The sequence below is a fragment of the Leopardus geoffroyi genome, chromosome A2 (genome assembly GCF_018350155.1).
Source record: "Leopardus geoffroyi isolate Oge1 chromosome A2, O.geoffroyi_Oge1_pat1.0, whole genome shotgun sequence".
Lineage (NCBI taxonomy): Eukaryota > Metazoa > Chordata > Mammalia > Carnivora > Felidae > Leopardus > Leopardus geoffroyi.
In genome coordinates this window covers 155,878,305-156,312,299 of record NC_059331.1, presented here as the reverse complement: position 1 = coordinate 156,312,299, position 433,995 = coordinate 155,878,305, and the positions used below count along the sequence as shown (strand labels likewise).

The 433,995-nt window shown below is 46.0% G+C and overlaps 1 protein-coding gene, 4 long non-coding RNA genes and 1 other non-coding gene across 7 annotated transcripts; 5 read left to right on the top strand and 1 right to left on the bottom strand.

Moving 5' to 3' along the window:
* Nucleotides 1-39,248: 39,248 nt before the first annotated feature.
* Nucleotides 39,249-399,301, bottom strand: TMEM178B (transmembrane protein 178B). Of its 2 annotated transcripts, none has more exons than XM_045495901.1 (4): nucleotides 397,223-399,301; nucleotides 280,551-280,664; nucleotides 76,169-76,306; nucleotides 39,249-44,341 (listed from the first exon to the last, which is right to left on the bottom strand). In XM_045495901.1, the coding sequence occupies exons 1-4, from the start codon at nucleotides 397,602-397,604 to the stop codon at nucleotides 44,091-44,093; spliced, it is 885 nt and encodes a 294-aa protein (XP_045351857.1). In that variant the 5' UTR covers nucleotides 397,605-399,301; the 3' UTR covers nucleotides 39,249-44,090. The 2 variants fall into 2 exon arrangements, with proteins under 2 accessions (XP_045351857.1, XP_045351858.1); XM_045495902.1 differs by lacking the exon at nucleotides 39,249-44,341 and adding an exon at nucleotides 66,956-67,921.
* On the top strand, nucleotides 77,570-80,898 carry LOC123606971. Its single transcript, XR_006716589.1, has 3 exons — nucleotides 77,570-78,445; nucleotides 78,544-78,721; nucleotides 79,912-80,898. It is a non-coding gene; the product is annotated as an uncharacterized LOC123606971 (long non-coding RNA).
* Nucleotides 163,389-163,473, top strand: TRNAR-UCG. The gene has a single exon. It is a non-coding gene; the product is annotated as a tRNA-Arg (tRNA).
* LOC123606972 lies at nucleotides 249,888-255,021 on the top strand. The gene is made up of 3 exons (XR_006716590.1): nucleotides 249,888-250,751; nucleotides 251,125-251,278; nucleotides 252,695-255,021. It is a non-coding gene; the product is annotated as an uncharacterized LOC123606972 (long non-coding RNA).
* Nucleotides 324,256-335,525, top strand: LOC123606973. Its single transcript, XR_006716591.1, has 3 exons — nucleotides 324,256-326,285; nucleotides 334,180-334,322; nucleotides 335,466-335,525. It is a non-coding gene; the product is annotated as an uncharacterized LOC123606973 (long non-coding RNA).
* An 11,255-nt stretch (nucleotides 399,302-410,556) lies between the features above and the next one.
* On the top strand, nucleotides 410,557-411,753 carry LOC123606970. The gene is made up of 2 exons (XR_006716588.1): nucleotides 410,557-410,820; nucleotides 411,616-411,753. It is a non-coding gene; the product is annotated as an uncharacterized LOC123606970 (long non-coding RNA).
* Nucleotides 411,754-433,995: the final 22,242 nt, after the last annotated feature.

Genomic DNA, 433,995 nt, shown 5'->3' with positions numbered 1-433,995 from the left:
CATGCACACATCAGGGTCCTGTCCCTAAGAAGGGGTGGCAAGAACCTATATGACCTCAGGTCCTAGCTCAATCTCTTCTGGCCCTCCATACCCTCCTTTTAAGCATCCACTGGATAGGTCTTCTCTCTGATATGGACCTTCCTTTTCTAAAACCTACCCATCTACCAACTAGGCATGGCTCTCCATATATCAGAGGAGGAGTTTGAGAATTTAGAAATCCCTATTGTCTTTCTGCAGTGCTAGCTTCCAAGTCCAAGCTCTTGATTAAGAGAGATTTAATGCCCAAAGGTATCAGTTGCCCCTTATTTCTTCCCACCTTCTCCCTCCCCAGGGCAGTAAACACTTTCAGACTTGGGGTTGGAAATAAATCTGAAAGTAATAAGGTTTAAAGGAGAAACAAAAATAAGTCATTTTTAATATTTTCAAAATATGATTCCAGTCTCAACTCAACCATCTACCACTCAGACACGATTTTTAAACATGTTTAACGTGCAAGTTCCCCACCTCACCCCCGCTTGAACTTGGAGTCACGTGCAGAGAGAGGCACAGAATGTTTAGCTGTATGGGCAGCAGAGGAAAGCACAGGGGGAGTTGCTACTGAGCCCAGTGAAGATTTAGCACATTGATTTTCCCCCCTTTATTTTCTCCCGGCACTGTGGTTTGTGATTGAGTGGGGAGGTTGGGGAGGACAGCCAAAGCTTTTAAAGGTGCCAATACTTTAGCAAGAAATAAGGAATAGTGGCTGTTAAAAGAGCCTAGATTCTCCACTCTACCCTCCCGTGCCTCATTTTTCTTTTCCTCTTTCTACTTTCTTAGATGACCCTGCCTGTCAGGGAGGTGACTAACAGCTTTGGTGAAAGGAGAGGAGAGGGAGGGTTTGGGGGAGGGCTCAGAGCGGGAGTTGGGAGTCGTGGGTCCTGCATTCCACCGGTTCTCCCACCTTGAGCAGGTCACTGCCCAGCTCCTCGGTTCCGGTCTTCCTTCCTCCACGTGCTCTTTCATTGCTGCCTCCATGGAATCTTTCAGGAGGGTCTACTGTGTGCCAGGCACTCTGCGTGCAGCTGGGACAAAGCGGACGTGGGCCCTGCCCTCAGAGAGCTTACACTCGAGGAAGGCAGCAACCAAGAGAATGGCAAGAAATAAATATGATGTGACAACAGGTAATGAAAAGTGCCACAAAGGAAAATAACACCATGCCATGAAAGAGAATCACCGGGCGGGGGCTTCCGACTTTAGACGGGAGTCAGGGACAGATTCTCTGAGAGGCGACGCTTAAATGGGGGCCGGAGGATGGCGTGAAATGGAGGCGAGACCCAGATCACCCCCACAGGAACAGGGCGCCAAGGAAAGCAAGAGATCATGACGAAAAGAGCTCAGGTGGACTCCTCAAACCCGACAGAACAGGTTGGGGAGCGACTTGTACATTTTCTGTCATGCTTATTCATTAGCGTCAATCTGTTCAAGTCTGCTATTTTTTGGGGAAAAAAATTGAACTTTCTAAATTAAAAAAAATCGTGAACGATGCTATAATTAGGATCTAAAGTACTTCTTAAAACAAAAGTCAGAAAGCACAGATACTTGTGAAAGTAACTCTCTTCCTCGTTTTCAGGGAAAAGAACAGAACAAAACAGACTAAGTCCCTCTTCTCATGAAGACTATCTGTGGCCTGAGTGAGACAGTCAATGAACACATCAATAGGCAATGGGTCTGTTTGCCTTCGGTGATGAAGAAATAAAGAAGAGAAATAAGGCAGAGAGAGGGGACAGAGACCGACTCATGGGGGTCAGCGTTCCTACATTATAAACAGATGAAGATTATATTTGAACAGAGACCTGAAGGACAGAAGAGGAAGAGTATTTCAGGCAGAGGGAATGGAAGATATTAAGGCTCTGAGGTGGTGGGGTGTTTGCTGTGTTGTAGAAACAGGAAGCTGGCATGCCCGGAATAGACTGAGAGGTGCCTTAGTCTGCAAACTCCCTGAGACAAAAATATGGGTCAAGCGGTTTATTCTGGAGGTGATCTGATGAAGCACTAAGAGAGAATGGGGAAGTGAATGAGGGAAGAAAGGAAAGCCAATAAACAGGACAGGAAGGAGTGGGTTACCACTGTGGGCTACTGAGATTCACCCCTGCTAGGGACCTCTGGGACTGTAAGGAATATGCTTCAGAACTACCCCAGTGAGCAGTCAGCAAGCTGGGTATGTATCCAATTCCTGTCTCACTGACGAAGATGGCTTCTGGAACCTGCTCCTGAGGCCATACAGTACCTCCAGGCAGATGTAAGAAGGCCACTGGAGCACAAGACGGTGTCTGCAGTAACCTCTGGGCCACCCTGGGGATGTGGGCAGGGCACTGGCAGTATCTGCTAGAGGGAACGGCATGATGAGATCAGAGAGGAGGTGGGGGCCCAGATCGCATAGGCCTGGTAGACCACGATAAGAACTTTAAATTTTATTTTCATCAAGATGGCAAGCATTTGGAGAGTTCAAGCAACATTATCTGCTTTCCTTTCCATTTTTAAAGAAAAACCTGACGAATGTAGGAAAAACAAACATGAGGGGAGCAAGGATGGATGCAAGGAGACGAGTTAGAAGGCCTTTGCAATAATGTAGGCAAGATGTGGTGACAGTTGGACACAGGGTGGTAACAGCCTGATGGTAAGAGGTCGCTGATCTCTCCGTGGATGTCGAAGGTGAAGCACACAGAATCTGCTAACGGATTAATAGTGGAGCATGAGAGAAAGAGGACAGTTAAGACTATGGCTTCTGGCCTGAGAAATGGGGAAAAGAGAACAGACGCTGATAGAGATGGGGTGGGCTTGGGGAAGAACTTTGGTCCTGCTATGTTTGGAATGCCTCCAAGTGGAAGATACCCGAGCGAAGATGTGGATTAGGCAAGATGTGCCTTGGAACTTAACTCATGCCTACCTGGCCCACAGCGTGGGCCAATTAATTCCCTCCTGGCCAGCCCAGAGTCTTCTCATTCTTGGCATGAAACTGCATGAAGGGGGCTCAGTTGGTTAAGTGTCCAACTCTTGATTTTGGCTCAGGTCATGGCCCCAGGGTCATATGATTGAGCCCCACATTGGGCTCCATGGTAGGCATGGAACCTGCCTGGGATTCTTTCTCCCTTAGCCCCTCCCCACCCCCCACCCCCAGTTTTTTTTATCTGGGCCCTTCCATCCTCACCCTACACTTCTGAATTGGTACCATTATTTTTTCTCCGTTCTCATACTCCTTTCTCTACCCCTAAACAAAAGATGAACAGGTGACTAGGAAGTAAGTAGCCTATGCTTGGAGAATGACCATTTTAATGCCTCCCTCCCCCTTACTTACATTAGTTCCTTTCCAGTATCTCCTAAGCTACAGCAGAAATGCTAGCCTAAGATGTACCACAGCTTAAATAAATACCTCTCATGGCTTTGGTCCACTTCCAGCTAACCCAACAAGTCTCTGAGGACAAGGTTTCTCACGTACAAGTACCTGTACGAGCATCTTCGTATGGGAAGAGAGCGTTCGGAACAGTGGAAACAAGTTATTTTTCCCTGGAAAGATACACTCATGCTACCTTAGGAAATAAACAATCTTTAAAGCTCAATGTTTTAACATAATACAAGTTTACTTCTGGCCCACATCACAGTCCATTGTTGGTCAGGCATCTCTCCTGGTGGTGACTCAAAGATCCAGGATCCTTCATTGTATGTCTCCTGTGGCAGAGTCCTTCACTTCCAGCACTTGGGACATTTTACGGCCAGGTCTGGAAGTGGCATATGTCACTTCTGCTGACATTCTGTTAGCTAGCATTAAATCACATGGTTCCATCTATGGGCAGGTGAGGCTGAGTCATACAGTCTCCCTACGTGTCCACGGAGAAGTTGCAGGATTGGCGAGCATCTAGCCCATCCCTGACACAAAAGGCTTATCCCTTCCAGTAAATTAACACATTGCCACTCTGGTTTTGTCCGTATTCTCTTGCCACTGGTATGGGGGAATCTACTTTGCAATGAGTGATAGCTCCCAGTGAACCAAAAAGATCAAGTTTCTGAATCTGCAAAGTTGAGGACCAAACCATGCTGACCCCAAAGTGCAGTCAACCCACGAAGTTCCTCCAACCACATCTCATCTGGAACACTGCCTACCGGAGTCATCAGGGAAGGACCAAGTACATTACCTGTGCTCTGTTTAATATGCCAAAGAAGTGTGTCCTAAATTTCCTTATTTCTAGCATCTCGTCCTAATTCCCCAGTTGAGCTAGGTTTCACTGCTGTCACGTGCTACCCATGGCTAGGGAGGTAGCAGAGGGGGTGATTCAAGAAAGAACAAAGAAAAGAAAGAGAGGGGAAGGCTATGCAGAGAAGATAAATGACAGAAAAGAAGAGGCGCCAAAGGTGAAAGTCACACAGGAGAGAAAGGGGTGGGAGAGAAAAACAGCCAAAGGGCGAGAGCTTGGGAGAGGTGAAACTAAGGTGAGGGGGCGTGGGGGGGGGGTGGGATGGGGAGGAGAGCTGGCTGCGTAGAAAGGTGCCAAGGTGCCAGCGTGCTTTTAGGAGACCCGGGGCGCAGCCTGGGAAAGGCGCGGAGCTGTTACTACTCAGGCGCGTGCAGCTCATTGGGCGCCCTGGCGCCCGAGCGCCCCCCACTGGGGGAGCTGAACGGCCTGGTCCACCAGCCGGGGAGCGGGCAGAGCACGGGTGGGGAGGCTAGACAGGCTGGGAAGGAGGGGGAGCAGAGAGACTCCTGCGAGGGCCGGGCAAACTGCCCGTGTGCCCGTGCAGCCCGTGTGCTGGGCACGTGAGGTTTTTAGCCCCTGAAAACACCCTAAGCTCCCACTTTTCAGTCTCGGTTGGGAATAAATACACTGGCCCACCAAGAGAGGACGGGAGCGAGGCTGGTGTGCCTCGTTCCCATGAGAGCTGCTCCCACGCCCCGCAGGCAGCGACTGGACCTACCTGGGCACACCTGGCCGCACCTGCCGCTCTTCTCCCGCAGCGCTGGCTGCCTCCTGGACTTTGTCCTGGATTTTGTTCCTCGGCGCTGGAGAATCCCGGTCTGGGAACAGGAGGCCAAGAAGTGCGAGGTGGGGTGGAGCTGGCGGGGGTGGAGGCAGTCATTTGGGTGCTCGGGAGAGCGCTCCCAAGGAGCAGCGATGGCCAAGGAATCGGCCACAAAGGATCAAACCCTCTTTCTGGCTTTCTGCTCTGAACGTTAGCCCCCGTCGTGTGCTTGGCAGCATTTTTCAGATCGCTGGCTGTTAGCAGACGGCGCATGTGCAGAAGAGGTAGAGCCGCTTAGGGGAAGCGCTCGAGGGTTGAGGAATCCAGTCCAGACGCAGGTGGGGCGCCACCGGTACTGAAGGTCACTCCCTTCGGGGCGGCTTCCCACAGCGGGGCATCCTAAAGGCCTCCAACCTCCGGCGACCTTTCACTCTTCCACTCCATCAGGTCTGCCTCGATTTTACTTTGTCTTTCTTTTGTTGGATCTTCTGTGTGTCTTCTCCCTTGTTTTTTCCATCAGCCTGGGCCACACCTGAAACTTCTGGAAGTTCCTAAGTCTACGGGGCATTTAGTAATAGGATATCCCCAAGGCCATCCCAGATGAAGGCTCTTTCCTCCAGGCACCTTGGGGAACTTTCTTCTCTTACCATCAAGCCTCCTCGCCGCCAAACTCCACCCAAGCCAGTCAGTTAAAATGCTTAATTTACTTTACAGCTGTTTAAAGTAATGGAAAGGAACAGCTGATGTTCATAGTGCAGTTTTAAAGTAATACGTTTGGCACTAGGAGCCACATAGGGAAACCACATTATCGCTTCAGTTACATCTGAACCGTGGTATGTTCCTTTCACTCAACTATCTCCTTGGGGGTTGAATGCCCTTTCCAGGCACCCCCAGTTATCGTTCCGTCTTTGGTCCCTTTAGCCAGGTTCCCAGGAGCTGGGGGAAGACCAGGTGTGATTGCTATCTCCCGGCTTGCACGCCTGCTTGCCTGCCTCTCCAAGGCTTCCAACCCAAGGCTCTGAAGTCCTCTGAACTCTCCAGGTCTGCCAAGCACCTTCTGGGCTCCGTTCTTACAGATCTGTTCTTCCTTTTAGTTCTCGCGATGCTTCTTCCTGTCCTTGCTCCCAGGGTTTCCTGGCCCTCCCTTCACTGGGATTCAGTTTGTTTTAGTGGCTCTCTAGCTTTCTGAAATAACTTACACTAGAAAGTTCCCTTAGCTTGCCACAGCTCCAGCGCCTGGCCTTGGCAATACTGGTCTACCCGGGATGCCCATGTTACCTTGACCAATATGGCTCAGCAGGCTCCAGATGATGGCCAGTCCCAGCTGGGTTCTGCCTTACAAATAAACATTCATAAGAACATAAGAAATTAAAGGCTTTTTGCTTTTCAGGGGACACTGCTTCATTTCCAAGTGCAATCTCAGATTCTACTCAGGATACAGCCATTGTGAGAGAAGATTGTGGAGCTAGGGTCCATAACTGGGATGTCTTTGAATCATAAAGCGGCTTCTGGACTCTCAGAGCTGTATCGGGCCTTTGAGATCACCTAGTCCAGTGGTTTCCAGCAGAGACGGGGAAGACTGACAGAGATGGATCATACCAGTGATAAGAGACATTGTGCCCGAGCATCTGTAATGTACTGGGCAGGTCATCTGGAGAATGGCTCCAAGCCAGGCTGATCACCAGGATCACAGAGGAGCCGGACCACAGAGGCTGCCGCGGGGTGCAAGCTTCCCTTCTCTACTGGCTTTCTCCAAAGTGCTCATTTAATTTGTTGAAATTCTTTGTCCGCTTGTTTTTGTGAAATTCTCTATCCCCTCTACCACTCCCTCAGCGGTTTTCTCCTGTTTGCATTCTCTATTTTCAAAGATTCTCTGCTTTTCCACCCACCGATTTGAGTCCCACACAAATGCCAGAAAATAGCATGGACATTTTCATCCCTTTATATTTGCCACATGCCTTCATTCCATTCTCATTCATGCTGTCTCCTCAAGAAAACATCTTGATCAGTTTCCCTTCTATCCTGTGCCCACTTGGCACACACAGACACGTCTATACTTATACACACATAACAGAATGTTTAATCCTGTCTTCCCTGAGGTCTACTTGTTTGCACTGAATCCCCAAAGGTAGAGAGCAATATAATAGATGTCACATCCCACAAGTCCTAGTGGGTGTTAGTTCACATGTAGGACACCTTACGAGATTAAGAAAACGAGTGTTTCCAGAGTTAGTCCATCCTACGAAAGAGAAGGCCTTGGAGAACCAAGGAGGAGCCCATTCCTTTGGAGAGAATGTTGATGCTTTGTCCTCCTCTCAAGTCAGCAGGGGTTGCTAGGGACTGCCCAGGCAGCCTGGCATGTTTCTGGGGCTAGTATATTGGGAACTAGTATATAATACATGGCTGAAGAATGTAAAAGCAAAAGGCTTGAGATGGCAGAAGAGGGGAAGCGGAGAGGAGGAGGGGGAGGGGGAAGGGGAGAGGAGGAGGGGGAGGAGCAGGGGGGAGGAGGGGGAGAGAGGGAGAGGGAGAGAAGAAAAGAAGACAGGGAGAGGGGAGAGGGAGACAAAGAGAGGGGAGAGGGTGAGAGAGAACTACCCCGGAAGCAATGTGCACTTGCACGAATAACTATAGGGCACTGATGGTTTCCTGGTGGAAGAAGTGTGTGACATGCTAGAAGGAGATGGCCTGGAGCCATCTTCAAAGGGACCTGGCCCAGGAGCACTGCCTGGGAGGATAGGCTGACCGAGCAGAAGGGTGGGCTCCTGAAGATGAGAGCCCGAGTGTTGGAGGCTTCAATGGCTTTTGGGAGGAGCCATCGCCTGGCTCATTGGAAGGGCACTGGGAGGTTCTGTTGGGGAATCTCAAGAGAAACCGCAGTAGAAAGCCTGGAGTGAGGTAATCAGCTTTGAAATTCTACCAAGGCCAGAGACTCCACCTTTTCCCTAATCGCTTTCCCCACCCTCACACCAGGGCCAGAAACAGCAGCTGGCTAATGGGGCAGAGAGAGTGGAGAAAAGAGAGCAGCAGCCTTCCGCCATCCTGCCCCGGTCCTGTACTGCAGGCAGGAGAGCTGGAGGAGGAACCGAGCTCAAGGTGGAGTGCCTTATTCTATGGACTGGACATATTGACTATGAAAAGAAATCAGTTCTTGTGATTGCAAGGACCGGGAAAATCTTAAGACCGGCCCACAACTTCCCCCAAGGCAAAAACTAGGCCACAGAGCAAAGGGGCACACGAGGAAGGAGTCCCTCTCGTTCAATATAATGAGCACACATATTCGTGCACACAGGTGATGGCAGCTGAGCAGGTAAGTATATAGCAAGACATTAATTGACCCGTAGTAAAAGCGATGGGGAGGAATGTGGACTCTGTATTTTGACTTGGTCATTCCCACTGCGGTGTGTCTTAGGACTAGAGGGTGGGCTCGCACACCCAGCAGCCGTTGTGGAATCCTTGTTTCCTCCCAAGTAAATTTTCTGTTAGGCACTCCGCCATCCAGTGAAGCAGGGTGGTGGGAAGGTGACTTGGCCATGTGTTCATAATCCAAACCACGAGGCTTTCTATAGAGTATTGAACAACACGCTTTTTTCTGCTCAGTTATACTTTTTGTATAAAAAATAGAAAACTTTAATAAAACCAGATCGGCATGGGGCGCCCGGGGGGCTCGGTCGGCTGAGTGTGACTTTAGCTCAGGTCATGATCTTGCGGCTGGTGAGTGTGAGCCCCACATCGGGCTAACTGCTGTCAGCCTGTCAGTGCAGAGCCCGCTTTGGATCCTCTGTCCCCCTCCTCCCACCCCTGCCCCGCTTACGCTCTTTCTCTCAAAAAATAAAAACATTTTTTTAAAAAAAACCCAGATCAGTGTGTTAGCAGAACATAAGTTATTGCTTCAAATGGTGAATTTTCTTTAAAAAAATTTTTTTAATGTTTATTTTATTTTTGAGAGAGAGAGAGAGAGAGAGACAGAACATGAGCAGGGGAGGGGCAGAGAGAGAGGGAGACACAGAATCTGAAGCAGGCTCCAGGCTCCGAGCCGGACGCTGGGCTCAACTTCACAAATCATGAGATCATGACCTGAGCCAAAGTCAGAAGCCTAGTCGACTGAGCCACCCAGGTGCCCCTAAATGGTGAATTTTCTTTAGGGGTATTTTCTTTCTAAGCCAGAGGCTCACAGGTGCATAAGAACTATCTTAGGACCTTGCTAAGCATGTTCCCAGGCTGCGTCCTCAGAGACCGCAGTTTAGGAGGCCTGGGGCAACACCAGAGGAAGCATTCCTAGGGGCTCTGATCCCTATCTCAGTTGAAGAGAGATTGTATCAGGGCACCTGGTTGGCACAGTCAGTTAAGCCTCAGACTCAGTCTCATCATGGTCATCATGATCTCATGGTTTGTGAGTTCGAGCCCTGCATCGGGCCAGCTTGGATTCTGTCTCTCCTCTCTGCTCCTCCCAGACTTGTGCTCACTCTCTCTCAAAATAAAGAAATAAACGTACAGAAAACAAATTTTTTAAACGAAAGATTGTCTTAATTAGTAGTGATCACAGGGCGACTCACTCAGTCTCCCCCTTTGCTTTCGCCTGGACGGGATGGAAATAGTTTACTCCGAGTCTTTTAAAGCTTGAACGTTTCGGACGGCCTGAGGTTTTAGCAACATTGCCAGGTATCCAACCCGCTAACATTCCTCTCGTGGAAAACTAGTAAATTGGTCCTAACTACCTGCCTTCTATTTGACTAGAAGAATACGTACTTGCCCCTTGAGTGAGCCTGTTTCTTCAGGCGACCGAATGAACGGAATGGCCAGCTCACCTGTGGGCTCACAGTGGTAACCCCGTTCAGAACGACTGTTCTGATCAATACCGAACAGCGCTGACGTTTACTCACGAAACGCTTTCCCGAACAAAGATCACACGCTTGGGATTACATACCAGTCTGCTTCGGAGACATTTGCTTTCAAAGCTTGGGGTTTAAAAAAATCTAAGCCTGCCCTGTCCACCTAATTGGAATTTAACAAGATTTTAAAACAGATACAGTAATTTCTTCACACGCCTGGAGATAATCAGATAGAAACAGGTGTGACTAGAATAGCAAAAATCGGGAGGGAGGGAATCCATCTAGTCAAGGATTTAATCAGAAGCTCCAGTCAATGACCTTTCGGGTCCTTTTCCTCTAGAATCTGCCCTTTGTTTTTCTCTATTAAATTTCTTCCTGGCTTTGGCCCATCATTCCAGCCTGTCGGCTTTGTCTTCTATCATATTAGCTATTCCTCCCCGCCCCCCTCCCCACCGCCCAACCTTTATTTAGTGTCACTGTGCTAGCCCTGTGCGTGCATGATCTCATTTAATTCCCATAACACGTTATAGGAAAGAACCGGTAGCTGCCAGCATGGGCTCTGGGGTGAACGGCTTGGGTTTGAATCCTGACACTGGCACTTACTAGTTGTGGCCTCGGGAGCGTTTTCTGCTGGAAGATTCTCATTTGCAAGTGATGAGAGTAATAGCCCCACTCATGGGCTTGTGGCATTTTGTAGGGGACTCCACTGCTAAAACAGATAAGCCCTCAAATCTGAATGGCTTAACATAATGAAGGTTTACTTCACACATGTAATGGTCAATGTGGGGATCAATGGGCAGCCTTCCACGTGGACATTTAAGGGTCCGTGTCCCCTCTACTTTATGATTCTGCCAGTGGCTAGGTGGAGAGATAGGATTAGGGGAATGGGCCGAATGGGAGACGCGAGACTTATGGACCAGACCCAGAAGTGAGGCACATTCCACGGTACCCAGACCTAATCACGCGGCTACTCCGACTGCAAGGCAGGCTGGGAAATGGCGTCCGTGTGTCCAGGAGGAAACAGAATGAATTTGGTGTCTTCCATGGTTGTGATGATTAAATTTAAATCCCTTGGATCGGTACCAGTCACGTAGTAAGTGCTCAATAAATGATGGGTGATCATTACCACTTCTGTCGCCCTAGCTCTGGCTGTTTTCCTCACGTTGTCTTTCCAGAATGCCTGTGTCCCGATATCTTAACCTTTCACTCCAGAGCTTCCCCAGGTTTAGCCTGACCTTTGTGATGCTTGGGGGTTCTCCCTGAAAATCTTGGCAACCTTTGGGCATTAGGGCTGCTGTTTTGTGGACAACAAACCCAGCATTTTCTCTGAACCCAAAGGTCTCTGCAACCCCAGGGGGATGTGAGGGAGAGGTCAGCTGGGTCCGGACTGCCTCGTGCAGGCCTGCATGGCCGACCTGCTCCTGCATTGCTGTATGCTATTCTTGAGGGCTAAGGAGGCCGCTGCAGAAACCTTTGCATGAAAGCCTGTGATTCAGAGTTTGTCCCTGTGCCATATCTAATCATTAATTGAGCAAGCAACTTGATCTCTCCACCTGCTACCCTCAAAACACCCATAAACATAGTCTGGGGGGGGGCGGATGGAGTACAGAGTTTTTGAATATAGAAGTGTAGAGCTTCAAGGTGGCTTAGTTGGTTAAGTGTCTGACTCTCGATTTCGGTTCAGGTCATGATCTCCCAGTTTCATGAGTTCAAGCCCCATGTTGGGCTCTGTGCAGACAGCGAAGAGCTTGCTTGGGATTCTCCCTCTCTCTGCCCCTCCCCTGCTTGCACTCTTCTGTTTCTCAAAAAATAAATAAATAAATAATCAGAAGTAAAACACTTAAAAAAGAACACAAAAAGAAGTGTAGAGTTTTATTTTCTAGCTTGATGAGATATTTGGAATTTTCATACCACAGCACAAGGTGAACTGCGACGTTTGTTTTACGGTTTACGTAGCAGATATAAGAAACTTTGAAAAATCAGCCGTGCTCTTGTGAGCATAACAGCATGGTCAGGGCCAAACAGATCTGTATTTGAATTCTAGCCCTGCCTCTTTCCTGCCTTTCGACTGTGGATAAGATACTTAATTACTCAAGCCTCAGCGTCTTCATCTGGTAAAGGACAACACTAGTACTTACGTCATAGAGGGGCTTTGCACAGCACTTGGCAACAGTGAACTCAGTAAATGGCAGTTATTTTTGTTATAATAATGATCTCCAGAACTTCCCATAATTCCTCCTCTGTACCATTGAGGGAGAGGCACATGTGTTCCTCCCCCTCCCCCACCAAAGCCACAAGTACCCTACCTACCTGGAGTTTTGAAGAATATTACTTGCAAGTTGTCTCTGGCATCCTAGTTCTGCATTTTTCCTTTATGGAGGCATCTATCTATCCACGTGATCTTCTTTGCACATTTAAGGTGGAGGTACCCCAAACAGCTAATGTTTATTATCTAAACAGTTTGGTAGAAGCTGAGGGCTTCAGAAGATAAGCGTTTGTGGGGTAAGGGGTACTGATGGTGGGAAGGTTCCCAGGGAAAGACTGGTTGAAGCTGGAGGAGAGAATCTTTTTTTAAAATGTTTTTAAATTTACTTCTGAGAGAGAGAGAGAGAGAGAGAGAGAGAGAGAAAGAGAGAGAGAGAGGGAGAATGACCAGGGGATGGGCAGAAAGAGAGAGACAGACAGACAGAATCCCAAGCAGGCTCCACACTGTCAGCAGAGACACTAATGCGGGGCTTGAACTCACTAGCCACAAGATTATAACCTAAGCTTAAACCAAGGCCAGACACTTAACTGACTGAGCCACCCAGGTGCCCCTGGAGGAGACACTCTTCAATGCCATCCAGTCTCACTCCATCTACTTGTTAATCCTCATGATGGTTCAATTTGGCAAGAAGAGGTTCTCCTCTTAGTCTTAAAGACCCCTCTGAGGAGCTGATGATGTCATGGGCTCCTAGAAAAGTGCATTTATAGCCATATGCACAAAGGTTTGCAATCAATTTCAGTGGGCTCAAGATATCCCTATGACCCATTTGTGGACCTCAGCTTAAGACATAGCCCTCATATGGCCTATTTGTTTCCTTATGTGGCTGAAAACAGCAACCTGAGGCTCGGGACGAGAATGGTACCATCAGATCCAAGGCCTCGTGGCACTGCCCAAGATGGGCATGACATTGGAGGCAGGGAGGCCAATTAGACCCTTCCAAAAGATGATGAATCTGATTTCAGGCAGAGAGGAGGGAAAGGAGGGAGCCCACTCAGGGTGAATAATAAAAAAAGATTCCATCACTCACCCCAGTGGCTGAGCAGTGATGAGGGAGAAGGAGGGTCGAAGGATGACTCCCAGTTTTCCAGCTTAGATAACAAACTGGTGCCATTCTTTGGGGGTAGTAAATATGGGAAGGAAAGGATGATGATGGCTTGTATAGTTTAGAAAATGATGAATCTAGCAGGGCTGTGAGCTATCTAGTGAGGATATCCCATAGATGGTTAAATCTGCATTAACAGCTCAGGAGACAGCTACAGACAGAGATAATGGAGTCAACATTATATCCAATCTATGTGACTAGATGAGAAATCACAAAAGAGGAGATGAGAGCCTACGTCAGAGTCCTGAGAAACACCGGCATGGAAAGCAACGTTTCCCAGACCCCAGGCATTTGTATATCCTAGTCCTTTCTCACCTAGACTATTGGTTTTCTCAGGCTTTTTCTCAATTCACCTCAACTTTGATTAATTTTTTATGAGATTATTTGAAAGAAAATGCATAATATAATATTATAAATGATATATATATATCATTTATATAATAAATGATAAAGTAATATCCCTTGCCACCAAAAGATAGTACTCCTTTTTTTTTTAAGTTAGTACTCCTAAAAATAACTACAAAAGGAAATCAAGAAAACCCTATTTCTACATTCTAGTTGGTGACTGTTGGCCAGAGAAGGCTCCAGGTCTGAGACTGCTCTTTTTTAATTTTAGAAGAGGAAAATGAGCAAGCCTTAGAAAAGTGTTAAAGACACACTAATTCCGAACAGAGACCTTTTCTTTGCTTCAATCAGAAGAAATGAAAGAGGATTAAGACAGAATTTATTTTCTCACTATGCAACTCACATTTTATTTTGTGCTGAGGCAGGGCTGAAATCCAGAGGGAAAGATTTTACACAGTGTCCCCAGCCCTGGTTGTGGTCTTACAGCATCTAAAATTACCCCTTCTGCCACCAGTGGTTTGACTCCTTCACTTTGGGAATGAAGTCATGGGATATGGGGGTGGGGAGGCCCAGGAAGGGGCGTGGTCAGTGTCAGCAGCTTCAGAGAGGCCCAAATCAGGACAGAAAGGCTCCCTGAACTTGGCAGCCAGGGGCCACCATGTCTTTAGTGGAGTGGATTTCATGGCACAGTGGGAGGCGGGGGTCAGAATACAGCAGCTAGAGAGTGAGGGGGAGGAATCACTTGGCTGTGAAGGGAAGGAAAGAGATAAGGTGCCACTTGGGGTTCAAGGAGATGTTGTTTTGCTTCCTTTCGTAAAATATGGGAAATAATCTGAACCCACTTTTAGGTCCTTGGGAAGGCGATGGATGCAAGTCTGTGGGTGCTGGAGAGAGGTGGTGATAGATGGAGCTAGGTTCTGGTTTGGGGGAAGAAGAGAAGGGTTCATTCAGATCAAGAGCACAGGGGGAGGGACTAACCCACAATAGGAGAAGGGTCATCTTTTCTTAGTTTGAGGGTAAGAGGTAAGGGCACGTGCAAGCCCAGGTAATTGCTTGCATGTTGTAAGAGTGGAAAGTGAGGAAGTTCATGTCTGGAACATGATTTTCCTGTCAAGCAGGGGCTGAGATTATTTCTGGGGGCTAAGGAAAAACTGAGTGCAGGCTTGAACTACTCATCCTCCAGTTTAAAGAGTGTATGAGGGTTCTATAGAGAACCAGAACCAATAAGGTGTATCTCTATTCTTCTGAGAGAGAAAGAGAGAGCTAGTGAGAGCGGGAGAGATTGTAAGGAATTCACTTACAAGTTTGTGGAGGCTGGCAAGTCCAAAATCTGCAGGATAGACCTGCAGGCTGGAGACCCACGGAAATGTTAACCTTGCAGCTCAATTCCAAGGCAGTCTAAGGCAGAATTCCATCTTCCTTCTGGGGACCTCACTCTGCTTTCTATTTAGGTCTTTAACTGATTGGATGAGGCTCACCCATGATGGAGGATAATCTGCTTTACTCAGGAGAAAAAATACCTTCACAACAATCTCCAGACTGGATGTTTGACCAAATATCTGGGTGGCCAAATCACGCTGATGCATAAAATTAACCATGGTAAAGAGTATTAATGACCTGGTTTATATCAATAGCAAAACAAGACATGATGTAGATAAAGAGAAGACTATAGAATGTGGAAAGAATCATCCGGATTCTAGGAAATTCCAAGTGGAATTAGGAGTTCTTTGGACCACAGGGATTCTAATGAAGCCAGAGCAAATGAAGACAAAAGGAAAGAGCTGTGGGGGACGATCCACTATGGAGAGTTATCATCTCAGCATAGAAAGATAGATCCAATGAAAAAGAAGCTTCTAGATGCAAATTTTGATTCTGAAGCCCCAGTCAATAACTTCTGGGGACCCTCCCACCATGCAAACAGCAGGGCACAGGTATTTTCAAGATAACACACTATAGAAGCTATCTTTTCTCCTCTCCTCTCCTCTCCTCTCCTCTCCTCTCCTCTCCTCTCCTCTCCTCTTCCCTCCCCTCCCCTCCCCTCCCCTCCCCTCCCCTCCCCTCCTCTCCTTTGTTAGAAACACAGAGAGAGAGAGAGGGAGTGGGGGAGGGTCAGAGAGAGGGAGAGAGGGAATCCCAAACAGGCTTCATGCTGGGGCGGGGGGTGGGGGGGGGAAGAGGGGGAGGCTGACACACAGGGCTGGATCCCACAACCATGAGATCATGACCTGACCCAAAATCAAGAGTCAGACATTCAACAACTGAGCCACCCAGGTGTCCTTCCTTCCTCTATTTTTAACAGGGTCAAAGCCATATACACTTACCTCACTGAGATCAGTATGATTATTTATTTTCAAGGCCACCTTTTCTCAGTGTCATAGAATTTCCGGCCCAGCCTATTTTTCCTTCACTCACAAGCCTGAGGTCTTTTCACATCCATCATGTCCTTGGCAAGATTCCTTGGAGAGTGGCCTGGGACATACCTAGTGGTAAAGCCACCTGCTCTGGGTTGAGGGTGGATCTATTCTGGTCATAGGCTTTGTGATCTGGACAAAGGAATTGAGTGTGTGCCTGTCGAATTGTAAGGCAATACTAAATTTGGCAGGCCAGCTGAATTCTACCAGAAAATCATGCAAAATAAGGTTTAGCAATTAGGAAAAAATTGGCCCACAGGAAAAGACAATTGGATAAAATTCAGCAGGACTTCATGGCCATAGAATTCTAACTCTAAGACTGCAGCTAGCTATGTGGGCCTTGTAGCACAGGGCCCAATCCTCAGATCTAAGAGGGAGCTGTGTCACATCAAAGAGTCTTGGAGCCAAAGTGACCCTTGAGGAGAAGCCATCTCCTTGCTTTATAAGCATTAGAAACAACAAAACAACAACAACACAGGTTTTTTCCAGCTTCAAAAAGTTATGGTTCTCAAAGTTCACTTCCTCTGAGCTTTCGTGATCCTGTTCCTGATCCTTCTAACCAGAATTACTCACATCCGCCCCTCCGATGCTCACCACTCTGTAGTGTTTTCCTTCATATGCCTTTGATTCTCTTCGAGAATCAAATAAATAAATAAATAAAACATTTTTTTTCATGCGTTATGGTTATTCTCATCCAAGACACTCTCGTCTATGTACAGACTAATTCAGTGTCTCTCTTAAAACTGCAAAGGTCAAATATTTAACATGGTTCACCAGATCTTTGACCAACATAAAATGTAGGGTGAAAAAATCCTTCGTGCCTGGACATTTTACTTCTGGTAAAAGAATCTGAAAACTGCATTGGCTTAGTTTTAACCCTACATCACATTAAGCTTGTGGCCAACTGAAATACTAAGATGTTTTCATGTGGATATCTGCCAAGCCTCATCGCCTCCATTCTGCGTGTGTGCAACTGATCTTGAACCCAAAATGTAGGACTTTGTATTTTTCATTTCAGCTCAAGGTTAAATCCTATCAAAATCACTTTGAATTTGATGCTGTCAATGACTACATTAGCAATCCTTCCTGGCTTCAGGTCACTGGCAAATTTGACACGCATATCTTTTTTGTTCTTCCCAACAATGATGTTAGAAGAATTGAGACTAAGAAGCTCCAGTAGTAACTACCCACCACTCCATGTCGACCCAGAGCCATTCATAAAACTTATGGGTAATCAGGGGCACCTGAGTGGCTCAGTTGGTTAAGCGTTTGACTCTTGGTTTCGGCTCTGGTCATGATCTCACAGTTTCATGATTTTGAGCCCCACATCGGGCTCTGTGTTGGCAGCTCGGAACCTGCTTGGGATTCTCTCTCTCTCTCTCTCTCTCTCACTCTCTCCCTCTCTCTCTTCCCCTCCCCTGCTTGCATGGTCTCTATCCCTATCTCTCTAAAAATATATTAAAAAAAAAAACTTACGGGTAACCAACCACAAACTGAAAATACACTGGAAAATTCTGCATCCCTTATTTCTCCATCTTACCCACAAAGCTCTTATGGATGACGTTTCAAAAAGATTTTTTGAAGTACACACACACTTCGTCTACAATAGCCCCTGAAATTTGCCAGCCAAGCTACCCGTTAAAGAAACACACACACACACACACACACACACACAGCTTGTATGGTACAACTTCTCAGCATGCGGATGCTAGACCTGATGCCCCTGGCACTCTTCTAAACTTCACAGGCTTCTCCCCCTTTAAATAAATCTAACTTACTGATTATAGCCTGGCATTGACATCAAGCTGATTTTCCATGGTTGGGATCCCATATGATGGTTTATCCAATCTTATTTATCTCTTTCATGATTCCTCAAAAATTACCCACTGTGACTGTCAGATCATAGTACAACTTCTTGACACATCCCAAGACAAAGTTGTTTGAACTTTAAACAAGATTTGTGGAGAGTGGTCTTCATAAGCACAAGGAAGCTATTCTTGACTCTTAAGTGGCAAGGGTCTGCACTCACATCAATTATTGTTTCTTCTGATTTTTACCAAATTCTGCAGGATGAGGCAATGGAATAGGCCTTTGTGACCCTGAACATCTACCACTATTAAACACAGCCACCTGCTGAGAATCTTCATCCCAGGGTGTTTTAAATCTTCTCCCTTGTGGATATGAAAAATCTACACATGTTAGTATTCTTCTGATCTTTTGATGCTGAACGTATGAAGGGCCTGAATGATACCTGTAGTACCAAGAGGCCAAGCTGATTGTCAAAAGATGCCAAGAACTGAGAAGAAGACCGTCCAGTCAGCTATGTTAGAATTTGAGATGAAAGCCACAGGGCAGGCTCACTTTTCCCTAATAATACCTCTGGTTGCTCTCATGAGTAGAAAGTGCCAGAACTGAGAGATAACTAAAATGTCCTGATGGGAGAAGCTTTCCTCTCACTCCTTTTTTTTTTTTTTTTCTTTTTTTCTTTCAGAATGTAAGCTTTGGAAGTAGGTGGGATACACCCATGCTTTTGTTTCCATAATGTGTCAGACATAATGAGATCAACAAAATATCCTAAGATTTAGAGCATGAAGCCAGGCTTTGTCTTTTCCACCTGACTCTTGAACTCCAAAAAGCCTTATATGTTCAAAAAGGGTCCCAGTAACAAGCTTATTTTACGGGAGAGTATTGAAGTCTGAGTCTTTAAAAGGTAGCTTAGAGATGAAGGAGTCAAAGTGCATCCTTTTATAGGAAGGGAAACTGAAGTTCAAAGGGGTTCAATGGCTTGTCCAAGGTCATGCGGTTATTGAAAAATGGAGCCGGCCCCTGATCCCAGGGCTTTGTAGTGTGGGCCCCTTCACCGTAACAGGTGCTGCCCCTTTTGTACATGGTGGTAGTTTCTCCACCACCCTTTATTTACTTCTACTCTTTCCAACTTGAAGATGTTTCTTTCTTCCTAGACAATAGTGAAAGAGAACATAGTTTGAAGAGTTCTGGCTTCTGCTAATCTCATGTTGTATTGTCTATGAGCGGGAATATGGAAGGTGGTAAATTTAGAGACAGAGAAGCCAGTAATGGAAAAACAGGGCTGGGGGATGGGGGGGACAGATTAGGCACAGGTGCAACACAAAGAGACGACAGAGGTCATGGCTGACCACAGCGGGAGGGGTGCAGCAAGGGAGTGCCATTGCTGAAAAGCCAAAATGATACCAGGCTGTATTTATAGAAGGATGGCATGCAAAGTCCAGGAAGCAATCATTAGGCTACGATCTACATTAGTCAGCTCTCTATCGAAAATGATGCCCAGTTTGCCACACTTTGAAACGCAAGAGCCCGGAGCGGGGAACAAAGTGACAGGAAATCATTACTTAGAGTAAAATTAAAGAATCTGGATTGCTGAAGGGAATCTTTTCACTGATTCCACCCATTGTCTGATTGCTTGAGCAGCCAGGAAGAACGATGGGGGGTGGGGGACACAGAGGAGGAATTCCAGCTGGAAATTTCCCTTCACCCTGCTGTCCTCTCAGCACAGAATTTTCGATATCACGTCTCTCTCCTCTCTTCCCAGTCAAGGTTAAGATCCCCTGCCTGAGGTCTCTTTCTGCAAAGACTTGAAAGCCCTGCATAATCAATTCTTATCAATTAAGGATGGCTTCTCTACCTGTGCAGGGCTCTTACTAAGTTACCACCTGCACATGCTGGTTACAGGGGCTTCAAGAGCAAAGCAGCTGGGCAGACTCGGGCTCATGGCTGGACCCCCACACTGACCACAGCAGCACTGGTTCTCCACACGATGTCTGAACTTGTTGTCCGCCTGTACGTGAAAGATTTTCTCATTCCGTCTTTAGTAGATCCCCGTAGGAGTCCACAACACTACCACCTTGCCTCCATTCTTGAATGGCTCTTGAATGGCTTACATAATTGTACGTTGAGTCTGATGGTAGAGACAGATCAACCTCAGAGACTCAAGGCTGACTTCCAGAAGGTAAAAACTGAGGATCCTTCTGATTTTAGACAAATCGGACGCAGTAATTCCATATTTTGAAGAAAGGCAGTAATGACTTTAAAACAGTTCTTCTCTGTCATGTCTTCTTTGACCTTCTTCTACGGAGGTTTTAAGCTTCATTTAATCTCTCCTGAAAAAAAGAAAGACGGAAAAGAAAAAAGACACCAAAGCAGAAAGAGCCTTGTAGGGGTCATGCACAGGTTCTTGCAGACCAAAGACTGTAAGTGGACAAGTCCTAGGGCAGGCTTTTCCTATCTTGCCTCCAAAGAAATCCCTGGGGTGGGGGTGGGGGGGGAACAGTAAGAGGACACTGCATCCCTCCTGCCGAGTGAGAATTCAGGAAGCCAAGTCCCTAGTGGCTGGCAGTAGCCAGATGGTCCTCATTTCTCCGGAGGAGCATGAACTCTGCTTGCTCTGTCTGCTCCCAGAACTTAGGGACTCCTTTAGCGAGAGCTCTGGGGCACAAGGGGCCGACAAAGTGGGGAGTGTAGCAGAAGAGTGGCTGAATCTTCAAGCATCTGCCACCAGAATTTCAGAAGACCAACTGTGTCGACATGAAGAGGCCATTAAAATTTGGAGGCACAAGCTTTGCAATGAGGCAGACCTGGGATGGAACGTCATCTCTGTCAGCTCCCCTCCCTCAGCCCAGGGTGAGCCTCAACTGCATCCAAAGATAATCCTACACACCTTCCAGAAACAGCTGGTCTCCTACAGGACCAAAGCACATGTCTAGTGTTTTTACTCAGTGCATTATCTTGCACATGTCTCTGTAGCAGCACTCAGATTGACCTTGGTGGTTTTAATGACTGCATGGAACACCATGCATGAATATGGCCATATTCACTCTTGCCATTACCCAAGAAAGAATGTGAACTTGTTTACAGTTTTTGCTGTAGCGAACAATGTTGCAGTGGATGTCCTCATGTAAATATCTGTACATGAATGCAGCTGCAGGAAAATTACAAGAAACAGAATTGCTGTGTCTCCAAAATTTTGACACTGTTAAATTGGTCTCTAAAGAGCCTCCACTGATTTACCCACCCACTAATGGTGCCCAAGAACGCTTCTTTCTGAGAAGGCTCTGTGAAGGAGGGTCCGACCGGCATGTGGAGGAAGGAGCTAAAAACGTCTTTTGTTATTCTTTGGCTCTCCAACAGAGCATTGTTGGTGCTATTTTGGGGGGTCCTTGGTGCTGACTCCACAGACAAGGAGAGCACAGTTGTGCTTTTCTCAAAGGGGACATCTGTCAGAAGCTGGGCTTATTTTTGGCAACTCAGTGACATGCTCCCTGCCTTTCCAGGGGATTCTTGGCTTCCCTCACCAATGACCCATTTGTGGCTGAATATTTAGCGGCTCTCTCAATCCTGATGTCTGTCCTGCAAATTATTTTGAGATTTGATGGGCTGGTTCCCAGCAGACACTGGATGCAAACCCCGAAGTCAGGATCTTCCGCTCTGTTATTTGTCTGGGAAGGTAGTACCTGGTTTAAACATGTTTTCAATTTTTATTATTTACTTAAAATTTTTTATTATGGGAAATGGCAGACATATATAAAAATAGAAAAAAATAGTGTGAGGAATCCCTATATACCCAGAACCTAGCTTCAATGATCCACTCATGATCTATCTTGTTTATCTGCACCCCTGCTAATTCCTCACCTCCTGTATTGTTTTAAAGCAGATTCCAGACATCTTGTCATTTCAGCCATAACCGTTTCAAGGTCTGCCTACAAATTTCAGGTCTTTTTAGAAAGACACAGTCACGTTACCATGAACACACCTAAGATAGTTCACAGTGATTTTTGAACATACACAAATAATCCGGCCAGTGTTCAAATTTGTTCCAATTGTCTCCTAAAATGATTTAAACATGATTTTTTTTAATGCTAGAAAAGCAATGTTCAGGGCCAGGAGAACTGAGTTTGAGTCCCAGGTTTGCCCCTCTCTCTTTGAGGGACTCTCGTTAATTCCCGAGTCCCCTTTGCCTCATTTTTTTTTTTTTTTTTTTTAGAATATGGGCATTGGAAAAGACCCATGAATCTAAACACTCTCAGATGATGCTAATGAAGAAAGGAAAAGAGCAGGAAAAAACCCACTGTACTAGCTGAAAGTAGAGTGAAGTTCTAACTTCTATATAATGGTGACCAGATCAATAAACGTCTCCGAAAGTCAATACAAGTTACAAAATCTGTCTACCCTTCTCCCTGTGAAAGAGAGACGTTAGGGTCAAGGGATCCTTGTCTTCTTCTCTTGGCAGATAAGTGCTTTTCAAAACGAAGTAGATACACTTTGTAGTAGATATACTATGAGCTGCTTTCATTTTAAAACACATCGTCTTAATATAGTATTTGTTTAAAACCCACAGATACTCTGTTAGCATATCCTCATGTGAGGAGACTGGAAAGAGGGCTGGGGGAAAGGAAGAAAGAAGAAAGACTTGTCAATGATTCTGGAAGTCAGGCAATGCCATTGGTGGCTCCGTTGTCACATGAGATAATGTATGCATGCATAAATTATAAAGTGCCATAAAATTGTTATTAGACAAATGAGGATCTCCAGATGATCCTAAATCATGCCTACTGTTTTCCCCATTGAATTTCTATTAGCAGCAGATTTCTCTTCTAAAGAAAAAAAAAAACACGTATTCCCTAGAAAATCTAGAAGACAAGGAGAAGAAAGCGGAAATAGCCAAATAAAGACATATTGGCAGGAGATTGAAAATACTGCCAAAAACTCTTGAAAGACTTTTTTAAAAAAAGACCATTGCAAATACCTTTTCCTTGTTCTGTGTGTAGGTGGGAGCATGGGAGGCGGTGAGCTAGGAGTGTAAAGGGAGGGAGGGGAAAATGAACAAAAGAAGAATCTTCGTTTCTCGTGGTGGTTGGCGAAGACAGAATGGAGAACACCTTCCCGGGAGAGGTGGGTTACAGCTGCCAGAAGAGGCGTGCGTCTCTATCTTCTCAACGAATGGGATCCTTTAGCAGAAAAACAGCTAGGAAACCATGAGGGGTAGGCACCTTCACTCTCTCTCTCTCTCTTTAAAATGTTTATTTATTTTTGAGAGAGAATGTGAGCAGGGGAGAGGCAGACACACACACACACACACACACACACACACACAGAATCGGAAGCAGGCTGCAGGCTCTGAGATGTCAGCACAGAGCTCGATGTGGGGCTCGAACCCACAAACTGCAAGATCATAACCTGAGCCGAAGTCAGATGCTTAACTGACTGAGTCACCCAGGCGCCCCACTTTTTCTTTTTTTTGAAGACAAGAGTGCTCGGGGTTTGAAGAGACTGATTTTTGTTAAGTTTATTTATTTTGAGAGAGAGAGAGAGAGAGAGAGAGAGAGAGAGAGAGAGAAGGCGGGGGAGCGCACAAGCAGGGGAGGGGCAAAGAGAGAGGGAGAGAGAGAGTCCCAAGCAGGCTGTCAGTGCAGAACCCGACAGGGGGCTCGAACCCACGAACCACGAGATCATGACTGAGCCACCCAGGCGCCCCTGAACAGACTGGATTTCTGCTGTTTGAACATCTGCAGGGCACAATCCCTGACCTTTATCTGAACGCAAGTGCTCACACATGCAGGTGTGATACTTTCTCCCCCCAAATATACAGAAGACTCTAACAAGCCGCCCCTCTGTTCAAAGAGCAACGGTGACAGTCAGCTGCTTCCTGACATGTCAGGGGACGGGAGAGAGAGAGAGAGAGAGGGAGCAGGGGTGGGGGTCTTCACGGGTACGACCCTGAGAACTCAGCCAGATGCTGTGGGTGGGCGCAGAACCCCTGTCCTCACTGGCCATGACTGGTCAGAGCAGCAAAGATGAAGATTCACAATTACCTTGGCAACCAGATAGCAGGCAAAACTGTCACTTGGCAATTTCCATAGACTCCCTGTCCCTTCCCCCCACACCCATCGTCTCCCACGGCAGCGCATACAACACTTTCCCCCTTGAACGCGTCTCTAAGATCACAAGACTGTGTGTGAGGACGCGAAGGGGGAAGGGGAAGACAGATCCGAGACAGACGTGGGGAAAGAGAGACCATTTTCTAAGCCCAGGTGGGAGGTCCTGGTTTGAATGACCTCCTCCCACTGGTGACAGGACACAGACGAATGGGGGACAGAGGGAAAAGGAAGAGGGGGTGGTTAGCAGAAAAGCTGGAATAACAGGCGGTCCGTTTGTTCATTGTTTCCAGAAATCACGAAAATGGAGCAAAGGCAGGGGGGGAAGCAGAATGCATTTGCTCCCCTGTTCGATCCCCTCCGTCCCTCCCTTCTTTCTGGAAGTCCTATTATGGAAACCCGCCTTCAGCGGTCTGTGCCCACCTGGGTCCTGCCCGGTGGCTGCTGGCTTTGGACTCACGGGCCTGCCGCGTGCAGTTCAGACAGACCAGTCTCTGCTCCCTTGGAGCCTGCAGTGGGGATGCCAAAGTCCAAGTGGGCAGACAAACAAAATCACTGGAAATTAGAACAACAGTGGTGCCAACCCAACAAGGACTGGGCACAGAGCAAGGGCTTGAGTGCAAAACTAACAGGAAAGGGCTTACTTTTGGTTTCCTTGGGTTTTTTTTAAGTTTATTTATTTATTTTGAGAGAGAGAGAGAGAGGAAGCTTGTGAAAGTGGGGGAGGGACAGAGAGAGAGGGATAGAGGGAGAGAGGGAGAGAGAAAGAGAGAGAGAGAGAGAGAGAGAGAGAGAGAGAGAGAATCCCAAGCAGGCTCCAGGCTCTCAGCACAGAGCCCGATGCGGGGCTCGAACTCACCAACTGTGACATGGTGACCTGAGCCAAAACCAAGAGTCAGATGCTTAACTGACTGAGGCACCCAGGCACCCCTGTTTGTATATTTAGTCTCTTAATTCATTCATCATTGCTTTTATTACTTGCTTTGATTCTTTAAACTTTCCATTCTGGAATATTCTTAGGCAGAAGAGTTGAGTTCTTATCCACACCTCCCCAAGCTTCCTGTAACGTTCTTAACAATTTTATTGAACTATAACTGATGGAGAATGGCACACATTTAACTCACGATTTCATGGGTTCGGACACAGGCAAACTCCCCGTCATACCTTTACCACAACAAAGGGAGCGGGCACATCAGTACCTCCCAGAATTTCCTTGTGTCTTTCGTGTGTGTGTGTGTGTGTGTGTGTGTGTGTGTGTGTAAGAACACTTAACGTGAGATCTACTCTCTTAACAAATGGGTTTTGGAGTGTACAATTTCACACTGTTAACTACAGGCACTTTATGGTACAACAGGTTTTGCCAACTTACTCATCTTGTAGGACTGCAACTTTGTAGCCATTGGAGAGCAACTTCCCGTTTCCTCCACCCTCCAGCCCCTGCAGCCACCCCCGTCTTCTCTGCTTCTAGGGGTCTGATCCTTCAGAAACATCACAAGAGTGGAATCATGCAGTGATGGTCCAGTACAGCATCATGTCCTTCAGGTTCATCCCTGTGATTGCAAATGGCAGGATTTCCTTCTTTATAAGACAGAATAATATTCCTTCGTATTTTTTCATCCACTCATCCATCTTTGGACACTTGGGTTGTTTCTGTGTCTTGGCTACCGCGAACGGTGCTGCAATGAGCATGGGGGCGCAGATGCTACAACTTAGCAGATGTGGCAGAAGCAAGACTAAGAAGAAAGGACTCTTTTGATTAGGAGCCAAGGGAAGAAGGCCTTTCTGTCATTTAGGCCAAGATCTGAAGCCTTGGTATTGTACCACACACAGGGCCACTGTAAATGTTGTCCAGGTTGTACACTGCACAAATCTAGAGGGTGCTATTTGCGTTATGGTCTATTTTGTACAAAAATATGCAGAAACCCTGAATCCACATTCAACCTCCTACACCCTAGTTGTTCTTCTCAGCTGCTTTTTCCCATCTCCTAGCTATGTATTCTACTTCTGGTCTACTGGTAGGGCTCAGTGGTGTGTGTGTGTGGAGAGAGCAAGAAGGAAGGGGAGGGAGGGAGGGAGGGAGGGAGAGAGAGAGAGAGAGAGAGAGAGAGAGGTATTGGAGGGAAGAAGGGAGGAGAAATGAGGGACATAACAGGGCAAGATAGAATATTCTGTATATAATCCTTCAAAAGGCTAACAAAGGGCAAAGCAACATTTTAAGTTCTGATAGTTCTAGTAAGAAAATCCGTTAAATTATGGAGAAGAAGAACCAGCAGCCTAGCGATTGGCAGAACATCTGTGCTGATTATTAGGGGATAAAAGGAGGCAAAATTTAAAGCGAAGCTTCACTGTCATGCACTTGAAGGCAAATATGAAGGACTGAAAACTGAGGTCGACTTCCAGATCGAGTCTGGCGCGGGTGCTTGGAGTCTGGCCTCACTTCAAGCCAAAGCATTGTGATGTTGCAGGAGGAAGTTGATACGATGAAGGACTGAAGGTCAGAGCTTTAGTGCAAGGAAGAGCATGCCTCCGATTTTTATAAGCTGGAATATCATTTGTGCTGCATAACCAGCATATTTACTGTGATTTTTAAAAATAACAGCTAGAAAGAAAGTATGTCAATATGTTACTGGTGATTATCTTCTTTGGGTTGTGAAACTCAGCAGATCCCCTCCTGCTTCTTGTCTCCTCCTCCTCCTCCTCCTCCTTCCTCCCCCTTCCCTCCTCTCCTCCCATTCCTTTGTGTGTGTGTGTGTGTGTGTGTGTGTGTGTGCATTTTCCTTATTTTCCCCAATGAAACTATTTTTTTAAGGTAAGAATCATTTGGTTCTTTTAATTAAAGTTTTAGTGTGGCTAAGATGGCATATCACATTTTTTCCTCTAAGATGGCAAAAAGCCATTGTGTATTTTAGTTTCAGAATATCCTTCAGTATCAGAGGAACTGCGTTATTCTAGAAGAAAATGCAGATGCCAGGATATGCAATATTCAACAAGATGAATCCACACTTGGCCTTCAAACTAGCTAAGGATAGATTTTATTTTTGCTTAGTCCTATATGAAGCTCATTCCTTCAACATTTAAAAGTTATATTAAAAGGCAGACCTCTAGGGGCTAGAAACCAAATTCTTAAGCTTGGATAACTAGAGTACTTTCTGAAGGCCATTTTGTTTTTATGACCATTTGGTGCAGAATTAATGAGAACTACTTTGCATAGACATCATTTATATTCTAAAGCAATACCTTTTGGGGATTCTTCCACTAACCTTGTAGATATAGATGATCAAAGCTGGGTTTTTTGTTGTTTTTTGTTGTTGTTGTTGTTCCCAACACATTCCTGTTCTAGTCTATGAACCTCAGAGATAATTATCTTTTCAGGCCTACAATTTTAGAACACTTATCAGGTTATTAAAACCACCAATTATCATGGTAAATACCCAAGGAATTTGGAGACTGTTGGAAAGATTAAGAAAACCAACTGCAGTGATTCCTTTGGAGGGAAGGGGTACACAGAACAGAGAGAGCTCTGTGTCCTCATTGAACCCTTATATTTTTATGTCTTTTGAAATGTTTCTTGTTTCGTCTCAAATAGAGAGGACCCTCCTTGTGAACGAGATGCTGAGAAGGCGACTGATGACTATGTATAAAATTTTAGACAGGTCTTGATGTCCCCATGTGGTTTTAAGCCACGAAAATGATTTGTGATCTCCGAGGACACAATACTGGAATTGGAATCACACTGTCTTCGGCGGAGGGCCGGGTGGTCTGGGATGGATAGTGAAGACCTTTGTTGGCCTGGGATCCTCAGTGTCAGGTGTGCTGACTCCATTTAAAAATACTTTTGAACGCCCATCTCAGTGGTCTATTCTCAGTAGAGTGTGGGTAGGAGGAGACGGATGAAGAACTAATTTTCCCCGGGCCTCTGATCTATAGGAATAAACGAAAACAAGCAAAAACAGAGCCAAAGGTAGGTCCAGCTCCTAAGAGGTTGAGCTTCCGGGGAGATGAAGCATGAACAGTGAGTCGTCAATATCACAGCGGGCGGGGGGCACCTGGGTGGCGCAGTCGGTTAAGCGTCCGACTTCAGCCAGGTCACGATCTCGCGGTCCGTGAGTTCGAGCCCCGCGTCAGGCTCTGGGCTGATGGCTCAGAGCCTGGAGCCTGTTTCCGATTCTGTGTCTCCCTCTCTCTCTGCCCCTCCCCCGTTCATGCTCTGTCTCTCTCTGTCCCAAAAAAATAAATAAACGTTGAAAAAAAAAATATCACAGCGGGCGGAAGGTCTTATTTGGGTCCCACGGTTGTGGGAATGGTCACAGCGTGATGGAATAAAGCCGCGTGGATTCAACTTGGCACAGATTCTGTTGCCCCACCGCCCCCCACCCCCACATCGTTCCTCCTTCTACTGTATGTTTCTGAAATCTGACCCAAGGACAACGGTGCACGTATGTCCCTGCAAGGCAGGTGGCTTCATTAAAGGCACACCCCCATCACCTCCATCCCCCTTCCCTGATTTTTCCCCAAAGAACTTACCATATTGACGTTTACCTAGTTTATCATCTATATCACTATATTTACTATATCATACTATCTGTCTCCCCCCTGCCCACGCTATACCATGAGTGGGCTCCGTGAGGGCAACCCTTTCCGCCTGTTTCATTCACTGCTCAATCATCGTGACCCAGGACAGTGCCTGACATGAAATTTGCACTTGAAAAACAGTCCACGGCTCCCCAGTGATCCTGACGCACTTTCGAATTTGAGGACAATGGTTACCGCCTCTTTCAGAACTGATCTGCTGTGCTTCTGAAGTGATTTTTCATTTTTATTTACCGTATTTATGAATTGCTTTACCTTATAAGTAGCAGTATTTTTGTTTGTTTTTGCTTGTGGTTTTTGTTTCGCTTTGTTTCTTGCTTGTTTTTGTTTTTCCCGTAGATCAGAGGCCCGGGGGAAATTAGTTCTTCTGTCTTATATGGCACATTGCCAAAATTTAAGGAATAGTGTAGGGAAATAAGGGAGGAGAAGCTAAGGAGAACCACCCCTTCCCTGCCAAGGTAAAACCCCTCGTTTGAGGTAGAATCAGAGAACACAGATAAGACTGGTGTCAAGATGCAGGAGGCTGAGCCCAGCTCTGTCCCCAACTGTAGCTTATCCTTCAACCCTTCTGCACCCGTCCCTGCCCAGGGAGAAGCTGAGGGCCAGGATGGGCATTATCATTCGGGTTCCTCACACCCCACAGGTGGGGCCCCTGGACCCCGGGAAGGACAGTTGCTGTCTTTGCTCCACACGGAACACCAGGGGAGTGGGATCTCAGGGCTCAACCAGGCATAGACAGGCCACTCCGGTCAGCTGTGGAGTGGGGGAAATTGTACCAATCTAATAGAATTAAAGATTAAATGAGAGAACACAAGAAAGTGTACGGCAGAAAGTAAATTCTTCCCTCTCCCCCCCCCCCGCCCCCGTTTATTTTGAGAAAGAGAAACCAGGGGAGGGGCAGAAAGAAAGGGGAGAACCTTAAGCGGGCTCCAAGGTCAGCCCAGAGCCCAATGCAGGGCTCGATCACATGACCATGAGATCATGACCTGAACAGAAATCAAGAGTCAAACATTGAACCAACTGACCCACCCAGGTGCCCCAAAAGTAAATTCTTAACGAGTGGAGCATATGAGGGGACGCCTGGGTGGCTCCTTCAATTAAGCGTCCGACTTCAGCTCAGGTCATGATCTCACGGTTCACAGGTTCAAGTCCCGTGTCAGGCTCTGTGCCGATGGCTCAGAGCCTAGAGCCTGCTTCAGATTCTGTGTCTCCTTCTCTCTCTGTCCCTCTCCTGCTTGCGCGGTCTCTCTCTCCAAAAAAAAACCCAAAAACCAAACAACAAAACATCAGACGAGTGGAGCATATGACCATTGGCTGGTTCCAAGAGAGGCACATACATTACACGGTCTCTTCCTTCCATGCCTTACAAATGGGTCTCACAGGCCTGGAGCGGCAAACTTGGTTGGTAGTCAGAAGAACATGTATTTGTTTAGCGAAAAGGAACAATTAAAAAAAGAAAAAAATAACACCCTTGTTCCAAACCTCCATGATAAGAAGGGCTCTGAAGACATACACCGAAAAGTCACCTTGAGGGGAGGGGTTCCTGAGGCAGGGCACAGAGAAAACCGAGAGGGGTCACTGCAGTCCTAGCCACTGGCCAGGAGGTAGAACTGGGGATCCCACGGCTCCAGGGGCTGCAGCCTGGCACGGGAAGGGTCAGGCCCCAGCCAGTGACGCCAACGGCTGCTCGTGGAGATGGGCCTCCCTACCTCCTCCACACAACAGGAGGCCCCATCAGCTTCACAGCGACGTTCTGCAGAAAACTCTCCATTACCCTCTTCCCCACGGCTCTGTCCTCACGTGTAGCTCCACAGTCCCACCTTCTGCTCAGGTCTCATTAGCCAGGGCGACTTCGCCAGGCTACTTAAAATTTGAACTGTTTAGTAATAAGTACATACACAGTACCTACTGTGTGTCAAGCTCCGTTTTAAGCACATGGCAAGTATTAACCCATTTTACCCTCACACAAAAAGGTACAAGGTAGGTATTGGTACCACCCTCATCTGTTGAGGGAGAAACTGATGCTAAATATCCTGCCTGAGGCTATATCACTGGCAGGTGCTACCAAAGTTGAAGGCAGGGAGGACTTTGTGCATCTAGTTCACAAAGAGCACGAAAGAAGGGACATCAGGGCAATGGGCTTCTAATCCCCGTTCTTCAGATCTATTTGGTCTCACAGCCCGGGCTTTCTTAGGATGAGGCAAGGGCACACAAACGCCTCCCCTTCGGGCCACCCCAAGCCTGCCCTCCATGGTGGCCGAAAACCACGCAGTGTGATGCACACCTGCTCGGACACAGCTGCTATGGTGTCGGGGTAGCCCGACACCTGCTCATGGGGACACACAAAACCTAATTACTTGGCCCCGTTCCCCCAGTGCTTACCCCCCAAGGCAGGGTGAAGCCCAGAAGGAAGGATCTTTCTTGGGATGTAGGTTAAAATACATAATACCTGTTCCGATGTGGCTTGAAACCTCACCCTGGGACTAATTTTTTTTTTTCGTTGTCCTTTGAAATCCTCCTGTGATCTCTATCCTAGATAAAAGATATTAACAGAAATGTTGAAAACAACTTTCCCATCACGTAGCGAGGTTCGCTGAATGCTCCAGACCAGTGTGTCCGAATCACCTGGAGGTCATGTTAAACTGCAGATTCTGATTCCGCGGATGTGGGGTTAGACTGAAGATTCGGCATGTCTAGCAAGATCTCAGGCGATGCCGGTAGAGTGACAAGGTTGTAGAGCGTTTCCGTTGGTCCTAGAAAAGGAAGAGGCCTCCGCAAAGGAAAAGAGCCTTTCCAATACCAGATTTTCCTCCTCCCCTGAGATAAAATATTTCAAAGGATGATTTTATTGCACTAGCCGTGTGCCTACGTAGGAGTTGTATGGACTAAACAGTGGTTGAATTCGGTAAGTGTGAGTTTGCACCTAAAGGATCAATGTTCGCCCTCTGTGGGATTGTGGGGTGGTGACTCCTGTGGGACTCTCACATCGCACAAATCTCCGTTTACAAAGCCTTCCTAGAAAGGGAAGATGTGGGGCCTGCTTAAGAATGAGAGGGCAAAGTGCAGGCATACTGGGTGACCGACAGGCACTGAGTGACCGTCTGGGCCAGGCATCTCCTATGGGTCCCTCACTTTGTGGAGTGGTATGGGAGGTAGGTGTTGGAGGACTCAGTTACGTACCTACGGGGACACAGGCTGAGGGGGGCAATGACACAACTTGTATGTAGAAGGACTTGAATTCAGATCGGCTCAAAGACTTGAGCTCCTGTGTTAACCTCCCCTGCCCCTCACCCCAGCCCCTTGTGAAGGGTGCATAGAGCTGTCTGCAGAGGCTGGATGGGAAGGGGACCAAGGCCAAAGAGCTTCAGTAAGTGACCCGCCAAGGGCAGGACCGGGCTTGTCTATAGATGGTCAAGGGGCAAGGGAAGGGATCTAGAAGACGTGGAGAGGAGCTGTGTTCACATGGAGAGGAACCGTGTTCTGCTCGATGGAACGTATCCCACAGCTTAGCGTACGATAAAGGGCTGACACAGCAGGTCTGGGTTGCCCAAACCCCGCGCTTTCCAAAGAAGGAATATCCAGCTTGATGACCGTGTCTTGCCTTACCTGGTTTACCTTGGGCCGTGCTGGGAAGTCTACGCTACCATTGTGATTTACGGCGGAGGCTTTGTCCGTGGGGTGTCAGTTTGACTTCAGGAGGGGTTGGAAGCTGCTCACATGAGGCCAGCTGTATGAATGCTTGAGCCTACATGGCCGACCTCCCCCAGCTCCCTGAACACGAAGGCTTGGGTGAGCTCCCTGGTTGGCAATTCTTCTGTCACACAGCATTGCTGGGGGAATTAAGTGCCATCTGTATAAACCCCCTGGGAGAGGACAACTGGAGCTTGTGTCCACTCTCTCCTGAACTCTGCCCCATGTACCTTTTCCCTTTTTGTTTCCTTTCAGCGCTATAGACAATAAGCCTGAGTGTAGCAGCTTTTCTGAGAGCCCATCTAGCGAATCATTGAATCTGAGGGTGGACGTGGGGACCCCCAAGAACACTTACTTACAGAAGAATTGGACACCAGTATTGAGGGCCAACTTGAGTGAGCGGATGGGGAAGACTTTAGTGTGGTTCAGGTCAGTCAGTATTTACTGAGCATTTACCTCACACGAGGCACTACTAGTCACCGGGATACGAAGGCGAGTTAAGTCAGGATCCCTGCTCTTCAAGACAACCCAGTTCCTGAGGAGATTGGAGAAAACACCAATTCCATACGGAAGTGCTAGGTGCCATGAGAGAGACACAGCATGGTGCCGTGGGGGTTCGGGGGAGGGCACTAGGCGAGCTGGACATTCGGGAAAGGAAGGCTTCCTGGAGGACGGTGTCCCTCCGTGGACCACCCTGGATATTTGGCGGACTTGGTCACAGTTCCCGGAGCTGCCTTTCTCCAATTACGTAACAGCTCTCCCTGTGGGGGCCTGTGTGCCCGGAGGCACAGGTGCTGGGGCGAGAGGGAGTAGGTGTGCTTCTCACACACCCAGGGGACTGCATAATTCATCAGACACAGAAATCAAAGTTGTGCTTCATTGGAAAAAGGAGAGCCAGGCTGTTTATCTCTTCGTGGCCTACCCCAGGCTGTCGGCGGGGCATCCAGGCATCACGCCTGAGAGCTGCTGGTGCCCTCACCCAGCCCTCAGGTCAGATCACTGCAACACACATCCGCAGACCCTGGAGGCAGCGTCATCCTCCCCAACTCCACTCCATCTTGGGTATGGCAGAAGCTCCTTAAGTCCACCTGCTTTCCCTTGAAGGCACAAGGACTGAAAGGCTTTCCTCACTTCTTAACCCCAGTGGGGTTTCCATTCTCTCTCTCCCAAGGGACATGACTACCAAGGAGGGGAGGGGCCCCTTGGGATTCTAGTCTCCCATTTCTTCCGAGTTTTTCTCTACTTAGAGCCCTTCCCCCACCCATTCTGCAAGGCACTTACCTTTGACCTCTACCTACTCTTGAAACGTTTTACTGCTTAGTTCCATTACCTCCAAGACGATGGTGGTGATTCTTGGTCTTTTTCTCCTTTTAAAATTCCACTGCCTTAAAATTAGTGTTCTTTTTCTCAGATCCAATCTATGCAGGTCTTCTGTACGACGGCCAGCATCGTGCCCCTCTTTCTACAGAGCTGTCAGCCGTGCTGCTAATCGCTATCGTGAAGATTATACACATACGCCCTTGGCCACTGCTCAGATGCACCACAACGATGGAGCATTATGCCTCTCATTCAGGGAGCCTTCCTCTAGTGGGCATTTCCCCCTTTTTGTCTTCCCAGCGTTCTATGCCTCCTCGTATGTTTGGGGAATTGTCGGATCTCGGTGGGAGGCAGAGCTCGCCACCAGAGAGAGAAATAAGAGGCTCTAGCTTGTTTTCCTGACCCCTCGGATGGTGTACTCGCCTGGGATTGGACTCTGGGGCTACCGCCTGAAAGGAGGAGAGACCTGGGAATTCACCCTGGTGAAGGTGGTGGTAAAGGCGGCACCGTCCGGTCTCCAGAGTCAAACAGCAGCATGGGCGAGGGTCCGGATTCTGGCTATCTCGCGGCTTCCTCCTGCCTGTGCCATGGGCTTCCAGCAACCCAAGCTTCTCAGGAAATTCCTTTTCCACTTGCACCAGATGGGGCCAGTTTCCTTTGCTTAACACTGGCGATGTTGACGGACACGTAATGCCCTTTAACAAACACGTGCCTCCCACCGTCTTTCTTTCTTAGCTGTCCTATCCGGGCTGTCCCATCTGAGCCAGAAACTTTTAAAAGGTATGGGTGGCTGGCAACTGTGATTCTATGGGAGGGACAGAGATAATAGAGACTGAATGAGAAATTTCTCTCCTCACTGAGAGCCGGGAAGTAGGCTTAGGGGTTAGAATGTAACCACTAATTGCAGCATCTCATAAAGCTTTTTTTTTTTTTTTTTTTTTTTTTTCCCAAAAAGTTACTCAATGCTAGTGATAGGGAAAAAAGAACCATTGATTCCTTCTTGTTCTCTTCTGAGTTGCTCTCCATTGCCCCGCTGTCACCCAACTGTAAAAGCAGGGACCTTTGGCTTGCACATGCTTGAAATGTTTATTATCTATTTCCTCCAGGATTAGTCTTCTGTTATCTATAGAAGAGTTGTCCTATTTTTTTTTTTTTCTATACGAAACCTGAGGGATGAAACATGGCTCTCCACCAAATACTGTGACGTCTTCCTCCCCTCCCCCAGCAGACACAATTACTTAAAACACACAACATGATCTTCTTTATTTAATTGTTTAATCAGTTTACATTCCACAACTGACAGGTTATTTATTTTTATTTTTTTTCCATGAACAAGTCATTTAATTAATTACCAGACACTTTTTTTTTTCTTCAATCGATGGAAATACGAGATTTCTGCCAATTTGAAAAAGAAAATTGCAAGATGCAGTCAGTGTCCGCGAGGTCCCCAAATGCTCTCTGCTTCCTCGGTCCTTGCAAAGTCACAGGAACCTGGCAATTTCCCTTTTCATCCCCCCCCCTCCCGCTTCCCTGTTAAATTCACCTCTCCGGAGAGCACAATGGTTTCAAGATCTGGTTTGGATCACCTTTCCTGTAATTAATTAGTTAATTATGAGAAGGAACGGACAGTACAATAGATCTGATAAGATGTCGCATTCTTGTTAAGATTAAACAACACAGTTATTCACATCGTATCAGAACAAATTAACATAATATTTATTCTTATTTTAGCACCAATAACCGCAGGAATGGCTACCTCCGAGGGCAGAGGCGGTGTTGGAATCCTGCAGTACATACTGCTCCTTGTCTAACCAATCAGAAAGCACTATGCAAATGAAAGGTAAATTTATGTAAATTTATATTGACCAAGCAATAATCTGGGACCATAAACCCTCCAAGATTCGTTTGAGAGTTTTGTCGGCTATGGTCCCCGTCTAATGACCATATATAAAACATACTCACCGAATCAGCTCATTTTCTTTCACTTGGTAACAAAGGGCTCAGAATGTTATATTTTAAATGAGTTAAATCGTGTCATACTGGCTCTTTGAAATGCTTTGAGAATGCCCAGGGGTTGCTGGCGTGCATTTGATTCTGTTCTCTGTGCTGAGATCTGGCAACTTGTCTTCCTCCCCAACCACCTTCACCCCGAACAAAAGAGGTTTCTTCACCTCTAAGGAAGGTCTCTAGTCAGGAAGGACAGGGAGGCGATGGTGGACTGAGTCCCAGGGCAAAGGACAGAACCTGTCGCCTCCTAGAAAAGCTGGTCTTGCCTCTCTATGGTCACTGCTCTAACACATCCCCTTTTAGCGTCTGACTTTAAGATACAAATGTAAAGAAATGAAGGGATTGGGGGAAAAAAACAAAACAAAACAAAACACAGCGCCAGATATTAGTGAGATGTTATGAGCAGGTGACTGGACTCGATGACAAAATGGTGTGGAGACCATTATTCTTGACCGAGACAGGGAGGCCTGTCTGGCCCCCTCTCCTCTGTAAGATAAAGGGCCTGTGGATGAGGGATAAGTGGATGGTCCTATAGCTGAAGAAAGTGACCTGCTCTGGCAGGAGAACGTTGACGGGTCACCGGCACCGTGTCCAGGGGCAGCACTGACACCCTGTGGAGACGTGACATGTATTTGACAGGCAATAGTCCTCTCCTCCGAGTAAGCAGGTGAAGTAGAATTTCAGGGGCCAGGAGGGCAGCTTGGCCATCACTGCCGTGCTCTCTACTCGGGGCCAATGCCAACTTCTGGCTTCCGTCCGCCGGGAGACCTGAGTGACTCGTGGGGGAGGGGGTCCTATTCGGTCTCTTAACAAAGAGTCTAAATCTTTGCTGTCCTATACAGTAGCCATTTGCCACACGTGGCTGTCGAGCACTGGACATGTGGCTGGTCCAAACTGAGACGTGTTCTAAGAATAAAATTCACATTGGATTTCAAAGACTTCATTAAAAAACAAAGGTGGCAAAGTAGTTCAGTAACTTTTTGATATTGATTCCACGTTAAAATAATATTTTTGATATGTTGGGTTGAAATGTGTTAAAATTAACTTCACCTGTTTGTTTGGACTTTTAAGAAGGGGGCGGCTAGTAGGATATTTAAAATTGCATACGTGGCTTACACTGGTTGGACAGCACTGGTCTAAATGGCCTTCCTGAAGCCGGTGCCAGAGTGATGACCACTATGGACGGTCAGAAAGGAGGAGGGTTTAGATAGAAGGCGCCATGGATGGAGGGTTAGGGTAAGCGTGGTGGAACCCCCTCCCCCCAGGGCACCTCATCTTCTCAGTCTTAGGGGAGGCAGTCCCTTGTGCTATAGTATCACCCACTCCCGCCCTTCTTTCCTACTTCCCCTTACTTCAGGGTGCCCTGCCTTTGGGGGATCCTTCTCCGCTGCCATGCTGAGGATGCTCTGGTGATTCTGCCGTTTTCCCTTCCAAAGTTTTATCTTCCCTGCACGGCCAACTCCCATCTGCCACCCACTGCCCTTACCCCACCCCCCACCCGTGCTTTCTTCATGGTGGCGGCATCCCATAGACAGCCTCTCCACTTCTGACATCACAAGCCATGATTGTATAGTGAGTCAGAGATTGCAAAGCCATTTCAGACACCATCTCCTCTGATGTCCTTCTCCCACCAAAACTCTGTCAGTAAGGACAGTCAAATGAGATAGGCAAAGTGGGGTGGGAAAAGGCATCTGAGAACAAAAAGGTAGATCAAAGGCTTTGGACTGGAGCACACACTGGCTGTTAGCTTGAGGTCACTTTTGGAGGAGTGAGGGGGGCGAGAGCAGGGGGGAGGAAAACTCTCCAAATGTGCCTTCTCACAGGAAGCAGACACCCACGCGGGCTCGAAGCCTCTGAGAATAGCGGCGGCATGGCCAAGGAGACCCGGTGCCCCAGGAGCCTCTGCTCCTGGTTTGCTTGAGAGGACACAGAGACAGTGAGGTAACGAGACTCGCCCGAGGCCCCAGGTGAGCCAGTGACAAAGCTATGAAGGCAAACCCAGGATCAGGTCTTTGTGTTGACCTTCACGATGACCTTCACCCTTCAGACTTTGATAACTTGCTTTCTACTTTCTGGAAAACAGATTTTACTTTAAAGGCAAAAAATTTTAGAACAGAGGGTCCCAAGCAGACACTAGTGACTGTCAGAGAAACAACCAGAAAACGAAACAAAACAAAACAAAACCTTCTGTGCCAACGGCTTTCCTCCCTTCAAATCCCACCCAGAGTCAGGATTTTGGGGCGGTCTCTACATAAAGTCCTCCAAAAACTGAGGGCTACATCAACGCATTTGTTTCATCTCAATTCCCTCCCCCTTATTTTCAGTTTCCACTTTTATTTGTACATTTTTACAGAAAGTCTTGGATCTAAAACAGTCACAACCATGGACGGAAGTGGGAAAGGAATCTGAGAATGAGTGAGTGAAAAGCATCATTACATCCACAACAACACAGGCACACCGATACATTCAGGCTCGAAAGGGTCTCCAGGTAACCAGGGAAAGAAGGGAAAGGCTTGGCCGGAGGGAGTAATGGGAGACAGGAGAGAGGGACACAGAGTTCCAACACCCAGTCCTTGGAAATGAAAGGCAGGGCTGTCATTGCTGAAGCTGGCATCCGTCAAAGTGAGGCCAGCCCCCATGCTTATGGTTTTCTGCCTCTCAATAGTGAACAAACACCCCCTATGGTTGGGTAGTTCCCCCATTTCTGGTTGGGCTCTACCCCTATAGTGAGCAAGGTTGTGGACTTCCCTTAGAGGAGGCTTTCCTACAGCACCGAAGCCAGTTCCCCTGCAAAGCAGAAAGCGTGCAAACCCTTTTGGAAGTGCAGTCTTGTTTAGAATCTAGGATTCAGTCCTTCCCAAACAGGATCGCACCCAGAACATCTCCCAGTGAATGCGCCATCCATTCTCAATCCCATGAGAACCCATATGCTTTTCATGAACCCATCTGCTTCACCAACTGACAAGAGAAAGAAGATTCCAGTTCTCTGAAACTTGTTCCCATCTTAAACGACCATTAAAACATTTCAGAACCTGATCTGCTCCCACCACCAGTGCATGCACAGCTACAAATGATGTTTGCAGGAAAGAAAAAAAAGAAAGAAAGAAAAGCATTGACCCTGTGCCTTGGTTAATGGTTATATGCTCTTTGCTCCACATGGTTTGCTCATTCCATCACCTCTGGGAATAATCGAGAGGGATTAAGAGTGCCTTTTGCAAAACTGGCTTTGGACAAAAGGAAGGAAGCCTGAGAATGGGTAAGTTAAGGAGCCAACCTCCGTGAGGGACCCGAATGATAGAAGAGGAGAATCCCACGTGCTGAAGCTGGATAGGGACGGTCCTGTTTGGTGGCCAAGATGACCTCCCACTTGCGATTGTCCTTTCAGCAACAAGGCCCAGGCGCCACATACGTGGAAGAACTCCATGTAGTCAGGGTTCTGCTGCTCCAGGATCATTTGAACAGCACATAACTTATATGATACATCATGTCTGCAAATCACTTGGCAATTTGTTTGCCACCCTTAATATACCATGAGGTAAAGTGTTATCACTATCCTCATTTTGTGGATGAGGAAGTTCAAGTATGGAGAAGACACAGTGCCCAGAGTCACAAATCATTGGAGGGCAGAGCTGAAAGAAACTTTACAGTAACTGTGTTAGAGAAGTGTAGCTTAATTAGTGAGTTACTCTGGCTTCCGTGCTCTTACACCTACAATTAGATTGAGATAGCACTTTAAAAAAAAGAAGAAGAAGAAAAGAAAAAAAAAGGAAAGAACGTAGGAATCTTTTCCCTCTGTTCCACCCGTCCCTAAGCTCCGGCACTGACCTTTTACGAAAGTCCCTTTGCCATCTTTAGGGGCTCAGAGCCCTGCTCTTCTCCTGCTATGAACACCGGGTTAACTCCATGCAGACCAGTGTGGTTCTGTGGCCTTAGACTACACTCCTAGCCCCAAGTGCCAACCCAAGACAACCACTCACTGCGTAGGTACTGGGGTCATCATGATGCCTCTGAGTGATGAAATTATAAACAATCCTTTCGTCTTTTTGGTACTTTATTTTTCTAATTCTCTACAATTTTCTATTATTCAGAAAAAATAATCCAATAGCCAATAATAATGTAGTCTGAGAACAATAATGTTTAAGAAACATTTTGCACCATGGAAGCATCAACGGAAAGAGTCCAAACGCAGCCCGCCAAGTTGACTGCTTTGAGACACCAGAATCTTTTATGTCCATCAGCTCAAGGGGACTTGTTTAAAAACCTGCCCCCTTACTCTGCTGGATACCAGCTAGAAGATAGCACAGAAGCCAACCTGGCTGGTATGCACCAATGACTTCTAAATATGGTGAAATCACCTCTATGATTCATCACATTGCCCTGGAAAGGGCTGGATTTGTCCACTGGGATGGTTGGCCCCTGGGGGAGGAGGAACACTTTCAGAAAAGCAGCTTCCCTTTAGTTGCAAGAATCAACCAAATAACCCACACAAACCACACCAAAGATGACCGGAGTGTATTTTCTTCTCGCTCCTTCCCCCCAGATACTTAAAAAACAGTTAATTAACACTCTCAGAATAAGCCAGGGGAAGACAGAGTCCATGCCTCTGGGTGATGGGCTTGATTTCATTACTTTGAGTCTGACTCAGGTAGGCAGCTTTAGGGACCTAAGCAGCACATCCCCCGTTGAATCAGAACAACCACACGTGGTTCATTTCACACCTCTTATCATGACTGTGAAGGACTGTTAAGAGGTAGGGCCTATACTCAAGAATTTCAGGATATCGCCTTCCCTGATCAAAGGAAAGGCAAGCACTGTTAGGTGGAACCACACACCCCAACAAGAGAATATGCCAGAATGGGCTCCGAGGGTGGCATATGGACATGTGAACAAGGAAGGCTTTGTCTTGGCTGGGTGATGCTGAGTCTTCTTGACTTTGTGATCCCTGAAGCTGAAAGGATGTAAATTGTTGAAAGGCAGAGGGTTTCAGGAGGATTGAAGCTGGAATAGGCACATTTAAAAATGTTTTATATTTCAATGCCGGGAAGCCACGGACCTCCTTCTGAAGCCCACAGCCACAACAAATGAGGAAGGGGTTTGCTTGGAGAGTATGAGCCTCTCCAGAGACAAATTCCTTAACTATTTTAATTGATTGACTATTTTAAGTTGATGCAGAAGGAAAGAGGAAGGGAGCAAAGAGGAAAATGAAACATAAAGAAACCAAAGCTCCCAAAATGGGGAGAGAAAGAAATAGGACCTCTTTCCAGGCAGACACCTCACTTGTCTGAATCCCCAATCTCATAGGGTAAGGAAGGAAATGAAAGCTGAAAGCCCCATGCTTAAGGCTAATTCACATGGAGCTCAAAACACATACATGGTCATAGACCTTGCATGCACACTGGTAAGGAATCTGAACTTCACCTGGGGTCGGGGCTGGGACTTTTATGAAGCTGCCGACCCTAAATCCCATCAGTAGGTTGGGTTCTACTTTGATTTGGAGTTAGCAGAGGCTCTCTTTTCCTTCCCCCACCCCCCTTCCCTTCTTCTTCAGCCACACCAGAGCCTCACTAATAGCGTGGGGACGGCGGGTCTTAACTTGGATCCCTACACTGGAGGGATTGAGCCCCTCCCCGGCCTCCGCCTCCCCGGTCCCCCACACCGGGGCAAGGATTTGCCATCTGTATGGGGCTTTATTGGCCCCAAGCAGGATCAGACCTCAGAGTGTATCTGCTCCTATCTGGCCCCGCTACCAAAGAAGTAGCTCAAAGCTTCTGTTCTACTGATGGCAAGTTAAGCCCAGGTGGTTTACTTCTTTCTTAGGAGTCTCTTAACATTTCAGGAAGGCTTCAAAGGGACACAATAAGCTGTATTAAGGGTCGATCACAAAGATTAGTAGCTGGAAAGAGTGGATGATCCATTTATGGCAAGCATGGAATAAAAAAAAAAAGAAGGTATAAATAGTCACAGGTCAGTGAGGCAGTGTCCTCAAACACAGTTACTCAAGAAAGGTTTAAATGACTGATAGCAAGTGGCCCCTTGTAGAATTTCTTTCTCCATTTTCCTGCACCTGGGAAACAGCTGGTCACAGACAGGCCCTCTGCTCCAAACAGACGCTCGTGGACACCTGTCTCTCCCTGCTCAGCAGAGCCCACTCAAGATGCTTGGAAGGAAGACACAAAGCCTCTCAATCTGGGATGCTTCTCACTTTTCCCTCAAGCCCTAGCATGCCTTTCCTTTAAGGGGGAAATCTAGCTTTCCAAGAAAAAGAAATTTTTAATTCTGTATACAATAGAAAAGTTAGGGTTTCCCAAAAATGATTTCTCTTCTCATAGAATTAATCCTTTATTTAAAAAAAAAAATCCTTTGAAGCCCAACTGGAAGAGAATAGCGTTTCCTGCTCCACACCTTACCCCTCATCTCTCAGCACACCCATACAAGGGGCACGCGCACACGAGACCTTTTGCAGAAGCTGACCAGTGTCGCTGGGAAGGAAGCCTTGAGTAGCACACCCACAACCGTGTCCAGGTACATACTGACAAAAACACACAGAAAATGCACCAGGGAGCTACACGTATACAGAGACCCACATTCAGGCCCATTCATGCACATGGGATGTCTTAACTGGATGTGAATCACACACACACAGTCAAAAAGAGCAGATGAGGGGACAGGCAGGACTCGTAGCCTGGCGGATGGAAGAGGGAGAGGTGGTTAGTAGATGAGAAGTGGGGACTGGTAGGAAGACAGATCAGGAGACAGGTCGATGAAACAGGTACATGGGTGGGAAAGAAGGCTGTTGAGCTGTTGGCAAAGCGCCCAAAGCATATCTATTTATGAAGCAACTGAATTCTCAGCTACATGGTTGACCCATGGCTGTACAGCTCGGGGATTCACTCCTTGCCTCCCTGGGGCAGCTCAGCCCCAGCAGGGTCACTGAGGTGACTGTCAGCTGCTCCTGCCCCCTCTTCCCGGCAGACTCTTGTCCCTACAGCTTCCACGACTCTGGCTGACATGGTAGTTCGCCGACACCTGCAGGGCCAGTGTGCTCGAACGAGCCTGAGACATCGGGCTGGATTTATGCCACCTCTGTTTGGGGGCTAGCCACTAAGATGGCTGTTTGGGGATGCATGGCCTTGAATACCGAGAGGGAAAGGAAGAAGATGGAAAGAGTCCGGAGTTCGCCATTAATTTACACAATATCATACAAACTTGAGCCCACGGAGCATGGAGATGCTCTCTCTGCACGTGACCCATTTTCTTTCATCTGTACAGAGGTCGCCCCCAGGAGAGGGGTGGATGTCCAGTGACAAAGGACAGCTTCCATGATGGGGAGTGAAGATCTGGTTTGGTACGTACTTGTACAACAGCAACAGAGGCAATGTTCCTTCTCCCTCCTGAACCATGTTCCCCCTCTTCTCTCACGGCTTTGTGCCCAGCTTTGTCTTGAACTTCCAGATTTAGAGGACTAAATCCCGTGGCATCCCAGAACTGTGATGTGAAGGACCACCGGGCCCTCTGCCCAGTGATTTTGTTCTCAGTTCTGCCCTCTGGGAATTTCGGCTGCACTACAAATAATAGAAAAATGCAACACAAACAATAAAACCCCACACTCAGAAAACACCCACCACACGTACACACTCCAGGGATCTGAAACTACAGAATGGGCACCCACACTGGCCTGCCCCTCATTATTCCTCCTAGGTCTCGGGACTCCGCCCTGGCCCATGAAACCACCACAAACGATAGAGACAACAGTCATAATGAAGTCTTTCCATTTTAAAAGGTGAAAAGGAAAAAAGGAAACCACCAAAAGTAGTCACACACACACACACACACACACACACACACACACACACACACACACCACAGCATTACTCCAAGGCTCCAATCTGCCCAGGGAGTGCAGGTGGGGTCGGGGGTAGGGCGGCCTCTTGTTTAACTGGATGTAAGGCAGCTGGAAGGTGAGACTGGGTTTTCTGAGCATCCACTGAAGTGTCCTTTTATTGACGTGGATCTTGCCCTCAGCACGTTGTTCTCTCCCCCTTCCCACCTCTGTAACTTTGTCCAAAAGTTTGGCAACAAAGAGAAAACTTCCTTCTCAGTCTGTTTTCTCTTCCACTTCTTGTGTGTTGCTGGTGGGCCAGGAAGGGAATCAGAACAGGAAGATCAGGAGAAGTGATCTGCAAATGACGTCAAAGATGTGGTTACATTCTATGAACTAAGGGCTTTGTTTCTCTGCAACACGATCGGCGTTGGGGTGGTGTCCTCACGGCTGGCCCAATGGATGGTACCTCCTTCTCTACATCCGTGCCGCTTCAGACCACTGGCACTGTCCCTTCCCAGCCCACCACCCCATCCTCGTGAGTGATGGGATCAGGACGCTATCACAAGTGGTGATGTTCGCTCTGTCTTCAAAAAACCGTGGAGCCAAAAGTTAAGAAATGATGGAAGAGCCACGTGACGGGGATGCTTTCCCCATCTCGGTGATGAGGCAACACAAAGTCCGACGAGATGCGGGTGCCTGAGCCAACTCAACTCTACCTTGGCACTGGCATCATCTTGAGTTAGTTTTGTTTTATATATGTATATTATATATATATTTATATATATATATATATGTATGGGTTTGTTTTTTTAGCACACTGTCCCATTCTCGGGTCTGGATTTAGGGCAGTTGGTCCTCGGGACAGGTTGGACAGAAGGGGCCAAGGTACAGAAGAATCCCGAGATTAGTGTGAGGCCCAGGCCCCCCCATGCACAGAACATGGACCATCCGTATCCATGGCTGATGTCATCAGGGAGTCCATACAGGTAGCGTGGGTAGCGTGACAGCTCAAAGTTGATTCCAGCCACACAGGTGCACAGTGATATGATGCAGAAAGTTCCTGGAGGGCAAGGCAAGGAACATGGGATGGGGTGGGGTGAGGGAGAGGGAAAGGGAAGAGGGAAAGGGGAGAGAGAGGGAGAGAGAAAGAGAGAAGTGAGGTTGACAGCATTTTTCAATTTTCTTGAGTAGGCAAGGTGAAAAGACGCAGATATAAGCCACCAAGATCCGTAGCTGGAAATATTCACGGAGAGGAGAAAAGTGTCAAGAGATCATGGCTCCTCACTCTGCAATAATTGCCCGGTCTTGGAACAACTTGGGAAGTCTTGCCTGTGGGAAAATACTAAATAAGCTTCGCAGTAGAGTCTCATGTGGGGTATGGTGAGACAAAAGAGTATTCAACTCATTTTTCTAAAGCATTGAAAATTCACCGTCTTTCTTGGGAGACACAGAAAACACACCCCACCCTCCCACCTGCTACTTATTTACAGAGAAAAACAACGTCTATTCTTTCCTATGTAAAACATTCCTATACGACATTGGGTTTTCCTTTAACCCATTCACCAACAAGTCACCCCAATCCTGGGAGCCCTTTTCCTTTTCCTGTAAGACAGCATCTCCCAAAGTTGGAACACCGACCCTCTGAGATATTCCTTTACAAAGGGGCAGCAGAGTCAAAACCTCTCGGAAACTCTGTACGTGACTTCTCACCACGAAGATGTATAACCCACGGTAGCATAAGCTCATGCATCTAACCTAGTCTTATGAGTATTTGACAGACTTAATGATGGGAACTCCTCTTTTTAAAAAATTACTCCTGGGGCGCCTGGGTGGCTCGGTCAGTTAAGCGGCTGACTTTAGCTCAGGTCATGATCTCACGGTCCATGAGTTCGAGCCCCGCGTCGGGCTCTGTGCTTACAGCTCAGAGCCTGGAGCCTGTTTCAGATTCTGTGCCTCCCTCTCTCTGACCCTCCCCCGTTCATGCTCTGTCTCTCTCGGTCTCAAAAGTAAATAAATGTTAAAAAAATTTTTAAAATAAAAAATTACTCCTACTAACCTTCAATGAGAAGGCTGCTATAAGAGAGAAAATGTTATAAAAATGTTATAAAAATTAAAAAATTTTTAACCATTGGAGATATGTGGCAAACCCAAAATGAGTTCAAGAGCTTTTTTTGGAGCACCTGGGGGGCTTGGGTGGTTAAATGCTTAAGCGTCTGACTCTTGGTTTCGGCTCAGGTCATGGTTTGTGAGTTCAATCCCTGCGTCAGGCTCTGCGCTGCCAGTGCAGAGCCTGCTTGGGATTCTCTCCCCCGGGCCCTCCCCCATTCTCTCTCTTTCTCACTCTCAAAATAAATAAACTTAAAAAAAAAAAAAGGTTTTCTCGATATTGGCTGCGTCTCACGTTTCTTCTGTCAGCAACTGATATGACGGCAATGACCTGTGAAGTTTGAGAAGGCTGGGTTGGGTCAGTAGAAGAAAGAAAAGGGAGAAGCATATTTTTTAGGGGGCGGGGACAAGAGGAGGGGCATTATATTTATATTTATTATGAGACCTCTTGCTTCCTGATGGCCAAGTTTCCTTAAGATCCAACCTTTTTTCCTCCAGGCCTCAGGCCCATGAGCTTGTGATAATTTCAGCGGTCATGGTGACAGTCGCTGTACCTAACATTTATTAAGTGTGTGTGCTAGGAACTGTGTTGAGTGCTTAAACATGTATGGAAACTTTAATTCTCTAAATAAATCTATGCAGGTCACATCGTTATCCCTATTTTGTCTCTGTCCCTATTTGATGGAAGAAATCGAGGCTCAGAGAGGTTAAACCATCTGTCTAAAATCACACAGCTAGTAACTGGTGGAGCTGGGCTATAAGTTCAGGCAGGCTAGTTCCTGAGTCTGTGGTCTTATCCTTCATGCTTAGATGGGTGCCGTACAAGGTGGGTCCCTCCTGTTGTGCACGTGGGTTCAAGATGAATTCTCTATCACTCAGTCTGGGATAGGGCAGTCTGGAGTCTTGGGTGGCTTATTAAAGCAGACTGCTGGGCCCTACCCCAGAGTTTCTGGTGAGTAGGTCTGGGTAGCACCTGAGAATTTAGACTTTTAACAAGCTCTTGGGTGATGCTGATGCTGCCGGTCCAGTGACTACACTTTGGGACCACTGAGTTAGAAAAAGGTTTTAGTAGAGAAAGATAAAACTTAATAGTCCAACATTCAGAGAACAGAGAAAAAAAGACAAACGGGCAATAAATGTGAAAAATGCCCAATTGTGCCAATAATCAGAGACTTGGAAAATAAAGACATAGTAAGAGAAGATAATCGAATCGGTGGCATTTGGGTTTTCGTCTTGTTTTTTAATGATTATTTCCAAACCTAGTGAGGAAGCAGCAAAATGGACCATCCCATAGACTCTGGGGGAGATGTAAGCTGGTGTTTCCTTACAGGAAAGTGATCCTCAAAATATTCATACATTTGACCTAGTGACTTCCTTCTAGATTAAGAAAGGAATCCCACCTGGGAACAAAGATTTAAATACAAAGATGTGCACGTGGCGAAGGGTGGCGCTGAGACGTGGTAGTTGGAGGGGCCAAAGTGAGTCTCAGATCCGCGGTGAACACTGCTTTTTGGGCTGAGAGGTCTGAACATTAGGCTGAGTGAAAGAAGGTGTTGAGGCACTTTGGTGGCTCTGATCTGCATTCCCAAAGACTGCGAAGGAGCCTGCTACAAGGACCTGGAAGAAGGGAGATTGGGGCTGGTGTGGAGGGAGGAGGGCGCAGTGAATACCTGTTCAGTGAACACTCCTTCTAGAGGCCACGTAAAGTGATGTGTCAGGGGGGACCTGGGCTCAGGAGCCCCAGAAATAAAATGCGTGCATATGTGTGCCTGTGCAGTGTTTCTGTGTATGTATATGTGCATGCACGTGCATGCATTTGTGCACAGTGTATGGGATTGTGCACACGTGTGCATGTGTAGTGACAGCCACTATGTACATACACGTGTGGCAGCATCATTACCTGGTAGAGCAGGGGTCCCAAACTTCAGGGAGTTGACAAAGCAACCCAGTCTCTCCTGCTGTGCACTGGGGCTCAGATGGAATTCTATGATAATATCTACACGGACTAGGTCTCACCTCGGTCCTGCTGAGTCGGCATGTCTTGGGGAAGAGGATGGGAAACTTTTGGTTCGTCAGGTGACTTCCGTTGACCAGGCTGGTGGGACCCTTGGGTTAGGGCAGAGGGCCTTTGTGTAACCTTGAGACAGAGCCAGGTGAGGGGAAGAGGAAAGGTGGTCCAGAAGGAAGGGGGCAGCCTGTGGGGCAGGGCCAATGAGAGGGTGACAACCTGGAAATGCAAGAACTAAAGAAAAGCTGCATGTGACACCAGTTTCAAATAATCCAAATGCCAACAAACCAGAGCTGGCCTTCTGTGCCTCAAGAAGGCTTCTTTTACTGCCTGGCTTGCGAACCTGAGTGTGCACGGATACAATTTGCTAAAACTTAGATTAAGGACAGGAAAAGTGTGTGTGTGTGTGTGTGTGTGTGTGTGTGTGTGTGTGTGTGTGCATGCATGTGCGCTCAGTTCAAATCTGAGCTGCCGTTGAGATGGCGAGGCACTTGGAACCATGGATCTGGAGCCTGATAGAAAGTTCTGAGCTAGAGATGTGGATTGAATCATCATCTTGTAAACTGAAGCTCTGTGTGTGAGGAGGTCACCCACTGATTTTATATAAATCTACAAGATGCTGTAAAAAAAAATGGAGACACTCCTTATCATCAAAAGGTACACTATCCTCCCGATTAAATCCAGTGATTTGTTCTGGGGGAGAAGGTTGACCTCGAGTAGTTTTGATCTTCCTGAGTTGCCAGTAGCTGAAAAATGTTGATACACGCTGTTTTAATGGTGTATTCTGCAAGTACAGTGGACAGGACACAAAGGATGCGGTTGATACGTTGAGAGTAAAGAGCTTAGGTCTGTGTGGAGCTAATTACCAATTGGAAATGGCCCAGCCTGTGGATAGCATACATCTTGTTGGGTTACATTAATGGAGTTAATAGGGGATCTTCTAGCCTTAACTTCCTATCCGCTCTTCTGTGACTTTGGAACCTTTTGAAATTTCTGTTAGTGCTTGTCCATATTGCCCTTGACGGGAGAAAACTTCTAGGGGTCTCACGAAAGAGGGCCCTTTGAGCCAACCATCTAAGCGACTTGTTAGGAAACTGTGTGTGAAAAAGAGAGAAGACTGGAAACAGGTTCTGTTTCCACATAAGGCTACTGTTTTCTGTTACAATCAAGAACTTAATCGTTTTTACATATCTCTGGACTTGTAAATTCAAATTTGAAAATGCGCATTAGTAATTACAAATGGATATTCACATGTATATGGCAGGTCCTCCATCAATGGACTGAATGAATGATGTGCTGCCCTTGTTCCTCAGCCTAACAACAGACTTTGACAAACACCCACTGAGTCCCTTGAGTCCCAGAGAGTAGAGGAGATGGGGACAAAGGTGGCCGAGCTCCCTAACTGTCCCAGTTTTCTCAGATGATGAACTAAACTCTCAGACCTGTAAACTGGCGACTAACTGGTGAGTGTAGGGTGCAGACCCCACCCCACCCCTGCCATCCCCACAGCTCTCTGGGGTTCTCTGCAGAGTGAAGACAGATTCTGAAGGCTCCTGCTGGAAACCATGGATGGCAGTGGATAGGAAGGTCTCCCCTCATTTACCCAAAGTACAGTGTGAGGTCCTCCCACCCCCCCCAGCAGTAGACTGGAGCCTCTGGGGCTAGGTCTCTTGAACGTGTCATTTTGTTCCTCATGAGCACTTATTGAGAGATAGGCGAGGATCCAAGAAATAACGCAGCGTCACATCTTCTTAGTAATCCCCCCCGCCCATGGTTTGGGGTTTGGGCCTAATTCCAATCAGATTCCTAGACTACTGCAGTCAGAACGGAGCAGTTAAATGAAAAGAACTTTGCCCCAAGCTCTTCCCTCTGGAGCCAGGCTCTGCTGTGTACTCCAGACCTGGCTGTAAGAAACATCAGGTGGAAAGCAGGCCAGGGAGGCAGGGACAGTGCCCATATGATTGTCACGTCTCGGTGACGGCAGGCCTGGTGTGGGAGCGGGAGGGGGACATCCCTGTGGCTGTGGGCTCTGTGACGCAACACAGCTCATCAGCAAGTATTTGTTGAACTGTGTTTATGCTAGATGATAAAAAGGAGAATAAGATATGATCCCTGTTCTTAAGAATCTTTAAATCTAAACTAAAAGAGATTTTTTTAAACAAGCTTCTCATCTAGTCGGCGATAGAATTGAGGATGCTGTGACCACAGAACCAGACCCAGAGGCTGCAGTTTAGAGCCAGCTCTGGGCCTCTATCTGCCCCCACTTCCAGCAGGAAGATGGGGAGCGGAGCAGATGACTGTGAGCCCCCACCCCGCTACATCCAGCCGTCTTTAGGAAGAGGAGGAATACCCAGTCGTGGGTGGTTAGGGTCAATCTCGGACAGAGACAATCAAGCTGGGCCAGGGAAGGTTTCCCAGGCAAAGAACAGAATTCCCACAGGCAGTACACAGAAGTGGGGGGCCTCACCTGGTCTGGAGAGTGTCCCTCCTTTGCCCTCAGTGCCCTCCTTGCCCCGGGTCTCTATGCAGAGATGACAAGGCAGGCCCGTGTGCCCCTGTCACAGAGCTTCTCACTTCCCAAATGCTCACTGCTCTAGCCTTGTCCAGCCTCCATCATTTCTCACGTGAGCGGCCGTAACAAGTCACTGCTATCTTGCCTTCTGTTCTTGCCCCCATAGAGCAGCCAGTGATATTTTTAAAATGTAATCAAATCATAATTCTCTCCCCTGCTTAAAACCCTCCAATAGCTTCCTATCACACTCAGAATACAAACCCAACTCCTTACCCTGACCATAGAATCTTATCTCAGTAGACCCTGCCTCCCCATCTGGCCTCATTTCTCACCTTGACCCCCACACTCTAGCCACAGAAAAGAGCATTCCGTGTCTCAAACTAGCTAACCGTCTACCCACCCCAGGGACTTTGCACTTGCTGTTCTCTCATCTGGGACGCCCTTTTTCTAGCTCTTCTCAGATCTCAAATGTCACCCCCTCAGAGAGATCCTCCCTGGCCTCCTTCTAAAATTGTGCCTCCCCAGTGGTTTTCCAGCTGTGCCCCACGGAGGTCCTCGGGAGAGGGAGAGGGAGTCTCTCTCCTCTCTTTGGCCAGAATAGCCCTGCTTTGATGTGAGTCCATGTGAAATTTCATCTGAAGAAAGGAGTCCAGTGATTTCAGCATTTCTGAAAAGCACTGGGCTTATCCATTCACAAGGGGGCCTCAAGGTATGTCATTACAGGGACTAAGCTTTGGACAGCAAAGTCCGATGGCTGCCCCCGTAGTTGCAAGTCTATGCCTTTGGCGGCAGAAGCTAATAGGTCTCCGCTCTCATAGCTGCTGGCCCTGGAAGGGGCCTCCAACTCCTACTCAGCCCTGCCCTCCAGGCAGCCAGGCCCGACTCGCCAGCTGGTTGGAAGAGAAACGAACTCTAATTACCCCTCTCTGTGCCAGGACCCTCATTCGCAAGGACCCGGAGTTCAGGAAGTCCAGCTACAAGAGAAGCCACCACCCCTGGAACCCTGAGAGCCCGCGCTTGAAGACCCCCTGGCGTGGAGGGAACACTCTCCAGTCCCCTCTCGTGTCCCTATTTGCAAACCCCACCTGGAAAGGACGGCCAACAGGTGGGAGGAACTACGTAAACATCATGTTCCTTCTGATTGTACAAACACACCACCTGTTTCTCTTACTGACCGTTCCCACCCGAAGCCCCTTCAGGACTCACGACCACCTTGTAACCCCCGGCCCCGCCCTGGTCGCACCTGCCTGTGTCCTGTCAGCCCCCGGCAGGCCGAGGACAGGGCCTGCTGCCCACCCCGTCCCCCGTCCCCTTGGCTCCAGGCGCAGCTGAGACTCGAGTGGGGGCGAGGGTGGAGACGGCTTCCGCCTGGCCTGCCAACACCAAACACAGCTTCCCCATCCACCTCCTCCACATGGCTGCCATCTCTAATTAGCACTCCCTGCATTGCCAGATATTAGATTCCAGTCTCCCTGCACCCCGCCCCCCAACCCTGAGCTTCAGTTTCTCTGTTGGACAACTTCCCCTTGCTTGACATCTCTTCCCTGGGTCTCCGAGCTGCCTCTTGATCCCAGCTCCATGCCACCTGTCTGTCCCTCAGAGGGACTTCTCCTCCTCTAGTCTTTGTACACTCAAGGTTCCCAGCTCCCTTCTTCTGCCAAGTCCCTCCTTCTGGCAACTTCACCCTCGTCTCCAACTTCAGCTACCACCAAGACACGACCGATTCATAGGATTATGTGATATTATGTGACACCCTGTACTATGTCATTATGTGTCCCCAACCCCAGGGACACAGTATGGATGGTCAAGGTATTGCCTGGCTACAGGTTTCCAGCCCAAGTTCCCGTAAGCTCCTGACTTCTTTATTCTTTGGAAGCCTTACTTCCCTAGTAGGATGACCACCCATGCTAGTTTGCCTGGCAGTCGGCGGGGACAGGGGTGGGTCCCTGGAACGTGGGATTTTTATCCTCAAACCAGAAAGTCCTGGGCTCAGTGGGACACATCAGTCACCCTTCCTACAGGCTCCCTCACAGTCCTCCCCACTCGGTGCCAATCAGTGATACTGCAGCAATGACACAAAGTAATCCTTGCTTGTCAATTCAATTAGACATAATGCCTTCACCCAGCGCAAGGACGGAGACTCCGATGCCTGGAATGTGTTGCTAATGTTAAGAAAACACCATGCTGGGATTGCATTGTTTGGGGTTGGGGGCTGGCAGCTAAGTCTGCCACCCTGAAATGTTGCCCAGGAGCACTTAATCAGCAGCCCAATAATGGTCCCATCCCAGCACCACCTTAAAGTTCAATTATTTTTAAGCGGTTCTTCAGAGTTCTGGTGGAAGCTTCCTGCTCAGCGCACCCTGGAGCATGGATTGCAGGTGTGTAGGGTGTGACCTGGGCCTCCCTATGTGGCGGCTGCTGTGTTAGCATACCCGGGCAGGGAGGGGAGGACGTGTGTCTCTGCCTCCCTGTAGGGACCGTCAGAGATGTCACGGTAGTAATGCCACAGCAATGGACCTGTGTAGAAATAGCATCAAAACTGAGGCCTCAGATTAGGCAGCAGCAAAGCTCTTATTAATTCAAGAGGCCACGCGCCAGGAAACTGAGGGCCTCGAGAAGGTTCTCCCAGGAATCCAGGGCAGTTACATATTCGGTGCACAGGCACCTTCCTAAATGTCTATTCCTTATGGGGCCAAGCGGTACCCAAAACTTCACTGGACATAATTTCTGCAGCTTTCTGGGGCAGGAGATCCATCTGCATGACATTTTCTGCTCCTGGGAATGAGGAATGACGTCTGTGTATCCCGGCCCTCCCACGTTCCCGTGTGGCTTCGTGGCCAAAGAGCCCCTGGTCTGACCCGAGCCCACTAGCTTGCTGCAAAGTGGTGACTGCAGAGGTGCCCTCGTGGGCGTGCAGGTCAGGGACATCTGGGGAGCAGCCCAAGTCCTCCCTCAGACACTCCCCCGTGAGCTCCTCTCTGATCTTTAAAACCATAAAGAAGCAAATCAGCAAACAGAAAAAGGATCCCTCCTCCTCCAGCAGCAGCGAATGCACCCTAGGAAGCTGGTGTCCACTAAACCCTTCCTTGGCGGAGATTAAATGCCTCGGCAGCATTGAGCTCTCAAGAGCTCTTTATAGCTTTGCTCAGACCTGCACGGAATATAAATTACGGTTGAATTATACACCATCGCATCAGCAGCAGCCAACAGGCAGGTCACGTGGGGTTTTCCATCCAGGGTGCCTTAGGGGTTCGTTGGGATGAGGCATGGAGTGGTGACAGGCCCCCGAGAACACACTGTGAGGCATGGCGCCCTGAGTTCGGACACAACCATCCATCATTCTGGAAGCTCTGCAAACGCTCCAGGCAGAGACACTGCAGGCGTGCCGCCACACCCCCACCCTCCCGGGCAAGCAGCGTGTGTGTTCCCGGGGTCGTGCCGACGCGCTACAAGGCTGTTCTCTGGGCATAATCATGCCATGGTAATGCAACATCCCCAGCTCAAGCACTGAAAGGGACTGGCCCGTGCATACAGGTTGGCATCGGTTCTAAAGACAATGCTTCCAGATTCCTAACATAGAACCTGGAGTCTTATGCTTTGGTTTTTGCATATCCACAGGGTGGCCTCCAAATCTGGAAGCGCTGGTGTCACGGACCGAATTGTGTCCTTGCAAACTTTGTACATTAAAGACCTGACCCCTGTGCCTCAGGATGTGACTATATCTGAGACAGGGCTGTTAAAGAGCTAATAAAGGTAAAATGAGGCTGTTAGGGTGGCCCCTAATGCCAACCGACTAGTGTCCTTACAAGAAAAGATTAGGACATAAAAAGAGACACCAGCCAGCTGTGTGCACAGAGGGAAGGCCACGTGAAGGGGCAAGCAAGAGGGTGGCTGTGTGTGAGAAAGAAGCCTCAGAGGAGACAACGCCACTGATGCCCTGATCTTGGACTTTCAGCCTCCAGGACTGTGGGAAGATAAATTTCTCTTGTTTAAGCCCCCCAGTCTGTGGAATTTTATCTTGGCGGCCCTAGCAATCTAATGCAACAGGTGAATACATAATAAGTGGCTTATTACCATATCATTACAATCCGCAATAAAATAAGATCATCTACGTTTCCAGACTTTATAGCCACCCTGTAGCGAAAACAGGCATCTCAACATAGCCCTATAAAACAACAGGTGCTGGGCATCTTCTGGTTTTTTGCCCCCACCTCATCTTCCTCACCTATGTTATCTGTGCTTACTCTCACTCAATACCCACCAATCCATTTATTCTTTTGGGTGTAGATTTAGATTTGATCTTAAGAGCCGTGGCTCTTGCAGCCTCTACGCCAAGGACGGAGCCTTTGCAAACTTGGGCAAATATCTAAAGGGCTGAACAAATGGAAGAGGCCGTTGGTGGATGTCCACATGCTTTTTGTGGTGGGAATTTACTGAGATCAAAGAACCTCTGTCCATTGACCTTGACTGGAGACACAGACATTTCCACTGTCCTCCCGGTCTACCCAGAGTCCACATAGCCACCCCTGATGGTCCAAGCCAAGTCCCGCCTCCCAAGAAGCCTTCCCTGAACATGCCTAGCATTAAGATTATTCGCATTTTTTCTGGTCTGGAACAGGCAACCTGACAATTATAGGGTCCCCCCCTTGTTCTCCCTTCTAGTTTGTGTTCAGCTAGACTGTCATTTTCTCCAGAAGTTGTGGGTAGTGATGTCTCTTGCATTACACATAGCACCAAGCATGAAACTCCATGTCACTGGGAGAAATGGACTTCCAGGCTATAGGGCCTTCCAGTGAAAATATGGGCTTTGAAACCTAGAGGGGAAGGAAGGCGACACCATGCCCGGTCCTCCCACCCTTCATCCTCCCATACCGTTCTGCGATGGCTGAGGGGTTTGCGCACCCACGCATGTGATCACCTACCCCTGTTTCAGTGGGCACCTTGGGTTTCAGGAAGCGTTTTTGTATTCACAGAAATTCAGCATTGGAATAATACACTCTCTGCAGGATTATTTTGAAAAGCGATAATAATAAATGTGAAAAGGCTTACAGAAGTTAAAATTGCTTTCTATATGTAAGGTATAATATTAGAAATGGAAGGCTTTAAGTGAGGGTGAAGAAAAATCGTCCTGGAGGACGAGAAAAAAAAAAATGTGACTGCTGTTTCAATCTCCATCACCCACTCCATTTCCCCCCAGCCCTGCTCCAGGGTAAATACTACACCAGGAAAAAACGGCCCTTGACAGAAACCAGAAGAAGAGCTCACTCAGGACTCTTCATTCTATGGACTTGATTAAACCAGAACCATGGCATTTGGAAGATCTCAGAATACATTTCTGAGAAGGACCATCCTCAGAGGGGGCTCAGAGAGGTTACGGCAGCCAGCAGAGGTCACGTGACAACCTTGGTGGGTTTGCAAAGCAGCTTGTAAGCCTGTGGCTCAACCAGGATGGGTAAAAGGGAGCAACCCTGATAGCAGTGTTGGGATCACTATTTAACAGGAGTTGGGGACCTTTTACAGGTGCCACAAAGCTTCTGATCTGGTTCCTCTGGAACACAGAGGTGGCATCTGCAGTTATCCCACACTTATTCATTAAACATCTACTACATAGTGGACTGTGAGAGCTATATTTTTATTATTTTTAGTCTGCATGACAATTTCCTTTCTTCCTTCTGTTAAAATCCACCACCATTTGTTCTCATGGGAAAGCCATGATTCATTCAGACATAAGCACCTGATATAAGCCAAATCTTGGGTGTTGTATCTTCTACTCCTCTTGAGGTTGTGATTACAGACATGCGCATATAGATGTGAATTATACATCTATCTATATTTTGCCCACCTGCCCTTGGATATTTCATGCTTCATGGAGCAAAAAGTTGGGAAGATCTGAGGTGGGTGGTCTGTGGAGAGCTATGAGCTTTCTATATGGCAGGCACATATCTACGTGTGAGAAAAGTCCTAGGAAGACAATGAATCAAGAGTACAACATCACATCTTTCTCAATGTGAATCTTTGGAGCTTCCTATCCATCTGGGTCTTGGTTCAGAGCTGAGAGTTGGTGGGATCCAACTGGCTTCCTGACTAAACTGAGAGTGGCATCTACAGCTGTGCAGAAAGGAACATTCTCAAGCTGTGAACAGTGAGCTTCCAAGAGTAAAGCCACTTAGCGCATGCCATCTTCCTGCCACTGCTTCTCTTTTCTTTCCTTCTCTTTCTAGGCCAACTCTTTCTGGTGGATGACAATGGTCCACAGAGCAAACTTGGAGAACCTCTAGGATGGAGGGCGATCTTGTCCTGAGTTTCTTGCTCGGGACAATGCTTGAAGGAATTCAAAACCTCCTGAAGACCATCTCTGATTCCTGGTTGCTCTACTCATTGGTCTTCCAAAGTAGTACACGAGGCATTTGCAGAAAAAGCCACATCACCCCCCAGGGCCAGCATGAAGCCGGCACAAGTAGATGTATCATTACCTACGAACTCCTGTCTTGGTGGTCTAAGGCTCTCCTGGCCCGGAGGTCCACCAAGGCAGCCTGCACCAGCTTCCCAGTAGGAGAACTGCAGCCCACAGGGGGTTATGCATGGTGGAAAGAGAACTCCACCAAGAATCAGAACATCTGAGTTCTGGTCTCCTCTCTGCCCACGAAGTGGGCAAATCACTTCACCTCTCTGGGCCATGATCCCTCAACCACACAATACAGAGGATGGAACCAGATCTCTACAGTCCTTCCAGTTAAGCGATTCCCTGACTCTTGGTATTGGGGTAAGAAGGTGCCCTTCTCTCTGAACTGCTCTAGGACCGGTTACCGGTTATTTTGTCACATGTGAGCCACTTGGAGAGAAGTTACTGCTTCTCACCTCCTGACATGCACAGAAGGGCTGGTGGATGAGACCATTAGATGCCATTACTCGACATCGATGTGCATATGAGGCTCTGCTCTAAATTGCCATGATTGTAAACGTGGAAGGATTGGGACCCAGCTGTTTAAGTGCCTGGAAGAATTACTGGCTCCTGAAAGAAATCTCTCAGGCTTCTGCCCTATCTGATCCAAGCCAATGCCATGTTAATTAGGAGAGGAAGAGGCTTAGGGTGGGAGTCAGAAGATCAGGCGAGCCTGCCACATGGTGTGGTTTATGTTTCCATATGCCTGGCACATTTGTCAGCTGGCCCCGGCCTTTCTTTGAGATGATGTCACCTCATCGCTGGGTCACTGAACACATATATAGTTTCACATGGATCAAACACTGATATGTAATATTTATAATGTGGCAGGCATTGTTTCAAATGCTTTTAAAGTTAGCTCTTTTAATCCTCAACGCAACTTTATGAGGTTTGGATAAGGGAAGTGAGGCATAGAGAGGTTAAGTAGATTGTGTAAGGTCACACAGCAAGGACGGGAGCCAGTACTTTCAAATCCATGCTTCTGACGCTTGTTATGTTGTCTCTCATTTCTCGTGCATGTGGATTGTCTCTGGAGCTGGACTGTAAGCACAGAAGCTTCTTCCCCAGTAGGGCTCTCTACTCGGTGGTGATTCATTCAATCAGACTTATTGACTAGATGATGAGATTGCGAGAGGAGCCCCGGTCATGACTAAGTGCAGCCCCAAGGAGGTTCTGGGTACCACACAGACTCACGGCTCAGGCAATGAACTCTTGTTGCTGAATTATTCAGAGAACTTGGAAAACCTATCATAACCTGTCATAACATGGCTTTGCTCCTTATCTGGGCCACTTAGAGGGGTGAGCTTCTGTGGAGGAACAGAGGTTTTCTATGAGGTGTAGGGTGGGCAGCTCAAGAAAGGCAACGAATCAAGATCACAGCATTAACTTTCTTTCAGTAAGACTCTTTGTAACTTCCCAGTTGGCCAGAAACTAAACCCAGTGGACAGAGGAAGCTGGTGGCCAGAACAGGACCCGCAGGAGCTCAGTGTGGATCCCAGCCCGTCAAAGGAGCCTTCCCTCCCACCAGCATCTCCTGGCTCATGAACGGGTCTCAGCCTGGGCACCTCTTTTTCCTCTTTTCTCTTGGAGATTTGGAGAGTGATAATTACTCATCTTTGCTTGATGAATCCATACTCTAGTGAGGAAAGAGTCACAGGAAGGAGATTGACAGGGCAAAAACATGTCGGCTTTATAAGGCTAGCATGGCAACCGTGGCCACATTCAAGTGCACCTGTACCTTCCCTCAGGCTGACATTTTAGGATGATTTTCCTAGAGGAACATGGAGGTTTACAAAGCAGATACATTCACCTAGAAGTGTTGACTCACACTGGTGAGCCTCCTGATGCCAGCCTGGGCCTGGGGCCTCAACCCAGGAATTCTGCCCATATGGAGGAGCAAGCAGGGGCAGAGGACCCAGGTGGTGCTAAGGTCCCACAGGCTTGGCCTCTTGACCCAACCACACCAGAGAAGTCAGTCCCCTCTTCTCTTGGGACTTGAAGAGAGCCTTGAAAGGTAGCTTGTCCTCCTGAAGAGAGAAGCTTCCTACTTTATGGACCCTGATGGGAATGCTGAGATCAAAGGAAAGAACACTGTCCAGCCTCCCCTTGGCCATACTAACTTAGGGACCAGAAGCAGCTGTGACCCAGAGGCTTCTGGGAAACGTGACTGCAATGGAACTTGTCTGAAAACGTTAAGAGCTGAGCCCGAAGGGGTAGTTTCATTAAATGAAGTGTAGCCTGGAAAAGTGGCCGAATCTTTAAGAAGCTCCTAGGTTTTGTTAGGGGGGGAAGTGGGAAGGACACAGCTATTGGCATTCCTCTCTAGCCACGGCCAAAATTAGGGGATCAAATATCATACTAGACTTATATTTTACCTTCACATAAAACAGCTTAAGCATTTTTAGATAAAGGGATTTTTTTCTTTTTGCTTCATTCACGACTGAGTTTAGTTACACAGAGATATATAAAAAACGGAAATGTATTAATGACATGTGAAATCCTAAACGAGAAGGGATAAAAACTTGGCATACTGCTTCTGGAAAGTGGCCAACTCTTAGTCTCTGTGCAGGCTCAGGTGATCGATGGCATGAAAGCCCTTTGAGGACAACAGTAAGGGCAAGTTGACTTGATTCTTCCTTCGGCCTCAATCACTACCTCCCCTTGAGGCTGCTCCTGAGTGTTCAGCACAGAAAAATCCTCTTTCTCTGTGCACCCACCGGCCCTCTGCTATGGCACTGGTCATCTGCCTCCACTACGGACTGGGTGGCCATTAAGGACAGGAGCCATCCATGTTTTTGTATGTATGTCCTGGGTGCTACCACATGACTAGCATTCAGTAGGCACTCAATTAATGTTTAGTGAGTTGAATTTAGTTTGTAAAGCAAATAATTAAGAAGTGCAATAGAGCTGTCTTCAGATATTTGAAGGACCTTTGGAGGAAGATGGTCCTGACTTTAACTTACGTTACTTTAGCAGAAAGGACCCAAGTCCAAAAAGTCAAAGTTTGGAGAAAACATATTAAGGTGTTTTTGTTTTGTTTTGTTTTGTTTTACTTTAGAGAGAGAGACCGCATAAACAGGGAATAGGGACAGAGGGAGAGACAGAATCTTAAGCAGACTCCATGCTCAGTGTGAAGCCTGATGTGGGACTCGATCCCATGACCCTGGGATCATGACATGAACTGAAATCAAGAGTTGGATGTTCAAAGGACTGAACCAGCCAAGTGCCCCTAAGGTTTAAAATAAGGAAGAGCTGGGGTATCTGGGTGGCTCTGTTGGCTGAACATCTGACTCTCGATTTTGACTCAGGTCATGATCTCAAGGTCATGAGATTGGGCTAAACTTGCTAAAGATTCTCTCTCTGCCCCACCCCCACTTGCACGCATGCTCTCTTTTAAATGAAATAAGAGCAAAATGACAACAGGAGGAGCCAATAAGGAAGCGGCCCCCTGCTACCATGGAGACTTTGACCCAGAGGGGAGACAGGAAATTATCTAGATTTCTGCTCCCAGGATACTCATAATGAGGCGAGTGCCATCAAAATGGTACAAAGTGACCTCTGAATTCAGAGGTAGAGTCTGGTTTTAGTGAAGCTGATTCAGAAAGTTTTACCCTATGACCCAGCAATAGCACTGCTAGGAATTTACCCAAGGGATACAGGAGTGCTGATGCATAGGGGCACTTGTACCCCAATGTTTATAGCAGCACTTTCAACAATAGCCAAATTATGGAAAGAGCCTAAGTGTCCATCAACTGATGAATGGATAAAGAAATTGTGGTTTATATACACAATGGAATACTACATGACAATGAGAAAGAATGAAATGTGGCCTTTTGTAGCAACGTAGATGGAACTGGAGAGTGTTATGCTTAGTGAAATAAGTCATACAGAGAAAGACAGATTCCATATGTTTTCATTCCTATGTGGATCCTGAGAAGCTTAACAGAAGACCGTGGGGGAGGGGAAGGAAAAAAAAAAAAAGGTTAGAGAGGGGGGGAGCCAAAACATAGGAGACTCTTAAAAACTGAGAACTGAGGGTTGATGGGAGGTGGGAGGGAGGGAAGGGTGGGTGAGGGGTACTGAGGAGGGCACCTGTTGGGATGAGCACTGGGTGTTGTATGGAAACCAATGTGACAATAAATTTCATATTAAAAAAAAAGTTTCTAGAAGATGCTGAGTGCACACTGAGCCTCGAGGAAGTGGAGGCCATCGGCAGGCCTAGCAAGGTGGCTTGGAGGTGGGCAACGGCAAATGGTCTAGAGGAAGCCCAGGATATGTGGCTGAAATGGAGTCTGAGGCAAGACTGTGGTCAACGTTCAACTCCCGGCTGGTGCCGCCGACAGACATGGAGCCACAGAATGTTTTCACCAGAGCAGTGACGTAGCAGGAGGCATGTTTTTATTTTATTTATGTTTTTAAATGTTTATTTTTGAGAAAGCACGAGTGGGGGAGGGGCAAAGAGAGAGGGGGACAGAGGATCTGAAGCGGGCTCTATGCTGATAGCACAGAGCCCAATGTGGGGCTTGAGCTCACCTGAGTCCCAAACCGGACACTCAACCAACTGAGCCACCCGGATGCCCCACAAGGTGTATTTTTAGAAAGGCAGAGTGGTGTAAAAGTTGAATTAAGTGGCAAGTAGAAGAGATAAACATCTATGCGATACTTTTCCTCTGCTAGGTTGCTTTTCCTGTATACTATTTCATTTCATCCACACAAAACCACAGAGGGTAGGCAGCTCTGTTTCAGTTTTACAGATGAGAAAATGGAGACTGGGAGTTTGGTGACTCAGTGGTGGGTCAGAGGTGTCCACCAAGGGCTGAGTGACCACCAAACACTGCCTTAGTAAGAAGGGCCCCGGTGGCATTCGGGGAATGGATATGGATGAAAAAGCCACACAGAATACGGCGCAGGAAATATTGGCAGATGTTGACAATTGCTGCTAAGGTACGGGTGACACTGCAAAAGTGAACAATGACTCAGAAGTGACTGGGAGACTCCCCGTGCTGAGGAAGGCAAGAAAAGCAGCTCATTTCATTAGGGGAAAGGAAAGGACAGAAGCTGATACTTGTCAGGCACCTGCAGCAAGCCGGGCACTTAACACATAGGACATAAACATAAAGCACATTCATACCATACACAGAGAAAGCGCAAGTCTAGTCCTAGGCATGTTTGAGTTTCCAGAAGGGTGGAGATGTCCAGTGAACAGTTAGGAACACGAGGCTGGAGCTCAGGACAGGCCATTCCATACCATTTCCAGGCTCGTCTGTGCAGAGATCGTTACCACTGTGTGAGGAGATACTGGTGCCAAGGAGGCATGTGTGTAGGGAAAAAGAAAAGAACACCGAAGGTCAGATTTACAGGTGAAGCAAAGAGCAAAGGAAGCAGAAAAGGCCCAGGAAAAAGGAAAAGTCATGAGTGTGCTGTCATGTAAGACAAGAGATGAGAGTCTGAAAACCAGAGACAGGTAAATCCACAGGAGCTCAGCAAGAGGAGGTTCAGGGATAGGTGACGGGCAGAAGAGCCAGGAGGAAGCAGGTCTCCAAGAAAGCAGCTTCTGTGACATGGTGGGAACAGAAACCAGACTTCAAGAGATGAGGGAGGTTGGTGCAGAGCTATAGAAGTGATAAGATTATTCTTTTTGCTACATGAGCCCCAAGCTTTGTCTTTGGTCTCAGAGCATATGAAAAGGTAAGGCCCTCAGCCAAAGAGACTCATTTTCCTATTCCTCTAGGAAACATCCCTTGAACAGAATCAGGCTCATCTTTTCTGCCCCCCACCCCCACCCCCACCCCCGCCAAGAACAGTAGTCTTCATCTACCATGACAAGAGGTCTGTACGGAGTCAGCTCTTACCCTATCAGGTGATGAGCTGCTGGAGGCTCATAAATGCGTCAACAACTTAATTTTGATTTGAGAGAGAGCACTGCATGATAAGTACAAACCCAGGCTTCAGAGTGGAATAGATCTGAGGTGGAATCCTTGGTCTGGGAACTATGTGACTTCGGGCAAGGTACTTAAACTCTCTAAGCAAGCACTAGCAACTCCAAAGAAGGTAGAGCCGGTGATAAACTGAGCACACATGAGTAAAAACGTAGGCAGTGCTATTATTACAGGCCGACCATGTTCATGTGTTCCACTCCTTAGTTACTTCTCAGCACAATCCTAGAAGGCAGGTACTATTTTGCAGATGGTGAAATTGAGGCTAACCTTCATCGCATCTGGACCTGATGCTATTGGTAACACTTTGGTAGTAGAAGTGACTCCCTTCATGGCTTCTCTACCCCTCTCTTCCTGTCTTGCCCCCCAACAAACACCTGCCTGCCACTGGTGGGGGGCAAAGGGGAGCCCTCCACCTTGCTGGTGGGGGCAAGGAGGACCCCTGTGCCTCGGGTATAAACGAAGGCTTGCCAGGAAGCCTGCATCTGCCTTGCTGGTTAATTCCTCAGGCTGCTGTTTTGTCCCAGGTGGGCTCACCAAGTATCCTTCTCTTTAATTCCACGCATCCCAGAAACAGAGAAAAAAGAGCGGGGATTAGTCTGAAGACCTTAGTTTAAGGTTCTACCATTTACTTAATCGCCTGACCCTGTGCTTGTTTTGTGGTTCTCCAGGCCCAGTTCTACAAAATTAGGGCCGATGGGAAGATGCAAAGAAATAACGTTGAAACAAGATCTACCGAGGATATGGCAGAGATGCTCTGAAATGTGAGCTCTTCCCTTCCCCGGTCTGCCTCTTCCACCTGCCTCTGAAGGTGGTTTGAAGGTCCACTGAGACCATCCCCTCCCTTTGGGGCTCCGTGAACTGCAAGTGTCACCCAACTCATAAGTGACCCCCTTTCTGCCCTTTTCTGTGTGGCCAGCACCTCTTCCCTAAGAAGCTGGATGGATAGATTGGAGTCTCCTTGTCTTCTTCGCTGCCGAAAATCCAGACACAGAATTCTTTTGTTTTTAACATTTTTCAATTTAAAGGTGTCTGTCATTAAAAGGAAAACAGCTCTATTATTACACTAATTGGCCTAGGTGTCTGATTCTTCTCGAAGGTTGTGAGCAACCCCAAGACACTGAGTTTTGTTTTATCATCCACAGTGCCTAGAACCCTAGTACTTAGCGGGTACTTAACAACTGGTTGTTTATTTAATGAATAATTCACACTGAACGGGTTCTAATGGTTCATTAATGTGGCAATGGGCTCCCCTCTTTCACAGCCACATCTTGGACACCCTTGATCCTCTGATGGCTTCTATAGATAGGGAGAGGGTATTTTTCAAAGCCCAAGTCAAGACATGTGGTATGGGACAGGATCTGATAACAGGAAAGTGTATTTGAAATCAGGAGACTTCCAGAATGTCTGGGAGGTAGCACAGCTTCACACAGGCCCTCATTCTCCAATTATTTTATACTTGGGAATAAAATGCACATCATTACCCACCTGTCCCCCCCCAAAGCCCAAGTTCTGTTAGGATGGAAAGGATTCCTTTACCCTCTCTGGGGCCATCTTCATAAACCCTTTCCAGAGTAATGCTTTAGGGCCTTTCTGGAATCACTTTCCCATTGGTACGCCCTAGGCCATCGCCAGCCCCCGCTAAGGTGCAGAGAGCTGAACAGTCCAGGCTTGTCAAGCCCCTCCCCATCCCATCCACAAGGGGCACGCTGCCCTGGGTTCACAGGTGTGCCTGCCCGCCCTGCCCCCCAGCTCACTGATCCAGGCCAGGTCAAGTCAGCTTTTGGGTACCCAGAGAGCATGGGGACCCTAACTCCTGTGTTCACACAGTGCATTTCAGCCATCCAAGTAGTGGGGGTGACAAGATACCTGGCGGGGGACAGAGCTCCCCTCCTCCCTTTCTTGGGTCTGGCTATTTCTGCTGCAGCTTCTCACCTGTCCTTAACCCCCCAGGGCAGGAGAGAGGAAATTCCTCATTTATATCTGCTCCTCCCTTTTGTTTCCCCAGGAGCAGCTTTTATGCCCACTAGGAGGGGTCTCTCCGTTTATTTCAGGAACCAGCATTTTTCTTTGATTTATGATTCATTTCAAGAGCCAGAGGCTTGCCTGACAAGTTCCCTTTCTCTGAAGCTTGCATACCTCTGTAAGAACATCCTAGAAGAGCCATAGGGATGGCAGCTTTTGAAGCTGCTTTAGAAATTACCTAAGTTTCCATGGCAATCAAGCACTGTGAAGTCACCACCACATTCTGGGTCTTTCTGTTTCCACTGAAAAGGCTGTTGGAGAAATCTGTTCTTTCTCAACAACCCTCCCCCCACCCCACCCCCATGCCACCTCAGTAATAGAGATGGTCTTCCAGCGACCCTGCCCTCTCTCTCTTCTCCCGCCTGCCCTTCCCCCATCCCATTCTGGTAACAGTCCATTGTCTGCAAGCAAAGACCCCCAATTCAGGGCAGCAATGTGATTATTTCTACCCCAGGAAAAACAGGGTCTTCTTACCATGATAGGAGAAGACCTTAGGACATCAGTCTCCTTACCTGACTCTGGACTATACCCATTGGATAACTCAGACATGTCTGAGCATGTCTGTGTCAGCAGAGGCAGGCCAGTCAGGAAGGCACCAGGCTGAAGAGAAATCACTCATTCTGAGTGAGACCCCCAATCGCCCACCCCATACTCAGCCTAGACACTGAACCAAAACCATGCCTTACTGTCTAGAGTAACCCAACTTTGCTATATTCCCTTGTGTCCTTTACACTTCTGGGTCTGTCCTGCCCGCATAGGATTAAAAAAAAAATTTTTTTTTAATGTCTTATTTATTTTTCAGAGACAGAGAGAGAGAGAGGAAGAGCAAGTGAGCAAGCACGTAAGGGGCGGAGAGAGAGGGAGACACAAGCAGGCTCCAGGCTCTGAGCTGTCAGCACAGAGCCCGATGCGGGGCTCGAACTCACGGACCGCGAGATCATGACCTGAGCTGAAGTCGGACACTTAACTGGCTGAGCCACCCAGATGCCCTTTTACATTTTTAAAAAAATGTTTACTTTTGAGAGAGCGAGCAAGCACGAGCAGGGGAGGGGCAGAGAGGGGGACAGAGGATCTGAAGCAGGCTCTGTCCTGATAGCAGTGAACCCGACACGGGGCTGGAACTCATGAACTGCAAGATCGACCTGAGCCGAAGTTGGAAGCTCAACCGACTGAGTCACCCAGGCACCCCCGTAACTGACTGGTTTTGATTATTCATTACAGGAACTTCACAAAAGATCCATCAACTTCCACTAAACATTGACAGTGTGGGCTCTTAAGGTTTTTTCAACCCTGCTGTTTCCATCAATTCTAGACATCATCAGTGTTTTCAACCAATCTCAATCAAACACCTGCACTGAAATAATGGCCTTCAAGCAAACTTCTAATTCTCAATAAATTCTGACCTTACCTTCCCGCTCTGAGACCCTCCCAGTTTTGCAAGGTGCCGTTGTCCCCTACTGCAGTAAGCAACAAACTCAGCTTAGTCTTACCAGCGGCAATGCTAGTTGTGTGGGCAATGCTTGGGGAGCCAGCTTTTGATTAAGGAAAGGGGAGTACATGTTTATGTGATTATTTGGTCATCAAAGAACAGGGGTGATTTTAAGCAAAGCAGAATTGGCCTGAGTTAGGGAAAACAAGGTACTGTAAGCAGAAGAGAGGAAAGACCTGACTTCTCAAGACCTTCTGGAGCCCCTGAAGCAAAGGGTTGCCATGCCCGGGTCTCAGGGAGGGTGAGTGTGGGACAGTGATGGAGGCAGAGCTGGCTTCCTGGGCATGCAGCCCACATAGTTATGTGCTTGTTTTAATGCTCTGCTGTCACCATCTTGAAATTTGTAATGCTTAAATAAGGAGTCCACGTTTTCATTTTGCATCAGGCCCCACAAATTATACAGCTGGTCCTGGTTGCGGGAGTGGGGGGAAGGGGATGCTTCCAGATGTGTGACAATGCAACATTTTCAGGGGCATGTGACAGTCCCCCTACTTTACCTGGCCACCCTGGGGCACAGACATCATGCCCCGCTCACAGGAACTGCCACGGGAAGTTGAAGAAGCTCTAGCTATCAGCACCCCAGAAGGAAGCCACCTCACTGATAAAAGCCACGTAGTATCAAGTGATCGCCTAGGGGAGAACCCCCAGGGCAATCTGTGAAATAGAAGGAAGGCCAGAATGAGGGATGATGCCCCCTCGATCTTCAAACCCATTAGCATTGCCTCCAAGGCCCTACATCTGCTCTGTTTGAGGGAATACCTCCATCTCACTCGGTTCCTGTTACAACTGTCCTCTTGCTTAACTTCCTTGGACCCACCAGGCTCATTTCCATATCCCAAGTCCCTTGCATCTTCTGTGCTGTTTGCAAGGACTGATCCACCAAGTCTTTCCAGGAAGACTTCCATTCAATGGAAGAGGAAGACTTCCAGTGAAGGCTTGAGAGGCCTTCTGCCTACCCACTGCCCCTTCGTCTACAGCAATGCCCCATCACTCCCTTCCTCCCTCCCAGCTTTCTTTTTCTCTACAGAAATGTCCCGTCGTCTGGCAACATATTATATACTTACAGTACTTGCTTATCTGTCGCTCCAACAAGAATGTAAACTCCATGAGGACTTTGCCTTATTCCCCACTCTAGTCCAAGTCCATAAACAGTGTCTGTCACAAAGGCAATCAAAATTTATTGACTGAGTAAGTAAGGTGGTCATTAACCAGAGAGGCATGATCTGTTCAAGCAATTTCATCTTTATCATCCCATGGAACGTGTCTCTGCATGGCGTTGGCAGTGATGGGATAAGACTGTTCAGAGCAGTGTGTCATTGAAGGTGGCTGTTTAAAAAAAAAGTAGCTAAAACAATAATATCTCAAAATTTTTTTGAGAACAGCACTAGGAATTGTCCTAGGCCCTTCACGTGAGTGAACTCTAGAATTCTCACAACTGCTATGCTTCTGGTAGGTACCATCATTAGTCCTCTTTACAGATGAGAAAGTTGAAGCAATACATGAAAGGTGGTTAAGTAACTTTCGTAAGTCACAAGGCCAGTCCAAGGCTCCGTTAGTCCTGGACTAGTTTTTCATGACAAAACTATAATTTTCCCTTTTAGTTGCATGATTCTACTTCCTGAACAAAGAAAACTTTAGTTAGGTGGCGGGGAATGGAAGGAAGGTAGCTCACGGTCACGTGTGCACAGGGACATCCAAGAGACGAAGGTTGGTTCCTCGCATGAGATCTCATAGATACCTTCACCGTCCACCCTACTTTCCACCTCCTTCTAGGGTCTGCTTTCTGTCTTAGCATTCCCTTCTGGGAATTTAATGACAAAGCTTCCCCCGGTTCTGGAGACTATGTAGCACCGTGGCTTTGCTGAGTGTTTGGTGGGCAGGTTGTAGGCATCCTGGTACGGCCTTTACTGACCAGACTTGGGTTTACAGGACCAAGGCTGCTTACTAGTCTCCTCTGAAGTGCAAATCTATAATGGAGGCAGGTCCCCTTGGGTGGCAAGGACAGAACTCCTTCAGATTTTTTTCCAGCTGGAACTCCTTCAGATCTGTTCCAGTTCTTCAGGTGAAAGTGAAGCCCTTCTGTTGCCTGGGTTGCTGGAATGATTGATCCTGGCCACTCGTTCTACATTAGGTAAATGTGTAGGTTATTTCTTAATCCCCCTGGCAATGTGTCTCCTCCCTCAAATGTCTTTGTTGTGAATGTAATTATCAAATGCTAATAAATATTCATATATGCACCTTCCAAAAGGCAAGATTTATTCCAGGGTTGAAGTAGTTTGTGAATCTCTGCTCAGGATTTTATAGGAAATGTTGTAAGACAAAAAGCCAAGAAGAAAGTTGTGATGATCTAGTGAAATCTCACATGAACCTATAAAAGCAGTTTCACAGGGTAAGTAGATGGGTTTTATGCCCTTGTTTGGTCACAGTAGATTATAGATACTTCTCTGCCTATTAGAATGGACTTCACTTAGGGCATACATATAACAGTAACAGCTACCGTTTACTGAGGGTTTTATAAGCTTTGCAGCATGGTAAGTCATTGAGTTATTGAATTTACTCTCTCCTCCAACTCAGAATATCTAATTTATATGGTCTCCCTCTTCTTACCCATGAGTCATGAAGTAATAACCCACGGTCATGAAGTTGGAGGCACGGTGCCTCTGGGACTTATAGAGATGCAGTCCTAGCCACGTTTCTAAGTAGTGCTGGAACTAGGAGTGACAGTGGGGAGAGGCTGATGGGAGCCCTGGATGCTGTTGTACCTTGTGGGCATTTCCCAAATCACGTCATCACCTAATGGTCATAGTCCCCCAGAAAAAACACCTATTGCCTCAGACTTTCCATTTTAGGCTTGTCAGTTCTCAGAATTGCTGGGCCTTTATCAAGGTTTTTGTCTATCAGAAGAGGAGTATCTGGGGGTTAACTGTACAGCTGAACCACTTTCCGGTGAGCCTAGTGGAAGGGGTGACATCTGGCCTCGTTGGTGTGCGAACCACTGCAATCACTCAAACTTGATAGCTTGAGCTCCTTCAGGGCATTTTCTTCGCTCCCCTTGACTGACTGGGAAGGTAGAAAAGGCCACACTGGTCACAGGTGGTAGGGAAAGGACCTTTAATGATTTCCTTTTCCCATTACCACCTGTGCCCTCCATTCTGGCCATGATCTCCTCCAGATGCCCCTTTGTGCTTTGAGAAAAGAAGAAAAGAAAGGGAATGGAGTGAGATTCTGGGACTGGAACCTGTGTAGAAGCACAGCCTGGAGCCGTGCCAGGGTGGGAAGATGGGTGTGGGGCCTGGGGTCATGTGGACCTTCAACACAGAGCCGAAAGCCCACGTAGCAGGATGAACTTCTGTCACAGGCCAGCTCTGGCTCCAGTGCTGCAGTTCGCTAGCTGGGGGGCCTGGGACAAATGACACAACTACTCTGATCTAGAGACACAGATGGTGGATCACAGTGGATGGTCTCTAAAGTTCCGTCCATTCTTGGCACTCTTGAGCCCCCATTAAAGACAAAGCGCTTCATGAATTCATGTACAATTCATATCCTACTTCCAAAGGGAATTTAAGACATTTTATAACAGAAGTATAGAGACCTTGGGACTGTTCAAATAAAGAGAGAAAGAGGATAAGGAATCCCACAGAGGGGGAGCAGATTAGACCAGGAACAGAAAATAAGGCAGCGTACTTTTTCAAGGATAGCTGTTCCACTGAGACAAAATACTTTCTCTCTGTTACACACAATTCATTTTTGCAATGCATGCATTCAAAAGATATTTGAGAGTGCAGACACTGTTCTCAACTTGGGGGATACCTTAGAGAACAAGGTGGACAAGGTTCTGGAGCTTACATGTTAAGTGGGGGAGAGAGGCAATGAACAAACACACTGCAGACACCTAGGGCCCAGATCTTGGTGTCTAACACCATTGTCCAATAAAAGGAACCAGGGCTCCTTGGAGAAATGGCTCATCCTAGGTCAGGAAACATACATGAGCCTGGAGTACCTTGTGGTATGCCAAAAAGTAACAGGGGCTCGAAAACCCCCTCAAAACAAAACAATAACCAAAACCCACATCGATGTCAAAGAGGCACAGGGCCACCTGAAAGAGTTCCCAATGGCCAAAGCTGAAGCTGGGGCACGAAAACAAATCTAGAATTGGATTATAAACCAAAGTAAAAAATTAATATCCACAAGTCCACACTGATATAAACAAATGACTGAATCAATTTATAAATGGAAAAGAGAGGGACGCTTGGGTGGCTCAGTCAGTTAAGCGTCCGACTTCGGCTCAGGTCATGATCTCACAGTGTGTGGGTTCAAGCCCTGCATCGGGCTCTGTGCTGACATCTTGGAGCCTGGAGCCTGCTTCGGATTCTGTGTCTCCCTCTTTCTCTGCCCCTCCCCCACTCACTCTCTGTCTCTTTCTCAAAAACAAACAAATATTTAAAAAATTTTTTTAAATTAAAAAAATTTTCAAGTGGGGAAGAGAGGCAAATCTCCCTTATAGGAGAATTCCAAATAACTTAAGTAGATACTCCGCCCTAAAGGTGAGGGAGTCGAACTCCCCAGTCCTCAGGGATGGGCTGTGCCTGGTGACGTCCTTCCAAAGAGAAGAGTATGGACAGAGGGAAAAGAGAGTAACTCTGCAGTAGAGAAACCCACACACACGACTTCAACCGGGTGATCAGAGGCAGTGTCATGAATCACGTGGGCAGGTTGTACTTGTAACACGATGTGATGGAATGACACTTGACCTCTGCCCTTTTTCCTCCCTAATCACACACAAAAATCAGGCAAGTTCCAGCAGAGGAGCCAGACTGCTCTATGGATGGGCAGCGCTCTGCGGAATTGCTGAGGTCATTAAAACAAGGACAGTCTGAGAAATAACTCCAGCCCCAGGGAGCCTAAGGAGATGTGACAACTAGACGGATAGATATCAGGTAAAAACATAGAGAGTCTGAATAAACTGTGGACATCCGTTAATAATAATTTATCAATATTTATTAATTATAACAGACTATGCTAATGCAAGATGTTAATAGTAATGGAAACCATGCGCAGGGGCAGAGGGTAATATGGGAGCTCTCTTTACTGTCTGCTCCATTTTTCTGTAAATCTAAAATTATAAATCTAAAACATGGATCTATTAAAACAAAAAAGGGGATCTGAAGGTCTGAGAGGGAGGAAGTCCGGGCCTCTCTCCTGCTGGCCCCGAATATGCGAGCTTCCTAGAATTCTGTAGCTGCAGGGAAATGAATCCCGCCCACAACACTGTGAACCCTGGAAGAGGACCCTGGGCTCAGAGGAGACCAGAGCCCCTGCTACAGACACCTTGACTGCCATTTTGTGAGTCCCAGAGCCGAGAGCCCAATTAAACTGTGCTTGAAATTCTGATCTGTAAAACCTGTGAGACAATACATGTTTGCTTTAAGCTGCTAAAAAACAAACAAAAAAACTGAAACCACGACACAACAACAAACATTTCAGAAAGCCCTGAGTGTGCCGTAGAAAGATGAATTAATGAAAATGTAGAGAGTGACTAAGGTGGTGCCATGAATTTGGGCGGTCAAGGAAGCCCCTTCTTGGGGTGACTTTTAAGCTGGAGTCTGAGTCCGAGGAAGGAGCCAGCCAGGAGGCCCGTGCAGGGGGGACGCCGTGAGCAAAGGCGGCAGCCAGCCCAGGGCCTTGCAGCGAAGCCCTGTGTGCTCCAGGAAAGGCAGCCGGGCGGCTGGACTGACCTGAAAGCAGGCAAGGGAGGGCTGGGGGGATAGTATGAGCCAGATGACATGGGACTTCCATTAAGGACAGAATGTCTGGTTGCCCCTAGGATTCATATGTGGAGATATTACCCCTGAGGTGATAGAATTAGGAGGCGGCGATTTGGGGACATGATTAGGTCACAAGGGTGGTGTCCTCAGGACTGGGATCAGCAGTCTCATGCAAGAGGCCCCACGGAGCCCCCCGGCTCCTTCCACCACCTGAGGACACAGCAGGCAGGCGCCAGCCTGTGAACCAGAAAGTGCTTCTCACCAGATGCAGAATGTGCCAGCACATTGATCGTGGACTTCCCAGCCTCCAGAACAGGAAGAAATAAATTTCTGTTGTTTGTAAGCCATCCAATCTCTGGTATTTTGTTACAGCAGCCCAAGCTGGCCAAGACTGCTTTTGAAAAAGGGTAAAGATTTTGGATTTTATTTTCACTTTGACTAGAAGAAGCCTTTGGAGCACTGGTGGCAGATAAGTGACATACCTGACTCACAGTTTTAAAAGCATTATGTTAACTCTGTGAAGGACTGATTGTTGGGTGCCAGGGTGGCATCACGGCATCTAGATAGGAGGCTCCAGGATTAGCAAAAAGCTCACAGAGGCTTGGACCTGAGTGGCGGTGGAGAGGGCGGATGTCCCGCAGGAGTGTGTGAGAGGGCGTGTGGCGGGGGTGGGGTGTGGGCTGGAAGTTCACACTCGTCTTGTGGATGTGGGCCCTGCGGTGGCTCTGAGGGTGCCCAGTGGGTGAATTACAAGGAACCGTAGCCGCCCCAGGCTCCCCCACCGCGCTGTCTTTTCCCCGTGTCATCTTGTTCCTGTGATTCTGAATACCACTGATGACTCATCAAGACACGCGGCTCTGGCAGTTTCTTGCACCCAGTTGGTGCCGTGCCATGCCGGGCCAGATTCTCTCCCGGAGGCTCTGGCAAAGGGGATACTGGATCCCACCCACTGCCCCCAGCCCCCGGCCCGACTAATTCGCCCTACTTAATTAATTGCCTCCTCTGCGCTGAGTGTTAATTAAACAATTTGTTGCTAGTTGTTTCCCAAGGTGCGGGGTACCCTCTGTTTAACCAGGAACTAGTTAAATCTGGAAGAGAGTCGGGCCCAGGATGGACCATCCTCCTTCGCGTTGGAACAGAGAAGAGGTTAATGGAATTCTGCTTTTTTTTTTTTTTTTTTTTTTTTTTGGCCCTGGTAGTTTCAACTAATATCAGGTAAAATTCCATCTTGGACTCTTGACTCCAAATTTACCTTTTTCATTCTTGCTGACCCTTCTTCTTCCACCTGTTCACCACGCCCTTGCCTGGCCAGCACCAGCCCAAATGCTGCCGTTAGTCCCCACCAGCTGTTGTTGTCACTCAATCTAATCCTTGGGGCACCAGCCCGTGCTCAGTACAGATGCCTGGAATGCCAATCTGGGGGAAAGCTAGGGCTGTGAGACCTTTTTGCCACAAATACCCGGAGTCCGAGTGACTGATTGTTTTGCCATATCCATGACGTGGCTGTCACTGTAGTGGACTCTCCAAGCACCTCAACAGCCTAATCCTAGAAGGTTGATTCCCAGGGGCCAGGGACGGGTCAGGTGCTGGGAGGGTTTGGTGCTGAAAGGGCTCTTTGACACACGGGGTTCTATAGGCCAAAGCATCTTTCGGGGTTGACACCCGGGCCTCTCTAGTAGATCTCTCTGCTGAGCAGGGATCAGGGAAGGACCGCGTCTGTTCCTCAGTCGGCTCCCTCTCCAGCTCCTAACCGAGCCAAATTCACGGGGTCAGGAGATGGCAGCTGCTCTGGGCATCTGGCCCCCCACGGCTGTGTCTGGCCTAGTTGGAAAGGACGCTAGCTTGAGGCAGAAGAGAGTGTTCTCCCACCCTTGGGAGCTTCAGCTTCCCCAAAAGCTCACTGTTCAAGGGATCAGCTCTTCGTGGCTTTGTCCTTGTTCTCCTCCATGGGAGCCTGGCCCGATGGTGCCCACGACGTGTGTGGACACCACTTCTCTCCCTAGCCTCTTGTGGGAGGGCACAGCCCTACTTATGGACCCAGCGAACGAAGCTCCAGGCTGGAGGGAACGGGTTAACTCCAGCCAGGGCGGTGTCCCAGTCGGCAAGAAACAGCTCTTAGAACAGCAACTTCCCCGAAGCTCTTCTTGATGCTAACATTTTATCATGAACTATGATTTTGCCGTAATAAAAAAATATAGCGCGTGTCCTAGAAGGCACATTTCGCTGAGCCCCTCAGTAACCAGGGCTCGGCTAGGTCTCCACAGGAATAACTGAAGCCCTGTCGTGGCACCTGCCCATCTCTTGCCGCCTAAGGCTTTGAGAAACAGTCACAGAGGTGCGGGAGTGGAGGGAAGAAAGAAAACAAATCGTGAGAGGTCTTGGCCAATTGGCTCATCCCTAGAAGCATAACATTTTACAAGCGGAGAGAGCTTGAAAGTTCAGCTATTCCTCAGGCTCTCGCCCTGCTTGCACATGAGGATCACCCCCAGAAGTCCTGCTTGGACTGCTCTGCGGTGAGGGCCCAGCATCAGTGTTTTTAAGGGCTTTTCAGGCGATTGGAATGTGCAGTGACTGAGAACACAAGGTGAGCACTGCGCTCACTCATCCACTCTGAGGGATTCCTCTGATTCCTCATCATTCCAAGCTTTCAGACTGTCTTCTCCAGAGCCCCGGGCTTGCTAGTTGTGGGCAGGGTTCCAGGCACCCCTCCTTCTGCCCTTACACCTTCTCCTGGGAGAGTTCTCACCTATGTCTCAGGGGAGCAGGAAGTGCCCCTGACCCCACCCTGGTCACAGCTGTTGGCCCAGCCATGGTCACTCAGTTCTGGCCCGTTTACTGCCTGACCAATGGTGTGTGACCTGGCCAGAGAGGATAAACGGGCTAATCACATTACCTCTCTCTCTCTCTGTCTCTGTCTCTGTGTCTAGAAGCTGACTTGAGCCGCAGGGAAGGAGGTCACCAGAGTCCTGGAGGCGCGGCACAGTCACACAGGACGTGGGCTGTGCGCCTGGCCTGGAGAGCAGGCAGTGCGTGCAGAAGGGGCTGGGAACAACTCAGAAGGGTGGGGATGAAACAGTGTCAGCGCCTAGAGCTCCAGGATTCCTGCCCTGCCTGCGGCCTGTTTGCTCAGCTCTTCTCCGATTCCTAGGAGACCTTTCTAGAGCCTTAGAAAAGCCCTGTTTTACTGGAGCCTATCTCTGTATAACCAAAAGCGTCTTAGAGAGAACACTCACTACAAACAGGGCCACTCTGCTTTTATCTTTTTACATTTCAGGGTCCGTGGGAGATTTTGACTGGAAGGTGGACACAAAAAGGTCTCCGCTGTGGCGAAAAAGGAGTGCGGAGGCCAGGGGCTGAGCCCGACCCCTGCTTCAACTGAGGACATGAGGCACGGAAAAAGGACCGGCAGGTCTTGCGGGCCTGTCTCCATGGGAGACCAGAAGAAGGGGTGTAGGGACTGCTAGGGATCCCCCTCCCTCCCTCCCTCATGACTGCAAGCACGGGACATCGGACTCTGGGGGCAGAGGGTTCCGTCAGCCTGGGGCACCCTGGAAAGCCCTGTCTTGTCTTTGGCTCAGAATGGCTGTGCTTCAGTGGTAAAAGGGCAAACTGTCAGGCCCCAAGACGAACCCTGCAATTCTCCCCCTCTCCCAACCGATAGCTCACCAGCCCCAGACATCTCTCCGTGCACCCAGAGGGACGGCCATTACCCTTCCCCAGGCTGACCCCGTCCTTCACCTGCCATCTCTGCTCAGAAACCCGGAGTCAGGCCCTTCACAAAGGGAACTTGAGCTGGTCATAAGCATGGGGTGCCTAAAGTCTAGCTGACATCGTTTCCATCTGTAGGACTCACTTTCCTTTCTTCCCATAAATGTGTCTAATTCCGGCTATTCAAGCTCAGCTCCCCCTCCACCTAGCTCCACACGGCGCATCAATCCGCTTCTTGCGGAGTAGACCGTGAGGAATGTATCCGACGGTTAACCTCAGGTCTGGACTGAGACGTCAGGGAAGACAGGCGCATGCAGAGCATGGACTGACTTTGCTTTCCATGGACTGGAACCTACTCCTGCATAGCCATACAGTTCTCTGGATCTATAATCCTTTATAAGGACACTGGATCAGTTCAATGGCCATGACACTAGCAGAGAGTAAGGGAGACAGATATGACAAAGGTCTAGCCTGGTCCCACAACCCTTAGAGTGCCTTATCTGGAAATGGTAGCAGAATTTAGGACTCGTAAATCAAAGGTGAGGATGGGCTTTTCAACAGGAACTACCCAAATAGCACCTGCTTCCCATCCCAAAGTCCAATATCTGCATAAAAGGCCTGAGCATTTTCTGAGTTCACGCCCACCCCCAGTCTGATACCTCTCTTTCAGGGCCATAACCTCACAGTCTCCCACACCAGGCGGTCAGCCCCTCGAGAGCTGAGGACCAGATCTTATCAGCGTTTGCATCCCCAGAAGCTGGCACAGCGACGGATGGCTAAAAGGAGCTCAAAACATGTCTGATGAATGAATGAATGCGTGTCCCCTAGCCATTCTCCCAGAATCCCAGGAGCCAGGACCTTGGCTCCCCAGCAGCTCCCCAAGCCTGAGGCCTTACCTCCCATGAGGAAGAGAAGCCCTGCTACATACTGCATAAGGCCCCGGTCCCAGCAGCAGCCCAGCACGCCGATGATCCAGCCGAAGAGGATGATGGCCACCGCCATGCCCATGAAGCCGGCGGTCATCCTGCGCAGGTCTGTGGGGAAGCAAGTGGGCAACAGTTAGCATCGGAACCTAGAACTCGCAGTCAAGGTGCATCCCGGCCCCGGGTAAAAAGGCAGAGGGTGGCACACTGCAGGGGCGGGAAGGCAACATACCCTTTTCAGACAAGTTTGCACAACTGAGCTTCTTTTGTACAGGAGAGAGGGCCCCTGGCGGTAACTCTCCTCAGGTGCGAAAAGCATGCCAGGACAGTTTGGCTGGCAGGCACAAGGAGAGACTGCCGTCCCAATCGGCGTCATTTCTTATGCACCTTTGTGCCAGGTGCAGCGCTGTCGTTCCCAAGCATCGGGCCCAACGGCCTGCAACAGGAGCTGCCTTTATCCTTATTTGAAAAACGGAGTCAACTGCTGAAAGCCTTACGGCTACTGAGTACCAGAACAAGGCATCAAACCCAGATCCGGATGGCTCCTAGGTGCTAACCACAGCATCATTCACCTCTCAGGAAGAAACGGGCCTTTAGTGGAGGGCGGGGGCTCGGCAGATGGGCTGAGTGCTCCCTCTCTTCCCTCCAGGGCTGACGGGGCTCTCCAGGAGGTCCAGTGCGAGGAGGAAGCTGCTGGCGGTGTCCTGTTCCTTCCCTCTAAGCCAGCTGGCAGGGGCTCAGCTTTCCCCGCACGTGGGGCTGCAGGGCGGAGAGCCAAACTTGCTGCTCCCAGACCGAGCCCCTGAGCAGGCCTCTTCAGCTCCTGTGGACCCCAGGTCAGCCCAGCTTTCTAGGTCCGGCCTTTCCCCGTTCCACGCCTCGCTGACCCCACCGCCCAAAGCCGATGCGGGTACAGCGAGGAGGGCCGTCTGGAAAGGCGGTGTTGGTAGTGGAAGGGAGAGGGCAGAGATACTGTCACATGTCAGCCTCTTGCTAGGTGCGGCTTCCTCCTGGCTCTCTCCACTGCCCTCCAGGGCATCCCCACCAGCCTCATGCTCCCTCCCTGGCGTCCAGCCTTCTTACCTCCCTCCTCCTCCTTACCTCCTCGCTGCTAGTCCTTGACTCCCTCCACCCTGCCCCAGCCTTGCCAGCCTGCCGCTCCCTGCCTACCTCTGCAGTTTGTGCAAAGCCCATCTGCCAGCCCCAGCCCCAGCCCCAGCCCCAGCCCCAGCCCCAGCCCCAGCCCCAGCAATGGGGCTCCAAACAGGAGCAAGCCATCTGCCCAGCCTCTGCCCCGGGGCTTGCCAGGACAGCCTGGAGGGCCCCATGGGCACTCCTCCCTCTCAGGGAGGGGAGACTGGGAGTGGAAGTGAGGGCACCTGACAGCTAACCTCATCCGCACCCGTGGAAGCACAGGGTGATCTCGCCTCATGCCTACAAATGCCTGGCAGGTCTCCATGCACCGCGAGGGCGCCCTGCCCGCTCTGTTCCTCTGTGACTCCAGTCACCCCCATTGGGAGCTACGGCAGATCCTGGCACAGTCAGGCTAGAGAAACCCTGGCCTTCTCCCCTCGGAAGAGGGATTTGGTCCATGCTCCCTGACCTGACACGGAGGATGAGACCCTGGCAGCACCCCCAGGAGGCTGGCTGGAGGCGGGAGGGAGGGGCAAAGGAAAGCAGCTCTCACAAGGGGCAGGACAGGACCCTGTTGCAGAGGCAGAAATCCACCCACGGAGCACGTTCCTGCTCTACCCGTCCCCCTCTGTCCTCCCCTGCCCCGACCCGGAATGCCTGCCGCACCGGGTAGAAGTAATGCCCGTTCCTGTCACGTATGTGAACTGCCAGCAATGCCTCATCATCATGCCACACTACAGATGGCTCCGATCACCACGGTGTCCGAGGAAGCTGCACGGAGGGCATCACTCGATCGCGACACTCAGACGTGCACCCCGCTTCCCGAGCCGGCTCCCCGCTTGGTGCGCGGGCACCCATAGCCAGCTTGAGGTGAGGAGGGAGGCACAGTCTTGCCAGCTGCACAGGCACCACCTCGTACCCCGTGATCTAACTGCCCTGGTCGTCCTGCCACCTGTCTCAGCCCTTCTTCCTCAGGCGCCACCCCAGACCCTCGCGTGAGCCAGGCCAGAGCTGCCTCCTAGGTGGAGAAGAGCATCCCTTGATGTGTGAGTCCACTTGGACGGACTCCCAGAAGTGCTGCATCCACTCTCCACTGTGGTCAAGGGCAAGGAGGTGGTGAGAGCGGCAGAGGAGAGCTCGGGGTATTTTTGGATTAAAGTAGGCTTACACCCCCTTAAACAGATCAGGAAATTTCACTCTATGCCCCTTTTCAGTGCATGAAGGGCTTCTAAGATCTTGGTTCCTTTGGCAACATCAGAGATGGACAGCACTGCTGAAACCACCTGGCCCCTCCCACTGCACTTGGCCTTGCTCATGGAGAAGCCTTACTGAGCCTCAGCCCCTGCAGATCCACGGGAGATTGCCTGGAGGATTAAGTGGACGATGTGTCCGGTAAGGTGTCCCCCCCCCCGCCCCCCCCCCCCCCCCCCCCCCCCCCCCCCCCCCCCCGGGCCAGAGACAGAAAACTGGTCTGGGCAGGAAAAGGAAATGCGAATCAGAGAAATAGGGAAGGCCATCATGGTTGGTGGAGGAAAGCAAAGTGTTTAACTTACAGGAAAAGGCACAACGGCAGGGACACAGGAAAATCATTTCTCTTGTAAAAGTCCAGAGACAGGTAACAGTCATCTGTGTCCCAGGCCCAGGAGGGGCCGTGGCCCTCTAGCACGGATTAGGTGCACTCTGTCAGCCAAAGCCGAGGGCCCGTGCTAAGCTGCTGATCTGGAAAAGCAGGATGAAGACCAGAGGTCGGGCCTGAGTATTTTCACCGACCAGGAGGATTTTTACCGTCACCCCGTGAGTCTGATTTTGCCAGAGCCGTGCACGTGTGTTTGGTTATTTCGTTCTCAGACCCACGTGGTAATTCAGGGCAGCTGCATCAACAACTTGCAAACACAGGACAAGAAATAGTCCTATTTTACAGACAAGGAAAGCAAAATCCAAAGTTTGTTTATTTATTTTGAGAGAGTGAGCAGGGGAGGGAAGGTAGGAGGGAGAGAGAGAGAGAGAGAGAGAGTGAGAGAGGGGGAGAGAGAGGGAGAGAGAGGGAGAGAGAGGGAGAGAGAGGGAGAGAGAGGGAGAGAGAGGGAGAGAGAGGGAGAGAGGGGGAGAAGGAGAGGGAGAGGGAGAGGGAGAGGGAGAGGGAGAGGGAGGGAGGGAGAGGGAGAGGGAGGGAGGGAGAGGGAGAGGGAGGGAGGGAGAGAGGGAGAGAGAGGGAGAGAGAGAGGGAGAGGGAGAGGGAGGGGGAGGGGGGAGAGAGAGAGAGAGAGAGAGAGAGAGAGGGAGAGAGAGAGAGAATCCCAAGCAGGCTCCAAGCTGTCAGCACAGAGACCCATGTGGGGCTCGATGCCAGGAACCTGAGATGGTGACCTGAGCCAAAATCACAAGTCAGATGCTCAACCTATTGAGCCACCCAGGTGCTCCTAAAGAAGTTAAAGAATTCATTGACAAACCAGTGAAATAAAGGAAGAGTGAGCTGTGTGGGAAAAGAAAATTAATAATGCAGTTAAAGAACATACTGAGCATTTCTTCCTCCCAAATAAAGGGAGAACTATAGGTCTGGGATTTTTTTTTTTTTTTCAAAGATGGGAATCCACATGGATGGGAAAAGAGGAGAAATGACAACACACAGGACTGGAAGCAGCAAAGCTGGCGGATGGTGCACTTTCCTGGAGCCAAACTGGAGGCAGTAGCGTTGAAGCAGAAAACCAACCTCGGAGTTCCCCAAAGTCTCGTGAACTGACACCCACAGGTTCCTTTGGATCAGTTAGTTACCCACAGGGGAGGAACATAAATAAAAGCAGGATTTGGTGGAAGTTGTCTGAGATGGAACTAGATCCCTCGATCCCTCATCCACTCTGCGACACTAGGGGACCCCCCTCCCCTTCTCTTTCCCTGGAGTGGGGGTGCTTAGCACTGGCGGTTGACAGGCTCGGTGAGGGCCATTCCACATAGGTGATGAAGTGACCATTCACATACAGAATGTTGTATCCTTGCCCTTGGGACCCTAGCCCCCTTCTCCTCAGCTCCCGGAAGCTGACTGCCTGGCCTCTGCCGTCCAGCCTGGGGGCTGGGAGAGGTCTCTCCAGGGATGACCAGCCCAAAAGGAAAGACCTAGATAGACACTCAGCACTGGAGGAGCCCGACAGGAAGCCCCTCTGACCACTGTGCAAGGGAGCGTCCCACGGACAAGCCCGCCACCCACTCGGTGCTTCCAGACAGCTTTGGCAGGGTCACCTGCCGACCCAGCACCAACCACGTACGTATAACCTGGGAGCAAAGGAACTTTAGGAAACGAGCTGCACAGAGAAGAGGCAATAACTCAAAATTATTATTAATATTCCCAGAGAGGCAAGACATGAAACGTATTTGGCCTCCATGAAATAAGAACAGGAAGGAGTCCATCGAAAAGAACTATCTGGAGAATACAGCACCTTAAAATAACAGAATCAAAGTCACTGAAATTTTTATTATAAAATCAATTCCAACTTATGTATTACCAATCCTATCATGTTCCTAAGAAAAAGACTCGAGGAGGCTTTTAACACACGCACAGTGTAACCAGGATAAAAATAATTAATGAGAGGGGGCGCCTGGGTGGCGCAGTCGGTTAAGCGTCCGACTTCAGCCAGGTCACGATCTCGCGGTCTGTGAGTTCGAGCCCCGCGTCGGGCTCTGGGCTGATGGCTCAGAGCCTGGAGCCTGTTTCCGATTCTGTGTCTCCCTCTCTCTCTGCCCCTCCCCCGTTCATGCTCTGTCTCTCTCTGTCCCAAAAATAAATAAACATTGAAAAAAAAAAAATAATTAATGAGAAAATGAAGGAACCAGAAAATAAAGAAAAGGAAGATGAAGTCGGTCATCACATTCATATGCAAAATTCGGTCCATGAGGTCCTTAGGAAGGGAATTAAGCTTACAGTACCTCAACTTAAAGGCAACACTCATGACTTCCACTGTCTTTACCTTGGTTGCTTTCTGTTTGCGCTTGAGTAAATCCCGAGGACCACTCTGCCTGTGGAACGACCCACGTGCAGAAGACGGCCCCCTTCCTGCCCATCTGCACTACCCTATGTGCCAATTTTATCTCCTGGGGAGGAAGAAACTGTCTTTTTTATTCTCCGTGACTGCTCACTGTCCCAAAGCAGTACCCTGCACCCAGGTACTTACGTAGCTTGTATTTCGTTCCCCATTTCTTCCTGCCTTCTTAGAAAAGAAAGAAAAGGGGACACACCTCACTCGGGTATCTGAAGCCTCGTTAAAATATTATGCGAAGCTGGTCTAAGAATAAATCCCCTTAAAGAACCCGGGATGATGAGTTGGACTCTGCCAGCCAAAGCGGAGACAAAAGAAAAATCATCTCACGAATCCTTTTGGGTTTGAGCCCATCATCTGTATTCAGTGACCCTAATGTTTCGCGTTCTAAGTTTTGAAATGAGAAAGGTGCATTCTAAACTTTTTAGAGAAGGAATTTAGTTCTGTGCAGTGCAAAGGCTGGGCAGAAGGGGGTAGATAATGAGGGAGGGTGGAGGACGAAAGGCCAGGAGAACCATTAAACAGAACCAGAAAAAGCAGTTCTCCCTCACAGAAAAATTTTGATTTTGAAGTTTTACACCCCTATTAACATTTAAATTGAAAGGTATTGCTCGCAACTCTACACGGGAAACCAGGATATCTGCATTTAAATAAATACCACTTAGAGAAGGAAAATATATATGGGCTCTGCATCTCTTTCTATTTGCTCTTTAAAGACAGAAAAACGATGATGATTGTAATTTTTTTCCTCATTAAAAAAAAAAAGAAATGGTGAGGGTAAGTATGCGTCTGACCCTCAGGGATGGTAGAGTGGAGGGGGGGGGGGAGGGCGGGGACACTCTATTAATGGCTCCAGGGACCATGGTGTGGAGTGAGCAGCAAGGCCACGGTCCTCTGCGGGCCACATGGGTTTGTTTAGCCTTCTTTGCTGGAAGCTCTGCCTTCTGCATGATAGGATATGAGCACATCGCCCTGGCTGCAAGGGTGGAAGAGGGTGGGTGGCTAGTCATCCATTTACGAATTCATCAGTCCCTTGGGGTTTAAGGTCACAGGAACTGGAAGGTAGAGCAAGATGGTGAGGCCAAAACTCAAGTGTTTTTGCCCCAAGGGATCAGTCTGGGAAGAGAGAGAGGTAGGGGGGGCAAGAAAGAGAGGGAGGGAGGGGGTGGAGGGAGAGAGAGAGACAGAGACAGAGATAGAGACTTGGCAATGAACATGCCAGCCGTGGGATTAACTCAGGACAAATGGATTCAAATGAGAAGGAATATTCCAGGAACCAATTACGGCACAGCAACCATCTCTGAAGTGGGGGTCTGGCTCTGCGTAGCCACACAGAGATGTGACAGCTGGGGAGGGAAGCACGGATTCTGGGAACCAGGCTGCCTGGTTCCAAATACTATCCTGCCACATTCTGGCCGTGCGAGCTTGAGCAGTTAGCCTCTGTCTCTGGATCGCGGTCTCCACATTTGTGAGTGGAGGTTAGGACAGAACTTGCTTTAAAGGGTTTTTAAGAGGATTAAATCAGCTAATATGTGTCAACTGCTTAGAATAGTACCTGGCACAATGCTAGAGCTACACAGGTGTGAATGGAGACGGACGTCACTGAGAGTGGCTCCCACTTTTCATGCTCCCGGTCTCTTGCATTTGTGGTATGGAAGCATAAAATGGGCCGAGTAACAAGTTGGGGTTAGCCCCTAGTTAAACACTGGGTACCCAGAGGGAACAGCCTCCTGTAATCTGTTCTTATGCCTCTAAGGTACCTAGAAAAGCTGAGGGGAAGGCTTTCATTTTCTTTTCTGTTTTCTTCATTAAAAGAAAATAAAAAAACAAATAAAAGATTTTTTTCAATGTTTGTTTATTTTTGAGAGAGAGTGAGACAGTGAGCAGGGGAGGGGCAGAGCACGAGAGGGAGACACAGAATTGGAAGCAGGCTCCAGGTTCTGAGCTGTCAGTGCAGAGCCTGATTCGGGGCTCAAACCCACGAGCCGTGAGATCATGACCTGAGCCGAGGTTGGAGGCTTAACGGGCTGAGCCGACCAGGAGCCCCTATTTTTCTTTTTTATTAATACTGATAGGCATCCACCCCAGAGCATGGACCAAATAGCGGGAGGGCTGCGGCAGCTCACAGCGGGGTGCTGCTGGCCCTGGAGGGTGTTTGAACCCGGGGCTGTCCCAGTGAGCACTTGGCTGACTGGAAGGGACAGACACAGGCTAGACCACAACTCTGCTGTAGAGGTAATGAAAATCAAAACAGAAGTGGCTAATGGGGGACTTTGCCTACAGTTTTCTCTTAGAGTATAAGTTGACTCGGCATAATGTTGTTATATTTAAAGAATACTTTGGGGGGAGGTGCGCCTGGCTGGCTCAGTTGGTTACACTTCCGTCCAACTCTTGATTTCGGCTCATGTCGTGATCTCATGGTTTGTGGGTTGGAACCCCACGTCGGGCTCTGTACTGCTGGTGCGGAGCCTGCCTGGGATTCCCTCTCTCTTCCTCTCTCTCTGCCCCTCCCCTGCTCACCCTCTCTCTCTCTCTCAAAGCCACACTTAAAAAACAAATAATAAAAAGTAATTTTTACGTGAAAACAAAATAGCTCTCAGGTTTGACTTGCTCCGATCCCTGAAAGGCCCTTCAGAACTGCCCTCTGTCTGTCCCTGCATCTCTGTCTTTCTCCAAGGCCCCCTGGGCTCGAAACCCAGCGGTCTGAGTGCCAGAGAAGCCTGGTGCTTTCCCCCCTTTCCCTGAGGGCACAGCACTCTCTGCCAGTGTGGCTGCTGCCCCCACACTCCGCCTGGCAAGCTCCTCCTCATCCCCAAAGGTGTCGCCAACAAGCAAACGCATGGGACACTTCAGCAAACGCTGGTGTTCGGTGCCTGGGCTCTTCCCACATGCCTTATTGTAATCCTTCCAGTAAATGCAAGCTTGTTCAGGGCTGTGCTCATGTCTGGGTTTTATCGTTTTTGCTTTTTGTCCTTCCCATCCCCGGCACATTGCCTGACATAAACAGGTGCTCAATAAATGTTGGCTAAATGAGATCACCATCCCACCCTGCAATGGTTACTAAAACTGAGAGCACCACAGAATAAAGCAGGGAGAGGAGGATGTACCTGCCCAATTCAACGCGCTTTGGTGACTCATATGTCACCGGGATTTGCAGCCAATTTCTCTCTCCTCCAATCTTATTTTTAAACGCCAAAAGTAACTATCACTTAACAATCCAATATAGTTGTTTATTGCATACAAACAAAACATCAGTGTACATCCAGGTTCCAGATCACAGAGAGCCGTGCAGCATGGGGGGCTCCTTACCACAAAGTTAATGACACATAATACCCCACAGGTTAGAACCCCATAGACCTTTCCACACCGACCCCCAAGTCAGGAAGAGATCGTGGGGGGGAAAGGTAGTTGCTGTAGAACCAAGAGGTGGTTTCTGGGTCAGAAGACAGGCCTGAAGCTTCCTCCTCCTCACCCCTACCTCCGGATCAGAGAGCTGCCATAAATAGGGATATTATGTGATGATGCCATATACAAATCATATCCATCGTCAAAACAATGGGAGGCAAATTGCAAAATGTGTACTCGCCTGATGAGAGCTGGGTCAGCAGCTAAACCAAGTGTCTGGATGAGAAGGCTGAAGGGGAAGAAAGCCCAGAAGTGAGAAGCAGAGTCCCACACCAAAAAAAAAAAAAAAAAAAAAAAAAAAAAATCACAAGACTCCCTTCTCCCTGTAGTCCCACGGCTACATCAACAGCAGAAACCACAGAAGGGAATGACAAAAAGGGAATTCAACTTAGCCAAGCAAACACACCTGGGGAGACCAGCTCAGCACCTGGACCTCTGTCCCCAGGGTCTTCCTACTGTGAGTGATGAGCTAGACCAGTACAATCCGCCATTCCATCTTGAGAAGCTCCCACGTCTCTTCCTCTCTATATCACGTGTCACCGACAGTTCCTCTGAGGGCACGGGACAGAAATCAGGGTGGCTTGGCAAGCATGTGTCCCCAGAGAGTCCCCACAAAGCAGTCAGAAGATACAAGCTTTAAAGCACACAGGTAGCTTACAGGGTACTATCTCTCAGAGAAACGCTGCAGGTGCCGGAGAATGGGCTAATGACAAAGAACATGAATAGCCTGGGGACGATAAATGGGCATGAACGTTCATTGTGCATTTACTATGTGCCTGCAGCGGGTTGTGTAATTTACATAGGACACGTCCATTAAGCCTCTGAATGGCTCTGGAAGGTAGATGCTATTTTTCTCATTTCGTAGACTTAGAACTCAAGACAAGGGAATTTCAACCAGTGACACAAAGACCAAGGTCACCAGCTAGGAAGAGGCAGGTCTGGGAAAGGTCCCCAGTCTGCCTGTGCCCTTTCCACCTCTCAGACCTTTTCAGATTCGGTGCCACTTCAGACCCCAGAAGAGAATTTAACATTCAATAAGAATGCAATGGAATATGATTTGGCTATTACAAATTATTCTTTTGAAGAATGTCAATGACGAGGGCAAGTTCATAATAGACCATTAGATGAAAAATAACACACAGATCCACTTATTCCATATGACCCCTACGGTGCAGGTGTGTGCCCATGTGCATTGAGCAGGCACACCTACATGGGAAGTGCAAGGAAGTACACGAGATGTCAACAGGGAGAATTTCTGTAGGCCTGCAACTTCTGCGGGAGCTTCCTGGGTGAAATCTGAGACCTGCCCCCATGTGCAGAGGGTGGGGAGAGACTGAAGAGAAAGGCAGGCCCCTCCGTGTTGGTAGGTGACAAGTTTCATAAGCAAAGGAACTTACTGACGAGGCTTGTCTTGGCCGCACAAGATGAGCCGACCTCCACACTTGCCCGTCAAATCTTACAAGTTCATGTAGAGGCTTTAACTGGGTTCAGTCACATCTACCATCCAGATGGTCTCAACACCACATCACCGACTATCTTCAGGCTGTGTCCTTACAGCAGCCTCTGGGAGCAGGAAAGGCAATTAGAACCCACTGTCCCAAGGACAGAGGACAGATCAGAAGCCTCTGAGGGCCAGGGTCCAGCTCATGGGTCAACCAGTGGTCACGTCCTCTAGGTGACCTCCTCAACACTTTCTGGCTTGTGATCTTTTAGATTTTGTTTCTTTTCTGCAATGGGAAGGTGTACTTTAACTATCAGATGTTGATTCTTTGGAAGATTTGAACTTCACCGTTTTTAAAGTTCTAGGTCCAAATAACGAGGCCACCTGCCCCAATCCAAACTATCACAAAAGATAGTGCTATCTGGCCTGGCCACAGATGCCTTCTGATGAGTCCCGCCTTTTCAAAGACAGACTACCATGAAATAGTTTCTGGTTTCTTTTTATTTTTTAATTGTTACTTATTTATTTTTTTTAAGTAGGCTCCATGCCCAGTGCGGAGCCCAATGTGGGGCTTGAACTCAATGACCCTGAGATCAAGACCTGAGCTGAGATCAAGAGTCACACACTTAACCGACGGAGCCACCCAGGCACCCCTCTTGTTTCTCTTTTCATGGTGAAATTTAAAGACCTGCTATGCTCCTCTCTGGCTAACGGCGTGGACTGCGGAAACATCTGCCACCGGAGGACAGAGCTTCCCTCACTCGGCAGCCTCAGCACAGGCCAGCGGGAGCCGATTGTCAGGAATGGGCTCTACGATGTCATTGCCCACGCCGGAGTTACCCCAGAACCACTAAAGACTCACACAAATGTCTACAGCCATCTCCTTACCCCAAAATGTCCCTCCAACCCCTGAGATCCCCAGGAACAAAGCACAGCAGTACCTGAACAGCACGATGGCAGAACAAAATTAACAAATGAACAAAAACACCGAACGTTATGTTAGAAGACCTGCATTTGAGACCTGGTTCTCCACGTATAGGCTGGGTGCACCGGACGGGTCGCAACTTAACTCTTAGTTCTGAGGCGTCACGGTTGAGAACAACAGGTGACCAGCCCCCTCCCTCCATCTTCTAAAGCTGGCTTGTCCAGCACGGTAGCCACCAGTCGCACGAATACCTGAAGCTGCTACTGAGTCCTTGCACTGAGGCATGTGCACGTGGAAAACACACACCAGCTGCCAAAGGCTCAGTATGAGTTTCCACCAAATATTGCAGGGACAGTGTTTTTTATTGATTACATGGTGATAAATGGATTAGATAAAATGTTACTGAGATTAATTTTACCTGCTTCTTTTGACTCGCTTAACATGGCTAAAAGAAAATTTAAGATCAGAGGTGTGGTTGGCGGTATATTTCTATGGGACAGCGCTGTTCTAAGAGGTGGAAGACCTGTGCTAAACGTGCCGCCAGGGGCCCCAGGCTATTCTGCAACCCGTGGAGAGCTCAGCACCTTCTGTCTGCATATAACAGGAGGACCCGCCCTTCCCCCATGTCTCTGACAACACCACTTGAGGCTGAGGAAAGGGCGCGGAGAACACCACTCGGAGAGCTGCCCACAGGGACCCAAGACTTTGGAGGGCACGGGATGGTACCTACATGTAGCCTGAAAAAATGAGGCAGGAAGTTGGTAAGAGCCACCTGTGGCCACAGAGTGGTGACAAAGCCACGCATCCAGAGTTTGGCTAGGGAAGGACCCGGTGCTTTCTACCTGGGCCACGTGAAGGCCAATGAAGAGTAAGGTTTCCTTAAAAGGCTCCATTTAAGATTTTGCCCCTAGGGGTGTGATGACTACAACAGAAAGAGTCTCCATGGGGGAGGGGGTGGCCTAGGGGCTAAGGAGGAAGTGCAACTGGGTCAGCTGGAAGGCACATGCCTGTATCGGGAGGCAACAGTACAACAGTGCATGTCTGTCCTGTCCCTGTGAAGCTTCCCCAAAGGAATCACAAAAGTGCCCTCCAGAAGACAGAGCCGCCACCAGAGCCCTGCCATGTGCAAGGCATCAACTCAGAGAGCAATCGCACCCGGGACCAGACCCCAGGCGCCGTTCACCCTCCTCCCTTCTCCTCCCCCAACCCCGGGGGAGCCAGAACTAGCAGGGCTCAAGGGAAGCAAGGGGGGACAATGAGACTACAAGGCTGAACGCACCTTTCCTCCCACTGTGGGTTTCCAAGAGCGGGGCAAACCCAAGCTAGGAAAGGGAGAAGACTGAAACCAGGCACAAGGTTGAAAATCTGCTGTCAGGTCTGACTCACATTTTAATTTCTGCAAAGGAAAGTTTACTCATACCTGAACGTTACCCCCAAAAATCTGTGCGCTCTCCCACAGATGTCATCTCGCAATGGGGATGGGAGATCAGACAGAATGACCTTAAGAGGCTACAGTGAGAAAAAGATAAATTTGTAGACGGCAGCCTTTTCTTTAAATTGGTTATAGGTAATCTTCTACAAGTCATATCTTCCCCACGAACGATGATGATAAAACGAGCATTTTTTCTACGCCAGGTATGTCCTAAGCACTTCCTACACACGACCGCATTTAATCTTTCCAGCACACTGATGAGTTTATCATTCCTCTTTTACTGAGGCGATAATAAGTAACTTGCCCAACCCAAGTCAGGCAGCTTACAAGTGGGAGATTCCAAAACCCAGGCTTTGAATCACTGTGCCCTACCGCATCCTATGAGATCCGTGACAGCACTTTGTAAACTCTGAAGCGCTACCACAAATGCCAGTGATGGCTTATGTTCATTGCCAGGCCACAAGGCTGAGGAACAGATACAACGGACCTAGTGGACATTGTTGGTATCATCTAATGTGTTTTTACCAGGCTCAGGGCACAGCAGTCATTGCAAACAACATGGGAAACACAAGACCGATAACTTTTTCCCCCTTAAAAATCTTTAAACTTGCAATGCAGGGAAAGTTCGTTTTCTAATCTGTAAGTATGATAACGAAGGGGTCTGAGGAATGTGAGCTCACCTCTGTCCACATACAAGCAAAGATGTTTCCCAAAGCCCACGTGCACAGGACGGCAGGAGCAGAAAGTGGGGCTGAAAAAAGGGTGCTTGGAAGTAGCAAAAACCATGGAATAGTGGTGAGCACTGCCCTGGGAACAGAGCTGGCCTCTGGGCCTGTCCAGTAGTTCATTACTTCAGGGAGTCATGTAATTTCTCTGTTTATCCATCTACTTTCTGAAATGGGGACGGTAATATCTTTCCTGCCTGGAGCCCCGAGGGAAGGATGATTCTGCTCCAGCAGGTGTGATTCTCAGCCCCATTTCTGCAATATGTCAGCCTGTCCTTATCTCGAGAGAGAGAGAGAGAGCACAGCTCAAAAATAAAGAGTAAGTTATTAAAACAATAATACATGTTTGGGTGCCTGGGTGGCTCAGTTGGTTAAGCGTCTGACTTTGGTTCAGGTCACGATCTCACGGTTTGTGAGTTTGAGCCCCGCGTTGGGCTCTGTGCTGACAGCTCAAAGCCTGGAGCCTGCTTTGGATTCTGTGTCTCCCTCTTTCTCTGCCCCTTTCCCACTCATGCTCTATCTCTGTCTTTGTCTCTCAAAAATGAATAAATGTCAAAACAATTTTTTAAAACAATAATACATATAGAATACATACCTAATATCATGAAGTCATTTTTGAGGAGTGCTGAATAATCTTAAATCAATGATACCTGCCACAGGCTGGGAGTCACCGGGCATGAGACCCCAGAGCCTCTACCAGCTCCCCCCCACCCCCCGCCCCAGGGTCCTCTCCTGTTAAGCAGATGCTTGATGGTGGTCAGTAATGAGTAAATGAACTTGGCTGACCTTTCCTTTTCCCTTCCTCTGTGGCTCGCCTGACTTGTTTTTGGAAGCTGTGACCCAGGCTTCTTCGGCAGATGGTTAAAGCTCATGCAAATAAATATCTTGTCAAGAAATGGAATTCTGCAGAAAAAAAACCTTAATGTTCTATCTTACCCTCCACTTGAAAACAATTCTATCAACAGAAATTCTCTCTTTGGGGTCATCCCCTATGCATTTATTTATTCATTCAATGCATTAAAAAATTTTTTTTAATGTTTATTTATTTTTCAGAGAGAAAGAGAGAACGAGCATGAGCAGGGGAGGGGCAGAGTGAGAGAGACACAGAATTGGAAGCAGACTCCAGGTTCTGAGCTGTCAGCACAAAGCCCAACACGGGGCTCAAACTCACAAACCATGAGATCATGGCCTGAGCTGAAGTCAGACGCTTAACTGACTGAGCCACCCAGGTGCCCCTCATTCAATGCATTTTTATCAAGCAGCTGCTATGTGCCACAACCAAACTGAATTCAGAGAGCAAAACTAACTCCCCAGCTTACTGAAATGTACTTTCCAGGGAGAAAGACAAACTTTGCATATAGACACAAGTGTGTGTGTGTGTGTGTGTGTGTGTGTGTGTGTGTGTGTGTGTACTAAAACAATAATACGTGTTTGGGCGCCTGATATATATGTATGTAACCATGTATATACAGGTCATATATATATATATATATATATATATATATATATATATAAGGTCATAAAACAAACTACATACCTATACACAAACATTCACGTCTATGTGACATAGATCAATGCTATGAAGGAAAATAAAGTAGGTAAGGGGACAAGATGCAGTGGGGTGGAGATTGCTGTTTAACACACAGAGATTAGGGAAGCTCTTTTAATTAGGTGATATTTAAGCAGACATCTGAGGAAGTGAGGAAATGGACAGGTGGATATCTGGGGGAAAAGCATTCCAGGAAGAGGGAACAACAAGAGCAAAATCACCGAGGCAGGAATCTGTTTACCATATTTGAGGAACAATAAGAAAACTGCACAGTCTATATAATCCTGTATCATAGTTTTCTTTTCACAGTTATAACAACATGCTGACTTAGAACCACCGTGATAAATCTTAGTGATCATGTGGGAACAAAGAAGTACTTTCTATAACCAGCTAAGTTCTCTTAGAATTTGGGGGGGGGGGTGGGGAAGCAGCAGAATTGACAGAAATTGGTGATGGAGTGTGAGAGGCATGGAGAGGGGTAAGTTGCTGGCAACTCCCAGGCTTCTGACTTGGATGATGGGAAATGGTGAGGTCATTGACCAAAAAACAGAATAAAAGAAAAGGCATAGAGTGTTGCTTCTCTGCTTGGATTTACTTCTTCTTTACTTTTTGGAGGGGAAAATGGGAGGAAGGATGGGAAGAAAAGAAGGTCTTAGAAAAGAAGGTCTTAGAAAAGAAGGAAGTGAAGTTCAATCTGTTACATGCCTAACAGAGATGTGATTGGAAATGTCCATCATGGCACCGGATATATGGGTCTCGTGCCTGGGAAAGAAACTACTATTTGAGATAGTGATATGAGAACCATGTAAAGCTGTAGGATTGAATGCCTGCTCTCCCAAGATAGGTGTATAAAAGTGAGAAGAAGGCTAAGGATAGAATTTGAAGACCAATATTTAAGAGATGAGAAGAGGGAGAGAAGAATGAGAATGGATGGCCCAATAGGATCAGGCAAAATCCAGCACAAGGGACATCACGGAAGTGAAGGGAAGAAAGAGTTTCAATGATGGCTCATGTTGTTGAGATCAGATAAGACATAATGCCATAAAACAAAGATTCAGCAAAGATTTTCTGAGCACCCACTCTGTGCCAGGCATTGTGCTAGCAACAGGGAACACAGTGGTTCATAAAATCGGAACGGTCTGTTCTACATGGAGCTTACTGGATTTATAACTAGGTCCCTCCCGATCTTGGCAAAAGCTCTTTAATGGAAGTCAGTCTCATTGAGTTACTAGAAATGAATGGGAGGCAAGGAATAAAAGTCACTTAGATGCTGTGCTTTCAAGTAGGCTCACCGTCGAAAAGAGGAGGGAGACCGAGTGACAGGGTAGAACACAGAGTGAGGACTTTTCTTTCATTGAAAAATGCAAGACTGAGTATGTTTCTATGTAGAGGAGGAAGAATTAGCAGAGGGAATCAACTTGAAGATACCTGAGACAACACCCTTTCACATGCTCTGCATTTTATCCAAACCCAAAGGTCAGACGCTCACACACTCAGGGAAGTCACTGATCCCACTTGACAAACGTGGACAGCAGAGCCTGGTGGTGAAAAGCACTGAATATGGGGCGTCAGACTACCTGGGCTTGAACTCTAGAGCTACTACTTACTAGCTGTGTGACCTTACCATCTCTGTGCCTCAGTTTCCTCTTCTGTGGGCAGGGATAAGAATAGTACCTACCTCAAAGACTGTTGTGAGGATTGTATTTGTATATTACTTAGAGGAGAGCACCAAGTAAGTGCTGGAAACAGACAATATACACTCACAGCCACACATGTACATGCGATAGAAGGCACTGAGAAACACGATGAAATTTGGTAGCTGGGAGGAGGGTTAGAAAGAGGGTGAGTATCAGTAAAAACACCTTCCCTTTCCAAAGTCACTCAGGGCTCAGCTCAGACCCCATCCCCTTAAGTACTTCTGCCCAGAATCGCCCATTCTGTAGGAAGAGCCCATCATATAGCATACTTGTGGGCTGGACCTCACACTTACTGGACATTCATTCATTCATGGACTCATTCATTTGGTCATCCTTTGTGGAGCTCCATCTCTTACCGAGGTATTACTTTGCAAATACGGGTAAGACACAAGCTTTCCTTCGAGAAGGCTGCTGGTCCATAAAGCCTTGGATTTTCTCTCCTGTCTGCAGTGCCTTGTAGAGTCATTCAACCACTTGGAAAAACGAGACAGCATTACTTCTTCTTTTTGTCTCTCACAACATCTAATACATACGAGGAGTTCTAAAGCTCCACAGAGTGAAGGAATGAGTCTATTCCCTTCAGTAGATACACAAATGAGTTGGAACCCACAGTGTCTCTCCCGGAAGATGAGCTAGCAAGAGAGAAAGGAACTGATATTTATTCATCACTTATTACATGCCAGGCACTGTTGACAGCTCACTTAGAGCCAGTCAATGAGAAAGCCTTTTCTATTGGTTTTGTTGAAAAGTGATGCCTAATGGCTTCACTTTTATGTTTTCAAATGTTTTCCATTTTGTGTGGTTTGCTTTCTAAGCCTGAAGTGTCTCACGTGACTGGAAACATTTTTCATGCTTCATGTGCAGTCAGTCACTTTTGAATTTTGCCAGTGTTTGGCTGGTGGGCCTTTTGTTAAGTAAATGCTTGTTATGTACTTTGTGTCTGGTTCTACAAGAGACAAGCATGCCCACCCCTTTGGCCCCATGTGTGCCTTTCTCTCCCTCCGCCCTCAACATTGCCTTTGTTCTGGGACAGGCTATCGAAGCCTGTTCCAGCAAGGTGCTCACTAATGAGGCCAGGGTCATCGGCAGGTATGTGAGCACTCAGAACGAGATGGGAAACATCAGGTAGAAACTTTGTTTGGTTCTCCTGGAGGAATTGGTATGTTTGATTTACTTCCGAGTTAGAAAAAAACAAATGGACCATGGATGTTTTTTAAAGCATGATGGATAAAATATTTAAGGCAAGATGTTTATCTTCTGACACCTAGCCTTTCCTACTCTCAAATGATTGCTATAGGAAAAGTAGCCAAGTTGTTTATCTGCTGCTAGCTCATCAGGTCTGTGGACTCTCTGTGTCCTCATACCCAACAGCAGAACAAATCTTAAGTTACAGATCCATTTCTGCCTTCTGGGAATACTGTCCTTGTCACTGGAAAGGGGAAAAGAGTCAGGGTCTTCTGTGCTTGTAGGATTTAGATGCAGGGTTTGGGGGGACCCTCCTGGACCCTGGGCTGGACCTTGCTGGTCTGAGTAGAAGGGATTCTCCTGGCAGAACCATCTAGATGTTCTTGAGCAGGTTAGAAACAAGGTACTCATTGATCTTCCTGCTCACAAGAATCTGAGAGCACAGGACAAGAAGACTCAATATTTTGGAAATGGAAGGAAGCTGAAGTCTGGCTCCTTCTGGCTCTGGACCTTATGAATCGCCCAAGAATTTAAAGTATTCTTTTTATTGAACGATGAGACTTTAGATTTATCTGAATTTATAATATTAAATTTTACTTTGGTGGCATTCAAATATATTTGTAACCTGCCCAAATTAGAGCTAAATCTCTACTAATCTGATTTCTATTAACTGCAGATCAGCAGCACAGACCTTTCTCCTGGGCTCCATATGCCTCACAACTTTCTGGACATGTTGACAAGGGTGGTCTGCTTATGTGTCTAATTCAGAACCCATAAAACCCAACTCCTCATCTTCACTCTCAAAGCGCTCCTCTACTGGCGCCAATGGCACCGTCATCCTCAGGACCCAAAGCTCAGCGCCATTTTGAATCCTCCTCCTTCTTTGCCCTCTTCACTTTGACCAGTTGCTAAGTGCACCAGACTTTGCCTCCATGATAATTCACGCCTGCATCCCATCCCTTCTATCCCCACTGCCTTGTCCTGGCCCTGGCCCTCCTTACCTCACCACTGGTGTAGTCAAATGAGCCTGAACTTCAGCATTCAGGTTGACATCTGGCTCCAATAACTTTCTGCCCACATGACCTTTGGCAAGCCTTGATTCCCCCTAAGTATAGGTGAAAAGATGAGAGGATGGACACAAAATCCCACGCACAGTGCCTCTGGCCCCTCATGGGACCCCAATCAGCATCAGCACTCTTTCTCCTTGCTGAAACATCCCCCGAGAAGCCCAAGTCCTTCCTTCCAGGGTTTCTCTTCTCCAATCTGGGTCCTGCACCACTGCCAGGTTAATTCTTCTAAAGCAAAACTCTCTCACCCCTGTGCTCAAAGCTGTGAATGCCTCCCACGGACTGAGTAAAGGCCACATGTAAGGCCGAGCTTCAGGCTCTTCAGATCTGACCCTCATTGCTGGCACAATCTCTTTCCTGGCTTCCCTCTTTTGTGCGCTCTGTGCCGTGGCCACGGGAGGGGCTCACCCTTTCTGGAGGATGCTCTCTGCTCTCCTGGTCTCTGCTCACCCCACCGAGAGGGCGCCTGCCCCACCTCTGTGTCCAGATGCCCACCTGCAGCTCTGCTGTCAAACCTTCAGGAAGTTCTGCCAATCCTCAGCCGAAAGATATGCCGCTCTCCTTTTTACAACACGTAAATGATCAATTTACCTTGATTTGTGGCAAAACCCAAAATAAATAATAACACATACATATAATTCACCCAACTTTTAGCACTCGTCAGGGATCATCTGTCATGCTGAAAAACATGTATGTTAAACAGATGTCATGAGTAAGTATACACATATAAATTTACAGTAGCTTAGGGTATTTGTGGGCATGTGGAGACAGACAAAGCCAGGCACTAGCTTCCTTTATTGAAGCCTCCCTATTTCTATAGAGTAAATTAATTTGAGGAATAAAAGCCATGCGCGAGTATTCCCTAGTGAAGTATTAATTTCCAAATGTTATAAGCTGACCAAACAGATCCTTCTATGTAAGAAGTGCACTGCAGACATTCAAAACCCCTCTGTGAAAACTGCCAAAAACTTAAACCATCCCAATAATTGGCAAATAGTTAAATAAACTGTTGCATACTCACATTATGGGCTACTATGGAGCCATAAAAATGATGTTGCAAAAAGCAAGATATGAAACTGTACATTCTGTCTGCTCCCAGCTATGGAATAATGATTATGAACACTAATGATAAGAATAAGGAAAAAAAAGACCTAAAGAAAAGATACCTTCGAACAAGACATATTCTCCTGTGGGGATCAGAGAGCACCCCATTGCTGGTTCCCATAAAGCCTGCCTCCCACAGCCCCCGTGGGCTCCCTCCGCTCCCAAGTACAACTGGCATGTGGCCTGCATTGTTCTCCTCCCCTGGACTGTGAAGTGTGTGTATATGTGTGATGAATAAACTGCTGCCAGTCAAGGAAGGAAGAGAGAAAGGAAGAAATATCTATATATACACACATACACCGAAAGGTTAATGGGGGAAGAGGATTTTGGGTAATTTTTATCTTCTTTATCCATTTCTGGGGTTTCCAAATTCTCACAATAAGCATGCGTGGCTTTTATAATCAAAGAGGAACATATTCAAAACCTGGTTTAAAAACAAACACTGCCAAAAAGCCATTGTCCTTGAGCTTGGATGAGGCATGCAGGGATAAAGGAAGTTCAAACAGCTTGAGCATTCTCTAGGTGCTCAAAGGTTGTCCGTTCGTCGTGGAGGCATCTGGTTGCCACAGCCCGATCACAAAAAGGAGGTTTCCTCCTCATCAGCCAATACTGTGAGCAGCTGCATGCTAACTACCCTCAGGGGCTTTACTTTCAGGCAAGATGACCCGGAATGCCAGGGGAAAGGAACCAAAGTCTGGCAGAAGAGCCGAGTATTTTTTTTTCCCTGTAACATCTCTGTCCGTGACTGCCAATGCATACTGAGAGACGTCTTAATTTTATTTATTTAGTTTTTCAAATTCTTAAGACTGTTATGCCATCTCAGCATCTGGCAATCTTTCCGTAGGTCTCTTTCGAGAATCAGAACAGGGGCACCTGGGTGGCTCAGTCGGTTAAGCATCCGACTTCGGCTCAGGTCATGATCTTGCAGTTCGTGAGTTCAAGCCCCGTGCTGGGCTCTGTGCTGACAGCTCAGAGCCTGGAGCCTGTTTCAGATTCTGTCTCCCTCTCTCTCTGCCCCTCCCCCACTCATACTCTCTCCCTCACTCCCTCTCTCTTTCTCAAAAACAAAGATTAAAAAAAAATTTTTTTTAAAAAGAATCAGAACATACACAGCAACCTCTGAAAGCTCCAGGGTGACTAAAACAACGACAAATTTATGGACACACGTCGTGATGGTGGCACATGCTGTGACATGAAGCCAGTCTTCTGTAGACCAGAAGAAATAAGCAATGCACACATATCCTGAAGAGTGTACCCGCTCAACATCCTGAGTGTCAGACACAGGATGGGGGGCAGCAGAAAATGGCTTTGAATCTGACACCACGCTTGGCACGTAGAACGTGCTCAAGAAATATCCTTGGTTGACTGACAGTTTTCGTAACGCGGAAGATCGTAATGACGTGGTGGTGGAGGCTATCGTCGGTGCTCCTTTGTGATGTTACAAAGCTGATCATTCTTCCAGAGAGCTAAAGAGCAAGGGTTCCGAAGTTACAGAAGTGCTTTTCAATTGAAACTAAAAGTTTTGCCTTGTGAGAACCAGCAGGGTCTGGAGTGACACCGCCCAGGCCTGAGCAGTGGCTGTTGTCGGCCGTGTGACTTCAGTCAGCGCCAGAGCTCAGCCTCCCCAACTGTAAAACGGAGTCAGTGATAGGGTCGCCTTCAGAAGGTAAGGTTAGAGAGGGCCATGAGTGACGCGCATCAGGTTCCCCAAAGTGGGGAGGTATTTGGGGAACTGGGCGCTGGAAGGGCTTGACTCTGGGTCCCACCGGGTTCCACATGGCTGGCAGGATGGTTTCTTTCCATTGGCTCCCCTCGATCTGTCCAAATCCTCATTAGCGAATGGCTTAGACAAAATAAAACCCCCCAAATTTCCAGAATATAAATGCATAAGTTAAGTGAGAGGCGTTTTTTGGTCAACAAACAGCATGAATTTTGTTGTCAACTAACTCCTGCTGGGTGCAAATCACTTAGGCCCGTGATTCCAAAGCAGACACATAAGAGATGATCCAGCCGCTTCTGCCCTCGCCTGGATTCAAGCCCCGGGCACATTCAGGGCAGGTTATTGGACGATGTATATTGAACGAGGCTGATACGGAGCATCCAAACCTTGGTCAGATGTTACACCCTGTCCCCGCCCTCCCCCACCCGTCTCCTTAGGGTCTAACAGGGCACCTTCCTTCATAATAATGACAGCATTTATTTGGCCCTCAGCGTGTACTGAACGAAGCACTGTTCTAAGGACCTTGCATCTATTAACTTATTTAATTGCCATGACAACATTAAGCTTCAGAGGTGACTCAGAGGGACACTGGGCCCCACGGGGTCCCTTCTTACTGAAAATGACAGGCTGACTAAACCAGACCCTTTTGGGGGATTCAGGAAGGGGAGGCACAGATAGAAAGAACAGGTCACTCAAACTCAGCTTGAAATCCAAGTAATGCTGAGCTCCTTCTTCCATAGCCTTCAGCCTCGTAAGCTCTGGGCCCTGGGAAGCTGTGGCGGAAAAACACGGCTCCCCTCCATACTTTGTTCCTCGCGTATGTCATTCCCTTGCATCTTTGGAGCAAAGACAGTCACCAAAGACAATCTGGGCCTGCCTCCCCCTGGCAACCCGAAAGAGACTCACCAGTAAAACCCACAAGAGCCAAGAGATGCTAGATTCCTTAAGTTCAGCAGCTTCGTCGAGCTATTTGTAAGAAGAATGTCAACCATTTAAAATTAAATTCAATTAGTGAGTCTGCATGGATTGTTTTCTTCAACGCTGAGCACTGTGCCTCCCACACCAGCTCCATAAACGCACTGAATGAATGGGTGAGCTGCCTGAGTTATACTTTTAAACTGAATACACCAAACATGATAATTTTGTGAACAACTCAAGTTATACACAATGCATTTTTATATTCCAAAGCTAAGAGAATGACTTTGAATCAATAAATGGGGCTTTCAAAAAAGTTATTTTTGTATTTTTGTTTCCCCCTAAATTTTCTTTTTTGCTTTAAAAATCTCATGGTGTCCCCCCCTTTTAAAATTGTGTTTTTATGGGGGAGGGGGACTGGGTGGCTTAGTTGGTTAAGCATCCAACTCTTTTTTTGTTTGTTTTTGTTTTTTTTTTAATTTTTTTAAATTTTTTTTTTTTGACGTTTATTTATTCTTGAGACAGAGAGAGACAGAGCATGAACGGGGGAGGGGCAGAGAGAGAGGGAGACACAGAATCGGAAACAGGCTCCAGGCTCTGAGCCATCAGCCCAGAGCCTGACGCGGGGCTCGAACTCATGGACTGCGAGATCGTGACCTGAGCTGAAGTCGGACGCTCAACCGACTGAGCCACCCAGGTGCCCCAAGCATCCAACTCTTGATCTCGACTCAGGTTGTGATCTCACAGTTTGTGAGATGGAGCCCCACGTCAAGCTCCGAGCTGACAATGCAGGGCCTGCTTGGGATTCTATCTCTCCCCTTCTTTCTCTGACCCTCCCCTGCTTCTGCCTCTCTCTCAAAATAAATAACTAAACATTAAAAAAAATTAATAAATAAAACTGTGTTTATACAATTTACCCTACTAGCCGTTTTTAAGTATAAAGTCCAATGGTACTCAGCACAAACACATTCACATTGTCCTACAAGCATCACCACCATCTCTAGAACATTTGCATCTTCCCCAGCTCAAACTCTGCGCCCATTAAACACTAACTCCCCATTCTCCCCTCCCTCCAGGCCCTGGCAACCACTTTCTACTTTCTGCCACGGTGAATTTGCTTACCTAGATATGTCAAGTGCCATCACGCAATATCTGTCCTTTTGTGTCTGGCTTATTTTACCTAGCATAACATTTTCAAGATTCATCTATGTTGGAGCGTGCATCAGGATTCCATGCCTTTTTTAAAAAAATGGGAAAATACTTACAACATAAACTTTACCATCTTAACCACTTTTTTTTTAAGTTTTTATTTATTTTGGGTGACCGTATATGTGCAACAATCAGGGGAGGGGCACAGAGAGAGAATCCCAAGCAGGATCTGCACAGTCAATGCGGAGCCTGACGTGGGGCCCGAACCCACGAACCAAGAGATCATGACCCGAGGCGAAACCAAGAGTCGGATGCTTGACAGACTGAGCCACCCAGGTGCCCCATGTCAACCATTTTTAAGGATACAGTTCCATGGCCATGGTGGCTCACTCTGAAACATTTTTTTTTAATGTTTATTATTTTTGAGAGAGAGGGAGAGAGAGACAGAGTGCGAGCAGGAAGGGGCAGAGAGAGAGAGGAGACACAGAATCGGAAGCAGGCTCCAGGCTCCGAGCTGTCAGCACAGAGCCCGATGTGAGGCTCAAACCCATGAGCCGTGAGATCATGACGTGAGCCGAAGTCGGACGCCCAACCGACTGAGCCACCCAGGTGCCCCGGCTCACTTTTAATATGATAGTTGTAGCAACACCCACAGTGGATTACAAGGTGCAGACCTAACTCTGCCAAGTTCCTTCAGAGCTAGCATCTAAACAGAGGTCAGGAGTCTGGATTGGGACCTGGCCCTGCGGAGGACTATTCAAGTCACCTCACCTCCTGAGCTATTTCTACGTCTCTGATGACGGGTCCCAGGCCCTAGTATGTAGTGGATTATTACATCCCACTCTCACTCCTGGCTTTTTTTTTTTTTTTTTTTTTTTTTAAGAAAATGCCCAAGGACACAGTCTCAAGGGAAGCAGTGAGGATGATAAAAAGACAGAGCTGGAGACCTGGCTCGTGAACGCATCTGTTTAGGGGCTTTGGCTGCATCTACATCAGCAGAGCAGCGCTATTTCTGGGCCGTCGGCCGCGGTGCGGAGAGGCGCGCGGCATAGACCCAGGCGCAGGGCTGAAGACCACGGAGGCCCGCCAAAGCAAAGGGCTTGGAACTGAAACGAAATGTATGTCCATTTGTGCCCTGGGGAGAAATGAGGAGGTTTTTCAGAAAGGAGACGATGAGGATGTCCAGCCAAGAAGGAAGCAGTGGAACAAGGTGCACACAGACAGGTGAGCGTGGAGGAGGGGCGTGGGCTGCTGGGCCCAGGACAGGAGCAAGGACAAAGGGGGTTCCAAGGCACAGGAGTCCCCAGGGCTCAGAAGAGGCAAGAGGCCACAACTCAAACCCCAAGTGAGAACGGATGAATCTGAAAGGACTCAAGCGCTCAGATCCCACATTGTGTTAATTAACAGAACAGTGATTTGCCAATGAACGCCCAGCAGGGGCGATCATCTGCCTGATAGAGAGGCCCTGCTTTCCTGATGGAATCTCAAGTGCATGAGCCATGAAATTACTTCTAAAGAAAAAAAAGAAAAAGACGGAGACAGCCAAAGAGGACAAGCACTTCCGTTTGTGTACTAGAGACTTGTTCTCTTTCTTGAAGGAAACGGGCTAGTCATAGAGACCAGAGGTGAAACGGTAATATCCAACCTTATCCTCTCTCCTAGGAGCGCAGAAAATGCTGGCTAAAGTAAATTAATACAAATACCAAACCTGTTAGGACCCTTCCAGTGTGCCCAGATGTATTTAGCCCACACTATCCCATATAATCCTTACAAAAACCGGCTCTCACCCTCATTTCCCAGAAGAGGAAACAGCAACACAGGTGAAAGTAACTTGCCCGAGGTCACACAGCGAAACAAGATCACAACAAACATTCCGTCTTCCTGAGACACTCAAAAACTGTCTTCCAATGTTAAAATGTGGCCTAAAACGGGGGAGCGAGGGTCCCACATAAAATGGAGCTCAGAAAAGTTTGTCTCCCCTTCCTCTTGCCAGATGCCTGCAGTAGTTTGGGTCCACGTCCCTCACAGGTTCTGTCACTGCTTGTGGCAGTGCTACGTGGTGGCCAGATTCCAATCTGAGAGTCTCTGCATCTTTTTCCAACACACGCTTGATCTTGCCATGGCTCAGCATAAAATTCTTCGGTGGCTCCCGGTTGCCCTCGGAATGAAATCCCAGAGTTTCCGTGTGCCATGCTTGGCCTTCTGTGAGCTGGCTCCTGGGAGACTCTCCAGCCTGGCTCTATTTCCCTCAGCCCACTCTATCTCCTGCCTGGGAATCCGTCTCTCAGGCCCACCACACGCATCAGTGGGGAATCCCTCACCTTGTCCTGGACTCTCTCCCCGCTCCTGCTCTCCTACCCCTGGACCTTTTCACCTGCTGCCTCTTGGGCATAGAATTGCATCCCCCTTCTGCCTGGATATCACCAATAGAGCCCACCCATGGCCACCTCCTCTGCAAAGCCTCCTGTGCCCAGCCACACTGAGTGGGCTTCTTTTCTTTGCTTCCTGCGCCTCCCATACTTACCTTGGCTATAGCCCTTCCCAAGCTGCACTGCAATGGTCCCTTTCCTCCCGGTCTCTTCTCCCCTCCCTGATAAGACTCATTCATCTACCTACTCACTCCGCAAGCTCCATCCAGGGCAGGAACCACAACCAGCTCTGGTTTAATCACTGTGTCTCCTGCCTCGCATCCTGTGGCTCTCTAAGTGTGGTCCCTGACAGCAGCCAGAACAAGCCAAGAACTTGATAAAAATGCAAATTCTTGGGCCCCGCCCCAGGCCTCCTGGATGGAGCTCAGCAGTCTCTTTTATAACAAGCCATCCAGTTCGAGAACCACTGCTCTGATTCGATGCTTGGCACAGTGTATTCTATAAACGTGGAATGAATGAATACACAGCTATCACTAGAAACCAGCTACCCCTCAGTCTCTGGAGACCTCGTATTTGCTCATCCTCCCTTAGGGAGGTGATCAGACATTCTTTCTCAGCTTCTCGGTCTTGCCCAGACATTCTGGCCTCACCGTATTTCCACCCTGCTCTAGCCCTGGTGGCTTCGGCTAGCTAGGTGACTGTGAAACAAAACAAATCAATAGGCTTGGGGCATGTGGCCTTTTGGAAACATAAGGACCCTCAGAGTCAGAAAATGCAAGACGAGGCCCAGGTGGCTCTTCCTAGTAATACACATGCCCCCCCTGGTCCTCCAATCCTCTTCTGAAAAGGTAGCCTCCTAATCACAGGGCTGCAGGAACACCAAATAAGAAAATCTACATGAAATGTGCATCCTCAGCTTCAAAGTATCCTATGAATATTCATTCCTACTGACAAAATGAGATCTGCTGGGCTATGCGAATACCAGCATTTTTTTGTCCTAACGTTCCATGATTCTGCGAAATCTAGCCAAACTATTTCAACAAACACTTGAAAAAAAAAAAAAAAAAAAAAAAGATGTCTCCTCAGAGACAGTGGTGAGCCATGATGCAGCTTGGGGCACTGGATTGGGTTCTAACCAGCTCTGATGCTTCTGGTCACGTGACACGGAAAATTTACTCTCCTTCCCAGTTTCCTCTTCTGTGAAGTGGATCCGTACTACCACTCACTTCCCAAGGTCGTTTAAAGGTATGTGAGATATTCTAAGTGTATCGCAAGCATTCAATAAATGTTGAGGACCCCTGCTACTAATGCCTGCCTGCTGCTGTTAATGGTGTTATTTTCATTCCTCAGGGGAATACACAACATGAGAGAAGACCTGGTAGTAAATACTCTACAAAGAATAATTTTGGTGGGGCGCCTGGGTGGCTCAGTCAGTTAAGTGTCTGACTCTTGATTTCGGCTCAGGTTGTGATCTCACAGTTCCTAAGATCGGGCCCTGTGTCGGGCTCTGTGCTGACAGCACAAAGCCTGTTTGGGATTCTTTCTCTCCCTCTCTCTCTGCCCCACGCCCCTGCGCTCGTGCTCGTGCACTCTCTCTCTCTCAAAATAAATAGCCATGTTAAAGAAAAGAATCATCTTAGTTAACGTAATTATGTGACACTGGACTGTATATTTTGCTGTGTTCCAGACTGTGAGTACCGTTTCTTTGGTTTTTGTTTGTTTTGGTCTTATTTGGTGGGTTCAAACATCAAGCAAGGCAGCCTTTCCAATCCTCTCAAGTTAAGCATTTCAGGGATCCTCGTGACAAAGAAGTTCACCCATCGGTGCTGAACGGCACAGAAGTACCCAACAAATTAGACCAGAGGCGGGCAAACTTCTTCTTCAAAGGGCCAGACAGTATATATTTTAAGCTTTGCAGGCCATAGTTTTTGTTTCTACTGTCACTCAACTCTGCCATTGTAGCTCGAAGGCACACTAGACAAGGCGTAAACCAATAGGTGTGCCTGGGTCTGGCCCACAGGCCAGAGTTTGCAACTTCTGGCTGGGAGAACCAAGGAACAGGAGGTGACAGAATCATGGTCCCTCCTTTTCCCTGCCTCATTCAACACACTTCGTTTTCTTTCTTAATTCATTATAGAGAAACTGGCTATCAACTCTATTGGTTCGTACAGCCCAAGGGTGTGAATTCTAGAAATGTATAAATGGTAGCAAAATCCCACTTTAACTTCAGAATTCAAGTCATGTGGCGTTCACTGTAAGATTTTAATCTTCACAAATGACATTCGAAGGAAGGTCCAGCATTATAAAACCCAACAATTTTCACATCCGCCCTCACAAACTGCTCCTCTCTTGTTCTCACTAGAAAACGATGCATTTTGTTAAGTGAAAATTTCGAGCATACTACTATGTACACTTCAACTAATCTGTTTTTCCAGGAGTTACTCAATGTTATGGAAATATGGAAACACAGTCCTTTTGACTCAGTATACTTGTAAGGTAATTACGTAAGAATATCAGTGCAATCATCAATAATCTTAGTAGGCTTAGACATAGATCTCTAAGTGGTGGGGGATGAATTAGTGTTTGTTTAATTCTGTTACAAGTCCTTAGGATTCATGAGTGGGATATGTTTCCATTTTTACATCCAACTCTGATGCAATCTAGGACAGAGGATCAGGGGCTTGGTCAAGTACAAGATCAAGATAGAAGGCAGGGAATAGGGTAATGGATGGAGAGAGGCAGGAACCTCCTGACAGCTTAGGGCAGAAGCGTCACAGGGCACAAGATGGAGAAGAGGTCAGAAAGCAGAAAGATGGAAACCAGAGCCAGGGACCTTGCTGAGAAAGGACAGAGCAGAAATAACCCTTACAAATTGCCAGGGAGCTAGACAAATCAGATTTCAGAGGGTACCACTCAGGGCTTCTGACACTCTGGTAACGTAACATTTAACATACAATGTGCAGGGAACAGATGTGAGCTGGAAAATGACAGGGTGGAGAGAGGTGGGTGGCAATTTTATCTGCCATTTGAACCCAAACAGCCCAGTTTTAGGAAAACAGATAAAAAACAATAAATAATGCAGCACACCTCCTCTGTTCCCCGGTGGCAATGGGCTTCCATTTTAATGAGGACTGAATGCAACATAGACATTTGACGTCCTGACACATCCATTAAAATGGAAATCTATCTGTACAGCCTGTCACAGCTGCTTCATGACACCAGGAAGCCCAATCCCCTCTCCAAAGAGACCCAGGGGTATCCATGCAGTGACAGAAGGAGCCCTTAGGTGAGTGGCTCCTCCTTTAGGCTAGACCCCAGGCCCGAGGAGGGTAGAGCCTGAAAGGTCTCCAGTGGTTGCCCTTGCCTCTGGGCAGGGGGAGGAACCACTCCTGGTGAAGGAGTCTGGTTTCTACAGAGTCTGAGTTTTAATGTGTGGGTCGGGGGGAATGGGGGGATGAGAATATAATTAACCTTCACACTTGCATTAAAGAACCTTTACAGAATTGAGTTCATTTGATTCTCAGCCTGCAAGATAGACAGGGAGTGTGTTTTTCTCATTCTATGTTTGGGGAAATGGGTTCCACGGTCAAGGTCAGGTACGGTCAAGGTACGGTATATAGACTGATCATGACCTTGTCTCTGGACTTGGGGCAGGGCCTTCAGAGTGGTGAGGTTCCTCCTCTGAACCAGGAACGTGTGGTCCGTGGAACTGCCCTGGCGTGGCCTAGCCTGGACACAGGTGTCTGGCTGCCCGTGGGGATGAAGCAAGCCGCCCAAAGTCCCAGTTGCTCTAATGGGACCGGTTAGAGGAGCTGCAATTCCCATGTCCAAATTCCCACCACAGGGTTAGGATCTGAGGTCTCCAGATACGACTGTCCACAAGTGTCCCGGTGGGACCAGGGAGTGTCACGGAAACAAGTTTATTTCCATTACAAGGAATTACCAGGAGGCAGCTGTCTGGGCAGGACACACAGTCTGTGCTGCCCAGGGAGGCAGGGTTGGAAAGCCCGAAGCAGAAGCACCATGCTCCCCTATGCTGCAGGGGAGGCCACAGAGGGGAACTTTGCTCCTAGGCCTTGCCCTAGGGGTTCCGGGTGCTGACCAGAGGGGTGGTTCAGAGTACTGGACACAGCATTGGACCAGGCACAGGAGACCTGGGTTCTAGACCCAGCTGTGTTGCTAAGCTGCCATGTGACCTGGGAAAAGACAGGCACCCCAACTTCCTTATATGTAAAATGGGTGTAGTAGGTTCAACTGTGTCCAAGCTCCAACCCGTGGTACCTGGGAATCTGAACTTATTCTGAAATAGGGTCTTTGCAGATGCAATTAAGGATCTCAAGAGATCATCCTGGATTTACAGTTGGCCCTAAGTCCATTGACCGGTGTCTTTAGAAGACAAAGGACAGGAAGATGGACATACAGAGCCAGAGGAAAGGTCATGTGCAGAGACAGGCAGAGACCTGAGTAATGCAGCCCTCACCCAAGGACTGCCCAAAGCCACCAGAAGCTGCTAGAGGCAAGGAAGGAGCCTCCCCTGGAGCCTTGTAAGGGAGCAAGCACGGCCTTGCCAACAACTTGATTTTGGACTTCTGGCCTCCAGAAGTACGAGACAATAAATCCCTGTGGTTTTAAGTCCCCCAGTCTGCGGTAGATTGTTACAACAGCTTTGAGAAACCAGTGCAGTGAACAGAACACCTTCTTATCTCCTAGGGTGGCCACAAGCTCCAATGACATACCGCAGCTAGAAAGGACGAACTAGGGGAGGGGCTGCATTTTCTAGGGAGAATTTTTGGTCCTCCTTCTGGAGAAACTCATGACCTCCTCTTCCTCAAGGATTAGGGGACTGGGCTGTCAGGGCGGAGGACGTCCTACGGAAGGCTGTCTCTGCTCTAGGCATGGAACAAGGTCTCAGGTGTAGATGTTCTCACTCAGGCTTTCACGACTCCGTGAGACAGGTCCCATGATCATTCCCATTTCACAAAGGAGAAAACAGACACAGAGAATGAGCAGCTGGCCCAAGATCACAGTCAGCAAGTGACCGAGGCAGGATTCCAATGACAACAACATGGGCTCTTTCCTATCACAGGAGGGTGAATAATAACCAGGCCCCTCTCTGTAGGGCTGTGCCCCTCCCAATGGGTGGATGGAAGCTCTGACATCTTTCTCAATTCTGCTATGAGCACCTACACTGTGCCCAGCACTGGAAAAGGCCCTTGACACGTTAATGGACTAAATCACAAAAAAGCTCTGTCGTGCCCATCTGCAGGCAAGAACATTGAGGTTCAGGGAAGGCAAAGTCAATTTCCAGGATCACACAGCATGGAAGTCCAGCCAGGTCCCTAGGACAGCAAACTCCTGCTATTTCTGCCCTAACCCACAGCCGGCCCTGCCAGAGTCACTGTTCCACGGGCCGCTCTGGGGAGCCCAAGGAAGGCCAGGAATGGAGCACCTTTCTCACTGCCTCTTGCTTTGGCCTTGAACGCTCACACAGGTTTGTCTCCATGAACAGCCAGGAAGGCATAAAACAGCAAGTGTGTAGTGAATCCCTAGCGAGCTCCCGCTCCTGGCTCGCTTTGCGTGAATGTTCTCTGTTCACAAAGGGCAGGAGAGGCCCAAGAGACCTCAGCTCTGAGAAAGGATTCCTTTGCGGCCTGTCCCCAATGGCCGGGGTGTGGCCATGTCCATGGATGTCTTCTCCCCCTCATCGCTGTTTCCCCAGACCATTATCTAAGTTTGAGGCCAGCCATGCTTTTCATTCATCAGGCAACAAACGTGCAGTGAGAGCATGTTTTGTCCTACGCCCAGGGAGAGACCCTGTGGAGGTGCACAGGGAATGAGGGGCTGCTGCTGACTCCAAGGTGCCCCCGCGTGCAAGGTGGCACACACACGTCCTCATCCACACGTACAGTCAACTGTGTCAGCAGCCGTGCTTGAGTGTCAGGGGAGGTAATGATCTGGGGAAGACTGACAGGGGCTTCTGGAGGAAGGAAAATGCAGGTGTTTGGGGGAAAGAACATGGTTCCCCTCAGCAGAAGGCAAGAATGTGTGAGGGCTGGAGGGAGGAGACCCGATGATCTTGCAGCAGAAACATGATCGAGGTTCCACGGTGAGTCCACCGCCAGTTGGAAGGGTTTGCGCATGTGTTCCTTTCCTGGCTCTCTCCTTTCCTTACCCCAGCTAAGACCCCTCACCGCCTTTCCCCAGCACCGCACACACCAGCAGTGAACGTGCCATCGGTGGACCTGGGTTCAGGTTTGGACTTTACCCTGATTGGCTTCCTCGCCGTGTGACCTTGTGCAATCCTCCCTTTGGGCCTGCCCCCTCATCTGCAGAGGGGGTGAGGACTGGGTTGGGGTCCCTCTAGTTCTAAGCTCTGTAATTAGCATCTGAGTGTGTTCAGAGGTGGGGGAGGGGTATGACACAGACCCAAGTGTGGTCACCCTCACTTACCCTAATGCTCCTAATGGAGGCAAGCCCTGTCCCCAAGAAGGGGCCAGTGTTCCCTCACCCTGCAGGAACCAGGCCAACCACTGTCTCCTCCCACATCACAGTCACCTCCCAAACCACTGGCTTGGCTCCAGGAGCACACAGATGCGAAGGATGCAGGCAGAGGGATTCTTGGAACAGCAAAGAAGCAGTGCTTATATAACACCACATATTTCAGACTATCAAACATGCAGACTTTTGAAGCATTCACACTTTCCTTTAAAGAAAGAAAGAAAGAAAGAAAGAAAGAAGAAAGAAAGAAAGAAAGAAAGAAAGAAAGGGAAAGAAGGAAGGAGGAAAGGAAGGAAAGAAAGAAGGAAGGAAAGGAAGGGAGAAAGAAAAAAAAAGAAAGAAAGAAAGAAAGAAAGAAAGAAAGAAAGAAAGAGGGAAAGAAGGAAGGAAGGAGGGAAAGAAAGAAGGAAGGAAAGGGAGAAAGAAAGAAAGAAAGAAAGAAAGAAAGAAAGAAAGAGGAAAGAAAGGAAAGAAAGAAGGAAGGAAAGGAAGGAAAGGAAGGGAGAAAAAGAAAGAAAGAGAAAGAAAGAAAGGGAAAGAAGGAAGGAGGAAAGGAAGGAAAGAAACAAGGAAGGAAAGGAAGGAAAGGAAGGGAGAGAAAGAAAGAAAGAAAGAAAGAAAAGAAAGAAAGAAAGAAGAAAGAGAAAGGGAAAGAAGGAAGGAGGAAAGGAAGGAAAGAAAGAAGGAAGGAAAGGAAGGGAGAGAAAGAAAGAAAGAAAGGGAAAGAAGGAAGGAGGAAAGGAAGGAAGGAAAGAAGGAAGGAAAGGAAGGGAGAGAAAGAAAGAAAGAAAGAAAGAAAGAAAGAAAGAAAGAAAGAAAGAAAGAAAGAAAGAAAGAAAGAAAGAAAGAAAGAGGGAGAGAGGAGAGAGAGTTATTGGCTGGGTGCCAACTCTAATCTGGGCTGAGCTCAGCCAGGCGGCTCTGCCATTCTCATCCATGTGGGCAAAGCTAACTGGGTCAAGGCTCTGCTCCACGTGTCTCTCCTCCTCTCCTGGGACCAGAAGGCCAGCCCTGACACGTCCCCTCCCAATTTGCTTTTGGTGTAACATAGACACAAAGCTTACTATCTCAATCATTTTTAAGTGTGCAGATCTGTGGCAAGTATAACCACATTTTTGGGCAATCATCACCACCACCCATTTCTAGAACTCTTTTATCTTCCCAAACACACACTCCATCCCCATTAAGCTCTAACTCCCCATTTGCCCTTCCTGTGTCCCTGACAACCACTGTTCTACTTCCTGTCTCCTTGAAGTGAGTACTCTAGATATCTCACCTAAGTGGGATCATGCAATATCTGTTCTTTTGTGTCTGGCTCATTCACTTAGCATAAGGTTTTCAAGGTTCATTCCTGTTGTAGCAGGTGTCAGAATTTTACTTATACACACTTAAAAGTCGTTTTAAAGCTGACTATAAGGGCGCCTGGGTGGCTCAGTAGGTTAAGCGTCCGACTTTGGCTCAGGTCATGATCTCGCAGTTCATGAGTTCGAGCCCCGTGTCGGGCTCTGTGCTGACAGCTCAGAGCCTGGAGCCTGCTTCAGATTCTGTGTCTCCCTCTCTCTCTGCCCCTCCCCTGCTCATGCTCTGTCTCTCTCTCTGTCTCAAAAATAAATACAAACATTAAAAAAAAAAAGTTGACTATAAAGCCTGGCTGAACCATGGCTCTGATGTTACAGGCTACAAGCCCATGGGCTGTACTGCCGAGGTTTCTGCTGCCCAATACACCTGCCACGAGCTGCATGGGGCCCCTGAGCCCTTGAACGTGACTAATCCAAATGGAGATATGCTGTAAAGCATGAAGAAGAGTGTGAGCTATCTCACCAATATCTCTTATTGTTTTATTTTTATTTTTCTCTAATATTTAATTTTGAGAGACAAAGCACGAGTGAGGGAGGGGCAGAGAGAGAGAGAGAGACACAGAATCCAAAGCAGACTCTAGGCTCTGAGCTGTCAGCACAAAGCCCACCATGGGGCTCGAACCCACAGACTGCGAGATCATGACTTGAGCTGAAGTCAGACGCTCAACCAACTGAGCCACCCAGGCACCCCCCAATACCTCTTATTCTGATTACACACTGAATAGATTTTAGATATGTTAAGTAAAATATATTAAAACTCATTTCACCCATTTGCTTTCAGACCTTGTCACGTGGCAACTAGAAATCATGAAAAGTTGCATATGTGCCTCATATTGTATTTCTACTGGACAATGCCGGCTGAGACAGTGTCCTACGAAGCACACACGTGTGAGAAGCTTTCCAATAGGCACAAGCCTAGGGCAAATGCAATTTCTACCGGCCACATGGAGAACGCTCCCCGCTGGAGACTGCCTCCACAGGATTACATAAAACAACACTGACAGAGTTCTGCCTAAGGTAGTAAGTTCTTCTTTATAGGGGTTAAATAAAAAACAAAAGAAACTAAGGATTCCTGCTTCTCATTCTACTCCTCTTTTGCCTATAACCCAGAACCCTCTCCAGATCTGCAGTGGCTGTCAACACGCAGGCCTTTCAGAACTTGGGCTGCCTCAGGCCTCCCCTTGTCACTGCTAAGTGCCTATAATAACAGGTTGGTTGGAACTCGGATAATTACGGGCCCAAACTAGCTAAGGTTGTGACACTTGTCTCGAGTCTGTCCGTCCTGCTCACTTCACATCTGTCTCCCTGTCTCCAGGCAACTGCTCATAAATTCCCTTTCCTCCTTTTTTTTTTTTTTTTTCACCTGTCTTGTCCTCCCCTTGCTGGGTTTGCCTGTACACGGGAGCACTCACACGCTTGATCCCAGGCCGCCGGCGGCATGGGCCTGCAGTCACAGAGCACAGCATTGATCTCCGGCGTGATGCAGCGCCCAACATGACAGGTGAATTGTGAGCGGTAATGACAGGCATGGGGAGGGAGGAGAAGATGAATCGCCGAAAAGCCCAACTCCCAGCTCCACAGAACAAGCAAAGAAGGGAACCCACACCCACACGTGCAGACAGGCAGACACCCACGTGCCAGACAAGGGGAAAACCAGGTTAGCTAAACACACACGCATTACGAACCTCCTAGAGAAGCCTCCGTGCCCCTCCAGGCCAGAACGGATTCTTCTCGCTCTAGAACTTTAATAATACCTATTGTCTGTGCCACTATTCTTTTCAGCCCTTCCTTGTAGAGCCTGTTAATGTGCTGAGGTCCTGAAGGGCAGAAGCTAAGCCTCGTGTTCGCGCCTCCTAGACTGCCCTGGCATGGGATACCTTGCAGGTTGGATACGCTCCATGTGTGTTTATCAATGAAGAAAAAACAGGGCAAAACTGGGGATATTCCTAAGGCCACCTTTCCTGGTATGAGGAAAAAAACTGTTCAAGGTTTGGAAACCGAACAAACGTGGGTCCTTCAACTGGAGTGCTGAAAGGCAGGTGTCTAGCTGCCTGGGGTTGTTGGGATTCTTTAGGGGTGTGCACCTACTGGTTTCGACTTGCTATTGATTAGCAAGGTAGGGCGGATGTTAACGTTTAGAAAACCAATGGCAAAGCAAATGATTCTATCCAATAGTAACGCAAGTGAGTATCGTCCTATAGATGCAAATACTTTCTGGCCTAGAGAAAAGATAAGCCCAGTGTGTACTATTTATTGCCCTGCGGTCCGTGCACCAACTCCGTATCTTACCTGGCAACCTTATATCTTATTCTAGTATATTTTAAATACCTTTCCCCATGGAGTATATAAACTGTTCTTTAATTGTCTTTGAACCAGTTTGCTATAATACTGGTTCCCTCATTAATAGATGGATAAGTTGTTGAAACATGTTCATTTGACTTTGTAAGAGAGTCATTTAACGTTTTGGAAATGATTCTTTGGCATCAGCTAGAATTGGGAGGGGTGGGCTCCCAGTCTATAGCTACCCTAAGTGATCAATGAGCCATTTGAAATTTGGATTGTTAATGGTAACTGGCTTCCTCTCTTGTTTTCCCTAATAGTACACGCGGGAGGTCTTTCAGGAGGAAGAGGTCCTTAGACCTTTGGAGAAGGTTTTAGAGAGTACAAGAAAAAGAGGACATCAGGACAACTGGTCACCATCAAAGCTGCGGCAGAGAGGACAAACCAGAGGCAATGACGTGCCACACCACGTCCTCACGCTCTGTGCTTCTGGGCTGTCCTACCAGTGATTCGAATACCTTCCTCACTTTATTACTCACACCTCAAGGCCCAGGTCAAGGACTCCTTTCTCCCGAAGCCTCCTTGATCATCCCCTTCCAATCCCAAGGAAGAGATGCTGTGGCTTTCTTTGTGAGAGTGTTCTGCAGGCCCTCACTTTACAAGAGAACTTCAACGTCTCAGAATTGCATGAAAGACCATGTCCGATGTAGAGCTGCCAGCTGCCTTATTCTGGGCATGGGTGGGTGTATTCCCAGCTTGGAACGAAGAGGAGAAAGGAGGTTCTAGGAAAATGAAACAGTCTTGGAAAAGGAAGGGCATAACTGATCCAAGCTAAGGCAACATGTGCATCCCAGGGCTCTAGCTGAAGCAGTGGGGTAAGGCAGGAACATGCAGATTTGTTTGAAAGAACAAGCCAGAGGCAAGGGCTTCTGAGACTCATCCCTGTACTTCTGAAATTGTCTTTTTTAAAAATATTTTTATTAAAATTTTTAAAAATGTTTATTTTTGAGAGAGAGAGCCAGAGCATGAGCAGAAGGGCAGAGAAAGAGGGAGACACAGAATCTGAAGCAGGCTCCAGGTTCCAAGCTGACAGCACAGAGCCCGATGCGGGGCTCAATCTCAGGAGCCACGAGATCATGACCTGAGCCGAAGTCGGATGCTCATCCGACTGAGCCACACAGGCACCCCTGAAATTCAGTCTTAATTTGGACATATATTTGTTCTTGTCAACTGGTGAATAGATGGAAGTCAAAAAAAAAAAAACAAAAAAAAAGAGGCAGTGAACTCTACCAAGCTTGGTCCAAAACTTTAGAACTCTGTCCATATCAGAGTGGCCAGTGAGCAGGAGAATCCCTACCAGTGAGTCAATGACAGCCTATGGCACTTACAATGTCATGTTACAGCTATCTGTGTTCACGCCTGTAGCTTTGACTTGACCACAGACTTCTTGGGAACAAACACCAGCTTCTAATTATCTCTCTGTTCCCAGAAGCCAACACAGAGTTTAACATAGAGGAGACTGTTTTTAAAATTCCTGCAAATGCACTTTGTTGCCCACTAAGTTTTCCTTTCCAACAGAGAATACCTGCACATTTATTTTCAAATACAGCACAGTAATGAAAATCCCAAGACCCAAAGTAATACGTAACTTTAAAAAGAAAAGTAAAACAGAGCTCTGGGGCAAGAAGGAAGAAAAAGATTCATAGTGGTGTAGATATGCCCTTGATTATCAGCAGGACAGAAGTTATCAAAGGAACTTAACAGAATGACATCTATAAACCATCTTCCAAGAAATGGCAAAGACACATACACAGAAAACAGGTGTGAAACTAATCTCACAGGCCGAGGCCCAGAGGTGTCTAACAAACCCAGTGAAGACAAATTACCTTCCTAGGACATTTGTGGTTATAAGGAAAAGTTCATTACCATAAACTGGAAAGAGGAGCCAGAAGGCTTGGGTTCCTGCCGTGATGCTGTCCTGACCATGTATCAGATCGTATATTAAAATGTGACTCCACCACCTACCATATTTCCTACTACCTCCCCAAATGCTTATTCTAGCAAGTGAATGAACTGTTGTTGTCCACGTCAGGGGCAGACTCAAGGGACCCAGTGAGGCAGCTGCAGCCCAAATCCAGAAGTCATTAGAAAAACAAACTGGGGGCTCCTGGGTGGCTCAGTCAGCTAAGCATCCAACTTTGATTTCGGCTCAGGTCATGATCTCAAAGTTTGCGTGATCGAGCCCTGTGTCAGGCTCTGCACTTACAGCTCAGAGCCTGCTTGGGATTCTCTCTCTCCCTCTCTCTCTGCCCCTCCCCTGCTTGCTGCTCTCTCTCAAAATAAATAAATCTGAAAGAAAGAAAGAAAGAAAGAAAGAAAGAAAGAAAGAAAGACACTTAAATTGGCTAGTTCCTACTTAAAGATGAAGGCAAGGCCTGAGTGGGGATGCACGCCATCCATCTGAAGATAAGAAACAAGAAAATCACAGGGAAGTCAGGACAGGGAGATAAATCTGGTTGGAATCTACACTGAAATGAAAACTTTCCAAAACTAAAAAAGAAAAACAAAGAAAGCAAACAGGTGCTGAATCTCTGCTGGCCACATATCCAAAGAATACTGACTATAGTTTATTTTTTTAATTTCATTTTTTTAGTAGTCTCATTTTTTTAGACCCAATGCGGGGCTCAAACTCACGACGCCGACATCAAGAGTCACACGTTCTTCCAACTGAGCCAGCCAGGCGCCTCCAGCTTGATGTTTCTAATGTGGGATCACTGGGGAGATGGTGTGCTTTCCTATCGATGAAAATAAAATGCCTTTTTGAGGCTCTCTGTTCAATGCCCCTTCTCCAGAAGTGTAGGAGGAGCTTCAACAATGACAAGTAGTAGAGTCAAGGTCCTGCCTCTGTCACCACCCGGCCCTGTAATCTCCGAGAAGTCAGTTCACCTTTCTGGGTCTCAGATTCCTCATCTGTACACTGAGAGGGCTGGACAAGAGCCACCAGCCTCACGAGCCAGCTCCGGGAGCTCACACCAGACGCCATTAGAACACAGCTCGCTGAAGCCTCTGCATACCTCCTGCAGCTTGCGGAGAGCACGGGATTCTCCATCAAACCATTCTAGCAGATCATATATTCTGCTCCCTGCCTAACAGTCTAATTTGCCTCCCATGTGCTCTTGCAGATGGCCCGGCAAAAAGACCACACTGGTGTCTGAGGCTCCAAGTCTTGGGGACAGAAGAAACCCCACTGCGGTGGGCAAGAGCAGGGAGAGTGGAGACGGAGATGGGAGGGAGGCCACAGGGAGGATGGAATGGCTGTTCAGCACATCTTCCACGTACTAGCACCCGCACCTCCTAGCGTGTTGCCCCGCTCCAGGGCATAGGGACTGGGTCACAGCTGCTTCCCGAGCAGGGCAGTTAAACCAGGGTCCCTTTATCTTCAACCTATCTAGATGGCAAAGATTTTTCAGAAGCAACAGTCATGAAGAGGACCCCCCCTTTGCAAAACGGGGATCCAGAACTTAAATCCACCCCTCTGGTTAGATTCCAAGAGTTGCTACAAAGTTCTAGGTTGTAAAAGTCAAGCAAAGATCTCAAATACCCTGAATTTTGTCCCTGATACCTCCCTTAGCCCCGGTCAAAGGCTCCTCCCTGAGTCCCCAATGTGTTAGAAAGCCCACCTGTGTACGCCGTGGCACCCCCCCCCCCCATCCTTCCCTAGTGACCTCTCACCCACCCATTCTCCTTCCCCTGCACCATCTCCTGACCCTGCAGATGACCTGACTCAGCCTCTGGTAGAGCCAGAACTGGGCACCCTCCCATTTCTCCTGCTGCCCTGAGGCCAAAATAATGGTTCCAGCTCTACTCTGAGTCCCCACTCACCTGAAAGTTGGTGGACAGCACGGTGGGCGGGACATGCCCACTTCTGCCCCTGATTGGGCAGATGCATTCTAAGGCTGCAAATTACAAACTGGAATATAACTTCTCACGGAAGGATTTGCAATGGTGACAAAATTCTCCATTATTCAATATAGCGGGGTCATCAGTTTTCCAGTGAAAAAAATCAGGCGGGGGTACTAAATAGCTTGCCTATAGTCACATAGGCAGCTAGTGACAGAGCTGAAACTAGATGCAGGGCTCCTAACTCCCAGCTCAGTTACACAGGGCTAACTGGACATTTACTCACTGGCTTGGAAACCTGCGTACTGTTTTCTCGCATGTATCTATCAGAAATTGTGTTCTGAGATCCAAATCACCCTATTACAGGGAAAATTTGGAACATGGCTCATTCTCTGTTGGAGACCCCCAGCTCTGTATAAGGTCTCTCTGCTTGCTCAAGGCCCTCAAGGCCCTCAAGGCCAAGGGTTGGACTCAAGGAAGGGGTGTTACTCCAGGACTGATCGGCCCCACATAAGAACCTTCATGATGCAGGGCCCTCAGAACCCTGTAGGGAAAGTAATCCAAAAATTATTGGGGTAAGAAACCTTTTCTAATCTCCCAAGACCATGCTTCATTTTATTTTTCTCACTGTGCTACTTCTAAAGGAAAGAAACTGAATGAAATGGTTAATCACTGTGACTTGAGAAAAAATGCCATGATCTCATTCATTACTTCAAGCACCAACTGAAGTTCCTCTTTAGTGCAACCCACAAGCTCCCATAAAGGTAGCTGACGTGTGGTTTTCTTGGGCTGACGGCAACCGTAATGGTGGCACTATTCCCACTTCTCTTTTACTCTACTCAGGTTCATGGGACAAAAAAGTAAGTTCATTCTGGATGACAATTTGTCCTCTTGGCTCTTTCTCCCGAGTGACAGCAAGTACAGATGTCATAGAGTGTTACTGTCTGTCCCCGGACAGGAATCGATGGAGGGATTCAACACCACCTAACTGCAGAGACTACTGGAGTGTTTCCAGGCCCCACACCACTGCATCTCTCGTCTTCACTCTGCAAGCCACCTTCCTCATGAGCTCTGTCTTCATGCCATGTGGACTTCCAGGGGACTGCTAACTGGTCACTATGCCAACCACCAGTGTTACAAAAAAAAAAAAAATCTTCTGTACCCTGAGCCTTGTGCCCTCTTGTCTTCTTTGAGACCACATCTGGAGCGGCCCCTAAACAGATGTGGGTACAATGAAGAGAAGAGGAAGGCAATGATCAGCCCGAGTGGAGGTCAAACCTTTAATGGCCCCAGTTCCATCCCTTCATTTTTCTGAGGCTCTGTTTTCTTCTCTGTCACATGACAGGCCTGGAGCAGGTGAGCCCCAAGGTTGTTCTGGCTCTCAAGACCTTTAATCTCCAAAGGTAGCAGGATCAGGCATTTCCACATCAAGAAAACAGCTGAATAAGCAGCGGATACCTCTGGGAAATCAGCTAGAGGGTGGTCAGAGGGGTCAGTGAGGCTGGAAGGGCGTTTGCCGCTTTTGACTTTTTGAAACAAATTCTCTCTCCTCTTCCTTGAGGATTTGGGCAGCAACACACGCAAGAAGACCAGGGACAGTTTGGGATGACAAGCAGGTGAGGGGTGCCGGCAACGTGGCTCCCTCCCTGGTGTGATGATGCACCCGCTACCCCCTCCCCACCGCCCTGCTCCTCATGTGCCTGGGGTAGGGTAGGCGTGGGGGTGGGAGAGGGCATCGGGACTTGAAACAGGCCCCCAAACTTCACTTCATCCTACTTCACAGGGGATGGCCAGACGCACAGCTGGGAGGAACTCTGCATCTCCATTATGATTAGGAGGGTGAAGATAATTCTATTACCAGTAATAGTATGTTGTAAACATTCTGTCCCCCCTGGTTAATTAGCACCAACCCCCCTCTTCCTCCCAAATATGAAGCAACGCTGTATAATCATGGCATTTTGCGGATGATACTGTTTATTACATGTGGTATTTCAGTGGGTTGTGTGGGAGAAAGAATTAATTATAGCTCTCTGGTTCCAACCCGTTCTCAACCCCACCCCCGTCCTTTTCTCCCATTCCTCCAATATAGAAAACCATATATGTATAAATGAGCAGAGTAAATATGGAGTGCTCGTTCCCCAGTTACTGAGGAGGGGGCGAGCAGAGCCCTGTGGACCAAGCACTCAAGTGGAAGTCAGGGCTGTACCTCCGGTACCAACACAAACCCACAGGAGGCTCCGGGCCTCGGCCTCCTCATCCTCAAACAGGAATAACAAACGAGCCCTGCTCATACTCTGAGCTTGTTAGGAGAATCAAAACAGTGAAACTCTGGTAGCCGTGTAGTGCTGTCTATATGTGCAGTTAAATTCTTAATAACTCTTCCAGGCATCTGCAGAATTCCTTCTGTAGATTCTTCTGAGGTATCTGCAGCCAGGTTTCTTAGGAAACTTAACTTGGCTAAGGAACTAGAATCAGAATTACTGGAAATAAACAATAAGCCTGTGGTGGGGGCTACTTGGGCAAAAGGAAGCGGGAGGGAGGGGGATCCTTTGGGTTCACATAAGCAACAGGGGATTGTGGGTAGACAAAAAGGAGGTTCAAAAAATGGAAGGTCAAAGGTATCATGCATGGGTACAGAATGTGTAGGGAGTCCATATTTAAAATACGGAGCAAGAGCTTAAAAATGGGCCAGCATAATGGAGGAAATTGAGAGTAGAAAGGCAAAGGAGAATTGGGGTGATATGTGACTAAGGAGAAAAAATATATATATATATTACATAAGATATATTAAAAATATATGTCTAAAAGAACTATTTATGTAATTTGCTTCATCTGTATCTTAGAATCTGAAAATATGTAAACGAACCAGGCATAGATGAAAAATGGAAAATGACAGAATTTGCTCAAAATACCAGAGGTCTACATTAACACTGGTGTTGGTGGAAAAGAGCCGCCGTATCCTTGGGACAGAGGTGCCAGAGACATTATTATTCTATACAGGGGCCACGACTTGGCTTTTGTTATCAGACATTGTAGAGGGTGAGGCATTTTATCATTTATAATCCTCTAAACAACTCTTGCAGTTAGATAGTGTTACTGATCAGGAAGCGGAAGCTAGAAAAACATGGATATCTTGCCCAAGGCCACGCGGCCAGAAAGTGGTAGAGTCGGGATTCAGCGCATACCCAACGCCTGAGTCACTACATCGGGCTGCCTCTCGTGGCAGACTGAAGGGTCCCTACTTTACATTAGGTTCAGATAGTTAGGATGTGGGGGGCCAGGCCTGAATCAAACTCTCTTGGGCCCAAAGCCTAAGTTCTTGCCATCACCTGACACTTCCCTATAGAAAACCCCAGCCCACGTTCATCCTGGAAGTTTGGAAGAAAAGTACCAAGACCAGCAACAGTTGGGCTATAGACCAACCACCATGGAGCGGCTGCTGCTTCCTTCCCAGTCTTTCCAGGGTCTTCTGGAAGGTGCAGAGGATGCTCTATGGTTGTGAGTGGGAAAACCCTTGACTACATGGTGCAGAATCAATCTGCAAATAAAACCCCCAGAAATGCAGTCGCAAGTCGAGGAGAGGTCAAGTAACAGTGTTTGCTGATGACGTATTGAGACAAAAAAAGGAGTTTCCTTCAGTGGGTACTTCAGGAGGTAAGAGAACATAAATTAAAGCAATAGAGGATAAACTCCAAAAAAGGAAGCCGTCCCTTTGTCTAAGGAAGAAAAGGAAAATTCCAGGCTAATAAATTCTTCCTAAATTAAGGTGAAAAACTTGGCCTTTGTACTAATTCTGCCAAATGGAGTGTGGCACACCTGAAAGGCACGTGTCTAGTGAGCCTTCTCCAACCCAAACACGGCTCCCAGAAGAGAAAAATGTGTGTGTGGCCTGTGATGACTGCATGCACAAAAACCAGTAGGAAGAAAATGAAGGTCTTCTGGAGAGCATGAGCGCATCTTTGCAGGAGATTTCTGACCTTACTTCTTGCAGTCACCAGCTTCTGGTAAGCCCATCAAGCCATGAGGCAGGGTTAGAACTAAGCTCTGACCCCATCATGCTGAGAGGATGAATTCTTTCCCTTCTCCCAACCCCTTAACCACACCCTACAAATCCTTCAAGATGCTTCAACTTCCCTCTTTTTTCTGGAAGTCCTCTGGCTCCTTTGTTCCTCCTGGATCTGAACATCAATTACACATTGCACTCTGGGTTGAAAGCATTGATTCTAGAATTCTTATGCTTCTATTAGTTCCCTGTCCCCCGGTTTCAGGCACTTTATATTTTCTTTGACTCCCCCTTAGTACTGAATAAAGAGTTGTCACTCAATAAATAACCTACAGATTCAGTAAAAGACTAAGGATTTAGGAATTCTGAGTTTCAACGGTTACCTAAAGACAGGGAGAAGGAAAAGAAAAAGAAGATGGAGACTCCCTGGGGGAGACAAGCCCTGTGAAGCACCCTAGAGGGTATCCTTCCCCAGTAACAAGCTCTCTTTACCCAGGAGAAGAGGAAAAGCCTTGCAGGAGAAAAGGTGTTATTATATGCATTGTGAATTCCCAGCATCAAAACGAACCACAAATGCACAGGCTCCAATTGCTGAGGCTGGTGAGTTATTTACCTTAAATAACAGGAGCTGGAGATAGTACATATACAACTTCTGGTAGCTTGGGAATGACTCACTGGAAGTCTTTTTTTTCAGACATGTCGAACATTTGGCAAGAGCACATGCCAGATGCAAGCCCCATTAGAACTTGTATCTGGTTTGCTTCGGAGCAGGGAATTCACTCCTTACTCTCTTTCTTAAATCTACTCCCAAGAGTTAGGTTATGGCCCTGAGGAGTCCAGAAAAATGCCCCTGTCCACAACACCAGATTTCAGTGTCCCACTCAAAACCCCCCAGTGTCTCCTTCTCAACTGCTGCATAGAGTCAAAAGCCTGCCACATATGATCCCTGGTTACTCAATTCCGGTTCGGAAAAAGAAATCCAGCCACAAACGAGATTAGGGGACAACCGTGGACACCAGAATATGAACTAGGCATAGGTGATGTCAAGAAATTATTGTCCACTTGGTTGGATGTGATAATGGCAACGTGGATCTGGAGGTACACTGATATATTTAGGGTCACGAAGTCTGCAATTTACATTGAAGCGGTTCACTAAAAATCAAAACATTTTTGATAGGTAGACAGTGAAGAAGAAAGATGAAATACTGCAAATATTAGCATTTATTAGATCTGTATTGTGAATCTAGGTATGGCCCCAGCTGCCCTCACATACAGCAGTGGAAATGTTCTTGCAAGTTAATACATATCAGAAGTTTGCATGTCATAGGAGACTGAGAGCCCAAGGCCAGAGCTAGGAAATTACAATCGTTGCCTCTCAATCCCAACCTGTATGTAACATCTCAAATCACATGGCATTCAGGTGAGTATGTGACTATTCATTCCCTTCTTCTTTTTTTTTTTTTTAACTTAAGAGCATGTTTAAAATTTTTCATAATAAAAACTGTATGACAGTTCCTCAAAAAATTAAATAGAACTACCCTATGGTCCAGCAATCTCACTTCTGTCTACACTCCAGAAAGAGGTGAAAGCAGAAAGCCGAACAGGTATTTGTACACCCACGTTCATAGCAGCGTTGTTGACCATAGCCAAAAGGTGGGAGTAACCCAGTGTTCCCCGACAGATGAATGGATAAACAAATGTGGTCTGTCCACACAATGGAACATCATTCAGCCTTAAAAAAAAAAAAAGGAAGGAGATTCTGACACATGCTCCAATATGGATGAACCTTGAGAACATTCTGCTAAGTGAAATAAGCCAGCCACAAGACAACAAACACCATATGATTCCACTTATATGGGGTATCTACACTAACCAATTCAGAGCGAGAGCAGAACGGAGGTTACCAACCCCTAGCAGAGGAGGAGATGGGGGGTTAGTGCTCAATGGATACAGAATTTCAGTTGGGGAAGATGAAAAAGTTCTGGGGATGGATGGTGGTGATGGTTGCACTTAATGTTAACTTGTTGAATGCTACACACAAAAAAATGTACATTGAAAATGATTAAATTTCATGGTATGCATGTGTTTTACCACAATGACAAGGTTTCACAATACAGAGTCGAGAGAAAGAAACCGGTTCACTAACAGTAAGCTTCCTCAGCCTGATGTTCAAGGCCATTGGCTCTGCTGAGTGTCCCCACCCAGCCTAGGCCCTGCACATGCCCCCCTACTGCCAGCCTCCCTGTGCCCTTCCTCCTGCTTGTCCTGCTATCTGAACTCTCTCTCCCTTGTCCACTTGGCAAATCCCAGCCTTCAGAGAGTCAAGTTCAGATGCCATCGCCTGGGTGGCTCAGTCACTCAAGTGTCTGACTCTAGATCTCAGCTCAGGTCATGATCTTGCAGTTCGTGGGATTGAGCCCAAGGTCGGGCTCTGTGCTGACAATGCGGAGCCTGCTTGGGATTCTCTCTCTGCCCCTCTCCCATGTGCATGCATGCTCTCTCAAAATAAACAAATTTTTAAAAGAAAGGGGGAGGGGAGGGGGAGGGAGAAAACCCCTTCACAACTCTCCTGACCAGAGGGATCCTTTCCTTCTCTGATTCCTGCTGCAAACTGTATTCTCCACAAATTCTTGTTTGCTCTTAAAAACAAAATCAATGCTGGGGCACCTGGGTGACTCAGTCAGTTTAGCAGCCAACTCTTGATTTCAGTTCAGGTCATGCTCTCACAGTTTGTGAGTTCAAGCCCCACATCAGGTTCTGCTCTGACAGTGTGGAACCTGCTTGGATTCACTCTCCCTCTTTCTCTGCCCCTTCCTGCCTCTCTCTCTCTCTCCCTCCCTCTCAAAATAAATAAAGTTAAAAATAAAATAAAACAAAACAACAAAATCAATGCTTAGATACGGGCCAAGGCTGAGCACACCGCATCTATAGTTCATTTGAATCCCTGCAGATGTGCAGGAGCATAAATTTTTCTGCAAGGAAATACGCACATTACAAAGGTTATGGGTAGCATGGGAATGAAAGCTAAAGGTCATAGCTGGGAAATTATGATCCCTACCTCAATCCCAAGCTATGCCTAACATTTCTAACCAAATGTCATCTCGGGGCGGACCAGGCAGTCTCAGAATTCCTGGCTTTGAAAACCCAAAGACAAGGTAAGTCAGAGCGTAGAAGGTAACGAGTGTCCTTAAAACCCTGCCAGCCCCTGTCAGAGCAGGCGATGAGGCTGGTCCCTCTGGAGCTAGAGAGAAGCAGGCACAGAGTTCTGGTTTCCCTAACAAGGAAAGATCAGTTGATTCTGAGTGGGAGCTGATCCCTCCAAACCCACAGTCAAGTATTCTTGTGAATGGTATACAGTACGTGAAGGCACAGACCAGCAAAAACTTGTCACTAAGCAAAAAGCCACCAAAGCTTGTTCACAGCATCAAAGTGTGCCCTAGGCTTGGAGCCCACAGTGCACACAGTAAGAGTAACATGTAACCACTTCCTGACTCAAAAGGAGTGTTGCCCCCAAAACACAGGAAAGACGAGAGGAGAGCTGCAGAGAGAAGTGAGAAATTACCCTTTAACTTCAATCTTGGCTTGTCCTGCTCTCATTCTCTCCTTGAAGCCTAAATTATTTTCTCTTCTTTTCTTGAAGGGAATTCTAACTTGAAAGGAAATGGATTTTACTGCTTGAAGTATTTCTAGGTGAGAAGCTAAAATGTCCCTTAGTAGTAATTGCTTGAGCCTAGAACAAGATGTTTTCCAGCCATGCGCTTGGTCCCTGAAGGCTACCTTCCATCAGATACTGTCTCGTTCCCAAAGCAGCTGTATTTGTTTTTTCAAGGAAAAAGAGAATCTCTCATTATTTTCCAGAGATGCCAGGAAGATCAGATCCCATCCCTGCTAGAAGACAGGTCTCTGGAAACATCCTTTCTTCCCGAAGGTTTTAAATGACCCCCCTTGTTCAGACCCAAAGGTTTCTTATAAAGCTGTAGACTCCGCACAAATTTCTCTATTTGGATTCACTTAGACATTTCTCAACAATTAACAGTGTCATTGACACTGTCCAAACAAAGTTTTGAAAATAAAGGAGACTGTCACTCTGTTGATGACTTTGGTAGCATAATGTTGCCTAGTGACAGCCGGTGTAAGTGGTGTATTAATGTGTCACTACTCGTTAATCAGAGGTCTTAAGAATCTAGAACATCACGGACTCCCACGTGCACCAACCACCCAAGCTCCAAGTGATAAAGACGTACGAGCTTTCACTACTTTTCTTTTACTATATTAATTTGTGTACAGATTCACCCTCTTTTTTCCATTAGGCTGTATAAATGGAAGTCCAGGCCAGAATATGACCCAGTTTCAAAATCAATTTACTAGAGAGACCACTCTATGGGTCCAGAAGGGGCTATTAGGAGAGCGATATGACTTGCTCTTTATGGCAAGCTGGTAATAGAGAAATAGATACATTTTCCCTTTTACATTATATGTTACCTGTGTAATTGACAGAAGAGAGCCCAGAAGACCTACATATTTTTTTTACTATGAATTCTCTATTTATACCTCCTGGACCTAATAAGAATAGTGGTATCAGGAAAGAGTGATAACCTTACCAGTGTGTTTCTATTGACTGGAGTTCAGAGTTAGGATTTTGTTTCTGCCAACGTAAAGAAACCCAGGAAGACCCAATTCCTAGACTCAGTTGATCAAGGTGTGGTGACATCACACCAGACTTAGCTGGGCTTTGGAACCTGGGAAGATCTGCTGAATCTTTACTGCTCCAAGGGGCAAGGGTACCACAACTCAGCTTTGGGACCACTGCAGGACACTAATGTGGGTGAATTTACAGAAATAGTGTTTTTAAAACTTCTGCCAATCTGGGGGTCCTTTAGGGGAAGAGAGAAATGATTTAATGTCTATAAAATATTCAATAATTAGCATACAAACTGGTATTGGTAAATACATTGGCTACTATTCTATTTACCATCTGAAAATTTTTTTCAACTTTATTGACTTATAGTTGGCAAATTAAAATTGTATGTTTACGGGTGCCTGGGTGGCTCAGTTGGTTAAACGTCTGACCTTGGCTCAGATCATGATCTCGCAGTCTATGAGTTCGAGCTCTGTGTTGGCAGTTCAGAGCCTGGATCCTGCTTAAGATTCTGTGTCTCCCTCTCTCTCTGTTCCTCCCAACTTGTGTTCTCTCTCTCTCTCAAAAATAATAAATAAATAAACAATTAAAAAACTGTATGTTTAACATGTGTGAGCCGATAGACTTCTACATTGTGAAATACTTACCGCAAACTAACACATCCATCACCTCATATAATTACTCTTTATTTGCTTATTTGTGGTGAGAACAGTTAAGATCTAGCCTTTTAGCAAATTTCAAGTATACAATACAATATTGTTAACCACAGTCACATCGTTGTACTTAGGTCTCCAGAACTTATCTTACATAACTGAAAATTTGTATCACTTGACTAATCATTTTCCCACAGCCCCTGCCTCCCACCATCCCTGGTAACCACCTTTCTACTCTCTGTTTGTAGCAGTTTGACATTTTCAGATTCCACATATCAGTTAGGTCATGCAGTATTTGTCTTTCTGCCTCTGGCTTATTTCACTTAGCATAATGTCCCTGGGTTCATCCACGTTGCCACAAATGGCAGGATTTTGTTTTATATACGCACGCGTGTGCGCGCGCACATACATACACATACACACACACACACACACGACTATCATTCAGACTTAAAAAAGAAGGAAATATATCTATTTAATACATATATACACACACATTTCCTTTATCCATTCATCTTTTAATGGACATTTGGGTTGTTTCCATGTCTTGGCTATTGTGAATAATACTGAAATGAACAGGGGAGTTGCAGACCTCTCTTTGAAATACTGATTTCATTTCCTTTAGGTATTAACCCAGAAGTAGGATTACTGGATCAAACAGTAGTCCTGTCTTTAACTGTCTAAGGAAACTCCATATTGCTTTCTACAGAGGCTGCACCAATGAAAACATCTGCAATTCATACAGAACTTCCAGGAAGCAGAGATATTTGATTTTACCCATACTCTGTTTGTGTAGATCTTTGGAAATGAGTGAGAGTTTTGCTGACTCCTACCTAAATCAGCCCCACGCTGTATAAGATTTCCAGCATCTTGTAAAATTTTGGAACTGCAACAGAGCCAGGGTGTGTGCAAACAGTGAAGACCATTCACCAGGCTGCCTCGGCTGGTGAGAAAGGTTCATGCCGACTTGGAGTAGCTGGTACCCTAGTCCTTTAAACTAACTCCTCAACCTCTTCAAGGATTAGGTCTTTGGGCATCACAGTAGGGTCTTTCTGATTGGCAGGAAGAGGCTTAGGCAGGGAGCCTGAGAGCCTCAGGAGAAAGAAATGATAAATCTTCTTCCTTGTTGCTCAGAAGAATTCAGCATGAATCCATTAAAGTGACAAGAATATTTCTCACCTAGAGAAAGCCAGCTCCATCGGTAGTGAGTTCAGGTATATTCACAGCAGACTAGGCAGTCATACTTATGACATGCTTTTTAAAGCAGAAAGGCAGGGGCGCCTGGGTGGCTCAGTCGGTTGAGCGTCCGACTACAACTCAGGTCACGATCTCACGGTTCGTGAGTTCGAGCCCCGCGTCAGGCTCTGGGCTGACGGCTCAGAGCCTGGAGCCTGCTTCCGATTTTGTGTCTCCCTCTCTCTCTGCCCCTCCCCCATTCATGCTCTGTCTCTCTCTGTCTCAAAAATAAATAAACATTAAAAAAAAAAAAAGCAGAAAGGCATGCTTACTGTGTACACGAGACACGCATCTCCAGTCGAAGCCTGACTGTTTGGGTGACATGATGGAGGCAACTCAAGGTCCGTGCCGAGCACCTACTATGAGCCTGGAGTTGTACCCGGTCTGGAGGAACCAAAGGCACACCTGAGCTGCTTCCTGCTGCTCTCTGGGAACTCTTATGTCACCCGATAGACATGCAAGCTGGAATAATAACATCCGAGTAAGGAACGCTGCCTCACTGGCAGAAAGATCATATGTACACTTGTCATCTCTATGTACTCAAATGCTACAATGGACACAACCTCACAATCATGAAGGTCCACACCCAGAGAGTCAACTGCTGAAAAGCTAGAAGAACTTTGCTAAGTCCAGCAAGTAGTTACGGGAAGTGGAAGGGGATTTAAACCGCAGGTGGGCAGGGGGGTTCCTGTAGAAAGGAGTGGCCTGCAGGATGACCTTGGGGGGAGGGGAGGGAGCGGCCTGAGTTTCAGGTTGTGTGACAGAAGAACAGAGCAAGAGTGGGTGGACGAGAGGCCCAGAAATGGAACAGTTGTGGGTGAGCCATGTGGTGATAGGACACAAGTGTCAGGCCACAGGGAACTGCAGCAGGAGGTAGTGGGTGGGCAGAGGGAGTCCGTGCCACCAGGTGACAGGAATGGGAGAATGCAGGAAGGCTTCATACTTTCCCTTTATTGCAAAGGGGTCTGCTAAATAGAGCTTCTCCTCCTGAAAACTTCTTCCAGGTCCCGGTCAACAAAGATGGCCACGAGGAGGGATTCATCTGTCCCCAACTCCATTTTATCTTGGAAAAAATGTCATTCCACAATTTACTTCTGACCTATTTAGATTCACTAGAAAGAAAATTTGCAGCCCTAGGAACTCGAGAGGCAGGAGTCGAATTTCTTCCCCTGACTGGCAAGGTAGGAGGACCAGATATGAGCAGCTTTGCGGATTCCACACTAGCTTTTTCTAAGTGTTTCGGTTTCCTCATCTGTAAAGTACATGATATGTACGTGAAATATGGAGCTAATGGAAAAATAAAAGATGGTACATGTAAGGTGTTCAGCCTAATGTCTGACACACCGCAATAAAACAATAAATATTATCTAAGGGCCCTAGCATTCTAATATTCTGAGGCTCTATGAAATTCTGTCAAAACTAGTTTTATCTTCCTCCAAAGTAGGTGGGCTGTGAATGCACCGAAATTGCACGCAAACCTGAGATTATGGGAGATGTGCTGGCCCAGCTCACGATGTTTTCCTGTTTCTGGGAAAATGGCCTCATGCTACACAAAATGGATCTTAAGGAGCATCAGGCCCTTCTGGTAGAGCTGACTGGCCTGATTCAAGCTAGGACCATTCATTTCTTTTTCTTGTAGATTTTTGAAGTTTGGGGCAGATGTGGTGGGCACTGGGGGTTACTGGAGCTAAGTCAGACAGAAGATGCCCCTAAACTCCAGCTGCTGACCCCCTGGGACTGGCCTGGTTCCTGCCTCACTCTTATCTACATTACTTATCTCTTACTCTATTCCACGGGCCAGCCCAGCATCTTTCTTTCTTGTTCACATTGGCTGGAATTGATTTCCCTTGCTTACAAAGCAGTGATGCACACAGGTATGTGCATAATCACATTACTTAGAAAGAAGATCCATACTTTCGATAATAGTCTCATGGTATTCTTGACTTCACCCTAGAATGACTAAAACCCACGATATAAGACTTTAATGTAATAAGGTAATAGCTCAACAGAGAGCAAAAGTAGCATGTTATCTGATTCAGTGGAAAATAAAGTTCCTGAGAGTGGATTTTAATGCTTTTGACTTCTCCCATGTTCCAGAGTCCAGGGAATGGTGTTTGAAATATGGAGGTTAGGGATTTCTGCAAAATCCCCAAACAGCCCTTTGTACTAGAATGCCACCAATAAGTAGATATAATTTTTAAGTCACAAGTCTTCCCAGGAGAAGAAAGAGCTGAAGGAGGAAACAGAAAAGACTAATTATATCCGTAACAAGTCAAAGCCTAGGAGATGGGAGCAAAATTTCAAAACCCCTAAATCTTTTAAAGGCTCACTGCCCGGGGACCCAAGGTTTCCGGGTCCTTGGGACTGTGATGGCTGGATGCTGAAAGCTAGAGGAATGTTGTGGAAAGCCCAGGGACCCAAGGAAAATCTTGTCATCGTTGTGTTAGGAGTTCAGGAAGAAGCTCCAGATGGTGAAGAATCTGACAATCTCTTTGTAATACAACAAAGCCTAGATAAGGCCTAATTATGTATATAGAGCTCAAGAAATCTGGTTCAACTTTAAGGGCTGGCCTTGCAACATGTTATTCTATTTCAGTAATGGACACATAGCATGTGCTGAAGATGTAGCATAATTAAGAACCCTGCAAAGGCAGGTACAGAACCATAAGACCTATATGGAAAATAGGAAAAGAAGGGAAAAGGTTCTCTTTTTGGTGGGAAAAAAAAAAAAAATCGAAGGACATTTTTGAAAATTCATATAAATTTCATTTAGGATAGTCACTTGTAGTAAAGAATGCTTGGGTTTTATTTTGAATTCAGGGATTCCTAACAAACTCAGAAAGATGATTTATCTGGGAACAAAGCAATGTGGAAAGGGTGACATAAGAGTACCAGTGTGCCCTGCAAAGGTAAGCAGACTAATTATGCACAATGGCTTTCCACACTAGAGAGATTATCAAAATACCAGATGATCAGTGAGATCTTGAGTACAACTTGACCTCCAGAAAGTGGTGAGAACAGATTTCAAAACGGTTAAATACACAACAGAAAAAAAAAAAAAAAAACTAACCCTATTAAAAATGGGCAGAGGGCCTAGACATATTTCAAGGATGACATACAAATGGCCAAGAGGTACATGAAAATGTGCTTGGCGTCACTAATCACCAGGGAAATGCAAATCAAAACCACAAGGAGCTATCATCTCATATATGTTAAGATAGCTATTATCAAAAAGACAAGAGATAAACGCTGGTGAGAACGTGGAGAAAAGGGAACCTCTGTGCACTGTTGGCTGGAATGCAAACTGGTACAGCTCCTACGGAAGGCAGTATGGAGGTTCCTCAAGAAATTAAAAACAGAACGGCCATATGATTGATCAGTTCCACTTCTGGGTATACATTCAAAAGAAATGAAATCAGGATCTCGAAGAGATACTTGCACTCCCATGTTCACTGTAACACTATTCATAACAACCAAGGTATGGAAGCAACCTAAGCGTCCATCAATGGATAAAATGTGATGCGTATATACAATGGAACATCATTCAGCTTTAAAGAAGGACATCCCGTCCTGTCCGACAACATGGATAAAACTGGCGGAGGTTATGCTAAGTGAAATAAGCCAGACAGAGAAAGACAAATATTGTATGGAATCTAAATTAAAAAGTAAACTTAAAGTCATAGAGACAGGGAATAGAAAAGTAGTTGCCAAGGGCCGGGGGTTGGGGAAACAGAGAGAGATTGGTAAAAGAGTACAAACTTTCAGTTATAGGATGAAGAAAGTCTGAGGATCGATTTAACGTAACATGGTGACTATAGTTAATAATACTATGCTGTATAACTGAAATTTACTAAGAGACTAGAATTTAAATGTTCTCTCACACACACAAAGGTAAATATGTGAGGTGATGGATGTGTTAATTAGTTCAGTAGGGGCCATCCTGTCACAATGTATATCAAAGTATCAGGTTGTATACTTTAAACATCTTACAATTTTATTAGTCAATTATATCTCAATAAAGTTGGGGGAATTACACAAAACATAGGAAGATGAACAACTCTGCAAGTGAACAGTCTCTTCCACATGTTAAAAATTAAAGCAATTATAAGAACAATGGTTCAATGCCAGTGTGACCTCAAACCAAGTGAAGACATCAGTGGCAGTCAAAGGATCAAGGTTGGACTACAGCCTACCACTTTGGCCCTGCATTGGTATGCCTGGGGCAGAAAGATGGGCTTGTTTTCCAAGTTCCCAAAGGGAGACAGGAGGGGGGACATGGCAGGGAAAGGTCCCAGAAGGGAGGTAAGGGAGGCTCCATGCATTCACATTGGCAGGAGTTACTGTGGTTTCTGCATTTCTCAAGAGACTCTAGAAACAGAAATATTCACTACTTTGCTGACGTACAACTTTGAACTGGGCGTGTCTCCTCATTTGTTTGTGGGACTGAATCATTTAGCTAGTGAGAAAAGCTACTCTACTACCTGGCATACCCAACTCAATGTATTAGTGTTGTTTTCTCTGTTGCTACACATGCATTAATACCCATAAAGTGATTATTCTTTTAAATTGCCTTTCTTGTGAAAAATATAGGCCATTAAAGGAAGCCAACTGCTAGTGCTGATAATAGATAAGAAGAGGTCTTAGAAAGCTGTATTTTGTCTATAATAAAAAGTGGAACATTGAATTTGGCAGATCAGGCATGTAAAACAAACAAGTCCGCTTACAAGGACTAGGGAAATTAGAAAATATGTGATTGTTGCGGCCAGGGCAAATGGAGGAATTTTTAATGATGTACTGATATTCACAAATGGGCAGATTCTCAAAGATCTTGGGACCTATCCCTTAAGAAAATCACTAAGGGCGTCTGGGTGGCTCACTTGGTTGGTTGAGCATGACTCATGATTTTGGCTCAGGTCACGATCTCACAGCTCCTGAAATTGAGCCCCGTGTTGGGCTCCAAGCTGAGCATGGAGTCTGCTTGGAATTCTCTCTCTCTCCTCCCCCTCCCCATCCTCGTCCTCCTCCTCTGCCCCTCTCCCCTACTCATGCTCTCTCTCTGTCTCTCTAAAATAAAAAAAAATTTTTTTTTACATTTATTTATTTTTGAGAGACAGAGTGAGACAAAGTGAGAGCGGGGGAGGGGCAGAGAGAGAGGGAGACACAGGATCGGAAGCAGGCTCCAGGCTCTGAGCTGTCAGCACAGAGCCCGACGCAGGGCTCGAACCCACAGACCGTGAGATCATGACCTGAGCCGAAGTCGGACGCTCAACCGACTGAGCCACCCAGGCACCCCTAAAAAATTTTTTTAATTAAAAAAAATCTCACAAGATTGTTGGCTCTAGGAGGCAGACTTTTGTACGTCACAGAATGCTGATGCTTAAAGGTGTGCCTGGCACACAAGAGGTTGAGAGACAAGCAGCAGTCAAGGAATATAGTGCCTAGTGGTTCAGAATAAGGCATCTGGATATTGGTCTAAGTGCAATAAGAAGACTTGAGACATTTTTTACACAGGGGGGTGATATGATATGATTGGTTTTAAACAGTCACTCTGGCTGCTACATAGAGAACACATATAGGATAGGAAGAGCATTGGTAGAAGAAGGTAGACCAGGTGTCCCCATTGAGAAGTCTACTAGAATAGACCAAGTGAGAGACCTAGATTTGGATGTTGTCCATTGGTTCAAGATAAATTGGAGACTAGGGCCAATAGATGTACTGATGGACTGGGTGTAGGAGTGAGGAAAGAGAAATCAAGCATAATTTGAGCAACAGATTGCCATTTACAGAGATAGGCAAGACAGAGGAAGGAACTAATTTGGGGCACTCAAAGTATGAGATAAATACTAGACATTGTGGGTAGATATCAATTAGACATCCATTGGATAGCAGGAGGTGTCTGATCCTGGAGCTCTGAGAGGTAAATAGGGTTGGAGATTTAAATATAGGATGAATAAATGAATGCCCTAGGCCTACTCTCTGACTTAAAAATGGAGAATGTTCTAGCCACAACAGAAGAGCATAAACACATTCAGCTCCCCTCAACTACCAAAGAAAACTTATTATTATCTTCCTAGGCAAAAAGGAACATCTGAACTGACATTGTCCTGAGACAGAAAAGTCCCTCTCCTACTTGTCAAACTATCCTAATAACCCAAAACTTCAAGAAGTGGTTAGGATTTTTTTTTAATGTAGGGAATGTTGGCTACTGAGGCCTTCATTTTCTTGATTCATTTAAATATACTTGAGACTCATTATGTAGCCAATAAGGCAAGATTGGGGGATATCTGGAAAGAAGGAAAATAGAAAGAGACTTTTTAAATAATAACTTAGAGACAGAAGTATTTGATGCCCTAGCAAGTAAAGGAAGCAATATGAAAAAATGAAAGTTGCTTCTGCTAAGGAAGGAAAAATTCCCACACAACACTTAGCTCTCTGACAAACCAAGTGTGGCACAGGAAAATTAAATGGAAATTACTTCCACTACTACTACTTACTACTACTACTAGACAATAAGTCTACATATACACTCAGAATGGGAGGCTGAAATCGTTCAGCATCTGGCTTAAGGATGTAAAAGAAAATTTAAGAGCGAGGCCGTAAAGGAAAACTCAGGAGAGACCACTGCTAAATTAACCACAAGACTCAGACTGGGTGGGTGAGGGGAACATCACTGAATTACATATGACAATCACAGTCACGGTGATGCTACGCTTGCCCCCAACTTCCACTCACCTTACCTCACTCAACGTAACATCGGTGGATAGAGAAGTAAACGTACAAAAGAAAACATGCTGGGTGTGCATGTAAGGTGAATTGCGCTAGATGCGGGTGGGACGACAGTGACGGGTCCATCATTCAGGACTCTGCAGCTACATATTGGCCTCCCTAATACCCAGTTATAGGTCTGCTTGCTTCTAGATATATATTGGAGTCTGACATTTCCTGAAAGAGAGATAGAAGTTGCTTTTCAGAGATGATACCCTATCTCTAAAATGCAATGACATTAATATGCTGAGTCAGCTTCACTTACAACGTAATGATCAGATGAAAAGCTCTAATATAGCTGAGGAGGACTGCAACTTATGTGAATAATTACCTTAATGATCAGGGTGATAGGCTTTCAATTAATATTTGTTTGTGGAAAGGCATCAGATCCTTCCCACCAAAACAGATATATATATAGACAATAATAGTCAGATTTTCACTGTCAGCAGGGAAAAGAACATACAATTCTTTTCTTTTTTTAAGTTTAATCAAAATACTGGGACTCTACATAGCCCAAAATTATCTTCGTAGTACATAACATTCTATTTCAGTGAGACATTTGGTAAAATGTGTATTCCAGTCAGAAAGGCAAAAATACTAATAACCTGAAAAAATTTATACAAAACCCACCAAGTTTAGATACTACAAAGAAGTCGATGGGGGATATCATTTTCTAAAGGGGGAGAAAGTTTCCTATAATTGAATATCATCAATAAGATGGTGTCTCCTGCTCAATTACCTTAGAAAGGTCTACACACACACACACACACACACACACACACACACACACACACACGAATATGACTGAAAGATTCAGTTATTTCAAGTGTTCTTCTATCAATCTAAAACATTCAGATATTTCCTACGTTCAGATTTTTGTGCATAGCCAACAAATAGTGACATAAATGACATTTTGCTGCCCCTCCACCATTAAACACTGTAGAACTACAATCTGTTCTAGGTTATTGATGTCATTAGCACAAATGCATTAAGGCTTTAAATAAGTAGCCCCCCAAATATACATCTAGGCCTGAAAATTTTGTCACCGAAACATGCATTTTTAATATTTGACTGGACTTGCTTTCAAATTTGTATTTATGGGTAGGGACAGAGTGCTCAATAATGCCTTAGTCTACCTCTAGAGCAGTAAGAATAGATGGGTAGGAAAAGATATCCAATGCGATGTTCCGTAAATTTACATTCATTTCCAAATTCTCCAATTGGAAAAGAACTTTCTGGTAGAATCATACCACATCTGAACAATATCCCAATTTGATAAAAATCTCTCAAGAACATTCTCAGTATTAGCCTAAATCAGAAACTTTCCTTTCTCACGTAATGATATCCATGATCAGGAATGTGAGTCTCACTTTGAAAGTGGCAGTCACATGAGTGGGAGAGGCTCTTACACTGGATGTGTGGGGTTGTTCCCACTCTGCACCCCCAAGGGAAGGGATGTCCACCAGGGAGGAGAGCTTGGCTGGCACCTTTCCATCATTTTTGGTATCACCCCTTCCATTCTTCTGTCACCCATTCTCCAAGAGCAATGAAAGACTCATGGAAATCAAAAGTCCTTCTATACAGGAAGACTACTTCTCTAATAAAACAGAACCCAGAATTGTTGTAAGTTAAGCATGGGAAAGAGGACATCCAGGTTGGTCAAAGCACAATGTGGAGGAGCAGCGGCCCACCAAGGGCTCTGGGCTCAGTGACCTTGAGTGTTAGCTTTCCTTTAGGGTCCTCTCTCACTTCATAACCAGCTCCACCAAAGCCACGGCCCTTCCATGTGTTAGTACCTGACAATGCTCTTTCAAAGGTGGAAAAAATAAGGTTCCCTTAGCCTAGCTAAAAGTAACTAGTGCTCTGGGTATTTTGGGGTGGGGGCAGTACAGAGCAGCATTTTGCAAAAATTAAAAACCATATGGGCTGGACTCAATGACTCACTCCAGAGAATATAGTATAGAAAGGGAAAAATAGTAACCTTAAAAAATAGTAACTGGAAAAATAGTAGAGAGACCTTTCAGATACTACCTTAAGCACATGACCAAAGTTAACTTCACCAGTGATAAGCCATGTTGACAACATGCACCCCATCATACAATGCATCAGGATGGGCACCTCACCTCTGTGGAATTCTTCCCTAAGAAGCCCACAGCCCCAGTCTAGCTATGAGAAACACAGCAGACAAATCCAGAGTGAGGGACAGTCTGCAAAATACCTGAGCAATATTTTTCGAAACTGTCAAGGTCATGAAAACAAGGAAAGACTGAGAATCTGGCTCAGACTTGAGACACTGAACAGATCTGATGATTAAATGCAAGGTGGCATCCTGGAACAGGAAAGGGACATTGGTGGGAGAAGTGGTAAAAATTTGAGTAAAGTCTGGAGCTTAGTTAATAGTAACACCCCAACGTTAATATCTTAGTTGAGACAAATGAATGATGGTAATGGAAGATGTTAACGTTAGAGGAAATGAGTGAAGGATATACAGGAACTGTGTGTACTATCTTCGCAGCTTTTCTCTAGATCTAAAACTGCTCTAAAAGAAAAGCGCTACTTAAAAAATATTTGAGTTCCAAAAGAATCAACAGATCTTAATACAAAATGAAATCCTAATTCCTTGTTGATATGTTTTCTTTACGGTGGTTTCCTAAAATAACAGAAATAGCTTCCATGCATTACAGAAAATTATAAAGTACACACAAGTAAGAACTGAAAACCAAAGCATCACATTTCTACCAACTAGAAATTAACCATTACTACCTTAGCACATAGTCTCTTTGTGGCTCTTCCAAGCATATATATACATGTATATTTACCAATATGAGATATTACAGTGCATCTTATCCTGCAACTTTTTTAGGCAATGATTTCTTCATATCTATTTCAGTTAATTTCATATCATCTAATACTTTCACCATATTCAAGTCTCCCCCCACCAAATGTCCTTATAGCTTCTTTGTTCAAATCAGGCCAGGATGATGGCATCTGACTATTGTTGTCCTTTAAATATTTTTAAATCTAGCAATTTTCCCTTTTGACCCTGATTTGTAAAGACCCTGGGCCAGTGGTCCTGCAGAATGTCTTAACCCCTAGATTTGTATAATTGTTTCTTCTGGTGATTCTGAACTTGTTCTTCTATCCTTTATGTTTCCTAGAAACTGAAATAGCTATCTAAAGTCTCAATGGATTAATGTTAAATATTTTTTTTCTATAAAGCATTAGAAGTCAAGTTGTAGAGTTGTGCTCAATTACATCCAAAGACATATAACATCAGGTTGTTACCATTAGTGATGTTAAGATTGCATATCGGATTAGGGTGAGGTTAATCTTTTTCCTATATCGTACAATTATGCCTTCCTCTTGAGACCAGAAAGTAATCTGGCAGTCAGTGTGATTCTGGCAATATAGCAAATATCCATTTCCTTAATAGCTACATATCCAGTGATTTTCATTCCAATTAGTGATACTTGCCTGAATCAATACATTCATTGGGACTCTTGAAATTATTTTAAAAATTATTTCTATAATTATTAGTTGGCTTTCTTCTGTAAAGTAGAACATTCAGTATCATTCAGGTCTATACAGTTATCCTTAAATACAGTTCCTGCAGAAAAGACAGGAGAAATGCTGGCTGAAGCATTTAAAACATTTTACTAAGCACTAAGGAAGAACAAAAGATAAATGCAGAGAGTATTACAAATATAAAAGAGAAATTTGCATTGGATTACAAAGGTTAAGATACACACCCAAAGGACTGGCAAAACTTCAGGGTCCCCAAGTGGCTGGTCCCATCTGAATACCTCCACACTGATGGCCTAGAGAGATGTCCCTTTCTGTTGCTCACCAAGGCTTGCTGTATTTCTATTGTATGTCAAAGAGTCTGGTCTCTTCCCCAAGGATGACCTCTAAATGAGACCCCCCCCAACACCTCCTAATTAATATGGTGGCATATTAAATTCTCATAGACCTATCAACATGGTCATTTCCAAATATACTATGATAACCATGGCCTATTCACTGCAAGAACCATAACCTCCAATGCACTAAGAATTATACAGAGTAATGGGGTGGGGAGGGGTTTATTTCTTTGTGGCTTCCATAACAGAAAATGGTGGAAGAACTCCTGGAGTCGAATGATTTCCCCTGGAACGTAACTATTACCTACTGTAATAAGAAAAAGGATGTAATACAGTTTGCTTCCAACACAGACGTTAGTCCTGTCTGCTAAAATCAGCATCATAAAAGGTTTCTACTGTATTTTTAACTCCGTGTCTTTTTCATTTAAAAATAACGCTCTCACTTTGACAACCTCTATGCAGGTGCAATCAAGATGGATGAAATGGAAGGGTTTACTTTTTGCAATTCACATGGCACATCACAATGACCCTGAAATGACGGGGCCAGTACTTTCAAGTGACAAGCAGTTTCAAATATGGGCCACATTAAAACCTTTCCATTGTGTCAGAACCTATCAAGGTTATAGAATCATAGGCATAATTTACTCATGTTAATTATTAAAGGCACAGGGAGATGGACCAACGCTTAAATGGTACAAAGGAGCAAATGAAAGCAAACAGTAATACTCATCATCCAATATATAAAGCGAGGTGGTGATCTGTCTATCAAATATGCAAAATCTGGAAGAGAAAGCATCTGCCAGTATCCAAGGATACGTTAAATTATGAAAAAGAAACATATGGAAATAGGGAGACAAACTCAAATCCCAGACATGGGAGGTGGGGATGTATATCTTTAGACAAGAACAAAATGAATATTGAGTAGGATGCACAGGTGTTATGGACTCGGGGATTTGGTAAATGCAGCTGGTACCCTGCTCCATTACATTCGGCGCACATGAAACCTTAGGAGCACAAGGTCTCTAAGTAATGATCTGGTCTATCAGATTACATATTCACAAATTCTGTTTAAATGCCAGAGACGAATATAGAGCCATACAGAGAAAATGGCCCGCAAAAGTAAACACCAGAGTAAAATCAAGTGACAAGATGCCAGTTTGGGAAAGGAAGTCCCCATGAATACTTAAGTAAACATCACGTGAGGGGACACATGGGAACTCTTTGAAGGTGGCCACGACACAAGCAGGAGAGACGTTCCCACCAGGTGTGTGTGAGGGATTGAGTCGCTCCAGTGGAGCCAAGCTCAGCCTGCACCCCCTCAGCCCACCCCCTCCCTGGAATGATCACTTTTCCTCACCCACCTCCATGCTGCGATGGGTGGGTGCAAAGAATGGGTGCGAAAAGATTTCATGCACAAGGGAGTTTGCCTACACCGCATATCTGTATCTGTGAGCCTATGAGATGATCATTTTAAAGAGTAGTTAGCCAAATAAGGTGTCTGGAGCACTGGAGCACCAGGGGAGACCTTAAGAGGCACCACAGGCTCTCTCTTTACAGCCCCAGAGGCCAGCTGGCGGAGTCCTGTTTAAATGCTGATCTCCAGTCAAGAAGAATGGACTACACACCAGGAGGCTATGAAGACGGGACAGCTCCTGGGTGTTCACAGTCCCGGGTTTCCCACTATAAACTCCGCAAGGGGATAAAGCACACTTTGGTGATGAGCTCGGGGCCTCCCACCCCCTCAGCTACAGGGCAGACCCTGGCATTCTCCTTGTTGCCCGTTCATAAGGAATAAAACAGGAGGAGGGGAGGGTCCTTTCAACATCACAGCCATTTTCCTCCTTGTCTGAAAGTCCACCCCACAAAGATGGATTTGATGCATAACTCAACGTTCGCCCATGTGAGGAACTCGGTGGCACAGTTGGAGCACCCTTGTCACAAATTTCAGGTTCACGTTCTGGCTGCTGAACAGAGGTTTCGACACTTTCAACCGCCACCTCTGGACTCAGGTGGAGAGCTGGCAAGCGGCCCTGTGGGGGATCGTGTGATGTGCTGCCCAACTCCCCTTCCAGACCCCATCTCCGCGGCTGTCGGGAGTGTTGGCTGCTGAAGGCTCACAGCTGAGCCCTCTGCTGGAGCTGCCCTCGTCCCAGGTTACGCCCCTTCCCTGGGTGCAGCGTGCATGCAAGGACTGGTCAACGGAGGGGGAAAGGCCCCATCTGCTTCTCTCGAGTGAGACTTCTCTCAAGGGCCACCCAAGCTCTAGAGCACTTCACTGCTAGTGGTAGCCAGATCGGAATGTGACGGAGAGACAGGAAAGGAGAGAAATTGGATGACCCTTCTGGAAGCTCTGCTGCAAAAAGGAGAAAAGATGTGGATGACCAGCTGGCAGGAAAAAATGGGTTCAAGAGGAGACTTTTTTTAAGATTGCCAAAGCAGCAGGTATTTGTATGTTCCTAAGACCAGTCCAATGGAAAGAAGGAAAAAAGGAGATGAGAGATTAGTGGGGAACTGGTAGAGCAGTGTTGTGAGTCGTCAAGAGGGGAGGGGGTCTAACGGGGCAGGGGCCTGGCTTTCGGCGGGAGGAGGTGGGGAGCAGTTGTGCACATGGGCAGATGGGCTTCAGTGGCCTTAGCCAGGGCACAGTGGGTATTCTGCCCTAGAGGCAAGTGTACCTCTCATGCGGAGATGTATGTGGGGGCTGCAGCCTTCGGACCTGAAATATTCTGGTCTTGTGTATCCTGGTCTCATGGAAGACAGATGGAGATGCCTAGTTTGTTGTAGCCTGATACTATTATACCCTGTGCCATCTAGCCCTACTTATTCCATGTTCACCTGGCAACTTCTTTGGTTATACTTCTGCCTTGCTCGTAGACCTGCCTACATGGGAGAAAACAAGACCTGGTCATAAACCACTGGGTATTCCTACCCATGTAACCATTCGTCTGTCCGTGTGAGTGCACGGTCCAGCTTTCGAGGTATCTACAGAAGTCCTCTGAGCTTGGTCATTGTGCATCCTGTCGGAGAAGAAGGATCCGCTCTCAAAATGCCGACGCCACCATGCTTTTGAGTCATATGACTGAGGGCAGCGTCTAGTGACAAAGTAACAGATGCCCCAGACTAACTGCAGACAGATGTGCATGTTTTCTACATACGCCATGTACAAAGAAGAAGGCTCCTCTTTTCTAATACTTGGGGGCAGTTAAGCAACCTCTATGGGGTTGGCCTAGCAAAAACAACTCCTATTAAATATTAGCAAATGTCGCAGAGCCAGAGTCTAAAATGTCTTGCCCTTCCTGTCCAAAGCTCACTCACTCTCTAAGACCCAGCATACATTGTCTTCCTCTCCAACAAATCATCCTCAACTATTTCAGGCTAAACTAGTTTCTCCTTCTGCTGAGCACAAATGCAATCCCTTGCCTATTACCTGCTCTGGAACACCTTATCACGTGTTGCTTTATACAACCCCCTGTTGCCGTATTCATCTCCTTAACTGGATTCGAAGCTCCTTGAGGGCAGAAGTCACATGCTACACATTTTGCTCACATTTCCCAAAGCTCAGCAATGTTCCAGGGCTGGTCATTGGGAGCATGAGCACAGTTCAGTCAAGTGCCACTTACCAGGGCCTCCCCCAGCTGCCAACATGGTGTGCCACATATATACCCCTCACTCCCTGGCATCACTTTCTTTTTTTATGAATATAATTTCTTGTCCAATTGGCTTACATACAACACCCAGTGCTCATCCCAACAAGTGCCCTCCTTAATGCCCATAACCCATTTCCCCCTCTCCCTCACCCTCCTGTCCACCCTCCGCTTGTTCTCTGTATTTAAGAGTCTCCTGCAGTTTGCCTCCCTCCCTCTCTGTAACTATTTTTCCCCTTCCCTTTCCCCACGGACTTCTGTGAAATTTCTCAAGATCCACATATGAGTGAAAACATACGATTTCTGCTCTCTGACTTATTTCACTCAGCAGAATACCTTCCAGTTCCATCCACGTTACTGCATACGGCACTGGCATCACTTTCTTAGCTCCTGGCCAGTTGAAAACCTGGATGCTCACTCCCTTCCCTTGGCTCCCTTGGCCACCACTCTTGATATCCTAAGATTTGGTACCTTCCCTTTAGGTGAATCTCTCTGCAGGTTTCCTCTTCTTTCTGCTGTCACTGCTACCACACTTCCTCCCTCTCTGCAGTTCAGGGGGACGCTTGGGGATTCCTCTCACAGCCCCATCTGGCCCCAAGATGCTCCTTCCGGGGACAGACCCTCTTGCCCATACCCCGGGCCTGAATGTACAAACCCTTACAGAATCCGCTGTTATTTGGGACGACTGAGGTCTGGGTCTACATGGGACTGGGAGAAAGAGGGATAAAATAAGCAGAGGCTTATCCCTTGCTTTTGCTTTCATGTTGTTTTGTTTTTCTCCAAGCTGCAGGACTCTGCGAGCCTCTTCAACCAGTAGACAATTTCTCCACTTGCCAGGCATATTTCCATTTTATGGTTTATTTAAAAGTCATGTTGAAAAAGCCGTTGTGGATAAGAGGGAGGAAGTAATCCTGGCTCCAGGGGACAGATGGGATGACCCACTGGGATTCTGCCATGTCTGTTCCCAAGAGAGAAAGTGGCAGAACGTATTTGTCTGAAGTGAATTTCTGTAAACCTGGGCTCACCGCCAGTCTGCAGAGAGCAAGCTCCATTAGTAACACGGGTGGAAGTACTTCCCTGCTCAGCATTCTCGCTCGGGGAGAAAGCAAAACACCTACCTTTGAATTTTCCATTTTGCTCAGACATACAAACGAGGAAGTAAACAGGAGGTCAGCCATTTTAAACAGCTGGAGAAGCCCAGAAACCCTGCAAGGAGCCACTGCTTTGAGAGAAAGTCAGTACCAGAGGAGTGAGCGAATGGCACCTTCCCTCTGATATTTATTCTCCTTTAGGCACACACACAGGCCAAAAAAAGAAATAAAAGAAAATGAAAATTTAAAAGGGAGATGATTACCAGACGGCGTCCCGTTAAGAAATGACATCTTTCTTCATTAAGTCAACAAACAAGTCCTGAATACCTCCACCTTGTGGGGAAAGAGGAAGGCCACCGGGGAAGAATAGAGGAGAGGAACCACAACTGAGAAGCCAAGCTGAGGCTGGAGAGAGGTTTCTACAGCCTGAGAACCTCGTAGAGAGACACGGTAGGTGCACAGAGCAGCCAGGAGGGTCCCACGGCCTCACAGCTTCGTTTTCCCACCACCCACCACGAAGGAAATGGGGTCTTTCCTGTCATGTCAAACATCCACTGAAGATCCCCTAACCTGACGGTTTTTCTTTGTCCGGACAGAGCTGCAGGGGAAATAAGGCAAGAACAGCAGAGTCCTCTCAGGAGAGAGCCAGGTAGAGGAGATAGCAATGCAGAGGAGGGGAACGTTTTCCACCCTGTTGGAAATCCTGGAGTAAAAACTAATCTCTCTGCAATCTGGCAACATGTCTCGAGAGCCTCACCGATGTTCGCACCCATTTTGCCTCTAGGACCGCTATGGAGATAACCAGATATGCGCCAACAGTTATACGCAATAATGTTCAGTGCACAGCACAAGAAGGGAAAACCAAAGCAAGACAAATGGACACACTGAAGAAGGGATAAATCAGGATGTACAGTGTCAGAATGGAATTCAGTCCTTATCATATTCTCCATGTACTTTCAACAGAGTAAACTTTTGTGATATCAAGTTACATTAAAAAGCAGAATCACAGGGGTGCCAGGGTGGCACTCACCTCAGTGAGTTAAGCATCTGACTCTTGATCTCAGCTCAGGTCTTGATCTCAGGGCTGTGAGTTCAAGCCCCGCACACACACACACACACAAAATACATACATACATATATATATATATATATATATATATATATATATATATATATACATATACATATACATATATATATGTGTGTGTGTGTGTGTGTGTGTGTATATATATATAAACATCGTCTATTCAAGTAAAAATTCAACTGAGACATACACGTGAGTATATACTTTATACACTTTATGTATGTTCTATCTCAAAGAAGTTTAAAATGTGTGTAGAAAGTATGATGCAAACTTAGAAGAGTGGCTAGTAGTATTTCAAATCATTCCTCTTTCTTGTATTTTTCAACATTGCCCTGCCTTTCCAGAGTGAACACAGCTTCTGCCTCCCTCTCTCACCTGGTCTTGGGCCATTCATGCCATCCTGCTCCTCCGTACTGCTGGTCTTCAGATCTGCAGAGGGTCCAAGGTCTACCTGCCCTAAGGACCTTTGCATTAATTGGGTCCTCTGCCTGGAACGCCACCCCATCCTCTCTGCCCCCTACTCTCTGTCTTATCTCCACCCCTTCCCTTGGTTAACCCCTGTCCATCTTTCAGGCCTTAGCTCAAGGTCATAGCCTCGCAAGAAAGCCTTCCCTCCTTTCCATCCACCTCCCGCCAGATGGGGTCAGGATAGACTCCAGGTTAGTGCTCACACAACCCTAATCACATACTGTTTCTATGATTCTCTGTGCATTAACCAGTATGATCTTCTGGCTTTAAGAGAATTTTACCCAACATGATGCCTGGTCCCTAATAAGAGCTCAAAAAGTATTTGCTGGATGAACGAATAAAGAACCTTCCATCCTCTTGTAACTGGCTCGAAGAGAACTTCAAGCCTTCAGTACAGGACAGAGTGTCCCCTCTCTCGCGGTCCACAGGACTAGTGTTGGGGGTGGTGCTATCTCAACAGGGCTGGAAGCCTTTGCTCTGTCCTCTGCCATCATGTGAGCCCCTCCTGAAAGAATCACAGCAGCACAAACCAACGAACAAAGCAAAAAGGGACATAAATAAGCAGCTGTCCGTGAAGGAGAAGCCCCACCTGCAAAACCCTTTTGATTCAATTCAGCATCAACCACCCCCTTTGAAGAGCAAGGAGACTGAATAGTTTTAAGGTCCATAAAACAGATTATAAACTGTCACAGGAGAGTGGCAGAGGATATTATGGGTTGGACAGTCTAAGAGGTCTCAAGAATGAAAATACAGCAGAGGTTAGCCAAGGATCTGACCAATCTGAGAAAGAAAGGAAAGTGAGCAGGAGAAGAGGAAAACTATGTTCTGGAAGGAGAGCAGAAGCAAAGTAGGAAAAAGGAAGAAAGGAAGGTAAAATTAGAGAAATGGCAGAGAAAACACGGAGAGGGAAGACACTTAAGGAAAAAGTAGTGAAAAACCAAGCAAAATGGTGGCATAAAGCAAATAAATGGAAATACAAGGTAGGGGGTTGGGGGGAAGTGATGATAATGCAGCCCAAAGACTGGAGGGGTCGAAATGGTTAGAAATCTGTGCCCTCTTCGCTTCTTCAAAACAAGTGAACTCTGGGTTCATATGGATGTGTACTTTGTTAAATCCTCAAAAACAAATAGTTCTTAAACCAAGGAAATCTATCCCTCTGGGTAACAGGCAATCAAGTCAGAGAGTCAGCACAGATTTGAAAAGCAAAATACCTTAAGACAATTTGTCATGATTCTCAAGTGGAGTTTATTTTGGAGTGTGGTGGGGGGTGGGGTGGGAAACAATACAATCATTTCCCTCTGTGAGGCCAGAACTCACAGGCATGCTTTCACTATGCGCAGGAAGGAGAGGGAGTGGCCAGGAGAAGAACACGGTTGTCAAAGGATTCCATCAGCGGGCTCCTTGGCCTCCAGGGATCCAGCAAGGAGGTTATTAATAATAAATATTACCAGCTTTTATGTTTATGATAGCTCCAGAGGAATGCACACGCCCGACAATCATCATCTCTGACCTTATCTCATCCCTTGCAGGGTGGTAACAAAATACTAAGCAGTTATAAGGTGCTCTGTGCTTTACAGAAAGGTTTCCTCCGACATTATTGCATTTGGTCTTCCCAACAGCTCTGGGAGGTAGGTGAGTGAGGCAGCATCTCTATTTGACAAAATAAGGATGTGACATTCAGCGGGTAAAATGATTTGCCCAAGGTCACTGCTATGGGCTGAACTGTTTTCCAAAAAGATCATGTTGAAGCTCTAATCCCTGTTACCTGAGAATGTGACTTTATTTGGATATTGGAAACAGGGTCTTTGCAAACATAAGTGTACATTAAAATGACGCTACACTGGAGTAGGGTGGGCCCTTAACCCAACATGCCTGGTGTCTTTATAGAAAGAGAAGATACACAGAGACACACATGCTCAGGGAGGAACGTGCCATGTGAACACACAGGCATACAAAGAGAAGACAACCACGTGATGACAGAAGCAGAAGTCACAGTGACACAGTTACAAGCCCAGGAACACCAAGGTTACCAGCACCACCAGAAGCCAGGCAAGAGCATGGCCGTGCCAACACCTTGACTTAGGACTTTTAGCCTCCAGAAGTATGAGAGAATCAACCTGTTGTTTGAGGCACCGGTCTGGGAGCTTCTTCTGGCTGGCTAGGAAACCATCGCAGTCACTGGGGCATAGCTGGGGGTGTGGCTGCCCTTCCGGTCCCCAGGACTTCCCGCCCGAGATTCTCTAACGCTCTGCTAGTGACACTCCTCAAACCTCTACCCGGCCACCCCAGCTCAGCCACTCTTGCGTTGTCTGGTCTCCCAGGCCACCTGCCACTTCCCAAGACTCACAGAGGCCCCATCGCTCAGCACTAGCATCTCCCCAGCACCAAAAATTCTCCCTGAACTTCTTGATTCTTTTCAACAAATTCCATTTCTGCAGGCAGTGATCTCAGTTGTTAGTGAAGAAAAAAATCTGACATTATGTCAGTAAAACTTCAGGGTAAAATAGAAACATAATGATGGCATTTATTTAGCACCTGGTGACCAGAAATGCATATATGTTTCCTCTAATTCTAGAACATCCTTCCAAGTCCAGAGATCGTCATTATCTCCATTTTATAGACAGGGCAGCTGAGGCTCTGAGAGTGTAAGAAAATGTGCCCGATTCATACAACTGCTTGGGAGCCCTACAACCCGGACTACCCTTACAGCAGGCGGGAGTTCTAATGGAAGCCTTCAGGTGTGGCTGCCTCATTTTACAGACAAGAAACTGTCCTTGGCCTGTGCCAAGTTCACACCCCAACTTGATCTTTAACTCACATCATGAGACCCAATTTGAACCCAGAATGTCTCTAGGAGGGATTTGAAAACAGCAATCTGGTTGGAAAGAAGGATTCTCAAAGCTGCACTTATCCAGGGTTTTACAGAAGATGGAGAACAAACCAAGGGTCCATATTAAAGTGATGACTGACATCCAACTCTTGGTTTTGGTTCAGGTCATGATCTTGCGGTTCGTGAGTTCAAGCTCCACGTCAGGCTCTGCACTGACAGTGTGGAGCCTGCTTGGAATTCATTCTCTCTCTCTCTCTCTCTCTAAACAAATAAATAAACTTAAAAAAATTAAAGGAAGAGAAGCTACCATCTCCCCAAGTCATTTTGTGGCACTATCACTGGGACACAGAGATCTTTCGTTTAGTCCACAAAGTGTTTAAGTATTTTTTAATGAGTTCCAACATCGAAAAGTCAGGAGACATTACCTTTGATCTTGATTTCTAGCTTTTAGTGAAACAACAACAACAAATAAACCCACCCCAGGAGATTTGGCAACATTAGCCCATATCCTAATGTTAAGCCCATGGCATAATTGCGCAGAAGCTGAGAGGTGGCAGTCTGTCATCCTCAGTCCTCACTACGCCCTATCCCCCACACGGGGCCTGAGCGGCTGTCTCCTGTCTCATCCTCCAGCAGTGCCACTTCCCTTTGCTCTTCTGGATCACCTGCCTGGCTCACAGAGTAGAGGTTTCAGGCTGTGATCCCCACCCCAACTTTCTAACGTGTTCCTACCCGGAAGAGGTACTTGCTTCTCAAGGGGGGTACAGCCCAGAAGTCCAGCACAAATGAATGACTTTCTAACTGTATGAGACAGTCGCCTCTGGAAAATTATTTTAGGGCAGGAAAGGGGGATTTCTCTCTTGGGAAGGAAGATTTGAAGGAATTATCTCCAGGATAAATGAAAGGTAGTCATATTTGTCACTGTAGGCAGAAAAGTATAGAAATCCATTTCTTCCAGAAAATATAAAGCTTTAACCAGATCCAAAAATAATTTAGATGAATTCATGGATGATAAAGACATAAACAGACATCAAGAGGGAATTGAGGCAGTTGGTGGAGCCTTATTACCCTTTGACTAGCCTCAGGGAGGTTGGCTACCTCTGATCTCCTCCGGGCCCCGAGCTGAGCTTTCTTCGGGACAGTATTTTATCTCAAATGAGCAGCTAAGAGAGATCTCACTTCTGCAGACTGCTTCCCACCCCTGCACACAAAGTGGGGAAAACAGCCTGTAGAGAGGAAGCAGAGAACCTGGCGCAAGGCCTGGTTCCCCCCCTTATTGGCCCGACCTTGGCCAATCTCTTCCCCAGTCTTCAGTGTCCCTCTCCTGAAAATTCAAACATGCCTGCTAATTCCAAGGGATTACTTAGAGAGGCCGCTGAGGCCACCCATGGAAACATTTGATGGACTAAGTTACGATTCCTTGGATAAGTGACCAGCCAAAAGATACATGAATGAGACCCAAGGAGAACAGTGATATAGAATGCATTTTGCTCCAAGTAATGACTCTTGACATCAACGTCCTAAAGAAATTCCTAGCTGTTTACTGGCCCTGCAAATGCAAATCCCAAGGGTGTCATGCCAGCCCCATTCATGGGTCACAATATTCCGCTTCATATTAAGGTTCGTTCACTCTTTTTTCCAAGCATTAAGGAGCTACCCTCTCTTAGGCCCTGGAGATCTTTGCAATGATTTGTCTCCTCTAAATTTTTTGCCCTGTCAGTTCTCCAGACCCACTGGGCCTAGGAACCCTTGGTCTGCCCTGTCCCTGGAGGACAGACTCACTTTTGCCTTCTTGGCCCCTGCACTGTGTGCTCAAGAAACTTCCTGTTGTGCCTACAAAGCTGACCTCACCAGGGTTTCTCCAGATGGCTGGGAAGATCACAGCCTGGTCTTGAAGGCAAGGGCTACCCCCTGAGAATTTGTCGGTGGCTCTCGGAGGGAAGGCTCCAGCATGGGTGATTTCTTTCCCCATTCTGTAAATTTCAAACTGCTCGTTGCATTACTGCCCGGTGGAGATGGGCAACCCAGAAACCAGGCCCATGCCCAGTCTTTCAGCCTGAACGTCAGTGAGGCTATGATGCTGCCTGGAAGCACCAAATTCCCACCCAAATTCCTACCCGAATGCTCCCTGACCGCGAGAGTCAACAGCCCGCATCCATGAGTCCTGACGTAGTCTTACATTCGACACTTTGATCATAAAACTATTTAGGCCTTGCTGTTCCACAGAACTCTTCTCTTTTAGTGGACAAATAAATAGTCTGGCTAATTAATGGATCTTTATAAAAACTGTAAACGTGTTAGGCTTTCACACTTGCGAGAGAATTGAAGAGGAAGCCAGTTTTATAGATGCCGTGGGGACAGCATTTTACTCCGAAGCAGGAGAGACGATCAGGCTGCAGGCAACTTGCCTGTCCATTTCAAAGCCAAAAACGGTCCACTTTGGCATGACTACTGTGTCCTAGGTTTATTACCTTGCACCAGAATTGTGATTTTTGTCCCAGCAAACGGCCCTGGCGGGAATGCCCCCTGCTACTGGACAGTAAAGGTCCTACCCCACACACTCAGAAATTCCTCAGCGCCAGGCCAAGATTGCACATCGTGTCTTAATTGGTGGGGTCTATTGAAAAGCACTAATTGTGATCGCCAGATAATGGGTTCCCTCCCTCGACTCGGCACACTAATTAGCAACGATGTTTGTCAGACTAGCTGTCGTGTGGCAAAGGGGTCTGGAAAACGGAATTAATTTAGCCATTGCCATGCATTAAAGATACTTTGCCTTGTAAGAACAATCAACCCCCTCACCTCCCCTCCTCCAGGAAGGATGAGTTTGAAAGTGGCACAAAGACAAATTTCCATTTGCAGTCTACACTGCAGTTATGGTCAGGTTTGCAAATTCTGAGACCTACAGGCACTGAGAAGCAGCTAATTTTAATGATGAAGTGGGCCGGGTATAAGAAACATACAGCCTACTCTATCTATTCTTTTGTTTTCCCACTCTTGAGAGCGACAGTCTCTATTATGGGGGACAAAAAGCATTGTGAGAGTGATGATAAATTAGTACTCAGCCTCAGTGTCATGGAAACAACAGGGGGATGGTGACTGGTGAGCCAGAAAACATGACCCGGGACAAGGGTTACTCTGCTTGAACCAGGGTGCCATCTCAGAAATGCAGAGCAAATGTGGCCACCATGTCTGGTTTTCTGAGGCCAAAGACGTGGATTTGTGTATAAAAGCTCCTGCTTTTTAAATGTTGGCAACCAATTCTTTTGAGCATGTAAAGTGTAGAGGTCAAGCAGTATGCGTCATACCAGGGCGGGACAGGGCCCCTAGGACAGTCTCGCAAGCTCAGCTCAAGCTGTTTGTGCTTGTTCTATTCTCCCCTCGAAGTGTGCCACAGACACAGAGAAACAGAGGATGTTTCTGTTTCTAAAGTGAAACTGGTCTGGGAGAATGTACTGGAAGTTCAGTACATTCTCTTAGTTACTTAAACAGTCCACTTGAGTCATTCATCTATGCCCTGCTCCCTTACCCTAAAACTTCAAGGGATGGCAGAGATAAATGACCCCCACGGTACCACATTCCACCACATCCTAGATTATTGGAGGTGAGGAGCAGAGAGGCCACTGTGTCACATGACACATGACTTGTCAGGGGGGTGCCCTGGATCCATGTCTGTGTTCAAGATACCCACACCATACCGCCTCCTTGAAAGAGCTTCCTAGGGAATGTATGTAGCAAGCATCACACCCTTCCTGATTTAATGCCTTAACTTTTTCCTATCTCTGCCCAGAAAACCTCTATTCATTCACTGTTTCCCTTCTTTGAGGCTTTTTGACCAATCTGCCCATAGTAATTAATGTTTTCCTAGCTAACAGCCTGTAGAGCACCAAAGCATCACCAAATCGTCCTTTCTTTCTCTTTCTTTTCCTTCTTTCTTTCCTTCTTTCCTTCTTTCTCCCTTTCTTTCTTTCTTTCTTTCTTTCTTTCTTTCTTTCTTTCTTTCTTTCTTTCTTTCTTTCTTTCTTTCACCAAGGAGGATTACATGCTCTCAAAACGTCCTCTAAAACGTTTGATTCTTACTTAAAACTACATCGAAAAAGCAGAACCTAATCTAAATCCCAGACAGGAAAAGTGGTTAAAATCGTGTTTCTTATGCCCAAATCAGTTAAAAGCGTGACTGGCCGCAAGCAAGAGAAAATGTGAGTTATGAGATATTCAAGTTGTTTAATTATCCTACACAACAGTAAGGCTGGAAATGGGTTATTAGAATTAGTGTAGGGGCTCAAAAACATTAGGATGCTGGGTCAGCATTTTGCGTTCCCTCTTGAACATTCCATCAGGCTGGCTGGACAGCTACAGGAACTGCAGACATCACATGCGTGCTCCAGAATGCCAAGCAGAAAAAAGGGGCAGAAGGAGAAAGTTTCTCTTTAAAAAATAAATAAATAAAAATATATTTTTTTTAATGTCTATTTTTAAAAGAGAGAGAGAGAGTGTGTGAGCAGGGGCAGGGGAGGGGCAGAGAGAGAGGGAAGACACAGAACTCGAAGTGGGCTCCAGACTCCACGCTGTCAGCACAGAGCCCGACGTGGGGCTCGAACTCACAAACTGTGAGATCATAACCTGAGCCGACATCAAGAGCCAAACGCTTAACCGACTGAGCCACCAGGTACCCTGAAAGATCCTCTTCTCCTCAGATCTAGCCTTTTATTTGGAATCAAAATCCTTTCCATCAGTTTCCAGAAGACTCAGCCTTTCCTCTTATTATTAGCTGTAACAGATCCACAGGCAGCCTTAGATGCAAGGGAAGCTGGGAAAAGGAGTATCTGTTGGGGTGGAATGGGATTACCCTGACTGGCTCATATCTGTCATGATTCATCCTCCAATGCTGTCAGAGGAACTTTATCCTATGTGAACAGAATCTGGGATCGATTAGCAGGGAAGAACGATCATATGGCGATTATATAGGCAAGCATGCCACAAAACTCAATTTACAAAATAAATATCAGTTAATGGTTGGCATGAAATGGCATGTACTCAAGAGTTATGAAGGAACTCAAGAATGAAATTGGCCAAAATACATAACCTACACATATAAATGGCTGCCTGTTCTACCGACTGGTTTGCTGAAAATCCACCCCCCCCCCATTCATAAAAAGAACTCCATCTGGAGAAATGGCCAGTAGAGCCTAAAACAAGAGGACCTCAGACACTGAGAACCAAATTGCGTCAGAAACCCTTGAAAGAAGAGGTTACCATCACAATTGTTTACAGTCATTATGGTTAGAGTAAGTTAGCAATTGAGTTAATGATAAGGGTCACTTAGGAGTCACTGGAGGGCAGTTTGGGACAGGATGAGTAAGAGAGGTGAGAGCACGGCAGTTGCTATAAGAAAATGGTAAAGAGAAAATCAATACAGAACTTCGACAATACCATCAAGTGTGTTCATTATGCGAGACGCAAGTGCAAGGAGAGCATGGAGTTGGTGGGCTCCACCCTAGGGCAGAACTGATAAGTACATTTCCCTTAGACTAGATATACTCTGGAGAGCAGGAAGAAAACAGATCATCAATAAAACACCGAGGGATCATGCCTTTTTTTTTTTTTTTTTTTTTAAAGATACGAGCACAAGATTCTTGGATCTTGTATGAAAGAGTATCCCAAAGAGAATTTCATGGAGACATTCCAAGGAGCCAAATATAGCTACTATTTTATGAAAGACAGTCGGTCATTCTGAACTGGTAACTATGGTTACTATGAGCTGTTACGATAATCATGGTACCTACGGTAATAGGTTATGGTAATTCTGAACTGTCTATGCAGCAAGACATATAGAGAGGAGTGTGTGTATGTGCAAAAGATTGAATCCACCTGGGAATGACTTTTAGTATCTAACAAAGCTCTTAAAATCACAATTCTACATCTGGGACACCTGGGCTGCCCAGTTAGTTGATTGTCTGACTCCTGATTTCGGCTTAGGATATGATACCAGGGTCGTGGGAACTAGCCCCGTGTTGGGCTCCACTCTCAGCTTGGATTGTCTCTCTTCCTCTGCCCCTCCCCTATTCATGCCTCTCTCCCTCCCTCCCTCTCTCTCTCTCTCTCTCATAAAATTTAAAAAATCACAATTCCACATCCATTGATGATCTGTCTAAACTCTTCATCTCCTATTCATTTTTCGTAGACAGGTTTAAACCTAAATGTTCCCTATTCATGGGAAAACAACATGATTCAAACAAGAGAAAACTCCTATCTGCCTACTTATTAGACAAAAAGAAGTGGGAATTTAAATAAAGAGGAACAGAATTTCTTAGTCATTAATATCATTTTCCCCCACTTGGTGCTTTTTTAATTTATTGAATGTGCTGTGATGGAATTGAGGAGATAGGGTAAGGTTGGGGGTTCATACATAAAGAGGTATTTAGGGAGCAAAGAGTATTTTTAAAGTGTCTCTGAGTAGAGAAGCATAATATGAAGAGCCTGGTTTCTCAAAGATAAGCACCAAACCAGTGCTGTTTGGCATCTTTAAAAATGATGTTGAGGAAAAAGGACATATGGGTGTCTCACAGATAACACCAAAGAGGTGTGGAGGGAGGAAAGTCAAACTGTTGAAAAAAGATACCAGGCGTTAAGAGGAAGATACAGGAAAATCTTACAAGCCTGTGCAATCTGGAAAAAAAATGAAAAATGAATCTTAATGAAGGGAACAAGGTAACATATTACAACATAAATAATCCAAACTTTCCCTATAGAATGATATCCATTAAGAAAGGATGGTTTCCTAAGGATACCTGGCCAGTGTTCTGCTAAGAACCAAGGTCAATAAAATGTTGATCATCAAAATATAAAATTGAAATGGGGCACCAAGGTTTACTTTTCCTTTGTATAAACCATAACACTTCATTTCTTAAATGCTATGTTCAATTTTGTCCTTAAGAAGTATTTAATAGAAACGGAGTTCCAGATAAGAGCAGTTAAATGGTTTCCGGGGTGTAGGAGCCAATGTATGAAGACAGAATTCCAAAAAGCTTGAAAACTTTTCATCTGTAAAACTGGGATTCTTCATTTTTGTGCCATGGACACCTTCCACAGTCTAGTGAGCCTGTGAATGTCTTCCTGGGATAATCCTTTTAGACATATAAAATAGAATACACCATGTTACTTCAGAAACGAATGATGATACTATCTAGCTTTCAAAATATTTTTAAAAACAAATTGGTGATAAAGTAATATAGTAGCATCTTTATCAGCACAGTAAGTAACTAGGTCTGATAGTTGTAATGATTACCATAATTTCCAAGCAGCGATGAACATAAATGATCGTCTCATACCTACAACAATTATATGGTATGAAAATGCCTGTAGTGTCTATTGGTAGGATTTGTAATGGAAGAAAATACTAAATTTCAAGTAGATGCTTGTGAGAATAAAAGTGTGATTTTTCCCATCCAAGTTCATGAATACGCTGGATTTCTTCCTCAGGTCCCTTAGGGGTTTGGGAACCCAAAACTAAGTAACCTTGCCATGACAGCAAGGGCTGAGAAAGAATGTGGCCAATGCTGATCATGTCATGAATGATGTAGATGAAGCAAACTTTGTTTCACAGGGCCCCAAACACGAAGATAGGTGGCCAGGAAAGAATAAGAAACATGAGTGAATTCAGGACCCAAAAAAGGCAATTTTAGCAACAAGCCTAAGACACTGGGTGTTGTATGGAAGTAATGAACCACTAAATTCTACTCCTGAAACTAATATTACACTGTAACGTTAAACTAACTGGAGTTTGAATAAAAACTGGAAATAAACAAAAGACGAACAATAAGCCTTAGAAAGATATGAACCTCATTATTTTGGTAGATTGTAATGACTGGAAATACAGAAAGATTCAAAAAGAGTTTGGACATCATATGTTTTCACTCATGTGTGGAACTTGAGAAACTTAACAGAAGACCATGGGGGAGGGGAGGAGGAAAAAATAGTTACAGAGAAGGACAGAGGCAAACCAAAAGAGACTCTTAAATACACAGAACAGACTGAGAGTCGATGGGAGGGGAGAGGGGGAGAGGGAAAAATGGGTGATGGGCATTGAGGAGGGCACTTGCTGGGATGAGCGATGTTGTTGTTGTATGTAAGCAATGTTGTATGTAAGCGATGGGTGTTGTATGTAAGCGATGAATCACGGGAATCTACCCCCAAAACCAAGAGCACATTTTGCACACTGTATGTTAGCCAATTTGACAATAAATTATATTAAAAAGAAAAAGAGTTTAGACAAAGTTGTCCATTTTAGCCATAAAAAAACTCAAAGAGGAGAAGACTGAAGGCACTTAACCTTCAAGATTTATATTAGGAAAGATGATGAGAGAGGCACCTGGGTGGCTCAGTAGGTTAAGCATCCGACTTCAGCTCAGGTCATGATCTCATGGTTCGTGGGTTCAAGCCCCATGTCAGGATCTGTGCTGACAGCTCGAAGCCTGGAGCCTGCTTCGGATTCTGTCTCCCTCGCTCTCTGCCCCTCCCCCATTCGTGTTCTGTCTCCTCTGTCTCTCAAAAAAATGAATAAACATTAACAAAAAAATTTAACAAAAAAGGAAAGATGAGAAGAACCTTCAAAGACATCATTTGTAGTACAAGATAAAGTTGGGGGTCGGTGGGTCTGAATCAGTATCACTCACAGTACTTCTCACCTTCTTTAGGAATCCACTCTTGTTCTGATTCAATTTTTTTCTCTGCTCACAATGAAAACAAACTGCAACATAATCCCCAGTAACTGTGTATGTGTATTTCACCACAGACCCTAGCTTCAGGTAGGTACTAAGGTACCGAAGCTTCAGGTACTAAGCACTAAAATCTTGTGCTCCAGCTGTTGACTTAAGGCGTATTTTATAAGCCACAAAATATCATATTTGCAATGAATTGGACAGAGACTGAAGGCAACCTGGACTCAGAGGCAGGGTCCTCCCGACAGCCTTTGTTCTAATAGAAACTTAAACCTGTATGGAATGCCTATCCAGGCTTACCTGGTTCTATCTTGCCCTTTCCACCCAGCACATACCCATCCTACCCCACTCAGGAATTAAAAGGTCCTGAAATTGTTATTATATTTCCTCTCCCTCTTTAATAGAGAACCAACGATCTTCATCTGTTCTGCATCTCTCGCAATTCGTGTCAGATGCAAAACTGACAATGAAATTGGCAGAGGTCCTTGGGGCTCCAGGGCCTCTCTGAGACTCATGGCAGGAGAAAAGCGTTGTCTGGTCATGGCTGTTTTTATCCTCAGATTTTCCACCCTCTGACTCCCTTTATTTCCTGAGTTAGTCACCAAGTCTGAACAGCAGCCAAAGCCCTGACAATATTAGCAAGAACATTTGATTCCTTCAATAAAACTGGAGATGGCCCTGAAAAATGATCAGTATTCACCTGGCTCTCCCTCTGCCTTCCCTAGGGGACAGTCCTTCATCCCTTGTACCCTTTTCATCATGGCAACAAGAGAGTCTGCCAGAAGGCAGTGGTTTACCCAGGCTGCCTTTCGCGAATATTTTTCATTAACACAAACAACTTTGTTTCTTCTAAGCAAAACAACAACAAAAAAAATTAAAAATCAAAGGGTAAAAAGATTAATCTTAAATGGACAGCAGCTAGAATCTCTTAAGCCTGTAAGGATATTCCAGATCAGTTCACATAAAGGGTTGAGAAGAAAGAACACCGGGAGCCCCGCAAAGATGACAGACAAGGGAGAAGCTCAGAGAAATGCCTCAGAAGGAGATGGTACAAAGGGCACTGGCTCAGGAATAAGTAAAGGACGGAAACAGATAAGTAATTTACTAATAAATAAAGGAGAGAGCAGGGCAGAAAGATGGGTTGCCACGGTCAGTCTCTCAAGGCTTAAAAGGATTTGCTTTGGGAGGTTAATAATAGAAGGGAGCGGGTGCATAGGGAGGAAGGAGCCACCAAAGAATGCAAGGAGCCTCCACCAAATGAAAACTTCTCTCCTGAGCAGGTGTGCACGTACCTACGCGTGTGCTCGTGCGCACTGTCACACACATACGCTCTAACTCCTAAACTTCCCATTTTCCCGACTAAACTGGGACTAGTAGGCTGCTTCATTATTTTGTCAGAACTGTGGTCAGACCAACAGTGAGGTTCAAGGGTTGTGGCAGGAGGCGGAAGAGGTCTTCCTGCGTATGACAATCACCACAGCACCAAGAACCTTCCCAACGAATGCAGCATGTTCCCCTGAGGTCATACGTTCCTTAATGTTCTGTGAGGATAGCTTATTCTACAACTAAACAAAAAATGACGGAACCTGGAAGGCTATATAGTAAGCTCAAAGTAGAATGTATACTAATACCCAAAGCATGTATGTTGCTACTGCCTACTGGAGTCTTTATAAGTCACAGACCCCACACTGTGGAGCAAGGCAGTGGCGGGGACGAAGACCATTCCTTGAAGCCTACCAGAAAGATGAGTGTTAGTTTTCTGTTTTGCTTTGTGAATAATTAGATGCCCACATTTCACTTTCTTTTGATCCTCCCGGCCCTATGAGCTAGAGAGGGTAGGTTCATTCCTCTTTAGCTAATAAGGAAACCAAGACTTCAAGGAAGGAATGAGATTTCCTCAAGGTCAACTGGCTATTAAGTGGCAAAGCAACATCTGGCATCAAGTCTAATGATGAATACATGATACTCTGCTGCCTGTCCATCAGTATAATTAAAATATACTTAATGTTTTCCGCTTCTTTCCGGTTTGATTTCGTTCATTCCATTAATATTTAGTAAGTGCTACTTTCTGGACAAAGTTGAAAAGAAACTGTCTTACAAGAGGTCTCAGAAAATAAACACAACAATAATGAGACTATAATGATGCGGTGGGATTGGAACAGGAGAGGAGCGACAGGGCTCACACGTGAAGTAGAAATAAAAGTCTGAAGTCATTATAAATGGCAGCAATGGCGTGTGTTTGGAGTTTCATACACAACTTCTAAATAATGTAGGTGTCTGCTTGAGAATAACCTGCCCTCAAAGAAAGCTCAGAACTTTAGACAGACCAATGGCAGAGGGGTGGTTCTTGTCAAAGGGAACAGTGTGTGTAAGGGAAAAGATTTGAGAAAGACTGGTATATTCAAGGAACTATCAGTGTATTCAAGAACTATCAGTGGAGGCCAATTTTGTTCAAGAAAAAAAATGTGAGGATGAGCCTGGAGAGACGGTAGGTGATGGGAAGCCTACTCAAGAAGGGTCTTGCATGGTGCAGAAAGATGTTTAGCTGTGAGCCTTTAGGCTGAGGGGATCCATGGAGGCATCTTCACAGGGCAGTGACGTGACCAAATGTGCTTGTTGGAGAACATCCTGGCAGCAGTATGGACTTAACCAACAGCCTGGCAGAGAAGGAGGAATTGAGGCAGGTGGACCAGCAAGAAGACTGTGCTGTAGTCATGGCAACAGATGAAGGGGACTCAACCGAGGTAGTAGGGATGCCTCCAGGAAGCATTTAAAAGTGAAATCTAGGGGTGCCTGGGTGGCTCAGTCGGTTGAGTGTCCCACTCTTGATTTTGGTTCAGGTCATGATCTCACGAGTCATGAGACTGAGCCCCATATCCGGGTCTGCGCTAACAGTGTGGAACCTGCTTGGAATTCTCTCTTCCTTTGTCCCTCCCCCACTCCCATACACACTTTCTAAATAAATAAATATTTTTTAAAATCTTTAAAAAATAAATAAAAGTAAAATGCACAGAGCTTTGTGTTTGAACGTAGGAATGAAAGAGAGCAAGCCACCCGAAACAATGCTAAATACTTTGAAAATAACCTTGAATGCCTGAAAACAGAGACTGTGTCCCATTCATCTTTGGCTGTCTCCTTTCTCATATTGACCTGGGCACATTTGGGGTGCTCAACAAACTTCTGTGAAATGGCGGTGTTCTCTAATCGTTATATGCCTCTGCAGAGGCACTTTGAAGGTGGGAACCATCAGCTGTATCTTTGTTTCCTATCTCTGAGGACACCTGCCTCAGAGATCTGAAGTCAAGAGGTGTTTAGAAAGGTCATAAAATTAGGAAAATTCTCCAGATTAAAAAACAACAACAACAAAACAAAACGACATGAGACGTAAAAGCAAAGCAGACTTCTAGACTGAAGTGAAAGAGTGAAATAATGCTGGACTCTGGGAAAATTTTTTGCAAAAATGGCCACACTCATTCTATTTTCCTCCCTGAATCCACATTCATTTAAAATGTGATTTTGTGCATGATATAATATCAACGTACAGAAATCGTTGCATTTCTATACACGAATAATGAAGTAAAAGAAAGAGAAATCAAGAAATTGACCCCATTCACAACTGCACAAGAACCATAAAATATCTAGGAATAAGCCTAACCAAAGAGGTAAAAGATCTGTGTACTGCAAACTACAGAGCACTCATGAAAGAAATTGAAGAAGTCATAAAGAAATGGAAAAACATCCCATGCCCATGGATTGGAAGAACAAATATTGTTAAAATGTCCATACTACCCAAGTCAATTTACAAATTCAATGTAGTCCCAATCAAAATTTCACTGGCATTCTTCTCAGAGCTAGAACAAACAATTCTAAAATTTGTATGGAACCACAAAAGAACCCGAATGGCCAAAATAATGTTGAAAAAGAAAACCAAAGCAGGAGGCATCACAATCCCAGACTTTAGCCTCTACTACAAAACTGTAATCATCAAGACAGCATGATATTGGCACAGAAACAGACACATAGACCAATGGAATAGAATAGAGAACCCAGAATTGGACCCACAAATGTATGGCCAACTAATCTTTGACAAAGCAGGAAAGAGTATCCATTGGAAAAAAGACAGTCTCTTTAACAAATGGTGCTGGGAGAAGTGGACAGCAACATGCAGAAGAATGAATGGACCACTTTCTTACACCGTACACAAAAATAAACTCAAAATGGATGAAAGACCTAAATGTGAGACAGGAAACCATCAAAATCCTAGAGGAGAAAGCAGGCAAAAATCTCTTTGACCTCGGCCGCAGCAACTTCTTACTCATTATGTCTCCGAAGGCAAGGGAAGCAAAAGCAAAAATGAACTATGGGGACCTCATCAAGATAAAAAGCTTCTGCACAGCAAAGGAAACAATCAGCAAAACTAAAAGGCAACTGATGGAATGGGAGAAGATACTTGCAAATGACATATAGGATAAAGGGTTAGTATCCAAAATCTATAAAGAACTTACCAAACTCAACACCTAAAAACCAAATAGTCCAGTGAAGAAATGAATAAGACATGAATAGCCACTTCTCCAAAGACATCCAGATGGCCAACAGACACATGAAAAGATGCTCAACATCACTCATCATCAGGGAAATACAAATCAAAACCACATTGAGATACCACCTCACACTGTGGGTCAGAGTGGATAAAATTAACAACTCAGGAAACAACATATGTTGGCGAGGATGTGGGGAAATGGGAACCCTCTTGCACTGTTAGTGTGAATGCAAACTGGTGCAGACGCTCTGGAAAACAGTGTGGAGGTTCCCAAGAAATTAAAAATAGAATTACCCTACGACCCAGCAATAGCACTACTAGGAATTTATCCAAAGGATACAGGAGTGCTGATTCATAGGGGCACATGTACTCCAATATTTATAGCAGCGCTATCAACAATAGCCAAATTATGGAAAAAGCCCAAGTGTCCATCAACTGATGAATGGATAAAGAAGATGTGGTTTATATATACAATGGAATACTACTTGGCGATGAAAAAGAATGAAATCTGGCCATTTGCAACAACGTGGATGGAACTGGAGGGTATTATGCTGAGTGAAATAAGTCAGTCAGAGAAAGACAGATACCATGTTTTCACCCATATGTGGAATTTGAGAAACTTAATAGAAGACCATGGGGGAAGTGATGGGGGAAAAATAGTTTCAAACAGAGAGGGAGGCGAACCATAAGAGACTCTTAAATACAAAGAACAAACTGAAGGTTGATGGGGGGTAGGGAAAAATGAGAGATGGGCACTGAGGAGGGCACTTGTTAGGATTAGCCCTGGGTGTTGTATGTAAGCAATGAATGATGGCAACCTACTCCCAAAGCCAAGAGCATACTGTTTACACTCTATGTTAGCTAACTCGACAATAAATTATATTTAAAAATTAATTGATTGATTGATTGATTGATTGATTAAATTAAATGTGACTTGGAAAACCTTCCTATCAAGGGGTGGAATTTGTTTCCCCACCCCTGCAATCTAGGCTGAGCTCATGGATTACTCTGAGCAACAGAATGCAGCCAAAGTGACCTTGTACTTGCACATGGGTGCCTTGAACACTGCTGCTCTCTCAGGACCCTGCCAAGCTGCCATGTGAACAAGCCTGTGGGAGAATAAGAAACCCCACAGAACAGAGACCAGCTATTCCAGTGGAGGCCATGTGGGATTAGTCAGCCCTCAGCCAACCTCAGCTGACAGCAGATGCCAGGAGTGAGCTCCTGAAGATGAGAAGAAACTGACCAGCTGAGCCCAGCCCACACTGCCAACCCAGAAAGTCGCGAGTTAAATAATTTTTGTTTTAAGCCACTAGGGTTTTGCTACATTTACAAAAGCTATGGCTAGACTCATCTTTGTTTTTTATTTATTTATTTTGAGAGAGAAAGAGAGTGCTAGCAGAGGGAAGGGGCAGAGAGGGGGAGATAGAGAGAATCCCAAGCAGGCTCTGAATTGTCGGTATGGAGCCCTGCACAGGGTTTGAACTCACGAACCTTGAGATCATGACCTGGGCAGAAGTCAAGAGTTGGACACTTAACCGACTGAGCCACCCAGGCACCCCTAGGCTAATCTTTGTAAAAGCAATATGGAAGACACTCTTCCTTGGCTTTCAGCTTTGAAGGAAACTGGTGCTCCAACCACTCTGGAGACCAGTTCCAGAGATACAGAACTTTGGTCACTGCACTGCTAACACCACTCCATCTATGACCCACATGGCGATAAGATTTGCTCAAAATGACATCAGTGTGTACTCGGATCGCATGTTGCAGGACTTCCCAGGAATGGTCTCATACCTGGAAGTAGAGGAAATTCTTTGAGGGATGGGCAAGTCCTTCAGGGAAGTATGTATTTATGGGTGTATCAGAAAAATAAAACCCCTGTAAAAAGTATGTATGGATATTTTACGTACTCCTTGTCTGAAATATTTCATAATTTAAAATAACAATTTTTAACCAGGTAAAAATATATTACATTTTCTTACTTTAATAACCCTTTTATTCTCTCCTTTATATTGTTTCCAGGGATCCTATATTAATATTGCTTGTGTAATTACTGGTTGTGTGTAATTGTTGTGTAATTACTGGTTTCCCTATGTCTTTTTTTTTTTTTTTAACTGTGGTATGTTAAAGGTGAGGACTATGTCTTATTCATCTCTGTATCTTCAAGCCCAATACAGTGCCAGGTACACATTATGGGTGGGTATATAGATCGACGGGTAGGTAGCTGGGTAGATGGGTGGGTAAGTGGAGGGATGGGTCAAATGGATGGATGGATAGATGGATGGCTGGGTGGATGGGCAGATGGGTGGGTAAATGGATGGGTGGGTGGGTGGACGGGTGGAGAAGTAGGTGGCTGGGTAGAATAATTCTTCCTCAAGGATCTGGGAATACTGGGAACTCAATACATGCTGACTGGGCCACCAACAAGGCTTCCTACCACATTCTTCCCCACCACCAACACTCCCATACTCTTAGCCTGCTATGTTTTCCTTTCTTCCAAAGCAATGTACACTTTTGGACATATCAGATAAGTCACCTCCCTGTTTTGTTTACTGCCTATCTGCCATCACCAGAATGTAAATTCCATGAGGCAGAATCTTTGTCTGCTTTGCTCACTGTCATAACCCAAGTACCACAGACAGTGCCTGGAACACAGCAAGAGCTCAAAACGTACATATTGAATGTCTGAATGTGACCTTGTCCATCTCAATTTTTTTGGAGCCTGACCAACGTGTGTCTGTATCCCTTTCCTGTTTGTCTAGCTTCTCCTGTGAAGTATCTGCTTTTAAGATGATCCACCAGTTACTTGTTCTACTCGCAGATATAGGTTGACCAAAAAGAAATTGAAACAGTCCCCTTGAGTAATATACATTTAAAAATATGCAATGTTTTGGGGTGCCTGGGTGGCTCAGTCGGTTGAGCAGCCGACTTCAGCTCAGGTCACAATCTCGCGGTCCGTGAGTTCCAGCCCCGTGTCGGGCTCTGGGCTGATGGCTCAGAGCCTGGAGCCTGCTTCCGATTCTATGTCTCCCTCTCTCTCTGCCCCTCCCCCGTTCATGCTCTGTCTCTCCCTGTCTCAAAAATAAATAAATGTTAAAAAAAAATTTAAAAATATGCAATGTTTTGAGGTGCTTGGGTGGCTCAGTCAGTTAAATGTCTGACTCTTGATCTCCATTGAGGTCATGACCTCATGGTTTGTGGGACTGAGCCCCACATCAGGCTCTGCATTGGCAGCACATAGCCTGCTTCAGATTCTCTCTCTCTTTCTCTCTTTGCCCTTCCCCCCCCCCCAATAAATAAACTTTAAAAAACTTTAAAAATATGTGATGTTTTTTGGCAATCTAAAAATCTGAGCAAGGTGGATCCAGAGAAAGTATACATCAGAAATAGAATACTTAAGGGCGCCTGGGTGTCTCAGTCATTAAGCATCTGACTTCAGCTCAGATCATGATCTCATGATTTGTGACTATGAGTCCCACTTGATGTGAGCTCAAGTCCCACGTCGGGTAAAACATGAACCCAGCTTCTCTCTCTCTCTTTCCCCTCTCTCTCTCTCCCTCTGCCCCTCCTGAAATTCATGCTCTCTTTCTGTCCCTTGTTTACTTGTACCCTCTCTGTCTCTCAAAGAAAGAAAGAAAGAAAGAAAGAAAGAAAGAAAGAAAGAAAGAAAGAAAGAAAAGAAAAGAGAAAAGAAAAGAAAAGAAAAGAAAAGAAAAGAAAAGAAAAGAAAAGAAAAGAAAAGAAATAGAATACTTAAAAATATAGAACATTTCTGGGGCGCCTGGGTGGCTCAGTTGGTTGAGCGTCTGACTTCGGCTCAGGTCATGATCTCACAGTTCGTGGGTTCGAGCCCCACTTTGGGCTCTGTGCTGACACCTTGCTAGGAGCCTGGAGCCTGCTTCGGATTCTGTGTCTCCTTCTCTCTCTGCCCCTCCCCGGCTCATGCTTTGTCTCACTCTGTTTCTCAAAAATAAATAAATGTAAAAAAAAAAAAAAGTTTAAAAAAATATAGAACATTTCTGGTTTATAAATAAACGCTACATTATTATCTATGAATCAATAACAACATCAATTAAGTATGAAATAAAGTGAAGAAGAGTCTGATGGAAAAACTACAAAATGTTTTCAAACTACAGTAAAACCTTGGTTTGCGAGTATAATTCATTCCAGAAACATGCTTGTAATCCAAAACACTTGTATATCAAAGCAAAGATCCCCGTAAGAAATAATGGAAACTCAGATGATTTGTTCTACAACCCAACAATATTCATATAAAAAGGATTACAACACTGTAATTTAATACAAAATAATAAAGAAAATACAAAGTATAAAGAAAAATAAATTAACCTGCACTTACCTTTGAAAACGTTCGTGGCTGGGGTGAGAGAGACAAGAGAGAGGAGGGTTATTATGTAGGATGACTTTCACTATCACTAACGGATGTTGACTACACTACATATTAATAGACTCTTGTCACAGACTGTATTTAAAGAACTGGCAATAAGGCGGCAGAGGAAAGGGTCTATATCTGCAGGCAGCCTGACCTAGAATGAAGCAAAGCGTTCCTAAGCTCACTCTTGCATGGAAAAGCAAAGAACTATCCATAGGTGCTTTGAAGTGACAAAAAATACACCAGTGCCAGTTGTGGGTACCTTCCAACATTCCGAAAAATCACCGATTTCTGCCAAACACCATGGCCTGAGACCAAGCATCTGAGCATGGGAGACGATCACCCACAATCCCACAGTGAGAGAGAGAGAGAGAGAGAGAGAGAGAAGAACCATTGGCTCAGTTGTGGTCATGTGACATTCAGCGTCACGTACTACTTGTATTGCAAGACATCGCTCGTTTATCAAGTTAAAACGAAACGTTGGCTCGTCTTGTGGAACACTCGCAAAACAAGCTACTCTCAATCCAAGGTTTTGCTATATTATTTGTGGGCCTGTTTCCTTTACCTGAGTGTCAATCATGTGGGAATGCACCACGGTTCGTCAGTCAACGCTACATGCCCCTGGTACCTTGTCAGGAACTCTACCTGTCACTCTCTTAATGGGATTCTGATAGGTTCTTTGGTGTCAATTCTGCTGACTCATGCCCTGATGGCTTTGTAACCTAGTTAAGGGTTCATTAGCTTAACTAGGCTAAAGCTATTCTCTTTCAGAGAAAATCAGCCTCCCGCCCAGGGTAAGACACATTATCTGAAATTGTTCCTTTTCTTCACAGATCCATTTCAAACTCTCCTATTCTGATTTCTTTGTAACCTAGTTAAGGTTTCATTAGCTTAACTAGGCTGAAGATATTCTTGTCAGTTAAAATTTGCTTTCAGCCTGAAATTATCCACACTCTTTCTGGAATGGCTGCATTTTTCCCACAGTCTAAATTAGATTAATTTCAGGCTTCTCCCTCTCTAAATTACAATTTGCCAAGATGGCCCAGAGATGGTCTCTCTCTTCCAGAAACCTGTCTTTCTTCTAATACTTGACTCCCCCAGTCAGCATGGCATTCCCTTCACAGCCTCCTCACTGCCCTGCCTGCCCGCGGAAAAGCCCAGCACTCCAGAGAACCACGCGCACACGCCTCCATGATGGACATGTGAAATGCAATATACAGAACATGACCTAACTTCTTCAGATGTGATTTTAGAACACCTTCACACAATCTCGGCTTTATTGCAGAAGAAGCTTTGATTCGCTGATTTGGTGACCTTATTTTTATAGTAAAACAACTGTAAAATTTGGAAACGAAAAAATAAAACAACCCACTATAGCAGAAAGCAGAACTTTAGCTAGGACAAAAATAAAATGCAATTAAAACAAAACAAAACAAAAAGACCCGGCTAATAAAAGAAAAAAAAAAAAAAAAAAAAAAAACCTCAGGAGGAAGCAAAAGAATATGGAGTTCGTTGCTAAATGTGGCTAGATCTGTTTAAATCTTTTTCGCCTCCAAGCCTCCAACTAATATGAATACTGTTTTTAAAAGTTCTGTGTGTGGTAATTAGATGCAGCCCTTTGGAAATTAAATTTCAAAAGGTTTTATGACCGAGGCTGTTTGTGAAATCATCTTTCCTATGTAACTACTGCGACAAAGCAAAATTGTCAGGCTAGTCTGTCTTGGGTTGCATTCATTATCACACATTCTGCTGCTAGCAGGGGTGATGGAGTAGGAGGAGGGCAGTCGGGAAGGGGGTGAGGAGAGGAGAGAGAGAGAAGGGGAGACCCTGGCACCAAGACTCCATGCAGACAGCGCTGGGGTGGCGGGTGGTGAGCCAGCCGGGAGCCATGAACCCGCTGCTCCCAGAAGCACCTTGTTACCATGGCTCTCAGACAGGAGCCTCCTGCTGCATGGGGCACGATGCTGGGCCTTACTGGTAAGTACTTTAGCATGCTGTGGCTCCTCAACGCAAACCAACCGTGTCATCTGATACGCAGCTAACCAACAGTGGTCTCTTCCTTCGATGAGGGGACACCAGGCCTGTGGGGTATCCTAAGAGATTGCCTGCTACTCTCCAACAGAGCACAGCCCAAAGGGATTTCCGAGGGAAGAGATGTCATCTTGAACTCTACTTTCAGAATGTACACACAGTATAGGATTCTCCCCCATACTGTATGTTTCACAAGAAACATACATAGGACCCAGTCTAGAAGATTCCTTATGGGGCAGGAGACACCTCTTTTTTTTATTTTTTTTTAACGTTTATTTATTTTTGAGACAGAGAGAGACAGAGCATGAACGGGGGAGGGTCAGAGAGAGAGGGAGACACAGAATCCGAAACAGGCTCCAGGCTCTGAGCAGTCAGCACAGAGCCCAATGCAGGGCTCGAACTCAAGGACCGCGAGATCGTGACCTGAGCTGAAGTCGGCCGCTTAACTGACTGAGCCACCCAAGCGCCCCAACACCTCTCTTTTCTGAGCAATTTACTTTGTAATAGAAATGCACCTCCTAATAGAAAAAAAAAAAGTTAATTCCGTGTGTGTGTGTGTGTGTGTGTGTGTGTGTGTGTGTGTGTGTCTACACATGCATACACAGAGAAACCCAAAGTCTCTGTTTGGTCTGGCTGGAGTGAGGACAGGAAAGAAATACAGATAACGACACATTTTTCCTCCTCATAAGGTGCTAAAAAACCAGTACCTGTACACAAAACTGTCCATGAGTCAAGCCCTGGAGGTGGCTAAAATACTGTCCTAAAAGGGATCGATCTTTCAGATGACATTTTAGATACAGCTTACATATCTAAAATGAAGATTTGCGATATAATTTATATATCTAAAATAAAGAAAGAAGACAGTATGCGATATTACCAGGGGTTGATACACCTCTTCCAAGAACTGCTGAAAAGGACAGCAAATTGTACCTAGGTCTTTATTTTTTTGTACGTCTCTGTTTGATTTTCTACAGCATCATTTACTGTTTTCCCTATCATCGATTTTCGCCAAAAACTACTTTCAACTAAAATAAAAGAATAAAAAGTTCGGAGGTAAGATCTGGACCACAGGCCAGAAAACAAAGGCGATTTCTTACAGGCTACCAAATTGGAGGTCTCTTCTGTAAAGCTTAAAAATTCCCACCTAATGTTAAAGTGGTGCTGGATACAAAATGATCAGCAAGGATATTTTGAGTAATCATTTATAATTTGATTTAGTAATTATTTAAACCAATCTGTTCTATGTGGTTTTTGGGGGGGTTTTTTGTTTGTTTGTTGCTAAAATAAATACTAATTCCCTGGCCACATCAGACCTCCTTTTGCCTTTTCTATGAAACACTAAATGTTTATACCAAACCATCACCTCATGAGAATACTGACAAAATCACCTAATAATTGAATATAAAAAGGATAACACGACCCTACTGCACATCCCACAGTTTATTCTGAGAAAACTCCATCACATGCCGTAATAGTGTCACCTTCACTGAAGCTTGGCCAGAAAAGAGACCAAACCCTAAATTAACGAAGACAGAAAAGAAAACAAAATTAAGGTAGAGGGGATATCCTGTTTCTCCAGAATCTCTCCAGAAAACCTTTACTACCAATCCCAAGCCACTGACATTTGGGTTTAAAGATTTTATCACACGATTATCAACTCCCTCTCTAAATGTATTTGTAAACATGGGGTATTTTGATAAGTAACTGGTTATTAATTCGGGTACCATTAGTAATAAATTTGTGCCACTTTGCCCAGAGTTACCTTGAAATGTAGCTACCTTCCACCTATAAATAGGAAAAGGGTGGGGAGTAAGGGTCCTAAGCAAAGTGCGAATATAAGTGAAAGTGTATTTGGGGGCGCCTGGGTGCCTCAGTGGTTAAGCATCTGACTTCGGCTTAGGTCAAGATCTTGCGGTTCGTGAGTTTGAGCCCGTTTCGGGCTCTGGGCTGACAGCTCAGAGCCTGAAGCCCACTTCGGATTCAATGTCTCCCTCTCTGTTCCTCCCCCGCTTGCACTCTGCACTCTGTCCCTCTCTCTCTCTCTCTCAAAAATAAATAAACATTTAAAAAATTTAAAAAAATAAATGAAAGTGCATTTGTAACCTTTACTTTAGGACCGAATTCCTTTCCAAGCTCTTCTTCCATAACACATTTGTATGCAATGTGCTAATTATGGCTAGCTTTAATCTCTTCATAAAAGTAGGAGCCTATTTTGTTACTACATTTTGTCAGCCATTAGTTCGAGCTCATTAATCAACCAATGGGTCGTAGACAGAGATGTGGTAGGGCCCTTGTCCATCTCTGTGGCTTTACAACCAAGGCCACGGAGTCTCAGAGTTTGCTGGCTTGCTCCACGCCTCACGGCCAGTTAGCAGCAGTTATGGCTGAAAGCCCGTCTTCTGACTCACAAAGTTCTGAAATCTTTACTCTCTTTGGTGGTTTTCAAACTGATCTGTGGATCTCCAGGGCTCCAAGAGAGTGGGGCACTGGCCCTTTTAGGTCCATTTTTGCTGGTTTTATACTTTGGCCTCCTTACTATTATTCGACTTAAAAATCCATGGCTCAGAGTGCCTGTGTGGCCCAGCGGGTTCAGCGTCCGACTCTTGAGTTTGGCTCAGGCCATGATGTCACAGTTTGTGAGTTCGAGCCCCGAGTCAGGCTCTATGCTGACAACATGGGAGCCTGCTTGGGATTCTGTCTCTCTTGCTCTCACTCTCTGCCCCTCCCCACTCACACATACATATGCAAGTTTGCTCTCTCTCTAATAAGCCATGGGCTTAAAGAAGTTTTAAAATCACATTAAAAAAAATTTCAAAGTAAAAATATTTCCAAAATATGTTGGAAACCTATTATAACTTTCCATTCAATAGAAGTTGGATCTGGAGTTGAGGGGGTGAATGACCACAGGACCAGGGGTTCAGAGCTCCAAGTGTAAAAGGCAGAGACACCAGAGGCCAGTGCCTCCAACTCTGTGACCAAAGATAAGCTCCTGAGCCCCACTACACCTCTCGGTGTCCTGGCCTGTGGAACAGAACTTCTAAAACTTTAAAGCACTGAAGTCTGAATGAAAAACTCTGTGTTCACAGCCGCTGCTGTCAATATGGTCGTTGTTAGGCAATGTCAGTTATATATTAACACGAGAGAACAAACTTTTAGATCAGCATATGGCGAGGGGCTGATATACTCTGTATTTTCTGGATTTCCAAACCTAACAATTCAAACTGTCTTGTCCTCTGTGGTATGCATTAGCAGTCACTTTGCTCCCAAAGGAGGTTGGGAATCACAGGCCAAGATCATTGACACTCTGGGAGTGTGACGGGGGTCCAGGGGCATGGGCAGGCAGTCCCTCAGTTGTCTCTAAAGAATGAGCTGGAGTAGAGGCTTCAGGAAGTTTCCCATCACAGCTGTGGCATATAGCAAGCCTGATTCTGAGCTGGGCAGCTGCAGGAAGGTCATGGCCTGGGCACCAATCTGCCTTTAGAGTCCGTGGCCACAGAGGAGTCTAACAATAGGCCAGTGCCAGATTCAGGGAGTGCCAACCAGACCCCTGTAAGGGGCCATCTGGCTTTGGAAATGCACAGTCAGAATCCAAAGACTTGTCTAAGGTCACAGGGGTGTCTGCTTTTATGTCCAATTCAACATACCACATTATTTCTTAACCGTGGCCTTGTGAAATGTGGTGTGAGGTGTTAGTGGGACAGGGATGAACCAGACTCCTTAAGGGGCCTACCTGGTCCAACCATGTGGTTGAAGTGTAGGGCAGCGAGTCTCAACGTGTGGTCCCAGCATCACCTGGGAACCTGCTGGAGATGCACGTCCTCAGGCCTCATCAAGACCCAACCAAAACAGAAACCCTGGGATCGGGCCCAACGATCCCTGTTTTAACGAGCCTTCCAGGTGACTCTCAAGCAGCTAACACTTGCGAACCAGCGGCACAGGATGTGTTTGAAGAGGAGCAGCCAGACGTGAGCAGTGACAAGCCAGACGATGACAGGAAGTGGGCACAGCATCAGGATACGATGGTGTGGATAACAAAAGCCCACGGCGTGGAGAGCCTGCCATGGTGGGCAGAAGAGTCAGTCAAGCTGAGAGAAGCTGGAGCCCAACACAACACGAGATAGGTCAGAGTTTCACACCTTACTGACTTCAGAAACTCACATGGAAAAACCAGGAACGACTGAGTGGTCCATATGTGAGAAGAGCCTTGTTGAGAGTGGACACCAAGCTTGCTCTTCTCTCCGTCCAGAAGAAAAGTGTCATCAACTTACTCACAAGAGCTGTCTTCTCAAGACAGGGGCTAACTTACGAGCTGACTGAGCACCATCCTGGACTCGTGGCCTCCCTGGAGGTCGTCCGGGCTGAAAAGTGGAGCTTTATCTTAAGGATAAAATGAGCATTTGTAAAATGGGCAGATTTCTTAGGCCTACCCCAAGAGATTCTCACTCTGAAGGTCTGAGAAGGGGCTCCATGCAGATGAATTCTTCTGAATGTGCATTTTTAACAAAGGATTCTACCAGTCAGACCTTAGGTGGACCTCAGATGACAGTCTGACAAACACTGGCTAAATGATCCACTCATCCAACAGCAGCAAGGTTGGGAACAATGAACAAAAAGATCGATCGTTCCTCTTTTATTTGTCACTTGTTTGTTTTTAGGTTGTATTTTTGATGTAATTCATAGATTTTTACCAGAAGACATTGGAGAAGCTAAGACTGGTTTCTGAAGTGGCAGAAAGTCCCTGAAATCCCAAAATGTAGGAAACTTCTAGACCAAGGGCAAATGGGGCTGGCAGAAAGGCAGGGGAAGATTTCTGGGACTTCTCAGGACAGGAGCCTTGGAATCATACATATTTTCTCGGTTAAAAAAAAAGGAAAGCAAGTGATGCATTTGAAACCCAGTCCTCTTTCCCCTATGTCGAGTAACTGAGATGATTAATCACCGAATCGCTACACCTGAGAGCTGGCGAGGACCTTGGTGGCCACCCTGCCCACCTCAGCCCTGGCGTGAAGTCACTCCTTGACCTCTAGAGATGAAAACACCCCAATCAGAAGGCCGTCAGTCCACTGGTTAGAAAGGTCTCCCCCCACAATGAGCTGAAATAGTCATATTTCCTTCCTTAAAGAGAAATGAGAGCTTTGCATGCTACCTTCAGACATATGGGTCGATCCTTTCTCTTTGCAGGAAAGGAAAAGTGAGGCGCAATTACCCGGAGAAACCTTAATTGGATTGTGCAGTTCAAGTGACAAGACAGAAGGAAAATCTGGCCCTTTTTCCTTCTTCCTACTTCCCTTCCCACACCGCTGGCTTCTTTAACCACAGCATTTAATAAGTTATTGTAGCAAAATGGGGAGAGAAAAAAAGAAAGCAAACCCCATTCTGTTTTGTTTTTTAATCCTTACATGTCATCTTATTCCTTCATTTTTGTGGCCTTTTGTCTCTGCTGGTTTCCATGGCAACAACAACCAGCAAGCAGTTCGCATCCCTCTCTCTAGCTTGCTCACAGAGAACTCCAAACAGGGTCAAAACCAGCTCTGGGTTGAGGAAGAAAGTAGACGATTCCCTTCCTTCTCACTGATGTTGATGTGTGCGTTTTTGAAGGTGTCTGTACGTTTCTGTGCATTGATCTCGGTAGTTTTGGCTGCAAGTGATTTTTTTTTTTTTTTTTTAGACCATGTCTTTGTTCCAGATTTGGGGGAAGGGAGCAGTGACTTTCACATACAGTCACATTTTTGAGAACATACAGATACATGATTCGTACAACATGGGAAAATAAGGAGAATCCAATCATCTTGCAGGAAAAAAATAGCAAATGGTTTTCCACACACACCTAGGAAGGAAACTATTCTCTGCAAATGCACCATGTTTATACAATATTTATAAAATCCATCAATGACCCACCAGGTTCATACAATATTTATAAAATCCATCAATGACCCACCAATCTATTAGACACAATTTCCATCAAGTGATGATATTTGATTTTACTTTGTAACTTGAGTGTTTTTCTGTTGCAATGCTCCCTGAGTATTTTGTGTTTTCCTTAGATATTTTTCTGAAGTGGACACCGTGGGGCCAACAGGAGGTGGTATGGCCACAGTTCGGGTCCTGTGAGAAACACACATCATCTTCTGATGAGTTTTAACTGAGACTGAAATAAGCATGATTTTACTCCTCTCAAAAACATAAATCGTTGGGGCGCCTAGGTGGCGCAGTCGGTTAAGCGTCCGACTTCAGCCAGGTCACGATCTCACGGTCCATGAGTTCGAGCCCCGCGTCAGGCTCTGGGCTGATGGCTCGGAGCCTGGAACCTGTTTCCGATTCTGCGTCTCCCTCTCTCTCTCTGCCCTTCCCCCGTTCATGCTCTGTCTCTCTCTGTCCCCAAAATAAATAAACGTTGAAAAAACAAATTAAAAAAAAAAAAAAAAACTAAATCGTTACTTAAGTTTTACCAATACAGCCATACGTACCCAATTATGCTAAAGAGGAATTGTAGAGGAAATTTGTAGTGCAAGCTTTTAAAAGAAGTATCTCAGAAGAGGGGCGCCTGGGTGGCTCAGTTGGTTAAGCATCCAACTTCGGCTCAGGTCATGATCTCACAGTCTCTGAGTTCAAGCCCCGCATCAGGCTCTGTGCTGACAGCTCAGAGCCTGGAGCCTGCTTCAGACTCTGTGTCTCCTTCTCTCTCTGCCCCTCCCCTGCTTGTACTCTGTCTCTGCCTCTCAAAAATAAATAAACATTGAAAAAAAATTTTTTTAAGTATCTCAGAAGAAATTGGTACCCACACCAGTTTCCTATCACTGCTGTCACAAATTACTGCAAATTTAGTGGATTAAAACCACACAAATTCATCATCTTATAGTTGTATAGGTCAGAAGTCCAAAATGGGTCCCACAGGGCTGAAATCAAAGTATCAGCAGAGCTGTGCTCCTTCTGGAGGCTCTAGCAGAAAATGTGCCTCCTGGCCTTTCCCAGGCCCTAAAAGCAGCTTGCATTCCTTGGTGCATGGCCTCCTCCTGTAGCTTCAAACCAACAGGACAGCATCTTCAAATCTCCCTCTGATTCTAAAGCTCCTGCCTCCCTTTTAGGAGGACTCTTGTATTTGTAACAAGCCCACTCAGATAATCCAAATTAACCTCCTAACTCAAGATCCTTAACTTACTCATGTCTGCAAGGTCACGTTTACCATGGAAGGGAACTTATGAGTTCTAGACGTGACGATGTGGACATCTTGGGAGCTATTATTCTGTCCACCATGGGCACTGCTTTCATCAAATCATGCCTGCCCACCCTCACGTGTTAATTCGATCCTGGTCTTATTCCAAGACTCGGACAAAAAGCCCGTCTCCAGCTTGCCCTAAATCCTATCACGCGGTCGAATGCCCAGCTCTTGGACCGCAAGCCAGGTTGACAGCAAATGTTTTATGGTTTCTACGCCTGAGGCCACCCACTCAGGATGGTCTGGCTGTACCAGGTTCTGCCTGCTCCTGTCTTTCTGCCTCCTCACCCCATTCAGACAGTGCTGTCCATTGCCTGCCCCCACACTTAGAGCATCGAGGACTAGTTCGTGCCCCACAGGGTGAGATGTGGGGAGACAGGAAGAGAATTTGCCTTAATGTTCAAATTTTCTTTCATCAAGGACATGAATGCCCTTGCCTTTCTATGTGATTTTATATTTGCCCTTCAACTTACTTACTTAGTTTTCAAATCTCATCTGCTAATTTTAACCCTTTTGCTAGACCTCTTGTTGAAGTCTAGCCTCGGTTTCCAACCTCCCACTTAGAGCCTGACTTCTGAAACCCGTACTTCCTCCAGCAGCTGGTTTCCTCAGACATTACTAGGTGCACCCCTCCCTGCTGCATGGCTCTGGACGCCCCACCACTGCCTCGCTGCACCCTGGCCACGGCAGCACATTGTCTATTTCCCAGTCCAGCTACCGAGCTCAACTAGATGCTGCGCCAGGCTGCCCACCGCTGAAAGGGTCCCTCCCAGTCTCCTCCACTCCCCAGTGGGAAGAGAACCAAAGAAAGGGAAGGAGGCCCCAAGCGGGTTGTCATAGCTCACTCTGATGTGGGTATGGAAACGCTTGTCCACTAGGGGATTAACGATGCAGCTCTACATATTAAGGCCACAATCCCGCCACCACATACACGCACATACACGTCCATCTTCTCTCCCTGACACCGGCCGTGGAAGCCCCTATGTTTTTCTGAAATAACTACTTACATTCTCAAAGACAGCTCCAACTTCCTACAGTTGAGAGAACCCCCCACTGCACAATTATTTGTGATGGATAAGGAGCCCACCCAAGGCAAACACGCTCCCAAGGACCTGTTTTCGAAAATACAAAATCCAAGGGCCCGTCTCTAAAACGTAATGTGACTTTTTATGCAGAGGTGTCGCCACGAGCCAGCCAGGATTGGGTCTGGCAGCTGTGAGAGGTGGAATGCACGCAGTCGGTCACCACCACCCTCCGCACACACCGTGTACCACGGCCACGGGGCCAGGGGCCACAGAGAGTTTGCTCACTGCTCTTCTGCAACGCCACACCGTAGCAAACATCCCAAACTCACTCGCAAAGCTAAGCAGCCCAGACCTCACAGGCGATGTGATGCTGGTACCTGGAGTGACTGAAAAAGGAGTTTTCCTTTTCTTTTGCTTTAAACAACATAAGAAAATAGACATTACCCCTGCCTTCTTTCAGTGGCCATCCAATGTCAAATAGAGGGCAGGCGTTCTAGGGTTCCAGTTGTTCTCATTAGTAACCGTCTTAATGAGATGTTTCTGGCCACAACGGGAGTGCCCTCCAACTTGAACACCCCAAATTACTTTTATATGCTTCTTTGATTTCCAGGGAAGAAAACAGAGTAGGAGTGAGTAAAAGGAAACGTTGAGAAACAGCTCAATTATATAACTGACTAATTTACAGCATTTCTCCACTGATTGTAATCACCTCTAACCAAATAAGGTCATTAAGTGAAGGTTTTCACTGCATCGTGACCAAAACTCGACTTCCCTTTGCCTTTATTACCCTAATTCATTTCCATCACAGAATCTCAAAAATAACCTTGGTTTTAAAAAGACCAAGCCATCTTGCGGTATCTGCTAGATGTCTCTGGAGTACATTCTACCTCTGTTGTTTGCAACAGACCTCAAGTCTTTAATAAGGCCAACATGGCCTCCTCCTTGTCGAAATGACAAAAAAATACACTGACCTATATAGAAACATATCCACAGACACACAGACAGATACAAACACAGACAGCACACGCATAAAGAATCTGAAAGATGTAGCCAAAATATAGACAGAACAGAGGCTCCGTCGTTACTCATTAACTCTATGACCTTGAGCAAATTACAGAATATCCCCGAGACTTGGGTCATCTATCATGAAGGTAATAATATTGAAAATGAGGCTAACGATATTTGAATACATCATGGGGTTTTTATGAGAATGAAGTGAGTAGACACATACAAAGCCCTTACAACAACAGTCCCTGGCACATAAGTCCTAAGAGTTTGTTGCTGATTTTAGTGGTGGTGGAGACAGTGGGGCAGGAGCAATGGTGCTGAGAGTTTTAGAACACGAGGTTCAGTGAACTAGAGAATATGAGCAGAAAAACCATACATCTATACAACCTACATTACTTTTAAATACAGTGTCCCATGGATATCACCTTCATAATAAAACTGAGATTAACTGAGCCAATTCTTATGTTAGGAACTTCACGACGTTGGCTCTGAAACTCAAAACAGCCCAAACAGGTAGGTAGCACTAGCCTCGTTATGGGAAGAAAACAGAGACCCACAACCATTAAGTAAAGTGCCCAAGGCCACACAGAGGACAGAGGTGAACGCCGGCTTCTGTCATTCAATAAACATTCTCCTCCTGGCCAGTCTCTCCCCAAAGCTAGCACTTCCCACCGCCTGGTCCCTCCAGCAAAGCCAGCAGGCCAGGATTCAGATTCCCGGTTTTGAAGAGATGAGGAAAAGGAGGCAGACAGCCAGGAGGTAGAGATTTAGGAATAGAGCACAGGGTGTTGCGTGGGCGGGAGTGGGTGCAGGTGATGGCGACAGCGGGGATGACGGCACTGAAGGTGGTAAATGGGGCCTGGAGGCGAAGAGCAGCCGAGGAGGTTGGAAAGACCACGAGGATGGGGTAGCAGAGAAAATGGCACAGTGCAGACCCCACCGAGAACTAGATTCTTCCAGCGGCTCTCCAGGCCTGCCTGTGGCAAGTGATGATTACTCTTTTTCAGTTGAAAAGACCGTCAAACATTTTAAATTACAATTGTCAGTAGTGAGATGGTGTTTCATCATGTGAAATGATCTAAAGCTGCAGAGCATAAAGCCTTCTTTAAACAGCAAAGTAATGGCTCCCTGTAGAGAACTAAACTTCCAGCGCAGAGCGGCTCGCTCTTCCCAGAGACACTGGGAGGAAAATGAGCAAGTGTCCCCTGACCGGAGAAGAAAGCACGTGCCGCAGAACCACCAGGATACACAGGTGCACGTGCACTGTCTTTCCGGCCCCTGAAATGCAGCCGGCTTGGCTGAGCCGCCCTGGGTGCCGACTCCAGACACGCCTTTATGCAGACAAGCTCCCGTGGTGGTGTGCTAATGGGGGAGAGACAAGGCAGCGAGAAGTTTAAAGGGGAAAAAAGTAGCAATCCCAAGCTGCACACCGTATGATGGCGGTGTTCATGGCCTCCTCTCCCCCGACAGAAGTTACTAAAGAGCAGCAAAATGGTCTATTTATGGGTTCCTCTCTCCTGTTCTTCCAGAACCCTCGAAGGTGCAAACGAGCCACAGATCTGCAAGATGCCAGGCAACAAGAAGAGAGTTAAGGGAACCCTATTCTGCCTCAGACCATGCCAAGCCCCCACGGACAGGCCAAGCCACTGGGGAGGGAAGAGGGGAGAGTGAAGCAGGAGACCAGGAGCTCCAGGCACAGAGGGCAGGGGCAGGGGTGAGAGGAGCAGGCAGGTGCAGGCATCAGAGACGTTACGTGCGGACCTGCCTCCAACTTCTCATCTTTGACCACCTGTCCCCTCATTTCAGTTGCTTCTGTTGCCCTAAAGCCAAGCTGCCAGGAGTCTGCACACAATGGGAGGCGCTCAGACTCCAGATCCCGGAGCAGTCTGGGTCACGTTCCTCAACGTATGGGGTCAATAGGATTCTCGGACAGCTCCGAGCCTGAAACTGGCCTTTCCCTACCCTTCGCTCTGTTCAGCCCTGGGAACCTTCTCAGAAGTCGATCAGGACAGAGACAGAAGGCATCATTCAGTCACTCAACGAATATTTATTGAGCCCCTACCATGTGCCAGAAAGCGTTCTAAGGACTGAGAAATAAGGCAGTGAAGAAGACGGAGGGGAAGAGAGAGACCATAAACAGGAAACCTCAGCTGGCAGGGTTTCTAGGAGTGTGGGACATTTGGGCAGCCCTCTCAGCTGTCACCCTCAGCTCCTCCACGTTGGGGGCAGGGGGGCGGGCTGTCCACTTGTACAGAACCAACACCATGAGCAAAGGCACCCTGATCACGCCGGCCCGCACCTCCCACATCCCAAGACCCAGCACCATTTCTAGCATCCTCTGAGCCAGGTGCTGAGACAGAAGAGAAGATAAAGAGCGGATACAGCCCTTGGCAGGTGGTGGTTACTGGAGGTGAGGACCCCATGCCTTCTCAGGAGACCTGGGAGGACAAGGCTGAGCTGAGCATCCAGGTGGCACTGCCCCCTCCACCCACCTCCCAACAGCACCACATGTCCCCTGTGGCTGGATCAGACTCTCGGGCTCCTGACGTCAATTTCCCCTCCCTTATCCAGGCCGCCCCTCCAGAGCAGCCGTGCTGATATGGTTGGTATCCGAATCACTGAGGCTGTGCTAACCAAGCAGTTCATGTCATTGTCTGCTATTGATGCAGCAGCCCTGGGAGGAATCGCAGGCTCCTCACGGGAGGTAAAAGATAAAGGTGAAACAAAAGAGCCTCCAGACTGTTTGTATTCCCACCCCTCCCAGGACCTGCCCTGGATTAAGAATAATTTTCCAAATCTTTACCAGCTGCCTGGCAGCTTGCCACAGATCAATAAGTCTTCTGCAGAGTTCCAACTTGCAAAAATATTTACTGTACATAATTTAATAGAACCCTCTCCTGGATAAGGAGCTGACACTTTTAATTACCTGGAACAAGTACTCTCCGTCTATAGGACACCACATACACGTGGCGCGGAATGCCAATTAAATGCATCTCCCGGGGTTTTTCACAACCGATTCATAAAGAAGAGGGTCCGTACGATGGTGACCTCCATGGGGGGAAGGGTAGCCACAGATGCAACCAGTGATTTTTTTCCCAGAAGAAATTTCAAAATGCTACTCCCTCTCTTCTATTGCTTTTGTCTCTACTCCCTTCAACAGACATTCGCCTACTCAAATACAGAGACAAATCTTTCCCCGTTTCCTGGAAATTAGCTTCTGTGTCTTCTTCAGGGCTCTGCCAGGGGCGGCTGGCTCTCAGGCGCTCATCTTCTTCAGGTCCTGGGAAACACATGGCTGAAAATGTACAATCTGGAACTGACCCGGCAACAACCACATCGATGGCAGTAACACAGAAAACACCTTCCATGGGTCAAAAACACGGTGCCAGCCTTTTAATATACTTCATTTCCAAGCTGCATAACAATAGGCATGTGTGGAGGCATCATTATGCCCACTTTTCAGGTGAGAAAACAGAGGCTCAGAGATGTTCTGTAACTTATCCAAGGTTACCAACCACTAAGCTGCTGAGCAGGACTCAAACATACATCAGTCTGACTACAATCCCGCATTGTATGTCAAGCCCGTTTTGAGGAAGCACCACACGTTCCCAGAAAAGCTCCAGAAATCTGGACTAGTTTATGTCCTGGGGCTGTCTGGAGCTAAGGCGAACAAATCTGGACAGATTTGGAGACTGGCTTCCCTACTCTTGTGGCCTCTTCCCCCTGGGCTTGAGTCCTCCTCTAGCCCTCCTCTTTCTAAGACCCTGGGAGAATGTCCACCCTCCACCCAGCACAGTGGATGAAGCCTGGGCCCAGTATCTATCTGGCTCTGGCCCAACGTGGTCAGGAGCCCCATCTGTAATGTGGGCATTTCTCTCAAATGCTAATTAACTTCCTTTGGCATCTTCGACAAAAGCAATCCCCTGGCAATCATATTCTGCATAAGCACCTAAAAATTTGTGGGCGTACAATAAATATTCAGTTCCTAACAACAATTCCCACACTTGCTAATGATTGTGTGGGTACATTTGGTTTCATCAGCTAAGCCCTGCCAAATAATATGCGATTGAGCCATAAGAAAGTTCATGTCCAACGAGGTTTTCAACACCACAGAATTTTAAAAGTATTTAACTGAGATGCCACTGAGACCTAGGAAAAGTATATTAACTCTGGGCCACCCTTGGAAGGGCTAACCTTCTAGGAGCAGTAGAGGGGCAGGGTAGAGAGAATATGATGGTAAAGAAACTTGGAGGTTTCATTAAAATGATGGATTTGAAAAGGATGGAACAATTCTTCAGCCAAGTGCTCCTTGGTGCTCATCAAGGAGAGCCTTGCAACCATATCTACTGAAACCCTATCACGTTCAGCTCAAATTAGAAGGCTAAGGGGGGTTCCTACTATGCCAGCAAAGAGGGAAGTGAACAGCAAAGCACGAGAATAGATCAGGTCTCAAAATAATGAATGAAGCATGGGTTGTTAGCATAGACTTTAATTTGAAACACTCACTACAGGTGAGGAAGCACTAAAGAAACCAGATACATTTTGCGTATCCCAGGTGAGATGGACACTAGACATGTTTCTGTGGGGGAAGGACAGAGTTGCAGGCAGGAAACAAATGGACAGGCATTTCATGCCTCTCTTTCTCTGGGCAAACTCACCTATCACCCCCCTCCCCCACAGGCACAGGCTGTTTCCTATGATTTGAAAGGAACGTCTACCATGAATAGACACTTCTCCAAAGAAGACATCCAGGTGGCCAACCGACACATGAAAAAGTGCTCAACATCACTTATCGTCAGGGAGATACAAATCAAAACCACAATGAGATACCACCTCACACATGTCAGAATGGCTAACATTAACAACTCAGGCAACAACAGTTGTTGGCGAGGATGTGGAGAAGGAGGATCTCTTTTGCATTGTTGGTGTGAATGCAAGCTGGTGCAGCCACTCTGGAAAACAGTATGGAGGTTCCTCAAAAAGTAAAAATAGAACTACCCTACGACCCAGCAATTGCACTACTAGGCATTTATCCACGGGATACAGGTGTGCTGTTTCGAAGGGACACGTGCACCCCCGTGTTTATAGCAACACTATCAACAATAGCCAAAGTATGGAAAGAGCCCAAATGTCCATTGATGGATGAATGGATAAAGATGTGGTGTATATATATGTATATATATACATACACACAATGGAGTATTACTCAGCAATCAAAAAGAATGAAATCTTGCCATTTGCAACTACATGGATGGAACTGGAGGGTATTGTGCTAAGTGAAATTAGTCAAAGACAAAAAACATATGACTTCTCTCATATGAGGACTTTAAGAGACAAAACAGATGAGCATAAGGGAAGGGAAACAAAAATAATATAAAAACAGGGAGGGGGACAAAACAGAAGAGACTCATAAATATGGAGAACTGAGGGTTACGGGAGGGGTGGTGGGAGAGGGGATGGGCTAAATGGCTGAGGGGCACTAAGGAATCTACTCCTGAAATCATTGTTGCACTATATGCTAACTAACTTGGATGTAAATTTAAAAAAATAAAAAATAAAATTTAAAAAAATGAAAGGAACGTCTAGAAGAGATGCTTGAAAACCTTCATGGACATTCATGTGCATCCCTTAATGGATGAAATGTCCATAAGAGGAGTTGGAGGAGCTTTATAAAGGGGAAGAGAACTTGTGCACAGAGGAGGAGGAGAATAAGAGCACAGGGAAGGAAGGGGTAACATTCCCACAGGTCATGTGGTCCACATGATTGTTGGTCTGAAGGATCAGAACATATCAACAGAATTGTGTGTGTGTGTGTATCCATATACATGTAGACCATATGACAGTCACAGCTGCTAAGTGAGGGTGGTGGGCCTACAGGGGATTTTCTTTATTTTTTCATGGTATTTTCTAATTTTTTGACATGTAATATAGTATTTGGGCACTTAAAAGAATGGGAGTTTTAAAATGTTTGGAATGTGAACATGGATAATGGGCTCCTGGATTCTGTATTTGTGAACGAAAATGTGCACAAAGGTTTGGGAGAGACTCTTGGATCTCAGGCAGCAACCCAAGATTAATCAGAACTGCGAGTCTGGTCTGATTTGGAATGACAGATGTGAAGATTGGAGCTATGCTGATGTAGACTCACAGCCAGGAGGTCATCCCCTTGCTGGAGGTGGGCAGGTGTGTATCCTGAGAACATGGGGAGAAGCCCATTCAGAAGACACAACCTCATGGGGAATGCTCCGAAGAAAGCAATAGGAGGTTCCAAATAAGACAGCAAATGGGTTAGATCAGTCAAGTGGCGACAGGCACACAGAGAAGGGCAAACGAGGAGACCACCAAGAAAATCACAAGGTCTGCCACTGGCTGGTGAGGCCATGCACCAAATGACCCAAAGCACTCACCCTCCTTTAAAGGTGAGCAAAGAGTCACTCAACACCTTCTTTCCTCATAGCATCGCCCCCTGAAACTGTTTTCATCAAAGTCACCAGTGACTTCCTTGACCTTCCATGTCCAGCTCACCCTCTCCATTTCTCTCTCTCCCCCTACCCCATTCTATAGTAAAAACTCTTCAAGAGAGATCTGTATTCACCACATCTAATTTCTCACCTCCTATTCTCTCTTGAAACCAGTCCAAACAGATTTTTGTTCCCTCCAAAATTGTTCTCTCCAAAATTGTTCTTATCAAGCTCACTATTACACTCCATGCTGCTAAATCCACTGCAAACACACCAGTCCTCTTTCTACCTGACCCATCAACTTGAATAATTCATATGGCCTCCAAGCACCACACTGTCAGGTTCCAGCAAAGTCACTGGATCCAGCTTGTCCCTCATCAACTTGACCTCTTAACATGAGAGTGCTCCAGGAGTCAATCCCAACTCCTCTTTCCTACTTACATTTACTCCCTTGGTGACATCATCTAGTCTATGGCTTTAAACACCATCTATATGCCAGGGACTTCCAAATTTATGTCTCCAGTCCCTACTTCACACTGAACTCAAGACTTGTAATCCACTTGCCTACTTATTATTTCCACTTGGATATATGAACACATTCAACACTTCCACCATAAATCTCACTCCTTCTGGCTGCTCCATTTCAGCTGATGGAGCATCTCAGCTCAACCTTTCAGTTGCTCAGGCCAAAAAGTCTTGGAGCCATCCCTGACTTTTCTTTCTCATACCTTACATCTAGTCTCTCAGGAATCCTGTTGGCTCAACCTTCAATATCAGGACAGAATTTGACTACTTCTCACAACTTCCACTGCTACCTCCTTGGTCAAAGCCTCCCAGCTCTTGCCTAGATCAGTGCAATAGCTGGCCCCTCTGCTACTGTCTTCTTCCCATCTCCAGGATATATTCAACCCAGGAGCCAGTGTGATCTTGGTAAAACAGAAGTCAGGTCATATCATTCTTCTTAAAACTCTCCAACAGCTTTCCATTGGAGTGTTTCTCTCTGATTCATCGGTTTCTTTTTATCTACACTTCACATCTATCTTTACTTTCTTTTCTGTTAATACCACCCACCCACCCCCATATTATTCTCCACTCAGCAGCCATGATCTTTCTAAATGAGAAATCCAATCGTAGTACTCTCCAATTAAAAGCCCTTCAACGGGGTTCTGTTGACCCCAGAAGGAATAACATGTGCTAGTGTGTATTATGCTAAGCAAAGTACGTCAGAAAAAGACAAATATCATATGATTTCACTTTTATGTGGAATTTAAGAAAAACAACAGATGAACCTAGGAGAAGGGGAGGAAAAATAAGTTTAAAAAGAGATGGAAACAAACCATGAGAGACTCTGAACTCTAGAGAACAAACATGGTTGCTGGAGGGGATGGGGGGGGGGGATGGACTAAAAATGGGTGATGAGCATTAAGGAGGGCACTTGTTGGGATGAGCACTGGGTGTTGTATGTAAGTGATGAATCACTGGGTTCTATTCTTGAAACCAATACTACACTGTATATTAACTAACTTGAATTGAAATAAATTAAGAAAAAAAATAACATGTAAATTCTTCAGGCTTACTATGGCCTTCTTCATGCACTCAATCTATCTCCCCTCTTTGCTGGGCTGTAGCGTCCCAGTGTATCTCCTGGCCGTGGGTCTTGGTGAGCATGTTCAGCAATCAATGGCTCAGCAACCATTGATTCTGTGGACCCTACATCAGTAACCTGTCATTAGAATATCGCCTAAAGAATTACCCTCCTTATGTGAGTGTAGTCTCCCTAACCAGACTGTTTTTAGTTCCTTGTGAGCTGGTATTGCATCTCCTATCTTATTTTCTGCTCCTTTATCAGCTCCCTGATAATAGCAGGTGGACTTGACACTTGCTTAATTAACGGGGAAAGACAGACAGTAGGACTTGGGTAAAGGGACACTAGGCAAGTATTTCCAGACCATGGGTTGATTTCCTTCCCTTAACGCATCTTCAGTGACTATTATAAAACAGTCTGTAGAATGGTCGATGTGCTAGCAGTTCGGTACAACTCGTTTTTCAATTCCTTTGAGCAGAAACACCGAGAACAAATGACTTTACCTGAATATGTTGCGATGACAGAAAAGCTTTTCCCCTGGGACAAGAATAAAAGGCAGCTCTGCTGACCTGATAAGTGTCAGGACAAAAGGATGATGATTTGATACAATGGCTCAACAGGCTGTACGTCGGCTCGCAGAATCCACTACCCAGTCACAGGAGGGAACCGGCAATGAGGACAGCTTTGGTGACTACGCTAGCCAGCGCCCCGGCTTTCCTCCCCTTGCTTTACATGGGTAGGTGCCCAAGACTCTACCCACATGGTCACAGATCTGAACCCCCAGTGGGGGAGTGAGGCAATAGTCTGAGGGTGCCGTCACTTCCGTCATTTTTCCATACCATGTTGTAACAAAACTCCATGCACTCTTTTGTTAGAGATCTCAGGTTGGACTGGTTGGAGAACAGTAACAGATGCTACACCCCTCTCAGGACATTTTGAAATATCCAGTGTCGATGTCGCAAGCGTCTACCCTTCCTGTTCCAAGATACAGGTGTTAACTCTAATGGCATAAAGGTGATAAACCTAAACACATCATAGACTGGGGAGGGGCATATTAATATATAAAGAGTGCCAATCAGGGAGGAAATACGGCATATCAAAATGATCTGAGAATCATGAGATGTGAATCTAACCACTAATTGCCTAGGTCACCTTGGAATGGGTACAGAAACTGTCCAGGCTCTGAAGACCTCTGCAGGTCAATGAGCCTCGTGTTTGCTATTAGGCCTGGAAAACTTAACCCATGGGTGGCATATGACAACAGCCAGTCCCCTTAGCCCACGTCAAAGATTGACACCAATAGCTTCAACGTCTTCTCCAGAGCAGAATAAAAAGTTCACAAGAGGTGATGCAGCAGGAGATGGCAAAAGATGAAAACAGAGCAGTTTATAGGCCAGGATGCGAGGACTCACAGGATACAGGAACACCTCTCCTTTCATTCCTGGTTTAGACCCAGAGACTCTGGGGGCTGGTCATGCATTTGGTGGCCTGGTTGTATCATCTGCTAGGCTGCAGTGGGTCCCACCATGTCATGGTGGCTTTTATAGGCTTGGCACTCCCTCCCCCTCAGCCCCTGGCCTCCCCTGGGAGAAAGGGAAGAATCCCGTATGTCTCTCTTCCTGTCAGCAGAGGCTGGGTCTCACGTTCCCTTCTGGGACTACTCCCATCAAAAAAAGGTATTAGATAGAAGACACCACCTGTGTGAAGTTTGGATAGACTCCCAAGCTGGCATTTCCTCCAACACTACAGGAACAGTGCCTAGGCCTCCAAAAGAAAAGAAACGACCAGCAAGGAATATGTATACATTCTTCCTCAGGAACTAACCTCATTCCTTCCTTCTTCACAGGTGGAGAAGAAAAGAGTGAGCAACTGAAAGTCTTGTGACACACTTACACGTGATACGAGGTCCTAAGTCATCCTAGGCTTCCACCTGCCAAGCTGGCTGAACACTCCAGGTCTGCAGCCCAAGAGGCATGAGGTCACCAGACAGAGATGGTTTGATTCAGTCTCTTTCTAAAAGCGTTAACACGCACTCAGCGGGGTGCCTGGGGGGCTCAGTCGGTTAAGCGACCGACTTTGGCTCAGGTCATGATCTCGCGGTTTTTGAGTTCGAGCCCCGCGTCGGACTCTGGGCTGACAGCTCAGAGCCTGGAGCCTGCTTTGGCTTCTGTGTCTCCCTTTCTCTCTGCCCCTCCCCTGCTTATGCTCTGTCTCTCTCTGTCTCAAAAATAAATAAAACATTAAAAAAATTTTTTAAAAAAACATGCACTTAGCGATCGTGCTGAATTACATGCACCCTACTTTATTAGGCTGCAATGACTTGTCTAGAAATTATTTTCAACAAGAACTTTAATGGAAGATACCCCTAAAAATACAACTTTACTTTTTTAATGGGCTACCAGCATTTTGCCTCAATTATGTCCATAATTTAAGATATATAAGCCTCATAAAACTCCACGGTGTATACTACAGGTGAACTTATCCCAATTTTACAGACCATGTCTTATATATCCTATGCCAGGCTCATTTTCTCTAGTACTCATTTCAGTTGCAAATGCATTGAAGATACCAAGTAATAAACCCCCCGATCTCTCATTTAGATTTAGTTGATAAAATATAATTTCAGATCATTCCCCTGAAAGACACTAAGATTCTTAAAATGCCCTTCTACTATGCTGCATTACTAATTAGAGATCAGGACAGGAGGAGTAGTTGGACGTACAGGGTAATGGATCATCACCAAAATCAGAGACTTAGAATAAAATAAGCATGGCTTTCTTTAGAAGACCAAAATATTCAAGTGGATTGCTTACAATGGTGAATTCACCCTGAAGCCACATTATGTATGTCATGGTAAACATCAAATTCTAACTCAAGCTTGGGCTATACACACACAGACTAACTGGAAGAGGCTAAGCTCAAAAAAACGAAGTTCAGAGACCTCATGGCCCCACAGAACCTGCAATCGGTTTGGAAACGGGGGCTCCACGAGCTGCGGCTGGAACAGTGAACTTCCCTGGGAACGTGCATCTTCTGTGGACAACCAGGCTGGCTGTTGGCATTGACAACACAGTTACCGGCTCCAGCTGTTTCTGGGAATCATCTGAAATAAGCAGGAAACTGGGATCCCACCTTTGTGATCGTGGGTGCACATGATGGAGAGAGGATGCCTGAAGGGCCCCGTGCAGCACATCCACCTGCCCACCTCCAGCTTCTGGCAGGGGAGGGGAAAGGGTCAGAATCATAAAGCAAGTGAAGGTGTCCTCTCTTCTCCTTCTCTTTTCCTTCAGCACCTTCTCCATCGTCCTCAACCCACCTCCCCTGCTCCACCCCCCCAAATGGTGCCTTCACTTAGGATCTTGCAACTCACCATGAGCTTTATCTAGAAACCAAAGGTTAGTGGTTAGGTCACACACCTTGTCCTTCTCTACTGCCCCTCCCCTGCCCACAGGACCTGAACACATACATTGTACACTTGTCAAAACCCAGAGAATGTACAACAGCAGAGTGAACGTTCCTGTGAACTACGGACTCTGGGTGATGACAACGTGTCAATACAGGGCCAACGTACCACTCTGGTGCAGAATGTCAACAGTCGGGGGTGTGGGATGCATGTGAAAACTCTGTACTTTCCACTCAATTTTGCTATGTACCTAAAACTGCCCTTAAAGCAGTTAGAAAATGGGCTGGGGGTGGATATGAGCTTTTTCCTCATCTTTGCTCAACACTTTCCACTGGCAAATCTGTCTTTCCTATGATGGGATATTTCTGAGTGGAAAACTTCATGAACTCTATGCCTCATAAAAAGAGGCCACCTCCTACCCAATGTAGGAATAGTTAGAACATTTAAAAAAAAAAAAAAGTGTTTCAGTCAAGAGAGTCTGGAGAGGACTCAGCAAACAACAGCACAGAAAATAGGACCCAGAAGGATAAAGAATCTCACCGTTTGGTCTAGAGTTGCATTGTTCAATTCAGTAGTCACTAAGCATATGTGCCTATTTAAATTCAAATGTAAATTAAACTAAAATGTCAATTCCTCAGTCATATCAGCCACATTTCAAGGGCTCAGTAGATACACGTGACTAGTGGTTATGATACTGGATAGCACAGATATAGAACATTTCAGTGACTGCAGAAAGTGTTATCAGACAACACTAGTCTAGAGTAGGGATCTACCAACAGCTACAGAGTAACTGTTTCAGGCCTTGTGGACCAAATGGTCTCTGTCACAACTACTCAACACTGCCTTCGTAGTGAGAAACCAGCCCTAGGCAACATGCAATGAACAGGTACGGCTCTGTTTCAACAAAGCTTCGTTTACAAAAATGGGATTTGGTCTGCGGGCCAATTTTGCCAAGTCCTGATGTAGAGGACCATTCCTGGGGACCTCTGATTCCCCAGGTCCTAAAATACTGCAAGACATCTATTCATACACATCACAGGCAATAGCTGTAGACAGACTAACTTATATGTTTGGCGTAACTGGACCTTTAATTATCAGGATACCTCTACATAATCATGACAGATAAAATACAAATCCATTTAAACTCATTACTGCTTTCAGAGAGCATTTGTTACCCCATAACATTCTCAAGAAATGAACCATGAATTTTATCTCTTTTCTTGGGTTTCTCTGATACAAGTAGTGCATGTTTAGTTTGGAAAAACAAGAGAGCAAAATTAAAAAAAAAAAAAAGATAAGGAAGAAAAAGAGAATGCTGAGTTTCCACTCAGGAGATTTTTAACCATCATTAACATATAAATACAAATACGTGATTCCTGCGTTCACAACTACCTTTCTTATACCTAGAACAGTGCGGTATATGCAAGAAGTGTTGCATAAATATTTGTCAAATGGAAAAAAAATGACTATTACAAGATAGGAAGGTTGGCAGATGGACTTCAGGACTTCTATAAACCTTACCACATGAGTAATGCTGGGTGTAAGTGACAGTTTCTGGAGGGATCTATAGTTTTCCTTGACTTGTCAACTTATCTGTGACCTTACAAGGAGGAGAAGCCTTTGGTCATCCTCAGGACTGAACCAACAGGCCTTCATATTTCTGTCCATCAAGAACTGCACCCCCTAGAGAAGCAGACTTTTCCCAGGGCAGTCTTCTGTAACTAACCAAAGTCATCTATCTGAATCTAAGCCATCCCAGGTGGAAAAGTGTCTTGTTTTAGACATAATACGCTCAAGAGAAATGGGGGAGGGGGGTTCCGGTGTCTTTTTCTAAATCTGAGGACAGAGATCCAGCATACAGAAAAAGATTCCTAATGAGCTCAGGCTTCTTTCGCCTTTGAGCCCTGCAAAGTCAGGTCTGGGATTTGGTCTGCAGGCTTGAGCATGACCCTGAACCAGGTGAGACCATAAGCCCACTGCCTAGAAGGACTGGCTAAGATTGAGGTGCCCCCTTCAGCATGTGGACAGAGGCACGGCATGGTGTTAGCTACTGTCAACAATGAAGAGTTAGCTCAGAAACACAGGGGCGGTTTTCTTCCTCAAGATGCTTTTATAATCTGGGGGAAGACGACTTGAGATTTAGACACCCATTTAGAGTTCTCTCAGGCATTTTACCTGCACCTGCTCCACAGAAAAAGCAAATTCAGGTTTCTTTTCTCAATCTTCATAATATGGCACAGTCAAATCAGGGCCATTAATTGCTAAGAGTAAAGGGCTTTCTGATGCCTAATGAAACCTTTAGGAAAGCAGGTTCCTTAGAAGCAGTTCTATTTATAAACCATGCCTTTTGCTGGCCTTCCTCTCTTAGCACTGAGAGCATGGGTAGGAGGCAGGAATTTTTTGCTTCTGAGAAAATGGTCATCTACCCCTCCCGCTTACTCCCCACCTAGAGTCCTAAACCAATTATGACATCGTAATCATTTCCAAGAGCAACCACTATGCTGTCACAAAGAGAGGATTACGACTTTAAGCCAAGATACAGCTAAGAGCTAATCATGATTCAGAAACAGAAGACCATTTGTTTTTATGCAAATGGACATAGTTATAAAGAGTCTGCAGAGATAATGACCAAAAATGTCATCTATGATAAACAGATTTATGGCTAAACCAACATGTGTGCTTCCAAATTCAATAGACACACCAAAGTGGCAAATGGTTCTTTAAAGGGATGTTATACCCTGATTCAAAGCTATGAGAAAGTCCCCTCAAGTCTAACAGTTGGCATTTCTCAAAATCGGGGGGCAGCCTGTGCCTCAAAATGACACCCAACTACAGAAAGAACCTGTTCAAGGGTGCACTGCCTCTCACATGGCACGAAGCGTGACTCTCAGCTCCCCACCCCTCCCCACCCAATGCCCACACAGAGCATTTGTCCCCACCACCCTCAGTTAATGGCGACCCCATTCTTCAGTTGCTCTGGCAAACCCTAAATCATTCCTTCACTCCTCTCTTGCTCTCACACTCCACATCCGATCCAGCAGCAATCTGGTGGGGTCAGAGTACATCCGAACTCCCAGCACCTTCCACCATCTCCCCTGCCACCACCCTAATCCAAGCCACCACCATCTGTAACCTGAAAGAGGCTGCCTCTGATTTTTCCCTGCCTTCAGGCTCCATCCTATTAAAATACAACTCATATCAGGGGCGCCTCACTGGCTCAGTCGGTAGAGCATGCAACTCTTAATCTTGGGGTTGTAATTTCAAGCCCCATGTTGGGTGTAGAGGTTACAAAAAATAAAATCTCTCAAAACATTTAAAAATTAAAAAAGTATACAGCTCATATCATACCACCCCTCTGGGTAAAAACTCTCCAGGAGCTTCCCTCCAGGATCCAAGAGCCCCAAATGATCTGCTTCCTCCCTACCTCTCTTAGGTCATCTCCCACTAAGCCCTCTCTCTCACTCACTCTATTCCAAGAAGTTCATGACTTCCAGGGAGTTTCTTGAATGTGCAGGCACCTCAATGCCTCAGGGCTTTTGCACTTGCTGGAATGCTCTTCCCCTGATGACCTCATGACTGCCTCTCTCATGCGTCTGTTTCAAGACCCCTCTCCAAGAAGCCTTTCCTGACAACTCTTCTCAAAATATCACCTTCCATTCCCATCCCAATAATCCATACTCCTTCCCACACTTGTTTTTCTACTTAGCATACTCATCACTACCCAACACATTTTATCTTTTACTCATCTTATTCTTCATCTATGTCACACAATACAAGTTCCATAAGAGGGAGGATTTTATCTCTTGTTCATGAATGAATCACTGCTAGAGTGCCTCACAGTGAATGGTACTCAATGAGTACCTGTTGACTACACGAACATCAAAAATATAAATTGGCATTTCAACTGTTAGTTAAAATTTAAAAACAAAAAGGAACTAGAATAAATTATAAATGGCCTAAATGCCTATGACCACGAATTTGGTTAAAAGATATAGCCACACAGGCACCTGGGTAGCCTACTCCGTTAAGCGTCCAACTCTTGATTTCAGCTCAAGTCATGATCTCGTGGTTCATGAGATTGAGCCCCACATTGGGCTCTGCGCTGACAGCACAGAGCCTGCTTGGGATCCTCTCTCTCTCTCTCTCTCTCTCTCTCTCTCTCTCTCTCTCTCTCTCTCCCCCCTCCCCTCCCAAAAAATAAACTTTAAACGTTAAAAAAACACAAGATATAGCCATGAAAAGATACACTAGGCAACTCTTAAACATAACAATATAGAATTTACTAATATGGAAGGAGCAGTGCAACTGTACTAAGTCTAATAAGAAAGTTGCATAACAGGAGGTATAATATCACAGCCTAAGATACTATATGTATATTATATGTGCAAGTATCACATATATTATAAAATGCCACTGGTGTGTACATGTGTTTGTGCGGATAGATCGATGGTGGAGACAAAGAGAAAAGGAGAGAGGGGCAAATCAATCAATCTTTGTAGAAGAATTTAAGGAGATTTCTCTTTCTTTACTCTTTCTGCATTGGATTGTCTACAAGGAATAGCCTTTACACAGCATTTTTTAAGAGAGTTTTCTCTTTTAACATTTACTTGGGGTTTGCTGCCTGCGGAGAGCCTGACTAGACCAAACATCCCATAAAAAGCAGTGTTTCAAGCATTTCAGCTCAACCCTCCAGAAACTATTTGACAGCTAGTTCTGCAGAATTTCTGAAGAAGATTTATCCCCTTCCCTTATGACCAAAGCACCTACCAGGAAATGATAAAATATAAATAAGTCTAGCTCACTAATTAATATTTTGTGAGCCCAAATCTCAAAGTACAACGAGGCAAGGTAGAGGAATGAGGGTCCTCTCAACACAAGATTTTCCTCTCCCAGTCACAAGACCGCCTCCACCCTCTGTCCCTATTACCTGGCCACCCAGCCTCAACTGCAGCCCTTGTTCTGGGCAGACTGGGGTGGCTGAATTTGCCACCCACCCCAGGCACATCCCCAGCCCCAGGCCTCTACTCTCTTCAGGGCCATGCCTTGAATGATCCTGTCCTTCTAGGCTTGCTAGAACCCCCTTCCCTCCAAGAAGCTTTCTGACCCCAGACTCCCTCAAATGTACTCTTAGGGCATTTCTCCTTGACATTGAGGATATCACCCCTACCACTGTTGTTTGTCCCTGTTGTTATGAATAACAAGATGAAGAATAATGGACTATGTGTTTTGTGCTCCTGTGACCAGGCAGGGAGTGAGGATACAGAAGATGAATGAGATCTTGAACCTCGGATCATTTCAGATTCCCATCCAGTCTGTAAATTCCTAATTTGGTTTTGACCTCCTTGTTTCCCAGCACAAAGCAGAGAGCATTTTGTACAAATTAGCAACTCCAACCAATGGATGCTGGCAATAATCATGATGAGCCCACGCTGTCTCTGGCCAGTGGCAAATGGCTTCCACATCTGCTTAAACCCTTGCATCCTGGAGTGAAGGCTGAGCCCGTGCCCAGAGCTTCTCCATTACCAGCTGCACATGAAATGCACCTGGGGAGCATTTTTTTTTTTGAAAATGCTGATAACTAGGACCCAGACAAGTAAATCAGCAACCCCAGTACAGGGCCTGGGAATCGGTACTTCTTAAAAGCCCTTCAGGTGATTCCAGTGGCAGCCAGGGCTGAGAGCCACAGCTCTGGGCTGAAGGCCACTTTGCCACCAAACGAGCATGAGAGCTTCCTTCCTCCTCTGGCGCTCTCTTCAGGCCTGGTGCTATCGGCAGAACAAAATCACGTCTGTGGAGATTCCACAACTGTAGAATTGTGGAGGGAAAAAAACGAGCATGGGGCTGGAGACCATGAATAGCGACCACTGTGTCCTAAGCTCTCCTCCCTTCCTCAAGGCTTCCTTGAAAAGTCTAGCCTTAGTCCCCTGGGCCTCAGTGGCCAGTACAGAGTGGGCATGCCTGACACCCAAATGTCACCTTCCACAGGGGTCAGTGAGGCTTCACTGCTCACACAGGTGGCATCTTCAACACTTGAGGGCAGAGATGTCCAAGCCTAAGAGGGTAAGCTGCTTTGAGACAGGCTCCTGGCATCATAGTGTCTGACTTATTTTATAGGATGGTAAGCCACTAAGGAATGGCAGGCAGCATACTGATGGCCAGTTGAGCTTCCTTGGTGGCCTGGAGATACTCAGAGCTGTGGCATTTGGTCTTGGCTGCCCCTAGATGGTGAGCCTCGTACTGCCAACAGCACAGGCTTGCAATGTGCTCTTAATGGCCAGAAGTTCTTGTCTCTACGGAGAAGTCATTCACCAAAGGACTTCATTATCTCAAGAAGCATGTGCATGGGACAAGATTCTACCAATGACCATGATGAGGCTTATCCTCATCCATGGGCTTTCAGGCAATCCAGGTGAGCTTGGGTGGGAAACGAATTGGAAAAGCATCTCGATCTTTGGATACCTTGCCCCACAGAAAAAAGCCAGTCCTGCAGCTGACTCACAGGCTAGGTGCTACAGCTTAGAGATGAAGAGCACAACTTGACTCACCTCTCAGGTCTGAATCCCCTGCTTCCTACTAGCTGTGTGAACCTGAACAAGTTACTTAACCTCCCTAGTCTCCAATTCCCTTTTCTGTAAAATGGGGATAATGGAAATGTTTCTATAACAGAATTATTTGGGGATTAAATACAGGGTCATAGTCAAAATATTTGACAACTGTTATGGCAGCAGTGTGAATGGATACATAATGGGTTGCAGGATTGGCTCAGAGTCAAGAATGGCCAGAGGCTCCAGGTGTGTGGGCAGCAGGAGCCAGAAGTCAGAGGAACCAGAGTGGGGTCAGCCGGCTCCTGAGGAAGACAGAAACACACAGCCCTGTGAACTCTTGTGATGTGCCAAGCTTCTGAGTCCTGTGTCCCCTCTCCCAGAACCTACTCCACTCACAGGTATCATGTGAACTTTTTCAGCTCCAATACAGGCGTGCCTGATAGAGATCCTTCACTCAACGTGGTAGCCAACACGGGTAGGGTACATACTACATGCTGAGTCCACAAATATGTTTAGTCTTCAAACCAACCTTGTAAGATGCCCACTGTACAGATGAAAAGAAACTGAGGCACCAGAACGCTGAGCAACTTGCCTAAGTGGAAAGGTAGAGATCCTAACCCGAGTGGTCTTACTCTAAAGCCCATTGTTTTTAACCTTTACAGTAAGAAGACAAACACATGAACACAACCAGAAAGACCTCCCATTCTTCAGAAATCAGCCTCTGTAGTACATCTTTTCACCATCAAAAAAAATGCCTAGTTCCCCCCTTTTCTGGACATAGGTACTAAGTAAGTACATTCAAACTAATTTAGGTACCCATACTCTAATCAAATGGCAAATGGCACAAATATTGCATTTGTCAAGCCCATAAACCTTTTGGGGGCTAGAAAGAGCATATGTTGGCCCCAGCTCGGTGCTCCAAATGGCCAGAAACTTAGAGGCAAGGCTGTCAGTCTGTCCATGCAATTCTGTCTTCCTTAAGAAAACCTAATGTGAATCACTGTTCTTGGGGACAGCTGCTCAAAAGCCAATTTATTTCTAGAGTGACTCTTCTAGGCTCTTGTTTTAAATACAATGGTCCGCTAGGATCACCAAATCTCTTCATTTTATGCTATTTCTAAGGCTTTCGCTTTGCACTCTACTTTTCTGGAAATCGGTAAGAATCACATTTTGCAGTATTTGACAATTCTCTCTCCAACCATCACAGTCACTTTTTTTTCAATTGCTTAAAACTTGGTAAAAATTGTTCATTTCTTTTTGGCAGAAGTAACTCATATTCAAGCTTGGATCCAAGGTAAGCATTTCTGGCACATATGGTTAAAAAAAGATCTCTTTAAACTGAATTAAGACAGCATGGAAAATACACATTCATTTAGCCCACTTCCAAAAGTTGATTTCTAGCAGTTTAACAATATTTGACAGTATTATTCTTAGCACATGTGGTGGAACCGTTGTGTTGCTCTCTATAAGGTAACAGTGTAAGATCAAGATGAGCTGTGAATCAGACAGACTTAAAATAAAGTAGTAAGTTCCAGATGTCTCATGTAGGCTTCTGAAGGGTGGGCCCAGGTTTAGTTGTAAAACAACCGGGCAGCATGAAACAGGTTTCAAGAGAGGAGACATGTTTTAGTTCCACAATAGATTTCTCTTTGCCATTGAGCGACAAGAGATGTTTGCCTCCCCTGAGTGAAAATGTTAAAAATAAGGCAAAGCTTTTATTCAGAGAGATGAGAGCTGAAGAAAAAACTTGGATGGTTTTCAGAATCCACACACTTGATGGGGCACCTTGATGGCTCAGTTGGTTGTGTCCAACTTTGGCTCAGGTCATGATCTCACGGTTCACGAGTTCGAGCCCCGCATCAGGCTCACTGTGGTCAAGCCTGTTGGCCCAGAGCCCACTTTGGATTCTCCATCCCCCTCTTTCTTCCCCTCCCTTGCTTGCTCTCTCCCCAAAATTAATACATATATTTTTGTAAATAAAAATAAATGGGGGGCGCCTGGGTGGCTCAGTCGGTTAAGCGTCCGACTCTGGCTCAGGTCATGATCTCACAGTTCGTGGGTTTGAGCCCCGTGTCGGGCTGTGTGCTGACAGCTCGGAGCCTGGAGCCTGCTTCGGATGCTGTGTCTCCCTCTCTCTCTGCCCCCCGCCCCATGCTCTGTCTCTCTCTCTCTCAAAAATAAATAAACATTAAAAAAAATTTGTAATAGAAAAAATGAATCCACACACTTGGTTTGCCCTTTCTACCTCACTAAATTAACTCAAGCCAACTTCGGTATATGGATACCCAAGCTTTGTGTTGAAACACCCAATTACTATTTTTTCAGCCTCATTCCCACCCTCAAAATGGGCTGTAAGAAAGAATGGCCAGCCATCACCACATTTTATGTTTATAGACTCAACTCTCAATCTGTTAGTGTGTCACTGCATAGGGAATGCCGTATCACAGGCTCCATGACGGGCAGACGGACAGACGGATGGACATCCCATCCCTCTCCAGGTTGCAATTACACTACAGTCACCACCACAAGGCCTGCAAAGAAAGCTCATTCAATAAAAAGATGTTTTAACTAAATTTAAAAAAAATCTAGACTTTCCTTCCGAATATCTGTCTTCTTTTTTTAAAAGCCAAAATCTAATTAAATAACTAAAAATAAACACTGGGCAGTTGATGAATGCTTCTGGCATTTTGCACTTGTGGACGTCAGCAAGAGCCACATGCCGCAGCTTTTGACAACGGTATTCAACCATCACAGGTACTGGCTTTTCAGTTGCTCAATAGAGAGCAAGTGAAATGTAGTACTATATCACCAATCCTTAACTGCTGGCAGACACAGGTGAACTTTAGTCTTCTCCCTAGACTCTGGTAAAATGCGCTTTTCTAACTCACTCGGAATCATATCTTGGAAGAAAATAACTCCCGGGACTGGGCTTATGGCTCTGGAGTTTCCAATCCGTTTCGTGCCAAAAGCCTGATTAGAACACATCTTCTTAAATCACACCGAGACTCTTTATCTTGGCATCCGATTGTTCCTGGGCAGATATCCCGGGAGTTTCGGCTCCAGGACTAAAGGTCATCTTGGCATTAAAAATCATCCCTGGGTCTCATAAGGTAGGAGCAGTTTTTCTCCAGTTGCACGGCTCTAGCTACCTGCTTTAGTTGCTCACACTAATTAAAGACACAGCCTCAGTCTGCCCTTCTTGCCTCTTCATCAGCTGGAAAAGGTCTGTCATTCTCACCGACACACTGGCAGCCAAGAGGGCAAAGCAGAAAAAGTACGATTATATCCACGCAGGGCTTTTTCTGCTCCAGCATGAAATCCTGTCATCTCTTTTCTCCCCACTTAGAAGAAGGCAACCTCCCACTCTCCTCCTCAAGAGGAAAGAAAAACTCTCCTCCCTATAGGCATCTCCAGTAATGGCTACTCCACTAGACGCCGCTTTTAAATACAACGGCATTTCCCAAAGCTGCCAGGGAGCAACCGAAACTTCTACCACCTGCCTTGGCCACCAACTGCTTCAACAAGAGCTCCTTTGAACCAATTTCCACAACAACTTTTCAGATGCACCTGAGATGAGCAAGAATATCTAGCACTGAAGGCAGAACTGAGGACCAGTGGTAAATGCTTAACCAACGCTTTCTGTTCTCGTTCCTGGGGTTCTCATACATGTGTGGGTCCACCCATCCTGGGAAGACGGTCCTCCAGAACGGGAGGCAGAGTTAGAGACTGTCACTTCCACAAAATGCCATGGATGTGATACTATCAGCCAGTTTTATAAACACACCAACTTCAGAAATGAGTTTTAAAACACTAGGGAAATGGTCATCTGCAGACAGTTAGAAATGAAGAGTTGATGAATAGGAGTTTTTTTTACTATTTACTCAATACTGTCTGAAGGACAAATACCTACCTATGAACTCAAGAGGAGGAATAGCACCTGTCTTCAGATGGCATTGAGCACTTCATAGATGCTCAACAAATACTTGAAAAGGGTAGAAGTGAATACACAGGCATATATGGGTATGTAACTATAGACACACACACACACACACACACACACACCCCAAAGTTCAGAGGCAATGCCCCAGGCCATCCTGGGGTTTGTGACTCCCAAAAAACCACTTAGGATTTTCTCTTATTCTCCCATGATCATCAATCATTCTCTGAGGTTGCCCTGATGCCTTTATACCTTCCAAGTATCCCCCTTGAAGGTAGATGTAAATACATCAATCCCTAAAATTTTTAAGCTAATCATACATGTATATGTGGAGATGCTGATTTTACAACCAGTATATTTTTAGGTCTAGTTAGTATCTATTTTTCCCCTAAGAAAATGTGGTGAGCCATTAAATTGAGTTTCTGGACTTGCTAAGCGGAAACCAGACCCAGCCTCGCCAGCCAGCCAACATCCTCTTTCTTTAATATCCTTTTAATGCAAAAGCCATCAGACAGAGTTGGTTGTGCCTGAACTAGGTTTCAGCAGTGGCTCCATATACCACTGCCGTTTCCTTCCCTCTTTGGAGTTCAAACATGTCACCACGAGCAAGAGCCCTCCCTGAACATCACTCCCTTATTGGGGAAGATGGGCAGACAACATGTCTTTAAAAACAAGGATCGTACTGATATGTCTCAGCTGTCAATCATACATCATCAAGCTCACAAACAACAAACAAAACACTTCTTTGATGAGTGAAATCTTATTTTTACATATTGATGGAAAGACGGAGGGATGGACAGGTTAATAAATGAATTTGTAGAGGACAAAAATAGATTTCCTTGATTAAAACAAAGTAACAATCCCAGGTAACCTTAAGTCACGTTTTTGCTCTCCAGAACCAACTAACTGCTGCTTGCGGAGCTCTGTAACGAGGTGACTGAAGACAAAGATAAACAGCTCATGCCTTCAAGAGGCTGACGATTGTGTGAGGACAATAAAATACGCAGACAAAAAAAAAACATTTTTAACCTAAAAATAAATTTTCACCATCAATAAAAGAACACAAAAACACCAGAAAGCTGGGTGTGATTAAATGTAAGATAAGTGGCGAATATCAGGGTTCAGGTGTTGAGGATGGGGGTCTTTGAGGCTCAATACTTACGGGAAGTTTCACGAGAAAATCTACGTCATAATCTAGACCTTAAGGGGTAAGGTTTGCAAATGGCAGGAGGACAGTGAGGAAGCATTCCAGATGAGGAGGTTGTCCCAGGTACGTGTGTGGGCAGGCATGTCCTTGGCACGTTGTGGGCACACTGCTGACCGGAGGTATCCCTTCGTATTGGCCAGAATTGGAGTTCCATAATAAAAGCCTAAAAATTATATAGACTTTAGGCTCTTTATAATGGTGAGGTGGAGGCACAGAAGATGTCGTGGAGGGAAGCGGTGTTTTCAGAAGATGAACGTGGCAAAGGTGTCCAGAACCAACAGAGTGGGGTAGAGGCCAGTGGCAAGATCAGTCCACAGGAAACAGTGCAGCTTTGGGCAGAACTGGGCTGGACTCTGGTGACGAGGAATATGGAAGGCACAGATTTGAAGGACATTCAGGAAAAAAAAAAATGCCAGGCTTTGGCACCTGATTGGATACACACCCCCAAACAGAACCAAGTGTCAGGAATGAGCCTTGGCGTTCACAGTTGAAGGACATCAGGAAGAAGACTCAAGTGTGGGTGGAGAATAGTTTCAGATAACAGTGTGATGCTCTGGTATAAATGGCCAGGAAGCATCTGGTCCACAATGAGACTAGGCGATAGACTGCAAATATGTGAACAGAACAGACAACTTGGCCATGAGGGTGACTGCGATCTCAGGGCAAGAATGGGAAGCATAGAAGAACAGAGTAAGCATGTGGGAAAAGCAGAGAGGTCTGAGAGCCACTGACGGAGACGGAGAAGGAGCAGGCAGAGAGGTAGAAGGGAAAGCAGGATCACAGAGTGACATGGTGGCCAAAGGCACAGCATCAAGCACTGATGAGCAAGAATGATAAATGAGGATGCCCGAGAAAAGGACACAGGACCTGAGCCACTGGTCTCGAGGAGAATATCACATCAATAGGCTGATGAGAACAGGCATTAGATCATAAGGGGCCATGGAAAGATGGGAAGTGGCCATGAGTATGTGGTAGGAGGAGGTGACTAGTAGGAGGGGTCACGTAACCACGTGGTTGCTCATAGGACCACTAACACAGCAGTGAATGCAAGACACGGGCACAGCCATCCAAGGCCCCCATCCCTGCCCTTTCAGGAGGAACACCTTCCTTCTTCCTGAGAGCACAGACATGCAGAGAACAAAGAGCATGCCCCCTCCTTCTTTCTCTCCTGAGCCAGCCCAGGAACCTCCAGGAGAAAACCATCCCACGGTAGCAAGGATGTGCAAGAACAACTGAAACCTGCCATCCCAGGAGCTGAAGCCATATGGCTGCTTTTTCTTCCCTGCAATGCTCATTGCAGCTGGCAGGGGTTAAACGTTTCCAAGAAGGGACCAGGGACGGAATCTCCTGGGCTTCCAGGCCGAGAAGCTATGGCTGTTGCCACTAAACGAAAGAAACGTCAGGTGGTGGTGATGCTCGATCGAGACGGAGCAGCAGCGGCTGCACCACAGGCAGCCAAAAGTTTGTGCTCTGTTTGTTTTCACCTCGTTGCTCTCAGATCTCACTGGCATCGTTTCGTGGAAGCTCTGGCTGGTTCCTGTCTGCTCCCTATCAGGAACTGGATTTAAATCAGTGGTTTGTGCACTTAGTGATTTCCTGGTCTCCTCAGGGGGCGCCTAAGCAAAGCTGTGCCTCTGCGTCCTTCCAAAGACGACCCTCCCTCTAAGGACACACGTCAATAGTGCAGAAAGTGCAAACGCAGGCTTTCAAAACCCAAGCGTGAAGATATATCCAGAATGTCCATATTTATCCACTGAAAGCCACAGTTACATTCTGCCTTCAGACTGTCAACGTGCAGAGCGAACTTGGTAGCAACAACATCTTTTACTATGGATGACAGCTGACACACAAAGAAAGAAGGCATTTCAGCAAAGGTCATATGGGATTTGGAGCCCAAACCTCCTTTCCGGCACAGAGCTTTCTTTACTACATAAAGTCGTACATAAATTAGTGCACGAGTTCTACTAAAGACCCATCAGATTCCCTTGAAAGATGACGTCTGCAGTTCGTTTCCACAAATTAGCAGGAGGCGTGGGGGGTATTCTTCAGGAAAGCTGATAATGAAGCTGTGAGCAACAGTATCCTAAACAGGATTCAATTCTACCAAGTTAAGGGAAGGGCAGGAGACATATGGGCAAGAAAGAGCCCAACTTCCAGGCTGAACCCTGGGGCACGAGTAACAACAACACCCAACAGCCGGGAGATCCGGGAAAAGGGAATTTCTCTTTTGTGTGACCTTAGTGCTTGCCAGGAAGGGCATAATGAGGACAAGGAAAGAAGAAATCACGGCAAAATCTTCTCTTATACCCCTTAGTCAAGTTCTAGAGTGGGATGCGATGCTCCTTCACTTCTGACTTTTTAAAAATGATTCCTCTACTTCCAAATGGATAAAAAGGCGTGGCCTTATGTTGTCTTCTCCCTCAAAGATTTAGCCCAAATTTGATACCTATCACTTCAAGCTTTAAAATGCTCAGCCCTTTCCATGCCTGAGTGGCTCAGGTGGTTGAGCGCCTGACTCTTGATCTCGGCTCAGGTCATGATCTTGTGGTTTGTGGGTTCGAGCCCCACATCAGGCTCCGCGCTGAGGGCGCAGAGTCTGCTTGGGATTCTGTCTCTCCCTCTCTCTCTCTCTGTCCCTCCCCCGCTCGTGCACACTCTCTGAAAATAAACTTTAAAAAAAATAAATAAAACGCTTGGCCCTTTTCTGACCAATCTGTTGTATCTTTTATTAATTAAAAATATAAGGAGCCAATTCTGTTCCATTGAGATGTCTGAGAAGTTTCTCTTTAAAGGGCTCCCACCTGCTTTGAAACTGTCATTTGCCACCCAATGGACCACCAGTCGAGGATTTAAATTCTACTGCTTGGTTGTTGCCCTACATGATCTGCAGGTGCATCTTCTTATGGATGCAAATCAGAGAAGCAAATTTAGAAACGGTTTTGGAATACGTGACCTTTGGAGATTGAATTTTCAAGCTGAAGACTGGGAAGGTTATTTATAAAATCCTTATAACTGGAGGAAGGCTTACTAACTCTACTCTCCCAAATGACCTCTTGGGACCTTTCAAATATCCAGCGGTTAGGGCTTCATTTCCCAAATCAAAGAGCAGAATGTTGTCTCTCATACTTTAGCTTTCCCTGGGTAACTACTCTAGTAGTTACTTATTACTTAGTCATTCTCAGCCACAGGAACATCCCCATGTTCACTCAAGTTTCTCACAGAGATGGGCATTTTTCCTAACCCTATCCTTTCTGCAAACAGAGTTCCTAAGCACCTTGTTAAGAAACCCACTCACTAAGATAGGGAATCCTGGAAGAATAAGTTGGGTTTTCACAGGGGAGAAGGGCAGATGGTATGTTCAGTTTGGACCATGCTGAATTTGAGACAAGACATCCAATCATCAGGGAAACATAGTCACCCGGATTTGGAAGAGAGGCCCAGGGTGGAGATACAAGTTGAGGAGAGGGGTCATGAGCATACGGATGGTAATTCAAGGTGTGGGGATGAATAAGATAACCTGGGGGGAGTTTACAGGGTAGAGGAAGTAGAGGGTGCAGGGCTCGGCCTGGAGGCAGAGACAGAAGAGCAGAGAAGCTCACAGCTCAGAGAGAGAAGAAAAAAAAGCAGGAGAGGTTGGTGTCCCGGGACCTGAGGGGATCCGGTGCTTCCAGGAAAAAGAAATTCAGACAATGTCAAAAGCTACAGAAAAGGTAAACAAGAAATGAGATTTGACAACTGGGGAGCCCTTGGTGACCTTGGGTAGACAGCAATGATCATTTTTTAGCCCACTCATCCTAATCAAAGCCATGCCAACCCCACCATCAAGCCCAAGTGTGTCCTCTGTTTGTGAGTATGTCTCTCTCTACCTCAGTCTCCCATTGTACTTCGACTGTGTGGATCCACACGTCCTGTGGGGACTCACCACTTGACCCTGAACATGCAGTTGTCACAGCCTCTCTTCTCCCCCGGCACCTCCAACTCCACGTGCTCCTTCTCCCCTGCTCCCCGGGCTCAGGTCCCCACCTGTTCTGCCATTCCCCCATGACTGCTCACCCCAGCCGTCACGCTCCCTTACCATCTTTTCAGACATATCCCAAGCGACACGTGACGATACACTACCAATGGATGGTAAGGCTAAATGAACAGAAACAAACCAGAAAAATAATGTAAAAACAAATACCTTTCGAAGCATGAAGCAAGGTGCAAAAAGCACAAAGAAAAGTGACTGACCATATAATCTAAAAGAGCAAATAAAACCCAATCAGTTAAACAATAAAAACTCACGGGACGAGGTGAGAAATTTATAGCAGAAAGTATAATGCTAATATCCTGAATTTATGTTTTTAAAATGCCAACAAATCAATCAGAAACACCAATAACAATTGGGCAACTGGGCAAGGAACAACAGGTAATACACAAAGCATTCTGACACAAATAGATGATAAAATATGAAAAAAAAACTTTCTAACAATCAAATAATTTAAACCTAAAAGCCCACTTTTTCCTTATTGAATTGGACTGCTCTTCAGGATGATACTCAGTTATGCTAAGAGTTTAGAGAAATAGATACTTACATATACTCCTGGTGGGGAGGAACCCACTAATCCCATTTCTCTGAGCCAATCCCAAAGAAATTATGCTGATAGGGGCACCTGAGTGGCTCAGTCGGTTGAGAGCCTGTTGGTTTCGGTTCAGGTCATGATCTCATGGTCTTTGGGTTCGAGCCCCACCACCTCGGGCTCTGCACTGACAGTGCAGAGCCTATTTGGGATTCTCTCTCTCCCTCCCTCTCTCTACCCCTCCCGTGCTTGTGCTCTGTGTTCCTGGAATTGCTTCCAAGATACACAGAATAAGTGCGTATAAAATTATGGAACCACGGTAGGGTTAGGTCAGCACTGGGCATTGCCACCTCCCCGACTAGAGAGCTCTGGTCCTAGGACGTGGAGCACTGATCCAGTTTATAATAGCTCATAAAATGTGTTGGAGAGCTGCCTTTTTCTATTCTCTAGAATATTTTGTATACAATTGAAATTATCAATTACTTGACCCTTTGGTAAAATTTAACTGTAAAAGTATCCATGACTGGCATTTGGGAGGTGGGTAGACATCAGCTTTTGATCTGATTACATTAATATTTCATATACTTTTGGGGCTCCTGGGTGGCTCAATTGGTTGAGTGTCTGACTCTTGGTTTCAACTCAGGTCATGATCTCATGGTTCGTGGGATCGAGCCCTACATCGGGCTCTGTACTGACAGTGGGGAGTCTGTTTGGAATGCTCTCTCTCCCTATCTCTCTGCTCCTACCCCACTTGCACTCTCTCTCTCCCGAAATAAATAAACTTTAAAAAATTTTTTTAAAGAAATTATGCAGATAAGATCTATGTGCAAACATATGAAGTATAGCATTATTTATAGCAGTGCAAACTTGTAGCTAACTTAATATACTATAGAGAACTATTAAAATAAATTCTCGACTTTTTAATTATATACTCAATATTTTCACACAGATGCAAAAGGGGAAAAGATAAATATCTTTAATCTGTAATGGACATTTATAAATCAACAATAAATCTATAAAAAGTGACCAAACACGGACAGGCAATTCACATGAAAATAATCAGTCAACTTTTTTTTTTAAGTTTATCATAAAGTAATGAGAAAAGAGAAGATGAATATCCCTAATTCATCACATTAGAAAATATTTAAGTATATGTAACAGAACCATGAGTGTATTAAGAATGTCTAAAATGAGTAAATGTAATAACGAGACAAGAACATTCACCAAAATGCTAACAATAGCCATTTCTGGGCACTGAAGTTATCAGCAATTTTTATTTTCTTCATCATGCTTATGCAGATTTTCCTAATTTATACAATGAATATATACATTACCTTTGTAACGAAGGAGCTGTCTGGAATTACGTTTTCAACAATATATTGGTGAGAATGGAAAATGCACATGCTACAGCACTCAAGAGCAAAAGAAGAGAGACAATATATAAACAAGTTGATTCACTTAGGTACATATGCACTATGCACAGGGAAAGTAAAAAAAGGGACACACCGTGCAAGCTTTGAGTAAACATGGTGGTGGGAATATGGCTGATCTTTCACTGAATTTTTTCTGTACTTTCCAAGTTCTTTTATCATGAAAATTATTGTTACAATCATAAGTAATAAAATGTGTGAACTGAAGTGCTTCACTCTTCCTTTCGGCAAAATAAGACCTCTCTTATTTCAAACTGAAGCTCTGGGCACCTCTCCTCTAGAAAATTACCTGGACCCATTTTCTCCGTCCTCCCCCCAGAGCACTTAATAATCAGGATGTCTTTACGCCATGTTTGTTTCACTTTCAACCTTCTGGAGTTTGGTCTGTCATGTTACCTGGTGGGACAGTTACATGCCAGAGGTGGCCAATTACAATGCAGGCTGCACATTCAGAAGATGGGGTCCTCACCCACCCCTGCCCCTGGCTCATCACCCAGCCTTGGGCGAGTAACACAATCTCTTTGGGACTCAGTTTTGGTTTCTTTAAAATCATGAGGCTGAGCTGGATGTATGGTTTTCACAGAACCACTGCAGGGTGATGGGGAGACTCGGTGGGCAGGGTTTGAGGCCCTGAGCCCCACTGGCACTAGATCAGCTCCACATGTATCTGCTTTTTATCTTGGGGTTCCACATAAAAGCGTGTTGAAGCAAAGGGCTCTGCTTGTTGAAAAAACACATTTTTAACTTTCTCCCTGCCTCTCCCAGACTCACCTGCTACAAACGCGATTTGTTTCATCTGATAGACTGGACTGCACGTCTGAGAAGTCAGAAACTCTCTTTGGCTGGAGTTCTACTTTTTAACAGGCAGAGAGAAAGAGTGTGGGTTCAGACTCAGAGAGTCTGAGTCTGAGTCTTGGTTCTGACTTGATATTATTTGATGTGTGGTTTGGGGCAAGTTTTAACCCTTCTACCTTCCCCCACGCCATTTCTTCATCTCCAGATGAGAATACAAATGGGGTCTCTATCACAGAATGTTAGAAGTACTCAATAAGATAGCATAAATGAAACGTGCTTTATATAAAACACCTGCACTACAAGTTAAGTTATTCACAGTAAAGGTAATCACAACTTCCACACTTATATTCATCCGTTCAACAAATACTCACTGGTCATCCACTATATGCAGGTCTCATGTTCTCATCAACATGCCGAAACGTCAAGACCCTGCGAGGCTTACATCCAACAGGCGGACTAAACAAGTAATACACATAAAGCCCTTAGCCCAGTGCCTGGAATATAGGAAGTTAGCTTCTCCACCAATAACATGTACTGAAAATGGGGTGGCCTCCTGGATAGTGAAGTTTGATAATTAAGAAAGGCATACCCATATTGTATATCATATTGGGGCACCTTTTCTAGGTACAGAATGTCCCTCCTGCTATGCATAGCAGGAACCTGTACCTCCAGGTCCCATATACATTAACACTGCCACAAAGATACGCCCATCCTCTCTTTCCACTACGCAAAGGGCATCCCACCATGAAAGCTCCTCCCTCTCACTTTTATTTTTTTGTAAGTCTATTTATTTATTTTGAGAGCAAAAGAGGCAGCGGGGAGGCGGGGAGAGAGAATCCCAAGCAGGCTCCGCACCATCAGCCTAGAGCCCACCGTGGGGGTCGAACTCACAGAACCGTGAGACCATGACCTAAGCCAAAACCAAGAGTCAGACACTTAACTGACGGAGCCACCCAGGCGCCCCCACCACTCACTTCCTTTAAAGAGCACAGATAGGGGCGCCTGGGTGGCTCTGTCGGTTAAGCGTCCGACTTCCGCTCAGGTCATGATCTCGCGGTCTGTGGGTTCGAGCCCCGCGTCGGGCTCTGTGCTGACAGCTCGGAGCCTGGAGCCTGCTTTGGATTCTGTGTCTCCCTCTCTCTGACCCTCCCCCGTTCATGCTCTGTCTCTGTCTCAAAAATAAATACAGGTTAAAAGAAAAATTTTTTTAATAAAAAATAAAAAAAATAAAGAGCACAGATAACTACTAAATATTGATGAGCAAGCAAAAGAGAACTTTGCCTCTGGCTCACACTTGGCATCTTCATTTTTCTTGATTTGCTGGAGCTTATCTGGCCTTTTAGCTCGAAGGGACGAGGCTGCGTGAATGGCGTGAGTGGCTGAATGTGAGTGCAGTTCAAGAGCTCACGTATATCCAACACTGCCATGTCTAGCACCTGTGGAATGCCACAGAAGTCACAGATCTGGAGGAAACAGTCCAGGTCCACAAGATTCTTCCAAGAAACCAAAGAGGATAAACCAAGTATATACATGTCTACACCACCACACGGAAAACGAGTGTGGTAAGAAGGAAACAAACATAAAGAGAACATCTCATAGGTGCACACACTATGAGGTGCATCTCATAGTGCATAGGTTCACTTCCTCTTCTTTCTCAAGGGGACAGGGAACCTGTAATAACCTCAAGAAATTGTAGGACTTAGACCTGGAGAGGTACTAAGGGAGAAGAGTCTTGCCCGGCATCACGGTAGGAGAGAGGTTACCTCTTGGGACAGTTACATGCCAGATGTGGCCAATTACAATGCAGGCTATACATTCAGAAGATGGGGTGCTCACCCACCCCTGCCCCTGGCTCATCGCCTGGACTTGGGAGGGTAATACAGTCTCTTTGGGACTCAGTGCTGGCTTCTTTAAAATCATGAAGTTGGGCTGGACGTACGGTTTACACAGAGCTGCTGCAGGGTGATGGGGAAACTCGGTGGGTGGAGTTTGAGAAAAAAAAAACAAAAACCACAATCCGAAAGAGCAAGGGGAGCATGCTCTAGAATAAGAGTATCCACTCACTGGGTGGTTAGGAGAACACAAGGAATTAATATGTATCAAGCACTTAGGACAGGGCTGAGCACCCAAAAAGTGATCTTTGACCATGAGCTGCTACCTTTGTTGCTCTTGCTTTCCTACTACTGTTATTACTGCTATGGCCTCTGCTGTTCCTTCTAATTTAGGTGCCAAGACGTGACAGCACAGCACGAGACTGGAAAAGCGATTCAGGATCACAGTCTGGAAAGCCCAACATGCCAGGAGCCACAAGCTATTTCTGACAGAGTTCATGGGACCACAGCTTTACTTTGGGAACATTTTGGCAATAGTACAGGTCGGGGTGAAGCAGAAAGAAACAGAAGGTAGGAATCCCGGATAAGAAGTCATTCCCTTCACCTGTTGAAAAAGCTCAAGAGAATCAGGAGCAGGGTGGAACATGCGGTGTGGACAGTGCTCGGCCCTCAGAAGGTGCAGGCTGTGGGCAGCAGGTCTGAAGATCAGAAGAGGGGACGGAACGGTCCAGACAGGCTGAGAACCAGTCAGACGGCGGCCGTGGTGGCAGAAGCCAAGTAACACAGGAGAGCCCTGGAGAAGACTGTGCAAGAGAAGACCAGTCTGAACATAACTTTGCTTTGGGAATGTACACATGGGGTGGATAAAAGGTGAGCGCAGGGATCAGGGGAAGTGTGCAGGGCACAGTCCCAGTGGAGCAAATTCACTGCCATTTTCTCCAAAGAACACTGAACTGGTTCCGAAGAAGGGAGGCTTCCAGCCTGTGGCAACTCTGCCCACCCACTCCCCATCACCCACTCTTTCTTTCCCGTCTCCTCTACCTGATTCTTCAATCACCCATATACAGAGTGTGTAAGACCCAGAGACATGGGTAGATAAAGAGCAGGAATATGTGGCACTTCCTTAAAAACCGGAATCAATGAGTAGCCACTGGTATTCTGAACTAACGGCGGTTTCCTTAAGCCCTAGACATGCAGCGCTTGCCGTCAATACCAGTTCCCAGGCGGTGCAGAACTGCCAAAAGACCATGAAAAATTGATCCCAAAAACCTGATTGGAATGTAGTTTCCGCTACTTACTGGCTGTGTGATTTCAGACAAAGCACCAAACCTCTCTGAGCCTCTCGTTTCTATCATCTATAAAAAGGAGACCCTAACACCCAGATTTCTTAAGAGTTATTGCAAGGATTGAGTGGAATAATACATTCAGGGTGCTTAGCATAGTGCCTGGTGCATAACAAATAACAGCTCTTATCTCTTATTTATATTAAAAGCGATCTGATGAATAAATAGTCTTTGTTCCTCTCCTTCTGTCTTGGGAAGAAGAGCACATTTTCTCACCCCCTAGACTTTTGGTGTCTTTGTCCCGTCGGGTGATGGAGACTGGTAGAGGCAGAAAGGAAGAACCGCTGATCCAAAGGCTCTCTCTCCACCAAAGAGTTGTTGCACATCTTGAGTACCGGGGAAAATATCAGCAAGGGCAGCCTGGACTCACTATGAATCACCCCTTCAGGGCTGAGGGTGATGCTACGGCAGGTGCAGACCCACAGCTTATTGGTACGGGGAGGCCATTTGTGGAGGGCACAGGTGGGTGCAGGCTGCCTGGGCAGCACTGCACTGGCTGTTTGTGTAGACAGGCTCCCCCACCAGCAGGCATCTCACAAGGATGGGACCTGCACAGGTTCTGAATCTCCCTGTAATTGAGGGTCAATTGTCACATGCCCACCCATCACAGCTATTTGTGGAAGGCGCTGCAAACGTGGTATTCGGCCTTGTACCTTCTGGAGGCTACAAGAATCCTGCTAACACAGGCGATAATTCCAGCTAGACACATTTCCAATCCCACAGAAGAGCTACAAGGTCACATGATTGAAGAGGAGGGCGGGGAGCGATCGGCAAAGACGGAGCTAACATCCCCACAATGCTGCACACGTCGTGGGAAGAGCAGCCTGGCTCCTGGTGGGAGGGAACGGCACTGAATAAAGATGCAATACCTTGAGGAAGAAGCTAGTTGCAAATTGGTTAGCCATTTAAATGGCCAAATTACCCAAGACATAATTAGGGCACCATTTTTCCCCCTGGAACTCCTATATGTGAATTAATGGACCCTTCTTAGTAAGCCAAACTAGCACTAATAGCATTTTCTTTCCCTCAGACCGTTTAAATCATTAATCCCTTTTCCAAGCTGGCATTTGTGTCCGCGTCTTCTGTGCCCAGAGGTCAAGTCTCTATCAGGCTGCCTTTTGCACTCCAGCATGCAGTAATGGTGGGCATCTGTCAGGACGGAGAAAATCTCTTCTGGTTCTTATGTACATGGTGCTCCCAGAGAGATAGTTAGCACTAATCGAAGGAGCACAGGGCTGGGACAGTAGGCAAGCTTCATGGGTGCCTTGCAACCTGCCAGGACTTTGGGGTAGGGGTAAAATACACACAAAAGTTATCATTTTAATCATGTTTAAGTGTACAGTCTATTGGCATTAATTGCATTCACATTGTTGGGCAGCCATCACTACTATTTCTAGGACTTTTTGCACCTCTCCCGTTTATACTCCACACCCATTAAGCACTAACCCTCCTCCCCACCAGCCCCTGGCAACTGCCACGGTACCTTCTGTCCCTAGGAGCGTGACTACTCTAGAAATTGATGTAAGTAGAATCATGCAGTATTTGTCCTGTGACTGGCTTGTTTCACTTAACACAAGGTCCTCAAGTTTCATCCATGTGGCATAATTTCCTTCCTTTTTAAGGCTGAATATTCCGTTGTATGTATATACCACATTTTAACAAATCTATCTGAATTGTATTTTTAATTTTTTTTTGAGAGAGAGCGAGCGAGCAAGGGAGGGGGCAGACGGTGGCGGGGGGGAGAGACAGAAAAAGAGAGAGAGAGAGAAAGTGAGAGAGTGAGAGTGAGAGAGAGAGAGAGAGTGAGAGGATCCCAAGCAGGCTCCACACTCAGCACAGAGCCCAATGCAGGACTCATACCCTTGACCCTGGGATCATGACCACAGCTGAAATCAAAAGTCAGACAGTCAATTGACTGAGCCATCCAGGTGCCCCTGGAGTGTGTTTTTAAATCATTGACTAGCCACTGTAAAACTCTGTTTCCACTTGTGGTAAAAATATACATGACATTTAGCCATTTTTAAATGTACAGCTCAGTGGGATTAAGTACATTTACAGTGTCACGCAACCATCCCCACCATCCATCTCCAGAGCTTTTTATCTCTCCCAACCGAAAAACTCTGTGCCCATTCACCAACCCCCATTCTCCTCTCCTCTCAGCCTCTGGCAACTACGCCTGCTAAGACATTTAATTGTGCCCCGCCTCAGCCTCTTCGTCTGAAAAATGGACACTGTAATCATAGCCTTGGGCCCAGGAGTCCATGCCGTGCCAGGAAGGTCATTTCCACTTCGCTCAGGCCCCTCTGGCGCCCCCTGGAATCTTTCTAGGCTGGTGCTTACAGCCAACTTGGGGGCAGCTGGATGTGGAGGGCATCTGGGAACGCACACAGGTCCCACACACCGCGGGAAGACGGGCCAAAGACATCCCGCATGGCAAGGAACGAAGTTGTTCCTAACCTTTACACACACCTACCAAACACTGCTCTCGGTAGAATTCAACACGCTCAACTGGAGGTTGGAAAATCAGGCACAATAGGGACAGTCTAAATATAAATCCCCATCTGCTTTTTATTTTCATTGCAACCTTTCTGGACCTGAACAAAAGAGAAAGTGTTGCTGGTTTCGATTGCTCGTGGCTACCTCCTGTAAAAGAAAAAAAATTACAAATATCACCTGCCCATTCGGGTAACATACATCTGCAAAACCACCCTCTCTGTAATAAGACAAAGAAGCCCCTATTCAAACTAAGGAGCTCACTTTCGGCAGCAGAGTCATTTTCAACTTTACATATTGTGTGTGTTTATTAGAGTTTAACAAAGAGGAGAATCTTCGTGTAATTAGTCACTGGAGGGTACCCACACAACCCCATAAATGTAGCAGAGGCATATTGACAGTGGCATAAAAGGAAACACTAATTAAATCCCAATTTCCTCCAAATACTGCCAGATCTTGCAGGTATAAACTCACTTCCTGGGCCGTTGAGCATTTACTCAGAAGCGCCCAGATCTCAGAGTTGGTGCTGCAGAACGCTGAAGAATCTGGAACAAAGCGTGCCTCGAGTAGTGAAGCACTCCTCTGCGGTCGGGATGTGCCTGGCATAGCTTAGGGAGGTCGGATGGAGCTAAAGAGAGGTGGGGAAGGGGGCTTGGCCGGGAAACGTCACGGGACAGCTGAGGAATTTTCTGGAAAGAGAAACAGAAGAACTGTGGGTTTGGGGGGAAAAAGGAAATTCAAGAGATGGGTCAACAGAACTGGGCAGGAGAGTAGAAAATAAGAAGGATGGCAGTGGGGTCTGGTGAGGGAAACCAGTGGTGAGGCCTGGGACGATCAGAAGGGCCAGGGCACTGAGCTCCATGCTCTGCTGTGCAGGTTAACAACCCTCGTACGTGTCAGGGATAAAACTCCCCCCCCCCCCACCTTCAGGCTGTCACTTAACAGCCAACCTCAAAATGAGCCCAAAATGGCGAGGGATCCCAGGAACGAAGAGATGGAAGGAGCAGCAGAAGAAGGTGTCCAAGACCCCGGAGAGGAACGGCTCCAAGAGGAATTATGGTCTGCAACTTTCACGTGAACACGGATTTTGAAAACAACGGAAAGCACTGTGTGAACCACACAGAACGGTCACGAGAATTCCAGATTTCCAAGTGTACGGTGGGCTCTTCCAATCCTGCTGAGAGCAGGAGGTTAGGAACCACTGAGGAGGAAAAAAGGAAACCAGGAAGGAAGGGCCCAGGCCCAGCCAGAGGAGCCCCAGGGAAGGGGAACCGAAGACCTGCCTTGGGTGCAAACAGCAGCACTCTGGGAACCTGTCGGTGGAACAGGCAACGTAAGAGACCCAGTTGTCATCACGGATGTGAAGAATCTGACTTGCCCTGCAAGAACCAGGAGGCCACCAATAGGCCACCTGTCTTTGAAACACCATCTGGCCCCTCCTCCCCCGCCACCAGGCAGCTCCCCCTTTCCCAAAAATAGGGCTTTCCCAGCGATACCTCTCTCACCCAGCCCTCTCAGAAACAGCCTCCCACTCTCCTCTCCTGCAGACAAAAGGCCACACACTCCTACTAAGCTCAGAGACGCTCACAAGCGAGGTGGGCAGGGCAGAGGCCTGGAGCAGGGGCCACTGTCGTGGCCTGTACGACCAGCCCTCTCAACCGTGCTCTTGCCCCTGAGCCAATCAGCCACTACAACTGACCTTCTTTAAAGGGGAAAAAAGATTCTTAAACACGGTACATCTTGTGCAGATGCAGGTGGTTGCTGCTGAGTGCTTGTAAGGACTTGCTTCTTTTCCTGCCCTATCCCCTTATTTACAAAGCCTTTCCCTCCAGTGGGTACTAGAAAAGCTTATTTCGGGGCGCCTGGGTGGCGCAGTCGGTTAAGCGTCCGACTTCAGCCAGGTCACGATCTCGCGGTCCGGGAGTTCGAGCCCCGCGTCGGGCTCTGGGCTGATGGCTCAGAGCCTGGAGCCTGTTTCCGATTCTGTGTCTCCCTCTCTCTCTGCCCCTCCCCCGTTCATGCTCTGTCTCTCTCTGTCCCAAAAATAAATAAACGTTGAAAAAAAAAAAAATTAAAAAAAAGAAAAGCTTATTTCATCCCAATCCTATTCTGAGGACTATAAATCCCAAATTAGTGAGATAAGACCACTGGGGACTCATTGATATTAATTCAAGAAGCTTAAAAATAAATGCCTGGAAAGTTCTAGCCAATTTTAGCTGGCACATGTTACGGCCCTAGGTCTCCCCTTACTGCTTTGCTGTTCTTTTGAGTTCTTACTAACATCAAGTCTCATCAAGGTAGCGAGGCCCAGCCTGGGGCCGAAAAGAAGGGGAGGGCGAGGTGCCATGTGCTCTGAGGGGCATCGGGGACTCCCTGTCCCGCTGAGGTTCCTCCAGAGACACTGCCTGGGCTCCTGAAAGTGCACTGGTCTCAGTTCATCCCGTTGTTCAGTGGAGAGCAGGAACGGAGGCTCCAGACATAGGCCATCACGGACATCTGCTTAGCAGTGTATCGCTTAAGCTCTCAACCTCTGTTAGGAAGGGTCACAGGGCACACGACACAACCTTGTTCTAAGGACAAGTTACAGCAATACATGTGAAGCCCACGGCACAGGCCGTTAGAGCAACACTGGTTACTGTCACTCCGTTAACCCCAGCGTCCCCCCACTCCATGAGGCGCTGAGACGTGCAGGCATACGGTAAGGGGCTTCCTCTCTTCAGAACAACGTGCTCAGCATGCAAGTCACCAGCTAATTCGGTGACTAAATGACCTTGCTTCATGACTGGAGAGACCCTAGAGAGGATGGGGATGAAGTAAGGAAGGTCCACTTAAAAGACGAAAGGGCCAGGGCAGGGCAGAGAGAACACACTTAGAAGTCTGCCAGATGGGGGCTCCTGGGTGGTTCCGTCGGTTAAGGGTCCGACTTCGGCTCAGGTCATGATCTCAAGGTTGGTGAGTTCGAGCCCCGCGCTGGGCTCTGGGCTGATAGCTCAGAGCCTGGAGCCTGTTTCAGATTCTGTGTCTCCCTCTCTCTCTGTCCCTCCCCCACTCATGCTCTCTCTCTCTCAAAAATAAACATTAAAAAAATTAAAAAAAAAAAAAAAAAGAAGAAGAAGAAGAAGAAGTCTGCCAGATTGGGGTGCCTGGGTGGCTCAGTCAGTTAAGAGCCTGACTCTTGGTTTTGGCTTAGGGCATGATCTTGAGGTTCATGGGGTTGAGCCCCATGTTGCGGGGTTCAGGAGCCTATTGGGGATTCTGTCTCTCTCCCTCTCTCTGCCCTTCCCCCCTGCTCATGCTACCTCTCTCTCACTGTCTCACTCTCTCACTCATTCTCTCTCTCAAAATAAATAAATAAACTAAAAACAATAAGTCTTCCGGATTATACTATAGTGACACAAGACATTATCCACAGGGGAAACTGAGTGAAGGGCATACAGATTGTCTTCCCGTGAATCTGAAATTATCTCAGGGGCACCTGGTTAAGTCGGTTAAGCCTCTGACTTCAGCTCAGGTCACGATCTCTTGGTTCCCAAGCTCAAGCCCCATGTTGGACTCTGTGCCGACAGCTCAGGGCCTGGAGCCTGCTTCAGATTCTGTGTCTCCTCTCTCTCTCTGCCCCTCCCCCGCTCACGCTCTCTCTCAAAAATAAAAATAAACACTTAAAAAATAAATAAATAAATAAAATTATCTCAAAATAAAAAGCTTAAAAAAAGAAACCTGCCAGAAGTCCAGGCCCCTAAGATTCCATTAAAACAAATCTGGGCACTGGCAGCAAGCTGGCTCTTGGACCGGCCCCCCTCGGGCCAGGCTTCCTGAGAGGAGAAACGATTTCTTTTCATCTCTGCATCGCCACCGTAGCGCAGTGCCTGGCACGCCGCAGACTCAGTAAATGTTCCATCTCTGCATAAAAGGATTAATTCTCCTTCCCAAGCCCCTCGCCCCCGAAGACTAGCTGAGAGCACTCCTACCCGCTTTGGCTCCCGTGCAAACATTTAGGGTTTTGCAACACTTTTTTTTCCCCCCGTGTCTTTGGAAACCTCCGTGAGAACAGACAATGTGCACACGGCTTGTCACTTTCAGATGCCCAGCCGGGAAAGGTTACCGGGAATGCAAACCAGCCACCGTTAGCATCAGGAAGTTAATGGTAACGGGGCCACAGCTGGACCATCTTCAGATTTCTGGAAATGTGGGACAAAGGTTAGCCGCTCTTTTGAGCTGGTGATTCCCTCTCTGCTCTCCCGCCTGCCTCCAGCTTGGCAGCCAAAATACGCACTCTAATTTCATTCCCTGCTCTTGGCCGTGTGCTTTGTGAATTGCCTCTCTTGACACAAGATAAAGCGAAAGAGCAGAGGAATTGGCCCCCTGCAGAAACCAGAGGCAAGGCCAAGTCTGTTTGCTAAGAAAACACTCCCTGCTCACCGAGCACAGCTCGACAGGTACCTTCTTCTTTTGCCTCTTCTTAGTGCCTCATAATAATCCTTGAGCATCTGGGACCTGCCAGATTCTGAGCTAAATGTACTCACAGAAAAGGAGACCAGACATCCTCTTGGGGGGCATCATAGCAGGCCAAGCAATAGTTACCGCTCAGACAAGCCAAGAGAAATGAAATAACGGACGGCACGTGCTGCATCAGAGGCTCCAAGCTGCACGCGCCCCGTTCTCACAGTCCTGTTCTAGCAGTCCTCTTTCCTCCCCTCTCTGCACCTTCCCAAGCTGAACCCCTAACTGTAATTCCCCTAACCGCGCTGGCGGGTTGCCCGAGATTCGTTCCACGAAGGCCCAAGATCTCCTACAGCCCCCATTCTCCCTCGTGCCCTGTGATAAGATTTCTGGATCGTGGATGCTTTCTTAATCCACACCCCTGGCTAAGCAAGTGCACAGATGTCAACACCCATCACATCCACACATCCACGGTGGGCTCCCGGTGGGGAGCAGCGGGGTGGGGGTCGGGGCAGGGGTTGGTAGCTGCTTCAGGTCCCGGGACTCCACTAAAATGAAAGGTGCCTCTCACCAGATCATCCAGCCCCACTGTCAAGGACAGCGGGCCCCAAACCATCCCTCTACCTAGTGGTTATTAAGACTACAAAAGTCCATGTGCAAGCTGAGGGCCAACAAATCGCATTAGACTGAAAAGACCATGTTTGATTGATGTCTGTTCATAGGTGGCTGTTCCACAGCCTGGCAGAAGCACATTCATCAGGATCCAGAACAACTGAAAAGTGGACAAGGCAGGGGTTTCTACAAGGGATTCTTTATAATTCTCAATAGGAGAGAAATGAGGGCAACATGAATAAAGTCCAAGATTTATCTTCTCCCATTCTCTTCTCTGTAAAAGCCTCTGCCCCACCCCACCCCCCCCCCCCCCACCAGCCAAGAAACCAAGCTGGTCTCTGCTGGGTCAGGCCACGAGTGGAGAAGACTGGGTGTGTAGAGAAAGCTCGACTCAGTTTGTTATCCCCACTTACAAGGTATTTTATTGGGGGAGTCTTTTCAGTAAACATTTTTTGAAATCTGTAACAGAAGAGAAGGGGACGCTCAGTCTGAGGCTGAGTTGGTCTCTTTCAATGGCCTCTTGTTTCTGCTGAACATCTTTCACACCAGAGGCCACAGTCACGTGCCAGCCAGACCTTTGAGCACGAGACTGTCAGAGAGATAGTCTCCTGCTGCGTCTTGCTTTGGGTCTGAGATCCCGAGCCTCAAAATGAAAGTCTTGACTCTCCTCAGAAGGACATATTCCCATTTCTGGGTTCATGTAACTGAGATCAGTAGGGGTGGGAGGGCGACTAAAGGAACCCCAAAACTATACCTTAATGATTGGTAATAGTTACAATTCATACTTATAAACCACTTTTAAAGTTTCCTGATTGTTCTTGTCTACAGCATTTTCTTTCATCTTTACAGTGCCCTCGGAAGGGGGCAAGAATCATTACCCACAGTTAACATTGCCCAATGGGTCTCACCACCAAGTGGCTCCTGTATCTGTGACGGGAAAAAAATGAGATACAATCTATTATTGCAGATTCATAAAGACTTTCTATTTGCTCTCTGCAGGCCAGGCACAGGGCGTGGTGCTAGACAAAGGTATTTAACCTTGACAAGCATTCCGCTTACAACCTTTCTGCTGTTAATCCATAAAACTCCCTCCTTGGTTCTCTCAACAGCAAATTAGACACAAGTGTGTCTACTATGGAAAACAACATGCCCAGCTGTTGGGGAACATTCAGCTGGCGACTGAATCTGGAAAATCTGCCATTCACCTCCGCTCACGATCTCCCCTTCGTTTCTCCCTTTCCGTTCCCAGCGCCTGCACCCCTCTGCCACCATCCCACTTCACCCTCATAACCATGGGACCGTAGACACAGTTGTGCCCCAGCTCCTTAGTACTTCTCTCGCCAAAGGCATTTTTTTGCCCAGAAAAACAAATAAAAATCCTCAAGGCAGACAGGGGTCGTAACAGCAAAGGTGATTGTTCTAAATGGAAGGGTTGACAAAGATTTTAACTCCCGGCGGGAGCAAAAGACAAAGGAAGGAGGTAAACACCTTGAAGGTGCCCACATCCAGCCATACCCGGGAAAAGCCGAGGAGCCTCAGCTCGGTCCTCGTTTCCCAGTCCCCAACTCAATAGACCAAAGCCTGCTCTGTTGAGGTCACTGACTTCAGTTTAAGGTCTCTGAGGCCATTCCAAGTTTGATTCACCCCTGTTCTCTCATAGGAGTCCTTCCTCTCCAGACAAGAGTAGTTTGGGCTCTCCCCAGTCTTGCCTCCAAAAATAGAACACTCTCCGGGACTGCAGTGGCCCTACAGGTCTCTATTATGTTTTTATTTCACAGGGCCCTTTTCCATGACCCTGGCAATCTCAATATTGCAGGCTCAACTCTTCCCCAGAGTAGTGGCCAAAGAGCTCAATGACAAGAAGATCTGAAAGCAAACTTGAGAGAGATGGGGGCTACTTAGAGGTAAAATATGAGGAAGAAGCCAGGGAAGATATTGGTGCATTTGTAATGCGGGAACAGGGGCGTTCAGTGATTTTCAGGGCGTGTGCGGGCTGCCCACTTGTTTTCCTGCCCGAGGTTATGAGCTTGCGAGGGCGAGCTCATTCCTCTGCTCCCAAAGATGAAAGGCGCTTGAGGAATGATTCTTTACAGTCTGGTTTATTAGACAAGATAAAGGGCTCCCAGACAAGATAGCAGGACGCCAGTGAAAAGATAGTTCTGAGGAATTAGAAGAAAACCCAAGATAAGAGGGGGTAACGTGAAAGAAGAGGACACGGTAGGTCAAGAGGAGGAGGAAAAATCCAACTTTGCAGCTATTGTCCACATGCATGAGCATTGTGACTCTTCTCAATAAGAACAGTGTTCTGCGCTCCACAGAACATTTAGGTAAATCCTTGCATGGGTGGAAGGAAATTCATGAGAGCCTCAGGGGGCAGGTGCAGCATGGCATATGGAGGTTCCCTACTGAGAGGCTCAGGGTGGCTGTTTGTAACATAACAAGCAGACAAGAGTCTTTCTGGAACGCATATCCAAGAGGAAGCGACAAAGAACCAATCGTGGAAAGAACACAAGCAGGCAGGACGTGGATACTGGGAAAAAATTCTGAGACACACAAACTGGAGTGTAGAACTCCGGTGGGCAGGACATTTAGATGGAGGCCAAAGAAGATAAGTAAGTGATGAGTTTAGTTGTCAAAATCGCGGCTGCCCCACCATGGGTGGGACAAGACTGATTTTTTTTTCATTCCAATCAGATGGAAATGTCAACACCCCAAAAGAGGAAGCTTAACCAGAAGAGTCCTACTATCCCTAAATGTCCTACTAATTAAAGGTGAGATTGTTCAGTGATCTCCACAGTTGGCATGTAGGGCTCTTGCTGCTATGTGGTGAGTGGAGAATGGTGGACAAAAACGGTAAGGTGCTCTCACCTCCTTTATCACCTCCCATTGAGGCAGGAATCATGAGCCCTTGATACGTCACTTTCTGGACACTAGTACAATTCTCTGTGTGTTTTCTAGTAGAAACAACGAAAGGAAGCTGGCATGATTACTCTACACAGAGTTTTAAAAGGAACCTTGAAGCTATTATAGATTTTCATTCTTCATGGCACCACCCAGTTTTTCTTCCAGTAAAGGGGGCAAGCGTTTTGGTTTAACCTACTTAGGAATGACAGACAATAGGCACCGTCTGTTAATTCCAGCTGCTTCTCATAAGAAAGGAAAACCTGTCACATGGTGATGTCAGAAGGCCTCAGGATCATAAAAATATTTCCCAGAGGGTCTCCTAAAATAGGAGAAACGACCAGAAGTCATTTTGGTTGAGGTAATTGAGTACAGAATACTCCTCCAGCTGCAGAGATAAATAACGCTTTCCCAATATAGATGACAAACCTTTCTCAGAATCCAGCCACAGCAGCGGTATGAAGAATCCTGATATCTCCTGAAAGCTCAACTCTATTACATGCAGAACATCAAATAGATTCCTGCCTTGTCCTGCTGACAGTTTTATCTCTCAAAAGGTAGAGAAAGCAATTAGGGAAGCCGCTGTTCTTGACATAATTCTGACCATCAAGAAAGAGCCAGCTGGCAATGTGTAAGTGGCAGGGATCTCCCAAGTGACCGCCTCATCCCGGGATTTGTAATAGCTTGGGAAGGGGACACTGCACATGGGCGGACGTGGTTATCTCTCACGGCCAGAATCCACAAAGAGAAAGCAGGTATGGCTCCTGCCTTCCAAAAGTTTCTATTTACATGAAAGATAAATAAAATTCAAGGGCATTTTATCAGGGACAAAAAGAGGCAAAAGGGCCAGTGTTGCAGAAGTTTGAGGAGGAAGGTCTCATGGCGTTGGACAAGGTGAGCAGAAAAGGTCTGCTATAGAAATCTGACTTAAACTCACTTATGGAAGGTGATGGATCAGATAAGGAGTGTCAGAGACTGAGTGTGTGTGTGTGAGAGAGAGAGAGAGAAAGGAGGAGGAGGAGGAGGAGGAGAAGGTGGAGGAGGAGAAGGTAGAGGAGGAAGAGGAGGAGAAGGAGGAGGGGGAGGAGGGGGAGGAGGGGAAGGAGGAGGAGGGGAAGGAGGAGGAGGGGAAGGAGGAGGAGGGGGAGGGAGGGGGAGGAGGGGGAGAGGGAGGGGGAAGGGGAGGAAGAGAAGGAGGAGGAGGAGGAGGAGGAAGGGAGGAGGAGAAGGAGGAGAAGGTGGAGGAGGAAGAGAAGGAGGAGGAGGAGGTGGAGGTGGAGGAGGGGGAGGAGGGGGAGGAGAGGGAGGGGGAAGGGGAGACGGGGGAGGTGGAGGAGGTGGAAGAGAAGGAGGAGGAGGAGAAGGAGGAGAAGGAGGAGGAGGAGGAGGAGGAGGAGGAGGGGGAGGAGGAGGAGGGGGAGGAGGAGGAGGGGGAGGAGGGGAGGAAGGGAGGAGGAGAGGGGGAGGGGGAGGAGGAGGGGGGAGGGGGAGGAAGAGGGGGAGGAGAAGAAGGAGGAGGAGAAGGGGGAGAAGGAAGAGAAGGGGGAGAAGGGGGAGAAGGGGGAGAAGGGGGAGGAGGAGGAGGAGAAGGAATGTGCACTGGCCAACCGGGTTCCCCAGCCCATGCGACCTTCCTCATTCCTTGCCTTGGTCCTGCTTCACCCCTTTTTCTGACCTGGCTACTCATCTAGCTGTTCTTCAACTTTCCACCTTCCCGTCCCCTCCTCCAGCCCCACGACTGACAGGTTCTTGTCCCTCTGGGCTAACACCCCTGATACCTTCCAGTTCTGTTTTCACCTCTTTCCCAGTTAGGCTCAGTGCATCTACAACCCTGGAGAACCCATCTCCTGACTGGACCCGACCCCCAGCCTGCAGTGGCTGGAGAATGAGACTGGGACTGTAACACACTTGGCATGGAGTCTGGCCCAGCGGAACGTTCCTCTAAGGACAAAGTAAGCAAGGAGACTGAAGAGAGAAGACAGTACATGTCTTCTAGGCATTCCATAAGCCACAGCTGTCTTCCCAGAGAACTGCCAATGCCCTCAGGGCAGGCTCCTGCCACCATGTTTGTTCTAAGTGCCGTTCACCCTCCATCACACCACAGATGTTTGGGCTGAGGTGAACCTGTGACAGAAGCTGGACCAACCATATGCTTCCTCCCTGAAAGTTAAAACTTGGTTCTCTGTTGGTTTCCTGCTCTATGGGTACAGAAACTTCGGAGCTATGGGGAGACCATCGGCTCCTGACAGGGGCCAGGGGGAGGCACGATGGCAGTCTGCAGAAGGAGATCGAAGCAGACAAACAGAAAGGTGAGATGAGCCCTCTGCCTTGCTCAGCCTCGGCCCCGATCTCTTCTGAGGCAGGCTGCTCTCTCCTTGTGTCGGGGTCCCTCGGAAGCCCTGCGTCCCGATGCACATCCTTACAACTCAAACCAGGCCGCCTCAGTCCTGGGACGGCACCTCGAGGCCCTGAGGTAGTGATGGCTGACACTCTCTTATGTGCCGGGCACTGGGCTGACCGCTTCTCCACAGTCATCTCAAACCTGCGTAAGACCACCGGGCTTCTAGGAGCGCACGGTAGGGCCAGGACTGGCATGTAGACACTGTGGCCGGGGCTTGTGCCCTCATCCCGTAGCTCCCCTCCCCCGTGCCTTGGAAAACGGATGTGAGCTGTAACCAGAGCTTAAGACTGAAGACCTTGGACTTAGTCCTTTATATAATAGAAGCAGTTGAAGATTTTTGAGCAAGGGAATGGTGTGCACAAGAAGGGGACAGTACACAGGAAGGCAGATCCTGGGGGTCAGGTCCAGTCAGGAGATGGGTTCTCCAGGGTTGTAGATGCACTGAGCTCAACTGGGAAAGAGGTGAAAACAGAACTGGAAGGTATCAGGGGTGTTAGCCCGGAGGGACAAGTACCTGTCAGTCGTGGGGTGAGAGGAAGGGGAAGGGAGGGCGGAAAAGTTGAAGAACAGCGAGATGAGTAACCAGGTCAGAAAAAGGGGTGAAGGGGTGAAGGCAAGGAATGAAGGAAGGTGGAATGGGCTGCGGAACCCAGTTGGCCAGCACATGACGAGGGACGGCCCTTTAACGTTGTGCCCGATGCCACTGCCTGCGTGGAGGCAACTCTTTAGAAGAACCACACAGGAGTTCATAGCTTCAAAGGCGCCGGGAGGCCAGGAAGCAGTCTGCAAAGGTCTAAGGAAAGATGGGAAGCCACTGGTGGAGAGGCAGGACCGTCAAGGAGGGTCTGTGCAAACTTGAAAGGAGGAAGTAAGACGGTCATTGGAGGGGATAGGAAATCAAAGAGGGTTTCTTTCTTATCTTTTTCTCTTCTTTCATTTTAAATCTTTCTTTCTGGACAAGGAAGTTCTGCATATCTTTGCGGGCAGAAGAGAAGGAGCTGGTGAGCAAAACGAAAGCCCTAGCAGACCAGGAATAAAGGGTGGTGCACAGTCTGGTCCTGGGTAGCCAGCTGGATTTTAGAAGGAAGGAGTGGATGACGTTAATGGCGAGAAAGACGGGTGGGATTCCACGGCAAAAGAGTTCAACAGAGCCAACCCTTCGAGCGGGCAAGATTATGAAAGGTGAAATTTCAGTTGCACCACCACGAAAGATCCCCAAGAAGAAAACAAGAGGGAGGCATCTGAGGAAGGCCACACGGGCACCAGGTGGCCACCTACCAGAGCCTGGACACTGCGCAGACAGGTACAGACGTGGGGGTGGGGGGTCTCCTACCTGTGGGGTGCACGTGCTCCACAGCAGGGCCCGGGCCTCAAAACGTGCCAATTAGTTAAAGGGTTTTTGAGTTACATTTGGGGGTAAAACAACCCGGACACAGTGAATCTGCTGCTCGCAAACATAACTTAGTGCCCACAGATGGCAAAAAGGAACATTCTGTTTGCCTTTCCTTAGGATAATGATCTTGGGAGTGAGGAAGGTAACGTAAACATCATAAAGAAGTAAGTGCAGGGCAAGTGGTGGAAAGATAATATGGAAACAATTGGGTTCCTTAAATGAGTTCAACTGTTCAGGCCCAGAACTGAAGGTGTGGCTCAGGGGTCTGTGTCTGGGGAAGTTTTCAAGATGCCAGTTAAGGAGAGAAGCAAATGTGGTCCAGATCTGGTGGGAGGAGGAAGCACTCCCTTAAAAGCCCCCACCCTGACCCCCAAATGGAATTAGTTATTATACTGGTAACTTGTGAATACTTGGGAGAATAAATAGTGAAAGCCACCAGGTTCAGAGATCGGGCTAGATTAAAATCATCCCCATATTTTGAGAGAAAGAGGTGACTGGCCTGCTATTTATCTGCTCACACCCAGTCTCATTCCAGGAAGCACTGAGGGTTGATAATAGGGACGCCAAAAATCTACTGAGACACCACCAGTTACAAATACGTGACAAAGAAACAGGAGAAACAGTGGATAGGAGAGGCATAAAAACGGAGCCACAAATAAGACTGATATTAAAATGTGCAGAACAGAGTCCTACCCACTTGTTAAATTCTATTCACCGGCTCCAGACAGACACTAAGTTGGCCCTAAGTGTTCTAGCAGGCAACAACGAAGGGGGACCCTGAGATGGTTCCATTTCCTCGATGGTGTGAAGTGAAGTAGCAGGAAGAAAACAGGGGGGAAAGAAGAGACGGGTGGGGAAGGAAGAAAGCAATCCAAAGAAGCACAATAAATACGATTTTAGCATTGACTTGCACTCCTGGAGAGGGACAGTAGGAGACTGTACAGGGGATAAAAAAGACACCAGGGGCGTCTGGGTGGCTCAGTCAGTTAAGCATACGACTCTTGATATCGGCTCAGGTCATGATTTCCCCCGGTGGTCAGATGGAGCCCCCGAGTTGAGCTCTGCACTGACAATGCAGAGCTTGCTTGGGATTCTCTCTCCCTCTCTCTCTACCTCTCCTCCACTTGCTCGCTCTCAAAATAAATTTTAAAAAAACATTAAAACAAAAAAAGATACTTTCATAGCTCAGACCAGGACAATGAGGCTGAGTGTCAGAGAAGCGGTAAGAGTTCAGTTATTTGAGGCAATGAAGCCACGCCTCCCCACAGGCTTCCGTGCCTGCATTAAAGACCTAAGAGCTTCCAGTCAGGAACTCCAAGGAGAATTCTGGAATTTGACAGACTTTGCTTAAATTCCACTTGCTTCCTTAACAGCAGTTTGCTTGGCCAAATCTATTCAACAATTTTGAGTTTTTGTTTGTTCTGCTATAAAACTAGAATAATTTTACCTACCTCAAAGAATTATTGTGAAAATTAAGTGAAAAAAAATGGGAAAGAAAAGAACCATGATTATCCCAAGACTAGACCCACACCACAAGTAACTTCTCCCGAGAGTCCTCATAAAGGAGACAGCGTGTAATTGAAATAAGCAAAGACTTCAAGGACTTTCTTGCAGTTAAATGTAATATATTACCTCCAAGAATCCCTCTAACTCTATGTTCTATGATTATTTGTAATTCAAATTAGAGTAAATTTTGTTAAAACAAAGTCCCAACGCTGTAAAGGTATTCTCAGCCTTAAATGTCGGCCTGATTATTTTAAGCAACATTCAATACAGATTATTTCTAGGACAAGCTGAATACTAACACAATAAACTCTGGAGAACTTTCCATTCTCCTCCTGAATGGCAACTCAGGGTCACACATCCTCTATGCCGGTCTGCCCAGGCCTCTGCCTTGGGAAGACTCATTCTGCTCGTTCATGGGGACCAATGACAAGCACGATGCTCCCTGAGGTTGGGCAGGCCCATGCAGACAACCAATGCCCCTAAATAGGAAGGGGCTTGGTAAGCCTGTGGCCCTACCTTCAGACAATATTTTATGAAGGCCACCCATCCACATCAGTGACTACCTTCCGATGGCTCCTCTAAGTTCTTATACCAACTCTAAAAACAGAGGTTTCCCATGTACTTGACCAGTCTGGTAGAATTGATCTTTTATCTCTCAGCCAGTGCCCCAAAACTCTGAGCCCCATAATCCTTACCTCTGTTGTGATCCATTCTTTTGCTTGATCTTAGACCCTACTCTCTGAACTATTCCTAACCTGCTTGGCTCCCAACTGAATCCCCACATATACTCATGTAGCCCCTTTAATTACATGGTTTCCAGTCACCTTGGACACATCCTTGAGTTAATACGAACCAGTCCAGGCCCTCATGGCCAATGTTCCATCTGATTCATCCTTCTTACTGCATTTGAGCGGAGTGATATTTGGTGGTCACTGCTTTGTCTAACATACCTCACTGACCCTACATTATGCCTTATGTTATTCCATTCTAAAGTATTATGGAATAAGGCCATGGCATTCTATGATAATTACCACTTTCACCTCCGATTTTTGGCTGAGACATAATATATTCAGAAAAGGTTCAGAGAAGGGCAGCTGAAGTCATTAAAAGAAAAGTCTCCTTCATAAGGATGAATTAAAGAAATAAGGAGTTCTGCAAAACAAATATAAAAATGTTAGGAGGAGACAATGTCCAAGTTTTCAAAAAGTCGTGGAGAAGATAACAATGTACTTATAAACCAAATTCCAGAATGCCAGACTGAGGCACCATCCCTCGATTCTTAAGGCAGACAAATTCGGAGCAGTTAGAAAGAAAGTACCAGTAACGACAAAGAAATGGGCGATGTCAAGAGGCAGTGAGGACTAAAAATGCACATTTAAGAAGAGTTCAAATAAAGTCATGGGAAAATCTACCAAAGAGCATGATGAGGAAACTGAACATCTCGAACTTCTGGAGATAAGCTCAATCCCCAAAGCACACGCCAGCAACTGGTGAACTTGACGAGCCGTAGGACCTTAAGCCTGTGCGTTTTTATGGGCAGCGAGGATTAAACGAGACCCGTGGTATAAAAGCACTTCACACGGTGCTTGGCACACAGAGCCTCAGTAAACCGCAGCCCCAGCTATGCTGCAGTTGTCTTATATAACTCAGCCGAAGGCAGTCGGATCCGGCCCCACAGAACAGCTCCTTTGCTGAGTCATTATTCTGTCTTCAACAGATCAACAACCGCCATCTGTCCATAATCATATCCTGTTGTCAGGTCTCCCTTAGCTAAACGCTTGGGTTCGTTCTGGGGCATTCCAGATAAGCCCTTCCACAGTTAGAAGGAGGATCTAGCACTAGAAATTTTCCAATGCCAAGATCATTTTGGTCTCAGAAAGAAATCTTTTTGTAAAAAAATATGCATTAACAAGAGCCATGGAGACCTTCGCCCCACTGACATTTGGTAAAAGAAAACTTGTGTGCTGAGAAATGCAATGTCATAGGGGCGCCTGGGTGGTTCAGTCCATTGAGCGTCTGACTCTTGACTTCAGCTCAGGTCATGGTCTCACAGTTCGTGGGTTCAAGCCCCACGTGAGCCTGTGCTGTCAGCGCAGAGCCTCTCTCTCTGCCCCTCCCCCATGTTTGCCCTCCCTCTCTCTCTCTCTCTCTCTCTCAAAATAAATAAACTTTTAAAAAAAAGAAAGAAATGGAAGGGCAGAATATGTAAGCTGTAGCTACCTCAGGAAAGACATGGGAGATTCCAGACTTTTGTCTTTGCAGGAAGACATACAAACGTGAAAGATGGAAAACTGAAAGGTGAATGGTAAGAAAAAGATTTCTAGCCAGATGCACTATTAATAGCAGCTCAGAGTCCATCCAGGGGAAATGGTACCCCTGGCAGGAGACAGTAGGAAATCTTGGAGAGAGAGACCCAGGGCCCGGTCTCCCACGAGGACTCCCATCTCCCTCTGGTGCGGCGCATACGGCCAGGCCAGCATCTCCCTAAAAGCACCCACTTCTGCTCTGAAATTCACCTTCAGCTTCCCCAATTGGTAAAGCTGGTACGATGATCTCCATTCCCATTGGTCACACGCACCTTGGGCTACAGCACATTAACTGGATTCCCGGGGTCAGGGGCAAAAGCAACCACAGATGGCATTAGCCGGTTGGACCGTATAGCCCAAGAGCATTTTAGGGGTATTTTGCACCAACCTCCGCCTTTTGCTGATAAAGAAGCTGAGGCCCCGTGCATTAGGCAAAGAGCCAAATCTAAGCCTGGCTCTTCTCACATGGTTGGTTCTGCCTGCACCCAGGGGATTGTGACATCCACTCAGCCAGCTGGGTGACCACTCGGCCTCCATGTCGCTCAATACCAACATGGGGGTTGGAAGAGTCCCCTCCCTTCCCCAATTGTAGGAAGCATGAAACAAGATGGTTTAAACGAGACAGCTCGTGAACTAGACTTCGCACAGCGTTTGGCACATCTAAGCATTCAGTAAATTATACCGATTACTCCGAGCTCTTCATTGTTACCCGTTCTTTTTCCTCCCCATACAGTTGGGGAGGAAGAGCAAACAATGAGAACATTTTGAGATTATCTGCCATGGCTGCATTTTCAAGTGTTCATTTATTTAATAGGCCGTGTGCCTTGATTACAGTCCTATATGGGTCTGAATTTACATTCACAAGTATGTTTGAATTTCGCTAACATCCCTCTCCAGGGAGTCATGCTACGTCAATACCTCTTACCCGATAAGGCTTCAATTGGTGTCGTAAACTACCATTTGGACTCTGTAACAGAATTGTAAATAGAGTGATAATTAACGGATCTCCCAATGATTCTCCTCCATCCCCGATTCATCAGGCACCGCGTCTTCAGAGTTGTCCTTCACCCTCAGGAATATGATAAGAAAAATGAACAAAAGGGATGAGAAAAGAAAGCACCACCAATTGTAAGCAGTTGACTTAATCTCGGATTTATTCTTCACAGCCGGATTCCATCTTTGCTTCTGTCCTCCTGCCTTGACCCGCTGCCACCTCTTTCTCTCCCTCCATCCCTCCCCTCTCCCCCAACTGAGGCTTTACAACTGTTCTTCCAAAGCCAGGGTTGCAAAGGCCTCATAGTTGTCAAGCCTGGGGCACCTGGATGGCTCAGTCTGTTAAGCATCTGACTCTTGATTTTGGCTCAAGTCATGATCTCACAGTTCGTGAGCTCAAGCCCCGAGTCAGGATTCTCTATTTGGGATTCTCTCTCTTCCTCTCTCTCTCTCTCTCTCTCTGCTCCTCCCCTGCTCGCTTGCTCTCTCTCTCTCTCTCTCTCTCAAAATAAATAAATAGACTTAAAAAAATAAATAATTGCCAAATCCAAGGGCACTTCAAGCCTCGTGACCATTTCCATCTTTTATTTTCTGAGTGTCACTGACATGCAACGTGACATCAGTTTCAGCTGTACGGTGCAGCAATTCTCCAAGTCTACACATCAGGCTGTGCTCACAAGCGCAGCCACCCTGTCCGCCTTCAGACTCCCTCCTCCCTTGGCTCCTGGTTTCCTCCTGGTCCCCTGGCCACTGCGTCCAAGTCTAGAGTGCCTCTTGCTCTGTTGTACCTTCTAAACAGCTCTTATTTCTGTCAGTTCTTCATCCCCGGTGCCCTGACCTAGTTCGACAAGCCTCTGTCTCTGCTTGCCTGACTGTTGCCATAGCTCCCCAAAAGGTCCCCTGGTCTCCAGGGTCAACCCCACACACCCTCCAACACAATGTCTACCTCACTAGCAAAGTGGTCAAAGAGGCACACGCTAGCACGTGCCCCTCCAAATTTAATGGATGTTGGCTTGGGTTTGGTTTTTGCCAACCTACAGAATTGTATCCGGGCACCTCCATATAGCACACAAGGCTCCTCTTGCTTTGGCCCTGCCAGCCCTCCCTGCCACATCTCCTACAGGCCTCCACGCATGCCCCTTGCCTCTCCACCATGCCATGCCCTTCCCTTTGCACACATGCTGTTCCCTCTGCCAGAAATGTCCTCCTCCACCACTCCCACCTCCCACCCTGGGCAAACTCCACCTCCTTGTGGAAGACGCAGTTCCAGGATGGCTCCCCGGGGCAGAGGGTCTGTCCTCCTCCCCCCCCCCCCCCCCGCCCCCGGACGGACGTACAACCCACGGGAGACCCCACGTCAGACAGAAAAGCTCCTTGAGGGCAGTGACCACGCCCTACTGGATTTGGAGCCCTGATCAGTGCATGTCAGCCCTGGATGCTCGGCCTGATAAAGGACTACAGAAGATAGATAAGCATTCCTTCAAAATGATATTTTTAAACCCCAAAGAAGAAAAGATGACAAAATCCGTGTGTCTGCTCCTAGGAGTGGCGTTCAGGGAAGCTTTGAAGAAGAAGAAGAAAAAAAACAACTTGTGGGTCTAAGCTATGGCACCAGAAGAAAAAGCCTATCCCTGAGGCGCTATTTAAATTCCACACAGTGATTTTCTTTTTAATTCATTTTTATTCCAGGTGCAGCCCTGCAGCTATTTTAAAACTGAGACTTAAAATAAAGTAATACTAATAGCTGGAGTTATCACAGGCTCCTGCACTAACAGGGTGCCTTGAATCAAAAAAAAAAAAAAAAAAAAAAGCCCTTCACGGAGTCTTGGCAAACCACAACATCCCTTCCCCAGGAGAGAGCGGAGAGGGAACAGAACAGGGCTCCATCATCAAAGGATTGTGCTTCACTGTGCAAAAGCATTTATTCCTAGATTCCCTGAAATAGTTCCCTTTGTACCTTTAACCACTGGTTTTCGAAATATTAACAGTCGGAAGGGAAGACTAAGATGTGAGGCCGGGAACCAGAAAGGTGCCGAGTGACAAACGCTTCCTACAAAGTGTGGTCGGCCAACCTGTCCACACCAGCCACCAGAGACCCTGGGTTCTGAGCACAAATGCTCACCCCAGGGCCCAGCCCAGACTGTGGAATCGGAACGGCTGCTAGGAGGAAAAAAAAAAAAAAAAAAAAGGATAATTTAAATGCCCGTTTTCTGAAAAGCAGCTTCCCGCTCAGGACAGCTACCCCAGGAAATGGAGTTTTTGTGAGTGGTGCCCAGAGACACAGCCCTGCCTCTGACCTGCTTGTGTCAGCAAAAGCCAGAGTTGTTTCTCTCAACTTGTTAATGGCAAAAAAAAAAAAAAAAAAAAAAAAAAAAAAAAAAAAATCCTGCTTTAATTACTGGCCCCACCAGGAGGGAGTCCACTGTATTAATGCCTCCCAGGCAGGGAACTTCCCCGAGCGTGTTATCACGGACTTTCAATGTCTGATCAGCCCACCCCCCTTCCCCAGTTTGGGTAAGAGCACCACCCCTCCAATCTGGGGGATGTCCTATCTCCTCATCTCCCACCCAGATGTACAGCACAAATCTGAAAGGACAGCCAATATCACCTCCTCCATCAGAATTACAGTCAGGGTCACAGGTGGACAGATGGCCACCCGACCCAAGCAGTCCTCCATGAGGTCGACCCAGCATGACCTGAGAGCAAAGTTCCCGTTCCTCCTGTGCCATGGGCAACCACCCTTGTGACGAAGTTCGCCCACGGTGGATTTCTGTCGCTCTTCTGGACAGCTAGAAGAGCCCTGTGTATCACAGGTTGTCAAAGTTTAAGTGGAGTCAGTCTGAAGGTTTCAGCAGCCAGGATCCCCAGGGCGCATCTGATGAGAACCTGCAAATCCACCGAGGTTTGTGATGGGAGGCCTCCGATGCCTACAGAGAGGGCATCTATGAAGTGTCCGTGCTATGCGCTCACAGCCGGCTTCCCCAGCGGCACCCCAGATAGTTCAGTAAGCTGGGTCACTGCAGTGGGACTCGGGATTCACGGGAGGCCTGTCCTGGAGGCATACGTGCTCCTCTGCAGCCAGGCCACGGGCCTCGGAGCCCCCAGAGTGCCCACCCACCCCCTCCCCTGGCCAGGAACGCACACCCCTCCGGGCCCAGCTCCTGAGTCAGCGATTGCCTTTTCAAGACAACATCCCTGCTGCCTGGGAAGAAGGTGGCCATCTCTCCCTTCTGAGTTTCCACAGCATTTGCCATGCCTACCACTGATTTCCACTTATTTACAATTCGGGACATCAATGACAGCCTTCGAGTCAGAAAGAGAATTGGACAATGTTTCCCCGGTTTTAAAATTTCAGACTCACACAAGTCTTCCCATAAAGAGTGCCAACTTATTATTTTGCCAAGTAACAACATTTTGAAAACACAGTACAGTCTCTTAATGCCATCCTAAGAGAAAAAGCATTCTCATAGCAAAGAAAAACGCAAACCACCTCAAAGACAATCTCAGAATTCATGAAAAGTTTACTACGTGGCTGTGGCCGTCCTTCTCCCCCGACTCCCCCTCCACCTCTCACTTTGCTGTTGTTTTGTTTTGTTTCATTTCGCCTTGGACCAAGGGAAATTGCCTCACAGACCAGCTGGCACCTGTAGAAAAGGGTTTCTGAGTCGCTCACCTTGGCGCATTCACCCCAACGCGAGGGCCTTCTGCAAGGAACACCAACCTCACGACGTGAGCAAGAGAATCTCACTTCAAAAGGATGTTTTCCGGTTACAAAATGCTCCCACGTGTGCTACTCATTTAATTTCAACTTAAATCTCACCACAAGGCTGCTGTATAGATGGGAAGGCTAAAGCACTCATCTGCTCTATTTGTTATCAAGATGTTCTTTTATTTGGGGCTCCTTTCTACCTCCCATCCACCCTGTGGGCTTTATTTTACCCTTGAGAACTTTCCTTCCACCTCATGGGTTTTATTTTTTTACTTTTTTTATTACTTTTTTAATGGTTATTTATTTTTGAGAGAGAGACAGACAGACAGAGGTGAGCAGGGGAGGAGCCAAGAGAGGGAGACACGGAATCCAAAGCAGGCTCCAGGCTCTGAGTTGCCCACACAGAGCCCAACACGGGGCTCAAACTAATAAATCCCGAGATCATGACCTGAGCCAAGGTCTGATGCTTAACCAGCTGAGCCACCCAGCTGCCCCCCACTTCATGGGTTTTAAATTTCACTCTTTTGTCCCTTCCTACCTAAACTTCGTCTTCAAGGATGGCAAGCTTCAACCTGAACCCCTAACACATCCAACGGTGCCAGTAGACCCCCAATCCATGTTTGTTGAAGGTCGAAAGGATTCTCATTCAACATGATATCCAGACTCTTCCAGACCCTTCACTTTCCTGGCCAAATCCCTCAACAGGGACTGCCATCTTTTAACGTGCCTCCTAAAATGTCATGCCCGGAACTGTGTGCCATGCACCAGATGGCCTGAGCTGTGCGGAGGGCCAAGGTCCCTTGGCCCTCCTGCACTGGGCACAAAGCCTTTATTCATGAAGCTTGAGACTGTGTTTGCTTTCTGGCAACCATTTCGTACTGCTGACTCCTCTGAGATCAGAATCAACTAAAATTCTTAGATATCGCCAATTCTGATTTTCTTAGTTGGTCATTTTAACCCGGGAACAAAAAACCAGGTCCTTGACATTTAACCTATTGAATTCATTTTTGTTAGTCAGGGTCCTCTGTTCTTAGCTGACCTGTCAGATCTCACCTCTCCAACCAGATGTTAAGGTTCTTGAGATGGTATCTTAGATACTTCTTTATAAGGAGTAAGCGTAAACGTCCGGGATGGTGATGCTCAGCAGATACTCAATAAATGTGTGTTGGTTCATCAAGCTCCGCTTTTACCATAATATGCCCCCAGGACTCTCAACTTCTGATGAATCACACTTCAGTGCCAAGGACTAGCACCAAAGACTTCTTCCAGTTGCCCCCACTTCTTACACTTCCAGCTCTGACTATTGCTGGCCCCCATACCCACTGCATGAACCCAAAGCAGCCTGCTTGCTCCCAGACGTGCTCTGGTGTCTACAAATGACCACCTCCGCCAGTCCCTCCCATGGCCTTCTCAAAACTCACTGCTTCCGTGAGCCCTGACCTGCTGCACTTCCCCCATGTGCCCTTAGCATTTCTAGCACAGTCCATCGTGCAGAAAAAATACCTCGAGTAAAGCTGTGAATGCTCGTATGAACCAAAACAGAGAACACATCGTCATGTACTGTGAAGTAGAATTCTCTCTACAAAGGAGTTTGTCATAGAATTTGCTGTTCTAAAAGACCCCTTTAGTGTATTTTAAAGGACTTGATGTGGCCATGTGGTTAACATGCAGCTTTCCATGAACACATCTGTCGTACAGGGAGATGCCTTGGGATCTTCACAGAGAATTGTTCTCTGCAGCAATGCTGTTCCAGATGTACCAGCCAAAGGCCTGGAGACACGTTCTGTCGTTGACTGCGTGCTAATGAGTTCTGTCCAACAAATACATACGTATATAACAAGTGCTTTCTCTGTGTTTTCTATATACTGCAGTTTTTCCAGGAGCCTTATAATGAAATGAAAGAAATCAGAGTCTTATATCCAGAAGGGAATCTTGTTTGAGTGACTCACGTTATGACCAAGGAAAATAAAGCCAACAACGGAGGTTTACAACTTCTTTATCCCACTTTCAAGTACGAACAATTCTTCAGTGAAACCCACCGTGAACACCTCCTCTCGAAGCCAAAGACGACGCTCCCATCCAGCCCTTCTGGGATTTAATGGATTATCTCCAACTATTTTATGGGAGACACCGGACCTCAGGGTCCTTCCATCTGAAGCTCCTAAAGATTTGAGCCACATCTGTCTCTACTTACTCCGATATTGTTTTGAATTCGTCTTCTCTTGGAAGACACATTACACTTGCACAGGGACATCTGGGGACTCATCACAATCCCTGGGACAGTCCTGGGCACAGGGGAGCTCTGGCAGCCCTTCTTGTCTGCTTGTAACTGGAGCAAGGGAGGAAATGAAAATAAATGCACGGTCTCCCTCTGGTTGTAATTATTAATGGTCAATTTGCCAAAATGGTATCTGTTTAGATGACTAATAATCACGGCTCTATTATTTGTAGAATGCTGTGTTTTGTTTTGTTTTTAATTATGTCTTAGGTGAGTCTCTCATTTGTGTTTTAACTCTATAAAAATGCCTCAATTTCTCACTCACTCATTCTATCCCAGGCACAATGAAGGTTTGAAAAAGGTTGCTCCTATACTTTTTTTTTTTTTAATACAAGCTGCTGTTATCATGTCCATGAGTCATGTCCTGCAGAGGAAGTATGTGTGCCACTCAGGGCAAGATATGAAAGGGAGCCCACTAGCAGGGGGGCAACCCCTAATTTGGGGGGCATAAAAGAGTTTGTGCCTAGTGGCATAACCCCCAGCATGGGGAGCCCTTGGGAGACCTGGTTTTGGAATAACCCAAAATTGGGTTTCAAAGTGGAAATTCTGTTTTTTCCAGTCAGACAACATAGTTGATACTGAATGTTATTTATAGGTTTGACTTGAGCTGGTTTAAACCATTTTTCTTGTTTCCAATAAATCATTTCATGGAAATGGCTAGATATTATTCCTTCTTTGTTTTAGAGCTAAATTACCTATTAAATAAGGGGTAAGAAGTGAATTATGTTAGTAAAAGGCTCAGATGGCTTTGCACAACATCAATTCAGCAAAATGCATTCCTGCCTTCATAGGTAATGGCCCAAGTTAAAGTAATACCATCAACAGGCAGGATTTGTTGAACACGTACTATATGGGAATGTATGCTAATCACTGCATGGGAAGTCAAGTGCACTAAGAACCGTCTTCTGAAAATGTGCCGCCCAACTGGGAAACGGAGACATGAAAATGAACCATAATACAAAGTGGTGAATGGTAAGGACTTTGAGCTACATAGGAGTCCACGGAAGAACTCACTTCTGTCTGGAGTGTCCACAGAGGGGCGAGTTGTTGAGCTGGGCACTGAAGCATGGAGGGAAGGAGGCTTGAACAAGGGGACAGTGTGTACAAGGACATGAAGGTGAGGCAGAATAAGGCAGTCCTGCATAGTGGGAAAGCAAAGTTAAATCCTGGCACTTATGAGCTGTGTGACCTTCAGCAAGTTGCTTGATCTCTCTGAGCCTATATTTTCTCTCCGTAAAAGGAGGACACTAGAGGAACCTCGTTCGTAGGATTGTTGTAAAGAGCAGAGAAAAAATGGGAGTGAAGCACTGAGCAGAACCGTACTTCAGAACAGAAGGTAAACCCTCAGTACAGGTTAACTATTATTATAATTTCAAGGTTACAAAAGAACACAGGCAACCCTTGGGTTGAGCTCTATCCTGGGGCCACGATCAGTGATGGAGAGGCCTTGTTCTGCAACAACCACTTACAGCAGGACAGAGGGAATGGGTCGTGGCGCACCATGGTGCCAATCATGAAAATGAATTTGAGGGAATGACACAGAAAAAAGCAGGCACGGTCAACACTGTCAGACTCTTCCCAGGCTCTGGGGCCCACCTCGTGGTTACTGCTATAAATGGAGTAACTCACCCCTGCCAACTCCTAAACCATTTACACTCTTAAAAAAAAAAAAAAACAAAAAAAAAACAAAAAAATAAAACAACAAAACAAAACAAAAACCTCGTAAAAGGAATATCAGAAGGAAACCAATCCAGGAAAATAGTTGAGGATGCTGCCTTATTATTGCCCCCGTCAGGAAACCACGGGAAAGGAGAGTTCCTAAGGGCAGAGTCAGCCAAGAGTAATTGCTAGAAGGCTGGGGAGCATAGAGAGACACTGAAACGTACCTCTTCCCCCACCCCGGCTTCTCAGAAGACCCAGCAATGCAGGGACAATACTTCCTGGGACCAGATACAGCAGTCTACAGAGGGGGTGGGGCACCATTGCAGGGGTGGGAATTCCTCTGTTACTGGGCAACAGGCAAAATGAGGGCAGAGTCCACTGTCCCTTCAAAGTCCCCGGGGAGACTAAAGAGCCCGTGTCAGATGTAACTGGCTAAGAGCACTTGGGAAAAGCAAGCTTCCAAAATAGTTGTCTATGAGCTGGTGCTGACACCCACGAGGATCACGGTCTGGCAGAAACATACAGAAATACAACCAGGGAGTTCAAGATGCATGGGAGGCATTAACGAGGCTGGCTATGGAAGAATTCTTCGGCATCTGGGCTGAGCTGGCTAGCTGAGTGACCCAAGTGTGGTGGCGGCATTTTCTCCTCCGATACTTGAGACAGAACGATGTGGTACCAAGGACATGATAACACTTAGCAGCAAAAGCCAGCAAGAGCTATGACTTTGGTTTTTAGAAGACTTGTAGAGAGAATTCACCTTTCTTGGCATAATTCTGATTGAGCTTCAACTGGAATCTCAGATAGGGTTTTTTGGAAAAAGCCGGATTTTAATAGAAATGATGCTTTCGGGAAGAATGGCAAAAACGAACAAACAAAAGCATTTCAAGTGGGTAATGACTTTCAGTCAACATATCTGACAAACAGGAATGAGGTTAAAAGGTGATTGACTGTATCTGCTGCTGAACCACATGAAATTTTAGGCTCCAAAGAGAATGTACTCAAAGAAAATGCCTGAATGTCAGTTTCTTAGCGTCCTGGGGTCTCCTCTTCCCAGAACTAGAGACAGCCCACCTGAGCACCTGAGCTTCATTCAACCAGGTGTCCCCTGGGCTGTAGAGCACCTACCTGAGGGTCTGGGCTGAGCCAGGTGTGACAGAGAAGCTACTAGGTGTTACCAGATTCTAAAGCCACACAACTCTTGTACTGCTTCAGGCACCACAGCTCCCTAATCAAAAGACATAAATACATCCCATCTGGGGAAATCCATCCCATCATGAATGTCTAGACAGTCACTCTATTTCTTACTGTTGACCAGTGAGAAATAACGGACCTCAATGTAATTCTATAGCTTTACATAGACAGGGTGTCTACATAGGGCACAGCACCACAGGTTGGGCGAACTTGTGCTCCCTCATCAGCTCCAACGTTGACCTTCAGAGTGAACTTCGACAACATTTACTGAGTATCTGGTAAGGTCAGGCACCAAGCAAGATTCTGGGGGTAAAAGGTTATCAGTTCAGCCTGGCTCCTCCTTCACACCCCAGTTACAAGATGAGGAGTAGAGAATCAGGCTACTAATGCCCTTACCAGAATGAACTATAAGGTATCCCAAACGCTGGAGCGAGAAAGCTGGCAAAGCCCACGCCGTGAAGCCCAAAAGGCCCGCTTCTGGGCTCTTCAACCACTCCAGAGTCCCTGCAGACACAACTTGATGCTTGATGTCAGTACATTAACCAGAGATGCCCACATCAGTGCCCATCTCCTGGAAACCAAGGTCAGCACAGCATGGAGAAACAGGGGGCCCCAGGTAGGTGACAATGAGGGAAATCCTCAAATGTCTCCATCTCGGAGGTCTCAAAACCCACCACCGGGTCATCTTTGTTTTGAGTTATGTCAGATCCTTTCTTTTCAATTAAAAAGCAAAAACTGTAACTAAGGTAGGAATAACTCACCAAGCCCCTACCACTTTAGTGTGAAGAAATTGAACAAATTATTTAACTCCTCATTAGGAGAGACAAAAAAGAGGGGGGGGGGGGGACCTGGGTAGCTCGGTCAGTTAAGCATCCGACTTCAGCTCAGGTCATGATCTCACAGCTCATGGGTTTGAGCCCTGTGTCGAGCTCTGTGCTGACAGCTCAGAGCTTGGAGCCTGCTTCCGATTCTGTGTCTCTCTTTCTGCCCCTCCCCCACTCACGTTTTCTCTCTCTCTCTCTCTCTCTCTCAAAAAGAAACATTAAAAATTTTTTTTAACATTAAACATGTTTAAAAACTAAGCACTAAAAAAATATTTTTTTAAAGGAGAGACAAAAAAAAAAAAAAAAAAAAAAAAAACCTTTAAGCGTAGAATTCTGAGGTAAGTACAGGGTCCAGAAATCCAGGGAAAAGGCCAAGAAAGGTTAAGAGTTTCGCTTCTTGGCTACCATGATCCAAGTGGCCCACGAGTTTAGCTATAGATCAGCGCTCATGGGAGGAGTCTTTCTACTGTCACATTCCTGCCCCCTCTCTACTCACCTCCTCAGGCAGCAGGAAAAGCCAGGTGATACACCTGGGGTCTTCCTGTTACCCGGTGAAAGCCAAAGCCTGTGGGAGCACCACCTGATATGGCTGAAATGAGAGGTGGTCCCCACAGGCTGGTGGACAGTTTTAGGGAAAGAGAAGAGTCCATTCTAGCCACACCTTCAGAAAATTCCAAGTGCAACAAGAACATCGAGATGACCCATAACCTGGGTCCGAGTCTCTTCTCCCATCTTAGTTTATAGACAAGTGTTCCCAAGGAACTAACAACTTCTTGATGATTGATCAAAACACAGTATTTCTGAAAAATGTCCTGTTAATAATAACCACCCTTTAATGTCTTAACACTATACAATTCACCCTGGGTCCCTGAGACTCAAGGGGGCAATGACCTGTGCAGAAGCATGACAAAAGGCAGCAAATTTCCTCAGTCTCCAGAGGCAGCCCCCCTGGTCCAGTAGGAGATTGACATGGCCTCCCTCCAGCCAAAAGCCAGCAGGAATCTCCACTTGGTTACTCCTCCTGGGATAGGGAGGAGGGAGAGCTGGATCCACCAGGAACATTCTATTGACACAGGGTTTTCAAGAACTAATAGCCCCAGGATGTGTGGTATTTAAGGAGAAAGTAGTTGCATCTAGCACCCGGAGTTATTAACAGAGAATGGACAAACACCAACAACTCAGCTTATCTCTACTCAGCAGCCCAGGGACATTAGGGGGAGGTGTCCACTCTCAGCCATGCCTTCTGCCAGTGAGGACAGCAGTTCCTGACCATGGCTCTAGGCAGTCTCAGAAGGACACTGGGAAGGTGAATGAAATGTCCTCCTCCATTGGGTCTGACTCCCGAACAAGTCTTACCAGAAGAGGGGCTGCTCAAGGCTGTAGCACCACGTGGGGGGATTCTAAGTTTCAACATCTGTAAGAAACTTAAGAGAGTCTTTTAAGAGACATTATCTCACTTAGTTCCCAAACAGCCTCTTTGGTTAAGGTTTCTGCCGTTGGAAGCCCTGATTATGCTCCAAAATGGGCTGGATCATGGAACAGGAGGAATTCAAGGAGGGGGGACCACAGGCTCCCCAGGACAAGCTCACGGGAGACCCCAACCCCCCAGACAGGCCCCAGTCAGGGCCAGCCCAAGGAGGTGAACTTTCATCCAAGTAGCAAAGAATCTTTAGCTGGGGAAACCGAGACCTATTGTCACAACAATGCACCTCCAAGTCAATTAAACTCGACCGTCAAGAGAGCCGTTAGCCACCGTGACCGTATTTAAAAGTTGGGGAGCTGGAAGAATGCCATTACTACCTGCACCCACCACCATCTCTGGGGTGCTAGAAAGAACACGGATGTGGGGTCACAAGATCTTGGTCCTTTACGAGTTATCTGGCCTTCAACAAGTCACATAACCTCTGTGCACCTCCAGTCCCCCATCCATTAATAGGAAGTTAACACAATAAAACTTAAACTCCCAAGCGTGTTGTGAAGATCAAGTGAAATAATGTACATGAAAGTGTCTTAAAACTAGAAAGGGCCACAACCATGTCAAGTATTACTTTGAAAGTATTTGGGAGACTTTGGACAACACATAAAGTGGAAAAGCTGATCCTGCTTCTTCATTCTTCATCCAACCCAATCCTAGAAGAGATGTGCCCCATCTAGCTGCCTCAAAGATCTCCCTGTTCATTTATTCTGTGGTCATTAAATTTCCCCCAGGTACCATGCATTGGACTACACGCTGGAGAGACAGCCTTCCTGTCCTCATGGAGCATGAATCCAGATAGTTCCAACACTATCTGTTCCCACCTCCATTTTATGTTCTCAGTCTTTGTAAATCCTATCCTAGAAAGATCCCTTCTCCCAGGAGCAAACATAAACTGTCTCCTTCCCAGTCTAGATGAGCAGGTCTGAACATGGAACCCCACCCTGTGAGCTAATGAGTCACCTGTAACCAAGTCTACACCACTGTCCTGAGGCATGAAATTCAGCTGTCTCCCCATCCCATCATCTTGGCCCTTCGGAAACCTTTAATGTAGAAACTTGAGTCTCCTGGGAGACCAAACCTCAGTCTCAGCAGACACACAGTCTTCCGAAGCCACTTTTGAAATAAATACACTAAATACCAAACCAATAAAGCAGAAGTTTATCTCCACCCCACAGGATGTGTTAGCCATGTCCATTATGGGGACTTGTAGCAGGTTAAATAGACACTCAAGTTGCAAAGACCTGGGTTTGAATCCTCACTTTGTCACCTGTGGGCCTTGAAGCTAATTATTTAGCTTAGTACCCCTTGAAGGTTCAATTTTTCACATTTATAAAGCTCAGATAACAATCCCTACCCCATAGTGATATACAAATAATTAAATGTGATAATGTTGGTAAAGAATTTAATAGTGCTTGGCACTTAGAAGTACTCTATAAATGGTAGCCATTGTTATTTACAATTATAATAGTCATTACTATTGACATGCTCACAAAACAGCCCATTTCATTCTATGTGCCGTGATATCTCTACTGCTCTACGGGCAAACAGAGAAAGCAATGCTTCCACTGACTCCAGAGCAAATTATTTCCAACCGTGGACCCCCACTCATCCTGCCTTTTTGGAAACACTAGCTCTCAACCCTGAGGTTAAGATATACTTATCCCTGGCTCAATAACCATGTGACCTGGTTGACGGACAAAATGAAAGAATAAATCAAAACCTAAAATATTTCATTGGCCCACTGGGCTCCATGTCTATTCATACAAAATATTGCGTACACTTCCTCCCAGCAGCCCCTCTTCCTTTCCAGCTACAGTTTTTCCTCATCCTACTCCCCTGTCTGTGGTGTTTACACCTCCCTCTTCATGATGGCCAACTGCACTGTACGATTCCAGAACACCCAGCCTGACTGAACAGATTCCTGCAGCTGGCTCAGCAAGTAAAGTAAAGTAAAGTAAAGTAAAGTAAAGTAAAGTAAAGAATGAACCTTGCCCAAAAAGAGGTCTGGCCTTTGCCCTGGGCTTCTGGGAGGAAATTCTCTAAGACCTTGGAATGTAAGGCCCGATAGGAGTGGATGTCTTTGTTTGCCTGTGGCCTTTGATCATGCAGGATAGTATAATAATGTGATTTGGAGTTGTGGCTTTGGGTCATGGGGTATCAGCTCAACCTCAGGAGGAGCCGGATAGTGAGATTGATCACACGCTCAGGCAACCACGCCTATGTGATGGAGCCTGAATAAGAACTCTGAACACGAAGGCTCAGTGGACTTCCCTGGTTGACGGTACTCCTTGCATACTGTTGTACCCTTATGCCAAGAAAGTTACACTGCCCACGATTGCACAGAGACAGGAAGACTGGAAGCACCACGTTTGGAATTTTCCTGAACTCGGCCTTCTGTGCTTCTTCCCTTGGCTGGTTTTGATTTGTATACTTTCACAATAGTAAACCATAACAATGAACATAACAGCTTTCAGAACATTCCGAGTCTTTCTAGTGAGTTGATCAAAGCCAAGAGTGATCTTGGGGGCCCCCCAAACTTGCAGTTGGGGTCAGAAGTGAGAACAGTTGTGTGAGCTGTTCTTCTAACACTGCAGAGGCCATCGGGAGAATCCCTAAAGATGGGCAGTCAGGTCCCCATGTGCACAGTGGTCTCTAGAAAACTGAACAACCACATCCTTGGATCATTCTTCGTCATCAGAAGATGAACTTGAAAGCCTAAAATTGTTAACTCTGCATTCATTCACAAGTCCTTGTTGGATCTCGACCCACACTCTGAGTTAATGAACATAGACGGACCTCTCAGCCTTCCCCGGTCCTCTGATGTCCATTAACAACATGGATGAGGTCCTGCCTCTGAAGCATTGGGGATTTCTAAGTCTGGCATCGGCAGTTAAGGTACGTGGCAGACTGGAGGGGGTGTCCATCTGAAAGACCACATTTGGGAAACTGCCACCTGTGTTCATGTGCCTCATCTGCCTGGAAAATGTCACAGCCACTCTTCCACTGAGCCTGGTCCTCAACTCAAGGGAGGAAATTGGACAGAGGAAAGGAAAAAAAGAAGCCAGAGGAATGCTCAGGCAAGCCAGCGGCCAGTAAGCGTACCAGCCGTGGCAAGCTCTGAATCCTCAGGAAACACGCCCTTGTGAGGATGTCTTCCCCAGGCTTGCTGGGCATCCCCCTGCTGAGAAACAAAGCTCCTTTTCAAGCCGGTGCTGCTATCTGCAGTGGTTCAGTGTCCAGATAACCAGGGAGCAAGGAGATACATTGTCATGTCAAGGCTCACAGGGGAAATACAAGAAGAAGAAATGTCAGCATCTGGATACCGACGGACATGGAAAACCTCAAAAAACTCAAGAGAGAAAGAAAATGTATTTTGGCGATAATGGGACTAGAGTGGGATGCGGCTGGCTGAATGCTATATTGGATCTCTACTAGCCACGGGATCCTTCTTTGTTAACCCTGAAGCCCAGCCACCTGCCCCACGAACAGGGAGCAGAAAGAAGGGAACAAACTGGACCCCACATCTTTCAAATGAAGAGGTCTCAGGGCTGTATCAGTCACTTAAGCCTAATATTTGGATTTCCTTTAAATTGTATTGTCGTCAACGGCTGTTCAGGCTGAGTTGCTTAGACAGTAAATTCTGGTTCTAGCTGCCATTTCGCATTATGCTAATGTATGTGAGAAGCTGCCTCCCTGGATACCGTAGCAAATTGCCAGCTGAATCATAGAAATGCTGTCAACTTTTTTTTTTTTTTTGCAAGTTTTCCATTTTTGCTTTGCTACTGTGTAGCCAGGAGAAACTGGGAGGTGAGCGGGAAATATATATATATATATATATATATATATATATGTATATATATATATATATATATATATATATGCATGCATTATATATATGTGTGTGTATATATATATAAAAATATGCATTTTATATATATATATATATATATATATATATATATATATATATATATGTATATATGCATCAAGCTTCCCCTGGATTGGTTTTGCCTCTTTGAGAAAGAGCTGTAGTTTTCTCCCTTGTTTCTAAAGCGGCCCACAGACATGCCTCCATTTTATTTGAAGTCATTTCATTGCCCAAATATCTGTGTCAGTTTCAGGGAATCAGCCTTGAGAGCCAGCAGAGGGAGAAAGAGAGCACCAAACCGGATTTTCTACAGATTCCACTCAAAATCAAAGCCCAAACAAGTGGGAATTTGCTGAGCCCAAACAAACAAACAAGCAAAAGGCAAAGCAAATGGATTCGGCAGAGGAGGCCACTTTTTAAAAGATGGTGAGGGTTCCAGGGTGGTGCAAACAGCTTTGGCTCACAAACGGGTTCCAGTTTGGGCACTGCCAGCTGTTCTCCCCGGGTGACCCTCTTCTCCCCCCTTCCCCCCACCCCAACCCAATCCTGCTCCAAACAGTTCCTTTGAGAAGAGGGAACTGGTGGCCAGGATGATCCCTTCAGCCTTAACATTCTAAGTCTGTATGGCTCTTTTCTGGTCTTAGCTACCTTCTAGACTATGGTTAACAACACCTTATTTTCTTGGACTCGGGTGCTGGACCTAATTGCCCAGCAAGATTGTTCCAGGTCCAAGAGCTAAGATTCTAAGACACCTGTGGCACAAAATAGTAATTTCTCCTATTGTCGGATGGTGGGAGAGACGGGTATGTGCAAGGGCGCGAGACGGCCGCAGTAGAGAGTAGCAGGCTGGCACCCCCACGCTGGGGGCGGAGAAACAGAGGTATTCGTGAGTGCAAATTTTCAGTTCTAGGAGTTAGTCCTAGAGACCTGCCGTACCACTGAGATCCCGCAGTTCACAATATTGTATTGGAAAACTTACTGAGCGAATAGGTCACAAAATAACAACAAGAAGGCACGAGAACACTGTAGGAGGTGATGGAGAGGTTTATGGCATAGATGGTGGTGGTAGTTTCACGGGTGTATACTTATCTCCAAACCCATCAAGCTGTATACACGTAATACATACAGGCTTTTGCATGTCAATCATAACTCACAGTGGTTTAAAAAAAAGAAAAAGGCAAAGGAAAAATACAATTAAAAAAAGAGATAGCTGCAATAGACCTAGGACATGCTCCCCATGTCCCCAACCCTTTTGCTTTTGGAACCCCAGCACTGAACTCCACTTTCGTACTGCCTGTCCTGGGTCAGACCCCTGGAACAGCAGCGAGCACTTGTTTGGTATAGACTGCCTGTCCTATGGCTTTGTCCGCTGTGGAACCACAACCCATTAACAATTCCGGCACTTGGGACCCTCCTCCCCAGCCCCACGTTTTTATCTCACCTGTCCCGTTTCTAACCACCTAAAAGTTCTACCCCTGCCCACTTTTCCTGCAGACAAAGATTCCTCTACCCCTGCTTGACCTCAGCCCTCACCTAGAATTTGACCAATTCAAGGGTACACACTCAAATGCCTTTGGGAGCCAATCAAGACTCCTGAAGGAGTGAGGTTGCCCAATGTAAGGAATAAGGAGAAGTAGGACCCTAGCGGCAAAGAATTGAGCGCATCTACCTCCCTCCCCTCATAAACAAGACATTCACGTGGAAATTTTTACAATTTTATGTGCCCCAAACAAAACAATTATGCAGAAATTAGGCTCCACACTACCAGTTGTTTTTTTTTTTTTTCTTTTTACTGCAAGCTCTCTGTTCATTGAATTCAGGTTTCTTTTTAAGTAAGGAATATACTTGCATGGAGAATTCACAATTCTTTCCAATGACTAAGACTGGATTGAATTACCATTATTATAAATGATCTTCTTTTAAGTTTAATAGATGCTAAAGCATCTTACCATATAGCCTGTGTTACCTTTTATTGACTAACTTAAGCCTAATATCTATAGCATTTCTGTGATTTTTTTTTTCAATGGAAATACTCCTGAGAATAAAGTCAGACCTCCCGGGGTACCGCAAAGTGTAAAATTTCTCTGATGTCTCATGGCTTTATCTACAACAACAGGAAGTCTTCTTTGCAAATTTTGTATTCTACACTGTATCTGTTTATTAAGTGGAAAATAATGTTTAATTACTTATCACACACTTACCTCTCCACTACAAATCTTTAAGTGAAATGGACACTTCTGGATGATGCACCACTTTCCTCTCACCAGACCCCAGGTGGGAGCTGGGTTTCCCTCTGCTGCATAAACAGTAAGATTGGTTGACCACCTGACGCTGCTGTTCTATAGGAGAAGTAGGTTTGTTCATGAAATTGAAGGTTTGGAAGCCATGGTCTGGTAACTGTTCTTCTACCTTTCTCCTGCACCCAAACTCCCCAACAATCCCAAAGTCTTGTCAGAACAAACACCAAGCAAAGCACCCTAGTCCCTTCAAGGGTGGAGTCTGGACTTGTGTTACACAGATTCTCATGCTAACTTCACCCTTGTTCCCCAGAATGACAGGGAGTCGGCTACAGTACCCCAGCCCTGTCCCTGGGGCCCTGATACCATTGGCAGAGACTCTGACAAGTGCTGGGAAAATGAGAACACCAGGGTGGGGGGGCGTGGGGGGGGGGGGACATCACGCTCCTGAAATTCATGTTCAAGATCAAGATCAGCTTTTGTATATTAAATCCTACCTTCCCACTGACAACCCCCATTCCTCCCCTTCTTTCACGAATGCTTTTCAAAAGACAGTGGAGGTGAATATATGAACTTTAAGTTTCTCTGACGTCTACCTGGTGGCCACAGATTTGAAATACTCGGGGGATACGAAGGACTTTTCATAGTGTGAAGTACAAAATGGTCTCACATGGGTAAAGAGTGCCCCTTGACTCATTTTGTAGGTCTAGATTTTGATTTTTCAGCTGCCATTAAAAATGGGGTCACCTTTACTTAGATTCTAGAAACTAAGAAGCGTGTAGAGTGAAGATCATAACTCAAATGATCTGTTCTTACCCCCTTTTGAATTCTTCTTGCCATAAACAAGCTTCTAATTCCAGGTGAGAAAGAAGCCAATGAAACAAGCCAGGGGGAAGGTGAGTGGCTTCTCCTGGGAACGTGTAAGGGTTTATCTCTGAAAGACATTTTCCCCACCCACGCCCCCCACAACTGTGATGGGACCACCCCACGCTCAGATGCCAATCACTCAAGAGAGGTGCACTGCACTCTTAACAAAGCAGATTCACATAAACATCCTTCCTTCTAAGCAGAAATGCTCTTTTCTGCTTTACTAGTAGAATCCAGGTGAGCTCACTTCTGAAACCATTTGAAAGGCAAAAAAGCCAAACTCACAAACAAAATGTTGGAAGGGGGAAAAGAGGAAGAAACAGGTGGCCTAAGTTCCTTTATCAAAAGGCTTAGGGGTGCCTGAGTGGCTCAGTCGGTGAAGCGTCCGACTTTGGCTCAGGTCATGATCCCACGGTTCGTGGGTTCAAGCCCCGCGTCGGGCTCTGTGCTGATGGCTCGGGGCCTGGAGCCTGCTTTGGATTCTGTGTCACCTTCTCTCTCTGCCCCTCCCCCACTTGTGCTCTGTCTCTACCAAAAATAAATAAATGAAAAAAAAAATTTTTTTAAGTCTTAGATCTTTACACCCTGGGTTTTATAATAGGAGAATAGGAGAATTCATTTCAAGGTGGGGTTATAGGTCTCTAGTGTGAGGCACTATTCATTGCAGAGCATTCAAAAATGAAGGGAAAATGTACACCTGACATGAAAATACAGAAACAGGAGCTCAACCAATAAATGTGTAACTTAAGGCGGTGTTTCCAGAGCATAGGTATTTTATATGCCAAGATCTACCTACTGCAAACACAAGCATGGTGCTGGGAAAGGCACAGACTTACAGATCCAATAGCCCAGGGAGTAGGAGAGAGCCTGGATCAGTCAGGACACAACAGCAAAGGGACAACACACTCAAAAGGGCTTAACTGAAGATTTTTAGGAAAGAACTGTACACAGTTTGGCACAGAATTAAAGGAGCCAGTAAAGATTGGTGATAAGTGGGAAGTTATATTTGCCCCAAGGTCTAAGGGGCGAGGGGGAAGGAACTGTACACGCGGGGAGTCTGGCAAGAGCCAGAGCTGTGGAAGAGGGCTGCCTGGCAGGACCCGTGCCTTAAAGGAACACAGCAGACGAAACCAGACGAATGGAGGGCAGGGGTATGGTGCAGACGAGGACGGCCACCTCTTGCCTCTTGCTTCCTGGTTTTCCAGTCGTGCCTATTGACCAAACTCAAATGGAAAGCCAAGAATAAGGGGGCACAGGTACTACAGTCCAGAGACATCAGCCTCCCAGGGCGTGGAGAGTGAAGCCAGGGCAAATGGAGCGAAACCAGCAAAGAGCCCTAGACTGAGGGTCAGGACACCCGGTTCCAGCTGTGGCACACTGGCTTTGCGACTTTGGACGAGGCTCAACATATCTAGATTTCTAGGAAAGGACCGAGTAGATGGTTTCTCCGGGCTCCTTCAATTTTTACATCCTGTGGCCCTCACCCGGGAACTGTGTAGAACCAAGAGATCACACGTGGCTACTATGGTTATCACAAGGCTTTAAAGCAGCACCCCTCAATCTAGGAAATACTCATTCTGTTTCCTAATCCACAAATCCAGATAGACACCAACTCCATGGGAACAAAAATATGGGCCCAAGGAATCCTCACGTCTTGATTCTCAGCTTTATCATCAGAACTAACGTCACATCTTGACCGGTTTCCCTTTTGATTGTTGAAGAGTTCAGAATTTCACATGGTGGTCTCGTTCCTTTTGAGAACAAATCTGGACAGTGAAAGGAGATGAAGCATCCAGGGCCCCAGAGCCTCTGAAGCTGTGTGTGTGGGAGAGAAGGTTCGCACGCGCCAAATGGGAAGGCCACACTGGGATTCCAGTCCTCATCACTGCAGACCAGCCTCTCCTATCTCCTATTTCCTATTTCCCACTCCTGCTCTTCTGCATCTTTCTTGTCTTGGTCTGACACCTGCCCCCTCGCCAGCCTAGAGGGGAGAGGAACCTACAGGATCAGAAGGTTCACACTCTTTGCCCCCCTGTGAATGGACTTACCCACTTTCCCTCATCTCATTAGCTACTTCTGGTCATTTTGGTTCTGTAGCTTGACAAAATCTTTCTCTTATTATCTCAAAGCAGTCTGGAAAAGGATACTAATATATATTAGAATCCTTTTTTTTTTTTAAGCGTTAAGCAAATAGATCTTGAAGAAATTCCTTTCTCCTAAAATACAGGAATCAATGCCAAAAGAAGCATCAAGCTGATTGAAATTTCACAGAGAAGAGACTTCCCTTGTATTTCAGGAATGGTAAAAGCTGCCGCCCCTCATATGACTTCTTGGGCGCCGCTGGCATCCTCAGATATAAAACCCAGGGGAAACGGCCTGAGAGAAAAAGGCATCTGAAGGCCAAAGCTACTAAGAAGTCAAAGAAACGAAAGCCTGTTAACCTTGGACGGAGGACCATGCATTGGGGCACTCTGTAGCAAACAGTCCAAATCGGGGTAGATAAAATGAAGTTATACCCACAGTAATAAACGCTCTACTTTTGCTTTAGAAGTTTGCTCTGGAGTTATTACTGTCATCATTTTACTTGATAATTATGGCTTAACGTGTTAATAAATTTTACTGGTGCAATAATTTTGCAGGCTAAGTAGTTACCTGGGAACTCTGTATCATGCACCGAGTAGGTCCTGTCAATGAATGTTCACCGCAAGGTCTCTGCTACAGAACTTCGAAGCTATGACGGTGTCCTCCTCTTCCCTCACCTCTCATACTCCCCTAATCCTGTCTAGTAGTGCCCTGCACCATCCGTTCCCAGACGCACATACTACGTGTTTTCCTGGACATCCATCCACATGCATCGTCCCAGATCCTCTGTCATTTTTAAAGTATCTCTAGGATTCCTGGGCAGTGTTTGTGTTTGCTTGCTTGCTTGTTTTTGCCTCTGGCATAGAATTTTCTGGGAAAGAAACTGCTTCCCCTTGGGGATTAAGGGACTCCCGTGCAAGTTAGACTGAGTGCCTCTTACCCATCGCCACATCCCAGTCCCTAGCACAGTCATGTGGCCCACAGAAGATGCCTGAAGATTGTTAAAGCAGAACTCTGTTTTTAGGTAAACTGAGCTTTGCTGGTCCCTTAGGGAAACACAAAATTGAATGCAAAGTAAACATCTCCGGAGGGAGCTTTCCTTTTTCACAGCCTGAGTTCTGAGAAATGTCCTCCCATTGCAAGGTGGGAAGGGAGGGGAGCAAAGACAATAAATGGACTTAAGTGTTTTCAGAAAGACTGTGGTGAGCACAGACCCACTCGGTCCTGTCGGATATGAAAACGGTTTGTCATGAATGATGAGGCATGCTGGTCAGGGATCCGCTTGGGGGAGTTCTTCAAAGGTAGTCAGGAAAGAGAAGCTGATCGAGTGCACCTTGGGAGGGGGTGGAAGAGCCACGTGTGGCCCGGTGCTCAGCAGGACCACTGACTGTGGAGAGGCTGACTGTGATAAATGTCAAGAAGCCTCGAGATGACTGAAGGCAGGCCAGCTCCTGCTTTGCCCCCACGAGTGCATCACACACCCCCCCCCCCATTCTATCTATGCTCTTTCCTTTGAGCTCCGGGAACTGCATGGTTCTCTCTACTCCATGAGGCTCTCTTTCCTTAGCAGATTTCCTTCTGTTCTGTCCTAATGACACAAGAGTAGGTATGGTGTTGTGAGTGAAAAAGAGCACTCACGGATGCCGGGGCCACACTGTCCAGTTCAAATCCTTCCCCTGTCACTAGCTGCGTGACTCCGAACAAGTTACTTAACCCCTTAGTACTTCAATTTTCTTATCTATAAAATGGGACAATAGTACCTACCCCTAGAGTTAGTATGAAAATTCAATAAATGAATGCCTGAGTGCTGCAAAAGTGACCTGAGGCTCTACTAATCTGCCTAACACACAGGATTCAGATGGAAAGGGAAAAGGAAGCAGGCCAGAAACCTGTCCCCAAAGTAGGCACAAGGCTGGGCTAGCAATATCAGGTACAGCAAATAAAAATGCAGGATACCCAGTCAAATCTGAATTTCAGATAAAGGATAAATACACTTTTTTCTTAATTTTTTACATGTTTGTTTATTCTTGAGAGAGATGGAGTGCAAGCAGGGGAGGGGCAGAGAGCGAGAGGGAGGCAAATAATCTGAAGCAGGCCTAGGCTCCAAGCTGTCAGCACAGAGTCCGATGTGGGGCTTGAACTCACAAACCACGAGATCATGGTCAAATGCCAAAGTCAGATGCTTAACTGACTGAGCCACCCAGGCACCCCAGGGACAAATACATTTTTAGTATAAGTATGTCTCAAGCATTGTATGGGACATATTTCTACTGTAAACATTTTTGACATTTACCTGAAATTCAGATTTAACTGGGCATCCTGTGTGTAATCTGGCAACTTTAACCCGGACATCAGGCTGTGAGGAGGGAACATTGGTCCCATAGGCTCTCCGTGTTCCTATTTCACACTTAATGATACGCTGGATTCCACCACAAGGCTGAAATGCTGGCGGCCAGGACCATACATAGGAGGCCTGCGAGGGATTCTCGAGGATGCTCAGAACTCTGAAGCACCTTCCAAACTCTGAAATTTCTCCTCCAATTATCCTGCCACCCAGGGTCCTTATTTAGATGAAGAATTCCTCCCTTCAGAGTTTCTAGACTCTATGTCACAATTCTAGAACACAGTCTCCCCTTCCTATGAGAGCTCCCAGCACTGCAGAGTACTCATGCTGGACCAGAGTGCTGGTGGGGGGTGGGGGGAGGTACCCCCAGAGAGCAGGGGTTCTGGAGTCAGCAACGGCTGGGTTCAAATCCTCGGTGCACCACTCACTGGCCATGTGACTCTCTGGACTCAGTTTCCACATACGTAAAACTGAGGTAGAAACTGCCATCTTGCAGGGTGTTCGACAGGACGGGCAGCAAGACATAAATTCAATATAAATTCCCAGGTATACAGTAGTTGCAAATAGTTGCTGAGCAAACAGTGGTTTGCTGTTATTACTAGTTTTACCGATGCCAGCCAAAAAATCTTTCGTTTTCAAAGTTTTATATCTTTAAAGTGAATTAATCTCTAACTACTTTGGCTCTGTAAGTTTCCAATTTGTTTCCTTAAAGCAGAGAGTACCTACATTGAATTAATGCATCTCCACTAGAGTTTGCCTCTGAACGATTACATGGATATGTGACGGAGGTAAGTCTTGTACCAGATTTAATGGAACTACATGCAATTTGTTTTTACAATTCTGGTACTCTGAAAAGCATTTCCGGGGAAAAGACAGATCAGTATCCTCTGCTGGGATGACAGAAGTTCCCACTTACGGCAGAGAAAAAGGAAGAGTAAGACTGGTCGTATATTTCTTCCAGTTTTAACTCTGCCATCCAACATGATCCATCCAGTTTGTGGTCTGTCTCCTCCAGGAAGCCATCTCTGGTTACTGCATCACCTAATACTATTTAGCTTTCTCTGAATACCTAAGCACATAGGCTGCACCACAAAATGCCAGACAGATTTAGCCATTATTTTAAAGTTCTTTTATTTGAGTTGTTCTGGTCTCTCCATCCAGGTTATAATAAGCTCCTGGAGAACGAATGGCATTCCAAATACCCTTCTGTAGATTCAAAAACACCTTGCACCATACTGAGCCTGATAAATACTTGCTGAAATCATGAATGAAAAATCTGCCACTTGTATCATGTAGAGAAATGGGTCACTAACCTGTAAGTATTTTTCAACTCCATCTGACTCGGGGAATAATAAATATTTGATGATATGATTTGATTTGAACTAAAAGAAGCATGGCTCCAGTGGGATAAACTATCAACAAAAGGACAAAAGTTGTTGTTCCTCCACAGAGGCCTAGGAGGACCCAGATTCTTACTCAGAATCATCCCTTCAGAAACAAATTTGAACAAATTAGTTAAGCCTAAGCTAGACAGGCTCTTGTGAGCCCCTAGAAATCTCCAGAAGCTAGAGGTTTAATCAGAATTTAGGGGGAAAAAATCCAAAGATCATTTCCTAAACTCTTATTCCCACTCCTACCCCAAACCATTTTCTAGTCTGATCATGGCTCTGGAATGAGATCCCAACAGTGCCTGTTTATATAACGGAAGTTGATTTACATCTGATTCCACGTGATCACATTTCCATTATAGACCATAATGAAATTCACTGGACGACTTACACAACGGAAAGAATACGGACTTGGGAATTGGAAGTGAACCTACTCATAGCTTGATGATTCTCTTGTCTTGATTTCAGTTGCAAAATCTATAGACATTCCCAAATAACGTAGAGCTCCGTCAGGGGAGCTGGCTTATGTGTGCAGTGTGGTTGCATCTGAGCTTGGGGACATGCAAAAACACATGAGCATTATTTGCAGAAACGAGAGAGTCTACAGGAGAGGGTTCTCAGAAGGGAAGGAAAATCGGTTTGAGACCTCGATGATCCCTCTACATGCTGTAAACTCAATAGGCTCTCAGAGACTTGGTTGTTGTGTTTTTTCTATCTTGTAAAATGTACTTGAAAGAAGATTCAACCTCTGTAGCAAACATTTAACATCCAGGCCTCTGAGCAAAATTATCTACAAGTGTAGAATGAGCAAAGCTCTATCCACAAAAGTCCTTTAGTCTACTCCAGAAGGGGTAGACTGGACTTTCCACGGCACGGATTTTCCTCCCTTTATTGGGCCCACACGCCAGGAAAGCTCCTTGCCCTTGACCACTAGACAGGATGCTTTTCTGCTTTCCTTCTACTGCTCTGGTCTCCCTTCTCAGTGCCCTTTGCTGGCTCCCTCCTCCCCCTGAGTGCAAGCTCTGTGCCCTTCACATGGCTCTGCCCTCGCTCTCCCCCTCAATTTAGGAAACAAATCCTATTTTAGGACTTCACCATCACTTCTACCCTGTAAGTCTCAAATCTGTATTCCTCGCTGGGTTTTTCATCCGCGCTCCAGTTCAGGTGCCTGTGAGGATCTCCGCCTAGATAGATCCTCGTCACAAACCAGAGGCCCCCAACAGAAACCACAATCACCATTCTCGATACTCCAATAGCCTATGTTCAGGCACCGAAACACAAAAAGCCTAAAGCCATTCATTTGTTCATTCAACAATGACTTACGTGTGTCTCTTATTTCCTAGATCCTCCTATTAACCACAACCTAAACTTCAACTCAACTTATTCCTACTCAAAACACTACCTTCTGGGACACCTGGCTGGCTCAGTCAGTGCAGCATGCAACTCCTGATCTCAAGAGTTGTGAGATCGAGCCCCAGGCTGGGCATAGAGATTACTTTCAAAATAAAACCCTTAAAAACAAACAAACAAACGAAAATGAAAAAACAAACTACCTTCCTTCCTTTCTCTCCACATGCCTCATGAGAATTATCTCCAGACTCCACTGAGTCCTAAATCACCTCCCTTCTTTGGATGTCTGAAGCATTTATTGATTATATTACCATGTGGGCACTTAATACAACAATGCCTTGGACTCTTAACTGTTTCACGCAGATAGTTTATACATCTCCAAGTATGTTAGAAGCTTCTGGATGACAGGAACTGTGTTTATGGATTTTTTTTTTTTTTTAAGTATCTCCCTATCCTGGCACATAAGTGAATAAGTGACCTCTATAAAGTGTGTATTTCAGGGCCTGGCACCAAATACGAGCCTGAAAACGTAAGCTTAAAAATAAGTAGATACTCAATAAACACTTGGCAAACTGACTAAGAACGAACTGTGTGAAACGCTCCCAAGACATCAGTGTGCCAGGCCCTAATTGGTATTTACTGGTGGGTACATTTTTGAGTCTTGACAAGCCATGCAAAAACAACTCACACAGACTTGAATTATTTGGGGAGTGAAAATGGAACGTGGGAATACGTTAGCTACGATTTCCTTCCTTCTTCCCATCACTTCTAATAATGTAAATGTTTGGTTTAACATCACATCTGTAAGCGGGTACCTAGCTGGCACCGGGGATGAAAGCGCCCCCCTAGCTGGCCGGGGCTGACTGGGTGGCTCGGTTGGTTGAGCATCTGAGTCTTGACTTCGGCTCAGGTCATGATCTCACGGTTTGTAAGATCGAGCCCCTCAGCGGGGCCAGAGCCGTGAACACGGGGCCTGCTGAGAATTCTCTCTCTCTCTCTACCCCCCACCTTGCACCTCCCCCACTTGCACATGTGCATGCTCTCTCTCGCTCTCTCAAAATAAACTTTAAAAAGAAAGTCAGAAAAGTGCATGTGGACTCATGGGCCACCATGGTGGAGGAACCACAGGGAGAGCAGCCGAATTTGACAATGAGGAAGTAAGCTGACGCCCAGGGAGACAGTGACTTGCCCAAGGTCACACATCAACTGGCCCAAGTTAACCTTGAGGGACCTACCTCACTTCCTCCCACCCTCCAGCCCAGCTGACCTCCCCTCGGCCTCTGAATGTCTCCCATCCATGCAAGGGTGCTTTGTTATTTCTTCCATGGCAACCGTAACCTCACAAAGCAGAGCTGACCTCCTCCACCCCTTGCAAGGACAGAAGGGCTGAGAGATTTCTATATTGTTGGGTTTTTTTAATCTCAAACAGAAGTTAATTGTCGGGTTCAGACCAAAAAGAGCCAGTGACACCTCACCCCCAGCAGCCCTCTCAGCAAAATCCAACACAGCCAGGAGTGCCTGGCTGACCTCAGATGGATTTAGAAGCAGGGTTATTTTTTCCCCTTTGTTAGTCAGTGACACCCCCCTCCCCCGCCAAGAAAAGGAAATCAATCAAGGGTCACAGGAATTTGCTTGTTTCGGTTTTCTTAGATTTTATGGTAGAGTGAGTGAAAAATCTAAGCTGTCTCCTATTGTTTCATTACCAGAAATTCAAAAATATTCAATATAAAAAAGAATTTTTAAAAAATAGGTGGGGCACAGAGGATTTTTAGGGCAGTGTAACTACTCTATACAACAGCATAATGATGGATAGTGTCATTAGACATTTGCCCAAACCCACACAATGTACAACACCAAGAGTGAACCCTAAGGTAAACTGTGGACTCTGGGTAATTATGGGTCCGTGTAGGTTCATGGAGGGTAACAAATGTGCCACTCTGGGGCAGGTGTCCCTAAGGGGGGGACGCTATGCACATATGGGGGTAGGGCATATGTGGGAAATCCCTGGACCTTCCATGCAATTTTGCTGGGAACCTAAAACTGCTCTAAAAAATAAAGTCGATTAAAAAAAAAAAAAAATACAGACTCTGTGACAAAGAAAGTCAGATATGAAAGGAGAACAGGAGGAAGCAAAAAAGCTGGATAAGGAGGAGATGGAAAGCAGTATCTGACAGGCAGGAAATAAAATCCAATGCCCCTGAAGGGTAGAGAAGCAGCAATTCTGATCCCAGAGAGAGAGACTCGGGAAGGCAGCTCATGAAAACACAGAGACATATACACACACACACGCTGAAAACAAACACACAGGGGTGCCTGGGTGGCTCAGTCGGTTAAGTGTCCGACTTCAGCTCAGGTCATGGTCTCACAGTTCATGAATTCAAGCTCCACGTCGGGCTCTGTACTGACAGCTCAGAGCCTGGAGCCTGCTTTGGATTCTGTTGTCTCCCTCTCGCTCTGCCCCTCCCCTGCTCTCTCGCTCTCTCTTTCTCTCTCTCAAAACTAAACATAAGAAAGAAAGAAAGAAAGAAAGAAAGAAAGAAAGAAAGAAAGAAAGGAAGGAAGGAAGGAAGGAAGGAAGGAAGGAAGGAAGGAAGGAAAGAAGAGAGAGAGAGAGAGAAAGGAAGGAAGGAAGGAAGGAAGGAAGGAAGGAAGGAAGGAAGGAAGGACACAAATTTGACAGTAGCCACTCAGACACATTGCAGTCATCACTATAGAGTCCTATTTCTATCATGTCCTTTTCAATTCAACCATACCTTATGATATTCTAAAGCAGTCACTGAGCATTTCAACCATGGCTGCTAGGACTGAGACAGTGAATTTCTTATTTGACATAATTTCAGTTAAACTTAAGTCTATATCTAAAAATGAAAGCGACGTAAGTGGTTCTCCACTAAACACAACTTTACTCAGTAGGACTACTTTTCACTTTGCTTCAAGGTCAAATCGATTCATTCTTTGCTGATAAACTAGTTTTATTAATATAGATGTGAATATTTTTTTAAAAACTGATTTGGGGAGGGAGGTACTCATTTTAGTTATTAAAAAACTTTTAAGTAGGTTTGGAACAACTTGAATATATAAATCTACATTTTCCACTGTAAATTTTATGAACTGCAGATATAAATCAAGTATTTCTGATGAAAATTTAGCACCCAAATTCAGAGGTGTTCTAAGTATAAAATACCCACCAAATTTTGAAGACTTAATTTTTAAAAATGTAAAGTAACTCATTATTGTTTACACTGATCAGCTATTGAAATAAGAGTATTTGGAGTATATAGGGTAAATGATATCCATCATTAAATTTAATATCACCTGTTTCTTTCCACTTTTTTTAATGTGGCTACCAGAAAATTTTAAATTAGGTATGTGGCTCATATCACATTTCTTTTGGACATCACTATTCTTTTATTTTTTTATTATTATTTTTTTAACGTTTATTTATTTTTTGAGAGACAGAGAGAGAGCGTGAGCCAAGGAGGAGCAGAGAGAGAGGGAGACACAGAATCTGAAGGAGGCTCCAGGCTCTGAGCTGTCAGCACGGAGCCCGACACAGGGCTTGAACCCACGAACTGTGGGATCATGACCCAAACCAAAGTCGGACACTTAACCAGCTGAGCCACCCAGGCGCCCCTTGCCCAAAATATTCTTAGAAGTAAAATTCTTACAAAAAATCTTGTCCTCATTTACAACAGAGAAAATCATTGACTTTCTACTTTGGGAAAGTGCTTTTGGGAAAGAGAGAACAGTATGTTCGGCTTTTGAGGCCTAATATCCCAGTTATCTTGGGACTTGAAAGCATTTATGCTAATATTAAGTTCAGGTTGTGGCTACTTTGTTGTTCTTGTTTTTCAGTTAATTATAAACTATATCACTCTGGAAACTTGCCCCAAAGTCCAGGTGACCCCGAGCTGAAAACTGACCATGTAGATTTAGAAGCTAAATCAGTAAACACTATAGCAGAAACTTAGAGGCTTCTAGAAGGAAGGTGCCTACCCTGAATAGCTGCCTTAGTATGGCACACCCGAAAAAGATCCAATCCTGTGCTTTGGACATACTTTTGAATAATAATGGTAACGAATTTGAATTATTGGCTTCCTAATTCCCCTCAAAATTTTTTTCACTTTTGGGGCACCTGGGTGGCTCAGTTGGTTAAGCGTCTGACTCCTGATTTCAGCTTATGATTCATGAGATGGAGCCCTGCATCGGACTCTGTGCTGACAGCACAGAGACTGCTGGGGATTCTCTCTCCCTCTCTGCCCTTTCCCTGCTCACACACACGCTTGCTTGCTCGCTTGCTCTCTCAATCTCTCTCTCTCTCAAAATAAAGAAACATTAAAAATATTTTTTTGCCATTTTTTTCATTGCAGAGGGAGGAGGGTAATGGAATTCATAGCAGAAATTGCATTCTAAAGCTGCCAATACAAATAGTAGCCACGAACGACACATCCTACTGAGCACTGTAAGTCTGGCTCGTCCAAATGCAGGCTCTAAAACTTACACTGGATTTCAAAGACCTAGTACCAGAAAATTAAAACCAGCTTATTAAAATTGTTTTATACTGATTATATGCTGAAGCAAAATTCTGACTATATTAGGTTTAGAAAAACTCTTATCATTAAGGTTAATTTCTTCTGGTTCTTTTGAAAAAAAAATGGCAAAATTTAAACCTGTGGCTCACATTTGTGGCTCACGTTATAGTTCTATTGGGACAGTGCTGTTCTCAAGCGACCAACTTCAGCTCCCTAAAAGCAGAAGGGAAATGGCCCACATTCACTCCTGCAGCAGGTGAGGAGGTCATTGGTGTTCTGGAGCGGGACTCCCAAGTCCTGTGGATGAGCCTTCCCCCCCCTGCATCCTGGGCTCCCCCTGATGTAGAGGCTAGAACCATAAAGAAAGCCATTCTGTTGTTGGAAACCACCAACACACCCCTAGTGGTGAACACCTTTCAGAATGTAGATGTTCAGAGGCTCTCACCGCCCCCTGCAGTGGATGCTGTGGGACTCCAGCAAGATCCCCTTACAGCAGGGAGGCACCACGTGGTCACCTAGCTGCCCTGGTGACGCCAGTTCCGAGGGAGAAGTGCCTTTGACCAATGGGAGCCACCTCATCCAAGGTAGACCCTTTCCAAACAGTCCCTTGCACCCAATGACAGGGCCATGTGGAGGCACAAAGGCCTAGACCCTGGCCTCAATTTGGGACACTCTGAAGGGTTACCTTAGACCCATAGCCCCCTGTGCCATTGACAAAGGCCTCTGTTGCAACTCCATTACCATCTAGCTGTTCCTGCTGCCCAATCCTGCTTCCCACCCTCCCTCATACTGCACCTCCCAAAAAATTCCCTATGTACAAACTTCCATCCCAAAGCTAGTGTTCCCCCAAAATTCATATGCTGGAACCCTAATCTGCAATGTGATGGTATTTGGAGAAGGGGACTTTGGGAGATAATTATGTCATGAGAGTGGAGCCCCATGATGGGATTAGCACTCTTCGAAGACAGGAGAGATCGTTTCCTCTCTCTGCCCTCTGCCATATGGGGGCACAGCGAGAAGATGGCCATCCTCAAACCAGGAACTCGGCCCTCACGGGACCAGACCTGCAGACACCTTAATCTTGAACTTCCAGCCTCCGAAACTGTGAGAAAATAAACATGTGTGGTCGAAGCCACACAGTCTATGGTATTTTTGTTACAGCGGCCTGAACTAAGAGAGTCTGCTCCCCAGTAGGCCCACCTAGAACATCCCCAGAAGTGAAGAAAACATTACCGAGAAAGTATACTGCGTGCACACGTGTGACACCCAAATGCACGGTCTAGGAATAAAGTCAGGATATTTGGGTCAGCCACATACAAAAAATCCGAGCTGCTACCGCTCCCACAGGCTCTCTCAGTTGTGCTTATTGTCAAACATCCGTCAGTCTCTGCTTTGTCGTGCACAGAAAAGAAATCCTGACACCCAAGGGCTAACCTACACCCGTATGACTGGTCATCTCACCTAGTTAGAGCCCTGTGCTAATAAGTCCAGAGATAGAGGCTTCAGCTATCCCAAAGGGGCCAATTAATCTCATAGTGTTCTTGACCACAAACCGCACCCCCCTCACCACACAGACTCCGAGCGGCACGCACAACTGTGGGTCTCCGAGTCGGTGCGTGGGAACAAGGGCCTCAACCGACACACGCGGTGACCAGGTCAGGTAACTCACACAGGTGCACACAGGCAGCGGCTGCCCAGCCACCTTTTTCTGCAACCTGCCTGGGTTCACATAGTGCTTCCATCACGAAGAGGAGGCGTTTTTCTCCCAGGGGTGGCTCTCGTGGATTCCTGGCCTCTGCTTGTTTTCCCTTTCTCTGGAACGTCAGCTCCCTCCCTGGTCCACAATGGCCCGGACACTTCCGTTCAGCGGCACAGGTGTTTTTCCTACGCTCACACGCATGCTTTCCCCTTCCCTCCCACCTTCCCCTTTGATCTCCTGCACCTCATTGCTGTAGCTTCTCAAACTCGGGAGGGGTTCCGTCAGAGACGCTGAGGAACCTTTCCATGCTCTCTCCCTCTCAATATGAACCCTTCCTGAGATCCTGAGATCAGAGCTCCTTCCATCCTGTTCCTCCCCACACTCCTGGGGACTTCTGGGTGGGGGTGTTTGCTTGGCTTGCATCCCAGAGAACATTTGGAAGCCGGAATCAGAGAGCCTCACTGTAGCTCCAATCAGCTTCTCTCGTGCTCAGCCAGTTCAACTCTTGAACAGAGAATAATCTCTCTTGTGTTCTTCTGTTTGCTCTCATTAGAAAACCAAACAGAAGGCAAGCTTAGGGAACATCACACACCTAGGACCTGGAAGGCTGAGCTAGATCCAGGACGGCCTGAAGCAGCAGAAAAACAATGTGAGTGTAGGGGAGAATGGAAGCTTCCAAGGGCCACGACCACACCCATCCTGCTCAGAGTGGCTCTCCAGACTTCGAAAGCCACCCAACAATTTCTTAACGCTCAGTAAAGAAGTATAAAGAGCAGGAGGACCTTCTCCATCATGGGCCCCGAGGAAGTGTGGGGACTGAAATACATAGACAACCGACTTGGCATTAACCTCAGAGGGTTTAGAGGGTTTTTTGAGTTTTGGTTTTGGTAACCATTTTTTTTTTTTTTTTTTTAATCCTTGGCTAGCCTGTGCATCACAAACACACTTTGAGCACTTTTTAAATTTTTTTAAATCTTTATTTTTGAGAGAGAGAGAGAGAGAGAGAGAGAGAGAGAGAGAGAGAATGAGAATGAGCAGGGGAGGGGCAGAGAGAGAGGGAGACACAGAATCTGAAGCAGACTCCAGGCTCCGAGCTGGTAACACAGAGCCCGACACGGGGCTCAAACCCACGAACCGCGAGATCATGACCTGAGCCAAAGTCAGACGCTCAACCAACTGAGCCACCCAGGCGCCCCACACACTTTGGGCATTTTATCCTCAACATCCTTAACTTTCTCTGGGCCTCCTCATTACTAAAATGATAAAGTTTGATTAGATGAGCTCAGATGTCACCACTATCTATAAAACTCCACGATGAGATTAATAAGTTAAAAATGAATGCTTTTACTGATGGTTATAAATTCCATTCTGTCTACATATGCGTTGAGAGTACATCGCATAATTTACATCTGACTGTACTTTACTGGAAACTAAAGTTCAAAAGGGAATAAGAACCATGAGTAGCTTTTTCTAGCCTACTGTGGACGCTGCCACGTGGGCACAGAAACCATCCTTCAAGCCAGCATTCTACGCCAACCAAGAAACCCTTATTAACATATTTCTGACCACAATAAATCAGAAAGCTTGAGCCAAGGATTCTGCATTTGGTAGAAGTTATTCCCAGCTTCATGAAAAATCAACCACAGATGAAGACGTGCAACTAGAAGTCCATTTGGCACAGAAACACTCCAGGACAGTCTAACCAGCATTATTGTAATAATTAATATTAATACATAATTAATGTAAATATTAAAATGAAAATTGGTAAGCCTTCTTTTATACAGTCTTGGAACTGGGTGGCATGTGTTCAGGGAGTGCCAACTCATTTGAATATTTGCCTAATTAGGAAGGTAAATCTGTTGCTCCTGCTGCCAGAAATCACACCGTGCATTTCAAAGCCAAATATAAATGCCTTTTGCATCACCCACTGTTCTGGATTATTCACCTCCCACGTCTGTCCCTCCAGTAGCAGAGACAAAGCAGAACTGACCACACGGTCTCTTCTCGGTCTGTCCTCCGCGCTGTCACCGGGGCTCGGCTCTGCCATACGGAACCGAGTGCAGATGGCACACAACTATTTTGAGGGCAGAGGGTAGGAGATGACACGAAGAACAAAAGGGTTTTATTAACTCAAGTGTGGGGAAATATAATGGTCATGCAAACCGCTGGACCAGGTTTTGTATCTCGAGGATGTGGTCCTAAGTGATCCTGATGGAAATGTCTCAAGGCTACACTGGACAAAGAAAACCCTGATGTCCCTGAGTTTTACCCCTCCTTCCTCTCTCCTCCCACCATAAAGCCTTGTGCATTCTCCGTTCTGGCCACATGGGACTCCCCACCGCCGCCCAGACATCTCACCGGCCTCCATGTCTCCAAGACTTTCCTCAAGCTGCTGCATGGGTTTAGAAAGTCTTTGTTTCCTATATCTGCCTGGGAAGTTCTAGCCATTCCCCTCAAGGTCCTATTTGAATACTAAAACTCACCAGATCATCCCAACTTCATCCTGTGTGCCCTTTACTGAAGTAAGTTATGTACGAATATACACACAGCATAAATTGTAACAGGACCGAGGCAGCATCTTATTCATATTTCAACCTCCACAATGCACGTTGCAGGCTTCATACAGAACTATGGGTACACAAGAGGCAGGCTGCAGAAAGGGTTACTGCCCCTTGCTGCCATCTAGACCAGACATTTCTTAGGACCAGTGCTCCTCGGGAGACAAACACCCTATGCCCTGGGCGGGGGCGGGGGGGACTGTTCCATCGTTAGGTAGCACATAGGAATAATCTTCAGAGCGTGTTAAAATGCCAAGTCCTAGACTCTGCTTATGATTTTGATTCAGTAGTTTGAACTGGCAAGGCAAGAATTTAGTTTGTTTTGGGGTTTTTTTGCAAGCCCACTCAGATGGGTCTGGTACTGGTGGCCCCGGGATCACAATTTGGAAATTCTGCCCTGGGGAATACTTCAGGTGGGAGACAAAGATGCACACGAAGTGAACCAAGACTCAAAGAAGTTGAACTAAGCGCTGCCAATTTGTCACAAAGGAGGAGTACTTTTCGGTGGAGAACTCACAGGGATACGTGTAACTCCCAACATCCTTTTGACCAGCAAAAGGTATTAAGTCAAAGTGTTCCGGGCTTGCCAAACACTGAGCTCCCTAGAAGTATCTGTGTGGCAAGAGGCTAAGACCCTTCCCTGACAGAACACATACCCAGGGGGACACGGGAATCCCAAAACCCACAAGTCAAACTTCCAACGTCTGTCTGCTGAGACACAGAGGAACCCCCGAGAAGGACCAGCCTGAAATGGAGCAAAAGCTACAGTGGACCATCACCTCGAGAAAGGTTTCCAGGGTTAATATGGAAAACAGGAAAACTTCTTCCTCAGAACGGAGTCTGCCCAGCTGAGAGCAATGTCAAATCTACCCGCCACAGTTCTGAGCCCACACCATCATGCTTTAGGCCAACGCTGCCCCCAACAATTTCACTCTCATGTTTTTCAACTTTTTAATTTTTTTTTTAAAGTTTTATTAATTTACAGCACAGGAGGGGCAGAGAGAAGGAGAGAGAGAATGCCTCCGTGCTGTTGGCACAGAGCCTGATGCGAGGCTTCAACTCACGAACCGTGATATCATGATCTGAGCAGAAATCAAGAGTCAGACGCTTAACCAACTGAGCCACCCAGGTGCCCCTCAACTTTTTTTAATATGATTTATTTTTGAGGGGGGTGGGGAGAGGGAGGGAAGGAGGGAGGGAGGGAGGAAGGGAGAGAGAGAGAGAGAGAGAGAGAGAGAGAGAGAGAGAGAGAGAATCCCAAGCAGGTTCTGAGCTGACAGCACAAACTGTGAGACCATGACCTGAGCCCAAACCAAGAGTCGGACGCTCAACCCACAGACCCACCCAGGTGCACCTCAACTTCTTTTAATTAATTAAATGTTCTTCATGCCTACTGTCTGCCAGACATCACACTAAATACTGGGATTAAAACATGAGTAAGACGTGATCCTTGCCCCAGAGTAGAGAGGCACTGCAGTAAACAACCGTAATGGAAAGTAAAAAGCGTGCTGAGAGCAATACATGCAGGAGGGTCACCCAACCCTGGACAGAGAGGAAGGCTGAGACCTCATCTCAGAATCGACGGACTCCTCCAGGATTACCGCACGCAAATCAACACTCTCTCCCTCCCTCTGCTCCAAGTTACAGAAGAACTCTCCAACCCAGGGAACGGACATCCTCTATTTCCCCCTGGTTCTAAGGGAGGGCAGCTTACAGCTGTACCTGGATGAACTCCCCAAGTTTTCTCAACTAGGCCACGAAGTTCCCATGACCAGCTTCCTGCTTCCCAGGGTTTGGTGGATCCCCAAGGGCCTTGGAGAAAGAGGTTCAGGGCCCCTGCTGGGCCTACCCACTGTGAAAGGCAGACAGCTGGAGATCCATGACCACCACAGGGCTGGGGAAAGCTTCCCAGAAGGAGAAGGAGGAACCAAAGTGATAAAAGGACCAAGTCAGGAAGTTGGTCCCCTAAGTTTACACGAGTTAACTGGTGCTATGTTCACACTCCTCCTTTTATTTTCACTAAGAATTAAGTTGAATGGAAAAGCAATGCTCACTAGAGCATGTGGTCAGTGACCTGAAGCACCACCAGCCACCTGATGGTGGGAGACCAGCCGCTGTGTGCCTCCCACCCAATATATAGGGACTGAAAGGGCTCTTCCTGCCTTCTAGGAGCAGGCCTGGCTTCTGTCTCCAGAGGGGGATGCTGCAGAAGAGGGAGGTACCAGGTCTTGTACCAAAAAAAAAAAAAAAAAAAAAAAAAGGGAAGAAAGAAGTGGCTGGTACTGGGTGCAGAATTATTTCACTAAGCAAGTATTTATTTATATGACACATCAGCAATTTGTGACATTCTGAGTAACTGCAATCGCTGATTACATTAACGGATCACCTCTAGAAAAGAAATCCAATTATACTTTTGTACAAATTGCAAAATGTAGATAAATGCCAAACTTCCTTCACAGCCCTTTTGTTCTCTCCTTGAGCTCAGAGTTAGAGCTGTGGGTCAGGCTGGCCAAATCACTGCAAAGCAGCCACACACTTGAACGGGTGCTGTCCATTCATTCAACAAATACACACTAAGCGCCTTGCCTTCTCTGTACGTACCAGCTCCGCTCTAGGCGCTGGAGATACCAGATGTGAACAAAACAAGGTTTCATTCCTCTTGGCATTTCCCCAAGTATCAACCGACTCCAAGAGCCATAAAATGCCAATGTTACCGAACCCATTTAAGCTACTGGACTTCATTTTCTGAGCACCCATTAGGGCTTTGTGCATCCAATCCAGAAGCTGTCAACCTCTTTAGCCCAGAGAAAGAAACACTAAAAGAGGAAGCAAAGGATTAAATCGGGGGTAGAGGGGGAGGGAGTGGCAGGTTGAAGGGGGGGTAGGGACTAGAAAAGGAGCCCTTGGCCAAGTGGCACACATACTGAAGGGATTAATTTGGATGGGAAAGAAGAAGAAAATAGGAAAGTAAAGACAAAGAAAATGAAGACAGAACTTGAAAAATGAGAAGCACAAATGGCTAATAACCATTCAACCCTTCTCATGATTGCAGAAATGAAATTTTCAAAAATGAGCAACTGTTTCTCATCAAAATAGAATATACTTGAATAAAAAACGAATTCTCAATCTAGGTAAACTCAGGTTAAGACCAAACCAGCTGGAATTTTCTGGGAAGCAATTTGGCATTACATATCAAGACCCTAAAAAAAATACAGGCGTCTCTGGAGCCAATGATCCCTGTTTTGGTTTATCCTAAACAAATGATCAAAACTATTGTCAAAGATTTATGCACAAGGATGATCATTACAGTATTATCCTAACAGCCCCAGACCAGCAAAACATAAACATTTAACCATACAGGAAAGGTTAAGTAAATTATGCGTACTCATATGGTAGACTGTTATGCCATTAAAATTGAGCTTATAGCAAGTTTTGGTGACAAAAGGAAATGCTTATAATTATAAACCAAACTCAGGATACAAAATTATACATAAACTATTATTTACATCATGGAAAGAAATGCTAAAGGATATTTGCACGACAGGCAATTTGTTGCTTGGTGGTGGAATTTTAGATGAGGTTTTCCTGCTCTCCTACACTTTTCTGTCAGATTTTTCTATTATATTTTATTTTGATCGTCAGGAGAAATGAAATAAGTCGATGATAAAGAGATAAAATGGAAGGAGGGGTAAACATTCATCTCATGAGGAAGAAAAAGGGACTGGGCAGGTGGTTACAGGGCAGGATTATGACAGAGACTTAAAGGATTCAGATGATGGGCAAAAGCTTGCTGCCCAGAACGACCCTTGCGGACAAGCTCTGTTCCAGATTTCCTCTCTCCTTTCAAGATTAACCAGCATTAACTCTAGGTTTCAATCTGTGACAACTGTTAAATAAACCTGAGCTGAGTCCCTGGCACTTAAAAAGTCTCACTTGGTTCCCACAATTTTCAGCCTCCAAGTTGAATCCTAGCCGGTCCTACAAACGTGATACATTGAGCTATGAGAAAAAAAAAAAAAAAAATGTTTCAAAAGAACCACAGCCTTTGTCAAAATTATTTGAAAAAATCCTTCAGAGTGGCATCAAGTCCCACCCCCTTCCTACCCCCCCCCCCCAAAAAAAAACATAGTAATGACTGTGACCAATTGGCTATAGATGCTTTCTCTGGAGATCCCATCTCACTGAAGGAGATGAATTAGGTAGTCCTGGAAAGCTTCTAGAAGAGGGCCCCATCTGTTCAGCACTTACCTTGTGCACAGTAAACTATAAATACTTAATGACGAGGCTGACGATAACGACTAAGTTGATCAATAGTGAGCATGGAGACAGCATTCCATTTCCATGTACCCCCAGGATGACTGTCAGGGGAATTCAGGAAAACAACCGCACATAAAGGGGACACCTGGCTATTCCTCCCCGACGTTCTTCATTCACCCGTCGGCCATCACCACCCCCACCCCCACCCGTGGCAGCTCAGTTTCCCCAGAATGAGAGCTGAGGTTGTTTTAAGACTCTGTTGAAGTTTCTGGCAGCCGATATGGAGGGTGCCAATCGCCTCCTCGCCAGTGTCCCCTGATCATGCAATTTTAATGGGCTCAACCTCAAGGAAGGAAAAAGGAGCCTGGGATCATGGTGAATTATTCACAGCTCCAGTTGGGCAAGGCAGAAGACCCCCATCTTCTGAGAGTAAGTAATAGCTACTCATTGATTCCACCCCGCCTACGATCTCTAGGTGAGAAACCAGTGTTTAAAATTAAAAGATATGAGAAAATCTAACCATCTTCTTAAATCTGAGTTCATGAGTAATTAGTGAATTTGTGAATTGGGTTGCAGTCGACAATTCCATCCTCGACAATAATTTTGAAGAGCCTGGTACATTTAAATTTATTTAAATATAACAAATACATATGAAAACTAATTTTTATACGTTCAAGACCCCCAAAGGGGTCTTGCTTAATAAAAAGAATGAAAATGGTTGTTAGCCTTAAGACTACAAGGCCAAAGAGATAGGATTCATGCATTTATTAGATGCCAAAGTTGAATTAGCTTTTGAATGTAATGAGTATGCCTTATTTCCATGTATGGAAAAAGAAATGTAAGCTCCACAAAATACAGTTAATTCTTCCCTATGCTTCCAAGAATGCTCCCTTCCCCATTTTCCATGCCCCTAGTTAGTGCTGATAAATGTTCATGGAGATAAAGACAGCTGCCATATTCTAATGGGGAATGAGTCAGAAACCAACTTGTTCAGACATTTGCCACACACCTCAGAATTTCACCCCCCACCCCCGCCACAAGCACACCAACTCAACAGCTAGCTTCAACTCCTTGTTTGATCAAGTCTCAGATTTCCACCGCTGAGTCTATCCAGACCGCGAGATATCAGGTCCGGACAATCACGGAAGTTTCCTCAGGGTCAGAAGCCACCCATCTCCATCCATCCCATACACATTGATAGATCACTTTCCTAAGGCATCCTCAAGTCCTATCGTTCACACCATGAGTTACATAAACTCTAGAAAGCCTCAGTTTCCTCAACTGTAAGACAGATAGAAAAGATACGCTCCTCATAGGACAGTTGGGATTTAAGTAAAAATAATGGCATACCAGGGCCGTAGCACAGCTATGGGCCCATGTGAAGCATTCAACAAGGGTAGTAATTACACCAGAGTACAAAGTCTGTGAGGGGAGAAACCACCTTCTTTCATCTAGTGCCTAGAGTGGTTTCTGGAAATGATAGGAACTCAAGTTTAATGAATGACATATTTTGGGGCCATTTCAAGTGCTACTATTCCTGACCCACTGTCCTGAGCTGAGATGGTCTTTTCCTCCTCTGAACACTGCTAGCAGCATTTTGTTTGCCCACAACCCACGGCACCGGTGCTTGCTATCCTAGGTTGCCGTCACTGTTCTAGGTTCTCGAGTAGGTGGCAGGCCCCTCGAAGGCCTCTCTTTCGCTGCCCCATCGTGCATACCACAGGCCTTCAGTCAACACTGGGAATAAAGGTCCTGCCAGGTCATTCCAGGAACAAGCAAAGATGGCTCTTCGTTAACCAGAGCTTCAAAGCTCTGACCAGGACTGTAAACACTCAGGATCCAGGTCCTTCTCTTTCAACTTAATGAGGAAATGAAACAGAGTTAGTAATTTTTTTTTTCTTTTCTGCACATTTCTGTTAGCTCTGCCAAGCTAAACAGTAACTGGATTTCAGCCCTTAACCATAAATCAGAGGTCCCTTCTCTTGCTGATATGAAGTAATTTTTACTTCCAGGAAGTGAAAAGATCCCTTTGGGGTAGGAGCTGATGGCAAGGTGGGATGGGGGAGGGCACAGGCTGGGAGTCCACAATGCAACGCTAGGGTGACATACGGACAGAACCAGACTGGGGCAGCATAAGGGGGTGTGCTGGCTTCAAGTCGGCATTTCCCTTCAACTCAGGGCCTGAAGGAACACGCCCTTCCTTCTGCTATACCCCCAAGAGGATGTGCCCTGAGCTCTGGGAGACAGCTTATGTACAGCTCCTTTTCCTGGTTTCCCTGGCAACTGTGCAGCATCTAGAAGCTCCAGGAGTGAGGTGGTGGGTCAGGTGGCGTGTGGAATACAAACGCTGATGTCATCCCATGTGGGGTCACCTCCACACCCACACCCTTGTTCAGTAGTCTCTCAGCCTCAGAAGGACACACACACACACACACACACACACACACCTCTGACTGCTCATTTCTAATTTGGTGCTAGGTGCCCAAGCAAAGAGCCTCAGGGAAATCTTACATAATTAGTCTATTTTATCAACGTGAACTGAGAGGCAGGACTGAGACTGAATGATGCCAAGGCCAAGGATGCTTGCGGTCTCTCTGTTGGGTTCCTGGATTTAGATAAGCCTGCACAAGACATACCATGGGGCATTAATTAATTGTGTATCAACAGCTGGTTATGGACTGAGAACAAGAGACCAAGGAGGAGTCTGTGCCTGCCACCCCATTGAGGGTGTCTGGTTCGGGGGACCCAGCCTGACATGCAGAAAGAAGGGAGGCGGTAAGACCATTCAGAGGCAAACCGCCCAGAAAGTAGAAAGACAGTCTCCAGCTTTGAAATGAGTTCCGTGCTAAATCCTCATTTGTAAGTCAGTTATTTAGAATTCAGAACCCATTTCCAGAGAAGTCATGTCTGTTATAAATGATTGGGTTTCTAGGCTAGTCCACAAAAGCCTATTTAACTCATAATGTAGATTAAATACTATACATTTACAATGAAAAGCAATAGAAAAAAAAAAACTGTTGTGATACCAGTAATTAAATGGAAAAAAAAAAAAAACCAGAGGGGAAAATAAATAGCGTTCTTCATTTCTTTTGAACACTGGAGCTCTTGCGAGGAGGGGTAGCTAGCCTGGTGGCTCATGGGGAAGGGTCTTCACTTACTTTAGGTAATGGGGGGAGGGTATCACTGACAGTAGAAAGCAGGAGAGGAGGAAGTAGGGCTGTCCTGTAGGACAATGAAATTAAGAAAACATACTTGGGAAAACAGAGGGGAGGAGAGAATGTGAGTAGACGTGTCCAATAAAGGTAAGGGCTCCTTGGGGTGAGGAAAGGGCATGAATTTTGCAGCCAAAAAGGCCTGGGCTCTAGTTGCACCTCTGTCTCTTATCCACCACGGCTTTGGGTGAAATGGTCCACTGGAGTCTCAGTTACCACATTGGCAACCTCGAAGAATCACTTCAAACACCTACACACCAGATACCATGTGCACTGCCCAGAACCCCCATCTTGGAAGGATTTATTGCCCCAGTTCTGAGAGGGCGATTGGCCATCAGGGGTCAGCCCCTCTGGGGATTACTCAGAGAGCTGCAGGCCCAAAGCTACCCCTATTATGGTAGCCCACATCCAAGAAGTAACTAGGGTGGGAAGATAAGACTTAGCCACCTCTACCCAATTCTGGAAAAACTGAAGGGCCATTTGTAGAACTAGAGCCCTGTTGGGAGGGAGGGGTCACTGGGGCTGCATTATAGCTTGACTTCTCCCTCTGTCAAACCCGGCTCTGTCCCCTTCCTTACCACAGAAATGGGCCCTAAGGGCACTCATTAATGAACCTCTTCCTGCAAAACTCCCATCTCAAAATCTTCCTGGGAAACCCAACCTGCAACAACCTGGCCCAGATTCAGCATGGGTAATGGTGAGATCCTTTCCCTGCTACCTCTCTTTACCTGCACATGGTAAAGACCAGCAGAAAAGCCTACGAACACCCCAATTAGCTCTGTGATTGGGGCTTCTGGGAGCCCAAGGGGAATGTGGCAAGTAAGGATCTGGGTGACCTGAGGGAATGTGCATTCCTATCCCCCTGAAAATGGCTGGGGCACACAGAAAACCTGTGAGGTTTTGTTTTTAACGTGTGAATGTTCATAATCAATAGTTTACAATTTACCTTGTCCAATATGGTAGCTGCCGGCCATGTGTGATAATTTAAGTTAAACAGACATTCAGTTGCTTAGTTGCACTACTCCTAATTCAAGAGCTCAACAGTCAAGATGTGGCTTAAGACTAGCATATTGGGAAGTGGAGATTTATAGATCACTTCCATCATTCCAGGAAATTCTACTGGATGGAGTGTTGGTTGGAATGTTGAATTACAAAGAATCTAAGAATGTTTTAATTGTAGTCTATACCAACCTTCCATGGAAGACTCCTAAGATAGATATGGAGACAGAGGGAAGCAAGACATGTAACACATTATTTTTGGCTAAGACTTAGCTCCACTTCCTACCTTCTACACACAGAATTATAGTTTTACATGAGCAAGGCTGAATTCCATGGAGAACTACTTTAGGTAAGCCTGAATTACTCACAACCAGGCAAGTCTCTTGGCCTACTATGACCTCCAAGCTCAAGTCAGAGTCCATATCAGCAAAAGTCAAAGAAGAATACAAGTGGCAGAGAACATCAGCCTCAAAGCCTAACTCCAGCAGGGGTCAGCTTCCAAAATAATATCAGAGGACCCAACATTTTAGCTCAGCCTGGTAACTCCATGACTAAGACAATGGCCAAAAGCATGTCCTTAAACTGATCAATTTATGCACCCTTTCTTCTTAGTCATGAACAGAGAAACGTGGGGATTGTTTGTCCCAGCAGCCAACACTGCCAATCACTAAATATGACTTGATGAGCAATGCCGGAGTCTTGGACTCAGAAGTGCTTCATAATGTCTCAGGTGACCCTACCTTACCTTCTCAGGTAAGGTAATGTCTTAGGTACTCCACCTTACCTTCACTTTGGATCTGGTTCTTGCCTTCTGCCCACTCCATGGACCTTATACTTCAGATCCTCACTGCTTCCCTAAAACCCCTGTTGTTAGGATTCAAGTTCCATCATCTTCCAATGGTCATGGCTACAGAACACTTCTACCAATTCTCATGCCCATTCCTGACTCTCAAGGGGACTCAGGCCAGCAGAACTATAATTCAACTCTCACCCAACTGGTAGGTTATAAGCTATCTTCAAGGCCAACCTATCTCCCTGAAATTCTTGTTTCTCCTTGGTTGATAACACAGAATGGCAGAATCCATGACCACAGCCAGCACCACCCCATAGCCCATAATGGGCACTGAGTTGAAAATAAGGAGTATATTTCCCCCAGAATAGGAATATGACACCTCCCCCTCAACCCTAACCACATCACTATCCTTTTTCTAGACCCTCCTCCTTGCCCAATATCCCCAACACTCTGAAAGTATCCACGTTGGGGATATATTTTTTCACTTCAGACATAGAAAGGCATCTGATCACAGTACAGACTGAAAATTGTTGCCTCCCTGAGAGGCAGGGCTGGGCTACAACAGTCAGGAGAATCATTTCCATGCTCCCCTCAACAATTTCAGTACAAATGTACTCACAGTGTATTTATCTTCAGAGCTCTGAAAATGTTACTTCTTAGACACTTAGTATGTAAATCTTCTTTTAGAGACTCCTGTTACTGTCTAAACTACATTCTTATCGGACACAACTGATAAATTAGAGGGCTGCTGCTGCTACTGGTATCCCACTGAGGATCCCAAACATGGATGATTTCCTGCTCTGAAATTCCTTTCACAATATGCCACACTGTTGCCATTCAGCACATAATACTCTCAGCCACTTTCTACTCCCACACTGTGAACACCCGATGCTCCCATCACATACACCTGTGCAGACAGCAAACCTACAACAGATCCATTCACCCGCACAGCCTGTGTAGAGTTCATTAGAAAAGACCCCAAGTCCACAAAATGCCATTTTAGAGCCTTTCCCCCACATCCTACGGGGATCTCAATGCCTACACAACTCTGCATTCCAATAATAATAGCACCTAATGCTGCTTGGTATCAGGCTTTCCAGAGTTCCCGACTGATTTCACATGAATCATTTCATTTAATTTAAACTTTATAATAACTCTCAAGTATTATTACCTCTGTTTTACAGATGAGCGTATTGGGCTTAAAACACTTAAATAGTTTGCCCAGGGTCATATGCCTAAACAGTGACAGAGCTAGAACTCAATCCAGTGTCCCCGAGTTGCAGTGGAGCCTGAAGCTGGTTGCTGAAGGAAAGAGGACGTTGGAGATACAACAAAGAGGTTTTAGGCTAGATGTCAGGAGGATGCTAATAACACATAATGCAGAAAGATGGGCAAAGAAAATGCACCTCACCTCTAGAAATAGATGACATACATACATAAAAAAAGAACGGGGCACCTGGGTGGCTCAGCCAGTTAAGCATCCAACTCTTGGTCATGATCTCACAGTCTTGAGATCGGGCTCTGCGCTCGGTGTGCAGCCAGCTTGAGATTCTCTCTCTCCTTCTCCCTGTGCCCCTCTCCCCCACTCACATTCACACATTTAGTCTAAATAAATAAGTAAATAAACAAACAAAGAAACAACCAAACCAGCCAGCTTGAGATTCTCTCTCTCCTCCCAATGGCTCCTCTCCCCCACTCACATTCACACATGCTCTCTTATAATCAATCAACCAATGACAAGGAATACACAAATAGATGCAACATTTCCTCTCCTGATTCCCATCCAGAGCCCACTCCTACTCTGCCCTTCCCTGAGTTTTCAATGACCACTGCAGCCCCACCCATGTCCCCAGACCAAGAGTTCCCAAACTTCAGAGATCCTAGTTCAATAGGCCTGGACTGGGGCCCACAAATCCACATTCTAAGGAGTTCACAGATGATGGTCCATGGACCACATTTGAGTAGCACTGGTCTGGACTCTCATAGGACCTTTACCACAAAATACAGAACTTGATTACTTTTTCTGCTAAGCCATTCTGATGCCCAGATGCCTCTCACATACCCTCCTCATAGTCCTACCATCTTCAGAATCAGTCTCACCCCCAAAGCCCAGGACCAATCCTCATCACAGTTCGAGACTGCTGCTTTTACTAAAATGATCTCCTATCTTATTCAAGGCATGGTACCCCTGATCCGTGTATTCCAGATCTTAAAAGTAGGTTTTTCTCAACCACTATTCTCTATTTCTTAAATATTCTTTTAATGTTAATTTATTCTTGAGAGACAGAGAGAGAGAGACACACACACACAGAGAGCTGAGCGGGGAAGGGACAGAGAGAGAGAGGGACACAGAATCCAAAGCAGGCTCCAGGCTCTGAGCTGTCAGCACAGAGCCCAATGTGGGAATTGAACTCACAAGCTGTGAGATCATGACCTAGTCAAAGTCGGATGCTTAACCAACTGAGCCATGTAGGCACCCCTGTTATTCTCTTATTCTAACTCACTAAAGCTCTAGATTTCCTATAGAAGTGGGACCTGTAGAAAGCATGTAGCCCTGAACCCCCAAAGTAGTACCCACTGTATTCATACCTACTGACCCACCGCCATAATGGCAAGTGTCTGCTGCTCAGACATACACACCTCATCCAACCCATATTCACTGTTGTTGAGCTATCCCTGCACACTGGAATACTCAGTTTCTGGTTTGGTTCCTCCCCCTCCCTGTTACAGCTTGCCTGGACAGTGAGCTCTGACAGTCTTGGCTGTTGGAAAGAAGAATCACAAGCCCTAATGAGCTTTCTTTTCAGCACCTACAGCGAGGACAGCTCCCCCAGAGGAGGCAGATCCTAGATCCCCACATTCTCCTTGCTGTCAAAAACAGGCCATGCCTTCACGGGATGGTACTTGGGGCTTGGATTTTGCTTTTATGCCCTCTACAATCAAATCTTGCTGACTTAAGTGTGGAATTCGGGACCCATGATGTGTGCACGTCAGCAGCATCAGCCTGCACACTATGGGTAGTCAATAAACATTAAGCAACAAGCAGTCTGATCCCTTGCCAGCTTGGCACCTGGAAATATATCATCCAATTTGGAAAGCAGAATACCTTTTAATATCCCCTCCAGCACCTAACATGGGCCTTCTCGAAGAACAGGTACTCCATGAATATTGAATGAGTAAATGAACGAGTGGACGAGGTGAAGTCAGTGGGGTGGCACCCAGATCTCCTTTGTGGTGTCCCTATCACTATGCTTGGCCGGAAGAAAACAACTTCCAGTCAGCAGAAGCTGAGAGAATGCCTCTAGGCCAGACTTCCAACTAATTCCCAGCACAAACTTGAACCTGTACATTCGGATGAATTGTGGTTGAAAACCGCAATTACACCAGCAGAAGGGTTCTCAGATTTGTTTCACTCTACGGATCGTTGGCCCATCTTTAACAGAAAGGTTTGTACCTTACTCTGCCCCACCTTTTACTCCAGGCTTCCTTCCTTCCTTCCTTCCTTCCTTACTCCTAAAGCCACGGCGAAATAAACCCTCACCTTGTCCGCTCCATTCCTGACTGACCCTCAGCCAGGGCAGCCATCTAACCAGATGGGATTGACAGCTGTAGATGCATCATGATTTTAAGTATCTCCGTACTACTTTTAACCACCTCACTGTTTCCTTTGGGTTAGGTCTTATGAAAAATAAAAATGCTATCTAGAAAAGTAATCCAAGAAAACATGAACACCTTAGCACAAACAAGTTCATCAAATTTTTGAAAGGCAGGGGAGGCTGTGAAGAAAAGGTGGGTTCTGGCAGGATTTACCAGGGCAAGGGCAGGTTATCAGTGCAAGATCACATGAAGGGGTTTGTGTTCTCTGCCTGGCTTGCTGCAGAAAAACCACTGGAGCTCTGGGGGGGTGCGGGGGGGACAGGCACGGAGCAGCCTGTGGGTATCCTCAAAAATTTACAACATCCTCTGCAAGGGCTAGGAGGGGCAGGGAGGCAAAGATGGTTTGCAAAAAGCAAAGATTTTAGAATACCAAGTGACATACGGTGACGCCCTGATGATTAAGTTTCTGTGCGAACAAGCCTTCACAATGCTGGGGATGGTTTCTTGCTAGTCATGACCCCCATGGATGCCAGTCTTGCAAGCAAAAGGCAGCTCACAACAGACTGCACACAGTAAGAGCCTCACACTGGCTGGGCTCAGATGTGGATGCAGGGGAAGGAAAATGGCTGACGCTGCAGGGGACCTAAGCTTCTAACGTCTGGGATGTTTACCTCATTAGGCTGTTTTACATAACACCAGCCAAAAACAGAAAGGAAGTAATAGCTGGAGGGAGTCCGCTGGAGTTCAGATCTGGATTCTAAGTCTCAGATTCCTCCAAGGCCAAGGTGAGACCTCTAGGCAGCCCATTTCTCCCTAGCTTGGTTACTTTGTCTGCAAAGGAGCCAGTACAATGCAGACTGGGCTCCTAGGAGGAAACCTTGAGCCACTCTCTGAGGGGCATTGCAGCAGATGTGAATAAAGACGTAGTTGTCATTGTTATAATTACCGTTGTTTTATTTTTAACCCAAACCCCTTGGTCTACGACATTGATCTTGTGACCAGGGATGGCTGGGAAAGGAGGGACCAGACATCCAGGGAACTCCTGAGCTTGGAGCCCAGAAGCCTGAATGGGAGGAAAGTCCAGAGGGTAGATGAACAAGCTAGTCCAGGAGCTGCCAGGGCAGTCCACTGGGAAAGGAAAAGCCAAGTGCCATCAGGCAAGGAGCCAGCCTAAGTCCAAGTCCAGAAGGCTGAGGCCAGCAGGGAAGAGCAAGAAGCAGCCTAGGGCACAAGAGGTGGGCATGACCTGGGGATGTTAAGAGGGAGTCAAGCAGCAGCAGCGGGGAGACTAGGGTCCGGGGGCAGGATGCACTAATTATGGCGAGAGGAGAGGGTGTAGAAGAGGCAAGAGGAGGGATCAGGTAGGGCTTGGCCAAGCAGACTTAAGGGCTCTGCCCTGAGATCCACGCCAGAACAGCAGGACAGACTGAGCTTCTCACCATATACCAACCTGGCTGGAGGTTGGCCCTGCAAGACCGAGCTAGGCTACAGGCCCCCCGACCCCACCCCATCCCCCCGCCATGGGCAGCCTTGGAGACAGGAAGCCAGGTGTGTCACTCAAGGGTCTACATTGGACAAGACACTTGTGTATTTGTATTTCTTCTCCCCTTCAGCACATCCACTGAAATGTCCTTGCTCCTTTACAGTCTCAGGTTCCATCTCTGTCTGTCCATCTCCCTCCGCTATGGCCCTTCCTTCCTCTCCCTCCCTCCCTCTTTAACTACAGATCTTATTTCTCCCGATCCCACTCTGCAGAGCTACCGTGTGAGCGTGTTCGTGTGTTGTTGAAGGAGCATCCTCAGGAGGATGGGGGAGCGGGGATGTCGGAGATCATTCTTCCTTCTCTTTCCCTCCCTGGCCAGCTGGAAATGTGCCATGTGACCATCCGATCTAATTAACTGAACTTTCAGACTTGACAGAAGGAGGCTTTAAAAAAAAAAACAAAAAAAAAAACAAAAAAAAAAACTCTAGCTTTCTTGGCTCTTAGCCTCTTGAGAGATAAGGGAAAGGATCTGATTGTAGGGAAGTGGAGTCCCAGCTCCCTGATTCCGGCTGCCAGGGGCAATCAACTGTGAGCTGAAAGCTCCATCTTTAAAACTCCAAGTGGAATGAAAACCCTGAGCACACGAGAACAGAGACTCAGGAGTCCTAGGGCCCAGACTGGGTGGGAAACTCAGCAGCAGCAAAGCAGAGATCAGAGGGGAAGAAAGGGTCACCCTTCTCACAACTTCGCTGGACGCCTGCCCTGCATCCCCCAGGCAGGCTCCTCCTTCATGCCACCCGCTGGCCTCCCGGGGTCACCTGGTGCAGCTCCACCCTGGGCCAGCTCCTTCTTGCAGAAGCACTGATGTCTCAGTGACATCTTCCCAGACCCTGCTGCCTCAGCCTCCTGGCTCTCAGGGCCCTATCATGGGCCACCCAGGGTCCCCTCCCCGCCACCTCCCCTTGCCCTGCCAATGGCCACATGCAGGCCTCCAGCTAGGCCACGAGGGCATGCCAAAGGGACGCCAGTGGCACACAGAGCAAAGGCAAAGCCACTTGGGATGGCTTCAGGGGCCCCTGGAGGCTGCAGGACACATAATTCTCCTGACAAGGGCTAAAACCTGAGACTCAACTGCGGAGCATGAAAAGCCTGTGGGGACATTTTCTAGTGAGAAGAGGAAGCAGTGCTCTTTAAGGTGCCAGTCTGCCTTCCCTGACCACTGCTAATCTGATTTTCTCATATTCAAAACATAAAACCAGACAAAGTATCCAGAGAGTGGCAATGCCAACCTCGTCTCCTGCAGCCACTGTTCCCATCCTCATTGGCCCGGCGACATTTGCTGTCCTGCTGCAGCCCTTGAGGGGGGTGGGGGCAGGAGGACCTGGATCAGAAGTGTAGTGTACCCAGGGTGCATGGGGGCTGGACAACCGCCGCTCGGTGTCACTGGAACCTAATGGGAGGGCAGCCGGTAGATGGGAGGGCAAGTGGGCTGCCCCAGGCGGACTGTCAGGCCTGGGCAGAGTAAGGGGACAGTCCCAATTCCAGAAGGAGTTCTGCCTTCTCCTGGGGAGGTCTGACTAGGGTGGGAAGGTGGCCAGGGCGGAAAGGAGGCCAGGGCGAAAAGGACAAGCACACACAGTACCTCACCACTGGAACCTCAGAGACCACCACCCCAAACACACACACACACACACACACACACACACACACACACTGGACTCTGACCCTTATTCCCCACAGTGGCTATTATCTCTTTACACTTGGATTTATAAGCCTAGTGACCTACAAATAATTTTATTCTTTCACCTACTATTCACTTAACCATGAGGTCAATGAGCTCTCGGCCAAACAGTTAAGCCTGCCACTGCTGGGGTTCACTCTTCAAAAACCACAGCACAGTTTTAAGCCAAATTGTGCTTTTCCTATTTGAAAAAAAAAAAAAATTCCCCACATCAATGGGTGATAACCACATGCAAATTCCTAGTGAAAAATGCATAACCTCAGTTTAACCAAAGTCCAAAATATTTGCCAGTTGTTTCAGAAAAAAGAAATTCAATTTCTCGCCTTTGTCAAATACTACTACTGAGAAAAGTTATAGAGAGTAAGATATTTTTGTCAAATTTCAAAATGATAACCAACCTAGTATCAAATGAAATTATTTTATCCCATTTGCAGTATTAAAGAGTACAGAACTCTCTAATAAGAAATCAGAGTCTGATTTTTTTTTTTTAATTTCCAAAGCTTGATCGTAGGGGTTTGCAAGTCTTTGTAGTTTCTACTTTATTTCAAAGGGGGCTTATGAGCCCTTTTCCCACCTCGTATCAATACCTGACCTTTGAAGATTAAAACTGACGTTAACTATCCTTCCCCATTATGCCAGCATTGCCAATTATACTCAGCACCAACTTCAGATGTTACATCTGAACTAAAAACAGCCCTGGCTAAAAATAGCCGTCATCGGTGACAGGAATGGCCAGTGTTCTCTGCCTGCTTAATAATAGCCCATTAGGCTACTGTGTGAAACAGGCAGATGAATCCCTCACCAAAGAGGATCTCCCGCTTCACCCACCATGGGATGCCAAAAACTGCTGCCTATCAGTTGCTGAGATAGCTTTCATCGGTTAAAAATAGATCTGTTCACAAGCATGAGCTGCACACTACATTTGCAGAACCCAACGGCACCACACAGCTTTGGAACAAGGACCCCAGAGACACTGGACTCAGAGAAGATTCCACAAACCATAGCATTAGCCTCCTCTCTCCATCTTTGCCAACACTATGGGACAATTTCGGCGATGCTGCGGTAGATAATCTATTTGAAATCTACCCTGTGCAGCCAATAGCATCCTTCTGGGTTTCCCTCAAAATGCCTCCATGCAATTTACACTAAAATAATTCTCCTTCTTGCTGAAAAACTACCTTAATTGCTTAAAACAATTATACTGTATTGTAATTATCACACTACCTTGTAATTATTTGCTTTGTGAATGTGTCTCTCCCCCTCCCCCGCCTTTCTCCACCTCCAGATGCGAGCTCTTTGGAAGAGTTCCCTGTGGCCTCAGTATCCACTACGTGCCTGGTACATTGAAAAAAACTCAGTAGCTTGGGTTGAATGAGTAAATATGAACCGAAGCTTTGCCAAGCACTTCTTCCTTCTCCGATCCTGTTATGACCCCCATAACTTAAGTGATATTTAAGTGGTTATTCAACAAGGCTTATCACGAATCTTGAACATCTACTATGGGCTTCTGTTACAGTAGACCAAGGCAAAGCAATCGTTTTAGTCATTTATGTATTTGACCCCATAAGTATCTACCTCCAAAAAAGAAATTAACAACCCTGATTATGAGTATCTCTAAGGCAAATCTCACATTAAAATTAAGGAAGTATGTGATTTGCCTACCTCAATATCTAGTACATGGGAATGCACTTGGAACATTAGCTCTGTCCCCATGCTCTGGTTAGTACCTCTAGTAATGTCAAAGCCTGAAGGCAACAATTTGTTAAGGCCTTCCCAGCCACTGATACCTTCCCTATCATTTCAGGCCAGTGGCAGTAATAATCATCCAGACACCTGGTCACAATCTTCCCCTTCCTTCCCTCCCCGCCTCCAAAACCAATGAATCATTGCTCTGGTTTCATTTTACTTGCCTCTCCCACCTCCCTATGGTTGTTTGATTAAAGCCAAACTAACAAGTGGAATATGCCCAGTGGAACCCATGCATGCAAAAAATAACTGGGCAACAATAAAGGGAAGAAAGAGGTCTTCACCCTTCTTCTAAGTTGATGAAACAATTTAACCAACAATATAAGACCCTCCTTTTTTTTAGCCTTGTGACATTATGTGGGGCGGGGGGGGGGGGGGGGGGGGGGGGGGGACTGCAATAGGAAAGAGCCGACAAATTCAAGAGAGGCAGCCCAGAGCTTAAGAATAGTAAGAATGTGTTCCCATGAAGAGCTATGCCAGCAGCAAATGAGAACATCCCTGACACAGACAAGCAGGATATCCCCATGGAACAGAAAAATAAAAATAGGCAACTGTTTGCTCATTAAGTCATCCTCCTATCATGATTTAAGTCTCAGAGGGTCCCTGACCAAGCAACTCCCTAAACAATGGAGGCAGATATTCTGATCTTTGCTGAGTCATCACATGCGAACTGGGTCCCAAAGCCTCTCATTCTTGGGAAAACAGAAACATGTAAGTTGAGGACGAGATCCTACCCCTTGGCAACCCACCCAGATGCATACTGCCAACACTTTGCAGTATGCAACCCCCAGCTGGCCTCGCCAGGTAGAAAGGATAACAGGAGGGATTTTACAGGTTGCCATGATAATACTCCAAGCAACTCAGAGACACACTGAAGTTAGATCCCAGGAGCTGGTTTTGTTCGGTAGGTGAAATCTAAAACGTCTACCTGGGTAATGACATAAGATTACTAATCGTTGTCTGTTGGTTGTTTTTTCGTTTCTTGGGTTGTTTTTGGGGGGTTTTCGTTTTTAATTTTAGAAGCAAACTCTTTAAATCTAATGCAGTCAAAACCAACTGAGGCAATTCTGAGCCCCAGGCATGGAGAGTTTAAGGAATTACCATCCTGCTCTGAGGCTGTCCACAGGCCTAAGAGGTACACCCATTCTGTCCAGAACAAGCTGTTGATGGGCATCCAAACCTCCGTGACCTCCAAAGGTCACCACCAAAGAAAGAAACTCAGGTGTACTTACGAAGGGCGTGCCACTCATCCTGACGGATGGTCTTCGTGATGTTGAAAGTGAGGTTCCTGGGGATGGTGGCTGAGGAGTAGTGGTATTTGATGTATGTGCATCGTTCAATTTCTCCTGGCAAAGAGAGACAGGAAATCAAACATTAATGAGGCGGCAACCATGTCTGGGGCAGTTTCTGGGATCCATTTTTCTGTCCTGAGGAAAGAGACTGGTTTCATATTAGGCCTGGTGACACCTATAGTTTAGACAAGGCAGTAACTTTGACCCCAAAAAGTAAGGTCCACTCTTAAGAGAGTAGAACTGAAGTCAAACACCATCGATTTAGACAGAAAAAAATACCTCTCTGGCATCATTCAGAGATGGGAAGAGTCAAAGTTTAGGCCAATCGAAGCTTGCTAAGAAAGTAGTGTCCGTGGTTTTTTTAACCTTAAGAAAATCAACTTTCAAGTCATGGGAAGAGATTTGGCATCAAGAGCCAGTAACAAGGATGCCTGTTCAGCCAGTTAAGTGACCAACTTCAGCTCAGTCATGATCTCCTGGTTCGTGAGTTGGAGCCCCACGTCAGGCTCTGCATCTTCTCTCTCCCATGTCCTAACCTCATCTCTGAGGTACAAAGCACTCAAATCAATGTCCATCTCCTTGAACCAGCCTCTTCTTCTCAAGCGTTTTGGAAAAAAAAAATCGGGCTCCTTCACACACTCAACACCTGGTCCAGTAGAACCTTTACTGCTAAGTTAGCAATGCATGCTTTGCTAGTCAATTATCAAAGTAAGTCTGTATCGTGGAGCAGAGTGTTCCAAAGTGTGGTCCGGGGACATCGGCATCCTCTGGGAACTTGCTAGAAATCCAATTTCCCAGACCCAACCCTAGACCTGTTGAACCGGAAACCCAAAGGTAGAGCTGCAATCTGAATTTTAAGAAGCCCTCCAGGTGATTCTGTCGTGCACCTAAGTTTGAGAACCACAGCCTCTGAGAATCTAACAGAATTACCAACGTATTCACTCATAAATCCACCACGTTTGCAAATTCCCAAAGAAAGGAACAATTAGAGGGGTTCCTTCCTTGCTACCTTTGGTCTCCTACAGCCATGTTGGCTGATGCTTGCATATCTGAGGGATATTAAAACCCAGTGTCAGGGATCGCCAAGAATCCAGAAAGAAGGGATTTTTAAAGGTTAGGGGTTTTAAAATTTGGTTTTGCACCCGAATAGATTTTGATGGTAATCCATTTTGCACCCCACTGATTTTCAATTTATAAGTGGTGGCACGTGATTGAATCATTTGACCCCCGGCTCACTGTCAGCAGGGAACCTGGCAGTCGTTGGAGCGCAATCATTTAGACGGTGCCTCTTGTGAAACCGATGCCTTATCGTAAATCATATCTGGCCAACTGCCCAACTGCCAGTTATTGGCAGACACGCCCCCAATGGGACAGACACTGTTCAAAGAGCCAAAGTTTGGGGGAAAGTGTTGTACATGCTTTTCCTTTAATTTTTCACTTCCTCCACCTTTGTCCCCTTAGCTTATAAGTGTCCTGAAGTCTCTCACATATGCCCCCAGCATTCACCCTGACCACATCCCCAGTCTTCCTTCTTCCCTAACTTCCTATCTTGCTATGCCTCTTGGAAAAGTGGTCTATCAGACCACCTCAAGTCACGCTCATACCTAAACCCACATGCTCTAATCTCCCTAACAGTCTCCGCGAATAGCATCACCTCGCATCCATTCTACACATAATAAATCCCCCTGCCATCCCCAATGCCCCCCCTCACCTCTAGTGGGGCCCCTTCCATCTGACATTCATTGGTCACCAAATTCTGTCAGTTCTACCTCAGAAATGTCTGTGGAGGGGCATCTGGGTGGCTCAGTTGGCTGAGCAGCCGACTCTGGCTGAGGTCATGATCTCACAATGCATAGGTTCAAATCCCACGTTAGGCTCTGTCCTGGCAGTGTGGAGCCCGTTTGGGATTCTCTCTCCATCCTCTCTCTGCCCTTCCGCCACTCGTGTTTTCTCTCTCTCAAAATAAATAAGCTTTAAAAAAGGGGGGGGGGGGCGGGGCACCTGGGTGGCTCAGTCAGTTAAGCATTCTCTTCAGCTCAGGTCATGATCTCAAGGTTCTTGAGTTCAAGCCCCACGTCAGGCTCTGTGCTGACAGCTTGGAGCGCGGAGCCTGCTTCAGATCCTGTGTCTCCCTCTCTCTCTGCCTCTCCCTCCCTTCCCCCCTCTCTCACTGCCCCCCCCCAAAATAAACATTGAAAAAAATTAAAAAATAGAAAATAAAAAGAAAGAAATGTCCCTGGAAGCCAGCCCATCCTCTGTGCCCTCACCCTCTACCGTAGTTATGTGAATACGACAACCCAGCTAAACAAACGGCCACATATACTGAAGATTTACTTGCAGGAAAGGCTTGCCAATGGTTTCATACATAAACCAACAGTTTCCAACTCTACTCATGTCGTCGCACACACAGAAGAGATGTGCACAAGGCTCCCCGGGATAGAGATGCGGCTGCCTGGGCCCTGTCGGCCTCCCTGGGAGGGAGCCAACCTTCCCAACCCACTTGTAATCCTGCCTCTTCTGTACTCATCCCCATGGCAGAAAACTCTGTTACGGATGTGGCCTTACTTAATCCTCGATACCACCCAGTTACATAGTGTTCCTACTATCATCGGCAGGATATGATCCCGTTTCACAAATGAGAAAATAGAGGCTCAAGAAGATAAGGCGACTTGCCCCAGGAAATAGCGGCACCAGGATTAGAACCCAGAATCTCCTGACCAGGGCTTCCCGTCACACCGCTGCCCGGACTGTCTTCCAGAGAGGAAACTGTGGTCTCTCCCCCACACAGGATACACCTCACGCTCCTTGGGCAGGAAGGCCCGGCCAGGTGGCCTGCCCTGCCCCGAACAGCCCATATCCGTCAGGACTCTGCCCCTGATACACACCCAATCCTCGTAGGAAGTGGCCAAAGTGGCAGCTCCTCAGCAAAGCCTGCCTCGCACGGAAGCCTGTGCCCGGGAACAGAGGAGCAGCAGTGGTTCAGCCTGGACCCTCCTCGCTCCTCCCTGCGCTCCTGCCCTACTGCGGCAGGCACTGAACAGGCTGGGATTTATCTGTTCACACACCGCACTCCCCCACTAGATTACGAGTTCCTCAAGGGCAGGGGCCGGTCTCGTCCACTCGTCTCTACCTCCCCGGCCCCGGCACAGGGTGCGCACCAGTAACGTGGGCTCTGAAAGAAGGAAGGAATAATACCAGGTGCCCTCTGGAAAACCGCAGTGGGCAAGGAATCCAACTGCTTCTGCTCTGTGCAAGGGACGAAAATAATTAAGGCAAATCAGAATATAATGAACGAAAGGAGGGCACTGTTGCAGAACTCTGTCTGCGTCTACAGCAAACACCTCTTCGCTTTCCAGACAACGTAAGGAGAGGTTTATTTGATCACAGTGAGGTAGGAAAAAAACCACGTATGTACAGAACAACCTCTCGCTGCACTTTGCAAATGTAATCCAAGGGGCAACTAGGTCAGTTTGTTTCCGGTTTTTGTTTTAATTTTTTTTCAGTGTTTATTTTTGAGAGACAGAGTGTGAGCAGGGGAAGGGCAGAGAGAGAGGGAGACAGAACCCAAAGCAGGCTCCAGGCTCTGAGCTGTCAGCACAGAGACCGATGTGGGGCTCGAACCCACACACTGTGAGATCATGACCTGAGCCGAAGTCAGACGCTTAACCGACTGAGCCACCCAGGCACCCTTGTTTTTGTTTTGTTTTTAAGAAGAAAGACAAGGGGCGCCTGGGTGGCGCAGTCGGTTAAGCGTCCAACTTCAGCCAGGTCACGATCTCGCGGCCCGTGAGTTTGAGCCCCGCGTCAGGCTCTGGGCTGATGGCTCAGAGCCTGGAGCCTGTTTCCGATTCTGTGTCTCCCTCTCTCTCTGCCCCTCCCCCGTTCATGCTCTGTCTCTCTCTGTCCCAAAAATAAATAAACGTTGAAAAAAAAATTTTTTTTAAAAAAAGAAGAAAGACAAGAGGAAAATATAAAGGGTAGAGAACTGTAACAAGAATACCACCAGTAACTACTTGAACAAACCAAGATCCCACAGGAAATGGCCAGATTGGTGCCCATCACTAAGGTCTGAGAAAAGTATCTGATTTCTTGGCTCAGATCAGGTTCTCTCAGGCTCAAAACAAACTCCACAAGTGGCCACAGGCTCCGGGCAGACCTCGGCCACCTCCCGTGGTCTCCCTCACCCAGCCCACCCAGCCACCCGACACTTGGCAAGAGCAGGCAGGTGGAAAGAGCTGACCGACAGGCACCGCAGGTGACCAGCCAGAGAGCCTGGCTGAAGCTGCCGGAGAGGCCCCGCTGGAGGCCTCCCTGTTTGCTTTGCCTCAGGGACGCAAGCATCCTGTCTTTGACAGCAATTAAATTTGAAAGACTCAAATATTGCCTAAGAAGAAAGGCAAAATATTTATCCATGTGTCTGCAGGTCCTGTCAGTGTGCTGGGCTTTTGTAAATACAGGCACCATCTGGGCACCAAATTCGTGTGCCCAGAATGTGGGCTTCCCAATACAAATAGGTTTTCCTGCAACAATCCAGGGGGGCCACCTGGGAGGCAGTGGAGAAGCGCCTGGGCTTCCCCGGAAAGAAGGTCAAACGTTCCAGCCCAGAGACCTCAGCCTGGATAGGACAGGGGCACCCTCAGGAGTGAGGACACCATAAGCCTTCATCTGCGCCGTGCCTTCTGAGCTGGTGACCCTCCCATCTGCCCCGTCGTGCTCCCAGAGAGACAGGATACCCAGATGCGTAAAGAAGAGTTTCAAAACCGGGAAATTTACAAAGCGAGCACAGGGTGTAAAGAGGCCAGCAACGGGTGATACAGGGACCTACGGCTGGCGACAGAAGGGAGTGAGAGAACCCCAAGCCTGGAGAGGCAGAGGGAGTCGGTACCAGACCCTACAAAGAGTGGCCACTTGAAGAGAGGTGATATGACCTTGGGCAGAGGGTCATAGCCAAGCCACGGTGAGGTGGCTGAGAATAAACACACACCCCCTCCCTCTCCCTCCCCCTCCCCCAGTAGCTGAATCCACCAGAAGCTGGAAGGGGTGGGGGTCCAGAAGCAGAGAGTAGGTGTGAGGTGGAGGGAATCCAAAGCATCCAGCTCACTCCCCTTTTTTCTTGTTCCTCCCTTGCTCCCCTTAATCTCCCTGGCCCTCCCTCCTTCTAAAGCCATCACTTCCTTACTCCAACCAGCCACCTCCTCCTCCCCTCCACCTCCACCTGCAAGGGAAGGCCCAAAGACAAGGAAGAGTGGGAGACCGTTCCCATCCTTCTTCTCCATTTCAACTCCTTTAAGACCCAAGGCCTAAGTGCGTTAACTCACATTAAGTCCTCAGTGTGATCCTCGCACACAGTCAGTGCTAAGTATTAGTTATTACCCGGGGTGCCTGGGTGGCTCAGTAGGTTAAGCATCTGACTCTTGATCTCGGCTCAGGTCACGATCTCACGGTTGGTAAGTTCGAGCCCTGCATCAGGCTCCTCGCTAACACCATGGAGCCTGCTTGGGATTCTCTCTCTCCCTCTCTGTCCCTCCCCTGCTCTCTTTCTCTCTCTCTCTCAAAATAGATTAAGTAAACTTTAAAACAAGGATTATTAGTTATTACTCTCAATTGCTACCCTAAGACTACTTACTCTAAGGGGACAACAAAGGAAGTCAGAAATTACAATAGCAACCAACATTGACATCATGCGTCATACATTTTATATACACGTACACACATAAATACATAGATCTATAGAATCATATATAGAACAAGAGAGACAGCTCACACACAATAACCCTCGGAGGCTGGCGCAGCAAAGAGTTCTGATGTACGTGGGGCATATGAGGAAACAGACCGGGGAAGGGAGAGGCAGAGATCAACACTCGCTTCTGGACTCCAGAGTCGTGCTTTTCGACAATACCAGCGGGCAGTTTTCGTCTCCTGTGCCTCTGCTTATCAGCAAGACCTGGTTTCTGGAGCACTTACGGGAGGTTTATAGATATAAGGAAGACTCTTAAGCAAAGTGACTTTTTTTTTAAGTTTATTTATTTATTTTAAGAGAAAGAGGGAGCACAAGTGCCCTGAAGGGCTGCACAGAGCCTGACGCAGGGCTTGAACCCATGAACCGTGAGATCATGACCTGAGCCTAAGTCAGATGCTTAACCAACTGAGCCACCCAGGTGCCCCAGGCAAAGTGAGATGGGATCCACGCCCACTCCATCAAAAATTATCTTCCTTGAACAGCTGCCATAGTACTTTAAATTCTTCCACGAGAGAGGCGTTTTTTGGATCAAATACTGTTCTAACAGAGCTTTAAAAGGGGCTGCCCCTTCAGGTCATGATCTGACAGTTTGTGAGTTTGAGACCCGCATCAGGCTCTGTGCTGACAGCACAGGGCCTGCTTGGGATTCTCTCTCCCCCTCTCTGCCCCCACCCTGCTTACACACGTGCGCATGCACTCTCTCTCCCTCTCTCTCTCAAAATAAATAAACTTTAAAAAGGGGAGAAGGGCATGGGGCACCTGGGTGACTCAGTTGGTCAGGTGTCTGACTCTTGATCTCAGCTCAGGTCATGATCTCATGGTTTTATGGGTTCAAACCCCACTTCGGGCTCTGTGCTGACAGCGTGGAGTCTGTCCAGGTTCTCTCACTCCTGTCTCCTCTCTGTGACTCTTTCTCAAACAAAAATTAAACATTTTTTTTTCAACATTTATTTATTTTTGGGACAGAGAGAGACAGAGCATGAACGGGGGAGGGGCAGAGAGAGAGGGAGACACAGAACTGGAAACAGGCTCCAGGCTCTGAGCCATCAGCCCAGAGCCCGACGCGGGGCTCGAACTCACGGACCGCGAGATCGTGACCTGAGCTGAAGTTGGACGCTTAACTGACTGCACCACCCAGGCATCCCAACATTTTTAAATAAAAAATAAAGAGGGGGGCCAAGTGGATAGCAGTCACCAACACCTAGGTGACTGGCATGAGCACAAGCAAACCCACAACTTGCAGGAAAGGCCCAAGGAGAAAGGAAGACAGGGGAGCACTTTTCTCACGTGAAAAGCGGAGTGACTGGTGCAGCCACTGTGGAAAACAGTACGGTAGATCCCCCCAACATTCAAAAGAATACTACCACGTGACCTAGCAATCCCACTTACAGGTATGTATTTGGAGGAAATGAAAATACTATCTTTTTTCATGAATCACTTTTTTTTTTTTTTTTTAACTTTTGTCTTAAGTAATCTCTACACCCAATGTGGGGCTCAAACTCACGGCTCCTGAGATCAAGAGTTGCACGCTTTATGGACTGAGCCAGCCAGGTGCCCCTGAAATCACTGTCTTGAATAGACATCGCACCCCCATGCTTACTGCATCACCAGTCACAATAGCCAAGGCATGGAAACAACTGATGTGCCCACCAGTGGATGAATGGACAAAGAAAAGGTGGGAGATGTATGTATGTATGTATGTATGTATGTACGTATGTATGTATGTAACAGTGGAATATCATTCAGCCATAAAAAAGGAAATCCTGTCATTTCCAAGAACATCAATGGACCTTCAAAGCATTAGGCTAAGCAAAGTCAGACAGAGAAAGACAAATATTGTAGGAGCTCACTTATATGTGGGTTCTAAAAACACCAAGCACAATGAAACAGAATCGTTTGGTGGTTGACAGAGGCAAGGGGTGGGGGGGGATGAGTGGTAGAACTTACTGAGTGAAGGTAGTCAAAAGGTACAAGCCCAGTTATAAAAAGTCTTGAGATATAATGCACAGCATGGTGACTGGAGTTAATAATGCGTATTTGAAGGTTGCTAAGAGTAGATATTGGGGCGCCTGGGTGGCTCAGTCGGTTAAGCGGCTGACTTCAGCTCAGGTCATGATCTCGCGGTCCGTGAGTTCGAGCCCCACGTCGGGCTCTGTGCTGACAGCTCAGAGACTGGAGCCTGTTTCGGATTCTGTGTCTCCCTCTCTCTCTGACCCTCCCCCGTTCATGCTCTGTCTCTCTCTCTGTCTCAAAAATAAATAAACGTTAAAAAAATTTTTTTTTTTAAAAAGAATAGATCTTAGTAGTTCTCATCACAAGAAAAAAAATTGGCAACGACGTGAGGTGATGGACGTTCATAGACTTACTGTGATCATTTCACAAATACCTGCATGTATCAAAGCAGCACATTATGTACCTTGAACTAAGACGATAGGGATGTTGATCATATTTCAATAAAACTGCAGGAAAATGAGGCTGGGTATGTGACAGTGAAATGCATTTAGGAAAAGTTGGGTTAAATATTTAAATGGTCTACTTACTGCAGGACTTTGAGAGAGTTTCTAATGTATGTTGTGACTCCCCCTGCTCCCCCTGGAAGGGACAGGCATGGCAGGCAGACCTTCCCAGATTCTTTTGACCCCAAAGCTTTTTGTATTCAAAGAAGGGTTGCTGCCGCTGAACTGTGAGTTCATCACAATCAGAAACCGTGTTTCTTCTTTACGCTTTTTTACCCAGGGCCAGGTACGCAGCTGGTGCACAGCGAGGACCTCCATATACGTTTGGATGAGTGAAGAATGGAGATCGGGATCTGTTACTTGATCAAATGATCTAGAAGGTAAATGAAGTCGTTGGCTCTGAGTATTTGCTGGCCTCTCCTCAGAAGCCATGTCTGGGAGCGACGAGCAAAGCAACACCAGGGTCAAGTGCCCATCTGGGAGCCGTGTTGGCACCACGCCTTGTGGATCTTTGTGGACAGAACCAGAGCGGGGCCTCTGGGCACCCTAAGAGCACCTTGGATCCCACGGCAGCCACAGTGGGCACTCCCGGGAAAGCGGACAGCACTCACCAAGTCTTCCTGCCTCAACACACTTCACAAGCCCACTTAGTCCACACCAGACAGCCTAGAGAAGAACAGGAGGGGACAGCAAGGGAGTAAGAGCCACAGAGCAAGTGCCCGGCCCCCAGGGAGAGAAGCACAAGGCCCGCTCTGCACAATGACTCAGAGGGCGACCTCCGGGACCACAGGTGAGGCTCACGTCAGCAAGCAGCTCCGCACTGCCCACCGCACGGCTTCCTCCTCCCTCCCGTTTCCCAGGAACTCCCCCCAGGTTCCTGTTGTAGGCCGTACTGGGGCAGCGGGACTAAGAATGATGACCTAAAAGAAAGTAGAGAATATGGTTTATAGGCTTGAAAACAACGTGGGTGGTATTAAGTAAAAGGAATTGGTCCAACGTAATCCTGAAGTCCTCTTGCAGGGGTCACATGGGCACCGAGCGCCTCTGGGAGGCTCTTCTCTTTCTCTGCTTCCATATCCTCCGTGTTCTTTTCTTCTCTCGATCTTCAAGCATCCTAAGACACGGGGCGGGCTACGGGACCAGCGTGGAGGGTCCACGGGCTTCCTTCCCTGCAGAGTTCCTGAAGAGTCCATTCAATGCCCACCACGCAAGGATGCTCCTATTCTATCCCAAGCCATCCTCACGACAACCCACTGAAGCCAAGACTGGAGAAGACGGCGTAGACAGATGAAGCCCACCCTCCAGAGCCCCTCAGCCAGCAGGGAGAAAAGCCAGTGTCTCCCGGCGTGAGCAGAGCACTTTCAGACACCACAGCTGGAATGACTCAACTCCAGCCGAAGGGTCACCGGGAGCAAGGGCTGTGTTGCAGCCCAAGTGCCTTGTACGTGGAAGCAACCAATGCCTTCACTGGGAAAGGAAGAAAGAAGGGGAAGAAGGTAACGTCCCAGCCTCAGCCTGCCCCAGCCCAGGCCTTGCGGGCTCACTCCCGGGTCTGCCTCCCCCCGACCCCGGGGCTGACCCCCCTTAGTCCCCTTTCTAGCCCAAGGCCTGTGCTCTGTGCTTAATAAATGCAAAGATTAAGGAGAGAGTAGAAACACATGGGAAAAAAGTGAAAACCAACATTAAAAAAGAGAGAGAGAGATGACACCAGTTGAAACTTTAAGCCTTGAACCTCTTCTTTAAAGGGCATATTTTTTTTAAAAGTTAAGATGACCTCTTAGCAAGGAGAGGAAGCAGGGAGCTTTCCCTGTAGTGCGTCAGGAATGCCATCATCAGATTTATTAGCATGGTCAATGTTGAGGACCTTAGCGGCCACGAGAGTGTGGGTGGAGGTTAGGGAATTAAAGGTGTGAGATCAGAAGCAAAATCGTGTCCTGGATGAAAGAGCAAAGAAGCAAACCAGCAACGCTCCAGGGGCTTCAAAGAGGGCAGACGGGCTGGGGTCCCCCACCCCTGCCCAGTCCTGTCCACAGGTAGGGCAGAAGGGGGCCAGGGCTGAGAAGGACACCCCCTGGGCAACGCCACCAACCAGCAGCTCTCCTATCTGCAGGGCAACTCCTCACAAAAACCTATTTCAAGAAACCCCACCTCCCCTCCCACCTCCTCTTAGCGCCTTCTGCTCCTCCCAGATGTTCTGAGCCCGAGGATTTGCAAGGCTTATAGCTGCTGCAGGCCTAGCCAGAAAGGTTTTTCTCTAAACTGAGGAAAAGTGTTATGTTTTGGGTTTTAATGCTTTCAAATGCATTCCATTTTGTGTGCTTTGTTTTTGTGCTTGTGGGATTGGCGTGGCCTTTCCGTGTTTGTATGCACTGCAAGGCCAGAAATCCTAAACATTTACTTCCTTCAGTCCATGTTACATAAATGTTTATCAGCAGTGGTCAGGGGGGCCCCTCTGATTCACACACGGGCAATTTCATTCTCAAAACGCCTGCTCCCATCTGCCAGCACCCCAGTCATCCCCCAACACATTTCTGACCCCTCACCTCACCCAGAGCCCGAACACCTTCAGCTGGCTACTAGTTGTAATAGTGATTTGCACAGAAACCGTATTTCTATCCGTAGTTTTGAGCGAGACAAGCTTGTATTTTTCATCTTTGTTCTCCTGATGGCCAAAATGGTGCTCTGAGGTCTTGGCATTTGTTTTAACAATAGCTTGTGTTTGGGGCGCCTGGGTGGCTCAGTCGGTTTGGCATCCAGCTTCGGCTCAGGTCGTGATCTTACAGTTTGTGAGTTTAGGCCCCTCCATCAGGGTCTGTGCTGATAGCTCAGAGCCTGGAGCCTCCTTCAGAATCTGTGTCTCCCCCTCTCTCTGCCCCTCTCCTGCTTGCAGTCTCTCAAAAAAATAAACGAACATTCAAAAACACACAATAGCTTCTGTCTAATGCAAGCTTTCTATGTATTAGGCATTATACAAAGGACCTTGTTATGCATTATTTCATTTAATCCTAAAAGTTAGGTCTGGTTATCATCCCCATTTCGCAGATGAGGACATAGAGGCTCAGCGTCCAGAGGTAAGCTGCCTGAGAACACAAAGCTGTTACACGGCTCAGGTGGGATACAAATCCACCTGACATGTTCGTAAGCAGGGCAGTATACCACACGTGTGAGGAGAAATTGTGACAATCCAAGCTCTAGAGACCTTCCAAGGTTTTCTACCAGAAACCAGAAAAGCAGGACGCCTGGGTAGTTCAGTCAGTTAAGTGACCAACTCTTGATTTCAGCTCAGGTCATGACCTCCCGGTTCATGGGATCGAGCCCCACGTCAGGTTAGGCTGACAGCTTGGAACTGCTTGGGGTTCTGTCTCTCTCTCTCTCTGTGCCACTCCCCTGCTCACACTCTCCCCCTCCCTCTCTCTCTCAAGTAAATAAACATTTAAAAAAGAGAGAGAGGGCGGTGCCTGGGTGGCTCAATTGGTTCAGCATTCAACTTCAGCTCAGGTCATGATCTCAAGAGTTTGAACCTGGCATTGGGCTCTTGAGCTGATAGCTCAGAGCCTGGAGCCTGCTTCAGATTCCATGTCTGTCTGTCTGTCTGTCTGTCTGCCTCTCAAAAATTAACATTTTTTAAAAAAAATGAAACAAATAAAATAAAAAAGAGAGAGAGAAAGCACTTTGGATAGGACTATTGGGCCTGCCAGGAATTCACACCCCTGATCCACCCACCATCCCCCGCCCAGACCCACTTCCCCACCTCGTCCACTTGCATATCTTTCACCCCGTCAACCTAAGAGGCGTAGCCAGAAAGGGAACGAGGCCAGCTTGGCGCAGCTTGTTTGGACTCTGCACATCACAGCCTCCTTGCTGATCACTCACCCGCCATCTGGTTAATAAGCCCTTTGGACAGTTTTCCAGAGCTCCCTCGAGCTCCGCTGCTCGTCTGGGTTCACGGAATCCCGACAATCTCCTCCTTTATTGAAAAATCTGGACACCGCTCACCTACCTCCAGGCTCACGGCACTTCGGGCACCCCATCTGACAGCCCAGTCCCCGCTCTCGAACAGGATGGCCCCACTGGAGAAAGCGTCTGGCACTCAACACTCCAATCAGGAACTAGAACGGAGGCCTCCCTGCTGGGTGACTGCCGCGTGCCCCACATCACAACCGAGATCTGTGCCCCCAGTCACCCCACTGAGCACAGTTCCATTTCTCTGCCCGCACCTCCATTCACTCACCAGCCCCTTTTGGTTACTTTATCGAGTGGCTGTCCTCCTTGACCAACATCTAAATAGCACCGAACGCTTCACGATCCCCTGTGCTAAGGGTCACCTCGTCTCTGGGGCGCCTGCGTGGCTCAGTCAGTTAAGCGTCCGACTTCGGCTCAGGTCATCATCATTATGTGGTTCATGAGTTCAAGCCCCACGTCGGACTCTGTGCTGACAGCTCAGAGCCTGGAGCCTGCCTCGGATTCTGTGTCTCCCTCTCTCTGCACCCCTCCCCCCATCGCACTCTGTCTCTCTCTCTCTCTCAAAAATAAACATTAAAAAAATTTTAATGAATAAATTTAACCTCATCTTTGGTACGATCTACTTTCTTTATCCTAATTTCCACATTCCTGGGTTCTGAGTGCCTTTTCCCCCAGAAAAGGAGACAGTTCTGAATCTTTTAGCAGGTTTTTGACACGGTATTTTTAAAATGTCATTACACAGTAACTCCTCAGCAAAGGAAATAAAGAACGAGGCGTTGTTGGGCTTGCCCCACACCACCCGTCTTCCCTGTAAGGTCTGGCTGCGGCTTTTCTCCATGTGCTCATGTATTTTCCAGCTTGAAACCAGCTGCCTGAGAGAGGAGGAGAAGGTGAGGTATGGCTTTAAATCACCATTGAGGGTATAGTAAATAACCCATTCCCTTATTCCCCTCACAGCCCTAATAACCTTCTAGAAAGTTCAGAGCCCCAAGCCTTCACTGCCCTCCCCATACCCCTCCCCACAGGGTGCAGACACCCAGTGAAGGAGGCATCGGCTTCCCCAGGCAGTTTCGGCTGCTGGAAGGACCATCAATCTCCAGGCTCTGACAGACAAACGAGGCGAGAAGGAGACCAAGTCTGGTTTTTCACTGGAGAACAATGAGCTCATGCTTTCTCTCCAGGGACCCAGGAAGTGGAGACAGCTCTTGAGATGGGGAGACAGTGATGGAGACGGGCAGGAGTGATGAAGGATGGGCAGGCGAGAGGGAGGAGGCCAGTCTGGCACTTTTTTAATGTCACTTTTGATAAGAATCCCCAGCTTTCAGGCCAGAGGGAAACATCCATTTTCTTTAAATTAAGGATCCAGCATGAGGCAGTTGTCCTAAAGGGGAGGGACAGCGAGAAGATAAACTGGTCGCAAATTCTTCATTCCTGCTCCTTCAGAGAAAAGATGATCGTTCATGAGTCACCAAAATTGCAGATGCCACAGCACAAATGGCTCTACTTTGCTGCTGCTGCTCGGAGGTGGGGTCCAAGATCAGATACATGGACAGAGACTTTGGGTAGCTTTTTTGAAGGTGGGTCTGCAACCCTGAGTGTGCATCTCTGGAAGGCAAAAGGCCAGTCATTTCCAACAAGCTGAACAAGTAAAAAAAAAAAAAAAAATTTAGACAGCTGCCCAGATGTTTTTAAACAGCTAAATGAAGGTTTGATTTCAGCTAGGGGGAAAAATATCCTGATTACAGAGTTTTCCAGTTTTCATCTGAAAAGGGAGTTATATAATCCTGATTTTCTTTACCAGTTAATTCCGAGAAACTCTGTGTGTGTGTGTGTGTGTGTGTGTGTGTGTGTGTGTGTGTGTGTCCGTCCATTCCTGGGTATCCGTGTTTGAGCATATGTGTATTTGGGGCAAGAATGGAGGAAGCTGGGTTGTAGATGAGAAACCAAACCCAGATGATTATTTCAGTCTTCAACCTGCTGTGTGCCTTAGCTAAAAACTGAATGGAAACTAAAGATTATAGAAACAAAGTAGAAGGCCCCAATAAATTATGTTTTTCTTTACATCTCTATTTTACCAAAATATCTTTTTATACATTTTAGTTTTTCTAATGCTTATTTTTGAGGGAGACACAGACAGAGTGCAAGCAGGGGAGGGGCAGAGAGAGAGGGAGACACAGAATCCAAAGCAGGCTCCAGGCTATGAGCTGTCAGCACAGAGCCCGACGCCAGACTTGAACTCACAAACCGTGAGATCAGGACCTGAGCCGAAGTTAGATGCTTAACCAAGTGAGCCGCCCAGGAGCCCCTCTATTTTACAAAATTGACCATTTTCTCCTCTAAGTTAAATGGCTTGGCTAGAACAAAGAAGTGTTAACTTAGCCTGACTCGTTAGTTGAAATAAAACTCAAACCCAAGTATGAAAATATGAATAGTGAATTACTCTTCTGTGCTGTGTCCATCAGCACTATTGTGGTTGAGAGCCTGGGCCCTGGGGCCAGCTTGCCTGGGGTTAAATCTTAGCTTTGACACTCTCTCGTGTATGATCGTGGCCAAATTAATGAAGCCCGCTGTGCCTCCACTTAAAGGGATAGGAAACAAATATCTACCCCCTCGAGTGTACTGTGAGAATTCAGTGAAGTAATACAGGTAAAGCACTTAACACCTGCTACAATGGAAACTCTCCATAATTGTTATTATTATATCTTCAGCCATACTATATCCATGTAAGATGAAGATTTGTTATATGTGTCAGATGCCAGGTAGGTTTTTTAAGACATGCAGTGAGCACCTATCTGGCATGCTTTGGCAAAAGAAATGCACATCCTAGGAGACAGGCTGCCCGCGGCCCGTCTCCTTCCTGCCTGGGGTTCTTCCTCAGCCAGCTCTGGCATGCCCTCTGCCCCCACCCCAACCCCAGCTCAGGGCTTTCCCCGCAGGCTCCGACCCTGGCCACATCCTACCACCCTGCTCCTGCCTCAAGGACTGACACCACCGCCTCCCACATCCAGCCACTCTAACCCTGGTTACACCAGTGACCTTCTCCAACCCGTCTACACCCCGCATCTGTGAGATCCTCACTTCCACGACAAAAGAAACATCACTCTGACTACACAGCACCAAGTACAGTCTGAACACCCATAACCAGACAAGTCGCCATGTGGGACAAGCCTCTGACCCATGAGGATAGCACCACTTAGTGTCCCCTAGCCAGAACCTGATGATCGTAGGTCAAAGCCAAGGTGGAATTTTTCTTTTAAACTTCCTGGAAATGCTGCCCCCCATTCCACCACCCAATCAAAAGAGAAAAACCTGAGTCAGAGAATATCAATGTTTGGTAAAGAGTCGGGGGGAAGAAGCTTTCGACCGGTTGATGGGAGTGTGAATTGTTACAAACACTTGACCAAATCAAGTGAACTGGTGATGTTGATGTCCAGTGGCCCCAAATCATGCCCCACCCCCCGGACAGACTCCCGCACATGTGCCAAGAAGGAGAGGTCCACAAGGATGCTCCGTATGGCACTGAAGGTCCGTCAAGTAGGAGACAGAAAAATCAAGTGTGGTTATATTCACAGGATAGAATATTCTATATAGTTTAAATGAATAACCTAGGGGCGCCTGGGTGGCTCGGTCGGTTGAGCGTCCGACTTCAGCTCAGGTCATGATCTCACAGCTCGTGAGTTCGAGCCCCACATCGGACTCTGTGCTGACAGCTCAGAGCCTGGAGCCTGCTTCGGATTCTGTGTCTCTGCCCCTAACCCACTCGCACTCTTTCTCTCACAAATAAACAAACGTTAAAAAAAATAATAAATAACCCAGAACCGTGTATACTGAGACAGAAACAGTCCCCAAAATATAACGCTGAGTGAAAAAACAGAACTGTAGAGTTCCACCTACTGTACCTTCTTTTTTTGTATTTTAAGTTTTTTCTCCCATAAAATATTGTCTTCTGGGATCCACTAAGAAAGAATACAATCATATTCAAGAAGAAATCCACCCATTCCCTTAACAAAAATCAAAGGCACATCATCCAAGTTTTAATGGCAAGAGACCCTCCTGGGGGCCGGGCCGCTCACCTCCTGCTGATCTCCTCCCAGGGGCATCTCACTAATCACCTATGCATCCCATTCACCTCCCCTAGCGCACGCAGGTGCTGGCCCCGCGGATGGATGCCAACAGGACAAATGAGACGGAGACCCAGGAAAGCACAAAGGATACAGGACACGGCAAGCACCACCCGGTGCTGGCGGAGGGAGGGAAGGTCATGGATGGCTGAGGACACCAGGGAATGCTGGGGAAAGGAGGAGGACCATGTTCTTCAGCTTGGTGGGATGTAGAACATGGGGGGAAGGGGTAGCGCGGGGCCTCCCAGAGCCCAACGAACCCACAGTTGACTCAACAGGAGCAAACTACTCCAGAGCCAGAGCTTGGTGGAGTCCCACAGGCGATCGTTTGGGTTGATGCCAGAGTACCGAGTGGAGAACTCAGGCAGGGGGCTGTCCTGGTTGTCCGGGCATCAGTATGCAGCCAGAGTACAGAGTACGGCTAGAGGCATGGACTAGGAGGACACGTGTGGAGCCCTTCTCGTCTACACTGGCTTCCTGGCCCCTTGGATTGGACCTGCTCCTGCAGGGACAGTTGCAGCATCGTTCTCCCTACACGTGGGGCTAGGACCTCTGCTGCAGGGCAGCCATACTTTCAGGGCATACGAGCAAAGAGGTGGTGAGTGGATGCCCTCTGGGATCCCAGGCATCCAAAATGAGGGAGCTGAGAAGAGCAAATCATCCTAATGGAGTAACCCACTCCTTGAGAGGCTGCCCAACGCCTCCCTAAGTACAATGAACGTTGCTCCTGGGCCCCTCGGGGTTTGCACTCAGGGCTTCACTGAAATCAGCAGCCAGCACACAGAAGCAGAGTGAGAGAAGACAGACAGACAGCCATCTCTCACGTAGTTGTGCAAGGCCTCAGGGAGCCACTCCAATCACTGCAATGAAACAGAACTGGTGCAGCACCAGCCTGGCAAGGTGGCTTTCAGGAGGGGACCCAGCATCTAGAAAGCAGAGCTAAGAGCAGGAGCACTCCCCAGGAAGGGCTGGAGGGGCACCTGGGTGGCTCAGTCGGTGTCCAACTCTTGATTTCAGCTCAGGCCATGATCTCACAGTCATGAGATGAGGCCCTGCATCCAGGTCTGTGCTGGGTATGGAGCCTGCTTAAGGTTCCCTCCCCCTCCCCTACTCTTCCCCCTCTCGGGCTCACTAGCTTTCTCGTTCGCTCGCTCTCTCTCTCTCTATCTCTCCCAAAAAAAATGAAAAACAAAGTAGAGGCTAGAGGGGGAGGAAGTCAGGACAAATCCAAGTCATTGGAGGGGCAGAGGGGCAGGGGAGCCAGGGAGCAAGGTGGCAACAGAATGGTTAAAAGAGGGAACAGGCAGCTATTACTGGAGAAATTTCTATTCACTTATGTTTTTCTTGCTTAAAGAAGATGGAATACGTTAAGATTTTCTAGATAAAGATAAATAATAAGACTCCACCCCAGGGAGTTAGAGCTCCAAGTACACATCATAGCCATGCCTTTGGGAACAGAGGGAGACTCTAAGGAGTCGAAGGGTTTGAGGGCAGGTATGAGGCCATCAGAAGTACATGGAAACTGAACCACTAAGACAGTGAGATAGACACCTGGAAATGAAGAATACCACACAGAGAGCCCCCATTCTCTCCTGTCTCCTGCCCAGGTCACACCAGCCTTCCGCCCCCTCCCCCACCCCCTTTGCTCCCAGGATATCTGTCTCGGTGCTTCCTTCTTTCTACTGGGCCAGCCACTGCAATCTCTCCCTCACTGGGCTGGGTCACCTATGGCTCCCCAGCTCCCCCACCCCGGCCCTACACCCTGACACCTGTCTCCGGTCTAACATCTCAGCTGCTCTCAGTCCCTCCCTACTACCTGCTCTCCACAAACTTTTCCCAGCATGTCCCTCGGTCTCTCCATGATTTAGAAGCCCCAAATCTTTCCTTGTTGCCTAGTCGGTGGGCAATGTGATGTGGTAGGAGAACTGGACCAGAATTCAGAAAACCCAGGGTCAGCCTAAAACACATAAGCGTTGACTATTTGGTATGGATTAGCCAGCTCGGGCTTCCAGGACAAAACACCATAGACAGGTGGCTTAAATAACATTTATTTTCTCCCAATCTGGAAACAAAGCCCAAGATCAAGGTGCCAGGGCTGTTTTCTGAGGATACATCGCCTCCTAGCTGCCTCGCTCCATCATCACATGGCCTTTCCTCTGTGGCGCACAGAGAGGAAGGTAGAGGAGGGAGGGACGGGGATCTTAGAGCACCAGCTCTATCCAGGCAGGGCCTCAGCCTTATGGCCTCATTTAACATTACTTCCTAAAGCCCCTACCTCCAAATTAGTCACACTGGAGGATAGGGCTTCAACACAGGACTTTGGAGTGATTCAGTTCAGTCCCTAACATAGTAATGGTGTCATCTCAAATCAGTAGGAAAAAGATGGTTTATAAATGGTATTCAAAACCTGGGTAAAAATTAAACTGAAGACATACTTTTACACCTTAAACCAGGACAATTCCCAGGGAGATCAAATATTTGTTTGGAAAAAAAAGTTAAGTCATCAAAGTACTAGAAGAAACTGTGAGAAAACTCTTCTGTAGCCATAGAGGGAGAAATCCTTCACAACTATGACACAAAATCCCTAAGAGAAATTACTGAGAAACTGGACTACACAAAAATACAAAATTCCTGCGCAATAAAAACCACCATAAGCAAAATCAAGAGACAGAAAAGGCGCCTGGGTGGCTCAGCAGGTTAAGCGTCCGACTTTGGCTCAGGTCATGATCTCGCGTCTCGTGCGTGTGAGCCCCGCGTCAGGCTCTGTGCTGACAGCTCAAAGCCTGGAGCCTGCTTCGGATTCTGTCTCCTTCTCTCTGTGCTCCTCCCCCACTCACACTCTGTCTCTCTCAAAACGAAACATTAAAAAAATTTTTTAATTAAAAAAAAAGAAATATTTGCAATTCAAATAACAAAGGACTAGGAAAAAAAATCACAAAGCACTGATCTCCCTCATATATGAAAAGCACCTAAAAATTACTAAGAAAAAGACCAACAATCCAATTTTAAAATAAACAAAAGGTGAACAGATAGCTCATGGACCTTAAAATATGCAAATATGCTCAAGAGTACTCAAAGAGAGAGAACAATATATTAAACCTGCACTGAGATGGCATTTTCAACAACTATTCTGGCCAAGGTCCCCAGGTTTGATCACACACTGTGTGGTGAGGGGCAGGGAGGCAGACACACTTGTGAGTTGCTCTTGGAGTGTAAATTTTGTAAATTTGTACAGCCTCTCGAAAGGGCAATTCATCAATATCTCTAAAAATTACAAAGGCTCGATTTGACCCAGAAATCCCACTTTTAGTCATTTATCTGGGAGATGCGGCCTCACAGGTGTGAAATGACATACGTACAAGGTTATTCATTTGCCACTTTGCTTACAAGAGCAACCTAAATTTCCATCAGAAGGAGACTGGCTAAATAAATTATGGTATATCCACACAATAGAAGGCAATACAGCATTTTTAAAAAGACAACTCATTATAAACTGATATGGAAAGGCTTATGGGATAAATTAAGTGGAAATAAGCAAGGTGCAGAGCAGCATGCAAAACACATCACGTTTATTTAAGAAGTGGTGAAAAATGATAAATAGATATATAGGCATATGCTTGAACACACATAAAACATCTCTGGAAGGAAACTAATAATATTGGTTGTCTGTGGAAGGAGGATTGGATGATCAGAGAAATTAAAGGGGAAAAAATGTTCCTTGTAGATCCTTTGATATTTTTAAGATGATGAATCACAATGTGCACGTATCACTATACAAAAAAGTCCATTACAATGTTCCAAACAAAACAAGGTAAAAGATAAAGAAAATCCAGCACCACGTCAGCCTGGCCAAGAATGGTCTTGAGTCCGTCACTTTGGCTCTCTGAACCCCAGATTCTGCACCCCACCCTCCTGGCTTCCACATCAAGGCTGTACAGGGCTCAGCACCCTGAGCTGTACAGGGCTCAGCGCCCTGAGCTGTACAGGGCTCAGCGGACACCTTACAGTTCTCAGCACTCAGAGCCCTCCCCTCCCCACAACTTGGGCCACCCCTCTCTAAACCCAGGCTCCGGTCAAGCACCACACTCCCACCACTGACTCGGTCTTGACCTTGCACACCAGTCCTGCCTTATGTTCCCAGGACTAAGGTTTGTGGGGATGGCCAAGCTGAGGGCTCTACCTTCCCCCTGGCTGGGATGGATGGCTGATTCCTGGCCCTACGTGAGCCTCTGGAGGCTCGGCCACTGGCTGCCAGACCTCCATGCACTGACTGACCCAGCGGTATACAGCCTGTCCCTAAGTTCCTATTGCTCTGCGTACCTGCTTATGGTGTCAGTGGCTGCCCCCATGGGTGCCCCCTCCCCCTATCTGGGAGAGCTCTGACTTCCCTCCTGTGCCTCTAGTGGCCAACCTGTCAGCCTTCCTCCTGGAAACAGCTCTTCATGTCTCCCCCTCGGCTACATTCCAGTACACTGCAGTGAGGGATCCTCTCCTGTCACCTGAGGTTCCTTCTAGGTTACAATAAAACAGCTCAGAAAACCTGTCGTGAAGTCCTCTGCAAACTGTTAGAAGATACACCACCGCTTCGGCACAGACCTTCATAGTTGTGCAGCCTCCTCTCTCTTCTTCCCAAGGATACAGCCACCTCCTCAGTTTGGGCTTCAGATCCCTCGTCAGTTAATTCCCCATCAGGCCACCCAGCCCTGGAGCTCCTCGAGCAGGATCCAGAGACACCTTCCGGCTCAGCACTACCAACAAATAACCTTGGCTGTTTGCAGGGTTGCCCGGTTTGGACAAGTACGTGACCTTGCTTCTCTCTCGGCTTATCTTCAATCCACAGCGCATCCCAGACTTTCGAGGCAGCCTGTAATTTTTGTGTGTCCTCTTGTGTGAGTACTTCAAGGTCACAATCACCAGCACATAGCAATCAGCTCTCAAATGACGGTCTTAATGGATGTTGTTTGCAGCTTATCCTAACTAGAATGTAAGCTTATTTCTTTTTTATCTCCTCGTAACACCTAGGAACGTACAATGCTCTGCATACAGATGTATGACGCATGAGTAAAGAGGGGCGGGAATGGAAGTCAGAACGCCTAGACCAAAGCCTCTCAACTTGGCCCTGACTCAGTTACCACATACCTAAAATGCCAGCCAGATCCCTTCTCCATCACAGGGATATTGTGAAGACCTAAGGAGTTCAGGTGCATGAAGGTGCAAATGGATTTGGCTATTACACACAACACAGAAACTACATGAATTCATGTATTAAGAGTCATTTTTAAAACATCAAAGAAGTGCATATAGAAGAGAAGGGCTCTGTGCTCTCCCAGGGGACTCGTGATGCTTCCACGTGCACGATCATCATTGACTCCTCAACGACACCGCAGAGGCAGGAGCCCTGAAGCGAGCGCAGCCTGCATCAGCAGCCCCTAGTGAGGCTACTCCCTGCCCCATGGAATCAGGAGACCACCTTTGTGACAGTTCTCTCAGCTCTACCTCCAAGAACCCAGAGAAATCCTTTTTTGGAGCCCCGCCTTCTAAGAGAAGCTTCGCTTATCGTCCCTGCTGCTCAAACGAGCGTGTGCTGAACCACGTGACCCTCTGCCGGGCACCAGCTGATCCCGGGGCCACAGCCACCAGTGACAAGGGCCCAGCACAAGATGCTGAACTGAGCCAATGGAATCCTCCCTCAACTGAAAAGGACATCAGAAGCATTGAAAGAATGCGGTTGGAGTTGAAAGGGTGCCATGAGATCAAGCTGGTGCCAAGGAAACCAGAATAAATAAAATAAAAGGCGGGGTAAAGTTAGGAGGGAGACAGGCAGTGGGGAAGCTGGGGAAAAGAGGTGAGCAAGCAGCAGAGACCCGGAGAGGGAGGGTAAGACCTGGACTGCCCCAGTTCTTCCCCTTCCCACCTGAGGTGTATCTTCTCAAGAACCCCTCTACTTGAGTCATCTTTGTGCGTTCCTGGAAGCCAAGCCAGTCCGCCTAAAAAACTCCTGGGACCTTGAAAGGGCATCCAGTTTCCAAAACCCAGCTCCTTCTCTAGACCACTGCTTTTGGTTCCACCCTCCTGGCTCTTGGCTACCTACCTGGACCCTTAGGATGAACTCTGCCTTCCTACCCATTACCTTGACTCTTTGACCATGAACTCAACCTGTCACCTTGACTCCTTGATAACAGCTTTCTCTCCTCACCCCAACACACATATACCCCCCCAACCCTGTTTCTCTTTTTTTATAGTATCAAGTCACAGTGGGCAGCAAAGACCACGTTATTAAGGATCAAAAGGTTTCAAGAAATTGAAGTTTCAGAAGGAAAGAATTCTCAGAAGAAACAGATCAAGAACCAAAGTCCATAGGAATATTATAATTAAGGCTACCTATGAAGCCCTGCTCTGTGCAAGGCTCTGAATGAGATGCTAAATACACACTCCCCAGAAAAAGCACTCAAAGTACCATCACAAGCCTAAGCTATGACTGCCTGGGGCTTTAGACATGTCTGGGCACGTCTGGAGGGTCAGCAGGGCAGCCGCAGCTCAGAGCAAGAGGTGCTGAGTGGAATTCAGAGTATCTGCAGTCTAGTCCTAGGATTACCTATTGCTTTCCCTCTCTGGGCCTCCCATTAGTTCATGTGCACCAAAGACCAAGTAGACGGAGAAAATATCCATCCCGAGACAAAGTCACTGTGCAGAGATTGGTCCCAGGACAATGGATGAGAATGAGGGAAGAGTGACTCCAAACGCAGTAGGATGTGTTGCTCAAGTCCCTCGGCTCCTGGCCCCAGGGATTCATGCCAGAGCCCCAGGGGAGAGAGGTGTAACAAAACAAATGGAAGTGCCACTTGCCAAAAATCTCCGTAAGACATTACCCTCCCCCATACAAGGCAGCATGGGTGGGTGACCCACGAAACGGAGGGAGCAATCCTTCCCTTTCTGATGAAATTACAAGCAAGCGCCAGGCTCCTGGGAAGTCAGAGTGTGGCAGCAAGCTGGACCAGCCCAAATCTAAAACAGACCAGGAGAGCAGGCATTCCCCCACATCAGACATGGAGACAAGCAAGAGACCCTAGCAGGGGAGCAGAAGAGGCCGATGGGCAGGTGTCACTGTCCGAGAAGACAGATCTTGACACATTCTGAAGGAAATGTCAGAGCCCACCAAGTAGCCAAGAAACAACATTTAGAAACATACATGAGACACCCCTGGGAACTTCCTAAACCCAATAGGAGGAACCAGAGAATCCCTAAAGAACAATAGTAGGGGAAGAAAGATGGTGAGAATCAGAACAACCCAACCAGGTACAATTCAGTCAACACTTACTGAACAACTGTGCAAAACGCCGTGCAACACAACGCAGGAGACATGCTCTTCAGAATCTCACTCTATGACCTGCGTCCCAACAAACTGCCCTTCTCGTTACTGGTGGCTAACAGTCTGTGCCGTTCTGGAGCAGACCTTGTGGGATACTCCCCCAGGAAATCCGTAAAAAATCTCTCCCCTTTGGCTAAAACCCTCCAAGTGAAGGAAAGACCTTCCAAAAAGGCATTAGGGAGAGGATCCCAGCTGGGAGGACCATCCAGCTGGAGGCTGACGCCATGTCTGAAGGTGAGGTTCCTTTTCAGAGGCCAAAGCTGGCTACTTTGTGCAGTGAGGAGGCCAGCATTTGGACACACCCACAACCCTCAGCTTAGAACATGCCATTGCCAGGAAAATGCTCTTGGTTATCAAACATCAGAATCATCAATGTTCCCAATTATCCACGTTATCATATATATCCAAGTCATATATATATGTATATATACATGTGTGTGTGTATATACGTATATATATGTGTGTGTGTGTATATATATGTATATATATGTGTGTATGTATATATATGTATATATATGTGTATGTATATATACATATATATGTGTATATATACATACACACATATGTGTGTGTGTGTGTATATATATATATATATATATATATATATATATATATATATATATGTATGTTACTCATGTGATTAGGTATCAGACACTGCACTGGATGCTGGGGGAGAAAGTTAATACAGCCTCAACAGTTTACAGTGTGATTTGGGAAGGGGGCAGGAAAGAGGAGGAGGAAAAAGAAAGCTGGAAATCAAGTCTAAGGAAATGTTGCATTAGTAAACATAGAGATCTAGTTGGCTCAGTTAGGTTATATATAAAGGTTATGATATAAATAGGTGCTTCCAAATGATTTGGAATCAGAAAATGACACTTCTCTACACGTCTAATGCCTAGCAAAGAACCATTGGTTGAACATAACACAAAGAACTCCAATCCCAGGCCTGTTGAAAAGAATGAAAAGTTTTGACTTAAAGCACTACTTCTGATCATCTACCAAGTTAGTCCCATTTGCATTTCTGATAACGAAGGGCAAAGCAAAGGAATTTGGGAGGAAGCATGTTGACGGCAGGGAGAGGGTGAGCTGTGAAGGTACCAAAGGTTAAGAACAGTTTTCTACCATCCTTGGTTCACTGAGCCCACGCTGCTGTAAGATCTGAAGTCTGTGAAGAGGCCAGCAAGGACACAGCTCTTATACCCCCAGACTTAGAATTTGTAGGACTTAGAGTCAACATTGTTTTGATGAGGAGAAACTTTGGCCAGTTAAGGTACAACTCATTCACTCACATACATGTAATTTTCCAATAAAAGGCTCCAAATAGGTGATAAAATGCAGGACTTCCATAACCTCTAGGACAACAGTATTGCTTCAATGATTCACTTCCAGGTCTTGATAAATACCAAGCAGACCAGTCAATGCCAGCATCTACACCATCCCATCTCTCCGTTTCTCCAACTAACTCTTTCCAGCCAGGTGACCCACTTCTTTTCCCTTCCTTGTGTGATTCGAGAGCCCATGACCTACAATTGGACTTAAGTCCAATAAGAGTCCAAAACATTCTTGGCTTCAAAGAATGTGTCCTTAGTTATGAAGGTCTTCTCAATCATGGTGTCTTGAGGCCAATGCATAGCAGGCTTGAGTCTCTCCTGATGCCCAAGACAGACTTCTGAATTTCCAGAACCCCAAAATTCCCAAGCCCTAATCTTCCCATATTTTAATTCTTGCAGGTCCAGCTTCAAGGCATAAGGACCTCAGATGTAAGCTAATAGGGAACAGTGTGCAATTCGAAATAGGCCTGAGTGAGAACTAGCCAACTCCAGGTCTAGCTCTGAACAAGACTCACAAGGTCCAAATATTAATGTTGCTGGTGAGGCAAGGGGTCTAAGCTGGTGGGTAGACCCTGGAAGCAGGACACTTGGGTCGAGATGAACCTCCTAGTTGGGCAGCCGGAAACACCAGCATTCTAGGGAAGGGGGTGGTGGATCATGGAAAGGCTCACCGCCCAGGGAGGCAGAATTGTCAACAGTTTTAGGAAATGACAGATACCATTTAGCATGGTCCTTAAGCATTCAAGGACCAGACTCAAGAACCAGTGACGGAGGAAGGGCACACATGGCCATGGCTCCTGTTACCAGCTCCTGGCTGTGAACCTGAACTCACAGTCACTATAGATTTGAAGAAGACCCTTCTGTGGTCACCTCTCTACACTGGTGGCCCCCAAGATTACATATTCCCACTGTACATACTTTATCATGAACTTCAACACGCATGTGTCAAGAACTTACTATAGTATTAAGGCCTCAAAGGGCTTACAGTCTAACCATACGTGTAAAGATACGTTTATGAGCACATTGCTGTGATGATACAAACTTCTATAAAACAGCCAGAGGTCAGACACACATACATCTCATTTTGTCTCTAAAACTAATATATAAACTCCCTGGGAAGAGGACCACGCCTTCCGAAGCCTTTGAATGCTCATCATCCTACCCTATACACCTCACTATTGCACAGCACGTGAGAGCTGGATAATGGGTAGACGAATGGTGGTGGAATTTCCTCATTCAGAGCCTTCTGGAAGGAGACTGAGAAGCAACAGAGGGCAGGGCACAATAAAACTGTAATTTTACAATTGGAAGTGATGTTAGAGATATATGGTGACATTTCTCATTTCAGATAAGGAAACTAAGGACCAGAGGAATTAGGTGACAAGTCAAACAGCTAGGAACTATGCAATTCAGGAATTAATGCAGACGTCACCATCCTCTGCCAGGTGATGCTGAAAAGTAAAAGGAGAATACTTCAAATGGTACCCATCCCTTGGATTTGAATATACCCCAGTGAAATAACACCTAAAATATGACCAAGTCTAACGCAAGCTCAGATTGACACAGTAAGGCTACCAATGGGGTATGAATTTTGTCCCCCTGAACGTGACTAAGGGAAAGAAGAGAGGGTGACCTCAGAAGCAGAGTGCAGAATTGAGGACAGGGCTGGAATGAATGTCATGCTTTTGCATATATGTATTTGTATTTTATTTAGATTCTTATTTTGTTAAACCACATCTACCAATTCTCTCCCTCCACCATTTGACCTGTTAATAAGCTCAAAGGAATAAAAGTCCCTATTGTTTCAAAGGCTTAAATTCATGGACAGTTAAGGACCACAGACTATTGACATCCTAATCAGATCGCTTTCCTCTTAAAAGTGGGCGGAGGTAGGAGGTGGTGCGGGAGCACGGTGCCGTGCAGGTGTGCAGCCCGGGAGGACTACACAAGGGAGAGCTGTGGACAACACCAATGAGGCCAAGAGAGAAAAAGGGACTGTGGGAGAGGGTTAAGGAAGGGAGAGTACCGTACATTCAGGACAGAACAGCACGGGGCACCTGGATGGCTCAGTTGGTTGGGCATCCGACTCCTGATTTCACCTTGGGTCATGATCTCACGGTTCGTGGGTTCGAGCCCCTCATCAGGCTCCCTGCTGACAGTGTTGAGCAGCTTGGGATTCTCTCTCCCTGCCCCTCCCCTGCTCACACTCTCTCAAAATAAATAAATAAATAAACTTTAATTTAAAAAAAAAAAAAAAAGACTGAACAGGACAAAGTCAAACTTCATCTCCTTTGCAGCAAAGCCAAGGATCAGCCTGGCACTGGTCTCTCACGTGGCCCTAAGGACAAAGGACACTTGCCCAGGATGGCCTGCCCTGACACTGGCATTAAAAATGCATTCCCTTCTACCTTGCCCTTAATAGCACCCTGTCCTGAACCACTTAAATCCCACTCCATGCAGCCTTTTCTTTGTTAAAGGTCACTTTAAATTCTAAATATTGTCAAATAGAACCTGAACTGCAACTATTTCTCTAGACCTAATCTTCTGCTGTCAGCAAATTCAGAGGGAAAAAAAAAAATCAATAAAGGGATTAGCTGCGAGTGACATTGCATATTAAGCAGCAGTACACTGTGTCCACGGTAAAGGACTTGCCAGCTACTAATACTACGAACCATTTCAAATGATGACTTTTTATCAGAAAAACTTTCCTGACCCTCTGTCTCCCAAAATGAAACAAAAAGTTTAATTAATCAAAATGCCTTTTTTCAAAAAGGTTTCCTTTTGGCAAATTCCTCCACCACTTTGCCTAAATTGACATTAACCCTTCAGGGGGGGTTATTAACTTTTATAATATCGGACCTTGATACAACTCTTGATCCAAGAAAGTAAATTCTTTAATGGGAGCTAGGCTGCAGGAGAGCACTTCCTTTCCAAGTTTCTGCACAGTGAAGCAAATTCTACCAAGTATATGTAGATCCTGAGCTCTCCAGCCTGGAGTCTTATGCTCTAGACCAATGGTGTTAAGTTTGAGTAAAATCAGCAAATCTCTTAAGCACAGTTACACCTCATTTACCTGCTCACTTACACAGCCTCGTTGACAAGGAAAAGCCAGCTGAGAACCCAAAAGGAAGTAAGAAGAGTCTCCGGGACAAGCCCAAACACACACACACACACACACACACACACACACACGAAGCACATGTTCTGTATTCATTGGAATAAAAGTCCCTCAACGCCTTCGTTCAGGCCTGGTGCTGCTTCCTTTAGACAAAAGCAAAAAGGCTTAATTATGGGACTTTGGAGGCCACGGAAAATTATAAAACAAAACGTACTGCTAAGAGCAGACAACTGACAGCAGCCAGGAGGTGGTCCTCTGGTGTCAAGATAGGACACAGGAAAACAAAATCGAGACTGAAGATCTCAAAAGTCAGAGCAACCTGGAACCGTTTAGTGAGGGGCAAGCACCCCGATGACATTTGGGGACACAACTGCATCACAGCAATGAACAACACCTGACCTTAGGATAACAGACTATCACCAGCTGTATCCTGACGGGTAGGAGTGAGCCCTTTAAGAAGGAAGAAAGCCTCACCATCAATTCAAGTTATTTCTGACAGGATTGTTTGACGCTATGTTTAAGTTTTAGCTTAAAGCTTAAGTGATCTAGAAATTTAACCTTTTTAGTTCAGTTCATACCTCAACAACTTTAGAAGAAACGATTAGGCGTTATAACAAAGTGGAGAGCATGAAAATATTTGTTTCTAAGTCCTCCCAGATGCCGAATTCCTCGTCGATGAGTTTCTAAAGAGAGCAGCTCCCCTAGAATCTCTTCAAAGCCTATGAAGCCTGCAGCTTCAGCCTCCTAAGAAATTTTTTGATGGAGAACCCGGATGAAAAAGTAAAGAACCAGCTCTCACCTGCACAGTCCCTGCCCTTGTGGAGCTGGCACCATGAACCATGAACCTGCCTCCCCTTAGCGATTGGGATGAGACAAAAGGAAGGAGTGAGGGTCTTCTTTAGAAGCCCAGAGACCTAAAATGGGGATGGCCAAATTGCGATACAAATACCGCCAGCACCCCTCCCACACCACGGCAAGCACGGCCACCAAACAGCGTCAGTAGGGCACCTCCAAATCCTTCCCTCAACACAAATTCAGGCAACCATTGTGGATTGACTGGGGTTGACATTCAGGGGAGAGAAAAAGATTCCAGGCCTAAGTCATTGTCATGCAGCCTCAAATTAGATTTGCAGGTTGTTGGGGTTATAATTTTCCCATGAGATAGGCTGTCTTCTTCCATATCCCCACATCCTCAGCCATGACCACAGTCCATTCTGGAAGATCTGACTCAACTATCCCTCCTCAATGTAGCCTTTCCCAAATACCCAGGGGAAAAGGTTTGGGAAGGGGGTGGTCAAGCAGTGATTGGTTCTGTTCTGTTTCCATAACACTTTGCACAGTATCTTTCCGGTTCAAGAAGGAAACAATACATTTATTGAGTATCTACTCCTTGTCATGCTTGGTGCCGGGCACTGGGAACAGATTCATATATGACGTGGTTCTTACCTTCAAGGAGCTTACTTATAGTCCACCTTACAGGATTTACCTCTCTCTCTCTCTCTCTCTCTCTCTCTCTCACACACACACACACACACACAATTTATGCAGGTCTCCTCCGGTAAGAATACCTCAAGGAGTGTTTTAACTAGGATCTAATGAGGAGAACAAAAGAATTAATTGAAAATGACTATCTTTGCTTTGGGATAGAATTTACATGTAATTATGTAGAGCAAACTGGAAGCCGTACACCCTCAACGTCTGATCGTGAACTCCTCCTCCCTCAGCCGACATGGCTGTCATTGCTTCTGTCCTCATCTGTCCCTGTTCCATCTGCTCAGGTCGTCCTCTGGGTTGCATCCTGTGCTGCCCGGAGGTAGCAGGGTCCTCACTGGCTACTGCCAATGAGACCCTGCGACCAAACCTGCTTCTCCCCTGGATGCTGGGTTGGGCATTCCTGACACCCTCATCACGGGCAGGGTAAAAGGAGTCTGGAACTTTCTATGTAATGCTATTAATAGTCTCTCTGGCAGCAGCTAGTCAGGGTTTCACTCTTTAATCCAGTGCCTTGTAGTGTGGCTGGCACCTCTCAGGCTCTCAGGAAAGATTTGTGAATGAATGAATGAGTCACCAAAATGAAACACAACTATGAAATACATTATTTCACACTCACTGTCCTGGGAGTGGAAATCATGCTTCCACTCCACCTGTGCGACTCTGACCAAATAATTTAACCTCTATGTGCCTCAGTTTCCCTACGAGAGCAATATGTAACACAAGCATTACCAGGAGGAACAGTGAAAATGTGCATAAGGCACCCACTATAGTGCCTGGAGCACAGCAAGTGCACGACAAATGGTGGCAATCCTTCCAGCACCAGCACACAGTAGGTACTCAACAAATATTTGCTGAAAATGAACGTGCAGACCTCCAGCAACAGTTGCAGGCACACAGTCCTGGCCCACACTCACACATGCTCACAAGGCCTATTCTACTGTTAACCCTCTACACACCACCCCATCTGAGACACGGTCCCCTTCACTGGCTCTCCCCCTGTGACACCCCACCACCCCCTTGTGTATAGGACATGCAAGCATCCCCCGGAAGGATCGCAAGGGAGACTGAGGCCAGCAAGGGTGCCCATGCGCCCGGATCCAGAATAAGTCATGGGTGTGGGTCTGGCCAAGACACAACCCAGAAACACCAATGAGCAAAATGGTTTTTTATTATTACTCTTTTTTTGAGAGAGAGAGAGAGAGAGAGAGAGAGAGAGAGAACACACACATGTGAGTGGTGAAGGAGTGCAAAGGGAGGGAGGGAGAGAGAGAGAAGGAGAGAGAGAGAGAGAGGAAGGGAGAGAGGGAGGGAGAGGAGGGAGGGGATCATAAGCAGGCTCCACACTCAGCATGGAGCCTGACTCAGGTCTCGATCTCATGATCCTGGGATCATGACCCAAACCAAAACCAAGAGTCAGACCCTCAACAGACTAAGCCACCCAGGTGCCCCTGAGCAGAGTGTTTTTAAAGACCCGAGTTTTCAGGGTGCTTGGGTGGCTCAGTCAATTGAGCGTCTAACTCTTGATCTCGGCTCAGGTCATGATCTCAGTTTTGTGAGTTTGAGCCCCACGTTGGGCTCTGTGCTGACAGCACGGAACATGCTGGAGATTCTCCCTCTCTCTCTCTCTCTGCCCCTCCCCCCGCTCTCACTTGGTCTCTTTCAAAATAAATAATATAAATGCATACATACGTACATACATACATACATACATACATACCTGACTTCTAGTCCTAGCTCTAACACTTAGCAACTAAGGGACCTTAATTGAAGGCTATTTGAGCTCCCAGCCTCTTTCCCAAACAGGAAAATAAATTTAACATTAGTACCTACATGACAGCATTGTTATGTGGATAAAAGAAGGCATGGAAAGCAGTTAGAATAGTGTCTGTCACACAGCAAAAACTCAAATATTCACTATGTGTAAATAGACACTAGATCTACATTAAGGAGTGAAGAGTAACGTGGAGAATTGAAAGAAGGGTTTTACATCAAGTATTTATTTTATATTTGGGTGTATGTGTAGTTTGGTAATTGCAGGTAATAACTACTGATCCACTGGGGCATCCGGATGGCTCAGTCCACTGAGTGTGTGACTTCAGCTCAGGTCATGATCTCATGGTTCATGAGTTCGAGCCGTGCATCAGGCTCTGTGCTGACAGCTCAGAGCCTGCTTGGGTCCTCTGTCTCCCTCCTTCTCTGCCCCTCCCCTACTCACTCTCTCTCAAAAATAAACATTAAGAAAAAAACAAAAAACAAAAAAACTACTGATCCGCTCATGTGGTGCAGATCAAGCAATCAGAGGGAACTGAAAAGCAACAAGGCACAGGACTGTGACAGAGGAGCGCCGACTTTCCCACGCATGGCAGGTGTACCCCACCCTATCACCACCCCCAGCATCTGCTCCAGTGTCCCAGTCATCCTTCAGGAAAGGAGCAGCACCCAGGAGTCTGGTGCTCAGTACAGGACCCACAACGGGAGGGCTAGTAAGGGGAAGACAGCTCTTAAACGAAGGCCTGACTGACAGGGACTGGTCTGGAATTAGTTCTATCTGCGGCATTTCCAAACCTTTCTTGGTTTGCACACGTCTGCCCCCAACCCCACGAGGTCCTCCCTGGCTTATTACCTCCCTGGTAATAAAATTGCACAAATTATACTCTTTGATCCTTCACAACTCAGAGACAACTGATGACCTCCACTCCACAGATGAACAACGGAGCCTATTCAGGTTAAGTCACACACTCATGCTCTTTGTCACTGACCACATCACAAAGGAGAACTGCAATGAAGGAAACAAGGTTCAATCAGCCGTAAGACAGTCGCTGCAAGGGATTCCAAGAATTATTTGTTAGAATACAAAGGACTCCATCTGGGGGCAATTCTCCTCAAGAAAACTAACTCAGACTTTGTTGATGATAGCGTTAACAGAACCGAGCGAGTAACAAGAGGACAGTACCTCCCAAGGACCAAGAGAATATTCCATCTTTGGCCCGGCAATCCTACTTCAAGAAATAGAGCCTAATGAAAAAACCCAAGGGAATTGTAAAGTTATTCGCCAAAAAAAAATTGTCAACTGAGGCTCTACAATGGCAAAAATGTGGAAACCTAAGTATCCAATGATAAAGCCTAGGTACACAAACCTACACGTGATTAGCAAATCAAAAGCCTACACGGCAATATGGAACAACATCTGTATAATATTGAAGACAAATCAATGGACTGTACTCACATGGACAAAAAGTAGAACACAAATTATTAAAAACAGCTTGATTTCGGGGTGTGGCAGGATCGTGGGTGAAATGTTTTTCTTTAATTCAGAGTTCTGCAAATATCACTAAACATTACCGGCATACGTGTAAACACTTTAAAAATAAGATGAGGGAAATTGCACTAGAATCTCCCAAGTGCCTAACGGCCCCGGTAATCTTTGTGGGTTTGAGACCAGAACCAATATCTTTTTCATCTTTGTATCCCCAGAGTTTTCTGGGTATGACCAGACTTCAATAAATATCGGAGGAATGTTACAAACAAACACGTCGATGATTCTCTCCTGAGACTGGGACCGTTTGATCAGTAAGAGCCTTTATCGCCTCAAAAGCCATGTGCCTAGATATTAATTAGATGAATTAGAGGTTCAAGAAAATATCCAGGAGGAACCGTTTGTTAAAAGAGAAGATGAGAGCAAAATCTGGGGAAGAGCCTGCCTGATTGAAATTTCTCAAGTTTGCATCTTTGATAGAATTCCACAAATTGCATTCTCCAGATACACAGGTAAAGACGAGCTTTGCGTGCAGTTCTCCAAAGAGAAGAACCTTCTCGACGGCAGAGCTCACCCGTGGAAAGAGAGGACGTAAAGTGTGCATTAAATTCAGTCACCAGGAGAATAACTTGCAGGCAGAAGTCCATGAAATGACACCAAGTCAAAAGCAAGAAATGTCAGAGGTCCTGGATTAGAAGGCACAGAAGACCCAGCTTGGGATGTGGTCCATCTCCACCAGCTTAAGCAAATCACCTAACCTCCCTGGAAGCCGGGTTTCTGGTCTCCATCTTGGCCGGTTCAAAGGGACATCGTGAAAATCAGGCAAGTTCTGAAAATATACATGAGAAACAGAACACAAGCTGTAAAGTGCTATGTAAAAGCCCGGCCGCGGGCATTCTAAGTGTGGGAACACATGAGAGCAGGAAAGGGACAAGGAAGGGAGAAGATTAGGTGATTTTCACAGAACTGTATAGGTAACAATATGGTGGAGTGCTGACCTACGTTCCCCGTTCCCCGAGTGAACGATGGGAAGGAGCTCTCAGACCACAGCCAAACCGGCCTCCAGAATGCTGCCCAGGGGGAGGGGCCCCAGACACCACCTGCGGGGGCTGAATTCTTTTTACAGGGGCCTCAGAGAGGTAGCAGCCTCAGAATCTGGAAGATAGCTCCATTCTATTCACTAATTATGCGTTTGGGGACAGCACAGGCGGGAGCATTTTGCAAAATGTTTTCAGTTTAAGGGATTGGAAGGAAGCCCGTCGTGAGACGGCACATCAGGCGCCTTCTCTGATCAAAGGGATGAAAGAGCGCAAGGGACGTCGGTGACACAGATCCAGGCCCCTGTACGTGGCAAGGTGATTAAAGGCACAAATCTGCCTCAGAGCTGTCATTCCTAATAAGACCTGACCAGAGCAAGGAGCCGCTGAACCGGCAGAACAATGCCATTTACACACCCTCGCCATGCCTACCTTGTGAGGCTGCACGTGGCGGAGACGGGGCGCATGGGGTGCCCCGCGCTGGAGCTGCCAGGGAGTCGTGCAGAGAGACCAATGACGTTGAGGGATACCTCGGCGTTCCTCAGGTTTGCATGGGCCAAGAGGTCATTTCTTAAGCCCTGCGCTGAATGACAGGATGCTGGTGGGCAACTCTGGATAATGTGTCCAGCAATGAGTTCCCTCAGGTCAGATCAAGAAGCCCAGAGCAGTTTCTTCTGCTGGAGGGGATCTTCGATCACCTACTTGTCAGTCAACATCATCATTTGACAGACAAGACTGGAGCCCAGAGAGGTTAAAGGACTAACTCTCAGCCACACGGCAAGCTCCAGATAGGACTTCTAACACGATCATTCTCTAAACAAAATATGAAGGGCGTCTGGCTGGCTCAGTCCGTAGAGCGTGGGACTCTTGATCCCAGGGGCTGTGAGTGTGAGCCCCACGCTAGGTGTAGAGATCACTTGAAAATAAAAATATTTAAAATAAAAAAATACGAAAAGCAGGAATCTGGCAGAGTTAACAATAGACTGGAAGGAAACTGTTGCCAGGACCCTGACAAGGACAAGTAAGGGGAAGGAACGCCTGTCCAAAGCCACCCGCAGGGACGAAACTCCAGGAGGTGACGCAGCAGACAAATCATGCAGGGTTACAGCCGTGGTTAGTGTTTAGATCCTAGGGCAACGGCAGAGCCACTCCTCACCCTTCCTGTCCGTGTCCTCCTTGCAAACCTGGAAACCCAAAGGCAAGGCTTGGTGGTGTCCCAGGCCTCAGTTCCTGGGCTCTGAAGGAGCACCTGAGACGTGCAAGATGGCACTGGGGCGGGTTCTGTGGTGATTCCCGAGGCTCCTCTGCAGGTCAGCCCTCCTCATCCCCAGGGATGCTCCTTCTTACCCCGCTGCCAACAAGGGAGTTGTGGTGTGGCTCTGAACTTTGTAAAGCCTTCTAGCCCATCCATCTCTTCCTTCTGGACGATCAAGTAAGTGCATGTTTAAGAAAGCAAACGTATCAAACACTCTCAAATGGATGCATCGTGGCTTCTATCAGCATGAGCGGAGTGTGAACCGCTCACCAGGCGTCCTTGCTAGGAAACCAACACGGTGAGGAGACGAATTCTCCCCCAGCGATAATGTAAACCCAGCAGGACCCAGAACATCTGATGACTGCTTAGCTCCCTTCGGGCTGCAATCTGTTTCTCACTCTCCCAGGGCCCACAGTGACTACCTCAAGAACACCTTGGACCCTTTCCGAGGGAGGCGTTGTAAGGCGAAGGATGCTCCCATCCCTGCACCACCTACCGTAGGCCTCGCCATCCAAATCTGGGGCACAGTGATCATGGCGGGCACTGCTGGCGGTCTCTGAACATCCAGCTCCCCTTCTCTTCCTTGGACTCAGCACCCCCGTTTTTAGCTAGGTGTGTTGCTTCCTGGGAAGAGGACTACATTTCCCAGCCTCGCTCACAGCTAGGTGTGGCCACAGAACAAGGCTGACGGCCAACAACGTGCCACCAAAGGCACAACCCTTAGCACGTTCACGTGGGAGAAGCTCACTCAATCCTCACAACGACCCTATGAGCCTGTACGGTCATTAGCACCTTTTTAAACCGAGGAAAAACTGCAACACACAGCAGGAATTTGCCTAATTCAAAGTGTGCATGAAGTGCCACAGCTAGGACTTGAACCCGGCCGCGGATTCCAGCCAAAGCTCTTCACATCAGTTACACCGAACGCAACTCCAGCCAGTCGAAGCAGAGGCTAAGTGTGGGACTTCCAGGAACGCGCCGGGAAAGGAAGGGGCTCGGGGAGGCAAACCTGAATTCCCCCTCCCTAGGGGGTGAGCTGAATTTGGAAACTTTTTGTTTTGTTTTGAATTTAGAAACTTCTAACCAAAAAAGAGCCTGGAAAGGGAAAGAGTAACTGGACAGTGGAGACGTGGCAGAGCCCCTTTAATCAAATGATCAGGGCCAACATCGCCAGTAACAAGTCACGCTGAGACGAAGGACTCTAACACGATGCCATGAGAAAGCGACTTCGCCCTCTGTGGATTCTTCCCCCAAACCCAAAACTGCAGTCTAACCATTGACGAAAAATCAGACAAGCCTCAACTGGGGAGCTTTCTACAAAACACCTGACGCGTATTCTTAAAAACTGTCGCCGTGGTGAAAAACAAGACAGAAACCATCCCAGACCAAAGGAGACTGAGGAACATGACAACTAAATGCAGTGTGGTTCCCAGGATGGGATCCTGGGACCAAAAAGGAGCCTTATTCTAGAAACCGGTAAAACCCAAAGACTAGAGTTAGGTTAACAGTATTGTACCAATGTTAACTTCTTGATTTTGATAAATGTACCATGGTTATGTATGAGGTTACCATTAGAAAAAGGTGAATGGAGGATGTAGCGGAACTCTTTGCAACTTTTCTGTAAAGCTAAACTTATTCCAAAATAAATAGGTCTGTAAAAAGGAGAGGCAAGTGCCTTTTTCCTTTCCTCCACTTCTCTCTCTTGCTGGCCTGTTAAAATGATGATGATTGCTGGCGCTTCAGCAGCCACCCTGATCCACAAGGCAACCTTAAATTCACCTGGAAGACGTCCTGAAGACGGCAGGGAAGTTAGAAGCATAGATCCCTGGTGATACTCGGTGCTGTCTTACCAGCCCTGAACTACTAACTCAAAACTTTTATTTATTTTTTTTAATGATAAAGAAAAATAGCCTCTATTTTATGGAAGCCACTTATTTGGGGAATTTTCCGTTCCAACACAACTGAATGAAGATTAGGTCTTTGTTAGTAACAGCAATAGAGTGAAAATCCATGGAATATCCATCACTGATGTAAAAATTAGAATCTTAGCCTTGGAATTGGCCTGAGATTCCATCTAGTCCAATCTGTCATTTTTGAAACGAGTAAAAGAAGAACCACAGGGGTGACTATTGTACCCAGGTCCCAACACCAGCAGCAAAGTAAACACGGGACCCCCAGTCCTATCCCAGCCTAATTCCCTCCACTGTACCTCAGTGCTGGACAGGACTTCAAATGCCAACACTGCAGTATTTATATAATCCTACACATAAGATCAGGGTGAAATGCTGCCACGTAGGCTGCTTCTGATCATTGCACTGATGTGCCTACTCCCCTCTAATGACAGCATTCTTCAGTCATTACTTCCGAATCAACCGCTCAACCCATCAACACATCTGCCAATTCTGCTAAAATTCTGTGACTTTCACATTTGACGTTTGTGAATAAGAAGCTCTAATATTTAAAATAATCCTGTTGTTATATTCGCTTGGCTTTTATGAAAAGAAAAACGTGTACTCCTACCTCTCAAATGGTATTACTATATTCAGGGGGGGAAAGCAAGGTTTCAATAGTTGTGATCATTGATCACCAAAAACCCTAAGAAAATTACTTCCCCAATTGGGGTTATAAATTTCTTAGTCTATAAAATAAAGGTTTAGCTGGGATCTCAGTTTCTCCAAGTTTCCTTTTACTGTTAATGATCCACAACTCCAAAACACTAAACTATCGCTTGGTTTTCACTACCTATGAATAGATGACCATTTTAGATTCAGATCTTTGCTTTCTTCATCCCATCTGTTTAGAACATGGTGTTTGCTAAACAGAGACCACTCATCTGTGGTGGAACGCATCCACGGTCCCGATCTTCACCTTTTTACCATGTGACTTTGCAGTTCTTTTCACCAACGAGACAGAATCTACTTCCTCACCCCTTGAATTTGGGCTTAGCCACGAGACTTGTTTTGGCCAGTATTACATGGTGGGAGTAACACTGCGCCAGTTCCAACGGAAGACCTTGGGAAGGCCGCCATGTTTCCACATGCGCTCCTAGCACTTCCAGCTTCGCTGCGAGAAGACAAGCCAAGGCCAGCTTGCTGGTCCTGGGAGAAGAATGAGAGGCACACAAAGAACTGCCCCAGCTAAGGTGCCCCAGGCGTGTCCCCCATCAACCTACAGAGGCAGGAGTGAGCCCAGCCAACCAGAACTCTACAGCAGATCAACTGTACCCTGATGTGTCCTAAGCCACTGAGGTTTTGTGGTTGTTTGTTACACGGTGAAAGCCAGCTGACCACTACCTTAAAACCTCAACTCTGGAGGGAATCTGTTTGGGGGAAGAACTGGCTATATATATTTGCTATTAAATGCTCTGTAGGAAAGGGACTCGGTTTGCTCGGGGAAACAATAGATTCACACGTCCTCGGGGCACCACACTTACAATCAACCCTCTGCCCACAGGTGGATAAAGTCTGCCTCCCCTGCATGCACACTTTCTTGAGCTTTATTCTCCACTCCCGTAAACACATACACAAATGCTGAGTCATCTACACAATACCACCTTTTAAAATCATGATTTAAAAACCACTTATGCACCTCTATGTTAACTGCAGCATTATTTACAATAGCCAAATTATGGAGGCAGCCCAAGTGTCCATCAATAGATGAATGGATAAGTAATAGGTGGGGGGCGCCTGAGTGGCTTAGTCGGTTGAGCATCCTACTTCGGCTCAGGTCACGATCTCATGGTTTGTGGGTTCAAGCCCCACCTCAGGCCCTGGGCTGACAGCTCAGAGCCTGGAGCCTGCTTTGGATTCGGTGTCTCCCTCTCTCTCGATCCCTCCCTCACTTACACTCTGTCTCTGTCTCTCAAAAACGAATAAACGTAAAAGAATGGGTTAAAAAAGAAGTGGTGTGCATATACAGCAGAATATTATTCAGCCCTACGAGAATGAAATCTTGCTATTTGCGATAACATGGATGGAGCTAGAGTCTGTTAGCAAAATAAGTCCGTCAGACAAAGACAAATGCCGTAGGATTTCACTCCTATGCGGAATTTAAGAAACAAATTAACAAAGGGGGAGAAAGAGAGGCAGACAGGCAGACCGACCGACCAAGAAAGAGACTCTGAACGATAGAAAACAAACTGAGGGTTACCAGAGGGGAGGGGGAGGGGGGAAATAAGGGATGGGGATTACGAGGACACTTCTCCTGATGAGCACTGAGGAATGTATAGAAGTGTGGAATCCCTATATTGTACACCTGAAACTAATACAACAATGTATGCTAACTGTGCCGGAGTTGAGACAAAAAATTTCATTTAGAAAACCCTTTGTGCTAGCTCTCCTCTTTCTCAGTGCATATTTCAACCAAACATTGCTCATTTTGATTAATTAAATGCAACGCCAGTATTGGTACCATGGGAATGATACGATTCTGTTCTAACTATGCATTAGTAAGAAATGAAATTAGATGTCAACGTCCTATAATGGGTTGAACATTCCTTTTATCCCTTTAGCCAGTGGTGCTAAAATGCAAACGTCTTTGGTTGGGCCCATTTTGCTTGTTTTTAAATCATTCCACAAATACTTATTAAGCATTAACCTGCTCTGTGCAAACACTGTTCAGTCATCAGCCCCAGGGGGTGGGCAGCGGCTGGAACCAGAAAAGCCCAGGTTGTATCACATGCCAGCAAAGAGCAGACAAGGTGCCAGGAGGCCCCGCAGGGGTCAAAGGAGGACATTCGGCCACAGAGCCTGGGGACAGCAGAGCGATGTTAAACATGAGCGGAACAAGGCAAGAGGCAAGAGGCTGGAGAGGAAACAGGGCGACAGCTCCAGAAGCCACGGGGCACCCGGGCTCACGCGTCAAGATTCCAAATCGGAGACAGCTTCCTGCTCCTGTTCTGGGCTTCTCTGTGGTTCCTGTGGGGAAAGGGGAATCCTCGTGGTGGTGGCCAAGCCCCACAGGTGGGGAAAGGCAGTTATTGGCACCTGACTGTGGGGCATCTGGAAATTAGTTCCCGGCCAGGGAATTCTGGCTGCCAAGCCCTGGGAGGGATTCCTCCCTTTCTGCCTATAAATGTGCTCACACCCACACCTCTCTCTCTCCCCGCTCCCCCCACACAGCTGTCGAGTGCTGTCTGATGTACCTCAGACACCTCGCCCTCCTCCTCCTAACTACCCACATCCGGGCCAGCACGGTGGGTCGACTACCTGTTCCACTGGAAGAGCCCCCAGGTGCAAATGGGGCCTGTGCCACCAGTCTCTCCGCCCCCCCGCCCCACTCCAAGGCCAACCCGCCCATCAGCATCAAGCCATCTTCCAACTCGGCTTTGATCTCTTCACTCCCTCTGGACTATGGAGAACAATGGCCACACCGCAAACACACTCTTAAGGCCCTTTGTTTCCCCGCGCCACCCGACTGGCCCTGCCAGATCACCCAAGCACCCGCCACCGCTTCCCGTCTCGCCCTCATTCGCAGCAAACCCGGCTTCGCTCTTGCATCGAGGTCCGCATAGCGGAATCCCCCCACCTTTCCAGACCCACCCCAACAGACCCTTTTGGTAGAGCCTCTCTGGAGCCGCGTGGCTGTGACGTAACATCCCCCTCTGTCCCTCCCCTCTCTCACCATACCCCACCTCCTACTGTTCACCGAGGCCTTTGCTACTTAATCTTGTCAGGTTAGAAGCTCTTTGAGACACGTGCTGTGTCTTGTCCCTCTTTACAACTCTCTTTCCCTTCCCTAATGCCTCAAGCATGAGAGAAATCCAATAAAAATATGTTGAGTTCAAGGTTAATAATTTAATCCCTGGGAAGGCTAATTAATTTCATTAATCCCACATCCAACCAGGTTCCATCACGGAGCACAAGCAGTCTGGTCCAGAGATCATGGCTGGTTCAGCGTCACTCAGACCCACAACCAGGAAAACCACATAGAACACATGTCCTCTTAACCATCAACCAGAAACATGAGGCAGAAAACACCGCTGAATGAACAGTTAGTGAGCATGAGTCTTGTCCCCGGGGTAAACAAGTCAAAACGACAGGTTTAGGGAGTTAGAATTCAATCTACGGCATAAGTACTCTGATGGCCCATAAAGGAGGCATATGGTCATATTATAAGGAGTAACTGGAGGAAAGGGAGGAGTAGGAGGAGACACGGGAGTGGAGCCCAGCCCACAAGAAGATGGCAGACATGCAACTTCCCTTCACGGAGAACACAAGTACAGGCCAACAGAGAGAAAGTAGGCTGGTGCAGGGACCATGTGTAGGAGGGGCCCGGTGTGAAGAGGCTTAAGATTTCATAGAGGCCAGATCAAGTAGAGACCAGCAGATCACGGGCAGTTTGGATTTCTTTTTTTCTTTAATCTTTTTTTTTTTTTTTTAAGTTTATTATTTTTGAGAGAGGGAGAGAGAGAGAGAGAGAGAGAGAGAGAACATGGTGGGGGGGGGGGGTGCAGAGAGGGAGGGAGAGAGAATTCCAAGCAGGCTCCACACTGTCAGCACAGAGCCCAACGTGGGGCTTGACCTCCTGAACCATGAGATCATGACCTGAGCCAAATCAAGAGTCGGCCACTTACCTGACAGAGCCACCCAGGTGCCCCTGGATTTTTTAACTGGCTAGTGACACCTAACATAAGATTTACCATCTCAACCATTTCTCAGTACAAAGTTCGGTAGTGTTATGTTCATCCACACTGTCATGCAACCACCACTGTCCATCTCCAGAACTTTTCATTTTGCAGATCTGAAGTTCTGTACCCATTAGACAACAATTCCCCATTCCCCCCGCCCCCAGCCCCCAAGCAACCACTGTTTTTCAACCTTCTGTCTAGGAATTTGACTACCCTATAAAACCCACGTAAGTAGAAATCATACAGTATTTGTCCTTTCATGACTGCCTTATTTCACATTTGCATAATGTCCTCAAGATTCATCCAAACTATAGCATGCGACAAGATTTCCTTAAGGCTGAGTAACAGTCCACGCTGAGAATATGCCACACTTTGTGTACACGTTCATCTACCAATGGACACTTACATGGCTGCTACCTTTAGGCTATCGTGAACAGTGCTGCTATGAACATGGATGTGCAAATATCTCTGAGACCTTGCTTCCAATTCCTTTGGGTCATTAAGTAATTAAACATGGAGGTCATTAGACCGAGGTGGCTTGGACACTTTAGTAGCCTAAGTAAGCAAACCAATACGTAAGTCTGTGATGCCTCAAGAAACCAAAACCTAAGGACAACTCATCACAACCAACCAACTAGGCTTTCCCAAATAAGGAACACACTCAAGCTATAACCAATCAAAGAATGTCCTTGGCTTTGTTTCCACCTCTTCTCTATACTAGTCCCTCCCTTAGTTCCTGCCATTGGAGTGCTCCTGACCACCCTCTATGGCACTACCCAATTCGAGTTTTGCTCCAACGCTTAAAATTTTTATTATGCTTCAGCTTATCTTCTAACAATTCACATACCCAAAAGTGGAACTTCTGGATTCTACGGTAATTCTAGGTTTCTCTTTCTGAGGAACCACCATATTGTTTCATGGCAAGGAGTTTGCCATTTCTAGTCCATGAAACTGTAGGCCACGAGGGTTTTGAGGAGAACAGCATTATTTTATTTAGAGTTTGAAGTCCTCACTCTGGCTGTGGTTCTAGAAGACACATTGTAGGGGGGCAGGAGGGCGGGGCAGTAAAGAGTCAGCTGCCATGAGAAGGTCATAATGGGGGTCCTGGGGAGACGTGAGGAGAACAGGATCAGATGAGGGACAGAACGTGGAGGAAAGGTGGGACAGACCACAGGTGGGCTCGGAAAGGGGAAGGAAGTGCTGAAAAGCACTCCTAGGGTTTTGGCCTGAGCCACTGGGTGCGTGGGGAAGTCATTCCTGCGATGAAGAACAAGGGACACAGAGGTACAAAAACAAGGTACAAGGTACCTTTCACACAAGGTACAAAAACACTACCAAACTCTTCGCTCCTTTCTCTTACCCTCCCCACCTCCACCCCTTTTTAAGTCCTAAATCTCCAATTAACCTGCAATCTCTCAAAGCTCCCTAACTCAAGACAAGGACAATGAAGAGGTCACCCACAGAATGAAGTTCTGTGAAGCAGAAAAGCAACTATTACCCCACAAGGCACCGGCAAGGACCCCAACTCCACCCCAGACAAGAATGAACTATAAAGGTTTGTTCCTGGGGCACCCGAGTGGCTCAGTCAGTTGAGCGTCTGACTTCAGCTCAGGTCATGATCTCACAGTTCCTGAGTTCGAACCCCAGGTTGGGCTCTGTGCTGACAGCTCAGAGCCTGGAGCCTGCTTCAGATTTTGTGTTTTGCTCTCTTTCTGCCCCTCCCCTGCTCATTCACGCTCTCTCTCTCTCTCCCCGTCTCTCTCAAAAGTAAACAAACATGAAAAATAAATAAAAATTTTAAAAATAAAGGCTTGTTCCTTTAGCATGTGGGCCAGGCATGGGTCAACTCCGTGTCTAAACAGTGGCCAGACAGCTGGCCAGTCACCAGCCTAGTGGCTTATCAGTGGGTCCCAGCACTCTGGAGCTTCTCCTGAGACATGACCCAGGGCCAGGCTCGGGGCACCCCGAGCTCCCCACCAATGCAGCCAATGTGAGTCCCCATGAGGCCTGTTCTTCCTGCTGGTCCTCTGGTCTCAGTCACATCACACAGATAAAGGTGATGGCTTTAGGGACCAGACGGTTTTTTCTAGTCTTTCAACAAATACTAAGCACCTACTGCATTCTTTGCAAAGGGCTGGTATAAGACATATGGAGACGGGTCAACCATGGATTCTGTCCTTGAACTTTCAGCAGACATCAATTGGCAACAGGAGGCCACACAAGGTTAAATACCGAATGGTAAAGAGAGTCTGTTGTGAGCTGCTATCTGTTAGCAAAGGAAAGTGGGACTCATGCTAGCCATAAAGGAAAAATACTATTTTTGCAAAAGAGAGGATGTACCAAGCAGGGCAGAGTGCCCACTGAAGGCACAGGGACAGGAAAAAGCAGAGCCATTAGGAGAGAATTTGAAGGCAGGGTGACAGCGGCACAGAGAGGCGGCTGATCTCATAATCCAGCCAGAAGGAGATGGGCTCAAGGATGGGCAAGGAAGAGAAACAAATGTCTTCCCAACACCCATTATGTGCCAAGCATCATGCTTAAAACGTCACAGCTATTTCCTTAACCCAAGCCTCACAGCCACCCTTTGAGGACACAGACTGAGGTTACTAGCCCCATTTCACAGCTGTGGAACTGAGGCTTCGTACAACTAAAACTATTTTCAAGTAAGACTACCGGCTATAGGACCTGACCTCCAGCCACCCAGAGAAGTAGGCAGCCTTTACTACATATGCTCCCAGTGTGTTCTCACGATTGTTATCGTTGTTGGGTATTTTGGATTTTGTTTGTGTATGTGTTGTGTGTGGGCAGGGAGGCGATCAGCCTTCCTCTGTTTCTTATCTTGAAGCTGTTCTATAAAATGACGGATGAGAGGCCCTCTCTGGGAGGCTGTATACTGTTCCCGATCTTCACCCCTTCCGATTCCCAAGGTCACCGTGTGACTTCAGTTTGTCCCAGGAGAGGAGGAGCATAAACTCCTGCCACAAGGGCATCCAGCTTGGCCACGTCACTTGCCTTGGCCAGTGTGCTGTAGGCAAAAGGGACAGCGAGACTCAATTCAGCCTTGGCCTCCAGAAGGGAGGCACTGTGTTCTCCATTTCTCCAGTGCTGAGAGAGGAACCTGCCTAGGGGAGTCCACTAGTCCCGGAAAACAGAGCCAGGTGGAGCAGACCTGAGCCCCAAACGCACCTGTGAACCAAGGCCAGACAAAGTCAGCGACATTCTGTAATGCCCTCTGGCTGTGAATCACTGATCTAGCCCACATCCTTCATTTTTCAATAAATGCACCTGAGACCCAGATCGGAGAAATCATCTGTTAGAGTCTTACCACCAGTTGGAAATTGGGTCTCCTGATTGCTAATCCACTGCTCTTTCAAGATAGCACCCTATCTCATCAGAGGGAGTCCCTGCAGGCTGCACGAAAATAGAGGAAATCTGAGATGCCAACCAAGTAAGTAATTAAGCAGAATAGATGCAGTCAAAAAGCATGAAAGCAAGATTTAACCCGGATAATCCCTCCATAATTTAGAGTTGATCTGTCTAAAAGAGTTCCTGTTGATTTCCCAGGAGGACCTTTCTTCTGGAGCTGGAACCACAGGGATCATCATAGCTGAATCTATTAACCCCGTCGTTTTTCAAGGTGTCAGTCTTTTGTACCTAAGAAATGTGGCCCAATTCCTTTCGTTTTGGAATTTGTGTTTTATTACCAGCATCTATGGTACTCAAAAATAACATTTCTTCCCCAAATGACTTAGCATGTTCCTCTCTGCTTCACAGATTATGAGCCAGCCTGAACTGGAAGATCATTTACTATAAATATTGCTGTCGTTCAAAGACTCTTAAAATCATGGCATGTTAGGGCTGCAAGAGACCTTAAGAAATCATCCATCCCGACCCCGTCACTTTACAGGTAAGGACACTGAGGCCCGAGGAGGATAAGCGATCGTCCCGAGGTCACACACCTAGTTAGTAACAGAGTGATCAGTGCCATGGAGAAGATTTGCAGTACTATGCTAGAAATACAGGAGGAGTTCAACTGTCTAAGGGAGCCATCGAAAGTGGGCCACTCCATATTTAAGATGTACCATGCCAGGAGTCACGCTCTGAAACTGCCAAAGAACAGGACCACCCAGGGAAGAAACTGAGGCCTCCCTGAAGAGCCAGGAGGTTACCAGGATCACTGGCACCTCAGATACCTGGCTGAGCCCAGGTCAGGCAAACACAGCCTCTCCTTCAGACGTGGGCACCAAGCCCCCTGGAAGGGTGACAGTACTTCCAGTGACAGCCTGCAGTCTGCTCCTAACAGCTCCCAAGAGCCAATTTTGTGAGCCACTGGTTAAACTGTTGGTAGCTTGACATCAGCCATGGTGGGAGTATGTAGACCATGGAAACGGGGGAGCACTGCAAATCGAGAGTGGTAGTGTTCCTTGAGAACCAGTATACAGCACAGCATGGTGCACTATCCCTCCACCAGGGACCGGTGGCCTGCCCTGGCACAGAGAGGTCCCTTCCCTACAGAGCAGGCTACTCAGAGAAGAAAACAGAAACAATCACCAAGGACGCAAGAGCTCTTACCAGGATCCCAGTCAGGGCAGCAAGGGCTCCATGATCTCTATCCCTGTATCATGAGAATGTGCCTCTCAGAATTCTTTGTCCAAATCTTCTGCCAGGAAGCCCAGTGTTCTGATTCTTGCTGTCCATACTACCCCTGTTTTCAGTCCTGGACACCTACTACATTGTCCTGGGAATCCTCCACACATTGGCCAATTTAGGGCAATAGCAAGAAAATCAAACCCCTACTCTCCTTTTTTCTCACCATGGCTGGAAAAGTCAACAGCTGTATTCCAGGGGCCAAGGGACCCAGGTCCAGGTAACCAGCAAGGAAACAGAACTGTGACTATCCAACAGCCACTGCGCATCCTGGGCCTGTCGCCTTCCGTGGAGAAAGCATCTGGTATTTATTCACAAACTCATGTGAAGGGGCCACTGCACCAAGACTGAACAAGGAAGGTGCCGTGTCATCAGCTTCAGGGACAGCAGGAACTGAAGGGGTCAAGCCAAGTCTTCTTTTCCATACCAAGCCACCTCTGCAGGATCTATTATGCAAAAGCAGCCAACTAGGAACTCTTAACAATTATAGCAAAGCCTCAGGTCTGTTCTGGATGAGGGCACAAGCCTACCCAAGGAGACCAATTTCAGAAGAAGGGCCTCAGTGGCCCTTGCAGGATTAACTGGCCTGTGGCAAGTGGTCTGGAATTTTACAGGTCTGATTGGGTCAAGGGACATTGACCTCTTCATAATAGATCTTCCATCGAGACAGAAAGCCATTTTGGTTCAAGCCTTAAAGTTCTGGCCTTAACTAAAGAATTTTCCTCTTGGGGGGCACCTGTGTGGCTCAGTCGGTTGGGTGGCCGACTTAGGCTCAGATCATGATCTTGCGGTCCGTAGGTTCGAGCCCCGCATCGGTTCTGTGCTGACGGCTCAGAGCCTGGATTTCAGGTAGAAATCTCCCTTTTTCAGGAAAAAGTCCGAAGTGGGAAATTCATCCATCTTACTTATATACCACAAATGCCTATGATGGGCCAGGTACAGCACAGACACTCAAGTGTTTGTCAAATGAAGGACTTAAAAATGAGTAAAAAAATCAATTTTTTTAAACAGAGACATGTATCATCCAGAACGGAACCAAAGTAAAAACAGTAAAGGCAAAGATTAGTAGATGTGATCACCCAGAAATTTAAAACTTCTTTACATAAAAAAAAAAAAAAACTCAATATAAAAGTACACGGCAAATGGGAAAAATATCTACACCCTAGGATAAAAGGCTCATGCCATATCTTCATATATGAAGAGCTCATCCAAATCAATAAGAAAAATACTCTAATAAAGGAGATTCACAATGGAACTACATGTGGCTGATAAGCCTAGCGTCCAATGTCATTAGTAATCAAAGATTGTGAAATTTCTCTGGTGAAAACAAGAGAATAAAATAATAATAATACAATATCCACTGTTGGAAGAGCTGTAAAGTAGGTGCCCTATACTCTGCTAGTGAGAAAGGAAATTAGTACAGACCTTCCAGAAAGAGTTCTTTTCAATAATACCAAGAGCCTTTATAATGTACATCCCTTTCGATGTAGAAACACCATTTCTAAGAGTTTATCTTCCAGCAGTCTTCCGAGGTGGATGCAAAGATTCATCAAGCTGCTAATCATGGCAATTTTTATAACAACAAAATTTATCAACAACCTAAAGTTCCAATAATGAGAGATTTTCCAAACTATAGATCCCTTTATAATAAAATACTTTGCAGCCATTACAGATCAAGGTGTTGAATATATTTAATACTGGAAAACATTCAAAATCGAATGCAGAATGTACAAGAGCAGTCTAGAAGGCAGGAGGTCTTGTAACCCTTTTTTAAGCTACATACTTACGTGCACGGAAAAAATATTAGCGGTAGCGGTAGCTACCGTTGGGGAGAGAGAGAGACTAGAGATGATTTGTTTTTCTGTTACGTTTTGTAAGCTTTCTACCCTGTGCACAGTTTTTCTCTGCCCACTGGAGGCAGCATGGGTGAGTGCTCAGGCCTCCGCCAAATCCCTGGGTCCACAACTTACCATTCAAGTGACTGAGGACAAGTTCCCTACTTTCTCTGCACTTCTGTTTCACCATCTGTGCAAAAGGGGTTCTGATACCATCCACCTCATAGTGTTGTGGGAACGAAACTAATCTCGGTAGCGCACCTGGCAAAGTTTCTGGCATGTTAGTAAATATCTGAGGAACGTTAGATACTGCTAATAAAATGAACAGTAGCTATATTTAAAATGAGAAAAGAACATACTTTGAGGTTTGGCCTTGGCCTCTACTGAGGTCCAACAGAACGTGCCTAGTTGCCGATCCAGTTAAGGTGCCTACCTGTCAGCTCTTTCCAGGGGGACTGCCATCTCTCTGGTTGGAGGTCCTCCACTGAGCACTGGATTGGTCTGCCTTTCCCGTTTACCCACCGTGGATGTTCTAGATCCTACAGCCCCATGCTTGCAGCCACCACAGACCAAGGCCACGTCAGGGGGGAAAAAAAAAAAAATTTTTTTTTTTTTTTTTTTTTTTTTTTTTTTTTTTAAGTTCAAAATCATCCTAAATATCCAGTCAGGACAAAGTCTTGTCTGGATAGAAGTAAGAGACCTGTGGTTAGATTCTGCCCTCAAGTCCCAGGATTCAGAGAACCTAGAATCCGGGAGGACCAAAAAGGAGCAAGTGTGTTTGAAGGGACCCCCATTTTGCGAAGGCTGGAAGCCGAGTCGGCACATCTTGTCGAACCCTTAGGCCCACCCTCCTAGAGACAGTGCTCGCGCAAGGCCACCAGCCCCAAGCCATCAAGAACGGTCTCCTGTGGAGAGCCGCCCACACCGGTGCAAAGGCCCCCAGGACTGACAGCCATTCCTGGCCTCCCAGGATATGGAACTGTCTGCCTGGATCCCTACCTGAGACGCTGATTTTGGCCTCCCCGCTCAGGCCCTCTTGTCAGCCAGACTCTTGGGAATGCAGTGGCCACAGGCTCCCTCAGACCTTGCATGACACCCTTCCTCTCAGCACAGGAGGACCGCCTGGCCAGGACCCGTCTCCCCAAGAGTCAAACGACCTGCAAACCCCGTTTCAATCTTAGCTCACGCCCCCACTGCAGTAGCGTTCGCTGGCCAGGACACCACGTCCCAGCTCTGCCAGTGGAACCTGGCTGCCATTTCCAAGCCGTGGAGGCCACAGGATGCAGGTGGAGTGGCCAGGCGGGACCAGACAGGCCAAGGGCACTGTCTGAAAGTGGCTTTCTCCTTTGCAGCTGACATCCATGTGGCTTTGCCAGAATCTGGTACAATGATGAAACGTCTTGGCGGGCGGCGGGGGGGGGGGGGGGGGGGCAGGGAGGGGAAAGGGGGAGCCAGCCCTATTAAAGTATATTTAGGGAGGGAGAAGGGATTTTTGAGATTTCACAGATTAAAATCCTGACGGTATGGTTTCATGTGGCCTTCCCCTCTCCACTGAATCCAGGCTCTCCTTGGGTAGAGAGAATGGGGGGCTGTGTTTCCACAGTGATTTTTCAACAACTCAAGATCAATCCTCCCAATGCCAAGTGCCAACCCAGAAAGGAACCCCAAAGCCCACCCTGCAATCTGGCCCTCTAACCTGAGTTGGGTGAGGGATTAATGGGAAAATAAAAGACACTTGGTGGAAAGAGTATAAACTGCAGAGTCAGACACAGCTGGCAGTATTACCCACCCCTTTCCAGCTGGGTAACCCTGGCCACACTGCTTATCCATCACAAGGCCCAGTTTCTTCATGCGTAGCACGGAGAGGAATCATCCCTACCACATAGGATCATGGTGAGGTCTCGATAGGGACACAAAGTACACAGGACCCAGTCCATCAACAGCCGCCATTGTTATCCTTAACCACACTCTCCGCCTCCACGGCCCTTCCTCACCACACACCTAACAGTAAACTCCATTAAGTCCATGACAGTATTGAGACCTCGCCTCATTCACCTCTGTACCCCTCACCTACTGCCCCACCAGGCATACTGTAGCAAGTAGACCCTTAAATATTTTTTGAAGGAATGATTTATTGAGTGCCATTTGGTCTCTGAAATGTGCCTTCTGTATTTTATCATTTCATGAATGATGTATTATTCCACGACCTTTTGGATTTCCATTTAATCATATCTAGATTAAATCCCGATTTATTTCCATGACCCGGAACAGCAGCCAGCTATTTCCCTCCATACTATCTTACCTAAGTGACTACAAGCGCTACACCAAGTACATCCCTTTGTGTAACCAACCAGTTTGTAACCTTGGGACTTGAAAACAACAGTGTATGATTTCCCCCAGTTCTGAGGGCTGATTAGGTGGCTCTGTTGCTGGTCTCACCCAACTGCACCCAGACCATTGTTAGTACAGAGCCCAAGCATCCTTATGGAGGAGCAGTGGGGACTCAAGAGAGTCAAGTCAGAAGCCGCAAGACCTCCAGAGCCCGTGCTCTGCAACTAGCATGATATTGCTTCTGCCACATTCATCAAAGCAAATCCTAAGACTGAGACAATTACTGGCCAGTGTAGGAGGGAGGAATTTGGAGGAAAAAAGATTCTGCCTCTCGATACAGGCTTCAAAATAGCTTGGACAGGTTTTCAAACCAGACCACATAAAAGAAATACACATTTAACTTCACCAGGCAGATCTGTGCACGTAGCACACATCCCCACTGGAACCCCTAAAAAGTCCAGGGCATCCGATGTTTGAAACCACGGTTTCCTCCACTTGAGGCATTTTCAAGGCCGTTCAGGGTTGCCTGAAACTTTCTCTCCCCGGGTGACTTCACTTACTCTCATTATTTCAATGCCATCTATATGCTAATGACCCTCAAATTTATACCTCCAGCTCAGCTTCTGACTCACATAGTCAAGTCTCGATTTTGCTCCCCAAACTTGTTCCATCCATACTATTTCCAATCTCGGGAAAGAGAATCATCAGCCACCCCGTTGCTCAGGCCACAAATCGACTTTGTCCTCAGCTGCTCCCTTTCCTTCACCTCCCACTCTCAATCCATCAGCAAATCCTGTCAGCTCTACCTGCCCCCCCCCATCCCATCCCCATCTTTTCCACTTATCAGCTTCTTAAGCTGCCATAACAAACTACCATGAAGTGGGTGCCTTAAAACAGAAATGGATGGGTCTCATAGTGCTGGAGGCTGTAATTCCAGAACCGGGTGTTAGCAGAGCCACACTCCCCCCGTAACCCGTAGGAGAGAATCCTTCCTAGCTTCTGGTGGTGGCCATGGTGTCCCTTGGCTTGAAGCTACAGCATTCCCATCTCTGCCTTCATGGGCACAAGGCACTCTCCTTCTCTCTGTGCAAATTTCCCTCTTATAAACAGGACACCAGTTCTGTTGGATCAGGGCCCACTCTAACCAAGTATGGTCCCATTGTAACTTGAGTACAACCGCACAGATATTATTTCCTAGTAAGATTACATTAAGAGGTACCAGGGGCTCAACAGATCTTTTTGGAGGACAGAACTCACCCCTAACAACTACTACAATCCCAGCTGAAACCAGCATAAACTCTCACTGCAATTGCCTCTTTTACCAGCCTTTCCGTTTCACCCTTGACCTCCTAAAACAAAATCTTAGAACAAAATCTACACTCTTTACCTGGCATTTAAATCCCAAAGCCATGATGCACAGCCTCTCCCAACTTCATCCCCCACCGCCCTTCTCCTCACCCTCGTTCTACAGCCACACCAAGCACCTCCCTGTCCCGGCCAAGCTAGGACCCAGACCAGTGAGGGCCTTTTCACTAGCTGCTTCTGGTGCCTAGAATGGCATCCCCGCTATTCAATGAGTCACTCATCATCCGTATGTCACCTCTGAAGAGCGCTCCCCAGGCGTTCTCTTTCACGTTTGCTAATTTGACTCCTCACCTAGCAGTTACAACCATGCGATTTGTTTACTTGATTCTTGCTGGTCTTCCCCAACACCAGGGTGTGAGCAGGGGCTGTGCCTCCAACACTGCTGTATTTTCAGCACCTAGCACAGCGCCTGGCACAAAGTAGACGCTCCGTAAATGCTTGTTGAAAAAATGAACTGCTTGTTGGTGGTCAAGCCCAATGGTCATCTTTTGATCTCTATCTTATAGAACCTAGTGCATTGGACAAGAACAATCATTCTCTCTTCTTGAGGTTCTCTACCATCTCCCCCCACCCCCAACCATCCTCAAAGCCATGGTCTCCTCATTCTCCCTACTCTAACTTCTGACTCCTTCACACACTCCTCACCCTCTGTTTGTGCCTTTAAGGACAGTAAACCTTGGAGTTCTGTTGCAGGTCCTTATGGAAGACAGAATACTTGCCCCCCAGAAATGCCCACATCCTAATGCCTGAAACATGTGAATAGATTACCTTCCGTGGCAAAAGGGATTTTGCAGGTACAAAGGGGAGATTAGCATAGATGATCCAGGGAGGACCAATGTAACTATGAGGATCCTCATAAAAAGAAGGCAGGGTCAGAGTCAGAGAAGTTATAACAAAAGCAGAGGTAAGAGTGATGTGGCCACAAGCCAAGAAACATGGGCAGCCTTTAGAGACTGCACCCCTCAAGTCTCCAGAAAGAACACAGCGCTGCTGACATCTTGATTTTAGTCCCATAAGACCCATTTCAGACTTCTGACATCCTGTGGTGTTACATAATAAATTTGGGTTGTTTTAAGCCACTAAAGTTTGTGGCAATTTGTCACAGCAGACACAGGAAATTAACACAGTTCTCTTCTCTTCCATTCCATAGGTTCTTTTTGGCCAACTTCACCTTCACTCATGGCTTCAATGACCACCTACAAGAAGATGTGCCTCCTCCAAAATTCAGTCTTGCATATCCAACAGCTTCTTTAACATCTGTCACTAGGCATGCTAGGACTATCCCAAACTCCAATGGTCCTCAGCTCAATCCCTGTCTCACCCCCAGTCCCACCTGTTTCTCCAGCTGTATTCTGTCTCTGCTGATGGCAGCATCATGCACCCACTCTCCCACACAAAGCACCTGACTCCTCCTTCACCGAAGTGTCCAACTCATCTTTAAGCCCTGCTGATTTCAGCTCACACCCTTGTCCTCTCCTCTCATTGCTTCCATCAGAGCCTTGATTGCCACAGTCACCTTCTTGCTGGTCTCCCCACCTCCAGCATGGAAGCGCTCAAACCCATCCCCCATGCTCCATTTTTCTTTTTAAAATGCAACTATCTTACCCCATCCCTCCTTTCTAGATTCCTCGGAGATAAAAGGCAAGTTGCTAAATTCAACACACAAGGCTTCTCTGTCTGCCTCCTACCTGATCACTCCAGCCTGAGCTCTTCTGCATACAGCCCATCTTCCCACTCTCCCACAGGGAGGGAGAAGGGAGAAGCAGGTAAGGAAAATGATTTCACTATCAAATCTATCAAGTCTTTCCTCTCTAAAACCCCAGGCTGATACCCAATTCAAGAAGAGTAGCACCACGTGAGACACTGTCAGCAATTATACATCCTCGCTACTCCTCATAATCCACCCCAAAAATGCAGAATGATGCCCCAACGTGCAAATTCACGCAAATACTCATAGTCTTCTGGATCTGTCCACCCACAGAAACACAAATACAGACGATAAGGGTAGATGCTCATCTCTCTGTGCCTTCTCACAATTCTCCTTGAAATCCTCTCACGTGGACACGTGAAGTCACAAACATCCAAAGCAGGGGAAGTAGGTTAACTTCTGTGGCTTGGGGAGTGAGAGAATGCACAGAAGAGGTAGGAAAGAATGGTGGAAGGTTGAGAGTAAGTGGAAGAAGAATGAATGTATGTATTCACCAACGTCCCTAAGCCCCAATAATGGGCCACAGGTCATGCTAAGCACTAAGGGTACCAAAATCAATAGTGGCTACAGTAATAAAGCAGCAGCTAATACTCCAACAGTGGCCACTATATACAAGGCACTACGTGTTACGTCAACTTATTTAGTACACATAACAATCCCACAAGATAGATATTCTTACCCTTTATTTATAGATGATGCAACAAGGTCCAAGAAACTGATGTATGTAGTGTTGCATTGCTAAGAAGTGGCAGGATCTGGATTCCTTTCCAGGCATCCAATTCTAGAATCTGTGTTCTTACCTACCTCCCAATACAGAGCACCCTGCCCGTGAGTAGCTCGCAGACCACCAGGCACTCACATGCTGGAGCTGGGGCTGTGTGTTCTCTCCTCGGAGAGGCAGCATGGAAGAGAAGGCAGTGACAGGGACGAGTGGGATGGCCACTGGCCTTGAAGTCAGACAGACCTAAGCCCAAGTTCTCTATCTGCCACCCACTACCTATGGAAACTTCAGCAAGTTAGGTTATTAACCTCTCTGAGCAGCAGTTTCCTCCCCCAGAAACAAAGGTATGACTATCTACTTGGTTCAGTTTTATTGGAATTAAATGAGATTCTATATACAAAAGTGCAAAGTACTGTGCTTGGCATAGAGTAAGCTCTCAATATATCCCTTCCTCTTGCTGTCCCAATACTTTCTCTCCAGCTCCCTAAACCTAAAGTTTTCCAGAAATATTAGAAGAACCACTGCACAGGGGAGTCTGGCCCCTGGACCTGGTTAACGAGAGACAACTATGGGGTGCCAGCCCACGGGACCCTAAGTCAGGCCCAGCATTTCCCCTTGACTTAGGGCTGGGGTCATGTGACCAACTCCCCCCCACGGGACCCCAAGTCTACCCTGTAGTGAACTCAGTCCTGGCACCATGCTCTTCTCCCTGTATCTACCATCAACTCCAGTTCCAGCAGACAAGTCCCCACCTCCCTGTGTCCAAGTCTCTGGGCCGGGTATGCCGCCTCTCCCCTCACTTCCCCTGAAAGACTTTTCCTGAGTCCCTTGGATGAACTGAGGCCCTGCTCTTCACTGGGAGACACGCCCACGAGGCCCCCACACTGAGTACACTGTCTGTCTGGGTTCTGCACTGAAAGGATGGGTTGTCTCCCAGAAGGTGCGCTCGCCCATGCGGAAGGCTGAAGCTTGGGATCCGACCAGTTCTGACCCTTTCCCTCACACTACCTGTGTAACCTCCCCTACCAGTGCCTGCTCCAGCCCTGTGTGCTTAACCACATGGCTAACCACGTGTCTCTAGCTTTGTTCCAAAATGTGACTTTTAACAGAGAAAAAGCAATTATAGCACATTCATTGTACCTCTACTTGTACCTCCTCGCCCACAGCAGCTGAGGGAGGGGGAAACAGTAAGGGAAAAAAAATGTCTTCATTGTATCTACCAGCAAAGAAAAAAGGGTTTACTATCCAGCTATCTCACCTACAGGGTGTAATACTCAGCTAGAATTCATATATACCTTTCTAATCATAAAGCTTAATTAACAAGTTGACTAGAGAATTAGAATGTGAACATCATAGTTAATGAATTTATAAGTTCTGTGTATAGAAAGGGAATCCTCAATATCACCTGTTCAGCTTTTAACCAACCTAACCTGTGTTTAAAACTTTACACACTGAAACCCCTATAGTCTGAACCACCACTCATATGGAATATGGGCTTTAAACAGCTGTTGAATGAACATTCAAGCTCTCGATCAAAGTCCTGCTTTCCAGCCAAGATTCATTCACTTATTCTCTCACTCAACAAATGTTTCTTGAGGGTCAACTATGCATCAGGCACTATGGGTGAAGCACAATGTCTGACCTCATGGAGCAGACAATACAGGTGGGAAAGACAGACAAGAAAGCAAATAACATACTATATAATTCATGCTACTAATGAAAGTTTCGGGTACAGTAATAAAAATACATGGGGAATATTCCAGTAGCAAGGAGCACACTGGCACCCCAATCTTGGTCTTCAACACCATTCTCCAGTAAAAGGAACCAAGGGTCCTTGGAGAAATATTTGATTCTAGGTCTGGACAGGAAATACGCAAGATTACCTTGGAGCATTTTGTGGTGTCAGAAATTAAGAAGATGCTCAAAGATAATTTACTAAGTCAATGCCCACATCGACCAGACAAGGTCAAAAAGACACAAGGGCCAAGTGAAACAGTTCCCAATGGTCAAAGGTAGAACTGGGGGAAAAAAATAAGCACACTGGATTATAACCCAAAGTATGAAATATACTTGAGTCTACATGGATGAGTAAATGACTGAATATATCAATAAATGGAAAACAAATCTCTCACGCAGAATTCCAAATAACTTATGTAGATGCTCCTCCCCAAAGGAAGGGGAGCATAACTGCCCATTCCTCAGCTGTGGGCTATGTCTACTCACATCATTCCCAAGAGGACAGTTGAGGCGGGGGCGGGGTGGGGGTGCGGAGTAACTTACGGTAGAGAAATCTGACACACACTACTTCAACCAGGAGGTCAAGGTCAACATCAACAGTCATAAGTCACACTGACAGGATGTGCCTTTAGCATGCTATGATGAAAACGGCACTTTACATGATTTTTTCCTCCCAAACCCATTATCTAGCCCAATCATGAGGGGGAAAAAATTCTGACAAGTTCCAACAGAGGAGCATCCTACAAAACATCTAGCCAGCAGTCCTCAAAACTGGCGAGGTCATCACAAACAATGAACGTCTGAAAAGCTGTCATAGCCAAGAAGAACCCAAGGAGACAAAACAACTAAATGTGATGTCATATCCTGAATGGGACCCTGGAACAGAAAAAGGACATCAGACAAAAATTAAGGAAATCTGAATAAAAATGTGGAGTTAATATAGTTATTAATATTGTTTCATTAGTCGAAAATGTCCCCCACTAATATGAATAGGGGAAACTGTGCAGGGGCTATTCAAGAACTCAGTGCTATCAGCTCAGGTTTTCTTTAAAATCTATCCTAAAGGATGCCTGGCTGGCTCCGTCGGTTAAGCGTCCAACTCTCGGTTTTGGCTCAGGTCATGATCTCACAATTTGAGAGTTCAAGCCCCATGTTAGGCTCGGTGCTGGCAGTGCAGAGCCTGCTTGGGATTCTCTGTCTCCCTCCGTCTCTGCCCCTTCCCCTCTCATGCTCTCTTAAAAATAAACACTTAAAAAAAAATAAAATCTATTCTAAAAAATCAAAGTCTACGAATGAAAAGAAATAAATGGGGAGAAGCATCAGTCTGAGAAAGCTTCACCGGGGATTCACTTTAAGCCTAGACTTGAAGGTTCTAGGTCACGCAAGAGAAGTGTTCAGAGGTGAGGAAACAGGATGTGCAAAACCCCGTCCAGCAGGACAGAACAGAGGGAGCCAGCATGCCAGAAGTGCTGTGGACAACAGGGTGGGTGGTGGGAAAGAAGGCAGAGTGGGCAGGAAGCCGCTCAGGCTTTGACTCTCCAGGAAGGAGAAGGATCGTATTCGGAGTGTGGTAGGAAGCAAGAAAAGCAGCACAGCGTCCTCAGTACAGCCATTTTATTTAGCAGTGTGTGTACAACTGTCGGATATTTTATTATATTCCAGATAGACTCCTTTTATAGAAGTCAATGAGAAACGAAACATGAAGATCAAATACTGGAGGTCTCAAACACACGTGGGCAGAGACGGAAACTACTAGGCAGATGGGAAGGGAAGACTAAATATGAAACTAAATGCATCTTTGGATTAGTCATGGATTTAAGCGGACTGTGGGATTAATTGTGAAAGAAAAGAACAAATTAAAGACCGAGAATATTTCCTTGCAGATTAGGTCTAAGAGATAAAACTTAAGCGTTCCTAATTTGTTTTATCTCTGAGAACAAAACCTTCCTTAAAACATAGAAATCATCTTTTGTATGGGATTTTAGCAATGAAAGAAAGTAGGGAATGGCTTTTATACTTTCTATATGTAAATCTGATCTTTAACAGCCTAACAGACAAAATTTGGACAGAAGTCATGTTTTCCCCCCAATACCTGCCCTACTGCACTCTGCTTTTCAAGTTCAACATTAACTCACATTCACATGCCAGAGCACACGCAGGTACATTAATTACCCTCCCAACACCCTACCCCCATCCCTCCCCACCCTCACTCTCAGGAAACAAAGCATTGCACCAGCCTTCTCCTGGGTCTTGCTTCCCCAGACGTGGTGAAGGAACTAAGGAGTAGTCTGTTAAACTAATTCTCAACAAGGATGCATATGGCTCTTCCTTAAAATCTTGAATTTTAAAAGAGAGCTCATGAAAATAAGAATACCTTAGCCAAGAAACAAATCTTTACTAATTTATATTTTAGTCCTGCCAATCTGGTGGGAGAAAGATTTTGTAAAATGGAAACTTTCAACAGCCCCCTTCTATCATACCACATGGACAATCAAATACTGTGCCAACACAAAATTTTTTTTATGTTTATTATCTTGAGAGAGCACACACTCGCGAGCATACACACGACAGCATGCACAAGCAGAGGAGGAGCAGAGAAAGAGGGAGAGATAGAGAGAATCCCAATCAGGGTCCATGCTGTTAGCACAGAGTCCAACATGGGACTCAATTTCACGGTTCATGAGATGATCACGAGATCGTGACCTGAGCCAAAATCAAGAGTTAGACGCTCAACCACCTGAGACACTCAGGTGCTCACAAAAAAAATTTTTTTACTCATCAATAATTCTAATCTATTTTCTTTGGTTAACTTCCATACCCTTTTCACCAAACTATATTCCATTTTGATTTTACAAAGAAAAAAAAAAAACTCTGGCACTATTAGAAACCCCTAATGAATTTCTAAATGTTGATTACAGTGTATTATGTTCGCTTCCATAGTTTAAATGTATTCATTAAACAAATACTTCTTATGTGGCAGTGCTGTTCTGGAAACTCGAGGGGGGACAATTAAGTCAGACAACATCCTTACTCTTGAAGAGTTTGTTTTTCTAGTTCAATGTAGTTAAAGCCAAAAATCCAATAGCAAATGGTGGTCCAGCCTTAAAAGCTCAATTGGAACTTCAGACCTCACAAACAAGAACAGGAAAACTGGAATGAGTTAAAAGTCTTTTTTCAAGAAGGAAACAAACAAAAGTACAATAAGGGTTCAGGTTAGGAAGCCCTAAGGCAATCTGAGCCTTGTCACTTTAAAAAAAGAAAAAAGGGGCGCCTGGGTGGCGCAGTCGGTTAAGCGTCCGACTTCAGCCAGGTCACGATCTCGCGGTTCGTGAGTTCGAGCCCCGCATCAGGCTCTGGGCTGATGGCTCAGAGCCTGGAGCCTGTTTCCGATTCTGTGTCTCCCTCTCTCTCTGCCCCTCCCCCGTTCATGCTCTGTCTCTTTCTGTCCCAAAAATAAATAAACGTTGGAAAAAAAAAAAATTAAAAAAAAAAATAAATAAAATAAAAAAAGAAAAAAATAAATAAATAAAATAAAAAAAAAAAAAAAAAAAAAAAAAAAGCCTTGCAGGTTCTATGCTGACCACTTGCTCAGAGCCTGGAGCCCGTTTCAGATTCTGTGTCTCCTTCTCTCTCTGCCCCTCCCCCGCTCCTGCTCTGTCTCCCTCTGTCAAAAATAAATAAATGTTAAAAAAAAAAAAAAAAAAAGCTCCTAGTGCTGTGAATGGAGGCTCAAGCTAGATGTTAAAGACCCAGAACTGTTGGGGCACCTCAGCCGATTAAGCCTCCAACTTCAGCTCAGGTCATGACCTCACAGTTCGTGGGTTTGAGCCCCACGTCGGGCTCTGTGCTGACAGTTCAGAGCCTGCAGCCTGCTTGGGATTCTGTGTCTTCTTCTCTCTCTGCCCCTCCCCCACTCACTCACTCTCTCTTTCTCTTTCTCTCTCTCTCTCTCTCTCACAAGTAAATAAATATTGAAAAATTAAAAAAAAGAGAGAGAGAGAGAGATGCAGAATTGCCTAAAACAAATGTCAGAGAAACTAGAGCTGGCTAAAATAGCTCCATGACAATAACAAATGTAGGTAAAGATGTGGAGGAACTACAAAACCCATATGTTGTTGGTAGCAGCGTAAAGTGGTTCCATCACTTTGAAGAAATGCCAGTTTCTTATCAAGTTAAACATACACTTACCAAATAAGCCCACCCCCAGATATTTATTCATCCAAGAGAAATGAGAATCTACTTCCACAAAAAGACTGGCACAAAAATGTAATACCAAACGGTCTTAAAAATAGCCAAAAAGGACAAACTACCCAAAAGTCCATCAATTACAAAGCAAACGAAGGGTGAGCTATTCTTACGATGGAATACTACCCAGTAACAAAAATACACACAACAAAGGTAAATCTCAAAATACTACGATAAGCAGAGGAGGCCGGTCACAACAAAGCACACACCACGTTTCTGTTTATATGTGGTCCAAAACAGGCAAAACTAATCTGTACTGAAGGAAGTCAGATCTGTCGTTGCCTACAGTTGGGGAGAGGTGGCCAATGGAGGAGGGAACGTATGGGGTGATAGAAATGGTCTGCTTCTTGTTGAGGTGATAGGTACAACCCTCAACACACAAACAGAACGCTTGAGATATTGTATGTTAGTTAAAATCTTTAAAAAAAAAAAACTTTTAAACTGCTTAACATCAGGTTAACAGGGAAAAAAAGGGCACAAAAACACCAGCAAACACCTGAGAGAGCTGCTCTCTTAGAGAAGTAGATGTTGGTGGCTGCCACTGGCATTCCAACTCAGTACCAAAGGGCTGGGTTTTACTGGTCCAAGACAGTTTTGTGGCAAAATGTCCGGGAGATTCAAAATCAACCTGCTCAAGAATCATCTTTAAGAATAGTTCCCGGGGCGCCTGGGTGGCGCAGTCGGTTAAGCGTCCGACTTCAGCCAGGTCACGATCTCGCGGCCCGTGAGTTCGAGCCCCGCGTCGGGCTCTGGGCTGATGGCTCAGAGCCTGGAGCCTGTTTCCGATTCTGTGTCTCCCTCTCTCTCTGCCCCTCCCCCGTTCATGCTCTGTCTCTCTCTGTCCCAAAAATAAATAAACGTTGAAAAAAAAAATTAAAAAAAAAAAAAAAAAAAGAATAGTTCCCTTATAAGTAAGAATATTTCTTGAAAGTCTACCAGGGCCAGGCATAGAACTGGGTGTGGGGAATTCGGCCCCACATCTGACGAGCTCCCATCCTAGCGATCGGACAGCAACAGTAGGGGGTAATATGATAGGGGCATAATGTGGGGAGGGGCAAGATAAACAAAAAAAGTTAGCTGATTTCAGGGGCTGACTGATCCCATCAATTTGTACTTACGAGGTTGTCTTGCTTTTAAAGGTTTCTCTAGTTAAGGTCCAACGTTGGGAAACACTGATGTAGCGATAAAAAGCATACGTGGGCTGTGACTACAGAGCATTTGCGTAGCGACTTACGATCATTGCTGGCTCAGTCACCTTTCAGGAAGTATCCGTTGTCATTATTATTTCCCCCCTCTCCCTCCTTATAACTAAAACATGAACTTTGAGAATACATGTACAATTAGAGACATGTACAAGAACACATTCGTCACAGTTTCATTCATAATAGCCAAAGCTGGAAATGGCCCAAACAGAACGGATAGGCTGTGGTGGATTCATAGAATGGGATGGCTCCCTGCAATAAAAAGAACAAACTGCTGCTACATAGCAATTAACAACTTGGATGAATCTTACAGACATAATATTGAGTGAAAGAAGCCAAACACAAACGACCACATACTCTATACTGTCATTTACATGAAGTTCAAGAACAGGCAAAACCAATCCGATAATAGAAGACTGCGGTTACGTTTGGCAGGAGCTGCCCACAGAAAGGGGGCACAAGGGAGCCTTGTTGCACATGAGCAAGGTTATCTTGATCTGACTGGTGGGGACATGGGTAGGTGCACGTGAAAAAATTAACTGAGCTCTTTGCTATGGATCTCTGTGCCTTACTGTATATATATTATACCACAACTTAAAAAGTTAAGAATTTAAATGCAACTAGCTAAATAAAGAAGCACATTTGGGAACAGGAGTATTTCTCGTGTAGTATCTCATTTTCAGCCACTGATGGCTTCAGTGAATGGAAATGCTGGACCCTTTCTATTCTAAGTGGTTCGTTCATTCATTCACTACACATCTCCTGATCATGTCCCAGCTGCTGGGCACCACGCTAAGTGCCCAGAACACATGAACGAACCTGACAACACGATCCCCATCCTTAAGGGCATCCCTGAAATGGGCAGTCAGCCATGTAACCCATTACCCTGGGGCAGCTGGTGGCAGCTTCTCTTGATGTGGCCCTGTGGGAGTTCAAAGATTTCCACAGGAGAAACCTTAGACCCCAATTTGAATCTAGTAACTAAAACCTCATGCGCGGTCATCCATTTCTCCTGAGGAGCAACGTGGGTGATCGCTCTCAGATCATAGTGTTTAATTGCAGTTGACATTTCTAGGTCATCAGTTGTGATGGCAAGTATCCTCCTGGAAGACTCCTCATTTGTGACAACAGCAGAGGAAAAGAAGCTAATTTTAGAGAACACAGCCCAGCTCCCACCCTGTGGAGGAACATCCAACAGAACACTCTTTGTTCTCTCAGCCGTGGAGTGGTGTGGGAATCGCAAAACAACTCCAGCAACTGCCTCCCACCCTCATCACGGGCCCCGGGATTCTGCCCTCCAGATGGTTCAAGAGGCAGCCCCATGCAGTATTAATGTATGAAACATGACAAACACTTTGCTCTGGTTTCTGGCATGAATTAATATTTAACGTGCTTTGAGCTTTATTTTAAAAGACCCAAGTTAATTGATGGTACATCCAAAATAGCCCCAATCTTCTTGCATTTTTAAAACGCTTCGTGGTGAAAATGGGCACAAGTTAGGCGTCCAGGGGCTACTTTGCCTCACAGAAGAGGTCTGACGACCCGACCCTGGAGCTAAGAAGAAAGTCGACCTCTGGAGAGAACAAAAGAACAAGAGAAAAGGGAGCAGGAAGGCCAAGGATTCCTAACAGTACTGCAGCGTTCATTCCTCCTAAGGCTGAGCAAGCAATGATTCCCGACTAATGCTGACAAGACCAGAAAGGAGGCCCAACGGGACTGGTATTTGGTTTCTAGATATGACCAATAACAAGGCTGACCAGATGTCCTGGTTTATCTGGGACGACCTCAGTTTACACTTGTTACAAGTATCAACAGTGTCTCCTTTAACACTCAAAAGTGTCCCAGTTTGAACAGATTAACAGTCACCTAATCAGTAAGGGAAGCAGTAGCTGGTGTGCTAGAATTGACACAGCCTTTGGAGGAGGAAAAGGACCAAGTCTTTTTATATCCTGTGGTTCACCTTGGGTCCACTCAGATAGGGGCAGAGGTCAGGGCCAAAAGACCCAGACAGAAAATACAGGACAAAAGGAAAATCTAACTCTACATCTAACTCTATGAAAAACCTCACAGAGAAGGAAAAAAGAACATCTACAGAATAAAAGACAATCACTCAGGAGGCTAAAGGGGAATGGGCCACAGAGACAAGAGCAAGCCCCACCCCATGGAGGCTGGCATTTCCCAGGGCTGCCATAACAAATTCACCATAAACTGGGTGGCATAAAATAGAAATTTACGTTCTCGTGGTTGTGGAGGCCCGAAGTCCAAAATCAGGGAGACGGCAGGGTTGGCTCCTTCTGGAATAGATCCCTAACTCTCCCAACGTCTGGTGGTTTGCCAGTGGTCCCTCCATCCCAACGTTCCAATCTCTGCCTCCGTGTTCACGACGCCTTCCCTCTGGGTGTCTTCATAGCTCTGCATCCTCTCTTTATAGAGACACCTGTCACTGACTTTAGGGTCCACCTAAACCCAGGATGACCTCATCATGAGCTCTTCAATTTTATGTGCAAAAACCTTTTTTCCAAATAAGGCCTCTTCGTCGGTACCAGGCGCTAGGACTTAACCCACATCCTTTCGCAGGCCACCATTCCATCCACTACAGATGTATGTAACATAGCGCCCCCATGACTCAAATTTACCAAATAGGGGGTTTTTTGGTTTGTTTTTAATCAAAAAGCCTTTCCAAGCTAAATCTGGAGTGAAGGAAGGCAAGAACTACACTCAATGTAGAAGAGAGGGTGTAAGCGAACCAAATGCCCAAGGAATGAGACAACTCCCTGGTGCCTGTGGCCACCATGTCCAATGAGGAGAAGCTGGGGCAGCTGACAAGTCATACCCCACTTCTCCCCTCAAGGTTTTTCCCTGGTTTTCGTGGTCGGTGGCCTGTGAAGCTCTGGTGTCACGGGGGCTGAAGGTGGTAGAGCTGCATCAGACAAATCTGCCTGGTCCTAAAGCCTGCTTCATACTTCCTACTTTCTGCTCACCAAGTATATGGGTTCGCCCCACACACACGCTTTGGTGGGGAATACCAAAGAGGACAAGGGGCTCCTTCTCAGGGATGACCAGTGACTTCAAGCTCAAAATTCCCCAGGGTGTTTCTTGACCAAGAACCCCACCTGACCCTGTGAATTAAACACTAACCACTAATCCAACTCAGCATCTCCACTGTCCATAAAAAGCCTGCCACTACAAACAAGACAAAACAAACTAAGTTCTTATATAACCACGGTCCAGGACAGGTCATTTCCTTGATCAGAGCATCACTGGCTGCTCATTGCTATAGTAGCATTTTCCCAAGGGGTTTCCGTGTATACCCAGAATAAAGTGGAAGGTGTTGAAAGGGAAGTAGAAAGGGGATTAGGTTCAGGGAAAGATGGTCCAGATTCAGACAGCACATCTCCAAGGCTATTCACACATCAGTTCCTGCCTCCTCTCTTCTTAATACCCTACATGCACCACCACCCCACCCATCTATCCAGGCTGCCCATACACTGCTCGTCTTTGAGCTCTGGCTCATGCTATTCCTCCACTGAGAATGTTCTTGCCAATCTTCTCCACTCACTCACATACCAGGTGTCCTGTCAGGCACACCTCCTCTAAGGTCCTCTTTCTCCACTCCAGCTCAAGATGGCGTCTCCTTCCCCTGCATTCTTAGTGTCCTGATCCCTCATTCCACAAAATCTGTCATCCCCTAATAAATGTCTTGCTCCTTTCCCACTCCCAATTAACCCAAAGCCCTTTAAGGAAGGGAGCACTCTTCACCAAGCATAGCGACCTCCACTTGGCAGATACAATGTCTACTAACAAAGGGAAAGTAACTTGTGGGTCCATGAGAAATAACAGTTAAGTACAACTCCATCTCTTGTCCCATCTTATTTCCTGAGCTTCCAGTGCCAAGAGAAATTTTCCAGCAAACTGACCTCCTTCACCTGGAGGGTCGCAAATGCCAGCTATAATTAAACCAGCAAGCAACTTTATTTTCCAGTATATTTCAGGCGGTATATGGGACACCGGACTTCACATCCTTCCGAGTAGCTAAGGAGCAGAGCTTATTTTCAGTTGTTTCCCAGATTTTATAGCCATACTTTCTCTTCCTGATGTATGGCATATAGGTTTTAAAGTATACTAAAAAAAAATTTTTTTTTGGTTTCTGAACTTCTTTAAATGTCTTAACACCTCTTGAGCTAAATGGAGACACCTGAAAATGTCAAGTAACAAAAGAGGGGTTGAGACAGAAGTTCTCTTCTAAATCAAACACAGACATTTTCTCAGAAGTATTTTTAAATTCCTTTGACAAGAAACAACTAATTAACATCCTGATAGGGGGCCTCAGATAGTCCTTTTATCCTTGGTTATCCAACAAACCAAAGCACATAAAGGACCAAAAAAGGGGAGGGGGGCAGGGAAGAAAAGTAAGTATACTAGGTAATTCTGGAAGCTTTCTTTTTGTATTTTTCCCTTTTGACTGTTGGGTGAGATAATCGGACTGGAAATTCTAGGGAGGAGCAAAGTGATGAGTAATGAGAAAGAAAGCAGCTTTGTAATCATCTTTGAAAGGTTCTTATTTCACATTTCTTCTTAGAAAAAATAAAATACAATACTCCTATCCCTACCTTGCTTTTGATGCAATTTCAAACATTCACAATACTTAGAACACCATACGGTAGGCATCAATTCAACAAATATTTATCACATGCCTGGCACCGTGCTAGGTGCCAGGGAAACAAAATGTGATCAACTCCCTCTTCCAGTAATGTGGATAGGCACATATTGGGAGGGATCTCTAAAATAAGAAACGGGTGCTGGCGGGCTCAGGTGGCAAAGCATGCGTCTCCTGAACTCGGAGCTGTGAGTTCAAGCCCCACATTGGGTGTGGAGATTACTTAAAAATAAAATCTTGAAAAAATAGTAAAATAAAGAAACAGAGCTGATGGTCTAGAGGACAATGTTTGGCAATGTTAAAAAAGAGGTCAGGGGGGCAAAAAAGCTCGTTGCTCCTTGATATTCGATATTCATTATCAGACTACAATGGATCCATAGAGATGGAAGTCCATCGCTTTGAAACTTTTAAAAACAATGTTTAACCTCACTCTAAGAAAGGGTTAACCAGCATGCAATTCTAACATATATTTCTGCCAATAATGTCATAGTACGTTCTAGATCAAAAGATTGCAGGACTCTCTGGCTCCCTCATTATACAGCCAAGAAGTGAAGAGTCAGAAGTTCAGGGTGTGCTGGAGTTCACAGCAGCCACTAGTGTAGACAAGGGGATTAGACTCCACATCCCTCTGAAGCAGGTGCACCACCCCGAACAACTGCACTCTCTTCTACATGATGCAAGCACTTCCCCCTTGGACTCCTCAAGGGGATGATGTGCGGGGGCGGAGAGAAGGAACCACTCTTGCTCCTGCCATCTGCTGCCATGGCTACTGAAGGATGACCAACACAGTACGGTGGTCAGGGGATCTTCAGAATAACAGACAGTGACACCCTGGCCCTGGCACTAGTCATAGGACAAGGAAGGAGACAGCCTCCTGGTCACCTGAATAGCCAGCAAATCATGATGTTGCTCTCCCTGCCTCATTGGATTCTAAAACAGCACTCTTCTCCAACTTGGGCATAATTTCTATTTTTCTGTGTACCTCTCTGACAGATCAAGAGAGAGGAAAAGCAGGCTGAGACAGGTGGGACATTTGGGATATGCTCAAGGACCTTAAGACAAAGGGACAATGAGATCATTAGGGGCACCTGGGTAGCTCAGTCAGTTAAGCGTCTGACTCTTGGTTTTGGCTCAAATCATGATCTCACGGTTTCAGGAGTTCGGAGCCCCACGTTGGGCTCCACACCGACAGCACAAAGCCTGCTTGGGATTCTCTGTCTCCTCGGCTCTCTGGCCCTCTCCCACTCATGCTGTCTTGGCCTCTCTCAAAATAAATGAAAATAAACTTAAAAAAAATTTTTTTAAAAAGATCATTAAAGGAAAAGAGTCAGGGGTGTCCTCAGAATGTTGGGCATGAGACAGACTGTGGATAGATGGAAACTCAGAGGTTCCTGGCTGACCAAGACTATTTCCAGAGTTTAGGCTTTTCTTCTAACTCTGTGGCCTTGATCCACCTGAAAATGGGCAAGAAATACTTTGATTATGGAAACCATAGTCAAACAAGCCATAATGGTTACCTTTAGAGCTACATCAACAAGCTATTCTGGTTCTCATTCATTCAGAACCTTCCAATTCCCAGAGGAGTGGTGAAGGAAGAAAAAAAAGTAAGGGACAAGATGAAAAAGGGAAAGGCCCTTAACCATCAGGACAGATTCCAGTCTTCAGTTCATACAGCACGTCCACGTGCCACTGGACCCTGCATTTCATCTTCCAGGATGCCAATGGTATTCCTCTGATGGAGGGTTGGCACTTTTCCTGGGACAGGATAGGATTTGTTTTGCATAATCAATGTCCTTTGTTTTACAGTCCTGTGTCCTTAGGGCCCTTTGGGGCCAACAAGCACAAAAATTGTTCTAGGTAATAGCACTTGATAAAGATGCTACAGTAATGGCCTATTGATAAATCCATTATCAATAACAATTCCCTAACCTACAGCAGATGAGCAGTCTACACTGGACAGGACAGGCCTACATTTCAACTCTTTCTCCTCTTGACAGGCTGCTATAAAGTCCCTCACTGAGGTATATTCTCTCTCAGCCCTCTTCCTTCTTTCTTCCATTTCTTTTCCTTTACCCTGTTCTGCTACACTCTTGTCTTACCCAAAGTCTTATTTACTTATTAAACCAAAGACTTCGAATATGTTATTTTCCTGGGGAATTTCCAGGCTGTTCTCCTTTACTTCTGGTAAAAGAATTTCTAATTGGACAGAGTGAGTCAACTCTACCAACAGAAGGAAAGGAATTATGGAAGACAAAGAGGCTGCAACCCCCTAGAGATGAAGAACAAGCGACAACACCAACTCATGAAAGCTTTTAACAAATTCTTAGGAGACAAGGGCAGGTGGAAAAGGGCACCTGACCGGAGTTACAACCTCAACAGGTTGAAAGGGGGAATGCAGACAAGGAGGGAGGGCTCACTACCAGAGCCCAGGGCCGCTCAGGACTTACGAGCAACAGGTGCATGGGGGGAGGGGAACAGGTCTCCGACAAAGAAACAAGATTAAGTGGCATCACATTTCATTACCTAGAAACCAACAGACACATTCTCACTTTGGAGACATCGTTCATTTCACTTTACCATTCTCTACCTAGTCAAACTGTCAACCAAGAATACAAGAATAAAATTATTTTCACACAAACAACGACTCAAAAATATACTTTTTAAGAAGCTCCTATGGGTGCCTGGGTGGCTCAGTCGGTGAAGCATCCAACTTCGGCTCAGTTCATGATCTCGCAGTTGGTGAATTTGGGCTCAGAGCCTGGAGCCTGCTTCCAATTCTGTGTCTCCTTCTCTCTGCCCCTCCCCTGCTTGCATTCTCATTCTCTCTCTCTCAAAAATAAATAAAAAAATTGTTTTTAATTTTTAAAAATTTTTAAAAAGAATTTAAAAAATAAAGAAGCTACTATAGGATGTGCTACAGCAAAAAAAAATAAAAAAAAAAAAAAAGAAAAGAAAAAAAAAAAGGTAAGAAAAAAGATATGACCCCTATGGAAAAGGGAATGCAATCAAGATTGTGGTCAAATCCCAGGACCCGCCTAACAGAAACCAATCAGAGCAGGAATGAAAGAGGTCTCAGAGGGGAAAACGAAACTTCAAGTACCTTTCCTGTTGAGTTGTTTGGCAAATATTGATAGGTATCTGACAGATCTAGTAGAATCTTTAGGAGAAATAAGCAATAGATAAAGCACTGAGCAAAAATTTTTAAAGGCCATTATGACCTCTAGGCAAAGAACAATGTACAAGAAGTAAATATAATCATGGTATACAATTTGGCTCTGCTGTAAATGATATATATATAGTCCTAATGATGTAAATATTGACAAAGGATTTAACCAAAAATTGTGATATAGTTTTACTGAGAAAATAAGAGGGAGCTGGATAAAGGGAGGGGTATAAGTACGGAAATTCAATCAACTGGATCACAAAGTCAATATGGAACATCTAATACTGCCCAAGAAACAGCAGTGTATTTTTTTTAAATATGGTGCTATAGGAGGAAACCAAAAACCTCTCAAGTGCCTGCCTCTAAAAAGCTGGTGTGGGATATGGGAGAAGGAGGACTGTTTTTTTTTTTCTTTAGGACATTTTTAGTTATATTTTACTACCACTATTTTACTTTGATTAAGAACAAAATTAAAAAGATGTGTGTCCCATTTATATTCTGAATTAACATTTTTATAAGACCTCCAATGATGTTGTAAATAGCATAATCATATTGGGTTGCATGATTTTATTAAAAGCATTTTTTTTTAATTTTTTTTTTCAATGTTTATTTATTTTTGGGACAGAGAGAGACAGAGCATGAACGGGGGAGGGGCAGAGAGAGAGGGAGACACAGAATCGGAAACAGGCTCCAGGCTCTGAGCCATCAGCCCAGAGCCTGACGCGGGGCTCCAACTCCCAGACCGCGAGATCGTGACCTGACTGAAGTCGGACGCTTAACCGACTGCGCCACCCAGGCGCCCCTAAAAGCATTTTATTAAATGTAAACATTTAAAAATATTCCACCATAAAAAAAAAAAAAAAAAAAAAGGATAGGAGTGCTTTGTGGCAAATACATCTGCCCCTCTAAATCTTCACAGCCTGATAAATTACCTATCCCCTCCTGGAGATGAAACAGGTTGAACTTCAGACTCTACCTGGGGCTTTTGCCTCCAGGTGCACCATATCACAACACACGTACCAACTGTCTGTTCTACCCAGGTCTCACGATGCTCATCTCAAGTTTTGCCTCCAAATACATAAGAAGACCCTGCCCTTCCCAAAACAGTTACATGATCCATTTCCAGCACCACCTAGCCTTCCCACCTCCGTCTAAAATCTGACCACTTTACTATCACAACTAGACTATCTAGCACAAGCAGACTAAACTTTGCCAACCCTTTCATTCTTACGAGGATAAGCAGACTCCTGCCCTGCTCCAGCCATCGGTTCACGGAGACATGCGATGACCCCTTCCACGTGACTGAGAGCTGCACCCGAGGTCCCCTGATGTTCCTCGGCCTCATCAACCTCTCTCAGCCTGCATGGGCCTGGCTCCCTCCACAGCCCTTCCTCTCTCTCACCCTGTCCCGATTTCTGAGACTGAACCACAAGAGGGAATCTCCAAGATAAGAACTCCCCACGGAGGGCATTTAGCAAATGTATCTGCAAAACGCATCAAAGCATATTAATAGACGGGAATGCAAGCTGGTGCGGCCACTCTGGAAAACAGTACGGAGGTGCCTCGAAAAACTAAAATTAGAGCTACCCTACGACCCAGCAATTGCACTACTAGGCATTTATCCACGGGATACAGGTGTGCTGTTTCGAAGGGACACATGCACCCCCATGTTTATAGCAGCACCATCCACAATACCCAAAGTATGGAAAGAGCCCAAATGTCCATCGATGGATGAATGGATAAAGATGTGGTTTATATATACAATGGAGTATTACTCGGCAATCAAAAACAATGAAATCTTGCCATTTGCAACTACGCGGATGGAACTGGAGGGGATTGTGCAAAGTGAAATTAGAGAAAGACAAGAATCATATGACTTCACTCATATGAGGACTTTAAGAGACAAAACAGATGAACATAAGGGAAGGGACACAAAAAAAATATAAAAACAGCGAGGGGGACAAAACAGAAGAGACTCTTAAATATGGAGGACAGAGGGTTATTAAAGGGGTTGTGGGAGGAGGGATGGGCTAAATGGGTAAAGGGCACTAAGGAATCTACTCCCGAAATCATTGTTGCACTATATGCTAACTAATTTGGATGTAAATTTTTAAAAATGAACAATAAAACAAGTTAATAAAAAAAAAGCATAATAAAAATGTTTGCTGAGTACCAACAGAAGCCACAGGTGTTGTAGAGAGCACAGGACTTGAAAGCAGCTTAGCCGCCACCCACATCCACCAGGGCTCTTCAGTCCCTGCTGGACTCTTACCTTCCACCTGCCCGGACCGTACCGGCCAGTCTCCCCCTGAAAGCTCTCTGGCCACCAGAGCCCTCTGGGACCATGTGGGACGGGAGGCACCGGGCAGCTAACATCCCTAACCCCCAGCAAGCCTCAACACAAGGAGAACCCACGGATAAAGAGCTTAAGAGTCAGCTGGAGAAAGTGGAAGCCTTTTCTGCACAGTCTCCCGGAGCTCCGCGGGGACTGAGCCCCAGCTGCCCACAGCACTAACCCACTCAGCGACTCCCCCAGCGCATCCCCCTTCTGCTGCTTCCTCCTGTCCCTGCCTCAGGGTGCACTCAGGGGAACTAACACGGGGGCCTGTCGGACTCAGCAAAATGTCTGGAGAGCCAACTGTGCCAAACCACGGTCCTCGGGGACCTGCTATAATGAACAGGTAAAACTGACACATAATTAGCACATTTTTTAATGCAAAATAAACGTTAGAAAGCAAGATTTTCTGAAGTGCCCCGGACAAGGCCCTTTTAATTTTGTTTATGCTGTTTTCTTCACACCGTTCCTTCAACACCCTCTTTTCTTTGCAAAGGTAAAATTCCTCGCACCGCAAAGTCGAAACACACGAGTTAATAAGGTCTGAAATAACGAGGGCTCGTGATCATTTGTGGTTGTCTCTATCCCGGCGTGGCCTCTCTAACCGAATCCTCGGAACCGTCAGCATTCGCTTCTCCTGCAAAACCTGCGTACATTCTCCAAACAAGCCCAGGGCTTCCCTCCGAGGTCAGACATCCCTGATGTAAGGAACGCCACCATCGTTAACTGGGTAGCTCTCAAGACACGCGGAGCCTTCGAAACACTTCATGTACGTGAACTCACTCATCCTGCGAGGTAGACATTATTATTATTCCCACTGTGCAGACGAAGAGACCACGTCTAATGTCAAACAGGAAATGGAGAGGCTGAGATTAAAACCCAGGCCGCCTTACCTCCGGGCCCGATTCTAGGCATAAATGGAAAAGGACCCTTCGCCCACAGAACCCACCTCGGGGAAGGACGCGCCCCAAAGAATCTCCCACCAGCCCTACCAGGGAAGCCCTTAAATAGCTGCAGCAGGGGGGCGGGACGAGCCAGGACGGAGGCTTGGAAGGGCGGAGAGAACCCAGCACCTGAACTGCGCGACCCAGCCCCCTGCCGCAGGAAGGGATCCTTGCAATGCCGTGATTGCATAAAATTGCACAGGAGATAGTAAATAATGTAATATTTCACAAATATCTACTCCACCCACGGATGCCACTTGGGGGTCCCTTGATCCAGTAAAGTATCTCTAAGTCGCCATTTCATTGGAACTTAATAGCCGAAGAAACTGGCTGGGACACCAGCTGACCAAAATCCGGTTCTGGCCGCCCTCCCGGTCTCGCGAGAGGTTGTCAGTTCTCTCCCAAACTTCTTCCTACCTCCGGCCTCCATCTCCGTACTTGCTTCCGACCCTGCTTCCCTCATCCTCTGCCACACAGAGGCCAGCACCCACCTTTGCCTTGTGCTTAGAGCCATGCTGGCAACAAATGACGCGGCTTGCACTGTCTCTGGCCGATGAGAAAAGCGCAGAGGCGGCCTCCGTAGGCAAACAACGCGTTCAATCGCGGCCAGCTGTTCAAACAAAGGTTTCTCAGTGGCTCAAACAGAGAAACAGGCCTGAGTTGGGTGTTCTGTCCAAGCCGAGCCACCCGCGTCACGCTCATTCACCAGAAGCGGTTCCGTGTTAACACAAAACAGCATCCATCATACTAAATCCGCGTTGTTAATTTGAACCTTATTGGTTCTGTCCTTTTATTTGTCTTTAATGTGTAAAGCTCTTTTGGGTTTATGGATATAAAGCTTTAAGTACTGGGAGTTTAAACCTGGCTGTATTTCATACATGTTTAAATAAAATTATAATCAAAATAATTTGTCGACTCTGGGGCCCATGAGAACCCCTCCCTCCCCCCCTTTAAACTACCCTAAACCTTACAGAGAGGCCTTTTTCCTCAGTGGTGAAAGCCCTGTCAAGGTGGCTTCTGTGGACTCCCCATGGAATCTTGCTCCTAGCAGATGCCCGATGAAGTCTTCAACGGAGTCACTCAACTTTGTTTGCCCCTCATTCATGTGCTCCCCATTTTAGGTCTCAACAGTTCCTTAGCCCTTTGTCTTCCTTTCCCAGAGACAGCCTCCCAGTTTTCAAATTCCCTAAGGCAACTCTTACTTTTCATCAAAGCCAAGGAGAGGTGGAAATCCTATGCCTGGCATTCGGGATAGTGCACGATCCGGTAACTCCAAATGTGCCTCCACTCTTTCCCTAGGATAACCCCAAGGAAGCTTTTCTGCTCACTCCTACCGAATACATAACACCGGGGTTTCCTCCGCCCTCCTCCCTGCCTGCCCAACTCTTTCCCAGGGTGGGCCCGGTCCCCGAGTCCCACTCACACTGACCTTCCCTTCTCCTTTCTCCACTAGCACCCTCCCTGTCTGAATCACCCACCTTGGCCTCTACCTGCATGGTACCTTCTAAAGTAACCAAATGTTCCACAAGACTCTCCAAAGGGTTAAAACGCTCTCAAAGAACAGGGAAAATATCCGAGTACCTTCTTTAGTCCCCTGACTGCCGCCTGAGTTCCCCACTAACAGCAGAGTCTGTGCTAACAGCTTACATGTGGTAGGATATTTGGGAAGGATCCCAGGAGGAGGAGCGAAGAACTAGGGGAGAGAAAAAGCCAGCCCAAAGGTGTATCGATGGGCCGGTCTCTGTGTGGCTCCCCAGGGCTCGATCGCACTGGGACCTTTGAAGGTGACTAGTATAGGCCTCAGAATCATCCACCCAAAGGACAGAAGGAGAAAGCATTTTACCCCCCTTCCCTCATTGGTCAAGGACTGACCCGTGGGGTGTCGATTCCTTTGCCCTTCCAAGTGGCACTTGCATGAGATCCAACAGGCCTTTGGGGGGTGATCTCCAGAAACCCTTGGGCAGAGAGAGATACACAGTGCTGCTGAAGCCAGATGCTGTCGGTTATACTTGTGCGAGGCTGGTTGCTCAGCAATGGCTGGGGTAGAAGATGGGCCGAGAGGAGGTGAGGCAGGACACAGAGATGCCTGTTATGTCCCCACAGCAACTAGCACAGTGCTATGCTTCAAGCAGGTGAGCCACTCTCACCAGTGGAATTAACTCACACACTTCTTCCTTGAAGCCTTCACACGTTAATCAGTGATTTTCTGTGGTCATCCACTTTCAGACCTGGAAAACTCAAGGCTTCTTCTTTATGCCAATTATACACAATCTTTGATCCCTATACTAAAATGCCCTTAACTGTGAAAATAGCAAGACAATAGGATCATGACTTTAGATTCCACACAGCATTTCTGTACACTAATTACATTATCTAAATAGCCTGAGGTAGCACCATCACCAAGGGCACCTGGGTGGCTCAGTGGGTTAAGTGTCTGACTTCAGCTCAGGTCGTGATCTCATGGCTCATGAGTTCGGCCCCCGAGTCAGGCTCTTGCTGACAGCTCAGAGCCTGGAGACTGCTTCGGATTCTATGCCTCCCTCTCTCTCTGTCTCCCTCTCTTGCCCTGCCTCAAAGATAAATAAACATTAAAAATAAATAAATAGGGGAGCCTGGGTGGCTCAGTCGGTTGAGCGTCCGACTTCGGCTCAGGTCATGATCTCACGGTTCGTCAGTTCGGGCCCCACATCGGGCTCTGTGCTGACAGCTCAGAGCCTGGAGCCTGCTTCCGATTCTGTGTCTCCCTCGCTCTCTGCCCCTCCCCCACATGCCCTCTGCCTCTCAAAAATAAAGAAAACTAATAAAAAAAATTTTTAATAAATAAATAGTGACCAAATAAAATGGTATCTTCAACTCCATTCCACAAACATTTTCTGAGTCCCTGTTACATGTAACATGCTGTTTTGGTGCTGAAGAGATGTGATGCATATGCTGTAGTCTCTGGCCTCAAGAAGCTCACCGTCAGCCTGGGATAGCACAACTCACCACCAAGAGAGACAACAAGAGGAACCCCAGAGAAACAGATGCACTGAAGGAGCTCAGACAGAAGGGTTCCTATTCCAGTGGGGGAGTTGGGAATGGCTTCCCGAAGAACAGGGTGTTGAGATGGGCTCTGACTAGTCACTCTCCTGGAAGGATGCTCTCTGATCAGAGGGATGACAATGGGAAGAAGAAGAAATGGTCCCAGCAGTGTCCCTTGGCTGGACAACGCCCTCACTTGAGCCCTCCCACACCTTTCTAGTCCGATGTTTTTCAAGTCTGATTCAAGTCTGACGGTTTTCAAATTTGATGGTTTTCAAGCTGTGTTACATGGAGTCCCAGGATCTTAGGGAACAGATGGACAGGGATGGGACAGATGGGACAGAGCACAGGGATCTGAGAGTCCCCCTCCCATGTCAACTAGAGCAGCTCAGTTAGAACAAAACGAACTCCACTGTTAAACAAGCATTTAAAAAGTAAAAAGCCAGGCACCTGGGTGGCTCAGTCAGTTGAGCATCCAGCGCTTGGTTTCAGCTCAGACCACAATCTCATGGTTCATGGGTTCAAGCCCCAAGTGAGGCTATGCACTGACAGCATAGAACCTACTTGATGTTCTCTGTCTCCCTCTCTCTCTCTGCCCTTTCCCCACTCGTGCTCACTCTCCCTCTCTCTAAATAAATAAACATTTTTTTTTTAAGTAGGGGCGCCTGGGTGGCTCTGTCATTAAGTGTCCAACTTCGGTTCAGGTCATGATCTTGCAGTTCGTGAGTTCAAGCCCCGCGTTGGGCTCTGTGCTGACAGCTCAGAGCCTGGAGCCTACTTCAGGTTTTGTGTCTCCTTCTCTCTCCACCCCTACCCCCACTCACACTCTCTCTCTCTCTCAAAAACAAATAAACATTTAAAAAAAGTGAAAAACACTCTTGCAGTTGGAGCACCCATGCAGGAGTTTGAGTCCTACCCTGCTACCAACCAGCCCCATGAACAGCCCGTGAGCCTCTCCCTCAGCAGCTCTCGAAATACATCCAATTACTCCTGCCATCTTGAAATTGTTAGCTTCAGGGGAAACTACTTAATATTTGGAAACCTGGTGGAGCATTTGCGGGTAGGCAGTGGGCTGCCTCTGGCTAAAATGCAAAGTAAGTTACCAAGTCACAATAGATTTCATCTCCTTTTACTCCTCTTCCCCACGTGAGGGGCTTGAGCTGTAAGATAAATGAAACGTGCTTCTTGGCCACTCACCCAGCAAAAGCCATTTATCACTGTGGCCAAGTGGGTGAGTGGCTATTTGCAGAACGGAACGCCTGGTTTCGAGAAGCGTCCAGGTGAGTTCTCTCGTCTAATGAACAAGAGAAACAGCTTTGATGTCACGGGTCACGCTTACCTCCCTGAGTCCCGCAGAGTCACAGAGCTGGAGAGGACGAGATGAGCTCCCATCAAATGTGTAGCAAGAGGGAAAGAGGAGAACGTCCTGGCACTTTGGCCTGCCACCATTAGATTTTTCAATTCTAATCCAGTAACAAGAGAGAGGTAGCGAGGTGATTTCTGAAAATAAACTGCTCTGAAGGGAATAAATCTTCCAGAGTAGAATTAGCCCCAAAAAGCATATGAAAATGTCCGGGGTGAGTTCATTCTTTCTGATTACCTACCACTAGGTTTATATACATCTGGGCAAACATTAAGGATCAACTAGCAGCAAATAACGGGACAAATAATCACTGACTTTGCAAACCGTGCACCCTTCACACATCTAATCTAGAGACTAATGTTTCTGGCTTTGTCACGAAATGCCAAAATTGTTAACTTCGACTACTTCTATAAATTAGTACACACACTTTGGTTTACTGAAGAGTGTGATCAGAATGAAAACACTGATACAAGCAAACACTCACTTCTAATGATAGAAAAGTAAATAGAAACCTAATTCTTGACAGTATCCATTTGCCCCTAGTCTTTTCCCTCCCAGGGTTATTATAAAGCGTTCTAGCACTATTCTGAGGAAATTCTGGACAGCCTTTTCAGCTCTGATCCTTCCTCTTTATTTTTTTTTTTTAATTTTTAATGTTTATTTATTTTTGAGACAGAGAGAGACAGAGCATGAATGGGGGAGGGGCAGAGAGAGAGGGAGACACAGAATCAGAAGCAGGCTCCAGGCTCTGAGCCATCAGCCCAGAGCCCGACGCGGGGCTCAAACTCACGAACCGTGAGATCGCGACCTGGCTGAAGTCGGACGCTCAACCGACTGAGCCACCCAGGCGCCCCCCTCTTTATTTTTTTAATCCAGAATTAACATCAGAAAATCCCCTCCACCTTTCAACATTTGTCTTCTCTGATTCTATGCAAGCTGGTTTCTCCACAGCTGAGGCAAGAAAGTCATCCACATTTATTTCAGGAGCATTCCCTAGACCAAGGAATTGTCAGCAAAGACACCATTTGTGAAGCAATCCTGTATAACATAAATGAAAAATTAACCTGTTGGATAAACAGAGGGTGGTGGATGCCATGTTCTTCAGGTGGCAGGCAAAAGTTTCACAGGCCTGTCTGAGCCGGCTCAGGCCACCCTTGCAAAATTCCACAGGCTGAGGGGCTTAAACAGCACACATTTATTTTCTCACAGCTCTGGAGGCTGGGAAGTCCAAGATCAAGGTTCCAGCAGGAACCTTTGGTTTCTTCCCAGCCTGCAGGCACCTTCTTGCTGTGTCCTCACACAGTCTCTCCTATGTGTGTGCCTTGGGCAGGGAGTGAATGCGCTATCTGGTGTCTCTTCTTACAAGGAGGCCAGTCCTTTCAGATCAGGGCCCCACCCTTATGACCTCGTGTATTTAACCTTAATTACTTCCTCCAAACACAGCCGCACTGGGGGTTCAGACTTCGATATATGAATTGGGGGAGGCACGAGAGAGCACATACAGTCAGTCCACAACAATGCCCACAGAGAAACTGGTTATTCTCTGGAATTTTGGTAAAGTATCTACTCAGTCAATATTTATTCAGTTCCTGCTACATGGTGGAAGGAAAGAGTGGAGAAGGGAGAAGAAATGGAGGACAGGGGTGCATGAACAAGCTTCATGTCTTAACAAAGATGCTCCTCATCTTCCTATCTTTAGTTTTGTACGTTAACCTTCAAGTGAGCTTACTAACTCAAAATGCTGCTTCTACACGTGAAGTACGATGCCCCACATGGAAGTGGTACATTAAGTTGTATTTCCAAACCTTCTCTACTTATTTATCAGCAAAGGTTCTTTCTTCAATCAGTTATTAATTCTGTAAGGCTTTGGAGGCAGAACCTGGCCTTATTCCACTGAAACCCCAGGAACGTAGTGTCTGATATAATGGATATTCATACGATTGTTGAATAAAGGAACGATAACCACACACGAAACTTCAAAAAAAATTTTTTTTAATGTTTATTTATTTTTGAGACAGAGAGAGAGAGAGACAGAGCACGAGTGGGGGAGGGACAGAGACGGAGACAGAATCTGAAACGGGCTCCAGGCTCCGAGCCGTCAGCACAGAGCCCTATGCAGGGCTCAAACCCACGAACTGTGGGATCGTGACCTGAGCTGAAGTCAGTTGCCTAATCCACTGAACCACTTTGGCGTCCCATGACACTTTTAAACATTGTTTTAATAAAAGCATAATAAAAACAATTTATTACTGTTTTAATATAAAAGCTCAGTGGGTAAGCATCAGACTTCAGCTCAGGTCATGATCTTGCAGTCCGTGGGTTTGAGCCCTGCATCGGGCTCTGTGCTGACAGCTCAGAGCCTGGAGCCTGCTTTGGATTCTGTGTGTGTGTGTGTCTCTCTCTCTCTCTGTCTCTCTCTCTCTGCCTCTCCCCCGCTCCCACTTGCACACAGTCTCTCTCTCTCAAAAATAAACATTAAAAAAAATGATAATAAATAAATACATACATACATACATACATACATACATAAAAAAACATTAAAGAAATAAGTTCCTGGGGTGCCTGCATGGCTCAGTCGGTTAAGCATCCAACTCTTGGTTTCGGCTCAGGTCATGATCTCACAGTTCAAGCCCTGCATGGGGGGCTCTGCACTGACAGTGTAGAGCCTGCTCGGGATTCCCTCTCACCTTCTCTCTCTCTCTCTCTCTCTCTCTCTCTCTGCCCCTCCTGTGTGCTCTCTCTCTCTCAAAACAAATAAAACTTAAGAAAAAAAGAAGTTCCTAAAATCCAGTTATTATCTTTCCTCTACTATGTGCCTTCTTTTTCCCATAAAGTAGTTTTTAAAATGGTGTAAGATTTTACTCTGTCTTTTAAACAACAGATCAAAAATTCTGTAAAATCCTGTTTGATTTTTTTAAGAGGCAACTGTTTTAAGAGGAAGGAAGGAAGGAAGGAAGGAAGGAAGGAAGGAAGGAAGGAAGGAAGGAAGGAAAAGAAAAAAGAAAAGAAAAAAGAAAAGAAAAGAAAAGAAAAGAAAAGAAAAGAAGAAGAAAGAAAAAGAGGCAATCGTTGATGTGCCCAGCTGGACAGTGTCTGCTTCGTCTCAGGCATGGGTCTTAGCACCATCAGGGTGGGTCTGACATTTTAGTCAACAACTGCTTAAGAAACTCCTGCGATTTTCCAGGCGCTGTCCTAGACAACAAGGGGATATAAGGGTGAGGAAAAAAAGGCACAGGCCCTGCCTTTTTGATGCTTGCAATCCAACAAAGGAAAACAATCACACTAATAAATGCATAACTGCCAAGTGAATTAAGGGTACTGAGGGGAAGGAACCCAGCTCATGAAAACTGAGATACAGGACAGGAGGTCGGAATTCAAAGTAACCAGCTCCTCCTCAATCACATCTCCAGGGTCGCACGATCCACCGCCTCCTAAGATTCCAGCCGACTCCCTCCAGTGATACATCTCCAACAACCCTTTGACCACACCAAGATGCCCAATCTATTGAGCCCGTCACCTTTTCACCGTCCCTCATCCCCTCCTGGCCTTTCTTCCCACACACCTCAGCTTGGACGCCATAGACAACCACTGGATCACACTTGCCTACACCCTCCCCCTCCCCCTGCCCCTGCCCCCTTCACTTCCTCATACTCTGTTCCAGCAAACACCTGCTCACCTCGAACTCTGCCACCTCCACGCTTCCGCCCCTGCAGAATGCCACTAGAGAAAAACATACCATCATGCCACAGCAGTCTCGCATTAAACTGGGGACCACAAGTCCCAAGGGAGCCCTCAATGCTGCCCACAAGGACCCCGTATTGCCAGGCGCACTCACTCACTCCTGCTCCTCGACAATTCTTTCACACCTTTTCCTTCCTCTTCACCCCTCCATCACCTGCTCACCCGGCCTCACTCTCAGGTGATGATGGGGCATCCGCAACTGACAGAATCCCACAAACCCTCGCCACCTACACTACCAGCATAGGTATAAATACTGCACACTCACCTTGCCTCCTACTACTACTGAAGATGAACTTGACGCACACCTACCTACTGCGAACTTGTGCTCGATCCCGTCCCTGTGTGCCTACGAAGTGACACCAGTGGATTCTCCCCTTCTCCACTGGACCATTGCCATCATCGTTCAAACATGCTGTTATTTCTCCCATCTTTAAAAATCCCTCTCCTAAATCCCCTCTTGCCCCAACTCATGCTCCATTTCTCTGCCACCTTTGTTACAAACCACCTCTCAAGAGTTCTCTCTATTCGCGGTCTCCAATATGTCTCCTTCCATCCTCTCATGAACTTACCCCAATCCAACTCTTACTCCTCTACCACCACAACCACCAATAACTTCCAAAATGCCAAACCCAACGGGCAGACCTCACGCTTCACTTTGTTTGATCAACCCAGCAATATTTGACACAGACCGCTTCCTCCTCCTGGAAACACCTTTCTTCACTTGGCTTCCAGAACACCACACACTCCAGGACCTCACTGACCACTCCTTCTAAGTTTTCCTTCTCTCGGACCTCTTTATGTTGGAGTGTGCCTGGTCTCAGTCCATGGGCCTTTAACCTTCTCTCACCCGTTCTCTGAGAATCTCATCTAAGATCAGCTTTGACCACCATCTGTGCTGACAACTCTCAAGTTTATGTTTCCAGGACAGATTGCTCAGCTGATCCCCAAACACATATATCCAAATGCATACTCCTCAAGGTCTAAGAGACATCGCCAACTTAATATGCCCCAAACCAAAGCCTTAATGTCCCCAAAGCCTGTTCTAACCACTGCGGTCCCCATCTTGGTTGATGGCAACTCCACCCCTGCTCAAGCAAAGACAACAGAGACTTTCCTGAGCCCTCTTTCTCTCTCACATCCCTCTCGCCCAATCCATCAGGAAATCCTGTTCACTCTACCTTCAGAGTATCTCCAGAATCCAACCACTTCTCACTACCTCCACCAACAGTCTGGCCACCACCATCTTGTCCACATGGTGGGAATAGCCTCCTAACTGATCTCCTTCTGCTATTGTCCCCCGACTGTTGGCTGTCAACACAGCAACCAGAATGATTCAGTGGCCTCCTGTCTCACAGTAAAAGCCACAGACCTTGCGATGGTCCTACATGAGTACATCTCCTATTGCCCAGCCCCTTACTCCCTCACTCCCTCCACTGGCCTCCTGGCAACCAGGCAAGGCCTATTGTAGCCATGGGGATTTTAGACAGGCTGCTTCCTCACTCTTAGCCCTTCTTCTCCAGAAATCTCTGTCCAAATCCTTTATCTACTTCAATGTCATGTTCTTGGTGAGTCCTTCTCTGTCTGGCATATTCGAAACTGCATGCCAGCGCTCCCACTCCACACTACCTATGCCCCTTACCTTGCTCCGTTTACTCCCAAAACACTCACCAGTTTCAACAAGTATACAATTTACTTATAATGATTATTGTCTCCCCACCAGCATGCAGGCTTGGCCAGGACAGCGATTTTGTTTATCTTCTATTCATGTGTCCTGAGTGCCTAGAACAGTCCTGGCACATGGTAAACACCCAACAAATCTATGTTGAGTGAATACAAGACGTGAGAAGCATGGACACCATCACTAAGTGGCCACAATTAAAATGTGTACCATTCGGGTGCCTGGGGGGCTCAGTCAGTGGAGCGTCCAACTCTTAATTTCAGCTCAGGTCATAATCTCATGGTTTATGAGTTTGAGTCCCATGTCAGGCTCTGCACTGACAGTGCAGAGCCTGCTTGAGATTCTCCCTTTCTCTCCGCCCATCCCCCACTTGTTCTCTATCTCTCTCTCAAAATAAATAAAAACTTGGGGTGCCTGGGTGGCGCAGTCGGTTAAGCGTCCGACTTCAGCCAGGTCATGATCTCGCGGTCCGTGGGTTCGAGCCCCGCGTCGGGCTCTGGGCTGACAGCTCAGAGCCTGGAGCCTGTTTCCGATTCTGTGTCTCCCTCTCTCTCTGCCCCTCCCCCGTTCATGCTCTGTCTCTCTCTGTCCCAAAAATAAATAAACATTGAAAAAAAAAAATTTAAAAAAAAAAATTAAAAAATAAATAAATAAATAAAAACTTTAAAAAAAAGAAAAAAAAGGACACTGTGTTCCTAGTAAATGGATTGGTATTTACTAGCACATTTGCACAAATATGCTTATCAAATTATCTGGTTGTTACTTTGGAAAACGGCCTGAGGCCAAAAGAAGGCTCCAGATACCTGATAACTTGAGAGTTTAAGAATTTCTAAAACTTTGGGGCGCCTGGGTGGCTCAGTTGGTTGAGCGTCCGACTTCTGCTCAGGTCGTGATCTCACGGTTTGTGAGTTCGAGCCCCGAGTTGGCTCTGTGCTGCAGCTCAGAGCCTGGAGCCCCCTTCAGATTCTGTGTCTCCCTCTCTCTATGACCCTCCCCCCACTCACAGTCTGTCTCTCTCTCAAAAATAAATAAACATTAAGAAGCAAAAAACAAACAAAAAAAGAATTTCTAAAACTTTCCTACAACCCATCAGCCCACTCCAAAGACTAAATGACCATAAACTTATACTTCTGGGGTACCTAAGGAGTGGGCATGGACCACCAAAGTCTTCAACTCCTTTAAAGCATCACGTATTGGCTTTAAAAGTCATGAATTTTGGGGGCGCCTGGGTGGCTCAGTTGGTTAAGCGTCCGACTTCAGCTCAGGTCATGATCTCGCGGTCTGTGAGTTCAAGCCCCACGTCGGGCTTTGGGCTGATGGCTCAGAGCCTGGAGCCTGCTTCCCATTCTGTGTCTCCCTCTCTCTCTGCCCCTCCCCCATTCATGCTCTGTCTCTCTCTGTCTCAAAAATAAATAAACGTTAAAAAAAAAATTTTTTTTTAAAGTCATGCATTTTGAAGTCCGGTCTGTTAAACATCCACTTATTTTAATAGAAAAACAAGCTAAATTATTTAGTAACTTAATTACTTGATTTCCCAATCTTATTTTTTCTAAGATTTTTTTTTCAAATGTTTATTTGTTTTTGAGAGAGAGACAGGTAGAGAGCAGACAGGGGAGAGGCAGAGAGAGAAGGAAATAGAATCCCAAACAGGCTTCAAGCCACCAGCACAGAGCCCAAGGTGGGGCTCAAACTCACAAACCGGGAGATCATGACCTGAGCCGAAACCAAGAGTCAGACGCCCGACCAACTGAGCCACCCAGGCACACCCCCCCAACAAAAAAAAAGGGGGTTCTGTGTCTGTCCTGGGCATCACACACCCCTCAGGAGTTGAGGAACGCCACTCTGAGGACACACTTCGGAGGTGCCGAACAACTATGAAGAATGAAAAGCCAAACGGAAGCACAACTACAAACGGACCTATTTCACAATGTTGCCTTGACTGACCCTAACTGGCCGTTTTTAAAGGTCCTATTAAAAGGCTCTGTAAACTCCTGGCTTTGCTTTCATAGTCTGGTAATGACCAAACACTCTGTTCCAGAGCTATTTAAAGCAGACGTGGCTCCCATTTTCTGTTTCCCCCCTAACATCCTCCAGCAGCTCTAACTTGGAAGAAGTCATCACAACTGATGAGAGAAATTAAGGACAAGAGTATTTTTAATGAAAATGATATCAATGGGCATTTCTATTTGTGGCTAAATAAAGCAAAAGAAATAAAACGTTCCATCTTTTCGATAAAATCTTGGGGCCGAGGAGGTTGAGCTCAGACACTACAGCTTAGCCAGTTCGCCCTTCTCCTCCCCCATACTGATCCCCACTCTTGGCCTCCTCTTTCCTCTGCCCTTCCTCCTCCATCATGCCTTAACGTCTGGACAAAAGGCCACAATGGAATTGGGGTTAATAATTTGCTGGGGAGGGTTTAAGTCAGACTTCTGACTCTGTTTCAGTGCAACTGTCCTTAAAGCCTGTGAAGACTTAGGAATTTCAGCCCATGCTATGGGCTGAACTGTGTACCCCCAGATTCATCTGCTGAAATCCTAAGCCCTGGTACCTCTGAATGGGACTGTATTTGGAGACGGGGGTCTTCAAAGAGGGTATCAGGTTAAAACAAGGTCCTTCAGGGGTGCCTGGGTGGCTCAGTCAGTTAAGCCTCCACCTTTGGCTCAGGTCATGATCTCATAGTTCGTGGGTTCAAGCTCCGCATCAGGCACTGTGCTGACAGCTCAGAGCCTGGAGCCTGCTTCAGATTCTGTGTCTCCCTCTCCCTCTGTCCCTCCCTTGCTCATTCTCTCCTCTCTCTCTCTCTCACGCTTTCTCTCTCTCCCTCTCTCTGTCTCTCAAAAAATAAATAACTGTTAAAAAAAATTAAATTAAAAAAAACCAAAACAAGGTCCTTCAAGTAGGCTCTAATCCAATGAGACTGATGTCCTTATTAGAGGAGGAGATTAGTGTGGTGCCTGGTGGCTGAGTCAGTAGAACATGGGATTCTTGCTCTCTGGGTTGTGAGTTCAAGCCCTACACTGGATGTAGAGATTACTTAAAAATTAAAAAACAGAAAATCTTAAAAAAGAGAAAGAGAGAGGAGATTGGGCCACAGGGAGAAGAAGGTCACCTGCAAGTCAAGGAGAAAAGCCTCAGAAGAAACCGACCCTATCGGCCCTTGATCTCACACAACTGTGAGAAAATACATTTCTGTCTTCAAGCCACGCAGTCTTTCATATGTTGTTACGGCAGCCCCAGCAAAAGAATGCAGTCTGTAAATAATAGATGCAGGAAGGTGAGGGTAGGAAAAAGAGCAGGTAGTTGACGATGGGGCCCAGAGGACAGCAACAGAGCAGCAGGCAGAGGAAGAATCCAATTTTGGAACTCTGATTGCGTTTTCAGACCTAGAAAGGATCCCGGCTTTGCTGTATCATAGTCCCTCCCTGACATCCACTAATACATCCCTACACCTGGAGACGAATTGCACCTTTTTTGCTGGCAGTGGAGGGCTTCCAAGAGCCCCACCCAAGGCCTAGATCAGCCTTCCATGGGTCACTAGACAGGACTGGAAACGGAGGCCCCTTAAAGGACAGCTGACTCCCTGGGAGCCTCCAGGGAAGACAAAGTCTTTGCCAACCACCCAAGAGGCACTTCCTGCATCTCAAGAGGCCAAGAAAACACAAACCCTGTTTGTTTTACATTCGACACCAGTCAGATTTCTGACCTAGCTCAGATTCAACTAAAACACAGGTAGCAAGGGCTTGAAAAACGCATGGATGTGTTCTCAGTTGTGTGTGGCAGAAGGTGGGTGGGGAAGAAAGAGAAAAAAGTTTCTATTTTGACACCCAGTTGCCCCAAGTGAAGAAGACTCTCTTCTCTCAACAGTGACTGTACAGAAAGATTGATTCCAGAGAATCCCACATCCAATCAACCCTCTTTTCCTTGCTGTGACAAAGGTTTACCAGGGAAAACCCTAGAATTCCAGCACTAATACAGTCTTCATAAAATCTGTCAATAAATCTTCAAAGAAAGTCTGGCAGCCATGCTGTTATTAAATAAATGTAACAACATATTGCAATGGTACAAATTCAAACACACCTCCTTCTTGTATCAACTCAGGTTTCCTCCAAGCCAAATTTTGTCCCCTGAAGCTGTGTGAAAGTCAAACACCACCACCAGTCCTCCACCCGAGCCCCGTGTGAAAAAGTCACCCAGTCATCAACCAACATTTAGGGAGCACCTACTATGTGCCAGGCAGGGTGATGAAATGGAGATAAAGGAATGAATGAGAGACAGTCAGTCCCTGCCTTCAAAGAATTCATTATTATATAAGGTAAACAAGTAAGTCAATAGATTATGACGTGGTAGGATTCATGCCAAAGTAGAGGCAAAGTGAAAGAAGAAACAAGCCAAAGAAGGTTGTCCTTACACTCTGGATTCTGAAAGCCCTTGAATTTTAACTTCCCAACTCAGTCGGACAGCCTACGCCCACTGCCAACGTTCCTGCCCCCATTGTGATTCAGCAGGTCTACACTGGTCTCTGCCTTCCAAGGTCCACATAAAAGATGAGCTGGTATCACCAGGGGAAGAGTAATTTTCTTCTCTCCACACTTGAAAGAAAACGAGGGAGCCGGTAGATGACAGAGACAGCAGTAGAGAAAACCCACAAGGGACCCGAAGTGCTATTCTGGGTCTCTCTGGGCTTCTAGATATAACTGCCCCCTCGGAGCACAGGCGTTGGGATGCGGTGAGGGTGAAGGGCTGTGATACACAGAGTTCCAGATAGTGACTCCAGGGTCCTGCCCCCCCCCCCACCTTAGCCACTTAACTGGCACTTCTTATTTTTAATTCCATCAGCTTTCACTTTCTTATCTGTAAAATGGAGTCACACCGTCTACCCTGCCTACTTCACAGGAAGCTTGGAAAAGTCAAAGGAGCTGTGATAAGTTAAAAAGCTCTTAAGCCAGAAAAACACAGTACAGATACAAGAGAGGGTTATAATTAACCTAGCCACAGAGCTGCCTTAGGGCTTGATTAAAATACACTGTACCCCTCTGGATCGACAAAGTGTGAATATGGTTAAAAAATAGGGACAGCTACTCCTAAACAGAGACAGTTGGTGTGTGGGCAAACCCCCATAAGCATTTTCTGTGCCAGGAAACCTGCATATGCTTAGAAATTAGCACGTTTCTGTTGGCCTTATAGCAGCAGTGTAGGAGAGCTCGCAGAATGAAATCCGCAACAGGCAGCACCACTGCCAAACACAACTGTCCCAACTCCCAAGAAATATATTGAACATGAACCCGGATCAGTGGAATAAAACATACCCTGCGCTGTTGGGCCAAGGAACCCCACACAGAGGGCGCACGCGTGATAAACGCAGATAGGGCCTCCAGCAAAGTGACCAAGTTTTGAACACTGACGATTAAGTGACGATTAAGGACTGAACATTTGTGCCCCCCTCCATTCATATGTTGAAGTCTAACACCCCTCCCCCCCCCCCACCGCCTCTGCGATGGTTTTAGAAGGTGGGGCCCTTGGGAAGTAATTAGGTCACAAGGGTGGAGCCTCGTAAAGGGTATTAGCGCCTCATGAAAGAGACCCCGGAGGGCTGGCCCATCACTTGGGCCACGCAAGGACACACAAACAAGCAGTCTGTGAGCCAGGAAGTGGGTCTCACCAGACATCGAATCTGCTGACACATTGAACTTGGGACTTTCCCAGCCCCCAGAACGGACAGAAATAAACGTCTGTTGTATAAGCCACACAGTCCATGGTAGTGTTGCCACAGCAACCCAAAGGGACTAAGACACTGACCTATACATTTCAAAGCCCAGGAGGAAAAGCCCCTTTTAATAAAAGTTCGAGACAGTGAAACCACTTCTGCAACCTGACAAATGATGCCCCAAAACAGTACTTTTTCTATCTGATTACAGCAAATTTTCCAATACAATGAATGCTTTGTTTGGCTGAACCATTTAATACTCATTCATACTCTCTAATGAAACTACTAATTACAAAATCTCTGCATTGCAGGCAATAAAAAGGGGTTGCTAACCTCTTTACAGTGCTTTAGCTCTGCCATCAAGTGGCAATTACTCAATGCACCCCCCCCACCGCCGCCTTTTTCACTGATTCTCACCTCCAAACATCCCAACCAACCAAACCCACTGAAAAACTAAAACTCACTCAAACACGGAGGCAAGCATACAGCCTACACACACACACACACACACACACACACACACACACACACACACACTTCCTACACACACCATCCAGGAACTAGAAGAAGAAAAATAGAAGGAATGACAAGGATCATAGAGGACCCTCTTATTCAGAGTATTCCTTTGCACTGGCTAATTCAGGAAGAGCAGGGCTTCACCTCTTTGCCTACTGGAAATGTAACTTTTAGCAATATGGTCATTGAAACTAAACTCCATCACAACAGAAATATTTGATATCTAATAGAATCCAGTGTACCAGCATATGCTACATATATTTTTATTTCTAGAAAGCTGTCATCCATCAGTCTCTCCAGCTAGTGTCACCAAACAAAATAGGAGGCATTAAGACATCATGAGAGATGTTTGTTTCAAGCTTCCAAGCCACCAGAACCATCTCCAAGAAGCTAACTCACCCTGCGTCCCAAGCTCCAAGGACATCTCCATCTGTACCAGAGAAAACACGAGTTAACTTCTTCAACCATTTCCACTAAGGCTTTTTTTTTATGTTTATTTACTTATTTTGAGAGGGGCACAGGGGAAAAGAGGGAGAGAGAGAATCCCAAGTAGGCTCCTCACTGGTGGCACAGAGCCCGATGCAGAGCTCCATCTCACAAACCGTGAGGTCATGACCTAAGCTGAAACCAAGAGTCACTTAACTGACTAAGCCACTCAGGCACCCCTCCCCTAAGGTTCTTTAAGCAGCAATGAAGTCTATAGCGGAAGAAATAAATGTTTAACACATGAACACAGGCAAAAAGAAAGAGGCAGAAACCTACTTTTCTAATTTTTAAAAGTTAAAGGGAAAAATAGAAAGACTGCATGAAACATTTTATTGTAGTTCATTAATTAATTAATCAAGCGTCTGACAACAGGCAACAGATTTGGAGTAACTTTTGCCAAACCCAAATTAGATTCAAAAGAGCCAAAATGTGTTTTTCCCACATTTGCAGGTTATAGACTTAGAATTTGGTCACTTAGCTAATATTCCAAAGAATGTATCTCAAAGGATTATTTTAATAACTTAGAAAAGTACTCAAATCAAGTCTGTGGAAATTAATTTTGTCTCCTTTTCAAAGATCTATGGAATGAAGTAAGAGCTTTGAGGACACTGAAGTCAGAATCTGTCTACTTATTAAGTAGCCGGGCTATTTAAGGCATCTGGTTGTTTAAACAAACATCAAAATGTTTAAAGGACAGTCAAATGACTGTCCTTTAAAACCCTTCAGTGCTTTACCTTTGAGAGCTACATAGTTATCTCATTGCTCAAAATACTTTTGGAATGCTTCCTTGGAATAATTTTTTAAAATCAGCTTATTGTCACACACTATACAGATATATGCATGCATGCAAACACAGTCAACCCTCGCTTAAATCTACAGAACTTCTGCGTGAATAGTCAAAAAATAATTTCCATTTGGTTGAGCACGCTTTTATGGTATTTACGTTAGAATACAGGTGTTTTGTACTTTCTGGAAATTTATGTCAACTAAACACAACCACATGATGATTAGGAGCCAGATTCAATAAGGAATATCTGGGAAGCTTATCAGTTTTCCTGTACCCTCCCCCCCCCCCTGCCAAATTCAGCCTGCTATCTATCCGCTCCAAGCTGGCTGTAGAAAATGGTAGCATCTCTCGCGCTTCTACAGGAAGAAGGAATGTTTCTAAGTGTTTGCACTTACACAGAGTACAGAGTGAGAACTCTCGGAGAGAAAATGACCATTCAAAAGAGCCAAAGACCTTAAAAATGCACCCATCCGGTAATTCCCAATTCAGCCTTTAATTATAGAAGACCTGGCACAACCAAACGTACTGAATTAGAAGTTACAGAGCTGGGGTCTACATATCTGCATACTTTAAAGCTGCAAAGATGATTCTAATTGCAGCCTGAGTTAAGAGACACCATTTTCCTTTTACAGACAAAACCTGTGAAGCAAAGGCGGCAGTCACCCAGGTAAATGGCAGAGCTGGAGAGAGGAGCCAATGCTTTGACTCAACCTAGCACAGGGTCCCTTCCATTAAATGTCACCAATGGCTGTGATTAATGACAATAACACATTGCTACAGTCGATACATATGAAACTGTGCTTTGCTACGGATCTGCAACAATCCAAGCCAAGCTCCTGTGGCCAATCAAGAGACTACAACATTACTGAGTGTGGTGGCTCTATTTTGACCTGCATCCCTATTTGAAGACCTCAGCTTGTATGGTTCATGAAAAGTAAATCGCTAGGCACATTCAAGTCCATTCGGCAAGTTGACAATTCAGTTCAAAATGAGCTAATGCAGGGGCACCTGGGTGGCTCAGTCAGTTAAGCGTACGACTTCGGCTCCCATCATGATCTCACGGCTTGGCTCATGGGCTCGAACCCCACGTTGGACCCTGTGTTGACAGCTCGGAGCCTAGAGTCGACTTCCAATTCTGTCTCCCTCACTCTGCCTCCTCCCCATCCTCTCTCTCTCTCTCTCTCTCTCTCTCTCTCATAAATAAATAAACATTATTTTTAAGAAAAATGAGCTAATGCATAAATCCTGAATCAGAATCAGACCTGTAGGAAAGTGGGAAAGGGTAGCTATTTATAATAATGTTAGAAAAGAATGGGTGACCACAAAATACTCATTCCACCGAATAGCTAAAATTTCACATTAGAAATGTATTCCTTTAGCCTAAGGGTGAGTCTTCGTATTTGTAGCAAGTTCCCCTGGGAAGGGCCAGCCATTGAGCTTTATTGGTCACATACAAGACAGAGTAAAGGATCTGCTCAGATTCTTTTCTAAAATGAAGAGCTATGATAGGAAGGAAGGCAGAGAAATGTTTTAATTGATAGAAATGGGATATCATCAAGAGAGGAAAAGATTCCCCAAAGACAAACTTCACAGCTGTCCCTAGATCCAAGTCTGCTGCAGGGGGTACTATATGGTCAAGCTGGCTTTAGCAAAGTTGAAGGGTTTTTTTTTTTTTTCCTTTTAAACAGATTTTTTTGTTTGTTTTGGTTTTGGTTTGGTCTTTGTAAATAAAGATAACCAATATGGGGGCCAAAGAGAGACTATTTTTTTATTTTTATTTAAGTTCTAGTTAATTAACATACAGTGAGATATTGATTTCAGGAATAGAACTGAGTGACTTATCACCTACATACAATACCCAGCGCTTATCACGAGTGCCCTCCTTAATACCCATCCCCCACCCACTTCCCTCCATCAACCCTCAGTTTGTTCTCTATCATTAGAGTCCCTTACGGTTTGTTTCCCTCTCTATTTTTTCCCCTTCCCATATGTTCATCTGTTTTGTCCACATATGAGTGAAAAATCATACTGTATTTGTCTTTCTCTGGCCGACTTATTTCACTTAGCATAATACACTCCAACTCCATCCATGTCATTGTAAATTGCAAGATTTCATTCTTTTTTCTTTTAATATTTATTTATTTTGGGGAGAGAGAGCATGAGCAGGGGAGGGGAGGGGCAGAGAGAAAGGGGGACAGAGGATCCAAAGTGGGTTCTGCATTGACAGCAGAGAGCCCAATGCAGGGCTTGAACTTACAAACCATGATATCATGACCTGAGCCAAAATCAAGAGTCAGACACTTAGGGTGCATGAGCGGCTCAGTCAGTTAAGCGTCAAACTCTTGGTTCCAGCACATGACTTCAAGCGCCACATCGGGCTCTGTGCTGACAGTGCAGAGCCTGCTTGTGATTCTCTCTCCCTCACTCTCTGCCCCTTCCCCACTCACACTGTCTTTGTCTCTCAAAATTAGATAAACTTAAAGAGAAAAACAGAGGAGTACCTGGGTGACTCAGTCGGTTAACCGTCTGATGTTGGCTCAGGTCATGATCTCACACGGTTGTTGAGTTCAAGCCCCACATTGGGCTCTGTGCTAACAGCTCAGAGCCTGGAGCCTGCTTTGGATTCTGTGACTCCCTCTTTCTCTGCCCCTCCTCTGCTTGGCTCTGTCTCTCTCTCTCTCTCTCTCTCTCTCAAAAATAAATAAAACATTAAAAAGAAATTTTTGATTAAAAAGTTTAAAAAAACAAATAAATAAAAGAATCAAACACTTAACTGACTGAGCCACCCAGCACCCCAAGACTGCATTCTTTTTTGATGGCTGAGTAATATTCCATTGCATATAAATATACATCTTCTTTATCCACTCATCAGTCAATGGACATTTGGGCTCTTTCCATAATTTGGTTATTACTGGTAATAAAAGAGAGATTATTAAAAGAACAAATTTCATTTAAAAGGTGAAGACAAAGCCCAAAAGAAATCACAAACTGGAGACTTTCAGATATGAAATATTTTAGAAATTCTACGCCATAAGGCATTTCTGGCAACAGCAATCATTTTGGAAATTATCTAATATAGAGACCTACATATAAATGATCCTGTCTAATCCATTCTATTTTCTTGCAAGTTTTAAATATAATAACAGCTAACACTTCTATGTGCCAAGAACTATTCTCAGGTCTTTACTTGTATGAACTCACTCAACCCTTACAATAACTCTATGAGCTGGTTAAAAATAAAATCTCCATTTTACAGATAAGGAAACTAAGGTCTAGAAAAGTTAAGTATCTTGCTCAGAGTCACACAATAAACAGTGAAGCTGGAATTTGGAGGCAGTATAACTCTACACTGTTAACTACACTCTAATGAAGATATTTGAAACAGAAGCCTAGACAAACCACTTTACACACAAATTTTTTAAAGCTGGACTGATAGTGAAAGTATTTTTAAAACTGTGTTATGGGGGTGCCTGGATGGCTCAGTTGGTTAAGCGACCAACTTCGGCTTAGGTCATGATCTCACGGTTCGCGGGTTCAAGCTCCGCAGCAGGCTGTGTGCTGGCAGCTCAGAGCCTGGAGTGTTCTTTGGATTCTGTGTTTCCCTCTCTCTCTCTCTGCCCCTCCCCCACTCACACTCTGTCTCTGTCTCTCAAAAATAAGTAAGCATTAAAAAAAAAAAAAAACTGTGTTATGATACGGGCGGCTCAGTCGGTTAAGCATCCAACTTCAGCTCAGGTCATGATCTCACAGTTTATGGGTCCAAGCCTGTATCAGGCTCTGTGCTGACAGCTCAGAGCCTGAAGCCTGCTTTAGATTCCGTCTCCCTCTCTCTCTGCCCCTCCCCCACTCACACTCTGTCTCTCAAAAATGAATAAATGTTAAAAAAAAATTTTTTAACTGTGTCATGATAAACCTGATAAGCCTTGAATTTCAAACTTTAAGCCCTTTAAAGGAGCAGTTCTGTATTTAATCTGGTATAAGTGATTAGGGTTAGAAGGACATTCTTTCTTCCATTGGCACTGGGGAAATTTTTCAGTATCAAAAGTCTGAAGTGTCAGAAGTTCAAGTGAGTGAGTAAAGAGGTAATAAATTGGAGAGATGCCTCTTGACTGGGAAAAAGTCATAAGGATTCATATTTTGGAGAAGGGAACTTGCAGCAGGGAGCTCTTTTGGTAACATCATAAATCAGAACAGAAAATTATGAAAAGAGAATTTTGGCAAGCTGAGATAAAAGGAAAGCCTGGTTGTTTTAGGAGAAAACTAACTGTCTAGTGGATAAATTTGGTAAGAGGAAGTACTGTACACACTAAGGATAATGAGATTTGAAGAAGGTTGCAAATTTGACACCATGAAGATGCTAAAATTTTCAGGACCATGGACAGACTCCATTGGAGCTCTATTGGCCAAAAGACTGGAGGCCAAGTTGGTTCTCTTCAACCTTGAAATCATAAACAGGATTAAGTTAAGCAATCTTTGGCAATACCTAAAAACTTGGAGGCAAAAGTACTGAATTAATCTTTTATTTCAAATCTTGTTATAATTGCATATAGATAAATATATAAATGAATGAAACTCTACTACAATGCTGGTGTTAGTAGAAGGATCTATCATTTACTGTGCTAATCTAGGTGCACACAGTTTCTGTTGTTGTCCTAATGGTGGTTGTAATATAAGCCTTCATATTAGAGTTCAAAAGAGATGCATTAAATTATTATATACATGAGAAAATAATGAAAAATACCAGCTACATTACCAGATAAACTTTAAAGTCTCAGTGGCTCAGCTAAGAAGTTTATTTCTTGCTCACTAAAGTCCAATCAGCCAGTAAGACAGAGGAGACAACCATTCCCATTCAATGGGGCTCAGAATCCCCGAAGTTTTGCAATCTTTGAATCCTGGCTTCCAATGTCACCCAGATTGTCAGCATCCAAACAGAAGAAAGAAGAAGACAGAAAGCATGGGATCGCACAGGAGGATTTTATGGGACAGACATGGAAATGGAATATATTACTTATATCTACATATCACTGTCATAACTCAGTTGTATGTCCACACCTAACTGCAGAGAATACTGGGGAAATAGTTTGGTTCTGCACCCATGGGGAAAGAGACATAAGTTTGGCAAACAGATAGCCACCCTTTGTTCAGTGGGCAAACATGTGACCTAAAGTGAAATTTAAAGCATGGTATAACAAAATATTTAAAGTAGAATACTACTCTATCAAACCATTTCCCCCACAAGTCTGGGCGAAAGCCAATTATAAGCTGTCAAAACAAGAATCTGGCCAAGAGGTTAATCACGTTGTATGGAATGTAGTTTCTTCCCTCTAGATACTATGTCAGAGGCTGCCAATGCCAGTAGAGAGACGTGGCTTGGTTGCCTGGAGCGACCATCAGTATTTGCACCTCCCTTCACCCATCTGGTCACTCCTATGGATGCAATGAAAAAGGAGAGGGAGGAGAGAAAACCAGGAAAATACACAGGCACATCTCTAATTCAACGAAGCACTGTGAGGCAGCATCCAGTAGTGTGGTGGTTGAAAGAACATGGATGGGAATGCAAGCTGGTGCAGCCACTCTGGAAAACAGTATGGAGGTTTCTCAAAAAACTAAAAATAGAACCACCCTACGACCCAGCAATTGCACTACTAGGCATTTAGCCACAGGATACAAGTGTGCTGTTTCGAAGGGACATATGCACCCCCCTGTGTTTATATCAACAACAGCCAAAGTATGGAAAGAGCCCAAATGTCCATCGACGGATGAATGGATAAAGAAGATGTGGTGTATATATATACGATGGGGTATTACTCAGCAATCAAAAAGAATGAAATCTTGCCATTTGCAACTACGTGGATGGAACTGGAGGGGATTATGCTAAGTGAAATTAGTCAGAGAAAGACAAAAATCATATGACTTCACTCATATGAAGACTTTAAGAGACAAAACAGATGAACATAAGGGAAGGGAAACAAAAAGAATATAAAAACAGGGAGTGGGACAAAACAGAAGAGACTCATAAACATGGAGAGCATCAGAGGGTTACTGGAGGGGGGTATGGGAGGGGGGATGGGATAAATGGGTAAGGGGCACTAAGGTATCTACTCCTGAAATCATTGTTGCACTATATGCTAATTTGGATATAAATTTTAAAAAATAATAATAAAATTAAAAGTAAAGTAAAAAAAAAAAAAGAAGGAGAAAGAAAGAACATGGAAAAGGGCAATAGTCCCCATTTGGTTCCACTATTTACTAGTCAAGCAACAGATGATAAACATTTTTAAGTCTCTGGCACCTTGTGTAAAATGGAAATGATCATGCCTACCCTGTACGCCCCACATACTGGCGAGGTGGCTCAGGGTTTAATTGGTGAAAAAAGGTACTGATGAAGGGATGTGATTGAGAGAATAAGCAGCTACTAAAAGAAAGAGAGCAAGTAGGTGACAGAAGATTAGGCAGGAGAGCAGCCTACTGAATAAACCCATTACTGCAATAGTTGGGGTGGGGGTGGGGGGGCAGGGGGACGTGCCAATAACCCAACAGGGAAAAAAACGCAAGCTAAAAATTTTCCAAGCACTTGAAAAAGTAAAATTGGTCGTGACATGCACCCCGAAAGACACTTCATGGAAGTTCAGAACCTACACGCTTACAGATGGAATCAAACATACTCCCAGCCACAAGCCAGAAGGGTAAAAAAAAAAGCCAAAAGTGACGTGCAATTATAGGTAGCAATGAATGCCATGTCTCACATGGTTTCCAAATTAGGACCTCGCTTCCCCCTATTTCTGAGTAGGAGGCAAAGGTGAAATTATACACCACCTGCTCCACTAACTTGCACCTGTTACTCTGTGTCTCTAGAACTTACGGTTTTTCTTGGAATTTTGAATCCTTATCATCTCCAAGGAAGAAATAAAATGCGAATGACATCCACACCTCCTCAAAAAACATGCAGACAAGTGATTGCCTATCAATGTGACTCATAATTTTTGCACCATATCCAGACTTTTGTTCCCCAAGAAAGGAAGATTTTGTGACTTTAATTCCTACATCAATCATAGAAAATATTTGTTGCCAAGAGATTACCAGAAATTTGTGGACTTTGTTTTCCATGGACAAAGAAGACTAATTCTGCACCATCATAGGTCTTCAGTCATTTAATCGGTGGCTCTGAAATGTAGACACAGTGCAGCATTTTTTAGGATGACAAGGCAAGAATGTGACTATCCAGCCTGAAAATAAAGCATCTTTATCTCAAAAATGACCTGAATGTCATCAGAGCCAAAGCACCCTAAGATTCTCATAAAAGTAACGCTATTTAACGGAAAATTGCAGAAACTATTGGCTAGAGGGTCCTACAGCACCTAGTAAGAGAAGCTTAAGGATGAGCTGTCCTCTCTTTAAAAAATGAAATCTTTGGGGCACCTGGGTGGCTCCGTCAGTTAACCTTCCAACTTCAGCTCAGGTCATGATCTCAAGGTTCGTAGGTTCAGGCCCCGCATCTGGCTCTGTGCTGACAGCTCAGAGCCTGGAGCCTGCTTTGGATTCTGTGTCTCCCTCTCTCTCTGCCCCTCCCCTGCTTGCGCTCTATCTCTCACTCTCTCAAAAATGAATAAACTTTTTAAAACAAATGAAATCTTTTAAAACTTTACAGAGCACCATACTTCAAGACACAACACATCACATTCCAACTAACGCCCTAGAGCAAGATGTCTCTGAAAGTCTAACCAATCACCAGCCACCTAGTACCTGGAACAGTTAGGCTACTCTGACCAAGTCCTTTTTATAAAGCAGAAAGCAAAGACAACATGCATAATCAGAATGGACTTCACTCTCCAATCCTACTTTCTTCTGAGAAACTCCCATTAAATGCTCAATGACAGTAAGATGCTGACATGCTATAGAAACACTCTTGCAAGAAGCTTAAAGGTCTTAGCTCAAATTATCCCACAGGCTTGTAGTGGGAGCAAGATGACTGATATAACTTGCATCAAGAAAAATAGTCTTGGGGCGTCTGGGTGGTTCAGTCAGTTAAGCATCTGACTTCAGCACAGGTCATGATCTCATGGTTCATGAGTTCAAGCCCTGAGTCGGGCTCTGTGTTGACAGCTCAGAGCCTAGAACCTGCTTCAGATTTTCTGTCTCCCTGTGTCTCTGACCCTCCCCATTCACACTATTTTCTTTTTAAAAAGAAAAATGGTCTTGCGCATGAAACTAATATTACACTATATGTTAACTAACTGGAATTTAAATAAAAACTTTTTAAAAAGAAGAAAATATATATATATATATATAACAAAAATCTTTTCTTGCCTGGTTTCCAGATTTGGGTGATGGACTTAGGAAGTTGGCCTTTTTTTTTTCCCTAAATATTTATTGATTTGGGGGAGAGTGCAAGTGGGGGAGGAGCAGAGAGCGGCGGGGGGTGGGGGGGAGGACAGAGGATCTAAAGAGGGCTATGCACTGACAGCTGACAGCAGAGAGCCCGATGTGGGGCTTGAACTCACAAACCATTAGATCATGACCTGCGCTGAAGTCGGACACTCAACCAACTGAGCCACTGAGGTGCCCCAGGAAGTTGGCCGTTAAAAAAACCTTGGGGGCACCCAGGTGGCTCAGTCAGTTAAGCGTCCGACCTCAGCTCAGGTCATGATTTCACAGTTCATGGGTTCGAGCCCCGTATAGGGCTCTGTGCTGACAGCTCAGAGCCTGGAGCCTGCTTCAGATTCTGTCTCCCTCTCTCTCTGCCCCTCCCCTGCTTGCTGACTCTCTCTCTCTCTCTGTCTCAAAAATAAACATTAAAAAAATTTTAATAAATAAAAAAATAAAAAATATAAAAACCTTATGCTATTTTTTCCTTAGATAAAGAAATTAAATAATGCCCCCCTCCAAAAAAGAAAAAAGAAAAAAAAATTGTCTTGGATTTTTACATCCTGCCTCACCCAAAATATGTGTTTCTTCCAGGGCCACAAATTTTCCTTCTACCATTTCCTCTCCACCTTCTTTTCCACCTCAACCTTCTTCAGCAATTGCTCCAGCAATCATTTTTTTCTGCCCCATCAGTTTTGGCCCTGTCTACTGGATCATTCCCAACAGCCTACAATTATGCTATTACTTCTCAAAAAAAAAAAAAAAAAAAAAAAAAAAGTTTTAAGTCTCTCTTAATCTAACTTTCTCGGTCCACCTACCATATTTTTTCTCCTTGCTTTTACACCAAAAATCCTTTAGAGAGCTGTCAAAACTCATTGTTTCCAATTCCCTCCCTCCTTCCATTCACTCCTGAGCCCCCCACTGAAATCCATGACCTCCACACTGTGGAGTTCAAGTCTCAGCCTCATCTAACTTGACCCACTGGCAGCTTTGCACACAACTGATCACTTCCTCCCCCTCAACACAGTGGCTTTCCTTGGGTCCAGGACACCACGCTTTCCTAATTTTTGTCTCACTACCCTAGCTATTTCTTCTCGGTCAGTTTTGCTAAGCTTCCTCATCTCCCTGAGCTCTGTAAAGTCAGTGTGCCCCAGAACTTAATCCTTGCACCTGTTTCTTCTCTACTTGCAGTCGCTCTCCAGGTGATCTCATTCAGTCTCATGACTTTAAATGCTAGAAGCTGATGAACTCCCAAATTTACGTCCCAAGGGAGACTTCTTCCCTGAGCCCAGGCCAAGATATCCAGCTAACTGTTGACATGTCCACTTGAGCACTTGAAAGGCGTCGCAAAGGTAATCCTACCCAAAATGGTGGATTCCCAAATCAGGATCCTCCTACAGTCCTATCCATTAGATTTAAATGGCAACACAGTCCACCAGCTCCCCAGGTGAAAATCCTCGGCGCCATCTTTGACTTCTCCTTTTCTCCCCCACCCTGCATCTAATCCATCAGCCCGTCCTGACAGTTTGCCATTCAAAATATATTCAATCTCTTCCCCCTATTGCTCTGGTTCCAGCCACCACCTCTGTTGGCTGCTCCCCCTGTTTATGTGTACATGCCCCACTGTAATCTATTATTAGCTCAACAACCCAAGTGATCTTTTAAACCATAAATCTAACCATGCCACCCCTCTTCTCAGAACCTTCCGATGGCTGCCCATCCCACTCCTTCCTATGACCTTCAAACCCGAAGTGAGGTAGCTCTTTACTTCTCTAACATCATATCCTACTATAAGCCCCTTCTTTGCTCCCACCCTCAGCCATTCTGCCATCCTGTGTCTCCAACATCGGGACCACTGCCCTTGCTATTCCTTCTTTCTGAAATCTTCATACTTCTAATATCCCCGGAACTGGTTCTCTCATGTACACCAGCTCTTTACTCAAAAGCCAGCTTCCCACCAAGGGCCTCCCTGGCCGTGCTATCTACAATTTCAACCCTGCCGCCTCACGTTTCCTGTCCCTTTCCATGCCTTGTTTTTTCTCCTTAGCACTGATCACTGTCTAATATTCCACATATTTACTTATTTACTTTTTAATTAGCTCATCGGGACATAAACCCCATGTAGGCAGGGAGTCTGCATATTTGGTGAATTACTGTTCCGTAAGCCACCAATACAAATCGTGACATGTAAGTATCACCAAATATTTGTTGAATAAATGAATATATAATCTGTGTAACTTACTCCTGCATCATGAAGGAGAAGCACAGAGTGGAAATTGTTAGCGCACTGGAAAACGTCACCATCCTCTCCGATATCCTATCCCTAGGAAGGCACCCGTAAATAAGTACACACAGCTCTGTGTATCCACAGGTCAAGAACCTTAGGTAAGGAGCTTTGTGCTGCCTTGTGTACATTTCTACACACTCCAAGCCCACCCGATCATGTTGTGTGTAGGGCCTCTACCTTTCCCAACCCCTCACTGATGCTGTACCCAAGCCCAGCCATCTCTTAAAAACCTGTGTTGAGGTCACAAGAAGATTTTTTTTTTAATTAATAAGACAATCAAGAGCAACCACAATCAAGTAGTGTTGGAGGCCAACAGAATTGATTCTGTATCTCTCCATCTGGGAATTCTTCCATTAAAACAAGTGAGTTTATTTTCACTTCAGCTATAACAGTGGACACAAAACCTCCTGGAATGTATGGTCAGCATGCTAAAGTCTTTATGAGAGGACTCATCACCTTGAGAGTGGCCATTTCTTTCTTCTAAATAATCAGGATCTCAATACAGGGATATCATTGTTGTAGTTCCTAAATGCACTTCACTACCTGGAGACAATCTATCTTCTGTGAAGAAGCCATTATGGCCTCCGATGCCTCTCCCTTTTTACAGCTTATTGATCTACAAGCGCCCAGCCAGCCACCACACCACTACGGATATGTGTAATAAAAGCTGATACAGGCATGCTGCTGGCATAGGAACATAAAAGTCCTTCTTTGAAATGTTAACAACTCTGCGGACCCAAAGAGATGAAATGCCACCTTTCCAGTTTGAAATAAACCTCTAGGTTCCTATAGGTTCTAAAATAAACACACAAGGCAAAAGACAGTTTTCTAGGGTAAGGGTTACCCACCATTTTATGAGACTCGCATCACTATGCAGCTCATCCACGCTTCTTTAAATCATTTTTTACAATTAAGCCAGCTCTTCAAAACACAAGTTTCGTTGGAATTTCTACTCCATGGTTACTACTGAAAACACAATCTACATTTTTTTTTAACCTGAGCACTTTCTCCGGATTGGGCAGAAGGTGCTGGAACTCACTTTTCCAACTGAAACACTGTACAGATTTAACTCCTATAAATCCAGGAGTTAGAGTGGTCGTATAAAATGTTGCTTTGACATGAATCATTTATTTAACCTAGTTTAGAGCACCAAGCAAAGGGGCTAGATCTATATTTAGCTGCTGAGAGCAAAAGAATTATTCTACTTATCTGAACGACCTAGCAGTAGGCTCTGCCTTTAGCAGACTACAGGCCAGAAAAGTCCTTAAAACCTTCACCGTAAAATGACCCAGCCAGAACAACAGTCATTGTCATTTTGGGAGTATCGCCTTCCCTGTGAGACGCTGAGAAGTAAACATCTCTCTCACCCACTGTTGACTGAGCACTTTGGGGGTCTTCGCAAGCAAAGATGTGTCGGTTGGCCCCCACGTCTTCCTGTCCCCAAATCTCCCACCGTGTCTCCCTGTCCCCAAATCTCCCACCATGTCTCCCTGTCCCCAAATCCCCCTATGGGGATGATGTTTTCTGTGAGCAGCATTGCTCACCATCAACAATGGCATCGGGCATGCCAGATACTGAAGACAGAATACTTACCATGTCTTCCTAGCATCACTGACCCACTCCTGTTGAAAGTCATAAACAGTGAACTGAGGTATGAACCAGAGCGGAGATGGTCACAGAAGGCACAGTCTCTGTTTCCAGGTCGTTATCTGACCGAGATCAATATCAAAGGAGAGATGAGGACACTGCCCTAAATAGGTGGTTGAGAGGGAGGCTTCCCTGAGATAGCCTGAAGACACTCCTGGTGATAAATATTGTGAAACCTGGAAAAATATCCTGAGGGAATGGCCACACCTGCCAGACCCAGAGGTGAATTTGGAAATCCTTCCTTGCATGATAGGAACAAGAAATGGAGGTATTTAACTTAACCCCCTACTTTGCCTACTCTCTTTAGGGTAGAAGGGCCAGCCTCGAAAAGGCCTAAAGAGGAGAAAAAGTGGGCACAATGAAGAGGTCAAATCCAAAAAAAACTGAATTGTCGCCACTTGAAATTCTCCTCTTGTGAGTCAGAAATATGGGTGCTTTAAGAAAATACAAACCTTCACCAAGGAAATAAATTGAAGTTTATCATATGCATTACAGAACAATTCACAGCAGGCTTCCTTTTAATAGTGAGTCTCCCTAGTCCAATGAAATTATGGCTCTTTGTTAAATAAGATTTCCAGATCGACTGCATTAACTGAGATAAACCTTCATTCATTCAACAAGTAGGTATTAAATACCTATTATGGCCCATGCATTATGCAAAATGCTGCGGATAAAAAGATGAATACGAAATAGTGCAAAAACAGTCTCAAAAAGGATGGAAACATATGGGGAAAGAAAATGTCACTGGTGGTAGGAAGCAAGCGTTTGGTGTGTGACAGGGTGAGAACACCAAGCAAGAGGACAGGAGAGGGCCTTAAGCTGATTGCTAAAAGGTAAGCATGTGTTGACCAGGCAGACTTGGGGGGTGGGGTGAGCAGGGACAGGGACTTCCAGGCAAAGGAAAAAGCTTCATAAGCAAAAGTTCCCAAGGCAGAAAACAGTTCAACTTGTTCGGGGGCAGGGGAGTCCATCAGGGCTGGACGAGAGCGTGCTGGATGCAGAAAGGCACGCCAAAGGACCAGATGCCCAGGTGGGGGTGGGGGAGGTATGTTGCCAGACCTGGGGGGCCCACGGGCCAAGGTGAAGATTACGGATCTTATCCTGACTGATACGCTGCGGGGAGCCACTGAGTTGAGCAAGTGATAACATGATTAGATTTCCATTTAGGAAAAATCACTCTGATTAGAAAGCAGTGAGGACAGATGAGATAGAGAGCAGGAAGCCGAGGGCACTGCAAGAGCACGGGGAGTGGGCACCTAAGCACAGCAGCAATGCTGGAACAGGACGGGGGGACAAGCACGAACATACCAGCAGAAGTGACTTGTTCACTGCGTGGATGAGTAGGGCAGGAGAGAAGAGAGCCCTGCGGATGATCCTTAAGTTTCTGGTTTAGGCAACTAGAGAGGTGGGATATCAAGATGGAGGAAAATGGGGGAGAAAGGACTTCAGGGCACGGGAAGAGAAAACAGGTTCTTCGGGACCCATGGGATATCCAAGCGGAGATATCCCACAGGATATCCCACAGGAGCTGTTTGGATGTTAGGTCTGAGTGACAGATTCCCAGTGCAACAAGTCATGAGCTTCAAGGGCTGCAAAGAGCCAGAGGCGTGAAAGAGAATACTCCAGGAGAATGGAATGTTCGAGAACCCCACACAGGCTGAGAAAGAAGAGCCAGCGAAGAAGAGGGAATAAGAACAGAGGCAGAGGGGCACCTGGCTGGCTCAATCGGAAGAGCGTGCAACTCTTGATCTCCAAGTTGTGCGTTCAAGCCCCATGTCAGGTGTAGAGATTACAAAAAACTAAATAAATAAAATTTAAAAAAGAAGAAGAAGAGGAAGAAGAACAGGGGTAGAAGCCGATCCAAGAGGGAATGTTGGTTGCCTCCAAAGCCAGAAGAGATGAAGTGTTGAAAAGAAGGAGCAGTCCCAGCCGCCGGGGACTGGAAAAGAAACCTAGCGGCAGGGACCCAAAAGTGCCCTGAAGACGCATGAGGAAGAGAGGCAGGCCAGGCCAGGAGAGGGGCCACGCCTGAAAAAAACTAGGGCTGAGCAAGACTACCTCCAGTTTCCTTTGTGCGAACACACGTAGCGAGGAGAGACAGGGAAAGGTGAGGCCAGCTTTTCCCAGAGAGAGAGAGAGAGGTCATTCACCTGAGGAAGTATGGGCACTGCCACCTGTGGATACACGTCCCGGATACGGCAGCTCCTGGGCATCTCGTCAACCCCGTGGCTACCAAAACATAGGCACGGCAGTCACTCTGCTTCAATACCCCTGAAACCTCACGAGACACTAGGGACTTCAGGCCCTAGGGACATTCCCTAGGGACTTCGGGCCCAGCTTTGGTGTTTCGGGCCCAGCATTATCAGGTGAATACGGAGCCCCCGCTCTCGTTGTGATAGGGCTTTTCGGCTCCAGCTGTAGTTTGTCTGAACACAGTGGACACGAATCATTGTCATAACAGAGGGACCCGTGGCTACGGTCACCCTCATAATTTTAAGGATGAAGAAGCTAAACCGTGTTCATCAGTAACATAAAGTTTTACCGACTAACATTCTCTATTTGGTTTCCAGAGTGATAAGAAAACTTCTGAGGGGGCGCCTGGGTGGCTCAGTCAGCTAAGCGACCAACTTCGGCTCGGGTCGCGATCTCGGGGTCTTTGAGCCTTCCCAGAGGTGGGCACTCAGCCTCTGGCTCATCCCACACTCCCTGTCTCGGTGCCTTCTCTATTCACAGCTCTATGTCTGATCAAGTTAATTGGAGGATTAGTTTCAGTTTACCTTTCTGACCCTTAAAACTCTTGGTTTTCCTCCACAAGCTGCAGGAAACTTACAAAGGGGGGAGTGACTTGTACATTACTCTTTATCTCAGAAACAAATCTTTTTTAAAAACTTTTATCTTTAGAGAGAGAGAGAGAGAGAGAGAGAGCGCCCAAGGCGGGGGAGGGGAGGGGCAGAAGGAGAGAGAATCTTAAGCAGGATCCACACTCAGCACAGAGCCATTGCAAGGCTCGATCCCACAATCAAGAGTCTGACACGTAACCAACAGCGCCACCCAGATGTCCCAGAAACAAATCATTTTAAAGCCTCAATTTCCTCTTCTCACACCACATCAAGAGTGAGTAAAACATAATTTTATTTGTTCTCAGCCCTTCCCATGAGCTACTTTCAGTGAAAACTGTTGGTTAGGAGTTACCTGATTCTCCTCTAAATGCTGCTGCTACTGGTCACAAAAGTCAGTCACAGATCACCTCAGAAACAAAGTTTTCCATTAATTTTCCTTAAAGAACCTGCCTCCTAAACACTGAACAACACAGTTAAAATAAAATAAAATGTTAACTTTATTGTCAGGATCATAGAAACTTTCCAAATAGCCTGCTTGTGTGCATTCCCCATTTGCCTCAGTTTAAGAAATGAAATAGCAGACATGATTTTAAAGCAACTTCCCAATTCCATTTGTTTCCCTGTCTTAAGAAAGGTAATCAGGGGATGGGGCACGTGGGTGGCTCAGTCGGTTGAGCAACTGACTTTGGCTCAGGTCATGATCTCACAGCTCATGAGTTTGAGCCCCGCGTCGGGCTCTGTGCTGACAGCTCAGAGCCTGGAGCCTGCTTTGGATTCTGTGTCTCCCTCTCTCTCTCCCCCTAACCCACTCGCATTCTGTCTCTGTCTCTCTCGAAAATAAATAAACATTAAAAAAAATTTTTAAATAAAGGTTATCAGGGGCACCTGGGTGGTTCAGTCGGGTAAGCATCCAACTCAATTTCAGCTCAGGTCATGATCTCAGGTTTGTGAGTTCCAGCCCCCCGTTGGGCTCTGTGCTGACAGCATGGAGCCTGCTTGGGATTCTCTCTCTCTCTCTCTCTCTCTCTCTCTGCCCCTCCCCTGCTCACAGTCAGTCTCTCCATCTCTCTCTCTCTCTCAAAAATAAATAAATAAACATTTTTAAAAAAGAATGGTAAACATCATCTTTCATTTTGGGTTTATCAGTCCCATGCATACTTGCAAATACAACACAAATAATGTCTTCCATAAACAATACCTAATGTTATTTGATCTGTGTCTAACTTCATATAAATGGCAACATACTCCACATTTCATTCTGTATCCTGCTTTTTTCACTCAAATTTTATGTTTACTCACTTGGAAATGTATAAATGTATATTTATTTTAAATATATGGCAATAGTTTCCATTGTATGACCCTATACCGTACCTCATCATCTGTTCTCCTATTCATGGGCACGTAAGTTTCTCTGTCTTGCTTATTTCTGTTGCTGTTCCAAGCGGTGGCGCCATACATTCTTGGACATGTGTCCATACATGTGAATATAGCAGGAGCACAACTATACGTGTCTTCAGCCTCCGGAGATAGATTCCAGCTGCACTCCAGTGTGGTGTCAGCACACACACAGCAGCATATGAGCGCAGAGCTTCCTTAGGGTAAAAACAACCCCATCCCATCCAGCTCTGTGAAACACTCCAGGGCTTTGGGGAATAGGAGTGGTGTTTGCCTAAATAGAACCGCTGTTATAAAGATTAAGAGAAATTCAGGCCAAAATTGAAAGGGAGACGCTCTAGAGCAAATAAAGTGTCCAACGGAGTGAGGCTCAGAATATAGAACAGCAGGGCATTTTAAAACGCAGGAAATGATATAAATTTATGAAGATGACCTAATATAAAGTAAATTGCCTTTTCTTGGCAAAATACTTCGACGCCAAAAAAAAAAAAAAATCAATTGAAATAATTCAGATACTGCAGTCTCCCATAAAACAGCAAATCTGTCAAACTTCCTTGAACGCCAATAGCAGCTTCCACTCAGCATAAACATCACCTGTAGACAATTCCTGGTGACTCCTGGAGCAGGCCTTAAAACACCATCTCTGTGTATACAAATTTATAAAAAATAAACTTTTTTCAACTTTGAATCACCTGTTCGTTGCCTGACTTAAATTTATACGTGCTGTTATTAAACACTGCTGAATAGGGGCGCCTGGGTGGCTCAGTCGGTTAAGCGTCCGACTTCAGCTCAGGTCACGATCTCGCGGTCCGTGAGTTCAAGCCCCACATCGGGCTCTGGGCTGATGGCTCAGAGCCTGGAGCCTGCTTCCGATTCTGTGTCTCCCTCTCTCTCTGCCCCTCCCCCATTCATGCGCGCGCATGTGCGCTCTCTCTCTCTCTCTCTCTCTCTCTCTCTGTCTCAAAAATATATAAACGTTAAAAAAAAATTTAATAAAAAATAAAAAAAATAAACGCTGCTGAATAAATCACCTCTGGTATGATTTATAAAATCTGGTAGCAATGGCTGCCTCTTGGGAGAAGGACTGGGGGTTCTGAGGGACAAGGGTAGGTGGAAGGCAGACTAGACAAGTCTTGTCAAAATTGTCAAGCCTTGTCAAGACTTGTCAAAATTAATTAGTAATTTTTAAATTACTAATAAGGCTAAGACTTCACCTTATCCGTCCACAAATAATGACTCTAAGAACATTCCTTCATCTGCAAAGCCTCCCTTACCTGCTCCAAAATTCAAGTACCACTCAGGCCCCTGACATGTAAATAAATCTCTCCTAGAAGCAACCTTAGGGCTTATATTTATTAGTCTTCCTCCTTTTGTTTGTTCTTTGAGGACAGGAACCATGGATTTCTCTCAGGACCCGCCAAGTTATGTGCCTGACATAGTTGGAGCTCAAAAGACTAAACGCAGTAAGAGCTCTTCATTTTACAATAATTTTTAAATGACCCAAGAGATGTATTTGTTACTTTTATTCGTTTTATATCTTGATGCTCTTTAAAAGTATTGTTTTTATTTTTTTTTTAAGTTTTATTTATTTTTGAGAGAGAGAGAGAGAGAGAGAGCGCACAAAAGCAGGGGAGGGGCAGAGAGAGAGAGAGGGAGACACAGAATCCCAAGCAGGCCCCAGGCTCCGAGCTGTCAGCACAGAGCCCGATGCAGGGCTTGAACTCACAGACTGCGAGATCATGACCTGAGCCAAAGTGGGATGCTTAACCGACTGAGCCACCTAGCCACCCCCTAAAAGTCTTGTTTTTAAAAAGCAAGCCAAAAAAGATATGATTCTCAAAACTGTTTAGAATATATATATTTTATACTGATATATGTATATATATATATATACATATATATATCGTGTGTGTATATACATGATATATATATGTATATATATATATGTATATATATATATATGATCCTCAAAACTGTTTAAATGTAAGACCTATGTGGGCAGGCATTTTGTCTGTTTTATTAACTTCTGCATCCTAAGCATTCCAGTGTGTTGAAAGAATGAAGATCTTTGGCTATAAAGTATCCTACACACTGACCAGTAATACAGTTCCTTTCTCTATTAAGTTTTACCATTTCTTTTCATTAATTCATTTGTGTATTTTAATTACGGTAAAACATACGCAGCACAAAACTGATCATCTTAGCCCGTTTTAAGTGTATGCAGTTCGGTGGCCTTAAGTGTATTCACGTTGTTGGGCAGCCATCCCCACGTTTCTCCATGACCTGTCTCAGTGTTTAACTCCAATCTGCAACAAGACATTTCAAATCATTCCAAAGAGAAGCAGCGAAGTTGTGTTACATGATTGTATGCGGGTATGAAATTAGCTGCTTTGTTTCTCACCTCTTCCTTCCACACTTTTAGCACCCTGGGATGCTCCCTTCAGAAGTGGGCTCTTTTAGGACACCTGGGTGGCTCAGTTGCTTAAGCGACCAACTCCTGGTTTCAGCTCAGGTGATGATCTCACTCTTTCATGAGTTCAAACGCCCCCCCCCCAACTCCCTGTCCTGTGGGGCTCCGTACTGACAGGGTGGAGTCTGCTTGGGACTCTCTCTCTCTCTCTCTCTCTCTCTCTGTCCCTCCTCCACTTGCACTGTCTCTGTTTCTCTCAAAATGAATACATTTTAAAAAAAAGAAGTGGCCCCTTTCTCTCTCCTTTCTCCCCTCCTTTCCCTTCTCTCCGGGTTCACCTTTTCTCAACCATCTACCTATTATCTACACTCTATCACCTAAATTAAATTTCTCATCAAACGTTAGAGTGTGAAAGGTCTTGAAGTTTATATAATCCAAACTCACTATTTTACATTTGACAAAAAAATGTCCTTTGGGGGAAAAAAAAAAAAACGTATGCATTTTCTCAGAAACAGCAGATGTCCAATCCAGATGTTCAAATCAATTTTCTGTCCACTCATCCCCCAGGTCACCCGCTCCCTCCTCTTTCTGCGTATTGTTTGGAGTACGTAGTTATAAAAGTATCTGCATCTGAATACATATTTGTGACTTCACTCTCCTTCATTCCTAGATGTTTATGTGCCTGCACGTGAAGGGTCAGACTAGCCCACAGTGTGTTCAGAATTCTGCCTGAAGGCCTAGGACCACCTAGTAACGGCAGAGAGGGAAAAAATATTTGTAACCGACAACCCCAAGTGGAATATACAGAATCGATCTTGTCATCGATCCTTACCAACCCTACAGTACAAGAAGAAATAAGCTGACCTTCTGGAAAAGAAACATGGCTCTTGGCTTTGTTGACTCAATAAAAAGAACTCACTCCCCCGACCCGAGTCTCCTGACCAGTTGACTCCTGATCTGGTTGACACAGATGTGGTCTTCTGAGGAAGAGCCTGGTCCAGCCACACATGACAATGAGTTTGGGAAACCGTGAGCTAGAGTGTAAGTTCCCTGAGGCCAGGCACCATGTGATGCCTCTTCGTTTTGCCCCCCAGCACCTAGCGGAGCGCTTGGTACACAGCAGGTGTGCAAAACACATCACACCGACCCTCTCTCTCTTCCCATCTGTGCACCTGCCCACTGAGTCACAGGGCTCCTAAATGTTACCTCTCACCGGTTCATTGTATTTCAGAGTGAAGAGGGAGGATGATGTGACTGCACTCACTTGCGCATTTGGCCACACACAAAATGTGTATGCATGGGGCACACACTATATACAAAGGCCATGGGTGTTTATATGTGTTTCCTTGTGAGCCGGTAAAGCCTCCCTATATCTCAAAACCAAAACTAATGGAACTGTTAATTTTTCACTTACTTGCCCAGCTTCCCCTTTATGCTTCCTTTTCTTTTTTTTTATTAAAAATTTTTTTAACATTTATTTATTTTTGAGACAGAGAGAGAGAGAGAGAGCATGAAGAGGGGAGGGCCAGAGAAAGAGGGAGACACAGAATCTGAAACAGGTTGCAGGCTCTGAGCTGTCAGCACAGAGCCCGACGCGGGGCTTGAACCCACGGACCGTGAGATCATGACCTGAGCCGAAGTCGGACACTTAACCGACTGAGCCACCCAGGCGCCCCTGCTTCCTTTTCTTTTTAAGTTTGTTTATTTATTTTGAGAGAGAGAGAGAGAGAGAGAGAATCCCAAGTAGGCTCACTGTGAGCACAGAGCCTGATGCAAGGCTTGAACCCACGAACGGTGATATCATGACCTGAGCCAAAACCAAGAGTCAGATGCTTAACCGACTGAGCCACCCAGGCGTCCCTTCTTCTTTATGCTTCCTAAAAGCAAAGACACTTCATGCTCTTCACTACTTCACATTCTATTATATACTGATTAGTTCATTAGGGATCATTTTTATTCTAATTGGCATGTTTTTAAGGTAGTACCTTTTTTTTTTTTTTTTTTTTTTGGTAGGAAGCTCTCTACCCAACATGGGGCTTGAACTCACAACCCTGAGGTTAAGAGTTGCACACTCTGCTGAGACAGCCAGGCGCCCCTTGTTTTTATTCCACGTGTATTTATTTATTGTCTGTCTCTCCCCACTGGAACGTAAGCTTATCCATGATGGCCAGCCCCTAGGCCCTCAGTTAATATTTGCGGAATGAATGAGGGTGGCCATAACCTCAGCATCCACCACAGTGAGCAAAATAAATACTTGAAAATCATGTATCCGGCACCTGGGTGGCTCAGTCGGTTAAACGTCTGACTTCCACTCAGGTCACGAACTCACAGCTCATGGGTTCGAGCCCCACCTCAGTCTCTGTGCTGACATCTCAGAGCCTGGAGCCTCCTTCCGATTATGTGTCTCCCTCTCCTGCTCGCAATCTCTCTCTCAAAAATAAATAAACATAATTTTTTTTTTTTTTTAAATCACGTACCAAAGTGTGGAAGGGCTTCTGTCAGCAGGTTTCAAAGCAAAGTGTGTGAACTACTTTAACATGACCTTCCCCTGCAGGCCTAAGCGGGAGTTCTCAAGCAGGTCTCCCCTTGGTGACATTCTACAATTGCTTCTCGTTTCTTTTCCAGTTTGAGGAATCAATACCCCAGCCTCTTCTCCACTCTACACCCCCCACCCAGCAGACCCTATGGTGACAAGAGAGGGCAGTGCATGAGTCACCAAACCTGGAGTCAGAATTCGAATCTTGGCCCCTTCGCTTCCTTATCGTGAGACTTGGCAAGTTAATGGCCATTTATATGCCTCAGTTTCCTCAACTGTAGCGCAGGGATGAAAAAAATAATAATGCCCACCTCGAGCGTTATTATGAAGAATAAACTAGCGAATATATGGAAAACTCTTAGAGGAGTACCTGGCATCATGTTTGACAATTATTATTATTAACCCTTTCCATCCAGACAACAAGGCAAGTTTCTCTGAATGGAGTGGAGAGAGGGCAAGGAGAGAATAGAGAAGCATGTGAGAATTCTGATGGAATTTTAATGGAATCTTAAAGATGGGAAGTTAATAAAATATAGACTTGGTATAATTGACCATGAACTCAAACCTTCTGCCCAAAACATTCAAGTAGCAAAGTTTCTTCAAGTGTAGAATAATATACTTAAATTTGAGGTCAAGTTATCATGTTTAATTAATTTAATTCCTCATCTGAAACCAAGTACGTGCTTGCTCTTTTGAGGCTCTGGGTTCCATGCAGCTCTGTCCAATGGAGCCTTCTGGGATGACAGGAATGTTCTCTAACCCGCACTGTCCAATATGACAGCCACGAGCCACACACGGCTCTTGAACACTTGAATGTGGCCAACGTGACTAAGGAAATGAATTTTTAATTTCATTTTATATTGGTTATTTTAAATTTAAGGAGCCACTTGTGGTTAGCAGCTACCCTACTGGGCGTTAAAGCTACCAGGGACGTGAGTATACAAGCTCTTTGACTTGGCTCTTCCCGGCTCTCCAGCTCCACTCCCTGCCCCTCTCACTCCAGCCATCACCACTCACGAGGCCAAGCTGCTGTTTCACAGCTCCGTGGCTATGCAGATGGCTCTCTTGGCCTGACATGCCCTTCCTCACCATCCACCTCCAAGTTCATGAAAATTGTGTTCGATTTCATTTCCTCCAGGCAACTTTCCCCACCCCACCCCTCCCGGCTTACCCCCATCCCCCTGCCCCACTGCCAACACCATCCATCACTGCCTGCTCGGTGCTTCTCCACATCTGTAGCTGCTGCTCTGTCATTGTCATTTATCCCCTGTGACGCTAACAGACTATGGGAATTTTAAGGCCCAGGTATTATCCATCACTTCATTCCAGGGATGTGTGTCCATCACATAATACATGTGCAGTAAATATTTGCTGAGCACATTATTAATTTGTGGATATGTGCAGTGTTTTGTTCAAATAAGCCTCAATACAGAGACAACCAGTCTATGATTATATAGTTCAAATTCTACTAGAAGGCCTATTTTCAAATAATAAAAAAAGTTCTTAGAGTCTCAGGTGAAGGTCTACTTATTTCAAGCCATATCAATATAACATGCCAGTAGAAATCAAAGAATGTAAATGTTCCCTGGAACAAAATCCTACCTGTAGCTATTCCTCCTAAGGGTCTGGAAGTCTCTTGGATTTCAGAAACTGATCCTGTCATTGATCTGTCCCCCGTGCTTGCAGTGACTTACTAGGGAGACGTTGACATGGTTGAAAAGCAAGACAAGAGGACTTGATTTTGGTCGCAGTGGTATGGGGATTCAAGGGTGATCTATCCTTGCTGCACCCTTTACCCAATCCCACCTCCAAGAAGGAAATCATTAAAATCTCATCTAATGCGAAAAATAATGATTGTGGGTGATAAATGTCTGTTCAGTGAATCGGCTATCCAAAAAAGTACTGTTCCCCTTATTCCGTAGCAAAACTTTTTTGCTCAAAAAAACCTTCCCTGTTAAATTATTCAGCATCTGTTGCAATATTAACCTACCCTGAGAGCCATGCTGGCTCATTTTTTTTTCATCACAATTTTCTGACTAATCCTTTATTTGGATTCCCACACAAGTGTTCCTACAATTAGAATAAGCTCTTGATGGATACGTTTCTGTGAACCTAATTTGTATGAGATATTTCCCAAGTACCAAGCATCTGGTGAATGTATTTTACAAATTATATCTTTCCTGCCCTTCAGGAACTTAACAGTTCAATAAGACAAACGAATAAATATACCGTGACCAAAAATGCATATTTGTTATTGGTACACACATGGCAACAGGGCATCGAAGAAATGGATTTCAGAAAGAACATGAATCTAAAGGACTTTATCTTCGAATCACATATAGATTTGACTTTTGTTTTCTTATTAATTATGTGGTTTGGTTGTGTTTTAAAATGCACAGACGGCAACTTTCTAACGTAATGAACATTGATTTAACAAGTGATTGAGTTACGTGGAGCTGTATGATCATTTAGATAAATCTCTAATTTTCCCCTAATATTGACAGATTTTACACAGTCTTTTTCTCTGGTGTCCCTTCCCCCTTGCCCAACACATATCTCCCAGCATTTTAATCTGAGATGTTCCCCCAAAAGACAAAGGCCTACCATATCTTTTGAGGCTGCTAATGAATACTGTGAGATAAATATCTTTCCCTAAGATGCCTGCCCTAAATTTAAATAGAGGAATATCAATTTCTGGGTGCTTTTTTTTTTTTTACTTCCTTCTAAAATCTGCCGATCTAGAAAGAACACGGATTAAGTCTAGAAATTATGTTCTATGTTATTGGAGTTGCTTGTGAATTCTACTAATATAAGATACCATTATTTCCAAAATGTGTCTACTGTTGCTTAGAAAAGGAAGATCTAGCTCTCAAATATTATGCTTCGAGGTTAAAAATGAAGATAGTGACCTTAAGTCTCTCAAGATTTGTAAGGCTGGCATGCCATCTATCTCAATAATACCTAACAAGAATGTCAAATGGACAGAAACGGCCATGGTAAGCGGGTGCTTGCAGCTGACAGTGATTGCTGTATTTTGGGTGATGGGGAACAGCATCTCCATTAGTCCAAGTGAAATACAATGCCTGCCAACTCTAGGTATCAGTGTATTCAATCCCCCTGCTGTGCCGTGTCCATTTTCTGTTGCTGCAATTAAAAATCAGTCGATACAAAGTCAAAATGTTGTACACTCTTCCCCTATCCCTTTCCCTGTCACTGTGTTTCCAGCTTCACCGGAAGAACATGTCACTATGGTAACCAATCTCTCTGGTGCACAGACCAAGTTAACCTTTCTAGCCGGATTGCCAGGCAAAGCAACATGGAATCAAAGCCCTCTATAGAACCACAGAAGATACGGACTCCATCCCCCTTTTTCTAAGTGGCGTTAACCAATAGCAGACAGAAGGATACCCATCTTGTTGCAAGAGACATTTAAGAAAGGAAATTCAAGAATGTCCTTCAGCAAGCCCTACCACTGCTTATCAGGCATTATTATTAACATGAATTCTCCCTCCCGTTTCAGCCAACTTCCTACCATCTCAATTTTGATGAAAGTGGAAAACAACGAACAAAATAACACTTCACGAATCTGAGAACCTGCAAACTGTTACGAAGTCACCCATTGTCAAAAACGAGTCTGGTTTCTCTTGTTTTCCTACTTTTAAATCCAAGCCAAGTTACTCTCTTCTGGAATTCTCTAATATTCTGTACATCTTTACAAAGTTGTAGAGCTCCGAATGGGTCCACCTGCTTCATATAGGAGACTAACCACGAAGCAGTTGTGATGTTTGTAATATTAAGACACTAATAACTGGATCGGCTAAAATCCCTAGTCATTCTACAAAAACTACAAAATAAACATTCAGATGGATTCTCTTTCTGGACTTTTCTAAATCTGACTTGCCACCTAGATCATACCCACTGCTTGTTATTCTTCAACAATTGGCTTTTTTCAAATTACCACTTTTTTCTGATCAATTTCAATATTTTTATAAATCAAAGAACATCAGCTCTCACAAATAATATTTTAAAACAGAAGCAAACCTGTGTTATAATATTAAGAGACACAAAGAACTGTTTTCTATCTTTGACTCAAAGACTTTGCAGGTAACAACATCATTTTCACCTTGGCATCAGCATTTAATAGTTGAAGAGAATGAAACACAGCAAGGGGGAAAAAAAGAACAACACTCATAAAATCACACCACATCTTCCAGAATGCAACTACCATAGGAGAGAAGTATTCTCTTCTTCAGAGCAATATTAATAATACATCCAAACAACAGTTCTGTGGACTAATAGAACAGGATGGTCCCCAAAATATAAATCACACAAGATTTACAAATTGCATGAGATGAACAGACTTTTAAAAATGTATGTGATCATACAAAAGAAAGTATGAAAGAAATTTTTATCATTAGTAAATATGGTCTGTTTTATGTTTTGGAGTACTTTAGGTATTTTTGATATAAATCTTCTGAAAATGGTAAATTTTTTTCTCTAAAGTGAGGAACTACTTTTTATGTGTTTATTAGGCCCTGTTAAAATTCAAAGCACACAAGTCACTTTTGTCAACCATTTCCCCAAAAGGAGAAACCAAGAATCTGGTCAACAGGCCTGGAGCTACAATGGGGCAGGGGCTGTGATTTATCCATGTTTATATGACCAATGCCTGCACCATGCCGGGTATAGACTGGCACTTAGCAAACGTTTGTGGCGTGAATATGGCCTTCTCAGTGAGATGTTTCTCCTGAATCGGTTCAACATCTAAAACAAAGATTAAAACTAGGAGGCTGTCTGCCGGACACATCATTCTCAAAGGGGCTTCCTCGGCAAAGAACACAACGCGACAGATTCCCTCCCTTTTCAGAGACTGATGAAGCATTATCCTGGATAAAAACCCTGGACCACGATACTCCACGGGAATCCCATCACACAAACGCAAGACAAGAGGCCGGGCAGGGAGAGGTAAGCCTCCATTACCGGCTATCGGGAGGCAAGTTCTGGCCGCTCCAAGGCTCAGCAGGGCCTGGACAACCTGACCTCCCGTTCGCAGGAGGCCGGAGAGACCGTGGCCAGGCGAAGGGAGCAGAGGGCTGCCCGGCGAAGGGAGGAGAGGGCTGCCGGGCCTAGAGGCGCCGGGCTCTCCGCAGCGCCACGCCTCGCGCCTCGCGCTTACCTTTCCGAATGAGGGCTGCGATCTCGGGGTCGAAGCCCTGCCGGTGGCATTTCCTCCAGAGGCCCATGTTGGTGGAGTTGTACTGCCGGCTGCACTCGTCAACCGGGCTCATGGCGAAGAGCTGCCGGCGATTCCGGGCCCGGAGGAGTTTGCCCTCCCAGCGGTCCAGGCGGGAGCGGCTCGCCCGGAGCGGCAAGTTGTTGTTGTTGTTGTAAATGAAGCCGGGGTCGACCCGGCGGGTGTTGAAGGCCTTGCACCTGTCCCTGTGCTTCCTGGCGTCCGTCTCGTACCAGTGGTCCGAGCAGATGGCCACGGCCAGCATGCCGAGGGCGCAGAGCGCTAGCGAGAGGCCCGTATAGAGCAGTAACCTTCCGGCAGCCATGCCTCCGCTTGGCGGCTACACCATGGGCATGATCCGCCGCAGCCTCGCCTTCCCTCCGCGCGCCCGGAACAAAGCGGCGGGCGGGCGGCCGAGCCAAGGGGGAGGGGGGACCGGAGGGGGACTCGCGCGGCGGCGCCCCCTCGCCCCCGCCTGCCGGTGCGCGGCCCAGGGACTGCGGGGATGGGGGCGGACAGCCTAAAAAGTTCTGATCCGGGGAGGCTCCGGCTGGCTTCTGGGCATCCTCCGGGGGGGCAGGTGCAGCCTCCGGCGGCGGCGGCGAGCGGACAAGACCGCCTCCCGCCCCCTCCCTGCCCAGCAGGAAGCTACTGCCCCGAACCGGCCGCGTCGGCACACAGCCGGACTTCAGGCGCCGCTGCCCTCGGGCCAGAAACTAAACACCCAGTGCCCTCGGCTGCAGTGAGACAGTTGGGCTTTCTTTGTGCAGGGTGGCGACGGGACCCACTCGCCTGGCCTTTTCTTGGGGTGAGGGGGTGGGGGCTATCACGAGTTGCTGCGCGACGACAGAATGAACTCCAGCACCCGCGACGAGACCGGCCAACGAAGGAAAACCTCCAGATGCCAGGGCCGGCTGCCCTGAGTCCCGCCTGGGTCTCCCACTCAGCGACTGTCCCCCTTCCGATCTGCAAACCAAGAAATGTTCTTCCTCTCTGGGTCGGCTCTTTGGAAAAGCTCCGTCCTCTGGTCACCAGTAGGTCCTTTGCTGTCTGGCCAGCGCGCTGTGCTCAGAGGCGGGCTTCCCGTGGGCGCACGGTCGCGGCCAACCTTCCCGCGCGAGCTCCCGGGTGTTCTGCTTCTGGCCTCGCCATTCAGGAGGCCCCTCGGGCCGACGGCGCGGTCACCCGGACGGCGTAACCGGACGAGCCTCGGCCCGCGGTTAGGGGTGAATGGGCGGCAGCCGGCGGGCTCGAGAGACAGGATGCGCCGAGGAGGATGCACCCGGCAGGGCGCACGGCGCGGCGCGCGCGGAGCTCGGCGCGCGGTGCCTTCAACACCATGGACAGGTCGCGCGATCGGGGCTCACCACTAGCCCCGCAGCCAGACCTGGGGGCGTCATGCCGGTCTCCCCAGCGCAATCTCCTTCCTGAGTATCCACCCGAGAGGTTCCGGACCCGCCTCTCCCGCGATGCCTCTGCCTCACTTCATCTGGCTCCCAAGTAGCCCCAGGAACCTGCTGCTCAGGTGCAAAGAAAATGCTGCAGGCACCGAGGAAAACAGCGGTCCCGGCCCTTCAAAACAATCCGCCCCCTTCTGCCGCCACAGCCCGGCACTGGAGCTGTCTGCTCTGCCCAACTGGGGTCAGCCGCTCTCAGACTGCACCATTTTCTTCGCAGCCCACCCAGGAGCCGAGGCGCCGGCTCACTTGGCGGCGCGCGGAGAATCCCGTCCGGGCCTCGGCGTCCCGCGATCAGGCTCCCAGCGCGCGGCGGCCGCCGAGGTGAATGGGGCGAGGGTGGGGGAGGGAGGCTGGGGCGCTGGGCTTCCCCTCCCTGCCTCCTCCTCTAGCCGCGGCGGCTCCGGGGCCTCGCGGGCTCGGCGGGTGGTGGGGAGCCAGAGCCCAGGCTGCGCCCGGGGTGCTCGGGAAATCGCATCGCCCGGGTGCGGGCGCCGGAGGAAGCCGCTGCCGCGCTCGCTCGCTCGGGCGCCGGGCGCTGCAGCTTTGGCTAAAACCCACAGACGAGAACACGGAGCGCGCAGCCAAAAGCTAGTGATGTCATCCGTGCAACGTGAGCCTCATCTCTTATTTTTCTAGCATCCTTAAAGATAAACTGCACCATTTCCCAGGCACGAGATGTCTAAGCCTGAGTCTCTGACCAGGCAAGTCAATGGTGTCTGGATAGGTATGTGCCCAACCATATCCATATTTATGCACATATACATACATGTGGCATGTAGCATGTTTCCGTGCATTATTATAAATTTAGGGATGTTGCCCCCTTCTCCTGTTTATCTCTTTTTGGTGGTGGAAAATTCCCTCACATCGACCCCAGTTCTTTAAAGACTGCTTATTGCGGAGTTGGCGTTCAGAGGGGCTGAGAAGTTCCTGCGTCCCCAGTTTTGTCGCTGGAATCTAGGATCACATTAGATCTTTGTTTTCCCCAGAAAGCCACAGGCGCTACCTTGCTAGCTCCAGCCGTTTCCCCCTCCCCCCCCCCCCGGGGCCGGGCGCGTCGCTGGGGTTGCCACGGCCAACCCGAGTCTAGCCCCACGCCAGCGCCAGACCCCCCGACACACACCCACCTCCACCTGCCACCACCTCCCTCCCCAGCAGGAAAGAAAAAAAGGAAACTGACTGATCCTTTCAAGACCAGAGGAAGAGAATTTTAATGGGTGTGTAGGGGGGGTGCTTAATAGATATTTTGAAAACGCCGGGGGGCTCGCGCTTTGAGGAGGGGAGGTGGGGTTAAATGAAACCTCGGTGCGGGCCTGTCCTCATCTGGGTGGCTGCTGGATTTAGGCTTAGCGGGGGCGCTGGGAAGCAGTGCGGGACCCCAGACCGTGGGCGGGTGGGCCCCAAGGGAGCCCCAGTTCATCCCAGAAACGCCCGCCACCCCCACCGCCCGGCTCACGTGAGACCGCGCCGCAAAGGCTGGGAGCCTCCCTCCCAGGTTGAAAGCCTGGTTTTTTCTTTGCAATGCTCGCCCCTCATTTTCACCCTTACTCCAAAGCTGGGGGCCCGCACCGCGGGGTAAAGAGCTGCTCTGCGGGGGGAAAAAGTGTCCGGCACCCTGCTTTGCACAAAGCGGCCTGCGAGCCAGAAAGAGCGCACCTCCACCATATTCTTTTTGTCTTTTTTCATCCTCCCTGCAGTTTGAAAATCGGGAACGAGGCGTTTCAGTGCCATCTAGTGGGGGAGGGGCGTGCCTCGCCTTCAGTCCCTGGATGCGGCAATGGGTTTTGCTGAAAGGGACAGCAGAGCCTGAGGATGTCCGCCGGGTTCTAGGGGGCCCGGCTGGCCGAGGGGCTATCAGGCACATGCCGTTGGCCGCCTCCCGGTCCCCTGGGTTCCCTAGGACGGTGAGGCGGAGCCCAGCGACTTGGCCACAAGGTGGTCTCACCTTTCCTGTCTACCCTCACCCGTTCCCTCTCCCCCAGCCATGAAAATCTGGAAACAAGCGCAAACACTTCGCACACTTGCAGACTTGCAGTCTGAAATTCCCGGAGCTACTTTATTCTGGAAAGCCCAGAGCACTTCCAGCCTAACAGGATGTCTGTGTCTGACCACAGGGAGGAGGCAGAAAGGTGAAATGATACCTACAAGGTCACTCAGCAAGTAGGGGCACATCCACATTAGAGCCTCACTCTCCTGATTACCAGCTCTCCCCTCCCCCGAGAACCAGTTCCAAGAGGTGCCCTGGAGCCCCCTGGAAACCCAGGAGGTTACCCATCTGGCAATGAAGGTACCTGTTCCTTTTATCTGTATCTGTCCTCCCTCTTCCATTATTCCGTCCCTTTCTCGTTCTTCCTTTGCAACTTTTCTCCAGGCCTGTGCCTTAGGCCTGCTTCCGCTGATGTGCCTTGTCCCTTCTCCCATGGCCCTCCTGGGCCGTCCTGTGATTAGGGCCCTGCTGTGGGAAGGGCCCTAAATGGAACATTGTCCTCCTCTTTTCCCAACATCATTAAAATTCTATCTTGAAAACTTTGGCCTTGGTGACATCCCCACAGCCTTTTAAAGATGTTGTTTTGAGGCCTCCTTTGAAATGCGGTTTTCCTGGACAGCACTACTCCATTTGGGGAAGAGCCTGGTCTTTGGTGCTAAAAGGAGGGAGGATTCCTCCTCCAGACTATATAACACTTGACCTTCTTTTCTTAATTGAGTGATCTATGTTTCTTCCCTCTGCCTTCTTCCAGTTCCTTCCACCCTGTTAGCTATGGCATCACTGTTTCCCACCTAGTCCTTCTGATTTGAACCTACACTGTCCTAGGATCAGAGAATCCCAAAATTGGAAGGGACTTTAGAGTTTACCACACAAAAATGCATGAATCTCTCCTAGAACATTTCCCAAAAAAGTAATTGGCCAGCTTCTGCTTGCATACTTGCAGTGATAGGGAAATCACTCTCTTGGCAATTACCCTGTTCCACTCTCAGATGGTATAAATGGTTAGACAGTCCTTCCTTATACTGAGTCTCATCCTAGATCCCTGTAATCCTACCCATTGGCCTTTGAGAAGCCCACAGATACCTGATTCCTCTCCCATTTAATGGTCCTTCTCATACTTGACCTTGGCCCTCATGTTCTCCCTAAGCCTTCTTCCCTCCAGACTAAATACCCCCTTGATTTTTTTTTTCTCCTTGAGCTTGCTCCTCCAGGCTTTCTGATGCCTCCTGATTATTAGTGCTTCTTGTATCCAGCAGGGCTCCTTGGTCTAACCGTGAAGTCAACCGATAAAGAAAAAACACGGTCAGTCATGTTTCCACATGACCCATATAAAGTTCTAATAATCCTCACTTTCTCTTCCAGGATCTCTTCTACAACTCATCCTTTCTGAATGCTATTCTAGGATCTTGCCCCAAAATAACATTAAAATCATTGGTTTGCAGTTTGTGAAATCCACATTGTTGAAATTTGGAATTTTATTTGCTCACACACAACCTCCCCCTTTTGCTAACCAGTGTTCACATTCTCCAAGCTTTCTCTAAGGTCAACAACAGAGATACAGAGATATCACTAAAAGTTCTCTTGAGGCGCCTGGGTGGCTCAGTCGGTTAAGCGTCCGACTTCAGCTCAGGTCACGATCTCAAGGTCCGTGAGTTCGAGCCCCGCGTCGGGCTCTGGGCTGATGGCTTAGAGCCTGGAGCCTGCTTCCGATTCTGTGTCTCCCTCTCTCTCTGCCCCTCCCCCGTTCATGCTCTGTGTCTCTCTGTCTCAAAAATAAAAAAATAAACGTTAAAAAAAAAAGTTAAAAAAAAAAGTTCTCTTTCCTGGGTTACAGTTCACCCAAAGCAGATAGATGCTTTCCTATAATTTCTTCACCCATTGGGAGCTATCTTTAGTTATCATATTTGATCTATCCTACACCCTACCTTCAGTCTAAAAATCACTCTCCTTGACCTTGTCTATTGGAAGCAAAATAAAAGTTGATGAGGTGTGCTTTCCCACGCCATCTACCAATATGCCATCATTTGCTATATACACTTACTCCTGTTTTCCTAATTAACTTTGCACAACTTGGACATTACTTGAAACCCACGAGTTATCTTCCACTTTCGCCCTCCTGACACAATTCCTCCAGTGTGTGACATGCTAGTATTTATGCTTGAATAGCTGCTCTTCTCCCTATATCTCCATTCATCACAGAGCTACATTTGTGTGTTTAGCAACTTTCCTTCTTTTCTTCCTTAGTAGGGTCATTATAGCAAAAGGCCATTTTCGTCTCACCCCTAGCCATCTAAGTCCTCTCCTGACTTTATAGTCTTCTTCCTCCACCACACCACCATGTTGATCTTCTTATATTCTGCAGTTATCCTTTACCCAAAATTCTGCAGGAATTTCATCTTTCTTTATTTTTGTTTAATGTTTATTTATTTTAGAGACAGAGACAGAGTACAAGTGGGGGAGGGGCAGAGAGCCGGAGACAGAATCTGAAACAGGCTACAGGCTCTGAGCTGTCATCATAGAGCCCGACTCAGGGCTTGAACCCATGAACCATGAGATCATGACCTGAGCTGAAGTCGGACACTTAACCAACTGAGCCATCCAGGTGACCCTGCAGGAATTTCATCTTGCCTGTACAGTGAAGCTCAAACTCTTTACAAGGTGTAAAGAGTTACCCCCCCCATACAAGGTGTCACAAAGGCTTCAACCTATTTTTTTTTCATTTTTTATTTTATTTTTTTAATGTTTATTTTTGAGAGAGAAACAGAGAGACAGAGTGCAAGCGGGGAAGGGGCAGAGAGAGAGGGAGACACAGAATCTGAAGCAGGTTCCAGACTCTGAGCTGTCAGCACAGAGCCCGACATGGGGCTCAAACCCACAAGCCATGAGATCATGACCTGAGCCAAAGTCAGACACAACTGACTGTCACCCAGGCACACCTTTTTTTTTTTTTTTAAGAGAGTATGTGCACACTGAGGGAGGGGAGGGAGTTGAGGTAGGGGAGGGAGTTCAGGGCGGGGAGTTAAGGGCAGGGAGAGAGAGAGAGAGAGAGAGAGAGAGAGAATCTTAAGGAGGCTCCACGCTCAGTGCAGAGCCCATTGTGGGTCTCAATCCCACAACCCTGGGATCATAACCTGAGCCAAAAGTGAGTCAGATCCTCAACAGACTGAGCCACTCAGGTGCCCTTCAGCCTATTTTCTAAAACTGGCCATTACACTCCCTTAGGCCCTCTGTTCTAACCAAGCAGCCCTCTAAACTTGTTTTAAAAAGCCCCTCTCCCCATTGGCATTCTTCCTCTTGTCCATAAAATACTTAAGGGCTCTGCTTTTGAAAGTCCGTACAATTACAGGTGCCTCATGTCAATAGGTCAAATAAATGTCATTTGATCCTCTCACTAGAAGCTAAAAAGACAACCAGTTAAAGCCAACAAACATTCTGGATATTTAAAACCTCTTCCTAGGGGCGCCTCGGTGGCTTAGTCAGTTAAGTGACTGACTCTTGGTTTCAGCTCAGGTCATGATCTCACAGGTGGTAGGTTCAGCCCCCACCTCAGGCTCTGTGCTAACAGCTCAGAGCCTGGAGCCTGCTTCAGATTCTGTGTCTCCCCCTCTCTCCCTGCCCCTTCCCCACTCATGCTCTGTCTCTGTCTCTTGAAAATGAATAAACATTTTAAAAAAAAACTGCTTTAAATGACACAACAGAAAAATAATCAAAGGTCTTAAAAAGAAAATTTATAGGGGCACCTGGGTGGCTCAGTCGGTTAAGCGTCCGACTTAGGCTCAGGTCATGATCTCGCCATTCACGAGTTCAAGCCCCATGTCAGGCTCTGTGCTGACAGCTCAGAGCCTAGAGACTACTTCAGATTCTGTGTCTGCCTCTCTCTCTGCCCCTTCCCCGTTCATGCTGTCTCTGTCTCTCAAAAATGAATAAATGTTAAAAAAAAATTTTTTTAAGAAAATTTACAGAAGAAAAATTCAAATGGAATATTAACATACAAAAAAAAAAAAACACTCAACCCCTCTAGTAATCAGAGAATACAATTTTTTTAAGTGCTTCTTTTTTACCCATCCATTGGAAAAAGTGTTTATGTGTCTGTTAACGTCAAGTGTTGGCCAGGGCATAAGGAAACAAGCTCTCGTGCTCTGCTGGTGGGAGCATAAACTGGATACCGCCACTCAGGAGGGCAATTTGGAGTAGCTGTGAAGACGAGAGATGTTTGTTTCCATCCAGCAGCTCTACTTGTAGGTATCTAGCCTGTAGAAACACTGGCACATGGGGCAAAGAGCAGTTTTGGTATGCTGCCCATATCCTAGGGCTTCTATGACAAAGCACTGCAAATCAGGTATCCTAAAATGTCAGAAATTTATTGTCACACAGTTCTAGAGACTGGGAGTACAACATCAAGGTGTTGTCAGGACCATGCTCCCTTTGAAACCTAGAGGAGAGAATCCTTCCTTGCCTCTTCTAGCTTCTAGAAGAAGCTTCTAGCTTCTAGTATCTGCTAGAAATCCCTGACATTCCTTGGCTTACTCTGATCTCTGCCTCTGTCATCACATGACTGTCTTTTCTCAGAACATCCTTCCTCTGTTGCCAAATGTCTCTCTTCTTATAAGAACACCAGTCATACTGGAACATAAGCCTACCCTATTCCAGCCTGACCTCATCTGAATCAATTACCTCTACTATGGCACTATTTCTGAATAAGGTCACACTTCAAAGTCATAGGGATTAGGACTTCAACAGAGGTTCTGGGAGGACACTCTTCAACCTACAATTCTACCTTTCATGTAAAATAGAAGGGGACAGGGGCACCTAGCTAGTCAATGGGGTGAGTGACTCTTGATCTCAGGGTCATGGGTTGGGGCCCCACGGTGGGTGCAGAAATTACTTAAAAATAAAATCTTGTGGCGCCTGGGTAGCTCAGTTGGCTAAGCGTCCAAGTTCAGCTCAGGTCATGATCTCATGGTTCGCGAGTTCAAGCCCCACATCGGGCTCTATGAGGACCCTCAGAGCCTGGAGGCTGCTTCGGATTCTGTGTCTCCCTCTCTCTCTGCTCTCCCCCACTCACACTCTGTCTCTCTCTCTCTCTCAAAAATAAATAAAGATTTTAAGATTTTTTTAATAAAAAAATAAAAATAAAATCTTGAAAAAAAATAAAGGAAAAAAGGGGTCATAAGCCAATATACATGTATCTGTTTATTTGTGCAAAATTAGGGAGTGATAGAAGAACCAAGGAGCCAAGCAGACAACAGGAAGCTGGCAGCGGGAAGCCACTGCCACCACGAGGCAGGCTTGGCCCCAACAAAGAGCCCAGGGCAAGCTTACAAACGCAGCCCGCATCTCACGTACCTGAGTGTTTATAGGTGTAAGTCAAATGACAAATTGTTAAACAACGATGTTCCAACCTCCTACCTTACACATACCTTTGTGATGACCAATTTTCAAATATGTGTAAAGTTATATTTGAGTATGAATACAATTTGGCAAAATATCAAAGACAACCAAATTATGATTGCTCATGTGTTGATGGATCAGCAATGCACAGGTGAGTAATAAAATAGAGGCACTTATAATTTACAACAAAATACGTATCATAAGAGTTATTTTTCTAGACTTTTATTTCAGAAAAATCATTCTGTTGTTATAATCAAGATTTTCACATAACTTTATATTCTATTGATGGTAATGTCAAATGTTTTTGACAACTGCTTTTGATTCCCTGTAGTTTTTAAATAGTTCTTTTTTTTTTTTTTAGCTTATTTATTTACTTGGAGAGAGAGAGAGAGAACCAGCGAGGAAGGGGCAGAGAGAGAGAGAGAGAGAGAGAAGATCCAAAGTGGGCTCCATGCTGACAGCAGAGAGCCTGATACGGGGCTCAAACTCACAAAAGGCAAGATCATGACCTGAGCTGAAGTCGGACACTTAACCGACTGAGCCACCCAGGATAGTTTTGGGTTTGTTTTTGTTTTTTTAATTATTTCCAATTTGGAGAAACTTCACCCTACTGAAGCAGTAACACTTCTATTGGAATGTCAATAAAATTCTTTTTTTTTTTATTTTTTTAATGTTTATTTATTTTTGAGACAGAGAGAGGCAGAGAATGAATGGGGGAGGGGCAGAGAGAGAGGAAGACACAGAATCCAAAGCAGGTTCCAGGCTTCAAGCTGTCAGGAAGAAGCCCGACGCAGGGCTTGAACTCACAGACCATGAGATCATGACCTGAGCCGAAGTCGGAAGCTCAACCAACTGAGCCACCCAGGCGCCCCACAAATTCTTAAAACAATACTTATATTTGGGATTTTGTATGTTATATTCAAGCATTGTAACGATCACCTATGACAAGTTATTGTTAATGCAAAAAATATTACTTTTATCATGTAAAACATTATCATATATGTCATAATTTTTACTGTCAAAGTAATATGTAGATACACAATACCTATTCAGTTCTTCTTTCAAATATTCCAGTGCTAGAATGAAAACTACCAAAAATTGCAGTCCATTGATTAATTTGTTCAAATCTCTCCATAGTCAAGACCATATCTTGATCTATAACAGTTGGAAAATAGTTACTACAGACATTACTTTGGCTTATTTGTACATGAAGCCTCTTCTTTAAAGTCATGAAAACATTTGCATTTCCTTGTTCTAATTCTCTTATATTTTATTAGGATATCACATTTGATTGCATACGCACTGTATTTTTATTTAGAAAACCATTTTCTTTAAAATTTAAAAGTATTTTTAATCCCTTTAAGTGAGAAATCACCAAGCTTAGGTTTTCTTTTGCTTATATCATTAATAGCAAGTAATAGTTTGTATCAAAAAATTGTGGACAGCACAAGTCCTAAATTAATTTTATCTTCCACAAAGACCACATTCTTGCTCTAGATTTGAGGACATTCTATTGTTTCATTTAGCTTTCCTAATATATCTTACATCCTTTCTAAATTAAATTTAATGGCTTTAGTCAGCATTTCCATTGTGTGTCTTTTTTTAACGTTTATTTATTTATTTTGAGAGAAAGAGAGAGAGAACGTGCACACGAGAGCCAGGGAAGGGCAGAGAGAGACGAGAGAGAGAGAATCCCAAGCAGGCTCTGTGGTGACACGGGGTCTGAACTCATGAACTGTGAGATCATGATCCGAGCCACAATCAAAGTCAGAAGCTTAGCTGAGTGAGCCACCAGATGCCCCACATTGTGTGTCTTAAGTGGCCATAAGGCCAAATTTAAATGTGTCTTGTCTATGGATAGATTCAAGATATATAAATAATCTTTCAATTCCTCCAAAGAACTTCATGACTATTGGCTCAGTTGAGGCCACATCTCTAGCAACAAATTCAAACTATGTTATATATGTGCTATAAAGAATGTTTCTGGATTTTAGGCCAAAATCTAGGTTAGGTCTAGAAATACACTTATGGTTTAAGAGGAATATGAATTGCAAGAACATAATCTTGCAAAACGTGCCTCAGTTACTGTGTGCAACTGTTCAAAATACCACCCTAATTCATATGTAACTCCAGAACCATGAACTGGAACACAAAAGGAAGCAGGAAAATGGATGCCCATCGCTGCTGGGAAGTGACGCTTCCTTATTCAAAAATCTACTGGGTGCATGCTACCTGGGAGGAAGGATTTGACGAGTTAATCATTTCATCTTTTCTTTTATCAAAGTGCCTCCACCCTCACACCCTTTCTGTGCTCCAAAGCAGTAGCTAACACAACCGTATCAGCAGCAACACAACCCACAAAACTTAAAGGCATTTAGATGCAGATGTTTTTTGTTCTGAGGGCAAGAGTTTCAGAAAAGCATGTCCTTGGGGCCTGAACTGTGTTAACCAGAAGAGCAGCTGTTTGGGCCACGCTGTGCCAGTACTGATGGCCGCCAGATCCCAAGACAGAAGGGCAACCATGCGTTCTCCAGGACAGTTACTTTTTGTGTTTGTGATACGTGGGCCCTAAAAAACATAGGGTCTAGGACAGGGGCTCTCCTACTGCGGACGGAGGGCAGCCTCCCTGGTAGAATACAAAGAGCAAAGAGTATTCCCTGAGCCTGGGGACCAGGTTCACCCAGCAGAAGCTGAAACTATGGAGACATCTTTCTGGCCAGAGCTGGAGCCATGAAACCAGACGTCACTGCTGCTGGAGTTGCTACCCATGGCAGAGAACACAGGAGAAATACCCTGTCTTCGGCTCACCAGTCTTTTGCTAGAAACTCCCACTGGTGGAACCCAGATGGACACCAGCTGACACGGGGGCCTGGGGATACGCAGCCTGCAAATGTCAGTCCCCGGCAGTACAACAGAGCAAGGAAAGTCAAAGAACAAATCTGAGGGCAAACAGGCCAGGATGGACTGGCACACAATACATATTCTCATAAAGTCAGGACCAAAACAAATGTGCTCTCTCTACCACCACCGGTTAATACACTGAGGGGCAAGAGTAGAGTAGGCACCAGAAATTAAGAGTTACAACAAGTGCAGGGGTGCCTGGCTGGCTCAGTTGGTTAAGCACCCGACTCTTGGTTTCAGCTCAGGTCACGATCTCGCAGTTTCATGGGTCTGAGCCCCATGTCGGGCTCAGCGCCGGCAGCACAGAGCCTGCCTGGATTCCCTCTCTCCCTCTCTCTCTCTCTCTCTCTCTCTCTGGCCCTCCCCCACTTACTCTGTCTCTGTCTCTCTCAAAATAAATAAACTTAAAAAAAATTTAAGTTACAACAATTGCAAAGGAGAACGCAAAATGAATATTATATGTGGATAGTAGGACTGAAAACTTAATAAACTAAAAATAGATAAGAATCAATACATTCCGATAGAATAGCAGTTAACAGATTAGTTACAAAGAAAGTGAAGGCTTTATATGAAGAAAACTACAAAAGTTTATCGAGAGACACAAATGACCTGAAAAGATACAGAAACCCACCATATTCCTGAATGAAACAATTCAATTCTATAAAAATGCCAATGCTTTACAAAGTCATTCATAGATTTAAAACAGTTCCTATCAAAATCTCAAACTTTCATTGCAACTTGGAAAATAATTCTTTTTTTTTTATAATTTCTTTAATGCTTATTTATTTTTGACAGAGAGAGAGAGAGACAGAGCATGAGCATGAGCATGAGCAGGGGAGGGGCAGAGGGAGAGGGAGACATAGAATCCAAAGCAGGCTCCAGGCTCTGAGCTGTCAGCACAGAGCCCAACACAGGGCTCGAACTTACCACAAGATCATGACGGGAGCCGAAGTCGGACGTTCAACCGACTGAGCCACCCAGGCGCCCCTGGAAAATAATTCCAAAGCGCATCTGCAAAAAGCTACTAGTGGGAATAGCGAAGATATTTTTACGTGATAATTTCTCTCTCATAAGTATTAAACTACTTTTTAAAGCCACAACATTTTAAACAGCATGCTATCCACTTCTCAGACTCTGCATTTGTTCTCCAAAAGCTCCCAGATATTTTCATAAATGAAAAGAAAAAGAAACCCAATCTAATCATTCACCCAAAATCGTGGCACACGTAATTGTATCAATTTAGACCTCTTAAGGACTACAATTCCACAAGATCTGGAAATACCATGAGTGACTAACAGCCTCCCAGGCAGGCTTTGACCATTCTGGGTGCACTATAATGCCAGTAGGATGTGACCAGTATGGGTGCACTGTGATGGCATCTGGCTAATGAGATACTCTAATGCTTTCTAGACGTTCACCTCCTGGACTGAGGAGTCATGGTCTATGTGGACAGTATCTTGTTCTACTCCCTGACCTGACATCTCATCTCTGGATCCTGTAAGTGTTTGATCACCAGTTCCATCATCTGTTAGGGACTGTTTATGTCCCCTCAAAATTCACATGTTGAAGTTCTAAGCCCAATGTGATAGTATTTGGAGACGGGCCTTGGAGAGGTATTTAGGTTTAGATGAGGTCATAAGGGTGGTGTCCCCATGATGGGATTAGACATCACAAAGCTCGCCTTCCTCTCTCTGTCTCTGCCACATGAGGACAAAGAGAAAGTGGTCACCCTTAAGCCAGGAAGATAGTTCTCATCAGAACTCAATCATTCCAGCACAATGATCTTGGACTTCGCCTACGGAACTGTGAGAAATTAAATTTCTATTTTTTAAGCCACACAGTTGATGGGATTTTTGGTGGCAGCCCAAGCAGATTAAGACAGCACAATCCCCGTAACAATTTAACAGAACCCAAGTGTGGACCATGATGTGGAGTGTCTCCTCCCCATCTTCCTGATCAAGTGCAATTATCCACATGCTGCTGGACAGGGCATTAGTAGTTCTGGGATAGGACAGGACAGGCCCCAATTTCTCTTCCTAGATATTGCTATTTCCTGGAATTTTCTGTTTATTACCAGTAGTTCTAGCTCTCTCTCTTCTCACCTTGACAGCTATGGTTGCTGACCTCATTCATTTCTTCCACATTTGCATGTGCAAGCACTGTCCTAGGTTCTTGAAGAAACATAAGTGAAAAACCAAGAAAGATTCCTGACCTCATAGAGCTTATATTCTAGTAGTGAGAGACAAATAATAACCAACTTAATAAAAAAATAAGTCATGTAGTATTGTAGAAGATGATAAATGTTATAGGAAAAAAATAGAGCAGTGGGTAACAATGTTATGGACTGAATGTTTGCACACCCCCAAAATTCATAAGTTGAAACCCTAACCTTCAATGTGACTGTATTTATAGATAGGGTCTTCAGGAGGTAACAGAGTTTAAATAAAGTCATAAGGATTAGGCCCGGTAGAACTGGTAGCTTCATAAAAAAAATAATAATTAAAAAAATAAAAAGGAAGAGGTCTCTGTCTCCCTCCCTCCCTCTCTCTCTCTCTCAATGTCTTAATCTTTCTCTTGATCTCTCTTTTCTCTTGGCCCAGAGGAAAAGCCATTTGAGGACAAAGCCATCTATAAACAAGGAAGAGAGCCCTTATCAGGAACCTAAATGACCAGCACTTTGATCTGGGACTTCCAGCCTCCAGAACAGTGAGAAAATAGACTTTTGTTGTTGAAGCCCCCCAGTCTGTGGTATTTTGCTCTGGCACCTGAGCAGACTACTGCAAAGAGGAATCATCGCATTAAAAAGAAAAATGTATATAATCTTTGGAAAGCACCAGAGAATTTCAGGGGTTGAAGACCTTATTTACCCAACTCTCTCTCTCTCTCTCTCTCTCTCTCTCTCTCTCTCTCTCTCTCTCACACACACACACACACACACACACACACACACACACACACACACACTGGCTCCCCACAGCATGGCCAGGGCTCACCCAGCCAACCCCAGACTCCAACTTGGCATCACAGAGCAGTCTCACCAGAGAGAGCCTTAGGTGTGCCAATTTCCACTCCTCCTCCATTTCCCACAGGCCTTGCAAGCACCTCGCCTCAGAAAGGGAATTACTGGGGCGCCTGGGTGGCGCAGTCGGTTGAGCGTCCGACTTCAGCCAGGTCACCATCTCGCGGTCTGTGAGTTCGAGCCCCGCGTCGGGCTCTGGGCCGATGGCTCGGAGCCTGGAGCCTGTTTCCGATTCTGTGTCTCCCTCTCTCTCTGCCCCTCCCCCGTTCATGCTCTCTCTCTGTCCCAAAAATAAACGTTGAAAAAAAAAATTAAAAAAAAAAAAAGAAATCAGAGTTGCTTGATTTGAATTAAAGGTAACTTTAAAAAGCCTCCACCCGGGGCGCCTGGGTGGCGCAGTCGGTTAAGCGTCCGACTTCAGCCAGGTCACGATCTCACGGTCCGTGAGTTCGAGCCCCGCGTCAGGCTCTGGGCTGATGGCTCAGAGCCTGGAGCCTGTTTCCGATTCTGTGTCTCCCTCTCTCTCTGCCCCTCCCCCGTTCATGCTCTGTCTCTCTCTGTCCCAAAAATAAATAAACGTTGAAAAAAAAAATTTTTAAAAAAAAAAAGAAAGGGAATTACTTGCCAACAAAGACCTACGTGGGACTTGGGGGCACTGCCCTGGGGCACTTCATTACAGGGAGCTCCCACAGCCACAGCCTGCAGGAGCTGACACACAGAAAGAAGCTCATTCATAACAAGCAGCAAGCCTTTGTCAAGTTACCATTTCACGTGTGCCAAGCAGTTAAACTCCCTGGGAGGCGCCCCCTCCTAGAAGGGAATAAAAATAGTTCTGCCAGGGAGAACCATCCACCCAAAGCATCTGTGGTCATTTAGCCCCACTGCAGTCGACCCCAGTGGTGCAGCATGAACAGCAATCAGAGCTCCACAAGTAGCCAGAGGATCTTGGGAATGTAACATGCTCAAAAGAGAATCTAATTGGATCCATGCTCAAAAATGAAGGTTCAAATATTTACATTGAAGTACTATTTGTAACGGGATTCACAAATGTCCAACAACAGGGGTTAGATGAATAAATCATAACATAGTCATTCAATGGAATGATAAGAAGTCATTAAAATAACATTTTAAAGGAGTATTTAAGGGGGTGCCTGGCTGGTCAGTAGGAAGAGCATGTGACTTTTGACCTCAGGGTAGTGAGTTCGAGACACACACTGGATGTAGACATTAGATAGATGACAGATAGATACATAGGTAGATAGACAGACAGACAGACGGATGGATAGATGATAGATAAAATTTTAGGGATGCCTGGCTAGCTCAGTCAGAAGAACATGTGACACTTGATCTCGGGATCATGAGTTCAAACCCCACATAGGGTGTAGAAATTACCTAAATAAATGAAACTTTAAAAAAATAAAGGAAAAAATAAAGGAGTCTTTAGGATGTAGAAAAACACTCAAGAGATGCTGTTAGGTGCAAAGAGTAGAATATAAAACTGTGGATGAAATATGGTCTAAATTTTATAAAGAAAAATCAATCACAAGGAAATACATCAAAATGTTAGGATTTTTCCTGGATTTTTTCTCTTTAGAGGGTTTATATTTTCTAGATTTTTTTAAAGATTTTATTTGTAAGCAATCTCTACACCCAATATGGGGCTCAAACTCACGACCATGAGATCAAGTGTCGCATGCTCTACCAATTGAGCCAGCCAGGTGCCCCGATATTTTCTACATTTTGTACAATAAACATGTATTACTTAATTGTCTAAAAATAGCTATATTAAGATAATAAAGTTACTCATATTCGAACTTTTATGTGTATAATTAATTTCTCATGCAGCCAGGTTTCCCTAGGTTCCAGCTGAACAAATTCATTCAAAAGCCCAAAATCTATGAAAGAATCACTGACATCCAAAATTAAAAGTGTTCTCCTTAGAGATAATTCTGCCTCTAAGGGCTTTGAATTGTATATTTTTGCCTTACTCTTTTTGACAGTGAAGATTCTTTTTGGGAGAAAAAAAAAGCCATGGCTTTCCCAGGTTTCTCTGTTCATTGCTTTAAATTTTCCATCTTTTTATGACATGTGCAGGCAAAACGCCATCTCTTCCCTCAACTGGATCATTATGTTTTGATCTGACAGGCATGGGCTATAAAGAAGCACAGGTGTGGTTCAGGACCTTAAATGGTTTTGCCAAGTTCACAAGGCTGGCTATGAGAGGACCTAACAGGTGGGGCTCTATCCTGAGCTGAGCAGGAATGGTAAGGATAGGGTGAGTCACCCACCAGAACTAGAATCACAACAACAGAATGTAAAATCAAGATAACGGGACCCAAAACGTCCACAAAATGAGAGAGGACCAAGAGCCAGAGAAGAAGCAAGGATTGTGGACCAGGGCCAGGATAATCCTGTCAGGAAAACCTCTAGAATAAACTCAGATAACTGGAAGGGAAGGCTATGAGCATCAGGTCCCCATTTGTTGGTTGCCTACTCAGTCCGGGCATTGCATAGATGACTTTTGACTTAATCATCATGAGAATTTTATAAACCAATACTATCCACATTTATCAGGTGAAGGGACCCACTCAGAGAGTGATTTGCCAAAGTTCATCCAGCTGGTAAATATTGGGGCAGGGATTTAAATTTAGATATAGCTAACTCTAAATGCCACCTCTTGGCACTGTGAATCTGCCACAGACCCTAGAAGAGACAATGGAAAGAAAGGTGACTTCCTAGGGTCAGAGGTGGAGATACATGGTGAGAGTGTGCCTATAATATCCCTGACGGTCAACCAACCCCAAGAGGAAATAATCTGAGGTAAGATGCATGACTGTGTACAGAATATGACAATGAGTCTATCTGAAGTGAAAGTAGTTAGTTTAGAACCCAAATTGAAAAACACCTTTCCAGAGACCAGACAGGGTTGACAGACAGCTCACTGAAAATGAAGCTGGTTTAGGCTTTCACAAAACCATACAGCAAGCACTGTTTGTAAATTTGAAAAAAATCTAGATTGATAAGAGTCAATACTACAAACACCTATATTTTGAATTTTCGGCATTGTAGTAAAGATTGTGTGTGTGTGTGTGTGAGTGTGTTTGCACGTGCTCATGTTTATGACTGACTTATACAGATTCACTTGCTTAGGCTGACATTAGAGATTGATCTCAAAACGAAACTGATCTTGGGGACTGGGTGGCTCAGTCAGTTAAGCTTCTGACTTTGACTCAGGTCATGATCTCAAGGTTCGTGAGTTCGAGCCACCCCGCCCCACCCCATCAGGCTCTATGCTAACAGCTCAGAGCCTGGAGCCTGCTTCAGATATTATGTCTCCCTTTCTCTCTCTGCCCCTCCCCTGCTCTCCCCCCCACCCCCCAACCCGCTCTCTCTCTCAAAAATAAGCATTAAAAAATTTTTTTTAAAAAGAGAGAAACTGATCTCTCTCCATTGATAACAGCAATTACCAAGGTTTATACAAAATGAGACTAGAGGGAAGAGATGGGGACCCGTTTCTGTGTTGCTCTGTTGTCTGCATTTTGCCTGTCCACAATCGGCCACTTGAGCACTCTACCAGGGGAAGCTCCTCCCACTTCCCAATTTCGCCCCCATCAACAGGGCACTAGAAGACTTGTGACCTTATTCCCTTTAGCTGTGATCCTTTAACAAGCATTTCTAGTAGTGGACCCTACCAAACCAATAAAGGTTTTTAAAGTCATGTCTAGTACTCTTTTCTAGAAAATTTTACAGAAAATTTAGAAAATTCAAAGCAAAAAGAAGAAAATAAAACTCATCTGTCAGAATTTTGCTGTATAGACTTTAGATAGCTGTACAAAAACAGACACTTACAAATACATATATACAAAAATCATTCTCAATGCATTATGTTGTCAAATGCTTTCTCTACATCTACTGATATAATCAGATGATTATTCACACGGAATAAATCCCACTTGACTGTGGTGTGCACTTTGTTTTATACATTGTCAGATTTGATTTGTTAATATTTTGTTGAGGATTTTTGTATCAATGTTCATGAGAGATATTGGTCTGTAGTTTTCTTGTCTCAAAAGTCTTTCCCTGGTCTTGGTATTAGGGTAATATTGGCCTCAGAATTAATTAGCAAGTGTTCCCTCTGCCTCTGCTGTCTCAAAGAAATTGTAGAGAATTGACATCATCCCTTTCTTAAATGTTTGGGAGAATTCACCAGTGAATCTGTCTGGTGCTTTTTAATTTGGAAGGTTATATATTACTGATTCAATTTCTTCCATAGATAAAAGCAAAATCAGATTATCTCTTCTTGTATGAGTTTTGATAGATTCAAGGATGCGGTCCACTTCATCTAGATTATCAAATTTATAAACATGAAGTTACTCGAAATATTCCTTTATTCTCCTTTTAATATGCATAGGATGAGTAGTGATGGCCCCTCTTTGATTTCCAATACTAGTAATTTCTGTCTTCTCTCTTTTTCTCTTAGTTAGCTTGGATAGAAGCTTATCAACTTTTATTGATCTTTTAATAAAAAAACGGTGAACACCTGGCTGGCTCAGTCAGTTGAACGCCTGACTTCTGCTCGGGTCATGATCTCATGGTTCATGAGTTGGAGCCCCACGTCGGGCTCTGTGCTGACAGCTCAGAGCCTGGAACCTGCTTGGGATTCTGTCTCCCTCTCTCTCTGCCTCTCCCCAGCTCGTGCTCTGTCTCCCTCTCTCAAAAATAAATTAAAAAAAATTTTTTTTTCATTTGTATTGATCTTTCCAAAAAACTATTTTTTTTACTTCATTCATTTCCTGTTTTCAATTTCACTGATTTCTGCTCTGATTTTATTTTTCTTCTGCTTACTTGAGATTTACTTTGTCCTTCCTTTTTTCTTAGTTTCCTAAAATAGAAGCTTAGATTGTTGATTTTAGATTACTTTGCTTTTCTAACATAAGCATTCAATACTATAAATTTTCTTCTAAGTCATGCTTCTACTACATGCCACAAATTTCGAAAAGTTTTATTTTCAGTTTCATTTCGTTCAAAAGATTTTTTAATTTTTTGTAAGACTTCCTCTTTGACCCATGTCTTATTGAGAAGTGTGTCATTTACCCTCCAAGCATTTCAGGATTTTCCAGCTCTCTTTCTATTATTGATTTCTAGTTTAATTCCTTTGTGGACTGAGAGCAGACACTCTGATGTCTGGTTTTTTAATGTGTTAACACATGTTCTGTGGCCCAGAATGTGGTCTATCGTTGTGAATGTTCTGTGTGACCTTGAGAAAAAAGTGTATTCTTCCGTGGTTAGATGAAGTAGTCTATAAATGTCAATTATATCATGTTGATTGATTATGCTATTCATTGCAATGACGTCCTGACTGATTTTCTGCCAATTACTGGTAGACGGGTGTTGAAATCTCCAAGCATAACAGTATATTCATCTGTTTCTACTTTTGCAGCTCTGTCCGTTTTTGCTGCACATATTTTGATGCTCTGTTTTGGGGTATGTCTCTTATTATCCCTGTTAATTTTCCTTGTTCTGAAGTCTACTTGTGTGAAATTAATATTACTATTCCAACTTTCTTTTGATTAGTGTTAGTATGGTATATCTTTTTCCATCTCTTTTAATCTGTCTTTCCTTTTAGTGTATCTTTTCCTCTATCCACTTAATATTTAAAGCGGGTTTCTTACAAACAACATATAGTTGGGTCTTGGGTTTCGTTTAGTTTGGTTTTTTGATCTACTCAGACTATCTCTGTTTTTTAATTGGTGCATTTAGACCACTGACATCTAAAGTGATTATTGGGGGTGCCTGGGTGGCTCAGCCAGTTAAGCATCTGATTCTTGATTTCAGCTCAGGTCATGATCTCATTCATGGTAACAAGATCGAGCTTGCATGGGGCTCCATGTTGGGCATGGCTTCTGCTTAAGATTCTCTCTCTCCCTCTATTTGTGACCCCGTATCTCCCTCTCGAAAAATAAAAAATAAAGTGATTATTGATATAATCAGATTAATATTTACCATATTCGTTACTGTGTTCTGCTCATTGCCCTTATTCTTTGTTTCTTTTTTTTCTTCCACTCTTTTCTGTCTTTTGTGTTTTTATCTGAGCATTTTATGATTCCATTTTCTCCAGTTACTTAGCATATCAATTATACATGTTTTTTTTAACTTTTGTTTTTAGTGGTTGTCCTAGAGTATATCATAAATATTTATAACTAATCCAGGTCCCCTTCCAAATTACACTATCCTACTGCATGGGTAATGCAGGCATTTTTTTAATGTTTATTCATTTATTTTGTCAGAGAGAGTGAGCACAAGCAGGGGAGGGGCAGAAAGAGAGGGAGAGAGAAAGAATCCCAAGCAGGCTCCAAACTGTCAGCACAGAGCCCAACTCAGGGCTTGAACTCATGAAACATGAGATCATGAGCTGAGCCAAAATCAGGACTTGGATGCTCTACCTACTGAGCCACCCAGATATCCCTAATGCAGGCATTATAATAGGGTACTCACAATCCCTCCTTCCCATTCCATATAATATTACTGGCATTCATTTTCTTAGCCGTAAATTATAATCAACTAATGCATTGTTTCTAATTATTATTTTGAGTAACTGTTATCTGATAGGTTGATTAAGAATAAGAAAATAAGGGGGTGCCTGGGTGGCTCCATCGGTTGAGTGCCGACTTCAGCTCAGGTCATGATCTTGTGGTTTGTGAGGTCGAGCCCCACGTCGGGCTCTGTGTTGAACGCTTGCTCAGAGCCTGGAGCCTGCTTCAGATTCTGTGTCTCCTTCTCTCTCTGCCCCTCCCCCGCTCACGCTTTGTCTCACTCTGTTTCTCAAAAATAAATAAATGTAAAAAAATTGCTTTTTAAAGAATAAGAAAATAAAGGATTTACTTTATCCCTATTTATTCTTTCTCTAATGCTCTTTCTTTCTTCATGTAGACCTGAGTTTCTAACCTATATCATTTTTCTTCTTCTAAAGAACTTTTTGGGGTATCTGGCTGGCTCCATCAGAACAGCATGTGACTCTTGATCTCAGGGTCCTAAGTTTGAACTCCACGATGACTGCAGAGATTACTTTTTGAAAATAATTTAAAAAAGAACTTCTTTTGGGGGGTAGTTCCTGAAGAACCTCTTTTATTTTCTTTTTTTTTAAAGGATTCTTTTAATTTGAGAGAGAGAGAGAGAGAGAGAGCCCGCACTCACACACATGCAAGCAGAGGAGGGGCAGAGGGAGAGAGAAAGAGAATCCCAAGCAGGCTCCATGCTCAGGGCAGAGACTGACATGGGGCTCGATCCCACAATCCTGGGATCATGACCTGAGTTCAGATCAAGAGTCCAATGGTCAACCGACTGAGCCACCCAGGCGCCCCCCCAAAAATAGATTACTTATATTCTTAAGTAATCTCTACACTGAACATGGAACTCGAACTCACAACCCAGAGATGAAGAGTCACATGCCCCACTGACTGACCAAGCCAGGCAACCCATGAAGAACTTCTTTCAAAAAGAAGGTGGAATGGGGGCACCTGGATGGCTCAGTCGGTTAAGCATCCGACTTTGGCTTGGGTCATGATCTTACGGGTTGTGGGTTCAAGCCCCACATCAGACTCTGTGCTGACAGCTCAGAGCCTGGAGACTGCTTCCGTTTTGTGTTTCCCTCTCACTCTGTCCCTCCCCGACTAGTGCACTCTCTCTCTCAGCTCTCAAAACTAAAAAATAAACATTAAAAAAAAGAAGAAGAAGGTGGGGCACCTGGGTGGCTCAGTCAGCTAAGCATCTGACTTCAGCTGAGGTCATGATCTCACAGTTCGTGGGTTGGAGCCCTGCATCAAGCTCTGTGCTGACAGCTCAGAGCCTGGAGCCTGCTTCTGATTCTGTCTCCCTCCCCCCGCTCATGCTCTGTTTCTCTCTCTCAAAATATAAATAAACATTTTTAAAAATGTCTTAATTTAAAAAAAAAAAAAAAGAAGAAGGTGGGTCTACTGGCAACAGGATGGGTCTACTGGCAACAAATTTCCAACTGCTACTAACCAACCAACCACTGACGGGACAAATTATTTAACCCAACCTTTCCTTGGTTTATACAAATGTGAAATCATCTTCAAGCATTATTCCTGCTCTGAAATTCTAGAATTCTAAGTAAAGTTTTATACATTAAGTCAAGTAGCTTACTTGGTAGGGTGACTATTAATTAGGAAACATAGAAGAAGCTTTGTTTAAAGTGAAAAATCTTTTTTAAACACACATAATCACTCCCTCAAATAGTCATTTCATAAATCTTGCTTCTCAAATACCAACTTCTCTTAAAGCAAAACCCATTTAAATGGCTCTGCTTTTCCCGTTTCAGTAAAGTACAAAAATTATAAAATGTCAAGCTCAATAAACTGTGGACTTTAAGGAAAGATTAAGTGTTTCTTTCAAAGTAAACAAGGAGCCGGAATGTTTCCAATATCTTCATTTTTCTTTGGTGGCTACCAAATGTATTTGGACCCAAAATTCACTCAGGAGCATGGATATTAGATATGAAGGCTTTTGAAGAAAAAAAAATCTGACTTGATGAGATGGAAGGAGAATGAAATAAATGGCAGTTGGACAAATTAACACAGTCAGGTAATATAATTAGTCCTTGGTATTGGGGATTTAGCATTCAAGGTTCTGTCCACTTTTCAACGATTCTGAAGTCTGCATCGTGTAATAACAGATAATTTTGCTAAAACATTCATTTTCAGAATCCGATGCCCCAGGCGGCTGGTGCATGATCCTGGCATCTAAATTCTATGGCACCTTCTTCTGTCTTTGCCTGGTTGCTATGGACATGTGCGCACTCATAAGCAGTGTGCTGTATTTTGGAAAGCAATATATGCAACTATGGCAATTAACAGCTAGGGATCTGTGGAGGTCTCTCAAAGTGCTCAAAAATCATTAAGATTTACCATATTTTAGGGGCGCCTGGGTGGCGCAGTCGGTTAGGCGTCCGACTTCAGCCAGGTCACGATCTCGCGGTCCGTGAGTTCGAGCCCCGCGTCGGGCTCTGGGCTGATGGCTCAGGGCCTGGAGCCTGTTTCCGATTCTGTGTCTCCCTCTCTCTCTGCCCCTCCCCCATTCATGCTCTGTCTCTCTCTGTCCCAAAAATAAATAAACGTTGAAAAAAAAATTAAAAAAAAAAAAAAAAAAGATTTACCATATTTTAGGGGCACCTAGCTGGCCCAGTTGGTAGAACATGTGACTTAGTCTCAGGGTCATGAGTTGAAGCTCCATGTTGGGTATGAAGCCTACTTAAAATTTAAACAAAATTTCAGAAACCCATTAAAAAATATTTACTGTATTTTTGAAACGAAGAACTAGATTTTTTTAAGATAAAAAGGAATGTTTAAAAACAGTTGCACGAGCTACCATAGATAATACAAAGTTCTACAGTCTGTTAGATGCAACGTCAGTTAAGACTCCCCGTGCCAACTGACAGAAACCCAATTCAAACTGGCATGAGACAAGGGTTTTGGTTTGTCATTGAAAAATCTCAGGGGGCACCTGGGTGGCTCAGTTGGTTGAGAGTCCGACTCTTGATTTCCACTCAAGTCATGATCTGAGTCATGGGATAGAGCCCCGCATCCAACTCCATGCCGAGCGTGGAGCTTCTGGAGACTCTCTCTCTCCCTCTGTCCACCCCTCTCTCTCAAATAAAATTTTTAAAAAAGAAAGAAAAGTCTCAGGATGATTTTCAGGCATGACTTGATCCAAGAGCCCAGGTGATGTTATCAGGATGCGGTTCCTTCCCCTCCCTCCCTAAGCTCTGCTCTCACCAGCCCCTCGGAGGCTCTCTGAGCCCTCATTCTCCCACAGAGAATTCCAGCACAGAAGAAAGCACCTTTTTCTAACCCCTCCATAGGAGTCCCCGGACCCACACTGATTGAATCAATTTGGGTCACCGCCCACTCCTGCTTCGTCACGCCTGGGTCACATGTTCCACCTCTGGAGAAAGAAAGGAGCACCCCCTCTCTGTCCACAATCCACACAGGTTGAGTCAAGGAAAAATGGTTCACCAAAGGAAAGTCAGGGAGCTCTGACCCAGAAGGGTAGATGTACGAAGCGTGACCAAAACAGTAGATGTTTAAGATAAAACTGAAGTCCCTTGTGGCTTCCGTGTGTGACAGCTGGGTCCTAAACAACTGTAGTTTCGGTCGAAACTCTATCTGGAAAGCAAGGGAGGGCGGAGTGCTCTGGGTGCAAAGGCGGGTGTTCTGGGTACTGTGGCCAAGTGTAGTTGTTCCATGACTTCCTCGGGAAAAACGTCCTAATGCTCCTCGGTCTCTGTTGCCTCTCTCTGTGCAGAGACTTAACTATTATTATAATTACTGCCAGTCCAGCATTGTGTGTCTGAAGTGATGACTGCCAGCCTTAAGTGCTTCCAAATTTATTCATTAATGCACTTACTTTTGTATTAATAGCAAGACCCAGGAGTGCCTATGTTTATTATGTGTTAAACAGCCAAATAAATTTTAGGGGAAAAAACTGTTTTGTATTATTTGAATTGAAAACTAGCCTTAGACTATGTAGAAGCCTGGCACTATGCTTTCAACGTCCCTTCCTTGGCCGGGAAAACTTAACCCGGTGTATGCGTGTTTTTCTGGGAGTCCATTTGTATCTCAGAGGGGTCAGTGACTCGAAGTGTGAAGACCCACCGGCCTAACCCCATGGGCTCCAGGGAACCATGTTACCCATTTCACTGGAAAGGCCACAGTGCAAGCTGGTGATACGCAAGGGCTGTGGGTACAGACTCAGAAGTAACCCGGCTCTACTCTGTGACTTTCAGCAAGTTACATACTTTCTCTGTGCCTCATTTCTCTCATCTCATAGGGATAAAATAACCACTACCTCAAAGGACTGTGGAAACAGTTAAACAAGATCATTCATGTCAAGTATATAAATCAGTGACGTGTGTAGTAAGTGTTGAATACTTATTAATATTATACCTGTACAGATCTTCAGTTCAGGATGGTGTTACAGCCCTATGAACCCTACTGAACATCACAGCTTAGCCTAGCCTGCCTCAAACATGCTCAGAACACTTACATTAGCCTACAGTTGGGCAAAATCATCAAACTCAAGACTATTTTTTAAAATTTAAAAATCCCAGTTAACATACAGTGTCATATTAGTTTCAGGCATCCAACACACTGGTTCAACACTTCCATACGTCATCAGGTGCTCATCACAAGTGCATTCCTTAATCCCCATCACCTCTTTCACCCATCCCCCCGCCCACCTCCCTTTCTAGCAACCATCACTTTGCTCTCTATAGTCAAGAGTCTGTTTCTTGGTTTGCCTCTCTCTCTCTTTTACCCTTCGTCTGTTTGTTTTGTTTCTTAAGTTCCACATATGAGTGAAATCACATGGTATTTTTCTTTCTCTGGTTGACTTGTTTCACTTAGCATAATACTCTGTAGCTCCAGCCATGTCACTGCAAATGACTAGATTTCATATTTTTTTATGGCTGAATAACATTTCATTGTATATATATACCACTTCTACTTTACCCATTCATCCGTCGATGGACACTTGGGCTGTTTCCATTATTTGGCTATTGTAGATAATACTGCTATAAACACTGGGCGTCTCTATGTCCCTTTGAATTAGTATTTTTCTGTCCTTTGGAAAAATACCTAATAGTGTAATTGCTGGATCACAGGGTAGTTCTATTTTTGACTTTTTGAGGAATATCCATACCGTCTTCCACGTTGGCTGCACCAATTTGCATTCCCAACAATGTAATAGGGTTCCCCTTTCTCCACATCCTCGCCAACACCTGTTGTTTCTTGTGTTGTTGATTTTAGCCATTCTGACAGGTGCGATGTGGTATCTCCTTGCAGTGTCGATTTGCACTTCCCTAATGATGAATGATGTTGAGCATCTTTTTGTGTGCCTGTTAGCCATCTGTATGCCTTCTCTGGAAAAAAAAATGTCTATTTCATGTCGTCTGCCCATTTCTTAATTGGATTATTCATTTTGGGGGTGTTGAGTTGTGTCAGTTCTTGATATATTTTGGATATTAACTCTTTATCAGATATGTCATTTGCAAATATCTTCTCCCATTCCATAGGTTGCCTTTTAGTTTAACACAGCCTAGTTTATAATAAAATTGTTTAATGTGTCATATAATTTATTGAGTACTATGCTGAAAGTAAAAAACAGAAAGGCTGTATGGGTATGGAATGGTTTTGAGTCTATCAGTTGTTGACCCTTGTGATGACGAGGCTAACTGGGAGCTACACGTGCCCAGCATCCAAGAGGATCATCCCACACATCAGCAACCCAGAAAAAGACCCAAATTCAAAATTTCAAGACAGTTTCCACTAAATGCGTGTCACTTTCCCACTACCATAAAATCAAAAAATTGTAAGTCCTAAGTCAGAGAAAGTCTGTACATACTTGGTTTCTGTTTCTACTTCCTTAGTTTTCAAACTCTAGTTGTTAAAATATAACTAAACCACAGCTCACCCAGCCCCAATGTGTCAATCACCCACCATATGTTTTGACACCATGAGGACTTATGCACCTGGAATTTGGGATTAAAAATTAACCAAATATCTTTTATTTAATACAATGTATATGGCCTTGTGAATGGAGGTTGTTATTAAATAACTTTACTAATACCAACTCCTTTAAATTATCCTCATGATAATTTTATGAGGTAGGTTCTATCATTATCCTAACGTCATAGAAGAAGAAAGGGAGGCACAGAGAAGTTCAGGAACTTGCCTAAGGTTGTACAGCTAGTAAATATTAGATTTAGGGTTTGAATCCTGAGAGTCTGATTCTAGGGTCCAAGCCCTTAACCACTTTACCATTTGATTTTTTTTAGGAAACTCTACCCCCAACATGGGGCTCAAACTCAGGACCCCAAGATTAAGAGTCTTACGCTCTACTGACTGCGTCAGCCAGGTGCCCCTGCCGTTTGATGTCCATCTTTGCTGTTCAGTTGATAGAGAAGGACATGTTAAAAAAGAGAAAAATAATTATCAACTTCTCACATTTACTAAGCACCTACTGTGCTGGGGCTTTCACGCGTACTTATTTCAATACTTTAATCACCATTAGTACTTTTTAAGAACAATCATAAAAAGATTTTTATAGAGCAAATGAATACCAGAAATTACTTCATTTAGTCCCCAGCAGCCCTACAAAGTAGATGCTACTATTATTGCCATTTTACAGATGGAGGAAGTGATGTTTTAAAAGCTTAAGTAACTTGCCAAATATCGTGTGGGTAGTAAGTGGGGAAGCTGGGCTTCCAACTCAGGTTGCCTGACTCTAAAACACTTGTGTTTAACCACAATACTTTCCAATCTCCCTAACTCTGTGGCACAGGCATTATGTTGCTATTATTATTAATAAATCATATACATATTTATTCAAAATCCATTCAGTGGATACTGACCACTGATACCATTACCTATCACTTTGAAGATGGGAAAATGAAGCCACAGACCAAATAGGCCCTAGGCTGCCCCGGTGAAGAGGCTCGGTGTACTTACTGGGAAAGCTAACTACAGGCGAATTTGTGAAGCAAATGCATACTTCCTTTGGGGTTTCCAGACTCTCTTGCAAACGCTTTTCTCTCATCCTAGTAACGCAGATTCCCCATGGTGCTATTGGAAAATAATATATTCTCTCCAAATGATCACAACTCAGTTAAAAACTCAAAATGGGTTGGAGAGGATATGATGAAAAATAAATGTGGAGTTCTAAGAATGCTAATGCTGGCGGTAGGCAGATCAAAGGCAGGACGTTTCAGTTAAATAAAAATTTCCAACGTTCTGATGTGGAGCTGAGGATGAACTCCTGCCACCCAGAGCAGAAGAGGAGAAACTGGAACTTTGAGAGAACTTTTGGATCCAGAAATTTTAAAATATAGAAAACATTTTGGGGCACCTGGCTGGCTCAGTCAGTGGAGCACATGACTCTTGATCTCAGGGTTGTGAGTTCAAGCTCTACACTGGGTGTGGAGAGGACTTTTTAAAAAATCATAAAAAAATAAATAAAAATAGGGGCGCCTGCCTGGCTCAGTCAGTTGGGTGTCCTACTTTAGCTCAAGTCATGATCTTCCAGTTCATGAGTTCGAGTCCCATGTCAGGCTTGCTGCTGTCAGCTGAGCCTGCTTCAGATCCTCTGACCCTCTCTCTCTGTCCCTCCCCCACTTGTGCTCTCTTCCTCTCTCTCTTTCTCTCAAAAATAAATAAATATTTTTAAATAAATAAATAAATAAAAATTGGGGGCACCTGGGTGGCTCAGTCAGTTAAGTGTCCCACTTTGGCTCAAGTCATGATCTCGCAGTCTGTGAGTTCGAGCCCCACGTCCAACTCTGTGCTGACAGCTTGGAGCCTGGAGCCTGCTTTGGATTTTGTGTCTCCCTCTCTCTCTGCCCCTACCCCACTTGCGCACATGCTTTCTCTCTCTCTCTTGAAATAAATAAACATTAAAAAAAATTTTAATAAAATAAACAAATAAAAATAAAATACAGAAAACATTTTAAGAGTAGACAACTCAGGGAGTCTGATCTAATGGTAATCATTGTCTAAAACAGAGGTTAATTTGTGGAATTCCTAGTCACCAAGTCCAGTGATCTTAAGGTTAAGGTAACTCCAAAGAGGTTACATTTGACCTCAACCTGATAGGACTGACTAATAGCAAACTCCATGGAGTGGACATATTCTAATTGTTAGTTTTCACAATTGCCCTGCTAAGTAGCCATTACCAACCTGTTTTACCATCGAGGAAAATGGCTAAAAGAGTAACAGGGATAGGATTCACACCTAGTTCTATGTGACTCCAAAGACCACGGGGTTTTTTTAGTTGTTTTTTTTTTTATGTTTATTTTAGAGAGACAGAGAGAGAGAGACAGAGAGAGAGAGAAGGAGAGAGAGCACAAGCGGGGGAGGGGCAGAGACAGAAAGCGACACAAAATCCGAAGCAGGCTCCAGGCTCTGAGCTGTCAGCACAGAGCCTGACGCGGGGCTTGAACTCACAGACCGTGAGATCATGACCTGAGCCAACCCACAGACTGTGAGATCATGACCTGAGCCGAAGTCAGATGCTTAACCCACTGAGCCACCCAGGAGCCCCTCTTTTTTTTAACCATGCTTACCCCCAAAGCAGAAAAACAGCTTGCCTCTCTTGGGATCACAAAACCTACACCAATTGTGGGATACAAAGATGAACTACCAAAAGCCAGGATGAAAGAAGGAATCAGTTAAGACAGAAGAGACTGGGCCAGCCTACCACGAGAGTGTGTATCCATAATCTACACAAGGCATCGTGCCCCACCTTTTTTTGTTTTTAATGTTCTTTCTAAAAAGAAAAAAATTATTTTTGAGAGAGAGAGAACGAGCTCACGAGAGAGAGACAGAGGATCCAAAACAGGTGCTGACAGCAGACAGCTCGACATGGGGCTCAAACTCATAAACTGTGAGATCATGACCTGTGCCAAAATCAGATGCTTAACTGACTGAGCCACCCAGGAGCCTCAGACATCATGCGCCTTAAAAAGAGCCCTTCTAGGGGCACCTGGGTGGCTCCGTTAAGCATCCGACTTCCTGAAGTGATGATCTCGCAGTTCTTGAGTTTGAGCCCCGCACTGGACTGTGTGCTGACAGCTCAGAGCCTGGAGCCTGCTTCAAATTCTGTGTCTCCCTCTCTCTCTGCCCCTCCCCTGCTCGTGCTTTGTGTCTCTCTCTCAAAAATAAATAAACATTAAAAAAATAAAGCCCTTCTAAATGGTCTGGTGGCTATGCTAGGCTATGTTGATTTCTGGAGTATGGCCTCCTACCCAACTATCTAAATAAGATTGCTGGACATTGATGAGGACATCGTTTCAATGACCTCAACATATCTGGATCCTTTTCTGTGTCATTGACAACTGTGACTCTTTTGTTCTATTGGAGCATAAATTCCAAGATTTGAGTTTGGATTTAGGAGTAAGAAAGCCATGTCACCACAGATTTAGACATTCATGAATCCTCCGGCCAAACTACCAAGATGCTGTCACTGCTTATTAGCACCTCGTGCAAAGTCCCAAACAGGCTAGTTCTATTTTAAACAAATAAAAATGGGTCCCAATCTTTTAGACATATATACTGAAATATTTGCACATGAATTATGTGATGTCAATGATTTGATTCACAATAATATTGGAGGGAAAGATGGGCCATCAGGCAATATTAGTTGAAACGGGGTGGGGTGGAAATACATACAGGTTTATTATATCACTCTCTCTATTTGTGTATATGTTTGAAATTTTCTACAATAACATTTTAAGTATATTTTTGCCACTAAGTTTTTGTTTATAATGTTCTATCAGCCTTCTATGGACTACGCTTTTCATTTTGAAAATTCAGTTTCCCATCTGCTCTGTGATTCTTTCTCTAGCTACTCCAGCCCACAGGTATCCTCACCTTCCTCAAAAATCATCATTTCTTTCTTTACTTTAAAGATTTTATTTTTAAGTAATTTCTTCACCCAATGTGGGGCTTGAACTCACAACCCTGAGATCAAGAGTTACATACCCCACCAGCTGAGCCAGCCAAGTGCCCCCAAAGTCAACATTTATTTAAAAAACATATTGGAAAAGAAAAAAAAAGGCTGGAAAATCAATGTGGGAAGCATCCACATTAATAAGTCAGAAAAAGGGGCACCTGGGGTGGCTCAGTTGGTTAAGCATCCAACTCTTGATTTCAGCTCAGGTCATGAGATCAAGCCCCGTGTAGGTGTCCATGCTGAACATGGAGCCTGCTTCAGAGTCTCTCCCCCTGCCTCTGCCCTGCTTGCATGCACGTGCATACACATGCGCTCTCTCTCTCTCTCTCAAAAAAAAAAAAGCCTTAAATAAATAAAATGAAATGAAATAAAATTTCATGCCTACATAAGGAAGGCGATGCTAATATCACTGACAGAAATTAGAGAAATATAGGAGAAGAAACTGGGTTCAGGTTTTACCAATGGAGAGAACTGAAGAGAACTGAAAGAGGTGTAAATGAAGGCACAAAAGTACAGGCTATGAAGGAAATTCACAAGGGGTGATGAAGCACCCCAAATGACAAAGCACAAAGCTGTTATCACCCCTTGACGTGGAGGCTGCAGAGGGGGGTACAGGAGTTATCAGAACTCAGTAAGAGTTATGTCTGTAGGAGAGCAAGGCCCAGCAGCTGTGGCTTCGTGGGGAGGGATGCAGTCACCCAGGCTGGAGGGAGCCCAGGGGATAAATACTGCAAGCCCTCTCCCCTCCACCCTCCAATCTCTTGCTGGTGTCTCCCAATGCCTGGGCCCAATGAAATACACTCCAAGGAGGTCAACCTCCTAGAGCACAGAGCAAGGTGGAGAAGCATGGATGGTGCATAGAGAGGCGCAAACGGGAATGCCCAGCACATGGTCTTGGAGGCAGTGGTAGGACACTCAAGCAGAAATTCCCCCTAAAGACATGAGACTGGGACTCAAAGAGAACTCAAACAAGACACACTTCCTGCTCTCAGAGAAGTTACTCAGCAGCTGGGAGAGGGGGAGGCTAACAGGCTTTAATACCTAGTTGGGTTAAATAATGTGGGTCACATTACATGTACCATATGAATGTAGAGGGAAGGGACATCATTAAGAACAAAAAATACGAGGACCTAAATGCGAGATCTGAAACCATAAAAATCCTAGAAGAGAGTACAGGCAGTAATTTCTCTGACATTGGCCATAGCAACGTTTTTCTAGATACATCTCCTGAGGCAAAGGCAACAAAAGCCAAAACAAACTATTGGGACTACATCAAAACAAAAAGCTTCTGCACAGCAAAAGAAACAAGCAACAAAACTAAAAGACAGCCTCCTAAATGAGAGACGTTATATGCAAATAACTTATCCAATAAAGGGTCAGTATCCAAAATATATGAAGAACTTATAAATTTTTATATTTATAAAATCAAATTTTTACTACAGTTTCTAAAGCTAGCCTACTAGCCTTAAAGGATACAGTGACAAATACAACGCACACAAGTTCTCCCCTATGGAGCCTAAAGTGCAGAATATAAACAAGTAACAAATGATCGTAATATAAAGGAAAGAGTGCTGTTTTGTATATAGCTACTGTTCATTAAGTGCTTACTCCGTGACAGTCCCTGTACTACGCTGTCATGCATATTAACTATTCGATTCTCACAGCAATCTCTGTGAGGGAAGTACTATTATTATTGCCATTTTCCAGGTAACAAAACGGAGTCACGAAGATATGAGCTTGCCCAGAATGACAGAGTTACAGAAACGGCAGTCAGGATTCTAACCCAGGACCTCTGACTCCAGAGCACACAGTCGTTCCCTTTAAGCTACACTGTCCTTAAGTACACACACACACACACACACACACACACACACAAGTCACCAAACAGAGCCCGAGAGCATCAGGAAAGGCTTCCCTGAAGGAAATGGTATCTCTGCTGAAGACAAGGTGGAATTAACTAGAGGAGAAAGAGTTTTCAGAGCAAAGAGATGCCTGCAATCAGAAGCAGCTCGGGGAGACAGGAATAGGGACTGTAAGGCCAGGAGCCGAAAGGTGTGAGGCCGCAGGCACAGAGGCCAGCTGAGAGACTTGGAAGCCTGCCAGAGTCTGGTCAACCGGAAACTGTAGCGGGGTGCTAGGGAGGAGGTGGACAGTGACACCATCAGATTTTGCTTCAGAAAGATGCTTCTTGCCTCAGTGAGGAGAACCAACTGGAAACGGGTACCCTGGAGGAAGGGAGGCTAGTTAGGAGGTCATAATATTGTGGGCAGGAAATAAAGGCAAAGGGGACTTAGAGAGTGGGTGTGGGAGAAGAGGGATGAAAAATCAGTGATGCCATCCAGATTTCTGGCTTGAACGTCTGGAATAATAACGGTGTCATTTACTCAGATAAATAATATGGAAGAAGGAACGGCTTAGGGTGAAAAAGGGGAGAAGAGTTATAGAGACAAGTGAGGCACAACCTTACTAGTGATGTAATGTACGTGCAGTACGTGTTATTTCTCCCCAGATTAATAAATTTGATTACATGAAATAGTAGATGCGGGGAAATAGGACCATTTCTATATTCCTAGTGGAATACAATTGATACAAGCATTTTTCAAGATCAGTTTAATGATGCCTGATAAAGTTGAAAGCCAAACCCTGCAAACCAGCAATAACATCTCCGGGTGCCTCATTTATTTTATTTATTTTTTAATTTTTTTTTTAACATTTATTCATTTTTTGAGAAACAGAGAGAGACAGAGCATGAGCGGGGAGGGGTAAAGAGAGAGGGAGACACAGAATCCAAAGCAGGCTCCAGGCTCTGAGCTGTCAGCACAGAGCCCGACGCGGGGCCCAAACTCATACACCGTGAGATCGTGACCGGAGCCGAAGTCAGACGCTCAACCCACTGAGCCACCCAGGGGCCCCCCACGTGCTTCATTTAAAGAGATTCTTGTACACGTGCTGAAGGTGACCTGTACAAGGATATTCACTGGATCATTGTTTCTAATAACAAAAAATAAAAAACTTGAAACAACTGTCCCTTAGTGTAAAATGGTTAGGTAACTGTAATTTCTTCATACAGAGCAATATGTTATATAAATTTAAATGAATGAATTACATGTGTATATATTAACAAGGATAAATCTCAAAAACACAATTCCAAGTGATAAAGTAAGCTGCAAAAGATACACACAGAATAATACTATCTAATTTTTTACCATGTAATTACCATGTAATTTTTTCTTTTTTTAATTTTAGAGAGAGAGTGAGAGAACACACCCAAGCAGGGGAAAGGGGCAGAGGGAATGAGAGAGAGAGAGAGAGAGGCAGAGAGAGAGAGAGAGAGAGAGAGAGAGAGAGAGAATCCCAAGCAGGCTCCACGCCCAGCACAGAGCCAGACGTGGGGCTCGATCTCATTACCCTGAGACCATAACCTGAGCTAAAATCAAGAGTCAGACACTCAACTAACTGAGCCACCCAGGCCCCCCATCTATGTAGTTTTTAAGCAAAAAATAGTGAGATCTTGGGGCACCTGGGTGGCTCGGTCGGTTAAGCGTGTAACTTCAGCTCAGGTCGTGACCTCACAGTATGGGAGTTCGAGCCCCAAGTTGGGCTCTGTGCTGACAGCTCAGAGCCTGGAGCCTGCTTCTCATTCTGTGTCTCCCTCTCTCTCTCTGCCCCTCCCCCACTCGTGCTCTGTCTCTCTCTCTCTGCTCTCTCAAAAATAAATAAACATTAAAAAAAAAATAGTGGGGTCTCTGGACGGCTCCATGGGTGGAGCATGCAAATCTTGATCTCGGGATTGTAAATTGAAGCCTTCACATTGGGTGTGGAGATTACTTAAAACTAAAATCTTAAAAAAAAAATTACATAGAAATCTATCATAAAAATGACTTGTAATGCTGTATCAGCTGATACCTTCACTAGTTTCATCTTCAATTTTTCTGAAAATATTCAATTGTTTTCAACCTGACTTTTATTTCTTTTAATGTTTATTCATTTGGGGGGTGAGAGAGAGACAGAATGTGAGGGAAGGGCAGAGAGAGAGAGAGAGAGGGAGGGAGGGAGGGAGGGAGAATCCCAAGCAGACTCCACACTGTCAGCGCAGCCCAGATGCAGGACTTGATCCCACGAATGGTGATATCATGACCTGAACCAAAATCAAGAGTTGGACATTTAACTGACTACGCCACCCACACCCCTTCAGTCTCCCGACGCAAGAAGAAAGTGTCCTCATGCCTTCTGTCTGTATGATTGCAGTAGCCAAGATTGGATGGGGGAGTATAGGAGAAAAAAAAAAAAAAAAAACAGGGAAAACAGAATTTTTGCAACTCAAAAATAACCCTGCAAACTGTGAAGAGGCAGCTTTATTCCAAAAAATTCATCTAAAATTTGAGTTCAAAAAAATTGTCATTATTGGGGCACCTAGGTGGCTCAGTCAATTAAGCGTCTGACTCACTTATTTTTTTTAATGTTTTATTTATTCTTGAGAGAGAGAGAGAGAGAGACAAAGCATGAGCGAGGGAGGGGAAGAGAGAGAGAGGGACACAGAATCCGAAGCAGGCTCCAGGCTCCTAGCTGTCAACACAGAGCCCAACGAGGGGCTCAAACTCACGAGCTGTGAGATCATGACCTGAGCCAAAGTCGGATACTCAACAGACTGAGCCACCCAGGCGCCCCTCACTATTTTTTTTTTTTGATGTTTATTTATTTGTAAAAGAGAGAGAGAGGCAGACTGCAAGTGGGAGACCGCATCTGAAGCAGGCTGGAGGCTCTGAGCTGTCAGCACAGAGCCTGACACGGGGTTCAAACCCATGAGCCGTGAGATCATGGCCTGAACCCAAGCCAGACGCTTAATCAACTGTGCCACCCAAGCGCCCCAAACACCTGGCCTCTTAATTTCAGCTCAGGTCATGATCTCCAGCTCATGAGATTGAGCCCCAAGTTGGGCTCTACACTGAGCATGCAGCCTGCTTAGGATTCTCTCTCTTCTTCTCTCTCTCTGCCCCTCCCCAAATCTCAAAAAAAAAAAAAAAAAGTTAAAAAAGTATCATTATTATTCTGCTACTTATTATTATTATTTTCAGAATGGTTGCAAAATATACCAAAACAGCAATACTAAGATTTACCAAATCTGTATTTTGTTTTCATTTAGAAGCACCTTGCTTTACCTGAAATGACTTTTAAAGGATTAGCAAAATGGAAACATTGTTAATTTAATACAAAACATTTTTGATGAAACATTTTTATTTCATCATGTGCTTTCTATATTTTTGCCAAACCTTGGAGCTACAGATATAACATACTCAATTTATAGAAAATGTGCTGTTGGCCACATAATCTAATTACGCCTCATAAAAGTCTAATAATCTAATAAAAGTCAATCCTCATTCTCAAACCAGTCATCTAAATAAAATTAACTTTAACAAAAAGTCTGACAATTTTCAATTCA

Excerpts from the sequence above, each read along its gene's own strand:
- TMEM178B (XM_045495901.1), bottom strand. The coding sequence starts at position 397,604 with ATGGCTGCCGGAAGGTTACTGCTCTATACGGGCCTCTCGCTAGCGCTC. Across the intron at positions 280,665-397,222 it reads CGCAGCCCTCATTCGGAAAG|GAGAAATTGAACGATGCACA; the intron begins GTAAGCGCGAGG and ends TCTCTTTGCCAG. Across the intron at positions 44,342-76,168 it reads GCTTCTCTTCCTCATGGGAG|GAACTTTCTGCATCATATCA; the intron begins GTAAGGCCTCAG and ends CTTGCCCTCCAG.